The sequence below is a fragment of the Anser brachyrhynchus genome, assembly GCF_964034855.1.
Source record: "Anser brachyrhynchus genome assembly, chromosome: Z".
In the NCBI taxonomy this organism is placed as follows: Eukaryota; Metazoa; Chordata; class Aves; order Anseriformes; family Anatidae; genus Anser; species Anser brachyrhynchus.
Genome location: NC_137697.1, coordinates 18,514,294 through 18,951,921, shown reverse-complemented (window position 1 = coordinate 18,951,921; position 437,628 = coordinate 18,514,294). Strand labels below are relative to the sequence as shown.

General features: G+C 40.9%; 2 protein-coding genes and 6 long non-coding RNA genes across 32 annotated transcripts; 3 read left to right on the top strand and 5 right to left on the bottom strand.

Moving 5' to 3' along the window:
• Positions 1-2,935: 2,935 nt before the first annotated feature.
• On the bottom strand, positions 2,936-50,323 carry LOC308185750. Of its 3 annotated transcripts, XR_013943729.1 has the most exons (6): positions 41,465-50,323; positions 36,521-36,611; positions 27,527-27,598; positions 14,191-20,347; positions 4,554-13,263; positions 2,936-3,894 (listed from the first exon to the last, which is right to left on the bottom strand). It is a non-coding gene; the product is annotated as an uncharacterized lncRNA (long non-coding RNA). The 3 variants fall into 3 exon arrangements; XR_013943730.1 differs by having other exon boundaries at positions 2,936-13,263; positions 17,514-20,347; XR_013943731.1 differs by lacking the exon at positions 27,527-27,598 and having other exon boundaries at positions 2,936-13,263.
• Positions 50,324-51,315: 992 nt separating this feature from the next.
• On the bottom strand, positions 51,316-106,673 carry LOC308185749. Of its 12 annotated transcripts, XR_013943718.1 has the most exons (9): positions 106,268-106,673; positions 100,713-104,858; positions 89,557-89,608; positions 89,092-89,238; positions 84,539-84,674; positions 83,463-83,649; positions 82,716-82,767; positions 82,524-82,636; positions 51,316-51,794 (listed from the first exon to the last, which is right to left on the bottom strand). It is a non-coding gene; the product is annotated as an uncharacterized lncRNA (long non-coding RNA). The 12 variants fall into 12 exon arrangements; XR_013943717.1 differs by having other exon boundaries at positions 82,524-82,767; XR_013943719.1 differs by lacking the exon at positions 51,316-51,794 and adding an exon at positions 65,821-70,827 and having other exon boundaries at positions 82,524-82,767.
• LOC308185751 lies at positions 90,507-101,567 on the top strand. Its single transcript, XR_013943732.1, has 3 exons — positions 90,507-96,456; positions 98,500-98,867; positions 101,495-101,567. It is a non-coding gene; the product is annotated as an uncharacterized lncRNA (long non-coding RNA).
• Positions 106,674-109,146: 2,473 nt separating the features above from the next.
• LOC308185082 lies at positions 109,147-116,786 on the bottom strand. Its single transcript, XR_013943098.1, has 3 exons — positions 114,535-116,786; positions 110,039-110,191; positions 109,147-109,876 (listed from the first exon to the last, which is right to left on the bottom strand). It is a non-coding gene; the product is annotated as an uncharacterized lncRNA (long non-coding RNA).
• Positions 116,787-131,789: 15,003 nt separating this feature from the next.
• On the top strand, positions 131,790-140,939 carry CD180 (CD180 molecule). The gene is made up of 3 exons (XM_080573110.1): positions 131,790-132,054; positions 134,354-134,520; positions 135,195-140,939. Exons 1-3 carry the CDS (start codon positions 131,824-131,826, stop codon positions 136,918-136,920), a joined length of 2,124 nt encoding a protein of 707 aa, XP_080429236.1. The 5' UTR covers positions 131,790-131,823; the 3' UTR covers positions 136,921-140,939.
• On the bottom strand, positions 140,679-437,217 carry MAST4 (microtubule associated serine/threonine kinase family member 4). Of its 11 annotated transcripts, XM_080573069.1 has the most exons (31): positions 436,911-437,217; positions 374,830-374,983; positions 359,151-359,272; positions 317,194-317,268; positions 298,803-298,834; positions 264,422-264,502; positions 212,771-212,859; positions 205,323-205,392; positions 201,616-201,694; positions 196,067-196,224; positions 194,575-194,650; positions 192,960-193,169; positions 189,992-190,093; positions 184,652-184,784; positions 180,255-180,322; positions 177,698-177,783; positions 169,169-169,377; positions 168,315-168,453; positions 167,139-167,271; positions 166,271-166,436; positions 163,225-163,326; positions 159,928-160,050; positions 159,573-159,685; positions 157,501-157,628; positions 157,174-157,406; positions 155,219-155,419; positions 152,156-152,385; positions 149,707-149,829; positions 148,790-148,926; positions 147,899-148,080; positions 140,679-147,036 (listed from the first exon to the last, which is right to left on the bottom strand). In XM_080573069.1, the coding sequence occupies exons 1-31, from the start codon at positions 437,112-437,114 to the stop codon at positions 143,171-143,173; spliced, it is 7,824 nt and encodes a 2,607-aa protein (XP_080429195.1). In that variant the 5' UTR covers positions 437,115-437,217; the 3' UTR covers positions 140,679-143,170. The 11 variants fall into 11 exon arrangements, with proteins under 11 accessions (XP_080429195.1, XP_080429198.1, XP_080429199.1 ...); XM_080573072.1 differs by lacking the exon at positions 264,422-264,502 and having other exon boundaries at positions 436,911-437,216; XM_080573073.1 differs by lacking the exons at positions 264,422-264,502; positions 317,194-317,268 and having other exon boundaries at positions 436,911-437,215.
• On the bottom strand, positions 412,134-420,377 carry LOC308185262. Its single transcript, XR_013943229.1, has 2 exons — positions 420,110-420,377; positions 412,134-419,470 (listed from the first exon to the last, which is right to left on the bottom strand). It is a non-coding gene; the product is annotated as an uncharacterized lncRNA (long non-coding RNA).
• LOC308185258 lies at positions 420,436-435,801 on the top strand. 2 transcript variants are annotated; one of them, XR_013943224.1, is made up of 4 exons: positions 420,436-430,750; positions 431,483-431,669; positions 432,793-432,970; positions 433,835-435,801. It is a non-coding gene; the product is annotated as an uncharacterized lncRNA (long non-coding RNA). The 2 variants fall into 2 exon arrangements; XR_013943225.1 differs by having other exon boundaries at positions 420,437-430,750; positions 432,793-435,801.
• Positions 437,218-437,628: the final 411 nt, after the last annotated feature.

Here is a 437,628-nt window from a genome sequence, read left to right as displayed (position 1 = left end):
TATGTGAAGAGATGACCGTAGGGTTTTAGTTACGTGAGTAAATCAGACTGGACAAGTGCCATTGTGGAGGCTTGGGACCCTTCCACAGCACCAAAATTTCTGCACTGAGAAAATGTAGAGGAAGTACAGGGAAATATATTCCTATTTCTGCACTGAGAAAAATGTAGAGGAAGTACAGAGAAATATATTCCTATCGCAGCTTTAAAATGTTAGAACACCTGCCCTAAGCTCCTTCATAGAGAAAAATGTATCAATAATAGAGCAAACACTTTTTTATTTATAAACAGGAGTACTACCTAGGGTACTACCTCCATTTTCTGTCACTATTATCTTCTCCTTCCTATCCCCAGCTAGCCTCAATTCCTTTTATGTCATAGACAATGTACATGTGGGCTATGTATTTTAGCACAATAAACATGCACAGCAGCATCTCAGTTTATTCTTCCTAAAAATTTCCTTGCCATTTTATAGATACATTTCCATAAAGCTTTTATGCCAAGAGATCTTTAAAATCACTCCAGTGAATTGTCGATTTGCCTATAATCCTTCATATTCACCACCATCCATCCATCCATCCACCCGTCCATCGTCCGTCCATCCATCATGTTTAGGTTCTGTTAGTCAGAAGATCACATCGTAGAGAAGAAGGTACACGAGTCATGTGGCACATGACATAAATTAAATTGGGTGTCAAGTTGGACAAATCCAAATTCTTCACTTAGATGAAAGAACATCCTGTGATATGCTCACTGATGTGATCTGTGAGTATTTATAAATCAGTAGTAGCCCCAAAAGAATTTCTTGTTGGAATCCATGTCTGGTTTGGAATAGGAGTGAAATTTACATGATTTCACAATTTGTTTACAAGCAATCTGCCAACAGTGAAAAGGGCCAAAGCAGTGTGTGTATCCATTGCATATTATTAGCTTACAATTAGTGTTCTTACACTGGACATGCATAGGTAATTTTAAGTTTAGTTTCAAAACAAATCACCACCTTGAGGGCTAGAATTCTCTTCCCCGGTTTTACCACTGAATAATTATGTTGACAAGGACCTAATACACTGAAAAATGTAAATGTCATTGCATAAAATAATCAATGAATAAAAGAATTATTGCATAAAATGTGCTTACATGGAAAAAACAGCCTGCTTTGCTCTGGTTCAATTATTTCCATCATGCATAAATATAATAATAAAATCCTGGCTCTGCTGAGGTCATTGTGAGTTTTGCCACTGACTTCAATGGGCTCAGGATTTCCTTCTAAGAGCTGATTAGTGGGAAGTTCAGATTTCATAGAGAAGACTAAATGTAGACGTTACATGCTGGCATTATGAAACTCCTTAGTCTTCATATTGTCAAATGATTAAGATTTTGCACCATATTTCTTTTCAATACCATGTAAGCATGCTTACTTTGTTCAGACCTTTAAAACAAATTAGTAAGATGGGTATAAAGTTAAGTGATATTAAGTCAGGTTATCACAAGTCCAGGGACACGTTATTACTAGGCCATGGAATGAAAAGCTACAAGATGGGCCAAGATTATTATGCAGGTTGGAGGGTGTAGTATGAAGAGAGGGCCTTTTTCTTTTCTTTTCTTTTTTTTTTTCTTTGATCTTTTTTTTTCTTTTCTTTTCTTTTCTTTCTTTTGGGCTTTTCTTTTCTGGGGTCTTGGCTTTTCGAGGGCTGGGTCTTTTCGGAGGGACGGTAGGGACGGTCTTGACGGGAGGGCTGGGCTGGGCGGGCAGGGGCGGGGCTTCGGGGCGGGCTTTTTCGGGGTCGGGGCGGCTTTCTTTTCTTTTCTTTTCTCGGGGCGGCGGCAGTGGAGGGGAGGGCGGGGAGGGGCGGGGCGTGGAGCTCTTTTCTTTTCTTTTCTTTTCTTTTCTTGGGGGGGCTGGGGGCTGGGGGGTCGGGGGGTCGGGGGGGGGGCGGGGGTCTTTCTTTTCTTTCTTTCTTTTCTTTTTTCTTTTCTTTTCTTTTCTTTTCTTTTCTTCTTTCTTTTCTTTTCTTTTCTTTCTTTTCCTTTCCTTTTCTTTCCTTTTCCTTTCCTTTTCCTTTCCTTTCCTTGTTTCCTTTCCTTTCCTTTCCTTTCCTTTCCTTTCCTTGGCCAGGGCCTACCGTTGCCATCCTTTCCGTCCTTTCCTTTCCTTTCCTTTCCGTTCCTTTCCTTTCCTTTCTTTCCTTTCCTTTCCTTTCCTTTCCTTTCCTTTCCTTTCCTTCCTTCCTTTCCTTCCCTTCCCTTCCCTTCCCTTCCCTTCCTTCCCTTCCCTTCCCTTCCCTTCCCTTCCTTTCTTCCCTTCCCTTCCCTTCCCTTCCCTTCCCTCCCTCCCCTCCCCTCCCCTCCCCTCCCCTCCCCCTCCCCTCCCCTCCCCTCCCCTCCCTCCCCTCCCCTCCCCTCCCCTCCCCTCCCCTCCCCTCCCCTCCCCTCCCCTCCCTCCCCTCCCTCCCCTTCCCTTTCCCTTTCCCTTTCCCTTTCCCTTTCCCTTTCCCTTTCCCTTTCCTTTCCTTTTCCCTCCCTTTCCCTCCCTTTCCCTCCCTTTCCCTCCCTTTCCCTCCCTTTCCCTCCCTTTCCCTCCCTTTCCTTCCCTTTCCTTCCCTTTCCTTCCCTTTCCTTCCCTTTCCTTCCCTTTCCTTTCCTTTCCTTTCCCTTTCCTTTCCTCGAGTCTCCTCGAGTCTCCTCTCCTCGAGTCTCCTCGAGTCTCCTCGAGTCTCCTCGAGTCTCCTCGAGTCTCCTCGAGTCTCCTCGAGTCTCCTCGAGTCTCCGCTCTCCCCTCCCCTCCCCTCCCCTCCCCTCCCCTCCCTCCCCTCCCCTCCCCTCCCCTCCCCTCCCCTCCCTCCCCTCCCCTCCCTCCCCTCCCTCCTCTCCTCTCCTCATCCTCTCCTCTCCTCTCCTCTCCTCTCCTCTCCTCTCCTCTCCTCTCCTCTCCTCTCCTCTCCTCTCTTCTTTTCTTTTTTCTTCACTTCACTTCACTTTGCTTCGCTTCTTTTCTTTCTCTTTCTTCTTTCCTTTTTTCCTTCTTTCTTTCTTTCTTTCTTTCTTTCTTTCTTTCTTTCTTTCTTTCTTTCTTTCTTTCTTTCTTTCTTTTCTTTCTTTCTTTCTTTCTTTCTTTCTTTCTTTCTTTCTTTCTTTCTTTCTTTCTCTCTTCCTTTCTCTTTCTTTCTTTCTTTCTTTCTTTCTTTCTTTCTTTCTTTCTTTCTTTCTTTCTTTCTTTCTTTCTTTCTTTCTTTCTTTCTTTCTTTCTTTCTTTCTTTCTTTCTTTCTCTTTCTCTCTTTCTCTCTTTCTCTCTCTCTTTCTCTCTCTCTTTCTCTCTTTCTCTTTCTCTCTCTCTTTCTCTCTCTCTTTCTTTCTATTTCTGTTTCTCTCTTTTTCTCTCCTCTCTCTCCCTTTCTTCCTTCTTTCCTTCCTTCTTTCCTGCCTTCCTGCCTTCCTGCCTTCCTTTTTTAAGTGAACGTGCTGAAACTTGGATATACACAAATGATCATATTTCTTTTTCCAAACAGTCCAGATCATTTTACTTTCCACCCTCAGCATCTACTTCTCAGGAGGGACAAAGGTCTGCACTACTAACAGAATTAGTTTGTCTTATGCAATCATTTAAATTGATCAGATCCTCTGTGAGAAGGATTAGAAATATCACCAGAAGCCTTCAATTCCTTTCCTTGCTTTCTCTTTTTCTTTCTTTCCAAGCATGTTGACCTGTATGAGTTGATCTTTACTCCACAGTCTTGGGCAGCACCGTTCTAAGTTTCATCTCAGTGTGAGGTGAGGAGAACATCTTCAACAAATGCCTTGATGTGAAAATTGCAATCATATATGTCCAATGCTACTTGAACATAAATACTGTTCAAGACAGCACTTTTCTTTCTGAATGCTTATAAAGTTTTATATCACCTAAATGACACAAAACAGGGGAAAAAAAAAAAACAGGAAAATGAGAGCTAAAGAAGACACAAACTTGCATTTTTACGCTCTGGTTTCTCAGAAATAAGCTTATAGCTACTCTTTTCTGCAGAAAGCTAAGGAGGATTCATTTCCAGAAATGCTCTGGCCCAAGAACAGCTCTTAAAGGGAGAGTTCCTCTGTTCTATGTTACTAATGTACTATAACTGATGTTACACTCAAGCAACTGATGAATGATAAAGGGGAGGGACACAGTGCGAGGAGGGCTTCTAAAACAGAAATAACAGTTGGAGATTTTTGTTGCTATGTAAAAAAAGATGCCTGTGATCATTTTTCTCCAAGTGGAATATATATATATATATATGTATTTAAGAATTGCCATCATTATTTTAATTCATGACAGTGCTACTATTTTCAGGACAGGTTGCCAGGTCTAGCAGCACATGAGAGTTGCTGAACAGGAAGACAGAGACCTCTTATCAACAGCAATATGTTGAATCTCACCCAGAATATCACTCTGTTAAAAAAATCAGTTCTGGAGTGTTCACATCTGCTGAGATTATTATATAAGAAGAGGCCATTTCTTCTCCAAATCACTCTCACACACGGACTGTTGCAGGCAGCTCATGAAGACAACTTTGTTTCCTGACCTGTACACACATTTCTTGTTGCACAGCTGTGCTGAACACTCCCAAGGAATCCAGGATGTAATCCAAAAGCACGCAATTTTTCTAGCAGTATGTTATGATTGATGGTGCAACAAAATCTTCCAATTAGCAACCATAACTGCAAGGAGAAAGTTAACCAATTGTAAAAAACATAAATATAAGGATCCCCAGTTTCATTATGCACAAATGTCATCCTACATGATATACAGATAGTTGAATATGAAAAATACAGATTATTTGAAGATAAATACTTGTGTGTTTGCAGCCCAGAAAGCCAACTACGTCATGGGTTGTATCAAAAGTACTGTGGCCAGCAGGGCGAGGAAGGTGATTCTGCCCCCCTGCTCAGCCCTTGTGAGGCCCCACCTGGAGAAGAACACAGAAGTATTAGAGCAGGTCCAGAGAAGGGCCACAAAGATGATCCAGGGGCTGGAGCACCTCTCTTATGAAGACGGGCTGGGGGATTTTGGGTTGTTCAGCCTGGAGAAGAGAAGGCTCTGGGAAGACCTTACAGTGGCCTTCCAGTGCCTAAAGGGGGCCTACAGGAAAGCTGGGGAGGGACTGTCAGGGAATGTGGTGACAGGACAAGAAGTAATGGCTTTAAACTAAAAGGGAGTAGAATTAGATTAGACATAAGGAAGAAATTCTTCACTCAGAGGGTGGTGAGGCACTGGCACAGGTTGCCCAGAGAAGCTGTGGATGCCCCATCCCTGGAAGTGTTCAAGGCCAGGCTGGATGGGGCTTTGGGCAACCTGGTCTGGTGGGAGGTGTCCCTGCCCATGGCAGGGGCTTGGGACTGGGAGATCTTTAAGAGATCTTGTCCCTTCCAACCCAAACCATTCTGTGGTTCTATGATTCTATGAAATGCAGGATTGAAATCTTGTCAGGATTTAATTTTTGAAAGGACATCCTTTATGAACTACTACTGGCCCCACTAGAAGAGCTGTTGTTGGTAGATTATTTTTCACTACCTGCTCCTGAAGGTGATGATCTGAATTCCCTGCAATGTCTCTTGCAGAGGCAAAGCCATAATCAAACCCAAATGCAGATATCTCTTTTCAGATCTGTGCCTAATTCATTTCCATGTAGGCAGCAGCTTTGTGTGCACCCCAGGCTCCCAGCCCCAGGCTGCTGTGTCAGCCCCAGCACCACAGCACAATTAACACGTCTGAACCTGCCACCACTTGCAAGGGTACAATCTTGCCATGAACTCACTATACCAGGGGATCTCTCAGCTTTGCCAAAACAACTGCAAGGTGCAGGAGAAACCTGAGCAGATAAGATTGCTATCAATAAGATATTTCTAGTCTAGCAGCCTCACCACAGACTCACTGCTTTCTCTCTCAAGCAAGAGAATGAAACCATTTTTTTCTCATGTTCTTGCAGTTATTGATGTAGTATGTTTCTAAGAGTTTATTTTGATTTGAGCAGTGCCCTGAATCATTCTGTCTGCAACAGCAAATGCTGACAGCCTCCTTTCTGGCCTCTCTTACAGTGAATACTTTTGTTCAAGTGCATATTGCTGGAAAGTTGGATTGAATAAAGCATATTCATTGCACGCATATACTTCTCCCCAACCTGTGTGCAAGTTCAAGCACTGTATGTTTCAATTCTTATTTCCTGCAGATTCTCAGATAACCTCATTTTTCCCTTACATATAATTTGAGGGGCCTTCTGACTCAGACTTTGTTCCCCCTGGGACCTTCCCCAGTTCTTTACAACATTCCTGCATTTCCAGGTTATTTGGACAGATTAACTCCAGCGAAGTTGTCACTACTGCCCTTTTCTCCCGGCAGCAGCTTCCAATCACAGGGCATGGCAATGCTTCCCAACTTACGGATTCAGCCCAGGGTTGCCGTCCCATTCGCTCTGAGCCCTGCCAAGTGATGTGAACACCATAGTCCCCACATTTCTCTAGAATAACAATAAAGCTGACAGCAGGTTCAAGGTCAAGGTAATACCAGTTCAGAACTTCTCGGTTATTTTTCCATTAATGTACAAACTTTCCCAAATCCAAATCAAACTGGAAGGAAAAAGCAATGTGTGCATTAAGGCAACAAAATTTGGGATGGGATGTTCTTTTTCTAGCCTGCCTTCCATTGTGGTCTGACAAAGACATCACTTGCAAATCAACATTGCCTTCTGGAACAGCTGTTCCTCAGTGACTTAGAATAAGAGTAACTCCTAACAGTCGTCTGAAAATAGAGGAAAGCCAGTGTTGGTTAGAAAGCAGCCCCACACTACAAAGTCCATGCTGACTTGCTATCATATTTTGCCACATGGACAGTCCTCCATCCTCTTAATCTGACCATCAGCAACAAGGGGAGGAACATCCTTCTAAACCACAACCCCCAGCAGAAAAACTAGCTGGGTGTAACCTGCAAGCAGCACCTAGTGAGAAAAACTTTTCTGTGTGCTGGGACCACATTTAAGAAATAATTTTACTGCTCACTGCTGCAAAGTAGGGTTCTTAAACGTGAACCTATAGCAAAGAAGAAATACACAGCAGGCCAGGTCAAAAACTAAGTAAAACTTGTGCGGCTGATTGAAACTAAATTATTATATTTTTTTTTGTTAAAGAAAAGGCTTCAGTCTGATGTTTGGTTTACAATCAAAGACAAAGAAGATTTTGTGCCAAGGTATAAGATGGATTTCTAAGTGTCCAGTGCTTCCAGGTCAAACACTTTGGGGCTGGTGGCTCCAAGGTAAAGATGGAATGGTTCTGTCTTCCCTCCTTAGCTTCAGGGAGCCTGGATGCCCTGAAGAGCAGCAAGAGTCCTGACTCCCTGATGGAGGATCACATCCTGAAAGCACTGTGAGGCTCACAGTGCTGCCTTTGTGTGGGAGCAGACCTGCCAGCTCACTGTTGCCCTGAGATACCCCAGATTTGGTCAAAGCAGATGCACAAGGAAAGTCCAAAACATTTTGTAATTCTAGCTGGAAAGATGTTTTATAACTTCCCTGAGTCTGTGAAAAAAAATAAAATGAAAGTGAAGTCATATGTAGAAAAACTGCAAAAGCAGGACCCAATGCTACTCAGCAGCATCTTTGTTTGCATATTCAGCATTATAGCTTGGGATGATTTCTCTGGGGAAGGAAGCAGTTTTCATTCTCTGAGCTACCAGCCTATAAAATACTCATTACCATAGTTATATGGAAGTTTGTATCCAAGGCTAAAGTTCAGCCAGTGATGTTTGGCAAAATTGCAGCATTTTGGAAGCAGCAAGGATGCCAACTCCAGCACTTTATATTTAAATGTTTTAATGTGGTATCATAGCAATCCTTGCTACCAGAGAACTCTTAGCACAGACCAATTTATATGCATGCATATGTATGTATATGTTTATTTAATTATGCATGCTCTGTTTAGACGTTTGTGCTGGGAAGGGGCCATGTAAGGGACAAGCGGGCCCTGGGAGAGCCAAGCAGATGACATGACCTGCAGCCTTCTAAGGTTTCTCCTATAATATGTATTTTACATCATCTGATTTTTTTTTTTTTCCGCAATCTCTTTCTTGTGTTTCTCTGCACTTGTAGGAGCTTTAATTAGCTGGGGAGTACTGTTGGTTGAAGCCATGCGCCAGCACCCACCTCCCCAAAGAAGACCTGTGCCTCAGACAGCAGGGTGCAAGCACTAATTCCAGCGAGGAGGTCTTGGGTCCCCAGAGGACCTGCTTTTGTAACAGGTGGATTTGGTGGTTTGTTCTTCTGTGGCTTCATCTTGCAGCAGAGAGGTGAGAAAATCAGAAGTAGCCGTAAGAAGAGAGGGCCTAACAGAGAGGCCTCATACGTCTCTTCCTGCTTTTTTCTGGATCTAGACAAATCCTGTAGCACTTTTGGTTTCATATCAAAGCCCTTTGTGGTACCCGGACTTCTGACCCTGCCATCTCCTGCTGCAGAAGTACATAAACTACCTCAAAGTCTAAATCACTAAGGGAGAGGAAAGCAATGGTCATCCTCCCTAAAACTAGGTCACACATTTCCACCCTTCCCTGAATGCCTGTGGGACATCAGATCTGAATGTATTAAGTTTTTACATGCATATGATCAAATTCAATCTTGCTAACACAATTCAGCTGAAGGCAGAGTCACCAGAACAATCACTCGGGGCTGGGCATTGGCATTTAGACCATTAGCCTGTGAAACATTTCACAGCACTAAACGACTTGTATAACCCAGTGATGCAACGAATGACATTTTGTTCCGCAGACAACCAGAGCTCCAAATGCCTCCCCATTCATGCTGTATTTATGCTGTTGTGCTACCACAGACTTCGGAAGAGCCACTCCTGAGTTAACTCCATGAAACTGAGACATGACAAAGTAGTGCTGCTGCCACGGATGGGCTTTGAGTTACACATCCTTTCTCCAGCAATGAATGCTTGTCGCCTTGTCTTGAACTGCCCCTGTGGTACAATATATAGAAAATGCCCCTTTCAGTCTGTTATCAGTTTTTCCTAAAGTAAATCCACACTACGGCCTCGAATTGGACTACAAACAGTACCAGATACCTCAGCTCACTGTGACCTGGGGAAACAGGCCCAAGGTGTTCAGTAGCTAACAGATCACCATATTCACGGGTTTGAATGTACCTTTGTTGTTTGGGATCACGTATTCCTTCAGGTCTGTGGGCAGATCTACACATTCAGTGAAGTGATAGCTTTTACAAACATGACCAGAAATTTTCAACCTCTTACCATCTGGCAATATTATTTGCCGGCGGGAGGTGGGGAGGAGTTTGGCTCAAAACGAATCCATCCGGTCTAACATAATCATTTCATTTTGGGTATATCTTAATCCCACCTTCCTTCTTTTTGCACTGCTTTGAAACACTTGTATGGTTATATAACAACGGTTTCTGCCAGCATGTTTATAATTATCTCTAGTGCTCAGATCAAAGAGCACTATCTGCCCTTGGTTCTTCTGTGATATTACAGTGTGGGGAAAATAACATCAAACCCAAACGAGAAACATCCTGTTGTCTTGTTAGCTCTCTGCCAGGAGGCAAAGCAGGAGGAGGAGGGAGCAGCCTCAGGGCTGCATCCCTCTCCCTGCTGATGACTTAGGAAATCACATTCCAGCTGGTCATCTAGGCTCCCAAGGGCTATGCATGCACGTATGCACCAGAGGAGCTAGTACAGTATCATCCAAGAGTAATAAAAGAAGGAAATCAGTCAGCCATTTCATGAAGGCCCCTCCAAATGCTAGAAATGTGTATCAGCTATTTCATCTCAGAGTAAATTAAAAATATCCATCTTTCAAAACTGTGTCTGAAGGCGAAGGGGAGGTCCCCCTCTCTCAGGATCCAGTGTTAATCTGGAGGTGCCATCCCAGTAGGAGCTGAAGACACACAGATCCCTGCACATCTTGTAGGTGCTGCTGTGGCAGGGCAAAAAGATTCAGGAGTTCACCTGGTGACGTCCCTTGCTTACTCAGTCTCAAAGAGTCCAAAGTAACTGAAAAGAGACAGCAGTAAAAACATCAGAAGCAGCATAACAAGAAATAAATGAAAACCCAACCTGCTGGAAGAGAAGCTCCTGCAGGCCCCACATAGATGTCCACTGACACAGCCCTTGGTGGTTGCTCCTGCCATGCTCCACCAACAGGCCAGACTGCTCTCATATGTTCTGCCAAAGATCTGGGAAGATACACACTCACTGGAAAATGCAAGAAAAAGTGAAGGGATTTGGCAAAATTATCAGATTATAAAGACTGCTAGGATATAATACAAAAACACTGGAATAAACAGGGATGGAATTGGCATCCCTGCTTCACGAAATGTGCCAGCATTTTTAAGACTTGGCTGCCTGAACTTTAGCCCTGGTTACTAACTCCCATATAACTATGGTAATGAAATTTTTCAGGCCAATAACAATAGCTCATGGGAGAAAGAGGAGTATTTCCCCACGCAGATTATCTTGATCTCCAGTGCAGCGATGGGTATGTTTTTGTAGGAATGTAGCAATGTGCTAGCTTTCTAACCTCAAGCTCTACATACACATCACTGCACAAGGTTTGTTTGCACATGTGTTTTATAGCTTGCATGCTTAATTACTTAATGATTTATGGCTGTCATTAAACACTGCTGCTCTGCATTTGAGAGGCTCCAGGAGTGAATGGAAGTGACTTGGAATGGCTCCATCTCTTTGCCTCATGAGGAACAGAGAGGTTCAGAGGTTTAAGCACTGCTCCATGTCCTTGTTGTCTGCCCATGGGCTCCTTCAGAGCCTGCACTCCATCCGAGTGGGACAGGCAAGTGAGGACACACAGGGCTGAGCTAGCTCCTCCTTCATTACATCTGACTTAAATTCATCTTTTCCCCAAGAGGCCTCCCTGTCCCTTCACAGGACTCCTGCACATTCCCATATTGTTCTTCACAGGGCTGGGAAGTTGGCAGTCTGGTGAGCTCTCACAGTGGTTGGAGAAGCATTTCAAACAGGGGCAGAGTTAAGGTAGTTGTGAAAGGGCTATTGCAGAAGGCAAGTTCCAGATTTCCCAGTACAGGGAGGTTTAAGTCAATTATACTTTAAGCCTTTAAGTGTTGACTTCGTGTTCTGGAAAGTATCAGGCACATCTAACCTCCTTACATAACTGCCATTCATTTTTGTGTTGCTTTGAGGGCATGGCAGCCGTGCCACATTCCCCATGTGGTCCCTGATGACTCCCACCAAACCAGCCATCCTATCACAGCATTGCCACATAAACTGTCACGGGGAGAGGGACAGGGAAATGTCCTTGCCTGAGATCTGGCCCCATATGCTGCAGGCATGGGAGGACCCCGTGCAAGTTCACTGCAGAGTCGGTGTCCCTCAGCGAGGGGTCTGTGAGGAAATGCTAGATGCCAAGTCTCTTCAAAAGGAGGCAGTAAAGCATCTGGACTGTGATAACATGTCATACTTAAAGCCTGGTGCAAGGTCAGAGAGCCTATTTGTGGAGAGTTTGGTGTTTTTTTGTTTTGTTTTGTTTTTTTTTTTGCTTTGTTTTATTTTGTTTTGCTTTCCTGCTATGCACTGTAAAAGCTGTAAAAGTCTGGAAAATGTTGTAGACAGCTCTCTTGCTGTGGTCCCCACCTCAGATACCCTTTGAAAGAAGGACTCCCCACTTCTGCCAAACATCCTTGCTGCAGCAAATCAGTATTTGTGTTTATTGGGGGTGGGCAGGTTGGAGCTTTTAGAGCACACTGGATATGGAAGGCAGCTGCATATGTGTGTGGGGAGGCAGTATCTACAGAACATGCTGTGTCAAGTGGCCCCAGACTAAATTTATCCTTTGGCCCTGCTAAGGCACAGCAGCTTTCAGAAGAAATTGAGCATGTGTGTAGTTTCAGAGCCCTCTGAAACACTGCCTGCTAGGGTGAAAGCTCTGCTCTTGGGGCAGAAAAGTGAAGGCAAAAAAAAAAAAAAGCCCTTGCAGCTTGCAGGTGAAAAGTTAGCAATCCTGTAGTTCATATCCCCAGAGCCATCACAACTAACTGCCCATAAACCATGTCCTGCTGTGCAAGCATCCCTAATTTCCTTTACCTAATCCAGAGAGATCAGAACTGAACCCTCATTACTTTTCCTAATATTACCTCTCCAAGGGTCGTTGGGTGTCAAACACCATTCCACACCAAACGCCATACTCCAAGTACAGGACCTGATAGCCTGGGGAGGATTAGAGTCATGGTTTGATATCCAGATGTGTTAACAACCAGCAAATAAAATACTGCAAGAGCAGTAAGTCTGGGATGGCATATAATGCTTTTAAGCAGAGGTTACATCTTTGGTGTTCTTTGCTCACATGACCTCAAATTTGGCCTCTAGTCCCTACTTGGAGAGCAACATTTTAAGGGAATTCCACTGCTCGGATGAATTAATTGGATATGTCTGCATTGCACAATGCAATGTACCGCAGAGCTCCTCAGCGTGATGCTGGATGAACTGGCTCCCAAGCCAGAAACAGCACAGCTGCCCCTGGACAGAAGAGATGCTTCCAGTATCTAAACTTATCTCAGTACACACTGTGTCATTGATATGAAGGCTCGGCTGGAACTTGCTCAGGACCTGCAAGGCTCAATACTGCCCTGTACTGATATGCCTTCAGAATACAGACAGTGCTGTGAAAAAATACACTAGCCTCATTTTTAGCCCGACTTCCTAAGGAAAACAGATTTCTGCAGTGACAGTGCGTATGTACATCCCACACCCCTCTCAAACTTTTTTGAACTCGCTGCCTTCCTTTCATGATAAATTGGAGAGAGGTGGAGACATCGTGTGTAATGGCATTAAGTGGCTACACAAAAGGAGGGACACCCAAATTAATATTCCCAGCAAGGGAAGGGCTGCAGTGCAATCTCACTTGCAGTGGTCAGGGAGGGCACAAGGGAGAGTGCCCCAGAAAACCAGCCTGTCTGTGCACCAGGACAGCTTGGTACAGGCTGTGCTAACGGCAGCCTGGAGAGCAGGAGCTTGGAGCCTTGAACGAGCCCTCCTCCCACACATTATAAAATGTTTCAGCATTCAATAACACTACTTAAGATAACAAGATTAAAAAGCCGGGGCTCTTCGCTACTTATCTTAAAAGGCAGTTTAGTTATCACACTGCTGTACAGCAAAGTTGGGAGAGTCCAGTTACTCCACCGGCTGATACAAGCTGCCTGGTTTCTCCAACTCCCATGCTGCAGCAGCAGTGAGGAACTGCGCTCGTGCACAAACCTTGAACAAAACAAACAAAATTCAGGGCTAGAGGAAGAAGGAATGCCAGTTTTAAAAGATTTTAAAATGCCAGGTATAAAAGAGAGGGTTTAGTCTAGATGATTTATGAGCATCCATGCCTCTCCTGCCAGGCTGGGATATGATTTCTGCACAGGGTTATCTCTGGCAGATGCTGCAGAAAAAGTCCAAAGAAATTCCTACTGGCCCTTTCTTCCAGTCTCCTAGAGGAAAGAGACCAGAGGTATGGGGAAAGCCCAGCAGCCAAGGCCAGCCTGACACAAGAGAGCACAGGCCTGGGGAGGCTCTTTAGCTCGGCTTCAGCACCTCACTGATGGTGTGATTGTGGCTTGGTTCAGAGGCACACCTCTGCAGCTGTGAACAAGCACCCTCGGGCTCCAGAGAGATGCATGGAGAAAAACAGGAGTGTAATTTATGCCACATCTTCTTATCTCCTCTTATCACTGCCAGGATGCAAATTAGTCATAGCTTTAGTAAGTGATTACATAAGCATCATATTAATTTTGTTCATATTTCCCCAAAGAAATCAGCGAGTTGTTAGAACAACTTGGACTCACAGATTTATTTTCCAGGCATCATGGACTATTGGCAACCAGGGTGAAGTCATTTATCATTTCAAAACAAAGATAATCAGGTTAACAAACCAAATTTCTTCCACAAGAAAGCAGCAGCAATAAACGAATAGACAGAGACAATCAAGAGCCACAAGAGGGTTTGGAGGAGAAAGCAAATTTGGTTCAGTCCATTGTTTTCTGCATCATTCTCTAGAGCTGCCTGAAGATTTGTTTGTTCCCATCCAGAATATTCTGTTATGCAAAGCATTATTCAAAGACAGAGAGAGAGAGAGAGAGGTTGCATATTCACAGATGGAAAAGGTCTTGAGGGAATTAAGTACAAAAATGTCCAGACCCCATGATCCTGGAACTGCCAATTGTCCCAGAAGACTCCAGAAGACTTGTTAGGGGTGCACACCTCCCACTGACTGCTGCCCCGTGCAGTTCTGGCTGGATGATATGCTCACCGCTGGTTTTTTTGAAAGGCAAAATAGATTCAAAGAGAAAATTCTTCAGTGTGTCCATTTTGCATGTGCAACAGTAGAAGGGAGAGAAGGAGCTCTTGGAGGGCATATGAAATCCCTTCAGTTCAGCTTACAGAGACTTGAAGTGTGCCAGTGAAGTAGATCTGCAGGGCCACTGGCCAGCCCTGGCTCTGCTCCTCCTCATTGCTAAGTGCCCTCCTGGGAAGAAGCAGCTCCTTGAATTCCTACTTTAGCTGATGCAGGATCTGCCTAATGCTTCTTTAGGCGCTGGGCTTCTCCCAGCTGCGGACCTGGGACCCCAAACTGGTAGAAGGCCAACACCAGTAACGCCTGCCTTAAACCTGGGAGCAGGAACAGGGCTCATTCTGTAAATAAAGTGAAATTCTTTTATCTTCCCAACGAATATTCTTAGCCGTGAGTACTCTGGCTGGGGACAGGCTGATAAATACCAGGAATCTCAACCTGACAGTTTTATTATTTGTTTCTTGAAGCAGACAGCCTAACGCACGGAGGGAATGAAAGACGCCACTGCCTGAAAGTGGGGTTGCCGAAGGTGTCCAGCACACGGCCCCTGCCTGTAAGCACCCAGCAAATACAGACCCACACGAGCTCCTCCACCTGCCCTGAGCGTTTTGGCACCCTCCATGGAGACCACCAGCTGCAACAGGTTTGATGAGGTCCCTACAGGGGACATAGCTGAGTGCACAATGGCTGTGCTGGTGAAATACTCTTTACCATGAGGTCTGAAGAAAGGAGGGTAACACTTCAATTCCCAGTGGCATTCACCCTATCCGCAATATCCCTGCAACCACCTCATGGCCCTCAGAGAAGGGGTCTTCAACAGGGTGCACTGAGGGAGAGCAGAATGGGACTGACTGTGCTAAAAATGTGGGGAATGTATCTTGCGCATTTTATTTATGCCTGGGGAGTATCTATTCAGGCATGTGAAAAACAGGGATAAACAACTAGCAGGAGCATGCTGTAAATCCTTCCACTCTCAGCAATCTTTTTTGATTGTTGGTCACCTTTTCCCTCCACACAGGGCTGTCCCCAGCCCTTCTCTTGAGGTAACACAATCATCACAAAGTAAATGAAAGAAAGAGGCATTGGAAAAAACAAAGAAACAAAACAAATAAACCTCAGCCTTTCAAACCAAACACTAGAGGAAAATGTGCTCCTCTGGTATTCAGTGGCAAAATGGTCATAGCACTTGACTAAACATAGAGGATCCAGAGGCAAAGTCCCTACTTGGCTTCATGGGATTCACCCCAAAAGGTCCCAGCAAAGCATCCTCCCACCTGGTGTGTTCTGGAGAGCCATGTGCATTGTAATGTCATACCCAGGGAACAGCCTGTGCTAACCAGGAGCTCCATCCTTCTTCACATGAGGTTGCCATTCAATGCGGACTTACTGGAGACTACGACAGTTCTTACAAGCTGTCTCATAGCCATTAGCTGGAGGCCACACCATCACTGCTAGCTTGTGCTGCACATGATACATGTGCAGGACTTCAGATATTAAACAGTTTCGGTTACAGAGAACAAGGAGTATTTCTATGCTGGTGAAATAATGACCATAGTGGTCCAGCTAAGTCTTTTTGCCTTTAACTTTTCATTATTTTCTTACCCCCAGAGTTACTTCAACAACCAAAACTGCGTTCTGTGGAGCTAAAGTCATTCCTGCATTGAATTCAGAGCCACAGCAGACCTTTTGAAGCATGCTTGGACTCTCTTTATGGTGAATGATTTTCCTCTCTCCTCTCCACTCATTTGAAGAGTTTAAATCATGAGGCATTTAAGGCTTAATCCAGAGGAATAGTTTGGCATGTTTTTACCCCCAACAGCACAAAAAGTTCTGCTGGAATGGTAATGGAGAAGCCAATTTGAGTTTTGTTTTATTTATGAGATGTTTAGTTGAAGTAGTTGGAGAAAGCAGCAATAAAAAGAGCTATAAACTTTGACTCCATACATCTAGATTATATTACGGTAACATTCATATCTACGTAGCTGAGCTGCACCAGCCATTTTGCTGCACACTCCTGATTTTCAGAGGTTAGCTGCATCTAGGATGCGGTGGTGGTGGAGGGGATGTTTAAAAATGCCTGAAGCTATCTTGTTGGCATAAGATAGTCTTTTCCACTTTATCATACAAACTGTGGTTGCTGTACATTGAAGCTGCTTCAAAGCAGCTGTTTCTCATTGATAGGTCAATTGTTTTGCTTAAATTACAGAGAGAGATGGACTATATTATAAGTACCCTTTAGATTACACTTTTAAAGATCAGAAGTACAACATATTCTAAAATAAGTATTAACCTTCAGACAAATGGATTTTTTTTTGCAATTTTGTACAAATGATTGTTTCCAAGATGAGATTTGATATGCTGAGTTCCATCCCTGACCACTTTTCTGAAGCCAAGCTCAAGCTTCCTGAAAATGAAAATTCCCTGTGAAACATAAACTAATCTTTAACCGTGACAGGGAGAATGGGAACAGGAGGAGAAATCATTCTCCTGTGATAAGAATATTTTTTCTCTGCAGCTGAATTATTGTTCTACACTATGCATGTGAAAAGTATTAGGATAGACTTACCTTCCCTGTGTTAGACAGTTAATTAAAAGTTAAGAGAAGGTAGACTAAAATTAGCTCAAATATGCACTAGATACCTCCAGAGACAGACCCTGGCAGCAGGCTGGGACAAGCCACAAGCCTGGAGAGGAAGACCATGTGAAAGATGGGACCATGACACAGTGTGCTGGCCTTCAGGCACCAGCACAGCCCGGCATTGCCCATCGCCTCTCCTCTTGGCGTGGTATGTGGGCGAGGGTTAAGTGGTGGGATCACCTAATGCCTGCTCGCAGCCTGCTGCCTGGGTCAGCAGCCACGCAGCACCTTCCCACCTACCTTAACAAACTCTGGTGACAAAAAAAAAAAAAAAACAGGGTCCAACACAGCTTTTGCTCCTGACAGGGAAGTGAGCAGCAGTCAGGCAGGCAGGATGTCATGCAGAGCACAGCAGAGTGTGCCAATTCCCTGCGCTTGCTCGTGCCCACTCATCCTCCCACAGACAAGCAAGAATAGTACCTGATCACATTGCGCATGTAGTTTGCCTTCCCCTGAGGAAAGCACTGCAACTTTCCGCACCAATAATGCTCCAGAACTACTCTTCCAGTCCCACAAATGGTAGGCTCCTACCTCTCTGCATCCTTGTGAACAGTCAGCTCACCCTTCAGGAGCAGGCAACAGGACCAGAGGTGTGTACTTAAGTAGGGTTCATCTTCAGGGTCAGGAACACATAATTTAGCTGCCTCTTCCTTAGGTAGGCTGGAATTAGGGGTGACTGTGGGATATTAGAACAACAGACAATAGGATACCCCCCAGTTCCACATCTCTCTTCTAGCCTTAGTTCACCAGGACCAGCACAAGGTCCCCAGTCCATGCTGGCTGGGACAACCTGTGGGGTCCTTTCAAGTCAGGGTCATGACCATACTTTCACAGAATCACAGAATCACAGAATTGAAGGGGTTGGAAGGGACCTCGAAAGATCATCGGGTCCAACCCCCCTGTCAAAGCAGGTTCCTTAGAGCAGGCTGCCCAGGTAGGCGTCCAGACGGGCCTTAAATATCTCCAGAGAAGGAGACTTCACAACCTCCCTGGGCAGCCTGTTCCAGTGCTCCGTCACCCTCATTGTGAAGAAGTTCTTTTGCATGTTGGTGCGGAACTTCCTGTGCTCCATCTTGTGGCCATTACCCCTTGTCCTGTCCCCACAAACCACCGAAAAGAGGCTGGCCAAATCCTTCTGTCTCCCACACCTCAGGTATTTATAAACATTGTTGAGATCCCCCTCAGTCTTCTTTTCTCCAGGCTGAACAGACCCAGGTCTCTCAGCCTTTCTTCATAGGCAAGATGCTCCAGGCCCTGTATCATCTTCGTGGCCCCCCGCTGGACTCTTTCCAGGAGATCCCTGTCTTTTTTGTACCGGGGAGCCCAGACCTGGACACAGTACTCCAGGTGAGGCCTGCCCAGGGCAGAGTAGAGGGGGAGGATCACCTCCCTTGACCTGCTGGCCACGCTCCTTTTAATGCACACCAGGATCCCACTGGCCCTCTTGGCCACCAGGGCACACTGCTGGCTCATGGTCAACCTGTCGTCCACCAGGACCCCAGGTCCTTCTCCTCAGAGCTCCTCTCGAGCAGGTCGCTCCCCAACCTGTACTGATACGTCCCTTTGTTCCTTCCCAGGTGCAGGACTCTACACTTGCTCTTATTAAACATCATTTGGTTTCTTCCTGCCCATCTCTCCAGCCTGTCCAGGTCTCGCTGAATGGCAACACAGCTTTCTGGTGTGTCAGCCACTCCTTCCAGCTTTGTGTCATCAGTGTACTTGCTGAGGGCAGGCACTATTCCCTCATCAAGGTCGTCGATGAAGATGTTGAACAAGACTGGACCCAGCACTGACCCCTGGGGAACGCCGCTAGTCACAGGTCTCCGGCCGGACTCTGTGCCACTGATCACCACCGTCTGAGCTTGGCCAGTCAGCCAGTTCTCAACCCACCTAACGGTCCACTCCTCTATCCCACACTTTCTCAGCTTTGCTATCAGGATGTCATGGGAGACAGCATCAAAAGCCTTGCTAAAGTCAAGGTAGATGACATCCAGAAGTGATGACCCAGAAGCCCATGCCAACATTTACTTGGAGGAGAGAGGGATGGACACCTGCCTGGAAGTGCAGCAAAAATAGCCAACCTTGCTGAGGAGTCTTCATCTCATGTTCTTTTCTTATCCTCTGGCTCTTCCCTCATACTTGCTCTTCTTGCGTGTCCTTAAGAACCAATATTATCTCTGCAGTGCAGAATTGCAGTCCAAAATACCCTCCAGCCCTGTGAGAAGACTTGTCCTTGGGCATGGCAAGCAGGGTTTGGCAGGCCTCTGCAGCTGCCTGATTGTGCTCACGTCTTCCTCCTCAGCTCACCGCTCTGGAAGCCAAAACATTTCACCACCTAGGAGGCACACAGCAGCCTGAAGACACAATAATCCAGAGCTAGAACTTGTGGTTGCTTGCAGTCTGGCTGCTGGGGATTTTGTACACTGCTGCTGCAGAGGGTTTTGACCTTCACTGTGCTCCATCTTGTTTGCTTTCCTTACATTTTTGTCCCATGGATGTTTGAGTGATTTTCTTTCACAAATTGCTGCACATTTTTAGTTCAAAACATGAAAAATTACATCTTTGCCAGACAGAGGGAGGGCACAAAGCACTGGAATAATCTTGCAAGTTAATGGTCTAGTATGGGGAATGTCAGCTGCTTAAACCTATCTGCAGCCTGCTGATTTTCTGAAAACCATGCAGTTTAGCCACATAGCCATTTTACAATCATGTGTGCCTGCTGGGCAACAGCCCCTACTGTTGGTTTGCTAAGTCTGAGCTGGTTGGAGGAGGCACTGAGGAGCTGCATGTTGTAGTCCATGTCTTCTCCACATTCAGTGTAGAAATGGGGTTAGATCAGTACATTTGCCCAAGGGTTTTCCATTCCTCCTTTGGTGCACAGTCATCTCCCGTGTCTTTCTCATGGACTCAGAGCGGTGCTGGCAGTGCAGAGGAACCAGCTGTTTCTCCAGTGTGGCATCCTTGCTCTGTGGCAGAGCTGGATCCTGACCTGCCTTGCTTCTCTGTAAGTCAGGCAAGCTAAACTGATAGGGACCATCATTGCACCTCATCTGCTGCAGTGCATGCAGCTGAGGTTCAAAATATATCCGTGACTCTCACAGCAGGAGGCATGTTCAAACCCAGTACTTTTCCTTTGCATGGTATTGGAGATCAAACGCTTGTAAATGTCTGTGCTGCTGGGCTGGTTACTTAGTGACTTCTTCGAAACCCTTTGTGGGTTAGCACTGGAAAGAGGAACCCTAGGTTTCCAACCCAGCTTTGGTTCCACAGTGTGGGCATCTTGGTGTCCCTCAGTGCACTGATGGACAGACACCTGCCATAGGTTTGGAGTTCAAGGACCACATGAATTCCTGGCCTGAGTTTGCCTGCAAGAAGAAAATAATACAAATTTCCGTGTTAGCACTTGGTTCATTTCAAATTTACAACATATCTTTGTGAAGGATCATGTCTGATGATAGTCTGTTTCGTACCCTTGGAGATTTAGGGCTCTGTTTTTATTTACACAAAAGCTGCTTATGATTAACCAGGAAATACCCGTATTGTCTTGTGGGAAACAGAGTGTGTTGAAGCACATCTGATTCTGATTCATTTATGTTGTGGGTCAAAAAGTGCTGTTAACAGAACCAAACAAGAAAGGTAGTGCAATAGCCCAGATTGGGAACATATAGTAAACACCAGGAGAGGGGTCAAAGAATCACAGAATGGCTTGGGCCAGAAGGGACCTCAAAGATCACCAAGTTCCAACCCCCTGCCACGGGCAGGGACACCTCCCACCAGACCAGGTTGCCCAAAGCCCCATCCAGCCTGGCCTTGAGCACCTCCAGGGATGGGGCACCCACAGCTTCTCTGGGCAGCCTGTGCCAGTGCCTCACCACCCTCTGAGTGAAGAACTTCCTCCTAACATCTAATCTAAATCTCCCCTCTTTTAGTTTAAAACCATTCACCCTTGTCCTGTCATTATCTGATTGAGCAAAGAGTTGCTCTCCATCTTTTTCATAAGCCCCCTTTAAGTAAAAAAAGCCACAGTGAGGTCTCCCTGGAGCCTTCTCTTCTCCAGGCTGAACAGCCACAGCTCCCTCAGCCTGTCTTTATAGGAGAGGTGCTCCAGCCCTCTGATCATCCTCATGGCCCTCCTCTGGACCCATTCTAACAGATAAACATCCTTGTGCTGGGGGCCCCTCTCTTCAACGATATAGCCTTGAAGAGAAAAGTCCTCCACTCCACTCCCCCATGACATGGCTGTTTCACCAACAGTGAGGAGAAAAGGCTCAAAGAGTGAAAAATATCACAGACCTGGATGTGTGGAAAGGGAGGAGGACTGACAGCACTAGGGAGGACTGGCCAAAGCTGGCAGGTTGGTGGAGGACATGGCTCGCAGGAACATGTGCTGCAGGCTGCCCAGGCTGACTCTCCTGGACAGCGGGGTGCTGGCTGAGAGCCACAGATACATGAGGGGCTTAGCACCAGGACCAAGCTTGGGAGCAGAGCCTGCATTCAGTCCACCCACACAGGGGTCACAGGGGCAATACCTGAGCATCAACACCCAGACTTGGGAATCTCATCTGAATTCCCATCTCCCAAGCCAGATTACTTTTGTCTCTCAGCTGAGCTGTTTATAGTGGTTTCTCTGAAATTTATGAGGGTACTTCTAGCTTGCCTGGTTTGTTTTTGGAAGTCCTTTGCAGGCTGCCAGTACAAAAGGGCTCGTGTCTTCTGTGTACTGGCAGCAGATCAGAGCCACTTGGTGCCCTCTGCACTGCACTGCTTTTTGTTCCAACCAGCATGAGGGAACATCCGTCCCCAGGGCACCATCAGTGGTGTAAGCAATAGTTCAGGGTGTTTAAAAGTATCAAAGTATCATATGCCCAGTTTCTTCAGATTCCTTCATGTGACCGAGTCCCTGGATGTATAAAAGCTTGGACAGGACTGGGCAACTTTCACCACTCTCTACTATGTCCCTGCATAAATGAACACACATATGGAGAAGCCATCAGCCAGGGCATCACATCTGGAAGTGACTCAACTCCCAAAGCCTGTGCCCTAATTTTGAGTGTGTAGAAATCATGGTGCAGGTTGGGAGGGAGAGGAGAAGGAATTCTGCCTGTGATGGGATACCCAGGGCACTCAGATGCCTCCAGCAGGGTCCTGCAGCCAAAAGCTAGAGCTCAGACAGCATGCTCAGCAAGGAGGGGGCCCATCATGCACACCATCCTTGCTGTTGTCATTTGGTAGAGTGTGAAAGCTATTGCTTGCAAATGGCCCCATCCCTTCTGCTGGTTCCCACCTGACATCAGGTCAGCACAGAGCATCAGCTCTGATGCTTTCGTAAGAACTGTGTGTGGGAAGCATGTGCTGGAAACAGCCCCCACCAAAAAGGGATGGGAGAGGGGAGAGGGCCCAGGGGATGTCTAGGAGAGGTTAGGGGAACACTAGGCAGTGCAGCTAAATGACTCCTTTCTCTCATCCTATTCCTCATCACATAGGGTTTCTCTTCAGTGTGGTTCCCCACCTTTAATGCCAGCATAGGTAACCTTCTCTGAAATGGAAATCACATGGATCTTAAATCACACTCTGATTGTTTTTAAAGCACTTTTAGGGCATGACTCTTAAATTACAGACTTCTGCATTTGCAAATAACTTTCAGCACAATTACAGGGTGCAAATGAGGATATAGTCAACAAATGATCAATTACTTGATTGCAGCAAATCAGGCTGGTAGATGTCTGTGTAGTCTCACTTGAATCCACAAGGAGTTGCAGCTACAATTATTGGACATATTAAAATTATAACATGCAAAAGAGGAAGCAAAGGGAAGGATGCTTAAAAATTGGAGACAGCATTCTGTGGGCAGTAAACCAAATCTGCTGTTCCCTTCACCCTTACATGTAAGAAAGTATTGCTATAGCACATTAAGATACTGACTAATACCCAGATTTGTCTTTCTTTGCAGTTTTCCCACCCTCTAAATGTGTAACCTAAAAATGTTGTACTGTAATATAAATTTAACTGTACTGTTTTTCTGTTTTTAATGTGATTGTAGTTGTCTCTGGAGAGAGCGATATTTATTAGATTACAACTCTCCCAGCTAAAGCTCTTCCTTTGTACACGTTTCTTCAGCAAATTGTGTCCTCAAGTACTTACACAAGCCTACAAGTTAAGGATGAAGTGCTACATGTCTCAGCTTGTAGGTACATACTTATCCTATGCATGCTAGCACTGAACCAGAGTGCTTAAAAACTCTCTCTAGAAACGGTGCTTTTCATTCATTGCTAGGTCAACACAGGTCAACAATGTCTCAAGTGCAATCTTCCCCCCCCACCCCCCCTTTTTTTTTTTTTAATAATAAAGGTATTTTTTTGATAAATGCCCCTTGCTCAGTGGATTAACTCAGACAGTTAATCTGCAGGACACAAACTGCAATTTCTTGTGTCCCGTGCTGAAGTGCGAGTGGGACTTCACAGTTACAGAAAGAGCTTTTTTAGAAGAATTCTGTTGCCTCGGTGCCATGCCTCCTCGATTGTTTGTGCTGGAGTTTCTTGGCTGTATGAAGAGTTCTCTGTTTCTTTTAAAAACCACAGTAGCACACAGGAGAATCAGATCCTTGGATTGAGGAATGGCTTATGAAAGGATAGCAATTACTTCTTTCCAAAACATTTCTTGGGGAAAAAAAAAAAAAAAAAAAAGAAAGAAAAAAAAAGCCACAAGGTCAGAAGTTTACCTCCAAGTACAGCCTTTTGGCCAAGGACGGTGCAGATTCGACCCACAGGGATTATCACATTATGCAGCATGTCCGTGCCAAGCGCAGGAACAATGCCACACCAGTCTGACTCCTACCCGCAGAGCTGCAGGCGGAGCTGAGCGTCCGCACGGAGGAAGAAACCAGCACTCAGGAACGTACTGTTCAGCATCAGCCCTGCCACACGAGTTCACCGGGGCCACGGGGGCTCTCCGACACAGCTGTCAGGAGGTATTTGCCGAACGGAGGTGTGAGGCTCCTGTTCAGGTAGCTGCCAGGGGAGACAACATAATGCTCCAGCCATAATAATCAGCTCATGGAAAGCCCAAGGTCCAGCTACGGAAATCTTAGCTTTCCGATTGCAAAGAGCCAGGGGAACATGCAGTCCCTGTGACCATCCCTGTCCTCTCTGAGCAGCCATGCCAACCACAGTGCAAAGCAGAGGTGAGCAGCTAATGCTCTGCACATTTCTTTCCATTTATTTCCCATCTGTTTAACTGTAAGCAGTGCAGCAGTGCATGCTGCCTCTGTTCCAGCAAACAGGAAAGCAGCCTCCTGGTAGGCTTACTGCTACAGCTTCTCTAACAATGCTGCCCTCTCAAATGATTTTCTGCAAGAAATCCTTCTCCAGACAACTTACCATTAAGAGAAAAGACAGCATGTGGGTGTAACCAATCATTTGGGATATAATTTTAGCTCTCCTGCTAGAGGCCTGTGCTGTTAGACTTCAGACATTGAGCAATCCCAGTTCTACAGATAGAGCAGAGGCATGGCAATAACTCACCTCTGCCAGCGTTTAACAGTTCTGTAACTGGGGAAGATGTGAGGTGGCAAACTGGCTTTGTTTCACACTTGCCTGGTACTTCCATCTGCATCTAGGGTTTTTTTTGTGTTTTTCTGGACAGTGCAGCCATTCACGAATGAACAGAGCTCCTATTCTGCACAGAGGTGTTCGCTGTTTCTCCCTCTCCTTCTGTCTACATGTATCTGCTGGATGTGCAGCCACATCATCCTCTGTGTGGACACTCCGGCTGATACTCTGACCTCAGAAGACAGGATCAGCTTCCTGGGATGGCCTCGTCTGTGCTGAGCACTTTACGCCAAGCTCTTGCACTTTATCTAAACAGGCAAATGACCAACATCTCAGAGGGTTAGTATTTTGATGAAATTAACTTCAGACCTCTGAATCCTTTTTCTCAATGCACCATCCTCTGGCAGCCTCTCTCTTCAGTGCAAAAGAGAGTGCATTTTTATGTCAGGATGTCTAGCTTGTAGTAGAACATAATCCATTGGCCATTTTTCTATTACAGCTAGTATGACAAAAATTAAGAGCATACATAAATTTGCCATTAACTCTTACAGTAGGAACATGCTATAATGCTGGAAATGACTGTCCAGAAACACTGTGAACCTCTATCCTCAGAGGTTTTTCAAGGCTTGGCTGGACAAAGCCACTGATGACCTTGTCTTGTGTTGGCAATGCTCCCATTCTGAGCAGCAGTTTGAACTGGATCATTTCCAGAGATCTCTTGCAAGCAGGATTTGTAGGATCCTATGGATTTATGTGTATAGATAAGTAAGAACTACATGCACATTGTCTCTAGCAGGCTCTGTTAGTCATCTTGACATAAAAACCAAAATATTTATTTTCAGTGGAGATAAGCTTGGCCAAGAATGATCAGCAGTGTTAAAAGAGTGGTGGCAGCAGCTGTTCTATTAACATAGCAAGATGGCGAGTGAGTAATTGCTCCATCTTTGTAATCCTGTTCTAGCTATGAAGATATTTGATTGTTTTTTAATGACTTTTTAATCAGCTTATGTGAAATAAATTATAAGCAGGAAACCTCAATAGGAACCTCACCAATAAAGCAGGAAGAGATGCATGTCTGCATGTTGATTTTGCAAAGGAATTTAGCTTGATTTATTGGATGGGATTTCCACTACATCATGCCCTGCACAAACATGTACAAAATGGGGGTAAGGGAGATGTGAAATCTGGCCATTCACATTCAGAGCTACCTGGGGCTGAACACTGCACCCATTTCGGCCATGGGAAGGTGCAGACTTCCACAGAGCATCACATCTTCCCCTGCCTGCCCCGTGCCAGGCTAACATACAGAGATGCTCAGTCTGGAGAGAAGGGCTGCCATACACAGATAGTAGGCAAGGACACTTCTGATTTCTCAAAACAAGGACAGATAAACCATCTCAGACAGCCCTGGTGTGAAGTTACCCTGGTCTCCAGATGAAACCACTACTGGAGATTAGATGCTGAGAAAACTCCCAGATTGAGAAGGCTTGTAAATTGCAGGGGTTTGGAAACAAATACAAATTCTTTCAGGTAGGCTCTGTAAACCTCAGAACAGCCAAAATACTTCTTTTTATCCCATTCACATGTGACATTAAAGGTCAATCTTACTTTCTGTCTGCTTGAAGGATGAAACATAATTGTATAAAGCTCTTTGCCACTCAAAAAAAGATTCATATTGAATTGCTGTTTTTCTTAACTCCACCTCTAAGAATAACATTTACAGTAAAACACACACAATGTAACTTCCTATAAATATAATGCTAAAGGCAGTATTTAGTCAGTCACTGAGAAATGAAGAAAGAATATTCCACTCATGTTATTGTAGCTGGTAAAGGTTTACATTCTGATTCCTATAAAAGATTTATATACTGCTGTAAATTTATAAAGGACTTTCCAAACATAGATAAGATGTATTCCCTGTCAAAAATGCCATAGAAGACAAATGTAAGATGAGATACTGGAAGAATCTTTAGAAAGAGTTAGGGACTACAGAGGCCTGAAAGTGTGTGTTAAGTAGATGTCAGTGCTCTGGAAAACATACAGCCTGATTCTTCAGTTTCTTGCATCAGTTCTTACAGGTACAAATGAGTACAAATCAGGGTCTGATCTCTCTTCTGTATTTCTAACAGCAAAAAGGCCCTGCTGCTTTCATTCCGACATCCAAAAAATCAATCAAAATTTGCAGCAGGTAGAAATCTGACCTCTAGATTTGAAGCAAAGATTTAAAACGGGGTATTTTCAAAACCAAATCAAAATCTTATGTATGTCAAACTGAAAACCAAAACCCAGTTTTCTGACAATGACCATTTCCACAATGGGCTTTTCCAGAATTCAAAGTCATAATGTCATGAATAGATTCAAGCTTGAGTCCAGTTTTGGATCCAGAGTTCTGAATGAGGCCAAACATACTCGAAATTTAAGGATTCCCTCCATGCTGTCCCATAGCTGATGAGACGTGGGAGCTCAGGTCTACTCTAAGTCACTGAGTTAGCCCAAAATAGCTGCCTCATTCTGGAGAATTAACGCTAGAAATATTTGCTAGAGTAATTCTGTTCAAGCTGTGTATTTTCTCAGTTCTCACTGGGTTTTGCTACCACAGCAGTTTTTCTTTGAAATGTTCTGTTTAATTTTAGATGAGTCAATGAACCAGTAAAACTCCATTCCACAAAAGCTTGTTTAAAAGTCTCAGGTCTCAAATCCCTAAAATACTACTGTAAAGCTTTACAATTTATTCCCAGGGCCCAGGCTTAGGCCTTTGATGGGGAAAACTTTTGTCCAACTCTGTCACCTTAAATATGAAATTCTGCTTGTGCAATCACAGCATCCTCCGTAACAACAGGGAAGGAAGTGAAAGTGCTTCAAACAAACAAGCAAACAAATGAAGAGTAAGAGAGATTATGAGGAAAGAAGAGCTCTGAATGTGTCATTTCTGCATCCAAATCACAGTCTGAAAAACACGCTTAAGTTAAAAGCAACTTCTGCATAATTCTCACTTACATCCAAATTGGCACCCGCAATTTATGATGAGGGTTACATCCATTTTCTGTTGCATCAATATTTCCTGAGACCCTGAAAGTCAGAATACAAGTCTGCATGTTACACTTACACGCGCACACACACACTCACAAACTGTAATAAACATTGTCAGAGCTCTTTGGATTGCTCACTTCCTTTATTAACCTTTCCGTCAGCAGGAGCCCTGGCCAGATTTCAGTGAAGGAAAAGATTCAGAATTTCTCATGGGAAGAATGTTGGCTTCTCTGACAATATTAAGAAAGAATATTAATATAATAATAATTCAAATGTGCAGATGAGGGCCAAGATCTTTTGTAGCTCTGCAGTAATCTCTGAACAACTCAGCCCCCTCGTTGTCAGTTGCACGAAGCAAACACCTGTGGGGTTCTGGCACTCTGCCCTGCTGAAGTGTGGAAAGTTGGAAGACTTCCAGCATGTGAAGCCATGGCCTCATCCTTTCCTTATCACATGCCTCCTTCACCCACAATGCTGTTCCAGTCCTCCTAATGTCACTGCGACTTGCTTGGTCATCTACGACCTTTTGAGTCTCCTGGCCAAGGGTGAGTGACAGCAGTGTCAGTCTTCAAGTGTCTATCAGGCTGTAAAAGCGAAGTATCTGGAGCAACTAGTGCATGGATTTGTTCTAAATAACATTGTCAACACTTCTAGGATTCCCTACCCCTGGAATCCTTCTGTACTACGGTGATTTACCTGAAAGTAGTCTCCTGTCTAATAGTATTAAAGAACAAGTATAACTATTACATGTTCATTAGAACTGATGTGCCTGTAGCTGTGATATATGCTTATGTTAAAGGTAATACTGGAGAAGAATTCAGAGACCAAGCTTAGGCTGCATGGTTGACTAATGGTTTATACGAGTAAGGCCACTGATTAGCCAAAGTTCAGTTCCTATTGTTAAAACTTATGGACCTGCAAATGACTCTCTGTGTAGTACTCCATAGAAAAACAGGAGCAACAGGATTAGTGTCAAAACTAAGACTTCCCAGATTTTTGACAAAATTCAAACAACATTCAAAACGCCCACAGTGTTCCTAAGTAAACTGCCAGCCTTCACAATCAGGAGCCACTGGGAAGAATCAAAGCCAGCCTTTCAAATCCATTTTGGTATCTGGAGATGCCGGAGTATCTAGCAGGATTTACCAATGTGTCAATCACTAATTCTGAGAGCAATTTAGGATTAACGGCACCCATCTGCTAGGGTGCTTTTAAAATTCAGTGAAGGTGCTTTCTGCATTTTAAAACAAGGCTAATATGGAAACCTGGACCTTTCACTCTGGTGAGATGCTCAGTGCATAGCCCGTGGCTAACACCTACGTATTTCTAGAGATCTGAGGTTGCAGACCCAGGCTCTGACTGCATAAAATACTGAGGAAGCCTCCAAGATCACCTAAAATTACCTTTGTTACTGGTTCCAGCCAGTATTCTTTTCTTCTTGTTAATGAGTCTTATCAATGAGTGCTGACTCTGTGCATGTAAAACAAATGAGCATCCTATTTGTTCTGCTCTATCTACAGCTAGAGCCTGATTTGATAATTACATCTTTACTGCACTGGGAAACCACGTCGTTGTTTTCACATTAATCCAGCAGTATAAAACAAAAAAATATATTTCTATGACAAGTCATTTTAGAAATACTGAAAACCAAAAAACCTGTGGAAAATCTGTCTAAATGAATTGGCCTGTGCTTTTTCTATGAATTCTCTCTCACTGGATTTTCCGAAGGTCTCTGTAAAGAAACCAACTGTCCAAAAAAACTGTCCAAAAATTTTGATATTGCCATCAAGCTGGTTCTGCTTTGGGATAGCTGAGAAGGCTTCTGAACATCACTTCGTGATCATCAGAGAGACCTGGGTTACTCTACAGTGCTGTTGAAGTTGAGTGTGTTCCTTTATGTTGATATTGACCCTAGGCCAATTTTGAGAACCCTTCAAGTCCTTCAAGACACTCATGCCTCTCTGGAAAACTTTTTGCAAAGCCCAAAGGAGTCTCCAAAGTGTAGTCAGTTGGTGTTATTTATCCAGAACACTGTATGCAACCACACTGTTCATTCATCCCTTAAGCCACAAAACCTTGTTTTCTGCATGGTGCTAAAGGAGAAGGATGTTTCTTACTCATTTGCTACAGCTTAGATTGCAGAAGCACCTTGCAGCAACGCCATTACATACATATCACTATTGAAGATACATGCCAAAAGTGATAACCACTTAATCAATGTTAAAAAAAGAAAAAAGAAAAAAAAAAGAAAAATGAAAAAAAAAGAAAAATGAAAAAAAAGAAAAATTAAAAAAAAGAAAAAAAAAAAAGAAGCCTTCCATATTTATCTTTTCACAAATTGACCCATTTATAGTCATTCTAACAACACTTTTAAAAGTATCTTCAGTGGTGGGGGAGATATCACATTAGAAGCTGTAAATTAGCAACCATCCTCTTTGCAAATTTTTGTATCTCTAGTACCTCTACCCACCATTGTTTCATTAATCAGTTAGGGCAAGTTACACACGTATCTTATCCTTCCCTTTGCATCCACCCCTTTGGAGAGGAACAACCATCTAGAAGAGAAAGTCTTCTAGGCAGTAAGTGTCAACAGCTCTGAGGACCACTGGCTGATCACAACAGCCTGGTTTCTATCCCATCCCCAGCAGATAAAATCACACTACAGAATAGCTACAGTGAAAAAGTTTTTATTTTTTTTTCTCAATCTTATTTTGTTATTTAAACCACCAACAGCAGAAGAATATAGCTGAGAACGGAAGAATATAAAACAGTTTTTCAAAGCCAAGCAGAAAGCTGTCTTGACCCTCTGTGGAGCCCTGGTTCTAATGAAGACAGTTTGAGGATTTCAGTTTAGGAGATCACCGGTTTCTTTTCTCAGCTTTTTTTTTGATTTCAAGATACTTAGCATTGGTCTAGTACATGTTAACCACTGTACAGTCATGCTTATTATACTTTCATGTTGATCAACCCGCCTCCAGCGTTGAACTGTCTCTGTACCCCTTTGGGATGGAGGCACCTCAGAAGGGAGCCCAAAATACCTGCCCCTGCTAAACAGACAAATGCCTTATTCCTTACAGCTGCCCAAAGCTGACCAACAGGCCTAATCTCACCGTGCACTGCTGTCTCATGTCTAGAAGCAAGGTACCTACACCTGTTGTTCAGGAGCATTTTTCTTTCAAAATGGTGGTGGCCTCAGGTTAGACAACATAAAATGGAAGACACAGCACCAGTTCCTACCTTTGCCTGAGGAGTAATAATGCAGACCTTCCACCTACTTCAGTCAGCAAGTCACAGGCCTTTCATCTCTTCATACTGAAACTGTCACACCATCTGTAGTATGGCGCAATACTGTCAGCCCAGAAAGAAACCAGGCTAGGCAACTCTACTCTGTGACCATGTAGTCAGAGTAGCTCACCTGTGAGGCTGATGACCTATCACTGATCACTACTTCATCCAGTAATTCAATGTGAAATGTATAAACAGTTCTAGGAGCAGAGACAAGAGCCCCATTGTCTTTCCTCCTCCCCTTGCACACCTCCTTCCATCACTCTCCTATTGTTTCCTTGAATGAACTAGTTGCTGTAACTCTTTTTTCTTATGAGAACGTTAATCCTTTTGATGCAAGTTAGGTGTGCCCTGTGAACACCTTCTGCACTGAGCTCTCCTGTTTGCAAAGACACCTAGCTCCTTGTTCCAGTAGGCCTGGATATCAGTCAGTTTTAAATTTCTCTGCTCTGCCAGTGTTGGGGCACATTGGGAATGAAAAGAAGTGAAACATGAGGCATCTAGGAAACCCTCTATTATAAAATGATATGGCAAGGGAGTTTAGATGAGTGGAGCATTTCAAAATGTTTTGGGATTATGTATTTAACGTAATTAAAGTACCTAAGTCTGTATGTGGATGTACTTGTTAGGACATTGGGAAAATTTATAGGTGTCAGCTTTGATGCATATGGATACTGGGAACCTCTGGGATTAGACAGCAACCTGACAGGCTTAGAGAATACTTTAAGAAGACATTTCAGTGCCCACTGTGACATGAGTCACAGATAGGAGCTGACAACTGAGGCTTTTTGTAGATCTAAACATTTCCTTGTCTGCAGTTCAAAAGTCTTACTGTTTATCTGTTACAACCCAGATTAAAAAAATCCCACAGCGACCATTCAGCATGCTTCATTTTACAAGACAGTTACTGCTATCTCAATTGAAGCTGGTTGATTGCTTCAAAGTAATAGTAGTATACATTTGCTTACACAGAAAAATATATAAATATATACAGAAACATACATACATACAAACACATATACATGAGCAGTGCAGTGTCAGATTAAAAGAGTTAAAAACAAGATCAGGTAATATTTTTTCAGCCTGCCTCTCACTAATAACTTGGAGGGGGGGAGGGGGGAGGGGGGCTGGATTAAAAGACCATAAGCAGTACCTCATTTCCTTCCTGGAGTACTGTGTCCAGTTCTGGGCTCCCCAGTACAAAAAAGACAGGGATCTCCTGGAAAGCGTCCAGTGGAGGGCCACAAAGATGATACAGGGCCTGGAGCATCCTGCCTATGAAGAAAGGCCAAGAGACCTGGGCCTGTTCAGCCTGGAGAAAAGAAGACTGAGGGGGGATCTCATCAATGTGTATAAATACCTGAGGTGTGGGAGACAGAGGGATTTGGCCAACCTCTTTTCAGTGGTTTGTGGGGACAGGACGAGGGGCAATGGCCACAAGATAGAGCACAGGAAGTTCCGCACCAACATGTGAAAGAACTTCTCCACGGTGAGGGTGACGGAGCACTGGAACAGGCTGCCCAGGGAGGTTGTGGAGTCTCCTTCTCTGGAGATATTCAAGGCCCATCTGGATGCCTACCTGGGCAGCCTGCTCTAAGGAATCTGCTTTGACAGTGGGGTTGGACCCGATGATCTTTCGAGGTCCCTTCCAACCCCTCCAATTCTGTGATTCTGTGATTTTACTCTTCTGATCTTGCATTAACTATTAATTACGATGTATTTGTATTATCTCTGCTCCTCCACCACTCCACCTGGCAGTCTTGATCTACTGATAATTCCTGTATTGGCTATCTGTATTTACAATTGGATAGGAGTTAACATTTCAAAGGTAATCTCTACCTGCTTCAGAATTCTCTTCATCATGTTAGTATGTACTTTGGCTATGGCTACACCAGCAACACAGCCTGCCCTCAGATTCCCAAAAGCGTGTCAAATTGCCTTGTGTCCTCACACAAAACTTGCCAGTTCCCTGAAACCTTGAGTCAAACTCTCCTGCTCTCTGCAGATAAAATGCTCAAGACCAGTGTCCTGGTGTTCATATACTAGTCCTTTCCTGTCTTTCCATGCTACAGTGAGAAAAGGGCACAGCTATCTTCCTGCTCTGTTGTGCTGCCAGAGATCTGACTGTTGCCCCTGTCCACCTATAATGTTGTGTTGCAAGCTCAAAAGCAGTTCAGAAAGCACCTGCATCCACTTCACTATTTATCAAATTGTGTACCTGTACTGTTGAAATGTTTGAGATGTTATGAACCTCCATGTGCACTGCTATGAGTAACATTGCTGCAATGTAATGATTACATCATCAAAGACTAAAAGTATTTTGCATGACCCCTATTTTACTTGGGCCATGAATAAAGTCTTACACAAGTTATTATCACTGTAAAATAGAAAAAAACTAAACATTAGAACAAGTCACAAAGCACACTGTGTTCCAAAGAAGAAGCCAAAGTCCCAATTACAACCTGAAAGGAACAGATAATTTGCACATACAGAAAGGAACCCTTGTCTTCCAAGTTTGTGTTGCACCATAAATACATGAAGCATCATATGAACTAGGTATAAAGTACGTACTTCAGGCAACCAGAGAAAAACCAAGATGAGAAAAAATCAAGTACAGTTGATGGCCACAGGAATTGTAGATTTTTGTAACTCCTTCTTTTACCTTTTCAGAAAAGTCCTGGTTCCACATACAGGTTATATTGACCTTTCTCTCTGGATTTTACACCAGCTACACTGCCATGAGATCTACTGCAAAGCAACTACAAATAGCTTCTTTGATGCTAGATTATTCTAAAGACTTTATTGGATCAGAGAGTTTAGAAAAGGAGAAGTATTGTTTCATCCTTGGCCAGTCAGGTATTATAGTCTCTGTTCAAAATGACATTTCTGAACTAGGACATTTTAATTATGAGATCACACAAAAAATAAAAGTAGTTGTGATAGTAGTAGAAGAAGAGAAAAAACTACTTGTTGTTGAAAGAGCTGTCTGATGAATTACTAAAGAGATTTTTCAGCCTGGGCTTTAATTGTAATGGGTGTTAATTTTATTTTCAGCCTGTACGGATTAATTTGAAGTTCAGAATCGTTTGTGACTTTATGATATGAGAGAACTGGGGTTGTTTAGTCTGGAGAAGAGGAGGCTCAGGGGAGACCTTATTGCTCTCTACAGCTACCTGAAAGGAAGGCGTGGGGAGCTGGGGGTCGGCCTCTTCTCGCAGATAACTAGTGATAGGACTAGAGGGAATGGCCTCAAGTTGTGCCAGGGGATGTTCAGGTTGGGAATTAGGAGACATTTCTTCTCAGAAAGTGAAGTCAGACATTGGAAAGGGTTGCCCAGGGAGGTGGTGCAGTCACCGTCCCTGGGGGTGTTCAAGGAAAGGTTGGAGGTAGTGCTTAGGGACATGGTTTAGTGGGTGACAGTGGTGGTAGGGTGATGGTTGGACCAGATGATCTTGGAGGTCTTTTCCAACCTTAACGATTCTGTGATTCTACAGTTCTTTACAACTGAGAGCAGGAATAATTTGCAAGGCCATACAGCTGGTATGGGATGAATCCCACTAAAAAAAAACTGATGAGAATAAACTTTATAAATCAGTACAAAAACTGTTCCAGGTAAACATATAATAATCATATCTCAAGTTTCTTTTTACTCTAATTCAGAAAGAAATTCCTTAGTGTGCAACTGTCCTGGTTTATCGACATCTGAAAAATAGGTTATCAGAGATCCACCCCTTGCTTTGAGAAACAGAATATAGACATCTCCATAGGCACTTGAGAAAAAGGCACTTGAAAGAAAGTGTGAACAACAGTGAGAGAAGTCACAGCTGTAATAAGAATTCTTCCTTTTTAGTGTTGTGATACATGATAGCCTAGTCAGATAAGAGCCTTGACCTTTCTTTCTCCCCCTCTTTGTCTTTCCAGCCATTCAGCCTCCACTACCCATTCTCCATTTCGGCTATGTATTGTCAGGAGGATTTCCTGTTTACTTAAGATACAGTGGAAATAACAAAGAACAGCACATGTGCTTTGGCCTGCCAACAGACCCAGTTGGGAGACTGCCTTTCAGCACCTCATTCCTCATGTCCAGTGGGGTCTGATTTTCCCCTGCAGACATCAGAGCATATCAGAGCATCATCTGATTGAATGTCTTCCCATGATACTGTCCCAAAGCTCTGTTGTCCCCCCTTCTCTGCACACATCTTTTTTTTTCCTTTTTTTTTCTTCTTTTTTTCTTTTTTTTTGTTCATAATAATGCCCAGTTTGCTGATCCTGCTCTTCTCTCCCTGCTTCTTCCCCCATACAGTCTTGCTCCTTTGCCTTTGTCTCCTTTTTCCTTAGGCATTTGCTCTGACATTACCAGGCAGATAGGGAGAGCTGAAGACTATAACTTGTAGTCATAACTGATCTAGCTGATCTTCTTCTTGTGTAGCTGCAGATTGTAATGAATGTATAAAGAAAATTTCCAGATGCTCTCCCCAGACAAGAAATAGCATGGAAAAAAAGGAGCCAGAGACATGTCCTGCCAGCTCACTGCAGACCACAAGTAAATGCTTTAGGAACCTGAGTGGAACCAGGAGCCACAGCCCAAGCCTGAGCAGGACTGCATAACTTCTAATTACATACTGTTTTTTCTCCATGGATGCTTCACTTTCCTTCGGAGGGCAGAGGATGCCTAGAAGATAATCCTCATCACACCTCTTCAATCACACCTAGCCAAATACATTCCTGGAAAATTTCCCCATAAGCCCGTTCCTCCTGCACTCAAGTATTTTTGTGGTACTTTCAATAGTACAACAGGAAGAACAACAAAAGTAGATGGAGTAAAGTTGATCTGACTTCAAAAAATCCAGATGTTTGGGAGGTATCCAAATGTCTAGATCAAAATCACTTTTTGGTCTAGAAGTTCATCTGGAATATCATGGCAAGAATATTAATCAAGCTAATTTTGGTAGTTTTTCTGATTTTATCTCTCTTGGAAACACTAGAAAACCAGCATTTGACATTTCCATGTGGAGTTTCACATAAATCAAGGAAGTGGAAAGGCAGAGGAAACAATAAAAGTCAGCGGTTGGTTTGTTTGAGGCTTGGGAAGAGACTAATGGCAGTTTATATCTCCATCCACTTGCTCATCCCTGATTTAGGACTCCTGTCAAGCTGAAGTCTCTGTTCAAGCACAACTCTTAGTCGGCCCCTCTAATTCCTCCCACGATAAGCAGTGGTCAGCTGAGGCTTTATTTGTCACTGGAGCTCTCATTTACCCCCTCAAGCCCTTTTTCTCCCAGGTGTATCTGCGGTCACCATGAAGGCTACACGCCTGACACTTCACACAGCCAGGGGCTCCACCTTCAACCCAGAGGCTTCGTTCAGCCCACAGCCCCACATAATACCTCAACATCTTCCAGCTGGCTGCACCCCACCTAAGACACTGCCCATGTCATCCAGGCACCTGTGAGATGACAGGTATCCCATCTGCCAGCTCAACAGCAATAGCTTTTCCTCCAGCACTGCCAAATGAAGCCACATCCCACTTTCAGCATTCAAAGCAATGCTGCAAAGACTGTTCCCCAGCTGCTTATCTATTTTATGCCAGCTCCATGGACTAGTCCATGCCTATCAAATCCAGGGTAAGTGCCTCAGCTTTATAGTCACTTGTGCCCTACTCCAAGTCTCACTCACCTTTTGCTTGCTGACTCCTACCTTCAGAAGGATATGTTCAAACCAAAACCCTTGCTCTTTCTTCCATATTCTCCTTTCTTCCAGACAAATTCTGTAAGTAAATAACCATGGCATTAATTCTTTGAATCCTTCCTTAATGCTTGACTTTGCACTGACACCCACAAAAACCTTTGCACTGGCCAGACTGCCAGTTTTGCAGCCTCCCAGAGCACAGCAGAGGGTGGAAGGAAACAAACCCTGCTTCTGCGGGAGGCAGGGCTGGAGGGTGAGGTCTTGTCACTGGCAAAATTCAGGTTCCCTCTCTCCCCTTTCTGTCTTTTGCAGAGCCTGCAGGGCACAGGGAAGGAGAAGGTGGGAACAGGGCAGCCTCCAAAGCCAGGACATGCCTTGCAGCACAGAACTGCAGCTTAGGGCTTCACACTGCAGTCAGAGCTCAGTGGTCACCCCAATCCCTTTGACAAAAACATTTTCCACAGTCTCCTTCTTTGTCCTCATCTGATTTTTCTACCCAGCTCTTCCTCCAGCACAGAGGGAGGTCAAAAATACATTTCGGGGAGGATGTTTATAACCTGATTTGAAGGCCACTGAAATTTTTCTACTGAGTCAGGTAGGATTTTTGCTGGGGACCACGAATAGTGTGTTACCTCTTGAGACCTCATAAGAAGTTTTGCTCAGAGACTGAACATAAATCAGCCATGAGTATGGCTTCCACTGAGCTAGGCCACATCTCATTTCTAGTGAGCACTGCCTGTGTCATCTGTCCGTTAAAAACTCTGTAGCCTAATCAAACGTATATGCCAGGTGCAAAGCAGTAACATTTAGTATAAATGTAGAGTATGGACTTGGTTTTTATATAGTTACAGTCATGTAAAAAGCAATGTAAATATATATGTAAGTATAAATTCAGAAAATAAACATTTAAAAGTTTACTTATTCTGAGCATGTACACACAAAACCAAGTTCATAGTCTTTTAGGCAATTCTGGCCACAAGATGTATGCCTTTTTTTTTTTTTTTAATGAATGCTCTGTGTTTAAAAGACATGCAATTTCTTTAACCTGACTTGGTGACTCTGCGTTAGCAGACGTGGGGCAACTCAAGCAAGATCTGTAGGCTTTTTGGTAATACTTTATGAGCTGCTGGTGACAGGACAGTTTGGTGGCAGTTTGCGATGCTGTTTGCACTCCTTAGAATCACATTTCTGGTATGAACACGCATAACTGTGCAGTAAGAATATCTTGTTTCTCTTCCATCATAGCCTGTGCTTCACAGATGCCAGGATTTCACCCTCATCTCCCTTTCCATGGATCTATTTTCTTTAGTCTGGAGGCATGTGTTTGCTCTTAGACCCCTGCTGCCCTTATGCAAGAACCCTGCTGATTTCCACAGGGGGGCTGCCCAGGAAGAGCACATGGGCTTAGGTCTGATGTGAGCAGTGGGAAAGGTCAGAGTCAATTACAGCTTGTTCCCCTCTGCTTTACTAACCTCTAAACCATAGGGTTGGATGTGAGGGGGCCAGGAGACCCTCAGCCATCTGCAGCAGCTAACATTGTTCTCTCTGAAGCAAGGCAGCTAGGCAGGGTGCCCCTGTCCTGGATGGCTACTTTGCAACAGTGGTGTTGGTGGTGCTGGGCATGTCCCAGCCATGCAGGGCACCCTGTCACCTGTACAAACTGCACCCTGAAAGTTTCACAAAAGTCAGAACTACAGCTACAAACCAGGTGAAGAACCAGCATGAATACAGAGGAAGGAGAGAAGAAAGGACTTGGGACTACTCCCCTATCCACCTTGCTTTTCCATCTGTAAAATGAGGACCATAACATTTCCATTTTCTTCACATTAAGCCAAAGAAGAGAAGGAGGGACTTCTGATAGGAGGGTATAAATATGTATTCATATTCTGCAAAATGTTCAGAAACATATAGATTGAATTCATTTAATTGTTTTGGCTCAGATAATTAATTCTTGAATGGTAAATGTTTAATTTCAACATCTTCCAAATGAGCTTGTTTGGTTTCACAGAAGTGCTTTGTTTAGGGGTTTATCAAAGCTTTATGCTCTTAAATGGATAAAGGAAAATAAATATTTCCTGCTGAGGCAAAGGAAAATGTTTGTTTCACCTGACATGAATTTACTGTCAGCTTTTGATTTATATTCATGGGCAACAAACATCTGCAGACCAGCTCCAAGTGAATTTTCCCCCTTCCCTCTCCCCTCATTTTGCAGCTAGACCAACAAGAAGCAGCAGCAGCACGGCACTTCAGGAGCCCTCTCCTCAGCTAGGTGTGCACAGTCCATGCACAGCAGGACCATGATCAAAGCACAGCTCTCTCCAGGCCAGTCTGGAAAACTTCAAAAAATACAAATAAAATCCATAACAGCAGAAACGTGTGCTTCACAGGAGCAGTGTGAATGTGAGGGGCACAGAAAGGGCTTTGCAAGTGACAGCACCATAAGGGAATGGGTCTTTCAGATTAATATTTGACACTGGGGACTAAGAGAGATTCACAGTTTTATCAAGCTAGCAATAAATGGAGTAAACTTCAAAACAAGATCATACAATAGCTGTCCCTAGGTCAGGTATACAAAGTAAAGTCATAAGATAAGGTATAGACAGACAATGTTTCTCATTTCTGCATTTTTTCCTCTAAATTTAAAGTGCCAGATGTTTATACAAATGATCTTTTACCTGATTATTTATTTGTTTATTTTATTTCTTATTTCTTACTCAGCCCTGGGCTGACCCAGCTTAGCTGCAAGAAAAGGGACGGAGAATCAGAGTTTGAGAGCTGAGGAGGGGACAAAACAAGAGGAAGGGGGAGGGCACCAGAGGATAAAGGGAAACACATGAGTTATCTCCATACTGCTTTTCCCACCTGTGTTTTAAACAGCTTAAAAACTTTTCCACAGATATTAAGGAAATTATAGTCTCTAACCATTTATCTAGAAATTTTAAATAATGTGGTAACATTTTAAGGTGAAATACATTTGATAATTTTACATTTGTAACAGACATGTTTAATTCTAAACTCTACTTTTAAAAGAAAGGGAAAGATATGAAAACTAATAAACACAGATATTGCAATTTGCAGTGTTCTACGCTCCTGGGATTTTTCTCTTTTTTTTTTATTTTGTTGCAGGGCTATGCCTCTTCTTTGAAACCTCCAGGCTGTTCCTACCTGTCTATAAGGATAGAAGGTATGTGTGTGTGTGTGTTTATTTTGGCCTGTAGGTATGTAGAAAGGAAATTAAAAGTTTTAGTGAAAAATTTCTTTCATAATGAAGCCACTTAGGGGGATCTATGTTCCCCTTTCAGAGAATACACAGATCTATTTGATGGCAAAGACCCTCTGCTGGAAATGCCTGAAAAAGTGCATGTGACGGCAGCAGTATTGATTACCTAAAGGTAATGAAAAACACCAAATTTCCCTGAAAGCATTTAGGTACCCAAGCTATGAAGAGGGCACCTGTTGCAAGAACACCTGCACAGAAATGTGATGAACCAGGCTGCCCGGGGCATTTCAGGGTTAGTTTCACATTTTTTTAAATGAGAAGCATTATCTGAAAGGGTTTAAGTAGCATTGCGGCTGTGAAATCAGTATGTTCCCAGAAGTTTAAGTAATGTAAACCTGTGACATTACCTTCAGAGTGACACTAAATAAATTTCAGTCCATAGCAATTAATTCACAGGTGTCGGGTATTTCCCAATGTAGATGGTTTTCGGTTTTTGGGTATTTAAAGACCACAGTTCAGTACTTCAGCTCAGTAGAGCAATTACAGTCACAGTTGCACGTGCAAAACTCTGACTGATGAGGAAAAGTTTTTTCATTGCCTTATCCCACTTAAGGCAAACCCAGACCTGCAGCATGCACTGGCCAAAGATTAGCAGAGAAAACTCAGGAGATACTATGACCTGCCAGCCAGTAGACCTCAGTTCTGCGCAGCTGCAAGCTTCCCAACATAGATCAATGCTTGGTAGGGACCAAGTGGTCTGTCACATCAACCAGCTGTACATGCCAGCCACCTCCTGTGCACATGTTTGTGGTACAAACACAGTGCAAAGAAAAGAGACAATGATAACTAGGGTAAGAAAGGACCATCTCTTGAAACAGCAGCACCATAACGTCACCGTAAGGTGAATTAATGCAAATAAATGCCCCACTCTGCAATCTACAGATGGGACATGTACTGCCAAGAAAGAGGCTTTTCCAACCAGCCATGGTTTGTGTTAGCCAGCAGCAGCAGGGGAGACTTGGAGCTCCCTCTCTGACTAAGCTGACACCAGGCTCACGCCAAAGGGATACCTCCTCACCCAGCAAGGAAAGCCACAGGGTCTGCCTTTCTTTTTTAAAGAAGTTTATCCAAGTCAAAGGTTCATTTAGAGTGCGTTTCAAAATGGACACCAAGCTGCTGGGCTGGTCATGGTCGTGATTGAAGGAGAAGCTGGAAAAGATCTCAGAAAACACATAGAAAGGAATTGAGAATTAAGAAACCAGAGTAAATACCAATGTGTGCAGGCTTGTTTCCATCTAAATCAACAGGGACTCTGCCATTAGCTTCAGTGAAACCAGACTTTCACCCAAACACTGGTGGTGCCAGGGGAAGGGATAGCAGAAAGATTTCATTATCCAAATAAACAGGGTGACCCAGTTCCTTCAACTGACTTCAAACTGCAGGCTAATGTTCAAATAATTACAAGTCTGTTCTGCATTGGTCATCATGATCTGTGACTCATTATTTTCACAGTTCAATCAAGTGATTTTAAATCTGTCAACATACTTCTCCCTGATTACTGAAGCGTGTCAGGGCTTTCTACCTGCTTCAGGAGGACATTATACAAGAATGCCCTGATCTTCTCCTCAAGGTCTCTTAATAATAGCTTTCTCTGCAAACTTAGCCCAACTGTGCTGGGCTCGTAAGTCTTCAGAAAAGAAATCAACACTTACGGTAACAATGAGATATTAAAAGAGGAATCGACAACAACGAAATCACTCCCTATGTAATTCCTGACGTCCTTTGGTTGCAGTGGCGGGCAGTGGCCATGCTTAGTCTTCTGAAGGGTCCCTTTCAAACTGAGCAATAGCTGTCTTTGAGAGGCTGCACACAGCAACTGAAAGGAAAACAGTTTTCCTTTTGTTAACAGAAGAGATTTCGTAACCATTGTTTCTGCATGTAACAGTCCTCTGACCTTCAAAAAAAGTTCACCTAAAATTGCCACAGATCCTTTTCTCAGGTACACAGCTCTTTGGGCAGATTTACAGGGCAGGAAGTGCTGGTGTTGACTTTTACAGAGTGCAATGAGAACTGCTGCACATTTTCAACCATGATGCATTTAGCACCATACATACACAACTGGATTCTGAGAAAAATGTTTGCTGTTAAATGTAATTAATATCTACCCAATCATTAATACATAATGACTCTCATTATATGCCAGAAATCTTAGATTTCCCAGCATTAATTAACCTACACAAGGCATGAGCAGAAGATATCACTGGTGTCAACAATTTAATATGATTCAAATATACATGAATAAGGGGAATGTTGTATAATAAGCTATTTCATATAAATTAGGGAAAATAAAAAAAAGACTTTTCTTGTAACATCAGCCATGTGTTTGGTAACAGGGGTTAATCAGAATCTTCCCAGGTGGCTGGCTGTTTCCTAACTGCCCTTTATGGATTTATTTCTCTCTCTTCCTTCCAAGGGTGAAGTGCTGGCCTCTCTGCTCCGGACTGCTGTGCTGGACAGACCAGTTAAGTTATTTGGCAATTTCCAAGTGCATATTGAGTTACACATGCATATTTTTGACCTAGTTATAAAATACAACCACTGTGCAATATCCAAGAAAATGCAGAAGACTGATAATAAATTGCAGATCCTGTGTCACTAGTTCAAAAATCCCACCCCGGCAGTGAACAAGGCTGACTGACAGTTGTTTTCACAGCCTTCCTAAACTAAAGGAGAAGGGACTGGCTGAGCACTGGAGCTGGGCAAGCAGGTTGCCCCATCGACACTGAGACTGCCTGCTTGGCAGCACTGTTGAGAGAAATGAAAAATTCTTCTTTGAAGAAAAACTCGTGAAGAAATGTGATAATTCAGCATCATCTGGGAGTTCAGGTTAAAAAGAAAAAAAAAAAAAGATTGCCTTTTTTCACTGTTACTTTAGCAAACTTTATTACTGTATTTGGCATTGCCCAAATCCTGACAGTTTTCCACAAGATTTGGCTTTTTTTTTTTTTCATACTTCTTACAACCATTGGATTACCCATGAAGAAGAAAACAAGAATTTATTGCTGTACCAGAAACAGTAGGGAGCTGCAAAGTCTCCCAACAAATTAACTGCACTGCCCTCTGATGAGACTTCATCAGATGTTAAAAGAACTAAAATTCTCAGTGCACATAGATTCCTCTGAATTTTTGGACCCCAATCACTTTAATTCTGCTACAGTCTTGGGACAGCAGAAAGGAGACAGACACAGGAGCAGGGATAGGTTCAGTAAAAAGGAGAAGGGGTGGTGAAGGTGAACACCAATGAAGATTTCTACACACAGAAATTGCACCCTTTCTGGCTAATTTATGTGATACTGTGTATGAACACTCTCACTCCAGTTTAAGGGTGGCTTTGTCCACTTGAACTTAAACCTGTTCCCAATCAGCTAATGCAAAACTGAGATAAACCTGGATTAAATCAAGATTGGAATGTACAGAGAAGGATTACTTGGAAATCACATCCCAAGGCACAAGCTTAGTTCAGCTGGCTGACGCACTGATTTATATGATGGTGTTTCAGGATGGAAAGTACATATTAATAGAAAAAGCATATCGACATTTAATTGAATGTAAGGGTTATTTTGGAAGACCATTCTTCACTTTTTTTAATACAACATTTCACAAGACTGGAATCCTTGAGAACTACTAGAACCAAGAAAAACAGTGAATTGTAATGAAATGATGGCAATAGTTATTGTAATAGTAATAGATGAGAACAAAAAGCTGCACGCAATGTGAGTGGCAGAGGATCAGAAAAGGATCTCAGTTTTTATTTTCACTCACATGCACACGCACATAAAGAAAACACCTATTTTTCCCCATAAAAACAAACAACAACAACAACAACAAACCACAGCATTTCTAATACAACAGAACACACCAGGGAAAGTGCACAGCCTGGAGTGCTATGGGTGCTGTGAATTTACAAGTCCCAAATGCTCAGATCAGTAACTTACCCACAAAGCCCAGTGGCTGGGGAAATGAGGCAGACTCTCTGGACCCCATCACAGACCCCTGACCACCCACGCCAATGCCCAGAGGGACAAGGTCACTCTGGACCCTGGGTGTGTAGTACCAAGCTCTCCACCTGAGGTGGGCGACTTGCACTCAGCTCTGACTGGCAGTGGTCATGTGCTACATCCGATGACTTTAATGGCCTGACCTCACTTGTGAATGGAGTTGTGCTGTCTGAGTGGCAAAACATGCTTCCGTTTTTGTTGGAAGGTATACCAGAGAGATTAGCTGAATCGTTGAAGATTGGCTTATCATCATTTTCACAAAGAGTACCCTTCCCTGCTGGGATCACAGTGACAAGAAAACAGAAGGAAGTTTGCACTTTTTCTTCTAATATTGTCAAAGTACCTCCAGGGGAAGAACAGAAGCAACAAATCCTCCTTGGTCTGCTTCAGATGAGGAGACAGAAAGGTCAATTGAGATTATATTGAGCTCCGTTTCAGGGCTGCAACACACACTGTTCTTATCATTAATCCTGCATCGTTGTTCCTGTGCCCCAGACCTGCTTGGTATGCATTCCACTTGCAAAGAATAACAATAATTTTAGTTATCTTAAGTCCAAGACAGATACATATTGTAACTATTAGGTATTTCATGTCAAGTTAACATTGTCCCAGAGTTAATACCAAAACTAATCTTTTGTACAAATATTTATAAAATTGCTCATAACACTCTAGCAATAGATTTCAACTTCTTTACTTCCAGGGCTCATAGTAGCACTAAGAGATTTTCATGTGAGAAAATAACCCAAAATTAGGTTATTCTCTCAAACAAACAAACAAACAAACAAAAAATGTGCAGAAGTCCATAAAACATAAAAGCCTTATAGAGTTTGTGTTCAGAACCTCATGCCACCATGCTAGGGCTGTAGTGAGAAGATTTGAAGAATTTAGTCTGTTCCCGTCTTGAAAAATGTTCTCCTCTATCTATACAACAAACTGCCAGCCGCTGAGTCCACTTAAACAATTTTACAATGAACAAATATATGTGAGAGCAAAATTTGGCTGGGTAAATGTTCACAGAAAGCAATTATAAGGGACTTGCTGGCAAGTTTCCTTCCAACTCCCTATACGTACTTCTAGGAGAGGGTATGTAGTCATTCCTATTTCCAGCTCCTGCAGCTATGTCACAATTTGTGGTTTGCAAAATTAGAAATTAATGAAGTATGTTGGCACAGAAAGAGTCCTCGAGAGAAAAATCCAGCAATAAAATGCTGGTAATTGCTGCAGAACAAGGAACTGATGGAGAGCACACCACACTGGTTGCAGGTAGGTAGGCAAAGTGACTCATGAGGTAGGCTGTATAAAGGGATGAGTAATCAATGAAAACACAGTGAAAGAACAAATTGTCTCATGTGGAAAAGGCAGCTGCAGCTGGAGATCACCCCTCTACGACCAAAAAAAAAAGAAAAACTCGCTGGAGTAGAGTAAAGAAGGTTAATGGAAGAAAGCAGTAGGGCAGCGGATCCCAAAAGGCAACATTTCTCACAGCAGCAGCAGCAGTTCTGGGCCATGGGCAGAGAAGGAGGCATTCAGCTCCTCAGATGACATACTTCGATGAATCTTGCACATCCACAGAAGTGTGCAAGCAGAGGGGACAGAGGCAGACAGCCTACTGCAGATGGTAGCTGGAGGTGCATCTCTTGCAGGCCCAAGGATAATACCAATCAGACAGTGCAGATTTGGAAGTGAAAGGGAGGAGGCAGTATTTTAGGGCAGAATATTGTCATGGAGTTTGGGCTTTACATCACTCACACACATGTAGTTAGTTACCTGTTGCTGCAAAGGGCAGCAGAGCTCAGAGTCAGGAATGGGGCTTGTTCCCCGTCCCTGGTGAAGCAGGCATGTGCTGACCCCGTGGCGGGCTAGCACGTGCACGTGGATCCAGGAGTGCAGCACCGCTGTGCTCAGGTGTGAGATGAGATGTGCTGAGACTTCTCCCTTCTTTGGACGGGTACGGTCTATTAACACATTTAATGAAAGCCTCTCTGACTGTGAGAGCATTAAATGAATGCTCTCTCTGACTGTGGTTATCAAATCACAGTCGATAATGGAGACAGGGAATACCTGACACTCTTCAGCTCTCTGATAATGTTTACCTAAGTCTCTCAGGCTCTGCTGAAACTGAAGTTATTCCTCAGCAATTCTGTACAAGGTGTTGGAGTTAATCACCATGATAGTCACTGGGACTGAACAGAAATAGCATGGATTTGTCTTTGTTCTTGGGCAGGACAAGCCTCATCATTAGGAGAAAATTTCCCGGTTCATGCTCTTGCATTTGTAAAATTAAACTCCATAGCTGCACTATCCTTGCTTAGACTCGCTTCTTATAAACACTCTCACTAAACATTTGCAAAGAAGAGGAAACACAGCCAAATCCTAACAATCCTATTGCAGGACATTTATGTTTTCTGCATGCTCCTCTGGGAAAGATGTCCCTTTAAAGCTTTCAATATGATTTAAGCACAAATGCTTTTTATATAGGTCAGGAAAGAGAAATGTAATTTCCCCTAGTTTTGTTTGGTCGAAGTTCTCTGTTCTCGCACTTAATTAATGACTCTGGTGAAATGTTTTGAAAGCAACAATGTTTCTAACCCCAAATGCATTGCCAAATTGAGTACTTCCTGCTTATTGTCTATTTTGGAGAGGAGGCTGAACTCATATCCATGCACTGCTAATAAAACCAAGGAAACTATTTTTATGGCTCTGGAAAAAAAAAAAAAAGGTATTTCTTCCTCAGTACCCATCTCTGTCATTTATAGCTGCAGGAAGGAAAACGGTGATATAAGAAATGTCAAAAGCAAGGGAGAGGAGGGGAGAGAAGTCACACAGGACAGTGCAATGCTACCCAGCTGGAAAAGTCAGCTTCACTGGTTGTCTTTGACACATGATTTCCTTTTTTATATAGTCACCCCAGAAATGTAAGCACACAGAGGAAAGTCCACATAAGGACCTAAGTACCCAGAGTGGAAATTAGGCAGAACTGAGTTCAGAACACAATTCTCAAATCTTTACCTAACTCAACGATTGCATTTTTTTTTTTTTTTTTACCTGTAATGTTCCCCTGGGTTTTAAGTTTTCACATGTCTTACAGCTCCATCATGTCCAGCAAAGGCAACCCAGCATCCGCCTCAGGTCTGAGACACTGATGCCCAGAGGCACCCACTCTGGTACCCATGCTCAGAGCCCCCCTAAGGTATGTCCCCTGGTGCCACAGCATTGCCAGCAAAACACCTGCCCAGAAGAGGGGGGACGCAATATCACTTCATCCCATCTGATGTCCACTTCTCCAGTGGTCTGAAGGGTTTGAGCTCACTGCTCTAGTAGCCGAAGTTCATTTCACTCATTGTTTGTTCCCTGCCCTGACCTCTACCCTTGACCCCCACCACCAAAATGAGATAGAAACAGAGATAAATAGGAACTTGCAGTAGTTACTGCAGCCCAGCTGAGCTGACCCCTTGTTCAGTTCAAGGAGGAGCCTGGGAAAACACCTCCATCCGCTGCACAGACAAAGATGTAGAAGGCTTCTGTTTGGCAATTGTATTTGCTTGTCATTTTAAATGGGGGAGAAGCTTTTGCAGAGGGAATGGCAGATGGTCAGACCCATCACATGAGCCTTATTCCCTCAGACAGAACCCTGAAGCATCTGCAGAGCCAAAGACAGTGATTTCCCTGTGGTAAGCTGTAAGCAGGGACATCCTCTCAGATGGCTGCCCTGCTTCTCCCAGGCTGCCTCCTGCTCAGGGAGAACTGTTGCACCAAGATGTTAAGGGGATTGGGCTCAAGAACAGACACGACTGTTTTGAGAGATTCAAGAAGAGGCAAAGTAAATGAATACAAATTGCAGTCCTCAGACAAAACCTCCCAATCTTGGAGACCTCTAATCCTTCCAGGCAAACTCATATCACTAGGTACCTATCAATAAGTCAAAACTGAATATCAGCTGTCATAAAACACTCTAAGTCTGCAACTTCTTGGAGACAGCTTAAAGAAGAATGCATGAAAATTTGAAGTGCCAAAAGCATCGTTCTTTCAGCAAGACTGCATCAGACATTTTCCACTTGCCTTAGCTCCTGATAGCTACGACCCCAAGTCTTTGTGTTGCTGGACAGACTGATGGGACTGCCCAGTGCCTAAGCAAGGCCAGACTTCACATCCATACTCTTCAGCTCTTCTGTTCCTAGAGCTACAGCTCATTGGCAGACAAAAGTTCACTGATAATATCCCTTCATTTTCTGGAGGATGCTCCTTGTAAGCCCATGATATCACCCAAATGAACATGTACATTTCTGGAGGACACCCTGGTGGAAAGCACTGCTCAGCTGCCATCAAGGTCAGATGACCCTAAGGAACACACAATGTTGTTAAAACATCTCCAGAACTACAGGCACATCTTCAGTAGGAAAAGAAACATAAAATCTTGTCAGCCTGCAACCACGAAAGACTGAATCTGCATGGCAGGGAAAATATGGAGTAACGTCTACCCTGAATATCTCTGTGTGACTGGAATAAGTCTCCATCCCAACACCTATCCTGATATAAGGAATGCTGATAAGGAGTGGGGACAACAATCTGGTGAAGCCATGGCAAGCGGAGCTGACATTTCACTGCTAAGTAACGATCATAATGGTTATGGTATTGATGCAACAAGGCTGCTCTCCATGAAGTAATAGATGGTGAAATAGTTGACCTGAGCACACAAGATAACTGTGTGGATATTGAAATCTCAGGCAAAAATAACAATATCACTTTAGCTAACAAGTAATGCATAAAGCTGCTATTGCAGTATCTGATGGGTGCATTGCCTGTCTTTAATGGCAGCCCAGTACAAACACTGTTCACTTAATGTTGTTCCACAAACACACAGCAACTGACAAAATAAATAACCATCCAGGACTTCTCATTTGGCATTTCTTTTTTCTTCTGGAAAACAATGATATTGGCTAAACATGTGTCTTGTAAGCATTTGCCTGCAGTGTTCTTGCTTTGTATATTTACACAGTCCATGTAAATTTTGTAGTTTATTTTTTGACACAGAAAACCTGTAGTGACTTTTTATGTTTCATGCATTCATTCTGAAGTTATTGCTTTACCTCCTGCCAACATGATTTTTTTATTGCTATTTGCTAAAGAATATTAGAACATGTTAAGAAACCATAATTGTGCATGTAACCCTCACACTGCCATTACATGATCTACAAATTCAGTAGTGATACATTCCCAGGTTTTGGATCAATTAAGTTCCTCTGCATCATGACAGTGACCTGACATATCCAATACTTAGAACCCAAAAGGCAGGAGAGACAGCCATGTACGAGCCTGCCACCCTCAGAGCGAATAAGTCCAGGCAATGCAAAGTCACAGATGTCGAATTTGCAAAGCTGGGAGGTGCTAGCAGGAGATGCAAAACATGGATGAAGAGGAGAACAGCCTCTCCTAAGGCTTTCTCTTAAGAGCAACATGCAACAGCCCAGAACAAAAGTGACTGAACACTCTTCCAGGTAATATCCTCATTTTAACAGGACTGATGGCATTATTGGAGAAAAAAGCAAGCGACAGAAGATAATAGAGAAACTGATGTAGCCTATTTTTCAGGGAATCACTGGGGAAGTAGAGCCACTACTAAGGTGGTTAAAACAGAGAAAAAGGCTTTAGTATGCAATCACTTATGCCTTTTTCAGGGAAAGTCTTTTGTAACTGAAACTGACCTTAAACCACTGGTTGCATTTTCCAAAAGGGACCTAACAAATACCTTCCTGCCCCACAGAACACCACAGGTCCTATCTGCAACTTCAAACAACCAATCTGCAAAGCAGATAGAATTTAAGGGAAGTTTAATTGCTTTGCTGGTCAGAACAGGCAGAGGAGCAATGTCCAGGAGTAGCATTTTGATTGGATTTAAAAAAGAAACCTGCATCATCCCAGGCAGACATAGACCAGGATTGCCAGAGCTCATGGAGGCCTCCCGCTAAAGAGAGCACAGAACTGCAGTTCTAGCAGCTTGTACTGGGAAGCTAAAAGGAGAGACAGGACTCTCAGTATTAGCTAGTAATTTTTTTCTAGGATAGTGATTTTTGAAGATATATGAGTCTGAACCTCTCCTCTACTCCCCAGTAGCTTTACCACTACTTAACTTTCTATCTGTAAGGCAGAGCTACATTTTGTTTCTTTCTTCAGTGTTCTGCAGAATAAATGAGGTCTTTTAAGGACTGGCAAATCTAAAAGCCGCAGCAACAAAACAGCAATCTAAAAAAAAGACCAAAAATACTTTAAGCTGCCTGCAAAGGAAAAGGAGTGTGTGTAAGCTGTTAAAAATTCTGTCAAACAGAGGTAAAGTCAAAAAGTCCCATCGGCAACGCAGGGAGAAGCCAACCTTGCAGTGCAGCAGGTGCGTAAGTCCATGTCCCAGACCAGCCTTCTTTCCTCTTGGAGATGGCCTCAGCAGGACTAGGTGGGCAATAAAAAGCTCACACCATCCATTTGCACTGGCCATAGGAACACAGGCACAGGAACACGACATCACTGAGCTACCCACCCAGTTTGCAGGCAGGAACTGGAGCAGTTAGCTGCAATAGTTAAATGTAGATACCTCATTAACAGCCATAATCCTCAGCCAGAGGGAGCGTGGAAAACAGAGTCAAGGCAGCAAAGCCTGCACATAGTGCCTGGGTTCAGGCACATCTGCTGGCTGTTGTAGAGAACAAAGATGAAAACCTTCGCTAACACAAAACCTCATGAGAACAAAGGAAGAGTGTGAAAAGGGAATATATAAAACATTTTCACAAGAAGTGACTAGTGCCAAATACTTTTTTTGTGCTTGAAGTGTCCGCTGGGTCTGACAGGTACCTGTGGAGAAACAGCAAGTCTGAACAATAACTAATGTCTCCCTAAATCCCTGCTGTCAGGCACTGGCAGGTTAGTCATTTCCACACTTCTCCTTTCTGACGGCTGAAGGAGAACCATGTCTTCCCAAGGCACCTAGCCTTGCTCATCTCCTAATAAACATTAGACTCCCCTGCTCTCAAGGGTTGACATTCTTGGATGAGGACAAGAGCACACAATAGCCCATCGGACACCCTGCTCCTCCTGCCTCCCACCATTACCTCGGGCCCTTCATCAACAAAACCATTTGGTTAAATGACACTTCTGCCTGCTCTTGCACTCCCTGCTGGGTGCAGAGAAGTCAGCCTGTCCCATAGCTCTGATGCTCAACTGGGTTTTCAAAGACTTAATTTCCTGGCCTGCCACATTCCCCAGATCCCCCACACATCACTTGCTCTCCACCCTCGGATTCTGGGACGGAGCAATGGCGCAGTTTTGGAGATGAGTGGCTGGGGGTGTGCCCTGGCTGCCAAAAGGGCAAACCGCATTTTGGGGTGCATTGAGCACAGCACAGCCAGCTGGTCAGACGTGGTGATTCTCCTGCTATGTTGTTGCAGCCTCACCTTGGGCACTGTGTGCAGTTCTGGGCTCCACAAAATAAAAAAGTATGTTAAGTTACCTGAAAGTGTCCCGAGAAGGGCAACAAAGCTGGTAACAGGGCAGGAAGGCCTGTCCTGTGAGGAGAGGCTGAGGACACCGGGCTTGTCCTGCCTGCAGCTGAGGAGGCCGAGAGGCGGCCTCACGGCTCTCTGCGACCTCCTGAGGAGGGGGCGTGCAGAGGGAGGTGCTGGCCTCTGCTCCTGGTCGCTGATGACAGGACACAAGGGAAGAGCACAAAGCTGTGCTGGGGAGGTTCAGACTGGACATGAGGAAAAATTCCTTTACCGTGAGGGTGGTCAAACGCTGGGAGAGACTTCACAGAGAGGTGGCTGATGCCCTGTGTCTGTCAGTGCTCAGAGGCATGTGGATAACGCCCTCAGTAACGTGCTGTAACTTGTGGTTAGCCCCGAAGGGGTCAGGCAGTTGGACGTGGTGATCTCTGAAGGTCCCCTCCGACTGAACCATTTCGTTCTGTTCTGTTCTGTCCTGTTCTGTTCCATTCCATCTCCTGAAAGGATACAAACAATAAAGCCTGTGAGCTGCTTTTTAGAGAGAAAAGGGGACATAGGGAGATATTTTCTAAATGTAATGTAGATTTCTGTCTGCCACTTTGGTTTCCCAGTGTAATTGATTTCAAGCACTTCTGCCTGTCTCAGAATACCACAATAAAGTTAACATATGTGCACCAGGAGGATGGACTAAATGTTCCCCAAAATAATACTGCTACCATCAAACAGCAACTGAAATAACCAATTTGCCATTGATAGAAAAGGAATTCCAACTGGTGGCTTCAAAGGCCTGTAAAGGATTCATCAATCTTTGGTCAGCAGCTGGACTGTAGAAGATAAGACGGAGCTTTTATTTTGATGCAATTGTTTGCTTGAATCATGCTGATATAGTCTCCACAGAAATACAAATCAGAGGAAGTTGGTCTTACTGTGCAGAAAGCAATTTTTCAAAACAAAAGTATGAAGTAAGGAACTCATTGGGGTCAGGAGAGGGAGGAAAGCAATGGAATAAATGACTGATAAATGAAAAAATTCTTACAAGCACCTTAGCTACACTTCTGGAACACCAACTGGGGAAGAAAAGATGGCAAGAGAACAAAACTGGTGCATACTGAGCCAGGGATAAAAAACAAACAAACAAAAAATGCATTTTTGTAAATTATGCTGATTTCTTGCAGATAATTCTGGCAAAATTAGGAGTTGATTATAGTGAGAAAAGATGCATAGGCATTTCAACACAGAACAGTATCTGGCCCATTGGTAATATAAGAAAACAGAACCAAGTCAGAGATTATTTTCTTTCCATTGGATTAGATTTTAAAAGGGAACTAAAGATTTAGTGTGTTCACCACAACACAAAACACTTATGAAATCTCTGTTTTTTAGGAGGCAGTTGTCCAACAGCACCTAAAACATCAAGATTTCTTTAAAAATATTTCAAGTTACTAATGAAGAATGTTTGAAACTCAAAATCACCAGCCATTTCTGGAATTTTCATAGAAATAAAAGCTATATAGAAGTAAACCTAGAGGTTTCCCTTTACATAGTAGCAATATTTTACTAAAACCTGTACTTCTTACTTGCTTCTTCAGTGGTTGGCCTAAAATGTAATTTTATGACCAATCTGATACTTTGATCCTATGAATATAAAGATGAAGATTAAAATTTTGTGGCTTTCGCTTTATTCCTCTAAAGGCCAGAACCACAAGCACACATCTAACAACTTCATACTGTGGTAAAGTTCAGTCCTTACACCTGCATGGACCCCAAATGCCTTAAAAAAAGAAAAAAAAAAAGAAAAAAAAAGAAAAAAAAAGAAAAAAAAAAAAGAAAAAAAACTCTTAGAGTCCTTTATAACAAAATCACTATTTTCAAACTAGAATAAATATATGAAGAGAACACATAAAGGAAAGACAACATGGCATTTAAATAAAAGATACATGAAAACATAAAATGCCTGTTACCCATAATGCCTGCCTCGAGAGCTGCTAAATTTATGGTAGTGCTTTACTATTTCATCAACACTAAGAAATTCTCTTCCTGTACATTTGACTTGTACCCTACCACCTATAAAGTAGAATGTTTGGTTTTCCTTGTTATCTCTTTTTAGTAGACTGTGTAAGAGGAAGGGCCTGGTATTCCCAAAACCTCTGTTGCTTTTGAGGGATTTTCTTATTTACTGAGTGTTTATCACCAGCTTTAAGTAGACCTGTGGATGGCATGAAACATGGTAGCACAGCTCCACTGCCAGCTCAGCCAAGTGTCGTTTTCAAGTAGAATGGGTCTCAGGACTTGATGTTAAAACACCCGGCTGGCTTCCCATCCTCTCTAATGCTTTCCCATTGCGGCCAGCTCAGATGATGCCAACAGCAGGACCCCGCCGTGAGCCCTTTGGAAGGTGTTGTATTCTGTGATGGGGCAGCAGTAGGGTGCCATATGCTGGGCTGTGCCATGATAGTCCTCCACAAGGTGAGGGAGCAGCCTGCAGCAGAGCAGCCCCACACCGCAGTAAATGTCAAAGCAGATTCAGGGCCAGCCTGCTGCTGCACAGCACAATAGGCCAGGCCTGAGTAGAGTTGTGAGTGTCTTTTCTTTTTCCTCTTTCAATAAACTAAACAGCTTTGTTTTACATGCAAACCGTACCATATTAAGTGTGAGATTTCACGATAGATAGCATCAAGCATCTCAAGCATCTTACTCACAGGGCTTGGCATTGGAGATCTCCCTGACCATGGAGCACCCCTGGCCGTATCCTGGGAACAGCCTCTGACTGAGGTGCCAAATACTTACTTTAAGTGCAGAAAACCACCACAAGAAATCCACACTGAAATGGCAGTGTGTAAACAACACACATTCACATACTAGCTGAAATCAGGAAACTTCTAAAACAGACCGGAAATATTCTCTGCTTCACAGTGGTATGGAAAGAGGTTGCAGGGGAGAGGAAATAGAGACCTATGCTATCAAGAAAGTGAAGAAAATGCTTAATAGATGTGCAATCTATTTACTATGAAAACTCTCTTCATACAGTGCATGAATGATACCCAGATATTAAAAGACAGTTTTCCCCTCCTCGTTGAACTGCAGAGCCCAGGATTCTGCTGGGTTAATAGGCAGAGGAGCATCTCGAAGCCCAAAGGTCCTCAGTTCTGCAGGGGACCAGAGTTCCCCTCCACAGCACACCCAGGTTCAGTAATGTGTGGAGCCAGTTTTGTTTCTGGAGACTTCAGCCTTCTCACTACAAATGTAATCACAAATAATTGTCCTTTCTGAGCAGCAGGAAACTTGGCTGCTAGTGAAGCAGCGCTACTCTGCCAAGCCCTGCCTGTCCAGCAAGAGCCGTGGTCCTGCTGCGTGGATCCAGCTCACGGCCCCCCAGGCAGTCCCCTCCTGCTGGGGGCATGCCACTCAGCATCCCCACAGCCTCTTTGGGACATGAGGGGATAGCACTGCCCACGGCATCTGCATGTAATTGGAAAAAAAAAAAAAAAAAGGTAACACACAACAGGAGGATGTTAAACTCATGTTGCATCAACTCCGCAAGGGAGATCTCCAGACTGTGAAGTGCAGGGGACCAAAGAGTGATCCAGGCAGATCCTCAGGCTCTGACACACTTGTGCCCTGACTCCAATAACTGCTTTAAAGCAATGAACCCTGAACTCTGTGAAAGTATGCCAGTCAACAAAGCTGGCTGTAGAAAAGTTTCAGTGGTGCTGTTAAGCACACCTGCAAAGAGAGCAGGTGTGTGTGCACTCGGCAGAGCCGTGGACAAAGGGCCACAGACTGATGTCAGGCTGATGCCCCGGCACCAGCCCTGCAGGAGGTTGTATGGCTTCCAGGAAAAATGCCAGGAGCCTTTCCCAAAGATGAGAGAACAAGTAGGAGATGACAAGGAATGCCTTTCAAAATGATGCATGGCGCTTTTGTACCAGAAATGGTCTTGTGCAAGAGATCTCACAATGTTGCAGAAATCACAGATAATGGGAAAGAGGATGAAAGGGAACTTGTGCAAACATTGTCTCAAGCAGAGGAATGACAAATGCCCTGGGGAGGGATCCTTTAAACACTCCAGTGAACTCCATTATAATCAAGGTGTAGGCAAATAAAAGACCATTGTATTCGCTAGTAAATCAAAAGAACTTTTGAAATGCTAAGAAGATTAAAAAAAAAAAAAAAAGGAAAAGAAAAGAAAAGAAAAAAAAAACACAATAAGAACTTCTAAGGGCAGGCAAGACTTTCATTGCATGTGGTTAACAACTGACTCTTGCACTGGGAACAGGGAAAGAAACTCATTCATTTCTTAATGTAGCACATCCAGGCAGATATAACTGTCAAAACCAGGATGCTTTGCTAGTACTGCCATACTAACATGGTAACTGCCCTGCCCCACACTGCCCTAATAACATGGAGGTTGAGAGACATTTCTTGATGCCAGAGGAACAGAAAATGTATCTGCCAGAGACAAAGGAAAGTCTTCAACAGCCTGGGAAGAAGACAGCCTGAGAGAAAGGTATAAGTATCAGATTTCTCTTCAGTTTTCCCAGGACTTGACTAGGGAATCTCACTCTTGTGTGTGGTTGAGTTAGTTTGGCCCCAAAACCTGCATGAAAATAAAATATATTCGTCAAAGGAATAAAGGCAAAAGACTTTCTCATCCCAGAAACTGGTCTTAATGCACAGTTGAAGCTGTTTGAAATGAGGTGGATGAGGGACCTAGGTAGGTTACAACTTGCAGCAGACTAGCCACAAATGAACAATAGGATGAAGATTAAAGCTATGTTAAAAATTGCTTTTTGTTCCATTCCTCAGAGCGTGCTTCTTTCGACTTGTCTTGTGAACTCTATTTCCATTTCTTGGCTAGCATGACAAACTGTATAAACTGACAAAAACCTTATGACTAAAGCAGCAGCTAAAATTTTATGCTGTATAATTTTAACTTTGCATTGTTCACTCTGTCCTCATTGTGTTGTACCTTATCTGATATACATTGCAATTGCCTCTTGGCAGGGGCAATAATAAGCAATACACATGTTCTGCAAATGCATAGAACTTCAAAGGAACTGGTTACATTAGCAGTAAAAATACAGCAAGCAGAGTGGTCATTAATCCAAAGAAAAAGTACTAGTTGCTGTTCTCACAAAAAGTTCAAATCGTCACAAAACGTTTGCAAAATATTCCACTCCAGACTGCTTTGGCAGTCACAGTGGAAAATCAACGGGGTCAGAGGTCTCTGCTAAACTGGGCAGAGACGCTGAGCCAAGGCAGCAGCGTGCTTGAGGTTGGGATACAATCTTCTGACAATTCCTGTACGGAACTAGGCTGCTTCTTTGCACAAGGGAACCTCCTGCAGAAGGGTTTTGCAATAGCCAGCTTTCTTTAGACATGGATACTAGAAGTCAAGCATATGCTGGAGTGACTCTGCCACTGCAGCCTGAGACTAAACAACAGGTAAAGTTTCCCAATTAGACATGCTAATCCTCCTTACAAAAGCCAGACAAGTATGCTGTGCATTCATAGATTTAGCCAAAGGGCTTGCTATGGCAACCTTCTTATGGCGCATAGCTGAGACAACCCAGCTGTGTCCTGGCCTAAAGGGATCCTAGGTAATAAATGACAAGTAATCCCTTTATATTCATACAGTGAGACTCTAGGTATGTGACCCCTGCAGGCCACTCTGTTTCCACTGGAAGTGGTGGTAGCCCAGCCACAGGACTGGTTAGCATGTAAGGCAAGAACAAAATGGAGAGGTTTTGCTTTCACCAAGAGAAAGGAAGGCTGACAGGCAGGAAAGCCTGCTCTTAGGCAGGAATTAATGACTCCTCTTGGGTCTTTAGCGGTGCTTCCCCATGCAACTCTCCTCCATTTAATACACCAAGAATCACATTTGCACACTGTGCAAGCCCACAGATATGGTGTGACAGCACAGAAATGGAGCCAAGATGTGGCACTACTGGGAAGAGAGGTCAGAGGGAGAGAGCTGACCACCACCCCCCCCCCCCCCTCGAATTTGGCTATCAAAGAGAGAAGTGAACCACCTCGATGTGGTTCTCTCTGCGGCATCCCTCATCCCTGCATCTTCCCAGCTTGCTTCAGGCACCTCGTCTTCAAATGGGTCTGCACGGACATCCTGCTGACATCAGATCTGCCGCACAGCATCTGGAGAGCCTGGAAGGACAGCCTGCAGATTTTATGCAGACTAATTGCACCATTTTGTACTCGCTTTCATTTGAAGCTTTATAGCAAGCTAATAGGTCATCAAAATAAAATTATTCTCATAATTCTTCCTTTACCTGCCTGAGATTCGTGGAAATAGCAATCAGCATTAAAACGCAGTTTCTGTCTCAGAAGCAAATTGCAGGAAAAGATGTGAGTTAAGAGGTACATTTGAAAAAAAAAAAAAAAAGCCAGCTGCTTTTCACTGAACAATGCTAATAACAGGAGGCCTTTAAACACCATTGAAATATAATTAAATACATGTTCACCTCAAAAATGATTTTAAAGAATTAAGCTTTCCTAAAGCCATTCAATAAAACCCCTTGGAGCCCATTATGAATCCTTTCAATAACATTTTACAGCCATTCAGTTTGGGGCCACTTTTATTTTTTTTTTCCTGTTGGCTTGGTACATTTTCTTGAGAGCAAAATGTCCCAGTGCCATTGTGTTAGCTTTGGGGAAAAAATCCAGTGCTACAAGCAAATGCGAACGCTCTTTTGTTTTCCCCTCATTGCCCACTAAGCGCTTCACGAATGTGGGTAACTGAACAAGTGACCTCACATTTGGACACACATAGGAAAGAATGAAACGTATGTTATTGTAAATTCTCCAGAGTCCACATGAGCAAGCTTCTCCAGATATTGCATTAAATGTCAGATCTTCTGACATTCTTATGAAGCCAGCGGGAGGTTTGCCATTGTCTTCTGTGTCAGCAGGATGGAGCCTCTAGTGTTTGTCTTCAGACGTGGTGGCTTCTCCATCTCTGCCAATGTCAGTAGAGCTCTGGCTACTTAGATTAGTTGAAGACCTGCCAAGACATGTTTATGCTCTATTGCTATTGAAGTCACAGCATACAAGAATTAAAAGAAAAGAAAAAAAAAAAAAAAAAGCTGTTTTTAAAGGAAGTCCCGAAGGAATGTCCTGCACTTCTGGGTGCAGAGCTGAAGAGCATGGAAAATGAGTGCAGCAGTGCTGGAGCAGGAGCTGCTGTGAGGAGCATGCGCTTGCATTGCTGGGTCCCAGCCCTACGTTAGCTGCACAAGTAGGGATGGGAGAACCAGGAGGGAGTGACCCCACAGGGCAGAGGCTGGAGAGTGAAGGTGTGAGGGCACACAAGGGATGAGGAATGCCACCAGGCCTCTGGGGCAGAGGGACTGCCAGGATACTGTAGGGACTGAGCCAAATTTCATGCTGCTGTCAAAGCCACTGAGACAGCTGGCAGCAAGCATGACCCTGCAGGACCAGTGTGGGCAGGGAAGGGAAGTGCACACAAACCCTTCCATTTTGTCTTTTTTTCCCCCCCTCCTCTTCTGCTTCCCTTGGTCACTTTTGATTTTCCCTTGTTCATTTAAAGGCCTAAATACTTTCAAATTGAATTTTGAGTTTAAAAGCCTTCCAGGCTTCCTGGAAAAACTCATTTTAAGGAAAGTTTTGGCAGGTCCACTCCAAACCTCTGGTCACTGGGATCTTGTCAGAAGTACCAAGAGATATCATCTGCAATGGCTCATGGGCTTTAAGGTATTTTTGAGTCTTAGTTTTGTCTAAGCAAAGCCATTCCCCCTGCCATCACCTAAGCTGGAGTACAAACAAACTCTTCTTAAAATTTCAGTGCATCATTGTTTGCTTTGAATGTGGCTCTCTGGGAAAAAAAAAAAATCCTGCTGCTGTTTACATCTTGCTAAGCCTTTTTATTCAGTGCCAGACAAAAAGCACTTAGGGTGCAATGCTTAATAAGGGCAATAACTACACTTTATTTTGGAGTCAGCCCACCACAGAGAAGAGATGAAGTTCAAACAGCTGTGATGAGATTCGTATTCATAAGGATCCTTCAACAATATTTGCATTGCAATAATGCCATCTGCTTAAAGAATATGCACAGCATACCCCAGCGAGGTAAATAAAATAAAAATAATGCTCACAGTGGGAAAATTGAGACAGAGGTTTTAAAAGGCTTTCCTGAGGTCACAGGACCTGCATGTGGTGCAGACACCAACTTGACCCTCCAGTCTAGGGCTTAACCACAAGACAAAGCCTCCCTGCCAGCTGTTTAATCACCGTATACATAATCACAGTACCGCTGACACGGAAATGCAGGACTGCCATACAACGGGACGTGGAGCCCTAGCAGTGGGCACATCGGCACAGGCGCTTTATGGGCAGATGACCTACTTTTGATGAATTTTCCTGAAAAAGATGCACAGTGCCATGGCAGCACCCATGTCTGCTCACTGGTTAGGAAGGGATCTTTGGGCGAGTTGGAGGATGAGCCATCCACAGACAGACAGATGGACCCTGCCCAGGATGAAAACCTGCTCTTGGTTTCCTGAGCCATCATGGAAAAAAATGACATTTTTTCCACCTGGGGTAGGGAAGAGAAGAAAAACAGAGTCTGTCCTTTCAAGCTTTTAGTTAGCGACATTATTTTAAAAGCCACATTATTTTAAAAGCAACACCTGCTATGCATAAGTCTTTTACTTCAACCAAGTTCACAGATATTCCTGGAAAGGGAAATGACTCGCTATTGCTCAGTGTAATCACCAGGAAAAGCAGAGATTCCTTTCCAGTGCAGCCCTCTAATTAATACCACGTTAAAGGAAATTTAAAGCAGGGATTAGACAGGGTTTCAACCCCTCTGAAATCATTCAAAATATCCCTACAGCTTCAGTGGCTTTGCATGCTGATGTATAAGGGGTTAATCCAAAAATGGTGCAGTTTACTGCAGTGTCACCACAGCAATAATTTATAAATAACTGCTTCAGCTTTGCAGTAAAAAATGGTTGTGGTGCTATGAAACCTCTGCAAATAGAGAGTACACCGTGCTTGATTTGGATAGTTTATGGTGGGTGGGCTGTTGCCTTCGCTGCTGCAGTCCATCTTGTGCTTGTTGTTAGCCCAAACTGTTATGGATTTTCTTAAATCCTCTAAGAATAAAAGCAGTGTTTTCCATCTGTTTCCAGGAGTCAATAGCTCTTGAACACCTTAACTGCTTGGATCTAGAAGCTGCAAAATTTGCATATGAATACCTCCAACGGTCAATTAATTCAGGACAGGTTTTAGTTGGCTCAAACTGCCATCCTTTAAATGAAATTGCCCTGTATAAATCAGTTTGATCATTTCATGCGTGCACCGTTAAATGTGCACTGTTTCATAAGGAGCTATCTTACCCACAGTCATTGAGGTGAATTAGATTTTTAAAACCCTGCAAATAGGACATGTTCTTTCTACCAAAATAAGTGCCTTTGCAATGGCCTGGCCTCCTCTTCTGCTGGAGGAGCTGGTATTTACAAATATCATCCTTGTGTCGTTTTGCTGTGCTTTGAAGAAGTTACGTCTGCAAAGCAAAGGCACTCACTCACATTAGAAACATAAACAGTCACCAAAAATATGCTTGTAATTAACGGCCAGAGTCAGGAAAACATCCCTGTGCAGAAAGGTCAGTGAAGCATGTGTTTAAATTTAAGCACATGTCTAAGTTGCATGAAGGGAAACGATGCTCCAGCATCCCTTCTCGCACTGACTGCCATGCCCACTCTCTACTGGAGAAATCGATGGTTCAGCTACTGAGCTGAGCACGCTGCCTGTATATCCTGGGAAAAGATGTCATATGCATTAAAATGTCTTCCTAGTTAGGAGTAGGATTTCAGTATGCACTCCAGTCTGTTCCTAGATCAAGGACTAAACCCAGAAAAGTTTAAGAAATACAAATGAATGAGCCATCATTCCCAAAGAAAGACCCTTCTTTTGAACAAGACCCACTTTTTATTATTTTTTTTTTTTTCAGGGAATTGCTCTTCTCCGTAGTTCTGGAACAGCTGGGGTCCAGCTGGCAAGATTTAGTTAGAGTAAAGTCAATGGCTGCCACCTGATAAAATACACTCACTTCCCAGCATGAAAAATTAGCAGCCTGCACAATGTTGGGTTTCATGTAAGTAAAAGAGTATGAAATTTCAAAAACCACCTTCTAATTTGTTTTAAATTGGTATAATAATAATTATGACAGTAAAAAGGAGCTTTTTTTCTTTTTTTTAAATTTCAGGCTCTGGTTATGCCAGTACATAGTTGTTTTTTTTTTTGTTGTTTGTTTGTTTGTTTTTTCCACATAAGAACATCCCCATTTAATTAGGGGTAGTAATTGCGTTTCTTTGCAAAATAATAGTCTTGTGATCAAATTTGGATTAATTAGAATAATAAGCATCATGCTGTTTTATCCAGGATTTTCGACAATTCCATTTTACAATCTACTTAATGGTATTCGCTTAGCTCATAATCAACCCATAAAAGTTGTCTGCCCCAAACATTTTATTATTATTATTATTATCCTTATTTACCATAAATCACAGAGCTGTATGAATTCCAAAGATATAGGGACTGATTCTGTTCTCTCACAAATTTTATGTAATTGTCATACCTTTAACTTGAGCCATATAATTCAGTTCACTACTGTACACAGATCTGATCTATCCAAGTGATTGTCCCAATTTTACAAATGTTTGAGAATTCCTTTTTTTTTTTTAGATTCAACCAAAATACCAGTAATTTTGAGAACTAAGTAAAACCTTTCATGCAGTTTTTCTTTTCAAAATTTTCTCATTCTCTTGACACATAAAAGGTAAAAAAGACCTGTCTTATACAAATATGTCCCTTAGGTATGAAAATTAGCTAATTATCTAGCCAATTAGTTAATTTCATAGCTTTAATATTTGAAGAAAAACCACTTTTAAGAAGTCATTTCTGTATTCAGATCAGTATCATACTGTTACTTTATTCGTCCCAAGACTCAGAAAGCGAAACAGAAAGCATGGACATGAGGTTTGCTCAGTGCTGTAGAATATCAATATCTGGTCTGGAAAAAAAAAAACCAAACATGTGATTTGTATATGCAGATGAAATAGTCTAAAGATGTCCCTGACACTTGACCAAAGTATCGGGACTAAGAGAATACAGTCACAGACACACTAGCTCAAAAATAACCCTGCATCTGCACATTCTATCAGCACCTTCTTTCGCAGTAAGGCTCTGACACCTCACCAAACAGTGCATAAGGAGGTGCGGAGACCTTCCCTCATGCCTCTGAGGACTGGGCTTGTTCCTTTTCCCTGCTGGTCTTCTGTGTATAGCACACAACTGATGTGGAGTTCCCACAGTTTCTTGCAGCACTCTCTGCAGCCCACCAATGTCCCAAAGGTGTTTTGACACCACAGGACTGAAAGCCAAGAAGACACATACACTGGCAGGAGGAAAAGATGTAATGCACCAGAAGCAGGCAGCAGATATTGCTCGTGAAGTGCCAGAAACAGAAAGCTGAAAATTTGAAAGGACATATTATTTCCCAAAGCATGATCTGACCAGTTGTTTCAATTGCTTGTGGTGTGGTGCTTTACTGGTGATGAATGTGGCCTAACAATTGCTACTGGGGGAAGAAGTCTCTGCAGGAAACTCCCTACAGACATCTGGGTCTGACTATTGCAATCCCATCCTCTGACTTACAACCAAGGTGCTAAATGATTTCTCCGGAGGATGAGTAATTTGGTTGTAAAGTTTTGCTTCACTTCAAGACAGTAATTCAGCCTGCACTTCTCTCCTCTGATGATAATCAGAATAATGTTAAAAAAAAATAAAACAAATAAATAAAAACAAAAACAAAAAACGGAAAAAAGTCTGAGCCAAACTTAATCCCAAAGACCACTGCAATTTCATCTGCTGTGACCGGTGGTCAGATGAGCACTACTCAGAGAAAGACACACAAGGTTGAGTTTATGCCTGAGCCAGCTTCTCCTGGATGGAGCATCCAGTTTTCAGCTTGCAAACGAACTCGCAGTTTGGTTTGCTAGAGCACAGGGAGGTCAAGGGGCCTGACACAGGTCTCCAAGTGAGTGGTGCATAGCACTGGTTTGAACTCAGGTTCCACCTGGATTCCTAACTTCTGCTCTCATGTTCTAAAGAACACTTTCCATCCATCAGCCTTGCTCTACTCTGCCCACTCCACAACAAACAAAATGACCAAACCTTCTTTTAGGCCAGGTTTGCAGTGTTTGTTTGCTTGTTTGCTTGTTTTAACATTCAGACATTCAGCTAGCACGTACTGAACCTGTTGGATTCAGTAAAAACTGTATCTACACTTACACTGCATTTTGAGCATGTTGTAATGGGGGAACAGTACCAAAGCTACTCTTGTGTTCCCACTTGGCAGTCTTACAGACATTCCTGGATGGGAAAACTTCTGTAGTGCATTGCCAAGGTAAGCCCAGAGCTGGTAACAAGGGGGGTTTCTGCTCCCCAAACATGCCAAGCCTGGGGCGAGCCAAAACCCCAGTGGGTGCAGGAGAAATATGGTTTTGCTGTTTGCCCTGGGCAACCTACTTCCCCTGTTGCACCTGGAAACATTCATTAGCTGATTAGTTTTTGGGAAGGAGCACATCTCTGAGCACCTCTCCTCATCACCGCTCAGCTCCAACCTGTGTCCCAGGGGTTCCCCACTTCCCAGGCCCATGGCTGCAGGAACAGACTGAATTGCTCTGGAACTCAGTAAGAACTTCCAAAACACTAAATTTAAGAGGAGTAGAATAAGGAACAAAGCACTCCATCAAAATTGAGATTACGTACTTTTTCTTTTTTTGGGGGGGGGGCGGGCGTGGAGTGGAGTGGAAGTTGGTCATCTAATTGGTGCTGTAATTGTGTAGGTGTCCTAGCAAGAAAAGCAAACACAAATGTTAATAAATGAGCCTGGGCACAGACACAAGGGGCGATACTGTCCTTTGCACAGTGCAATGAATTGTGAGGCCATGCACAGTCCTGCCTGGCCTCTACCTCTACCACCGCAGCTGCATGTGGGGCTGGGCTGTGAGGTCTTCTGGGACCTGAGCCAGCTGGAAAAAAAAAAAAAAAAAAAAAAAAAAAAAAAAACATATCTAGTTCTTCATTTGAGCCAGAAAACTTCAGTTAAGAGTTTACGGTAACAATGAAAGACTGACATTTGCTAAATAAATGCACTGTGCAGTGCTTAACCTGAATCTTGCAAGGAGCAGGCTCTGGAGATGGTGTCCTGGGTGGGAACAAATGGTTACAATGGAAACGCCAGTGCTGGCTGCTTCATAAAATTCTGCCTGGGACCACCTTCATGATCACCAGTTGACCTGGAGTCTACTGAGAAATGTAATCTGGCTTTGGAGATTCCTCCTGGAAAGCCAGCACAGCTGTTTGTAAGGATCCCTTCCTATTATTCATGGGTGCGTTCATGTTTTTGTCTAAAGCACCTTCTAACAGCTGCTATTTTACAAATGCTGCTCTGCAAATGCAATAAAGAAGACCTTAGGTCTTTTCCACATCCTTGTATGACACTAGAACTCAATAAAACCTTTGCCTCTACGTGCACCTAAGACACAGACTCTTTGTGACTCCAGTGCCAAACAACTTACTCCAATAAAAGCTCTTTCTGACGGTGGCCTGTGGAATTGCATTGGAGTGCTCTTCCCTTGACAATCCTGATTCTGAAGTGATCTTCAAGTGACAAGTTACTCAGGCAGGCAAACAATCCAATTCAGTCTATCCTTACTGAGCAGAATTATTCCATTCAATAATAATAATAATAATAATAATAATAATAATAATAATAATGTTAATTATTTGGCTGAAGTTTGGTTGGTTGGTCACACATTCACACCCAAGTATAAGTTCTCGATCTACTTTATCAAGAAGGATGTTCCTGTCCATCAAGTTCACATAGCAGTGATCATTTTTCTTAATCCACTACAATGTGAGGTGTAGCTTCCAGTGGAGCTCAGCTGGGCCATGCCTCCTCCCAACCAATCTCTTCTCAGTCCAGTTCCTGCAGCCAGCAGCACGCCACATTCTCCATATTAAAAAACACCTACATCAGATTATTCAGGACAAAAGAACTGATTTCATGGCAGCTTTCAAAGTGGCATATGCTGAGGCCCTAATGGAGGAGCAGGGAGCAGGGATGCTGCGTTGACCCATGTCAGCAAGGCAGTTGGCTGTGGCAGGTGGGTCTTGTTAGCAGCAGTGCACTGCATAAAAAGGGGGTTGTGTCCTGCCTTTGAATTCCACAAATTTAAATTGTAAAACATCTTGCTAGCAAAGTCTCAGAAACAGAAAGTGCATAAAAAGGCTCAGGCTAGTGTCTGACTTTGCTTAGTTTTTTTATCATTTAAAAAAAAAAAGAAGAAGAAGAAGAAGAAGAAGGAGAGAAAGAGAGAAAGAGAGAGAGAAAGAGAGAAAGAGAGAGAGAAAGGAAGAGAGGAAGAGAGGAAGGCAGGAAGGAAGGGAGGGAGGGAGGAAGGAAGGAAGGAAGGAAGGAACGAAGGAAGGAAGGAAGGAAGGAAGGAAGGAAGGAAGGAAGGAAGGAAGGAAGGAAGGAAGGAAGGAAGATAAAGAAATCCAAATCTCCCTCCCACCCAGAAAGCAGAAGTTTTGCACGTGCTTCTGCCTGTACCTCCGTGCTTGCCTCATTAGGGTTGGGGGGCAGGGGAGGGTTATGTGACACACAGCCTCAGATCTCCTGTAGCAATCCTCTACTTCACTTTTCAGGACAAAGCAAATAGCTACATTTCTCCTGAGTTAAGTTCTGGAATTTGAAATACAGGTTTTGAGATGAGAAAGAGATACATACTTTCCCTAACTACACCATATTTTTTTTTCTGTGGAGGAAGTGAACATTAGCCAAAAAGCAAAAATATAATCCACGAGTTCCTGTATTTTAACTGTCTCTCATCTTGAAGCAATAAACAAAGGTTAATCAAATACTTACTAGCTGAGTAAATATTTTTGCTCATATGTATAAACCAACCTAGGTCAGATTCTCGTGTTTTGGCTCTGCATTAAGAAATATGTCTTTGAAAGGCTTTTCAAGGTTGGTAGATTCAAAATTAGCTTTTTCCATCTTAACTCCATATGCTAAATTGAGGAACTATGCATATATACATACATATGTATATACAGACACTCTATATACGTTGCTTCTTACAGACCCTCCAAGAACTGTTTCTTTTTCCTCTAAACAAAGACCATCATTCTGCTCATGAAAGTTTCCCTAAGGAATGCTGCAGCAGAAAAAAAAAAAAAAAAAAAAGTATTTGACAGGGGTCAGCATGTTCCAGTAAGGTAAAATGCTCCAGCTGCCTACAGACTAGGTGGAAGGATCTTTCCAACACACTTTGCAGATTGTTTCCAACCTAAATGATTCTACGATTCCACACCAAAAGCTCCATTTAGGTAACACTCTCCCCTACAGCCCCCCATTTTGTGCATGATCTCTTCTATGTGGGTCACAGCTAGCCCAGGACATATATCTCTCATACCTCACACCAGCACAAAGAGAGCCCCATGCTGTGGACACAGAATTGATAATTTGCTCCAGTTCTGCAGAGGTTGTGGAATAAACTCTCAATTTCTTTTTAATCAATCTTCCAAATTTTTCCATTGGGCCATTGGTCTAATGCTACTTTGAAGACCATAAAGGGCATGACCCAACATTTTCCCAATGAACTAGGGAAGAGGGAACAGAAAAGTAACCCCCTGGTCTGTGAGGACCTCCCAGAGGAAACCAGGCATGGGAGGAAGCAGACACCCTGCCACTGCCCCACCTGGAGACATCACCAGACAATGATAATGTCAAGTGTCTTCTGCCAGTACAATTATCTATGCCTTCCAAAATTGTGCTGCTCAGGCCCACAATATCTTTGGCCACATTTTGAAAGCTTTCCTTCCTGAGGATGACAGTCTCAGGTTTATTCCAAGCTCTTCCCACACTTTGGCAGGGTCACGTGTTGTGGTTGGGCTGAGCTGCTTTAAGCTAACAGTTCTGCTGTAACCTTTGCTTCTGACAAGTGATTGCTTTATGTCCTAAAAGAGATAGAGCAGGCCAGACTTCTGGGAACGGTTATCTGCCTACTGATTCTCCAAGACTTACTTTTCCTGTGGGTGAGGAAAAAGAAAAGGGAGTGAGCATTCATACCCTGAAAAGAAAATGATACCTTTTGCCCTTCCCTACAGACACTGCTAAGAGGTACAACAGTGTTCCAGTTAGTGAGAGCCTTCAGCTTCCCTAGGAAGTAACCAAGCATACAGCTGTGTTCTAACTATTTTGTAGGGGAGGTATTATAACCCATCTTCACTGGATACGGTACAGGTTGTGGAGACTACCACCATTTTTCCCAGTTAGCTTACCTTGTCAAGGAAAGCAGTCTTCCAAGCCAGAGGATGGTCCTGGGCCATACCTGAGCCAGAGATTTTGTATCCTGATAGCCATGCACTGTGGTTGTCGTCAGATCAGGCATCCACTTCCCAGGCTGTAGAACAAATCTCCTGGGAAGCCATTTCAGGTGTGGGATCTCCTTGCCATCTGCCTTTTTGGGGGTACTATGCCAAATCCACAGATGCCAGATGGATCTGACACATGGATCTGGGAGGTGATGCTACAGGTCAAGGCTCAACCAGAGGGACAGGGGAGGGACCTCTCCTCTCCAGGATCTAGCTATGCTCTTTTTGTTTGGTGATCAGGGGTGTGCATGCTTCACCTTACAAACTATTAAAACGTTTTAAAAATGGAAGGCAAGACACCAGATTGTATTCTGTTGTTTATAAAATATAATATGAAACACATCAAACAAAACAGATTGAAGAGAGTCTCATTTTTTTTCTGATAATCACCAATAACTTGGAGCTGAGGTGAAGAGTTTGCACAGTCACCCCATTCCTTCTTCATCCATTAGGCTCTGCTCCTCCTCCATGGGCCTCAGTGAATTCATTTCCCCCAAGGGACTTAGAAGCCAACTTTCCCTGCAGCTGTTTTTACTAAACTAACCTTTCATGGATCCAGGCCAAACCACAAGGAAGCAAGCCACGGCCATCTGCCCATTTTATGCCTTATCCTGGAGAGATACAACATTGCAGGTCTTTGTGTGCAGTGGTCTAACTTGGCCGTATCCCCAGCCTGGGATTTACCCAAAACCCACTCCTGGGAAATCCTCACGTGACTTCTCCTTACAGGATCTCATGTTAAGCCAGCTCTTTTTCTCCTGTATTTGTCCATCTATTGTTATTTTTTTAAAAACTTTTTACTATTTCGTACCTGCTGGCCATATTTTTGGGAAGGCGTGACTGCACCTCCTCAGTTGTGAAAAGTGACTGAACTGACTTCTGATTGCTGTCTCATCAGAGGGTCTACCCCACCACAGGACTAAATCCCTTCTCTCCCACTATTCTTTTTGCATTTCCCAACCCTAGATCAATCTGAAAACCAAAAGGCTGTTTAAACAATCTATATGTAAATCGATGGCATTCTAACTGTTTCTGTGGGCATCAGTAAGACAATCAGCAGTGAAGCCTACATGTAGAGCAGCATACCACAGGCTTGGTGGCCAAGATGCCTACAATAGTTAAATGGAAGGCAGGTGACCAAATGGGTGAGCAGACCATCCAGCCACCCTCACCCTCTCTGCTCGAAACACAGGGTACCTTCTTACCGCCCAGCCAGCTCATGCACCCAAAGTCAAACTCCCAGTCTTGGAAGTCGTCCAGGTGTTTTAACTTGACTCAAATACAGTGCTCCCTCCTCCTTTCCTGCCTGTGTATTCTCTTTCTTCCAAACTTCAGTTTCAGCTTCTCTCCTTCCACCTGAAGCCTCATGGTTCTCAGCTACAATTTCTGCTGCTACAGCTTCTAAGCTGGGGAGCAGGGTTAGGAAAATATCAGCTCTGCCTGCCCTGGGTGACACCTTGAGGTATGAACAAGGGGTGACCCAGGGTCCCTTTGCCAGGCTGCTCTCAGGGTGTGGGTCACAGTTCTTTGCCCATGTGAGGCAGGGAAGTGTTTCTGCTGGCATTGCCTTGGGCAAATGTGGTCCCCAACTCTCATAACACCATTACCCACCTCTTAGGAAGCCAGTCAACCACAGTTTTTTTCCAACTTTCTTACCCTCCTTGAAACTTGCAAAAAATGCAAACCGTTTTTTTCCCCCGTTGCTGTATCCTTTGACTGATCTCAATTTTTTTTTTTTTTTTTCCCTGCTGTGGTCACTTTATGGGAAAAGTGTGGTTGTAGAAAGAGTCGGTCCCAGTGACTAAACCAGCTGCCACGGCTCAGTGGGAAAGCTCTCTTCCAGCCTTTACACAGTCCCTCTGGGAGCACATCCCCTCAACACTTAAGATTATAGGCAACTACTTTTCCTGTAAAAGTGAGCTGCAGTTTCTCCAGTGACTCTTCCAGCACTTTCTAAAGAAGCTGAGCTGCTATTAGAGACAGAGCCCTTCAGGGAGATATGCAACCAAGCAGATGTTTGCAGTGGGACAGTGTAACATTTCCAAAACAAGCCTCTATTAGCCAATCTTGCTATATTTCTAGCAAGTCCATACCAGCTATGTTATTTCTCACTCTTCACCAATGGCAAAATTTTAATAAGCAGGCAGTTTTCATTCTCCAGTCCTGACACTTATGCCTGATTTCATGCCCCATTGGCATTATTTTAACCGCTTCTGAATCCCATGGCTGGTAAACATGATGTGTGGTGGTAGGTTTACCACTGTAAATATGTCAGGGGCCTGTGGTCATTAGAGGCTTGACTCAGGGCTGGGATCTGTACCAGATCTACTTGGCCAGCAGCTCTGGTGGATCCGTTCAGGCCCACATGGTGGAGCTGGTGCAGTGTCATCGCAGGGCACACAAGGCAGCAACGTGGGTGCAGACAGGGGCAGTGCACCATCAGCCAGCTTGTGTACCCAGGCCCTGCATCCCCTGCCCCTCCAGCTGCTCCTCCAGGGAGTTGTCGCAGCTCCACCACCCCACTGCTCATTCAGAAAGAAAACTGCTGACCAGTTCTGTCATTTCTAACAGGGGGTGAACAACACCACCAGGGACATGCTTTTCCACCAGCCCAGGCACCTAAACAAAAATACATTCGCATACAGGTGACCGTAGGCAGCACGTGTTTGCTGGCCTACACCAAGGACAGGGAAGCTTCTTTCTGTCCAGCTGCTTGCTACATTTGTAAAAGTTTGAAGAACCATCGTTTTGGAAAAAGCACAAAAAAGACTTGTATTCTGTCCTTCCTGGATACATTGTCCTCTCCATGCCCATGAAAAGCCATAATTCAGGAGAAGAAGTTGAATTCAGGAGCCTCTGGTAACAGGAAGGCCACAGCTCTAGGTGTAAACCTGAGTGCACTCCCCCGGCTGAGCTCAGCACTAGAGGCCAAAAGTGGATCCTCCCTCGTGTTCGGTCACTCATGAAGATGGATCCGTCTCAAACAGAGTCAAGGATGCCTCTGAACAATGTGTTCAAGCCTAGTTCAGAAGCTCCGTTTCCCTAGGAGGCAAGAGAATTTCCATGAATTCCCAAATTTTTTTCCATGGTTATTCAAATGATAGTCACAACCACTGGCCCTGAACCAGAGGTCTCTGAGTATATGCTTATATGTTTAGTATTGTTTCACATCCATCCTGTGTCTGTAGGCCCTCTCTGGTTTCAGACCTCCTTTCTCCTTTCATAGGCTGGAAGACAGAATCCCTCCTCTGAGGGAGGCCATGGAAACTGCCATTGCTTTTCCTACCGTGTCCTCAAATACCTGGACATAGGCTTTAGCCTCAAAGAAAACCCAGTGTATTTCCTGAGTGTAATTTTTTTGTTGTTGTTGCTGATCTTTTGTTTGTTTGGTGGAGTTAACAGCAGGGTGGAGACCCAGAGAGCCACTGTCTGCCTTGATACTGGAAGACATGTCTTGTTTTCTGGTTTTAAAACCAATGCTTCCACTTTCCCTTGTTATCCCATAGGGAAATGGAATGTCCCCAGCTGGCTCTGGGTGCCACCCATTCAGTGCCATGCAGACCAGAGCTTGCCAAGAAGGTACGTTCATAATATAGTTTTGGAAGTAAGGGGAGAAGTAGTCAGAGGAGCAGTCAGAAACTAAATATAGATGTGCAAGAAAAGACTTAGATCCAAGGCACCTACAGTAGCTAATCTTAAAATATTTTCTGTTATATGTTCAAAGCTATCTCCACAGGATCTCCTCTGAATTTTATGGTATGACTGAGAAGATTTTCTTCTGTCATTGCTAATTAAAATGATAATCAACAGAAACTTGTGTACAGTCCTGCAATTAAGCAGTTTACATCTGTTTCATCAAGAGATTTCCTGGGGCATGTTTTAGCTTAGATAACTCTCTAGTAGTGGGATGACACTTCCCACACAATTCCTTCACATGTATTTTCTTTAATAGACTTCTTAGATCCCTTTCACCTTTCTGTTGCTTGTCTTCATCCCTTGAAATTCCCTTTATATGCCCTCATTAAGGAGGAATGTTTCCTGAAGCCACTAGAAAGTTTTTCTCCTCAGATACTGTCTTATAAAAGAGCAGTATGCCTCTCCCCACCAGGGTTAGCACAGCCCTGCTTGCATTTCACCTCCAGCTGTGCTGAGCACTGAGGCCCCAGTGTTTTGAGCCAGGTTGTAAGTGGGATATGTGGCCTGCTGAATCAGCACATTGCCTTTTTTCCCCAGCTTTGGCTCGCTCCCTCTTCCTTTCCCCCACCTTCAGCCAGCGCAGCTCTGGGTTATGCCTACACAGGCTTGCTCTAGACCCTAGACCTAGAGGGAGAGCTTCCAAACTGCAGTGCTGACAAAACCGGTCTGTGCTCGGAACAGATGCCTGCACATCCACTCGACCGAGATGCCTTAGCACCGGCATCTTTCACTTACTGTCAAAAAGTGAGGTGTTCTGTGAGATTTGCAGTGGTTAGTATGAAGCAGTATCAGCTTGTGATGGAATGTCCAATCAATCTTTATATAGTGTTGAAAGTGAATGGAAATAATAGATCCAAGTTGTATCCAGCAGATGCAAACAGCAGAATTCAGCTTCGCTCTGCCTGATACTCAAACTGCCTTTCCTTGAAAATTTAGTCTACAGATCATCACTGTCATTTGGCACATTCAGTGATCTTTCATCCTGCTTCCCCCCACCCAAAAAAAAAAAAAAAAAAAAGAGCAGCATGGACTGCTGTGAGGGCATGTGACACAAACGGAGAAAGCAATACAAATGTAAAGCAATACAAATGTTATATTCCTCCTTGGCCAGCTGTATCTCTGACTCCTTAACAGCCAGCCAAAGACGATGTGATTTGTCCTCTGAAACATAAGAATTATAAAGTTTCCGTAAGCACCAAGTGTGCAATTACAGCTGGATTTTGCATACAGAGTGCAGGGGAGAGTGATGTGGTTTCCTCTGGCTTCCCTTGTGCATTTCTTCTGGAATCAAGCCCTTCCAATCAGGACAGTACTGAGAGCAGTGGGAAGACACTTTGGCTTTATTTTGGACTTAAGGTCAAGCAGAAGGCTTTGCCACCATTTCATATAAGGGACAGGGGGCTGTGGCTGAGCAGCTCAGCTAAAAGCAGTGTCCCATGTGGAAGGCAAAACCCACATGGATGCTGTGACAGTGCCCACATGAGTTTCTCCCTGAAGGAAAGAGGCAGCCACAATGGCTCCTCAGCAGCTGGTTGTGTGTCACTTTCAATGCATGTACTGAAAAGCATTCATCCTGCCCAAAACACATTGTCTTTTCAAACAAGGCAACAATTAAGTAATGAAGCTGATATAAAAACGGTCAAAATGATCTTATGATCCTGATCACTTGGATGTAGCTGTTCAGGATGTAAATCCAAATATAGCCATAGTCCACAGCTATAGGGCTGGGTCAAAGACCTACAGAATTTATGCATCCTGACTGAGTCTCAAAAAGCCATGCTTTGTAACTGCGTACACACACCCACTGGACAAGGGCAAAGACGGTGAAGGTGATGGCTAAGAGTCAGGAAAGGTCTACAGAAATTAAGTCTAGAATGAAAATGCCTGGTGGCATAAAGAGTTATAACTCATAACTTAAGAGTTATGCCCACCAGCAGCAAAGACAAGAGTTAATGTACAGCAATAATAAGGAAACAGAAAATTAAGGCAGTTAGGAAAGGGGGAGAACTCAGAAAACATTGTAGGCATTGAAGCAAAGTGCCCTACTAAAAGCTGTTACAGAAAGTACACAATGCACATATTTAGATACTGCATTGAAACATTTGAGTCATCTGCAAAATTATAATAAAAAAAAAAATCAAGTGTTTGAATTCGTTGGCTTGGTTCTAAAAAATGTGTTTCATTGAAAACCACAATGAAAGAAGAGCTATAAAAATAAGCTCCTCAGAGGGTCCTGCCCTAATAAAATAAATATGAAAAGATGAGCAAAATTTTATGACCATTTTGGAATCTGACTGTGATGTTCCAGGCTCACAGAGACTATAAAGAAATTGCATGTTAGATTTGCCTGAAGGATTATTCCTTATAATGATAGCTGTAAATAGTATGCCTACTTGAAACCTGAATGAGAAAGAGCAAAGCGTACTGTGTGACTCAAACACATTCTGCTCTTTACAAAAACACATCAGCATTATTATATCTAAAACAAGCCCAGGCAGCTTGTGAAAAATGTGCAGAGCACAAGAACATGTCCACCAGTATGTCGTTAATGTCGGGGTGCCCTGCCCCAGAAAGCCTGAGGAAATGCCCATTAAGGTTCAAACAGGTCAAATGCTTCTACCTCTACGTGGCTGAGTCAAAGCCTGGAACCAAGTTTCACCAAGCCCTGCAAAACAGGAGAGATGGGGTATTGCAGTTTGGGCCCAGGTTTAGAGTTGCTGGTGGTCGTGAAACTGCAGGGAAGTTCAGATTAAAAAGGCAGGCCAAATCCATCACAAGGTGAGAGGACATGGGAGCACCAACAATTGTGTCTGACAGCAGAAAAACAGCGCTGGCAGCTGCTGTGTACAGCATTTGTGTACACAGGAGCATGGGGCCAATGGCCTCATGATGTGCAGGTCCCCAGGCACTGAGAGTCATGCTGCAACCCAGCACCATCACCACCACCACCACCACCGTCACGACCACCACCTCATGCACTACTACCACTACACCATTACCACCACCACTGCAACCACCTCTAACCAGTACCACCATCTCCACAGATGCACACTCTTTTCTGAGGACATTGATGACAAAAGCACCACCATGGTCACAGCCAGGCCCCAGCGCTGTTCCTGCTAAGCAGAGGAAAACCAATCCTGCAGTTGAACCAGATGCACAAGGCAGACAGAGGCATCCTCTGACTAAGTTTTGAGGGCTGTTGGGAGGTGTTAAAGAGGCTCAGCTTTTCCCTTTTTCCCTTTTCCCTTTTCCCTTTTCCCTTTTCCCTTTTCCCTTTTCCCTTTTCCCTTCCCCCTTTTCCTTCCCTTCCCTTCCCTTCCCTTCCCTTCCCTTCCCTTCCCTTCTCCTTCCTTCCCTTCCCTTCCCTTCCCTTCCTCCCTTCCCTTCCCTTCCCTTCCTTCCCTTCCCTTCCCTTCCCTTCCCTTCCCTTCCTTCCCTTCCCTTCCCTTCCCTTACCCTTCCTTCCCTTCCCTTCCCTTCCCTTCCCTTCCCTTCCCTTCCCTTCCCTTCCCTTCCCTTCCCTTCCCTTCCCTTCCCCTTTCCCTTCCCTTCCTTCCCTTCCCTTCCTTCCCTTTCCTTTCCTTCCCTTTCCTTTCCTTTCCTTCCCTTTTCCTTTCCTTTCCTTTTCTTCCTTTCCTTTTCCTTTCCTTTCCTTTTCCTTTCCTTTTCCTTTCCTTTCCTTTCCTTTCCTTTCCTTTCCTTTCCTTTCCTTCCTTTCCTTTCCTTTCCTTTCCTTTCCTTTCCTTTCCTTTCCTTTCCTTTCCTTTCCTTTCCTTTCCTTTCCTTTCCTTTCCTTTTTCCTTTCTTTTCTTTTTTTCTCCCCATGTCTCTTTTTTCCCCCTTCATTCAGCCACCAAGACCCTTCTTTGTGACTCCTGAGCTTTCCATGGTCACCTGTGGGTCAGCCCCTTGCCCTCTCACCTGTGAGTGCATGCTTGTCTCTGCTGCTGTGGGGGCCCAGTGTGCAAATACTGTATGAAGAGACAGCCTTTTTAATGCCTCAACTTGCCTAAATTTTGTGACGCCTTTAAAACATTTGCTTGTTTTATCACTGAGATGTCTGGCTAGTGATTTTTTTTTAGCAGCCAGTACTACCGTTCTTTGATGTACACTTTTCAGCTAAAATATTACCTGTTGTTTTTTATCAGCCTTTCCTTCTGCATGGCTACCCTGTGGATGCAGATTACTCAAACACAACTTCGCACCACTGTGCTGTCAGGTCGACCTGGGTTATGTTGGTAAATTCTCATTGCCTACCACCCTGCCCTAACCCAGCACACCTCCTGCATTTACCTGGAGAAAGACTAAACATATATACATTTTTTTCAACCTTTCTGTTTCATTTCTGTAAACCCACAGAAAATGCAGAAGTTACATGAAGGAGACGAGTGGAGTCTCAACATTTAGGTGCAGGGCTGCAGCACTGAGCACAGTTAGAACATCTTTTTCATCAGCTGCTTTAACGGGCAGTTGTTTATTTTTACAAGCACAGAATTATATCTCAATGTTATTATTGAACACACCACAACTGAAACATCCCCTTCACACCTTCAGAGGGGATCTGACTGTCTACTTTTGACAATGGAGAGTAGCCAAGCAGATATATAAGCAGGTCTCTCACTTGTGCACTGTGGATCAGCAGGAGGACTCTCACAGGGCTTCCTGCCAACTGGCAGTACTTCAATTTAATAATTCCATATAGCACTTCCCTACCGTGCACTGCAGGCTGTTGTACGGCTTCATTAGCTAAGGCCTGTAAAACATTGTGAGTCCTTAAATAAAAGTGGCTGTTTTAATGTCAGATATTAGGGGGATGTTTTCTCTCAATGCAAAACTTACAGTTCCAGCCTGGAGAAGCCAGCTCCCACCCATCCCTCGGTGCAGCCAGCTCTGGTAAGGACAGGCATCAGCTACCAGTGACAGTGCTACCAGCACCGTCTACGAATGGGATTGCCTGAAGTGGCCTGAAGGGAACAGTGGTACACTGGTTTCTTTCATGGCTAAAGGAACATTTCATTGATTTCTTAACAGAACTCTTAATTTTCTCCATTGGCAACACTACAACAGCTAAACCTATTTGCAGGCCAGTCATGTCTTTAACAGAACATTTTATTCAATTACATTTAAAACCATTATAAAGAGTCATAAGAAAAAAAGTAACAAAAAAGAGGTAAGAAGGCTATATTTTACTGTAAGTGGAAACTATTGCCATTACTATTAACAGAACAATTCACTCTGAACAGTGGTAAGCTTTTAGTGGTGCATTAAATAAATAAATGACAGTTTAAATTAAAACATTTAATCAACTGCTAGCCTTTGCAAACCTTTCTGCACTTTGTCATCAAGGCTATGTATCCATTGACAACAAGGACCTTTTTGTCCAGTTTTGATGAGCAGAGAAAACAGCCCTCTAACTGTGACACAACAAACTACCATTCTGCATTGTTCCCTCCAAAAAAATAAAAAAACAAAATAAAGAAGCCAGATTCTTTAGAGGAGGGAGATCTTGAAAATTAAGGGAATCATTCTGGCACAAAAGAAGAATATATTTTATATTCATTGGAGATCACTACTGTAAATAACAGGGGACAGTTTTCTACTTTATCTTGTCAGCTTGTGTCTATCCATTTACTAATGGCCACTGAAGTGCAATACCTTTTGCTCTCCCTAAAATAAAAAGTAAGCTTTGAAAACCAGACTTGTTACAGTGGTGGAGACAAGGTCATTCTGAGGAAGGAGAGATGGCATGAGCATCGCTGGACGCCCACTCCAGACCAGGTGTCTGGCCTGCACCAGGGGGGACAAGCAAGGCCCAGCACCATGTGCCAAGCACCATTTTGGGGAGTGGCGATGTGGCCGACTTCCTCTTCCTTTGGTCCTCTCTCCTTCTTTACCATTCCTCACTCCTCCCAAGAAGGCCTAATGGACTGCATTTCAGCTACGTTCCTTCATCAGACAGAGAAGAAACACCAGCTTGTACGTATTTCTGACACAGGCCTTGCAACATCTTGGCAAATGAGGCCATGTGGCTCAAGCAGTATGGTGTACCCGTGCTTCCCCTCTCTCTGCTTGGCTGCCCCTGGGGCAGTTGGGCCCCTTCACATCCATCCATTCTTCAGCAGCCAGGGTGACTTCCCAGAAACACAGTCTGAGAGGGACTAAATGCAGAGAAACTGTAAGGTCAGACTCATAGCCCAGGTTTTGGGAATGCTCATGCAGCTGCTGAAAGCACTGCCCACAACATCCTCCTCTGTCTGTCAGGCTGTCTCCATCTTCTTTACAGACACTCAGCCTTTATACTTTATTTCACCCCAAACACTTTCATCATGTTTTTATGCAGCAGAAGCATGTCAAACAGAGTAGTCATTACTTAATTACTTGATATCTAAATCAGAGAGTTTAGTCAAACATCTCAAGTTTGCTTAATTATAGCCAACTTTATATAAACATATGCTAGCAAACATCAGGCTTGCAGGCAGTACACCACAAATGACAGGAATGCTCAGGAGAATAATCTAGGGTAACAAAATAAACACAGTGGTTCATCTCAACTTGCTAATCTTCTGAATACTTCCATTTTAGAGTGATTTTGACAAGCATCTTTGAATTTCAACCAGAACTTGACGTATCATTGGAGTGTTTTATTTTGCTACTACAGTAGACCAAAAACTTAGGTAGCATTTCTATCTTATACCTGGTTCCTCAAGGAATTGTGTAATTAACCGTGTAACATTTCCTTCCTCCATAGAGTACAGTTAGGAAGACCTGAGCCTGGCATAAAAACATATGTAGTTAACTTTAGATCCGTAAATTGAAGTACACTCAGAAGTGAGCGTACAGGCAGGGACAATTTTGTGGTAATCGCCCTATCAGATTTTTTCCCATTACACTATGCTGTGACCGTGTGTATCAACCTTTAGGCACTTTACTCCAGGCAAAATCAGGGGCTTTTAGATGGAAGTGGAATCTTGCCCTCCACACTCTCACAGTTAGGTGCTGAAGAAGATCTCTACCAAGACTTGATCCAGTGCTTCTTCACAGATTTTTCCTTCCAAGAAAAGAACCTAGATCTCTCTAGGTGGTAAAACTGTTTCCAACATATCCAGCACTGGAAAAAGTGTAACTCAAATGGGAAAGATCTAAAAATTGGTCCCTCTGGCTTATAGGCTGGCTGGTGGAAGCCAGCAATTCTGAGACCCCAGCAATAGTCAGGAATGTCCTTGTCAGGGTGGCATGGGAGTCTGTCACAAAGTCGAAAATACTTGATCAGCAGCACAAGACATCTGGTGACTGTTCTGCAGAGGCTTTAGAGGCAGCAACGAATGGCCCTCACCTACAGCATGAGCATCTTTTTTGATTTATTGAATATTTACGACAGTAACTAAACATCCTAAGCAACTATAAAATAACAATTAAACAAATATCAGCCACTCAAGTCCAAATTACTACCTTCACCACCATCTCATATGCTTTGGTTGCCACAGGCTACCTACAAGTGAAGGGACCTGCATGGCTGAAGTCCCCGTGCAGGGGGACCTGGGCACCAGCATGCTGGCAAGGGACTGTGGTCAGAGCAGTCACAGGACTCAACTAATCTTCATTACATGAGGCCTTCACAAAAGTAGACTTTATTCTATCTTGCGATTTATGTGTTTTCCCTTCATAGCCCTGGATGGCAGTTACTCTGAGGGGTGCAGCTAGGACATGAAGCCTCTTACTGACCTTTTATATTTTGTGGTGTTTTTTAGCAGCACCAGTAAAAATTGATTTTATTAATCCTTTTCATCAACCTAATGTCTTTCTCAGGGCATCCACAACCTTTTAAAATTATTTTATTTATTTGTTTTTAAAGTAAGAGCGTGCTGTAGAACCCTAATCCATGTTTTATTTTGAAACCATGAAGGTTAGTGTCATCTCAGCTCCCAGTAGCTGAGCTCCTTTCAGTAGCCATGCAGCTCTGCTGTTCCTGAATACACTGGCTGACACCTTTGCCCTGTTACAGCATGCGAATCCTGTGGAAACTCCTCATTCCCCATCTGTGGTTCAATCCTGCCTGTCCTTGGGGAAACCCTTTCCTGTCTTTCCAGTGGGAGTAGAAAGTGGATATGGGAATTTAACATCAACTAGTCCTCTTTTTTTCCTCTAGCAAAGATGTCTATGGATATGTAGCACAGTGCTTCTGGCTGGTGGAGATGTCCAGACTCCTCAGAGCAGGACAGATGCAGTATGTTACACCCAGACATTCTTCAGGTCTCATTCACTCAGACAGGCCTCAACACATTCACAAGAGTCTTTGCACCTTGCTCAACAGAAAAAAACAGAGTATCTCCAGGCCCTTTTCACTGGAGGTCATTTCCTCCAGGCCAGTGCCTCCACGCACCTGTACAGGCCTATAGATTTACACGGGGGTTGGTGTTGAACCAGCCACAGTGCCCATACAGGAGCAAAGGATATGAGATGCCTCACTGCTCCATGTCCTGACCTAGCCCTATCCCATTTTGTAAATCCACATGAAATTAACTATCTTTCTGCTACCTAGATCATTGTTTACTGTTGATAGAAAACATCAGTTAAAGTGACCGAAAAATATATGTGGTCAGCCTTACTAAGTGCATTAATGGCAATACACTGCAATACACAGTACCTAATTGTGACATATCCACCTGTTTCTAACAGTATTACATAATGTCCCAAGGCAGACTTACAGGCACGCACGCATTTTCACTCCAGTATAACCTGGTTCTGGTCACCATGGCAGGCAACCTCTCTTAGTATTTTGCCCAATGGGATTACCGTATTAACAGTCTAAAAATTATTAAAAACAAAAATAACAAGAACGTGGTTTTGGCATAGTAAAGCTTATGCCATTTCCCAGTGCTGTTGGAGTGTCTTAAACCACCCACAGGAGAGGAACTTTTCTTGTTTGGCATGGCTTCATGATTGCTCCAGAAAAGAACTAATTAACCTAATGTCAGGAAACCTAGTGAGCAATATTGAGCATGACATTAATAACTGTGCAAGTGCCAAGTCTTTTTTTTTCTTCTTCAAATTATTATGCAATTTTTGTTCTTGTTAATCAAATTATGCCAGAACACTTTTGACCTATCAACATGATATAAAATTTACATTTACATAGATTCTTCCATGCTTATCATCATCAAATATCTTCACAAAATAGGGTTTGTTTGTTTGTTTGTTTTTTACAGAGGAGGACAGAAGCAATCAATCTGTAGAATCAAACAGGGAAAAATCAAGACAAATCATAAATTCACTAAATCTGTTATGTCCATAGTGATTCAAGGCAGAAAAGAAAATATTTTTGTCTCCTAAACCTGTGTCGATTGCATCTGCTGTGGGTAGAAAGAGAAATTTTAGCAAGGAAATTAAGGAAGCATATAAGAAGAGCTGACTATCTTAGCCAAGACACAAGTTTGCTCCTGAATTCTCCTTTAATTGACTGAAGATGCTTTGCCGTATGGCTCCCTGCTATTACTTGTCAGTAAACTTAAATTGCGTCTTAGAACAACATCCTGAATAAATGAACCTCTAGATTAAATCATTGTGATGGACGCATAAGCACACACGAGGAGGGAAAGGAAGAATTACAAATACCCTCATAAAATTTTTGTCTTCCATCCTGGGAATTCCTGAATGTTTCAATGTTTTATCCCATTAACACTGCATCAGAAATATGATCTTAAGTGGCTTTCCCTCCTCCTCAAGGACAAAGTGATGAGTTGATACCAAATCAGGTATCCAATTATTTTTTTCTGTGAAACTTGCAAAACATTACTGCCAACTTGAGTTACACTCATGTAGGTAATTGTGGTAATCTTCTTTAAAACATTTACCAGCTTACTGTAAACAAGGTAACCTCCATCCATGGAAAGTGCCAAATTCAAGAGTGAATATATATGATACTTACAGAAATGTGTAAGGTAGATAAAGGCATGAGTCCAAAATGTGTTCAAGGAATTAACAATTGCAAAACACATAAAATCCTTAAAGAATTTGTCTGACCTTTGGGCCATAGCTTTCTATCTTGTGGAGGACAGAAAGGCTAAATAGCCCTAAGCACTCTCTGCTGGCAAAGGAAGACCTTTTCAGCCTACAAATATTTTTTTTAATACTTCAGTGTATTGATCAAGTGTTAAACTATCAACCGCTGTTCAATAATTCATTACACTTTCTAATGCACTTAACTGCTAAACTAGCTGTCGTGTTAAAGCTTTGGAATTAAAATGGACTGGTGCTGCTGAATTGTGGTTAAGTCAGAAAGCCAGAAGACTCTAACTTTCTTCCTGATGAGAAGTGTATAAAACTGTTAAAGTCTAATCTAATTATTTTATATTTAATTTAAAAAGTCTTGCAAGTGAGGTGTCCACCTAATTGCCAAAACTCAGAGGCTCACCCTACTTGTTGAGAAAATATTCTTGCAACAAAGCAGAAAAAAGGGGTGAAAGGAAAAAAAAAAAAAAAGAGAGAGAGAGAATAAGTCTCCCTGCTCCCCAGAGCTATCTTCAGGCACAAACACGTTGAGCTTTGCCCAACCTATGAGCGGACGTAATCAAAGCCACCACCAATGTTGGTGCTTGGGTGGGGTGAGCACCTGCACTGTGAGGATCTTGGGACATTGGCTGCCACAGAGGGAGCACGACACACGGCTGTTGGAAGCCAAAGTGCTCTCCATCACAGTCATGTTACAACCTGGCATGAAATAAAAAGACTCTAATTTTCATGTGACTGACTTTAGGAGAAGAAAATATGGCATGGTTCTGAAATGCAAAAACAAGCTGACTAGATTTTTTTTTCTTTACATTTTAAGCACTGAGCCTCCATGACCTTCTTCTTCCCCCAGATCAGTTGTTCACACAGACCCACTCTTCAAGTGAAATGAATTTGGGATCCCGAAAAGAGAGCAGACTGCCAGGACTTTGGGTTAAAAACCTCTCAATATGTCACAGACATTAAAACAAGCTGTTAGTGACCTTTGCAGACTTATACTGTATAACACATTTTAATGTGCTTATTTAACAAACCTGTAGAGAAGAGCGCACTGGATGTGGCCGGAGAATCCCTTCACCAACCTCCTCCAGAGCTGTGTCTCCCTGGGACGCCTTGTTAGTGTAAGGGTGTGCTTGGATGACTTCAGCTTTGATGAAAAGACTGTTTTCAGTAATAGCTTTTCTCATTAATTTTCTCGAGCTCTTTGTTTCCACTGACAAAGTTACCTCCTGGTTTCTGATGCTCTTGAAGGCATAGAGATGAGCCAGACGTGTGCCTCTGAAAAATGAGGCAACAAAGAGAGCAAACGCTAGTGCTGAAGAAGTCTTAACCCACCCCTCTTTTAATGATGGCCCACCATCTCTGATAATAGCTGAAAACACTTAAACTAAGTGTTTTAAAATCAACTGGACCAAGTTCCTCAGCCAGAGTGGAAGGTGTCATTGTACCAGTAAGGCTAACTATTAGAGAGATACTAAAAAAACTTCAACTTATAAGTGGAAAATATTTAAGTGTAATTCCAATACTTAATAATAAAGACAACAATTTTCCAATCTGACACTAACTTATGAGAAAATTTTCAGGATTTTATCAACAAAGAGTTAGAGGCTAAAAGTATGATTAATACCATTCAGCTTTGTTTCTTGTAATGAAGGTTCTGTCAATCATTCATTCTTTATTTAAATATATAGATATAGATACAGATATAAACTAGTCTGTGTGGATGCAAACCATTCCTTTTACTGTTATACAATATCTTGACTAAAGAGCTTGCATTATCTGGAATTAGTGAGTACTTTCTAACTCACTAAAAAGTGATTCACTGATAACTTTCCAAACTGTGATGACAATGAAAAGGTATCAGGAGGCAGGGCCATGAGAAAAGGGATATTCCCAAGAAAATGTCTTTGGTCCAATGTTAGTTGTCATTATCAATGATCCAGGTGACGAGAAGGGTAGGGTAAAATTCTTACCCAGTAAATATGCAGGCAATGCAAAGGCTGATGGAGTAGCAGATAACAAGAAAGGGCAGATCTTCTGGGCTGACGTGAATCACCTCATTAAATGGTCTCTGTACCTTGTAGGGATGACATTGTACTGTGTTGCATCGAGGAAACTGATGAGAGAGATGGTCTGATCCTTACATGTCCAATCAAGTACCTCCGGGAAGAACAGGGATAAGACAAAGGAGAAGGGTTTACCTAGGCTTAAATTTAGGGATGGGAGCTGAAAATAGCTAAATGTGTCCTTGCAATGAGATATTGCTTCACAGTAGAAAGGTAATTAAAAGGTAGAGAGGATTACTGGAAGAATGGGTAGACTTCTAATCACTTAGTCTTTAAAATGAGATTCCCTGCTTTTCTAGTGGGCTTGCATGCTTTAATCTTCTTCTGGAGAAATTAAATGCCCTCTATGCAGAGCAGGTCAGAGTAGATGGCTGCAGTTGTTCAGTGCGGCCTCACAGTCTGTGAATAATTCATTGATAAGTCTGATGTTAAGTTTACAATATGGCAGAGAGGAAAAAAGACAGCCTGGCTTTGGGCAGCATCTATGAAAGGAGCAGGCTGTCCTTAAACATCCTGGGACACCAACTCAGGCCACTGCCCCTCCATAATGAGTCATGCTCAAAGGGAACCTAGAGAGGAGCAACAAAAACTGCTCTGACAAAGGGTGATTTCTGAGCAAAAATTGTGGTGCATAACCGGATAAGACACCGTGCTACCACAATGTCTTAGAGAAGTCAGTATTAAGAGGGCACAGAAGTGTTTCCAGCACTTTTCCTACAAGAAATAAACTGTTATTGAGAACATCAAAATGCGAAGGACTTGTAGGTATTGCTGTGGACTTGTAAAACTGCATTAGAAAACACGACAGGAATAGAAATCCTGCGTTTCAAGGAGATGAATGCAGTGGTTTAAAAGTATTTCAACTGTGACTTGCTTAATGATTGCACCATTTACAGTGTTTCTGAATCACCTTGGTGGTAGCTGAGCATACTGCTCCCCACACCATGCTGACAAGGGGTCTGAGCAGCCAGAAAATGTCTTACCTTCCTGTGACATGCAGTGCACTTTGCACCAGGTGGTACTAATGAGTATGGCTGCAGCCTCCAAATCCTCCTGCTCACTTATATGGGAAATGCAAAGTGAGCTCGTTGCCTCCACGCAGCCCCTGGCAAACCAAATCTGCAAAGATAGGTGGCAGCTAAGGCAGAGCAGGGCCCTTTGAATGAGAGATGCTGTTCAAATCCAAGGAAGTGTAAAAAGAGAAAAATAGAGGATGATGTGCCACTGAAGGAGAGGCAGAGGAACACAATACTTAAGCCTTGAATAAAAATGAAAAACTAATCACACTGCATTCAGGCTGTGGATAGAACATTTCATCCCCTTTTTTGTATTCTGATCAGTCAGGCAGGCATGAAAATGACCTTTCTTGCATGCATGTTGTCAGAAACCTGCTTCAAGCAAATGTTTATTTTATCTGACTGGATCTCAGCCGACCCGTAGCACAGCTGATACCAGATGTTTTCTATTTAAGGACCATTCTCTGGGAAGTTAAGCTCAGGCAGTACAGCAGGTGTCTGTGTGCAATCACTTCATCTTCTGCATCCCCAGGACCATTCGGTGCTCTGTGACTGCAGCTGACGGTGAGCAGAGCACTGCTTGCTCCTGGCTGCTCTTTCGCATGTATTGCCCCAAAGCTCTGGGTAGGATTTGAAGGATCCTGTGCTGGTCCCAGGCCCATGACAAGCAGTATTGTAGATGCCCTGTGAGGGCTTACTGGTGTGCTCTTACTGTGGTGTCACCACACAAGCCTTCAAGACATCCCTTTCTCCTACTGGAGGGAATTATTCTCAACACAAATGGGGATTAAAAACAAAAAAGGATTAAATTCTTTCAGACTTACTGCATCGGTGTCTAGATACCTTTCCCTTCATGTTTATATTTGGAGTTTGGAGTATAAACCCAGAGAAAGCTACCTGCTGAAAGCAAAAAGTTTACCTACTGCTGTCTAGCTTGCCCAGTGCAATGTATGAAACCACCTGAAATGGGCCATACCAAAAGGTCTGCCTGGATCACGGCAGCTAACGCCCCAACATCTGGCAACGTATGGCTGGGGGACACAGTGAGCCAGGGACAGCTCTGTTATGTTGGGTAATGCCTGATGCATTTCTCTGTCATTGACATACTCCACCTCACCACACGAATCTGTGCACCTACACCATTCTGTGTCAGAGTTCACAGACAAGCCGTACATCACTGGAACAGACTGACAGCGCAGCAGGCGGAGGCTCACATGCTGGGAATCACCCGTCTGATCTGCACCCATCACCTGTTAACAGGGGCAGCATAACGGAAAGGTTTTGAAAAAGAGATGAATGTGGACCAAAAGGTTGAATGTCATGAAGGGAAAAGGAGAAAATGAAGTATTGGTAATGTTTGCATTATTTGTTTTGCTTTTTTTTTTTTTTTTAATTATATTATTACAAATAAGAGGTTTTCAAAACCTCAGCACATAATCATACTAGGCATTCTGGGCACTATCATTTTATTTATTTAGCTGACATCCTCCGTGTTTTCTTGAAGAAAAGCTATTCATTTTGTTCAGAAATTTCAAGTTTATGGTTAGGCTTACAGCATTCAAACAGAAAATAGAGACATCTAAGGGAAGCAAAGTATTTGAAAAAAAATGACAATTACAGGAGAAACAAACAGAATAAAGTCCTAGGCTTTTAAGGATGTTGGTGATATCTGACATGGGTAAGAGTTTTCATGGTGGAGCTGTTACTTGTTTTGTATATGCAAAGACCATGACTGCGTCTTAGTGTACAACCTGCCTACTGACCTACAGCAGTCCTACATACTGCCAGAAAGCAGAAAGGTGGAATGAAAGAGGGGCTTTGCTGATTTCTGTGAGTAAAAGATGAGTGGTGGACAGACATCTGCCGGTTGTGATCCAGTTATCAGCCAGGATTTCAACGTAGTGGAGATTTCTTAGTCTGGGTAGACAGAGGAGAGGGAAGTGAAGAAGACTTAAAAGATGTTTGTTTCCTCAATTGCTTTGTTATGAATCTAGAGGATTTGACTGGAGAAACTCAATTATACTTAGATTTTCAAATATAACTGTCTCAATTTTTTTTTGTGGAAAATGATGGAGCACAGCTCACAGAGCAATCAAATTCTCTTGCACTTGTCATTCAGGATGGTGAGGTTGTGTTCAATCCCTTTGTAGCCCTTCAGAGCTTTCCAAGCATGACCCACATCTGCTTGTAATGGGTCATTGTCACTGCTGTATCTGAGAGCCCACAGGCAAAACTGAGCATGGAGCAATGTGTTCAGAGCCTATTTGCATGCTTGCAATGAAGGGGAGCATATGTGTACAGACAGATGCATAATCAAGGGGACAAAGCCAGCTCTGAGAAGACATCACTAATGTCCCAGAAAGGCAGTTGGCCCTTAAACAAGATCTTTTCACCAGTGTATTCCAGGATTTAATTACATTACTATCGATGGCAGCAATTCATCCTCCTGCAGCTATGTGGGGGTATAGAAATTACTGAAGGGTAGGTAAAGAGCTGAGCATATTATAGCATTAGAACTGATTCATGCCCCATTACTGAACTTAGCTTTAAGATAAGAAAAAGAAACTCCTTTTTGCTTATAAAGGAAAAGAAAATACATCAGTGCTGAAAGATACTCGGCACTAAGGGGAACTCATAATTCAATGAAAAAAAAAAGGAAAACAGGAAAACTGTGATACAATCTCAATAAATATTGTGAAAATAGTCCAGATGCTTCTTCACATGATTTCTGTAAAACTCCTTTGGCTTGTAATATGCCACTGCATTTACCACTTCTAGAAAGGAGCCATATACTTTCACATCAAATACTAGATGTCAAAATAACTGGGGCAGTTGCACAACAGTTGCTGTAGCACAGAGGAAATAAAAGTATATATATATATTTATATTTTTGGTACACACAATATGGAGCAGAAGGGCTATTTTGTGTTTAACTTTTATAGTATTGTGAAAGGGTTTTAGTGTTTCAGGATAATTTTTCACAGTTTGTTAAGGATGTTTTTCTTTTTCCTATGTTCTTCCCTGTATTGTGCTGACAGCTTAATTCTAAGGCTGATGGACTTTAATACAAGACCAGGGGCAAATTTGTTCTGTCCAGCTCCAAGTAGTGAGCCAGATGCAACAACCACTTGTTTAGGGGCCATGTCCCACGTTCAGCAGTCCAGACTATGAGCTCGATGGTCCCTTTTGGCCTGGGGACATGATCACTGCAGCCCTTGTGGCACACCAGCTCAGGTCAGCCTCCACTACAGCTGAAAATACTTTTTACTGGTAGCTTGCAAAGCATACCTCTAGCCCACAAAACACCCATAAAAACAAGGCTAATGCTACAGGCTTGCTTCACAAAGAGCTATCACGTTATTAATTTTATCCACCAACATTGCTATCCAGTGCTCAACTGCTTATAACCCATAGGCAGGCAGCAGCTTATTTCAGGCTCCTGGAGTAACATCCCCTTCCCTACAAATGTTACCTGGAATACAGATTATTTGCTGAATGAAGCCATTGTGCTGACCTGAGGCATGTACGTGACTTCTTCCACTCACTCTCTTCCGAACATAACATAGCACACAGCAAAAGTCCAGGGTTTAAATTCCATTAAGAAGTTTACTACAGAAGTGTGATCATTTAATAGGATCATGAAATTGCTTGTAATACAATGTGAACTTTAGCACAAGACAGCACAGATATTTTAAATAGACATGTTAGCCTTGTGTTTGTTAATTTATTCAAAGTTTCAAAGATTAATTATAAATTTATCTTTATACTATGCAATACAGCAATTTCAGTCTTCGTTTAAAAAGTCGGATTTATCAAACATACCAGTGCCTGCTAGAAGTATCAGAGCACAGCATTACTTAGCAATCTAGCTGCTGTGCCCTGAAAATAGGGCAGTAATCTCTGGTAATCCCTAGGTATTTAAGATTACCATGGAATAACACTAGAAATAGCTTAGCAAATGATTTAAGAATGCCTCAGACTGTAATTATGTGCAGATAAAGGTCACCGGGTAGAATATTTCTGGTGTGGTTTGGAGTTCATAAGAACAGTAAGGGTCTTATACTAAGGCACTTTAATTCCATCTTGCATAATTGAGGTGGAAAAGTAACAGCATGACGGTATCTGAGTTAATTTCTTGGTAACTGGTATGCTTCTAATAGGATTTTTGCACTGAACAAGAGGGTAGTCAGGCAGTATGTGAAGCAAGGGTCAAGGAAAGCAAAAAAAAGAAAGTGAGAGTTTGGAAAGCTCTCAGGGAGAAGCATGTCCTGAACTGTTTGCTCCTCTTCCACAAATGAAAGAAGCAGAAACCTTCACAAAACTGTGAGGAAAATTCTTTGTGTTCATCACAAACCTATTATTGCTGGGTTGTGTTCCTACTCTCAGTCTATGTTCCTACTTTTACCTTGAGCCCTTTTATCCTGAGGCACTTGGCCACCGAAGGAGCACCCTCCAGACAACAAGTTTGGAACAGCTGCTTTTCAAAAACAAGCCTTGTCTCATTATTAGGACATTAGTACCTTTGTTACTCTTCACTTATGAGTATGCCCCAGGCAGGGCCTGACAAGGAAGGGCCACGGACCTTCGCCCCCAGGGGATGGAGCCTACTATGGGTGCACGGCATCTCCCAAGCTTCAGCTGCTGCCCTGGAACCAGTGCGTGGAAACCTGAAGGGTATGAAAGGGTATGAGCATGCTCACAGGCAATCTGTGAATGTTAACAACAAACGACAGAAAAAAAAAAAAAAAGCGAAAATATCAATGAACATGGTGTTCACAAATCAACTAGAACAAGTGTTAATTATTAGAAAATACCCACTGTCACTGTGATCAAGATTTGGAACGAAGCTATAATTACAGCATTAGCTTTCATCCCCAAACGACTAATGAATCAGCGAACTGACATTTACAGCGATACTTAATTAAAAAAAAAAGAAAAGAAAAGAAAAAAAAAAAAGAAAACATAACACAGAAACAATGGCATACCAAATTTGCCTTCTTTCAAGTCACAGGAACTTCACTAATACCCAGGGTTCCTCTGAAAAAGAAACAGAGTAATCGAGATTTATAATAAAGAAAAGAATTCATTACAATAAAAATAATGTTTGGAGAAATTACATGTAAATTATATTTTGCCAGGAAGCCAAAACTGACAATCAAATAAAAATGCCCTGAATAGTCATTATGGTGGCACAGATGTTCTCCTGCCACATTTCACATTGACTCTTTCTATTCGAGTTGCTCTAAAATAGATAATTGAATAAGAGTCTGTAACAGCAGGCTACAGAGCTTTCTGTCCAGCTTGGCTTCACAGACCTATTCTTTCCAATTTTATTCACAAACCTATTATTGCTGGGCTGTATTTCCTGGATATTGAATGTAGTGAACACTATTTTAAAGATATATGTTTTGCAGAAATCTGAGCTCCACAGCTGTTGCAGAGCCTTTTTAAGCCCTCTGCACTGCATGCCATTAGCGTTTCATAGAATTTAACTGAGAAGTTCAAAACGAGGGCAAGTGGGCAGTTCTCAGAAGATCAGCTAGTTCAGTGGGTAGGAGAGAGTAAGTGCTCTAAGAAATCATATTGAAATCTGCTGAAAGTGCTGAGTCAACAGCAAACTTTGCATATAGAGTCTGTTAACTGGTTTCAGGGACAAATTATGCCTGTGCCTATGAAACTTTGCTTTTTATTCATGAGAGCTATTAAGGACTTTCATTTCAAAGGGGTCTTGGAGATCAGACATCCACAGCCTGTCTGAAAGTCCTTGCGACTCTGATGTCATTGTTTGCTTAGGACCAGGGGCATATGATTAATTGATTTTGTCAGTTTGCTGTAACTCAAATAAGATAAAATAAAATAAAATAAAATAAAATAAAATAAAATAAAATAAAATAAAATAAAATAAAATAAAATAAAATAAAATAAAATAAAATAAAATAAAATAAAATAAAATCAGCTCCCTTCAGCAAAGAAAGAACCAGGAAAATATCATGTGCAATTGGCAGAAGTGTTTCGAATGGTTCAAGTGGGAAGCTGTATTTTTAAAATTAAACACAGCCAAATTTCACAACCAAGCACTGCTTGCACCACTGCAATGAAGAGTTCAGCCTTTTTCACATAAACTCTATCAGTAATTTTAACAACTCTGCAATTGCTTTTAATTTGCACAGATTTAACCATTGTAACTATTTTGCCAGCAAACTACTCACCTGGCAAATCTCAGCTATATTTCTCGCGCCCTTTGAGAATGACCACACAAAGTTCTGTCTCCTCTGTAGATATTGCCCTCATTTTGCTTCAGGATGAGACCCAAACTAAAGCACGTTTATTTTATTTTGGCTTTTGTGAGTGTCAGAGCAGAGCTTTGCCCTGCTCCATGCTGGCAGGGATTCCAGCATGTGCCAGGGAGCTGGTGTCCCTCGGCACTTTGCACCCCAACAACAGCCCCATCCTGGTTTGGCAGCTTGAAGGTAGAGCTGAGTCCCACCTGAATGAATTTCTCCTTTTATCCACCATATGCTTGTGCTCACACTGCCACCCTGTACAGTCTGCCAAACACATCACTCCAGACAGAAATAGCCAGTTGTCTCTGCCCCAGCACCTAGCATAACATAAAAAAGATGCTGAGAGTAACCAAGCGGTGGCCCTGCCACATGCCAAGGGAGCAGAGCAGCCCCTGGCCGTGGGAGAAGCTCCTCATCTCTGTGTGAGGTGACACTGCTTGCCCTGAGCTTGATCAATGCCAAATAAAAGGGGGGAGGAGGAGGGGAGAGGAGGGGGTGGAGGCTGAATTTTGCACATACTGAAGCAACATCTGATGAGCCAGATTTTGCATCAGAGTTAATACATTTGTGAGCAAACCACCTTCAGAATCTAGTCACAGTCCACAGAAATTGCCTCCATAGCCCCCAGATATGCCAGACCAATGCACGGTCCTGCAGGAAGACTTGGACTGACACCCATATGTGATTTCTGAGGGCTACGTATGGTGCATCTGCTGCAATTTGTTCCCTACCAGACAGGCCTTTAAACGAGAACAAGCTCCCCACCTCGCCACAGTCACTTGGTGTTTAGATGCAGTCCCTTACCATGTGCTCTCAAATTCATTATTTCCTCTCTTGCTTCTTTTAATTAGAGCAGCTCCTTGTGGCTGAAAGGAAGCATGTGAGCTCAGCTGATTAAGTGGGGTAGCATTTTACTTGCCAGCATTTCAGTTTGGAAAAAAAGAAACTGCTGCCAATAGAAGTTCAAAAGGCTCAGCTATGCCATGGGTTGTCTTTAGGACAGAGGTCTACTTCCGAGCAGTTCCTGGTATTGTAAATTTCAGAATTTCACTCACCGCTGTTTAGTTAAATTTTTTAGTTATTTTTTTTCTCTCTCTCCTGACCCCTTGAGACATCCAAATCCCAACATTGCCCTTTGTACTCAAGTGAGAAGCCCTGAGATACCATCAGGCATTTCATCCAAACAAAACTCAGGCTCAGTCCTAAAATCCTCCTCCTTGGCTGGAAAAGACAGGAGCTGAGGAGCTTTCATCAGGAAAAAAAAAATAATTTGGGCCCTAAGACACAATCATCTTGGAAACAGGGTTCACCCTCTAGAACAGGTCAGTGATATGTTATGGTACAGACCCAGCATGTTTATCCTGCATGTCAAAACCGTAACTTTATGCAAAATCAGTAAAGTTTTCTGTCGCAGTTTGGCTTTGTTTGTTTTGTTTTGTAGTTTTGCTTTGCTTTTAAATAAGAAGATTCAGTAAGAGCATCCCAAGCTGTGAGGCTGTACTAGACTTCTACTCTGAAGTACTTCCAGGGGTAACTGCCAGTCTCTCCCTGACATACCTGAGAAAAGCATGTGCCACAAAGATGGCTGAGGTAAGGAAAGCAGCTCTGTATGCTTCCTCTGGAGGTTCTTGCTCTCCGTGGCACAGCTGTGGTCACCGCTAGCAGCTCTGTGTCAGTGCTGAGGGCTCTGTGAACAGCACTGCTCACAGTTTTTACCTGCAAGCTGCTGTGCCTCTGTGGCAGGGGCTCCCCATAGCCATGAGGCTGCTGCACGCTGGCCCTGAGGTCTCTGATCGGTGAGGCAGATAAGTGACAACCAGCCTGTTTTTGCTCTCACATTTCATGACCAAACTACCTCCGGATACCACTGATCGCAGCGTGTTTCCTGCCAGAAATAACTGCAGCCCAGGCTTTCTTGGGTACACATACTTGTGCTTTTCTGCCACCCGTTTCATCCTATGCACCACCCAGGAGAGCTACCAGGGAAGGACATGTCTGAAAGGCTGTTTGCTACCTCCATTCCTCTTCTATAGCCCTCAGCCTTCGTCACCAATTTGCAAATCTGCATCCTCACTGTGAGGGTGAACATGGTTTCACATCTCGAAGCATAACCACTACAAAAAACCTAGAGTTTGGCTATTTTTGCATTCATTGCTCTCCTGCAAGAGCACTGCAAGCCCTGCCATGGGTCTGGCTATTCCTTTCCTTGAGCCCATTTGCAGCCTTGGCCTCCAAAACATCCTGTGACAACGAGTCCCCCCATTAAAGCATGCAGGGTGCAGGGAAGGACTTCCTCCTCTTTGTTTTAAACCCGCTGCCTGCTATTTTCATTGGGTGTCTGTGACTGTGGGAGCTCTCAGTGAATAACCATTCCCTCATTACCTTCTCCATACCATTCATATTTTTTTATAAACTTTGGTCTCCTGAGGCCAGACAAAGACTGACAAAGCCTCCTAGGGTCAGACAGCAGAAACCAGCAGCCGCATCCCCTCACACCACGGCGGGGAAAAGACCTGGAAACTCCAGCTGAGAGTATCACCATCTACATCCACGCAGAACGGCTTCGGTATCACCATGGACTAAGCAGCAGCAGAGGGGTGATACCAAAAACACCTCACTGCAACCAGAGGGCAGACAGAAAGGAGCACTCCACCAAGGAGGAGCAGCAGGGAGTTCGCGCAGATGTAGCGCTGTTAGGAGGCATGCCTCTTTTTATGAAATCTATCGTAGGATTTGTATTGCTAGACTTGTATTTGAAACTGAGCTTTGCACCTAGTTTCTCAGTTTCCTTTCTTCTGCTTGAACCTGTTATGAAGTCATAAATATTATGACCCTCAATCTCTTTTTATGGAAATAAGTTACACCAGAAATCCAGCACAGCTTTAGTGCAAGAGCAAGACTGGGTGTGCATTGTGTCTGTCTGTGTATTAAGGTTACAGGAGAAAATCCATTTAAAATAATGTATGTTACAACAATAAAATATCATTATTTCTCAGTAAAAAGCAGCAGCTTATTTCCAACCTGTGAGAACCCTTCTGAACCCAAGAAGCTGAGGTGATGCCTCTCGTGCAGTTACACTACGCTGAGTGTTCAACACAGGCGGGCAGTACATCTTGTGTTAATTGTTAAATTGCAGCTCATTCAGCCACCAGAAGACTTCCAGCTAGGAATACCCATCTGGTTTATTTCCTCTTTCCTGTGTATTTGCCAGATCATTGCTGTACCCAGCACCTCACTTCCTCCTTTCAAGGGCAAATCCTCCCAGAAAATAAGCAGCAGCAACCCCTCAACTGCAGCTGCTGGAGTAGTTAATTAGACGTAGGGTGCTGGTGGCAATGCCGTAGGGACAAGCAGCTTGTGCCCATGGCACTGGCAGGGCTGCGGGGGTGTTGCTGCAGGGCAGGGCTGGAGGTGACCATGCTCTGGTAGGGGCATCTCCAGGGCACGTGTGTTTCTCCCCTTGCTCCCAGCTCTCACGTCACAGGTTTGCAGAGCAGCCCCAGTGCCACTCTGTCGCCTGTCACAGCAAGGTGCCATGCAGGGGAAGGACAGAGAATGGTGTTAAACCGGCTTCCTGTGAGAAGGAAACATCATCCTCTGTTCCAGCAGGTTATATCAAAATAGCATTTTGGTATCGGGACTGGCAGAAAAGGGGAAGGATGCCTTCAGCTGACCAGGCTGCCCTTGCCAGCACATCTCCTGGATCAGGGTTTCACCACAGAGCCCTTCCTGTGGTCCCCTCCTCTTGGCCGAGCCGGGTCCACCTTGGGCAGCTCACAGATGGATGGATGAAACACCAACGGCAGCAGCAGGCTCTCAGGTGCCAGATTCATTGCAACAACCTTAAGGTCATATTTTGGCACTGGCACAGGCATTTATTTTGAAAGGGATTATCCTATGTCTCACCTCTGTTACTTAATAACAACCTAGCTAAAGCTGTATTGCTATGAATATGGCAAAGGAGAGAAGATCGCTATGCAGATCAGATACCCATCATTAACTTGGAGAGTGATAATGAGTAAGGTTAATAGCGCTGCTGAGTAGAGAGAGTTTATCGTGCTGAATTTAGATGAGATCTGCAGCCAAACTTCCTGAAGATTTCACTTGGGGATGTGCCTTTCATTCCTATGTGGGGGGCAGAAACCTGTACCACAGTTCCAGGCTGGATCCATATTTCTGATGTCAGCCCATAACCGGGACTCGCATTTTTCATTTTGGACCCTCCTCCTCCTCTCCCCATAAAGACTTCCACTCCATAGTCTCCAAGCTCTCTGCTCTCCCCAACAGCTTTGTAACACACATGTAAGAGAAGCTCTTTCTTCAAACATTTCCAATCGCAACAGCACATAATCTAATAATAATCTATAATCTAATAATAATATTAATAATCTCCCAAAGACATGGCCTGTAATGAAGCCAGCACACCATGGCAATGTAAATGCCAGAGCGATCAGGGGTAGAAGAAGGTGAATATCACAGACTACTGATCTATCATTACACTGGTGTGACCTTGTTAAAACTATCTAGAAATACATTTTACTTTAGGCAAATCTCAACCCGTCCTTTGGCCAAAATGTTCCTCACAGGACAGCAGGTTTAAACAGGCATTATTCGGTACTGTTTGGTTCTCAGTGAATCACTCCACATAATTTCCAAAAGCTCACTAATAATGTGTTGGACCGAAGTAATAACTCCCTGTGGATACCAAGGAAATAAAGTGCTTTATAGCCCTATCCCACCTACCACCCAGCGAGCACCCAGTCCTTTATGAACTCGTGCATTTACCTTCACTGCCTGGGGGGCCTGGGGAGAGAAAACGTTGGAGACAATCACCTCTAACACAGAACTGTAACTTCCTTATAAAAATATAACATTGACATTTTTTTTTCCACAGGGTTTTTCTATTACCATTTCTCTCTTCTCTAATTTTAATTGCAAAATATATTCCAGGTTGACAAGATAACTTTTAGAAGTGAAGAGGCTGAATAAAACTTATCCTAAAAGAGCCCTGAGTCACCTTGATCCTTCTCCAAAGATAGGGCATACAAGTACTGGAGTAATATTCCTCGTTCTACAATGTGTTTCTAGTTACTCACTGCAAAGCCATTAAAACAGCTGTATATGGCATAACGTGACATGAAACAGCAATTCTCCAGCAGCTCAAATGTAAGCAGCCTCTCTTTCCAAGGAGAAACTGTAGTTCAGCCACCTTCGTGTCAGTGAATGTCCCAAACTTCTTAGTATCCAACTGATAAGCACTGGTATGGTTCAACAACTGAAAAACATCTCAGATAAAAACCCATTTGCCTTCCAGTAGATGCCTGGGGGAGACTTAAATTATTTCTAGCAAAGTGATCAGTATTCCACATGACGCTTTGCAAAGGAATTAAAGAAAATCAATTTCCTTCAGACCTTCCCATTTCTGAGCTTTTTTATGAGTCAATGACAGCTGAAGTGTTTGCATCATTAATGAGGTCTTTCAGCACATAATACCTCAAACGCTGTGCAAGGGCTCTCTCGGGATGGATAAAGCGAACTCGCTAGTTCTGATCTCCGGACTTCAGAGCCGGCACCAGGAAGCACGGCTGCGTTACACCTCCCGTAAGTGCATACACGTATATCCTTTTTAAACTAGCTTGTATTATGCAGGCTAGCTTTTCCTTTTTCCTTTTCTTTCCTTTCCTTTCCTTTCCATTTTTTTTTTTTTTTTGCTAGCTCTTTGAGCCCAGCTGCATTCATATGAAACACCCCAGACTCCATAGGAATCCAGAAAAGCAAAGGCACCAATACGTGCTAGACATTTCAAATCTTGGAGGCAGTGCCTGAAGGAAAAAAAGGTAGTTTTTCAATGTTTTCCTGAAACATGGTGTGAATTGCAAGGCATAGTATGGCTGTTCATTTTCTCTCATTTATCCCAAAATTGGAAGGTTTGGCCTGAGAGGTTTCCAGCCTAAAACTGTAATTTTAGCACAGCAATTGTTAGCAAATTATTTCATGGCAGAGATGTGCAAAAAAGAAAATAATAATAATATGGAGAGACGGTTACTCAGGCTCACTGCCTCTTAGAATAACTGAAAAATAACCTCTCTAAGCGTTTGCCCTTGCTGTTGAACACTGCCTCTCAGGAAACGTGTTTGGTGGGACCAATGCCAGCCCTGCCAGCCCAGAAGAACCTTGAGCTGGAGGAGCCTCCTGCTGACTGATGGGCAGGAGAGTCCCAGCGCGTCCCCAAAATCCCTTTTTCTTACTGAGAGAAAGCTGCAAGTTGTACTCACACCCTGCCATCGCATTCAGATTGGTTTGCCAGTTGAAAGTTCACTGTCACATTCAGGGGAAATTTACTCTCTGAGCAGTGAGGGTCCCGTGGACCGTGGAGCAGCGAGGGCCCTGTCTCTGCACCACAGCCACCCATGGCTCTGCAGCGCCCACCTGGCTTGGTCTGTTGACAATTTTTCCTCTCACTTGATGGCGGACTCTTTGATGACATATCTGCCCTTCTCCCTCCACTCTCTTAGCACAGGGGGTGCACAGCTGGAGCAGAGTAAACAGGGCAGTAAGCAACATGTACCAAGTTCAAACACATTGATGTGCAAAACTGGTGGAAACAAAAGGCCTTCCAGACCCAACAGCAATCAGATCAAGGCATGAGGTTGTCACCTCTACCTTAATATTTGGTGTTTGCATGGCTGTTTATGTAAACCACATTTTTTTTCAGGCACTTTCAATGAAAGAATTTTTGTGGAAATCCCATCTTACTGGAGAAAAGGCTGTCTTCAATGACCACAGCAACAACTAGTAACTAACCATACAACCTGAACTTTACAGTACAAATAGTTTTTAGATAACAACTCAAGTTTAGGGAAAAGCCCCTGCTTGCTGATGCTTGAGCTAATGCACTTCATTACAAGAGTCTGACCATCCTGTTAATTGGCTAGGTGATGCAGTCATTAAGATAAATGAGCTACACTTTTGCAGGACTAGCAATTCAGGAATCCATGCTGCCCTATTATCTTACAGAGAATAACAGACTGTAAATAATGCAGACATGTAATTAAGCCAACTAAACATTAAACAACAACAAAAAAAAGCAAATTCTAAGGGTTCTCTTGTTTTTCCCCTTCTGTCAAAAGACATTAGCTACCAGATATCCCACAGGTTTCCCCAACCAGCCCTCCAGAATTGTTTGCATGTCTCAAACATCATAATTAGCTAGATTAAAGGGTTTAATGCCTTTTCTTCATGAAGTGACTAAATTAAAGGCACATCTAAGGGAAGACAGATATTCATGCACAAGAAACTCCTACCATCTTTACGGTTTGATTATCATTTGGCTGCTGTAAGGAGATGAGGCAGTCTGGATGCTTATGAGGTAATCTATGCAATTTGAGCAATGCCAGACACTTACAACATGTATTGGAAGATGCAAACCCAACATAGATCTGCAATAAATTCAAAATGCAGAAATTAAGCTAGAACCATATCTCAGCCTTGTATGGGGAATTAACTAGGACATGTACTGCAATTTAGCATAACTCACACTCTGTGCAGGGAGCCCACAGGTCTCTCAGACTGGCCCAGCTGCAGGCACACAGCTTCCCTGATTCTCTGCCATGAAAAAGAAGGCATTTGGCTCTTTTCTTGCAGGTCAAATACCAGCACTGAGGTGGAGCAAAGGACAAGGGTGAGAAATTACTCTCTTCTTCCAGAGGAAGTATTTGCCTAGCATTTACACATCTGCTGATATCAGATCAGACCAACATGGTCTCACATCACCAATTCCAGCCCAAAAGCACCTATTAACCCAGCCCAGGGACCAACGTGACAATTACTATTTAGGACTCTTCACCAAAGAAGTCACTATTTGAACTAGAGCTGGTTTTGAAACATTTCATCATGAAACTTTCACATGGGGAAGGAAACCTGACTGTCACCTAGTATAAAAAACTGTTCAGGGACTACAGCTCCAAGGAGAACCTTGTCCACGTCCAGGATTACCAAATACTCTGGTAAAGGTAAGAACCATCCTACGCAGCCACTGCCTGTGACTTCAAAACATCCTTCCATTGCAGTTTGCTCTTTGCATCTAATTCTAGTGCTTCTATTTTTTTTATCTTTTCTCCTTTGCCTATCAGGCTCATTACCTAACTTCCGCAGTGATTTATGGGAATGAGAAGGGAGTTAAGGCCCCCTGTACTGAATAGGACTTAAGAATTTCTTTTGCACCACCTCTTCTGAAACTGGCTCTGACCTCCTGACCTTGAGTGAGCCTTTTCTGTCTTTTTAACCACACAAAGCATAGGTCCAAGAGATGTATGCTGTTTGAGCACATCCAAGATAAGTGTGTTCTTTGGCTAATAAAGATTCTCCAGATGAAGTACTTGAGGCAACATGTGCATGACTGGGAAACGATGGGCATGCACATAAATATTCATGAGTATGTATTCAGACTTCCTTTCTCATATCCTGTGCATGAGCATTACCAGCCTTGGGGCAGGAGGGGGAGGTGGAAAGGAGGGAATAAAGACAAAGAATACCATGGGTCTGAGGACCCTTCTGATTCCCTGCTCTTCAGTATCTTTTGTCATGAAGATGAGACATCCAATCTGTTTTTAGAAAACATATGATCTAAAGCCAGGACTAATGTATAAATTTGAGAGCAACATCCCACCCTGAAATGTTCTTGCATTGCTTAATAAATGGTGATTATCCAATTATCCATACACTATCCATTGCAAATGAAAAAGGCCTACATAATGAGGCATGTAGTGCTCTCGATGGTTTGTTAAAAAAAAAAAAAAATTATTCTGGGAAGTATCAGAAATACACATCATATCTCTGAATTCTGCGAAGAAAAGCACGGCTGACTCAGATGAAATTTGTCTAACAATATACAGAGGTAAGTACCTTACAATTGAAAGCACATTGGAAAGATCACAGGGACTTATTTATTCCAGCAGAGGTCAGGAACAAATCGTATTCCAAAACATGTGTTCCCTACCTGTTTGTTTCATAGCTCATGGATAGATGACATGCAGGGCAAAAAACCTCTCACTTTCAGTCAAAAGGAGCCTCGTTTACAGAGCAAACCTCATTTGTAGGTCTTTAAGCACAAGCAAGTTGGACAAGCACGTCTCTGCCAATTTACTTTCTGGAAAGGCAATGATGTCCTGGAGGCTGTACAAGATTTTATGCGGCAACTGCTGATCAAGCCCTCAGACACAAAGATAATACCATTTTGATAGTGTTTGCTGAAAGATCCTAACGGCTGCCAGGAGGGGAATTTCAGAACCAAAGACAATAACAGCCCTCATTAAAAACTAGATTTGCCTTGCTCATTTTAGGTTCAGTTGAAGGAGCAATGAAACCACTTTCTATATAATAAAAAACATCTTTAGAGCTGCCTCACAAGGCATTAAATTGCAAAAGAGGTCAGCGCTAAGCCATTTCGCCTGAGAGTTTCCACTCATTGTGAAAGAAGAGGCTGAAATATTAGTTCTGCAGGATTTGGACTTTGGATACTCAAAGTCAGGTGAAGGAGTTTTGAGAGGAAATTGGAGAGAGATGGGGCTTTCTAGACACATCACTCTTTGGAGATACAGACTTTAGGTATACTAAGAACTCTACTTGTTATGTATTTGTTTCTATTTTGTTCAAGGAACAAGCACACTTTTCATTCACTAAGAAGATAATACCAAGAACAAGCTCAATTCGTTATCTCAGACTCCATATGCCTGATTTCCATTATTTCCAAAATTTCTGAAGAAGTTGACTGAAGTTCCCAGCTCTGCATTAAAAAAAAAGCCCAGCGCTTCTAGGAGTTTACAGGAAAACATGACAGTATTACACTACAAAGATACCTCAGCAATGGGCCTGCAGGACTCCTGAGACTCTGTTGTTTCAGTCTTGGTCCAAGTTCTAAGGATGGGCACTTGTCAGTAACTGCTGGAAAGAAAACAAAAGAGAGTCTATAAGGTTAGAAACCATGAGGACAAGAAGGCATGGAAAAGCTTCAGTAAGACAGAGGAAAAGACTATATACACATAAAAACATACACAATTACATATATTGCTGGTTTGTACGGCATGTAAGCAATATAAAGGAGAGGTAAATCCCTCTTTTAAATCAAACCTCTGCTAATTTAACAAAGGAACACACTTCTCCTGTGTGATATTTGAGAACTGAGAAAAAGGATGGGAACAGATGAATCAACATCACCTTTTGATTGGCTTTCACAGGAGCAGTGCAGAGCCATTGCTGCAATATGTAATTTTTAAATGAGAGAGAGAAATAAAGAAATCATGTGTATATTTAAATAATAGCAAGATATAAAAAGATTCATCCTTCATCCTAAGAAACAGTTCATCTTCCCTATTTCTCTGTCCACTTATTCCCTGCTCCTCAAGCCTCAGAAGAAGCAATGTCATGGCCCATGCTTTCTCATCTCTCTCTGAATTGATTTTTTTTTCCAAGAATTTACGTAGATTATGTATGAAGTGAGGTCTCCTTGGTTATTTACATTTCCACTAAATCCTTCATGTGTCCCTCTGAAATCCCAGGAAAATCATTTGGTCTCTGCTTTTCTATTTATAAATTATTTTGCAGATATTCTTGAAGTTTCATTTGCATTTTGCTTTGCAAGGTTTAGAGGTTGAAGTGGGACTATTTTACTGTGGCTGCCCATTTGTTTGCAAGCCCACATAACAACTTACAGGTAGGTAATTTGTTGTTTTTCCATTAAACCCTTCCATTCTTTTTAGCTGAGTGTTATGTTACCTGCTTGAGGGGCTGTACTGCTCTGCTGCTGGACTGGAACATGCTATCATATTCCCTTCAAGAGCTTTTAAGGACTTCTCAGGTAAGTTAGATGCTAGTCCAGATCATTTGTTTGCTGCGGTTACAGCTGCTAAGTAGTTATCAAGCATTCTTCCTACCTTCTGTGTCAGGGTATATGTGGTCCTGTTTTCAACATATCCTAATCATATAAAGGTGTAACTACCCTGGGCATATGCCCATTGCAATTTTGAATATCCACAAATATCAGTCTGTGCATTTACTTCTAAAAACTTGAGTTCTAAATAATTTCTATGTGTGCAATAATAATAGACAATATTTTATATCAGAGTGAATACATTTATGGTGTTATTGACAGATCATCTCTTTCAATAATGCGAATAATGTGTGTTCCCCCAGAGAGCATACACTACCAACTGCTGGAGGTGTAAGTGTCCATAAGCCTCAGGAGCCTTCAGTTAACAGGTCTTTTCCACAGAAGTTTCAGTCCTTGAGCACTTTGTATATGCTAGTTACCCAGTTGCCCAAAACTTAAAAATGGGAACATCTTTAAGACACGATGTAAAAATACAGTAAGATTCAGGCCTATATAGCGTCAGTAATCCATTTGTCATAAATTCCACCTGCTGTGCCAGAACATTATCGTTTCAAGGGGAATCACCTACTAGCTCAGGACAAATGTAACACCAACTCCATCCAAAATTGTTTTGAGTCATCTCACTGATGCAGGTGGTGGCTGTGATTTGTTCTGATTCTAAAACTCTTCCTTAGCCATTAACAGCCAAATTAAAATGAAGAGCCTTTGTGTGGTCAACATAGAGGTCAGTGATCATTCATATTTGGCCATGTCCCCATGGCTAGACCAATCCAGGGACCCCACACAGCTGTGTGTAAAAAGCAGGAGAGAAAGCACGTGGTCCAAGATAACCATGTTCAGTCTGATTTGTAAGGACTGAAGAAATTATATTGCTACTCATGATACACAGCCAAACCAGAAATGCCTGCACTGATCATGAAAATACCATAGATTATGTAATTTTTTATTCATAATACATAACAGTATAATAAAAATAATGAAGAATATAGAGTCATTAAAGATTCACAGAATCTTAGATCTGCGCTGAAACCTTTCAGTCAGCAATACTGATTCCACCTGAAGTGGTCCCAGCTATGCATGAAGGAAAAGGACATTATACCACAGACCCTATATGACCATGATGCAAAACGACTAAGATGATCAGTGCCCAGGAAGTCCACACCCTAAAGAAGTACTTACCCACGCTACTCACCAAGTCTCATCAGATGAGATCTGGTGAGTCCCTCCATGAAACAGTCAGTGACTGGTAAGGGCAGGAAGCACAGAGTAAGTTTCCGTAGGCTTTGCTTTGCCCTAATGTTAATGTCTTCTCACCTTCTGCCCATCTGAGAAGCTTCTTATAGCTGTTAGTTGCCAAAAAGTCAAGGGTCCCAGACCCTCTGTCCTGTCTCCTTACCTGGGAAATCAGGTTGTCTGGGAAGTAGCATGTGGCCTGGGAAACAGCCTGAAGTCTTCTGTAGTGTGTATTCACCCTATGCAACGCTTAGCTCCATGTTTGAAAGCAAGCTTCCCTTTAGTCACAAGTGCCTTGTGTTCTCCCATTTTTATACTGTCTCCATGTTCAGTCTGAGCATACACAACAAGCTGTGGGGTATTGAAGCCTCCAGAAAAGTTAGCTGGCAGATTAATGTAGTGATCAAATTTACACCCAAGAATGATTGAAGAGAGAGGATTGTTGTAATTTCATTGGGAGTATCAGAAAGGACTGGGGCAGCTCAAAATGTGAGATCAGAGCCATCAGGGAGCAGTAATACAAGCCTAAGAAACTGGAGAAGGAAGACAGAAGTGGCTTAGGGTGTACTTGAGGCAGCAGATCAAAGAGATCACTTGTGAATGAAAAAAGTCAGATCCAAAAGTAATTGAGTAAAGGGAAGAGCTGACAGACAAACAATGAAGCAAGTCTGTTTTTCTTTACCATCAGCTGTTCAATCTGTACTGTGCCTACAGAAGTCACCATGATTATCTCAGGGACGTTACAAGTCAGGTACTGGAAGGGATGGTGGCATTAATACACAATTATAACAGAGGTACTGTTTATTAGACTAAGCTGTCTCCTCTGCAATTGAAACGACACTGCTGTTATTCATCTATCCTCTTCCCCTGTCCAAATAACACTTAGGCAGGGATTACAGGAGCAGGAGCCCCGGACATTTGAACCTGAGATTTTTTTTTTTTTTTTTTTTGTCCTATAGGCATGAAGTCAGAGGGCACGCATGGGGTGCCTTCGAAGGAAGATGTTCCACGGGACACTGCACTGGAAAGGGTCCAAGGAGACTTCTAGACGCTTCACAACATAAAATTGTCTCTAAGATTTAAACCTCAGAGGAGTGGGTCTCTGTAAAAGCAGAGCTCTTTCATCCAGATCTTTTCAGTTTCGACATACAGTTACATAAATCATGTCAAGAAACGAAGCAGCAGCCAGTATCAGTGCCTCTTTTTAACTCTATCCTTTACATCCCAGGAAGAAGAAGGGAGGGAGGAAATTAAGACATTTATTTTAGCTCCTAAAACATTTTTTCTTCAATATCCTGTTCAGGGCACATGCCTTTTCCCCATCATCTTTAATTGTGGTATAGAAATATTTTTTCTTAACTGCCAGAAAAAAAAGAAAAAAAAAAAGCCATCTTGAGAAGTAAGCCGTTTAGAAACCGTAGCAATAAAATAGTGATAATAATAGGAATAAAATCTCAGCAGCTGTTGATTTAGCCTGAAATATGTGCAGTTTATAACAAGATCCAGCCCGTCCATTCTCAGCAACAGGAGGTGAAGCTCCCACTACAGCAAATGCTTTCAGGCAGAAAGGACCCCCACAGGAATCCCAAGCCTGCAAGAGAGAGACCACCCCTACAAGGCAGGCTGCCAGACCAGGACAGCTGGATTTTGCAGGTCTCTCCACGCATGCTTAGTGCACAGCAAGTTGGCTAGACCCCTTATACATCAGGAATCAGGCACACGCTTTCATACCTGGATAAGCGGGGCTGCTGGTGAGAACAACAGCTCTCAGGGCTGCTGTCCTGACAAAATTGTGATTCACTCCAGGGCCAGGTGTCAACCAGCCAGATTCATTGCAGACGCTGTAGCAACTGGTAAAGATTACTGCTTTGCCTGCTCCAAACTGAGAAAGACAAAAGCAGGCATTCTACTTTATAGGCAGATTAGATCAGGAGATGATATCTTTTCTTTCATCTGACCATGTCTTCCCATCGCCCTCCCCCAGCTATGCCACATGCGCTGCCCTGCAGACATCCCCCGTTTTACATTTTCATCCACAAAATGCCCACAAATTCACTGATAGGCTCTTTGTATACCACATGCCCTGTCCCAGCTCATCACAAAGGGAAGACAGAAATAGGTACGTAAGTAGGGCTGCATCTCTGCCTCATCAATCAACTCAGCAGTGATGATGGGGCCAAATGAAGTCTTTCCACTCATTAGATTCCTGCGGTTGATGGTTTGCCAAGAGTTTGACCACAACTCCCTGGCGTATGTAGATAGCTTCTGTGATTCCCAGGTGGTCTCTCATCAAAATACGTCCCAGGCCTGGGTCTGGTTAACTTCCCAGAACAGACAAGACTGACACAGCCATGGGCTCCAAAGATAAGTATTTCTTGAAGAATACGCTGGGTTTGGTGTAGGAACAAAGGTCGACAAACAACCACCACTTGTGGAGTCAGAGATAAGATTGTCATATTGAACGTAAAGAGATGCGACTAACCACCTCATTTTGTTTGGGGACAGCAGGCCTCTATTGTCTTTTTCCTTAGCCAAAGCATTACTATAAATGTAAGACCTTAAAAAGCATTATTTTAAATTTTTATTTTGCAAATAAGAGCTGCTACCACATTCTCTTAGAATCTAATCTCCAACACTTCTGCTCTCTTCCTCCCCTCTTCCAACCAGCTCTGCTCTGGTACCCCACAAGCCCTGGTGTCTAGAGAATTAAGACAATAATTCATACTTCAACACTAAGATAAATACCTGGTTTTTGTTTTGTTTTGCTTTGCTATGTTTTATTTTGTTTTGTTTTATAAAAGCCCCTTTTCCATGGAATCGATATCATTTTATGATTTGTTGGTCTTCAAGAAGACCACCTAGATGAATCCTGAATCAATACAGAATTAGTTAAAGCTCCTGGGCACTGCCTTGCTGCCTGGCAGAAGAAGGTCTCTCTGTCTTTCCCTCTCTTTCGACCACACTGTCAGCGAGAAAAGGTATGAAACATGCAGGGAAGATTTAATAAATCAGTGGAAGGACTTGTAGCTTTTCCTAATATATATATGTGTGTATTATAGGAGGATGAAATATAGGAAGAGGACCACAAGAAGCAGGGAGGAATAACTGGGGAAAGGCAGCAGATGTTGTAAAAGATCTACTTTCATGTTCCCTGTGCACCAGAAATGTGCAGACGTATGTTGGCAGAGCTACAGTCAAAGTCCACTGTGAGGCTATATCTTACACATCTGGAAGCTATTTGGCAGGGTGTAGAGTTCAAATGTTTTCTGCTTCAGCTGGTCTCAGACATACCTTTCAGTGCCGGGCCAGGCTTGGGACAGCTCAATGTGCAGGCAATGTACGTTAAAGAAGGCGTTTGTTGTTGCTTCAGCGCGCTCCCTTCAGCTGTTGTCAGAGGCAGGCGTAGATCTGGGGCCTGCTCTCCCCGCCTTGGCTGCACGGTGCCAGTAACACTCGGTAATGAGGATGATAATAAAGAAGCAGGGAGGAGAGCAGGGAGAAGAAAACGGCACCACAAGTCAGCAAAGTCTGGCCTCGTATCAAGAAACAAAATGTACTTGGACAAAATCCAGGGTGTGAGTTAACTCAAGTGCAGAGCAAGCCATTCAGGAAATAAGAAGGTCCGCGCTGCACGGGAACATGCAAGGGTCACATCAGAGCTGGTGTGCTTTTTGAAGAAAATCCCCTCATTTTAAAAACACGGATAAATACACAGAGAAAGGACCCCCTGCCCCAGAAGGGTGGCCACCCGAGGCCAGCAGGAAAGCTGGCACAGCACTGACCCAGCCTGGGAGCTCCCCGCAGCTACCAGATGCTAACTCTGCCGTGGAGAGAAATATTTCCTAGCAGAGATGCACTCCTGAAAGCACCCCAAGGTCCAGCTACCTGCCATGCCAGTGAGGAGCAGGCAGGCCAGCAGTGTGGTGCATGGTTTACACCATCAGGATGAGACCCCCTGGTGCAGCACAGCTCACAGTGACCTGGGCGCAGCAGCGGGTGGCCATGAGCAGCTATCTGCCCCACGGCCATCGCCTGCAGATGGTGTACACCAGCCGGGTGGGTAAGGGGCTGCAGCACACCAAGGCTTTCCCCACCTCACAGCACATTCCCGGCTGTGCAGCTGGGGGGAGCCAGCCAGGGACTTTGGCTGGTGAAGAAAGGTGCCTCCTATGAAACAAGGTGTTTCTGGAGAGCTGGAGAACAAGCTCCACCTCATGATCAGACCTTGGACTGTCCCACCAGTGTCTCCACTCTCTCCCCTGTAAGTCTCAACTAGTGCTCAGGAGCTTAGAGCAATGTATCAATCATTTCAACGCTTAGCATGCTTCAAGTTCCCATATCTGCTTCATTTAGATAAAGAGTATCTTACACACCTCCAACTCTGTCTTCATCCTCTCTGTCCAGAGCCATCCTGGAATTAAAACAGGGAAGCATAAGAGGAACTGGATGAAACTACATCTAAAAGTAGCCTGCCAAGATGTTATCACTCTATAATGCTGTCAGTGGTGGGAACATTTTGCAGCACAGCACAGATCTTGTAACACCTCCACCTCCAGCTCCCCACGCCTGCACCTCACTATTTTTACTTGCACCCTGTGCTCTCTGATAGGGTGCGTGCCTGCATGCATGCAATGTGGTGCTTTTCTTTTTTTTTCTCTCTCCTTTAAAACTTGGAGAGCAGCAAATTTCTTTGTTCATTTTGTGGCTAAGGGCACTACTGGTGGTGATCCAGGGTTCAGGGTAGAGGGAAGAGGGGGAAGCCTCTGTGCTGCTGCATCTGTGGGCAACCACTGCACTCACCGATCTCTCCCCAGTTTGAGGTGCCTAGGCATGTAGCCTGGTAAGGAAGCATTGGGTGGTGGGGTCAGTCTTGCTGGGCTTGTGCTCTGAAATGCAGAAGGTAGTGGGAGCCCAGCCGTCAAGCCCTGAGCTGATGTTTTCCCTGGATCAGCTTTTCTAAATGTTTTCTCAGCCTGGCCCTTTCACCTCTCTCCCCCAGCCTCCTCGTTCCCTGGTGTCCCCCATGCCATCCCCCCCACACTATGACAGCTTCTCCAAAACAAGCACCCACCCCTCAGTTACCCAAGCTGTGGCCCTGCTCACTTGCAGCCCTCCTGCCCCGGTGCTGACATGGAGGAACTGTGCTGTTTCTTCAGCTGGCACAACGAGAAGGTTGGTCAGGAACGAAAAAAGCCCAGGAGAAACAACAAGATGTTTTATATCAACCTCAATTGAGCAGAGAGACAGGACTCTCATACTGCTGATCAAAAATGCAAGTCCTCTTCAAGTCAGAGGAAGAGCCTGTGCTTGTGGCATAACAAAAATTGAACCCTGGAGCAAAGCTAAAATATATCTGATTGGGATGGCTGCAAAATCCCAGCAGACTGTGACCTAGGTAATCAATCTTGGTCTTACAAATAGCTTCACTACAAAATACACATGACCATAAATATTGAATTCTCTTTTGATCAGCCTGGTGTGCTTGGCTTAGCAATATCTGACATGACATGGTTTCATGGAGCTGGATGGTCCACAGTGGAAAAAAGGCTTAGCCATGACATCCAAACCCTCTGCCTCAACACGGTGGCTCACCTGCACTTTCCCCAGCATGATGGAATAAAGGAAAATGGTTTTGAAATGGAAATGTATCCACTGGAAGCACCTGCAGATGTGCCAGGCTTCATCTAAGTGTTCTGAATTACAGAGCAATGTGCAAGCTGTCACTTACTGATTTCCATCCAAGAGAAGCGGGAGTGCCTGCAGACCAAGGCCCAAGAACTGGTCCTCCAGCCACGAGGGTGTGGAGAGACAGGTAGTAGAAACAAACGTCTCAGTCCAAGCTGGGAGCCAGGAGCCCTGAGAAAATGACACAGTACGGCCTCAGGAACTAGCCACCTTTTGCCAAAGCCCAGAAAGGGGAAAGGGGAAAGGCACCCTGGACCTCTACATCAGCCGTTTGCCTCCAGAGAACTTCAGAAAGACCCCAACTGCAGCAGGCTGATGTGCCCGAGCTCTCAGTAGCAGTACAGAGAGCAGAGCCACTTGCTGCAGCTTGGCAGTGGTATTGCTGGGGTGCGATAGTCCAAGAATATGAAACAACAAGGCCTGCAGACAGAGGGCAACATCTTTTATTAAACCTACTAAAACAGCTGGAGAAACACATGTCAGCTTTCACCATGCAAGCCTTTTCCCAGGTCTGAAATGAAAGTGTGATATCCCAGGAGAGAGCCATGATCCATGGCAAGAAGGGAGCATCTGAGAAAATACCTAGACATGGAGAGTTGGTGGATTATTCATGTATATTTGAAATATTAATTAGTAGGGTCACTGATTACTGCTGCAGCACTTGGCCAGGGGAAGCAGGCACACAGCTGATCTCTCAAAGCCAGCTGGAAGCCACCACAATGTGTTGGGCAAGGCTGGGTCTGGAAATGCGCACATGCTGGGGACGCCAACCAAGATCTGGCACCGGAGACAGGGTACAAACCCTAGGGCAGGAGGGGTGGTCTGGGACACCACTGAAGCCTTCAGGGATTGACCATTCAAGGAGAGCTCACAGAGGCAGCTGCTCTGCTCATCACCCCAGTGAACAGCCATGTGCGTCCACCAGGCACCAACAGCATTGGAAGGAAACCCAAGACCCTTGAGAGCCATTTTGAGTTCAGGCATAGGCAAGCAGGTCTCTTTTGGGTTCCCAGGCTCTGAGGGACTTTCAGTTTCCAAAGAGGGTGGCTATGGCAGCACCTAGTTTTGCTCATGGCCCTACTGCAAGTTGTGTTTGTTAGAAAAGCTTGCCAACCTGGTGAGGCCCCAGTGCTCCAGGCAGCAGTGTCTGGGAGCCTGTGGGGTGTCCCTGCTGCAAAGCGCACAGTGATGGGGCCTTCTGTGGGCTTTAGGATTCTGAAAAAAAAAAATAAAAAAAGAGAGAGTTTTAGAATTCTGAAAAGAAAAAAATAAATAAAATAAAAAAGAGAAAGAGATAGAGATTTACAAGAGATAGTGTCATTTCCTCCAGCCCTATAGCCAGCCTTAAGTGCACTGGGAGAAATATAGGTTTTGTACCTGCTGAGATAAAGATCCAGTGGCACATGAAGAAAGCCATATGGTCCCTTGGAGAGATGACAAAACTGACCGCATTAGTATTGCTCTGGCTGTGTGAAGGCCACTGCAGCTGCCCTGCCATCATTCTGCATTCTACCATCTCCTTCTTGCAGCCTATACAAAGGGAAAAATGATCAAAGCATAGCCCAGCCCTGCTTCCCCCATCAGGAGGTAAACAAGAGTACAGAGGCAGAGGTCATGCTTGATTTTGAACCCCTGCCTGCTGAGAAAGTGATCTGTATGTGACAATATATGAAAGTGCTTGCTCTGGTAAAAATGTACAGGTATGTATCCTCCAGATCAAGGGATGAACCTCATTAGAGAGGGGAGAGAGAAATCATTGAGTAGTAGGATTGAACATATGGAACTAAAATTTTTGCTGTCGGCATTGAGCATCTCCAAATCCAGTAATGAATCATGCTTTCTACCCCTTTTCAGCAGCAAGAAACATCTTAAAATTAGGCAATCATGATGCAGTCAGAAGCGATACCCGAAGTTCCACGGAAATGCAATACAGATTTTTGCTTAGCAGGCATCTCCAGAAGAGGATGGAAAACCTGTTCTGAGTGAAAAATGGACCTTCAAGTTGTATGGCATAATCTTTACACATCCCCTCTCCACAATATGTTTTCTGTTGTAATGAAGTTCCAGGCACTGATGAAAAGGGAAGGCTGCTTGCCAAGATGAGTGAGGTAACGTCACTGCAGAGCCTGAAGCTCCCAGTCACACTTGTGATGCTGGATATCTCAAGTAGGAGCTAAAGCTGATGGCTGTATTTCTTTCATATATGTACCTTGAAAATCCTATTTCTCTGTTCAGATCATGAGAAGCAGGTTTGCCATTTTTAAAAATGACATATATCTGACTAAAACAAAATTGAAAATAAAACCACCAACTGCTTTTAAAGTGAGTCACAGGGCTTCCCTGGAAGAATGGAAGACACCAAATGATCTCACAATGTATCTTTCATCTTTCGTGTTTCCTAGGATGTCATTAGACACAATGTTCGGAGGCATATCCTCCTTCAGAGGGAAAAAATCCTGCTTCAGATTCAGCTCCAGAGGAAATGTCCGAAGTGCTACTGCAGACATGATCACAGTCCTGCTTCATGGAAAATCAAGGGGAGATTGGAGTGCAGGCTTTGATACCCTCCAACTCTGTTTCTAGCTGTTCTGCCCTCCTCAGCCTGCTGGAGCAGGAGCACTTCATCAGGGAGCGTCCCCTGAAGGCCATGCTCCCCTTAAACGCTCACTGCATTTAAGAGGTGGTGACAGTCCTGGATCTGCAGATGTGTATTAGTGGTTTTGCTGCCATCAGAGTCTAAGAGATACCTGTAATTTTGCCTCTCTTCTCCCCAATTTATGGCAAGTTCCTCACAGACTCAACCCATGGTTTGCAAAAGCTGCTTGTGCAGCCAGGGAGTTTGCTGTAGCAGTACCTCAGGCATTGCCAGGGAGCCAGGACCACAGACCTTCCCTGGTACAGCAAAGCAGGACAGCAATATCAAGACCTCATCTGGCTCAGAGATAAATCTGTCTCTCTTCATATTATTTCTACAGTGGAACCTCAACAGCACTATAAATAATTGCAACCACCCTTGCTGTTGGCAATCCCGCTGTTTTACTTTTTGTTTGGATTTTTTTGTTTGTTTGCTTCAGAGGCCACAGAAACATTGTTGAGGGTGGCTAGGGGTAGTCACAAATAAAACTTCAACAAAATATCCAGTTTCATAGATAACCAAAAATCAACTGTTTACAATTCTGGTCAAACAGTGCTAACCAAACAAAGGTGAGAATGAAGCTTTAAACTGAACTGCTACAATGTTTTCAAAGTGTAAAAAACAGAATATTTAATTTGAGAAGAAACTAACACACTCAGTAGCTCCAAGGTAAAATTTTCCTTCCTATTACATATCACTGAGAAAAAAAAAAAAAAAGGCATTCAAACCTGCTGTTTTGTTTTGTTGTTTTGTTTTGTTTTGAATTGGCAATTGAAACAAAGTTCAGTTCAAGCTTTCATTACTCAGGCCTCAATATTCTCCTGCCATGATTCCTAATAACCACATCAGTGTTTTTGCAGCAGCAAAAATCAGTTCTGCCCAAGACATAGGTTCCTCATCATCTGAGCTTCAACAAATAAATAAGAAGACAAAAGATAGCAACATTGTTCTACTAATCAGCTTTATCAAACAGTGGGAAGAAGTGAAGAGAAATCAAGTGAGGAAGCATTGGCAAAGTCTTATATTTATATTATGACTTGATTACTTAATGTTCTCTGTTGTAAGCAAATACCATGAATGACCACATTTGTCTTCATCATTATCCAATAACTGCATCTTCAATGGTGTCTCAGAAAAGTTTCAAAGGGAACTGGAAGCCACATGGATCCATTCCAAAAGGACACTGCATGCTTTTATCTCCTCTATCTTCTGGGTTTGCCCAACAGGCTCAGCTCTTTAGGATATACAGAGAAGGGTGAATATGAAACCAAGTGTAAAGAAAAAATAAATGTATTTTAGGAAGCTGAAGTTACTGAGAAATATCCTGCTTATCATTAGCCATTGACCCCTTTCTCTGACCACATCATCTCTACTTGTAAAGGAGAGACAACAGGATAGTAACAAACATAAAGGAGTTTTTCTCTTTATCTACAATGTTAATTAGTGATATGGAGCTCCATGGGGCCCTGGCAGCTCACCATCACCACACAGCTGATCCACAAAACAATGCAATGGACCCTTTCCATTGGGCAGCCACGAAGAAGTCCTACTCTGCTAAAACATCAAATATTTTCATCCTATATTGGAATGGAAACTAATCCTACAACATTTCTGACAGAAAACATTAGAATACTGCAGGCTGTTCCCTTGATTAAAATAATAGCCAGAAAGGCAACAGATGTGGGTTTAAGTCGTATTTCTGCCTCATTCAGAAAAGGGTCTGAAATTCATAACTCCCTCTTCTCAAATCATTTCTTTTGCTAATGCTGAGCCAGGTCCAGCCATGTGCCTGGTGAGGCACAAGTATATCAAGCACTGGGCTTTGCAAGGAAATCCTGATGTGCAAACAAGTACCTCTGGTACCATTGTTACCATTGAGGGATCTGAATCTGGGTTTCAGGGCACCTTGCAGCAAGCATAGTGCTGAGATTATATTGCATGCTTCTGAACAGATACAACTATCATCCTGCATAGCTTCTATGAAGCTAAAGAGCTTCAAACATGTGTCCTTTGGGCAAGAGAAAGATTTCCCTGCTAATTGTTAAACTTTTTTTTTTTTAAGGAAAAAAAATCACTAAAACAAACAATAAAATTTTAATGTGTTCTAGCACTTACAGAAAGCAACCCTGCCTCTTGCCTGCAGTGGTAAATCAGCCAGAGGGTTTTCATCCACACTGCAGGGAATGCCATGGTCCCGTGGCTGAACACCCAGGGGACACCAGGCTGCAACGAGAACCGTCAGCTCCAGCTTGCAGACAGTTCTCTCTTCCTCTTACATTCTTACCTATGAAGCCTGCAGTCTTCAGCCCTATTCTACAGCCTCCTTTTCCTTTCCCTGGGGAAGAACCTGACCTTGCAGTGCACAGCCCCACTCAGGGAGTCTGGAGACACCTCAGAAGCTACACATCGGCTTCCAAAGCTGCCAGCCTTCCCAGAAACAAGTTAACCTGAGAGACCACAGACATCCGGAGACCTCTGGAGAAGTCTGAATTACCTGGAGTGGAGAAAAATCTAAGATATTTACAGCATCAAACTTTCAGGCAGTAACAGCAATATGGACAACCGGCAGCACAGGCCTATAAAGAAATAATTGATTAGACAGCAGCTATTCCTTCATCAGTAGGATCACAATCTTAATTGAACATAGCAGACATAGAATCATAGAACCATAGAATATCCCAGGTTGGAAGAGACCCACAAGGATCATCAAGTCAACTCCTGGGTCCCCAAAGGACACACCAAAATCAAGTGACATGTCTGAGAGCATTGTCCAAATGCTTCTTGAACTCCATCAGGCTCGGTGCCGTGACCACTGCCCTGGGGAGCCTGTCCCAGTGCCCGACCACCCTCTGGGTGCAGAACCTTTCCCTAACACCCAGCCTGACCCTCCCCTGTCCCAGCTCCATGCCGTTCCCTCGGGTCCTGTCGCTGTCCCCAGAGAGCAGAGCTCAGCGCCTGCCCCTCCGCTCCCCTCGTGAGGGAGCTGCAGGCCGCCATGAGGCCTCCCCTCGGCCTGCTCTGCTCGGGGCTGAGCAAACCAAGGGACCCTAGCTGCAATGTACCGTGAAGGTACATCCTGAATGTAGCCTCAGTGCTTGGAGGCAAATAAGACACCTGCTTTGTTTTTTTAATGTTTCTGTAATCATTTGCCAGGAAACAGAAGCTGCAATCCCCATTAAAGAAGGAAAGTGGTAAAGGAGGATTAGATGATTGTCTTCTAGAATTCAAGTGCACTCACTTCAGATGGCTGAAATGATGAAATGGTGAAAGCATCAGCTACATACAATCTTCAATAGTAATCTATGGGCTGGAGCCAATTCTGTGTAACCCGTTAATCAACTGAACAGTGTTTTCTTTTGACATCCTTGCAGTAAATTTGTCTTGGGGAGGAGCTTGTGGTTGCAAATGAACAGTTCAGTTAGTAAAGATGAGGAAGAAGTGGAAAAGACATGATACAACCATCAACTAATCCTATACAATTATGTGACTGTTTTTTTCAGGTTTGGCAGCCTGCACTAATCCTATCACTTCTGTGGAGAAGTGCTCTTTGAGCAAAGCAATATCCACAGCAAAGACTGCATGGACCTTCTGCGTTAAGTCTGCACACAGCAGAGAAAAGTCACTGTGCAGACTCTACTACTTTGGAGACAGACGTGAGAGTGGAGGTTCATGCAGTGCCCAGTGCAACATTTTGGAGAGCTGTGTGACAGTGCTCTGCTGACCCCTCTGGATGAGCAATTGCAGGCAGTGGGGATGTCCCAGGGCAGTGCTAGAGGAAAAGGAAGGAGAGAGAGCAGCCAGAGGCGAAACCTATTCCTTTGGATGGAGTTAGTAGGTGGTTTTTAGCATCAAGTTCCATTCCCTAAATATGTGGTACAAAACCTGGCTTGCTAGGACAACTTCAGTTCTTTTCTTGATCTTCAATATGGGGAACTAACATGAAATGAGGAAGCTTCCGAGCAGAGCTGTGTAATACCTGTCTGTCCCCCAGCAGGATGGAGCACACTCCTCAAGTTACCACTTCTTGAAAAAGGCAGTTTCTGCAACAACATTTGGTTTCCAGTCATCCAAACATTTTGGAATCAACAAAAATCAAAACGTTCCACTAATATTCTGACATGTTTATTTTACTGCAATATTCAGTTTTCGGTTTGGGGGGTGAAGGGGAACCTTCTTGGAATGTTTTAAAATAATTAAAGCATCTCACTACTCCTCTACCATTCTTCTTTCTTTGTGAAACTGAAATTCCAGGAAAACCTACATGATTTTCATGGAACTCTTCAATTTTAAGGGAAATGGTTGAAATTTATCCCTCCATTCTGTGTCTCTCCAAAAAACGTCTTTGAAACTCTGCTGCATGAAACTCCAGAGGAATTGCACTAAGGATGAAAGTGTCAGATTTCAGATCAGCATGTTTATTTAATACACTTAGCTTAGCTCCAGATAACTGTTTAGAATTTCATTCTAGTGCATATATAAGAGAAGCAGCTTAAAAAAAATACTATCTGAGAAAGTAATTTCTCTTTCAGCTACAGTATGAAGTTATCTTTGGTGGTTAAGAGCTAGCAAATCCAGTCTACCTTTCAACATGCCTAAACCACTAGATCCCACCTGGAATTTTCAGAACTCATTATCTCTCCCTTTCTCCTCCATACCCACCCCCCTTCTCTTTCCTCTTACAGGCTATGTCTTGCTCATCTGTCTCTTTACTAAGAAAAACCACCAAAGCCACATTCCTATTAATACTATTCTTAGCTTTTTGTTTCCCCTCTAGGAGCACAGTTCATGTTACCACAAAACAGACTTACAGAAATTTAATTGCCAAACCAAGCCATAGCTTGAATCAAGTTCCCAACAAGTTGCATTTGACAGTTACCTTCATTTAGCCAAGCTATGAAGCCTGATACCATGTAGGCCAACAGACACACAAAACAGGAGCTGACAGGGAGCGATGATGTTCAGAGCTCATGATAAAGCCATGTTAGAAGTAGTGTGATCCAAACATTCAGCCTAGATCAGACTTATATCATACTTTACTGCAGAAGAAACTTCATATATTTTTCTTTCACTTCATTCAATCATTTATGAGAACGAAGTGAAAGGCATTGTGCTGTGAAAAGCAAATATATGCTACCTGACACTAAGCATACCAACCAAGATAAATTTGAAGCCAGGTTATCTCCTCTTTCATTTTACTCAGTGCCAAAGTACTTTAAAATATTTGTGTTGTAGAATCATAGAGTGTACAGGTCAAAGGGATTTGAAATGTGTTCCTCTTTGCACTGTCCCAGAGCAGAATCAGCTGCTGCAGTGTGATTACTGAGACATGTTTCTCCCAATTGTTCTTGAGGACTGGCATCCAATTCCTGTGCTTCACCATCATTACTTTTAGAAAGTGCTTCCCAGTTTCAAACCAGACTTCTTCACTCCCATTTGTAAACAGCCTTTTACCTTACTCTGCAGCAGTGCTGCTCTACCACAACATTTGTCTCTTCCCTCCTCACTGCCCCACTCTTTGGGCTGAACGGTTCTCAGTGTCTTTCACTCTCAGAGGTTATTTGCTGCGTCCTTGAGGACTCTTATTGCTCTTCTGTGGCTTTTATCTAGTTAATGCCTAGCTTTCCTGCCATGGACGTAACTCTTGAGCTGGCCTGTCCAGTCACAGGCTCAGCACACCTTGTACTGCTGAAACTAACGGCACACAGTTTCAGCTTATGCATTGTACAAGGTGTTTAAGGCCTAGCTCTCTTGCAACTGTTTTTTCCTAATTTAGCATTATGACTGCTTCTTTGTGCAGTTTATTCCCTCAAGCATTAAACACAATTAAAAGCATTAAAAAGATCGATGTACATTTCTAGGGTAATCTTCTGATATTTCCCCATGGGCTGTCTTATCTCTGGCTTTTCCTCATCCTATTCTTTTTTTTCTGTGTAGAATCTGACAATAACTACGTATTCAAGAGTGTCTTGAAGATCAATGTCTCCACAGAGAATAATGGAAATATTTGCAAACTTCCTGTTGGAGTGAAAACAATACAAAAGCTGAAGCTAAGAATATCCAACATTTCTATGTTTTTATTTATTTATTTATTTATATTTTTTGTTATAATAGCAGATTCTTTCATGTCCCCTAGTCAGTAACTCATCAGAGTGAAGGCCAATCTTGCTCCTGGGCACTGCACTGGCCATCAAGAGGTCCAGATAAGATGCTTGGTGTCTGCCCACGCTGTGGCCATGGGTTAACTTCCCCACTCCAAGAGTGAATTAACCCATTCTTACTGTTGGCAGTTCAGCATTTACTCATTTCCCACAGTCAAGACTGGGCCAGCAGATGAGGGAGTCTGTCTGTCCTTCCCATTTACCACCGCACCACTGGTCTTTGCCCCAAAGGCTTTACAGTCTACTTTGAAGCAAGGCATGAAAGAGCATAAACAAATGGGAAAGGACAAATGGAGATCAAAGGCAACCAGGGCAATGAAGATAAGATCAAGTAATGATGCATGTCTGCCCTTGCCCAATTTAATGGTTACAAATCATCTCAAGAATCAGCTGACCTTCCATCAAGCTCAGGGTTAATTATGTTGTGTGTGGTGTAGTTTGGTTTTCCGATATTTAATCAGATTTTTCCCTTTTTGTCCCAGCACAAGTAATTTTGAGTGAAAGCTGCCTGTAAAAGGACAAATCTTTTGACCTAATTCAGAACAGAAAGCCTGAAAATAGCACAGGCCAACTCAAGAGAAGAGGGGAGAAATGGGTCATCTGTGGTGCCCCCACTGCCAGCCCAAGGAAAGAGGGGAGCAAAGTCACAGAGCAGAGCAGATTAGAAGCTGCTTGTCTAAGATGTTTGGAGAACCGGTGATATGAATCCAAACCCATTTTGCTGGGCAAGCAACACAATCTTCTGCCAGGGTTTCGCAGTTGCAAAAGGGGGGCAGAACATTTTTTTTTTTTTTTCTTTTATCCAGAGGTGTATACCAATTAGCTGGACAGAATAGAGTCTTTGGATACAGCGGTTGACAACACAGCACAAGAGCGAGGGCAGGAGCCTGAGGATGAGGGCTAGCACCATGAGTCTGTGAACCCATTACTGCAGGGAGTCCATAGAGCTGCAAGAAACAGCTTCTGATAAATAACAAGCTGGAGACAAAAAATCTAAGAATTTAGAAAAGCCATAAGGTGAGCCTGTTCGCTCTGACTCTCCATTTAATAAAATTAAGATTTAACCTTTTCTGTAGTTTCATGTGGATAAGTCACAGCCATCTAATACAGAGATTCAGCTCAGCAGACCCCCGCTATCATTTCTTGCTGTGAAATCATATTATTCCAAGCACTTGACTTCATTACTATGGCAGACAGATCGCTGCTGTTACAGTACCTTTTTATGTACGATGTGCACACCATTGCTTGTCTGCTCTGTTTACTATTCTTCTTCATTGTCTCCATCAGGCACAAAGTAACAAAAAACCCTACCGGTGTAATTTACTCTGCTCAGTATGCTGTTTTGCTAAAATATTTTTCTTTCATATGGCATCCCAAAAATAAATAAATACAAGAATATTACTACAGTTGAAAATCAAGCTAGTTAGGTAATGTCAAATTGGCAGACATTCAGCATCCTTCAATTACCCCCCTTGTACATATGCATTCTGGCATGGCCTTTAATTAACACCATCATACCACTTTTTTTCCAGTGAAAACATGTCATTAAGTACCCAGGGTGAGTGAGGGCCCAGTACAGAGCATTCTGTTTTCTCCTTAATGTTTAACAGGCTTATTTTCTATAATCCTCAGAACCCTGCTCTGAAGACAGATTAATTAATTTCTGCCTGTTTTTCTCCCATGCCACCACAGTACGCAAGTGCCTCAGAAACAGCATGTTAATTTTCACAGCCACCCGGGAAGACAGGCAAGGGGCAAGGAGCTGTGGGAGGTGATAGGCTCCATCTTACAAAGAGTGAGCCAAAATTGTGAGCCTCAGTAGGGACCGGACTCAAAGACCACTGTTCCCATCCCACCCCAGATTGGAGGAGCTGTTTCTGGGAAAATCCAGCATAAAGTGCCTGTTTCCAAGTGGGAGCATGTCGTGAGGCACAGACTTTGGTCAGTGGTAGGTACCCTGGGCTGGGCTGGTGCAAGCCCCAGGGTACGTGGCTCTGGTGGGCAACCCCAAGGGATGCAATGATCTTGGGCAGCCCCAGGGGATGGTGTGAACCCACAGGCTGTGCTATGGGGTACTCAAGAGGATGCGAGGCTTTAGCTACTGAGCTCTCATGAGCTCCTACTCACCACGAGTAGACCACATTTCAAAAAGTACATAGTCTGGCAAAACTTGGAGAAACATCCTCAAAGCAAAATAAGGCACATCCCAATAAAAAGGCTCAGCTGAGATGACTTTCTCATGGCTAGCTTTTACCAGGGTAAGCCATCCTCTGTGCTGTACAGGGGTTATACTCAAAAGTGAGCAAGCCATTTTGGCTGGAGTTTTCCAGTAGAATCAGCTTGACCTAGAGATCTAGTGGGGAAATGCTGAGCTCAAAAGCTGATGATTTATCAAAAAGCTACAAAGTGACTGGAAAAGGAGTTTCTCAACCAGGAGTACCAAACAAACATAATAATAAGCTCTAATCCTCATAATGAGAAAAAAAAAAGTATTGTGTCTGGCCATATCCGAAAGTGAGATTAATTTTGACAGTCTGACAGCATAGTTTTAATTGCTGTATATAGCACATCACTTTTGTGTAGCTACATAATCAATTAGCAGCGCTGCCAACAGCTAAAAACAAGCGCACAGCTCAAGGCCACATCCAGCACTGGGGCTCTCCGATGATGAAATCAGTCCATACGAATTTGAAGATCTCCATTTTCATCCTGACAGGTGAGTGGAGCAATACGAATCCACCTTGTCCAGCTAGTGGTGATGTAAATCCATGAGGATGACGGGTCCAGGTGGGATGCTCTTCCAGCTATTGTGCTTTGAAGCATCACAGTCTGCTGCAAGCAGACCCTCTTGGCACAGTAGGATCATTAAACAGCAGTAGCAGTCAGAGACCTCAGCGCACGTAGCATTTTCTGAAGCACTGATATGAGTTTTTACCCAGCTACTGCACACCACTACACCTGAACACAACATGACCAAACATAACTTCTTCCAACAGAACTTACAAAAAAAAAAAAAAAAACACGTATCTGAGAAGCTGGCAGGTCAGGCACACAGTTAAGTGAGCACCTGAGGTAGCAATATTTGTCAGAGCCATGCTGTAGGCCATGCACTCTCTGTGTGTGAAGCTCTTGCTGCTCAACCTGAGAGGTCTTACATTGAACCACATTAGAAATCTTGCACTGAATTCACTTCTAGGACACTCAAAGGCATCATAGTGTTGACCACCATGGACACTTTTTACTCCGAGAGCCAAAGATTGACGAGCCTCTGCAGCAAACCTTCATATGCCTGCCCCTCCGAAACATTATAATCACCTTCATTTATGCTGGTGGTAAAATCACCCCTATTGAGGCCCTTCAGCAGGCAGAGGAGAGTGCCTTGAGGACACGCTATACTTCCTTACTCTCCAGGAGAGATGGGTCAGGGTAGGCTTCAAGTGGCATCTCCTTTCTCCTTGCAGCACTTGTGGACACATCTTTCTCAAAGTTGGACAATCCCCAAAGTTAGGAATACGCTTGTATGATTTCCCAGTTAGAGCTGGGCTAAAAAATATACCTAGATGTTTTTCTGAATCAGAGCCCAACCCACTCCCAATCTACCCTTTCAGTTTGAGACTCTTTGCAGCAACATCTAGACAACAGTCTACATTACCCTTTGGTATCAATATGATATTCAACACGCCCTTCATTACAATACCCTGCCTGGCATCTCCACAATAGTCTCAAGGAGAATGAAAGATTTTAAGCTCTGCAGGAGCAAACCAGCCTGCAGCAAACAGCCCTGGGAGTAGAGAAGGCACTCACACAGTGCAGTGTGGAGCACGGGCAAGAAACTGTTCCACATCACAGCAAACACCAGCACATTTTAATCTTGCTTTAAAACTGGCCAAATGAGAGACATTCATCTGAAGGAATTAATGTAATTAATTACATTGAAACACCAGAGCAATCTGTCTGCAATTCTTACCCCAGTTTACCAGCTAACAGGTGACTGCTTGCACTCTGAGCAAGCACAGACTCTTACTGAGTGAAAATATGCAATTTTTCTGAATATTCTCATGGTAAGAAATCACTTTAAATCCAAAGCAGAGCCTATGTTTAGAAAGATGTGTTTGCCAAGCCCTCTGAACACGTTTAAGCTGGTTTGGACAAAACATGTTATCTACATTGATCAAGCAACGCCAATAGGCCCAGTAAAGCCTTTTACCTCTGTTTCATGAGGTGTGGATAGAGAAAGCATGGCTACATCTTGGAGGGAAGGGGAGTAGCAAGCCGTGGCTACCAGTATTTGAATGACAAAAGCTTGCAAGTGAGTTCCAGATGTCAGCCATGTGTTATGGCTTAATAGCTCAGCTCTGAGTCACAGGCACAGAAACCTGTTACGAAACACACATCCCTGCCCGAGTGTGCACACACACTCACTCGTGTGAACTATTTGAAAAGGAAAAGTCAGATTTTTTTGTAGCATGAGTATTACTTGAGGAAAGTGGTTAATCTGAGCCAAGGCGGGAGAAAACAAGCACAGATTGTCCTACGCCGCAGACCAAAGGCATGATAATTTGTAATTTTAGCATTTACAAAGAATGGGTTAAAAATGAAGAGAAATTAAACACCCACTTCATAAGAAAGTATAATCCTTCCAAATCATAAAGTCCAATCACACCCTGTGTCTTGAATAATCACTAGCCTAAATCACCCACACCCCTGCCATGTGAAACTCATGGAAACCCAAGTAATTCCTATTTCAGGTCTTTCAAACAGCAATATTTATGTTGTGGTTTATTAGCTCCTCTTCATGCTCCTTTCTTCTCACAGAGAAGAAACAAATATCCATGGCACCAACGTTTAGCAACAGCTGCCACATGCCTCACCACGGCTCTGGCGAACAGAGGATTTTCTGGGGCGATTGCAAGGCACATTGGCATTGGGGCAGGCATGGGGCACGCCGGTGCACCTGCACAGCCTGCCATCCACACAAGCCTGACCCCAATGGGCACGTGTGCCAGTTGCACACGCAGGCAGTGTGCAGCGGCTACGTGCCAGGCCTGCGGAGGTAGGCCCGCATTTGTATGGATATTGGGCCTCTAAAACTGTGTTCAAAGCAACTGGCTTAGAGGTTTTTGAGGGCTCCATGAAACAACAAGTGGGATGGGGCAATGAACCAGCCCAAGGAGAATTAATTCAAAGAAGGTCACTGTGGTAGGCTCCACAGAGGAGGAGGGACAAGCCAATTTGAGCCCAGTGCTCCCCAGCTGCAGAGCTCGCCGATTCCCACCTGTGCCTCCATGTGTTCCTCAGCCGATGGAGGATGGCCTTTGGGCCAAAGAAACTGAAGACACATGTATGGTGCCCCTGTCCTGGACTTAAAAAGCAAAAGCCCATCAGTGCTTGCTAAGTAGCTGTATGCCCACAACACACAGAGCTTACACCCTGCCCCAGAGGCACCTGGAAAAGGGGGTGCCCCTTGACTGGGAGCTCTTTGGAGGTTTTTTTATATTTCATCCAAAGTTCTCTCCCATGGAAAGCACAGGCTTAGGGACGAGGGATGTTAATGCGCACTGGGGAAAAAAAAAAAAAAAAGTTTATGCTCCAGTCTTTGCAAATTACAATTTCACACGGGAATTTGGACAGGTGCAGCGTTACCAGACCCAGCAGCAGCAGCCCCCTGCCCGACCTAGCTGGCCCTTATTTATCCGGCTGGTGTTGCAGCACTGCACCGTGTGCATCCCTGCCTCTGTGCCACTGAGCAGCCGGCTGTGCCCCGGCCCCGGGGCAGCAGGGAAACCTCCACCACCACTCTGAGCATCGGCCGCGGCCGCAGCCACGCGCTCGGAGCAGGCAGGCATTGCCAGCGACACCTTGTCACAAAGATACGGCTTATCTGCTCCGTGCAAAGGGACGTGCAGCCTGTGGACAAGTGTCAACCTCTCGTCACGGTGCCAGCACAGCTTGCAATGCAAAGGGCAAGCAGAATGTCTTCAGGATATCCTCTCTGAAAGCATTGTAAATATTGTGTATAAACCGGGCCCTAATCTTCACAGTTCCTGTAGAGACTCCCGAGACGAAGGCCTCTGCCTGAGCCGCTGCTGTCAGACTTCACGAGGGCCGCAGTGGGGAAGCATGACTGCAGGGCAGGGCACGGGGAGCTTGGCTCTGCCGGCATGGCCCACGAGGTGGGCAGATGTACTTCACAGGACAACAGGGCCGAAATTCTTGCAGATTAAGGAGGGTGGAAGCGCCACGCAAGAGAGTCACCATAGCATGGCAAAGGCAGGCTTCTGTGACCCACTGGCTGTCCCTCTGTGGGGTGAAGATGTCCTGCACCCACCTGCACCCACTGGGAACAGTTTTGGTGGGGGCCCATTTCCAAGGAGCTTATAGGTGATGCAGCCTGGCAAAATGCACATCGAGCTCTGGTGTTTTTGTTGTTGTTGTTGTTGCTGTTGTTGTTGTTTTTGGCGATGATCATTTTTTATAAAAGCCTACCTAGTTCAGAAACATTGTCATGGAAATGAAACACGGTACCGTGCAGTTCTCCCCCGCCATCAGCTCCCCTCAGGGGCTGCCGCCACAGCCTTCACCCACCCATGTTAGAACAGCTCCATCTCGTGGAAATCAGCAGCAGAAGTGGGAGCAAGCAGCCGCCGGCCAGGAGAAAAGCTGTAAAAAATGTTGGCAACGCACTCCTTGGATGCGTGTGCCAATTGTGGATTTGGTTCCCATCCGCAGGAGGTTTCATTAGTCCCTTCTCTCCCAGAGTTTCACTCCAAGATGCACGTTTGAATAAAATGAGAAAATCTCCTCGCAAAGCCAACAGAAAGAGCATATTTTATCTGATTTTTGACATGGAACTATGATATTTATGCAGTTACTGTATGAAGCTGCTCAGAGCTCACAGACAGGTTTGGGGCTGGGTGGTGGCTCCAAGCTTTGCCCCACAGAGGTCCACTTCAGACCATCTCTGAAGGGGACTCTTCCCCTCTGAAAGCCCCTGCCTTTTCCAGTTAATTTACAGCTGCACTCTGTACCTGACTCAGCCCATTTTTTACCTCATCTCCATCCTCTAGTTCCCCTTTCTAGTTTTTCAGGAAGGTCTGCACCCCTTTGTGAGTGCTTATAAGCCAGGGAGAATAAATGTCTTGCAGAGCTCAAACACATTCCTGTCTTCCAAAGTTTCCAGTTCAGATAAGCAACGTTCTCAATCATGAATATGAAGCAAGCACACAGCATTAAGTCTGTGGGTTATATTTTAAAGTAATAATTACTCCCTCTTTCCTAATGTACAGTTGGATTTATTCTCCTGTCTATCCAGACTCCAGTTTTCACCCTTTGCCTTTGATAAGAGAGTTTATCTTGCAAGTCTATTTAATCCATGTCCTGGGGGAGAGGGGAGATAAGCGGATTTCAGCATCAAGGACATGTCCTTTTGGCTTTGTGCTGTTGCCACCACTTACACCACCTAGGAAAATATGAAGTCTTTCAGGATGAAGAGGCCTGAAAAAAATCCCAGGGACGGCATAAGCAAGCCACCAGCGCGAACCCCTGACCACCGGTGCCAGAATATCCTTGGGTGAAGCTGCGCTGAGCAGCAAGGCGGTGGAAGGGTGGCTTCCCGAGGCAGTCAGCTGGGTGGTCCTTGGGCAGCAGGAGACCCTCTGGGTCTGCTACAAACCCCAGCTCCTTCTCCTGCTGTCTGTGCAGCTCCGTGCTGCTGGGCATTGTGGCTTGGTCTTGCAGGGCCTGGTCCTGCAGCAAGCAACATGCTGCTGCATGCGCTGCTTAGGTGCTGAACACCTGGAGAGACAAGTGGCAAAGACAAACAAAAGGACACCTTGGGAGCTGAATTTCAGGAATCTCACCTGACGCACTGGCATTTCCCTTCCTGAGGTTGTTCACCCCACCTTCCTCCTCCAGAGTTACTCCCTCTTGTGTACAGAAGACCGTCTGTGCAGTGCCATCGCCCCCCAGCCTGTGCCATGTACTCCAACTGGGCAAACCCAGGCAGGGCAGGCTTACTGCTCACAAACCACAGCACACTACAGGATGCTTCCCTCTCACATCCGCACAACACCAGCACGTAGAAACTTCAGGAGCTGCCTCATGGTTTAACTAAGTGTAGGGTCAGTCCCTAGCCCCGCCGTTTCACTAAAATGCACACTCCTCCAACGGAGGGACAAAACCTAATCCCGTGGTGTGCTGCAGATTGACAGAGACACGTGTCTGAGCCCAGGCTTCACAGCCCTGGCCCACCTCCAGGCACACAGAGCAGAGCAGAGCAGCCCACCAGCGTGGGAAGTCAGCCCGGGGGTGCGTGCCCCACGAATCGGCACGGCACCGCGACTCCCCGCCACGCCAGCACCCGTGGGGAACGCTTCTTCAGGCAGAGCTGCTCCTGCCAGCTGGAGACCACGGCCCCAACCGGCAGCTCGCACACGGCCGGCCGAGGTGCCACTGGCAGGGCAGGGCTGCAGCGTGAGCACCTCGCCAATGCTGCAAAGGGTGTCAGAAGGGCCAAAAAGAAGAAAATGTTATTGCTTGTTCATGGCTTTAGTAGGAAAGCAGGTAATATTTTGAAGTGATAGCAGTACGATATGCAAAGAATTAATGTAAGGCCAGGCTGTAGCACAAAGCTCTGGCTTGCTTTTGCTACCATGTGCTGATGGCAATGAAACCTCGCTGAAGACTGCACTGCCGAGCGAAAAGCTCTCACGCACCTAATCACAGCCTGCAGACAGTTACCCCTGACAGTGCTGTAGGACGTCTGAACAGAGAGCTTTCTGGAGCTGACCTGGGCCAACCAGGTTGTTCCTGGAGTTTGTCAGCTCCAGAACTAAGCATTTGGCAAGCTGTTCTCCTTGCACCTACCTCTGCAAGCAGGGACTGGGTAGCCAGTGTACAAAGCAGACTTGAAGCAGTTTTTAGGATGGGCAGTGTACATCTCCTTGTGACTGCAGGTGTGTTTGTCACTGATACCTGCCGAGGGCAGCAGGCAGAGGGGGCACAGGCAGGACCACTCACCCCATTCCAGTTGTCACCCTGCCTGGGTGGTAAGAACTTCCCCTTCCAAACCCATGAGATAAAAACAGCTCACGGGCATCATCCAGCCACAGTCACACCGTGAAAAAACCCCTGAATTTCAGCAGCTGGCCTGCTCATCCATCAGCAAACCAGACTTGAAAGGACCATGTCTGGCAATAGAGGCGAGATCGCTGTGCGGATGGGGACTAAGGATGGGGACTACAGAAAATCCAAGACATGTCTCCGATTTATGATGAGGACAAAGGAACGTGTCAAACCAGCATTATGGTATAAAACATATTCCCAGCTGGAGCAGAATGTTTCAGCTCACTCCTTTCACATGCAGTCCTTCCCACAGCAGTATATTACTCAACATGGGCACGGATATTAATCAAAACTATCAGTGCAAAGTGTGTAGATATGAAAGGGGCAGAAAAAGAAAGAAGCTCGAGACATGAACTGGGGTAGTCAAAAGCACCTGGAGATATGATTTCAGGTCCCCAGGCCACCCGGCTGAGCACAGCCAAAGTACTGGCACAACCCTGAAGGTTTTTCTCCTTGTTGTGGCAGTTTTGGGTTTCTCCCACCATGGTGAGAGCCACAGCCGGCTGTGTTTCACCTGCAGGAGGAGGTGAGGCTGCTCTCACCTGTCCACACGGCCATGCCAAAGCCCCCCTTGTCCCAGCAAGACACGGCAGCCCTTCGGCTGGGACACAGCGTGGGACCCCTCCACCCGCCCAGCATTTCTGTCTTGCGAGCAGGGGAGAGGTTCCTTTCCTCTCTGACCTGGAGCTCTATTTATGGCGATTAGCAACAGGACTTCCTTTTACGATCCCCTTTTGTCGTTTGAAGGAGACCGTGCCAGAAGCTCTTTAAATAGCCCCGGCACGCCAGCTCCCTTCGCTGGCCCTTCTCTCGCCGTGGCCCGGCTTCCTTCTCCAGCCCGGCAGCATCCGCATCCAGCCGCGGCACGCCGGACACCGGGAAGCACACGGCAGGGCTTGGTGAAGGCTCCTCAGCTTCACAGGGAGCGGGGACACTCGGGAGGTTTGGGAGGTTTTAGTGCTGGACTTTTGGCTCGCTGCTCGGGTTGGACCTACAGATGCAGCCCCATTTCCCACGTGTCAGTCTGAAATTTGGCACGCAAGCCTTGTGCATCCCAGTTTGGCAGAGCCTGTCTGTATTGTTCGGAGGGGGGAGGGATGGCTTGTTACTAATCATGGAAATCTGCATTTTATGTTGGCTTCATATGAGCAATACAACACACAGGGAGTGAGTATTTTGCCTGCTTAGCAAGGAACAGAAACCCTATTTCTGGGGCAGAGAGAAAGCTTAGAGCTCTTTCACAGAGTAACAGAGGCTCCAGAGGATCTCAGATCCTCAAAGCACCTTCCCAGTGAGATTTTTTGAAAAGTCACAAGATGCTCAAGGAGGGTGACACAACAGGCCTTATACAGGAACAGTATCTGCAGGGAAAGTCTAGCAGGCATCCCCTTTGCAGATGAAACATGGACACACACAGCATCCGTAATTCATGAGCCTGTAATTCCCATCATCAGCTTCCTAGCATTTTGTCCTGACCGTTTCCAGTTGTGTTTGCTCACAGGACTTCACGTGGTGTCGCATGTCCCGGCCACAGCCAGCGCCAGTTTTCTGGCTGATACGGAGAGAGCACAGGATGCAGGCGCGGGGCCAGGAAGCCCGGTGTCCGCGCTGTCTCTAGCAAGCAGAAAACATGAGCTGAATTTTGTTCACTCTGCATAATAAAATGGCACCGATTCCCTCCCCCAAAAGCACACCAGCCCCAGTGCCGCTCCCCCAGAAATCCTTTTGGAAGCTGCCTCAGGTAAAACACACTTGAGAACAAAGTGTCTGTGGAGACGGCAGGCAAGGGAGTTCTCACGTTATTCATTTGGGATATTTCTATACCAAGTGCTGAAGTCACAGCCCTGGCCAGGTTCTCTCTCTTTTTGAAGTAGCACCTGGGTGTCTATCCATGCGGATGGTTAGCTCAGGCCACGGAAACTGCAGAGTGAAGTTGCGGTGTTCTTTCATCATTAACCTCAACACCAGTGCCAGGGGAAAGAAACTGGCACTTTGGCCCTCCACCAAGGAGCCGTGGCAGAGCAAAGCAAAGCAGAGGAATTCCTGGGGTGGGGGAGATGCTGCGGACCCAGAAACATGCACCAGATGGGCTGGTGCTGAGCCAGGAAGCAGCCCTGACGCCCCTGTCCCCTTCGTGTCCCCTCCACTCTGGGGACATTTTGTCAGATGTCGGTGATGTAGCTCGCACCAGCGTGTGTACAAGCAAAGGCACAGAAGCCCACGGGGGAAGAGCCCATGCAGATTTTCCTGCTAAAAAAAACACCAGCCTGGGGCAGATGCTCTCCTGCTGAAATGTGCAAGCTCGTGGCACAGCAGGACGGGGTGCTTTTGGGGCGGCACACAGCAGCAGCAGGAGAACAGGCACAGCCCAAATCCCACTGCCTCAGGGAAACACGGCTCCAGGTTTTTAACACGAAGAATTCAAATAAATCATTCAGGCGTGTATCTCTTTGAAAAACTACAAAAAAAAGGAAATCTTGAAATCCATCCTTGAAGGAAATGACTAAAAATTGTTTTAACCCTTTGATCCTGCATAGACAGGTTTTGGAAGCCCCGCTGTGCTGGGTGGTAAATGCCTTCTTGTTCAGAGCTGAGACTGACACAATTCACCTCTTGTTTAACAACTAGTTAACATCCTATAGGCCTGCTGAATGGATTTAATGCCATACAGGGTTTCCCCTAGAGCTGACCATCCATCCTCTTGCCCCAGCAGCAAGTCCCAGAGAGGCTCCTGACAGACTCAGGACAGCAAGGAAAAACGGGACCCACCACTGTGGGGCCAGGAACTGGCGTCCTGATAACTCCAGCATCCTGATAACAGCCCGTGCTGACGCAAAACCCGCGTCCGTGCCATGCTGGCCAGGCCGACGAGATGGCCAGGACCCACACTGCCTCGGTGGTGGCTTTGAAGCAGGGGACAGGCCATGGGGGATGTGGGCACAGGCTGCGGGTGACTCACGCCTTTTGGTAAGCCTTGTGAGCTGTTTCTCCTGTCTAGCTCAAAATCAGTTTAAAATAGAGAACTCCAGGAGGATGGTGGTGAGGTGTGCGTGTCCCTCTAAGGGAGTTTTTTTTTTTTATTTTTTTACCACAGGGGGACTGCAACAGGTTTGTGGGGTTGTTGGCTGCAGGAGGGGTGCTGCAGAGGGGCGTCTTGCTCAGACCCTGGCAGAGCTCACCATCAAGGAGCAATCATCAGTGCTGGTGGTTTGCATGCTCTCGAATCCCCCACTGTCAGAGGGGGGATAACAAAAAAAAAAAAAAAAAAACAAAATTATTAACAGGAAAATGCTGGTGAGGGGACTCACCTAGCAGGCTTACAGCCCTCCTGAGCAGGCATGCGGTGACAGATGAAGGGTGCACCCAGCACCTTGGGACAGCAAACACCGCCACCATGAGCAGAAACCATGCAAGAAGGGCAGTGCTCCCTGCTCAAGGTGGGACCTGAGCCCAGGACAGGACCCGACCCGTGGTTTGCTCCCTTATGAGCACAAAGAGCTAAATTAATCAGGTGGGCACGTGGGGGAAACAGTTCACACACCTCTCATCACTAGGCTGTTACTGGGACCGCTTGTGCACCTCAACACACAATGGAACATCGGTCACCCGGTATCACTTTTACAATGAAACCTTCATTACCCCAAACTGAAGCAGACCCTGGGATTATTTGCATCATAAACCCTCCCATTTCTCCACTAATAAATAATTAAATCTCTGGAGTCATTTCTATCCTGTTGTGTCATATGTGAATTCCACGACACATAAGGACGTTATTTGCACAACAGTAAAACGCAGGATTAGCTTCAGCTGCTTTCCCCTCCTGATTTAAAGGACTTTTCTTCCAAAACAACTGATTCACTTTAAAACTGAGGTTTCTGGTGTGGGTGGTTTGAGGTAGCATTCATGCCACCAGGGCTGACAGCCTCCCAGTAGCAAGAGGAAGGGTGCAAGTCAAAGCTGCTGCCAACCAGGAAAAATCCTTAGCCTTGGAGTATTAGCATGGAAAACTGCAAATAAACAAGCAGCAAACACCCCAAACAACAAATTCCCTGAGCTTTTTGCTACCAGCTGCAGGGGGAGCAGGATTTCCAGCAAACATGGAGCTGGCTGGGAAAAATGCAGAGAACATTCGCATACCGGTGCAAAATGGAGTGAGCTTTTCAGCTCATCGTGCAGGGCTGAGCAAGGTGCATTTGTGCTTGAACAGTGGGTACATCAACTGCACACAAATGGTTTAAGCAAGGATGCAATATGGGTCTGTACTTTTTAAGCACTTTAAGCACTGCTCCTGTATGGTGATGGCACCTCTCGCCCTAGTTAGTTACAGGGATGAGCACAGCAGCAGCTCAGGCAAAATGCAATGCACATATCAGCTCCTGCTACTGGTTCTGCCCAGGGTTGCTTTGCCATCGCTTGTGTTCACTCTCCTCTTGTGCCAATGCAGCTCTGAAGCCACTGGTTGCAGCAGCCCTGCTGGGAGGTGCTGCTCAGCACATGAATGCTCCCCATGCCAGTCCAGTGCTGCATCTCACTTATTTGAAAAGACACTTGTCACCCTGCAGGCTGCCTTTTTTCTTGTAAATAAATAAATAGTAAAATAATAATTTAAAAGAAAAAAAAAAAAAAAAAAGATCTATCTGCCGGGGTGAGCACACTACCCTGTTGGGGTGGTAAGGACTGGATGCTCCTGGGACTCCGGATCCCCTCACTTGCAGGAGCTATGCACATGCCCATCCTGGGGTGGTGAGAAATATTGACGTCCTCCAGAAAACTGATCATTACTCATAATTCAAACACGAATAGAAGGTGTCCACTTCCAGACTCAGCTTTTGATTTTCAGCTTTGTTTCTAATGAGTGAAGCTGTTTTCAGCAGTGACCCTTTTTGTAACAACATAGGCATAAGGCTTTTTTGCCTGTATCTTAATTGCTTTACAAGTTCTCATGAGTTTCACAAGCAATACACCAATTTTTGTGTGGCTCAGACTTCCTTTTATAATTATATTCCCCACAGGTGAATACTGCATTCTCATCTCCTCTTTCTTTGCTCCACCTGTTTCACATACAGCTAACAGCTCCACCACACTTAATGGGGATGTTTTGTTCTACACAAGCATAAGCAATACCCATTTCCTTCACCTTCCATTTTCAAAATCTGTTCTGCCCCAGAAAAGCATCCGTGCACAGTCATTTGACTATATTTAAAGTGCGGAAGTTCCTCTTTCAGTCTGAAACTACCGCTGTGCTCATGCTGAGGAGGAGATTTAGCAAGCGTAACATTTTTCTTCGTACAACCTGCTCTCAGCAAGCTCACCCAGTTCATTTGACCCTTGCTGCTCTGTCTCACTTTCTTCAAGGGAAGATACCAGGCAGCCTGCCTTGCTCTGCCATGGCATGCGGCTCATGCCTCCTCATCGCCACCGTGCTCGCCTGTGCCAGCTACGGAGCCACCAGCGCGGCAGACACAATGTGCACCGAGGTGAGTGGTGGCCGCTGGTCTCTCTGCAGGTCAAGCACAGAGGTTGGATCTGGCTGGCACTTACCAGCTGGCATCCAACTATTTGAATCGAAGAGAGGTTTCTCTGGGGGCTGGACGCCTTTGTCAGGGCTGTAAGCAGGTGTCGTGACACGTGCTCGGTGACACGCGCTGCTTTCCCACCTCTTGGCACACACACACTCCCTCCTGCCGCTGCCCCTTCATAGAAACCAGGCTGGGGCTCCAGGGAAGTGAAAAGGAAGGCAAAAAGCTCAAGGGGATCTCTCAGCAGAGCCAGAAAGGGGGCAGGGGCAAGGATTTTTTCTCCTATGCTACGTTCTCCGTCCAGCATCTTGTGTGCAGGGTAAGATGATGGTGGCTCTGTGTGCCATTTGACAGGCACGCTGTACCCAATGAGCAAAGTGAGATAGCACCAGGGTTTTTCAAGGAACAAAGTCTGACCCATGAGGTTTTTGTTTTTCATTTTAAAAAGTGGGAGACAGAGTGGGGCAGAAGGCAAGGATTTGGGTTCAGGGAAGGAGCACTGTGGAAACCAGCCCTTCTCCTTGCACAGCTGGAGCCTGCAGCAAATTCTTTATCAAATTAAATGTACAAACACCAGAGCATCCAGAGCTGTACAGCAGGATGCCCCAGGGGATGGCTCCTCCCCAGCTCCCTCAAAGCCCTGCTCTGTGCCCTGCAGCATTGCTAGAGAGTGAGCTCAGCACTTTGTTTTGGTGCTAAAACACAGGCACCGCTCTCCTTTGCAGTGACAGCTAGGTGGCTGTCATCTGTCTAAACCACACATTGCAGGGGGCAGCCCCAGGGCTTCTTACTTGCATGTTGATATAGAAGGCATCATCTTTTCTGAGTCTATATTTTGCTATTTCCATAGTTATCAGCACCAGTTGGGTGCTCAGCGCGGCAGGCTTGGGGCCACCTTGTCTGTCACCTCCCTCCCCACGAGACACACACTGGGCCCCAGGCAGGGTGAGAGGCAGTGAGGCGGCAGAGGAGCCATGTCCCAGCAGTGTGTTGGCGAAAACCCCCGCCCACTTCCTCCCACCAGCTTCCCCTGTGCTCCCCAGCTCCCCTCAGGGACAGGCATTGCACCCAAATGAGAGGACGAACGCGTTCTCCCTCTCTGTCCCTTGACAGACACTGCTCTCCCTGCTCCAGCCTTTGCCACCTGCCTGCGCATCCCAGACCACTTTGACTGCAGCACGCACCACACTGCTGCTGCCTCCTCCCTCTCCTCCTCCTCCTCCTCTTCCCTGAGGACTTGCAGACCCCTCACATTGCATTGCACAAGGCCTCCCCGCATGCTGCTGGGCGTACATGGCAATGGGAGCACTCCCCTGCACTGGGAAGTGATGTCCCAGAGGATGTCAGGACACCCCAGTCGACCTCCTCACAAGCAGAGCGTCTCAGGGCACCCCCCCTGCCAGAGCTGCAGCCCCTGAGCGGCCCAGGGGACACGTCCCCAGCGGGTGTCCTGTGGCCTGACAGCCCGAGGTCTGGTCCAGCAGTGTAGGGAGGCCACCTCCCAAGGAAGGCACTGAGGGCTGTGGGACGAGGCCATGGTCCCACAAACAGGCCCAGGCTCTGCAACAGGCCCAGGCTCCGGCTGGCTGCTGGGCCGTCAGCAGGCAAAGGCACGTCAGGCATGTTTAATGAGTCTTCTCTGGTATTTACAGGGCAGACTGCATACAGACCAATTCGTTTTTACTTAAACTGAAAAGCCCTGATATAAATTTTAAAGGCCCGGCATATCAGATAAGATCTCGGTCTATCACCAGCTACGCATTCCTGCCATTCCCTCACCGCAGCGTAACTGCAGTTGGTATCCAATTAATTTGGATGTGTTCCTCCTAGAAACATTCCCAGGCCTGCTCTTTTTTACCTCCTCACTGCAAGATTTTTGCTTAGACTTCTCCAAGAGTAATCTTTGTTACAAGACTCATGAAATTCAGAATTCAAAACTACCTTGTGGGGATTTCATCTAAGGGATTAATAATTCATCCAGAATGGTAAACAATCCTCAAATGTGCTAACTTGGATAAGAAAGTACTCCAGATGAGACACACTTCAAATTAGCACAAGATTCAAGGTGTGTGTTTTAAAAACAGACTTCACAAAACCCGAGGGGCAGTGCATTTCAAGCCTGAGATGGTGTTTCATAGGGTTCTGGCTGCTACATTTTTAAATAATTCAAAATTCTGTTTGTTTTTTAAAGTGTGGTAGTTTCCTATCTATATTCACAGTACATACCTCTTTGAGTTTCACTGTATGTTTTCCACAGATTACAGTGAATAAAAGCTACAGCTGTGAAGGTTTAGGACTGAGGGAGATTCCTGGAAGACTACCTGTCACAACAGAAATCCTTGACTTCAGCTTCAACATGCTCCCTTCCCTCCAGAGCTCAACCTTCTCTGGGCTGAAGTCTCTTCTCTACTTGGACTTGACAAGGTAGGGGAGATCATCCTTACTTCTGCACATCACCTTGGTCACCACCACCCCCTGCCCTTGTCCGGAGCTGGAGACTTCTGATGCGCACCAGAGCAGCATCTTGCTGCCTTCACAGAGAAGCCACCAGCAGCACTGCTGAGGTATTTTACTAAGCGAAGACTGATTTGCTTGAGCAATGTCTAGGCTTCTCCTCCAGAGGCAGTCATTTGCAGGGCGATGGATGAAATGTATATTTTCTGTGTACTACTATTGCTAAGACCAACAAAGTCACTAGAGCAATTTTTTATGCACTTTTCGATATTGTTCACTAAAACCTATGGAAAGATATGTTTGGGCCTTGTAAATGCTTGATTTTTTTTACAGGAAAATTCATTTTATTAAGTTAACGACACTAAAAAGCTCATGTCTCCCTGATATCCACAAAAGCTTTCCCACACCCATCATTTCAGGGAAGGATTTTCTGCTATTGTACAGCTTCCTCCCTAGAATTCTGTATTTAAACATGAGCTTACAAATACTGGGCAAGCATCATTGGAAAAGATAGACACTTTTATCCCACTGAAGGCAACTGATCATGAGTTTTTACATACTTGATGTGCAGTTTGGGGTATCGGGTATTTAGCGAGAGTTTTGCAGGACAGGCCACTAATGCTGGTTTCTATTGCTCCCTCAAGATGTCAGATCAACTGGGTGTACGAAGGTGCCTTTCACAACAACAAGCATCTGCAGACCATTGTGCTGACCGGAAACCTGCTCATGTTCTTATCTGACACAGCATTTGCTGGCCCTCAGTCCCTGAAGCAGCTTGTCTTAACAGAGACGGGAATAACCACAATATCCTTTATCCCAATGACAAATCTGGACAGCTTGGATACCCTCCTCTTGGGCAGCAACCACATCTCTTCATTGCAGCTCCCTCTCAACTTTCCAACTCAAAACCTCAAATACCTTGACTTTCAAATGAACCACATAAGAGTTATTACAGCAGAAGATGTCAGCATTCTTCAGAAGACCAGTAACATAACTCTCATCTTTAAAGGCAATGATATTTTACGTGTTGAACCTGGAGCTTTCCAGTCCCACTTCTACACCTTGGACTTCGGGGGCTGCACGGACATCCCTGGGGTCCTTGCAGGGATACAGAACTCTGTTGTCCAGACCCTTTGGTTGGGAACATTTCAAGATGTGGAGAAGGAACCTGACATAACCCCAGATGTTTTGCAAGGCCTCTGTAACATGTCTGTCAAGGATCTCTATTTGCAACTACGGCACTTCAGAAACCTAAACGCTGACACATTTCGCTGCTTGACCAAGCTCCGAAAGCTGGACCTAACTCACACCCACATCAGCTCCTTGCCCCCTGGCATCAGTGGTATGAGCTCGCTAAGGGAGTTAGTTCTCAACGTCAACTCCTTCGAGCACCTCTGCAACATCAGCTCTGCCGCCTTCCCCTCTCTCACCCACCTCCATGTCAAGGGAAACTTGGAGACACTGCATCTGGGCTCTGGCTGCTTGGAGAAACTGGCAGAGCTTCAGCACCTCGATTTAAGTCACAGTCACATTGAAAGCCCTGACTGCTGTAGCAAAGCGCTAAGTGGCTTGAAAAGTCTTCGGCACCTGAATCTGAGCCACAACACAAAGCTCCACCTCCGAGATGTGCTCTTAGAGGAAGGCAGTAGCCTGGAGCTGCTGGACATAGCTTTCACTCATCTTCACGTTGACACTTCACAGGGTCCCTTCCAAAATTTGCATCTCTTGACGGTCCTGAATCTTTCCTCATCCTCCATTAATACCAGCATTCAATATCTCTTTCAAGGCCTGGAAAACCTCGTGCTCTTGGACCTTAGTCAAAATACCTTTGAGTCAGGAATTGTGCCAAAGAACAAACTGTTTCAACAGTTATCCAAATTAGAGGTGCTAATTTTGTCATCCTGTGAACTGATTGCAGTGGACAACCAAGCATTTCACAGCCTCAGGAAGCTACAGCATGTTGATCTGAGCCACAACAAACTTACTGCATTCAGCACAGATGTATTTTCAAAACTCAAGAGCATCTACCTCAATTTTGCCTACAATAGGATCCGTACTGTACCCCGTGACCAGCTAGAGTCCCTACCTGCCCACAGCGTAATCAATTTAAGTTACAACCCCCTGGAATGCACCTGCTCCAACATTGGTTTAATCACCTGGTGCAAGCAGAACCCAGATAAAATCAAAGACCCTGAAGGAACAACGTGCTCTGAACCCAAATCGCTGGCCGGGGTTCTGCTGGTCACTGTCTCACTCTCCTGTGGGATCAACACTGCAGGAATTGTTGCAGTTGTCCTGGCAGTTTTATCCTGTGGTGCCATCGCCATTTGGGGCGCTCACTATTTCAAGCGAAATTATCAGCAAATCTAAGTGTATGATGGGCGCTTAGTGTAAAGAGATGTACAGTAACTGGATTAGGATGAAAGGCAACTTACCTTTTTTTCACGTGGCCCTGTATTTCATTTAACTTTTGTAATGTCTTTCCATTTTTATTATCATTTTAAGAAAAATAATAAAATCTTTTATATGATCTTGGAAAATAAACTGTGACCTGGGTTTTGGAAACGAATAACTTCTCTTAAGGAGATGCCCAGTTCATCTCTATGCTAGCATTGCTGTCACAGCCACTGGGGCTAAGGCACCTATAGAAGGAAGATCCAAGAGATGAAATGCAAGATTTGTTCCTTAAAAAAGAACATAACAATAAACTCTCACCCTCTCACTCTCAATCAATTGCCCTTGGGAAACAGCTTTGTTTGAGAGCTGGCACTAATGTATGCTGCTCAGTTAACAAGGAAAAGGGGGGGAAAAAACCAAAACTTCCTGTGAAGGACTGGAGCAATGCTCATATAGTCACATAAGACCAACTCCTGCAGGGCAGACCACAATAGCCTCTATCACATTTCTGATTAAATTCTGATTAAAAGAGTATGTGTATTTGGGCAAGCGATGGGAGCTTGCTGCGTGCCCCTTTCCCATAACATGACTTTTGGCACTAGGGCTTTGCCAGCAGGCTGACCCCGCTGCACAGGCACAACCTGGCAGGGCATGGCCCGACATGGCCCCTCTGCCTCCACAGAAGACCCGGCAGCACGCGGAGTCTCAGTCTGTCCACAGCAAGGCTCCTGGCTGCATGCAACCAGAAGTCGTGGTCACTCCTTGAACATTTTCCAAGCTCTCGTTGAGCAATTTCCACCTGGGAATACAAAAACTCAGCTTCAGCTCCTGGCCCAAAAAAATTTCCCTGAAATCTTGTATTTATCTGCCCATAGAAAATTTCAGATTCTGGGCACCAGGGTGCCTCTCCTTGCAGCTCTCCATGCTGCTTATAGACACTCCCCGTTCCTGCTGCTGCTGAGAGGCTCTCAGAGACCTGCTCCTGACCCTGCAGGCAGGCGCTGTGTTTGAACCCACAAGCTATGCAGCATCAAAGCTGCCCTCGGTGCCCGCATCAGTGAGCAGTTCCTTAATGACGGATCTGAGATGTCACCAAGCCAGCCAGGCAGCCAGAGGACAACCCGACCTGTCCTCAACAGCCAGGCAGTTCAGGATACAAGGCTCCCTCCCTCTGCAAACACAACTGGTTAAACAAGTCAATGCCAATAATTGCACTGCCTGATGAACGTCAGTGTGGGTACCCCTCAAGAGCGACCTGACCTACAGCTTCAGTTATTTCCCTCACCAACTTGTGGGTTCAGGAAAGCAATAGATAAGTGGCTAAGCAAAAAGAGCATGGCATAGTTCATAGCGTGGGTTAAGCACTAAAAATTGCTGCAAAGATCAGGAGATTTGCAAATATCTGTGACTTGAAGGGAATGCAGCGTGTTGTGCTGGTACTCACTTCCTAATACACTGCTTCGTTTGGATTTTGGCATTTCATTTGGATTTAAGCATTAACAGTTTCTGAAATGCTCCCCAGCATCACAGGGTAGATTTGCACATGGACTTCAGTCAGTTAAAACTTGAAGCTGTCTGAAAAGGCAAAATAGTGAATGTGTTCATGTGCAAGATACATTTGAGCGTGGCATGTTAAGTACAGACCTTTCTGCAACTCTCTCCCTTCCACACAACTTGTGTTATCTTCATCTGATGCCAGTTTTGTTTCCTCTGTGATTTACATTAGTGTCACCTATGCAGAGCAGGCTCTCTGCTTTTATTATCCTGTAAAACACCATTCATTAGGACACTGTAAACAACAGTGCTGAGCCACGTATATAGTATATAGAGTATACACAAAAATCCTGAATACAGGGAGTGATTATTCTGAAGGAACATTTTTACATAATACACCAAAATGTCCAGATTATATATTATTTTTTTGAAGTCCAAAGATTTAGTCTTGTATTACTTAGCACAGATGTATATGGAACGTGACAGTAGATTTATTTTTCCTTGTAGAATTTGTTTACCCAATCAAGCTCTGATCTAATGCGCTCCTTGGTGTCCTGTCAGGACTTTTATTTTTCAAGTGCAGCCAAGGAGTCAGCGTGCAGGGACAAGGGAACTGCCTGAGGTGAATGGTGCTCAACAGAACCCAACTCACTCCTGGGATACAGGTGTCACTGAAACCATGGTATAACACAAAGCTTACATATACTAAAGATATAGTCACTGAAAGGAAAAACTGATGCCACCCAAGCCATGAACTGGGACATCTGTACACCCTTTCGTATCTTCCAGTCCTGCAATTTATTCTTTGAGCTGCTAAGTACTTTCTGAATACAATCATGACATCCCTGCTAATTCTTGCCAATCTCAGGAGAAAATACAGAGCCCAAAGGAACCTTGCAAGCTGGAAGTTCAGTTCTTGAAGAGGGAAGACCACATTTCTCTTTCAAACTGTGAAAAGGACTCCCAACCCAGGTGAGACGCAGGCTCTTCTTACAATGGCAGAAGTGAGGATGACAGGCCAAATGTGATGGTCAGCATTTCTCTCCTGACTTCTCCTCCCTCAACACAAACCCCCTTACACCACCCCTTTCTGCTGGCCCCGAGCGCTGTGGGGATTTGTGGATGTGCAGCTTTCTACAGTTCCCCACCGAGGGATGGCTACTGCTGTCCAGTCAGAGACAGCACAGCAGGCAAGGCAGTCACATACAGTCAATTCTCAACTCTGGTCATTTCCTTTCCCCAAGCTGCTGGATCCTCCTCTCCACTCCCATATTCATGCACATCCCCTGCCACTGTACCAATTTTGCAGAGCATCTGTCTTCTGCTGGGTTTCGGCAAGTTAGAAAGGCTGGGGGTAACTTATTGGTTTCATTCAGAGAACACAACAGAAGTGATTCTGTAATGCAGATGCACTTGGTTTTGTAGAGGTGAAAAGCACAGAGAAAAACACACCAGTAAAACATGAACAAAAATAACCTGGCACATGCCAAACAGGTGTGCAAAGCTCCTTTATCAGCCATTGGCAGTAGAACAGTAAGGACGTGTGGATGTGCTCCTCTACAAGAGACAGAAAGATGGAAATTAGGGGAGCAATAGTCCTGCCCGTTGCTTCTCCTGACAGAAGGATTTGTCTCCATCAAAGTGGCCACTGGGCACTAAGGGGCTCTGCTCCACCTCCTCCGCCTGGCTCTCTGCATCTTTTGTATTACGTGAAACAAAATAGTAAAGGGAGATTTGAATACATTCAAGGGTAGAGATTTCAAAACTGAAGAAATGTTGCACTTAACACTCATGCTTCATGAATTTTTTAAGGCGGAGAATTTAGCATGAATTAAAAAAAGATAAAGATTTGGTGTTTTGAGAAGGTACTGAAAAACACCCTAACTTATTGTAGTGAATGATTATATAAGCCTTGGAGGAGGGATCGAAGTCTCACATTTCAGGTTGCTGCAGCTGTTACTGGCAGTCAGGGTACGCTGTCCATCCATGCGCCTACCTACTGAGCAGCAGTGCAGTGGTGCTAGCCATTGCCTGACATGAGATACTCAGCTCTCCAAACGTCTTCCTCCTCTAGACCAGACAACGATTCTCATGCAAAATCCTTGGCCAGCACATGCCTGAAGGGGTGCACTGGGTTGGTCTGAGGGAAGAAAACTGCCCACCTCTGAGTACAGCAGGGATGTGCCTGAAGTTACGTGAGTGAAAGCAATTCAATGGAAAATACTAACACAACAGTGTTTCATGCTGAATTTTTATTTCAATGTTATGCAACTGCATAAGTATAAATAATTGTGTTCAATATGCAACAATTATGACATCCATAAGGAGTTTCTTAGAGAAAATAAGACTGCAAACACTTTATTGCACAGACCCTAACTTTTTTTTTCTTTTTCTTTTTTTTCTTTTTTTTTTGTCTCTCTTTTTTTTTTTTTACTTTTTTTTTTTTTCTGGTAAGCTGAGCAATCTACAGCAGTAAGCTACAAAGGAACACATCAAATCTACAATCACAGAAAGACTGACCAAGTAGCACACAGGTAGGAGGATCTCTAACAGCTCACTGATAAGGTAAGCACCAACAAACGAACAGGTACTACATAAACACAAGCGTACGCACTGTTACACTTCCAAAATGCAAAAAACTTATTTGTCAGAAGTGATAATGAACTATACAAAATATACATAAAGGTATACTGTAAACAAATAGCTAGATGTGCTTTAAAGGAAACAAGAGGAGAGTTAAAAAAATGCAGAAGACTGTAAACTAGGAAATACCTCCCAGACAGAAATGTTATATTGAAGTGCATTAGCGTTCATTTGTAGTAACTGCCAAAGCACAGATAAACTGTAAATGTTGAGACCATTTTCTCTTCAAAACTGATCAAAAATATTACCCATCACTCACTAGCTCCTCTGTGAATGCACCAAAGGCAGTGCATATGTTCTAGTGTCACATAAAAAATCAGAAGTTGTTGTTTGTGATTTTCTTTCCATAGCAGGTTTGTTGTAATCCAACTCAACTAATTAGTGTAATAAAGCATTTCCCAGAGGGAAATTAATTCTGCATACTATCAGTTGTCAATCAAACCTCCGAATCAAGATTATACTGTGCTTTTAAGAACAAATTTCTAGCTTTTGAGACAGAAAAGACAATCCGTAACCCCAATGAAACAGGTATGGGCCTAGGTCTAGTTTAGCTACATAAAACAGAAATAAGCAAAACCACCATTCTGTTGATCCCAATCATTTAAAAACACATATCTGCAAGGATATTGTGTAGTGCTCCTGTACATGTTTCATGTTTTACCTTTCATCCTTCAAAACAAACTAATAATCCCCACACTAAAATGATCCAAGTCTACATGTTCCACAGTATACAAAATTTAAATAAGGCTTAGCAAAAGTAAAAACACAGTCACATTCTAGCACCAAATAGCTCCAACAGGTTCCTTTGTTACAAAATGCTTCTTTTATAATTACAGTATTACTCTTTTTTTTTGCATACAAATAAAAAGATTATGTTATGAAATGTATGGAGCTACTCAATGCATTTAGAAATTAATGTGAAACCCAGAATTTCTTGCTAAAAAACAGCAAGTTAAAAGTCTACAACATAAGGCCCCAGCTACATATTAAAATGTATCGGATGTCCTGAACTTTTTTTTTTGAAGATATGATACTGGAACTGCTTTTTTTCCTTTTTACCCTAATTGCCATAAAATAGAAAAAAAAAAAAAGCTACAGCTGTATGAAGCTAATTATGCAGGCCTAGATGCCATAACACACATCCTCTAAATTCGTCAAAACCCATGATGAACATAATAGTACTGCAAGTCATGTGCTTATATTTGTGCCTCACACTGTAAGGGCCTGAATTTAAAAAAGCTGAAGGAAACCAAGAGAGGGTTGCAGCAGAAACCAAAGACACGGCGTGTGCTTCAGAGTCTCGGCCTTGTCTGAGGGGAAGGTGACAGAATACACTCCCAGCAGACAGGACCAGCACAACCATTCCACCAGAGAACACAACTCTTCCTGGGATGCCGTGATAGCCAAGCGCTCTTCCCTTATCTTTAATCACACCCACTCTACCAGGCAGGCTTTGTGCAGCAGGGAGATGCAGTTAGATCTTGTGTTAGATCTGGTGAAGCAGTTAGCCAGATATACTACTATCAAAATCTGATTACTAACAATACATGTAAAAACTCACAATAACTCACCATGTTTATTCTTTTCTTCTATTTTTACCTCTAGCTAGGATTTTTAGTAAGTAAAAATGTGGCATGTTTTTATCCTCCAGGTTAGACCAATACTTGTGCATGTCCACGCCACTTGTGAGTTTTAGTAATTCAGTTTCATATTTGAGTATGGCAAATAAGTAGCAAAGCAACTATCTTTAAAAAAGGGAAGAGTAAACAATGCAATCAGCAGCAAAGTATATATGCTACATTCAAACCCCAAACACATCACCAGGTATTTACAGAGGAAATCATTTCTTCAACAGCTTTCAGCTGTTTATCTATTTTTGTACAAATACTATATGGTAACAGTTTTACCGGTTAACATTGGGAAGGCATTTTGAAAAAAAAGTCCTTTCTATATATCCCCATTCTTTTTTGTCAGTGACATGAAAGCTTTGCCACACAAAGACACTACACAGTGCTGGTTTAAAGATGGTCAAAATATATTGTCTTTGTTTCAGCTAGTTTTGAAGTTATATCTGCAGGTAGTACAGTCAACAGTTTTTTTTGTGAGGACTGCTCCGCAAAGCTTCCTTTCCTCGCCGCTGCCGAGCTGAGTCTTTGTCATTAGAAAGTGCATTTTGGCGGTCAGGTGTGGTTGCTGACCTAGATAAATCTTTACCTACATTCTGTTTTCTTGAAGCAGACTGCTGAGCCTGAACAGCATCTTTTCCCTTTACATCCACAGTGTTAACAAAAGACTTTTCTTGATTTCCAGGTTTCCCCCCAGTGTTTGAAGTAGAGTGGTGGGCTTCTACTACAACAGCAGCACTGTGCAAGGTCACCAGTGACACACTTTTAGTCATTTCTGCCTTACCATACCCTGTGGAAGAGGTGCTTTTCTTACTTAGTTCCTTGCAGCTGGCCGCAGGAAGCTCAGGTGAAGCTGCTTTAACCTTTGCTGAAGATGCATCACTCTTCTCTGAAGACAAAACAAATGCTTCTTGCCTACATTCAGAGAAATTGGCTGAACTAGTCATTGGTTTTCCTGGCATTGCAGCCACATGACAAGAACTTTGCCCACTGGCACCTGACAAATGTTTCATTGCAGCCTGTTTGTTTGCATCCTCTGGCTGTTTTTGATTAACTTGTCCTTTCCCTTTTGAATCTTGAGAGCATTTGCTACTTGTGGTTGATTTTTCTGCTCCTTTTGCTCTGGCATCACTGTTTGTGAGGCAAAGGGTAGGCTCTACTTTCCCACTGTCGTGTTGAACATAAAGTGCATCAGTGCATGTTTTTCCTTCGGGTCTTTTATCCGGAGACGTCTGATTACTAGGGCTTCTGTCTGCCTGTTTGCTCAGCATGAGACAGTCTTTCACAGTGGAAAACTTTGGAGACACGGTTTGTTTCTCAGTGAGGTGAAGCAGCTTTTGATCAGCAGATTCCCCAAAGCCTGCTGGTTCTTGCCTTTGCATTTGCTTAGAAATCTCTGGGCCTGTTGGTCCTGGCCCAAGAGCAAAGGATTTGGGTTTGGTGTCAGCAGTGATGGTGCTCACTTGAAGGGTGGATACCAACCCATGCTCAATAGTCACAGGCTTTTCGACCTGAACATGTTCATTGTTCATTTTTCTCAAAGAACCTGAAACAAAAGAAGAGGGATCTGGCACATTTTTACTGGCATGTTTGCCATCTTTCCGTGAGCTGACAGACACCTGAATAATTGTTTCTTTTTCTTTTGTTTCTGGAGTGCATGGTTTTTGTGAAAAGGTCTGTTTATCCAAGTGCTTAGACTTAGAGGGAGTCACATCAGAAGCAGGCCTGAGCTTATTACTGCTGCTTTCCACACAGGTGGCAGCAGGCTTCACATGTTCTTGAATACCTACATGAACATCTACAGCACAGTTTCTGCTTACAGCATCTCTCGCAGCAGGGGAGACCAGAGTAGTAAGTTGTTGCTGAGGAACTTGGCTGGACTGCATTCTCTCAGTGGTCTGTAGCCTTATGTCAGGGACCTGTTTCTGATCTTTCTTTCCCAAATCTTTGGTGTTGTCCTTCTGCACAGAGGACAGCAGTACAGACTTCTCATTTTTAGGATCACAATCCATTGAGGGTCGTTTGGATGTAGGAGTTTCACTCTTTAACTCTATAGTAACTTTCTTAGACTCACTGAGAACTTTCTGCTTGGTTATATCCCTTTCTACAAAACTAACGACAACAGTGTCTTCTTTGTTTAACTGTTTTAGAGCATCTTTGCTATCCTTAGGTTGTGCCTTGGGACCAGCTGCTTGCATTTTTCCTTGTATCTGAGATGGAATGGCAAAATCAGCAGATTTTTTTTCATTGCTTTTGGAGTAGCTTGTTGTCAGAACATCTGAGACAGATACCTTCAGAGACGACTCCCTGATCACCTCCACCTTTGCAGGGGTAGGTTCACAATTTCTTTGGGTTATTGGCTGTCTGGCAGGCAGCTCCTTTTGTCCTTGCTTCTCTTTGCCTAGAGCTTTTTCAGGAGTGTTCTGAACAGTAGAAAGCTTGCAGCATGTTTGGGTAGTTTTAACACTCTGACTCTGAACAGTGCTGGACTTTGCCTCCACTGAACTGTCCTTCTGTTTTGAAGGGGAGGTGTCTTTCTTTTGAACAGCTTCAACAGAAACACTGATTTTAGCAGCTGGACTAGGAGCCTTTTTCTCTGTCACTATTTCTGCAGCCACAGGCATGACCGGTGGATTTGGAGAACTCTTGCTTATTTGCAGAACCTGAGGTTCTGATATGTTAATTTTGCTAGATTTTGAATAGCTTAACAACTGCTCTTTCTGACAGGCCAGTTCTGCCTTTCCACCACCCTCTTGTGGTGCTGCAGGTTTAGAAGATCCCACATCACTGCTGGCACTCTGTCCTTCTGGCAGCACACACACAGGCAACTCGGTCTTCGAAGCCTGTGGTCCAGAAAGTAAGGCAATGTCTAGTGTGCCTTCTATTGGTTTCAGGCAGGAAACAGACCTCCCATCAAGTTTATATTCTGATGGACTTTTTCTGACAGGTGACTCAGTGGAAATCACGGCTGATTTTTCCACACCCGTTTCTGCTCGGCCATTCAAGGTTTTGAGGGGAACAAAAGAAACGGAATTAATCTGAGCAGCATGTGCACTGTTGATGAATGCTCTACCCTCAGCAACTGTAGTGGAATCCTGCTGTATGCTTATGGGTCTGACTGTGTTAAGTTGAAGGCATTCATGAACATTTGTTGTCAGCTTGGGTTTTAGCACTGGACAGACACTCTCATCTTTTTCTTCAAAGGACAGTTTCTTTCTAAGATAATCAATATTTGCAAGTTTGCCATCTAATCTTTCATATTTGACAAATTCTTTTGTTGGTACATTTTTATCCGTGTTTTCTCCCTTTCCATTAAACATCCTGTCAGAGGACTGCGACGGTACATCCTGCAGTGTACATGGAGGGGAAGTTCTTTTGAAGTCACAGGAAAGGTGACTGAATTCACTAAGCGGAGGCCCATGACACAACGTCTGTGCTTCTAAAGCAATGCACTCATTTGATCTCAAGTTTGCATTCTTTTGAAGGGTGTCTTTGAGTATGCCACCAGCTGACTGGGTCTCCAAAGCAACGATTTTTGTTTCAAACTGATTTGATCTTTCTAATACCTTCTGGAATGCTTTTTTGTCTCTTTCTTCCAATCTTAAGGTATTGGGATTTTCTGGTTCGCTGCTATGTTCATGTAGAGCAGCATTTGCTTTTTCAGCAAAATCTTGCTTTTTCATAACTATCTTGACCTTCAGCTTCTCTCTGTCTAGCTCATCGATGGATTCTTGCCTACCTAATTTACGAGAAATGGGACGTTTCAAGCAGCCCTGTTCTGCAGGCCTGACTCGTGTGAGTGATGGCACATCTGATACATTCTCCTCCAAACTCTGAAGAGTTACTTCCCTCTGGGACAATTCTCTATTCACTTCTTCCTGGGTCACCTCCAGACTGTGTTTTCGTGAACATAAGTGTTTCTTATCACTGGCATAAGAGGGTGCAAGTTTCTCTTCAGATTGGACTCTCTTTAAGAGTGGAGATCGTGGTGGCTCTGCACTCTTTGGCCTAACAATATGCCTTACAATAGTTGGAGGGGAGTGCATTTTGCTAGGAAAAGACTGAGCTATTTTCGTATTTCCAAGTGAATGTCCTAGCAATGGTGATGGAGATCGCTGAGGGGATGTGGGCTGGGGTGTTGGAGAAGGTGTCCGTGCCAGAGGAGAGAGAGGGATGCTGCCAGCTGATTTGCGTCTTCCAGATCTGTATCTTTGCCCACCAAGCTTTGGACCCAAGCCATGAAGAGTGCTGGGTCTTATGTGTCCTGAGCCAGCTGGAGAATTGGGCGCACTTGAACTAGGGGAACTACTCTGGGAAGAATTAGTACCTACAAAAAGAAGAAACAAACCAAGCATGAGATTAGAAGGAATAACTGAATCTTGCCTAGGAGAAGAGTGAGAGGCAGTGCTTGCACTTATCCAAAAAGGATGTGCGCTGTCTGTTCCTATAGTGTTCCAAGATTTGGAAGGTTTTGAGTGACTGGGCTTTAAAACCCTCATCATTCCAGAATGTTGCTATTTCTCTCTTCCACCCTCTGTTCCTTCATCCTGCTTGAGTTCTTGCCTCTTTCTATTTAAAACGAATACCTAATGTTTTCTGGCACTTCAAAGCAATGATTAAGATTTCCAAATAATTTACCTTCAGCATGGGATTGTAGAACAGCATTCACTTTATTAGAAGACACTAAAATCACAACAAAAGTGTGATAGGAAAATGCAGCAGATGAGGCCCATTTAAAAGTCAGAAACATCTCTATTTCAGCAGCTGTTTCATCTTTTCAATAATAAATTCACATTTGTGAGAGCCCATGCTAGTTATATCATGTAGCAACTTTTTCCTCGGTTTCATTCTTGTATCAGCCTCTCCTAGGCAAGATTCTACTTTGTACTCTAAAACTGGATTGTTTATTACTCAACTTGTTGCTTTGTAGACTTTAGATTTTCTATCAAAAACTACAAAACTACAAACCTAGCAGACGATTCCATTTTTGTATCATGAGAACCCCTTTGGATTTTGCATCAAGAATCTTTTTTTCCCTTTCCAGACAGAAACCAGCTGCTGTTCAATAACTACGTCTGTCTGAGCTGACTGCTCTCAGCAGAGCATGATAGCATTGGGGGGCTCACAAGAAGCAGAACATACTTCAATTTCAAGTAATTTTCCTCTGCCCTCCATTCTTTTACACTCACCAGACGGAAAATCAGGAGTGGAGCGGTAACTTGGGGTAGGTGACCTCGGAGACAAGCTGTGGGTTGGAGACCCAGGCAAGCTCTCCCCTGATGAAAGTGATCGGTTCAGGCAGGAGAAACTTCTGCTGGTGTGAAGAAGAGGTGAGGGTTGCTTGGCCAACTTTTTAAATAGAGATCTTCTCCTAGTGTGAGAAGAGCACAACATTAATCAAAACGTTATAAGCAGAAAAGATACCATTACCACAGGCAAAGCTCTTGCGGCTGACATTGCTTCAATCTCCTAGTACTCCACATGAAAGGAAGTATAAAACCTATGTTTGCATGAAACCAAACCTGTCTGCAGAGTATGAAGTTCAGAAAATATCCTGATTGCTAGTAAGTGGGACAGATATTTTAACTAAATCTATTTGTACTAAAATGCATTCACTGAATTTCAGAGGAACAATTAACTTCTTATGAGTATAAATCTTAATTTTCTTTATTTAAGAGCCCACCAAAACTCAGTATCTATACAGTACAAGCAATGTATTTGCGGAATATGTGTAAACATTAGCATCAAGCAAAAAATACACATAAACTTAGTACTAGAAAGTTTAATGAAGTAGAAAAAGCTATACTGAATCCAAATGAAGACACAACCTCAGTTACTCATTTTCCTCCCTGTAACGGTTTGTAAACCCTGGAAAACTTTTAAGTGGCATTTTAATGGATATACTATAGGCAAAATGGGAATGAAAGAATGTGTTACACCCACAGGATCTCATAGTAGAAGGTAAAAAAGAGGGGCAGAAGGTATGAGAGGGAATTGGATTAACTTCATTTTAAAATTAATTGTTATGTCCACACACACACAAGAACACACATTCATCATGAACCACAAAGCTTACTCACCTCTCTAAACTCTCTTTTTTCTTGGTTTTCTTACTGCGCCTAACCATTCTGCTTCTGTAGCTGTTTCTCCTGGCAGGTCCTGTCTTGATGGAAGTGTTTTCAAATGGGGTTGTCATAATTGACACTTTGTTGCCACTCTGCCAAAATACAGACAATCTTTAGGCAGAGTAATAGAAGACCTCTTGGCTTTAAATTGAAGTTACACGACAAACACAAATGCAATAGAACAGCAACAGACTAAGCGCTGGCAGTATAGGGAACTTCATGCAGAAGTCGCCAGGCTAATTTATGCCAGATAAACGATGACTGGAAAATTCTCAAATTGCTGTCAAAATTTCTAAACTACTTCATACCAAGAACCAGCTTTAGGACAATAATAAATTCTAATAATTGTAGCTAGATAAAAGGGAGCATGGACTGACCAAGGCTGCTGTTTTCAAGAAATAAGTTTCTATAGAAACATCTTATTTAAAGATTATGAAAGGCAAGTTCCTGTACAGCAGGAAAGAAAACATTTCATATTCTGTTTCCACTTTTCCTCATTGATTTCACTTTGATAAGGAGAAAATGACAAGTAGCCTTATCATCAATAGCTTGAGTTACCTGATGAAGATGGTTGGATTCACAGAAGTGCTTTCCTGCACATGTCAAGTTTTTCAAGAGAGATGCACCTTTGTGTCAGTACCCAAATAGACTTTATACCAGTAGTAGTGTCAGTTCCTTGCAGTGAAACTAAAGTCATACTAGGATATATAGAGTCACTGACTTTTCTCCAGATCACTGCAATAACAACTTAGAGTTTGTACTTGAACAATCATAAAACCTGATAGCTAATCTCTGAAAGAAGCGAACGTAACCCCACAATTCTTGGTGAGGAACTGCAAAGTAGTTTTGTGTCCCAGTTAACCAAGAGTTACCTTTAATAACAACTCAATGACTTCTGTATGAACAAGACCATGCACTGGTTCTCCATTGATATGGGTAATCAGGTCCCCAGCTTTTAAACCAGCCTGGTGTGCTGCACCTCCTTCTTCCACATTCTAGAAATCACAGATGGAGAAAATGGATGCTTGTTAAAACTATTCTCCATGCTTTCAAGAGTAGCTTTATTTAGTCAATTCCTTCTATAAAAGTGGTTGTCTTTTAAACACAACAAAGAAATACAGGTATTACAGATATTAAATCCTATGAATGAAGAAAAAAGAAAATCTGACAAGTCATCATTTCATCATCAACTGCTTGCTTGATTTTTGTACTTATATGGGATGTAGAATTGTTTCAAAGCTCACTGAAACACCGCATCACTGCTGATAGTTAAGTAAAATCTGCTTAGCAGGGCATGATATAAAGAAGGGGTGATTCAGTTCCCATGCCAGAATTTTAAATTTGAATTGAAGAGTTAATATCCGACACTGAGAAGTACTTATGTAATTAAGGCAGTGATCACATACAGGACCCTAATCATAATGCACATTTTTAACGCCACCACACAGCTGAGGACTGTTTGTATTTGGACCAAATTCACCAGGCTGCCCATTGGAGGGAACAATGAGGCACAAAGGTGATGAAGGACCAAAACAAACAGAATTGCAAATGATGTTGAAAGTGGCTTGAATAAGTTATTATATTTTTAAATGAGCTCTTCAAGAATTTTAAGTCATGTAGCCACTACTGAGGCCTACAGAGCTAAAAATATATAAATATTAAAAATTTGATAGTGTTTTGAAAAATGTCAAGGTTTCACTTCTAATGCAACAGCGTTGTTTTTCTTTCCTTCCTTTCACTGATATGACACTATACCAGTGACGAGAATTTCAGTTTTTGTGTTTATTATCAGTCACATGTAGCCACTCTCAACATTCAATGTTCTTGATGAATTAGTATGTCTGAGAGGTAAACAACATGATTGAAACATGAATAAACATGAACGATACACTATTTCATCAGTTGCATGGCTATTTCAAAACCTACAGTGGATATTTGAAACAAAACATCATCCAAAACTTCAAAGCTTATAATATATTTGTAATGAATTTTTCAAAATTATTTTAAGGTAGTTGGAATATGTTTAACATTTATACACACACATAGACATATATACCTATGTATAATATATACAATATATAAAATACATGATTGGTTATCAACCTCAAGTGTAAAATAAATATATATACGTATATAATTGCAGAAATATATAGATTTAGTTTACAATTGAGGAAGTTGATAACCAGTGCAAATGCAAGAACTTCTGTCTTATTCTTTAGCCTGTCTCTCTCTCTTTATTCAAATGAGTAGCAAGCAGAGGATGAAAGATACATTATTTATTCCCAAGTCAGTCTTTTTCCTGAATGACAGATCCTCAAAGCTTTTCATATTTCAAATTGATTTGCAAATTTCTACACAAAATCAGTACTTTAAATTATCCTAATGACCAGTCAAATGTGGAAGTAACCCGACTTTAGTGAATCCCTTAATTGAAGCAGTTTAACAAACTTGATGTATATTTCAAAATTTTCTGTTTACAGTTTCTTAGTTTTGCAGACTCTGCCCCCAGTCAAAAAGGGGCTGCACCAACCCTTTCATTTTCTAAGCCACAGTACCCTTTTTACAAGTGCCAAATTTGCTAAAAATGAAATTGACCCATGTTGTTAATCAGCATCAGGCTTGGGCCCCAGGTCCAGGACATGGACCTGTTGTAGCAGGTCTAGAGAGGGGCCACAAAGATGATCAGAGGGCTGGAGCACCTCTCCTATGAGGACAGGCTGAGGGAGTTGGGGTTGCTCAGCCTGGGGAAGAGAAGGCTCTGGGGAGACCTTACAGCAGCCTTCCAGTATCTAAAGGGGGCCTACAGAAATGCAGGGGAGGGACTCTTTGTCAGGGAGTGTAGAGATAGGACAAGGGGAAATGGTTTTAAACTAAAAGAGGGAAGATTTAGATTAGATGTTCGGGGAAATTCTTTATTCAGAGGCTGGTGAGGCATTGGAACACGCTGCCCAGAGAAGCTGTGGACGCCCCGTTCCTGGAGGTGGTGTGCAAGGCCAGGCTGGTGGGAGGTGTCCCTGCCCACGGCAGGGTGTTGGAATGGGGTGATCTTTAAGGTCCCTTCCAATCCAAACCATTCTATGGTTCTGTGGTCATACGCAGGTACTACTCCTGTCAAAGATGTGTATTACATGGGTTTAATCGTCCCTGCTGCCAGCACTGGCCTTGTGCACAGGCACAAATTTCATTCCAAGATAACTATTCAGCACAAGATTACATTTTACACAGTAGCTGTCAAAAAGCAAATACAATGTACACAAAAGATCAAAAGGAAATATATCACTAGTTTTCTCTGGCTATATGTAAGAAAAAGATTTAGCTTACCCAAACAATATGGTGCACAGTGTAGATATCACTGTCACCCACGTAAACCCTGATTGCTCGGATGGTGAAGCCATACTTTTTTCCTGAACTGTGAATTACTATTGGCTGATGAGGACTTGAAGCAGCAATTGAAGAATCACGACTGGGAGAGGAGTCACGGGAGGACGAAGGATCAGATGATAGTGAATGAGGTGACATAGGACTTCCCAGAGGAGAAACACCAAACACATCTGGAAGAAAAAGTGCCTATAAGAATACATTCTGAGCACACACAAACACACACACAAAACTGGGCGTGTGTTTAATGACACCTTTGTGACAAATTATTTCATTGTGTTTGCATAAAGATTCTCCTCACTGCGCATGAAGCTTAGTGAATTTGAAGCTTGACCAACAAACCCAATTTGAGAAATAAATTTAATTCCCCCATAGCATAACCCTGATTTCTTAATGCTAACATTAACTTGCTAGATGTAGGCTGTTTTTTTCCTTTTAGATATGAAACACTCATTGCTAACTCTGAAAGAACAGTCCTCATTCCTCTTCCTTATAAATACATGTGAAAAGAACATCACTTTGGGAGCAGATGCTATCATGAGTACACCCAAAACCGCCTGTCAGATCAACCAGCAGTTTTAAAGAAAGTGTTTGTATTCTGGTTTCAGTCACATATCTAAAAACACTACTATAATTAAACCACAGTATCTAGTTGGAACATGGACAGTAACTCACAATGCTTGTACCAAATCTCCATTCCTACATTCTGATAGTTAAGACCGCAAGACCTTCTTACAACAATATCAATTATGGCTTCATTTTATTTTATTGTTTTGAAAGCACACTGTGCTCACACTTGCGCAAATGTAAACACAATTGCTGCAGCATAAAAAAAATACTCTGGTGACTATAACAAGATGACAGCTCTTGAAAGGAATGCAGCCCAGAAACATTCCAGGTTTGGCTGCTGTGCCAAGCAATGTCATGTGAGGGCAGATAGGCTTTGTCAACAAAGGCACTACTGAGTATACTGACTCCCTGAATCTGAGTCACCAAAGGCTCCAACAGATAGCTATCACTGGGTTAACGCTGAATTCCCACTACCAGCCAAACCCAGAGTGGGCTGTAACTGTCACCACCTCTGGTTCCGAAACATTCCCAGATCCCCTCATCTATTTCTCTCTATAGTGTGGGACACATCCTGTGACTCTCAGCCACATGATCAGTGACACTGGCCATCTGTTGTTGTAGTTTATTTTATTGATGAACGTGAATAAGGTGGGTTTTTTGGGAGGTATTAAGTAATACATGAGATTTTGCTTGATATGAACGTGACAAGAACATTCCTACGTGTAGCCAAAGCTAAGTTCAGATTTCATAGAATGCTGAGATCAAACTGAAAGAAACCTTCAGTTAATAAACACAGTAATTCAGACTATACTATCTCTGAACACAGAAATTTTTGACAGCTGTGAAAAGAACCAATAGAACACAAACTGATAAATGACTGAGTGTTGCTTGTCTGTGTAGATTGCCTGCATGTGTACCATGCTCTTGTGATAGCTAACCTGAATAATTAGCATGCCCTATAGACCTTCTGCAAGCAGAAAAAAACAAAAATGGTACTAAGTGCTATAGGGACTTACCAGAAAAACACCTGTGACTTATGGGACAGAGAGATTATTTGAAAGAAACAGTCTATACAAAGAACAAGCCCAGACTGCTTCTTGGCCACAATGCTTTCAGAATTGAAAATATCCTACATAGGCTAAACACACAGTCACTATCTTTCCCATTGTAAAAATAAAGACATCTTCATCTCTCACATGCATTCTGTGAGAATGATCATTCACATTCAGACAGCATCACAGAAATGCTAATCATTCTTTTCATGGGCAATGGGTTGTACGCACTGAAGCAGAGGCAAAATATTCCTCTATAATTGTGACTTTAAAACTTCCTCTTGACTTATCTCATTAAAAATTCTCATGGTTAGTTGGTGCTTATCACAGATATTACACAGGAAGCCTATGCTGTTTTTTAAATTGTATGGTGAAGAAGGGTAGAAAACATCATGAGGTGAATCAGAAATTCTTGCACTAATAGTGCTCAGACAGTCCTTTCACCTCTTAAAATTCTCTAAGATTCATGGACAATAGCACTGCATCTGCTCACCAAGGTATTACAGACAGCATAAGGCACATGTGCTTTACAACTTAGAGGTACAATATCAGCTCTCTCCACCTCTGCCGGTCAGAACCAAAGCCTACAGCCCTGCATAAAATTCTCCGCCAGGCTGTGGACTCAACGCATGAAGCACGAACACATGAAGCAGAGTGGGGCTGCATTATCACACCAGCAGATACTAAAATATTACACCTAAGGTCTAAAGGCAGCATATGGCCAGTGTATGAAGTTAATGCGTAATCCCACTTTTGAAAAAAATCACTTAGTTTGGGAAATTTGGACTTTGATTCTGAACCACTACAATATGAAGTCTCAGTGCTTCATCTGGAAACACTTAATACTACTGCTACTACACTTCCACTTATGTATAGCAGTATTTCTGGCTTCACACGTTGATCACTCCATGCAAGCCAATGTAATAGAAAAAGGAGCTTATTGGCTATTTCCACTTCGGGGACACTTTGTTCTGTTTTATCACTTTTCCTTACAGGAGATGGGAGAAAACTAGCCACGCCAAACATGCTGCTGTAACCGAAAAGCAGTTATTAATGGAGCTGTACATAGCAAGCTGCTCAGAATTTAAGCTACAACCATACTGCAGGATGGACCAGGACTGAAGTCTGCATCCTGCTGCACACACATGTGGTCAAAACCAAAGTAGCTACCACTAAGCTACAGTCTGCTTGTCAGAGGTGGTCTCTCGGGTGTGGTCTGACCACTGTAACTGTCTGACTAGATTAGACCATTATTATAATGAGAAAAGGAAAAACAAAACTTGACATGGAATTCATTCTGGATTCTCCAAAATCTTACATTTACATTATAAACCATGCAGTATGAACAAATCACAACATTTCAAATCAACAGATTTATCTCTACCTCCTGGAATCATGAGGGACAAAGCACTTGCAGAAAGGGACTTCGTGACTTTTCCAGAGATCTTCTTTTTCTCTGTGCTTTCTAATCGCTGACGAGCCACATGAGATGCAACTTCACTGGGTTGTTTTGAGGAGTTATCTGTGCTGTCCACACTCTCACTTCTTCCATTTATCTGATCTAAGTGTTCTGAAAAACTACCAACTGTACAAAGAAGGAATAAACATATTGAGGAAAAAATGGGGGTCAAGGAGGAAAAACTGTACTGTTGTGAGGTGGTAATTTTTCCTTCTGTCTATATGTCCATAGAACAATGCTTCAGAAATCTGAGTAATTTTTTCAGATACGCATAGAGGTTAACTGAATGAACTGATGCAACAGTGACTACAACGTTGTGTAGTCACTGACTAAAGCAAAATGTAGACAAAAGCAGAAGCAAGTTTGGTAGCTCATTATGCAATGCTCACCTTGAAGAACTTAATGATTAAGTTTATGATTAATACAATTATTTTTCATGTGAACTTCACCTAAAGTAAATGAGAGCTTCCAATCCTTCATAAGTTGCCAGCTTAACAACTTCAAAATCATTAAAAACACTAATTATAGTGAAATTTTTAATTACTATCTCCGGCTTTTATTCTTTGAGTGTTCTTCTATCACTTCCACAAGGAGGAAGATAACTAGCACCACAAATCTCAATATACAACCACAACGGTGTTAGTCTATCATAGGTAATGATTTTCCACAATGCTCAGTTAAGGACAACAGAATTTCAAGCAATTAAAAACAAACAAACAAAAAAAACAGGAAGACCCTACACCAAGTGAATAACCTGTGAAAGATTTCTTCAAAGATGCCATAGTAAAGTTGTGTGACCTTATGAAACAAGCAAGAAGAGTAAGTCTCTGACCTGTGAACAAAACTAATACTTAGTTTTTCTTCAAGATCACAGAATATCCTGTTACTAATGCACCACCACAGAAAAAAAAATGAAATTCTTCTTAAGTGTGATCAATAAGTTATGAAAGAGCAAGAAGCAATTTGAGTTAACAGCTGTGACTGCTGTGCTTAACTCCATCAATGTAACATTGAGGAGGGGAGTGAGCCCAGCTTAGAAAGCACACTCAAGATTTTGGACAAGAGAAGAAGATGGAAATGGCTATACAGCTGGATGGGCTTGAGGATGTTTTCCCAGAAATGGGGGGTGGAAGGGAAGAAAATACAGACAACACGGGAAATCATGGGTATAGGAATAGAAAGGATACGTAATACAAGGGTTATCTTGAGATAACTTATTGAGGTACAAAACTGTAGATGTGGAGAGGAGGTAACTGGAAACTACATAGGGTCAAATGTGAGACTGATACAAGCCTAGATCTGTGTTAAGTATCAGTTTTTCCCACAGATACATGGAACTCTCCTCTGAAAGTACAAAACAAGCAAGATAGTAGGGCCCTGGATCTTTCTGCAACCCATTCAAATGTTTGTGTTGGGAAAGGGATGCATAAAGGAGATATATTAATTAAGGGTTTATTACGCTTCTTCCTAGATTTCAAATGAGACAACTACAAACCGAGGGCAACCCTACAAACCAATTTCTACAAACCAAAGGCAACCCTGCCAATTCTGAAACAAATATACATCACTGAAAAGTTTTAATTAAAAACATGTAACAGTGCAGCACAGAGTGTTAGAAAATAGCTATACAGATCAGCTGGAAAGACTCCAGGATGATCAATCAAAAAATCACCAACCTATGCATGGGAAGGTATAAAAATAGTGCTTTATGTGCTTAAGGGACCTATGACTCATTCTCTCCAAACCAGAGCCCTCTTGAGATACTTTCTTTTAAGCAGTACTGAAATGCAGGATTTCTAAATCCATGAATATAAGTGCAAAACAAAGACGACTCTCAACCGTTTCTAATGTCATCAGTGAAGAGACCCACCCTGAATTACCTGATAGTGTGGAGCTGCTAATGGTACTTGCTGGAGTGGTTACTTCAGGTTCATCTTGCACTGTTTCCTCGCTCACTAACGGAGGCTTTTCCTGTTCTTCCCGGGGCCCCACTAAGCAGTTAGAATCATCCTGTTCTCCTTCAGCTGATATGGCCAGCTTTGGCAGCAAACCAGAACTATGTCGCTGCCTGCTACTCTCAGTGTCCGAGGAGGTGGATGTAGATATTTGTTGTCTGCAATAAAAATAAGCAAACTCTCATGCAGTTAACTGAGATGAGGTGGCTTGCTAGCCGACTAGCAGGAGGCGGACCACTTCCTTCTACTTACATTTCAGAATATTCTGAACTCCAGCTTAAAGATTCCACTGAAGGCAATGTTACACTCTTTGTTTTGTCTCCTGCATCTTCCTTTTCTTCACCTTGTGTTTGAGTGACTCGGTCTATGCTACTAAAAACCTGTTACAGAAGAAATAAACAAATAAACAAACCACACACAAACATATAGAAAAGTCCTCATCACTGACATTTGATGTAAAAAGATATTCAGGAAAGCAAGTTTATTTCAAGTGGTACTCTGCATGTTCTAAATGCTTATACAGTATTTCACAGTGTAAACTTCAAAATTCTTGAGCCTTCTTATATTTCTATACTTTCTGTTCTTAAAATGTTTTGCTTTCTTGGCTCCATATACAGGGTCACGAATAGTATCTCTTCTCATTACAAATTCATCAGCTTTCTCTGCATTTCACTGTGTGAACCACAAGACTACAAACAAAACCCATTGCCTTGGGGTCTCCAGGTCACAGGATCAATGCAAATGCTGAATTTACTCATAACCATAAAATCACAAAAGAAAAAAAACCCTACCCCTAGGAAACTACGTATCTACCAGTCAGATGTGGAAAGCAGACAAATGCATCTCAGAATTAAAGAATAAATTCTTAAGAATTTAAGACTCAGAAGTAAAGAATAAATTACTTGGCTAAAGGATTTAGAAAAAGTAAATTCTTAACATTTCAGAAGTCTGTTTGCTTAGCTGACAAACAGCATATAGAAATTGTTAGCTGTATATTCTACAGCTTGGCAGTTGCAGCTAGGGACACAGTGACATAATGACATTAACTTACTAAATCATTATTGTGGAACAGAGCTTTCAAGAGGGTAGAAGCTCACAAAATCCCAGAATCAAATAATGGTTGGAACGGATTTCTGGAGGCCACCTGGTCCAACACCCCTGCTCAAGCTAGGACACCTAGAGCAGGTTACCCAGGACCATGTCCAGGCAGCTTTTGAAAATCTCCAAGGAGAGAGACTCCACAACCTCTCTGGGCAACCTATGCCAGTGCTCTGTCACACTCACAGTAAAAAAAATGCTTCCTTAGGTTCGGACTGAACTTCTTGTGTTTCAGTTGGCTCCCACTGCCTCTTGTTGAAGTTATCTCCAAAGAGCCAAGTTATCTTGTCCAAGGTATCTTCAAAAAGACTGAATCATTTACTAATATCTGAATTTGAAACATGCCACCAAGTGAAAATAGTTTACATAGAAAATAACTGTATCTACAACTCCCGCCTCTGCTCCTCCATGCTATCACAGATACAATACATAAGTGGTACTGCAGAGCCACTACAAAATATACCAGTTAATTAAAGCATAAGCCATAACAAACAAGATACAAACAAACGCACATTTTCAAAATACCTTTAAATAGTTCCTAAAACATGTTAAACAAACTGCTCATTAATAGAAAGCTTTTGAAAGTCACTGCTGCCTACTATTAAAAGCATGCTCATTAGGCATTCTGCTTCTTAATCCATTATCTCCTGCCTATTTTTCATCTACGCTATTACCTAAGTATGTTCATTCTGCATTCCTTGCCCAGCAATAATTAGCTCTCATCTCTTCCCCTCCAGACACTCAGCTTTGTCTTCAATTCACAGCATTCAAATCACTCACTCAAATCCACTTTTTTTTTTTGACCAAATCACATGCTGACCACTATTTTGCTTCTTTTTTACAGTTTATTGTCACTTAAGCTCACCACTACTATAGGCTAGTACTGTAATCTTTGTTATGCCATCATCTGCAAGATACAACTGGAGCAACATTCAAACTATGCATAAAGAAAACCCACATGCATTTTCTACAGAAAATATCAAACTATTTATTTCATTTTCTACTACTTAAGGATTCAAGAAATAATTTTCTTGTACAATATTTTCATGTTTTTGGTACTCATGGTACTTGTTTCATTCTCACTCAAATTTCAGTTAATGTTTCAAGAAACATTGTACACGAACACCCTGTACACCTCTTTCATATCTAACATTTCTAAACTTTAGAAAAGCAGCAAAACATTTATGCATAAAATACGTATTAACATTATAGCAATTTTTACTTACTTTAGAAAATCTGTGTGAACATGAAGAAAACTGTCTTATCTCCAAATTAAAATCTTCATCATTTGTATCATCTTCTTCCTCAGTTTCCATATGGTGGTATTTTTCAGAACGAGCTACAGACAAGTATAATAAATTATTTGAATTGGCAAGTAGAAAAGGGTAATAAGCTTTATTATTAACTGAAAGCACAATTACACTATTAGTTCTCCTGAAATGTCATACCACCACCTAAATTGCACAGCTGCCAGAGTTCTGGCAAAGGAAATTTTCAAAACATTAAGCAAATACACAATCAAAGACAGTGATTATTTCAACAAGGTGTTAATTGATTTTTTTAATGCAATATAATACCTACTATCAAAATAACTTGTGTCATCTTCAGACTCCAACTGTGGAATAAATTCTGCTTTCTGCCTCAGCAGACTATTCCAGTCAAGGCTCCTGAAGAACTGATGCTGCTTTACTTCATATGCACCACCTGGGGGAGCCAGAGAAAAACACTGAGCAAATGACAACAAATCCACTGACATTAACTCAACTAAATCCCTGGTCAAAAAAATCCAAGTTAGCATGGAAAGGCACAGTCATCACTGGAGGTACGAACTTCTACTACCCTTTCTCACTAGTATCACCTAAACCTGTCAGAGCACCTCCTTGTTGCCATTTTTCATCAGGGTTGGCATTGCTTTTTCTTATTCTTCCCCCTTTTAACATCTTTATTTTTCTGGCCAGACTAATTATGCATTGGCCACACATTAGTCTGAAATAAAAATGTAAACATGTGCATTACATGAGTTATGAAGTAATTACAAGTTATAAAGTAATAAAGAATGATTCTCAATTGTTGCTCAGTGTAAACATCATTGCTGATTAGGAACTCCTTTTCTTTTAAGACAGTAATAAGCAATTCTATAGGAAATAATGTACAATTTACCTCATTATAGATTACTGCCTACTTTTTATAATGTGTTAAACAACTACATTAGTTTCAAATTAACAGACAACAGCTGTAAAAATGCAAAATACTGAAATAACAATAAACAATAACACATTAACACACTGAAAATACCTGGGGAAATGGGGGGAGATGTTTTAATAAACACAGATTTAATTCTGAAAACTGAACGTATTTGCTACAGCACAAGAGCTACTCCAACTTGATATGCAGCATAAACTTCGGTAGGTGAATGTTAAGTCAGGACAGAGCCATGGAAAAAGCATGAATTCTCCAGCACTGACCTCTAAGTCAGTGCTAAGATTTCTAGGTTGGGTTTTGATTTTCTGACTGCAGCAGGGAAAAAAAATCATGAAAGCCAAATCTTCCCAAAGGAAACCAAAATCATATCTAATCATAAGTAACTAGTCAAGGAGCGATAATTTTTCTGAACACAGTAATGGGATGTTAAAGCAAATGGTGTAATTCTTGACTAGATATCAGACACTTAAGACCCGAAGAGATTTTTTTTTTTGTCATTTTCCTTCTTCAGAAGAGTACAGTATCTGTCTCTCTTCTTTCAACTTGACTCTGCCACTCAGGTCTCCTGAGCAAATACACAATTACCGTTTTCATGGAGTATTATGCAGCTAGCTAATACTTATTAAACAGATAGGGCTGTCATTTGAAATGCATGGTGGAGCCTGGGATAAACCATGTTATTTTCCAGTGCCCCCGTGGGACCAGCCATGTTGCAGCCTCCATTTCTGTGAGTTGCTACTGACACTTAAAAAAACTTTGTTGTGGTTTCTAAACACTCCTTTGTGCTTCAAAGAATGACTGCAGAACTCTCTTCTTTAGACTGCCAGCTCTTGAGAGACTACAAACTGTCAGAAGAAATCAGCCCCTAAACAAACTAAACAGATGCTCCATGTAACTGCACTGACCATTACGGTACTTAAGCCAGCCTCATTCTAGCCAATTCACTTTCTCATCCAGCTGCAGCAAAACAGAGGCAGAATTTCCAATTTACTTGTGATCCAGCCTCTCACAGGTTGACAGTCCTGCTTTAATGCTAAATGGACCAGATAAGAGCATCCTGGCAATGAAACAATGAAAATGCCAGAAAGGTATTTTGTGTTATATGTTTAAATATATATATGTATGTAAAATATATATAAATACATATATATAAAATACATATTTAAATATAATATATATATAAAATTAAAAAAATATATATAAAAATATATATAAATAAAAAAATATATAAAACATATATATTTAAAACAAGGGAACAGAACTAGCCCTGGCTTTTCATTTTGCCTTCGATAGCGGTGCCTTCTGCAGTAGATGAAGCAAGTGGAGAAACCATCTTGGACATCATACCTCCCCTCATTCTTACTTTGTTCAACACTGGGGCAAGAGAGAAGAACAAGCTTTACAGCATGCCACTTACTCCAGACCATCAGCTACCGGGAAGGCTAAGGGCTGTTCATACAGATGCCATGTACTCAGGGAGCAAGAGACATGTAGTTCAGTCATTTCTGTCACTACACCACTTCCAAAAAGAAGACCTGTAGTTTGAGACCATGTCAACAGTACTTGGGGTCTAGGCTATACTCATGTTCCCCCTGAATGGCTGTGGTAAGGACAGTTATAAACTGATTCCCTAAGCTCTCCTTTTTTTTGTTGTTGTTGTTTAGCTTTAAAAATATGCATCACACTCTAACTGCTGGACTCAGTTTTGCCAGGAATTTTCTAAGTAGTTATGTTGACTCAACCTTCCACTTGGTTTCCTTAGTGTCCCAGTGTATTTATATTCCTGGAGTACAATACTCACTACAAGTAAGACTATAGTTTATATTCAGTCTCTTTTGTGCAGAAGGCCTTTTTTTGCTCTGTTTACTTGCTTTGCCCAGTGGGATGGTAGTCAGTGACTAGGGGTCCCATACACTAACACTTTAAAAATAACATGTAATATTCATTACTGCATCTCACCCGAATTCCCATGTAAATCCTGCTGCATCAACAAACCTATAAACTCTCTTACATAGACACACAGTGCGTTGCTTAGCCAGTACAGGCTCTCTATGCTGGATACAACATGCAAGGTTCTTCACTTGATATGGGATGAGCGCGGCACTGAATAACCACAGCAGAGTAAGCTGGCAGTTTGTATTCTCACTAATACCCAGTTATTTCCTTAACATTCATGCTTCTGATTCCATTCTTTTTCACGCAATATAATAGTGCTGAATGAGAATGATAGGACCTTTCAGACAGTCATTTCTGATTAACGCCTGGAGGAACCAATTTGCCAGGTAAAGATACTTCTGAAAAAGTGGGCATCAGTTGTATACGTCTTCCCCTTCTCTATTTTTGTGTACAGTTATTTAATACTGCATTCATGAAGTAATCCCATCCTATGCCTAACTGGATGTTTGAGAGGTTTCTGTTTTACTAATTCAAGTGAAAGAAGAATAAATGACTACATGTAAACACCACAAAAGGACAGTCATCATCTGTTTAAGGTCTTATTACTGGTTTGAATCTGTAAATTAACCCCTGCCATAACAGCTTGTCATGTTACTTGCCCCGACAAATGTTTCCCAGACCTCCCATCTCCACCCCCGCCCCCCCCAAAAAAGTGAACAAAAGCTCCACTGGTGAATATATTTCTAGGACACTAACAAAACTTTTAGTAGTTCTCCTAACCTGTTCCCAGTCTTTCCAAAGGATTCTGCCTGAGCAACAGGGTAATGAGATCCTGAGCGTCTGGAGGTGGTGCTTCATCCTTTTCAGGCCAGTTGATTTCATCTAGCAAAAAAAGACAGTTGTTTCTTATTATTTAATTCTGATCCCAACATTCAGAAAAAGCTATCTAAAGCTAGCATTGTAATCTAACAGTAAAGTCAGAGTTAAGACTTTTCCAAATTGCTCTGTTGCATACCAATTACTTCTGATTTTAGTATTCTCTACACAGATTTAATAAACTTATTTTTATGCTCCCATTTTCGTCAGAAGTATCCTTTAACCCAAAACAGTGTTTAACAGCAAAATACAGCAATGCTTGGCTCGAGGAAAAGTATTGCAAAATTCCATCAGGCTTGTATGTTGTCCTTTTTCCCCAATGTCCCCCCATTTCCCTGCCAAATCATCATGGTTTAAATTTTAGTTCTGTTCAATGGAAATTGCTGATAAGATGGACGCAGCTGACTTGACCCAGGAGTCACTGCTTACATCTGTAGTTCTCTAACGCTAGACATTCACTAAAGTCATTACTCCCATGACTAAGGGCTGAGGTATTGGCCTCTGCTCTGGAGAGATCCATGCCAATGTAGCTTTTTTCCAAGTCTCTCATGCTTGAGAGGAAAAAACTCACTCTTCTGATTTTCACATTATTAAGCCTTTTGTACTTCTTAGGAAGTTGCACTTAAATCCACCAGTCACAATATTAGACTGTGCAACATCTAGGTAGTGCTGAATAAAAATTCTGCCAAACCCTGATTTAAATTAAACAGTGGAAAACAGTGCCAGTTTCGAGATCAACGTGAACTTTATGACAGCTTACACAGCTATTCTCATCTGATTTTTAGCAGAAGCTGCATCTACAAGTGTAATATATTGCAGGTTTAGACAAAACCCTGCAAAAGTTTCTTGGAAGGTACAAGGATTTCAGTATCAGAGAAACAGAATACTAGGACCTCAGAAAACAGAGAAGGCTGTTAAAGATTGTGTTGTAATTATATGACCTAGATTTTTTCCTTTAAAATGGTCTCCATTGAAGACATAATGATCAGAATTTACACAGGAGTTTCACCTTTGCATTTTGGAATTTAAAGAAAGGTACTGAAATAAAAAGGCATGAAATGTAACCCATTTCTGGAGGTTTATTTTTAAACCCTACCATTTTAGATACCTAGTTTACACTGAAGCTTCCCACCACTTACTCATAAAACTTGAGGGGAGGAAAGACAAACCATAATAAAGAAGAAAGAAGCTAAGATGAGGGGGCTAAAACAAGTAGATTGTCAAGTTGAATGCAGACTTCACCAACAGAAACTGGAACAAAACTCTGTGCTATGGGTTGGGTTCTGTAACATGGCTTTTTCAGTTGAATACAACGGGACCATATATTTTAGCACAGGAAACTTATCCAAGGAAACAGTTCTCTTGCAGATGTTCACAGTAGGAATGATTTCAGGAAGACATTTAAAATCAAAAGGAAAAGCATGACAATCAAACATTAAAACAAGAAAGTAAGCTGATCAACGGTGTTGTAGAGTAAGTGGGAATGGATCAGGTTTGCAAAAATACACATCCACAGATAATTTGACATGATGCTTTATAAAGTGTAAAATTAGTGCAACATGTGAAATAAAGTCTAAAGTCAAATTTGGTCATTAATTTTAAACTATCCCCCCACATCCTCCCAGCCAGGCAGCATAAAGATAAAAACACATGTGCATGTGTCTGGAAATGCAATAAAAACATGAGTTATTTCCATGTTTGTCTGCCTACAGCTTCCATTGCAGTCTAAATCTGCTTTGGAAAATAAAGCATGAATAAAGCTGCACTGCAGCCACGAGGCATTGAGAACAAAGCCGGCGTTTGCTGCTCGCGTTAATTAAACAGTTGATTCTCCTTGCCACTCAGGCTCTGGTGTATCACATCAGAAAACTGCACAGTTATAAATCCATAAACAGCTAGGGTGTTTTATAAGGAGGCAGCTCTGCTATACTACAGACAACTCTCAAATACATTTTGTTAAAGTTTGTTAAAGGTGCAAACATGTCTGGCTTTTAATGTCAGAGGCAGCGAAAAGTGAGATGATGACAGACTAATTCCTTTTGTTCAAAGGGGATTTGACGAGTTCTCAGAGAACGAGGAACTGGAGGTTCACTTAGTTTTGTCTCTGTTGGGTTTGTTTGTTTGTTTTGGTCTTAGTTAGCGGACCTTTTAGGCAGACTGTAAAACAGACTGGGAAATATTCAGTAACAGAGGTGCTATTCTGTTGAACTTTCAGCATAAATAGAGGCCTTCTACATCTATGCATCTGGGAAATTTATGGAAACAGCAGGTAGGATAGTAAATGATTCTGTTTAATTATCATTCAGTTTTGCCACAAGCCACAAAACAATACTTAGGGTCAGCTTGCAGGTTAAGATCTAAAAGGTTATTGAATTTTAAATGAAAGAAGAACAGCTGTTACAGAAATAACATTACACTAGAACAATCACGAATGAAATCATTAACAATCTGTGGATTGAATTTGTTTCCTTCTCTTTCTCATTATTTATTATTTGAGAGACACTTGTTTTAGGGTTTTATCACATCTTTGTTAATTTCTTCATTGTGTCATGAGGCATTTTCCCATTTATGCAAATTTATTTTAACCATTTCTTCTCTGGTATAATTTCTTTACTAAAGACTGTAAACACTGTGCCATGGAGGCACTACTTTTCTACTAATTCTGCTTTTGTTTTTCAAACAGCGTAGCGTAGCTTCATCATTGTACTCTATATTACTGCACTTCTGTACTCAGTAACAATATGTGGTAAATTCAGCTTTTAATATATATTTATTCTTACTGCTTTGACAGCAAATCAAATATTACAGTACTGAAATAATGGTGTCTTTTTTGAGCAAAACTAGCTTGAAACTTAGTGTATCAATAAAGCTGTAAATATCTTTACTATTAACATAAATTGAAATTTTTGACAGCAAACTAAGAAATCTGGTTCTTTGTGATGATCCTTACCACTGATTACTTGTCCAAACAGCTCTTCTGGCGTATCTCCAAAGAATGGCACACACCCAACAAGAAATTCATAAAGAATAATCCCCATAGCCCACCAGTCCACTGGTTTTCCATAACCCTGTCTCAGTATTACTTCAGGAGCTATGTATTCAGGTGTACCACAGACCTAAAACAAAAGAAAACAAGCATGATGGTAAATTCAGTCTAGTTATGTCATATCATTTGTACCTCTTGAAATGTAAAATAATGTAGAAAAATAGAAAAATGAAATTCAGTATATTTTAGGCTGTTGAGCTTGCATAATGCATTTTTAAATGACCTATCTACACATATAAGTAATCACATTTACATTTCTGTCATGCAAGGGACAGTTTGTTTTTCATACATGCGAGACTGTCACAGCAAATATTTTATTTAATTTAAACATATCCTTATCTTTAAAAGAAAGTTGTGACAGTTTTATCTTAAGTAACTTTTACAGCGAACAGATTGTGAGCAATGGTAATGAGGCATGCTTAAAGGGAAATGGGCCATATCAAGGATTTTAGCACCCTTGGTTGTACAATGCATCATGAGCTCCACAAGTACTCTGCTGAGACTTCTGAATTCCTTATAAAAACAGTTTTCCATTTGTCTCTCTCACAGGCTCACTTGCACACAATTAGGTTGTTCATCTTACTAATAGACCCAAATGGAGAAAGAAAAAAGACTACCATAATCTGCAGGGCATCAGAAGAAGTAACTGACACACCACCAGAACACCAATGCAGAAATAACAACAGCTTATGTGGTATTATAGTACATTTTGGTGTCAAAACATCACTTCATTCAAACAATCAATGTAAAAGTGAAAAAGGCTGTGTCTTACTTGTTTATCAAGGAATTCTCTGGCATCCTTCTCAATGTGACCCTCATACAGATTGGTAGTCAAACTCATTAGCCCCACCTTTGACAGACCAAAGTCTGTAAGCTTTATATGGCCCATGGACGTTACCAATAAACTGAAAATTAGAATGATTTGAAGTTACTGTGATATAATGCAAAATTATATCCTTATTATTATTATTATTATACTCAAAATTATATCCTTATTATTATACTCAGAGGAAAATGTTTCAACAGCACTGCAAAAATATAAAGACAGATTAAAAAGAAATTTAACCAAGTACAAAACACGTTAAGAATATGACAGTCACAAACATGTTACTGTTGTTATAAGATGTAAATGAACTTTCTATATGCAATTGCACATCACCTTAGAGAATCAACTAAGTGTTAAAAGTTAATGCTAGATTATTTGAACAAAAAGAAATAGTAATTCTGAAAGAACTGGAATAGAATTAATCCAGCTTTTGAAGTGAGGTGGGCATTTTCTGCTTGTAGCAAGCTGGGTCATTCATTTGAAAAGAACTCAGGTATTAAGTTAGCTGGTAACACTACACTGGCCTGAGGTGTCATGCCGTGAAGGTATTTTCAGCCAACAGATGTGACTGATTCTTTTTTTTTTTTTTTTTTTTTAAAGTGAAATGGGGAGAAGATTAATGGAGATACAACAGCCATATTTTTCACTACAAATACATAGTGGAAAGCCTCTGTATTTTTAAATACTGGGGAAAAAAAAAAAAAAAGCAACAGGAAAGATTTCCATAGTGGTCAGTCTTACTTTTGTAAATGCAAATAGCAAAAACCTGCATGTTGATGATACTTTGTATTAACCTGTTTTTAAGCATACTTAGATCTTTTCCTTAACATCCAATATGCCAAAAAACATTTCAGCCCTCCATTCAGCCAAAAAAACAAGAACATTTTTCATTATCTATTCAGATAGCCTCTTCCATCTTAAAGGACATTAAAGAACACTTTTGGAAACATACATTCCCTGTAATTACAGATAATGAAAATTCACATATTGGGCAGAAATTGTAAATCCATGTAACATTTATGATATTAAAAAACAAAACATTTCTGGTACAGCAAAATTACACTTTTCTTATTTTATCTAACCATCTCAAGGTACTCTTTTGGTTATATTCTATATACATACTTGTCTGGCTTCAAATCCCTGTGTACAATTCCATAATTATGAAGGTATTCCAAAGCCAGAACAGTCTCCGCAAAGTACATCCTTGCCATGTCTACAGGTAAGGGACCCATATTCTTCATCAAAGTAGCACAGTCTCCACCTGCGGAAACAGGACAAATGTTCCAGATGATGCCATAAATTCTGAGGTGTACAAGCATAATCCATATATGCTGCAGAAGCAGACACAAATTGCAGTCATATATGTTGATTTTCCAGTCAGATGACCCAATTTAACATGCAAGCACACTAACTACTGAACTGAAAAAACAGCATGAAGCTGGGATAGAGTGGTACAAGAGTTCAGCTGGAAACCAGTAAAACCCATGCTTCTACTTAAAAAAAACAACAACAACAAACAGTTCAGACAACCACAGCCTCAGCTGCAAGTAATTCATCTTTCACAGTCTTTGTCCACTGTCTTCCTCCAACGTCAGCACCTTTCCGAATTTCTTCCTCTTCCTTTGCAAAAAATATTGCAAATACCGCAAGACATGCTAATGAAAATCTGAACTCCAGAAAAGTTCATTTTCACATGAACTTTGAGTGGTAAGATACTTATAATTACAGTCTATGAAAAACTTTATTCAAAGATCAGTTATCCCCCATTATAGCAGGAGAAAAAGTGTTTTAAAAGACCTCACTAAGGGATAATGAATGGGAAAAAAAGCCACCTTATTCTTAAATTTAGATCCTGAATTGTAGTGCCAGCGTACAGAGGACACACAGGGTATTTCCCATGTACTTCAGGGATTACATTTCTTTTCTGGTGTGACAAAAACCTGCTCTTCCCCTGTAAACCAGAACAGACACTTTACCTTCTACATATTCCATGACCATACATAAATGACGTCTTGTTTCAAAGGAGCAATACATGCTGACAACAAAAGGATTTTCTGCAAATGTCAGGATATCGCGCTCAACAAAAGCCTGTTGGATCTGGTTTCGAAGGATGAGATTTTGTTTATTAATTTTCTTCATGGCAAATCTTTGTCTGGTTTCTTTATGTCTCACAAAATAAACCGCACTGAAGAAGTCCAAAAGGGGGAGAAAAAGAAAAAGCACTAACTGTATTAAAAATGTATTTTAAAAAAAATACATTTAACAAATAAATACATGCAATATATTACATATATCCAAAACATTGTAAAAAGACTTGGTTTTAATCTAATGGAGTTGACAAACCTTTCAACATTACAGAATAGCTGAAGACCTCATTTTGTTTCATCATGAGGATCAGTTTCAGTCAACACAAATTAGTACACAAATTGAAAACAAACAAACCAAACAGCCTACCCCAACAGAAACAAACACTCTCAGCTCAGAGTCTGGGAGTTTCCATCAGCAAAGGATTATATATGGAAATCAGCCATGGCACAGTGATAAAAATCATTCTGACAAATGCTTATTCTGTAAGTGTGCAGTCAGACAATTATGACTCAGACTCTGTCCAGGGGATTTTAAAACATGTCACAGGTTTCTCATGAAGGTTACTCAGAATTTGCTCGATGAGGTGGCTCCCTCATTGCCAGGTGCAAAATGCATCATCTTCTGTACTTGTTCAGAACCTGACATCAGCACTGATCCATATCAGGGGTAGGTCACCAGTAGGTAATCCAAAATAAAGATCACTTTAACAACATGGTAATATGGGATTAAGATGCATCTTGACCTGCAGAATTTCACTGTGGTATTGGGTATAAAGTTTGCTATAAACTTGGTTAGATAAGGTCAAGGTACTGGGGGAAGCAAAGTTAATGAAAACCTCAAATGTACAAACATTCTTGCTTTCAAGGCTCAGGAAAAAGAATCAACCTGCCATGAAACACGGACATAGGACATGACTGCTGCATTTCTCAAAATCCCTTGAGGCAAATCCTGAAAACATATACCTTGCTTGAAATCCACTTTGCAGCATTTAATGCTTATAGCATCTCCAGTATGTAATTACCACAGTAGTGAGTGATTATGGAAAGAAAGGACAAAAAGGAGAAAATAAAGGGAAAAACAGGACTCAGTTATGTAGTTTTTAAATTCAATTTGTTGTCCCCATGAGGTCCAATTATCAGCATACAAGTATTTAAGTACAAAAAGCAATTTTTGCCTTACGATTTTTATGAAAACATCTTCACACTACTACAAAACTTACAGACACTGGAAAAATCAACACTTTCTACTTTCCTTAGTGGAATATTTTTTCTAGACAAGAAAGTTTCTCTTATTCATTCTAAAAATTTTCAATAGTCCCTTGCTGTTTGTTGTCTGAACGTAGAGTAGGTAAAAGACATTACACCATCATGAAACTAGGGGGAAAACACCTTGGGCAAAACCAAAGACAAACCCCACCCTTAATGCCTCCTACTAGGTCTTGCTCCTTGCCCCTCCCAAGCTCAAAGAAACACCAAGTTATACAACTCCAGGACTCCTCCCTGCTGGCTTCATGACTTTTGTCCTGCAGCTCTTCCTACCACTCCCATTACACTCATTTCTTTCTCCACCTCTTCTGTACAACTCGGCCTTTGCTTTTCTTTCCTTTATGTTCTGTTTTTCCTCTCTCTTTTGTTACTACCTGCTGTTCATCTGTCTTAAATTTCTTAACCTCCTGTAATTTCATCTTTTCTTTTCCCTTTTTCAGTTCCTTTGTGCATTTTTGGCTTGTAGAAAAGTGGGTCTTTCACACGCCTGAAGCCTCAACACTTTAAAAAAATGAAACACCTCTTTTCCTATGGTAGCATCTGTAGAGTTGTTGCTACTGTATTTAAAGATGAAAAACTGGTAAGTTTGAACTATTCAATCCAGTAAAATATCTGAGACATGCTGGCTACTTTTTCAGCAGTTCTCTAAATTACTTTCTCTAGCCCTGTAGTTGCAGGCAGATAATTGTATAAATTTGCACTAGAATTCAGTTATCCACAACTCCTTAGAAAAAAATCAGTATACCATATTCACAAGACAAATGCAACACAGTTCTCTCTCTTGCACTTAGATACGTATACTCTGTTTATATGATACAAAGTGATTTTAAAAGATCTTCAATATACAAAAATGCGTATCATTACTTACACACACCCTATGTTGTCTCTCACAGTAACCTGAGCAAGCATCATTATAAAGAAAACTATGCCCTGAGCAGAAGCAAAGTATTCCTATTGCAAACCACCTCTCTCCCTTCAGGATGCTCCCAATTCACAACAGCTATGCATTTCCCTAGCATACCAGTACTTAGCAAGGCACGGTCTTTTACAACTGCATCCTGTACACTCAGACACATGTGGTTCTCAGCTCCCACCCTTTGGAAGGCAGTATTAGAATTTGCTGAAATGTGACTAAAATGATATATAGAAAATGCAACTCTTCCCCTCCCCAACGTTAAATTAAAAAAAAAAAAAAAAAGAAAAAAAAGAAAATAAAAGGTTGTGCATTTGAAATAAACCAACACAGCAACCTTCCTGGGACCCCAACTTAATCTAAAAAATGGAAAGCTTGGAGTAAAGCACATAGATACCAAGACATCGAAGACGCTGAACTTCCAAGTACAAAGAAAAGATCAACCACAGTGAGTTCTGCTACACATTGACTGTTTTATTTTGAACCCTTACTTGCCGTCTTTGAAGTATGCTTCTGCTATTGAATAATTAGTCACGAAGAAGATTGGGATGGCCTTTCTGTTTCCCTTTCCATTCCCTGAAGCTGTTCCTTGCTACACTTTCCTAATTCCTGCACTGAACGCACTCTCTTTTCCCCACAGGCTGACTATCCTCTGTTGCTCTCTATTCTTTACTTTTCAGGATGCTATTCCCGGAGCATTAGACAGAAGTTTATCTTTGCTTTATATGTGCTTTTATGAGAACACAATACCTCACTCCCATTTTCCTGGCATTGATCACTAAATGCTCAGTTCATAATTTTTGGTATGTTATAAAGAGAACTGTAAATTTGAGGATTCCTTTAATACAAGAGAAATGTATTAGGAACACCCAGAACATTTGATTGCCCTCTCCATCCACTCAAGAAATTAATAACTTCTGGGATTGTCCAAACACTGCCTCCTTCCACTTCCAACGTAAGTCTTTCACTCAGCTTGAACAAGCATTTCTACAACACCTTTAGATAGGCACAAATATAAAACACTATGCACATGTGTTGAGATGACAAGAAAAATGAAAACAATGTTTAACTTCATTCTTGAACTGGTTCAACTTAACTAATATGCAACCTACACTTCAAATCCTACAACAAAAATTCCTGTTTTTTCCTTAAATTACTCACAGGCTTCAGGCCTACTTTACTAGGCCTAGCTCTTCCATAACTTCAAATTTTAGATATATTTTACAATCTCATCTACATTCAGTGCCTGAGGTTAATGTTGCCGTGTGATTTGCTTTGACCTGATTCTCTTATTTGTCAAAGGACCTTGAACTCCTTGTGGAAACAAAGGTACTGTACTTTCTATATTCACTGTTCAAAAGTTACAGCTGCTAACCAAGCACTATGCTTCATTTTCACAAGCAACATCCTGAGAAGAGACTGCTAAGTTCTGTACTACCCTGGAATTATGTCTGAATTGTCTCCAGTGCAGGGCAGCCATTTGTGAGGCCACGATTCATATCACAGCACTACAGTAAAGTTTACAGATAGTTATTTAAGACCAGGACTCACAAGCAACACTGTACCACCTCCTAGCTAGAAAATGTGCATCACCACATCAGATTTATTTGTGGGCAAGGAAGTAATGCTGCCAAAAGCACTGCAGCATTCCTAAGATAAGCATCCAGTGTGGTGTAAGTGAAGTGCACAGCTTCGTCTCAGCAACATTTTGGATATATCCTATTCTGCACAGTAGTGTACAAGATCCTAGCCATCTGAGAAAGAACAGGATAGCTGTGATTCGTGGTACTAGTCCTATTTGTATCAACATGTCACAAATTTTGGCCAGACAAACCATCTGTCCATGTGTAACTGAAACAACTTCTTCTATCTTTATGGCAGCCAGTAAACACTGATGCACAGTGATGAAACCACTGTCAGATTTTCTGTAAATAAGCTCAGTAAGAACTATTCCGTATTTGGAAAATAAAAGCTTGAGAAACTGAGTTCTTCACCAGTTTGTAGCACACTGCACATTCAGGAACTACACAATTTGAAACCCTCAGTACTGTAACAACCTTTCTCTACCATCAGAGAAGATTGTATTAGCTATCAATATTAGATCCTCACATATGTATTAGCTACAAAAGAAAGAGTACACTTGGCCTGTGCTGTACTGAGAAGGGAGGCTCACTCTAGAACAATGAAGTCCATGAGTTCAAAGTTCACTATTTTGTGTAAGCCCACAATGAATGATGAATATAAGATACCTAGCACAGAAACTGCCAGCCTTGTTTTTAAGCTGCTCTTTAAAGCTATGGGCATCTAGGAGCTAAAACCTCTTACTCTGTGTAGACCAGTCACCCACAGAGGTAAAAGGTAAGAAAAAAAAAAAGGAATACAGTTTACTTGATCTGCAGTCCTCTCTGAGGTGGTGCTATTTAGTACCATTCTCAACTCAACTAAACACGAGCAAGTAGAAGAGACAATAATGAGTATTCACAGGTTAGGGGCAGCAGCTGCTCAAGCCAACATTGCTGATGAGTTGTGAAACTTATCTAGTGACACAATTAGCCAGTAGGCCATGTACTTATTCATTACACACATCTCTTTCTGTAGAAGTGAAAACACTCCTGCTAGATGCGGTATCATGTATTTGCTTTAAGGAGACACAGTCAAACATTAGTAAAGACCAACTGAACTAACATCACTCCCCTCCCTGAAATCAAACAATCTTCGTTTTGTTGAGCTAGCTCAGGAGAGCAGGCTGATGCCACCTTAAAGAGGGGGACTACTTGCGACCTCTCAGAAGCTGAAAAACGGAAAAAAAATGTTGCTTTGAGTGCAGTAAAAGTTTAATATTTGGGAAGTATGAAAAGGAAAATTTTGGCTGGCTGAAAACAAGTCAGATAGACAGCTTGTGAAACCATTAGTGACTTGGCCAGTGTCCTACATGTTTACTGATTCACAGCTTGTTTAACTTCTTGTATATTCCCAGCCTGATACACATCATCTACTATACAGTCATTTAATTGCACTACAAATGAGTTTACCCAAACAATTAAAAGCAGAGAAATCCTAAGATATTTACTCAAACCTTCACAAAACCAATAGCTTATATTTAAACTCATCAAGTTTAACATATCTGACAAATCTCTGCTACAGCATGCGAAGACCAACAATCACCCTGTCAAGCAAAGCTTTCCATTTCACTAATGAAGGCAAAAACACCACAATAAAGTCAAAAACACCACAATGTATATATGTATTTTTTGAATTGCTTCAGAAGGAAAACCTCCCTTATATTCTCAAAATAAGTATTGTAATAGCATACTAAATTTAATATGTCAGAGCACAAAATATGCCCACTGATGGAGAATAAATCAATGAAGCTCATGCAGAATTCACACATTCACGTTATTTCAAAAAGTTAATGGCCTGGAAAAGCATGGAAGTAGAAAAAAACACTTGTAGCATAGTAACAGTAACTTTTATTTCAGCTGCTTATACTTGTAATAAAGTGCAATAAACGCCTATGGGTCAGTTTATTGCATTGTATTTACAGATGAACAGATATTGTTGATTAATTACACTTCATTTTGTAGATGGCTTAAAAAATATACAGGTAACAGTGATGTGCTCCCTTCTAAACTTTGCTGTAAGTTTTGAAAAAAAACAATCACCAATTGTCAAGAAAAAGAACACGTGATACTCATCAGAAGTCTGTTAATAATACTGTCCCTTTTATCTGACTTAGCAGAGAAATTCAAGCAAACAGAAATTCTTAAAAAAGTGATAATAGAGAATTTGAGTTTAAGCCTCCAAAACTTTGCAAAACTTTGAGCAACGTTAAAGACGAGATGCTAACATCACTTTTGAAAGTGATGAGCAAATACTTTAAAAAGTCTATTTCCACACAGTTCATTGAATTTATTCCTTTTCCTCTAAATTAGTTAGTATTTGGCTGTATCTCTTTCTTTCTTGCTGATTTTTCTTGTAAGAAGTAACGATTTAAATCAAAAATCCCAACCAACAAAACGCACTTTGTTGTTGTTTGCTTAAGCATGGAAACAATAGCACTCCACTAAAGCTGATTATTACCACCAGCATATCTCTATTTCAACAGTCAACAAAGGCTATGATGATTCATACAGAATCCAGATACACTCCATGCTGTTCAACCTCAATCAGCTCTCCCTTTCCTCACAAATTTATGGGGGTCTCAACAAATTTTTACGACATCTATGACAATTTTACCTGTTATGCGTATTAGAAAGGTGTTTCACCCAGTAAGTATTTATTTTCCCTGCCACAAGCACAAGAAAAAATATCCTACATGCCTACATCATATGTGCCATAGAAAGCCTGGGCTTTTCATCCTTACTTGTCCCTTGTTTCAAACAGATAGCTCTCTCAGTCTGTATTTCTTAATGGTTCATCAGGACTTCTTCCGGCTTTAAAATGTATGAAGCAAGAGCCCCAGGACTACTGCACCTCTGACTTCTGGTGGCCAGCCTCACACTGCTGGTTGCAGCATGCCTGTCTGCCACCACTCCCTCTTTTCTCCATTGCACACCAACCTAAAACTGTAAGAAGCTGGGCAGGTCCAGTGACTCAGACGCCCTTTTCTCTGACATGGACCTACCCCACATGGTTCTTCTTCTCTTCCTCCAGTAAGACAAAGAGGAAATTGGGTAGGAGATGAAAGAGGGAGGGAGGGAGCTAAGCATCTGCCAAGGGAAGGAAGAAGGGATGCAGCCAGGGAGTGGAGCAGCAGCTACTGCTAAGTGCCAGAAGAAAGGCTTTTGAAGTCTTAGGGTAATTTGGAGAAACTAGCATACAGTAATGAGTTTGCCTAGGGAGAAATTCTGAGAAAATGAACTGTTAAGAGGTTGAACATTGAAAAGCTGTATTTGGATATTTACATAACTTTAATGCAAATTATGCTACCTCCTTCAGGCTTTTTGCCGAACTATGTAAGCAGGTCTGGACACAAGTAATACCCTCCCACATATGCGGTCATGATGAGAAGCAATAAACACCACCTGTCCCATCAGAGTTCGGGGTTGCCTTTAACTAAATATGACCAGGGAGAGGCATTACTGTACCCATAATCCTCAGACCATTAAAAAAGCATGCATAATTCCAGTGGGTATATCACGGGTGCTTTCTCTTCTATGTACAGGGTCTTTTTAAAGAGTCCTATCAGATAGCTGCTGTTTCCCACCTCAAGTACAGGCAGCACCTATCAGATAGCTGCTGTTTCCCACCTCAAGTACAGGCAGCACAGAGCAGACACAGTCTAATGTGATTTGCACTGAGAACAGCACAGCCCTTTCCCTCACTGCTGTTCCGTGACATGACCTCGTTTGGTGATGGGCTCCTGAACTCCAGACAGAAAACTCTTTATTTTGAACCAATACAGTTCTCAGGTTAAATCAACAACAGTTCCTATTCTGACACATTTTAGTGTTGAGAAGGAGCCAAAGGTCTTATAGGCAGCACTTGATCACAAATAAGACTAAAGATAGGAATTCTGTCTACTGGCAGGCATAATCCCTGCAGTGTAATTCCACAGAATAATTCATGTTCACTTAAGGCTTGTGCTAATGTAATTCTCACTTGGTCTTCCAGGATTATCTGCAAACGACTCACATACCACTGAGAAGTAAACTGTGTACTTTCCAAGTACTCAGAGAATTCAACCAAGAAAAAGTAATTCCTTGAAAGTTGTCTTGGTAAAATCTGAGGATAGATGAGAGTCCATAAAGAAGGAATAAAGCAGTTTAGCGCTACTTAAGCAGTTTAGCGCTACTTATGGAAATTTGTTTCTACTTTACCAGTATTTTTAGGTCAAATAAGCACTTTTTAACAACCTGTCTCCCTTAAAGATGCAGTTTCATTCCGTTTCAGATATGCATAAACATCAGCTGTTTCCAGTGTTAAAAAGGTGGCTTTAAGTCTATCTTTTAACTTATTCAGATTTAATCTTTGGCATTATATGAAACCTATTTCTGAAAAATCTTTGTGATATAATATTTAGTATATTAATGTACTACAGTATACAGCAATTCACCATTGCTTAGGAGGCTACCAAAAAGTTTTTCTTACGAACTTCAAGTATTAGCTGCTAAGGAAGAAAGCAGAATTAAGAAAACAGCAGTGCAAACAACTCCCTCCCATAACTATTCCTGCAGAAATAATGGGAAGTTAGGCAAAAACGAAATGCGAAAGGGTTGTTATACTCAAAGATTACTCACCCATAAGCTCCATTACTGATCAGTTTAATTGTTTCAAAATCACTTTCCCGAGGTTTCCTCCTGAGCTGCAGTGAGGTATTAGAGGTCTTCAAAGTAAAAGAGAATAACACAGTTAGCACAGTATTTTACTTCCCACCCCTCCCCCCCCAGAGAAAAAATAGGGAAAAACAAAAAACAAACCAAAGCATCAACTATCATGAGTCTGTCACATCCAGGTGAACTATCTCTGAAAGCTCTGGCCAGTTGACCACATAGCTGCTAAAATGAGGGACCTGAGGAGTTTTTGAGGCAAAGCTGCGTTTTTACTAAAAAGGTATCTGCTATATTGGAGCTGTCTGTCCCCTCACCTACATACCAGGGTCACAGAATACATGCATAATGACTTCTGATAAAGGAGTAATGAGCAATTCTTATCTGGAGTTACACACTTCTGTGAATCCCACCAGGCACTCTCTGGCCACTGCCCTCCCATTTGAGTAAATCTGATTCTGTACCGGTACAGCCTGGTAGTAACAGAAGTAGATGAGCTCTTGCTAATGCAAATATTTTGTACATTTCTAACTAATGTTAGGACTGTGACACAATTTAGTACAGACTGTGGAAACAGGCACAAAGAAAAATATGGAGGATAAAAATGCAATACTTCTACCATGATAGGGGTCACTTTCACCTACTTAGATGCCAGAACATTTTCAAAATGGAGTTGTCTTGAATACTGTACAACCTTCTTTCTAGCTGTAATTTTAATGAATCTTGAAGATATAAGTGTAAATTAGAAATGCAGGGTGTGAGGTGCGTGTGTATGCGCAGACTCCCTAGTTCCTTACTCCAAACCCACAAGATCCTTATCATGATGCTTCCCAAATCTCCAAAGAGTTCTGTGATCCCTATCTAGGTAGCTCAGTAACAGTTAAAGTTGAAAGTAGATCTGGTTGGAACATTTTCAATAAAATGGTTGCTAAAGAAACATTTCAGTACAAGATTAGTGAATATGTTAATAGAATGAATTACGCAAGAGCAGAAAGAATTTATATATTACATTATTTAGGCTATGTGCCTGCCAGTACAGGATTCTCCCTAATTACATATTTATGATATTGAATGATTCTGTACTTTACTTTTAAGATACGCTTCCTGACACTTTTCATGTGTCATTTTATCTTACATTTATTCCACAACCGCATTTGAGAAAATGTTTCCAGATATTCACCCCACACTCTTCTTTCCTGATATCATTCCATCACACCTCCTCCCCAGTTACATACTCCTTTATTACACTGCACTATCTTTTATTTCTTCAACTTTGGAATTTGCATTTGCACAGTACAAATACTTTCAGAATTACAGTTTCAGTAGCTATTGCTAAGCCAGTCTGTATCTTTATATTCACCCTGTAATTCAGAACTTCCCTTCAGCATTTTAGTTATTCTATTTTTTTTTTTTATCTCCAATTTGTCAATATCCTTCCTCTAAACAGTGCTCAGGTCTAATACAGTATTTTAAATGCAGAAGAATGAAAGCAGCAGAGTGAGAAACACCATTCACATTACAACTATGGAAGCCTTTACAGATGGTATTTGGCCAGAAAATCGGAAATCTTCTCAAGATAACAGGACATTTAGGACAGGATGATGTCCTTCCCATAGCATATCAAAACTAGCTTAACAGATACCCCATGGCTCTATTTTAAACTCTACTAATACTTAAAAATGCCAGTAAAGTATTACTGAACTACCTGTGTGACCTTCCATTCTCCCTGCTACCCCCCAAATTGCATTGGCTTTTTCTACCCCTTTGCACTGCAAATCAACTGTTAATTGCAAGAACTGCATTTAGTCTGTTGGCCGACATCCAAAAAGTACAAATAACATCTTTTTAAAAGAATTTAAATTGACAGAATTTAAACCCACTGCAATAACCAGCCCAATCACCTCTACCAACTCATTTTTTCTTTTGAACAAGCATCTGACAAAATACTACTGTAAGATATCCATTATTGTAGTGAAATATTTTCAAACACCTATTCAAAAGAATAATGCAGCATCTTCCAGACTGCAAACTAACTTTCTGAAACAGGTTATTTGCTAACATGCTCATTTCCTCCTCATGGCTTGACTGTACCTGTTCAGACTCTTTGATCATTAGCTGCCTCTGCAAACAGACTGTCTTAAAAATGCTTTAAAACACTTTATTTCTAAGGAAAGGGTATTAAAATCCTCTTAAAAAGAAAATAATTACAATAAACAGAAATGAAAGAAGCAGTGATGGAAACTGTAGTAAAACAGCCTTCACGCGGTGGTTACTGCAGCTTCACAGAAGCCAGATAACGCAACATCTAGGAATATAGGTAGAATGTTTTGTTCTGATATTTTTCATGATCCCTCTGTTTGCTGAGCACCATGGTGCTCACCTCTGCAACAGTCTAAGGATTAGCATCTGTTCCATTCAATCAATTTACACATACTAGGACAAAAATAAAAGACAGTGACGGGTAACAACACATTTCTTTTTCCTTGCTCCAATTCAGCAGAAGTAGCATTGTAACAGGAAAACTTACACTTATTGATTCATCCATTTCCAGAGTTTCTGCTGTCCCACTGTCACAGTTAGCTAGCTGAGCTATTTCTAGAAGCAAAGATTAGAATACAGTAAGTACAAAGGAAGTACAAGAACTAAAATCTGAGAAATTACATTTTTCTGGAATCATTAGTAAACATGCTGTACTATCTGTAGTTCTTGCCAAATAACTCTTACGATGTCTCTAAGCATTTAGGGGATAAATACCACATGGAAAAAGAAGACTTGCTATTCGATGTCCATGTAATCTTCAAACAGCCAAGTACCAACGAAAAGCAATAGTGTTGTGACTGCTGAAATGTTGGAATTCTGTGGTCTATGTGTGATTTGAGCATTAAGGAAAAGACAGCAATAATGTGCTAAAACTCATGAGAATTGTAGCATACTAGGTAGGCGTTAATAGTGTGCCCTATCCTTAATGTGCTGCTGAAAGCTTCCCAGTTGGAGCAAAAAGCTTCTAGTTCAGACAGATACAGATTCCAAATCGTCTGCATCGTATGCACAGAAATACTGATTGATATGCCTAACAGAAACAGTTAAAAGCCTTTTTCTTCCTATAAGCTTATCATCTGTGGAGTCACTAACATAGACTAGTTCTCCGGGAAATGCTTACATTTTTCAGCTTTACCAAGTTTACCAAGTTGTTCCTGCGAGTATTAGCCTATGGTGCAGGGTTCCTAAGTCTATTCTGTACTCCAGTGGCACAAGAACTAAGAATTCCTCTGGGTAATAAAAGCTAAACAGGACAGCTGGTAGCTAAAAGACCCTGGGAAGCTTGGTATTACTTTAATCATATACATAGTTAATTATATACTCTTCAGAGCCAAAGATGCCCATTTTATCAGAGTTATATGACAGAGAAAACAACCTGAAACTTGAGAGATACAATTTTATTGTCAGTACTGTTAACTTACGCATATGAAGAATAACTGAATATTCACATAGAATATCTAAACTGGGTTTTTCTACATAATAAGTGACTATTACAAGTGAAATTCTAGGTAACAATCTGAACAACACTTAGTTTAATCATTAACAGCAAATTAACCATGTAGATAATTTTCTTGTGGAACAGATTTAAGGAATAACTTTCACACATAATCACTATACAAAACACTTTTTTAAAGTGTAAGAATGAAAAGTACTTGAAATACAACTTAAAAAACAACAACAAAAAATGACACAGATCTTTAGAATCTATCAGAAGCTAGAAAGATACAAAAAAAACCCTCTAAATATGTCAATGAACAATAAAAAAATCTCCAGTGAGAATAAACATTTTAAAAATAGAGCCTAAGCTAAAACAATACAGGCCAAATTCCAAGTTAGAGAGGATTTTCCTGTCAAAACTCAGTTTCATGAACATGAGGGTTTTATAATGGAAGTGTTGATGAAACCTGTATAGTATAGGTGAGAACCAAGCATGCTAGAAAAATATACTTTGACAGCCTTCTCAACTGAAATTATTTTCAGAAATAGCAAATTAAAATGAGCCATTTTTAAACAGAACTTTTGCAAAATATCCATTATCTGAGAAATACATATTATTTGCAAACAGTAAGTAGTAATGGAATGGAACCAAGAGTCAGCTTTCAAAACACAGAGCCATGGAACCATTTTGAAATGCCTGAAGAGATTTTTAAAACTCATCTAAATACCATTAAACATCTGCTCTTTTTCTTTCATTGATTTAAACCATTTCTGAAGACTCATGATTCAAAAAGGTAAAGATGGTAATTTAAAACCAGGGGGAAAAATTTCTCCCTGGGGAACTCTTCAGAAATGCAGCCACCAGTCTCTGATAAGTGATGAATCTGTTGTGGTATTGCTTTCACTACAGTATAAATTTATCTGGCATTATCTCCAAGTAATGCATGCATCATTTCACTCAAAGAAAGGATACTACAGCAATGGCAGCAAACAAAGGAGGGAAGTAGAGAAGGGGCTGAAGCATTATACTGTTTTTCTCTGCAGAGGAGTGAAATCCCTTCCACGAACATTTACAAACACTGCAGGCATAATTGAACAGCTTATTTGGAAATACAATTCTGTGTGTCAGGATAAGCGGAGTTACTTATATATATATATATATATATATTTTATATATATATATAAATATATATATGTATATATCAGTAACTCCGCTTATCACAGTCAGACATCCTTCAGGTATATATATATATACATATATATACACATATATATATATACACTGCTATATATATATTCTGCTTTTTAAATATTTTAAAAATATTTTCCATTTTTGGATACAAGACATTTAAAAGCTCTCTCAGGCAAATGATCTTCCTGCAATATTTTTATACTATTGAATACAGTGCTTCCAAATAATTCTCTCTGTACATGATTAACTCAAGGGCATAACATTCTTTTTATTTTTGCTTATGGGATGTCCTTTTACATAGAGGTACTAATTTAAAAACAAACTCAGATCATTTAGGAAGTCAATGCACAGTGACTTATACTGCTTATAAATGTCACTTTTTGTGGGCAAACAGGAAAGCAGTAAAAGGAATCACACTGTCCGAATTATTTGATTACAGATCTACATACATATTAACATTTAAAATGATATACAAAGTAATTTAATTACCCAAGTCTTCAATTGAATGATCAGTAACCCATACATCATATACCTCTCAGTATTTACTGACAAACCACATAGTCCATTTTTTCCCACAGGAAAAAAAAAATCAATTATCCTGGAATGTTTCAAATTTTAAGTAATATTCATCAATATTTAATTTATGAATATTCAATATTCATCAATATTCAATTTATGAAATGCAATTATGTGTTCTAGATAAAGTACACTCACATAAAATAAATACTCAGTCTGAGAAAATAGTATCCCTTACTTGTATGTAACCTTGTCTCCAGACTTCTGTCCCGAATAAGCTGTTTAAAAACGTTTGAAGACATCATAAAACTAACTTAGTGTCAGATTTCTTACTCTTGCTGAGGAACACTTCTGGCCAAGTGGACAGAAAGATTCAAAAAGCAAGCTAACGTAACAGAATCAGGGTCAATAATACTAAGCTCTCAACCCACAAAATTCTATCTGGCAGACTCCATCAGTGAAGAATTTATGATTTGTCATTTTAGACCAAACCAACATCTCACCAAATCCAGCAGACACCTATGTATCTTGCAGAGAGTTAAGCTACTTCTTTGTCTGTCCCAGTACTACATGACAGATACAAGATCACATTTCATTAAATTTGAGTTTTTTTCCTGATCTGCCCTGCATCCTTCCTGAAGTCTGAATCCCTGCAAAATGCATCGACACTGCTTTAATCTACATCTACGATTAAAAATAATATTTGGATGATTTTTTTTTTCTATGAAGATAGGAAGAAGACTAATAATAGGCTCAACTTCTTTTACATATTTCAACATAATATGAATTGAATCAGATCTAACCAAATTCCTGACAACACATGGCACTGCTGAACTTCACAAACTGCTTAAGCTGAACAAAAAATTTTCTTTTAACATGTAATATCCTACTCCTTAGATTTAATGAAATACGATCTTGCATCATAAGAATTGGTTAAAAAAAAAAAAAAAAGCCTGTCAAATGTTATCACTATTGTTTTGTGTTATCAAGTCCTCCCCTAGAGATCTTCCTTGTCCTGGGTCATAACACAGAAGACAGGCAAAATGGCACTAGCTAGACCAATTTTCCATGATGGCTCTTCTGCTGGACTTTCTAACTGCAAGACTAGCACAGAATGCAAAAAATCAATTTCCACTTTTCACCAGTGATCGAACTTGGTCTCAGAATGGAAGAGAGGATGGTCTGGTTAGGAGACAAGTAATTTTAGTTTACCCAACAATGTCCTTAAAACAAGAATCAAACAACAAAGAATGTTTTGCAATGACAGTACCTCCACAGGAACCCAGCTTCCCCCTAGAGAAGTCCTCATGGACAATTAAGTTAATCAGGAAAGTAAATTTTCACAGTTTTAATAGGAATGGAAGACATACTTTTCAGGCAGTGTAAGATGCGGGAAGCTGGGGATACTGAAAGGCAAGTAACAGTTTAGTCCAGTGCCAGTTATTACCTACAGCTGGATAATAGTGGCTATCAAATTATACCTGTAAATTTCAATTAGAGTTAAAATAAGGAAGTTACACTGCAAGACTGGAAGAAGATGAATATAACTGAAACAATGTATTTGCGAATGATATTCATAGCAGAAAATCTCAGGTGGCTTTTTAATGCCTTTGAGCTTGTGAGAAAACCCAATGGATTAGTGAATGCTTGTTCTGCTAACATCTTTAGTATCACAACAAATAAATACCTTGAGAAAGAAGTATCTGGGAGTCTATAGCTGGACAAAGAGGTGCACTTACCTTCCAGAGGATCTTTATTTAAGCCCAGCTGACTAATAATGTATCGAGGGATGTCTGTTTTAATGCCTTGCCCTTCTTTAGCATGGCCCTCAGCTGCTTCCAAAAGATAGTAAAACTCTTCGGGATCAAATTCCTAGAAGAAAAAAGAATCATCATCATTCTCCTTGCAGAAATTGAAGCCTTAGAACCTAATATAACAATCTCCTTTTTTGTTTCTATTGCAAATATTTGTCATTTCCCTTATTAAAAACAATACCTCATTACTCTATTAGTAACCTACTATTCTATTACAATTCCTATACAATGTAATATGCTGTAAGCCATGAAACATCATACCATTCTTTCAGAGCACTGTTTTATTAATAGGAAGTTTTTTGCCCCCAAAACTTCCCACAGTATTCAGTGAAATGACCTATAACCAACAATTCATTCAGTATTTATTCAGTGTATCATTCAGTGACAAGATCTCACTTAAGAAGACTTCATCTCCCTGCAGCTGCTTGCACACAAAAATCTACTACTGAACTATGTGTACTTTCTACATAAATGTAGTAAGTGTGTACATTGCATATTAAAAATCTACTAAAGAAACTACATAAATATATTGCTTTTTTGTTTTCACTTCTAAATGAAATTTTGAAATGTTTTAATTCAATATATATGCACTGTATTTTACGGAAAATGCAACTAAATGAATCACTGACTTTAGAATGAAGACCAAATTCTAATTTGCAGAAAACATCATTTCAGTTTCATTCATCCAACTGATCCAAAACTGGACAAGAAACATCATATTTTGTGAATCAACTACATTACTACTGTAGTTCATCCCACGTGTAACAGGCAAGCCCCCAACAGTGAGAAAAAAGTATTTACCATAATCCCTGCCTGTCCTCTAACTCGCTTGGAAATAAAATTTATTTCACTACCTTAAGAGAAGATACAAATAGGGAAGCATTGAACAGAAAAAGGATGATTAATAAAAGGGTATTTTCCTTTTTTGTTTTTAATTAAAAAAGCCTTTCACTACCTTTCTCTATGAATTCATATCAAAACTTCTTTCACACAGCCTCTGTATTCTTCAAGATGTTCTTCCCAACAATAGACCACAACAGGAGCAATACTTAATACAGTAAGAGGCACTAAGATGTTTTCCAGTCAATGTGCTGGATTAACCTTGACTAGCTGTCCGATGTCCACTGAGCCACTCTCTCACTTCTCAGCAGGATGGGGAGAAATACAATGAAAAGCACTCATGGGTTCAGGGGACAGGGAGATCACACACCAATTACCAACATGGGCAAAACACTTGGCTTGGGAAAGATTAATTTAATTTATTGCCAACTCATAACTGAGAGGGGCAGTGAGAAATAAAAGCAAACTACAAACACCTGCCCCCCTCTTTCTTCCCAGACTCAACTCAAATCTCCATTCTTCTACCTCTTACCAATTAACACAGTGCAGAGCAATAGGGAATGGGGGTCAGTCCATAACACTTCATCTCTGCTGCTCCTTTCCCATGCTGATGCCCCTGCTCCACGCGGGGTCCCTCCCACGGGATGCCGTCCTTCCCTAACAGCCTGCGGGGGCTGCCCACAGGCAGCAGCTCTCCAAGACCTGCTCCCACACGGCTCCGTACCACGGGGTCCATCCCCCAGGAGCAAACTGCTCCAGCACGGGTCCCCCACGGGCGGCAGCTCCCCCCAGGCCCCCTGCTCCTGCGTGGGCTCCTCTCCACGGGCTGCGGCTCCGGCCCGGGGCCTGCTCCTGCGGGGGCTCTCCACGGGCCGCAGCCTCCTCCAGGCCACATCCACCTGCTCCACCGGGGGCTCCTCCACGGGCTGCAGCGTGGAGATCTGCTCCGTGTGGGACCCGTGGGCTGCAGGGGGACAGCCTGCTCCACCAGGGGCCTCTCCACAGGCCGCAGGGGAACTGCTGCTGCCTGCCTGGAACACCTCCTGCCCTCTCACATTTTCTGGTTCTCTCACATTTTCTCACTCCTCCCTCTCACAACTGCTGCATGGTGGTTTTTATGTTGTTGTTTGCTTTTTCACTTCCTTAAGTCTGCTTGGCTCTGACACAGGCAGCTCCTGGGCTCTGCTCACAGCAGCCACCCCTGCAGGCCCCCTGCTACCAAAGCCTTGCCACATGAACACAATACACAGTGATGAAACACTGGCACAACTAAACAGACTTTTGATTGAGCAAGTAAGTTCTACCAAAAATTTCAGTAGAAGCCAGGGAGGCGGCTGAGCTTATTAGCTTCCTTCCTTGCTTATTTCTTGCCCTGCCATAACTTCCTGGGGCTTTTGTCTGCCTGCTAGGTCACCAGACTCCTGCCCTAGCTCCTTAGGCTACCCAGGACTTGGGAACTCAACGTCCCAATCTGGAAGAGAAATTAGCTTGAGACATCACATATCGTGCTTCATTTTGGAAACATCCAAACCACTGCAGCTACCAGGAGGACTTGCAGTGTTTCTGAAGTGAAATGTCTATGGTATTTTCAGTCTTATAAGAAACAATCTCAGTTTTTTTATTTTTCATGAAACTATTTACAACATCTGCAGCCTACTTCAGTGGATTTACCACAAAACCATTAAATACCCAAACTCTCTTATTTAGCTCAAGGTCTTTGGAGACTGCTAAACAGCCTAGAAATCTGAAATGTGTAACTAAGTATTACATGCTGTTTTAGCCTTACTCTTTTCATTTGACATGCTGAATCTCTTATGTGCTAGTCTCTGATACTGATGAACGCAACAATGTGATGATATGCATGTAGACATAAGCTATTTGCATTCATCACGAAAACAACTTCTCCTTACCAGCAGCAGTGGTAGGTATATTTATCCAGTTTCTCCTCCACTTGTTAGTAAGTCAAGGTAATTTCAGAACAGATACCTCTAACCAGATAAATAAGTATGCGTAATGCATACACATACAAACACGTATACATCTAGATATATATGTAAATATTATAAACAAGAAATTTATTTCCTTATCTTTACTTCTACCTTTGTGTTTCATTCTTCACGTACTGAAGCCACTGAAAATGGAAAAAATCTTTCAACATTTGGCAGTAGTTCTAAGCTAAGATTGCCATAAGAAAACTGATTGCATTACGGTATAGTACATGAAACTCCTCATGATAAAAGCACTGGATTTATTTCCTGTAAAGCTATGAACTTTCTTATAGAGGCTGAAATTTTCCATACCTAGTATCTATTTCAGACAGACCTTTTGAAATATTAGCCAACATTATTCAAAATTTATTCTAGACAGAAGCTATGGAAAAATATTGTTTTTGCAAGATTAAACAATTCCAGTGACCTTTATGGTGTAAGGCTTAACATCTTGCATATGAAATGTGGATTTTGTGACTATCTGCCTACATTTGTTCAAGCTACCTGCCTCTGAAAAAACATACAGCGCAGAGTTGTCGTTCCAGCTTAAATCTCTGTCTGAAGTAAGAACACTCCAAAGAAGCTGTGCTGGCTTTCTCTGCCATTGCTGTTCTGAAAAGCTAAACAGCTGGAAGCAACTATGCACCCAAACTGAGAGAGAGAGAGAGAGAGACCTCATTTCTCGGTCTGACAACACTGTCCCTTCCACTCACATCAGTAGGGCCAGCAAAGGGAACAACAGGAGATATGGAGCAGTTCCACTTCAAGTGTAGTGTGGCAGAGGAAGTAGGCTGGGATAAAATCCCAGGGGTAGAAACTGGGGACTAAGTGAATGGAGATTTGGACAAGCTAGCTATAAAACTTAATATTTAGGGAGAATGAACTAGTGGGCAAATGGGTCACCAGGAAAGTATTTGAATTAAAAGATAAGACTGGGAACAAGACTGAGTGGGAAGGAGGAGGGGAGCATCTGAAGGGAGGACAAAGTGCCACAAAGAATGCATTTAAGGACATTTTTTGCATGTGCAACGATGAGGACATGGACCAGAGGGAAGCAAGACATCATGAGAAATTGGATAAAAGGCTGGAGAAGGATTATGTGAACCTTGAGAATGAAGCACAGAAGTTGATTCTAGATATGACTGAATAAGCATTGCAGGGGACAGGGTGAAGACATAAAGCAAGCCTGGATTCGATAGTAGAGGCAATACATGCTAAGGCGCCCTCTTCTCTAGAACCTGACATTATTTTTTACATCTTTTATGTTCTGCTCCAGAGCACATACCGTATTTCAGATTTTTTTCTGAACTGCAAGTCATGAACAAATTGCAACTGGGAACACTGAGACATGGTATTTCCAAAACAAAACAGAGCCAGCACTCAAAATGCCCATGGCTGAATGATCCAGGTTGTGGATTAACTGTGCCACAGATGAAGAAACACAGTGCAGAGCCAAGATCAGGTTGGAAAGACTGACTAGCTCAGATTCAGTGGCATGCAAATGCAGTTATGACACTTTCAGGCATAACTTGAGTCTAGCAGCAGGTTAGCAGCTCCCACATACGCAGAGTCTTGCCAGCCTCAAATAGCCATGTGCAGTGTCAACACTGTGATCCTGGTATTGGCAAGCACAGCAGCTCAACAAAGTCAGCTCAGGCTTCCTGCCAGGCCTGTTGGAGTCAGGCTGGCTCTTACATGGTATTTGGGTGTCTACACCATCCTCCTGAGTACACTGCGTTCTCTGAGCATTTATTACTTCCAGTGAACAACTGAAGCACGTTGGCTCTGTGCGTAGGAGCAACTTCCCGCACCTGAGCCTCCCCAGCTCTCACATCAGGGGCAGGCAAAGCAGACGCACACCCAGGTGGCCTGGCACAAGCTAGCCCAGCCTGGCAACATCCATGTTATCCTCACGCGTAAGTTAACTCTTCTGTTTCTTCTGGTCCCCAGAATAATTCAGGCTAACTGTTTGTTCAGACTCCCTAACCCTTCCCCCCAGATAAGGTACTGCAGAGCTAAATACAAGCTGCTTATAGCTCTGGCAACTGTTCAGTGCAACAAAATTATGAAACTTGAAGAACAACAGCAACGGGAAAACCACGAAGTAATTATGATTCCAGAGAAGTCTTCCCAAGAGAACAGCAAAGTCTAACAAAACAACAGAAAAACCCAAGTGGTTTTAAACTGGAGCTTCCCAAATTTATGACAGGGATTTAATAACATCGTATTTGCAATAGTGGGGAGCCAAACACAACTGCAGGAATTCCCTGTCAGTCTCATGTTTCTGAGTTAAAAGTAAAAAGGATCTCACCAACAATGAAGCCCTGCCCAGTTGTTTGACATTTCAGGAAATGATTGTAAATGGCCTTGAATACTAATCCAAAAAATTTCCCAGAGTAACAAGTAAGAAAACCTACTTATAGCAGCATCACCTTACCAGGCATTCCAGTAAGCGAGCAGGACGAGCAATAACTATTAGGATTTTTCGGACCAGTTGCTTAATATATGCCAGTTCTCCACTCTCCGATCGCTCCTGTGCCTAAAAATTGAACATAAAAGGAAAAATAAAACAAAACTTATTCAATGCACAACTTGTAAATATAATTGCTGGTTTTGAAGCATGTACTTTAGACAAATTGTAAATCATTATCAAGATACCAGCAGCAATGGTAATAATAGCAACACTGTAATTTCAAACTGAAGTAATACAATTTGTACAATCCTATCCCTGCAACAATGAAGTAAAAGTGCCTAGAAATGACATATCTGCATTTTTTAATTATATACTTACTGTTATCAGTTTCACAAAAGGAAATACAATTCAATACATCATCCATCTACCTATACGTACTTTTGTACAAATAGTTAAGTTTTAGTTAACAGTTTTAGGATGAGATGAAAACAAAAACAAAACAGGAGGCTACACCACTTCCTGGATAGAGAGGCCACACACAGGTACGTGCAAAAGGAAGGCAATTTAAACTCGAGTTCTGTGAAGGTGATGACAAAAAAAAGAATGCTATAGAAAAAACAGTTCTGAAAGGTTTGAAAAGATTTGCAAAATGGTTCTCTTAAACTTTTATCTCTAAGAAGAAAAGGTATAATGTGAGGATGCTAACAAATGCAAAGAAGCCATATGACTAAAACATACCAATAGCCTTTCAAACACCACCCAAGTATTTCTTTGTTCTTAACAGTATAAACTGAAGTTTTCCTCATCTCTTTCTTATTCAAAATCACAAAAGGAATTGAAAGAAAACTAAGAATCTAACATTTTGAAAATGATTAATACAGCAACTAAATACTTTTCATATAAAACATGTTGTATTTTTGTAATTAAAAATCCTACAAAAAATGAAGCCACATGCTGCTCTCAACATAAGCGCTATCATTTAAAAACATACCAAATATTTGAAAAAAGATAATCTGTAAAGCTTAAAAAAGAAAACAAGAAAAAAGGCACAAACATCATCTAGCACTCTGCAACGGATTTTAGAAGAACCTTAATTGGCACAAGCATTTGTATTCTGCACACTACCAATCAATTCCAAAGAGAACTCTTTTGTAAACAAAATGTCTGCCTGTTTTAATCACCAGAAAAAATTAAAGCAACTTTGTACAGTTTTGCGAACACTCAGGTGTGTATGTGAACAAAGACTTAATAAATATTACATTAAAGAAGGATGAAGCAAGAAAGCATTCAGATCCACTTAGCCTCTTGATCTTAGACCTATAAAAATCTCAACTGAACCAAACTGCTCAAATATCGAAGGAGCCTTCCCCAGCTTATGCAAAATAATCACAATGTGCCAACTAGCAGTAGGAAGCACAGCTTTCTCCTGAAAGTCACAGCTGGGAATTGATAACAAATACGTCGCGTGAATCCAAAGCACAACTGAGTGCCCACAGCTGACTTAAGCAAAGCAGAAAATTTTCCTTTCATCATATTACACTATTGACAGATACCATTTGCACTTACTCAAAAGGTGAGCCTTAACATTTTAAGGCATTATATCTTTGCAAAGCAGAAAATTTTAACATAATATAGAATTTGCATGATAGTACATGACAAAATGAGTGTTTTGTTGTTGTTTTTTTTAACACCTATACACTGCTTTATATACAGCTTGGAGAATAACTGGAGGGTTTTTTGTTACTGTTTTTAAATGAATGTGCCAACTTGTACTCTAAACTTTACTTGCTGTGCAGCCATTTTAAGGGATATACTGTTTACACATACAGTTCAGTGCATCTTAGCTTTTAAGACGTGTTTCTTTGTATTTTGACATTATCACTACCATAACATAATTCCTAGTGAGATATCTCTAGCCAACTTGCCAACTCTGCCTGCACTTTGGCATCATAAAAAATTTATTTCTCAAGAAGGTCACTAGTTCAAACTCTCTTTTGACTAGTAAGCAAGCTCTTATTTCCTTGCTCAAAGAGTAGAGTTTCAATAATGCAGAAATACTTCACTGATGTCTTAAATTTTGCATTGCTTTATGGGAAGGTTCAAAATACAGTAGTTGTAGAAATCAGTAAAATACATATATTCACTGAAAAGAAGACAATAAAATACAGCACAAAAAAAAAAATTAACCAAAAGCTTTAGTAACTGCTCCTGCATTTAAAAGAAAACAGAAGAAAAGACCAGGAAAAAAAATAAATTAACACAGGCATAACATCTTAATATCTCAGTGGGAAAATTTCAAGTCTATCAAATCTGCTGGTCTATCACATTAACTTTGGTTTATAATGTACTATCAAGTCCTATACAAACAACAATTACAGCATTCAGCATATTCATTTGTTCTGAAAATGATACATCTATAAAACATGCTGACATACAGCATCGCATATTTCTTTAGCAAGTTTCATGTTTTTCTTAATACATTTAGCTGACTATTCTATGGAAGTTTCAATGCTTTTAGAACTGACAATTTCTGTTAATAAACAGTTTAATTATGAAAGAAATAAATATTTAAATAATTAAATAGCCAAATAACCTCCACGTAACACAAACATAAAGGTTGCTGTCTCCTTTGTCAACACAGCAGGCAATTAGTAGGGCTGATAAAGTAGAAAGAGTACGTTTCCTCATTTATCCACAGTAAATGATACAGCAAGCCTCCTCATTTAGGGCTTATTCACACACTTCTGTAAGCAATTTATAACTTGCACTGCATCAGAAAATGTTGTTGTTTCTGAAACTTTACAACCTACTTATCCCAGACTACAGTAGGATGCCTTTTGGTCCTTGTTGTGGTCATTATGTAGACTAAAACTGCCATGAACACCGACAATTATTTGAGTGCAACAGTCAATAGTTTCAAGACAGCAACTCTTAGGCAAACATATTTAAACTACTTTTCTACCAAATATAACAGCATTCTCATGGCTCATACCTCCTGTAGCAATTTGTCTAATTTCTGCTGTAATTCAAGGAAGTATCGTGACGTGATGAGGCCCTGGTGGGATTTATCCAAACAATCTCGAGCCAGTTCTGTGATCTGATGGTGGGTAAAACTGAGCACTCCATCTGCCAGGGGAAGGACGTTTTCTGGAGAATGATTTGTTATAATGTCCTGAAGCCTTTCCTCCATCTGAGCTGTGGCCTATATGCAAATACATACACGATACATTATATCAGCATTACAACCTCAAAGCTTACTTCTGGTTTTACAACGTTTCTAGAGTGCCTAAGAAATTACCTACACAAAATACGTGAAATGACTGAAGCAAAAAAAGCAAGCAAATAGACAAAATGTCAGATGACATTTCCCCAGTTATCAGTTCGGAAAAGCAATCGCCTTACGGGTCTATTATGCAAATCCTACCTTCTGTCTGCTGAAGTCATAAACACTGATCTTATATTGCTCACTAAAATAATTAGTTAACATTCATGACTGTAAAAATAAGTCCAAATCAAAATAAAAGCAATGAGAACTCATGAATGTCTTTGGCTGTTTTGTATAAACTGTAGGTGCTACAGACCAGAATATCTCCTTTCCTTTTGTACAGGTTATACCGCAAAATTGTTCAAAGTTTTGAAACTTTGAGTTCAGAGTTTGAAAGCCCATTAAATGATTACAAAATTCACAGGCTCACAGGTCCTGTTAGATGTGTCTGCAGGTTGCTAGATGTGCTTGCTTTATAGATCCAACTGACTGTTTCTCATAGTTGCATATGCTTAAAAAAAATAGACATTGCAGTATTTTTCTTTTTAAAAAGGAAACCCACACCTCTTAATTCGTACATTACCCAGTGAAATGAGCAGATCATTTCACACTACTGATTGCTGCTCAATCCCTCTACAAATATCTTCATACTTCCATAAAGAAATTTATGTGAAGAAAAATTAAGACTTTTTTTCCTACTTGTAGGCATTTTTTGAGTGATATCAGCTTAACCTTATTTTATTTGCCAAGAATCATCAAAATTCTATGAGAAACTGAGAGCACAGTGCACCTTGCAATGTGCCTGCACCAAAGAACTCATTTTTGTCTCAGATCTCTGCACAAGACAGCAACATTTCCTGATTTGGTATCTGAGTCAAACTCTCACAACTATGTACTGATCTTTACCTTTTAAGTAAGCGTATAACAAGGTTTTGCAAAAAGGGAGAAATGGCACTGAAGAAAGAAATTTGCAGGTGTACCAGCAGACTCTGTACAAGACTGAGCCGCAGAAACAGTTTCAGTTTACTTATTCAGTATACATTAACCCCAAGTACACAGCATCTATTGAAAATGAACATATTGTTTCTTTCCAACCTGCAGAATGTATTACTAGCATGATTAATTTCAAAACCAGTTCAGCAGCTTTGTCAAATGAATGTCCAGTTCTTCTCAGCAGGGATTTTCTTTATTGTGATTTTATCTTTCTAATAAGAGGTTGGTGATGCTTTATGAAAGCCATTACAGCCTTGGATCATTAGTTCCCATAACAAAAACACCATTTACTTAAAACCTATGTTGCCTATCAATTTAGATATTGCATATCTTAAATATAATTCATTACCTTTGGGAACCTTTCTTTGTAGACATGGTTCATCATAATTATTTCATTGTCACAGCAGGCAGGAGAACGTCCAGGGCTGCAAGCAAAGCAAATTATCTCTTTAAACCTGTCTCAGCATGAGCTAGAATTAGTACTTATATTTCTGCATAGCTTATTTGCACCAAAAAGTCAGCACATGCTTCACTAGACAGGTACGTCCTCTAATCAGTGGCACGCTTGGTTCCTTTCTGCTATTTGTGACCATGCCTTAAAAAATAGTTAATGTATTTGACATGTAACTGTCAAGGATGTTATTTTCTTAGTTTATAACTACAGTTTGGTATACATGCAGCTTTGCAACACTCGTGACATTACTTTTTTCTTCCTCAGAAGGGCAACAGAGATATATATTTAAGAGCTTATTATATGTATGACTACACCCACCCCTTTGAAGGTTACATACAATTAAAACAGCAAGACCTGACCAAGACCTCTATTATCTGCAAGTGAAAATGTTGAGAAGTTCTTTTGTTTTTTTTTTAATCTATTTTTAAATTAGAAAATAGAAGAAAAATCAAAACAATTATCTCCAATCTGACTTCCTACAAATAATGCCGCACATAGGCATAGGTTCCATCAATGCCCGAGACACTGTGCCTGGAAAAAAACAAAGCATGAGACTTGCAGTAAAACCATCCATAAAAGGTACCCACAGCCTTTGCTAACCCAGGAAACTCCTTCGTACTGTCAAGAGCCTCATTCTTGGCTATCATTTCCTTTAAAAATCTCCACCTGACTTTCCTGGGCTGGGAACACCAGCCCACCCAAGTATGGTATAAAACATGTGGAATAAGACTCCACAAAAGCAATGCCCTCCTAAAGGACTGTCTTTATCGCAACGTATACGTTAGGGCTTCTTATACACATACATAAGAATTTCTTGCAAGAGCAAAACAAGTGAGTTTCAGCGATCTAAAAGGGCAAAATTGAACACACACAAAAAAAAAACAATCTTCGATGAAACACCTTATGCAAATGACCACCATAAAGGAAACTGGCCTACTCTTTGGGAAACAAGAAAACGAAGTTCATCTTGGTTAAAGAAAACAAATGAATACATTCCCCCCAACTCCCTGCCCATTTCTTCACTGCATTTCTTTCCAGACACTCCCTGAATATGAATACATTTCAAATTATTTTGCAACAAAAGACTATATTCTCTAGAGTTTCAACTCTAGAATAGTAGTTAGATCAGCACGGACTAGCTCAGCAAGACATTTCATACAGGTTAGTTGCCTCCTTTAAGACCCAGATTACACTTCTAAACGCAGAATTAAGTGATGATCAAAACCAGGGGGTAACAATTAAAAAGGATTATTAATAGTTCAGGCACAGATTCTTACTTCTTGTATTATACTTAAGCAATTTTGAAAATAGAGAATGCTCCCAATGCACAAAACCATGACGTTTAGAAATTTAGATTCAGCCCCTCTTACTAGACGGAGGAACTCACCTGAGACTTCTGGAGCGCGGACGCATTGCAGTGGTCCTGCACCTGTTATCACTCGCAATGCTTTCAGTGGTACAGAAATGTTTAGATAAAAAATGTAGTTCATCAGGTGTTGGTTGGTATGGTAACTGGTGCAGCTTTTCTTGGGACGAACAGGATGACTACAAGAGCAGAACAGAACACAAGCTTCTATCAGAGTGAAAAAGCATTTTCAAGATTATGTTCACAGCTCATGAATGAAGCCATTTAATATAAAAACTAGTTACTGTTTCCAACGTTTAGCTATCAAATTAAAGAAGAAAAATAATTAGTCTCAACTTAATGAGCTAAATACAGGGTATAAAAACAACTTCAGTTTCGGAAGAAAGCTGTTGCATTTCAGAAGTTCACATTTCCTCTGTCTAAGGCAAAGAAGACATCTGGCATCAGTAATACGCACCAATATTTAAAAGAATATTTAAAAATGAGTCTGCTGAAAATTAATTATTTACATAAGACAGAATGATAGCTGCAGAGTACAACTTATTGCCACCATACATATTTCAATTCCACATACAGAAGTTATTTCATTATCCAAATTTAAGCTATTAATGAAGTTTTGAAAAAAAAAAGTTATATGTAATCTAAATTCTCGTAGAAAAAAATCATATGCTATTTTCTCTTAAAAGCTGTACATTTAAAATGACATGAAAGAACTTAATGCCTTTATCAAGATAGTTTCTATGGCTGATGGAAATGAAAAGGATTATATTTAAACCACCCATTTCATTTAAAAATGGAAGATATAGACAGTTATGAGATTGAAATTGTTACTACAATAACTAGCCTTGCAAAACTGTGTGTAAAGCCCCCCTATATAACACAGTGCTGCCTTTTATGCAGCACGGCTGGCTACTTAAGCCACATCAAATGTTTAGCAGAAGAACTTTGAAACTACTTTGCTCAGCTTGGATTTGATGTCTTTGTGAAGAATGTGTCCATGGGTCAATGCATTAACAACCAGCCTTGCTAGCCTGGACTATTACTATAGACGCTGTAGTGTTTCTGGTCCCAAAGGTGGTTTCCAAGATAGCTCAGTTTACAGGTATCGTTGTATGGCTCTACAAAGCTACTCGGTACCAGTCCCTTTATTTTATCTGTGGAGGAGAAGAAGTCCAAAAACTTTTCTTTCTTTCTGGAGCTCTTCAGTCCTCAGCTGACTTTTTCAACAAAATGAGATTCTTCTAAATAACAATCTTCATGTGCAAATTATTGTACTTATTTGTCTTGTCATATGGGACATCAAGACCCCTGCCTGGCTGCTTTTTTATCAGAGACCAGTACAGTAAAAACATCTTTGCTATGTTATCCCAAGTGAAAGAAAACAGTAAACTTTCATACTGTACAGATGTTCCCATGCACTGCTAAGGTCAGCAGGTAATATCCAAGCTGTTAAGCACAGAAATGAGTCAGTCTTCCTAATTCCCTAGCAACTTGTATGGCGAAAGCTGAATATATCCTAATTTTAGGAACTGAAGAAAACATAGTTATCACACTAGATCTCATGAAATCATCCCCTGAAATAAAAAAAAAAAAAAAAAGAAGAAGAAAAGACACTGCTCAGAGAGGTTTACTTTCACTGGACTGGTCTACACGGGAAGGTTTCATCACGTCAGAACAAGTTAAAGTTAACAAGACTGCATTACCTTGGCTTTGCTGCAGACTAGGAAGCATATACACCAAGAATGTACTGCAGTTCACTTGATGAGTAGTAACTTGCCAAGCCATAGTAACTCATTTATGCATTTCAGCTGCAGCACAACACTATGCATAATTCAGCGCATAGCACTAAATATATTCCTTCCTATCTCACACTAAGGCAACTAGTTGCAGTTAACCTCACGGTTAATCCTAGAGCCACTATCGTTAAGTTAAATAATACTCTAGTATAGTAAAATTTCCCAATAAGGACTGTCACATATACCTATTTCTATAAAATCAATCTGTATCTCTTGAACTTCAGGGGATTCTGGGAACATCAGGAAGACAATAATCTTCCTCATGTTTTCCACACTTAAAATGTCACAGAATCTACATCCAACAGGATTAAAGTGGAAAATACTTCTTTTGCTAAGGACTCTCAGTTGCATCAGGATCATCACAGGTCCAGAGCACATTTTCTTGGAGGTCTGAATTGCGACCTCTGAACAGATCCGAGCTCTCATAGCAAAACTCTTAACTCCCATCCCCCACAAAAAAAATAAAAAATATAAAAAATAGCTCTCTTGGCATTCTAGAATAGCTGCTTCAAAAGCTACATAGCATTTAACATATATACACAAGCACAGCGCACCAAGGCAAAGCAAACTGTTCTTCAGAGAAAGACAGATCTGCAGCCAATACCAGTTTATGTAACTGCAAAAATGAATTTCCAGATCTCCCTAGCCTATCTTCACATATCCAAATAATTTTCTAACAGGCTACTGGCAAAAACATGCAACCAAATTTTCTCTTGCTTTATCCTCTTTATAGTCTCTTTCTCTTAAAAGAGGCATAATCATCTTGACTGCATGTTTTAGCTGGAAAGATCTGATCCAACTTTGTTTCTTGGAGTATGACACAGCAATAGTTTATTTTCAATTGAACAATCCTCACAGGAGATATTTTCATTTACTTTCATCTTGGTTTAGAGAACTGGAATATGAAACTCATGAACTTCCATTAAATTGATAATTCCATCAATCTCTTCACTTCCACCATAAAACAAAACAAAACAACAACAAAACAGGTTAACAGGAAATGGTTTGCTGCATTCATCTGAGCGTAATCACGATATGATTACTTATACGACCCTTCTGTTCCTGCTTTGACTTTTAGTTGCTTGCAAAGATCAAAGCTGTCATCTATTGTGATGTGTAAAAAACATTTCTGGTCTCCAGTTAATAAATCTCCAGATTAATGTGAATCTTATTCATCCTGCACTGAAAATAAACTGTTTTGTATATACTCTTGAGACTACTGTTTCTGAAGTGGTCTCTCATCGTCTTTATGAATTTGTAAAAATATAGAGAATGAGGCTGCACATGGCTAGCTGTTTCAGATTCTGAAAAAGTACATGAAACCAATTAAATGGGCAGATTTCCAGTTTCATTTTCTGATTCAAATATGTCATCCAGTGGGATTTGGCCAACTTCCTTTCAGTGGTTTGTGGGGACAGGACAAGGGGTAATGGCCAAAAAATGGAGCACAGGAAGTTCCGCACCAACATGCAAAAGAACTTCTTCACGGTGAGGGTGACGGAGCACTGGGACAGGCTGCCCAGGGAGGCTGTGGAGTCTCCTTCTCTGGAGATATTCAAGGCCCGTCTGGACGCCTACCTGGGCAGCCTGCTCTAAGGAACCTGCTTTGGCAGGGGGGTTGGACCCGATGATCTCTTGAGGTCCCTTCCAACCCCTTCAATTCTGTGATTCTGTGATCCAGTGGGTAAAAAATGAAAAGCAAGGAAATAATAAAATAATAAAAATAAATATAAATATAAATAAATAATAAATAAAATAAATAATAATAAAATAATAAATAAATAAATAAATAAAAATAATAGAAATAATAAAAAAAGGACATCAATTCTATACTGCTTCTTTCTTCAACAAAATCCAAACTTTTTAATTTGAAAATATTTACTTCCACAAATCAGAAACAGTTAAATGCTACACAAAGCATCTAGTTCAGTATTTATAAGATGTTTTCATGTCAAAGAATATAAAGACAGAACTCAAAAACAATCACAAAGGTTAAGATATTTAACTCCATAAATGAGTGATTTTTTTTCCAAAAGAAATGAGAACATGATGTAAAAGTTGTTCCATGTTCCAGCACATCCATATAGTAAACTTAATACAGAGTAATGAAAGCAGAAAAAAAATGGACCTACCATTTTAAAATTGCAGCTATCAAGGAAAAAAACTATGCCCGTCGATGGAAAATTAAAACTGTTTTTATGCGTTTCTAACACAGCTTTTCATTTCCTCTGTAGCATAAGCCTGTTACTTTTAACAATGATGGAGTTGCTATAGCAATTACTTATTATCTGACAACCCCTTTTACGTCAATATATTTTAAGTGAAGAACACAGCATATTTGTTTTAGTTCCAAGAAGAGGTGTACGAGTGAGCATTATGGGAAGTGCTTAAGGACTTAATGTGAAATAAAGCAATTTCTTTGGCAAAGCCATGATCTATACAGGTCTGAGGTCAAAAATCAGGGCTGCTGAGGAGCAGTTCATAAAATACATAAGATCCCCCAACCTGGCTTAAAGATTGTAAGAAACAGAAATGACTCAATTTTCCAGCGCTTTTGTGGACAAAAATAAAATAGAGTTGATCATAGTATAAAATGGTCAAGTTTTACCAATGTACAGGGTGTAGAATTCCACTACTTCACAAGAGAAACAGAACGTATCCAAGAGAAGAGAAAGCTTACTTAAACTCTGACAGAAACGTTTAAAAAAAAAAAACTGGAAAAAAAAAAATCAGGTGTCCAGTAATATTTACCACCCATAAAACAGTACTTTCTGTAACAGTGCAATGCTATAGGTACAAACCAAGGCTAACGATACAAAATTACCCTTTTTCAAAGAATCATAGTTGGATCTGCAAGGACCAGGCCCTTTATTGCGGGAGACGTAACCAAACAGCCCACTATTTGCCATTTCCAAAGCAGCCTTCCTCCCCAGTCGCATCTTCCTAGTCTCAGGTGTGATTATCACTAAAGATAGCTTAGTTCCAGGTTGTAAGACGACTCAGTGCTTCCTCTGCAGTACAGACAAGTTTTTCATGTGCAGAAGTACAAATTCATACTTCTCTCACCTAACCTTATTATTGGAGCACAATTACATGCACTGCCATGGTGCACTTCAAAAGTTAGACAGTGCACACAAAATGGGGCTGGGTGTGATAGGAGATCACATCAGAAGGACTGATCTAACATGCAAAAACTAACAACATAAACTGCCGTATTTATCCTATTATGCATTCTAAGGAATTCTTCTGTTCTAATTATAGCCATCTAGAAAGCTAAATATCTCATCTAATATCATGCACTAACATCTGACTATTGCAAATGAAAAAGACAGGCAAATGTGTGATTCATCTAATTTTAAGATAGCAGTCTAGCCTAGGATAGATGAATCATGTTGTAGGGTGGTTTCTGCTAGCAAGTGAGACTCACAAACTCAATACCTAACTTCCGTATGGTTAAAATAAGGCAGTATGTCTTCCCTACTACTGCTATATAGATCAAAAGGAGGCAGTTAAATACTGCTTCCCGTACAGAGAAAGAAGATCTGTAAAAGCAAAGCACCAGTTACCTCAAGTTCTTCTTCTGTATCAGTGAAGCAGTTTTATATCCCATATTAATTCAAAGTATACAACAAGTAGACAAAGTAAACAAAGAACACAAAACCCTACATTGCCTTTTCTTTAAAAAAAAAAAAGAAAAAGAAAAAGAAAAACAAGGAACCTTTGCTACAGTTAAGAAGATAGGGCACGTAATAGTATACTATTGTGGATACTTACAGAAACAGTTGAGCTGGGTGTGTTTGTACCATAGCCAGAAGAAGGAAGGGAGGCCAAAGACCAGCGGCGACCATCAGTCCTGTTGTGAAACTCAGTTTAGTCAAATGAACACTGCAGTACCCTAACACAGAAACATCTGCAAAAGTGTTATTGTGGAAAACTGCATTCCAAAAGCATGATATAAACAAGGTTTTTAATAGAAGTAAACTTTCACATCAGACCACAATAAACAAACATTCAGCAAGGATGATTTGGGCTTACAGACTTTTTAGGGCATTTTTCTAGTCAAAATCCGTGAGATGAAATAACTAGAAAGTGAATGAACAGACTGACAGAACTGATCTCTCACTAATATGCATAAAAATTGAACACATGGAGTCTTCATGACTCTCAGGTTCATCAAACGAAAATTAATGTGAAGCAAATTAAAAACCTGTGAACAAACCAACTGTGATGCTCTGAACTATAAAATAACCGATATAGTTTGCTTGAAACATAAGGGTAACACTTCTGTAATTGACATCAGTACAGGATACCAGCAAACTAACAAGCTAATATAAAATAACTAGAAAGAATGATCAGATAAACTTTTTTTTTTTCAAAATCAAATGTAGATCAGGAAAAAAAACCAGCAAAAATCACGCTTACTCAGGAAAAGAAAAAAAATCATAACCAAAGCCAATTTCTATTCTTCACAGCTTCAGGTGAGCTACACACAGACAACATGGAGCTTAAACATTCAAAAAGACAAGCCAAAAAGCAATGATGAGGTTGGTGTTTGAATTTCCGAGGAGGTAAAATTTACCTGTCACTTCGATGCCCATGACTGGAGTACAATTGTATCAAATATGTTTAAAAAAAATAAAAAAATACATACATAAATAACAAAACAGGAGTAGTTTTTTATTAGCACACAATTTTATATTAGGGGAGAGTTCACAGGCGAACTGAGGCTCTGTTTTACAGCCAGTAAAAAGAACACCTTTCAAGACTGATCTGCACAAAAAAAAAAAAAAAAAAAATTCCCAAAGTAGAACTAAAGTCATAATGAATCAGGAACCTTCAACCTCTTGCTGCAACTTCCCTGCATGGAACTTATCCTGCGTGGTAACTGTCTGAAAACACTGATCATGAACCTTGAACCTCTTGATCCAATTTCCCTACCTTTCAAGGTAACTGTCTAAAAACATCCTTCCCTCTCTCCACTCCAGCAGCTTATTTCCTACTCCCATTTATCCACAAGCTACAACCCAAATTTTGAAGAGACAGAGCATATGAAAAGAGGTAAAGTATTGTATCTAACATATTGTCAATTATAAATGACAGTATATAATTTAACAGTGCAAATTATTAGAGAACATGTGGTAGAGGGACAAGTGACTGCATCAAAGACTGAACTCTGGAAAAAACTTCCTCCTCGTCCACAATTTTGTTTTTAATTCATTAATTCTCCTCCCCTTCCCCATTACGAATGAACAACAACCAGGCTAACAAACTATTATAAAAATACTTTTCATTTTGACTCAGCTGCACAAGCAAGGTGTATTCATAGTTGAAAGACAAAGTACTTGCAATTTATTTAAAATGGCTTAGACCCACATATTCCACACCTGTGAGACAGAATATATATCCTCACTGAATGACTTCTATATAGAACAGAACTCCTGCATCATACAGCAGTTCTCACTCAGAAGGGCCACTGAAGATGGAGATGGTTATCACAGAAGGTATCCAAGAAACAAAGGAGGAAGAATAGGAGGATTTTTGAATTGGGAAGAAGCAAGAAAAGGTTAGTAAGCATCTACAGCATTTTCCCCCAGACCCTGATACACCACTTGTCCCTGGACCATACTGCAGTCCTACCCAGTTCACAGAAGCTGTAGAAAGCAGGATCCACCAGCTCACACATGCTGTACTCATGTGTATTGGCAGAAGATGCCTAAGTTGCAGATACAAGTAGTGCAAGCTACTCCCCTGCATCACCCACCAGTTCTGGGCAGAGGAAATTGACACTTCTGACTGTTGCAGAGTGGCCTGGGGAGTTCTGCCTCCATCCCCACCACACACAGGTTATATGGAAATAACCACAATACACACAGCAAACTGAAAAACTCTTATATCAGCACTGTTTCAAATTAAGTGTTATCAAGCATTTGTGCTATAAACACACAAGAAAGTGTCCACGGAACTGGTATAAATAAGTTTCTTTGAATCTCACCAAAAGGGTGAAGTATTTTGAAATCACAGAAACTTCTTGTGTTAATACTCCTTTAAATGAAAGATTTAAAACTTTTCATTTGGAAACTAGTATCTGTACAATACTCTAAAAATGGTCAAAATCAAACTGAAGCACTGATAGATGAATTCATTTTTCCTCCTGAATTTTAAGGTTCAGAGAAAGATGATTATTTGAACATTTTGTTGATTATGAGTGTGAAAGGAAAAATACATCCTGCCTGCTGTATTTCTACATAATGCTCAGTCTTTCACATCTGTTTTTTCCATTATAAGCTATTTCAGGATTTAATTAATCTTTCTAAAAATATGTTCACAAACAAATGTAATCTATGAACACACATCTTTCCTTTTTTTAAGAAAAAGATACTATCAAGAGGAAGTAGATTCAAAAGAAATACTTCAAGGATTAAAAAAGTAACATGATATCCTGTCAGAAAGATTGACATGATCTATTATTGCAGACAAGTTTGTTTCAAGTAAGAGTTAAAGGAACACTTGTGTAAAGCTTTCTCCCCTTTCCAGGTTTCAAAAAACGTTTAGCCATTTTTTCACAAGTACGTTTGAGAGCTTGTGTGTGCAGCTTTAATGAACTCCCAAAATAAAGGCAGTAAAGCTACAGCAGCAAGTGCTATCTCACTGCAAATGCAGCAGTTACATACCTGGCATTGTTTAATGACAAAAAATGCCACAGGACTCCAATTTCTTTTTTTGTGTCTATACTCTTGGGTCAAAATATAAACTCTACCTACCCTCTCAGGCTTAGAGTTAATGAACATATTATTTGAGGTAGGCTGACAAGGTGTTAAGTGATACGGAACCATAGTGGCACAAATAGGCAGTCTCCCATGACACATAATCAACTTAAGTTATGGTTCATCTAATAGTAATTTACTTCATAGATCACTTCAAATTCACTTTAGGTCTTCAAAAATTCTAACATTAATTAATCCTCACAACACTCCTATGACAGAGCTGACTGTCTCAGTTGTTCAGATAGCGAAACAGGTCAAGGTCAGATATTAAATGTACAGTGACGATGCTGCTACCAGTGAAACCTGGCCCTGAACTCATGAATTTCTATTTCATTTTCTCTAAGATACAGTTCTTGCATGCCATGCACTTCTTACACTGTTAAGAAAAAAATAAGAAAAATATGGATGTAGGTTATAATTTCTCCGAACCCAAATGGATGAGGAAATCTCTCTATTTTCACACAGTGTACATCTATTTAAAAGCCATTAATATGATGTATATATTTAAAAATGTATGATGCCACTGTATCTATCATACAGCACAATTTTGTTGCAAATCAGGTTTAAAAGAGGTTATTTAACAGAGATAACACTTGTCATTCTGAGTGATAGACTTGACAGATACAGCTATGTATTTCCAATCATCTTTTAATATCTGGGTCCAACAACATTTCCTCTCTGCGAAATGCATGATGTGTACTAAAAACAAACTCTTACCTTCGTGCAAAAGAAAAGTGGGCTGAGGCACTGGGAGAGAAATTCCTAGGGCTATCTTGAGGACTGTTTCCTGTTGGAAGGGGGAATACACAAATAAATACATATTAGAAAAAAGAAAATACATTTCAGACATGCTAACACTAGCATTTCCAGGCAGGTTAAAAACTAATTTCTGAGTTTCTCCTCTTGAGGACACTGAAAAAAATGAAATACAATTTTATTTGACGTGAGATTTCATTTAGCATTTGACTTTTGGTTACTGAATTTTCTAACTCATAGGAAACACTCCATTCAACCTGAGAAAGTACAAAATTTTGGTTTGAAAGAAATACATTTTCAACCACGGAAACAAAGTGTTTCTTAATCACATGTATTTGAAAGATAGCAAAATCATTATTAGCATGATTAAGCCCTTACTCAAAGTCTCTACAGCATTTTCACAAGAGCTTTATTGTGAATTTTTCATTTTTCAGTTTTTTTTCCTAGCTCCTAACCCCACATAAGCAGGCAGAACACACTTAATAATTTTTTTCCCTTTACTTTTGTGAGACCATGGCACAAAATTTGACTACAAGTATGTGATAAGAAGTGACTGTACACTGTGACCAAGCTGCAATTTTATGACGGTTACTTCTTCATATTACAGTACTCAACCTCCTTCTGACCAATGAAAGTGTGGAAAGAAGATGAGTGGTGAGAGGTGTTCCAGTCACCTTGACTCCTCAACATATGTAACTAGAGAAAAGACAGTATATAAAAAAGAAATAAGAATGACACCCAAAAAATAAAAATCACCTCAAAAGCTAAAAAGATAAGTTTTAAAGTAGTGCCAGAATACAGCTAAATCTATCCTTCCTAAAATAAAGGACAGATTGCAACATCAACATATTAAAGCAGTGCATTTGTTGCAGTATTTTTATTTTTGACATAAATGAGACTGCAACGTTAAGAAATAGATAAAAAAGCTTCTGCACATCCAGTTAGAATCATTATTTAGTTTCTGAGAAGAAAATTACTACCTACATGTGAAAAGGCTGCTACAACAAATTGAGTACCTAAAACACTTCAAGTGGCCTTGATTTCTACTCAAATTTTTGAATGAGCTTTGAGTTTTTCACAGTTAATGTCCTTAGACACTCAATGACAGAAAGTGTAATCATGAAACCATTAGGTAGTAAACAGAGAACCCCTCCCCCGACTTTTTTTTTTTTTTTTTAAATCAGGAGCAGATGCAAAATGTGTTTTTAGCTCTGCTTAGATCATGTCTTTGCATCTGTTCTTAAAGCCCCAGGAGATGAGAATCCCACTTTCACTGGCCAATACCACAGACTTTTTTGTCCGTTTATCTATCACAGAAAAATTACGTCTTTTCAACTTTACCTTCTCCCCCTCAAGACCCTAGCTTCTTCATTACTTTTCAGACACTTCTGAGGGCCTAGATAATTTCAAGGTAGCAAGGATTTTTGTTCCCTGAAGGGATGGGGGGAGACCAGAGGGAATCTAAAGCCACACATATGGCACAGATTTCAATCTTTATTTGGGGGCCAACACAATTTATTCTTGTCCTGCATGAACTGAAAACACCAAATTACTGACAGCAACAGGTCATTTCATTTAACAGCTAACTGGATTTCTTTTGCTGCTGCCAGAGCTTATTTAATAAAGATAAGATTAAAAAAAAAAAAAAGTAACAGTGTGCAGATAAAACATTGTCACAAAGTTTAGCTACTGCACTGGTAAGAATTAGCTGTAACTGGGAGTCCTTTGTGAGCTTAGACAAGAGGGAAAAAAGACAAAGAAGCTACCTTAAACTCTGTCACAGAAGCAGGGACTTAGGCTAAATGTGGTGAGACAAACAGCATTTGACAGGAAATAATCTGACAAATCAGGAGATTGGGGGGGGGGGGGGGGGGTGCATCTTAAATTCTTTTCATCTGTTTAGAAGTTATACAGAGTTAAACTTATTTCCTACACATCAACGACATGCCTAACTGTTCACCAGTTAGTTCAGACATAAGCTTATCCTTCACACTGAAGCAAAAAACATCAAAGAATGCAGTAATGTTATAGCTACAACAGTGGGTGGTTCAAGGAGACACAGTGCTGCTACTGCCTGACTAGAGGCAAAGATCACTTCCTCTCAGACAAAATCCAAAGTCAAAGTGTTTTTCAGGAAGAATATTAGATACTGTTAGTAAGAAAATCAGTATGCAAGCAGCATTTCCAAAAGCAAACGAGCTTTTAAAACAACAAGATTGGCAAAGCCATATACATAATACCTGGATATTAAATCCTGCGGGCTTATCTAGACGTCTGAGAACCCAGACAAGACTGAAAACAGAGAATGGAAAATCCAAACCCCAAACAATGGGAGCAACAACTAGTGCTACTAAAGGTTTAAGGTGTGGTGTTCCAGAAAAACAAGAAAGGTTAGAAGCAGAGTCCTATATGTGACCTTCATCCATCATGGCATTCATCCACCCCCAAGTCCATCTGCAAGTCAATACCTGGGAGACTTTCAAATAAAAACCAGTGCCAGTTAATTCTCTGCCCATATGTGCAGTGCTTGCTTATTAGTCAAATCCCGCTGTTCTCTGGGATCTGCTTGCTGCTGTATGTTTAGGCCTAGGGTATCTCTATGCTGCTGAGATTACTGTTGATGTTCCTGACCTGATGAAGTAAACCTGACTGGTGGTCACGCATTAGGCAAGTAATTAACTCAAGTATCCTCTGGGAGAAGTAGCACAATGAATAGGCAATCAACATACCAAAACAATACTTTACCTCATGACAATACACAGGGTGTCTCATTTTGCAAGCAGCTATTGTTAAGAATACTATACCCAGATTAATTAAATTGTGTGATTGTTTTGTAATTAGCTTCAAAAAGTCCTGTGCCTTTGCCAAAGAGGGAAGATGTTTCACATCTTTTAAAAATGCATATGTTACAGGGAATGTGTATTATTAATGTATTTTTAATAGCTGTCTACTTACAAAATAAAGAACTTCTGATGCAATCACTTTCTGTTGGTACTGAGGGAATAACAGATTAATGATTGTTATCACAAATTCCCAATGGATCAGAGACAGCTCCAGTTTGAAGTCTTGGTGTCATTATTTGACAGTCATTTGAAACGAATTACAGTACATCAGCACCACAGCAATACAATGTAACAACAGGTCATATGTTCCTGGTGTCTGTTTACTTGGTGTGAACCCATGCTGTGAAGTGAACAATACACAAGAATCCATGAACAGTTACAGGTCTGAGTTTCATACCCCAGTAAACTGTGCCATTCAGCAGCAGCACGCAGCTGGGCAGCAGCAGCATTCTGAACGCTTCAGCAGGTGTTTCCGCCGAGATCTGCTCAGAGGTGAGGAGCTCAAGCTGTTTCAAAAACTGGATTAATTATGCTTCATGCCAGCAAATGGCCTTCTCCAGTTACAGCAAGGAAGGCATGCAAGCTTCTTAAATCACGCTTGCCAGGGCAAATCTTCTACACATAGACTTTTATGCTAAATAACTTGTTATGGTTAGCAGCTGGCTTGTTCCATCCTGGGTGTCACTGAAGTCTCCTGCCTTGCTTAGAATCACAGAATGGTTTGGGTTGGAAGGGACCATACAGATGAACCTGTAGCATAAAGCTGATTTCTCCTGGAAGTAAGTGAACGCTGGTACTCCATATGCCCAGAGAAGCTGTGGGTGCCCCATCCCTGGAGGTGCTCAAGGCCAGGCTGGATGGGGCTTTGGGCAACCTGGTCTGGTGGGAGTGTCCCTGCCCATGGCAGGGGGGTGGGACTGGGTGGTCTTTAAGGCCCCTTCTAACCATTCTTTGATTTTATGAAATTGACACATCAGATTAAGTTTAAATAATATTAATCTGGGTTTTAGCAAAAGTTTTTATCAATCTACATATGATGACAATTGGACTAATAAATTATGTTAGTTTCTGTTCTGTAAATGTCAATTTTCTTTCAAAAAAGAGATTCAGAACCCTGTGTTAGCTTTAGCTTTTAGTACTTTGACAGTTCACCATGAAAACACACCAAGACTTCATTTATTTTCATTCACTTACAAACCTAGTCCTACTTTCCCCAAAAGGCAGTCAACACAGACCATAACTAAAGCAGAAGAGCATAGAAGCTGTGTATGAGACATTTTTCTTTGCTTTAAATGCACGATAGTAAGCCAGTACTCGTTATCATCTACTTTGGACATTAAAGAAAAAAAAAATAACCCACAGGTTTAAAGTTAAGAAATCCAGGAAAACCAACTCTAAATTTGATGCACATGAATGTCTCCAGTGTAATTTGAACCCTGAAACAACTAAAATACTTAGTATTTTAAATGGCTTTCTTTGTTACTAAACTGCAGTGTGGCTAAACTACTTCTATCAAATGAAATTAGAATCATAGAATATCCTGAGTTGGAAGGGGACCACAAGGATCATCTAGTCCAACTCCTGGCTCCACACAGGTCTACCCAAAACATTATCTCATGGAAGCAACAGGTATTAATGTAGTGAAACCAGAAAATTAACAGTCAACATGTGAAAATGTCTGCTGACCTAGAAAATCCTACAAAAGGGATTACAAGTAGAGGCAAGACCTCTTTGGCCTTGGAATATTGCTTTAGACAATACCATCATGTAATCCCATTCATAAATACACTGAATCCCACAGGAAAGATAGAATTTGTCACTGCCATTCTTAGTGAAAAATTCTTCAGGAACCCTCATGTTCTGGTATATACGACCAACATACATCTTTCTTCCCACTCCCTCCAATACGCCTCTGACTGATTTAGATGACTTCACAGATGACAACACAGGCTTCTCAGTCTTCCTTTTCCTAAGATAAGCAAGTAATAATCTTTTAGTCTTGCATGAAAAACTCTCACATTCTATCCTACTAAGCCTTTCTCCACACAAGACCTCCAGAACATGCACAACCGTAAAAACATGCAGCACTCCAGATGAAATCTAACCAAGACATTGTACAGTGGCATGAAACCTTCCCTGATTCAGCTGCAAATTACTTATTTTGTATGAACTTCTAAGATTTGACTTTTAAAGCTACACTACCTTGGTCCTTCCAAACATCTTCTGATCCAGAAAATGCAGCCAGGTCCTTCTCTAAATTCCTTCTAACAGATGAGTCCAGGTCTTACAGTAAACATTTATGTCACTGGTCCTCCAAGCACAAAATGCTGCAAGTTGCTATGTAATTTGATACTTTTTATTGCAGTCCTCAAGATCAGTCACCTTAACACAGTTTTCCCAGTGCTGTTCCATACTGGATGTCTTCCAACTTTACATCAACTACAATCATTTTTTGCCAATGTCATTTATGAAAAGATTAAGAAGGTTTGGCCACAAAACCAAAGCCTGAGCACTCTACTGACAAACTCTGCTCCCATTTTGTAAGATTTCTCATTTTAGCACAACATTCATGCTCTCCTTTTTAAGCAATTCCCTACTTGCAGTTCTTCTCCCAATACCGTCCTCTTAGTGGCACAAAATGAAGCATTTCATTAAGACAAAAACATGTAAGATTTATAGTATTACTCCTAACAGCTAAACCTTGTTTCTACAACAGAGAAAATTAAACAGCGTTACACTTGATTATTCATCATCAGGGGTTAGCATCACCCACAGGAACAAGCTCCTGTGACTGTTGAGGTGGGGACACCTGAATGCCCTGACTTGCTGAGATGATAATCACTCACTTGAAGGCTGGGAGGTGCAGATGATCTACCTACGCAGCAGCAGGCATTCAGCTGGAAAACCCATTAGTGTCCAGGGCACCAGATGTTGTCCAAGCTGACAGTGCAGCCCTTTGCCTCCCACAATCCTGAATGTATCCACAGTTCATGCAAAAACTAAAAGGAGCTTTCAGCAGGTTTAACTGCTTTCAGCTTACATATTAAAGGCAAAGGATATGCAGCAACTGTCTTAAGACAATTAATAATAATGACCAAGGTTTGAACACAAAGAAATGGCATTAGTGTATATTTGCTTTCTATTTTTATAAGAAAGAGAAAGACTTTACATATTGAAAGTAGCAAGTATTTTAGAAATCTCATGATCTTTGCAAGTGTCTTTGCACAAGACCTACTGCCAGATTTCAGCTGCAAATCAAAATCTGACTTTCCAATAGCATGAAACATCTCTGCAGTTAGCTTCAGGCCCTATACAGAGGAAGACCGCATATAATGTACTGTATTAGTAATTAACGTATATAACTGATATATAATACCTGCTGTATATATCAACATCTCCATATCCCCTTTCTAACCTCCAGTCCTAGAGCTTTTATCTTGTATGTACTCAAGCTCTGGACTACTTACTGCTTTGACACCTCTTTATTAGAGCGACAAGCCTTCACTCTCCATGTTGCTTACAAATAAACCTGTCTCTTCTTCAATTGGTGCTACTAATGCACCATTTGCACCCTGAACAATACATTTACTTCATCAGCGTGGTGCCATCCAACTTCCCCTTCCCCATCCGACCACATGAATCTGAGAATTACTGAGATGGTAAGACAAAAAATTAAAAAACTTTATGCAAGTATTCAGTGTTTGCCCAATTCAGCTTTCATCTGCTGCTTGCATGCTGATCAGTTTGAGGAGAACCACTGTATTTTCTCTAACAATGTTTCTACTAGAAAACTGCAAGTGCCGTATTAAACTCACCATTCTCTTAAAAAACACAACTTAAACTCTGTAATTGCTCTTTCGCCATCCAAGAACAATTCTATGAAGTACTCAATGTCATTGCCCATACAAGGATTGCTGTGGGGCTTTACTTTTTTTTTTTTTTTTTTTTTTTTTTTAACCAATGGTAGTAACCATACACCAAAACATGAGAGAGAATGAATCTTTGTACTAGTCTATTTTGGTATCCTAAAAATGTTCCTTTTCAAAATGATGACAATATCATCTCTAACTTTCACTCAATCTTAAGTGCTTCAATGCTTTAGAAGTGAAACAAAATGATCACCAATTTATTATTGTGGAAACTGAAGCACTGAAACTTCTAGTAACATGCCTAACTTCATAAATCCTAGGGAACAAAAGCACTACGAATAGAATGTAATACCCTACTCACCAATTCCACTATATTCACCATGTGTTACAAGCTGTTTAATATTCTTTTCATACAGTACTAGGCCCAGAAAAGGAATTGGGGAAAATGCATCAGAACTTGTCAGAATACATGGAAAACAAACAAAGCTACATGATCCATGTTAGATATTTCTGGACTGCTTGTCACCATAAGATTTATGGATTTAAACTTAACAGAAATTTGGATGGAATGATACGCAACTTTTCACTACTTCCAACAATAGAAAGAAACGTAGTGGGATAGAGTGTCTTTTCCTCTCCTCATACAGAATTTTGAAGAATTTAATAATACCACCAGTAAAATAGATTTAAAAATCACCTGTGTGAGCTGAGAGAGGTGAATGAGGCCGAGGCAGAGCTGGAGACTGGCCATTGCCCATCAAACTCTTCCTGTTGCTTGTTCTACAACTGTAGGCAAAAACAGAAAAAAAAAAAAAGACATCATTAGAAACACAGCATGTACCACATATGGACGTTTTGAGTTTTTGCTTCTTTGTTCCTTCACTTCCCAGTCTCTTATTAAAAATCAGAGCTATTGCTGTTTTTGTAGGAACATACTGGATAATGACAAAGACAGCAGTTTCCAAAGAAAACGCACCATGGATACATGTCAGGCTTGCACGTTTGCTGTTCAATGCAAAGAATATCATATCCCTGTGGAGTCATTAATAAAACGTTCTTCCCTGTCTGCAGCTTGCTTCTCTGCCATACATTTTTTTATAATATTTAAAAATATACACACACAATCTGAAAAATTCTCAGCTTAGAATCACCAACGATCAAACCTATTTCTATTATATGAACTGTAGCTCCAAATAGCATGCCATGAGGAGCAATTATTTATCTGACTCTGAAACAATAATTATAAATTTAATTATTGAGTTAAATTTTGCATCTGTGCCTTTTGTCAATGAAACAGATGATGCCTACAAAGATGAATGTTTTGTTTTTTACTCATACATTTTTCATTTGCAAAGCCACTGATTTCCCATATCACAAGATCATTAGGCAAGATAAATAGTAAATTAACACATCTATTAAGCTTGAGAAAGGACACATTTTTCTTAAATACAACATAACGTTTTAAAATATTTGATGGCAGAGGTGTTTTTTCCCCTTTCTACTATAACTAATATTCTCATAAATATAAATCCTCAAGACTGCAAACATTCATGCACAAGAAAATAGTATCTTGAAGTTAAAAAGACTAACTGTATATAAGCTTAAGTGCATATGCAAATGTTTACAGCACTACGATCAGATTTTTTTTCCATAAATGTTTATAGAAACTCAAAACCATTAAAAGGGGGAATATTCGTTTATAAAAAGCATTTCATTAATACAACACAGGCATACTCAGATCTTATTTGTAGATGTCTCTAAACATCTAACATGTCTAACTTTCTAACGTTATGATCTCTATATAACAGCCAGGAAGCAAAACTGATCAAATTGAATATCACAAGATGAGTAAAATGCAAAAGAAGGGATAGAGTTAAACAAGCAGGCATGAACGTGGGTAACCTGCTGGGATAGCATAAATAGAAAGTAAAAAAGATTCAAAAGTAATCCATATTATTACTAGAGGGAAAAAAAGGTCAGAGGAAATGCAGACTAATAAAGCAGTATAGAAATTATTTGCAATATGTAGAAAGTGTCAAATGAAGACCAGTCTTCCCTTGAAAAACATTTTGCTAAGCACTGAGAGTGCCATATCCAACAGTTTAACAGGTTAATGCAAAGTTTATTTCCGTAAATTACACAATGAACTACCACATCCCTTTATTATAATCAATTAAACAATGCATTAACTCATGAGTATACATTTATTATTACCACTGTAGGAAAAGAAAGCAATAAATGCTTTAAGGATTCACATTTAAAGTACAGGAAAAGTCACACAAAACTTTTTTAAGACATACACTGCAATTACTAAGCTGACCAAACAGGGAAAATTTTATAAGTATGGATTATATATATTATGTTTAAATTCAGTTGACCTTACTACAAATATTTTTAACATACTTACTATTTAACCTACTGTTTAAGTGACAAGACTTAAGCAAATATTCCATATGTTATTAGACAACAATTTCAAAGCCACATTGTTCCATCCCTTCTCTAATTTTTGTCTAGCTTAAGAGCTATATTCAACTGCTCTCTTATCAAAGAATGGTTCAAATACTTCCTTTTGGCTTTATAACATCACTGTAATTTCAGTAACTTTTCTTATATCGTACTATGACAACCCTTAGTTTACCTGCTACACTTTCAAAAGATCTTGAATAACAGTTCATTTGCAATCCTCCAAACCAAAACTAAATTCAACACAAACTTTCAGTATTCATTAGACATTTGTTAAAGGACACAAGAGATTGTATCTATCCATAACGATCTGATGACACCACGGCAGCATCTGTGGTGCAGGCTGGGGTTAAGAGACCCTACTACATGACATTAGGCAGCTTCGCATGTGCAAAATTTGGGATCGTCACATCTCCTACAAAAAAGCATAGGTTTTAATCATCTAATCCCTTGATAATGCTCCCAGCAAAAGAGATTTCAAAGGTAGTAGATGATTCTCCTTTTCTAACCAAACCAACCTTACTTTTAAGTTCCAGGCCACATGCACACTTCATTAATTTTGCTACAAAGATGATTCCATATACATGCGTACAGTATCATTTACACTTAAATGTAGAAATTAACCGTTTTATCACTTATGTCAGAATTTTTTTTTTGTAAATAAAAGACTCTTTGTATTCAATTTTACATTAAAATTCAAACTTCACGTTCCACAGGTGAAATTAGTGCAATATCTTTCACACATTAATTAAGATATATAATTCTAGTTATCTAGATTTTACAGTTATTTTTAAGAATTATTTATGGGGACTAGGATGGCATTACCTCCACAGCAAGATCTTACATAATTTTAAAAATTTCCCCGAACTGCCATTACAAAAAATCTTTACTCAGATGTGGCTGCAGTTGTATGAAGAATTTCACTTATCACATTCTAGTGAAGTATTTTAGACCTGGACAGGCTGGAGAGATGGGCAGGAAGAAACCAAATGAGGTTTAATAAGAGCAAATGTAGAGTCCTGCACCTGGGAAGGAACAAAGGGACGTATCAGTACAGGTTGGGGAGCGACCTGCTGGAGAGGAGCTCTGAGGAGAAGGACCTGGGAGTCTTGGAGGACAGCAGGCTGACCACAAGCCAGCGATGTGCCCTTGTGGCCAAGAAGGCCAACGGTAACCTGGGCTGCATTTGGAAAAGCGTGGCCAGGTCAAGGGAGGAGATCCTACCCCTCTACTCTGCCCTGGGCAGGCCTCACCTGGAGTACTGTGTCCAGTTCTGGGCTCCCCGGTACAAAAAAGACAGGGATCTCCTGGAAAGAGTCCAGCGGAGGGCCACAAAGATGATATCGGGCCTGGAGCATCCTGCCTAAGAAGAAAGGCCAAGAGACCTGGGCCTGTTCAGTCTGGAGAAAGGAAGACTGAGGGGGGATCTCATCAATGTGTATAAATACCTGAGGTGTGGGAGACAGAGGGATTTGGCCAACCTTTTTTCAGTGGTTTGTGGGGACAGGACAAGGGGCAATGGCCACAAGATGGAGCACAGGAAGTTCCGCACCAACATGCGAAAGAACTTCTTCACAGTGAGGGTGACGGAGCACTGGAACAGGCTGCCCAGGGAGGTTGTGGAGTCTCCTTCTCCAGAGATATTCAAGGCCCATCTGGACGCCTACCTGGGCAGCCTGCTCTAAGGAACCTGCTTTGGCAGGGGGGTTGGACCCGATGATCTCTTGAGGTCCCTTCCAACCCCTACAATTCTGTGATTACATCTCTTGAGAAAATCACAGAAAGTCAAAAGTGTGAATTCTCCTCTATTTGTCCTACGAGTAACGTAAAACATAAAGCACTGCATGCAAGGACAAATCCATGCTAGAGCTCATCCTGTAGCTTTGGGTTTTTTTGCTCCACAGATTCTGAAATCATGTATGTAGCCGTCTTGTATAACCCCTGAAACAGAACTCATTCCCCAGATTAATGGTAGAATAGAAGAGACTCTGTGGGTGAAGAAAAAAACACCTCTGGGGAACTTTGAAAGATGATCTCAGCTGCTAGAGCACTGCAAACAGGAAGCAGGGTGCCACTACGGAGGTAGCAAAGCATTACTAACAGAAGTATTTAGCCTTGAAACAGCAGTCCTCATGTACAAAGAAACTCCAAAGTTAGAGCAATTCTGCAGACAAAATCATTTCTTCTAGATCCCTGCGCACATCTTTCCCTTCTATTGTCTTCATAAATCTATTCTTCTCCCATTCAAACCTGACAAGATAAACCAACTGATGAAAGACAGACCTGAAAGAAAGCCTCTTTGTCTGTAGTAAAGTTATACAGTGCAGGACTGTAAATTGGGGAAACATAAACCTTGGTAAACCACAGAGAGCTACATTCTCAAAACACTGCTCTCTAAAACTTGGATTTCACTTTGTGATCAGGTTGCATGGCACAGAGAAGAGACCTGCAAGCCAGGCAGCAGACTACACAGGGTTTAAAGTGCTGGGAAAAAAAAAAAAAAAAAAAGGAAAATATCCTTTTCCAAGAAGAAGAGAGTACAAAAGAGAATAAGGAGAGTACAAGAGAAAGAGAGAACTTTAAAAAAAAAAAAAACACCACACTTTAAACCTTAGTCAGCCATGTTCAACAATACCAATTAAAATTTGGGATATACATAAAATTTGAAGAGAACAGAAACTTTGCACTTTTTGCCCTTTTCTCCTTCTCTTTCCCAGGAAGATCCTCACTGGTTTGGTTCTGTTGCCCACAGCGTGAGGTGGGAGTCTTGGATCACTGCATATCTGGCAGCAGCTTACATCGTGCCAGCAGTGCCCTGGATTACTGGCACTGTTCCTCATCTTGGAATCCAATCCATAATTTCCTATTTGGTTTCCAAATCCCTCTGGCCTTATCTCCCGCTCTCTGCCACCAACGCTCCTGCCCACTCGTAGCACTCCTCCTTATCGTGACTCTTCGCTGCTGGGGAATTCCTCCTTCAGCCCTGCTCTGCTATCAGGAGCACCGAGCACTCCGACCTCTGAGTCACTCCTCCAACGGCAACAGACGATCAGCACTTCCCATGAGAAGTACCGCCCGATAAAGCAAATGGAGGACACCATGTAAAAAGTGTGCTGTGCTGAACCGTGTTAATCTCATAAAACAGGGGTTAACTACAGCTGCTGAAAGATGTGATCCAGCTGCATGAAGCTTGATTACCTTGCTCCTTAAATAACCACAATCCTTCTTCTATCAGGCAAAATCCCTTTGGGCAGAAATGATGGGGACTGCTAGATTCCCACTAAGCATGCACAAGATAAAAGTACTGGTAATGGCCATTACAATACATCTACACTCTTGGAAAAACTAAATATAATACAAACTTGAAACAGAAACTCAGTTCTTTAAGTCATATACTCATGATGGGGCAGTACTTCATCCAGAGCAGAAATATTAAATGCAGATTTCCTGATAGAGTGATCAAAAAATGGCAATAACAGTGAGAGGTATGCACTAAAATGGAAGCTTATTCCTCAGAAAGAGGGCTAATATGTGAGCAAATTACTGGCAGTGAGGGTTAATTGCTTCCCTATCCCTCCCTCCTCTCCCTCCCTCCCTCCCCCCCCCCAAAAAAAGGTATAGAAAGAAGGATATACTGACAGAGATTATCACTTCCCATGCCTTTCATAGCTTTAATCATTTATAATGATTTTATTTCAATATCCTTAATTATTAATATTTACACTTGTAATGAAGATGAATTTGCACTGTAGAAGATGAATTTGGACTGTAAGCTATTATGACAGTTCACCACCTTTCACGGTGTATGCCGAGCACAGCACTACCTTGCAACACAGGTTTTTAGTTTTGGTATCCATATAACACATTTGTTTAGCTGAAAGTAAAGATTAAAAGGGGACACCTATTTTAAGAAAGACTGCAAGTAAATGCTGTATTTGCTAATATAAGTGCAAACAGACTATAACAGCTATTGCTGCACCCAAACGCAAAGCCTGACCTTGCAGACACAAGACACATTAATAATGCAAGATCAGTTCTAGCATAGAGGCTGTGGGATAGGAAAGGTGATTGAAATGGTTCTGGTGTTAAAACAGCATAGCTGAAAACTACCTCAGGAGGAACATGTCCCTAGCAAGACTCGGATGTAGCCACTTTGTATTTACAGCAAAGTTTAATTTAATTTATATTTCAGTTATATTTAACCTGTTTTAAAGCTACCTAACTATGGTACCATAGTTACTTTATATCTTCATCAACAGCAACACTGAAGAGTCAACAGGGCACACTACCCTGAGTTAGAAAAAATAAAAATTAAAACATTTAAAGTGAGGAATTCACTGCCTTTGTTTTGTGTTTTGTTTTTGTAGGGGGGGGAAAAAAAAAGCCTTTGGCATTAAAGAGCACTTTGGTGAGTGCTTCCAACCTCTCCAGAATCCATGGAAGTTCTGCAGGGCACTAACTCAAAAGAACGCAGGTAACAGCTGCGAGGAAGAGATGGTGCATGCTGGTACCTCACAGTGGCTTCCCTGCCAACAGGTACCTTTATGGTCATACTTGATGAAGCATCTCCTGATCTAGAGAGTCCGAGTAGTACATGGCCCGGTAGCTTCATGCCTAGACCACTTTTTAAATGGCAGCAGATTAACCATGACTGCTCCTCTCTGAACACTGTGGAATTAGGGTTACATGAGCAAAATCCACAAACTCTACTCAGTGTGATCTGTTGTCCTGTTCTACCCCATAGCTAAGCGAGACTGTAGAGTAAGGAAGCAAAGATTTCCAATTTTGAGAGACATTTCTTAACTTAAAGACTGGAGTAGGTAAATTTTTGATGTGCTACCACTGAGAGAAATGTGCAAAACATCTGAAGGTGAGCAAAAAAAACCCAACAAAACACGAAGAGTTTACATTTCATTCTTTTAGTGGTTTACAGTGTTCCATACTCATATCCATTTAGCATCACACAGCAAAATTTTCCAGTATATTTTTACCAGACTACGTCTGCACGTTCACTTTCCCAAATCTGCTATGTGTGTATGCACGTATTCACATGTACACATACATATATTTATATACAGACATATATTAGGTTATATATTAAAATGTTCTATATGTACACACAGCCACACACAGAGAAATAATGTTTATTATATGTCCCACTCACTGCAAGGAATTATTCCATATCAATCTTTAATGATCTGGAAAAATAGTCTTGGAATTTGCTGGAAAGTTTCACTGTATAATGGATGTATTCAGGTTTTTACTCTCTTGTATTTAAGCTTTAATCAACCTGAATGAGGCCAGTTTTAGTCTGTGTGCTGAGAAGAAAAGAGTGCTGTCAAAACCTAATGAACAGGACAAAACAGTGACGCATACATCTGCTAGCAGTCCTAGTTTAGCAGAGTATGTCCTGAATTTTTTTCAACACAGCTGTGAGTGTTTTAGCTTCGGCTATTGCCTGGGTGAACTTGGACGGTGAGCTCTGGGTCCTTTCCTGGTATTTACACGTTTGTGTTCAACAGCGATTTCCCTGCCGTTACTACTGCCTACCGGCGCTCCCCTATCACCAAGACTTTGATTTTTCTTGGTCTTTTCCTCATATTTCTAAAATAAAATAAAATAAAATATCAGTGGAAATCAAACTTAAAATGCAACCAACTGGAAACATGATCATCCTCTGCACAGACTGTCTATAGAGTTCAAACGTGCATCAGTCAGCATCACTGGAAAAACATCTGCCAAGACATCACAAAATTGCAAAAACATCTGCCAACTCTCTGCAGACCTGAGGAAGATCGTCACACACTGTCACAAAGACAGGCTTCTAATGCTGCAGACGGCCTCTCAATCTCCATTCCCACAGTGCTTTACAAAACAAATAAACAGATAGTTCATTAGGTCTTTGCCTAGTGATAGTTACATCTGTGTTCAATGTATTCAGCTCCAGTGACTGCTTATTTTTACTCCTAGCAATTTTGATCCATATTTTTTCCTCTTCACAAATAAAAACCCAAAAACAATATTTAAAATCCAAATCTCTCCTAAAAACCTAAAATGGTGTATTTCTATCTGTTGTCACTTCCTAAGGACATATTCAGTTTAACTTACTACAGAGATCAATATTTAATTATGTAAAATGAAACAGAGTATTTAAACTACTTACTAACTCTATATTTGTACAATATTCATAAAATACCTGCCTATAAGATATAAAACCTGATATATGCAAAGTGGGCAGAGAGTGGGGAACGGACAAAATCACTCAGGATCAGAAGCCAGACTGTGCAATTCTTCTTCGTTATCTTCAAAATGCAGTTTGGGCAACCTTGTATCATACAAGCTATTGAGGACACATTGATGGAATCGTTTAAAACCCATTGCTTCTAGATCTTCTTTTTTTTTTAAATCTCATCTGTGTTCTGGGAAGGGATATAAACCAAGTTAATAGCTGAAAAGTATGTTTGCCATCATACTGAGATATTCAACTAAACTCCTCATCACACAATGATTTCTCTTTTAAAACAGAAAGATAAAATTGTAAGACAGGACAGGAATCAGAGCGAAAGTAGACAGGGATGGCCTAACTCCCCACTACGACCCACTATGATCACCATTACATAATTCAGGAGATGAAAAAAGCCAGAAACATCTAACTGAAAAAAAAAAAAGGAGCTATATTGATAGGTTTATACTATTTAACTAGCAGTCCCTTAAAAAAAAAAACAACACAGCACAGATCACATCACACCTGTGAAGATCAAAGCATCAATAGTTTTGAGATGTCAACCACGTGAAGCAGTGCTTTGCCCTGCCAGACATCATTTGCATCAGACAGGAAATACCCAGTTTACTGGAACGCATGTCTATCGCAGCCACAGCACAGACAGGGTTTTAAAACCCAGGCCTCACCATGCTCTTGGCCAGCCCCAGCAGGTTCACATCAATCCTAGATCTCTAGATCTAGCCGCTCTCGATTCTGGCTTTAGACTACAAGCTCTCAGTGCGTCTCTTGAGATAAGAGGATGTGGCCAGACACTTCTTACCGTGTTGTGGTGGTCACCTTAAACCTAGGCTGGGGGCAGGATGTTTCTGATGCTGCCTCCTTGCTCGTTAAAAGCATGGGAGAAATCAGGGGAGGTCAGCTGGGACTGCCATTCACTGCCACAGGCCCCTCCAGAGCATCAGACTGCAGTGCTGTCTTCTACCCTACTGCAGCCAGCCCGTGACAGATGATGCTTGCTGCTCGGTCGGTCCATCCAGAGTCTGGGAGCTGGGCTGGCGCTCCATGGCTGCTGCTCCCAACACGCACAGTCCAGACTCAGAGGATGGGACAGCTGGTGGATTTCCCCTTCACAGTTCCACCCCCAGCTCAAATAAAGGTATTGGGCAAGACCTTTTCCACGATTTCATCAAATAGACTAGCATATCTACTCATAACTTTCGCCTAATTTGGCCTTTCAAAAAAAATGAAAAAGGCAAACAAACCACACCAAAGATGCAAAGATGAAGTGGGTCCTGTTCCAGACTTATTTCTTTTGAACAGCGTCCATCCAGGCTCAACCACAGCCAATTCCCCAGGCTGTTCCGGTACTGCAAGGGAGCCAAGCTCAAACCCTGAGCTTTCTGTAACTCTGGTTGAAACTGAGGCCAGCATAGCTCAGAATTAAGATAAAAAGTGGGAGTGCCTCCAAACTGCAGACAGAAGACCTGCTTATCCAGATACCTACAGCGATGAAACCTCGTCCCTGTTCTCCCCAGCTCTTTCATTCTGTTTTCCATTTAGACCCAGCACCTCTCGGCTTTCTCAGCTTCTTGCCTGCTGGTAGCTGTCCCCAGCAGCAGCCCCTATGGGCACCGCCGTTCTTAACTCACTGTATTCCGTGGGACTGGTGGGTCACGGTGATGAGAAAGACCTCCTCATAATGTTAAAAAGTATTTCCCAAATGGCACAGAGTACTCTTACAGAGTGTTTCTTGTCACTGAAAAAGCATGCATGGTAGCAATACTTAATAAAGTCTCTAAGGGTTAAAGTCTGCCACTCTGAAATTATCTCAAATTTACATGTAGAAATGGCCTAAAAACTTCGGTGCTTCAGTAGACAGCTAGAGTAGATGTCTGTATGGAAGTACCTCAGGAACAACTGATCCACTTTCATTTGGGGGTAGGAAACAGAAAGGGGAAGACATGTTTCAGTCTGTTCTGCTTCCTGCTACAGAAGTTTCTACCTGTCAAAATAATTTATGTTACTAACGCTGCTTTCACATAAAAAAGGATCAGAGGCTTATTAACTCAAAGAATACACATCATATCAAACTCAGTCTGCTCTGCACTCTACTCCAGAGACTGTCCCCAAGAGAAAAGCTCCTAGAAATATTTTGCACACATAATTTCACAATTTTCAGGACAGCTGTCTTTGAGATTTTTTTTTTAAATCATCTTATAGAAGTGCAATAAAATTAGTCAAATCTTAAAATGCGAGGGTAGGAAATTGCCAGTTGTGTGTAGTATAAAGATTTTGCTTTGTTTCACTTTCAAACCCAGTAATTCTCTTCCATTTTAATCCCTAAAATAAAATGTATTTATACCTGACTTCTTTCTCCTATAATTAAATACTAACATTTTTTACCCCAAAGAGTAATGAGTCCAGGCAGGACTGCTTTTCTCCATTTTTAAATTTGGTAGCTCTCATCCTATCAAAACTATGGAAGAGCATATGATGAATAAATGTTTTGTCTTTCAGTTTTCAGCAGATACTACCAAGCAGAAAAGATTCAACAACTGAATGGGTGAGAGAATGCCGGAGGGAAAAAAATAAAATAAAATTTTAAAAATCCCAAATCAAAACTACTAGGAATACAAGAGCATGGAATTTTCTCACTCCTACTTGAGCAGGATACTAAAGAAGGTGGGAGACACTGTCGTTGTATCACGTGCTCTATTCTCTGACTGAAAAGTGTAATACTCCTCACTAACTGCTAAACAATTGTCTTTCCCATATTAGAAAATGGAATCTAAGACATTAAAACGTCACCAAAACTTCTGCAAGCTAAGTCTTCACTTTCCTATTTTAAAATTAGAATTCTATCTTGTACTAGGATACAATACTTTGATTATCACTAGCTCATTACTTATCTTTTTATTCCTGGGAGAATTCTGCCTTTTAAGGAGTCACAGTTCTTCTGAAACCAGTAGATTTAACTTTAGCTACTCCACACCAAAAAAGGTAAAGATTATAGCTCATCTGTAAACAATCACACCCAAAAAGCAAGCCAAATATGTGTATGCATATCTGTAATTTTAACCTTCTGGCAGAAGAAGGTCCAGAAGATGAGCGTGCAAGAGCAGAAAAATGAAAAGAATGCTGAATCAATTTAAAAAAAAAAATGTTGTACTGCATGTCAGTACTTTAGTGGAACTTTTTCACAGCACAGTACAACCAGAATTAAATAGAAGTGAAGTAAAATACACTTTTATAGGAGAAAAAAATGGAAGAAATGTTATGCCATTGAAACACAACTCTGTAACAAAGTCTTAGGAAAAAAAAAAGAGAAAACCCCTTCCTTTGTGCTCTCTGACAAATATCCTGACCTCACTTTTCTTCTTGTATAAACAAGCTTACATGAATTACTTAACTATGGTTTGTTCCAAATTGTGTTACTCAGAGAAGGTTCCCTGTATTAGACCTAAGAGACGGGTATGTAATTTTCAATGCTAAATTCAGCAGCAGTTTCTGAGAGTTTGATGTGCCTGAACAATAACAAAACCAGACTTCCTTTTGTTGCAATATGGCGGGGAGTGGAAGGGGGGACAAGATCTTTCAACAGCGTTAGTATATTAGTCTCCAGAAGACACATTCTCCCAGTAAAAAGGATAGCCCTGAGCACTCACATTAGTTAACCTCCTGAAAACCAGAGTAGAGGGCACGGACCCACAGACTCAAAAGCATTTCAACTGTGAAGTACAGTTGCCTACTGAGCATCTGCAAAAGAACGGAAATGAGCTTCAGGCTTTTTATGTCACTTCAACATTGTCTTACTCCTCTTCTCTCTCTTTTTTTTCTTTTTAAGATAGATTTGCACTCTTTCTTTAAAGGAATTACTGCAAGTAACAGGAAAATAGTCTTGTTCATTTTATAACTGAACTTCCTGAAAAGATCATAGAATCATAGAATATCCCCAAGTTGGAAGGGACCTACAAGGATCACTGAGTCCAACTCCTGGGTCACCAAAGGCCCACCCAAAACTCAGACTATGTGTCTGAGAGCGTTGTCCAAATGCTTCTTGAGCTCCAGCAGCTCGGTGCCATGACCACTGCCCTGGGGAGCCTGTCCCAGTGCCCGACCACCCCCTGGGTGCAGAACCTTTCCCTCACACCCAGCCTGACCCTCCCCTGTCCCAGCTCCATGCCGTTCCCTCGGGCCCTGTCGCTGTCCCCAGAGAGCAGAGCTCAGCGCCTGCCCCTCCGCTCCCCTCGTGAGGGAGCTGCAGGCCGCCATGAGGCCTCCCCTCAGCCTGCTCTGCTCGGGGCTGAGCAAACCAAGGGACCTCAGCTGCTCCTCATACGTCTTGCCCTCTAGAACTTTCACCACCTTTGTAGCCCTCCTTTAGACACTCTCTAACAGTTTAAATCTTTCTTATACTGTGGCACCCAAAACTGCACACAGTACTTGAGGTGCGGCCACACCAGCACAGTGCAGAGCAGGACAACCACTTTCTTGGTCTGGCTAGCAATGTCGTGCTTGGTTCCACACTTTCCATAAAACAAACAACAGACATTTTGAAATTAATATTATGTACTGTCTTCTGCTTGGACACAAGTATTCAACAGCGCTTAAGCAAACTGTTAATACACCGAAATTAAGAAAACAGGCGTTTTTTAAATCACTACTTAGAACAAAATACAGCTGTTTGAAAACCATGCCCTTTACTGGTTAGGAGCCCAAATATGAACATTTATCTATGAGGCACTCAACCTGAAAACTGTGGCTGTTCCCATGAGACCTCCAGGAGCACCATCAGCGCCCCATTTGAGCGCGCGCAGACTGGCCGCAGTTCCAAAGTGCAGTCTGCAAACAAAAGGACTCCCCCCTCTCTTCACTGAGAGCAGTGTCCTCCTCTCCTTACACTATCAGCTAAGCAGAAATTTTGTAATTAAATCATAATTAAGCAACGAGAAGCATTATTTTCTCAGGAAAAAAAAAAATCCTTTCATTGTGCCCATTCAGCTGCTGGTGTCTGTTCAGCCTGCCAAAGAGGACATCAAGTAATGCCAGCTACGGCGGCTTTCATGAAGAGGTTGTTTGTTCAGTAGGAACCGGTTGTCTGCAAACTCACGCTGAAATGTTAAGTGACCAAACAATCCGTGTTCATAACTAAGACATCACCGTCCACATACGTGCAGCCGGCAACGTGGCACTGCCCATCAGTCATGTGGAGCTATAATGAATTGGAGTCTTTTTGCTGCTGGTGTTTCCCAAACATAGTAAAATCTTTTTAATAGCAGAACAAGAAATAACTGATTTGTAGAACTGTATGTGTGGGCTTTCTTTTTTCCAGATGAAAACTGAGATTATGTAAGCAACATAACTGTCAATTATGATTTTTTTGTTTAACAAAGCTTCATGAGAAACCTGACAAAAAATACTGAAATACCCTCTAGGATACTGGCAAACAGCTGACACTATTTACAAAACTACATCAATCACTTCTTTCGTCCACAATTTTCTATTAGACATGCATGCACTATCTGTACTTAAGAGTCAGGTACGTGTCTGTTCTGGTGTAGGTATATGAACTTATTCCCCATTCTACTGATGTAGTTACAGGTCTTTTACTGGTTTAAGTTTTCTCAGATGGAAACCAGAACACACCAGGAAAATGTACACTCTCTTTTTCAGCTGTAATTGTGGACCAGTGTAGCTATGTCAGCATAACTAACTGGCCAGATATAACTCAAATAATTACCCTTGTATAAAAGCCCAGTGTATATACCAGGTCTGAGAGCGACTTCAGTTCACGCAGCAGCACACCGACCTCGGGAAGGCAGTCTATTATACATGCAGATCACGGTGCTTTGCTGCAAAGTCACTGTGATGTAACCAGAAACATATGAATAATCTCCAATGAAGCAATTCAAACATCTCCAGGCATACTCATCAGCAGGGATGACAGCACTAGGCTTCTGACATACAGCCACTCTATTATTTTTTTTTTTTGGTAACACTTAATCATCAAGCACCATACAAGCCAAGAAAGATCAGATGATTTACATTTTTACATTTGCTGCCACAGACCTGGCATTTAATATACATGCACATTTATGCTATTAAAAATAGTATAGTGCAGTATCGAAAAAAGTTTCAATGGCGTAAGCTTCAAGTGACTGCATTACTCAGTGATGTCAGAAACAAATCGTCTAGGACATCCCAAATAAGTACTGATGAAAGTGTTCATGTTATGCCACCAAATGTTCCCTTCCCCCTGATATGCTAAGTCCTTTTAATGATCCAAGTATCCAAAACTCAAATAGACATATGATAATTAATACTATTTCAGAATCTTCTAAGAATTAATAGATTTTCTGGAGATCAAAACGTAGTAGTGCTGGGTTGTAATCTCTCAGACTCTTTCTTCTTTTCTGCAGTGGTATACTTCATGCTCTTTCCCACAACTGGCGACCTGGCAAAACACAATCTGAACTTTTCTGAACAATCTGAAATTTCTCCACATGGTTATATTTGATGAAAATTTACTGAGTAAAACTAGAAAATAAGTAGCATTTTTTTTAAGAAAAAAAAACGTTGCTTTTAAACAAAAGTTAGTTCAACACTACATTATCCAATCAGAGTTCTAATGAAATGAATCTCCAAGAATGAACACGGCCTAGAAAATCCATCCATATCCTGTCTTTACCAAGATTTCTTTCTGTGGGTAATGTCTTACAGAAACATGCAATTTTCAGGACCAAGTAAGTTTGGTTTCTTGTTAATATTTCTCTTGATTTCTTCAGTGGCTTGTAACGTTCTATTTTCTCATGAAAAATCAAGAACAAAGAAAAAAGGCAAAATGACAATTGAAAATTAACATTCATCCCCAGTATACTTTTTTGTACTGGACTTAAATCTATACAGTGATATAGTAAACCACAAGAATATAGAGAAAAGACTAAATCCATCTTAAACACAGAACAGAGTATACAGACAGTTTATGAGAAGGATTTTTGCATATACTTTGCCCGGTAAAAATATCCATACCAGGAAAGGTGCATTTCACTACCAAAGTAATACACTAATTGTCCACAAATAGAAGTAGGTCACAGAGGATTCATGAAAGCAAATGCCAATGACTCAACGTGTCAGAGAGAAGAAAAGGAAAAAAAGTGTGCAAGGTATGATTTATACCATGCAAATAGCTATGAGCTAATATCTGAAGAGGAACCATTTCACAATGAAGATTCATTCAGTTCATCCTGATGTGTCAGGAATGAAGTATCATGTAAGAGCTCTAGTAAAGTAACATCCAAATGCAGAGAGGAAAGAACAAGCAATGATAATTATAGTTAACATTTTAATTTTGAATACATTGGTTAACTTACCGACCACGACTCTGAAAGCCTTTCTACCTGACACAACAGCAACAATAGCTTTAGGTGTCAGATCCAGCAGCGCTGCAGGCAGCAGCAAGAATAACCTGAGGTGCTACAGGAAACACTATCTGTCACCACTACACTACATGGGATGGCATACATCTCTATTAAAACTTAACTGTTTAAATAACATCCATTCCAATACGAGCAGGACTGAAGGAAAATGAAAGAAGAAACCAAAGCAAGTGTGTTGTCAATTGTTGTAACTGTACAATGCAGTACTTATAGTTACTCCAAGACTTCTAGCTTCTGGATTCATACAATGACTTGAGAACTCCAAGTTTTTGGTGTTTCAAGGTATGGTTTGAGTTTGTTTGTTTTTGCCTTTTTTGTTGTTTGTTTTTTTCTTTTCTGGATTTTCTTGGAAATTTATGTGTCAGGCCCTATTTTGGCAACAGGAAGACTTAGTATGGACCCTACACATCTGAAAACAGTCAAAAACTAACTTCAATCCACAAAGATTTCTGCATTAGAAAACCATGTGTTAAAATCTATACAAATCCAAATAAAAGTTAATGTTGGCTTGGACATGCGAAGAAACTGAATAGTGTGGTTCAATGTGTAGTCCTTTTCCTTCACGTGGCCATCCCTACAAGAACTCTAGTATCACAAATTTAAAAAAAAAAAATCTCAAAACTCTGTAATCCTGCAAGAACAGATGTGTCTGGATTTTTGATTTTTACTTCAGTTAAAGCTCTGGCTTGGAGTAATGTACTGGACAGCAGAGACATGACAGTGGAAAGAATAAAGCTGAGAAGGAATCTGTGTCAAAGATGAACAATGAGGAGAGCTGCAACTCTCTTACAAAAAGCTGTTTTACAAAGTGTCCACTGTTTATAAACTGTTAATTACACACAAATACACAAGAGCTCAACTGTTATCTCAGAATGAACAACAGAGAAACGTACTTACAAGAAAAAATAGAAAAATATCTCACATTTTTTGCTTCCATTGATCCTGTTTTGAATGAGAACTTGTGCCTATGACTAATGCTGGATTTAGAACTAAGAAACACTCAATTTGTCTTTAAAACAGTACGATGGCATCCTACAGCAAGAATGAATTTCCCCCTTTCCCTATGTCTTCACTCTATCAACCACATCACATTTTAGTCTTCAAACTCTGTTAAAACATATCACTATGTTAGCTAAAAACATGCCCATCCGCACATTTCTGTAAGCTTACTGCCATGAGGTTGCAACATCATCGTTACTATTCTGAGATTCACACCTATATTTCCATCACATAAATCTTGCAGATCAACAGCCATCTTGAGCCGTATGAATGAAGAAAACTGCAAGTTGAATGTACAACTTAAAAATAATTTAAGTAGCTTTAACACACAACTATTCTGTTCCACTGAAATTTTGATTTGGCACCATTTCTACATACTTCTTTTTGATACGATAAAGATACGTTCAAGTGGAACTACTAAATGTAGCAATCTGTGATCTTCTAACCTTTGTAACAGTAAGGAAGAACATTCTGAGAGTTTAAACAGTAATCCTTCATTTCCTGGATTTTGCAAAATAGATGCCCCAAACCTCTAATTTGGTTCAGTGATTTAATCTGTCAAACATTTAACTTTCTACTAATACAAGCTCTTGCCCAACTTTTCAAATCTTTCCAAGATTTTTTCCAAGATTTTTTCCAAGATTCTTTTTCCAAGATTTCCAGCTTTCCAAATCCAGCAGACGTTGAGCTCAAAAGCCAAACCAAGGCATGTATACGAAAGACAAGAGAATGCCAGCAAAAGTCACTTCCACAAACATATTGAATATATACCCCACCTGGAGTGTTGTGTTCAGTTATGGGGACCCAGTACAAGAAGGACATGGATGTATTAGAACAAGTCCAGAGGAAGGCCATGAGGATGATCAGAGGGTTGGAGCACCTCTCCCATGAAGACAGGCTGAGGGAGTTGGGGCTGTTTAGCCTGGAGAAGAGAAGGCTCCAAGGAGACCTTACAGGGGCCTTCCAGTACTTAAAGGGACCTACAGGAAAGCTGGGGAGGGACTCTTGTCAGGGAGTGGAGTGATAGGACAAGGGGAAATGGCTTTAAACTAAAAGAGTGGAGATTTACATTAGATATTAGGAATAAGTTCTTTACTCAGAGGGTGGTGAGGCCCTGGCACAGGCTGCCCAGAGAAGCTGGGGGTGCCCCATCCCTGGAGGTGCTCAAGGCCAGGCTGGATGGGGCTTTGGGCAGCCTGGTCTGGTGGGAGGTGTCCCTGCCCATGGCAGGGGGCTGGAACAGGGTGATCTCAAAGGTCCCTTCCAATCCAAATCATTCTACAGTTCTGTGATTCTATAATAAAAGAGGAGAGACATTCATTGTTATTTTCCGTCTTCAAATGACAGCTATAAAAATCACCATTACTCATATAAACAGATTCTGCCTTTGAAGACATAAATTAAATGATAAAGCATTCATGTAAATCAATTTTAACACAATCACATGCTTTTTAAATCAACTCCCTTTTACAAATGCATAACTCAACATTAAACCAGAATGATTTTTCAGTCCTTCAAAATCTCAAGAAAGTTTGTGCAGCTCACGGTAACACAGTTAGGAAGGGCTGGACAACTAATTTGATGTACATATGGGTGTGTGACCAATTAAAAAGTGACTGATTGTTTTCTCAACCTAGCTTGAACTGATTAAAGAGATCTGACTAGTTTTTACTAGAATGTATAATCTTTTACCTCACTGTGACTAGCATAAATTTAGCTGATACAGGAAAGTAATGACAACTAAATTTTAAAAAGTTAGCAATAAATTAAAAACAAAAACCAACATACCAAGACATTCCTTGGTAAATAGGCATTCAATAATTCGTATTTTTTTTCCTGAAACTTGGTGAAATTCAGTAATCCCTTGCTTCTAAAGCATTCAATTAGATGTCACACGATTGAGGGGACTGCTTACAAATTCATCCAGATTCTTTATTTCTTAAAGTTCTTAGAGAAAAATACCGTATTTTGTTCCCTTATTTTTCTTAATTCTTTTTTTTTTCAGTAAATAAACAATAACAACAGCTTCACACTTACTTAACAGAGGGAATCAGAGACACAGAAGACACAGCAACATTTTGCAGATATCTGCAAGGCTCCCAAGAAATTCTGTGGGACTAAAGCTGGACTGAAAATTACATTACTGGTACTCGGAGGCTTGATATTACAGCTCAGTAGAAATCGAAAAACAAGTTAGTTTAATTGACTGTTCAATATGCTGCATTAGCTATACCTTTAAAAGTTAATTTAGTTACTCTCTCCAAAGGACAAATTCTGGTCTTCCTATTCACTAATGTCTCAAAGCATACTTTATCGCTGTAGAAAAGTAGTAACATGTCATTCATCGTTGGTAGAGATGAGAAAAATGCTGCAACATGATAGAAAACTACACGTCATATCCTTTACAAGTCTAGCTTTAATAGTCCAAATGCCTGTAGCCATATCACCTCGTGCTGTGATTTTGCCACATCTCAGGCTACGCAGCATTAGGCTAACTAGCTTGCTGCAGGAAATGATGATGATCTCTTCTGAGTCAGTGTTAAGCACACACCCCAGTACGGTGCTGCAGGGCACAGTGCTGTTTTTCAGATGAATCTGGGCTGCCAACCACGTGAGATCATTAGAGATCACTACCTTTTTTTTTTTTTTTTTTTTTAGGGTAAGGGTAGTTAAGCACGCACTTCTGAAAAAAAACATCCAACGTCCAGAAAGCCAGATCAGCTGTGTATTTTTTCAGCCTGGGGTTGCTTCTCAAGATCTCAACAAGCTAACTGAAGAGGAGGTTTAATCATTTTGACAGCAAAAATATTAATGTTAAGCAAACCCCCAGTTTTTCTCAGCCAACGCTTGATTTGAAACCAACATACCTTGTGATGGAATCAAGCCTCTGCAAACTGCCAGACTAACAAAAATGGGCCTGTAACTATTATATACATACAACACGATCATTCAAGACAACTTATCACCGATGACAATGAAGTGCAATGAGGATGTTTTAAGATTAAACTGAAAAATTACATATTGCTACACTTAACAAACCAAATTCTTATCACAGCATTAGCCAAGTATAAAAAGCAGGTAAATTGTCCTGATAGCCTCCTCAGAAGCTTATCAGTACTACGTATGTGAAGACAAGCATAGAAATTCAATGATCTTGTTGAGGCAAACTGGTGGTGTGCAACCAGAGTACAACGTGGAAGTCAAAATTTCTCATTCAAGAGAAATCATACCCTCACATACATATTTTCAATACAAGTAGTACATAGTATCATTCAATATTGTCTTTTTATAAATTCAGTGTACTGGGAGAAGGGAAGGAAAAAAATATCCAGTAAGCCTTAAGCAAAACTATTATCTTTCACTGTTAGAGGAAGGTGCTTTCCAACTTATTTCAAAGTCATCAAATCAATTAAGTATACATATACACTTACTTGAAATCTTGGTAACCACCGTACTCAACAAGTACATTCACAATATTGTGCATTTTATTTTCCAATATTAAAATACAGCAAATATGTGAAAAAGTAATCTGTGTTTGTTTTTACACATCTCTTTTCTTCCAGAAACCAGAAAGTCACATGTACACAAATGTACAGCCACATGGTATTCCTCACAATAAACATACATCTATTTTTTTTAAAAAAGACATCGGTAGATACAATGATGCTTTTGTCTGAAAAAGCATTTGGGATAAGTGATAAATGCACTGACTTCAGGTGTTTTTTCTCTAGATTTTATGTAAAACTAAATTCTGACTTGATGTTTTTTGTTGTTCAAAATTGTAAAACCATTTCAGACTGTGGCCTTCCTTCTTCAGACTGCAATGGAGTCAATTTACAGAAATGAGGTAAAACTGGAGTGGTCCAGTTTTATTCCAAGATCTGTTCACAAATGAGAAGACAACACACCTCCTGCTACTCTCAAGAATAAAATCACTTGGTGCAACGTGCGAAAGAACATAATTGTGAAAAACATTACTCCTCTTCATACATGCAATACTACTCCAAGACCTCATTGTTCTAGACATCATACACGACAAATGACAGCCTCTGCTGGAAAAAGCTTACACAGTCTAAAAACTTAGGCATAACATGTAGATGAGACAAACATCTCCAACAGGTTAGAAGAGGGTGTGGATGAGGTAAGGTGACAGAAAAAGGGTGTGCTACAATTCTTGGCCATCAGGAAGAGTAATCACCTCACTACTCATCCGGCCCATTAGCCCATTACCTAATTTAAGGTTTCTATCTGCATCACAGCAGAAGTATGCCTTAAGAAGCAATGTACAGAAAGGACAAAACTGCCATTTCTCCCATCTTTGCTTTTGTTTGTAAAACGTTTTATGCTTTGTGAATACCACTATAAGAGAATCAAAGAAAGAAAGAAACAAACAAAACCTTTAGTCCCCCCACAGTCGTAAAGCCAGGAGCAAATTACTTCTCGCATCAGTTTCCCTTGTTCTGCAAGATTTTTGAGGGAACAGTAGCCCTCACTTGGACATTGGACTCGTGGGAATCCACCATCTAATAAACGCCCGAGTCAGTAGATTAACTGGCATTGCTCTCATAAAAAGGTAAGTATTAAATACAAATGGTTTAAAAACAAAAAGTCTCATACCATTCACTTATCAGAAAAACAAAGCACCACATTCCTCCCAAATCATTATATGAAGAATTATATTTTAACTACTTGTACTTCTACAGTATTTGAAGTGGAAGTCCTACATTTGCCTTCATTTATCTTGAACGGTTGTGTTGATAGTACTTGCTGCCTTCAAGCACACGATGGCTATCATCTACTGATAAGCAAAGTCCCCCAGTCATGGTTTACAAGTGTTTTGTTCACACTGTTCCTTGGTATCTTTCAGAAAAGTGGTTTGGTAAACAAAGTCTCCACAGAAGAAAAATATTTTTGACCACGCAAATATTTGTAAATATTTTTTGATATGTTTGTAAAGATGTATGAAAAACAGAATGAAAAAGGTACCTCCAACGTTCATTTTTATTGTGTGGCACTACCTGCCTCCAAAGAGGCCACTGTATAATGCAACCCACTGAGCAAGAAGCTCAAGAAATTTAATCCCTCCTCTGACACTAACAATGTCCATAACTACAAAATGTTTTTTCGTATGAGCTTTTCCATAAAATAGGGTAATTACATTGGCTATCAATATCTTGTTATATGCACCTTTAGCACGCATATGTTAGAATACTTACTTTTACAGTAACACCTTCACGTAAAAAAGAAGAATGCTTAAAATGTAATCACCTAAAACTCTGCAGATACTTTAATATTTTATATGCACGTATTACGTGTGCATTAAAACTATGTTCAGCAATATCTCATTTCATTTGCGTGCTGGACTTCTAGCATGCAATGAATATGACTACCACTTCTGAAGCTCTAGCTCCTGGATCCTGTTTTTCTGAGTGTTCATTTTCTCAAATTTGTCAATGATTAAGTAAACACATTACCTTGGCTGAGAAGACCAAATTACTAAATCTCTAGCACTATTACTCCATGTCATGTTTCCTGCAGAATGTCAGAGTAGGTGATCCTACTGGTTTCTTCTTGCCTTATAATTTATGAATCAGAAGAAGGAAACACATGATGGTTAAAAGGTATTAATTTATAGATAATGCTGAATGCTTAGGTCTGACCCACACAAACAATTTGCATATTTAATAAATTAATCTACTATATTCATACACTCTAGTATGTTTTGAATTTCCTTTAAAACATTTCCATACAGAAAAGGAAAAAAAGAAAAGGAATTTTCTGTTCTAAGCTTTGGGGAACACATGTAAGAAAAAGGGTGAAGAAACTTCACTTTTTGGTTTAGAAATTTTATTCCACCAATAGCATTCACTCTTCAAAGACTTGCAAAAGATAATATTTTGACATTTGGCAAGACAGAATAGAACATGTGAGACACTCAGGAAGGAAAAAAAATGAGATTGAAGTATATTTCCCAACAGAACTCATGTTCTCTCATTAGTCATAGGTCACAGATGGAGAGCAGATGCCTCCAAACAGAACAGTTCAATCACCAAAACATGGCAGAAGGACCAGGGGGAGAAGCCAAATCACCAAACTCCAGGTAAGGGAAAAGACAAAACAAAACAAAAAACAAACCTCGCTTACAAAGCATGTTACAAATTTTCTTTGTCCATCATGTGGGGGAAGCACAAGGAAGATGTTCTGGTAAGACTTGACTGTACAGTGCACTGACATAATCATCCTTTTGCGTGGGGTGTTTGCAGACAAGGTGAATAGAGCATATTGGACTTGTCTGACTGCCTTTGCTTCTCCTGTTACAGCACTTATGGAAATTCCCTTGACAGATCCATGCATAAGAAGCAGCTAGACAAGCCTAGACTCACTGAAAAAGGAAATCTGTAAAACAAATACACACATTCTATTTTTTTTATCAGTTAACTGTGAGAGGGTTAACATTATTATCACAAAGGACATTAGCTAATTATGAATTAGCAATGAACATTGTCAGATGAATGGCTTAACATTCACACATCTTTTTTCCAGTTTCCATAGAAGGAAATAAATAAGCTGTGTGTTGATTTGCATTATGAAAGCTGTCCTGACAACAAATTCTGGTAAACACCAAGACACTTGGTAGAAACTTAAAACTCTAAATTATTCTCATCATCGCTATCCCATTTCTGATGCACCAAGAACTGATTATGCTTATGCTTGAACTATGTTAAATCTGCAAACATATTTATTTACCTACTGAAACATTCTAATAAATAATTTTGCCCTCTCTCAGTCAGCACACACTGTAACCAGCAGGAAATACCCACGTCTGAAGGGATAACTTGGCTCTAGGATTTCTAGGCTCACTGGCATTAAGCTATATATTGTTAAATTAAATGACACACATCTGTTGCAAATAATTCTGTCAACAGAAGAACTAGGGAAGCTCCACTTTCTACGGGTTTGTGTTTCATCACAGCCCTCCTGCAAAAGTTTCAGCTCTCATGTCCCATTCACTCTCTGACAAACTCCCTTTTGGGTTGCTCGCTGTTGTTTCGCTACAGAGTGCAAGAGAACTTGTTGTGGCCGCTGCAGTGCCACCTGTGGGACACTTCCCCAGACTGTCACCACCTCTTGGCTGGAGGAAGGTCCTGCCTCTTGGTCATACCCGGCCAGCAGGCACACAAACAAGTTCTCATGTTCCACTTGGGTTTAGTTCGGTTCGCAGAGCGGACGGGAGGGGTGCTGGACATTGTAATAAGTAGTTACAAAATTAGCTGTTCTTACAGCCATTTTTTTCCTCCCTACTTCTGATGTTTCCATACATTTTTGCGTAGGAATATCTTTCCAGAAAATTTCAGCAGCTCACCCAAGAAGTGATAATACCAGTTTCCCAAAGAGAAACTTAAAAGCTTTAAGAACATAAATGTAAATTAGAAGCTGATTCATTATACTCACACTTTGATCAAAGGAAGGTCAGCTAGTTTAAAACACTGTCCCCATGTTCCCCCTAACAATTTCAGGATTTAAATCTGATGCATTAAAACATCATATTTAAATGTATTTCAGAAACAAAGTAAAGGCTTTTTGCAGGAACTCATCTCTGGCATACAGCTTTAACTTGTCAGATTTTATTATATAAACTCCTCTCTCCCAGATACGTGTAAAAAGAGCAAAGGGTCCAACACTGCATCTTGTTCCACGTGTGCAAGTCTCTTTTGAGAAGTACAATTCTGCTCGTGAGCCCATGCCAAATCCTGTACAGAATGATGGGGGGGCCCAGCAGCCAGAAAGAGAAGACTGACTACACATTGTTCCCAAATGCAGTAAAGAAAGCAGCTGGAGAAAGAGAAAAGTTCATCCTCCACTACTGTTCCAGTTATAAGCATCTTGAGTGCTACTTAAAACAATCCCAGATAACAAGTACCAGCATTCAAACAAAATGACTTTTATCAGCCCTCTCAAGTTAAACTCCAGACAAAATTCATATTAATATAATTTCCTTGGAAATTAAAGGATTTTAAAAAATGGAATTCTCTCTCCATTTCTTAAGGGAAATACAAGTAGATTTCATGATATTTCACAATGTAAATACTATGCTAGTTTCAATTAGTCATATTCAAATAAACAAATAAAAATATCAAATAAACCTACTACTTCTTCCAATGGTGGAATAGAGCCCAGAATCCTTCTTCAGTTTTAGGAGACAAGCCACATTTTCCAGAAGCAAGATCAGAAATGGCTGTACTTGGGTAATTTTCCAAAGCTATAGTACAAACGCACACTATAAACAGCATAAATCCCCTTGCAGATGAAATAGCTTCTTTCATGCCTCAATGTGTCTTTGAACAAAGCACAAGAGTAATTTTTTTCAGATTGTTGAACTGACCTTATAATGTTAATAATCAAGTTCTCAACAAGTATTATTTTAAAGCTACTGCTTGAATATTTATGTATACAAATGTCTGTGCACCCATGCGTGTGTATTTAGTCGGTCCGGATGTATACTTATATTCAGATGCACATAAAAATAAACATAAGAATCCACTGATATTGCTAGCATTTCCTCTCCTATAAGTTCCCAGTCATGCAAGTCCCCTGAAAAATATGAATTCTGTCAGACAAATAAGTTTTCAGCCTGATGTATTCCCTTATTGACACACACAAGAAGTCAGATTGTTTTTTATAACCACCTTACTGCCATTAAGGCATGCTTTTTAAACTCTGCATTGCAATAATATATTCAAGCACTAAGAGATCTGACGGTATAGACATTTTTAGTAAAAGTATTTCAATATGCAACTCTTGACATTAGTATTTGTTTCAGCAAATTAAGCAGCATGAGGAACAGTATTTCTTCAGTAACCAAATCAACACACTTGAATTTACATAGGACTACCTTGATCTACCTATCATTAATATAGATTTTTAAAAAAGCTTACATGCAAACACACAAACTAGAGTAAAATATTTGTAAGACAGTATATGTATCCTTGATTTACATATGATTTATTTGGATGTTCATAATTATGTGTTTTAAAACAGCCTCATCAAGACAGACACAAAGTTCATGGATAAAACAGCCATTTTCCTATCAGTAAGCAGTGCCTTGACATCATCTTCAACATTTTCATAAGATGATTAAAAAAATCAACTTGTGGGTAACCTTTTAACAATTTTTCATTAACGTATCATTTTAAACCTATATTACAGCCAAATGATAGGGATCAAAAGCAGGCTATTACATGTTAACATATCTCCATAATTACTACATATGCTGAAAAAAGAACGGGTGGGAGAAGGAAATTGCAGCAGTTTTTACTTTCTAATCACCAAACCGAACATGCCGGTATTTCATGGGAATAACAGATTCTACTTACAATAATAATTATAATCTTTCAGGAACAATAGAGCGTGACGGTTTTCCTTACTCCTAAACAATTATTTAGGGAAGACCATTAGTAACTGAAAGAAAGGGAGAAAAAGCTGATATATTTATTCTGGCATGACCCCAATATTTTTGTACTTATCTGTCAGTGGCAGGAATACTAGTAATGCACAGTTGTTAGTTCTGAGCTCTCTCTATTGGGTAGATCAATCTGGGAATTGTTCCGGTTTACAACATTTCTGTGATATGTTTATATTTACTGGGAACCATGCCAAGAAGAGTTTTCTAGTTTGCTACTATTCAATTTGGCTTGAGCATTTCAAAGAAAAGCACAGAACTGATCTACCGTGAGATTTAAGGCTGTACTAGAAGTCATCTCAGTTTTAATAAGGTGCAAGATTATACTGTAGCAGATGTAACTAATACAAATACATCAATAGTATATAGAAATACAAATATCAACAGTATATAGAATATGTATTCCTATAAAGAAAGTACTGAAACATTAGTATCGAGAAGTTCTTAGAACTTTTTAGAAGTTTTAGAAACCCATAGAAAAATGCCAAGAACGTAAAGCCTGGGTGATCTCCTCCTACATCTTTACCAGAGAAAACTTAAGTCCTGTTAAAAATTAAGTAAGGTAAGGACACACAGCATTACGCCATAAACACATCAAATGAAATAAAGAGCCCAATACACAATGCTTATGTACTATGCCTAAACATAATTTTATGTATTGACACTGTATTCTCTGGAGGCTTTAAAATTCCAGAGTTACTGCCGTCAGTGACTTCGTAAATGTAAGGTTCTCAGGAGAAAATCCGTGAGCTGTTACTGAATCTGACACACCTGTTGAATGAACAAGGGTGAATCAAGGTTAACAACGCTTACTGTTTTTCTCAATTTGGGAAACACAGTGAGTTACATACACATCTATCCTTGTGCAATAACAGTGTTCCTTTCAACGAATCTACCTCCTAACATATATATATATATATATATTTAAGTGACATAACTTCCTGATCCATGTCTACAGCCTATATATGTGGCAATACACACGAAAGAACTCAATGTGATCTGTGGAACAGCTTTACACCATTATTAAGTTAGTGTGCCACTTAGTAAGCACCATTAACAGTGTTCAACATAAATCAGTTGGCAGTACCTTCATATTCTGAATATGGCAGTTCCAACTACCTAATGGTTTCATATCCAATATCTAACCATATAATTTCCACTTCTGTTTTCTACTTCCTAAGTCACACAAACTGAAACATGCACCTAGCTCATGGGGAGCCCACCCCGGGATCCTTACCTAGCCATCGCTTCCAGCTTTGACAAAGAATTACCAGACCCAAGTCCATCAATCAGTATGTGCAGCCACACAACAAGCTGTGCGAGCTTACTGCTACCAGAAGTTTGAATCTCTGACAGAAGGTGCCACAGAAGAGGCAACTATGAACAACCACATGAGTGAGCGCTTGTTAATGCTTAAAAATTACATTTGAGAAGGATCAGTCAACTTCTAATAGAGGAAGAACTTCAATGGCTCTGCAGGACATCAACAGCAGATGTAAAACAAGCTCAAACAAAGTGGGAGGACTAAATCTCTGTGTAATGTGCCCACTTTGTGTGATGTGTCCCAACAGCCACAGCTAATGAAGGGAAGTCTGGACTGCTGTCCTTTTGATTCTCTGGGTAAGGACAAAGACTGTCTCCTGCTCTGTAACAGCAGACACTAACCACAGTGGTTAATATATAAATAAGTAAAATTATGGCTTGCAGCATATTCCCGCACTTTCTAAGCTTTCTTTCTTTTTTTTTTTTTTTTTTTAAATCTCAGTCTTATGGTTGCTTTCTATGGGTTTTCTACAGTCAGAGCCTTTGGTCAATACCATGAGGATCTTGATTTAATTCTAAGAAAATAGGTTTTTTTCAGTGTAAAGACTAAGCAAAAAAAAAAAAACCACAGGAATGTGACCAGAAGAATCTTCATCAGTCTAGCTGAAGCTAAGAAACAATGATGGCTCACTGGAGAAAACCGATTGTTGCCAATATTCAATTGTAAGCAGAACTTGAAATTTAATTGCTTGAACAAAAAGACTGGCCAAGTAAACCAACCAGAATAAAAACAAAAGTGCATTCACTTTGACAGTGAGACTGTAAGACTATCCCCCCTAATGCACAACCCCTACTGTGAATGAAAGGAAATAAAATTACCAAGCTACATTAGCACTTCACTATCTAGCAAAGGAAGCAGAGGGATCATTAGTCCAACAGATTACCTTTTAACAACACATATTCGATGGCAATGTGTTTTAAAGCAGATAGCCTGCACATACTTATTTCTTATTCCTCCCAAATTTAGGATAAAGATCATCTTCCTAAATATATGCAACGTCTATTAGGACAATAAACATCTGTATCTCCTTCTCCTGCAAGTAGGAGTTAAGGTAAACTCAAAGAGATGAAAGCAGGGAAGAGATAAAGCTCTTCTAATCACCACACTCCCAAGCATACACTAAAGTAACACAAATACAATTAAAAAAAAAAATCTTTTGTAAGTTGTAACCGATAGTCCTCTAATGTACCAAAAGCGAAATAACTCAAGTTGGAGCACTGACAGATTCAGCTGGCATCTACACAAGATACTTAACTCCTGTAGCTGATTTTACATTAATAAATATGCCTTTTTTTTAATATATGTTATTTTTTATGTCACCAACAGGACCTCTTTTAACACCTCCTATTGAATAAACAATCAATTCACAGGATACTTTCACATAATATCATGTTGACAAAGAAAAAATCTATACAATAACCAATAGCAGGTGTTTACTTTGTAAATTAATCACTCTATCTACTCAAACTGCCAACCCACAAAAGCTCAAAATGCTTGCTCTATGTCTTCCAGGAAACAGACTATCCCAAAACTAGTAAAACTACAAGAAAATTAGACAACTCTGTTCTCTGAAAGAATTTTCAGTAAGAGTTTTGATTTTTTTTCACCTGTATGTTTCTGAAATGGTTACGAATTGTGAGAATGTTTGAAGGGCTACTTGATGATTGGCTAATCCCCTATCAGGAAAGCCTCTTTAATACCACTTCAGTGACCATACACAAATGACATGAAATTTCAACACAAATTATCCCAAAGTCTACTTTGGCTGAGAAACAGCTGGGCAACCATTCCTAACTCTGTGCTTTGAAAAATAACCTCTCTGACCCAAAGCAAGAACGATCCTAACAATGCTGTTTCAGTGCAATCACCACAAAGAGGTGGGAGAAAAAACACATGCAAAATAATCATTAGCTTGCTTGTTTTCTAAAAAATACAGAGGTTGTGGACACATGAGAGAAGTGATAGGAGAGCTAACTGTGCAGGGTAGTATGCAGCAGAGGAAGTTTACTTATTTTAAAATACGAAAAAGCACATGTGATGTGTACACACATCCGTATGTAGATCTACATATCTATCTCTGTAAATAGATGTGTAAACACTCTTACTCTCATGTTCCCTCTCCATTCTCTAATCCAGATTGGATGCCATTTCAGTCAGGAACCCAAAATTAGTACAATGAAGGGCTTACACCTATACCAAGAGAAAAGGAACTTAATATGGTTGTATACATGCCTCTTCTCTGTAAAAGGACATGGTGTAATCCATGTCATTTATAGGCTCAGTGATTTGAATACCAAATGCCTCCGATTTATAATTGAAGAGAATTTTTCTACCTGCCAGTCCTGAAAACCTACTCCATGACTTGAAAGTCAGGCTGGGATATTTCTTGTTCAGCTATCACTTCTAGCAAGAGCTGCTGCAACTGAATTCAGTTAGGTCTACTGCAGAAATGCAGGAATAAAAAAAAAATCTTAATGAGAGACTTTAGTGAGCAAACGACCACAAATTAAGTCTTATGTCCATGTTATAACCCTGCTGCCATGCCTAATGCAGCAACCCAAAGGAGAATGGGCGATCTTTAAGTTCTTTACTTATTAGTATCTCAGCAAAGAGAAATAAATTCCTCCATCAAAGAAATGCACAAAGAAACAAAATCATTAGTATTTGCAGGCAATTCTCATTGATACCAAACATAAAGAAAGGGTAGTGCACATAGAACCTATAGGGTCTACCAGGCCACAATAATCCTGGTAGTATTGGCAAAAGTAACTGAACCTGCAGGAAGGACAAAGCTGAGAGGGGAAAAAAAAATGCCCATCCAGGACAAAATTAAAGCTCTCACACTGTCAAGGAGTTCCAAAGCCAGCTATGGATCCCACGAGAAAGGACAGTGAACATCCCTTTCCAAGTTTTCATGCAGAACCATGGTAGTTTTACAGACAGTGTTACTACTAAGAAAAATATTTTTTTTAAAAAAATATTGGATCAGCGGGCCCAAAACTTTCACTTAAGCCCAGCCAGCAGATGCAGATCACAGGAACCAGACTTCCTTCAAGCCTGTTCATATTCTTTGGTCCTCTATAATGCCTGGAAAGCTATACAGAACATGAGTGGTTACCACTTCCCAGCAGTCTTCTAGGAAGAGGAAGAATCCTGTGGCATGTAACCAGCTATCCTTCCAGCCTTTTCATCTAACAGTCACAGTCCGTGACTGACTGTGAGCCTTTGAAGACAGTCCAGATGAGATGGAGCTCAGAAAACACAGATCCAGCTGGCACCTTATTTAACCAAAGCCCGTTTCTGCGGCAGAACTAGGAGAATCTGCACTGTCCGTATTATTTCCTCTGAAAGTTTTTATCACCTGGGATACGCCACTTACATCACTCGATGAGTTATGAGCGGAGGGGTGGAAGGGACACGTCCGCCTTCCAGAAGAGAACTGTAACAGCTGGGCTAGTCAGCCCTCCCTCCCCTGGGAACGGCAACAGAGGAGAGGCTGAGCTCCCCAAGGGATGAGCATGAGGGAACCAGCCTGGAATCAGTTTCTGGGCCTGTTAACAGTAAGCGACTTTGAAACAACACTATTAGCCTCTTAGTTTCACAGCGATGTCACATACTGGTATTGCTAGGAGAGGGTACAAGATACTGAACGCTGCTGTAATACATAAAATGCAACTGCATATATATCACATATATAGAATACTGAGAGAGTAGTCAGAACTACTTTAAAAAAATCTTTCAAATATTTCAAGAAATCCAAGCAATTCTATAATTCTGTTCTATGACTCCATAGTACAAAATGGGTGTGAGAAATACGAAGGCATCCAAATATTGAAATAAATGAAAATTAAGAAGCGATACACATGTATTTCATATATCTTGTAAGTTCTAACACAGTCTCTCTCCCTGACCTGCCTTGGAGCCATGTACTTTAAAAGAACTATTTTTAGGTTTTCACATATATGAAAACCTACTTAAGAAGAGTAAAAAAGATGTGAAAAAGCCCCAGCACATTCCCCTTTTTAAACACAGACATATTTGCAGCAGAAAAATGCATAAGGCATATTTGGACACTCAGTTTAGATGCTATTTAAGCATTTAAAAATAATATATATCATAATATAATTAACGATATATATATATAATGATATAATTAATAATAAAATAAGCCTTCAGTTGCAACTAGCGAGTTAGTTACATAAACGTTAGACGTACGCTGAGGGAACACCTTTGCACTGATGCGAAACGTGCCACTTAATATTTTAACTTTTATTATTTTAACCTTCTATCATTCCACAGTCATTTTTTCCTTTCGAAAAAACATCACTACGCAAATACTTAAGGCTTAGGAGCCGACAGCTCTGCTCGGCCTCTATCCTGCCTTCTTTGCGTTGACTTTTCAGCCAGAAGAGACGTTTCACACACGCTAACACGTATGGGAACACCGACGGTAGTTTCGCAGACAGGAGCATATCAGGGCTCAACAATACAAGCCGTAGGTCTCAAGACGGCAAACGGGGTGGTGACGAACGAAGTTATAAACTTCTACAAAGTTTTGTTACTTGTGGCAGAGGCACACACTTTACTGGGAGGGGATGGCGCAGCACAAAAAATGACCAAGACACCAGAGCCTGCCACTCTTCTAACCTTCAGTGGCACAACCCTACCTTGTATTTAGCGCTTGCTATTTCCAGACCTTTTTTCCCCCTTCTGTCAAGGAGGGAAATGGTACAGGGAAACAGAAAAGGCCGTTCCCGCAGTACAAAGGCCCATCGGAGGGAGACAAACCTGTCTCTTTAAGAGCACCGAACGAAGTAGGCTCCCCTGAGCTGTCCATATAAAGTACGCGCTCCGGATAAAAGGTCAAACAATTGAGAGCGAGCGGAAGGTCTGTAAAAAATAAAAAAGGGGGGGGGGGGGTGGTGCGCGGGGAGAAGGCCCTCTTCCGAAGGGGAAAGGAGCAGGAGACCCGGCCGGGCCGCGGAAGGGCAGCCGCCCGCCCGCCTTACCTCTGCGTGCGGCGCAGGCGGGAGCCGCTCCGCAGGTGCGGCAGCGTGAAGTTGGAGAGCACCGTCCACAGGTTCGGGTCCGACATGTCCATGGCCCGGCGCTCACGGCCGCCGGCGGCCCCACGCCATACGCCGGGCGGGCGGGAGGGAGGGAAGCGGGGAGCGAGGCGACGCCGCTCGCACACACACCGAGCGCCGCGGGGCCGCCGCGACCGGGAGGCGGCAACGACCGGCACCGACGGAAACTTCCCGGCCCGCCCCCGGCACCGCCCCGCACCGCCCCCGGCTCCGCCCGTCCCGTGTGCGGCGGCGCGGCCGGGCCCCGCCGCGGCCCTGTTCGAAGCCTGGCGTGTAGGGATTTGGGTCAGCCCGGCAGCTACGGGGCGAGCCCTGCCAGTGCTGCGCTGCGGCGGCTTGCTCGTTTCACTGAAGGGCTCCTGCGGAATCCTGGTGGTGTAGGAGCTGCAGCCCACGGACACACCAGCCGCCCAGCATGGCAGTGATGTAGTGCTGTAGTTAATTCACCCAGGGTTGTTTGCAGTAGTGGGAGTAAACACATGGGAAACACAGAAAAAAACAGCGTAAGTACAAACTAGCTGTAGTGGGCTTACATGGCAAGGTGTGGTAGCAGGGTGCTGTGGGGTGGCTCCTGTGAGCAGAGCCCAGCAGCTGCCCCATGTCTGGTCAGTGCCAGCTCCAGATGGCTCCAAAAGGGACAGAGCTGAGCTACGAGCAATACTGGCCGGGCCTCTGGGAGAGCAGATTTAAGACAGGAAAATCAAAAAAAAACCTGCTGCACCACAGCAGCCGGGAGAGAGGAGTGAGAAGCAGCCCTGCAGCCCCCCAGGTGAGTGCAGCAGGAGGGCAGGAGGTGCTCCAGGCAGGCAGCAGCAGTTCCCCTGCGGGCTGTGCAGAGGCCCCTGGTGGAGCAGGCTGTCCCCCTGCAGCCCACGGGTCCCACACGGAGCAGATCTCCACGCTGCAGCCCGTGGAGGAGCCCCCGGTGGAGCAGGTGGAGGTGGCCTGGAGGAGGCTGCGGCCCATGGAGAGCCCCCGCAGGAGCAGGCCCCGGGCCGGAGCTGCAGCCCGTGGAGAGGAGCCCACGCAGGGGCAGGGGGTCTGGGGGGAGCTGCCGCCCGTGGGGGACCCGTGCTGGAGCAGTTTGCTCCTGGGGGATGGACCCCGTGGTACGGAGCCGTGTGGGAGCAGGTCTTGAAGAGCTGCTGCCTGTGGGCAGCTCCAGCAGGCTCATTATGGGAAGGACGGCATCCCGTGGGAGGGACCCCGCGTGGAGCAGGGGCACAGAGTGACCGTGAGGGAGCAGTGGAGAGGAATCCCCACAGCCCCCATTCCCCTGTGCCACTCCAGGGGACGAGGTGGAAGAGGGTGGATGGGGCAAGGAGGAGGTACCTCTAGTTTCTCACTTCTTTAGTCTGTTAGTAGTTGGCAATAAATATAATCTCCCTATGCTGAGTCTCTTTTGCCCATGATGGCAATTGGTGAGAGATCTCCCTGTCCTTGTCTCAACCTGTGAGCCTTTTTTCATCCTATTTTCTCCCCATGCCCTTTTGCAGAGGGGGAGTGAGAGAGGGCTTGTGGTGGAGTTCAGCTGCCCATCAGCATGAAACCACCACAGGAGTCATCACTTGGGTGAAAGACCTTGTGATGCAGACTGCTGCAGAGATGAGCTGGAAAGGCTCACATGACACAACTCTGAGGATACCAGCTTCCAGTAACAGAGCATCCAGATGTTAGCCATTGTTTTGAAAAGCACCCAGAAATATGCATTGCAAAGAAGGCACCTGTCCTCTAACTAACAGGCTAGAGGTGTTTATCTTGGGAATGCAGATGAACGTCTTATTGGGATACAGTTTTATAAGTCATCCATACAATCTTTAACCTACTCAGAGAATGCATGGTGATACAATTAAAAAAATAGTAATAAATTGGAAGATAAGCACAGGTTTAAGGTAAGAGTTAAAAAAGAATGTGGTTGAAATGGGTTTAGATAGACATCTGATAAGGTGTTCACACAGCAATTACCCCAAAAGGCCTTAGGACAAATCTCCTGCAGACGTGACTTGCTGACACACCACTGTAAACAATGTCAGTCTAGCTCTGATCAAACATAACACAAGTGTCTAAAAACTCTTCTAAAATTAAGACATTTTTAGAAAGATTAGTTACATATGAGAAGGAAAAACAGCCCCATCTCTGCATAAGCACTGAGAAACATCTCTTCTGTATACTCCACTACTTCATCCTCTCTGCTCTGTAGCCAAGCTTTTGTCTGTAACTTGCAAACTTGCATTTTGGGAGGAAAAAAAATGCATACAATCACTAAACTAGGGAATTTTACCTATTGGATGTTGTGAACAGCACTGACTAAAGAGTAATAACCAAGCCTTTCATCTGCATCCATCAAGCAGGAAAAGTTTCAGTTCCCCCATTTCCCTGCAAGCTCCCTTCCCTCCTCAGCCTTCCTAAGAGGCAGCTGAAGGAAGTTAGTTCAGTTTCCTTAACTCAGTCACATTCAGCCAAGCACATCATCTGTGAGGTAATCATGGAGCTCAAAACCCATTTATTTCATCTTAGGCCAATTATTAGAAATCGTTTCCCCTGCAAGGACAGACTAATTCAACTCGTGATTTCTTTGTGAAACTCTCTACCGTATTAACAATAATGATTAGAGACATCCCATAAAAACGTGGTTTTTTGTTTTGTTTTGTTTTTTTTCCAAAAATAAAGCTGTACCAGTCTATTACAATGTGGGCAAAGACCCAACTGAATAAAAGGATGATCACTGCTTGCAAGTAGACAAATTCTGATGGCAAAATAAGCCAACTCCTGGGTATAACCAGACAGATGATTGTACCTTAAGCCGTTACATAGACCTGGCTACTGTAATGTATGTTTCATGATCTAATAAGTTGGATTTTTCCATGTGCAGAAAGGAGGGAAGTAATTCAAGGTGAACGTTTCTATCCTCTTATGGCGACAGAACACAGGTCATTTCAATCTGTGGCTTCTGATGGTCAAAACCCTTACAATTCCATCTCCAGACCCTGCACATACTACTATTCAACAAGCAATAGCTCCCAGAATCACATGACTTGTGAATTCAAGCCTAATTTCATCTTAACCTTACCATGCACAGACACAAACAGTCCTGCTAACTAGTCAGGCTGTTTCAGACACCAGCTCAAAGGCAAAGACTTGAGTATTTTTTTGAAGTGCTGGGTGGACATATGTGTAAGGAGGCTGAACTGAGACTTTGCTGAAGGTGTGCAAATGAAGGGAGTAGTTGTGAAAAGTCCAGCATTGTTCCACAACAACCTTACATGAAGGAACATGCTTCATAAAGGGAAACACAGGCCTTATCCTAAAGAGCACAACACGAGGGTGAAGACTTCATAACGCCTCCAAATAAACAATGTTGCTTCCACAGTGGTGCCTGCAGTTTGACCTTCCGTGCCACAGAAATGCCAGATTTCAACGCAAACATCTCCAGGGAAAGTGAGGTTTTGCAAGCAAATCAAACTGGTACTACACAGCTGCTGTCTACAGATCCACCCTCTCCCCCCATTTAGCCAGCATTTTCAGTTCAGTGAGGCCCAGCACCAGGCTCAGAAGGGAGTTAATAGTGAGGCAGACAGGCAGGGGCAGCGGGATCACTCCTTTGGCAACACCTATCCGTTCAACTGGAGCCTCTCTCACTCTAAATTCAGGCAGTATATTGTTTATCTCTGCAACAACTCAACAAATACAGGCTCAACAGCCAGTAAGCCAGCACAATTTAGTTACTTACCTCTGACACGTAGAACTAGACAAAGAATAAATAAATAAATTGCATAACTCTGCTCCAAAATACATAGAAGCAAAGTTGTTACGCACAAATCCATGTCACACTTCTGAATGCGTATCTGACAGTTAAGATCTGCTTCCCTGCAACAGAATGCTACTGATAATCAAATGAAATAATTTAATTCTGTGGGTGTCCCAAAACTATATAAAATACAACATGAGAACCTGCAAACACATCCTTAACACCCCTTGGTGTCACTTGGGTTTCAGCTATACAGCCACTCCCAAAACAAAGAGCAGCTCAGGCAACTTGATCACTTATGGTAGGCAACTCATAATGTATGTAACTTGGCTGAGGAGTTTTATTTATCAAAGCATTACATAAGGTATCGCATAGCAAAGCAAATGATAAGGATCATTAAGCTTTCCCTTTTATATTCACTTGAAGATAAAAACGTCACACAAGTCAGAAAAGCTGTCTAATCCACCCTCGCTTTAAGGAAAATTACATTTCCAAAAGCAAACTTACAAAAGGAATCTTTTCTGAGAAAGATTTCTATTCAATACATAAGCAAAAAGATTTCAATATGTCAACATTTACTTTCAGTGATAAATGGCAACAGAAATATTCTCCAGAAACGTTTTAATTATACAGTACTAATTACTGATTTTAAACACCACCATGAACACTTAGAAAGATAGGCAGTGTATCTTTAAAACCAAAATGCAACACCAATACTAAATTAATATTTTGCATTTAATAATCCAATGCAGAAATTATCTAGCCTAGCTTCTTCACTCTGATAATTAAGTCAATACACATTGGAGTTTTTCAAAACATGAACAACGCTCTGGAATCATTGCTCAAAAGCATTCCAAACTGTTCAGATCTCAACAGCTTTATGACGAGATACACACTGAAAGAAGTTTACCAGTAACAGTACAAACAATAAAGAGTTCCTTCAATATGCTAAAACTAGCAAAATCCTAACAAATAGTACAGGCCTCACACTGGATTAGGAAGGTAAATTCATAAAAGGTTGATGAAAAAAGGTAAAAGTAATTCTTGCCTTAACACATCTTTTCTCTATTCTTCAGAATGTAGGAGTATTTAACACAGCTTAATGTAACATAAACACCTCTCCTTCTATCAATAATTTGGAAGGACATTAGATTACAGCAAAGGCTGCAGACGTGCTGGGAGGAGTTTGTTTTGTTTTAATTGTGCCTTTTTAGACAGATAACTATTATCCAACGAGTAATGAAGGAACTGGCTGAGCCACTCAGACAAAATTATTGCTGTTTTCAAAGAGTCTTGGAATATCTAGAAATTCTACAATACTGAAACTAAGCCATAATGTCATAGCACTCCTTTAAAAGAATAAACAGGATACTCGCTCCCATTAGTAATGAATTCAGGTATGGCAGCATACTTAGCGTCATTTAACACAGTTTTACACATAAGCTAGTCTGCCCAAACAGATCTTTTTAAAAATGAGATTCCAAGCCTGATTAATAAACACTTGAGTTAACAATTCACTGAGACATTTGTAAAACATTCAACCTATTTCCACATAATGCTTTAATAAGTTAATTAGTAGAATGCAAAAATTTATGTAAGATACAGGAAACACCAATACAGAGATTTCAAAAAATAACTACACATTAAATGTTTCCTGTGGATCATATTGGGATATGTTCTTCATTTAATACCGTTCGATACTGCTATCAGTGATCTGGAAAAAAATGTAATACTTTTCCGAGCCAATGAGACCAAAGAGGCAAATAATAACAGGAACAAGACAGTTTATCATTGGATAAAGTGGCCTTGTTTGAACACCAGACATTCTGTTATTACTAGACTTGAAGTCACTAAAAAAAAAGGACATAACGTAAGGTAGAAATGTAGAAGGCAGGGACAACGCGAAGAATTTTAAGTGTTCCCACAGGTACACAGCTAGATAAGAGCTCCTTATGTGACAGTATAGTTAAAAGAATACACTTCCCACAGATACACAAGCAGGAAAATCCCTCACTGGAGTAAGGAGATGAGGACTGGGAGGCTAGAGTATTTCAAAAATAATACAGGAATGACGTCTGCAGAACCACAGTATGCAGCTTGAAAAGCTTGAATTATTCACTTTATCCAAGGCTATAGGAGTACCTTTGTCATCTGGTATATGTATCCACAGGATGAGGAGATTTTTGGGAATACATAGGATGTAGGCATAGCGAACTCTATCCTGTCCCTCACTCACACATATTAGAAGTAGAGGTTCAAACTGTGGAAGTCAGATGAGAAAGCACAGGTTTGCATTATTTCACCTTAGCCACCAGAACACAGTGGATTTCCCACCATTATGTGTCTTAAAGGTTAGATACTCTTCTACCTAAAAAAAAAATAATGACAATTCAAACGAGAGTAATAGGATGAACCCAAAAAATAGTAGAAAAGGTTCTACAGCTTGTTTTATATAGGAAGTTGAAGTACAAGATGTTATTGGTTTATTCATTCCTTAGACTGTACATTTGTATTAGCAGTAAATGTACTAATAATCATTTTTGTAAGTATTCTTAATTACAATATTTGAAATCTTGCTCCCTCTAGTGGATGATGATTATGATGTTTATTACCTTCCTCTGATGACTTCACGTGATTTTCACCGTGGGATGCAGAAAGTAAAAATAAGTTTAAAAAAATCATTGAAAGGAAGTGTTTTGTGGGTGTGCAGTGTGTATCTGCCAATTTCTGAGTTTACTTAGAACTGTTTATAAACACATGTAAGCATTACTGCTCTAACAAGTTGTAAAGTAACATACAAATTCAAATTAACCTCCCACTACTCTAGTGTATTATAGCTCATTTAACATAAACATGTTCAGGAAAAGCAATGGTCACAGCATCTCTTCCCATTTCAGAAAGTTTCTGAATAGATACACAAAATTAACTGAAACTTAAATATATTGTTGTAGTCATTTGCATCAAACATCAGAATTTGAATCTGTCAAAATACTATTTTTAATCCAACATTTTGCTATCTGTAGTGGAGTGAGCCAACCATACTATCAGCTAAGCTACCTATTTGCTCTTGTCCCAGAAATTAGCTTCTCCTTCCAAGCTACTTTAGCAAACAGGCAGACTAATGAGGAAGTACAAAAGAGATACTTCCAACTGTTATCACTGAATTTACATTTATCTATCTTGGCAAGTAGAAAAGCATTACTACAGTTCAGAAATGCAAGTCCAGCAGGGAAGAGAAACAAAAAATATCTGATAAAAATTTCACCTTGCTCTAGGTACTATGCTACTTGGACCCTGACTTCATGATCACAAATGCTGGAGGAAAAAATAAAAATACAGTATTGCATAGCCAGTATTAGCCCATCCTGCTTTGCCTTTTTTTTCTCCAAGTGCCTTTTTTTTTTTTTTCAACCAGCACTTAGCAGCATCCCTAAAAAGGTCACACCATTTCTTCAAATAAGTAGTTTTTTTTGTGGCTGCAGTACCACTAGTATAAATCTGTAGGTAAACGTGTTCTCCATATGGTACGTCAAGAGCAGTAACGAAGTTTGCCATGTTCTCAGGCCTTCACATGAAAGGATGATACATTTAAGAGGCATGATTCATTGCACTCAGACCATTATACACACATACCTTCTCCGGTCCTCACACATCTGGCCATGCATCTTTTAAAATCAACAGCAATAGACTATCTTTAAGGTGAAATTCCTAAGTAATTCCTTAAGATGGATACAATCATTCTTCTAAAACAGCATGCACTTATCTATTTCTACACATTCAACATCACAGCTACAGTCAATTAAGCCATACCTTGTGAGAAAAATTAATTTACTTGTACAAAAGCTCTTTTTTTTTTAGAATACAAGTTGGTTTTTTTAACTTTAAACTTAAAATTGTGTTATTTAAAAGTTTTTAAAGTTTAAAAATGAATAATTCCAGTAAACTATAAATATTCTAATACAGCATACAATCTTTATGAACCTTTTTAACATGAAAATATAACAGACTTTTCTTTTTAATCAAAGAAAACAGTTTAAAAATTAAGTTTTACATACATCTATAAAAAAGTATTCAGCTTTTTTTTTTTTTTATCTGTTTTGTTTTCATAACTTGTAAACACACAAACTAAAATGCCAGGCCCACTACCTTCCAATGGAAGGACAGTGAAGTAAATGGAACATTTTGTTATGCCACCATAGCATCCTAGTTTGGAGAACCCCAGACAACATCCCCGTGCAAGAGGAATACTGCTCCTTATTCAGAGCCATTTTCATGCATTCAGCTTTGCCACCAGCCACCACCCACCTGCCCTACTCACCATCTGTAACAGCAGACTTAAGGGACTCCCTGTGCAAAAGTTAAACGAACTAGGGAAAGAAATCAAGCGCAATTCACACTGGATAGCATTTTCCTGATATGTTTGGGAAAGTTGTTGTAATGAGCTGCAACTTTTCTCATTTTTTAAAACACCTGGGAGGGTGGGTTAATGGAAGTCAGCACAGCTAAGAACTCACGACTGTCAATCAAAGTCTAAATAGATTGACTCCAGTGATATTGAAATTAGAAGCAGTTAATCAGTGTAAACACTGTCCTCAGGGAGACAGAAAACTTCATCAGCTTTAATACTTACACACTGAACATCCTAAACTAATCATCCAACCAACACAGACTGATGGCAACAGATCAGTTACAGGTCTCTGTCAGAGCAAGGAAATTAAATGCTCCTCCACAACTTTGGCAAGTACTCTGCTTATTTCAGGTATTTTAAACACACCAGTTACTTCCAAACCCTGATTTAAATCACACTGAATAAAAATAAGGTGCTAAGATTTCAGTGTTTACATACTACAAAGCTCTAAGTAGCTGCATTTCTTGAGCATTTCCGTGCAATCATCTGTTTCATGCTCCCTCCATCTGATCTGTGTGATGGATCTGCTGTCAGCAGAATGGTGTGAGGTGGAGCACCCCATACAGCGCAAGCTGGCAAATTGGAACCTGGGGACGTAGGAAGTTAAAAGGGGAAACATGTTTAAAGAATATAATTTGGACTGCTATTAACATCACCTTTGGTATTTCAAGCAGCAAGCATACAAGACTACAAGTTGATAACATCCTTAAATCTTTTTACCCACCACCCTTAATGCTCTCCCACTCAACAGGCTAAATAACAAATAGCAATTACATTCCAGCAGGCATCCCTCTATTTCAATCTGAACAGAACAGTTCAGTCATAGGGGACTTTCAGAGATCACCACGTCCAACTGCCTGACCCCTTCGGGGCTAACCACAAGTTACAGCACGTTACTGAGGGCGTTATCCACATGCCTCTGAGCACTGACAGGCGCGGGGCATCAGCCACCTCTCTGTGAAGTCTCTCCCAGCGTTTGACCACCCTCACGGTAACGGAATTTTTCCTCATGTCCAGTCTGACCCTCCCCTGGCACAGCTTTGTGCTCTTCCCTTGTGTCCTGTCATCGGTGAGGCTGCACCAACGCTAAACAGCAGGACAATCACCACGTCTGACCGGCTGTGCTGTGCTCAGTGCGCCCCAGGATGTGGTTTGCCCTCCTGGCTGCCAGGGCACGCTGCTGGCTCACGCTGCTGGCTCACGCTGAGCCTGCCGTCAGCCAGCACCCCCCGAGCCCTTTCCGCTGAGCTGCTCCCCAGCCACTCATCTCCAAAACTTGCCTGTGTCCTGCACTGCTCCGTCCCAGGTACAGAACCCAGCATTTGCCTTTGTCAAACTGCATGCTGTTGATGATCGCCCAATGCTCCAGTCCACCTCAAATTGTCTGCAAGGCCTCTTGCCCCATCAGGGAGCCAACAGCACCTCCAGTTTAGTGTCACTGGCAAACTATTGCACTAGAAGTAGTAGAATTCACTATATGTAAAGAAGGTAATTTTTCAAACAAAATGCAAACCAAGCGTCTAGAAGTACAAGAGAGGTGAACGTGATTTTAGTTATTTATGTTTGTCAAATGAGAGAAAATACTCTAGGTGAAGAACAAAATACTAAAAACAATCTCACAGCTAAGGGGCCTCAGGGTCTAAAACCCAGCATTATCTAGTTCTTTAATCTCTGTGCTTCAGTTCTCCATCTGTAAAGCACAGATAATAATGTCTTCTAACTTCTCGGTAGTGGAATGAAGACATTTCCAGAAATATTTGCATGAAATGTACAGATACTAAAAAATGAGAGAAAAAATGTAGATGGTAGCAGGAAGATCTTGAGGATGACTAGCGGACAGAGGTACTGAATTATTTCTACAACACCTCCTTCCTGCAGGCATAGACTGTACAAACACAAGATGTGTGACTCCGATGAAGTAAGATAAAGTCTTAAGTATCTCTTCTCTGCGTATCAAGGAGAATGACAAGCATCAGGGAGGATGACATGACAAGTCACAGACTTCCACCCCCCTGCTCCAAAGACAGGCATACACATTTCATTTTAGCTTTGTAGAACTGAGAGCACACATCAACACTGCGTAACATGCAAGCTATAGTCAGCACCTCAATCATCACCAACACCCTGTCGAAAACATGTAAAACAAGGAGTGCAGGATCAGCACAATCTGTGCTAGATTTTTTTTTTTTTTTTTTTTTTTTTTTTACCTCAGCATCCTGGAAAATCCGATCAGTCATAGTGGAAATGAAGGAATTAACTGCTCAGCATTCAAATAGCAGTTCAGACAACTAATAGCCCAGTTTTTACTAAAAGCAGACAACCTGATTATTCCAGTCATATAACTGCATAGGGTGTTTAAGGGAATATCAATATCTTGATACAAAAGGGACTTGAAACATTTATCACTACAAATACATGCTCTCCGTATGCCACCAATGAAAGAAACAAAGCCAACCTCAACCCTAACCCCTTCACCATTCAAGCAGCCTCTCCCTGACCATCTCCAGTCATGTCTGGACATGGCTTACCATGAATTTTAATGAGCCTGAATTGCTTGTGTAAAAGTATGTTTCTCTTAAATCAGCACATGCTTTCAACTCTGTACTTTGATTTATTTTTTTATTTTCTTTGTGGAGTGATCGGTTCTTTCAAAAATTATGTAACACTTCAATTCTGCAAAATTTAAAGAAAGAAACCCCACTTAGTACAGACAAAGGGTTATCCCAACACATTCCACTCTACCTTCGTAAAGCATTGGTAGCCACATGACTAGCCCCACTCAAAAGTTCTGCCATGATGACTACAACACCTGATGCCATCTTTCTTCCCCACCAACCCAATGTATATCTTGTTCTTCATCCTACGCTTCCCGAACACCACTGCTCGTGCACTTGCACACGTGCATGAGTAGAGCAGTTTCATCAGTCCAGTGGCAGTGTGTTGATAGCCTACATGTTCACCTGGCTAAGAAGCCACAGTGTGGAGGTGAAGGAGGAACCACCTACCTAATTGCTCATAGTGGAAGCGACTGGCTTTGGTTGATGTTTATCTGTATCACCGCATGTCATGATCCCCTCCTCTCAGGCATTACAGCTATTTCTAGAAATACTTCCAGGTTTAATCAAGCTGGGAGGTCACAGAGCATTAACCATCTTCCTACACTCGACCACGTTTTCCAGTGTACTTACCAAAAGAAATACAGCAGTCTGAGACCACAACCTCCTAAAATATGACAAGAACTACTTCCAGACTGTTGTGGTGATACTTTGGAGTCCCACAGACGTGTTTTGTATTGTCTTTTAGTTGTGCACAAGTTTTAAACACAGTTTTAGTCATTGTTCACTTTTCTATCAAATTGCAAATCCGCCTTCCTGGCCAATAAGCATCATGTTATTTCCCATCTGAGAACAGCTCCTGGAGCAATCCCTCTCACAACTCTTCGAGGTACATAATATTTTGGCTGTAAGCCACACTAACTTTTTTGCTGGGTAGCTCTGAGGCTACAACTCCTATCAGCTTTGCTCTGTTGAAGTGTCATTGTGCTAGAGCTTTTAACTGCAAACAACCTCCTCCTTTCCAGCCCAAGGAGGGCCTTGCCAAATCTCTCCTAGTAGCAAGTCCTTCTCCTAGCAGCACGTCCTAAGGAACAGAAAAAAACCAGCCTGCATCACCCCTGGTAAAACGAGAGGACAAGCCGTACTTTTGCTCTATGACAGCAGGTTTCTTACTGCCAGAAAAGCATTTTGCACACCTAGCTCATTTCTTCCTGCAGTCTCCAGAGCTAAGAGACAGTCTGCTTAAGAGTACCCTGTGGATATGAGCTCCTGACTGCTACAGCACGAGCCCAGAAAGCCATGTTGCTCGAAGCCAGACATCACGACACATACCCAATGTAACGCAGTACTAACAGACGTTAGTACTGACAGTGCTGTCACACACAGGGAATGGTTACCACACTACTGACAAACCCTCTACTGTGTGAAACCTCAGTTCAGGAGGCAGACAGATTTGAGCTGGTATCATTCCAACATCTGGCTCCTCAACACCTCCTACTTCCAACACTATGCTTGAGCCCAGACGCAGCTCCCATGACCCTTTCAGAAAAGTGGTGTCCCAGCAGCAAGTGCAACCACATCCTCAGAGCTGCTCAGGCTCTGAAACCACACTGCACACTTAAAATAGCCCAGCTGCACCGCATCTCATGGCAGAGAATGACAGTCCTCAGGAGGCCTGGTCAGCTTGTGTCTCAGTCACGCCACGAGCGTGCCATGTCCTTCCACTCCCAAGAGACAGAACTGATCTCCTATTTAAAGCCAGATCACTATTTTGCTGAATAGCTCTTTGGATCAGGAGCATAGTCAATCCCTGCCTCAACCACCAAACTCTCGTGGATCAAGATGAGAAACCAACCAATACTGGTAACAGGTCTGCCAAGTCCAGAATAGCCCTTTTGGAAACATTCTTCACTTTGCTATAGGTACAAGGCACTGCATCTAGGAACCCATATATTTACTTTTCCTCTGAAACAGCTAAAAGCAAGCAAAAGGAATAACAAGATATCTGAAAAACAACAGGACTAAGAGGCTTTGTACTTAATGGGGGCAGGAGGATTAGTTTTTTGTTGTTGTTTCTTGGTGTTTGTTTGTTTCAATATTATTCTGGAAATCTCTCGGGCTTCTTGCACTCCTAGTTCCATTTGTGAAGTCTGGTTACAATGCATGGCTGTAAAGTCATCACTTCAATAGTATTCAAGAATAAGCTAATACCACAGAAAGATTCTTTCCCTAAGGGACCACCAACATTTATCACAAAGTAATTCAGCCTGCACACTAGTGAAAACAAGTTGTTCTGTGTATAGCAGAAATAACAAAGTCTCTAAAATGGCCACTGCAGGGATAGCAGTGTCCTTCTGATACACACCTCACCTCCTTCTGCATTCCCCACTGAAAGCCTTGGGAGTCTCAAAGCATTTCATCAGTTTCAAGGCACCTAAGCAACTCCTTGCAGCTTGCAGTGCTACGGTCTGCTGAAACTGTGTAATAAGCAAGGCTGATGCTTGCAGTGTTCGTTTCTGTTCTGCAACTATTTTTACCAAGGTGAGATAAAATGATGCAGATGCAACAAAATGCTGCAGTGTTGGCACAGAGCATGGATGAGAATTTCCAACTCAAGAATTTAGCTGCAGGATTGTTTCTCTGGCAACTCATCCAAGAACTAGCTGAAAATGGTCACTGTGCTGCACAGACTGCAAGACGTCTGAACGTGGGATAGCAGGAGTGGAATTTTCTAGGGAAATACCTCTCCTGGAAGAAGTGAAACGTTAACATCCCTATCAGACCAAACTTTCCTTTGAAAGTTAAGGACAACCAACAGGCTTACCTAGCATTCTTCTACGTACTTCCAAGAACTGCTTGGCAACAAGACAGACTACAGACAGTAGCCTCACTTTGGACAACAAATGGACCTTGAAGTTAGGATGTTTTAAATGCTTTCCCATTAATTCAGATAAAGCCAATTATGAAACCATACTACAGAACTCTAAGTTTTATGTGCAGTTTGAGGCAACTGAGCCTCAGGACATTTACAATCATTACTAATAGATACATCACCTTCCGACAAGCAAAGCCTCTAGGTCAACAGGTACGCTCTCCAGTGACTAATGATTGTTGTTAGCAGGTAATTTGCATGCACTTGAAACCTTGTGGTATGACAGCTAGGAAGACACATGAGGCTGTATCATATTTCCAAGTATATTTCAAGAGCTGCCAAGTTCATTTCCCATTATATAATGTGGAGCAGTTATTCAAATTTTAACCATCTCCTATAATCATCCTGGAGTGATGTCTTAACATTACAGGTTGAGTACTCAGCTAATTTTCACATGGCACCCAGAGTTCAATTCCCTCCTTTCCTCCAATTCCTGATTTAGGTGTGGCATATTTTTGTAAGTATTACAAACTTTCTTTTTTTTTTTAATTGAAAACCTGAGAAGTATTTTCTATAGAGCTCCCCTCTTCATACCTTGCTTTCATTTTACTCATTCAAACCAGACACATGGAACACAATTAAAACCTCAGTCAAGCCAGTTCTTTATTATGATATCACCTGTAACATATCAGAGAAAGCAGAATTTGACCCAAAGAAACAAAAATCTGCCCAAAAAGTAATGCCACAAACATTTTAGGCTTCAAAATTGTAAATACCCTGAGAAGCACATTAAATTACAGTAAAAAATTAGAATTATGAAGGTATATATCAATGGGAAATATTTCTGAAAGACTTTCATCCTCTGCTTTAGAAAGCAATTAAGTTGCTCAAGAAGCCTTCATTCAGGTCATTCCTATGACTATGAAGCCTTAAAAAATTCTAAAAAGATTTTTTTTCTAATAATATTTAGAATTAAAACTAAAAATCCTTTATTGTCTGCATTCCCAATATTCTGGTGTTGCAGCACTATTCCACAATAGCTGTAATTTTCAGTCTGGAATTCCTATCAGCTTTTTACTTCCTCAAAATGTTTAAGAAGACTGAACTGTTAACTTCAAAATTTAACATTCAACAGTACGTACAAAATACAACCCAAAAGGCCAGAAGATTTAATAAAAACAGCACTCAACTGCTTTGGGAGATTCTTTATGAGAGTTCAGGGAAAGAAGATCAACAAAATGGCATTTAAAATGATTCAGACCAGCTCTCTCCCACAAATGAAAAGTAGCAGCTTTCACACTACTGCAGGAAATAACTGTCACAAGAACTTCTCATCTAAGGTACAACAGACAGACAGAAAGACAGGCAGACAGCAAATCAACTGTATTTCGGGTAAGTCCTGTAAATTCTGTTATCTATCCTTTCTTCTGAGATGGTTTATGCTGTAAAATTCAGGTTGGAGGGAAGGGAGAGGGAGCTACTCTTATTTGGTTACTTGAATTAGAAAAAACACTTTTCTGAACAGCATCAAGTAACACAAACCACAAATCAAGTTGCTATATTCCTAATAACTGTTTCAAACGCATAAACAAGAATGCAGATTTCTTCTAGGAGCTTTTAAAAATGTACTTCACTCCAAATCTTTATATCAACAGATTTAGTTCTGCTTTGATTTTACTCTATAAGCTCTGCTCCAAAACATCACCACAACAACTAAAGCTTCACCTCTGATTCCATATCAGTGTGCAGCAAGTAAAACTGCACTTTCTTCAGTCCCAGCCTCCCAAAATTAATGAGATCAGAAATTCTTATCACTGCATCCCTCTGGGATGGCAAACCAACAAGCAAAGATTCTCCAGAAGACCTCTGCTCACAAATGACAACTGCGCAGCACCTACAGTTTTCAAATTGCACCCTCATGTACACCAACACCACCTCATCAAGATGCTAATAGGTTTATACAGATATAACTGACTGTCACAAGCAAAAATAGAAACATAAGACCCTCTCCTCTGCTTCGTGTCTACGAGGCTCAGAGAATTTAAAAGCTTTGAAAGAATTTTAAAAGCTGATGATGGTGTATCATGTTTAAGTACACAAGTGATGAGATCTGACAAGGCTGTGTTTATTTAATCAATCACTCCCTCAAAACTTAGTTCTACATGAGAAAAAAATAATACACAGCTTTACACATGCAATGACATTGTTTCTCTTTTTCCAAAAAAACTCATAAACCTTAATTCTCAACTGAAACAGGTCTCCCTTTGAAGCTACACAAGGTTTAACATGAGAGAGCACTGGAAGTATCTGGAGTAGGTGTGTTTTGCATGGTTAAATAAATGTTCACAGAAGGAGTTAAAAGAACAGCAAGGACGTAAGAATTTTGGCAATAGAGACTCTACCTTTGGAGGTAAAAGCCAGCTATTAATTTATTTCACCTTGAGGAACTCGTGCTTTATTGTAGGTGTTCATGAATTCTAATGAGATTATTCTGAGAGATGAAACAGCAGGTTTTCCTCATTTTAAACAAAAATGAAGAACTTGGGCAAGAAATGGAGTCAAGTGATTCCTTACCTCATCTGCACCAGCCCTTCTCATGACCTTGTTTCAGAGTAATAAATCAACAACTGCATCTTTCAGCACAACCTCAAGGTCAACATACTTTGTACTGGTCTCCGGATGCAAAGGTGGAAATAAATTTTCAAGAAAAATGTTTGCTTAAGCATGCCTTGTTATGGCAGCTGTGGAGCTAGGACAGAGGGAAAATGGGCAGAAACTCTGTCTTTTGAGATTCATAAAAGAAACTACTCGAGACAAGAGAAGCCTGAATTAAATTTCTACCTCTTCTACAAAATCATGCTTTACCTTGAGAAAACCATGTCATCCCTCTTTGCACAGGTCCCCACCATCACAGAGGGAACACTCATACTTCATTTCCTACAGCGTACACTGCCTGCTCTATTTAGACTATAAGCTTACACCAGATTTAAACATTAACCAGTATGTACAACAGCTACCACCTTGGCTGTCACTCAGGTCTGAACAGGCAACTTTCAGCGCTGACGCAGTGACCATGCCAAGGCAGGAGCACTGCGCTCCTGAAGAAACTCTCAGTAGCTGTGCTGAGCATTATTTCCTCTTTCCTTCTTTCCTTGCAAATCCGCTGCTGCTGCTTGCATTAATTTGTGAGAAAACAGTAATATAGTGCTTTTCCCTCCCCGTAGAAGTTGAAAATTTTCAGAAGACACAAATAGCAGCTACAAAGAAGATGGGAAATATATACCTCAAGTTTGTAAAACCTCTCCTGCCTTCATCCTCCTGAAGATGTACCAGCGGAATACAGGTAGTGCTACCCTCATGCTGTACCAGCAGGCTCTGCTGCCAGAAGTACTTCTATTCACAAGATGCTATTGTTTATTTTGTAAAGATGTTCATCATACTGGCAAAAGGTTCCCTTTATACTGCTACTGTATACAACCGCTATAAAGCAGAATTCCAACAAAAGCAACTGCCCAAGGAGCAGCTGTGCAAGTCAAAGGACATGAGGGAGATGAGCCAGCACATTGGAGTGATACGATACCACAGGAAAATCTTATCTTTTCACTCTAGGAAAGCTCCCATGCTGCTAAAACTTTTGAACAGAAGTGGTCACATTAAAATAATTCTCTTCCCACCTACAGGAAAACTCTGAGCCAAAGAAACAGGAAATGGTAATTACTTACATGCCCTAAACCAACACACTTTTTTTTTTTCTTCTGTGAGCCTAAGGTTGAACAGCCACTAATAACTAAAACATTTGCTGCTCTGAACACCTGAAGCGCTCTACAGTTATAGCTACATACAACACAAAGATTCAGAACAAATCAAACTATTTCTTTTAAAATTCAATTTCAGGGAAAATTCAAACATTCTGGCAAAGCTTTAGATGCATTGGGGGGGGGGGAGAATTATAAACACTAGGAATTCTGACATTTTTCAGGAAAATCTGTGGAGGAGGTATTGTACTGCACAGAATCAGTAAATTCCATTCTATTTCCTCAAAATGAATCTGAGAGGTCTGCTCCCAGCACCATCCATCATGGGATGGAAAGCTCAAACTCAGTATTGCCAGGAGCCTCTACCACCCAGCATGGGGAAATGAAAACCTTGAGGGTCCAGTTTCATGCCCTGATTCCAAAGACAATAAAGCTCAGGAGCGCTGTTGTCCACAGCACAGTCTGCCTGGCAGGATGTCCGCGAGGCCAGAGATGCAATTCAGCAATTTACACAAATTAAAACCTTTACACAGCTTTTTGCTTGCCATTCCGAAAAAGAACACTTCCCCCACCACCCCGCCCCAGAACTGGGCTACATAAACTAAAGACTAAAAAGTGCTACTTTTTACCAGCTTTTCCCTACCACCACGATAAGCTCCACAACACACACCGTTTTACTGATAATTCATTAAACACCACAAAGTGTTTTCACTGAGAACAAAATTTATGGACACTTAATCATATTGAAAAATGCACAAAAGAAGGATTCTCATCTCATCTCTTCCCTTACAAAACCGTATATAAAAAAAATCTTCAGAAACACATAGCAAACCACAAAATTGCTTCATTTTTCACTGTCAAATTAAGCCATGATAGATGGATTTTGAGAATCAGTTGTTTTTTAACTTTCAAGTATGCTGAAGAATAACAACACATGCAAGCAATGTCTCCTCTGCCATGCAGTGTTAAAGAAGTTGTACCAAATAGACACAAATCCACTTTATTATGTAATTTAACAAGGTGGTAGTTCTTTAAGTTTCCTTCATCCTCACAGTAACAACTGAAATCTGATTATTAAAATTTGTTTTTTTTTCTGTTGGTTTTCATTTTTTTTCTTTTTCTTTTTTTTCAATCCATGAGGCATTGGAAAATCATTTTGACATCTACTCTCCCTAAAGACCAGGGTCTCACTAATTCATGCCAAGGAGAGACCAAGCTTGCAATTTAATTTTCTGAAATAGAAATAAAGCATAACAAATTTTACTGTATCAGAAACACCCTTCAATTCTTATTTATTATGATAATTTTACCATTATAGAAAGTGTCACATAGTATTTTTTGGATCATTTCATTTTCTAATGTTGTAAAAAAACTCCCTTCCTGACAAGTACACAAAACTGATTCTTTTGTGTGAACTGGGGAGTAGGAGAAAAGAAACGAGAATATTTCAGGTGGCTGCTTACGGCATATCTAAAACATTACTGTATTACAAATAAGGTTTAAAATTGTCCTAGTCCTTCAGAAGGAGCAGCCTTACAGATCTACCGTAAATGACTATTTTCTTCTAAATGGATATACATCTTGGATACTCAATTCTTCTGACATCTGGCATCACAGATCATGGTACTGCCTCTCAGGTATGCACAACACAACAATGTGTTTCATCAATCACCCTCACTTCTGAATTCACCTTAAACTTTTGGCATGATAGAACAGTTTGCAGTAGCATCACAGGAAGCAAACCATAAAATTTCAATAGCAGACACATTCCTAAGCAAAAGTCAGAGCAACTCAATATTATGCATTAATATCTCAAATCTCCTTACTAGGTCTCAAAATATGGATTACCTTCTATTTTTTCCATAAAAAAATAGTTTCAGAAAAACAGCTGGTCAAGTAAAACATTTTTCTGATTGCACAGACATTTTATTTTCTTCATTTCTCCCCTTGAAACACATTTTGATCGTCAGGTTTTGGATGCAGAAGAAAACACCAACAACGGAAGTTTACTCGCTTACCTCCAAAAATGAAAAGCGAACAGAGGACTGCATGGGCTGCAAGGGCTTGTTGGGGTTGGGCTCAGGCTCCTTGGGGTGAGACTGAAAGTTAAAATAATGTCATCTCTAGTAAACAGAAGGTTTAGCAAGAGTTGCATGTTTCAGTGCAGGAGTTACAAAAGGAGTTTCAGTTAGAACCGAAACATTACTGTCCTCCTGAATGAAGTGACTGACAGTAGCCACACAGTTTTTGACATATGATGAAATCAATTTAAATAAAAACAAACATGAAATCTGTTGCTGGTGCTTATGCTTGACTATGTGAGACTCTCTCAGGGAACAATACTGTCCAAAGAAGGGAAAAATACGATACTTGTTTCAGACTTCTAAGTGTTCTGTATGAAACAGAATAAGTAACTGGGAGTGGTTGTGGGGTTTTTCTTTGTTTGTTTAATTTTAGGAATTTTTAAAGTTTCTTTTGATGTGCTAGTCAGAGGTGTTGGAGAACTAAAAATGATGATGAGCTTTTGTCAGCAACAGAAAACTCTGAGAAAAAAATCTCAATTTAAGAGACTAAATTTCAGGCACTTACTGAAAATCAAGTGACCTACCTGCAATTTCCATTGATTTCACTATGAAGTGTCCTATCACAAACAGCAACCCCTTTATTTACATAAAAGAATATGAATACAAGCAATTAACGTCCCAAAAACATACTTGAGCACTTGGCTTCAAAGGTGCCTTCAAGAAGTTGCCTGAAGTGCAGCTCCACTGAAAAGTTTCTCACTAAAAACAGCAGGCCACTGGCAGATTTCACAGATGCACTTCTAAAACATACTCATGCAGTCACATGCACTTGTCCCTGTAACACTTGCAGACAGCTTTTTTTTTTTTTAATCTTTTAAATACATTTAATTACATGCCTCTTGTTGTGATTAGCTGAAGTCATCTGTCCAAAACTACACGTAGCTCCACCATCAGTTTAAACCAAGCAAAGGCAGAAGCCGCTGGGTAGCTTTTTCAAGATGACTTTCATAAAGATTTGTTCTATGTAACAAACCATTGCTGCCAGCCAACATTAGTGCTCCTGACCTGTCCCCAGCAGACCCACAGAAGACCAGTATGCTATAACTAGCTCCAATCCTTGTTTTGACAGTCATATTTTACAACATTCCCATCAAAACCTTTCAATGTAGATACCTGACTGACGGTTTTTTGAATTATGTTTCAGCAGAAATAGTACTCGTGCTCCTTAAACAGACTGGGAAAGAATTGACAACTACTTGCTACCTTTCTTAAGACATTCTTACATTTGCACGCTTTGTAGAGGACACAAAGCTTGGTAGGGAAAACAACAGGTCAAGGATGGGCCTTCTGGTACTTCTTGACAAGGCTGCTATCTTGGGTCAAGTTTGCTAGCTGTGCCATCCCCAAACTTGGTGCGCAGAAGAGCACAACTCATCAGCTCGACGGGAGCTAGCCTGTTTTCAGCTGCAGACTATCTGTGCTAGCACAGCACTATGTCTGACCTAATAAGCTACTTTAAGAGCCAAAGGCTTGATATGTTACACTGAAAATGCCTAAACTGAACCCAGGCTCAGATCAGTCAGCCCACGTAGGCCTGTGGAGATTCAGATTTCTGCTGTTCAGCTGAGCCCCTTGCTAATGCACCATGGCCACAACCATGTGAACCAAGACCTTTCCAGTACGTACGATCAGTAAAGACTTGTAAGGCAGACGTTTGCAACAGGAAGAGAGCATGGGGACAGCTGCAGGGTAAAGATCAGGGGCAAGGAACCAACCAAAGCCAGAGCAATGGAAAGGAAAGAAAAAGACAGGTTTCTTCTTACTGAATGAGAAGGGTATGTTAACTTCAGACACCAGAATGAGATTCTAAGTCACCACCTTACTACCCTTAAAAAAAAAGAAGTCACTGAAATTCTACTACCCTTACTACAAAGAAATCCTAGGGACATGCAGTGTCAAAACATGTCTCCTCCCTCTAATGGCTAGCCTATACACAGGAGGTGTAAATCCTACACCTGCTAGTAGTTAGTCCATTATTATTCCTCATTTTCATTACTGTAACACAAGAGTCTCAGCCATGGAGCAGACACTCAGGGCATTCATTATCAGCTGTGCTGTGGATCTATAAATTCTCACCAAGTGATGACACAGGAGTGTCAATAGAGTTCTTCTACAGAGCTTGCATTTCAGCTTTGCTTTTTTAAGACCTAAAAATTACATGAAGAAACATGTTAAAACAAATTATCACAGTGCATATGCACAAGGCTGACAGGCAGCCTTAATTCTTACATTTACTAAATTTGGAATGTTTCAATTTGGGTCCTTAATATTCTTTGAAAGAGCTTCCTGCAAGTAATGAATATAAAGTAGACTGACTGCATAAATTTCTCAGAGATGAAACGTAATTCTAGTCCCAACATTCAAACTTTATTGAAAGAAAAATTATGAGGATCCACGTGTGAAGAATGTTTTGAGAAAATGCACCAACACACACACACCACAGGAATCTAGCAGGAGGAGCTGGAAGCCACGGTGCAGTTAGAAAACTGTGACTTGATTGCTCTCACAGAAGCATGGTGGGTCAAATCACACAGCCTGAACGCGGGAATCAAGGGCTACAAGATTTTCAGAAGAGAGAGGCAGGGAAGGTGTGGGAGGGGCGTCGCCCTCTGGGTTAAGAAACAGATTGCAAAAAGCTGCCTCTGAGAAATAGCCTTGTGTAGGTTGAGAGCCTGTGAGTAAAAGTTAAGGACTGGACCAATGAAGGACGCCTTGTGGCTGGGGTCTTCTACAGGCCACCTGACCAAGGGGAGCCTGTCTGCAAGGCCTTCTGGCTTCAGCTACAAGGCACATCGCACTCACAGGCAGTCATCCTGACGGGGGACCTCACCCAGATGTCTGCTGGGGAAGCAAGCTGTGAGCAATCCAGGAGAGTCCTGGAGTGCATCGGGGATAACTTCCTGGTCCAGGTGCTAGACAGACCAACCAGAGAAGTGTTACTGGACCTGGTGCTCACCAGTGTGGATGAACTCATTAAACAGGTTCAGACTGGGGGTGGTCTGGGCTGCTGCAACCACTCCCTGGTTGAGTTTGTCATCTCAGGAATATGGGCCTGGCAGAGAGCAAAGTGAGGACCCTGAATTTCAGAAGAACAAACTTCCAGCTTGTTAATGAACTAGGGGATGAGATCCCTTGGGACGCAGTCCTGAGGGACAGAGGAGCTGATCAGAGCTGACAACTCCTTTCTTAGAACACAAGAGCTCTCCGTCTCCACGTGTAAGAAAGCAAGAAGGGATGGCAGAAAATTGGGATGGCTGAGCAAGGACCTGGTGGTCAGACCTGACATGTAAGAAGGAAGTCCCTGTTTCCACTGCCTGTGCACATGTGGCCTGGGAAGAGTGCAGGGATGCTGTCCCAATGTGATGGGATGGAATCAGGAAAGTCAATGCACAGACAGAACTGAGCTTGGCAAGGGGTGCAAAGAATAACAAGAAGGGATTCTCTTGGTACATTGCTCAGAAAAGAAAGGCCAAGGAGAGTGTGCCACCTCTGATAAATGAGAAGGGAGGACTGGTAACAACAGACATGGAGAAGGCTGAGGTACCCAGCAACTTCTTTGCCTCAGCCTTCACTGCCAGTCAGGCTTCCCACATCTCTCACGTCCCTGAACCTCTGGGCAGGGGCTGGGGGAGCAAAGTGCCTCCCGCTGTAAGCAAAGAGCAGGTTCAAGGCCACCTGATGAAACTGAACAGGTACAAGTCTACAGGCACAAGTCTATGGGGCCTGATGCCATGCATCGCAGAGTCCTGAGGGAACTGACTGATGCAGTTGGGCTGGAGCACCTCTCCTATGAAGAAAGGCTCAGAGAGCTGTTCAGCCTGGAGAACTCTCTAGGGAGACCTCATTGCAGCCTTTCAGTACTTAAACATGGCTTAAAGGGGAGATTTAGATTAGATGTTAGGAGGAAAATCTTCACTCAGAGAGCAGTAAGGCAGTGGCACAGGCTGCCCAGAGAAGCTGGGGGTGCCCCATCCCTGGAGGTGCTCAAGGCCAGGCTGGATGGGGCTTTGGGCAGCCTGCTCTGGTGGGAGTGTCCCTGCCCACAATGGGGGGGGGGGGGGGGGGGGGGGGGGGGGAGGGGGAACTGCATGATCTTCAAGGTCCCTTCAACCCATTCTATGAATCTATGAAAAAGCTGGATTTTTTATTTCCCCTTATGTATTTGCTTTTATAGATCAGAATAAAAATTTAGGAGACACAACTTATACCTGCACTGACTGAACTATGACAAATCAGCAAACTAAAACTCTGTTTTCTTTTCTCTAAAAGCAAATTAAGTTTGGAAAGTAGTTAAGTATGATGACAAATGAAAGTGTGATATAAAAATATGAAACAAATTAAATATACAAATGGTTTGTATCTGAACAATGTTTTAGCAAAAATAATGAGCAGTGCTGAAATTAAAGTATAATTATTTTTAGCAGTACTTAAATATTATAGAAATGCAATACAAAGCACATGTGATTTTGTCACGGTACCATGAAAAAGGAGGAAACAGTAAAAGATTACCTCATATTACAAAAACATACATGTATGTTGAAAGAACCAGTAACATGAATCATTTTTCATCCTTTGCAATTAGTGATGATATTCACATAGGATGATTACATAATTCAGTGAAGACTGATTCAAAAATATTTAAATTTCCACCTCAAAGGGAGTACAATAATCAATTATTCATGTAAATCATTTTAACGAGCTCCCTGATAAGACCCCCCTGCCCTCCAAAACTCCTAAGAAATTAGCAATTATTTTTTTTTCTCCCAGAAGAATATCTAGAGCTTATTCTGCTCACAGCTAACACACGCTGCTCTAAGGAAAAGATGCCAAATTGAAATGCAGAATTTCCCTCTGACATTTCACAAGCCTAATTCTGGGGAACCCTATATAACATCCATACTTGTTCCTTGGAATAAAGTGCTCTGTCACCTTCATGTGATTATCAGAATACATTATTTGCTACACTGCACACTTACCTATAGCCCTCTTTTTAAAACATGGCAGATGTCAGAGATAATACCTTTCAGAGCTAAGTAACTTTACCGCAGGCATTTGCAGCATTCAGTTTTTGTTTTTTTTTTTCCTCCAGCAAGGAGGATGGGGAAGTCCCAGGGAACACTAAAGGATCTGACGTAACCATATCTATTTACCTAGATAAAATTAGCAAGTTCTCGAGGTGTCCGCAACATGCATACATACATGCTTGACGTGTCGATGTAGAATGTAGGTATGCATGTACAGAAATAAGTATTTGGCTTTTACTAACAAATCTTGGGTAAATATATGCTGGCATTTATGAATAAAAGACTAGCTACTATCATCATACATAAAAATTACATACTTTCATGTAGCTACTTTCAAAATAGCTGAAAGCACACAAATGAGTTAATCAGTTTTAAGCAAGTATCAAGTAAACATACTGCTAAATTAGGTAAACATACTTACTGCAGAGACTATCAGGAATCCTCCAGTATGTAAATGCAGTTCATTAATGTAGTTACGTATGTAAAATACAGGCTGTTCCTGATGGATTTTCACAAATGGCATTTTTATAATGCTTTAATCTCTTGCTGTGCTCTCTATTATTCAGCAGAGATAGAGGCCTTTCTAAAAGGCAGCACCGGGATAAACAAACAGTAACAGAGAGCTGGAGAGAAAGACAGACACCATGGCCTACTGAAAGATTCTCCCTCTACAAGCTCACAGGATCAGGATGCTCCATGCACGGAGATAACTTTAAATATGCAGAAATGCTTTCTTTCCAAACATACTGCAATAGCCCAGCTCCACGCTCACACATTTGCTGAAACCAACTGCAGTGCGTTTAAAATGTGTTCCTTCAACCTAAAGCTGCAGTGCTCCGAGACTGTCGGCATAAACATATGTTAAACAGCTCCTGTTCGCACGAAAGCCAGTTATCATGCAGAAACCATTAATATATTAAAGACAGACAATACTTACTCCAAGGTCAGCCCTGGAATTTGTAGCCTTTCCCGCTGGGCTTTCATTGCTGTGGTATGTTACCAGACTCTATTGTAACCATGACATGCATTCCCTGGCAGCATTCTGGCGATGACAGAGAGCCAAAACGAACCACTATAAAGGAATGGACTAACGATCTCTTGGGGGCGGGGGGAGCACCGCAACTTTGGGTCCTTCCACCTCGAGCTGTCACGACGCGCTGTCAGCTGCCTCTTTCAGGTTAACGGCAGCACACGCTGCACTGGTTTTGTCAAGCGAAGGGAGCCGTCAGTTCTGCACGTCAAGCAATTCATTCCTGATTTCTGCAAAGGCAGCTGCCTCGCTGGCACAGGCTTTGCACCTCAGAGGAAGGAGAAGTCCCCCTCGTTGCACCAACCAACAGCGTGAAGAAGCCCTGCATGCTTAAGACAGTTTCTCTCTGCAAATCTGCAAATGTCAAACATTCACCACCCCCTCTGATCCTATCGAATAGGATTTAGCCATCTTGTTTAAGTCACATTATCCCTTTCCTCAGTAAACAGACAGGCAGTTTCTGCAGTAATAAAATAGCAAATTGCTGAATGAAAAATATGCCCTTCCACTTTAACACGGGGAATTATTACTAAGCAATTTGAGGAACAAACAAATTATTGTCATGCTGAGGCTAAGACAAAAGGAAAAGTTCAAATTCTGTTCTGTCATGATTGTACTGGGATTTTAAAGGAAAATTACCTAAAATTGTTAGTAAGGGTGAGAGCCAAACCCAGAAATTGCAGAAAAGTATATTGATTTCAGGTCTTTTTTTTTTTTTTAAATCTCACTTAGAAGGAAATAAATATGTATGGTTATATATAAATTTATATATATATAAAAGCTCTATAAGAAAAGCAAAGGCACTGTGCAAGTACTTATTTTTAGTAATCTAAGAGCCAGTATATTTTACCTCACCCGCATAGCTTTCCTGTGCAGCTCTAATTTGTACCTCTTGCACATCACAATAACAGTAATCATATGATTTGCTTTCTTCCACCCTTTGAGAGCTCTGTCCCTGCTCTGGGCATAGAAGTACTCTGCAGATTGGCAAAATGCAGAACCAAGTAAAACTGCTGCTTTTTGGGTCCCTGGCTCTTTTTTGGAAGAAATTAGCAAGTTCACAAGAACAGAACCACGGTTTTCAGAAACTGAGGGAAATCTCCTAGCTATGGAAACTCTTTCAAGACCAGAGGAGAAAATGACCATTAAACTCTTTTTCTTTCCTCTTCATATTTCCATTAGAAAGCACTTTAAGCAATATATTACCCTGAGTCTTCATTTACAGGATATTGAAAAAAATACAGAATTACGCATTTGAATTTCTAAAACACGTGGATTCTGATATGCCAAACTCAGGCCCTAGCAAGCATCCTACAAATAATCCCAGAAAAAAAAAAAAAGACTGGATTTAAGGAGTTATTTCAAGACCAAAGATTGTGATGATTAAATTCACAGATTTTCAAGGGCATTTAGATCAGTTAGGCATCTACCTCTATTTGGGACTTTCAAAACATAACCTTTAAACTCTATTTAGAGCACAGCAGAGTTCCCATTTTTAAAACACATTATCAAACTTCATGCAGTACTCTGGTGGATTACTAAACAAGAATAGAAAATTTGGACTGGTAAATTGTGACTGTGCACACACACACATTTATATAAGCCTTATATAACATTCAAAGTGCTTAACTTTGTGTACACTGCCCTTTAGGCAACTTAAGCCCACATCTGTGTATGTATATATACACAACCTGTAACATGAAAGTACCTAATTTTTCTTGTATAAAACTGTTATTCTTCACTGAAAACAGGGCAGGAGACATCTTAAAACCCCTGGTAGGAGAGCCAGCTCCACTGAATCAGGACAGTACCACAATTATTTCCATATAGAAAACAACAAAAGGAACACTGAGGAGGTACAGCTTCCTTCAAAAGCAGAGTACAAATTTTTGGAAGTTACTCCCACAAGGCCAACTTTAACACTGGGGTGAACTGAAGAGGTAAGTTCAGTTTTTCAGGGAAAACAAGCAAAGGAATATCGGTCATAAAACACTGCTTTAGTGTGAAAAATCACCATTAGGCAATAGATACATTTTACTTGCGGGAGGACAATACTGCCAACAAACCAAATGACAGGAGAATGAGTTGGACCAGTAACTGAACACAGCAGCTTAAACAAAAGCAACTGCATGTAAGGGCTATTTTGAGATCACAATAAATCAAATCCATTGCTGAGTTAATTCATGCATGCACTTCACATCACATTAATGGTAAATTATTCCAAGATGAGACTGAGCTATAGCTTGACTTTGAAAACTCTTCTATGCATTTTGCCTTACTCAGACAGAAGTTTGGATAATCATAATTTACTGAAAAACAAAACAATGAATACATAAGAGATCAAATTCTGCCCACAGCTACATTCTTCCAGCTTTTGCAAGAGTAAGTGGGCACCACTTCACATATCTGTGGGCAAAAATAGCAATTTAATTAGATGGTGCCTAGCCAGTGAAAGCTGACTTCAATTTAATCAAAACAATTCTTCGCTCTTAATTTCAGACTCTTTAGATATAAGTCATTCTGACCAATACATAGTTGAGAAAGCAAGTAAAAGTTAAAAAGGAGTACCACAAAAGATAATCTCACTCATTTATTTAAAGTAATGTAGTTTATTCCTAGGATAATAATATTCATTATACTTGCAAAGGCTAGAGTAAAGTCAGTCTCAAAAGTAGTGATAAGCTTTTTCTTCATCTTTGGCATCATCCCCGAAATAGGTGTCACAATTATTATTTTACCAGTAAAACAAATTCATTTAGTTTAACATAACATTACTTACTGTGAAGATTAAATTACCTTAAATAATGCAGTACCTGTGGTAATTAAAAATAAATGGTTTAATTTCTCATTTATGAGATTTCAAGTTGAAATCTGCAGCACCCACAAGCTAAAATGCTTGGATGTTCTCTACAGGGTTCTGTTGTACTATGGCTACTGAAAAGAAATTCCACTTTTTCCTGTTAAAAAGTATCTTTGTTCCACCACAAGGACAGATCTACTGGCAACATGATGAAGATCAGAAACATTCACTCTGGATACCAGTTACAACAGAAGGTTTTGGTACATAAGGACAAAAACAAAATAAAACTCAGCAGCTATTTCAGGTTTGTACATCACATTCTTCTAGCACTATCAGGTAGCAAGGTATGACACAAAGAAAGAATAAGTAATACTTCATGCAGCAGAAGATGGTGGCAAAATCAGGAAAATGAAAGAGAAAAATTAGTTACATCAAGCAGGACCTTAATTTCCTGAAGAACTCTCTTAAAAAGAAATTGATTACATTGATGTTATCACGCATTCTGTTTCGTTCATGTTCTTTTTAACACACACCCCTGCAATTAAAGCTGTTCTTTTTATCCAGGTTAACTTGAAAACACTGACAATTTTTACTGACATCGACACAATTTTCATAGATAAAATTTCTCATCTGGAAAGGCTAATCTCACGCATAAGGTCAAGAACAGAAGGAGTTTAAGACTTGCATTCCTTTGCAAATGTAAACCCCAGTGTCCTTTTGGATTATTCTATAGATGAAATCCAAATTTATAAAGTGAAATATAAAAAAAATACATGGCACAAGTTAGTTTGCTGAACCAGTAAGATCTGAGGAAGGACTTAGATGATTATCTCTGATATCTGGTTTAAAAAAAAAAAAAAGCAAACCTGTAAGTCTTCTCTTCCATACCACAGTTCATAGTTTAATATTCTACACTTTCAAGGCCCCCTTTGTCTCCAGCTGTTAGCTGTGCTTGCTTTTTCCCTTAAATGAAGGTAACGCACGATAATACCATTAATAGTGCAGATGCACCTGTTTTTCATTAGTTTTTAACATTTAATAGCAATTACACTGAAATAACAAGCAAGTCAGTGTTTTCTTTGATTCTGCAGGCACACTTTGTTAGTACTTTCCAAAGGTGCTCGGGAGTTAGTAATCAGGTCTCAAAGACCAACAACAATGGAAAACATCCTTCCACGACAGTTTTTAAATCAAAGATCATTTTCATCTGAACTTCTATCATCTAATAATCTGCTTAGCATGCCAGGCTCTGACATTTATGCATTTCCAGCAAATGGTCTGTTTAGCAACATTCAAGTAGAGGTACAGCTTCCATTTTTTCCCTTTAAATTGGAATTCTGTTCCAAAATTATGACAAGAACATGTGCCTTGCTTTAAAAATAGTCCTCATAATCCAGTGAATTGAGGACTAAAGAATACCAAAACTATAAAACTGGCATAAAGTGTCTTGCAATTTATCCCCATTTTTCTGTTATTCAGGTTTCTCAAACTGCAAGTTTAAGATAACGCCTACCTCTCTTATTGGGATGATATGAGATTTAGCTACAAGCCATGGTTTGGAGATATAAAGCAATGAAAATGCCCGAGTTTACTAATACTTTTTAACAGATTTCAAATTTTAACATGAGATAAACCACCTCAAAATTTCTATGTTTTTATCTTGACTATTTTTCCAATGGTTAGATTAGAAAACTCTTAAAACATGTTTTTGAAAACAAAAATCATGCTGCCCTCATTCTGGCAATCACAGTTAATGGTCTCTAGTCCTTTCTTCCTCATCAGGAGAAAAATGAGTGCAACTTAGACAGAGATGGAATTAGTTCTTTGTTTTCTGCAGCCTTCATGCTGTACAGGCTCTAGTATCCACAAGTGTTTGAGACAAGCAAACATACAACTGGTCTGACAACTGTCTCAAAAAGTCAAATTAAGTGACAAACAAATGCTTTTGACAACATTTTCTAAATCAAGTTGCTGTTTTCTTATGTTTAAAAAGAAAAGCTGAAATATATTTGCCAGTTTTTCAAGAGTTTTCAAGAGATTTTCATCCTCTTGATGATCCACCCAGGCCCCAAACAATGTCACTGTGAATCCTGAATCCTCCTGGAGGTCCTGTCAGACTAATCACTTGTGATTAATAGTTCTGAACTGCAATCACTGTCCCAATAAAGTGGTCTTTAAGTGAAATGCACCTGTTTCAAGCTGCAATTACTAGCCAGCACTGATCTATGAAAATCGGCTGCATACACTCAGTGACTGCACGACAGTTACAGATTTCTAACCAAGAACTGTTGCTCAGGAACAATTTTTCCTCAGTTTAGTTTTGTACTACACAACTTGTAAGGATGAGAAAACATCCAAGCATTAGCAATGTATGTGTATACATATATAGGTACATACAGATACACGTAGCGTGCCCATATATAGTATAGTTAACAGCACTGTCTCCAGAATGTGACACTTTGCATTCTCTCACATCAATCAAAAAAAGTAAGATTTCAGGATCCACTGCTAAATAAACAGCAGGAGTCCACCATGATGCCACAGCAGCAGATTCTAGTACTTCTGCTTGTTTACATGCTCGCCTTCTTTCCCTGCTATATTCGAAACTTAGGTTTGTGAAATTCTCAGTTGAGCAGATAAGAACAAGCAATTTTAACATCAGATTCAACATTCAAATCTGGGACACTGCAAATCTCTATACCAGGTGGAAAGCAAAACTGTAACTCAAGAGGCATTCAAGATTCTAACAGCTGCTTCATTGGTAATATTGTGGTACTAAATAGGTTCTTCGAAGAAAAATGCAGAACCACTCTAGTACAATCCCGTTTCTTGGCATCAGTAAGAAGCAGAACAGCACTGAAGAAATTTTTTGCATTCTTTCCAACACAGTGTGTCTGGATGCTTTGTAAGATAGTCACAGAAGAACTCTGAAATATGAATCTACCAGTCTGTTACTTCTGCCTGAAGTCAACAGACTGATCAACACAATGCATACAAAATGAATCTCATGCTTCAGCTAGCTGCTGGAGAGGGTCAAAAAGTATTTTTCCTATCGATGCGTAATTGGTCAGTTATTCTGGGTTGTTTTATTTACCACCTATTTTATTCAGAAGTATTTGAGATACGGCATAACTAAAGAAGTAATAACAGATGGCTTAAGAAATCCTTTTTCTTAGATTCCTGTCTGGTACATCTTGTTCATATGCTCAGGCTCAAAATAATCACCCAATTTGCAATGTCAAGGAATATTTCATCTTGGCCAGACTGTATGAGGAAAAGGAGGGGGTTGTTTTATGTTTTTTTCCCTGAGGAAGGGCGAAATAAGTGGGGAGATGCTCACCATTACCTGTACTCAGGGGCTCAGTTTGCACAGCAGCTCAGCATGACATGTCCAAACAAATTGCTTGTCACTGCAGGGTGGTGTTTAGACCCTGGTAGAACCTGAAAGTTCCTTGGTTGTCTGCATGCCATACAAAACAGCTCATAGCACTGCTACATAAGTTTTCTCATGGGGTAGGGGGATGACTTTGGTAGCTCATCACAGAAAGAGACTAGGCGACCCCTTCCATCTCCAAGTTCTGTAATTCTCAAAATGATGGATATAACATCATTGACATTTACAGCCGTGTCTATAAATCTGACAATGGTAAGCACTTTACAATAATACTGTTTATTCATGTGTCACTGAAGTACCAGAAGGTAAAAGTCCAGGTAGTCTTAAAAAATATTCTGCCAGAGCCTACTTAGAGTCTGTAATTCTTACTGTTCTGAAAGGATTTGTTTTTAAATTAAAGATTTAAAGAGTCTATATGTACAGTCTATATATACAGCCAAAGTTGCCCCTTCCCAGGTGCAGAATCCAGCTCTTGGTCTTGTTAAACTTCATGAGGCTGGGGACTGTCAAGCCCTCTAATTTGTCAAGATTTCTCTGCCAGGACTCTTGACTCGAGGGAGTCAGCAGCTCCTCCTAATTCAGGATCATCTGCAAACTTACTGAGTATACATTCAAGTCATGCATCCAGATCATTTACAAAAACACTGAAGAGAACCGTCCCTAAAATGTAGCCCTGTGGAACCCCACTAGTGATGAGCTGCCAGCCTGAGATAATTTGTATTTCCTACAAACCCTCTGAGAGCCCAACATGTCAGCCAAATGTGAGCCAACTGTTCACTCATCATATTATGAATTTGTCTAGCTGTACGCTGAACATTTTGTCCAGAAGGATACTGTAAGAGACAGTATCAAAAGCTTTGCTGAAATCCAAAAAGATTACATCAATTGGCTTCCCTTCTTCAATGAGTTGGGTAACCCTGTTATAAAAGGAAATTAAGTTAGTTAAACAGGACTCTCCCCTCCTGAACACACATTGACTATGACAAATATCGACCCTAAAACATTGCAGGGTGTAAACCAGGCAGACAAGAACAATCAATAATGCTTACCAGCCAAGGTCTGGCAAAATATCTCTGCAACCTCACTCTCTTTCACTCCTCCACCCTGAGTTTCAACAGTTAGTTCTGAAATTATCCCTGCAGATGGAATAGCCTGCTCATACATAGGAGCAGACAATTACAAATTTAAGTGGGATTAATGATGGGTGGTCCTCCAACATAAAGAGCTCAGAAGACAGTTAAAGTATTGAAAGTATCTGGCTGAAAAGTGAAAGCAGCTCTCTACTCTGTCTAAATATCATTTGGATGGTTATTACAAATGACATAAAAAACCAGCATGATGTGCCATCTAATGTAATACATTTGCAGCCTTCCTCACATTCTATCGGTCTTCCCATCACCCTTTGCTAGATAGCATCATTCTGCATGGCTGTGAAAACTCTAAAATAATACTCCACATAACATCAAAAACTCAAACAATATAACAGCTCATCTTTTGCCATTTTTTTTTCTTCTGAAGAACTCCTAAAGTAGCTGTTTGAGATTTAGACAACCTCCTACCACATTTCACATGCTACAAAAATGAAAAATAAATAAGCTTAATTTAGAAAGCAATAAAAATAGCTCAGCTAATAAAGACACTATTTAACAGATACCAAGCTATTATCAAAACTGTAAAAAGCCTGAGAAATCAGACTTAAATAACAATTATGGTCCTGAACTGCACTTTCAATATGAAAAAAATAAAATTAAGAAAAACTAGAGGCAAAAATAGAACTACTTCTTGAAGAGTTCTGCATTACGCAGGGTTTAAGCACTTTATTATTATTATTCTATTACCACTATTATTATTCAAGAGCCTTGTTACCCAGTGATAAGCCAAGTCCAAGCTCTTAATGGCCATTTGTTTATCTGGTCTGTATTTAAGCCATATCTCAGTACTAACTGATTCCACTTAACTTTTCTGTATTTACTCTTTCATCAACAGGAATACACTGAAAACAGAAAACATCTTTTACTGAATAGTTTTTATAAGATCATGATGTTATCTGAGTATCTTCTTAAAAAAGCTAAAGGATAAATAAGAAATTACAGAATTCTAAAATTCATCCTTCTCCCAACACTCTGCACCTATTAATCTGAAACTAATACATACTTAGAATGTTGCAAAACTCTGTTTTGGCTGATTGATTCCTTATTAAGGAATATATATACACACACAAATATATACATGGCTGTGGATGCTTATCCCCAGCAGCTTTGTAAGGCTACCACATGTATGCCTGACAACTTTAGCAGATACATCACCTGCTCCTCTCTTGATAGTCACTAGACAAACAGGTGCGGGCAAGTGCTCTGAACAAGGGAAGCAGGAGAAATGGGAGCAGTCTTTCACATGCAAAAAAAAAAAAAAGAAAACACAACCAAAAAGGCTGAAGTTTGTTGTCTTTTTTTCCCCTGACAATTACTCCCATGAAGGCAATGATATATAGTAAAGAGAGCTGGAAGTAAATCAAGAGATGACCTTGTCCTTCCCCCAGAGAGGTCCATTATACCTGTATTACCCATATCACTCCAGTGAACAGTTCGTCTCACCTGTTCTTAAAAGCTGACAGCAATTTCACAACACTCCTAGTTACTCCACTCTTCTGCTTCACCATTCAGAGGGACAGAAAATGTTTCAATGGCATCTAAACTGAATCTCCTTTGTTCCAATTTAAGCCCATTATGTCTTGTTTTACACTCTATTAACAAACAAAATACAATTTCCCACTCACAGCAAATGTTCCATACGCTTGAGTTCTTATTACCTCCCCTCAGCCTTCTCTTTTGCACAACTCTATTTTGGCAAATATTTTTCCATAGAGTATGTCAAGTTAACATACAACACTCAAACCTACACGTACTATTCAAGCATAAGGTCTTACAGGTTCTGTGTGGGGTGGAAAAATGCTGTGTGCCTTGCATCTCAAAGCATCAGCTTTCCAGTATGATGTGCTACAACATACCCTCTTCCCATGTTTCCACCCCTCCAACAGCAATGACACTGTGGAACCACTGTGCCTCTCCCACCCTCTCCTGGAAACTGCCACTTACCACCCATCTCGCATCCAAAAAGCTCTTTATTTTATTAAACTAGAACAGGCTGGAGACTTCTTATTTCACTCAGTGTATTTTCTCCAGGTTGTCAAAATGATTTTGAATTGCCATACTGTTTTTGCATACCTGCATTCTTCCCAGCTTGTCCACTGCAAACTTAATAAATACCCTCTACTCTTACCATCTACACCATTAATAAAAAATGACTAAAGCCAGTTATCCAGGTTTCCTACATCTGCAGACCACTGTAATTTTCTGCTTAGTTTTTCTGTTCTACGTGTAATGTATCAAAAGGTTCTCAGAACTGACAATATAAAAAACCTGTTGGCTTGGCTATCGGTAAAACATCTTAAAAAGCCAAGTTCAGAGTTACAAAGCAGTAATTCAAAAGCTATCTGGACTGAAATATATGTTATTTGTACTTCTGACACTCATTTCAACCAAGGAATCAGCAGTATTTTTAATTTAAGTGAAAATATTTATGGTGTCTCCTAGAATAATCTAAAAGAGAAGTGAAGCATCCAAAAAGTATGACGACAATCTATAAAAACTGATCTTCAGCAGAATCTCAATGGTATTACAGAGAACCACAGAATTGTTCATGAACCTCTGGAGATCATACAGCCCAACGCTCTGCTTCAGGGACAGTTGACTTGAGAAAGTTGCACAGGGATGCATGCAGTTGGGTTTTAAATATCTCCGATGACAAAGACTCTACAACCTATATCCAAGACCACACAGAATCTTTAACATAAAGCCAGCATAAGTGAATTATCTGTTATTACTAAAAGGATATTCATTTACTTACAGAAAAATTAATCAGTGATCTAGTGAACAAAATACTTACCTTTCAAAACCATCCTCATGTTTAGCACCTGAGATACCTACCACACTTAATCCACACAAAAATATACTTTCAAATTATATTTTGAAATAGTTGCCCGATATTCAAGTATTCTCTACCTTGTAAATATTCACTAGAAACAGATACATGAAAAGGGTTGTTTTCAAGGGGTACTTTTATACACACTTTTGTACAGCTACAAAATCCTCAGAACAGTGTCTTAAGTCTTACAAAGCCTTCTGCATTAATCAGTCACACATAATAGAAGAAGGAAAAGATTTTTGAAGTACATTTTTATGATCTCTTTTATTCACTCCAAATACACTTACAGATCTAAGTTATTAAACAGATTTCAACAGCACTAACTTCTGAATAAAATGTATAGTATTTCCTACTTTCATGTCCATCATTACAGAATTGGCTTTTACTACATGCACTTTGTTAACCCAAGGGCTTACACATACTGTACCGAAAGCAGAGTGCCAACTGCTATCTCTTTGAAAAGGTCAACATCCCACTGCACGTTTAAGCAGCACCAGCCCATATAGACAGATTCAAAGATTTCTTTGATGCTCTTGCACACTGTTCAATAAATCTGACTGAAGGTACCACATTAAACCAAGTAAGATTAACTCTCTGCAGTTCAGCTTCAATAAGGAAATCCTGTTCTCAAGGCTGGTATTTTCTTGTAGAAAGTACTTTTACCTAATAACAGTAAGCAAGTTTAGCAATAGCTAAAAGTTATTAAGGGAAGAAGCTCAGAGAAGATCACAAGATGAGTATCATTAGTAAATTTAGTTCATTCTCATTTAGGAAGAGATGTAATCAACAAAGTCAAAAAAACCAACAAGAAGAACAACAAACTGTAACTCAAAGCACAGTGCTTCCACAGTTTATACTTTGGATACTTACCAGGATATTTACTAAAGGTAGAAAAACAGTTTCATTGCTCCACAATTTTAAAGACTTTTGCCTTTATTACTGCAAGTCACGCATTACAGCTGTGCAGGAGCCAGAACATTAGTTATTTCTGAGATAGGGAAGCCCCAAAAAGGCTCAGAATCTAAATCTGAAGATTTTGAGGCATGATAAATCAAGCAAACCGAATGCATGAGAGCCTAGAAAAGACTCTTTCTTGTTTGTTTAACTGTATCCGTTGGTCTAATAAAAGACTCTACCTCACCTTACAAACTTATACCCCTAAAGAAAAATAGGACAAACACTGAAAATTGTCATGGTTTCAACATGGAAACAACTAGAGGAGTCCCTCTGACAGAGCTGTGCGAGTACAAGTGAGCTAAGGTGCCACTTCTCTCTCTTTGGCAAAGAGATGGGTAGGCTTCACAGTGAAGAGAAACCATAAATTGTGTTCAGACACAGAGAACATGGCTTTGCCTGTCTGCCTCCAGTCATCATGAAGCAAGAGCTCAGACTGGAGAAATGCCCTGCTGGTCTAGAGGAGCATCAGTTCTGCAAGCACTGCTGTGGAGGAAAGCCCATTACCCCATCCCGTAAAACTGATGCACAGATGAGTCCCTCTGCTTCCACCGCTTTATTGCACTACTGCGGCCACATACATGTAAAGGGAGATGGCTCTGCAACAATTTCAGGTGGGAGGCAAGTACACAATAGTGCAGTAAGACTGACAGGAATGACCAAGAAAAGGTCTTGGGGCTTGTGACTATCCTCATTGCTCTGAACAGCTACCTTCTAGCAGAACATTTCCTCTGCTTTCTTACCTAGTCAGCAGCAAATGCTGGAGCTGCTCTCCGTTCTCATTCCCTCTTCATTCCTTACTAGCTAACCAGGCTCCGTGTGATGCTAACTTCCCACAGACTACTCATTTGTCCAAAAAAAGCTTCTAACTGAGGATGAGGCCTCTCTAGTACTAACACCGGCTCCTTTGATTTCTCCTTGCTGTCTCGGTACTACACGCAAGGGCTTCATACAAGAATAAGGGAGTCACAACCAGAGAATTTACTAGAGCAAATACCAGTATATCTGCTCCAGATTCTCTCAAGCACATACCTGCTGGAATTTCTTTCTTCTCACCTCTGTTTTCCTCATAGCCTTTCCTCAGCCATTTTCTTTTTTATTCTTCTCTGTAGCAACTTATTTCCCCTTCTCTCATTCTTGCACAATTCCCTAACTTCACTAATATTACATTGCTTCAGTGTTACACCATCACGAATGAGTCAGACAATACCTGGACATGATTCAAAACCAACAGCTGTGTAAAGACAGTGATTCAGTAGCTAGGCAATACTTTAGCTTAGGTTTCCCTCTTGCATCCCAGTTCTCTACTCAGACTCTCCATTTTGAGTTATTTTGTGAATCAAATCTAGATGGCAAACTCACAGTTTTTGTTGGGCGTGGATCTTTCTGATAGTTGCCTCTCTTGCCAATGAGCTTTAGGATCCCACTGATTGAATGAACCTCTTTTATCTTTGGTTTCAGACTACTGCCAACTCCCTAAAATGACATCTTATCTATATAAAATAGATAATGCACTGGTTATGACTCTACTTTGGGCTCATTCGTGAAAGTACAAGCTGTAAGAGCCAGTTTGGAAAACAAACCATTTAAAGATTTTGTTCCTATATATTATTTTAGAAGGAAATTCTTCGTTCAAAAGGTGGTGAGGCCCTGGCACAGGCTGCCCAGAGAAGCTGTGGATGCCCCATCCCTGGAGGTGCTCAAGGCCAGGCTGGATAGGGCTTTGAGCAACATGGTCTGGTGGGAGGTGACCATGCCCATGGCAGGGGACTGGAATTAGATGGTCTTTGAAGTCCCTTCCAACCCAAGTCATTCTATTCTTATATCACATTATCATATTTTTTTTAAAGTAAATAAAATGCCTCCTATTCCAACTAAGGACCCCCAGAAAAAAGTTGTAAGGAAAAAGTAGTAAGATTGCATTCTCAAATTAAGCAGAAAACCAAAGCAAATCATATTCTCTCTAGATGATCTGTCACTGGTTAACCAAGCCTACTAAATTTTGCACTAGCTACATAGACACCTAAATGACATCTGCTACAGTGAGAATTATCACAGAACTCTGGCAAACCAATTGGCATCCATCTTGCTTGCATCATTTTCTGTGTAGGTTTTCAATACTCACCAGTTCCTACAAAATTTCCATCACCAGCAAGCACAAGCATGTGCTTTACTGCAGACTTTTATTACTAACATTTTTGGAGTTCTATGCCCACATTTTCAAACACCATGGTGTAGTAGGAGAGAACAAGCAGATCAAAGCAGTTGATGCTAAGAGCTCTGCATTCACACTGTATACATTTCAGAAGTTTTACTTTAGACTAGAGCCAGCCCCCTGGACCAAAAGCCCTCACAATGCACACAGTTCAAAGCTGCCCTAAGTAGATGCTATTTGACACTTTACTTTCTGGACTACAAGACTTGCAGCAGCTAAGACCTGTTGTATCAGGAAGCACTACACTCAGAACCACACAATGGCTGAGGTTAGAAGGGACCTCTTCATACTATCCACTCCAAATCCTCAGCTCAAAGAAGATTACAGGAGGGTGCCCAGGACCATGTACAGTTGGGTTCTGAGCATCTTCCAGGAGAATCCACAGCCTCTATGTGAAACTTATTCCAGTGTTTCACACACCCTCCCCAGGAAAAAAGTGTGTGTTTGTGTTCAGATGGAATTTCCCATTTTTTAATTTGTGCCCACTGCCTCTTGCCCTGGCAACTGGCACCACTGAGAAGTGTTCAGCATCCTTGTCTTCACTGCCTCCCAACCGGCATTTATACACATTTGTAAGACCATCCCTCACGAGCTCTCTCTTCTCCAGGCTGAACAGTCCCAGATCTTAGTCTATCCAGTCCCTTAATCATCTTCCTGGCCCTTGGCGGGACTCAGCCCATTAAGTCAGTATCTTTCTCATACTAGGAAACACAGGACTGGACACAGGACTCCAGATGTGGCCTCATCAGTGATGACTAGCAGGGAAGGATCATCATCTTTGACCTGCTGGCAACACTCTTCCTAACACAGCTCAGAACGCTGCCAGTCCTCTTTACTGTCTCATTGTTTGCTTGTTGCTCATCAGGACCATAAGGTAACCATAATCCCGTAACTCCTACCAGAGGCTGAACAGCATAGAACACGAGTGCCATAGACAAAACTTATGACTGAGGTCTCCAAGGCAATTATCCATGTTCTCTACCACTGGAGAACTGTTGGAGACATCAACAATATGCGCCAGGCCTCTGTTCTCGATAAGTTTGAGAACTGCGTGACATCCACTGGTGGTATGCTGTATTCCAACCCACTGCCCGTGCCCGGACAGCTATAATGCTGCACACAGCCCAGAACCAGCCGCCCTTCAGCTGACCTAAAGGCACTGCCAGGCTGGCAGAGCAGATTCAAGAGCTGCCTTGGTAGGGTTTACAAGTAGTTAATTCTGACCTCAGGTTCAAAGGCATCACTGACACCTTTCTTCCTTCAGAAACAGGATGATTTGCAGCATGTGCACTCCTCTCACTTCAGCCCCAAGACCACACCCACACATGGATGTCAAATGTGTCTGGTTTAATCATGTTTTCATCACATGCTGTGAAGTGGGATGTGTGTCTGGCAGCCTGACTGCAAAGCAGTACCACGTAACAAAGCAAAAAAAAGCATTCCCAATGCCTGTGTACCCTACACAACCTTTACAACGATAGAGGTGAGCTTTTGCGGTCGGGCCAAAACAGCAAGAACTCGTTTCTTTGGCAGCTGCATGTTTAGTTCCACATTAGGGGCACTTGGGATAGCATATTTGTCTCAACTGCTGTTTTTACCTTCACTGCCTAGGAGCATGACCACACTAAACATTCATGAGTGAACCAACTGGGACATGAAGAAATGATCATAAGCAATTACACTGTCTTGTGCACTGTATTCATTGTGTGCTGTTTGGCACAAAGTGCAAGGCTCCCAAGATCTGTGCCAGCCATTTAGACCCCCACTTGCTTCCCCCATGACACTTGATCTGCTACCCCTTTCAGGCAAGCACTGCAATGTTATGGATCTACTTATCCCCGGTACTCTTTCTGACCTTTTCACAGGCGCTGTCACAACATAACTCAGTAAAAACCTTACAGGTCTAAGCTTGGCTGGCTTGCTAAGAAAAAAAAAATAAAACGGAAAAGAAAAAGCTCTACAACATTTGGAAGAAAGGACAGGGATGATATGTTTGCTTCCTGCTTTGTTAAAGAGATGGCAGAGTAGAAAACTGCATGATGGCAGAAAAGTATGTTAATGCCAGGATAACTGCTGCCACAACACAAGGTGCCAAGGCTTGTTAAAGACTAAAGAGGCAGAGGTAGATGATTAGAACTTGCAGAACAGAAAGGTACCTTGCCAAAGAAACGTTTTCCTTCTCCAAACCTGCATGAGACAAGCTCCACCCTGCTCCTGTCCACAGAAGTCACCCACCTGCCCCCGACCAGGCGCACCCTATTCAGTTTGTGTAACCTCAAGACTCATAATGAGCCATCGACCCCTCCCAAAGTACTCCTCATGTTCCCTGCCCCTCTTCTTAGCCCCAGAAGTTACTAGTCATTCTCCCACACACAAAGCGCTCTGTAACCACGCGCAAACTACATTCACAGAGCAAGTTCTGCCAGCCTAAGCCTGGCTCGGTATCCCTGTCCCAGATCTCCATTGCCCTATCCCAGCAATGCACCTGCAATGCAGCACTCAGCTTTAGGCAAAGTTTGAAAACACAAATGGAAGGAACACCTCCAGAAAAACAGAACTGCATTCAGCCAAGAAAATTTTACTTCCCGAGAGAATAAACGTGACCTATAACCCAAATAGGGAGAGAGGGAGGCAAATGTTAGGGTGGAGAAAAATCAGCAGGATCCAGACATTTTAGGCAGAAACGGGAGGTAGCGGTAAAGGCCAAAATGGCCATGGCCACAAACGTTATGCAGTATTTCCCCAAACTACTAGCTAACAAGAAGAAACAGCCAATGTGACCTAACTACAGGGTGGGCACCACATCCAGCCACGGACAGTAGAAGCCCTGACAGTCATCACAGCGTGCCCCCTCTCCTGCTGTCACACCATACCCCAGCTGCTTTAAATCCTGGAAGTCTGTCTGTGGACCACTGACACACATCCCTCCGCAAGATCAAACCAACATTCCACCTCCTACCACTCCTCCTGCAGCTGGCTCACCTGATCCTGCCCAGGCCTATAGCGTGCAGCCTTCAGAGGAAGATGTATCGGAATTGTTAGCATCTCATGCTCTGCTCAAGATCCCTGCCAATAAGAACATGCCTGCTTTGCTGCTCCTCTGAGATCCAGTTGTTGTCCCTGGTCCGCCGTAAGGAAGCATTCATCTTCTGGAATTTTATCTGAGTGCCAGTCCTTCTCATACCCAGCAGCAGCCTCTTGATCCTGACACTGATACAGCTTTTACTCTTCTCATAGAACAGGTTAATGAGCAGAACCCAGTTGTCAGGGCCTTGGACTTGGTATTTTAGGAGAGTAAAGGATTGGTGGAAGCACAGTTGTAAAAAGAAAATTGGAAAGGGAGGAAATCATGAAGAGCCAAAAGGTTCAGCAAGGGGCCCATCATGGGGAGACTGATATAAGAGGTAAGGCAGGTGTAAATAAAACAAGAGATAAAAGTTTACTGAAAGAGGAAGGTGAGAGAAAAGGATTGTGGGCTTACAGACAACAGACATTATGAAGGCACAGATGACATCCAGCTCTTTACATACCAAAGGAAGCATTTGAGGATGTTACATAAACTCAGTGGTCCAAGAGCATTTGTGGAGTACACAAGCTCTGTACACATATCATCTGGTACCTCACTTCTCCATTAGTGGTAGAAGTACATCAGATTAACTCCTTGCCGAGAAGAAAACCTTCCCATTCAGCTCCATCCAAGAGAAATCTCATGTTAACAGAACTGTACAGTATGAGAAAATCATTGGGCTTTTGCATCAGAAGTACACTACACCAAACTAAGAGGTTAATACCCAAAAGTATCTACACAACTACTTTTTCAGGGGATCTTTCTAATATTTGATCCCAAGCTATGCAGCAAGTAGGATGAAGATCTTGACTTGGATGTCTGGGGGAATCCAACAAACGACAAGTTCCATCTGTTCCTCAGAAAATATTGAAGTATTCTGCATAAACAGGAGTTCCCCAAATGCTTTATAACAAGGTACATAGCATTGTGATAGCACAGCAGAACGACAAAGAACCAGCAGATAACAGATACGAACACACGAATATCCTTTATGATAAACAACAGTACTGGTTGAGAATGCCAGCAGTAATAAAAATGTTTAAATTCACATTCAACAGGAACAAGGAGGGAAAAAAGGCTTCCCTCCTTCTCTACAAGGAAACAGAGGTGACTTACTTGGATTTCATGATCCTGACATCTCTAGGAGGTCACCCTACACTTTACATAATGGAAGTACGATAATACTGACAATTTCAAGGGGAAAATCTATAATGCCAGAATGTCTACCAGAAGATGCTGATCCTGCTGTTCAGTAACTGCCTCTTTTACCTGAGAATGGTTATTTAGAATAAAGGTGATTTTATTGCTACCGGAAGAACAAGAATATTGTGCAGAAAGCTGAATGCTTCTTTCCTAAAAATAAAACCAATCATCTATTTGTAGGTTACACCTCACCTTCAATCTCCACACACAGACAACAAACAAACAAAACAACAACAACAAAAAAAAATATATATATAGAATTAGAATTCTTTAAGCAGAGCACAGGTTCATCAAACAATCATGTAATCTTTCCAGAGCCCTCCCATGACCCCAATCCTACAGAGGTTAAATGTGTGCAAGCTAGAAATTGCATAGCCTCAGAAAGCTTTCTCTGCAGATTAAGAGATTATTCAAATGTTTCTAGCATCAGTGCCAAAAAAATCAATTCATCAATACTGCTCAAGACAGACAGGATCACGCAATTCGTAAGGACATTACAAGTCTTTTGTAACAAATAATTCTTTTGACAAACTTTGAATTTTCCTTAACTACCAAAATAATGCCACTGGGAAAAAACAAATGGTGAGCAAGATGCTTTTTCAGTATGTCTGATATTCCTGAGATTTGCCATTTGAAATTCAAGCGGCACTGACTAGCAGTGATTACTCACATGATGTTCTTCTGCCAGTTCTCACTGGGTAAATACTCTCTCAGGCATCAGAATGAAACAGGGGGTTACATGGACATTTGTTCTTTGTGTGTATGCCATAAAAATTTAAAGTTTTACTAGAACAAATACTGATGAGAAATAATTTTACTTATGATGCAACTTTTGCTCAGAGACCAAATGGGAGGACCCAATGCTAATTTTAAAATACTTGAAACAATTATTAGTCTGAAATAGTTGTTATTCATGTGCCTACCACATTTGCTGCTGAAGTCAGAATACGGTCATGTAACTATTGAGTTCACAAACTAAGCGACCCCTGAAACCCAACCTGCCCTCATAGGTTATTACTTCCTTGCCTCAGCAGCTCATATTTCTACTATAAAATTTCTAACTTCCCTAGCATTTTCTTTCTGCACTTGCTACATGCCTTGCTGCTTCTTTGTACACAGAAACACCGTGAGCGTCACAAACTGCTGGTTCAACAGATAACGCAGGGTACAAGAGCAGAACCAGCAGAAGCAGAGCAGTTCAGCGAACAAATCAGTAAACTGAAAAAGCTGCTCAGGGGAGAAGACTGTCATGTGGGAAGAAAAAGAATAGGTTAGCTAGTCTATTTTGTCAGACCTCCATCCCGTTGCTCTTTTTTGCTTCATTTTCTCAGATTCAGTATTCAGATTTCAGTAATGAACTAAGTGTGCACTTGCAGCCCAGAAAGCCAGCCATATCCTGGGCTGCACCAAAAGCAGCATGACCAGCAGGGCAAGGGAGGTGATTCTCCACCTCGGCTCTGCTCTTGGGAGACCCCACCTGGAGCCCTGCATTCAGCTCTGGGGTCTCCAGCACAAGAAGGACATGGAACTGTTGAAGCAAGCCAAGAAGAGGGCCACAAAGATGATCAGAGTGGTGGAACAGCTCTCCTGTGAGGACAGGCTGAGAGAGCTGGGGTTGTTCAGCCTGGAGAAGCAAAGGCTCTGGGGAGACCTTACAGCGGCCCTCCTGTGTCTAAACGGGGCCTGCAGGAAAGCTGGTGAGGGACTCTTGGTCAGGGAGTGGAGTGGGACAAGGAGTAATGCCTTTAAACTAAAAGAGGACATATTTAGTTACATATAAGGAGGAAATTCTTCACTCGGAGGGAGGTGAGGCACTGGCACAGGTTGCCCAGAGAAGCTGTGGGTGCTCCATCCCTGGAGGTGCTCAAAGCCAGGCTGGATGGGGCTTCGGGCAACCTGGTGTGGTGGGAGGTGTCCCTGACTATGGCAGAGGGGTGGGACTGGGTGGTCTTTAAGGCCCTTTCAACCCAAACCATTCTGTGGTTCTGTGAGTTCTTTCCTACTGCTATTTCTTTGTAGAAAATTCACTTGTTTTAGAACCTCAGTACCTATCTTCACATCACCAGCAATCCACTAGCCATGAGATCTGTCCCCCAAACATCTGGGCTGAACACCATGCACTATACCTATTTGTGTGCACAGCATTTCTTTAAAATTTCAAATAAACTATTCTAGTGCAAAAGCATTCTTGGAATTAGGTAAAGCATAGATGCAACCAGGTATTTGACCTTTGGTCCCTCCAAGATTCCGTGCAATATTCACATCCTGAAATTCTGTAACATTGTTTTTTACCCTGGAGGCTGATCTCCCCTTCCCCAACCCCCTTTTTCTCCATGGCTTAGCCCAATCACAAATTTGATGAAGAAATACTTAAGCTTATTTTTCATTCTTGACACTGTCCTGTCCTTGCCTAAGTGTCTGAAACACAATTCCAACAAGGCACAGCATACACAGAGCTCTGTGAAGAACCATGGTACATGGTGAAGAATGGGTCAGGTGGTAATTTACATGATTCAAACACAACACTTAAAGAACGGGTGGATAAATATTATGTTACACAATTAAGGTTTAAAATCTGAACGCCTCATTTTCTGGACGTCAGTCCCTCAGGTAGCTACAATTTCAACACATTTTATGAAGCTCCAAGCCTTGCAAACATTATCTATGTGGATAAAAATATAGTGGACAATGCTGTATGAACATATGGCCTACTAATGCAACAAAGAATAACTTAAAAAATACCCTTAAAACACACTTTTAAAATATCATCACTTGTTTTTTAATCTATTCACAAAGGTTGTGTGCATGCACACAGACACATGAGCACGTGTTTACCAGTAACAAGGTTTCACAAAACTTCAGAATGTTCTCGAACAGCATACAAACCTTGCATTGGAAAGAGACACAATCCCATACATCATAAAATATGAGTCAAGAGACAACATGCGAAGATTCATAGCAATATTGCTATAAATGAACTAGGAATGCAAATGTGTGCATGAAAAAGCCAAAAGAAATAGTTGAACAAGATCAAACAGAATGGCCTCTGCTGATAACCAAGGACAAAACTAATAGCAATAAAATGCCAAGGGCTGTTTTGTTTACATAAAAACCATGCCTGTGCTCTCCATAGCACAAAGGACTCGTCTGCAGAAGACCCTGCACTGACAACAGGAAAATGGCAACAAGGCTACAGCACGTTGCACATGCCATTACTCTTCCCGTGAGCCCAACACAATTATAAAATGAGGAAATGCAAACAATGGGCAGCAGACTTGCATAAAATTTATGGGGGCTGAAGCAAGCAAGATCGTGAAGGAAAAGGATCATACTACAATAACTGTTGGCTCAAAGCATACAAAAAACATGTCCAAAAACCAGTTTTTCATCCTCAATCACAAGAAACTGAAGAGATGTGGTGGAGGACTCAGCTGGTGATCCTTGTTCTCCATGTCATACCCAAGTGATCCTGGCCTGATGCAAGATTTTGTGAAGTATGTGAATTCGTTGTTCAAAATTTTAATTGAAAACTCAGCATGTTAGCAATAAGTGGATAATTATCAATACATTTTTAATTAATACATTAAGTGGATTTAGAGTTCATTAATAGACCTCAAAAAAAATATATATGCAAGTGGGGGAATTTCCTTTGTACAAATGAGATTCTTTTGCGAGTTTATAGAACTTTAGTTTGCTTGTTGCTATTCGACGTTTTCATCAGTGACTTGGAAATGACATTTAAAAAGTCACTGCTAGAAGTTTCAAAGGTTAAACATTGAAGAAATGGTAAATACTGAGGATGAAAACATCACATACAAAGTGATCTGGATCTCTTGGTAATCTGTGCTCTTTTAAAAAATGCATTTTAATTGTTAAATGAATATGAATATCTATGAAATATGAAGACTCTAGAAAGTTAAGAGTGTACACAGCACTTAGGAAGCCACCATCATGAAAAGCAACTTAGAGGCATTTAGAAGACAATATTTTCCCAGTGTGTTGCGGTGACAAAATGTGCTAATAGAAACAGCAACACGGATCTATGAGAGGGAGATAAAATTCTTTACTGTTTTGGTCACATGTGAGCAAAACATATTAGGCTTGCTGAAAAAAGATCTCTTGAATGACTACTGAGTTTGTCAGAAAGATTAAAGTGTCTTTACTGAGCACCACCCAGTATACTGTGTATAGTTTTCTACCTGGTGGCAGTATACAAGTTAACTGAGCACGAACATGTAGAAAGAGTACTAACAGCAGTTAACACTACCACATTATCTTTAAGAATCCAACATGGAATACTGAGAGTATCAACTTCTGCAAAAGATATACATATTAGAATTGAGAGATCCATTACCTGGCAACAATAAATAATGTGCTCTGATTTCCAAATTTAAGGTAATAGTAATCACCAAACTACTTTAAGAGGAAAAGTAACAAGTTCTCTTTTTATGATTAACACCGATGTTTATTACAAAGGTACAAGATGAGTAATAGCAACATAATCATTTGAAAGTCCAAAGCAGCATTTCAGTTCACTTTAAATGCGGATGATGCTGAAGAAAATGAGTAGATAAAATGGAAGTGAAGATGAAATGGGTGGGGGTGGGAAGGTTCTAATTTCAGGACTTCCAAAGTATAACAACATCTTCTCAAGTCTACTCCACAGCTTAAAATCCCTCCCAAAAAAAAGCCCTCTGCTTTTGACATTCAGCTTAATATCATCCTTATTTGCTGATATCAAACAATTATTATTGACTGTGATATCAAAAAAACAAAATCAATTTTCTTTGCTACTATGCTTGCAAAAGTCCAAACATGGATGTAACTAAAGGAATGCCAGAAAATGACTTTTTTGGATATAATTTAGATCAACAGATCTAAACTCTACAACTAACAGAGTCAAAGAGTGATAAAACCACTGGATGCATTTGCAGTAGGACTCCATGAATACATGGATTCGTGACTAAGCATAAGCTGCAACACTTGTATGAACAGTGCCATCGAAGCTATCCGGAGACAAAAAGGGCTAGCTCCTGTCAGTCCTATCTCACAAGCCCTCTTGCTTACTCTATTTGTCCCTTCCACTTCCTGCCAAAGGTCAATAAACCACTGAGACAAGCAGCTAGGACTTCCCTGGGGACAACACACTGCGTTGTTCAGACACGTTTCCTTAAGTGGCCATCAGATGGAGTCTTCTATCAGCATACAGTACTTTGCAGTAGAAACTCCTGCTTATGGAAGATACGTAAGTCACAGCTACTGAGGCAGGCACTCTAGAGAACAAATGGACCTAAATCTCTGTACCACCAGTGTAACAACACTGATTACCAAAGCACTCACCTCTGGCCAACTTGTTTACTTCATCTCAATATAAATATAAACTGCGCCAGCAAACTATCTACAGAAGAGAGCTGCAATGCAGATTTCTGGTTCTACACCATTTTGCAGCACAAAGAACTCATTACTCAGATTTAGGCACAACTGTGTTTTTCTCCTGTAATAGCATTCATGGGATATTGCAAACTGTTTTAATTTAAGACACTCAGTTTCTCCCAATAAGCACCAGATTGCAGAGGCTATGCACTTTCAGAGAAAACAAACAAACAAGAAACAAGTCCCAGAATATTCATAAACAGAGAAACAGAGCTTTTATTTTAATTAAAATACAAAATGTTAGTATCTTTTACATCTCAGGACTGCATTTGGACTAGTTTTTATAATTAACATGGAAAATACTTCATTTCTTCAAAATTTATTATTATTCTTTAATGATCTGCCTAAAATTGTCTAGATAACAATATCCAAGACTAATCATCCAAGATTTACAAATCCTTTAGTGAAGTTTTGATCCTCAGCTACAATGAATCATACCTGAATTTCTGCACTTTGTAAATGAGGTACCTTGACATGAGCACTTTCAGCACAACAGTTCCCTTCTGCAAAAACACATCTGATGAAAAAAAATGAAAAACTGCAACCATAAACAAATGTACATGTCCTGAGACATACACACACAACACAAAGGAAGAGGCAATCTCTCTTACATGTTCTGGAGTGCTTGGGTCTTTTGTTTGCTTGACAGTTTTTTGACAGTTGTGCCCTTCAAGCCACAAAGAAGCCTATGCAATTAGGGAGATAAAAACTCCAAGACAGCTATTGGTAGAGAGTTAGGATTGTACAATCAATGTATTTAACTTCTGAGCTTTCCTTTGGGTGCTTTGGCATTCAGTTCAAACATTTTTCATTATCTCAGGTCATGTATATACTTACAGATTTTATTATTTTATTTTTTATTTTTAAGTGAGGTTAGCATTATCTTTATTATTCCACTCAATCACTGATTCCCCCTTTTTCCCTGAGGTTAACTGACAGTCCATATTTGTCATTAATGAAAACTGTCTTAAGTTATTAACCTTCCTGAAACTTGTTTGATTAAGCCCTTTAGCTAGCAGTGGTTTTAACTACTGTTTTTCTTGAATTCTTGGCTAGTCACACTTTTTTTTTTTGCTGTTATCCAAGGATATCAGCTGCTTCACTGTAATGCATAAATGAGTTTCATGAACATTCTGTGACCAACTTTGACATTTTCACAGGTGCAAGTAGATTATATAATTGCTGCAACTGAATGAGACTCCACATTTTATAATTACTGAATTTATTTTCAGAAGTTTCAAGAGAAGGACATATGCAGCCAAAAAATACATTAAAATTACCTAGCTTTGAATTAAACTGAAATATCTCTGACAGATTAAACAAAAGAAAAAGAAACAAGAACCAGTTTAGTCTGGAAAAGCCATGTATTTTACTGCTATGGCAAGTGAACCACTGAAGCTCAAAAGAAACAATGAACCTCCTCTACCTACCCACTTAGTTCTATTTAAATATGACTTTTTTTGAAGCTTGTTGTTAATTCATTTTTAGGAAAAGGACATTTTAAACCAGAACACACCTACTTAAAAAGAAGGGTAACTATTGTGCCACAACCTTTGAGTTCCTGCCCTGTCCCTCTGCAGCTCTCATTTTGCTGTTCACTTTGACTCAGGAAAAGAAACAAAAGAGGTTAAGGGCATGCTGACATCTTAATTTCAGTGATTGAGCTCACCTGTTTAACAGAGGTTAAACACTAGAAATCTTCTCTGGCTCTATACTCTTGCTATCTGCTCTTTGAATGTATAAGCAATAGTGATTTATAGATGCAAAAATTCTGTGGTTCATCAGAGGACCTGCATGCTTCATACACTGATGTTAGCAACACTAAAACTTCTATTTCTGGGTCTGGCTTAACATTAAGCACAAATATTTTCCTTGATATTCAGAAATGCGTGGTGAAAACAAATTAATAAAAAATATCATAGCACCATATAAACAATCCATCCCTGCAGCGGCAGTGCGCAGAAATACATTTTACATAATTTTCTGATAAGTGAGATAGTAACAACCACACAGGTTTACTGATAGAGACAGCCTTAGAGAAAGCTCCCTGACACTCACTGTACCTCCATGCCACCATACCCTGCTGTCAGAAAGGCATTTGTGCAGCTGCACAAACACTCCAAAGGACTTCCATGAAGCTAACTGCAACCTGGATCAGTTCTGCTTGTGTAAACACAAGCACTTGTACCAGCACAGCCAGGGCGTGATCTGACAGAATATCGCTTCTTTCTGAATCAACAACAATTAGCATAATTGGCATAAACTGAGACAAAGTGAACTTCAACCTTTTCAAGATCTTTTGTCTCCAAGTCTTTCTTTGGGAGCTGCTGTATATTTAAAATCAGGATTGGGTTTAGTTGTACAAGTCCAACAAATTTCAACTTATTTCATGACCTCCAAAATGAGGCCACACAGCTGCAGTCTATAATTGAATTACCCCACAGCAAGATAATTGAAATAGTGACAACGTGAGGGAAAAGCAGAGATGTTAAGCCCTCTCTTCCTCCGCAAGCTTTCTGCACTTTCTGTCCTCAATCCTCTCCAAGAGTTCACCTAAGACACATTGCATTCCATCTCTCCTCCTCCTCCAGCCTCTCTAGATTCTTCCCTGACTTCTGGCACCACCATGCCCTTAGACTGTAGTCTTCCATTTCAAAATCAGACAATAGAGTTTCATACTACTCTGCCCTTATATCAGCTAAATCTTGTGTATCAAGTAACAGGGTTCCCAGAGAAGTCTATATTGGGCTGCACGATGGTTACATAGATAAACAGGTCGGTGAAAACAGAGGGAATGGGTTTTTTTCGTTTGTATTTGTAAGCGAAGCCAGTTGGGTTTGTAGATCAACAACCACAGAGTTAGCTCAACGGGTCAGCTGCAAGGTGGAGTAGCTCCACACATGGCAAGAACATATGTGCCCAGAAGCACAACCAGGATACCCTAGCAGATGAACAGCAGGTGAGGTTCAATACGTGGAAAAGCACTGCCAACTGGCAGCAGGTAGCAAACACATCCTGTTGGCATGAACGCCACAGCTAACCAACCCGGAGCTAATTGCTACTGCACAAATAGTCCCCTCTGCTTACTGTTTTGCTGGCAGGGTGTTAGCATTGCCCTTTTTCACTGCATATCTGATCACCTTCATAAAGGAAACATGAGCACCACTTCTGGCATCAAGTTGCGTACATAGCTAAAGACGCCAAAGAGCTCTGGTTGGTTCAGCAGAATATGTAGGGAAAGGCTGGTGCTCTGTATCAGTCATATATTTACAACCTATGCTTCCTCACAAATACCTGCCCTTCCATATTGACACATTATACCACACTTGCTCCCTAGACCTGGGAACAGCAGTCCCCTTTATATTTGCCATAGAAAAAAACATTTTTGTCAAGGACATTGGCTCCAAAAAATTGGCTCCATTGGCTCCAAAGATCCAGCAGACAAAACGACATCTAAACAGAGCCATTCAGGACCTCTGGATGTTTATGGCAATAAAAACATAGGACCTCTCATACTGTGAAATTCAGTCTTCACGTCAATATGCACATAATATGCAAACAGAGCAAACAACATGACCCCCAAACACAACTACTGGTACTATAGCCCTTGCTAATTTAAGTACTGTGAGCCCTGTTAACGAAGAAAGCAGTAATAAAGGTATTTTAAAATACCATCTGCAGAATCCTAACCACCTTAATAGCCAGATATGATTATGCTGATAAGCAGCTATTCCTTTATGACACTTTATTAAGATCTCAGCAACATTACAGAATCTGCACCTACATCTCAATGATCTGCTATAAAAAATATGTACAAGAACGCAATTGAGGTGATTGCTTTGCAGACATTTTTCAAACCTGAAGAAAAGCATTTAACAATATTCAACGTCGAACATAGCAAGAGTAAGCAAGATCAGGGCTATAGTTTTAAAAAAAAAAGAGCCTGTAAAGCCACTTTCTGCTCTGGCTGATATCAACACGAGTTTACCCATTAACTTCTATATGGGCAGTCTTTTGCTCACACAACAGTTTTGGGTTAATTATGAAGCTTCCAAAAGGCACCAGAGATTGTTTTCTTAAACGTTTTTTTATCTGTGCCACTGCAATATCAAATACTTGACATAGAATTAATTTTCATAATTTAGCGGCATTTCTTAAATAATGGGTTTGCTTACTATTTGGTGTAAGACTTTACTTCTGTCAGAACCCAAACCAAGGAAGTCTTGTGCAAGTCAGCAGATGTCTTACAACCTGTACCTTCCCAGCAATAACAGTTTCAGTTATTCACATATGTAACTAAACCAGCAACAAAACCTACATAGCACTATCAAGTTGAAAACAAATATATAAAAATAAAAGCATAGCCAGCCTTTGTACAAGGGCTCTGGGTTTTATTTGTAACATGTTGTCACATTAATACAACCTTACTTGAGTACAGTGGTAATCCTATATTCCTAAATTATTTTTTGAAAAGAACGTAGTAACCAAACAGATTGTTTCATAAGATATTTTCGTAGATACTTATCTCAATGTTTTCTTAATGAATTACTACTACACAAGGAATAAACAAAAATGAATAAATACACAATAAATATATATATATATATATAAACAGCTCAAAAACACCAGGGAAAGAAGCCAAGGTACAAGAGCCCATACAAAGAACGACTAAACCATGGTATCCAGTTTCATATTACTCTAATTCAGTAGCAACACATACAAGAATAAACATTTTTCACCTCTGCTAATCAAAATGCTAGCTCAACAACCCTATACATTTAATAGCACTCATCTATTCTTTTGTTCCTACCACTTTATCCACAAGTCTGATGACAGAATTTCATACAGAAATAGTTATACTTGCATGTCAAGTTTCATTTACATCATTCACAAAGAAAACAGATTTCTTCCTTGATTTTAAGTAGAGAAATCTTCAATACAAAAGGAAAGCTTCAACATAAGAACTTATAGGCAATTTAGAAATATCTCACAATAGCTCCTCTAGGAAAGGCAGATCTGCATATAAAAGGTTACTGCACAAGCATAGGTCTTCATTCACCATCTGAATTTCTCTGTACACATCTTAAGGCAAATCAACTGCCATATTTAACCTTTGCTTTAGCTCCCCTGAAAAGAAGAATAGCCTACTTGAGACCTGTCAAAACTACATACTGTACTGTGAGCACAACAGAAGAAACTTCAAGTACTTACAAACTTCCTCTTCTTGGAAGGCTCAACTCCTTCTGCAAAAGAAAAGAGTTTACATTAAGAATAAAATCTCCTTTAATTGGATGTGACCTCTTTTTAGACAAGTACTCTATTCCTCCCATCCTACCAGCAGTAGATAAACAGATGTATATTTTGACTGTAATAAAAAAATACAGATTTTACATGTGTCTTTCACTTGTAGCCTTCTATTCTTATTCGAAGTATTAACATTAGCAACAGGAAAAGTCCAGGTCTTTTTATAGCAACAGTTAGCCTATTTTGAACGGTAAGATTTTTCTGTAACAGTGCTTTATTCAGAGCATGATACATTGGTGACAGTATTAAAACTCCCAGGAATCAGTGACAAAGAAATGCTAAACTCTTTCCAGCATCCATTGTTTGCAAAAGATGTTAGCAACAGGATCAAGACCTAAATAAGTGACCACTAACACCAACGATTCTCCACTGTGTGGTTTTAGGTGTTATTTTATTTTTTTACTAAAAAAGGATTAAATCCGCAACAGTTTGATCAATTATTAATCATTAAAATTCACTGCGATCTTCTACAAAGTACTAGCATAACAACAGAACCACTGTTAGACAGATGTTTCTAAAACTTTTGCTGAGAACAGTTAAACTACTATTTATGGGACTGATGGGAGAGTCTGCTAACTAAATCAGAACTCCAGATAAGCATCTTACTAGCATTTTTTGTGGACAAAAAAACAAAAAAAAAACATCACAAGATCTATGAAGTTTTGCCTACCAGAAATAAGCATGATATGAGTTTACCACAGGTAGATCGTCTCGTATTGTATAAGTACAAATAAATAACAGAATAGTTGAGTCTAGAAGGGACATCTAGAGATCCTTCAGTCCAAAACCCTGCTCCAAGAAGGACCAAGTAGACCTGGTTGCTCAGGACTGTGTCCTGTTGTGTTTTGAACGTCTACAAAGACAGAGTCTCCAAACCAATCTGGGCAATCTGTTATAGTGTCTAGCCACCCTCACTTTTTCTCCCATTCCTCACCTGAACTTATATTCTAAATGCTACATGAGTGAAGTCATCTTTACAATCCTGTTCAGCAAGGAGTGCAGCCTGCCTTTAAACAAAGGTAGAACTTGTCTGACCTACAGGATGTGCACATACATTTAAAGCTGGAAACCATCTCAAAGGACAAGGTAACATACAAAGATAATTCGAGTTATGTGAATGGATGTCTTCAGTCACTCATTTCCATTATTTTATGTTTATTTTTAATATCCTAACAAAAGACTGTTTTAAAGCACATAACAGATACTCCATTTCTATTCTAAAAGTTATTAAAGGAAATGATCTCAAAATTATCTTTAAAAAGTGTGTGTATATATGTATGCATGTGCATGCTGTATATGCATACACACATATACTCATTTCACTTAGTATATAAAATGAAGTTATAGGCATTGACCAGAAAATGTACATGAAATACAATTGAAGGGATAAAAATAGTTCAGTCAGGCACCTTAGAAAAGGCCGTAAGGGAATGAATAATTACGTATTCTTTAGAGACTTAAATGGTGTGCAGTAAATAAGGCAGGGGCTGCTAACTGAATGATAAGGATTAAAATATCAAGTAGCCGCTCAATTCCTGAGCACCGCCCATCCTGTTAACTGAATGAGGCAGGAAAAAATAGTGTGAAACAATGTAATTAGAGATCATAACGCACAGGCATAAGAGAGCAGAATTAAAGGCCTTGGTAACAAATTCTGGCACTTCCTAGGAAGTTCCAGCAACTGTTCAGAATTTGCAATTTAAAACAACATCTTTTAGCATAACATGTGCTTATATACAAAAGAACAGTTACACCTGCATACAATATTGCATTATGAAGCTGTGTAATTCCCCTAAATTGAAAATGTCACATTCATCACGAACAAAATGTAACTGCACTTCAGAACCCACGTACTTCCCTTTGTATGTTTTTTTTCTTTAATATTTACAATGCCATTGTGTTCCATTTCTAACATAAAACTTTACTTGTAAATTCTCGGCTTTGTCACTCAGTAATGGCCAATGACCATGGAAAAAATGCCAAAATGTAATGAGCGAGAATTGTACTTGGGTTTGCAGCTAATTTAACAGAGTTGCAACACTTGTTGCAAATTTGTTTCTTATGATTCATGGTTTGTTTTGTTTTTGTTTTTGTTTTTTTTTTCCTCTTTTTTTTTAGGCTTTTTTTTTTTTAAGAAAAATTATAGGGGTTTGGTTATAGTTTATCATTATAACAGCACATGACAGACAATGCCTTCTGTGGACACTTAAAGTCACATTAATCTCTCAGCCCATTCCCATGCATGCCATCCTCCAGGATTACTCTTGATCACTGAATACAGCTTCAGTAATTTACTGAAACTACCCTTAGGTAAAACTGTTAAGAAGTGCCAAGATCTCTTAGTACTAAGTAAAAAAAGTGAAACAAAATCTCGGGTGTGTAATTCATGCAGGAAGATTTACAAAACAATGCAAATAAAGATTTTGTATGCATGGATTTTAAAATACCCTGACAGTATACATATATATATAAAATATATAAAATATTCCGACTGTGTGTGTGTGTATATAAATAAATATAAAAAACAACACCATCTTTCCTCGATGATATCTATAGCCTCATTTTTCCTATACATCACAGTGCTGATGTGAAAATGCCAGGTCACTTCCTCCCCCCATGAGTAACTCCAAGAAAAAAAATCACAATAGACTTAAGCCTGCTTTTCCTTCTCAGATCAGATTTAATTTTTTCAGCTCCCACATGATTGTGCATCATTTAAAACTCACCTGTCTTAACTTTTGAAGCTGTGGAAAAGCCTTTATCAGCTGTGTTTGTACAGACTTTCTTAATCCAAACCAGACTTGCCAGCATTATGCTTTCATTCTGATAGTACAGCAGAACTCCACAACAGAGTCTATTCAGAGCATGTGGAAAAAATTTAAACATGCTCTAAAAAGGGCCAGTCTATAAATTATAGATGAATTATATAGAATATATAGAATTATATAGGTAAGATAATAACAAATATAGAAGATACAGAATTATATGGGTGAGATAATAATGAATAACCACTTATTACTAATAGATAAAAACCACCAGTATCTTTTATAAGCTAAACAGGCAATTTTTACTCAGTTTCTCCCAGCTGCTTTAGTCAACAACCACTGAAAACAAAGAAGCACCGAATGATACCAAAAATCACCCAGTTCTTCATCCTTGCAACTCTAAGGCTCATATCTCAGTTACACTAGAAATGACCTGTAGCTCCCTGAAGTTCTCTAGCATTATGCTGCTTCCTTTCTGAGGGGGCTCAGTAAGCCTTAAGCAGAAGACCAGTTGTGGTAGTCCTACTGCACAGCATCCAACACAGGCCTACGGACTGCCATAGGGAAAAACATACTGGTGTCAAGATCTTCAGGTCACATATTTACCAGAAAAGACACTGGAGTATTAAAAAAATAAAATAAAAAATCCTTCAGTACCACTCTGTATGGTTCTCAGGGACCATCTCTGTCCCAGAGGATGACACCATGCTCTTCTGCCCTTGCCCTGCATGGAATCCTCCTCAGGAAGTTCCAGTTTTGCTGTTTTTAGGGCTGTTTCATTCCACACCAGTCACACAAAGGAGACTAAATGGACCACACACTCTTGCCCTTGAGGCCCTTTATGTCAAAAAACGTGGTCTGAAAACATAATAAGCCTTGTCTCAGGTTCAAGAGATCTGTGCAAGTCTGTGCCAAATTGTTGTGATGATGCAGTAAGACTCCCATACCAAATTTAATTGCAGCTATCGTTATCAGTTCAAATTCCATACTCTGTGCATTTTACCATTAATAACATAGTTTCATAGCAACAGATGCTTTTTGATCATTTCAGTAATTATGATTCTTGCTCTGGTTCTACACATCTATTAAGACATTTCAGTCTGGTCAAGTTCAGTCAGTGTACCAGAGTGCAGATAACCAGCCTTATTAAAAGACCACAGACTGAATAAAGGACATTACACTTTTTTTCTGGGTCAAAGTCTTCAGCCCACTAACTAGAGAAATTGTTCAAATAACAGAATTAAATAAAAAGGTTTACATGACAGTTGTCTTAAAAAAAAAACACCTAACTTCATCTAGTTTCTTGTAAATATTGACAGCAAATTAGAGAAAACTCTAATATTGAATATGTCCTCCCCTATATGAGAAGAAGTAAAGATGCCATTAACTTATTGCTGGGTTCATTTTTAAGAAAATCAATAAAGAGCTGACACATTCATAAGCTGCTTCATAAAGATGTAGCTAGTGTTGTCAATACAGGTACAGCTCAGTTTGCTTCATCTTCAAACAACAATTGCAAGGTTCTCAAATATTCAGAAGTCTTAGATAAGAGAGTTTTCAGCTGTCAGCGAAGTAGGCTGAAAAAGAAACTTATTTTTTCAGGAAAAATTTTAGTAGTGCATTCTTCAGAAGGAAAAATCTTAAATATGGAAAAAATCATAGAAGGTTTTTTACCCTGTTGGTCTACTCATCCATCATTGGCCATAAGGTCATAAGGCTTCCTGGTAATGTGTATTATTTAATACACAACTAATACACTGAATTAATAACAGGTTAACACTAACATTAACACAGCATTTATAATAGTAGGAGGGAATAAAAAACAGCCATGGCACACATTTCACCTTCTTATCAAAACTACTGACAAGAGGGATGTTGTGAGGGAAGAACATGAAGACTTTTCTTAAGTAAGCAATTATTATCTTTTTGCTGAAGACATGTTGGAAGATGACAGATCTTTCATTGGTATGTGAGAACAAGGGAAAAAAGGCAGGGCGAGAAATGTAAGTATAGGATTGTTTTGATCTGTCAGGGGAAGGGCTTGCACTGTGCCTTTTACACGCTCATCTTGGCTCATTTATAAGATTAATATATCAAGTCATCGTATTAATCCAGTCTAAGTATCTTCTAAGCAAGGCAAGGGGAGGTTATGCTTCTTAGTTGATTGCTTCCAACTTTACCAACACTCTGTTCTTCAGATTCACGTAACACATTACCAAGGGTTACTGTGTGGAAAAAGATCAATCACCTCAAATGACCAGTGTTGGTGTCCCACATCAAATGCCTCTCTCCTGCTGTAATTTTGTTTCTCTGTCAAAGGTGCCCTTTTGCTCTTATGCTAACTTACAATGTTTCCTGGTTCCAAGCACTGTAAAGCCTCTGCCTCCAAAAGTTTTCCATTAACACTACAGTTGAATTTTAAGAGTTTCTTCTGACTTTAAATTTCCAGCTCAAGACTACTAACCAGTTCTCTGCACTTTCTCTGAACATTAAGATAACCTCACTCAGACCTGATTTCTTACATAACAGATGTAACTATAAAATTGTTCTGCCTTTGAGATAACCAAGCGAGTTCATGTTTGGGCCACCTCTTTCTTTGCAGTTCTAGTCTGACTTAACATGTCCAAGATGCAATTCAGTATTTGCTCTTCTTATGAAAAGTGATTTGTACCAATACCTTCTTCACTGGCAACATAAGTCTCAGTTACCACTTATTTCCCCTTCCTGCACTAGCTGCCAAAGATACAGGTATTACTATTGCCTTAAACTGAACTCTGATGTTCTGCCTGCCAGATGAGTTTTTCACATTTTTTCTAGTCATCCAGATGCAGCCAAATCTTTAACAGGTGTCTTTTTTTTTTTTTTTTTGTATGTACCCACAGCAATTAATTCAAAAGCCATCTCTTCACAAGTATCTTCATGAACAAAAATTGCTGCTTCTGCATTTGCAAGTTCTGCAAGGCAGTTGCTACGACTCTGGAAATACTGTTCACAATTCTCCCTTGTCACCTACCAAATATTTCTTGGCCAAGAACACAAGGCTGCTATTAAATATTTCAGGTGCATTTTTAGCTTATACGTTCTGCATGTTAACTTTCTCCCCTCTCATACCAAACACTAAAAAAAAAGTGCAAATTATGAACTTGGAGTCACAAATCAGCCAGAACTACTGTATACTTTAACAGGAGATAAACTACAAAATTAAGAAGCCCCTTAAGCTCAGATTTAACCAGAAAAGGCCACATTTTGCCTACTTCGATGTTCTGCATTCTACACAACTCATTTTTATTCCCTCAGTTAACTTCCGTGCTTTTGTTACAGGCACTGCTGACTGCCTCTTTCAAAGCAGAAACATATCTGTGCATCAGCTCCATGGGTACTTAAATGTGGTGTAAAAGGCATACCCAGACGCCTACTTAAAGCTAGGCATTGTTAATTTAAACGCAAATTAACTGGATTAAAAAGAAAGCCTAACAGGCTACATATATAAAACATAATAAAAAGAAATCAATTGCTTTATGTACAATATGGAAGCAACGTAAATAATCTATATGTATTTTCCTATAGATGAACCAGATACTATGGCAATGTTAAGGTTTATAACAGACTGAACTAAGTTAACAGCAGTTAGACATGTTTCATTTTACCTAGTATTCTTCTATGAACTGTTAACATTAGGAAACCTTGAATCCTATGAAACAAGGTGGAAAGTTTCAGAATGATTCCATGTATTAACAGTAAGCATCTTCCTAAGAAGAACACTATATATTTTCTGAAGTCCTTCCAATGATGGGATCTGCAATAGCATTTAGCAACTGAAAGAACTTAGTAAGACTTACATTGGGTAAGAGATACCATACAAATGACAGCCACTGATTTTTTTCAAAAAAATAAACATAGATCAGTGAACAGCTCCCACACCTGAATAAAAAGGCTTTAACTGGCATTGTTTTTAAGTAGACAGTGTATTACAATGGCTTCTTCAGAGACAGTAGCAAAAATCTAAGTTGATGACTAGTAGTCAAAGATATTCTCTGAAAAGATAACATAGCAGTCAGACACTGGAAGATGTTTTTGGAAAGCAGAATAAAATAAGTTTGACCAGATGAAAGAAGAAGTGCTACAAATATTGACAGGGTAAGTGATCACAAAAAAACATCCCTTTATGGGAATAAAACTCATAAACACAGAAAATGAGGGGAAAGAAGACAAATTTTTAAAAACATGTATATTGGCATATCTAATGCCAATTTGGTTATGTCAACCGAATCCATCAATGTTCAATGCTTCAGGGACATACTGCATCACTTAAAAAAGTACAAGGACTGACTGTAGCAGTAACCTACTGGCCAAATGAGAAACAGTAATGCAGTTAAGAATTAATGCTATTAAGCATAGTCTGAGTATCTCCACTGTATTTTAAGTTTTCAGCCGAAAGCAGCAGTGGCAAAACACAGAAGTTCCACTTCTTTACAACAATAATGCAACATGGCTTATTTGCAGAGCAGATACTGTTATTAGTAACAGGCTAAAAAAAAAAAAAAAGGCATACTCAATGAGAAGCACAAATCCCCTTCAGAGAGAGCCATTTGACAGCTGCCAAAATTAATGCAGTAAAACTTTGTTTTCATTTTAAAGTCATCCAGTCTTTACTTCTTTCGAATACTTCCTAGTAAAATATAAGAGAAAAATATTGCTTTTGGTTTTATTTGTTGCCATGTTGCATTCTGAACTTTATTATCCCAATCTTTTAAAAATCAATAACCTACTATGTTTCTTTACCTAAAAAGTGTGAAATTTCTGAGAGAATTTTCCACTTCAAAGTACACAAAATCATTCCATCTAACACAGCGTCAGAAAATCCATGCTCCCTGCTGACCTGCTGTTGTAGAGCCTGTGTCACCCGTTGGCAAAGTACCATATCACCTCATGACCAGTGGAGAAAATGCACTGACTGCAAAGTGTTTGGAACACCAGTGTTAGCTAGATTCCAGCTACCAAGCTGACACAAATACTCCCATCTTTGTAACTGAAGAGTGCTATCACTGATAAAGGGGGAAAGAGAACGAATTAAAATAAATAAATAAATCACACAAGCCACCATACACCAGCTGCCTGCAGAACTGTTCAGCTGAATAAATATAAACAATGATACAGTTTACCAGAGCTGGAAAACCCTAAATCTGCACTGAGTAAAGCCATGGGTTTCTACAAGTTCTTTTAATTAAGCATGAAAAGCAGAGGCTTTTTAATGGACATACCTACACAGGATTTTACCTACCATTAAAAAGCAAAAGAATAAAGCAACAACAGCATGCAGTGGCTAGCTTCGGCACTTCTCTCCTCAGTTCGACAGTGATGTGGATCACAAACTGGCTGAACATCTGGACCTGGAGAGCAGTGCTCAGAGATGCAAAGTTTAACTGGAGGTGAGTAATGAGAGGAGTACCCCAGGGTCAATACTGGGTTCAGTCCTGTTTAACATCTTCATTAACGATCGGGATGATGAGGGTAGAGTGCACCTTCAGTAAATTTACAGACAAATTTACAGACAACAAGAATCTCATGAAAATCAACACGGAGAAGTGCAGAGTCCTGCACCTGGGGAGGAACAACCCATCACCAGGACAGGCTGGAGGCCACCCAGCTGGGAAGCAGCTCTGCAGGAAGGGACCTGGGGGTCCTGGTGGGCACCAAGCTGAACGTGAGCCAGCAAGGTGCCCTGGCAGCTAAGAAGGCTGATGGCATTCTTGGCTGCATCAGGCAAAGCATCACCAGCAGGTCAGGAGAGGTGATCCTGTCCCGCTACTCAGCGCTGGTGACACCACAGCACCTGGAGTGCTGTGTCCGGTTCTGGGTTCCCGGTACAAGACAGACCTGGACATACTGGAAACAGTCCAGCAGAGGGCTACAAAATTGTCCAAGGGACTGGAACATCCCTCCTATGGGGAGAGGCTGAGAGCTGCGACTGTTCAGCCTGGAGCAGGCGAGGCTCAGGGGGATCTTGTCAATGTGTATAAATACCAGAAGGGAGGGTGCAAAGAGGACTGAGCCAGGCTCTTCCCAGTGGTGGCCAGTGCCAGGACAGACGGCAACGGGCACAAAACAGAACCCAGGAGGTCCCAGCCAAACATCCGGCAGCACGTCTTCTACATCATCACAGCATCTTTGCTGTGCAGGTGACGGAGCACTGGCACTGGTTGCCCAGAGAGGCTGTGCAGCCTCCAGCTTTGGAGATCTTCGAAAGCCACCTGAACGTGGTCTTGGGCCATGTTGCTCTGGGTGTCCCTGCTGAGCAGGGGTTGGACCAAAAGGCCTCCAGAGGGCCCTTCCAGCCATTTTGGGATTCTTGACAATACAGCTGCTAAAGTCTTAAGACTTAAATACTTAAAGGAATCTAGTTCCCCTCCTCTTACCAGCATCAGATCATGATAGCTGACAATTCTGTTACAGTTCCAATTATACAGTGAGCATGTTCAGCAGCTGCTGTTAAACAGCTGTCAAAATCAATAACTAGAAGATAAACTGATTAAGCCTGTCTGCAGCATGAAAGACTCGCCTACATTTAAGCTTTGATTGCAACAGTTTGTGTTAGGCATTTCACAGAGGATGGAAGGGGCTAAAATGATCAAATAAAAAACCCAATCACGTTTATTCTTTTTTCCCAGGACTGGTCACTCCTAGCAAAACACCAGCCTTGCTCTACCTTGACACATTCACAATCATCAGCTTGAACAGACTCCATATGCTGAAAGGGGAAAGTACTTCTCTAGGAGCCTCAGAACTGAGGTCTGCAGCTGCTCTTCACACGTAAGGGTAAAGGGAAGATTCTCATCAGGCCAGGAACAAAGCTCACAAATTGCTCACTTTCCCACAAGAAATATATGAGCTACAGCAGAGGCAAAACAATTTTTTTTAAGCCTTCATCAGGCAACAAAAATACCTTACAGAAAAAAGGCAAATTTATATTTGCTCTGCTTGTCACTTCAGGTATCCCATACCTTATGCAATTAAAGGTCTCAAATTCAGAGATTTTGCTTAACACTGACATTTTAATCTGTATTTATAAATTCAAAGTTTTTCAGTTCAGCTGACCCCATGGCTTACTAGTAAGTAATACACTCCACTGATGTGGAAGATAGGCTCAAGTTCTAGGGCAAAGGTCACACTGGAAAAATTGAGACTGGCTGGAGAACAGCAAGGTAAATTTTAACTCTGTTTGTGAAAACCATTTGTGTAACCATTTGTTAAAACAGCTTGGTCAAAATGAACATTTCTTTTTTTCACTTTAGTCTCATGCTCCTATCAACAAGCTGAAACTTATTTGTCTCCTACATAGCCTTAAGTGCACTGAAAGAGCCACACTAATTTCTGCCGCTCCCAAAAGAATGCACGTCCTATCTAACTTAGGGAGCAATATTCTCATGAGATTTTCTCTTTTCCTCCATTTTAAACTCAAAAACAACTCTTCATGGGCCTTCTCATTACACACCTGTGTTCTACCTCATGTTCTGCTTGTTTGCTGCACTTACTGCTTGATCGCAAAAAGCTATTGTCACTAGAACAGAACAGTTCAGTCAGAGGGGACTTTCAGAGATCACCACGTCCAACTGCCTGACCCCTTCGGGGCTAACCACAAGTTACAGCACGTTACTGAGGGCGTTATCCACATGCCTCTGAGCACTGACAGGCGCGGGGCATCAGCCACCTCTCTGTGAAGTCTCTCCCAGCGTTTGACCACCCTCACGGTAACGGAATTTTTCCTCATGTCCAGTCTGACCCTCCCCTGGCACAGCTTTGTGCTCTTCCCTTGTGTCCTGTCATCGGTGAGGCTGCACCAACGCTAAACAGCAGGACAATCACCACGTCTGACCGGCTGTGCTGTGCTCAGTGCGCCCCAGGATGTGGTTTGCCCTCCTGGCTGCCAGGGCACGCTGCCGGCTCACGCTGAGCCTGCCGTCAGCCAGCACCCCCCGAGCCCTTTCCGCTGAGCTGCTCCCCAGCCACTCATCTCCAAAACTTGCCTGTGTCCTGCACTGCTCCGTCCCAGGTACAGAACCCAGCATTTGCCTTCACCAAACTGCACTGGCAGACATGCTGAGGGTGCATTCCACTCCTGCATCCAGATCACTGGTAAAATGGAACTGGCCCTTGAACTACTCTTCCTGTACAGTGGGCAAGAGACTACATTCTCATCACCAGCTGTTCCAGGCATCTCCAATTACCACTCAGTGCTCCAAGAAAAGAAGAATTGATTTCAACCTCTCCAAATACAATATGGGAGAAATCCCATGATCCTTATTCATACTACACTGCTCTCCCTGCTGATGTTATCCAGCTCCTTTAATTAGCGGCAATCTCAATTTTGAGTACCCACAGCAGTGAAGACAAGATGGAGAAGGTAATTTTTCTTTGGAGATCTGAATGTTTTTTTTTTTTTTTTTTAAGTATTCCCAATCAGAAAGGAATCATAACACCAACATTAGCCGTCTGCTATTTTTATCTGAAAGTCTCAAGATGTCTGCAACAACAGATATATCTTCTGCATCAATCACTGCTTGAAAAACTCTGATGCATGCAGGAAGCTCATGTCTAGGGAACACCAGCTTCCTAACACTGACAATGCAAGTTCCTAGATCGGTGTTGGAACATTGTGTGTAAGAATTTGTGAACTCTTGACATAAAGTAGATCACAGCCTAGGCAAGGTTTTCAGCTAAAAACAATGGTAGAAAGACAATCCTTCTTACATACAGAAAGCAAAAATAAAATATTGATAAATCCTCTTCCACTATTTATATCATTATTTGGTCTCTCTGTATCTGCTACCAATAAAGTCAGGTATATTTTATAAGTGTTTTTTTGGACTACTAACATTCTAGCAAAGCTGAGATTAGGATCCAGATAACCTTTTGGTTTATTGCCATTTTATAGCCAATTTCGTCCCACTCCTTGTCCAATATGGCAGATGGATTGTTCCAAGTCAAACTGCAGTAAATCACATCAGCAACTGTATTAAGTTTGTGCAAGCATTACATTTTTAAAATTCCCTTTTACCTTTGACTGATCATCCTGTTTACACCGTTAATAAGGTCTAACAGGGTAAGTGAAGGTTATTCGAATTTATATCTCTATTCAGTATGCTTGTTTGCAAGGTTCTGTTGTGAAATATCTAATAATTAATGGAAAGAACTCTCCAAAGGTACAGGGATTTCTTATGTGACTGGTAAAACTGTCCATCCCAAAGACTTCCTCGGTGCCCAAAAAGATTAAAATGGCAACTTCAATTACGCATCTCTTCGACATGAAATTAAAAATTGAAGAGTAGACAGATACAGCTTCTTCTCTACACTGTTTTTAAGCCAGCAGGAGGCAACAACATCTCAGAATCTGCAACAGGGAATGGTATAAAAAATTCTTCCTACTTCCTACATTGATTTATATGAGATATCTGACAGGCTAAGTCGAGCACCTCTCACCTTTTCTGCATTCATGCTATCAAGACCAAAACATTTAAGAAAAGCACCAGTGTATTCTGGATAATAATTTTCATTATTGAATATAAGTGCATGCAGAATAAAATCATCTTTTGGGGGAGAAAAGTGGCTTTTTGATGACACAAATTTTATCTTAGTATGTTTGAAATATCTCCCAACAGTGACTTTTCTCTTTCTTTTTTCTTCAGTTCTGCAATTCTGTTCTAGCCCAACCCTTTTACTTATGTCCACACTATGCAGGCTTCCCACAAAACACTTAAATAAGGATGTATGCCCACTAATTTAACTACATCTGAAGCTTTAGAAGTTCCTCGGTTGTTTTTTTGTATACATACGGGCATTTACATAAGTCAAAGAATTTCTAATACTATTTCTACCCCAGCTATTTCTATTTTTAATCAATCAGGAGGCATGCAAGCACACGGATGGATGCCACACATTCAAAGTAACAGCTGCAAACTTCTAATTATAACTTGGTACTACCTTCTACAAAACAAGGGTTTTAGTAAGGAGAAAGGGGAGTATTGTATATTTATTTTGTTTCCATTTGGGGGAAGAAGTTTATAAAACTGATCTAATACAATGAATAATACACTAGTGACAGACTTACTTGTTCAGGAAACCAATTTTATAAGGAAGTCAACCCTAACTCGCCAAAGAGAGCACCCATGTGTGCTGTCTGGCTGCAAACTATCTTCTGCTTCTATTTATATGTCTGCTAGACTCTCTATGACCTTTGGTAAATATAACCTTCTAGTAATCAATTGGCCATCAAATCAAATCAAATTACAAACTACTATCAGCTGTTGCCAGAGAGGAGTGTTAAGGAACTGTGTTTCTTTGCAGTCCCCAGCCTATAATGGATAATTTCTTTTTTAAATGAGATCATGTGATGCACAAGTTACAACAATACCTTACTCCTAAAGTAGACTCATAGGCAAGAAAACTTTTTTTTTTTAAAACCTTTATTTGTATATGCTGCAGAAATTCTTCAGTCTAAGTTCAATAAAGTTTACTGTACTCTAATTGCTAAAGTACTCACATCCGAATGACTTAAAACATAAATAAACTTAAACTCTGCTGAAGTGTCCTCTCTTTAAAATCAGCTTGGAGTTTTTCATTCAATTGATTGTTCTATCAGTGTTGTTGGTCTTTTTGCAAGCTAACAATATTCAAAGCAAACTTCATAATGGTTACAGATGTGCCCAAATTATAGTGCCAGCCTATATGGAACACAGTTTTATTCTTACCATTCTTACCAGCTTTAATCTTTTTACTGAAACACCACAAGAGTTTGGGAATAGTCTGAATGTTTTCCCTATGCCTCTTTCTCAACCTCCGTGCTCCCATATCAAATTGATTTTTGACCATTACCTTTCCCAGCTTTATAAATGAGTGCTTTCTTTTGCCTTTAATTATTTACATAATTCCTGTAGCACTTTCTTTAACATTGTCTACCTGTGCTCAGTTTGTGATTCACAAAAAAGCTCCAAAAAACAAACTACCCTGTAACCTTTTAAGCTTCTGTTTCAAGGCACCACCAAATTATGAAATATAACCAGTAAAAGATGGGTACAGACTACACCTATGCTATCTCCTATGTACGCCAAAAACAAACTCCGCTCTGTGTGTTTAAGTGGACTAGTTAGAAACCTTTTTTTTTTTTTTTTTTTTTTTTTTGGCATTGACACTGCCTGTCAGCTAGAAGATGCTATGACAACAAAAAGGCTACTTCAGATCGGCCAGACACCAGCGTGCAGCCAGCACCTCACCCATCCATCCGGGAGTAACTCAGGCTGGAAAGGACCCTGGGAGGTCACCCGGTCCACCTCTCCATGCAAAGCAGATGTAACTTCACAATGAGATCATGTTGCTCAGGGCCTTTTCCAGTCAAGATTTGAAGATGTCCAAGAATGAAGTTTCTGCAGCCCCTCTTGTCCAACTCCTTGCAGTGCTTAAACACCTTAACTGAGAAAAAGTTCTTCTGCCTATTCAGATTTTCCCCTTCTGGCAACCTGTGTTTCCTCTCGTCTTTTCACAATGCACCTCCACGAGTTACAAAATCTTCTCTATAACCATCTATTACACAGTGAAAGACTGCAACTAAATCCCTCTCAGCTTTCTCAATCCTAAACAAAGCCAGCTCCTCAGCCTCTTCGTGTACATCATGAACTCCAGTATCTCTCTTGTATGGGGGGCTCAAATCTGGATACAGCTTTTCAGATGCACCTGTAAAACGACAAACTGAGGGGAGTAGAGGGTTCATAGCAACTTACAGGCTAAGCACTTTAAGTACTTTCTGCATGATTTGTGATTACAGCAACAAATATATAAGGGTCCTATTCATACCTTCAGCAGCTGTTTAGCACTAGTTAGGCAAGCATAATAGATGTTTCTGCTACTGTTTGTGGCTTCTCATTCTGCTGCCAAATGGTCACTCTTACCCCCAAGGCATAACGTGAGGTAAACCAATACTGATATTGATCGGAGCAAGTGCTGCTCCAATACCTGGGGAAAACCCAGAATAGTCTCTCTCAAGACATTTTTATGATTTCCCCTCACAGATGCAGGTATTAGCATCAGCTATTCCCAGCCTGGCAGAAAATTTCTGGCAAAGCAGACTGAAGACATGAGAAACCTATGGAGAAGCAGCTTGTTACTGTCTGAAGCCCAGCGTTCCCCAGCTTGCACCAAATCCATGAAGAACCACAATGCTAGACAAAAGCTTATGACAGACCTGTTGGTAGACAAGATCCACTGCGCAACAGTAGAGGTCACATATGCACACGATCCATGCCTGCAGCACTACCAGGGTGCTGTGAGGATCCTTGCCCAAGGCTTCCCCAGATGCAAAGTGTAGACTGAGGAATGAAGCAGAATACACCTCCCAAGGGCTTCTTCAGTTTAATTAACCAGAGGGTTATTGGCATTCTAACACTTCACAGAAAGTAGCTGGCAGACATAAACAACACATGAATACTGCAGCTGGCCATGCTAGCCAAGTTCACAGCCTTATCTTTATCTTATCTTTATTACCTTATCTTTAATTACTTATCTTTATTACTGTCTTTTATCAGGACAGGCCAAGATCCTCTCCCTTCAGGAACATTTGTCAGCAGTCACCCATCAGCAGTCAACATGTGTCCCTTGCTACTTTGGGTCTCCCCAGTCACTAACACACAAACACACCTCATACAGGTCCGGTTTATGATCTGCAGGATGCAGGCTGAGATCTATGTCATTCACCTGTAGTCAGCTGCACACAGGTGGAGGATCTTATGGTCAAGTTGTACAACAATATCCTCCAAATCGCTGAGCGACATACTACCTCTGCAATGGATTGACTAGTCACTATGCACAGAGAAGATAAGATGTGGCTGGGCTTCCCAAGTCTCCCTTTAACCAGCCTGACACCACCACCAGCAGTAAACCCAGCTCGTATGTCTTCTACGCACATACAACATGGTCTGAGCAGCACAAGCCTGAGCAGAACAGTAAGGTCTGTGCATTTGTCAAGAGCCCTCAAACATTCAAAGGCACCCTTGTCACCAATTATATACTAGCAGCTATTTTTCACCATAAAAAACACTACATATAAAACAATCTGTCCCACAAACACAAGCAGCTGCTGCTTCCATGAGCAACACTGCCTTGTTTCCAAGTCTCCCAAATACATTTCTCTTCCTATGCCCAGGAGGTTAGGAGCCAGATGCAAGAAACGCAGGGATCAGACATGCAAACCAAAACATCCTTACAAGCCCACCAGCGTATTTTCCTAGGCATAAAAACAGTATTCTTTTGCAGGTCTTTGATTGTCTTCCCCCACCCCGAGGCAGTGGCCCTGATACAGACAACAGTTTCTGCAAGCTGTGCAGCCTGGGCTTCCATAACATCCTGCCACCTGGGCAAACAGCTGCTGCACAGGAAGGCAAAAGGAATAAAAGGGATCCCACCAGTCTTTACAGAGCCAAGAGACAACATGCCATTTCAAAGTAATGAGTTTGTTTGCTTTTTTAAAAAAATATCAAGAGTCAAACCAACAAGCTTAAAGAAAGACATGTCAGCTTTGTTGATGGCAATTCACCTCCTCTCTTCAACCTAAAAGCAGCAAGCAAGGTTGCTATGGCTGTAAGAGTGCAACAAGACCAGCAGACTGCTGGCTTCTGCGCACCTTCCCCTAACTACCAGGAGCAACTGGCAGCCCTTCCTGAGGCAATAAACTGAGACTGAGTAGTGTGATTAAAAAAACAACAACAAAGAACCACTGGGAAAGTTGACAGTCTTGCTGCCTTTCTACAGCTTCTTACTTCTGGAATTACTTGCAGAGTTGACTCTCAGTCCTGTCCTCCTAGTCTTGATGGAGAAAGCTTCCCTGGACCCCACAGCCCCAAGAATCATCGATGCCTTGTGGGCCCAGGCATGAAAAGGGGCTGCCTCGAGGGCTCCGCAGCAGGTCTGCAGAGGTGTACAGAGTTAGAGAGTTAACTGTTTTGTAGGGCTTGGAGGCAATCTACGTTCCTCCAGTGTGCTAAAGCATCTTCCAAGCAGACAGTCATTCAGAGGCTACTGACAATGTCTGTAGGTGGAGAGGTGGAGGATGACGTGCTTTGTGCTAAGAGTTCCCCCCATGGATGTTGGGCTGGAATCCAGAAGCAGTGAGCTGCCAATGGACTTGCTCCTAGTGCATCAGGATATCCTCCCAGCAGCAAAGACACAAAGCTAGCACAGCTTATGTCCGCAGGACGGCACTCTGGTATGCATTTTTCCTTTGGCTTTCCACAAAGAGGGAATTACCTGGAGTGATTCCAGAGTATATTAATGCACACAGAAAGGGTCTTGTCAAGAGACAGTAGAGTTAGTAAAAATTAATACCTGCTCTTAAGTAAACTATTTAAAGAAATAAATACTTCACTCACTTTTGCATCTGTAAGCCCAGAACTGCCTTTTCCTAGCCCTTCAAAAGGTTGTGACGATGTTGTACTTAGTAGTGACAATGTTGTTACAGTCCAAAATGAATAAATAATACTTAAAATTGCCATCAGAAGAAGTCAACACAACTAAAACTTAGTGAGTCAACACACTTAACAACAGAAAGACTCAGTCTGACAACAGTGATTTGAGTCACAATTTAGAAAGCAAGGTAAGACAACTTGTGTCCATGTATGATGCAATTCATTTTTTTTCTTAAAACCACGGCTCAATTCTTTCAAGACCAGGACTACCACCACTTATCTATTTCAATCTGTATCAAAGGTTGTACAAAAATGTTACCATTGATTTTTGCACATATCTAAATCAAAAGCAAAGTAGAGAACGGGATTTTTGGAGAATGGTACTAATGGATACACAGCTTCATTTTTGCTTGAATCTAACAAAAAGTAGCAAAAAACAGATGCAGCTGAACAGCTACAGATGTTCTGAAATATACACTATAACACAGTTTATTAGTCTAGATATTAAAAGCTCTGCAATAACATCACATTCACTGAGTATCTCAAACTTTTTTGCACACTGTTAACAAAAAACACCTCTAAAAAGGTGGACCAGTCTTATGAACCTAACCGGTACTGCTATTATATATGCTAATATCAGCTTTTGATGCCAAAGTCTTTTTTTTTTCTCTGAAACTTCCTATCAGAGCTTGATAATAGAATACTTGATTATTTTTCATAGCCTGCCAATATTTTCATCAATGTAAGCCTTTTGTTTAAGACAGAAAAAAGAACTGACAAGTTGAAGAAAACAGACGTCATGGAAAATAATAAAACCAAACCAGAACAGTTCATACAGCTTCTGTTTCAGTTTGCAGATACATCTAAAAATTTATCCCAACGTTTTAAAGTACAAGAGTTTCACACCAATAGGAATCTCATCAGTGATGAAATTCACCTTTAGAGACAGAATGATCATATCACTTGCAGACAAGTAATAATTGTATCTCCTATCAAGCACACATAAGTTCTTCTCTTTTAGTAACAAACATTCTGCTGACATAATATTCCACTTCTTAAAAATGGTCCTTCAATGAAAGCACTCACTTTTGAAGCCGCTGGTTCCACTAGTCTCTGACGGTGACGTGTTGAGCTGAAATGACTCTTCTGAGGTGCCCCTTCCTGACAGCGAATGGAGAAAGGAGAGGGAGAAGAACAGAGAAAAGGGAGGGAAATGGATCGTGGAGGGGTTGGAATGGAGGATGTCGGAGAAGGGAGAGGAAGAGTATTTAACTGAACTGCATTTTCACTAACTCTGTAAAAGCTTTATGAAACCAAATTTCAATAATTTCATCATACAAATATCAAAGAAAATGAACCTTTTGACAGAAGTAGCCTCATAAGGCTTTTACGTATGTATTATTCATATGCATTTAACGATGCATATACTGTTTACTTTAAATAAGCATATACACAAGACTACTTCATTTCTAGATACGCGCATTAGGATTAAAAAAGATTCATTTTGCTCTTCTCATGTATTTACATTATCTTACATTTTCTATATCCACATAAGAAGTAGCACACAAAAGAATCCAACCCATCAATCATCTTGCCCAGCTGGATCTACACTCTAACCCAAAGGCCAGCACCTCTTCTAGTGAAATACAACTTCTAATACTTGCATTCTCCACCCAACGCTTCAACAATCAACAACTACTTTATGTTTTAGAGATTTGTACCTAGCAGAGATTAGTACCTTTTCCTGAGAAAACTTAGTAAGAGATTCACCCATGCAAAGGATAATCATTTCCTCTTTAAAAGGAATCTAGAAGAGCATTCCACACAAAAATACAGAAGCACAACAGTCTTTGCATGTGCAAAATTATTTAGGATAATACCTTGCTGCAGCCAGGCTGAAAATTACCTGGATTTGCTGGAGTTGCAAAAGTAAGACTGCCTCTTAGACTTTAAACAGAGAACCAAATGGTGCACTGTTTGTTCTTGTTACTTCATTTGGTTTCCCCCCTTCAGTGATCAAAATTCATATCAAACAGCCTCTAGAATAGGGAACCAGTTTGTCCCTAACCTTTTCCTACATGGAGCTGCTTGCCTTTCAGAAAAATATAATATCTCATCCCAATGCATACTCAAACTGCTTAAATACACACAAAAATTGAAACTAGAAACAAATATAAAGTTTGAGCAAAAATATGCATTTTGAACAACTAAGTTGTACAAACTGAAATTTTACAAGGAAAAAGTATTTGCATCTCCTTTTCCTACAATAAAAGGAAAAAGCACCATAGATTTTATTTATTTTGCTGGTCTTCTGGTCCCTCAAATTTTCAGTACATCAGATTATTAGAGAGGCTTTGTATCTTTTTCACATTCACGCTTTCCCCTTTACTGAAATTATCATCTTGATATTTTTCAGACATCGTGAAGCTGTATCAAAGAGGTGCTCCTCTAACACAACTAAGAAATATTCTACATTAACGTATTAGAATGAACAGCTTTTCTGGAAAATGATTATATGTATCCCTACATCTTGACAGACTAAATACTTACTGCCAGCTAAACAGTTTTGCAATGTTTTAATCATCTAAAACAACAGCACTTACTCTGTTTGCTTTCAAAGTTAAGTAAATTTCCAAGTTAATTTTCTATACAAATTCTACCGAATATGGTAACTGAATTTTCAGCAAGTAATTTGTCACAAACAGACTGAAGACTAAATATCTACTGTCATTTCTAGAAACTTTAAGGCAACCACAAAATTTAACTTGCTCTTGAACTTCACAAATATTACTTTTATCAAAAATAAACACACTCTACTGTGTTTCAAATTTCAGCCTAAATAAATATCATTATCTGATGTTACCAAACTTCCAGCATTATAAAATATTTATATAAAATATGAAATATTATGAAGTATCTTAATATGAAAAAAAGTATATAATGCCTAGCAACTTCAATAATCTGCTGCTTTATGATCATCACCATTGCTGAAATTGGACTGGTGGTCTCTTTTCTTTCCGACAACAGGAAAAAAGGCCCATCACCACCACTTAGAGGCTTTGCAAAAAGAAGCAGGTTCCTGGAAAAATCTATAGGATGCAATGAACTATGAATAGAACAAACTACCTCCAGAAGACACACTTTTTCACATGAATAAACAGCTATATCTAGGAGGCAAAAAGGGAGAAAGAACACTGCAAGCAACTATGCAAAGGAGCAAGAACACAGCAGTGAAACAGTCCCTTTGCCTCTGTCAGAGTGCTGGCCAAAGAGGGCTGCCAGTCAAGATATATTTTTCTTTTTCTGAGTTCAGTCTCTAGAAACTCATTCCTATCCACTCAGGAAACCATTAGCTGGAGTTCCTAATGATGTACTAATAGAAGTGCATGAGTACTACTGGTTTCGCTGAACAACAGCATGGAAATTTAAGTCAAGAAAAGATGATAAGACAGATACTGATGGAGCAGCATCTAGATCTGACTGAATTGCATGCTTAGTGTCTGACTGGAACTATTACTGTGTCTTTGGCAATAACCATGAAGTGCTCCTTAATAATTCTTACTGTGAACAGCTTTACCCTTCTTGTACCAACAGAGCTGTGAGAATTAATCACTAATATTTCATCCTACCTGCTTACTTACACTTAAATAGCTTCCTGGAATCAACAGTACAAAATTATACTCAGTCAAATGCTCTGATACAGTCCCTCGAGGAAAGGCCAAGTCATAAAAAAAATCATTAACTTCTCTAGTGAATAAGTGCATCCAGAAGAAGTTTCACAGAGAACAACCACAGTTCTGCAAGCTAATTAAGTACATGGAAAACTAGGCACACAACTCTGTTGACTTCAACATACATAACCGAGCACTTCCCAGCTCTGGCTTTTCACTGCAATTAGACAGTGAACACTACTTCCTTGTTTCCACTTAAGAGCTCATTCTCTTTAAAGCTAAATTCGGATGCACAGATTGAACTATGGAGTCCTTAAAATTTAAAATCTTCATTAACAGCTTTTGTAGAAAGGTATTTTAAAAGTGATTACATGTATTTACATAGATGCATAGAAATTAAAGTCAGCACATGAAGTAGATTATTCTGTCACTGAGCTAATTCATCACTTCTTCCAAACTACAAACCCCATTAAATGTATCAACATGTGTTGAACAAAAATTAAATTGACTGATTATGAATGTTTATTTGTATAGAATGTAGAATAACAGAAATCTTGAACATATTTGTTTATGTTTCTGATCACAGAAGACTTTATCAAAGTACAGAACTGATCATCATTTACATGTGTTATATTTGCCAGCAACACTTTTGTACAGCAGTGCTGAAGTATGATTAAGACAAGAAACGATGGTGTAAGCAGTGTCTTTAAGTCTTGGGAGGAAGGGAGAACTCTATCACCAATATAAAAATGTCAGAACAATTAACGTTGATGAAAGAACTGGAAGTGTTTTTTTCCAGTAACATAAAAATCTTAACAACAACTTATACTTTAACAACTACTTATAATTTAACAGGTGATAACAAGATAAACACTTCTACATACCACTGCTTTTGCTGGAGTTCAGTGAGAGCATTTTCTACTAACATACACATTAAAAATACAAGGTAGTGCAGGAAGAAGTCTCAATACACTAAGGTTGTCTGAGAAATTGTGCCAACTAGTCAAAAACAAATTAAATCTTGGGTTTGCCCATATTTGCCTATAAAATATTTGCCTATAGTATTTTTAAACTAGTTTTAGAATGATGTCTCTGAGCAAAGCACATGAATTAACCAGAGGAGGTGGTTTTTTTTTGGTTCTGTGCTCTCTTCACCACTTTTTAAGTACATACTGGGAAAAGTGAAGCTACAATTACTACAGAACATGAGCACTCTAATTGAAATTGGGAAAAAAAGTCAAAAGGTATTTACCCAGTGATGTCCATACCCCACAGACCACAATGGCTGATGATTTTTCCAGGATATGAGAGATACTAGCTCAAAATCCTCTACCTGCTTAATACTCAAGAGACAAAAGATTTACATTTTGTTCCTTCACCAAGGTATTTTAAATACTCTGTCTCAATCTCTCTGTAGATATTCCTATTTGTACAGCCCCTCATTGTAGTTGCGAGCACGAACACTGCAATCTGCTATTTAAAGTATGCATCTGATGGGGAAAAGATAAGGGTCAAGTGCCTGCTCCAAATCAGGATGAAAATTCATGACTGTTTCTCTTTCTTTCTCACTTTCAAAGCCAGTATACAATTCCTTCTAAGAGTCTTCTCTAAAACAACAAAAAAAAAAATCAGAACATTTTTACAAATGCAAGATGGACTTGCTTGTACTTCTGAAAAGATATCCACTGGGTTAACTGAAAATACAGTTCAACTTGGCAAGTATTTCTGCTGATCTCAAGACTCTGCTTTTCCCAAAATAAATTTTATCCCTCCTTAACAAAAAGCCTTCTACTCTCAGTAAGACACCATGCAAATCCAGCTCTAACTCAAAAAGATCTGGTGAAAACAGTCAAAGATTATACACACCACAGGAAGGTTATGTCATATTAAGCCAATAAAAGACAGCGAGCAGTGCATACTAACCCAAATTAATAGTCAGCATTACAGAAGGAGTTAAACATTTGGTTACAGTTGCAGAAGGGTTTGCCAGTGGTGAAAGACTAGAGAGGAGATGAGTCTGGAGACAAGGAACTTCTGTTCTAGAGCACTGACAGCACTATAGGTTCCAAGCACGTAAGTATTTGAGTTGCTACAATATTCACACTAGGGCTTAGTAAGAAATTCTAAAAAGGAAAAAGCCTGCAAAAAGATAAAAATCTGCTCTACCCTAGCACCTTACTAACAGTCTTCTTCTTTTGAACAGTTACAAACAAATGTAGTAGTATTTCAGAGGAAAGCAGTACCATTTTCACACATACATTTATAATGAATATTCTCTGTCCTCTGCCTCAATGTAAATAGGGTCAGCAATACAATGGGAAAGTTTTCTCACCACTTTTAAAGCATTATTTGTCCTTCCATTACACGGTATTCTAAATCCAGGGGAAAAAAAGTACTTAAAGGTAGAAACTACCATAAAAAGAAGAAAGCAACAAATAATTTTGCTCTCAACATTGTTAGTCCGATCCAGAGAAAAATTAAAACTTGAAACAGTTTTCTGATTAATGTTTTTGGAATATGAAACCATTTTATGTAAAAGAATAAGCACAAGTATAGTGTGCATGTAGTACCCAAAAAGTTGATTCACAGCAAATATAATTTGTTATGTTTTAACCTTTCCCTGACATCTGATAAGAAAGTAGGAGAAACTCCTTAGAATACAATCAATCAAAAGAGCAAAGTATTCGTGAACACAGCAGGCAAAATGACTTATGTTTTTACGTAAAATTAAAAAAAAAAAAAAAAAACTTATTAAAGGTTTAAAGAGCATCTCCCAAAAGGAGAAGTGATAAGGTAACCTAGCCGTGGTATTTCCTGCTAATTTTATTCAGTTGCCCAAGTAATTTAGTGGGGCATTATCACAGACAAGATCTTTGTAGTGCATCAATGCACCCTGAAGAGGGGGGAAAAAAAAAAAAAAAGCACAACCGTGCCCTTCCCTTCACCATTTAATATATAAACTAATATAGTTGAAAAATGGATGCTTGAAGAGGGTCTCCTTCCTTCCTATTATGGCTTGGAATCACCATAAGGTCAACTTAATTCTTTCTTAACACTAGCTAGCAAGAGTGGTAATCTTCAGAGGCCCTACCTTCCCTCTTATTACATTATATTACATTAACCCATGTAACATGAGATCCTGTACCAAACTGGGAAGCTGGGAGTTATTCTCTATTACTGGCATTTTATTTTTCCTTCCTGCCTCTCCTTCAGAACGTACTTCAGGAACAGTCCAGAGCTTTGACAAAAGACAGTTTACACCAGGAAAAATCCCATTATAACACAGATGTCATTTCATAAGCATAAAAGTAGAACTAAATCAACGTGATTATTCCTATGACAAAGGAATGAATCTTCAGACTATTAAAATGCATATGGGGGCTGTGCCTCTAATGGTACCAGGAAAGCTAAAACCATACAAGATTCTAAATAAGAATATATTCTAATAGCTCATTTTTTTTTAGCACAAAATAATCAGATGGGTAGACTTGATGCAATAATGCCTCGTTACGACGTTAACATCAAGAGATACGTGACACACTGCTAGACTGCAGAGTAGTTTTGATACTACCAGGTAGTGAAACTCGAGACAAATACCAGATTCATTATCCCCTGTGCAAACAAACATGGGATTCCTCCTTTTCTATTTTTAAATCATAAGTACATCCCACCCGCTTTTCTGCTGCTCATTTGGTACCAGAAACTCCACTACTTGCTTGGACAAGGAATGAGTTATGGTGCAAGTCATGCCATAGGTCCCCACCAAGAAGACTTCAGCAGTAACCAGATTCAGGAGTTCCTCCCCCCAGCTGTCCCGTTAGCTCATTCCTACCCTGAAGACACAGCTCACTGCTCCCCGTACCAAATCTGTACAATTATTTGTAGTTCCATCCTGTCAAACAGGACACTGAAGCAATCCAGGTTAAACACAGCTCATACAGAGTCAGAAGGGTCATACCTGCTCCCAGGGTCAGCCAGTTTGATAAGCTGATAGAATTGGGCTATTGTGAAATTGATCACTGATGACAACAGCTGAACTGGTGAGTTCTTACGCCATACTGCTGCTAAAGCTCTTTATGACAAAATTGTCAGCAAATCCAAGTAGGGATGAATGTTTGCCACTGGGACTTAACATATGGACAGAGATAACTTGAAGGTACAACGGAGATCAGCAACTGTTAACAGAAGTTGCCAGGACAGTACATGCAAGAAACAAAACTCGAATTAAAGGTAAGAATAAAGGTGAGAGTAGCGAGCAAACAGAATGCAGTTCTTTCACTATGGAAGAATTCAGTGCATTCCTCGTTACATCGTAAGCTTACACCCCCCTGGTATTACACTCCAGCTGATAAAAAAATTCTTTATGCACACATCAGCTGTATGTACTGCTCCAGACAGGGCTGTCTAATAAGGGCAGACAAACCACAGAAAAAGAAAAAGCTAGGGGAAGTGTCTCAGAGGTAGAACTACCTTTCATTTTAAAAGGAAAAAAAAAAAAGAAAACCTACACACTGAAAATGCAATGCATTCAGAGAAACTGTACAGTTACTACCAGCAAAGCACATACTGTGGATCCATGATATCCTCACAGGGTGAATGTCCTTTCCAGAGGAACAGGTCAGCTGCAATTGATCAGTTAACATGAAGCAACCGTCAGAAAACTAGCTCTTCGCAAAGGCCGGCATGATTCATGTCACCAAGGGCAAATGGAGGAGAAATGGTAGCATCCTAAGTAATCCCTATCCAAGGGAAGGCATTTTAGGTAGATGGCATGCAGAAAACTGGTCAGGAAGCAGAAAGGGTCAGAGACTTATTTCATGTTCTAGGTTTGCAGTCCGAGAAATAACCCTGTAGAAAACAGAAGTCTCTGAGGAAAAAGCAACAGAGATAAGGGACGGCACCAGGTATTGATTACACTATATAGTTTAATTTTGAAGGCACAGAAACCAGAAAGCAATAGAAGGAGAAAATGTGATTTTGGCTGCATAGGCTGGTGAGCTAATTCAGCTACCTACAGAACTTAATGCCGCTACCAAAAGCGGTTTCCATGTGAGAGCAGTTAGCGTTGATAGCAGAGTAATCAGAGATATCAAGAGCATCTGAATTCTGTGACACAGGCACATGCTCTTACCCGAAGAGATTTCTACCTTCAGACAGAAGTGGCAACTGTCCAGATTTTCACTCCATTTTTATAAGCTGCCAGACCAAGCTCGGAAGCAACAGTGGCAGCATTCCATATCGGGAGATGAATATACCAACCAACACCACAACCGGCACCTGATAGATTTGCAGGTAGCTAGCGCTGAAGACAAAATTCACAGCAACAACTCCATCCACAACAGGCTGGACAATGTTGGCAGGTCTATTTCAATGTTTTTATGTTAGTTTTATATTCAACCCCATTCTTCAAGAGCACCTCCTCTGAACCATGATCTCCAAGTGTGCTTTATCCAAGACGAGCCCTGTGCTATGTCCCCAAGACACATCTGCACCCTAGAATTAAGTCTCTGACACCCCAGATTCTACACCCTTCAGTGTCCTACACTCCAGCCTGAGCACCTCTACAGTTACATCTAGCAAAATCCATAGCACAGCGAAGGCTCCCAGCCAAGGCCCACTGTCAACTGTTAAGACCATACCCTTCAATATCTTTTATGCACCACGATCTACCTCTTGCCCTGTAGCCTCTCACACTAGATGCAGTTGTTCCACTCAGCTACCTAAACATATGTGCTCAGGGTACTGAGTCAGTCAGAGGCCATAGCGCTAAGCTGCAGTCAGCATAATACACTGCTGTATGCCTGCATCTGAAGTCTTAATTTCAAAGCACAGGTCAAGTCTCAAGTTCCTTCCCTACATCACATAAACATGTTAAAGGCACTCCCCACAAGGAGATTAGGAAACGCTGGCTAAATTAGTTCACTGCAACCAGTGTTTTTCTTCCCCATATCAAAGTAGAATGGCTGACTCTGATAACTGTAAAGGTCAGATCAGTTCAAGGTGATTAAAAAATTTTATTTCTATATACGGACAAAGCAAAAATATTAAGATATGAAAAACTTTATAGTCGCACAGAACTGGGCAGTAAGGCAGAGATGTGAAACAAGCAGCTTATTCTTGCAGATTTTCACGTATGCAAGTAGCCATAGCACACCATGTCCACAGCTAGGAGATTACTCTGGAAGTTTCAGCCTCGGTCCTTTCACTGTCTGTCTCCACAATCTACACTTCTCCAAAGCAAACACCACCAACAAACCAACCAACCAACCAAAAAAAAAAACCAAACAACCCACCACACAATGGTGAAACACATAAAACACAGCTCTTGATCAGTACATTCAGCTGCTTCCTAGTAACTTCATGATACACAGAAAGCAGGATTTGCACCCTATGGCTTAATACCTTTAAGTAACAATGCAAGACAACCAAGTGAAATGTTAAGTCACCTTCTACAAGGAAACCAAGTAGAGCAGCTGCAAGATCAGATGATCAGTAATCAACTGAACTCAGAATTACACTGCTTTTACAAATGGATCTAAGGCTGTAGCTAATATCAGTGCTTAATGAGGCTTTACATAAATTTAATTAAGTACAATATATCTTTCATTTTCAGAAAAATCATGCTGAAATGTATCAGTAAGAACTACAGTGTTACAAAAATATAACAGGACAGCTTGTGTCAGATACATAGCATTTTTAATCAAATGCATAATTGTAAAATTAAAGTTTGTTTCAAGCATGTAAGAGCTTTTGCTACATAATTACCATATTAATTTCTGCTAAATTAACCAGCAATTTCATTAAATCAGCAAGACGTCTGTACTGTTAATGTGTGTTTAATTAATAATAAACATTGAAGGGAAATTCTAGCCCCTATAAAAAAAGACAGTATCTTTAAACACATTTTGATTTTTTTTCCCACAGTTTACATGACAGGAAGCTTCAAAAAGCGACACTCAGAAGGGTATTAACAAAGATGGTAAACGTAGAAAGCAGCTGAAGAACAGAATGGGATGTGTGTGTACAGCCACAAAAGCCACCAAGGGAAGGCAAACCAGCTAGGAGAGAAAGGCAAGCCCCATCTGGCATTAGCGACACACCACCCAAGCACAGAGTCTACTGAGGAGCACATCCGACAAACCAACCCTTTGGCACGGCACACAGGGCTCCAGGCTTGCTGCTGACAACAGCTCCAAATACAGCACCCTAGGACTGGCATCTCCGGGTCCAGCACCAGAGATTTCACTTTCAGCTTCAAAATGATGACAACACAACTCAAGCCCACACCAGTACTGCAGGTGGCTTCAGCATTCTTTGTAAAGGAACTTTACAGAGAAATCAAAGACAGATGTAAAATCTTAACATCATTTCACAAAGAAAGTTAGGCTGCACACTCTGCAGTAACACAGAATTTTCTACTTTTCCCTTAAAAATCAAGTTTAAGAGAAATCCTTTCCTTTTGGTATAATAAGGCAATGCTGATTTTATTTTCCTAAGATGAGTGAGCACCCACCAAGACCATCCCTCCTTCTCCTTCTCTGTTTAATTAGTAATTAATGATAAAAATAACCGTCCAGAAAAGTTCTGAAATAGTTATCCTTACAGAATTTTGGTACTATCCTAAGAGATAGCAAAATAAAATGGGTTCTAAAGTGAGTTAATTCTAACACATTTTATCTTGAAATGGTTCCAAAAAATCATGAAACTTGCCATTCAGCATTTTGTAAGTGAAACATTGGACTGTGCTAACACACAAGACGAGTGCTAGAGCACCTCTCCCATGAAGACAGGCTGAGGGATTTGGGGCTGTTCAGCCTGGAGAAGGCTCTGGGCAGACCTTAGAGCAGCCTTCCTGTGCCTAAAGGGGGCCTACAGGAAAGCTGGGGAGGGACTCTTGGTCAGGGAGTGCAGTGACAGGGCAAGGGCAAATAACTTCAAACTAAAAGAGGGTAGGTTTAGATTAGGCATTAGGAAGAAATTCTTCAGAGGGTGGTGAGGCACTGGCACAGGCTGCCCAGAGGAGCTGTGGATGCCCCATCCCTGGAGGTGCTCAAGGCCAGGCTGGATGGGGCTTTGGGCAGCCTGGTCTGGTGGGAGGTGTCCCTGCCCATGGCAGGGGGTTGGAACGGGGTGATCTTTAAGGCCCCTTCCAACCCAAACCATTCTATGCTTCTGTGATAGTAATACTTCAAAAAACAACAGTTTTAATGACTGGATGAAAAAAAGGGAAAATATCAAGCTGCAACATTGCATATTTTGAAATGTTCCACATATACATAATTTTTTTTTTTTTAAGGTCCAACATAATACAAACTCAACTTTTAAAAGACAAAGTCCTTCACCAAAGGAAATTTTCATTCTGCCATTATTCTACTTTTTAGTAGAGCTGCATAAACAAGGTAGTGAGTACAGAGAAAATACAAGAGCAAAGGAACACAGCAAATAGGTAATCTAAAAGCAAAAAATCTTGTTTTAGGATATGATACGTTTAGTTTGATTTTTTCCCTATTACCTCTAAGGAGCCAAGGCACCATAATCAAAAGTCAATTCAGCCTATGATGGCTTGAAAATTTTAGGATGTAGCAAAGGAAGCAGTAAATATTGCAGGATGGATACACAACACAGTCTAAACTTTTACTAACATTACTAAAAACTTAAGCATCATTGCAAGTATCATTACATTCAACCTGTAATAGTATCTAGTTCTAGTTCTAATAGTTTTATGTCAATGCAGAAAGTCAACATACTACACAAGCAGTAAAATTTCTTCATACACGGTTTTCCTTATATTGGTTACCTATTGAACAGATCTTTGAACACTGCCAAGACTACTTCTGTCAGACATTTTTGACAAAAAAGAATTGGTAATTAGGTAGGGTCTCTCCAGGTATTACATAGCCTTTTCATGCCCTTTCATACATACCACCTTTCTTCTTGCTATTTCAAATTCTTGAACTGTATTGGAAGATACAACTTTGACACCTCTGTATTATGTGATACCCGGTATGAAACAAAATGGCCTGTTCTAAGGTCATGAGATCTTGGTATTGAGACAATCAGGAAATTCAAGGTCACCAGTAGCCTTACAGTCTTGAACAAATCACTTAATTCCCTGTGCTTCAAACTGCCAAAGAAAAGGAAATTCTATCCCTATTTCAATGATAACAAGACACCAGGAAGGAGTAAAACAAAGATCTTGGGAGATGCAGAAGGTTAACTCGTTCTGAGTTTTCAATGTTGTGGCTGCAGATTGGTTAATCAATTTTTCACTATTACAAAAAAGGGAAAAGGAGTATTGCCTTTACAGGCATTCAGAGCGTTTTTCCCCATAGCTTCAGGCATTAAAATAATTTAGTCCTACATACGCAGAAAGAGGTAGCTAGAATATGCAAGGAAGAATGGAAACTGCATACAGTTTTAGAGCTGACTGTTTCAAAAACTTATATGAAACAAGAAGGAAGAAAACAGTATTCATTTAATTTTTAAAAAGAAAAAGGATAGCAACTAATAATTTTAAATGAAATGATGCTGATAACACACCAATACTTAAAAGATATAAAGTGTTGAAAATCAAATTACTCAAAGTGACATGCAGTAATGTGACAGACTGATGACAAAACCGAAGGGATTAATTTAGGCAGAGCCAAACTACTCTAGCAGAGGTTCAGAAGCTTTGAACTTCACATTCCGATGATACGGTGTAAAACAAGAATGTATGCAAGCCTTTCACTGTCGTGAGAGGTAACAAAAACGCAGTATCTCCCCTCATCCTAGTCTCTATGACTTCACCAAAGTAGTGTGAATTACAGAAATAAGTGATTTGAAAATAGACTGAGGTCTTCAGACAACAGGCAATACAGTGTGCCAACTGTGGAGGCAAGACCACATTACAAATTCTATCACAGTTCTTCCCTTTTAGTTTTTGATTCAGGCAAGTGTGAAATGTTTACTATATTTTTTATTTTTTATTTTTTAACTAATAAGATGTTCATTTCTTGCTGATCTCTAATGTCTTCAATTCAGATCTTCAGTGTAATACTTAGGCTCTGTGCCGAGCTCTACATGCTCATCAGGAAAACTCTTTCAAGAGAGCCATCTCACAGCACAGCAAGCACATAATAAATAAGAAAGATTCTATCAAAAGACAGAATTTAGAAAAACAGAAGTAATGTGCCATCAGTTATTTGACAAAAACCTCACACTGGTGTTCTGGGCAATCCTTACAGCCAAGACCAGAAATAAAATCAATAAAAAAAGTATTTTACAATTCTAGCTTTCATTACAAACAGTAAAAAAAACAAACAAACAAACGAACACACCACACCTTTGAAAACTATCTCCCAAGGAGAACTGAAATCAGAGGCTGTATCCTGCATTAATTAATCCATCCAGCAACAGAAACTACTGGCAAATAAAGTAACTCATCTGAGGTAACTTCTTGTACCCCAATTCTTGCAGCATGACCACAGAAGTTTAATTGTGTAACAATTAAGAAGTTAATTTGTGTAACAAACACGCAGCTAACAGTTTTGTTCAAACTGCGTGGCAGTCTAACCCATTAGTCTGCCGGATGCTCTCCCATTAGCACTGCTAGTTATGGCACTGCCCTCATCTCCTGGACTACATCCTGTTGAACACAAATAATCATTACAGTATTTCTTTGAACAAAGAACATTGGGGTATTTTGAAGGAGAAAAAGGAAAGAATGAATATCTGACAGGATTCTCATTGATTACTGCATTTCCTCAGTGACGCTAGAGAGAACACATATGAAAAAAATAGGCATTTTAAACAGTATCTTTTTTCTAGAATAGCCCTTTGGCAGAAACACATCAATGTAGAAGCACTTGAAATTTCTCCCCGCATCTTGTTAGAGCCTAAAGACAAGAGCATGCGCTTCACATACCTATAAGCCTAACCAGCTTCACTGGGTTTTGCACCAGAAGAGCTTGGTATTGATCTGTCAGATACTCTCTACATCAGAGAGAAACAATACTGAAATAATTGAGGGTGTCTTTTGGGGGAAACAGACAATCAAAAAATACACACTACCGTGGTTTGCAGTAGTGCTAAAAAATTAACTGGAATGTTCCACTCTTACTGCTGAATTAAAGCAAGGGGCATAAGGTGCTACAAAAACCATTACAACTACATCGATCCTAAACACACGAATAATAACATGGAAACAGACGGAGAGAAAATAAAATGCATGCACAATGTAGGTGGTTGTTTTGTCACAATTTTATTTAAAAATCCCAAAATACTTCATAAAAAAGAGACACCGAGATCACTTCTTCCACAATCTTGTCATAGATGCTGAAAAATACACAAGCCTTCATCTGTAGTTTCAGTAAGAACCTACAGAGAAGGTGTATAAACAAAAGCCAAAAGACAACAGAACAACGAAGTTGGCATTACTGGCAGTGCAAAAGGCAAGCAGCATAAACAAACCAAAATACGAAGACTCAAGAAAGAAACCTGTGGTGAAAGATGAAGATCTATGCAGGGTCCTAAGAGAACAGACAAGAAAGTTAAACAAGAGCTATTCGAGAAAGTAAGTTCAGAAATGCAACACATATGAGTCAACACACAATCAGCAGTTGTCACCAGCTTAGCAGGCACACTCTCTAAGGCTGAGATTACTAACTTCAGAGGAACAGCAGCAAGCACAATGAGGTTCTTGCGGCCATCCTGTAAATAACCTTGTTAGTTACATTTCTTACCATTGGTACAAAGCAAAGCATACAAAGGCAGTAACATCCCCTACCTAGTGATACAACATACAGGCTTTATTTCCAATCTCCTCTGCTGCCAACCCCACCAAAAATACAGGTTTTGACCACTTTGCCGTGGGAATCCTGAATTGCACTTTACAGACAAAAAAAAAAAAAAAAAACTATTCAAGGAAAAAGTGATGAAATAAGAAAATGCTAGTCAACTTCACGCCCAAGTGTCAGAAGCTATTCATCATCTTCAACAGTCAAGACATACAGTCTAAAAACACAAGATATTTGATTACCGCTGCATCTACATTGAACTAGTATCATCTTTTTATGTTCAGACACAAACATGCACAACTGTGGCTTGAAGAAGCAAAAAAAGGAAACAGCACATGAACTAATGAAGAATCACAGTACCATAAAATATAGGTTTTACCTGGGGTCATAAGCATTTTGGTGTTCCTAATTTTTCATATATATATATATGAATATATATATGTATATATATACATACATACATGTATATATTACTCCTTCCTTTCTTGCAGTTCTCTACATTTACTAAAATCTTGAGAAAAAATTGGAAGTAATTTAAAACTAGGAAACTGTGATCACAAGGGGCAATGGATTCCAAAAATCAATTTTCCACTCATAACCCAAATTTTCCAGCTGTGCCTGTGAGTGTTTTATTTAGAAAACATAAGAGAATAGGGATTATTTTCAGGTTCTTCTGCACATAGGTTCTGACTGCTAGATTCCCTAACGTACCTGCAGAACTTGTGAACAACTAGCTTTTTTAGAACTCAAATGGTATCCTCCTCCTTTTGGCATAATTTAAAGCAAAAGGAGAAAACATATTAAAAAAACTACCAAATAAAAAAAATCTCAAAACAGCAGTAAATGCAAACACATATTGTACACATTTATTTTTTTATTTTTTTTTTTTTTACCACTTCTCCCTATTTTTCACCTCAGAAGAAAAAGTTGCACTGTGGGACAGCAGGAGAAACTTCAATAGTTGAAATGCATCTTCAGATATGTTTGTTTTTTATATACACACACACATTTCTGATATAGCATCCTTTACCTGTATATAACACCAAGCCTATTTAAATACACAAAAAATATCTACACTTAAGTTCTAGTTTTCAAGGGCTAAAAGATTATTAAAAGAATTGTAGTGTGCCGTTTAACTCAAGAACAACATATTATTAGACTGTAGTGCATTGTATAAACCAGGTATTTTGCTTATTCACTAGTTTCCACAGAAACTAGTGAAAATAAAAACCAGGAAAACATACATTGTTTGGTAACAGGAATGGTTACCCCATCTTTTAACTAAGGCCACTTACTACTTTTTGTAAGATTATGCTTTTGATTACTTTAGCATTTTACTGAGCTCGATTGTTGATATTTTTCCTTTACAGTCTATGTACAAGGATTAATTTTTGGTACACTGCTACTAAACTGGATCTCTTTCTGACAGGAATGACTAAAAATTTTTTCAGAATTTTCAACACACCTGTTCCCTTGCTTTGACAGAGTCTTGAAGTTCGGTGGGGGATGATACCCACACGCCATCTAAGCATTATTTAATATCCCTACGAAAACTAAGCCAGCTATATACACAAAACTCAGGAATTTCAAAAAGAACAACCTACTCTAATTTGCTCTGTAGACACTAGTTCTGTAGGAGCTCAGTACCTAACGCCTCTGAAGAGCACCCCTGTTCTCAAAGGAGCAGACACTGAGTGCAGTTATCCTTTCTAGCACTAATCACAGTTGCTGCATGCCACCATGGAGTGCTAAATTTGAAACCTAAAGTCAAGGGAGACTTAAATGGAGAGGTGGGGGAACAAAGGAGCAACAGGAGCACAAGAGCAGAAGCTGAGAACTAAGAATCGAACAACATTAAAAAGGTCATGAGCTGTTGATAGAAAAAGCTGTTCTGATTTACTAGTCTTATAGGAGGTAAAGATAAGGTGGTGGAAGAAGTCAACGCTATTTTAAAGCGGACAAAGTGAAGCCAAGAAAAGAAAATTAAAAGCAACTATCAAAATGCAGTTTTGAGTATTTTGCTTTGTGATCTTCACAATTGTTTCTGTGTTTTTATGCAATTTTAACATTCAGATGGGCAACTGGCACTGCTCTAAGCAAAAAGTTGCTTCAATCTATTGGGGAAAGGAATTAACAGCACGTCAAAGTCTGTGAGCAATTTTGATAAAAATCCACAACTCAAATGGAAAGTTTAAAATTTAAAGTAAACATAGTGCATCAACAGGTAGAAACAAATATGAGAAATCATTATATCAAACATGACACAAAGTGGCATCAGAAAATTTTAATGGGAAACTACACTAAAATTAAGCATCTTACAAAGAATTTCAGAAAGACAACATGGAAAATTACTGGTTTCATTAGCTGTGACAGTGAGAAAAAAAGAGTTTGTTAAAATTGTCTGTCAAACTAAGAACTAACCACAGAATTGGGAAAAAAAATGTTTTAATATGAAGTTCCTATCCTTCATGCAGATACTATCCCTGTTATTACTAAAGTTGCTGGGAAAAAACAAACAAACAGAAAAAACAACACTACAGATTTTGAGGGTAAGCTAAGTGACTCAGAAGCAGGGGCTAACCAGTGCATAGAGGACTCCCAAACTGGTTTCCTTTATGACCCGTAGAACACAACCAAGCTCAGTTCAAATCATTATGGATTCCACTTCGTAGCTCACTGAAGTATTTTACATGAAGGAACATTAAGTTTATGCTTTGCATTCCAAACCTAACACAAAACAGTCAGTCAGCTTTGTGACATACTGCAGACATTATCAAGAAATGTTATTGCAATTATCAAAAGGCATTAGAGAGAAGTGTGATATGGGCTACAGACACCAAGCTGGCCCCATGCCAATTATTTTAGCTCCAAATGCAAGCAGCTTTATTTATTTTAAACCCTGAAATAAAGTGACCACAATACTAAGAGAAGGAAAGACAGTAGAAAAGGTTAACCCCTTCAGAGAAGCTTTCACAGCTCGAAGAATAGCAAAATATGTCTGACACAAGGCCTTTAGGAAGACCTGACAAATGTGTAACAATGCATGAATGCCTGGAAAATAGAGGTAAATTAACTGATCAAGAGATTGTACACTCTTTTGGACCCACAAAAGTGACAGCTAATGAAGAAAGGAAAAGCATTCTTTACACCAGAGTCCTCTCTCTCAGAAGGTTGGTCTTTGCTTTCTAACAGCAACTATCACCGCCTACCACTATTTAAGCAAATAAAACGTCTACTCCAACCTGTACACATCACCAAAATAGACCTAAGATGCCCTGCTTTCTATAAAGCTACCTGCAATAACTTAAAAATAAAGATGGCTCTATCAGGGGAAAAAAAATAATTTACCAATATACCAAAAAAATATACATTATACATCTGTGATTACAGCGATGCTCATGCAAACACCACATAAAACGAAGAAGTGTCACAATTTAAGTTGTTCTGAGCATTACTTTGCAGAGCAGCAACCCCTCAGTAAGCAGTGTTAGACAGGACTGGATAGAAACAAAAAGTGGAGGATGAATGCAGAGTGCAGTCACGAAGCTATTCCCACACAACACCAGAAGACGTCCATCCTGCCTTCCCCTCAACTAATCTGAATCTATGTGAAAATGCAAATTGAAAAGTTGTGGGGGGTCTCTTTGTTTTTGTTTTGTTGGTGGTGGTGTGGTTTTTCTTCAATCTTTCACCACTCTTGCACATGCTCACCGAGAGGCAGAGCTGGTGAATCAGATCTGATTCTCAACTACACAACTCCTCACATCTAGCAGGATGAAGAACACACATACTGCATCAAAATCAGTGAAAAATATGAAGAATCTTTCCAGAACCTCATCTATAATAATTTTCTGTTGCAGACTGAAGAGAAAGAGCAGAAAGTCTTCAGCTTTCATCACCATTTTTTCCTCAGCAGACTACCCCAAGAACACATTCCCTATCATGAACAGCATTCAAGAGGCAGTTACAGTCTAAATGATATTTCCTTCCTTCTCTTCCAGAGCACAGCTTGCCAGCTGACCCTTCTTCACGTCATCTTTCAATATTTCAGTCAGAAAGAATTATTTTCATGAAGCCTCTTAAATCCAGAAAATCACATCTGTTTAGGAGCCACAGAGGTCGTTTTTCCTAAGAAATCATTACCCTTCTGTTAGATTTCTCAGAACGTATTTTTAGAAGAGCCAATAAGCAAGAACCTGGAGAAAAACTTTAAGGTTTTACTTTTTGCAAAGGTCTAGGCACTATACACAATATTTCAAAGTGTCTATAAAAGACAACTATTTTCCTGTTTTGGAGGTGGAGGAAAGGAATAGTCAAGGCCACAGTCACTGTGCTCCTTGCCGTGTTTTCCAGAAAGAACGTGGAATTCGCATAAATTGACTCACCAGTTCCACAAAAATAGCAACTCTGCATTTATACCACGTTTTCATTTACACTGCCTGTTTCCATCTCTACCGCAACGACTCTGAATGTAAGGATGAAATTCATTTCAACTCACCCACCCAAAAAATCAATGCATGAAGTAGAGTATTAGAAGATTTACAACTGGAATTTTTCCATGTCATATACAATATTAACTATGCAAACTTTATGCAATACAACCGTCCCAAATTTAAAGAAGCCTGCAAAATTTTCCAGCATTTACAGAAAAAATATAGCTGTAGACAATAAAACAAATAAATGCAGTGTTTTCTTTGACATTTGAGCGGTTTCACATATAGCTGATATGTTTGCAGTTGGTCAATTTCTCTAAAAGTCTAATAATAAAATCTCATGTTACTACCTCAAGATTTACAAGACACTGCTTACCAGCCACTTAGAGGCAAAACTGAAATTAGCAAAAGGAAAAGGGAAGGCCTGAAACATCCAACTCATCTGTTCAACAAAGAGAAACCTTCGTCAGCTCTAGAAATGTGATTGAAGCTGCATCTGGCAGTAAGATTTCTCCCACACTCCCACATCCCTCTCACCGAAGTAAGGAGCTGCATGTTACCTGTAGCCACCTTCACAGGGGCTTGGAGCTGTTGTTTAAGGCAATCTGAAACATACTGCTTTAGATCAACGGCTACCAGACAAACTCATGGAAGAAAGCAGAAATAAGCTTTTAGCAGGACATAATCAAGATCTGTGATGCAGAATATGCAAGTATATAGCTGCCCTTTTTTTTTTTTTTAAGAGATGCTTATTTCAATCCATACAAAATTATATTTAACATTGCAGAAGTTGAAGATCAATTTTCTCCTGGCTTTTCTTTCAAATAAAGGTTTTTGTTTTTCCTGTAGTTAAAGCTTAAGAAGCCATTACCTAGAATCTGCTCACTGTAAAGGAATACATACTACAGATCTCTGCATTCAGAAGATTTTGTTTTTCTATGAACATCACCAGAACAAGTAACTAGACATTAAAAGAAAGATGTTCTTGTAAAATGAAATAGGTATACGTACTCAGGATGTAACAAATGAAGGGCTCAGATTCTCTATTAGAAGCCTAAACACCACAAAAACCTTACACATATCAACACAAAACAAGATTTACCCAAGTCTACATATTTACTTACAGCTTACATTTTGAGACTCAATTCAAGCTGCTTCCTGGCTTTTTTTAAACACAGCATGATGGTACATGGCATCAAACACAACTACATCAGGTTCCCATCTAAAAGGAAATGGTTTGTGTGTCCTGTAAACCAAGCTTTGAAGCAAACTGTGCACAAACAGAAAAAATAGAAATTGAACAAATTCAGCTTTTAAGTATGTACTGTTTCTCACTATATGGCTAGATTATATTAAAAAAACACACTTTGCAGAACTCAGAATTTACAAGTACCTTCAACTAAGCAAGCACACAGCTTTTAAGCAGATTTATCTGCTTTAGCAGTTCTGTTTCTAACCTTTAGAAGTGACAGAGTCATATGAAGTAAAGTTAGCTGACCACAACTACTTCTGAATAGTCTTAATCCAGAAGCCTTTTTTTTAATCCTGTTCTGAATATTCTTGACAGCTTTAAAGGAAAATATCAGCAACATATTAAAAAGAAGTGGCAAAAGACATGTGATACTTCCACAGTATATACTGCCAGAAGATTCAACTTTTTTTTTTCTTTTAAACAGTAAGAATACACGCTACTAATACTATAAAGTAACAAATCCATTACTTTGGCTTGTACTATAAAGAAGGGCAAATGTCAGTCAAGAGTCCAACTCAGGGACTTCATCTAATCAGTATTTACTAAGAAGAATTAAACTGGGACTACATTCTGTGTCGTGTCATATGATCTGCTTTCCAGCTCGGAAATTCATCATACTAGTCTCTAGGCTAACTGAACGAACAGATAAAGGTGAAAAAAAGAGGAACAGAAGAGGAGTGAGAGGACAATAGGAAAACAGATTCAGTGAAAGGACTAGTAGATGAAATTTGAGTGTAAATAGGATCTCTCCCTTGCCATCTTTTTCTAGATGGCAGCATGTCAAGTTGGTCACTTTTGACAGCTGGTTATTTTTTTCTACCGTAGAACCAGACTCAAATGACAACCATGAGGTACACATCTTTAAAAATTATTACTGCATGCCGTGCATGTGTGAATGGGGTCTTTCTCGCACTCAGATTATTCATGATATAGCTTTAAATACTGTTAAATGAAGAGCTAGCTAAGCATGTGCAGGAGTAAGCAAAGCATTCTGTTAAATATTCATGGTATTCATTCAAAATTACTCGATTAAAGTTACAGATGAGGGAAAAAAAATCAACTCAACAGCAGTGTTTGCAGAACTCAACAATAGGCTTTCACATCAAGGTTTTTATGTTACCCCTGAAGCAGTACAGACTGCTGTTCAATTCTTGTCAAAAGGCAGAAATCCGGTTTACACTACTCAATGGATTAAACAAGGTTTAGGAGAAGGAAATCCGGTATCACTGCAAGATCTGCCTCTCAAAACTTTTAAATCCTTTTAAAAGCTGTCATAGAGAGTCCCAAACTGCAGCTGAGTCCCCTCTGCAGCGCACCATCAACTAAGAGAAAGGATTTAGGATCTGAAGGAGTCAAGTCTCAAAAACTGGTTTTTTTTTAATGAAAAAAGTTATTCACTCTCCACAGACAAATGCTGTCACATGGGAAGTTAAAGAAAAGCTGACATTCTCGTAGCACTAAGAGGCCCCCGAGTCCCAACAGATGCGCCTAAGCTACCTAACACGGCGGTCTACGGATTTCACTTCAGCACCCCTCTGACAGATCCGACCAGCACGGAGCTGAGAGCACCGAGCGGAAAGGAGGGCGTATTTCCGAGGGGCGCGCAACTTTGCGAGCTCGGTGCGCTCCGGGCGCTCTGCGCCGCTTCACGCTGCTTGGGAGCGGCGATCCCAAACACGGGGAGGCTCCCCTTCTCCCCCTCCTCCCATTGAAACGCTGCGGATGTGAAGGAAAACAAAAGAGAGGAAGTACATTCATCGCCCGGAGTGACTCGAGCGAAGGGGCTCGCGAAACAATGGGCGAGGGCCATGTACTTTGGGGCGGCGCGGCAGGGCGGGCGGCCGGGCGGCGGCTCGGGGACGCGGGATGCCGGCACGGCACGGCCCGACCCGCTCGGCTCCGGGCAGACCGCCTCCTTTTCTCTTCTCCACTTTTTCGACTCGACGCCGGCGGAAAATAAATAAATAAATAAATAAAATAAATAAATAAAAAGTCACTCACGGAGGGCGACGGCGGACCGTTATGTGCCGGTATTTTTTTATTTTTATTTTTTTTTAACCAAGTCTGACACAGAAGGGCCGGCAATCCGAAATCAGTGAAAAATAATTAAATAAAATAAAATCTACCCCCCCCCTTCTCCTTCTCCCCCCTGTCCTCCGTCCCGTCCCGTCCCGTCACCGCCTCCCCCGCTGCCCCCGTCCCCAGCCCTCCCCTCACGCAGCCCCAACGGCCGTAACGGCTCGCAGCCCCGCTCCGCTGCGCGCCCACAGGTGTGCGCTGAGCCCCCCCCCCCCCCCCATCCCCGCCCCGCCCCGCCCCGCTCCCCCGCGGCAGGTGCGGGCAAGTTGCGGCCCGGGCCGCCGCCGCCGCCCCTACCTGCAGCCCCCGCCGCCGCAGGAGGCCCGGCTCGTCCATGGCGCCGCTCCGCCGCCCGGCCGCGCCGGACTGCCCCGAGCCCCCCGCGCCGCTCCGCATCCCCGCAGCGCCCGGCCGCTGACATCACGGCGGCGCCCATTGGCCGCGCCCGGTCACGTGGGCCCGCCGAGGTGTGCAGCCCGGCAACTTCGGGCGGGCCCGGCCCCGCAACCGGCCAGCGCGAGCCGCCTAAACACAGTAAAATTAAATTAAATTAAATTAAATTACCCCCCCCCCCCCCCGCCACCGCCCTGCGGGAGCGGCCACAGGACACAGGGCTGCCCGCCCCACGGCAGGGTGCCGAGCCGGGCTAAACAAACCGTTGGATTGGGGTTTTTTCCTCACAGGATGAGCCGTGGTGTCACAGCCCGCCGGGCTATGTCGTTACAGACATCCCCCAAAATTCAAGATTTAAGAACCTGGTAACTGAGCGAGATTGCGTTTTATGTTCAAAAGTAATCAATCACTGCACACACCCGCAGATTTACAAGAGGAAGCCTTGTCCAACACAAAACATCCAGAGAAACATCCCCATAAACACACCTACACATTTTCCAGCTGGGAATCCTCACCTGGTCTCACTTAAAAAAATTAGGGAGCCTACACACCATAAGATTCAAAGGCAGAGCATGCTCCTCTCCTTACAAAACCAAAAGCACAAAAAGTTAAGTCAGACTGCCAGAAACTGTGAACAAACTAAAGCTGAACACAGAGATGAGTTCAGTATCCACACCGCAAACATTCAGCAAATGGCAATGATTCCGTTCCAGCCTTTATTTGTGTAATTGAACTTAATGCTTCAAAAAACAGGGGATTACTTTACCTAAAACTAGCATCCCAATTAGATAATTTTTAAAGAATTTTTCAGTCAAAAGTCTAACTCGGTGGAAGACACTACCACGCAACAACAGAATCCATCTGTAGGAATATCCATGTTTTACTTCAAGTACACAGGTGCACCTGCAGATAACCAATTCTAACATACATGTATTCTCTTTCTGTTTCAAACCACTTTTAGAGAGCAGCAAGCAGGGACAAAGTGAAAAGTACATTTCTTACTAAAGGATATAAATAGAGATAAAAATCAAGGTTAGTATTCACCTATTAACAGTTTAAGATGAGGATTATGACAATCACAACCTTAAATCTAGTATGAAAAAAATATTGATTTCCTGTCAGATTGCATCACTTTGAGAAGCAGTCCGTGTACATTTCACAGTAGTAAAACCTGCTAGGGGCAAAAACATTTGGAACAAAAATGAAGGATTGCTGAAAGGATAACATACTAAGTATACACCTTATATGAAGAACTGAGAAAAAAAGAGGCTGCTGCATTTGCCCTTCTCAACTTGTCTTCATATGATGGAAATGCATTATTATTTTACACTTATAAGCACTGAGAAAATTTGAGTATTCTCACTAAGCTACATTTCTCTCAGATCTCCAACTATGTTAAGAAAAAAAAGTCATTTTTTATCAGTTGGTCACATCAACTGCAAGTGTTTCTCCTTCCCTGTCTCTCCATGTCTCCAGCTCAAAATGTAGCTGTAACATCAGGTCAATGGCTCAAACTTACCCATTACCAATTTCAGTTGCAAGATAAGAGCTGTACTTCAGGCAATGAAGAAGGGAGAAGCTCATACTGACCAAAACTCCAGTTCCACAAGAGGGAGACAAGGCAATGAAAAACAAACAATGCAAGAGACAGATTCGTAGGCCAGAAGAGAGAGTAGCATGACCATGAAGTCTGACTTTCTTTGTAACAAAGGATATTCAACTCTCCTGAATTAATTTATTTTTTAAACTATAACCTCTCTTTAAATATCATGTTGAACCTCGTGAAAAACTTTTCACTGGAGAATCAAACTGAAAAGTGACTAGAATCCCTCACTTCCTCTGTGGAAGAAAAGGAAACTGGAGTTACACTAAGTAATATAGGTTTCTCCTTTCAGTTCTTCCTAATGCTATTTTCTTTCCCATTTCCACTTCACAAAACATCATCTTTCTCCTCTGTTAACGCAAATTTTCTCCCAGTCATTCATATCCATGTGCCCTCACAATCCAACATTTCCTCATTTCTGTTTCCAAAGAAAGCGCAGGCAAGTGAAACACAATTTAAACACTGTTATGTTTCCAATGAGGATGGCACAAATTAATTTGAGGCAATCGCCAGATTGTCAGATTTCAAGGGTGAGAGGCAAAAACATACTGTTTGTCCCTTGTGGCACACCGCAGGTTTCAGCTGCAAGGCTGTTTGCATTTATTTACACAGTCCTAAACATGTGTTTAGACAAGTTCTATTTCAGTCACTGGAATACAGAAAAACTCTCAGCACACAGTTAATCAGTTAGTTCCCTCAGAAGCTAAGAATACCAAAGTGCGGTAGTTGTTTTTGTTTTTCCCCCAGTGATTTTAGCATATCTAACCACATAAACTGTCTAATGTAGATATATGAAATAAAAGCACTTTCCTACTTACCTGAGAGGCCTGCAAGGCATGAAAAATTCTACAAATGTATTGGTTGAAGAACAACAGCACAATAAAGCCATACTAACCAAGTAACATATCAGTGACAGGCAACAAATGCAAATAGTCCTAACCTAAAAAAAAAAAAATCACCTTACTTATCACAAAAGTATCCAGTTGTGCACACGGATAACTTACAGAAAGAATTACAAGCAGACAAAACTACAAAGTCTCCTACATGAAGAAGCTTCCTAACTACAGACAAATAGTGTACAAAAACTACTTTGTTTTGCAAGAAACTAAAGATAATTGTTGCAGCTACATAGATAACACTGAAAGGCAGGAAAATGAAACAAAGAGAAGACTGCCTTCCAGTGGAAGATGAAATTAATCCCAAGTACAAAAAATACCTTTCACTGAAAATGTATTTGCTGTCAGTTCTAAAAATAACACTTTCCTAAGCTTATGCTGCAACATATAATGCCATATTAGAAGGTACTGAAAGGCACAGTGTTGCATCTAACACAAGCTGAGTGTCCACTGAGTTTTCTCACATTTTATGAATCTTATTAGATATTACCAAAGGTGTATCTACACGTTTGAAATGGCATACAGCTTGCTATTTTTGTCAGGAAGTTTTCATTATTTTTCAGCTTGTTATTTCAGTAATAGGAACTATCAAAACCATGATAGAGAACATTGTGGTATTGAAAGTTGTGCTTTAGAATAATGAAAAAAATATGTTCTTTGGAACATGTAAACAATATTCTCTGTCCTTGCATACGTACAAAATATAGCAACCTACTTCACAGTCTCCTTCACATAATTGTTGCAGAAAGGCACACTTGTAGATGCACCACAAAATTGCACATATATACAGAATACGAAGGAAACTGCTCCCCCTTCCCCTCCCCTCCTGTCCCCCCCCCCCAGCCAGGGAAGGTAGAATTATTTTAAGAAATATAACCACCGCAAAATTTTCAGAAAGCTTTCTTCCCTATAAAAGCTGCTTTTGACCTGATTATATGTGAAGAATATTTCAGTTAGCTTAGGTACATTCCAGTAAGTACATGTTTATCTAAAGCCAAAAAGAAATACGGCAACATTTTTTTTTTTTTTTTTTAGGAAAATTGCACAAATTTAGACATAATTGTGTTGCTTCACTTAGTTCTGTCAGTCAATATTCTTTTCTGAGTTTAGAAATTACTATGATTACTGCAATGACTTAATTAAAAGATAAAACCTGAGCACATGAAAATATATATGAATATGTAATTCAAGTCTCACACTGGAGATTTTAGTTTTATGGATACACATATCCTATGCGTGGCTGCCACTTTCATGCTACACATGGTGGCAGCATAAGATAAATTGTGTTTATTATGCATCATGGAACAACTCACTTGTACTCTGCCCTTCAAATCTGTCTCTGCCAGGGCTGTTTCTCATACCTTAAATACTGTACAACATCAAATCACCATCACTGAATTTTTTAAATAGTTATTTTCCTCTCAAATGTGAGAAATCTGAAGCTCAGAATAGATAACAAGCGATCCAATAATTGCTGTGCACTGCGATAACTTGGAGCCCGTAAGAATGGGAACTGTGTTTCCCCAATATTCGTAAAAAGTAAGCCTTGATTGTGTTATTATGCAGTGATAAGCTATTGAAGTGATTGTTAGTAGAAAAATTAAAATACTGTAAGTGCCATATTTTCAGAAGTTCAGGTAAGTGGACACACCATCACTACAGATACCTGATTTTACAAGTACAGGAATGGAAAAACATAGAAGTGTTTAACAGTAATTCCTATGCAACCTTTCTCTAAGGACATTAGAGAGGAGAGAAATAACTAAGAGTGTGTTCTATTGGATGTTGTGCCAGCCACATGAATGTGCCTGCGATGTGCGCACGCACAAAAACCCATGCAACAAATCAGACCTAACCTATGCAGCAGAGTTGAAGATCTTCATCCACATCTTTTCCATAAATAGTCTCTGTATCACTGCAAATCAATACACAATTACTATTTTATTATTCTAATCACACAAAATCAAGCTGTAAGAACCAGTTTCCCATTTATATAGTCTCCTGCCCAAGGAACTGCTTCAGGGAATGAAGCTGGATCAGGCTAATACACAACTAATACAAAAAGAAGATATAGGAGATAACTTTAAAAAAAAAAAAAAAAGCACACAAATATTACTGATATATAGCACTGAAGAAACATGGGAGAGAAGTGTGGTTTACTTTCTATTCAGCATCCCACCCAGCTCCCCCAAACAAACTGAGTGCAATGAAAAGGAAACCAAATTAGAGGAAATATTAATACTCTTTGCAACTGGTATCCCACCAGCTTCCAGACAGCACATGAATACACCACCAAAACAGGCAAACAATTGCCAGCACATACATTTCTGTTGGTTTATTTTTGCTGAACAGCAACTATCAGCCAAGCAGCTTTACTGGGTGTTAAGAGTTACTATCCTAGAAGCCTCAACTGCCTTTTACAGTAACAACTACTGTTTCTCTCAACAACACAGCATGGTCTTGTTTCAAACTTTGAAGGTTTTCCTTTGTAATTTACCTTTTAAGAAGACTTTAGAATCTAGAATGAAAATGCTTAACTTTTTTGCAACCCAGAAATGCTTTTTAAACATTTACTTTACATAAATTTATATACCCCCCTATTTCAAGTTTTTCAGTGCAACAAGCTTAACCTAACCAGACAAAATATGAGCATGTAAAAAAAAAAATTTGCAAAGAAAAACTCTACAAGGCTAGCTACAGAATTTAACAAAAGGAAAAGTGAAACATCGATTAGAGTATGAACAGTACTGGCATATGGCAAAAGGCTTTTATTTTAAAACTGAAATCCCCAGGCTGCATCAAGTTCAAATCTACCTACAGCTTTCAAGTTCAATAAGCTTGTCTCTCTAGCCAAAGGCTTTTAGTCTAATCTCAAAGTGAAGCACAAACATCCCAGTTTTACAGCAGATTCTCAATATAGCTTATATTGTGCATAACAATGACAGACTATTCAAAATACTGTGTTCTTGTCTAAGCAAAAGTGAAGAAGGTTCATGTAAAAGTGTCAGATATTACTGATATCCAAGCTTCAGTAAACCAGTAAGCTCATCTTCCTCAACGCACATAAAAATAACTAAAACTTTCTATTCTGGAGGGGTATCAGGTGCTGGAGTGAGCAGTCCAGGCGGCAGCTCCAAGAAACGCATTCACTACTATTCATTATACCCTGCTCACCGTCCAAGAAAATAATGTTTCCTTCTCCAAAAATGTTTCATCTCCAAAACCTTGCAGACATCGGGTGTAAACTTAAAAAGAGATTCAGATAAACAGACATATCATCTAAAAAATATGCTGTCAGTTGTCACATGCATGTTCTTGGTTACTAAGGAGTTTATTTCACCCATGCAACCACAGATACTTGAGAACCCAGGAATTCTAGGAATCTTTCAGAGCTGACTCTCTAAAGCCTTTCAGCATAGTTTCCTATCCACTACAAACGAATTGTGAATCAAATTCTGGCAACATCTTTGACCATCTCCCCGAGGCAGCTCCTACTTTGATTATTTCTTCTGAAGACACACTGTAGGTCTCAAAGTTTTCAAACACACAAAAACTGTATATTGAAGTATTTTGAAGCTACTTTTAAGGACAGATTAAAGCACATACCCTAAAAGGAAGATGACATTACAATTCCACAAAGAAGACCAAGGTTATCTTTCCGAATGGTCATAAGGAAATTGAGCAACCTTAAATCCCACACTAAAATATTTCTGCTACTCTGCATATATGTAAAACTATAACACAAAAATCACATTTTTCTGTAGCATTCTGAAAACAGCTTTCAGTTTTTTGAAGGAATTTACCCACCAAGTTTTCCATTGAATTTCAGAGCTGGAAAAGACAACCTCTTCAAAAGCACTACATTTGTCTAATCCACCTAAAACCAACCGGGGATGGGGGGGATTGGGGGGGGGGGGGGGGGGGCGGGAAACACAGTAAAAACAATTTTATCACCCACTTTTTCAGCCTTTTTGTACGTATGTATCTACACCTAAGCTTCAATATTGTCACTTCAAAATGTTGCAGAACGAAGCTATTTCATCAGAAATCATACTGGAAACCAGATCTTCACCAAGTGAAGTTACAGAAGCATGAAAGCTAAAGCCATGTGTGATACTGGGAGCTGGAAGACGAGCATTTATTTCTTGTATCAGGATTAAATTCGTTGTGGAAGTCAATTAAAATGAAGATAATCTTTGAAGAAATTCATACAGATCAACACCTAGCCATTTTACATAAATCAGAAACTTACAGCGTCGCTACTTACTGTTACATTTCCAAAGATCTTTCTTGAATGCAATGCTTTGGACTTTCAGCAATGTTTTCTGAGGAAAAGAAGCCTATGACACTCTATCCATCTGCCTCTTGTTCCTCCAACTTCTGAAAGCCTCTGTTGCTCTGTAAAGCACCACTGAAATTGGCTACAGCATTGGAAGTGAGATATTTCATCAAAATTGGCTGCCAAAATTGATGGACCCACACTTAAGCTGTCACTGATATAAGGGCAGCCAGAATCCACCTTAAGAAGCACATGCCCTTCTCATCTGTGAGTACAGGCCAGCTGACCACACTGCAGCCCTACACCACGAACAGCAAGAATTTCCTCTTACACAGCTATAAGAAGGCTTGTTCGTTTTGCTGTTAACAGGAAAGCGTATTTTAACTAAAATATTTGATCAGTGAGGAAAATAGGACAGCTTTATCCCAAACGATCTCAACAAGGTAATAGAAATCCACCACTTGGTTTCCATGATTTATTTTCCAAGACCTCATTTACCACAGAACCTATGCAATGGTATCATATGAACGTACCTCTTACTTCAGGAAACAGGGAAAGTAATTCTTCCTTTTTAGAGTGTGGGGTGCTAAAGGTACCGTGTTTAAAATTATTATAATGATATTCTGATAATTCTTTAATAATTAACAAACATTGCATTCTAGAGAAACAAATTAATTTTAACCAAAACAAGTAGTATTCATAATGTCACTTACTACTAGTAAGGCATAATAATTCATACAGAATTCTAGACATCCTAACATCCTCTACTGCTCTAAATCCTTGTATATAATACCAGAACAAAGCGCAAATTCAAAAAAAAAAAAGCTTCATATGTTTGTCCCATGTTGCTCTAATTCTTGTATTCTTGATGTCAGACTGTGACAATATTAGTTTCTCACTTTTTATCATAAGAAACAAAGCTAAACATCTCTTCATAAATGAACTGTACGCTACTCACATGCATTGGTATTACATATTCAATTTTAGTGCAAAGAATACATTTTACATAGTGATGCATTCAATGTATTCAAGAAGTTTGGGGTACTTAAATTAGTCCAGTTTTCTCAGGTTCATTTTGGATCACTAGATTTAATCCTTTAGAAATCATTGTATACAACGTGACCATTCACTACTAAATCACAATGCTTCACCAGCATCAAATATATCAACCAGAAAGCCCAGAAGCATTTCAATAATCTACTTTATAATTCACTAGAACACCCTTTTCAATATCAAAACTGTTAATAATATACTCAATATATTAATTAAAAGCCACAAGTTCATTTTAGAACTGGATCAGCCAGAAAAAGTTTTTATTTTCCATATTAAGCTATGAAAATCCTCTGTAAGTACAGTAGCACATTAAGCAGAGGTGACTTGCCTCCAGTTCTCCTTTCCTTACAATGTCATGCCATTTGTACACCTCTATACATTTGCCTTAAATCCCTGTAAAGGGCTTATAGAAATAACACACTAAATGCTCCACATGAAACCAACAACTCCCCTTCAGGGCTTGGCATGATAACTGGTATGCCTCAGGAAAGAAAACAGATAGTGCACCCATCAGATTTTTTCAAGGCACTGCTTCCTATGCATCCCCAGCTACAAAACTGCTGGCCTGACAACAAAATTGAAATCACTTATTATTTAGCCATACCTCCTTTTAGTAACATAACCCTACCCCCCACACAACATAGCACGCTGCTCCTTTAACACAACTTTTGGATTTCAGAATGAGATTTTCAGCCAAGGCGTGCTGCCTGGATTGGTGGGGTCCTGTTCAGCCTGCATTCCCCTTCACCATCACAGACCATGACTGTTAAGCGGCACAGAAACTTTCAGACGAGACGGGTTGCTGTGTACCCAAGAGAGCAACCCAGCCACCCGGTCTCGCAATGCACTGATAGATGTTACTGTTCTCCTGAGCCACTGTGCATTACTCAGAAGACACGGGTGAACAGGGAGAAATTCAAGACTCCTTAGTTAGCAAAGCTTTGATTCCCTTCTTCTAGGGCTGGTGAATCTACTGACCTCGCAAGCGGCAGGTCAGCGTAGGGCTGTGTAAATCTGTGACGCATAAAGCGGTACAGCTGATTGTTGTGGATTTAAAAAAACATACTACTGGGTTTCCGATTGTATCTTAAGGTTCTTGGAAATCAAATGCTTCTTCATACTAAAGCATATATACCTTAACAACAGCCTCAGTTATGCGTGTTAAAGTAGCCACGAGGAACGGATGTACGGTCTGCACAGGTAGGTACACACTGGCTTTTTTATGCCACCTGCTGGAAAAGATCCTACTTGCACCAGCCCATTCCTGCTTTAGCCGTCCAGCACGTGTAGAAGGTAATAAATCAGTCGCGAAAATATCAGAAGAAAAATAATCGTTGAAGAAGCAAACACTTCTTAAAGCAATAACTGCTGTAAAGTAGTCAACCTTCCCTTCAGTGACAATATATAGAAAAACACTGGTTACAACTGACTTTTATGATTTTCCCGTTTGCATCAAATACTGCGTTCCTCATTTCAGCAAAATGCATAGATGAGTCACCAAACCAATCACTTTAACAGTTCCACGAAGACACTGAGCTCTCTGACTCTCCAAACCACAATTATACAATAGCATAAAAATTTATTTCTGAAAGCACAGCACATATAACCACAGTCTGATTTCTCTCGTGGATCTCTTTTCAACAAGAAAAGAGAAATTGCGTACATATAGAAGTGTTATTCCTTTAAAAAAGAAAAATCACTCAACTACTTGTCTCAGTATTCCCCCATGCAATGCCAAACAGCAAGCATACAGGAGTTATGTCACCTTAGATCTGAAAGTTTGCAGCTCTACATATCTATCTATATTCCAATTTTCAGGGAGCAAATAAAAAGAAGTCTGAGTTGATTTTACTATACTGGCATTTTCTAATAATCAGCTCAACAGAATATTTTACTTTACATATACTCTAAAGGAAGAACAGTCTAAAAAAATTAATGGCAAAACAATAACAACAGCAATTACATTATGAATCATCCATCCTAGATACTTGGAGGTTTTGTTCTTGTGTGAAAACAGTAAAGACAGGTAACCACACAATTATTCAAACACAATTATTAGCCTTGGGAAGTATTTAAGTGTATTTTTCACTCTGAACAATGATGCATCTAGTCTTTTTTTGATGCCCCATTTTGCTTTTTTAGAGGCGTTTAATCTTAACACTTCCAATAATTCAGTATTTTCTCAGAGGGATAATGGTAGTAATGTGCTTTCCCTTAAGGATGTATAACTCTTCTTAATGCATTTTGCCTTCTCCTTATGCTCTAAGATTCAACACTTCCCACCCACTGCATGGTCATTCTTCACAAAAGCAGCCTCCTTCATTAGAGAGCAGTAGTTAATGTTTTAGCATTTATATTAATTCAGAAGGTAGTTCACCGTGCTGAAAGTCTGACTCCCCATGAACCTAGGATCCAATACAAACCAGACAAACCATGGAAGCTTTTTTTTTTTAAATGAATGCTCTCCTACTGATTAATAGTTTTGATTTGTACTGTATATGATACAGAAGAGCATGTACAAATAGCATATCAAAACATGTATTCAGTTACAGGTTTCAGGAAAAGCATCATCATGATAGGGATGTTTGTTCAGTATCTGCTTTTACCGGTCACATAATCATCAAACACAACTACAGTGGAGTTAGATTTGAGCGTAAGTTAACTGTCTTGGTTAACTTCAGCTCACTCACTTTCCTTCCTTATTTACAGCAGGGAATATTATAATTCAACTTTGTTTCTTACTAACAGTGTAATTTCACCCTTTTTTGAATAGATCACCTAACATGAAGTTAAGAACCTGTGACCAACCTTTTCCTTATGCTCTAAGATGTGTGTTATTGTGAAATTTTTCTATCCATTACAAAGCCAATCATCACTTCTGAATTTAACTAACCACATACTGTCTTCTACTGCACCACGTAATTGCAGATATTCAGCAATGATCAAGAGGTTAAATGTACTCATGAGAGTAGCAGTTAACCGTTGATTATTACATTGTTTACTCAAGTGACACTAGGTCTACTTGAGCACTTAGCTAGGTTTCTTGAACTCCACAAGACAATGAAAGAAAATTCTTAATATATACTGTTATCATACTAAAAAAATACGATACATCCATAGACATATACACCACAATAGGGCATATTGTGCTAAGAGAAATAAAAGAAAGCAGAACATTTCCTAGCATTACTGAGATGAAAACAGAGTTGACCCTAAAATCTTCTGTATGCTGTCACAGCGGACGATGAGTGGGACAAACACAGTTACTGTGCCTCACCAGTGCAGCCACAGAACAATTTACATTGCATCAGACTGTGGGAGGTCTTGCAGGAACATTAAAAGGTAAAGCAGTGGAAAAAAGATCAAACTCCACATACCCACCCACTTCTACAGGACCGAAGTGCAATTTACAGTAAGATGTCTGATCCCACATGAATGTACAAGAAAGTCCAACTCAAACCAGAGGTACAAATATGCAGCAGCATGCACAAAGACCAAACCATGGCAGTCAACCCATTTACAATTTTAACTAAGTGAAGCTGTATCTGCTTGCTAAGCCTGTGTTAGAAATGAGGGGTTGCAGTGCCTAATCACTCATCACCCAACCCAACAGCAGGCTCTGCAGTATGTTCTTAAATTGAAAAATGCCTGCAGAAAAATCCTGGCTGCACACCTCTGCTTGTTTGTAAGCAAAATCAGACAGGAGGAACTTCCATTCCTACCAGAGAGATCTGGATAAACTGTATTTCCCCTTCCTGCTCCAGTGCCTGTAAGTCAGATGGGTCACTCAGCCCTGCACAAGTCTTTGTTTTGAGAGTTGCCATCATCAGAATCATGGGGGTACTTCAGCTTGAGGAACGAGGCTTACTGTTCCCACAGTGACCTCTTCCACCTTCTGGTACATTACAATCACTTTCCAAGTATCATATGCATAAAAACAGTGAGAGGAAAATAAAAATGTTATTTCATCAGTTTAAAAGTCTGCTGTATCTAGTTATACCTCAATCTGAGGATACTGCTCCACGACAAGAAATTGAGCAGAACAGATTACACCTCAGCAGGTTTTAAGCAAAGTCCACCACTTCAGGTCAAACTCCAATAGCAAGTTCAGGGAGTTCCAGTATTTGCATTTCTGTTAACTGCCACAGCAGAAATCAAGTTTCTTCTTCTGTGATAACTATTCTCAAATAGCATCAAGAAAAGAAAGTTCTACAATGCTCAAGACTGAGTTTCTTAGCAATATATGCCTCACAATTAAAATTCAGATACATGGAGCAGTACCTCATCCTTTACAGAAAACTTTCAATTTTCTCACCCTAATTACAAATAGGTGCCAATTTCCTAAGACTACTAACAGTCAGGTTGTAGCCTCCCCATAAGAACTACAGATAATGCCCTTAACTGCTGCCCACGTAGGCATCACAGACAGTACTCTCATCTGAGGTTATCAACACCTTTGAGATCTTAAATGTTGATGGAAGACTTCTATCAGCTATCTAATGCACAAAGATTTTCCTAAATCTATGATAGTATTTCTCTGTGCCTACTTTATCTCATTTGTTTTAAAGTCAGAGCTGTGATTAAATGTAGCTTAAAATTTTATCAAGTGCTTGGAGAGTACAGATCAGACCATCTGAAGCAGATCTGTACATCAGCACATACTTCTGAAGCAAAGGAGAATGTATACATGAATCAGCCCTCTAACCATCGTGTTAACCTACTAAACAATCAGTCACGCTAGGCAGTTTTCTGCTGGGTGACGAGGGACCAGGAGACAGCATTAGAACTGAAAGTACCTAAATCCATACCAGTTCCATTTTTTTTTCCCCAGTCCGTTCTCTTCCTGTTCCCCAGATCTTTTTTACCCCATTTACCATACCTTCTATTTCCACACCTACAAACCTTTATAGGGCTACAGAATTTTTTGATCTAAGGCCAGAAAGGGGCACCATTATATTCCTTAGTTCTTACACTCTATTAATCACAGACTGATATTTTACCCAGTTATCTGCTAAAAAGAATCTAACAAAAAGCTGAGAAAGCATGTATTCCCAAAAAGGCGTCTAAATATCGAACACTATAAATATCATATCAATCTCTTCTGGTTGTGTGGTTCATTGGCAAACCACCCTTACTCTCATTTCTCACATGGATAATTTTACACCACCATGCAGGTTCGTGACCTCGCTTTTGCAATGCTTTCCACTTTTTTTTTTTTTAAGAGACACTGACAACACAATTCTATATGACATTTTAAGATAATCTTCACTAACGCCACACACAGAACTTAACTATCACAACAGTCATGCAGAATAAGCCCTTATTCAGAGCCATTACTCTCTAAGATACAGTGACAAGCTCCACTTCTAGCGGGTGAATTTTAGCTGAACGATCTCCACTGTGGGGGTCCTGTAGACAAAATGAAACTCCTAAAGAACTAGGCCTTCTCAGTTGACACTGTAAGCTAAGGAATAAAATTTTAACTGCCCTAGTTTTTTAATTATCTTGAAGTAAAAAGTAGTCCTGGTGAGTCTTTTCACTATTTGGGGAAAGTCTCTTATGATGGAGAAAGATCAATTATATGAAACACCTACAAAGCAGAAGCATTGTGCTCATGAACAAAACGGGAACATACTTCTAGCTCCTGTATACATAGGATCTCTACTGGTTTCGTACCATTCCAATAGGATACAGAGGAGAATTATACCTCCATTCAGCTCTAATAAACTGTGCAAATTACTTGAAGTAAACATCTCCTTTCAGTTCTAGCACATGCTCAAATACATCCTATTAACTGGAAGCTTAGAGGCTGGTGGGAGGAGACCCATTTCAACACAAAGTGGATACGTTTGGAAGTTATGTTGGATATGCCCACAAGACTTTTTAAACTAAGTCAGTCTTCTACAAGAGCTTGATTACTTAATTTTTCTATTATTTTTTACTAATGATATTGTGCAGCACAAGAGGTGTTCTCAATTCCAAGAGATCTAAATCTCTCTATGGGAGGAGGTCAACCTTGGCCATCACCACTTCTGCGTTTCGGAGAACGGGCAAGAAAAGTATCAGAAAGAATAATGCCCAGATTTTTAAACAGCGAATCTTGGAAAGGAATCAAACATCTAAAACACTGTCAAGCAGTTGACTCTACAAATGTGTTTTACACTCAAGCGTGCAGTGAATATTTTAAATACTAAGCAAGATAGACAATTAGAGATATATATGTACTTGTGAAAGCGCACCCAATTATCGAATTCTTACATCAGTTTGTCAGTATTACAGTTTCAAGGCTCTGGATCAGGTCTACTACAGACTCTCTCTTGTACAAATACTGAGCATACAGAAGTGCTTATGAAGATGGATGTTCATTTTCCTCTCTACCACTAAATTGCAGTTCTAATTCAGTAGTTAGTTCTAATTAAGAATTTGTTACAAGGCAAATACAGACAAAGGAATATGAATGCAAATACATATTCATGGGCAAGAAGTTGCTGAAATGAAACACACAAGGGAGAACAACACTCTAGTCTTACATGCTAGAAGCAATTGAAGTACAGAAACATGCTACTATAACTTGGTAGTTTTAGCACTTCATAGGAATAAATATTTTCCATTCTAAAAAGATTTTCAGTGATTAGACTCATATGTGTTGTTGTTTTTTAAAGACATATAAGAACACGGCATTCAGATCTTTACAACGGAGTAGCATTCAGGTAACTTCCTCAGTTCAGACTCAGTATTTCTGAAGTTCAGTTAACTACATTAGGGAAATTTCAGGTAAGATTCAGACCTAAGATTAGTTGCTTAAGAGATTTCCATCTTATCATCAACATGTTTTTTTACAAGTGCCACCCTTGTACTTACTCATTAATTTTCAGAATGTTAAATTGAAGCTTACAGAAATGACCAAGAATGTGAGGAAGAAAGAGCTAAAATTTAAAGCAAAGTTTCAAACGCAGGCTCTTGTTGCTCTTTAATAACTTAATTTTAAAAGAAAATTCAGCTACACTGTGGATATTCAATAGATAAAACTAAATACACAATTAATGATTTGAAGAATGCAATTCTAAAATGAAAGATTTTTTTTTTACTTATGTGGTTTGCTCAAGCACAATTGATACTGTCATTCACTTATCTAACCAATTAGTGTTTAAAGAATGTATTTTATTTGTTTGCAATCATTTATTACCTAAGCTATAATTTTGCAGCTTCTCAGGCAACAAACGTCTGTCTTACATCTGGGGAATAACATACACAAAAGGGTGTTGGTGTGCTGTTTGAATACATGCAATTACTGGTAGTTACATTCTAATTAGCATAATTAGTTTTGAAACAGTTCTCATAATAACTGTCAACATTATGTCAATTTAGCTGAAGTTAATGGCACTTTAACAAAGACACACTTCTTCGTTTTCAGTAGTATACTATTTAATAGAAAGGAGGAGGCAAGGCCCTTTCTGAAGTAAACCTGCCTTTCATAGATACTGAACATTTATTTTGTTTCCTTTCAGCAATCCATCTTATAAAACATTGCTTTAAATAATTGCCACCCTCTAGCTTTCATATGACCTTTCTTGGAAATTAACACTAATAAAATGGCAATAAAAAGCAAACATACCAAAGTGCAGATGCTCGTAAAGTCAGTCTTATGTTATTTTGTGCAAGTTTGGTTGATTTGTTGTTGTTTAAACTAAAGAGGTAAATATTGTGCTAAAAAGCAGCAAATAATTATACTCATGCCTAGACAAAACAACTTCAGTGCTTAGTAGGAAAGTTCATAAGCTATTTGTAAAGGCCCTTTTTACCATTCTTCCAGCTTTCATAAGTTACTGGATACTATTCACAAGTAGTCAAAGATGTTCTCATTACACCAAATAAAAGTTTAATCATTTCACTGACATCTTTCATGTTTCCAAGAGGATGTCACAAGATGCCTTTTAGTTTGCTTTACTTCATACTACGAATACTCATCTTCCACAACACAAGGGACAACGAGCCTCTGCCCAGCACTTGCCATAAAGCTGAAGTTATATCACCAATCTTGACTGAATTTAAAAGCTAAATGCATTGCAAAGTATACCGTTCATTTGTGGCTCCTGTCTATAGCACATTTTTATTATGTGGATATTTCAAAGAATGAGATACCATTCAGTAGTCATCAAATACGGGTCTTAAAAAAAACCCTCTGGACTGTGAGATGTCTTTGTTAATTTTTATATATAAAATGGAAATAGAATGAAAGACTTTATGCTCCTTAAAATAGAAAGGTTTTTTTTTGTTTTAAACAGGAGTTCGATATTATCAATGGTGGAAATACAGTAAATCTACTGAAGTTTTATCCAGCTACTTTAGGAAAAATCGTCTTCCTTTTATCTACACATTTATCATCATGTATTACAGAGGCACCTTATATTCAGGCTTTTTCTGTTTTTTATGTATGCATATATCCAAAGCAAGTTAAAAAACAGTAACTTTTTTCAATACATGCCACTCAAAATCCCTTTCTGCCTATAAAAATTGTAATTGCTCACAGCTTCAGGCTCTTTATCATTGCTTAAAGCATATCAGCTTATTACAATGAAATATTAACAAACTCAGCTTTATTTCAGTTTAAAATAAACTATTTTCAAAAATTCTAAGAGTTAACACACTCAGCAGTGATGGTATTTGTAAATACTTGTGGAGTGGTGGGACATGGTGTTTCTGGGGAGAACTACTCCCAAACTTCGTACACCAAATGAGGCAACAACTCTAAGTTAACATGCAAATGACCAGTAGAAAAGAAGCACTTTCAGAGGCCAATTCATCTTGCCTTGAAATAGGTGTCTGCAATCAGGCAAAATGGCCATTAACCTATAAAGCAAAAAGAGTCATGTATGCTAACTCTATCATAGCTTCCCTAAACTCCCACAAGACCCTGTGCAAACAGAGAGAGAGATTCTGACCTGCCTTCCAGGCACATGTATTTTACTCCACTGACTATCAAGGGGAAGTAAAGAGACTGGCCAGATCAGTGCTTGGCCTGTAAGAACATCCAAAAGCAGGATTGTTCCACACCTCAGCTTCACCTTTCTATGAAGTTTAGAAACATTATGAAAGTTATACTTATCTTCACATCCATGTTAATGCTCTCTGCAGACTCTCAATGGTATGCTTGACCCACAGCAAGTCCAAAACACTGCCCCTTCACCTGAAAATATGCCTCCCCCATACACACGTTCAACCCACTTACATAGCTCTATGAGAACTGTATTTTCAACCTGTAGTCAAATTATCAACTTTGCAGAGATAAACCCTGGATACCTACTGAACTCCATGCACAGCAACATCTGCAACCCGTTTTTTTTTAATCAATATTCCATAACTCACTTAAAAACCTATAGTTTCCTACAGAAAGGATTTACATCTGTCACACAACAAGCAACCTTGGCAAGTTTTTACAAACTGACAGAAAAAGGGAACTATATTTTGTACCTCATTTGCAACCCCTCTAAGTGTTAGTACTTACATTTGAGCTGCTCACAAATTATTCTTGCCTATACTGACCCCTACCAGCCACTGCTCTCACTGGTCTCCACACCAGAGCCTAATATCAATGACAGTAAGAATAATCAGTCCTAGTAAAGGAAGAAGGTAACGGCCAAACTTCTAAGGTGACATCTCGCTTATCTGGAAAAATCAACTCAGACTGAAAAGCTACAAAGAAACTCATACAAGTCTCTTCTAAACATCAGGTTAAATTCTTGTAAATACAATTAAAAGCTCCCAGCACTATAAACTAATAATAGGCCTCCCAAACTCAACTCCATCAAAGCACAAACCAAGACAAAAAAATAAAGCTGGGGGAGCAACCCTAACTTACAGACTCTTTTCAGCAAAGACCAGATTTTTTGGAAGTCTGACAGCAAAGTTTTTGTCTGAGCAGGTTTGAGAATATCGCTGCCTATTTTACACCGGCCTCGTTAGGAAGTGAGTCTGATCAGCAATTCCAGATAAGAAACAAACACTTCCCTGGAGAACCTGCATCTCCACACAGTGGACACCTGCCCGGATCTGCCACTCACACTCACTTCTGCACCAGCAGAACACATGAGAGAAGTTGCAGTCAGGCAGAGATAAAAGATGCAGAGACAGGACAGAAGTCTGTAGCAGACACACACCAAAAAAGTCAACAGGTGATGAGCAGAAGACCCCTAAGGAAGTATGGCTCACTGAATTTTTCATCAGTCTTTTTTTTTTATGACCATTTAAAATACTTCTTGTCAAAATGCTGCTGAATCTCACTCTTAATATAATTACACATTACACCAAAAAAGCACAACTAGCATGATATCTACGACTTGTGCAAGCAGAACTACAAGATCAAATACCAACACAGCACTTTCTTATTTAGTCAAGTTTTGACTAAATCAAGAATCAAGATCTTGATAAATCAACAATCAAGATTTTTTTTATTAGTAACTACAGAAAAAAAAGAGGGAAAATGTACTGTACTGATAAAAACCTAAATTTGTTTCATCATATTGTCATTCTTTACCATTTCAACTACACATAATCTGAATACTTCCTTCACAGTGAACTATTATATTTCTCCTAATAAAATGCCAACAAAAATACATAGGTTGATGATCAGCTGTTCAGAAAATACTGGGGCTTAAAGCAGAAAACTTCAAATGGAATCAAATGTTTGTAATAAGTGTGCAGTCCAACAACAAACATCTGCCCCACAGAGCCACAAACAATTAACATCACAATGAAGCAGAAATCACAATTAAATTTGTAAGAGCAGATGTGTTGTTGTTGAAATGAAATGCTATTTCAGACATATTCATGGGGAAACCAGCCATCTATACACCACTATGATAATAAAAACTGGCATGGTGCTATCTGTTTAGCATTGTCTGATCATTAGAAACACTTTCATGCTTTTTTATACATATATTCATTAACACAATTCTTTGAAGAGAAGTACAGATTAGTGTACGGGGTCCTGCACTGAATTTCAACAATTAAGATCTTAACATACAGAAATACAAAGCAGGATAACAGACACCTCAGAACAAAAGCTGAAAGTTTGGCTGTATGAGGCATTTCTTCCCCTTTCTCTCCCTTTACCATTTTGTCCAAAAGGCTTAATGAAGTTCATGCTTCATATACCCACATTCTCCTGAGGACAAGAGTCCAGCAGAAAGTGGAAACAAAGAAATTGATGGAAAAGAATGCCCAGGAGAATGGACAGTTACCTTCCATTGTCATCTTAAAAAGCACACCTTTTTTTCCTTCTTTTTCTTTTTTTTTTTTTTTAAGGAAAGAAACCATTTAAATGCAAATAGCTACATTAATGCAACATTCAGCTAAGAGTTTATGCAAAACCCAGTAATGCTATTCAGAGTTACTGTTACTATAATATGTTGAGTGTGACTGAATGACATTTAAATAATATTGTATTCTGGAATGCATTAGTAACTGGAAAGATAAAGCTTAAAGAACAGGGGTTGATATGGACATAAATTCTGGATTGATTCCTATCCCTCCAAAAATTCAGAAATGATGGAGATGTAATGGATTTTTTTTTTTTGTATACTCCTAGCTTTGAAAAAAATTACTCACCAAACTAGCAGTAAGTGAAGGTGCTGACTGCCCAAGTGCTTGGCAGCGCATGCGAACAAGATTAGAGGTTTCTGCAGGTTGCCACAGCTGCTGTCCATTTGCATTGGGAAGCAGATACCTGCCTGTTAAGTTAAGAAAGAGTATGTTAAAATATTAGATGTTGCAGATGAAGCAATGTAACGGACAGTTTACTACAAGACAAAGCTCTTATTTTATTTATTTATTTTTAAAGTAGGCATCTCACCATTTTAAAACATTTGATCTTTCACCATAGCCCTGACCAGAAGGGATTCCATCAAAGCGGTATTTTTAGAATTCACTTGCCACCCCTTAATGTCACCCTTCCACATGATAACCTTTTTCTCATGCAAATTCTAGCCCCCCCGCCCGCCCCCCAATAATCTCACAACTGTACCTTTACCCTACTCTGAAACATGATTAATGCAACAACAACAGACCAAACATCCACAATAGAAAGTATGAACCAAAGAAACTTTCATTCTGAAGGTTTGCCGGAAATAAAATAAGAGCAAAAAATACATTTTTAAAAAAATATTGCCCTTGATTTTATTACTCTTTGAAAGCTGGTTATTTGACACAGTTTATATTTTTGTTTTGAAGAGCTATGATAAGCCATGACCCTCTAAGGCTAACATCAAATAAAATTTCAGCTCTCCTGATCAACCCTGGTAAACAGCAAGGTTACATTAAAAATGCTACAGAGATGGCTTCCTGACTATTCTCATCCCTTAAAAAGGCTGACATTTTTACATTTTTTTTTTTTGTCCTCATTGCATATTTTCAGAAAATGGGATCATAACTAAACAGGAATGTCAAGGATACAACAATCACTGCTGCCTCTCCCAGTAAAACACAACAGAAGGAAGCTGGGAGGACTGTGTTTCAAAAAAGACAATGCTATCCCATGCAAAAATGACTGATCTGTGAAACACCTTGACGAATGCAGCCAAAACGTTTATGCCTTCAAGGAGAGACTGAGCAAGTTCACAGAAAAGAGAACTTTGGGGGTACTAACTAGGCAGAACCATCTCAGGAAGCCCCTGAGCAGCAAACCAGAAGCAAGGAGAAAATTCCGGAAAATATATTGAGTGTTTTACTCGGGTGATTGTGATAGGACAAGGGGAAATGGCTTTAAACTACAAAAGAGGAAATTTAGATTAGATGTTAGGAGGAAATTCTTCACTCAGAGGGTGGTGAGGCCCTGGCACAGGCTGCCCAGAGAAGGTGTGGGTGCCCCATCCCTGGAGGTGCTCAAGGCCAGGCTGGATGGGGCTTTGGGCAGCCTGGTCTGGTGGGAGGTGTCCCTGCCCATGGCAGGGGGTTGGAATTGGGTGGTCTTTAAGGTCCCTTCCAACCCAAGCCGTTCTGTGATTCTGTGACAAGTGCGTAATGATACTGTTCCCTTTCTGCTTACTTTCAGCCACCACTATCAAACAGGGTAACAGACTATATAGAGTTGTCTTAAATCTGTAAATTCTTAGTTACATCTGAAAAATGTAAAAGTGGGGCAAGTGGGGCAATCACACCACTCAAGCAACCGACTTCTCTTAGAAAAATCAACAAGCTGATGCAGGGACAATTCAGATTTATTTTTTTTTTTAAACAAATCTGTTCAAAAACATGATGCAAGATTTTTATTGAACAGCTGAAATGAAAGTCATCTTCAAAGCCACAGACAGTAAGCACCTGTTTCTTGAAATGCCATTGCTACATTAGCATTGGCCCCCTCAGAGAACTGTGGGGTACATGCATGACTTTTGACAGAGGATTTGTGCACTGGTGAGTGGGCACTTGTTTGCCCAGAAATCAAAGTCCTTAGCTTCACAACCTTATTTTTAAACATCAGATCCACAGGGTTGTTGAGGTCTGTGGAAACCGACTTTACTGGGATCTGTAGAGTTCCCAAGCAACAACATCAGATAGTCCTCTTAACACTTCTCAGCCAAACAAGCACATTATTGTTCATTGGTACACTGGTGAAGTTGAAACTGTAGACAGTTTTCACCCAATTTCTAACAACTTGCCCAAGACTGGAAGAAAAATGTAGGACAAAGATGCAGAGTTTTGCCAAGTCACCCAGGAAAACATTCTCCAGAATTCAGGTTTCTTTTTCATGTCCTTCCACCATCCTCAACTAAAAGGCTTTCATAAAGAAAGCTTAATCCATATCTTTGATATTCCATGGATGTTCATCCTGGAATGTGCCAGTGAGAGGTGGAAGTTATCGCTGACTGCATATGTCACCTCAAAAGGTTAATTCCTTCTCATTCGGGGGGGAAGGATGAAAAAAAGTGAGTAGAAAAAAACAAGTTATACATACTCTGCATTTAAACAGGTACCTTTAATAATTTACACAATGAAAGAGGTTTATACATTTTCCTTACTTGTTTTTTTTGTTGTTGTTGTTGTGTTTGTTTTTGTGTGGTTTTTTTTTGATTCCTCTCCCAAAAGTCAATGTTAAAATGAGATTCTCAGGCTAAAACCAGATATTTTCTGCTGTTGAATTCCAGACTACAAAAACCTCTCAGATAAAAACACAGGAATTAAACTCTGCAAGAATGCTCCAAAATTTTAATCTGAAGAACAAAGAAGAATGTAAAGTAAAAAGTGTTTTAATGACAAAGTTTGTTCTAAAATTGGGAAAGGGAAGCACTGTCTGGTTAACCAAGGCTCTTTATAGTACGGGTTTTAAACTTTTTGAGAAATCCATTATTAGACACAAGACCTTTCCCAGGCTGCACTAATTTTCTTTTCAGATGAATCTCACTGAGCTTCCCAAAAAAAAAAAAGGCAATTACTTGGATTTTGTTCACAAATTAACCTAGCTTTTTTTCAGTTTGGATCCTGAAGCAAAGGGGTTTAACAAATCAATGAAGTCTGAAAGCAGAAAGGCATACAAGAAATAAGTGCTATTATTAATGCTTGTACTTCTTCTTGTAAATGGGAGGCAGACCAAAAAACACAGAGAAAATATTGTGATTCCCATTCATGCTAGTCACCCAGAGTGGAGCACTCTGTACATTGCCATGCGCCGGGCTGTGCTGACATGGAACATCTTCATAGTCGCCTTTATCTTTTGTCTTTTACAAGCATCTGTATTTTATTCAGTTTTTACCTTGATCAAACACCTGAAAAAGTCTATGATATTTTAATATAGAATAGGGAGAGCAGGCAAGCCTTCTGTTCATAACAACAAAGTGTTTACTAAGCCCTTCCTTTAACTGCAAGGTTTTCCTGACTGACAAAAAAAGCAGAGCAGATTAACTCAGCATCACAGCCAGCCTCCACAACGTAAGAATTCATTTCACCTTTATTATTTTTCTTGCCTGGTTAACCCCTAGAAAGATTTAAAATAATGTTGGGGGGCCTGCAGAACAGTTAAGCAGACACTGTAAGTAGACACTGAAGATGATTAGAATCACCAGTGAATGCGTAAGCATGCGCCACGCTGGAACGATCTCTCCTCCCCTCCTTACCCCCAAACAGGACCCATGAGGGCACAGAAGATTTCACAACATACTGAAATTAAGGCAAGTGTAGCAGACTATCCAGAAATCTAGTTTGTCTTTATATAGTACATCCACAGATGCTTCTAAACACAGAAATGGCATATATTAAATGCGCCTTCTATACAAGTAAAGTATCTATGGCTTATACAAGACGACAGTAACATAGATGTCTAATAAAAGAATAGCATTAAGCTTTCTGCAGAGAAACACAACCAGGAGAACAGCAGTTACCGACAATAAAGCCAGCTACAACAAAATACCCTGAAAATGACAACTGTACTTTAAATACTATGCCTCTTTAAATGAATGTAACGAGGTTTTTTTGTTTGTTGTTTTATTTCCAAAAACAAATAGAACACCATGATTTCTTATAGAAAAATATTTCTTCCAAACCTCAGTCCACTCTGAGGGGTTAGGGAGCCACCACATTAAGACACTACACAAAAAAAGTCTTTGCAATGAATTAGCCAGAAACTCTCCCTCAATTCCTCCCCATCAAAAAATTTCAGTCGCCTCGTTTTCAGACTATCCAGTCCTGTTTCTTGTCCCCATACTACTCCTATGTGTTCTGCTACAGTTCCATTAATAATTGTATGCCTTTTTCCTTTTTACAATTCTGCTGTGTTCTTTAATAACCCCTTGAATTTACACAGTCACACCCTCTCACCAGTAAGTGATTTAAGTATCAGTATTACACACAAAACTTGAGCTGAAATGCATTATTGATTTTCACACTGCATTCATTTCTGCCTTCAAGTGCAAAGCTCCAAGCAGCTTTCCTTTCTGAGTGAATTGACTCATGGGGGACCTCAACTACATCTCATCCCTGCCATTGTAATTCAGCATTTTGGCATACATACAGCAGAGAAAGTGCCAGAGTCCAGGCTAATCTCCATCTAACAGCAGACCATTGCCACATGGGTTGTAATTTTATCATTACTTTTATTAGTTATTGATACAGATGAGTCATCTGCTAATAGAGGTTCACCTACTGCTGTCCCATTCAGTCCGAAAATGGCCTGTGACTTCCTACCATGTCCTTTAAAGTGGCTTTGCTGGCATCTCTGATATCCTTTCCGTGCCTGAAGACATTAAGATAGCCTGAAGTCACACCACTTTGTTCCAATGTTATCTCTTCCCACATCTGAATACAATCCTCATTAGTCCAGCACATTTATCAAAATGCTTTTCAATGAAAGGTGACTTAAGTTGATTACGTAATGGCAATAATTTAGCATTATTTAATGGTATTACATAATAGTTGGTGGACACAGAGAATACATCACTGCAGATCAAAGCGTCACCTTCCCCTTGAACTTGCCTATCACATGTCTTGCATCCTATATAATGGATGTTTGCAGAATGCCCAAAGGAAATCTTTATTATTTCTTGCTTCTGTTGTTTCCAGTGTGTGAATGCTTCTTCTATTTTTTACTGTTTAAGGCCAAAAGAGACTGAAAAAACACATACATTTCTGCAAAGATCTGTCACAGAAGGTGAGCTTTGCTTTATTCTAATTACAGAAATCTTTCCTACTGCTAAGGTATCATTCTCCTTCATTCGCTCCTCCTCTGAAATCCACATCCCAACAGAATGACTGAGAATGACTAAAAGATTAAAACTTGTAATTTCATTTTAATTTAATAGGATTAAACCTATAAACCTTGTATTTTCATTTTTAAGTTAGAAATTACATGTTTCAAGTCTTCAGCAGTCTGATATTTTAGCAGTTACCTATGATGGAGAAAAACCTCTGGCATCCAAGTAAGTTTTTGCTTTTACAAAAATTCTTAGCGCAGTGCAGATTGCACTGTTGAAAATCGTTAGAGAATTAATATAAGGATAAACACAGAGGAAGCATCTTGGCAGATTTTAACAGACATAATTTCAAATCAAAGTATTAAAAGCAGTCCTCCTTTACACAGTTTTAAATGAAGAACAAGTAAGCACTTTTAAACAATTCAAACATCTGGATTCGGTCTGACAGTAACTATGGACACCATTAGCCCAAAGCAGAAGAACAGAAACTGTGCACCTGATTATAAGGCATCACAGACAAATTAGGCCAGCATCAATATGTTTCTACAGACTAAGCTCTAGCCATCCTGCAATCTTCAGGGCAAAGGCCAAGAAATACGTATTTTACTTGTTTTGATAAATCAATTGCAGATATTTATGACATGCAGATTATTTAAAAACAATTCAGAAAGGTAGGTTCCTCTCACTACTTTGAGGTCAAAAACAGCTGATTCTATCTCAAGAAGTGACCTCTGTGGTACAGACAGATTCACCAAGCATGGTTTCAGGTGGTTTGCTCACTCTACACCAATCCTTGGGGAAACTCGTAAGTGCAAGCTATCTGAGAAAGAGCAAAAGAAACAAGGCACAGTGGAAGCCGAAACTGGATCCTACTGCAGACAGCTGTGGGTGATAGAAGTGCTCCGCAAGGAAACAGTTGGGTACTTCTCCCTCTTCCTACTCCTTTCCCTTTCCTCCCCACCAAAGAAGGGGAAGTTCCCGTCAGGTATCACTGCCAGGGGTTGAAAGACCAAAGCCAGCCCCCAGCCGCCTCTACGCCTGGCAGCCCACAGCACCTCGCAGAGCAGCCATGGCCACAAAGCCTGCACACGACTTCAGAAACTGCCCCGGGAGAAGGGGAAGAGCCTCCTACCTTTGCAGCTTACCATCAGCTTAGGGCACTCTGCTTTATTACTGCAAATTTAACTGTTCCAGGCTGCCCTGCTGTAGGAAATGATGCATAGGCTGTAAATTTTAGGGTCTACTCTCAACACCAGTGCATGGGGAATTAAAGCACATAATTCCCACTAGTGGTAAGTGGTAAATGGAAAGCTAAAGAACAGGGGATGGAAACAAAAGAAATGTTACTGTACAAGAACCCTTGCAAGAAATCCTATTAAAAACTAATTACAAATTTTACACTTTTTGATGCACTGCAGAATCCCCTTAAAATTCTCTATCTTGGTTTCAGTTTCTAAAATTAGCTGAAGAAGTGGTATTTGGTCATGAATGAAATAAATTTGGCCCACAAAGGCAAAACTAAGACACATATTGTAACTTTGGAAAAGGGCACATCAAGTTTCAGATTGGAAACTAGTAGGATGCAGGTTTAGATCTGTATCCAATCTATCAAAAACAATAAAGATTGTTTATGAGTGTTACCAATAAAGAAATATACAAATCACATACAATTATCCTTCCTTTCAGAAACACTCAGTCATTTCAAGCTTGCAAGAAACTTCTCATCCCATTTCAATAGCTGAAAAACACTTAAATGACAATACAGAAACTTGTTTAAAAGATTACTCAAAATTCTTCTGCTAACACATACTCGGTGTAATTATATTTTTATTTTGACCATTTATTTACAAACCACTTTTGAAGCACTGTGACAGCAGTAGAACATTTTAAAGGTTGGAGGTTTGGGGTTTGTTTTGAAGTTTTCCATGCCAAAAATATCTACCTTAAAAGCAGTGTTAGTCAGCCAGTGCCACTGATATCATACTAAGAAACTATACAGCCTGAAGTTATCATTTACAACTCTATTTTCCTTCCTCCCAACCATACAGAAATACAAATCAGCAAAACAAACAGCTGAAGATATGTAATCAGTGAGCTCAGAGACGGGCACGTACTGTTGCTTCCTTTTCTTTATCTTACCAACAAATAGAACCCTTTTCCCACAGTACCAGCATACACCTTCAAAACTTACAGGTTGCTGGTCCGCTCTATAACAAAGCCCTGACACATAACTCCCTGCTTCCCCTTCACTCTTTTCTCTAATTCACTCCTATTCTAGAAAAAAAATAAGGTCCAGTTCTGAAATTCTAATAACAGGGAAAAAAAAACAGTCTTGGAAAATCAATGTTCAAAGTTCACACTGAACATGTAATGCTACTGGAAGTGCATTAAACTGGACCACATCTAAGTGACAATGAGGTATGTTTTATTGTACCTTCTGATATAAGGTCAATTTTGCAAAAACAGGAATCCTGCAAAGCAAAAGCTCAGAGATAGCTCTTATCTGCAACTCTGAACACCGGTAGGCTCACAACCAAGCTGCGTGTAGAATACATCTACGTTCACCAGTGCTCAGTTCAATGACTACATGAACAACGACTTCAGCCATCTGTCAATTTTCTTTTCTTGGCTCCCATCTCTTCTTCATCTCAGTATTTGCTTTTGCTACCTGCTTCATAGATATTATATGATCTGAACAAAATTATTCCATTATACTATGAAGAAAATGGCCAGAAACTGCAAATGATGTAAATCTACCCTCTAACAACTTAAAAACATTACCCCTTGTCCTACCACTACAAGCATAAAGTGGGATGTGGCACCCCTGTACACTATAAATAATCCCTACCATTACCCCTTGTTCTGTTTCAGGTGTACCTTGCTATGCCACAAAATTCAAGAGCCGATCTGTAACTATGTGCTTACAGTAATTTTTCTAACAGGGAAAGAAGTTTCCTAATAAAAAGCCCCTTACTGTTTTCAATAGGAAATAACAATAAACTTTCCAATTCAAACATTTGACCACCATTCCAAAGATTACACATAAAAGCTTCTTTTTGCTCTTCTCATGTGTTTCTCAGTTGTACAATCAATTCATGTTAAATCATCTGTCTTGGAGCAAGCAAGGACAATTTCCCTTCACTAGTAGTGAGTCCATTGGCTCCACAGCATCAAGTCCTCTCTTGAGAGTGCATGGAGGTGAAATGGGAAGACTTAAGCCTCTAGGAGCATGAGTAATGCAATTTTGATGTGCAATTATAACTTATTTATAAACACTGCAGAGACAGTTTTGCACTAACGAGCTCAGGTACCAGCAACAACAAGACTGTAGCATTACAGTGCTCAGGTTTAGTTAATCAGCTGATCAAACCCAAGCATTTAACTAAGTCCAGGCAAGTTCCTTCATATGTGCTTCTATACTTACACTGCTAAGTGTACTTGAGCCAGCTAATTCAACAGCTATTGCAGTATTTCTCAGAGCTACAACTTAAACCTCAGAAATTTACTATGCATATTCTTCTTTTTCTCCATGTTTTATTTTTCTACTGTACAAGTGACTGTTTAACCGAATTTCAAGCTGCTTTCATAAAGCATCCCAAAAACGGCTAAATTCTACTTCTTCACCCTTCAAAACAAGGAACTCCCAAGTTCATCCGCTAATTAGGCACTCTACTGCTGCAGTTTGCTTTGATCTCAACAACAATCAGCTTCTGATGTTCTGATGATATAAGCCCGATTAAGCTGCAATCAAGGAGTTAAAGGCAAAATAACGAGACAGGAATGCAGTATCTCCTGCTCTCATCTCAGACTATTACATGATGCAGAATCCACATGTCAAAGAATATGGAAATTATCCCCTAGCATACAGGGAAGCAATATCAACCGAACTATACACACTGACTGAAGCCTTAAGTGACAAAAGTAACTGACAATGACAAATATAACCTAATGGCATCTCAAACACTACTGCACCAAGAATCATTTGAAAATATATATTTCATAGCAGAATATATTTGTTTCGTCAGTAGAAGACAGTCTTATACTGCCTGCTTAAAAAAGCAATTTTCTCAGGTATGTAATTATGGAATACGTTGCTTACATGTCTTCCTACTAATTCTGGAAAACATTTAACATGTGGTAACACACTTTATGGAAGCGTTAGAGGGAGGCACTGAGAAGACTCCGGGACGTGCTCTGTGCAGGCAGCGACACTGGATGAGATGGTTTGTGCCTCCCCACTCCCCACGGTGGTGTGTAGTTCACCTGGATGTGGAGCCTCCCTCCTTTTGCCCCCATCACCAGGCAGCGGCACCCTCAGCTGAGAAAACTCCCCAAACCAACCAGGTCCAGTCCCACCACGCATCATGACAACGAAAACTATTATGAAACGTACTTCTGGTCTGATGTGTGGGGGGAAGAAAGCTTAGGAAGGAAAATTTCCTGCAGAAAGGGATGCCTGACAGAGCATCGGCACAGGCCGCCATCCTTCCCCTGCATCCCGCTGCGGTGAGGTTCTGGAACTGGAGACGCGTCAACAAGGTCCCTGGAGCTGTATCCCCAGAGACAGCTATGAAGTCACCGGGCTTCTCACACAGGGGCACTCGGATAATTAATTAGGCCCCTAACTGGAAGTCAGTAAACAATTCTGAGATAGTACAGAGGAAATAAGGAACACTTCCTCTTATCTACTTCTATCGACCATCAGTGATAAGAACAATCTTTTTAAAACGCTTGTCACTAAAGCAATTACATCCTAGTTACAAAAAACCGTTGTAGGGAATGGGAAGGTAGCACTGCCAAAGAGGTTTCAGAGCACACTCCGGTGATTTTACACTCCACTCTCCCCAGCCACCAAGTTGTATCAAGCTTCTGACATTAAGGTTTAATGAGCTAATCTGCATATCAGCAATATTAATGAAAAATGTCACGCAATACAGGATTAGCGAGAACTCCAAATTTCTGCCACTGCCAACTGCTCTCCTACACGCAAGGGGACAGCCTACAAGTCCTGACAGCACATGCCAACCCTCAGATAACTGAACAGCTTGTTCTTCATGGCCCATAACGCTGTTGATCTTTCTGCTAATCACTCTAAGTAGAGTGATGAATCTCTAATGTGAAAACCAGACTGAGAATCTCTGAATTTACTTCAAGTCAACCACATTATTTATATGGGAATTGCAATCACTGCTGGCAATATTTAGATGACTAATGACTTAGAGGTGGGAAGCTAATCAAAGGAGGAACAACAATAAAAAACACATACATCCCAAGATTTATTTATTTATTTTTGGTTTTAGCTCTCCAGCAGGCCAGAAAGTTAACCAGAGTTAACTCTATTAAAGTGATGTAGGATCTTTGGATTAAAAACGCTGTAAAACAAAAACTGTATGCATTATCTCACTAGTGTTTGTGTAAGATCAATTTAAGGTTAGCAAGATAACGGCTCTACCACAATTAGAGACAATTAGCTCAGCAGGAAGTCTGTTTCTAGGCAGTTATCAATGAGATAACATAAGGCAAGATAAGAAGTTCAAACTATAGGTAACAAAGTTTAGTGGGTTTTGCTTTCGTGCGTGCCTTTTTTTTTTTTTAATACATCTAACTGTGCAGCATAGGACAACTGAACTAGCTACAGCATCCTGCAAAATGCAAATTCTCATCAGCAGTACATATTCATACAGTTCAGAAGAGAGGCAAACAGCCATCTTCAAGTGTTGTATCAGAGCAGCTGAGCAGACCGAACAGAGCACACCACACACTGTGCTGTGAGCTAAGGAGCAGCAATGGGATATGAAAGCAAAGACAATTTGATTTGCTTGTCCGAGTGGTTTCCCAGGTTAAACCCCTTCACAGTGAAAGCTCATACAATTTCTCAGCCTTTCACATCACTTTCTGCTACGAATTCTGTTTAAGCATCTCTGAACAAAGCAAAATAAATCTGCAGACGATTTCAAACAAAAACCCTCTGTCTGTAGACAGCCCTCTGAAGTTTGCAGAGATCAAGAAAACCAGCCACTGCAGAAAAGCAGCTTTTTAATTAAACATCTTTTCTCCTGATCAGAAACAAAATCCTAAAGCCCCAGCCTGCGCCTTGTTTGGAATCCATTAAGAGGCAATATAAAGGGAGAGGGAGGAGAGGCATTTACACCCAGGAACACACGCAGGAGCTGACTGTCTGGAGAAGAACAGACCTGCCCTCGTCTGACCAGGCTTTGGCCTCAGCCTGGCCAGTGGCAGCAGCACTGGTCAAAAGTACGGACCTCTTCCCTCTGTGTCTGAGAGACTGCCATCAGAGGAGTAGCTCCAGCTCAGCTTTGCAACAGGGCTTATCCAGCAGTTGCATGGACTGCACAAGGGTTGTGTTTGATGCCATCTGTGGTGTAAGCAGAACTTCCCAGCTCCAGTCTACCTCCAGGTAGAAGATGTAGCCAGCATGGTTACAGGAACACGGGAAGGTGGAAAGGGAACACTTCAGAGGCAGAAGCAACAGAGGGGGGAAGAAGGCAAATGTTAACTGTACAAGAAGAGCCCAGTGACTGCACTCAGGTGTCCTGCAACGGACCAGGAACCCAGAAAAACCACAGGCAGTTCTACCATCCAAACTCTTTAATGCTTTGGAAACACGACCTTCTAAATTAGAAGAGAAACTGGTCATAAATCGCTTCCAAGGTAACCAGTACAAAATGCTTCTACCACAAAGTTGTTTTAACGTTCCTGTTAAGCAACATAACGCAACTATGAAATATTTTTCACCTTTTCTATCTATTAAGCAATAATGCTAGCACTTCGCAATAAGAGCTATTAAAGTAGATTTGCTAGACTAATATCAGGCCACATCCAGCAAAGTTTTTTCATTCAAAATTCATCTCTCCCCAAAAGTCTTCCCTCTTTCCTTCCTTGGGGATGAAGATTAAGTCAGGCAATACCGTCACAACAATTAGACTGGAGTGACTTTTCCAAAATGTAATAGCCTGGTATCTCCAGGAAGCACTATTCATTTCTTTTATTGGCCAAACTTTATTTAATGTCAGTGGTTCCCTAGCAATTTTCAACAGGAAGCAACAGTAGTTTTAGCCTCAAAAAACATGGATTTAATTTTCTTTAACTCTGAAAACATGTGGCTGCTAGATTGCTTAACACAGTGCAATTGAGCTGCACTGAATGTAAGTTCAGTCTCTATCCCCACTCTCATCCAAATTTACAACCTTTTTCTCTTGTGTTGATTTCCATTGGAAAAACCTTGTATGTCATTCTAGTTTTTCTTGTAAACCTATATAAATAGTTTTGTAATTTACTTTATCTTATTCATAGCAATAGGTTCTCAGTAACTGAAATCCTTCAGGTTTTGTAAATCCACTCAATATATTGCAACAATGCAGGCTTTTTTTTCTTCTTAGATGTCGTGCATGGTATTACTCCCTCCTGTAAAGCCTTGCAAACTCACTTAATTGGAACCTATTCCCAGAGATGAAAAAAATACTTATTTACCTCTATTAGTAGTCAGCCCTGCAGGATTTGAAATATCCTGTCTTATATAAACAAATGAAAATAAAAATTTGATTTCTTTATCATTAATACTACCTATGCTCTATGGCTCAATAATTTTGTATTTTTAACACAGAAGGGAAAGCTAAAGTAACACACTGATCAATTTACAGCTTTCATAACATTCACAGTGAGCAACAAGCACCAGTTAAGGCATATTCTGCAAACTTTTGAGCTTGTAATTTTCACTCTTGCTTTACTTACTCCCACTTAATGTATTCCTCAAAGTTTAACAAAGGTAACATTTTTGAGTGATACAGAGACTGTGCTTTAAACTATTTGAGAAATAACATTCTGAACCATTTTCCAGGGCGATAGCCTTTGTTGGACATTCTTTTTCTTTCTTTCTTTATGGACCACATGCATCTTCCTACAAATGCAAAGTCTCTAAGAAATTAAGGAGGGGATATACAGGCGCAGAAACTGACCCAAACCAAGGACAAGTCAATAAAGTTACTCGCTTTAATGCAAGGACTCTTGGATCTCTTCCAAAGCAGGCTATTCTATGATTGTGATATCGTGATACTTGTGGTTTCAAACCATAATAGTAACCCACTCTTAAGCATTAAGGAAGCTACAAAAAACATCCAAAAACTTAAGTATGTAGGCGAGTAAATATAAATCCAAAGTAACACTGTTACTTTTTGCTGGGCAAGTTTTGCTGGGCATTTGAAAACATTTTTGGGCATGTATCTCTGTATCTGTAGCAGTTTAATTTTTTTTTTTTTAACAAAGATCATGAAAGAATACTAATGACCTTCTGTCATCAGAACGACTTTGATTAATTCAATCAGTGTTGTGAAAGCTGGTAAGATATTTTAACTATTGTATGATTCTAAGAACTTAAGGTATTCAGGTTCATTGAAAGTGCATTAGTAATAAAGCAGTTTAACACCACTGCACGCTATATTCCCAAATCCTGACATGAAACCCTGCACAACATATTGCAAGCAGACAAAAACTATATCCACTTCCTTTTATAAAGGCCTCAAGCAATAATTCAAGCACAGAGATAAAGACCAGGGACTATAGCAGCAGAGCATGTTTGCTTCATTTGTTTTCGATTACGCTGCCTTCTTCTGTTTAGCTGAAGGGTTTAACTGCAGGAAATCTCCATTTTTGAATACCACCGCTCTATTTTAAAGTCAAAAAAAACTTCTGCAGAAATAACAGTGTGATTGAAATATTTATTGTTAGTAAAAAACTAGCTTGGCACTCTGTGGTGGTTTTACCTTGCTGGGCAGCTGAGGGAAAGGGGGAGAAAATACAATGGAAGGGCTCAAGGGCTGAGATAAGGATGGGGAGATCACTCAACTGCTATCATCATAGGCAAAACAGACTCAGCATAAGGAGATTAATATCATTTATTGCCTATCACTGCCAGACTAGATCAGTGAGAAACCAACAAAAAAAAACCAACAAATTAAAGACACCTTCTGCCCATCCACCCTCTTCCACCTCCTCCCCCCGAGTCGTACAGGGAAACAAAAATGGGGGCTGCGGTCAGTCTATAGCACTTCGTCTCCGCCACTCCTTCATGGTCACTCTGTGCCCGTGCCCCTGCCCCTGCCCCTGCGTGGGCTCCTCTCCACGGGCTGCAGCTCCGGCCCGGGGCCTGCTCCTGCGGGGGCTCTCCATGGGCCGCAGCCTCCTCCAGGCCACATCCACCTGCTCCACCGGGGGCTCCTCCACGGGCTGCAGCGTGGAGATCTGCTCCGTGTGGGACCCGTGGGCTGCAGGGGGACAGCCTGCTCCACCAGGGGCCTCTCCACAGGCCGCAGGGGAACTGCTGCTGCCTGCCTGGAGCACCTCCTGCCCTCCTGCTGCACTCACCCGGGGGGCTGCAGGGCTGCTTCTCACTCCTCTCTCCCAGCTGCTGTAGCACAGCAGGCTTTTCCCTTTCTTCAAAATACTGCAATAAATAGTATTATGCTAACTGTTTAGAGTGTCTTCCAGCATAAGAACAAGTAGAGGGGTAGAAAGGAAATTAGAAGAGGAAATACCTTAAATGCACTTCTCAGAAGCTCACTGAGGAAGAGTCAGCTCTATCTGCCATTTTGTAACCCCAAAAACACTTTTGATCATCATACACAATTTAGAGCCGGGACAGTCATATTGCAAGTAAATGACAATTCAGCTTTCTCTGCTTTGAATTTCACCTGATTTTGGTATCAACCAACATAACTTGGACAAAACAAGGTAGATGCTGAGTCCAATATTTATCAATTCCAGGAAGCTCTTTAACTCTTTAAAATCTATTGTCCCTATCACAATGCATTTCAGGAATACATTTGAGTGGCAAATTCTAGTGAGTTTTAAAATTCTTTATACTCAAATACACAAAGCAAGGCCCAGATAACTTGTCCCTATATTTTCACACTCATTTCTCTCATACATTCAATGACAAGCACTCTTCAGCGAATGCTGCAGCCATGCAGCTCCCAGGACCCAGTCACAGCTTTGGCATCTGAAATCTTTCACTGCAGCTTACACAGACACCAGGGCAGGGAGGGTACGAGCCTTCCTCATGAGTCCTGGCTACCTGCTACCATGGCATAGCTTCACAGAAGAGAAGACATGGTCCATAGCCAGGGCTAACTGGCAGTGCCCCTCCACCCCTGGGAGTGCTCAGCCAGATAAATGAGGCCATATTGCTTTTCCTTTAATGAAATCAAGTCTAAAAGGACCATCTGTGTACTAGAGCTCCTTGAGGAAACAAGATGTATGCGAGATCCCATGGATGAATGCATGTAAGTACATTTCAAACAACCCTTAAACTGCCAGTCTGCCAGATAAATGCCACAACCCCCCCAAAATTTCAAGAACTAGGTCATTTCCAGTATATGCTCAGCCACCTATCAGCACCCCAAAAAGAGAGCTTCCAATATGATCTCACCCCACTGGCTACTGGTTAGCACACATGGAAGAGACTTTATATATGTCCAGGTGGGACACACGCCTCCCACCAGGAGTCTGGCCCCAAGGCCAACCCCAGGGTTGAGGTGCCATCAGGTCTAGAGCTGCTAAACCTCCAAGTGACTATGTCCACACCCCAAACTCACCAGTCAGAGCTCCTCCAAGGCTTCCTCTTCTGAGCTGTCTCCCATCTTCACTCAGTTGCCTCTTAAATTTAAAAGGTTTTCCAGGGCCAGAAGAGACCTCGGGATTGCTGGATTTTCGAAAAGGCATAGGTGGGGGGGATAATATGTGATCAAGCTGAAAAGAAGCACAGGAAAAAAGACACTGTTTACATGTTTATCTTATCCTACCAAAATCAACCAACAACAACAAAAAAAATGAAGTTTCCTTTGCATAAAAGTTACGGTATTCAGAAAAAAAAAAAAGTGTATAAAAAGATCTTAAAGTAATTAAAATGCAAACAAACTGAAAATTTTCCAAGTGCCCGATTTGTAGCTGGCTATACACAAAAGCCATCCTCCTCACAGGGCTTACAGCACATCCTACCACACTCCCATACAAGGAACATTTTTCTCCCGTTGTCCCATCTCGAGGTACAAAGGGATCAGGCTTAGGATGAGGCTTAAGCTTATGTGACCTTCCATAAAGCAGCCTTTTTGCAGGTGTGAACCATCTGAACTTGCAACCTCTGCTCTTGCCAGTATTATTCTTCAGCAATCTCTTCACAGCTTTACCTGAGCAGACACTAGATGGCACTGTACAATCAAAATGCAAACCACTGCCTAGTCTAAGAAAAACGCTGAAAAATAGATTTATCAATGCCAGTGGGGAAAAAAAATGTTTAAATTATTCTGTTTATAAAGCTGGCATTCATTCATACTGACTTCAACATGAGTGTAAAAACAAATCCTCATCCTTCAAATTCTGTTCCTCTCATCATTCCTACACAACATTTCAGCCTTCTAGTTTTGGCAGTACATTTGATGTCTCAATATTTTGCTAAATTTGCAAAAACAAAAAGAAGAAAACAAGTGAGCATATACCTGATGGTTTCATCCTCTCTGTCCACAGAAAAGAAGGAGTGAAGGTCAACTCCAGTCACCTATGAAGATGCACAGTGAAGGCCCTTTTTGCCTAAAGTTAATTGTATAGCAAAGTACTACGTATGCTGCAAGGCATTTTAAATTGCCTATGTTCAGAGTATATTTTGTATTTATTATTTCAGGTTATGTAGCGTTTTTTATTCTTTGTTGTTAAATCAAATCCAAAGCTCAATGGAAGTGTTTGCAGATACACTTCCAAAAAATCAACAACAGTGTTTTCTGAATCTGCTTCCTCAGCATATTAAGATTCATTCATGTCAAGGCCAAGACACTGAAGTGACTGATTAACTCAAAGCACACTCCTAGAGTGATTTCCTAAATCAGGCGGGGCTTGGGGGTCACACAGAATATTTAATTAACCTTTGTCATTTAATTAACCATTTGTCATTCATGAATGCAAGTATTTCCAATATACCTCAATTTCCAAGTGCTAAGGTACCTCACAAGGTGAATATACAAATCGGTTATATTAAAAGGGAAATGGCTGACAACATCTGCCAGAAAGGTAAAGCATTTGCCTACCAGATTCTACGAAACACTGTTTTTAGACTTCTAAGGTGACTACTAAGCAAATACTCAAAGGGTCTTCAATTCCTTAAACTGCTCACCAGCAGACAGACAGCAATGACTGCTCGACACTGGACTCTGTGCATCTGAAAACAGCATGATCCCATCAGGGTTTTAGGTGTTATTGGCAAATATTCATGTACTTTAAGATAGGCTCACTCTTCAAGGAAACCAACCCTATTTTGTTTTTTTTTTTCCTTGCATAAGGTTAAGACTTCACACACAGAAACAATGGCACTCAGCTCCCTGCACACTACACAACGCTTAACAGAGCTAGAGCCCTCCTCCCGCAATGAAGCCTCTACTTGTCATCAAACTGTGTTGTGGAATACACAAAGTTCTTTATATTTCCAGTTAAGCTGCGCTCCTTTTTTTCCCCACAGCTTTTATTGAAGCACACATGGTTTCGGAGGAAAGTTTAGTATGAGACTACGGTACAGAGCAGTACAGTACTGTCCTGGCCTCCAGGTCATATTTAAGATGCTTTTATATTGCCCAAACTGGCAGCCTCAGAAAAGTACTATTTCTGAAGAGTAAGAGACAGTGTAAGTATCTACCAGACACTGTTTCAACAGCAGCACCCAGCTATCACTCACTCCCTTGCAAAACCACCTCTGTACTGCTAAGTGGCTTTACCACAACTAAAACTTCTGTTTGATGCGATTTAGGAAACAACTTCAGGCACACAAACTTTTCAGCTCTTGTATGGAAAGGGAGAAGACTACACCACGCAGCTTGCACAGAAGCTACCAGCCACGAGGAAGTCATCATGACCCCACGCAACGTGGCCATGCCAGAGGTCCTACAAGTGGAGGCTCTCAGGAACCAGACCAGGAACCAGGGGAGAGAAGAAAAAGAGGGGAAAGCAGGGAGACATCCTTATAACAACTTGAAAGCTCCCGTGCATTTCTCAGACATGAGAAACAGGGGAATGAAATGCAGTTTCTGAAGTTTTGCATTTCTTAAACACAACAGGATGAAACTCAGATTCTGTTGAAGGGGAACAGGATTCTATTACATGGAGATAAATAAAAATAAATATTCTTGCCAATGACAAAGTCAGGACCACAATATTACAGCAATATTAGGTTTCCCTGAAATACCTTCCTTGGGAACAGGATTTCATCTTAATATAGGAGCAGTCAAACTCACTATGGTAGGCTACACTTGCACAGATCCGTCAGCTGTGCTTCAGCTGGCTGTAGACAAACCTGAAGCAGCTACACCAAAAACATTATATGATCTAGCACTACAAAGAAAGAATACAAGATTTAACATTTTCATATTGATGGCAAACTCCAACTTTAAAAAAAGCAACTACACATAGATAAACAAGACATCTCTGGACACTATCCAAAGGCTCACTTTTTGCTTCCAAAGGAATGAAATAATATCTATAATATGTACAGTGTGTATTTGAAAGCATTCTGTACCTTGTAACTGCTGTTGTAGTGGGCTGAAGAGTAGACAGACTTTAACAGCCTTGATATAACAAGTCTGGTGCTGGGGAAGCATAAGGGAAATGGACTGCAGAGAGCATCCAGGCTTGCAAGCTCACCCTGAATAAAATCTCTCAAAGACCAAACGGGCAGCTACATGAACCAACTTGACCCAGACAGGCTTTCTGGAGTGAATTCAGACTCCACAGAAAAGCCTATGCAGCAGATGAAAAGGCTTTCTGTCCTCAATAAAACAGCCTTCCCCTCCTGCCAGGCACGGCATTCAAGTCCAAGCAAGTGAAACCAACAGAGAATGTTTCAGTAAGTTCTGCTTCCTTGAAGCACACAGCTGATTCTGATGAACTGTAACATGGCACACATACAGATCACACAAAATAGTTGATTCAGATACAATGACACTACAATTGTCCAGTGATAATATTATGGCAAGCTTAAATTATTGCAAGACCTATCCAAACTTGCTAATACTTATTTGAAAGCCCTCCTGGAAAGCTGAACACTAGAAACATTCACATTGTGCATCTTACTGGGTACAGATCCTACCCTGATGCGTAAGGACATGGTCATCACAGGAACTCTCTCAATTATTTTTCAACTGTCTTGGGAATCTGGAGAGGTCCCAGTACACTGGAAGCTGGCAAATGTTGTACCAATTTTCAAGAAGGGCAAGGAAGAAGACCCTGGCAACTACAGGCCTGTCAGTCTCACATCAGTGCCTGGTAAAATTACGGAGATTATTTCAGGTGTTACTGAAGCACACCTGGGGGACAATGCAGTCATTGGTCCCAGCCAACATGGGTTCATGAGGGGTAGGTCCTGTTTGACTAACTTGATTTCCTTTTATAAGATCACCCATCTAGTTGATCAAGGGAAACCAGCTGATGGGATCTTTTTGGATTACAGTAAAGCTGGTGACACGGTTTCCCGTAGGATCCTACTGGACAAAATGTCCAGCATACAGCTAAACAAAAACATCACACGATGGGTGAAGAATTGGCTGACTGGCAGGGCTCAAAGGGTTGTGGTAAACGGGGCCGCATCAAGCTGTTGGACGGTCACCAGTGGGGTCCCCCAAGGCTCCATTTTAGGGCCAGTCCTCTTCAATGTTTTTATAAATGATTTGGATGTAGGACTGGAAGGTGTTTTGAGTAAATTTGCTGATGATACTAAACTGGGAGGAACTGTTGACCCTGTTGAGGGTGGAAAGGCCTTGCAGAGAGATCTGGACAGATTGGAGAGCTGGGTGATCACCAACCACATGAAGTTTAACAAAAGCAAGTGCCGGGTCCTGCACCTGGGACAGGGCAACCCCGGCTATACGTACAGACTGGGCGATGAGATGCTGGAGAGCAGCCCCGCAGAGAGGGATCTGGGGGTTGTGGTTGACAGCAAGTTGAATATGAGCCAGCAGTGTGCCCTGGCAGCCAGGAGGGCCAACTGTATCCTGGGGTGCATCAAGCACGGCATTGCTAGTCGGTCGAGGGAAGGGATTGTCCCGCTCTACTCTGCGCTGGTGCGGCCTCACCTCGAGTACTGTGTGCAGTTCTGGGCACCACAGTACAGAAAGGACATGAAACTGTTGGAGAGTGTCCAGAGGAGGGCGACGAAGATGGTGAAGGGCCTAGATGGGAAGACATATGAGGAGCGGCTGAGGTCACTGGGCTTGTTCAGCCTGGAGAAGCGGAGGCTGAGGGGAGGCCTCATCGCAGTCTACAACTTCCTCACATGGGGGAGTGGAAGGGAAGGCAACAATCTGTTCTCCTTAGTGACCAGTGATAGGACCCGTGGGAATGGTGTCAAGCTGCGACAGGGGAGGTTTAGGCTGGACATCAGGAAGAGGTTCTTCACCGAGAGGGTTGTCGCACACTGGAACGGGCTCCCCCGGGACGTAGGCACTGCACCAAGCCTGTTGGAGTTTAAGAAATATTTGGACTGTGCTCTTAGTCATATGGTCTGAATTTTTGGATAGACCTGTGTGGAGCCAGGAGTTGGACTCGATGATCCTTATGGGTCCCGTCCACCTCAGGATATTCTATGATTATATGGTTTAGTGGGTGACATTGATAGTAGGGTGATGGTTGGACCAGAGGATCTTGAAGGTCTTTTCCAACTTTGTTGATTCTGTGATTATTGCTTTCAAGAAAACAGTAAAGCAAGTAGCTTGGGGAAGGAGTGCTGCTGAAATTATACCAGGCATTTTAAATAATTTTACTCACACTGCCTCTGATCAACATATCAAATGCTTTTGCCTAGCCACAATCATAACTCTATTGGTACTTCACACTTTCTAGAAATTTGGACATTTTGGTATTTGGATGGCATACAAGCACAATAGGACAGCTGTGGTTTGGTTGGCTGCTTTTTTATTATTTATTGTGAAGCTTGCTTGACAGCAAGTTGCAAGAAATACAATAGCTGCTGGGCAGTTTCCAACAGACATCCTTCGAGGTTTTGGCCATCATATGCTTTGCCCACTGCCATTACCGCACACAGGTCAGAAGCATAAACTTTTGTCCACACGCTTTTAAAAATATGTTAGTGACTTAAGAAGTGATGGAAAAACAGAAGGCTTTTTTTTTTTCCACCCATCTATGGAACAGCACGGCAGGAAAAAAGGGAATAAAAGTATTTGAGTAGTTACTTCAGAAAGTTCAGAAAGTCACTAATTCAAAACTACAGTAACAGCCATTTACAGCTCTGACAAAGTATGTGAACACAAGTGCACTTGATTGCCCTGTATCTTTAGTACAAAGGGACTTAAGTTAGCCATTGAGTTTATACAGGCTGGTTAGCGATGTATTTTTAATCAGTACACATCTCACCACCAGTGTCTGCTGTTAATATTCACAAATGCATGGATAGTTAACTTCTGTAAAAACATTCCCTCTTCCAGTGTTAAACACCAAGAAATTCCCTTCTGACAAAGGCATGTTGAGAGACAGAAAACACACGGCAAACTCCAAACAAGTAGAACATTCTGTTCTAAAAAGTTCGTTTCTTCAAACCCATTTTTACATATATTTCCTGAAAAAGATGCCCAATTATGCTGTACACGTGACAAATTTCTTATAGAAGCACTGTAAAATTTAGCAGGTAATGGCTTTCACAAAACACTATTCCCCCCACACTATGAACCTTAAAAAATGGAAGACAGGGTATCATTAGAGGAGAACAGCTTAAGAACTGCGTAGAACAGAATCATCAAAATATTCTTATGAGAGACTTTTACATGTAGATTTAGAGATCCCATACAAACATGGATGGAATTTGAGCGACAATCTCGTCAAGTTCCACAGGAATTTCCTCCAGGAGAATCAGGACAGAATCAATTTGTCCTCAAACCATGTTTTTTTCCTCTGCATTTTGAAGCTATTCATTTTCTGTGTGAATAGCATCAGCTACATTCCTCTAAAGAAACTTATTCTCACACTATACTAGCCATGGACTATCAACAGCTCACCTATTCAGAAAGGATTATCTTTATGTTTTGAAAAATCTCAGTAGCATTAAATCCAGCTGTATACCATGGTGTATTTATTCTACAGCTAGAATGAATTCACTGCTCGATAATTATATCATTAAGTAGTCACATCAAGTACGCTAGCCAACATGTCCTCATGAAAATTAAGAACACAACAATCAGTTCAAAATAAGACGTAACATCAGAGTTTAGAAGTATAATTTGAGATGAGTGCAAAATCAGATGTGAGGCAGTCAGAAGGAAAACAATGGATTCCAGGAGAGGAAATCCATGCTACAAGAAGGTGAATAAGGCTAAGATAATGCAATCTCACTGATAACACCAGGATAAGAAAAATAAGCTGTTCGGAATTGCTGAGATTTGTTTCAATGATTTTGTTTCAATAAAAATGACACTGTAATGAGAACAGAACTCATCTGCTCAGCTCCACTTTTTCTTGAAACACCCACTATGGTGTTACTTCACCCTCAACCTCCCTTAATTGCTACATTAAGACAGTAATCTCATTTCCCACAGAAACAGGGAAATACAGGTATTCAGTTCTAAAAATAAAAACAAAATGTTCTATTGAGCATTTTAATTTCTTTCTCTTGAATACTGCAAAATTCCACTATGCCTCAGGTCATGTCTTATGTGCACATTAAATCCTAAGGTTCCATAAAAAAGAAGTGTGCCGCCACCTATGTTAAGCCTCCCCCAGTCAGGCATTAATCCGAATGAGATAATCACCTGAAATCTGTTACATACAACTCACTGAAAGTACAACATATTCAGCATACTTTAGTTGCTTACTTTTTCTTCGTTATCAACCCAAAGTCCCAAAATAAAATGCTACTAATAAGCATTTTGTCAAACATGTCAAATTGCATCATACTGATCCAGATGTTTCAAGAAGCAAGAAAGAAAAACATTACACAAGTGCCATGCAGACAAAACATAAAGGAGTCTACCTGCTGGTGAAAAGATACTCAGAAATAATAACTTTTACTGAATAATTATCCAGCTAATTGCTTAAGATGAACCTAATTTCACAACCCTTCCATACCCCTCCCTGTCTCTTACATCTCAGACAAAAGTAGTGCCAGAAATAAGCATACTTCTGAGGCCAGTTAACACCTATCAGCAGATCAACAACAACTGACCCTATGTAGCAGAGCAGACTGCTAGGAACATAAATCAATCTGTTTCTTCACATTTACACTGTGTTCCTCATAGCACACCGTGCCTCCACCAGGCTCCTTTGTGAGCATTTTAAGCACAGATGCTGAAACATAATAGCCCCAAAGTGCATTTTTTTTTTTTATTTTGAAGTAAACTGTGTCAGCTAGCTTTATGTATAGGGAGAAGCATGTGCTTATTGCTTAACTATTCACTCTCTCTAGATGTAATTTAATTTGGCACAGATGCTCAAGTTTTGATGAGCTGCATTGACATATATAGCAACAGTATTAAACCATTATTAACAGACAGAATATCTTCCAAAAACTAAGGACATCTTAGAATTTGTTATTAAAAAAGCATTCTAGCCAATTAAGAGTGTACTGCACTTTAGTTACTCTAGGTACGTGATGAGCATTCAGAAGAATCAAAGTGGATGTGAACAAGAAACACTACAACAGGGTATTTATAAGACACCCAAAGGCATCTGTCCTAGACGACCATCACAAGCAGGTGCAAACAAATTTCCGGTAGACAAAGTGCAGTAACTCATGTCTGTGATGAGCAGCCCTACTGCATTTAGTCACAGTATCATCAACTTTTGAAGGACCCTGCTTGGGGATGCAATCCTAGCAGGGATCGCACAGTGAAACTGGGGAGTATCCATGAACCTGCATTAAACCAAACAGCAGAACGAGATCATTAACAGTTCCCATTAAACCAGCTGACAGCTGGAATATTCTACATTCCCCTTGCCCACAAAGGATATTAATCTCAGTTTTGAGTAGGGTTTAGAGAACTGCGCAACTATTCTGAATATTCACAGCTCTCCTCTGCTTTGCAGAGCAGAGAATCACAAATAACCTAATTTGGCACAGAGGTAAAAGGAAACACTTCTCCAGAAAGTATCACCAATTCCAGAAGACAATGATAATGATGGGAAAGAGAGGATACAGAGGAAGTCTCACCAGGCCACATGGATTTCATAAGACAAGGAAAGATCCCTTTTCTTGCCCACTTTCTTACCACACTTCCTTGAAAATATACAGATTTTATTTCCAACCTTCTGTAGTCTGTAGGAAGATGGTCACTCACCCCACATTTCTCATATTTGACACTGCCTTCCCACCCCCCTTAATAGCAATGATCTGCAGACACCGTCAGAGCTTGGTCTCAGAGACCTTGCAAATTCTCCAGCTGAATGGCACCTGTCATTTCTGTTCAGGACTTCAAGCCTTGGACTATCTCACTTTACTCCCTGTGACCTCCACTTTCTTCGCTAGGACAGTGACACCAGCCTGTCAACTACTGCACAGACAGAAAATAAGTCAGGTCCTCAGCTCCCTGTTGAAAGAAAAAGGGTAAGACACAGAAAAGAACTTTTTTATAGTCAGTGTATTTGCTAATCATTCATACAGCAACTCTCAATTTACATATGAACACAACCTGCAGCTGACACTGCAAACACCCCCTTACCAAGCTAAAGAGAAGAAATGCATTGTAAAGCTGCTATTCACAAATCATCACTTCTATAACCATTTATTGATTTTTCATCCTACACACACACAAACATTGAAAACTAAGTTGCTATTCAAAATAGCTTAATTTATTATGCTGAATATATCATGATGTATAAACAAACAGAATCAGCAAACAGAACTTGTGATGCTTTTCTGTAGCATAATCTTACCTATCATAATCTACGTAGTACAGAAATATTTATAAAAATCTGCTAGGAATCAATAGAGATCCGTCAATATTATTTTGTTACTTCAGGTCCATTTGAGAAGTGTAGATTTGCCTTCAAAGTAGTTGCATTCTTCTTGGAAACAAATCTGACCTCTGGTCAACTAAAAAAATAAAAAATAAAACTCAGAGGAACATCAGCTATAGCTAAATCAGCTATAGCTATGTTTAAAGAAAAAAATCAGCTCACATTCAGCTCGCATTTTCACAAACATGTTTACACATGATTGCACTGAAAAAGAAGCACAGCCTCCACAGCACTCTTCAAGGCCAAGAAGTGGCCTATAAATATGTATCTGTGCTGCTATCTGAGCCAATTATTAGTTTACAGTGCTTAAGAGGGAACAGTTCTGTTCCAACGTGATCAAGTCCTTCAGTTCAGAAAGCCTCCTGTGTAGCAGCTCTGTATACACAGACAGACGGACACGACTCAGCCTGACCCAAGTCTCCTTGGGCCTACCCATTCAGCTTTAATAAATATTACGGAAAAAAATAAATAGCAAATTCTGAAGATCTCTTCTAAGGCCCTACACCATGAGTCAAGAAGCAAAACACAGCTCTAAATAGATATAGATAAATGTAGCTCCGCTCCTGACTAAAATGTAGCTCCGCTCCTGACTAAACAGCATCATACAGGACATTTTACAGGCTGGTCGTTTCAAGACTTTATTTTTAATCTGACTCTCCTAAAACCATCTTCTCAGGAAGGTACAAGATATACAAAGGCCTTCATTTCCGACAAAAATCTATCATTTCCAACCTAAGGAAAACTGACTGTGCTCTTGAGGCTGCAGCGTGGCCAGCACAGGGCTGCAGCAGCGCCCTGGGTGAGCCCTACCAGGCCGGGCACCAGGGACCTGACATACCAGATTCTGTGAGGAAACCGGACTGGTAGTGTTGTCCCAAGAGCACAAACACAGTGAGCAGGGTTGGAGGGGTCTGCCCAACCTGCCCACCTCTGCCATACAGGTACTGGCCAGAAGAAATCCTCCTTTCTGTCAGGGGTGCGGCTCTTCCAAGCTTGCCTTTCACCCTGGCTTCCACAGCTTCACAAGGGATCTGAAAGAGATCTGACAAGTAAAAGAACAGCAGGCCCTTCCCTGCCCAGATGTGCAGCAGCACATGCCACCACCACTCAGCAGAAGGATACTCCCTTCCCATCCCATCCCAATGGCCACCTTGGCAAGAAGCAGCATTCTGTGGTGCTAAGAAGTGCTGCCAGGTGACTACTACCACATCCCCCCCATGCAAAGGTCCAGCAAGCAGCCCAAAAACCTGCACACTTGCAGCACTGAAGAACCACCCCCTTCCCTCCCCCCCCAATAACATCTGAGGAGTGACAAGATGCTGCAGGTTTAAGGCTTAGGCATTGGCCCTAGTGCTTCAGCAGGTCTTCTGCTGCTTCCAGCAGGACCAGCAGCGGGTGCCCCCAGGGCATAACGCCAGGCAGCACTGGCATGGAGAGCATGCTGCAGGATCACCTCTTTACCACACAAAGTACATGCCTCAGGAGGGTTGTTCTGACTTCAACAACCTATCCACTCCTAACAAAGGGAAGAGGACAGAAAGGCCATCTTGCAGCAGAAACACTGGGAACCAACTCTCAACAAGTGATTGATACTGTGCGTCACTTGCATATGAAAATTACATGACCAAAAGGGCTAATTTCTTGCTTTCCTTTGCATAAAACTTCGTCAATTTTTATTCTTTTTTACTCTATGGCTGTATCCATTTTCTTACCTCCATATGCAGAGATAACAGCACTAACAGTGCTATGCGCTATGCTCTGCTGTAGAGAAAAACATGAAACTAGCCACGTGTGGTTTTTTGTTAATTTCCCAATGAAAGAAGATATTGCTACATAGAAAATAGAGAAGGACTGATATTTTTAGACACCACAGGCAAAATTTCCACTCTTAATTATTTTAATAATCCTTTTCACAGCACACAAAAGCCAAGAAAAATGCATGGAAATATTTATTTATACTCCACATATGCAAGCATCCACATGCACACCTTATTTCAAGCATTTTCAATGCTGCAGCTAATACACAGATATTTTAGAAAGATTTTTTCCTGGATATTTAGCTAGGAGGAAGAAAATTTAGTCAAACTAACCTTCAAAGTCACTTTCAATTGCAAAAAAAAAAAAGATTGAAATACATAAGAAAAAGGTCTATTCATCTTAATCAGCTGTTGACACCACCATCAATAGTCTCATGAAAAAAATAATTCAGAGGAGAATATATATTCCTAGAAAGAGTTGTTGTTTTTTTTTTTCATACCATGAATACTAATGAAGTGAAAGCAGTTTAGTTCTTTATAAAATCTATTTCCATTCACATCCACCAATGAGCTCCTGGACTACCTATAAAGGTTTCATTTATTCTGTTGCATTGGAGGCCTCAGAAAACTAATTGTTTATTTGAGTCTGTCTGCTCCATCCATGCTCAATTAGGTCTTACTTTTCCCTCAGTTACACTGAAATTAAAAACAGAAACACAAGGTGAAACATTCCTCATTCCACTGACTAGATCAGCATGACCAGCCACTCTGAACAACTGCAGCCAAAAGTGCTGCAAGAGCTTCTTGACCATACCATAGCATTTAAGGAACCTGACTTACAGATTTCCTATTCATTAACTTAATACTCTGACTAATCACAAACACATTTGTAATGCACCTTTCTAAGAGGCACTACCAAGCACTGTAGAGTGTAACTGGTATTCTGGCTACAACAATTCAGACACACTTAAGTTTTAAAAACAGAAGCCATAATTTCATATCACATGGAAAAAAAATAGATTCTCAATTTATTATTCCTTATTTAGGCCACTGAAATATTAAATAATCCATTTGGCCACATAAAGCTTCAAATCCAAAATCACTTCCATTAGGAATAACATATCAAAAGGAACGACAACACATTTATGCAAGGCAGGTACAAAACAAAGGAGAGAAACCTATGATGAAGTGAGCTTGGAGTAAAAGGTTCTCAGCATGTAATGGAGCTGAAGTTGATCCATAAATCAATGCAAGATGAAAGCAAGATTATTTATGTGAAAGGATTGCATTGTTAATTTACAGTCTGATTTCAAAAAGAAATGCTTTACTTGATCAATGTACAAGTGATGTGTGTGTGTGTACTTGAACATAAATTAGTAATTACAAGTAGGTGCATCTCCTCATATTTTTTAATTAACCTTCAAATGTAGCATACACAGTTCCAGAAAATGCAGGCTTTTCCCTGAGTTTGCATTTAACATGCTCCTAAGTTTTTAAATAATGCAGCCTCGCCACAAGAGACCTTGCAGACAAGAGCTTTTTGATCTCTTTCTTCCTTTTCAGTGCTAAGATACCACGTGCAGTTATTGAACAATAGCTTCCACTAAAAAAGAAAAAAAAATCCGTTTCCTGAACTGTTTTTAAAGTGAACTAGAATAAGGCATCTGATAGCTTTATAGTTGTACCCAAGGCATATAACAGAATTCAGATGCAATTCAGATGCTTCTCTTTAAGCCTTACCAACACAGTTAGCAAAAACATATCAGAAAGGCTAGTGTATTGGGGGGGGGGGGGGGGGAAGAGGGGAAGAGGGGGGAGCACAACCCTATCTGCATTCATCCTCAATTACAAAAATAAAAGACAAAGTGAAAATGTAACCAGAAATGCGTTATAGGATGATCTGAAATACTCCACCTCTCTAATTAATCTTTTGCATAATTCAAGCAAGTAACTGCACATACTTCCTAAACATTCTCATTGTAAAACCTACACTTCAGTAGACTTATCTTCACTCATCCTTGTCTCTTTATCCAGGCTTTTCCAATTATATGTGTAACTATTTAATACGATGTCACTGATGTGTGGAAGAGAAAGATCCCTACTCAGATAAAAAAAAATCCTATATTAGGCCCTGTTCGGTGTGAACAAGATAACAGTACATATATTGTAACTGAAAGAATACATACATCATCAGTATGTACATGCAGAACACAAACCCAAGACACAAAATGCATCCAAAATGAATGATTGCATTTGTCTTCACCAACAGCATAGTTTAGAACTACTCTGATTTCTTCATCTACATGCACAAAAGCTAAAATTAACAGAAGAAGATTACATGCATGGCTTTCAGAGTTTCATTTATAGATCATATCACCTCAGAGATTTTTACACACTTTCATAAAAAGTTCAGTATGACTTAATACTCTCTAAATTACAAAGATTAGTTGTCTAGTAAATTGTAGCAGTTCATTACTTTGGTATCACAATGGATGTCATGAATATAAGTAATTTAATGCAAGTTATATTGAAACATCTACAGCATAGAGCTTAGTACACAAGCTCTACGGTGTCTGCAACAGGACAGGAAGATCTGATTTAGAAGTTTTATCATATATTACTAAAGTAAGCCAGTATAATAAAAAACAAAGTATAATTCTATGCACGTTTCACACTGTTTGAGTCTTAATTTTATTTCATTTCTTTTCATTTTCTACTCGCGAGAAGGAAGCATGCTCAAGACCAGAACAACCACCATACACTCCCCTTGGTTTCCAGAGTCTACAGTGATTCACGCAGTCCATGCTGTCTTGCAGACATGGTATCTTTCAGTCAACTTGGAAATGAGCTTCTCAATTCAAGTGCCCTCACTTCATGGGAGCAAACTACATCCTGTATCCTCAAGGCTACATCTTACTCAAAATAACAGGACCCAGCATTGCATATTTCTTAAAACAGAGGTTGTCTCAGTTAATGCTAAATCATTAAATGACACTCAGTCCTTTAAACACTACCTGCAGTTGAGCAGAGATTATGGACTAGAGTAATTCCACACTGGTAACTTCACAATACAGAAGCATTTTTACCATTTTAAATTAAAAAAAAAAAAAAAAGCATAGCTTTTAGGGAGCAAAGATGCTGCCAATCCTACAGCTTACAATTTTTTATTTTAGAGACTTAAGATTTCTAAGAAAGCTAGCAGCACAAATTTGAAAATGAACATTTTATTCTGAAGTACACAAAACCAGAGTAAGGGGTGAGAAGTCTAATAACATAATGAGAGTCAGAGTCAAAGTTTTCTGGAAACCAACCGTTTTCCACTCAGGCAGTTGATACATTGGCATCAACCATACATCATACATACCAGAGAAACACAGTTTATGCATGTCAAAGCATCTTTGGGCTTGCAAAGCCCCTAAGTTTAACTGAGAGGTTATGTGCATATTTTAAGTAGGAAATCAGTTTTTTTCTGGATACTGACAAAGAGCACAAGTTTCCCTAATAAGCCAAGTGCACTTTTCAGTCCTTTGGGACTGGCGCACTTGATCTTATTTTCCTTATATATAAGGACTGAAAAATAACAGCAAGAATAAATAATGAAGAATGAGATTAGGACATGCAGTTACAGTTACACACAAAAGAGGCCCAGGGCAAATCCTCTCAAGCCACACAATTTCATTTTTCACGTTCTCCCAAGTATAATCAGAAATATGTTGAAGTATTTAATATAAAATAAGGGACTTTTCATTAGCTTTATCTATATATACAAATAGCATCTTGTATGAAAATACCTGTATTACCTATAGTACTATTTCACTTAATTTTAGCTGATCTTATTTGGATAGGTAGCACACTAATCCAGGAAATTGGAGCCTAAATTGCAATTAAACTAGTCTTGTCAAGTTATACTAATAAGAGTCCACAAGAAAAGATGTGCAGTGTTAAAAGCTTTGAAATTTATGACTTGTATGACTATGTACCACTGTGGGAGTTGATCCAATTATTTTTAGTAATGTTCATCTGTTCTGTTAACTGGACATTTTCATACTGAATGTAAAAGTTATTGAATAAAACTATTTCCTAAAAAATAAAACTGTTGATTTATCTTAAGGCTAGGTTCAACACCTGAGAATTCTGCAACACTGAAGCTGGTGCATCCTGCACCCAAAAAAAACCCACCCTGCGCTCTGACCATGAGAGTACCTTCAGCTCTCTTCATCTTATAACAAAGTAAAGTAAAAGCTAATATCAAAGAAATTCAAGTTCCAGTTTAATTACTTGACTATTGAAGCAATATTTTAAAATATTTTTTTTCCCTAGCATTTCTTTTCAAGACTAATCTGTCAAATTTTCTCTATAAAGTCATTTTTTCTATTAGCCAACCCACTCCCCAAAAAAGGAAAAACTTTAGAATTGTTTCCTAAATGCTCAATGCTCAAGAACATACCTTCCCAGAAGTATGATCCTAGCAGTACGGTATGTTTTACCAGTAAACTTGTACAAGGGCAAAAACAGCCAACAGGGTCCTCTCCTCCTGCAGTATGAGTAGTTGTAATAATTCTTCAGAATTGCTTGCTTCACATGTGCTTATATGACATATGCTTACATCCTGCAGTTTAAAATGAAGATATAACAAAAAGTTGTTAAGGAAAGCCAGAGGGACAAAGATACACAACTTGGTTTCTTAGTGACCTCGTCATTATTTCCACAGCAGCTTCATAAAATGATTGGTAACAGTCAACCTGAACAAGTAACATACAGACAGGAGAGCAAACAACTTTAAATCATAAAGCTACCCAACAATTACTTGTACTTTAACAACTCACTAAGCTTCCTTTGGCTAAGACTGAAATGTTTCCTTAGTTATGCACACTAGTTAGTGGTTTCCAAGATAAGGCCCATTTGGGAAAGAAAGACTGTATTTTGTATGTTAAAAAAATAATAATGTTTGAGTACGTAATTTCAATAGAATAAAGACTGGCCAAGTTTAGCTTTAATATTTGGTTTTCCTGAAAGCTGTCAGCATCTTTAACAGATCAGCAGCATACTTTATCAAAGCTACTCAGCAGGGAACTCCATGTGGCATTTCTGCAGCATATTCTTTCCCAGGAAGGAAGTGATCCCAAACACCTGATTGCCCCCCCCTTTTTTTTTGGGGGGGGGGGGGGGAGGAAGGGCTCAAAATGTCTTTGTGATCTAGTCTATATGACACCCACCTCCCACAGTGCTTAGAGCTCCTACCCATCCAGGCAATATGGGATCCAGGACTCCAGGACTCTTTCCTATAAGAAGGATGTACTATGCTGGCCAAAGACAATAAAATGAGAAGTCAACCTGGGCAAGTTTTGCCATCAAAAGAAAAGCACTTTGCACGCTTGTTCCTATTTTACAAAATTACACTAGAATTAGCACAATTAGTACATCTATTTGATCAGAAACATAACGACAATTCTCCTTTATATTTAGGCAGGCAGCCTGGATTCCCAAAGCTATCCTCTACCCAGTAATACCACTGTTGCAGCTATTTTTGCAGATGCAAAGGTGTAGAACCACATACAGGCAGCAAGATCTAGAGTGCAATGTTGCATTTGTTCATGCTTCATACAAAGGCTGTCATATTCAACAGCCACTGGTACAGCTTCATGTCTCATGTAACCTGCATGATAAGAGATCCTACAAGAACAACATGAAACAATGGGCTCTCCACAAGTGACTATTAAAGAACATGAAAGAACCTAAGTCACTTCTAGTCTACTACCATGCTGTAGTTGCAAATACACATTAACAGCATCATTAAGAAAGAGCACTGTCAGAAATTCTGACTCAAGAGCAAGGCAAAACTAACATCTTGAGTGCCATCACACAGCACGTACAGGACAACGAAGTGATCAGACCTGGTCAGTGTGGGTTTATGAAAGGTAGTCCCTGCTTGACTAACCTGATCTCCTCCTGTGGTAAGATAACACACTCAGTAGACAAGAGAAATGCTGTGGATGTTGTTTGCTTGGACTTAAAGCATTTGATAGTTTCCCACAGCATGCTCCTGCAGAAACTGGCTGCTCATGGCTTGGACAGATGTGCTGTTTGCTGGGTAAAACTGGCTGAACAGTTGGGCCCAAAGGGTTGTTGCGAACGAAGTCCATCTGGCAGACGGTCACTCACAAGTGGTGTTCCCCAGGGCTCAGTATTGGGGCTGGGTTTTGTTTAATGTTTTTATCAATGATCTTGATAAGGGGACCAAGTGCATCCTCAGTAAGTTCACAGATGACACCAAGCTGGGCAGCAGTGTTGATCTGGTCGAGGCTAGGAAGGCCCTGCAGAGGGATCTCAATAGGCTAGATTGATGGGCCGCATCCAGTTGTGTGGCATGCAACAGGGCTAACCGCGGGGTGCTGCGCTTGGGGCATAACGACCCCTTGTAGTGGTACAGGCTTGTGGAAGGTAGCTGGAAAGTTGTCTGGCAGAAAAGGACCTCGGGGTGCTGGTCAACAGCCAGCTGAACGTGAGCCAGCTGTGGTCCAGCTGGCCAAGAGGGCCAACAGCCTCCTGGCCTGCACCAGAAATGGTGTGGCCAGCAGGCCTAGGGAAGGGATTGTCACCTTGGACGCAGCACTGGTGAGACCGCATCTTGAGTCTTCAGTTTTGGGACCCTCACTACAAGAAAGATATTGAGCTGCTAGTATGCATTCAGAGCAGAGCAACAAAGCTGGTGAATGGACTAGATATCAAGGTACATGACCCAGCAGCTGAGGGAAACGCACTTTTTTAGTCTGGAGAAAAGGAGGCTGAGGGAAGAAGCCCATCTCTCTCTACGATTACCTGAAAGGAGACTGTAGCAAGGTGGGTGTTGGTCTCTTATCAGGTGACAAGTGATAGAACACAAGGAAATAGCCTCAAGTTGTGCCAGGGGAGGTTTACATTGGACATTAAGAAGAATTTATTCATGGAAAGGCTGGTTAGGCATTAGAACGGCCTGCCCAGGAAAGTAGTGGGGCCCCCATCCCTGGAAGCATATCAGACATGTGGATGTGGTGCTTAGGGACATCATTTACTGGTGGACATGCTGGTGTTAAGTTGATGGTTGGACTTGATCTTAAGGTTGTTTTCCAACCAAATTTATGATACGATTCTATTATAACATGAGCATTTTCTCTGTAACAGCACTTCATCAAAATACTAATATTTAGACACTTGTAACTTACCTCAGGCTTCCAATTCAGAGTTCCTATACTCATACCTACACCAAAATTGTAGGGAAGGGAAAAACTGCACAGGTATCTTCAAGAAGCAGGGAGTAAGTAAGGAGTAGATAGAAAACGCAATTCTGTCCCTACTAGCCTGCTTGACTCTAGCCCTTGTTCATCCTTCTTTTTAGACAGGATCCTTGACTGCATCCAAGCTCTCTGGCACATCTTCAAAAGTATGTGCTGCATTCCCATGGTGGATGCTATTTTCTGTCACTACAGTAATTTCTTTACTGGAAGCAACCAAGTACAACAAAGGAATCCAGCTGAAGCCAGTGTCAGTCAAAAGAAAAGAAAAAAAACAGGACTGAAGCAATGAAAATCTTGTAACATTTTTTTCTACTTTCACCTTAGAATTTGAACCTTCATTGTTGTCTAGTTTGTATTTCAAATAATCTTCCCTTTGCTGCCCTCATAAGATAGCTGCCATTGTCAAGTGTTTTATCCACTGAAAAATGACCTTGGGGCAGGCAGCTCTTGATTCACAGCCTGTAAAATACTTATTTTTATAATACAGCACAGAATAGAAAATTGTCTCAGATTTCTTTTCCATTGTGCTCGTTTAGTGAAAGTTCCAGAAATATTCAGAAGCAGATGTTCAACATGAACCACAGGACAGTGGTCCCTGTCAACCAGCAAGATAGACAAAATGTGTCTTCACACAGCATTATTGCTGTATATGTTTATGCTGTGTACTGCTAAATGAAGCTAAAATTACTGTGAGAACAGTCCCCTAGATCAGCAGGTTGTCTAGTCAGAAGAAAGATGCCTGTCAACAATCCAGATCAAGAGAGGCAGTCTCATCCTCAGGCTGTGAAATGTGTTGGAGTTGGCTCAACCAACTCTTTGTGGGACCCATCCATGTCCCTCATAGGGACAAGGTATGTAGCACAAACAGAAGGGGACAGTCTGTAAGTGTATCAGGTCCTATCTTCTCATTAGAGATCTAATCAAGAGTCTTCAGAAGACTGTCATGGAAATCTGAAGATCACAGTAGGAGAAAGATAATACAGATATCAAAAGAAGTGAGTTTTTTGTACACTTCAGAGTATGAAAAGAAAATCCGTAAAGTCTGACAAGGCTCCTTTCCATTACCTTGAAGGTATTCCTTTCTTCCTTTTGCTGTCAAAGTCCTACATCTAACTCAAAAGTGACATCAGGGAAAAGTTTGCAAGGGGCATGGAGAAAGATCTGCTTCTTAAACTTTATTCTCACTCATTTTTCTCCTGCCTCCCATCCACAATTCATTTTCACAAGGGTTCCTCTTACATTTCTCTAGGGAAGAACCACCACTGCACTCTTCACTTCCCCAGTAGCTGAAGACATCCTGTCATTCAGACAGTGCACTCTGGAGCCAGCCTCCCTCCTACGCTCACATTAGCTCTGAAACCACAACTCCCAAGGCTTCATTCATTAAGAAAGGGCTCAGCTAGAAAGTTTAAATTTGCTGTTAGGCACACAAAATGCAGCTTTCTAAACAGACCTAGCTTTACTGTTAGGAACACCACTAACCAAAGAGCAGTATGGTAGAACTCAAGGAGTTTTTATGACTTCATATTATGGTCAAGGGAAAAAAAAAAAACAACCTTAGATTGATCAGGTACGCTGGTCCAGTAACAAAATTGTTTCAGTTCCACTATCATACAAGCCTAAATAAAATCAATAGTTTGTACCTACACATTCAGAAATCAGAAATAAAGGTTAGTGAGCATATTAGCAGAAAATAACTTACACTTGGTGAGACAACATGGAGAACTGTATGAAGACTGGCGTGCTATTTTACGTTTGTAAAGTGTAAGTAAATTTTTTTTCCCCAGATCAACTGCAAATACTAACACCCAACCAATCCTTGTAGTCATTTGGTCTCATTTACAGTCTGAAGCACTATATGCATGCATGAAAGCCAAACCTTTCTCAGGAAGGTTTCCATGGATCCCTCCTTTGCATTACCTAAAATGAATTCCATAATAGCTCCTAACCTACCTTTAATAGCAGTTTGTTTAAAAGCTAAAGCAGAGGAGCTGCGGTCCCCTTTTCACTAACAAGTCTAAGCTCTTTCATGAGTCAGGCCTAAGCTGTTTGCTTTTGCTTTTCAGGTGAATCAATGTCATTTGCTCACACCAACCCCCATTCAAAATCTTAGAGGAAAAAGCCCAAATCACTCAGACAACACAAAGCTCCTGCAATTTGTATATAAAAGCCTGTACTGCACATGAGTTAACACAATGCCCAGAGACTGGATCATATCATAGAACGGCTAGGGTTGGAAGGAACCTTACAGATAGATCATCCAGTTCCAAACCCCCTGCCATGGCCAGGGATGCCACTCACTGCTCTCAGAACAGGCTTTTAGAACTAAAGCACAAAATCTGAAGTGTCCAAGGTGGAACGGTTTTGGTACGTACCTAAGCAGTTGCAAATACACAATACAAAATTCAAAATGGAGTTGATGGTGAAGCCTCAAACAAACGAGAATGTATCACTACCAGAACTCAGGAGACACCCTTCAGCTCAAGACAATATATTCTGAGGTCTTCGAGAGACAGAAATGAGATTAGCAAGGAAATGACTACTTCAAAAAGAATAAGTACTACACCACCTTATCACCTACAGCATAAAGCAGAATTATACTAAACACAAGTTTCATGAAATGGTTTTCTTCTACCTTAATCAACATTCACTTGTTTCAGATCTAAGCCATAGAAGCCACATAGCCCTTGGGAGCAAATAAGCTTCACACATACTAAAGAAATAAAACAATTGACATCATAAACCCCCTAAAAATGACCCAGATTTGTGCATGAGGTTCAAGCTCTTTTAGCAAATCTTCACTATTATATCAACTGTTCTGAGTTTCAATTACATGAATTGTGAAGTTATTCATTATTTGAAAACATGGCCACACTTGCAGTTTAACCCAGACGCATTTAATCACTCATTACCTACTCCTTACATATATATATTTATATATTTAAAAATCTTATATAAAAACAGACATTTGTCAAGTATGCAAAAAAAACACAAAGCTTTGGAGTTTGGAGTTCACCTCTTTGATATTTTTTCTTAAAATATATACCTTTAAATTTTTTTGTTAGCAAGGGGAGATTTTAATTATATACGTATACACCCATATATGTAGCCGCACATACTAAGCATACATGGCTGAGGGGGTAGGGGGGGAAATCACACCTTTAAAGGCAATGAATCAGAGAGAACAAGTTTTGAACAGCAGTTACTAGCACAACTGAAGCTAATGTGCATCTAGGGGACACATTTTTCCTTTGCATTTACCACTCCATAACATTATAGATTATAAAAAGCTGAGCCTCAGAAAGAAAGATCAATGTACGTCAGTTTTCTTTGATCTCTTGGTTTACTTCTGCAAGTGAAATCAGATTTAAAAAGCCACAGGAATTTACTACTTTGAAGTATTTTAACTTTTCATTAACTGGAACAGTGGCACTCGATTACAAGACAAATCCAGAAGGCAGACCTTATTTTATTTTTGCAGAATTAAGCTGCTTGTGCAACTAAAAGGAAATCCGCTGCTTAATTCAATTTTCAGGTACATGATTTGTTAGTAATACTGAAGTTGTGTGAAATCTAAAGGAAACTCCAAACCAAGAGAGATGACCTATTTTGCTTTGGAATAAGCAGTGCAGCATCCTCTCTCAAATTCTGAGAAAAGCCAGTAGGAGATTAAGTATATTTTGCTTTCCATGTTTATTCAGCTGAGAAGCATGACCCTGAGCACTGTCCAAATTAAAAAAGGCCATTTTGCCCCTTCTCAAAGGAACTGAGACTAGCTAATGAAGACAGGAAAGGAAGAGTCAATCATTTGCAACTGTTTGAATAAAATTGGTGACTCCTGATATCAGTATTCTTTAATGTGCTTAAAATGGCAACTAAGCATAAATATAGTGGAAGTGCCTAAAGCTAAAAAATGTTTAGCTTTCTTTAACAGTTAACTTGGAAGCAGATCTACTGCTTTGCTAGGAACTCTGTTTTCTGAATGGGAAATACAAATTTATATCATGTAAAAAAAAAAATCAAAATATTTAGTTTGAAAGATTTAAGCTGACTCTGAGATAAATAATGGAGGAGGATCTTATGAAGTTGCTCCCCCCCCCCCCCCCTTGGAGATTTCAAGGCAATCTATATATAATTTGTTAATTCTATATAAGACTTGATAATAGTAACTAGAGGGCAAAACTCCAGAGAAAGACAGAGAGATAAAACCAAACACTAACATTCTCTGGCTTAAAAAAAAAACAAAAAAAAAACAAAAAAAAACTCAGAAGAGAAACAAAAACTTAATTAGATAACAAAAGTCTGGAAAGGAAGCTATTTTCCATTTTCCCTTTTTTTTTTTTTGGGGGGGGCGGGGGGGTACGAGGAGGATGGGGGGGGGAGGGATATCTTTGAAATAAGAATAAAAAAACATTTACCATATTCTCAGATTGTAGTCTTTGGTGTCAAACTATTTCGTCATGTGTGCATAAACTGAGGGGCAATAAAAAAAACCACCAATGTAACAGATGTGCTTGTATTTATAACCACAGAAGGAAAAAAAACACAGACAAATACCATAGTAATGGTCTTTTCAGATTTGCCTAAGAAATCAAATTGATATACTGAAAGATCAAACAGCAATAGCAACACTAGTAGGTCTGGTTACATTACAGTTAGCTAGGGGAATATGAAAACATCTAACAAGGAACAGCCTCAAAACTAGAGAATTATGAAGTTGTCTTTGCCTGTTCATAAATCTAGTTCTATTTCTGACCGTGTAATGAACCCACATACAAGTATATCAAGTATGATCTGATACTTCCATTTTATTATCTAGACACCCAAACACATGCAAAGGAAAGGCACAGATTTCAGTGGCTCACTTCTTTGTTACTTAAAATAAAACCCTTCTTTTTGCGACAGGTAGAAGTTTACCATTCCTAAAATTGGTTTTCTCCACGAAGAAGGATCTGAAGTAATGGAACTTCCTAGAAGGAACTAGGAGATGAAGTACTATAACAAGTTCTTGAAGACACATTTTTGACTCTCGAGACAGCTCAAAAACCAAACCATCAGTTTATTCAAGAATGAACCTTCTTCGTCAAAAGCTGGTTCTTTTGATCAGAAACCGGGGCAAAATGCTGGGCTTAACTGTGAAGACATCACACTGCAGAGCAGCATTGATTGAACCCTCGCAAATCCTGAGATTCACAGAGAAATACTCAAAGCCAGAAGGAGCAGTAAATAACAGGAGGTACTTTATGCTACGTAAAGGAATCACATCAGAAGCCTTTTGCCGAGCACTGATTGCCGCAGCTGTTCACTGCCCAAGAAGGGCACAGCTGACCACAAGACGACTGCGAAGAGGACGTCGACGCAGCTATGGCCCCGATGCCAGCACAGGAAAGCACACTGGTCTGGGTCAGAGACGCAGTCACAGCCGCCCTCCCACTTCCCAGAGCTGCTACCAGCAAGGCACGTGACAATCCTCGGTCACAACAGGCTTTTTCCCAGCACAGGGTCACAAGTCGCAAACCACGTAATGTAACAGGAAGGGATGACAAGAAGTTTTTTTGTTTAGACAGCAGACAGTTACTTAAAAAAAAAAACACAGCTCCCCATTCCCTCTTGGTCCCCAGAGAATAGCTGTACAGAGCAGCAGGACAGAGCCTGTATTCTCCAGCACCTACTACTACTACTACCACCAAAAAAAAAAAAAAAAGATTATATGGGCTGGTAAGGAAATAGCTTCATGAATATCTCAGGGGAGAGGAGAGCTAATCTCGAGCTACTGCTATGCATTCTACAGAGCAGGCTAAAGAGCAGAAAATGGGAAATGAATCAGACCCTGCCCTTCAGTGAAAGCTGCTGTTGATTATTGTCCCTGCTGGTGCCTCTGCAGAAGTCAGAGGGGCAATCCTGCGCCCACCAAGTGCCAGACAGCAGGAAGGCTGGGATGAGGGGAAGCACACAGGCACAGTCAAATACATCTCAAGAAAGAAGCCCAAGCCAGCACTTCAGCAGCACAAGTACTGACACCTGACACTGGTGGTGCCAAAGCAGATGACAACATCTTGTGTTAAGTAAGTTTATTTTAATCCTGAAAACACATCTGTGCTTCACAGACAGATCCCAGTACACAGCAAGTCTACATGCACTCACTGCAATCAAGGGGCGGCAAAGCACCCCGTATGTGCCCATCGGTACATCTAGTTTTGCCCAAAATGCACTGCTTTTGCTGTGTTTTGACCATCTATACACACTGTTGGTTGATTTTCAGATTACTATATCATTAGCTAACAAACAGGATGGCAATCATACCCAACTTTTTAAGTGACAGCAACAAAAGAACACATTTAGGTCCCCTTTACAGACGCTTTAAAGTGTTTTTAGTTTTTATAAAATCTGTGTATACCATGGACTTACAAATACATTTTGGACAAAGTCCATTTTCTTCACACAGTTTCAAGAGAACAGCATTTACCACCGGGCTTTAAAATGAACAGCTATACTACTGCCCACTGATATTTATACTAACACACTTTGTTACATGTGACAGCTGCACGATTTAGAAATAATTGATTTCTACTTTCTGAACGGTGATCAGGTATCACAGGTCAAGTTGCACTGGGATATCAGGTGTATAGGGTTCTTGGGTATCCAAATGACTGCTCTACTTTGGTTATTAGGAAGCCCATCAAAAAAATACTGTCTTTTCCTGCCCCACCTTCAGAAGCGGAAAGGGAGGTAGGGAGGAACAACTGAAACCTTTCTGCATGGATTATTTCTTTGCCCCAGCTCTGCCCTTTTCCTATTACTCAGCCTCATGAGAAAATGTGCATTTCCTGCTCCTGTCAAGGAAACATGAAGATAGCACAGCTGATGCAGCATGAAGACAGCAGACCAGTGGGAGCAGCAGGAAAACAGAAAATGACAGAAAAATACACCAGACCACACAATACGTTCTCCAGTCACGCAACCGAGCCTCCCAGTGCCATAATCTCCATCGTCATTCAACCACAGCATAGTAAGGACAGCTCTTGAAAACTTCAATTAAGACTAACCCATAAGTAAAACAACCCATCCCATTTTCCAGCATGCAAAAGAGGCTGTTCAGATAAACAGTCCCTCAAGCACAGGGATTTTTGAAGCTGCCTTCCTGTGATCCATTTTTGCCAAGGGAAGTACCTCAGGAACTTCAGCCAAGTTCAGATAAATCCTGGAAAGCCTGCAGGTGACCGGGAAGCTGTGGCCTAACCTTTTATTCTGAAGCTTAGCTGAGAGGAGACTGGGCAGGTTCCCAGTCGAGCCCCGCCACTTCTGACTGGATTGTGCTGACAGCTTTAATTTGAAGTTATTTTATTTTAATCAATACACATCTATGACAAATCCAGGCTACAGAAATAACCACTAGAAATGTCAGCATTTGCCACAGGCCAGAAACTGAGTGCATGCCTTCATCCTAGTTGCTGACTGCCAACCTCTTACCAAGTGGGCTTTTAAGATGTCTGCGGCAGTATCTTGAGTTACTTACCGCTTGGTTGATAGGAATCTGCACTGAGAGGTACCTGCAATAATCCCAGCTTTACTTCTCTTCCCCTCTGTTACCCCACCTCCCTTTCTTGTTTTCAGGGGCATATATGGGGAATAGAGAAACACAAAGCAAGGGTCAGAGTGTTGGCAGGAAAAAACACCATGGTTTGATAAAAGAAAAACACTAAAAGCTACCAGAACCTTCCAGCTAAAAGCTTTTTACACTCTTTGGTTTCATACTATTTACTCAAATATCAACTACTTCTAAACAAGCTGTTTCAAGCTAATAAGGAACATCATTTTTTTGATGTTAGCATGTTAACTGCATACTCTTGGGTAACCCATTTATTTTACAGCACTGAGATGCAGAACATAAATGACGAGAAAAAAAATGAAAAAAAAATTTCAAGTCTTAGATGAGCTCACATTCAATCATGAGGACTTGGAAGAAACTTTGAAAGACCCCTCCTACTAACACACTAAAAATTAGCCAGCTAAGCAAAGTCAGTATAAACAAGACATATGCTATGTTCAACAGTTTCATTTTTCCTCTTTCAGGCAATATTTAAAAGATTCCGTAAAAACACCTATCAACATTTATATTTCACATTTGATGACAACTATGTGGAGTTATTTGTAGACACAACTAGTTTCTCCAGAAAACTACAGTACTCATTACTGAAGGCTTAACACATGGCAAAAAGTATGACGCGTTTGCAGCTAAGACAAAAAATACCTGTTGTGATAAAAAGAACCTGAAGCCAGATTCATTTTTATGGGGAATTTGTTCCTCAACAGACATAATACACTAGAATACACTACAAGTGTGTTATGAAAAAAACAGATTTGAAGTTTCACTAGCAACTGAAAGTTCAGCTTGTGTACACTATAAAGGATGGCATCAGCAAAAATATTAATATCCAGTTAACTTCATTAATACACCAGACAAGACAATGAGCTTATCTGTATTGCTGGGTAGCAGAATCTACGCTTTTCATTGGATTCACTATTAAAATGTCACCTACATGATGCAAGATTATTAGATGCAGCTCCCGTCTCTTGAGTCCCAGTCACCACAGAGAACAGAAATTGTTCTCTAAATTGTTAACAAACACTGCCAAAAACAGAACTTCAAGTTACGCTGAGAGACCCCAAACCAATGCTACTTGATTTTACCGAAATTTGCTGTTGATCAAGCACAGAAGCTGACAGTTACTGTGGGGATACGAACATACAGCTATCGTTCTGAAGTACTGCAAAGCATGCAAGATCAAACTACTGACTTCACTCTTGATCTAGCAACACAGAGGTAATTCATTAGGAAGCTGGGTTGAAGAAACCCCTTCAGCTGAGTACCATGAGAGTCTTATGTAGAAAAGATTGCCTTTTAAAATGTGTTCTGGTAAGAATGACATTTAGCTCATTTTCAGGGAAAACAACAAGTTTTTTTTCCACATTTGGAGTTACCTTTAAAAGCTTGATGCAGGCAGTATTCCAGGGAAATTCATTCTTTCTGCAGTGTCTTGAGATACTGAAAGTCTCATTAAACTTGTTTCATTTTTTATATTTACAATTTACCACTGTATAAAACAGCTATATAGAAAACTGCATGGAAATGCAGGTATCACACTGTAGAAAACAAATTTGCCCTCAGCTTACAATTGGAAAATGAAGCTGTTTCCTAGCTCAAGTCATCTGCCAGCATCCCTTGCAAGGGGATTTTTTATTTCTGAAAACCAAATTCTCTCCTACAACTTTCTAACCAAAAAGCCTCCTACAATTTCCATCAACCCTGTAACACAGAAAGCCAATTTCTTCAATAAAATTGTAAGCTGTGTAAGTATAAATATTACTTTAATAATTTGATATTTCTTTCCATCAATGCAGCAAAATTCAAGTATTCTAGATTATGTTACTCCATTTCCTGAAATTATATATTTTTTTTAATCTGGAGGACTATGATTAACATCTCTAAAATTTCACTAAAAAAAATCTAGCAAATTAATCAAGACAGTAATTGTTTCCCCCCCCTCCCCCCCCACCCCCCCCAAAAAAATGCCTATTCTCCAGTCAGATTTTATGAATCTATTTTGTCCATGAACTTTGGGTACCTAAAGGCATATTGTACATGACAAAGTATTGAGACAGACGTCTCTCATCTTGCTCTATGGGACTGCTGCAGAACTATTTGCTCAAGAACACAAAGCAGTGCCCTGTCAGTCTAACACCATTCATAAACTCAGAGGAAGAGAGCAGGAGTGGAAGGCTTCTTACAGTACAGTTGAAACTTAACGGGTCCTTTAGACAGCCATACATACAGTACTGGAGTTCAAAGGGCTAAATGCAAACTAGAATAATCCAAACACAAAGGTGGGCATGCCTGACACATGGTGATTTATTCGATCCATCCAGCTACTTGCACTAACCTATGGAATCAATTAGAAAACGCTCAGCTGAACACACCAAAGACTAATTTCATACATCAGGGAAGCCATGATGAGCAAGTAGGCTTCTGCTGTTGGACAGCCATGCTCTGTGTGCCGCTGTACGACCAGCAACACACCACAGCCTCGCTCTTGCTACAAAAGGCACCCTGTGATAAAGCTGGCATCAAGCTGCACTCATGAAAGGAGAAGTCAAAGGTCCCCACTAGTAGGAAAAGACCCTTAAAAATAACAATAATGATCTCAGCTTTGCTATAGCCTGCTAAGAATCTATACGGTTTAAACTCAGATTTCTCCTGATGCTGTTTGAACACAGCCAACCTTGTGTTTTTCTTGTATTATGTTACCAGAGGTGAGAAGCTCATTTCCTTTTAACAGCAAGTACTTTTTTTTTTTAAATACCATTCACTTCCTGATTAGCATACCTTTTCTGCAAGAAGTGATTGCCTTATAAGAAGTTTATCAGGACAGCAATGCATGTTAACTAGTAGTCTCTTCTCACCAAAACAGGAAATTCTCCAAGTTTCCATTTAGAAACAAGCACCTTTTTTTCCTACAGTCCATGGCAAATAGCCATAACATGACTAATGTGGTACGTTACTGAGGCCAATTAGGGAACACAAGTTGGTCAAAAAAAGTAAAGCCAAGCCAGTAACAAACATACCATGTAATGAGGGACCTTTTCGTCTTCGTGCATGGTTTTTTTTGTGCAAGTAGTAAGGAGTGCTTGCTGGGGATAAAGGGGTGTGGGAAATCAAGGCACTCTGGAAGAACAAATTCACCTTACATTCTTTGTAACTGAGCAAGAATGCCAACGTTGCCTCCATTTGCTTCTAATGAGTTCAGTTTTCAGTGCACACAATCTAACTTGTTATTCTACACTGCATATTCAAGCTAGAGTTTTGATTTCTGACAGTCCTCACAAAAAAAAAACAGTCAAATATTGTCATGTGCTTTAAGCATGCACTCCAACTAAGTAACATTTATTTCATCTTGAATTTGCTTGCTTTTTCTGTTTTCAAGTCGCAAGTTTTAGAGCCTGAAAATGTTTAATTCCTCAGGAATGGTAATTAGCCATTGGTACTTTTTGCTCATGTAAAAGAAAAATGTACAAAGAAAAGGCTTTTTAAATAATTTAACTCCCTTCCTGAGCAATGGAAGAAATAACTGATTCCCAAATATATTTAATTGAACCTACTGCTGTTTCAAATTCAATTTTTCTTTAATTGGTAACTGCAGTACATGTGAATTATTAACTAGCAATCCCTAAGAACAGGATATAAAATAAAAAGAGAAAAGGCTTCCAATGTAGCTGGAAGATAAACTTGCATTTTTCAAGACACCATAGAATTCTCTCCCTGTGCAGTGGTGATTTTGTTTTTTTTTACTACTCTCCACCTCAAGTTCTGCTGGAAGGTTTCCTCTAAGGAGCTACGGAAATCAGCTTGAGGATGACAGTATTATGGGACTTGCCTCTTCTGAAATGTTAAAGATTTTCTGAAGGGCTACAGGCACAAGAATTTGTACTGTGACTTCCAAAGATGCCAGGCAGTAAGCAAGAACATTTTAAAGGCTCCTCTGCTCATGTGTGCAACCCTGAAGCCAAGAACTGCTTCCTTGCAAGCACACCATACAGACAGGAACCAGAGACACTCAGCAATGAACATGAGCACACACATTAACAGCACAGAGCACACACAGTCTGCGTGTGCATCGCAAGTGGTAACTATTTTCCTACATTTTTACCTATTACATTCTTAATATGTTCTTACAGTTGTTTCAGCTTTTCTGTGTTTAAACAAGGTATTAGTCCACCAGCACGATCCCACTAGCTGCAGTCAGTGTTACAAGCTCTCAGTTTTATTCCAAACCTTACACTACTCAGCATTTGCCTGAAAATGTTGATGAAGACATCAGACTTTGGCAGCCAGCCGGCTTCGATTCAGAACTGGAAGCACACCAGCCTTCTTTGCAGAGCTGACCTCTAAAATGCCAAGTGACCAAAATATGTCTGTGTCATTTAACTCTTTTACCTCTACTTTGTTGACCAAAGTGCCCAGAGTACACGCAGGTAGCATCCCAACTCTGCTGGACAAGGATCACTTTAGCTGAGGTCCCACATGTCATTTAAAAAAAATAAAAAAGTTGCTAGTGGCAGAAGGACAACTCCATAGCTCTAACAACATCCCAACACTTAATGCAGAATTTCCCCCAATGCCAGAAAGTTGTAAATTTCTCCAGCTCTTTGTAGGGAAACACTCCCCAAGGCAATGAAATACACATCCAAAACGTAAGGCAAGAAATCCCAAAACCTGGGCATATGCATCAACTTAGTGTCCACCAGCCACACGTCCTCGGAGCCTCTGTCCACCTCCCCGAGCAGCACCACCGGTACCCTGTTGCTGCTGTGGCTCCTCACCAGTTCACCTGGTTAACGCTGAGCCGCACACCACAGAAGGCTCGCCACGTGGCACTGGATCACAGCGTGCACACAAAGATGCCTTCTCCTAGCTACTCGTGAAGTACTACGGGAAAGCAGCGGTAGACGCGCTGGCAGCAGAGGCAAAGCCCGCGGGGACTGCGGTACAGAGGACGACAGAGTTATCCCTCGACACAGAGCAAAAGCCTGGTTTCCCACAGAGACTCGGGAGCAGATGCAGTGAGCTGAGGCATGTTGAACGTGCCAATGAGAGAAGAAGCCAACAGCAGGGCCGCTCTGCCCCGGCACCACCAGGCAGCCCAAGCAGCCACCAGCAGTCCCAGCAAAGCGGCAGGGACAAAACCCAGGCAGGAGGAACGGCACAAAGCCAAGCTCGACCGTCCCCTACCCCAGGCGTAGACATTATCCTACACACTCAGATTTCATACGGAGACTTGCCCTGATTAGGAGGAGAAAGGGAAGCACAGCCTTCCTGCCTACTAAATGAAAACATTTTTAATTAGATAAAATGCTGAAGTGTCCTAAGTTCAAGACTTTAAATTTGCTTCCTATCTTGAGCAGCAAGTATCCTGTGAGGAGACTCCTCTTCCCCTCCTACTTCCTCTGAGAAATGTTCACCTTCTACTTAAAGCAACAGGAAATTGTTGAATACTTGGATACTACATATTCTTTTTTTTCCCCTCCCCTCATTTCAGCTCTGACAATTTTCAGGAGCACAGCAGTTGCTTTTGAGCCACCAGACAGCACAGACATAGGGGAGGCTGTGTTAGATGAACACTTCTTTAGTTCAGGAAGAACCACAGCAACTCATCTGATTAAGAACCCAAAACATGATGGGATGTTTTATCTAGGAATTGGTACCCTACATGTAGTGGTCTATGTGACTTTTTTTTTTTTTTAAAGAAATAATAAAAAAAAAACATATTTTGAACTAAGCTAACACCAGCATTCAGGATTTTAATTCTTCATGTAAACTGAAAAAAGTTAATCCTCCTTTTCCCCAAAAGGCTCACTATTACCCAAAAGGGAAACAATTCAAGAAAGCCCTGTATTCTCTGCTACATTGTAGGTCAGATAGTATCATTTTCTTATGCTTCAATCTGCAACTATACCAAAAGAAGTTGCCAAGCCAAACTTCTTTTTAAAGATTTCATATATATTTGTCTAGTAAAACATCTGTTTCCCATTAAGGGAAATAGCAAGCTTGCTCGTGGTACTAAAATAACAATAAAATAAGCTCTGCAAAATAGTCTTGTGCACTGCTACAAAGATTATCTGAACTATTTTTACCTTGTTTGGGATACAGCAGTGACTTGTGCACTAGTGGGCTAGGAAACACTGATATAGGGTGCATGTGAAATTCTCCAGCAAAAGCACAGAGCAGCACTTACAAGTATAAGCCAAACGCAGCCCTGCAAATCAAAGCCAAGGAGGCAGCAAGGCAGGATCCTGTGCAACAAAATTCAGCAGACATCCTCATCTGTGAGGCAGGAAGAGGAAATATAAAATATGCCCTCAGGTCAGCCTCAGTGAAGATATGGTAGATATCCTGGAAGGGGACATCAGCCATGTCTTAGGGGCAGAGGAGCTGAGGGGGTGCTCCTTTTACAATTCCATTCGTCATCTAAATCAAAAGTTTTTAAATAAATAACACGCTCTAGAAAGTCATCTACTTCTCTCAATTACATGCAAAACACCTATCTGACACTTACTAGACAGAATAAAAAAACATTTTCCTTGGTAAATGTAAAAAGAGGGAAACATTTCATTTTTGTCACATACAGTTAAAAAAAAATGAACATATTCTCCACAATCACAACACCTCAAAAGGCTCACCCACTAGCCTATTCTCAGCTAATTTGCCACAAAAAAAAAAATCCTGTTATGGATCTTCTGTACAGAACACAACAGCATATTAACCCCAAAAGGGAGAGGAAGGAGCAGAACAGAGTCCATTAGTACCCTCAAAAGGAGTTCCATGCTCTAAAACCACATCTACTTCAGAACAAACCTTGGCCTTTCTGTTGGAGAAGCATCACCCTGCTCTCAGGCTAGATGCATCCTTCTACACAGAACAAAATCCTAGTTATCTCTGTATTACAATCCAAGGGAGAGAGAGGACACACTGCGTTGGGGGGAAGGGGAGAAACCAACACTGCTAGAGACTTTTGAATTTGGAAGACAAGGGAAATATAATGAAAGCATGGCCACTCTGCAGTAGACTGTATTTGCTTCTTCTTCCTTTTGGAAATCCACTGTGATTTCGGGGCTTTAAAGAATGGGGAAAAAAAGAATGCCTTTTGAGGGTAAGTGTTTCAAACCCTTATACCTAAGCTTCTGAAATGCATCAGCTGTAATCAACACTAATATTTTACTGAGAGTGGAATTGCTGGTAGAAATTAGTCTGCATAAATCACGTCCCAGGCTTAGAAAGGATGGGAAGGGGAATTACAATTTTCACTTTTTACAATGCTCATGTAAGATAATATTTCTAAAGGGGTCTTTGCAATTTTCCCTTTAACTGCAAAGCCCCAGGAAACCTCATAACCATCTTTTAAACTATGCACATAAATATAGTTTAAAGCCAAAAATTGACGTCTACATAGATGAATCAGAGTATCATTTTCTGCCATGAATGACTGTTTTACAAAATTGCAACCAAATGTTTTCCTGGTCCCCAGTAATTTAAAACTCAGTCATCATATTTAGATTATACATTGGTCATTAAAGTATCTTTTGTCTTAATTCTATAAATCTTGAGGGATACATGAAGAAAATCCTAAAGACATGCTGCATATTTTTTCAGTTCAGTAATTTAACAAGCATTAGGTCCTTCCAGGTAAACAGATGAATATTTTCACTGAGCACAATAATTACCCTGTGATTTCATTTTCCTACATAAGCACTCCTTTTAAGTTACTTAGTTCTGCTGAAAAATTGAAAGGTTAAATTTAACTGCTGCTCAGTATGCAATGAATAGTATTTTGGCATATGATCACCTATTGTGCCCAACTAAGCATCACAGAAATAGTCTCACTCGATTCTGTGTGATATTGTAACTTGAAATGATTTTGTGGCCAGTTATATCAAAACATTATAGTTTCAAAAATCCATTCAGCCAAGGACTGGGAGAAAAAAAAAAGCATGGGCAGTGCTGGAAAGAGAGTCTATAACAACAAAAAAAAATCACCTGTAGGAGCCCATAAAATGCAAGTTGCTAAGAGACACCTGAACACGCTGTACTGAGTTCATGTAGCAAGGGTCTGGTAGCAGGGTGCTGTGGGGTGGCCTCTGTGAGCAGAGCCCAGCAGCTGCCCCATGTCAGAGCAGAGCCAGCTCCAAAAGGGACCTGCTGCTGGCCAGAGCCAAGCCAGGGAGCGACGCTGGGTGGGCTGCTGGGAGAGCAGATTGAAGAAAGGGGGAAAAAAAATGCTATTGAACAGCAGCAGGGAAAGAGGAGTGAGAAGCAGGCCTACAGACCCCCCAGGTGAGTGCAGCAGGAGGGCAGGAGGTGCTCCAGGCAGGCAGCAGCAGTTCCCCTGCGGCCTGTGGAGAGGCCCCTGGTGGAGCAGGCTGTCCCCCTGCAGCCCACGGGTCCCACACGGAGCAGATCTCCACGCTGCAGCCCGTGGAGGAGCCCCCGGTGGAGCAGGTGGATGTGGCCTGGAGGAGGCTGCGGCCCATGGAGAGCCCCCGCAGGAGCAGGCCCCGGGCCGGAGCTGCAGCCCGTGGAGAGGAGCCCACGCAGGAGCAGGGGTCTGGGGGGAGCTGCCGCCCGTGGGGGACCCGTGCTGGAGCAGTTTGCTCCTGGGGGATGGACCCCGTGGTAGCAGGGATGTTGGAGCAGTGAGGGGAAGGTGTTTCTAGTATGTTTTTAGCTTCTCACTGCTCTAGTCTGTTAGTAGTTGGCAGTAAATTACATTAATCTCCTTTACACTGAGTCTGTTTTGCCTGTGACAATAATTGCCGACAGATCGCCTTTTTTCACCATTTTCTTTCCCCCTGTCCTTCTGAGGAGGGAGACTTAGACAGCAGCATGGGTGGAGCTTAGCTAGCCACCAACACGATGCCACCGCACATGCTCAGGCTAAAAACAGATATTCCCAAGAAGTCTCTGCTAAACACAGCAACCTAAGATATGCTCGGGGGGGAGACAGTACTGTCAGTGGAAGAAAAAAAAAATAACTTATTTTTTTTAAAAAAAAAAAAACATCCCCTCAACAGCTCTGTTAAAATACACCCATGGCACTGTCTTAATTACAGAAAACAAAGTCCTATCTTCAAGTCTTTAAAAAAAGGATTTGCAAACTTTCTGAAATTTCTGCAGTAACTAAACCAAGTCACCTGGGGAATATAGCAGGCTACTGGGTTGGTATAATCATAGTTTGAAGAAAGAAGCAACCTAGTTTACCTTTTACTCCTTCAATTAAACAGAAGATGGAGCATGCTTTCAAAATTATTCTTCAGGTTCTTGCTTTTCTCCAGTTTATACAGAATATATAAAAGTAAACCTATTTGCATGAATCTGCTTCTCCCTCTCTAAATACACACGTTTTCATAAGCATTTAGACTTGGGGGTTGATCTCTTCTTCCTCCCCTCCTGGCCATGACTCTTCCATTAGAGCACAAGTTTGATGCCTTCACTTTTCCATTTCATCTCTTCCCTTTCCCACTTAGCACAGCTGTAAAAGCTCTCCTCTCCCTGTTCTCCACCACCTCGCTTGCTCAGCAGTCAATAGAAGTACCTCAAGAAACACCTGCAAGGTTGCTCACCTTCACTACATGAGGAGTTACACACAGGAAGGCACCTTCCTCATTCTGCTTGTGTGAAGTTTAACAACCTGTCACCACGAGCTTCATGTCCCACAAATGCAGAATTTAATCTTAAAATAAAGAAGGCAGCAGGTGACAGGTTCAAAACAGAGCATGTCCATCTCATCATAGCCCTTTCTAATAAATAGGGACAAAATAGCTTTTTTTTTTTAATGATCCTGCATTATTTCCATTGGTGGCATTCAAAATAGCCTCTCCTTTCTTTGAGATTGTACACATACCAGGTTCACTGCTTGCTTTTTACATATCTACAGCGTTAAGACATTCCCTTTATCACAATGGTAACAACCATTTTATCACTACAGATGAAAGTGGCAAAATAGTTTGACCCGAATTTGTGTACTTGAGTTTCCATGAGCTAATTTGACTGACAAAAATGCAGTAAAATCTGTATTAAAAACTTAAGAATCAAAGCAGGACTTTCTCCAGTTCCAGGGAAACTCTTAAATCGTAAGTATCTCTATAAAGAATAATTAAGCAATAAACAGATTAAAAGAACTTAATACAAGCTTAATTCTTCATGCATTCTTTAACAAGTCTACCAAAAAGATGGAATGATGAAAATCTTTTTCATTTCATTAACAGTCAGACAGAATTCATTTTAAAAGTTGAAAAAATAAAACATTTTGGGGGCTTATTTCCTTTTTAATGCTAGAAAATAATTTGCATTGATAATGTGAATCACTATCTCTGGTCTTAATCCACTTCATGCATGATGGGAAAGAATCACATTACAGCAAAGCATCTGTTCTTCCGTCCTCCAGCTTCCATGCACTAGGGAAACACTATCTAGCAAGAAAGTACTTAAAACATTTTTTTTTTTTTTTTTTTCCAAAGGCCACTTCTTTGGCACACTGTGGTGAGGGGGAAGAACAACACTAAAACATAGTACTAGTGATTTAGGGTTTATTATGTCCTGGAGATTAGACATCAGAATGCCCTGAAAATGCTCAGAATACTAAAATAATGTTCACTAAGGCAGCCTTTATTACTTGCTTAAAAAAAAAAAATCACACACAACATCTCTACAGTTAAGATTTAGGTTTTATATAGCAGTCTACTTCACTTAAAATTTTTAAAAGTTACTTCACAAAATATACTCAGTTCCAACCTTTACACTGGGCAAGGAAAGCTAATTTGGAGACCATTTACACAGGTTGTTTGCAGCAATGGGTAGATGACCAAATGGATGTCCAGAGAACCATTTTCTCTCAAGCTCCATCATATCTGTATTTCTACACGGATTTTCACAGAAGGAATAGACAGACAACTTAACTGAATGCTTAGTTTCCTGCCACAATTTTGTCTAAACCAAGGAAGTGACAGCACCAGAAGCCCCATCATTGCAGTAATAACAACTTCCAAATACCCCCCTACGCAGCCTTACTTTATTCTTGGAATGAACTAAAACGTATTACTATTTTCAAAGAGTTTTATTAAATGTACAGCTCAATCCAGTCATGGATGCCTTCCTCTAAATTAGTAAGAGGTTAAAGCCAAGAAGTCAGGTACAGTATGAAGTGGGCCCAGAAGTTCAGTTTCATTCACAATGGACAAGGTTTATCGCTAGATTACGGTTCTGTTCTGGTACAATCCCTTGATCTCATCCCCTTAGCCTGAAAGCAGAACATTTGATTAAAAAGAAAGATAACTGAATTGAATAAGAGAGAAATAAAGTTGCCTGAAACTTAGCCAGGAAAAGATTAAAAAAAAGCAAAAGAAAGCTTAGTTTACAGCAATAAGATTCTTCACTTCATAGAAGCTTTTCAGAGAGCTGAAAAACAAAAGTTTCTTCAGCCTTTCCCAGGTTACTCACAACACTCCCAGTATTACCTTGGTACCTGCAATTTCTAGTAAGAGCTACACCGTGTGATTAAAGCATCGTCATGATAATACGTTTAGCTCTGCACTGTAATTATCATCAGAAAAAATAATTACCCCTGAGGTGAAACAATTCCGCCTGTTAATTTTATATATAAGCTTTTAAGCTGCATGCACAATTTAACTGTGCATGAGTTAGGACACATTCACAGATCAATTCAGCTTGCTAGAAGGAAAATATTTATGAATGTTCCTCAGGATTTTTTGTTATTCTTGATTTATTTTTTTTAATAAAATACTAACTACCTGCAAAACAAGGCACTTACAATTTACATAGATGCCTTTTCAGCAACCCCAATTATTTAGTACCATATTCCAATATGGAAAAACATGGTAGCAGAAGCATTCCTAAGCCTTTGTACATGGCAAAAAAACGTGGTGCCCCCCACCCAGCAAGTCCAAAATTAAAAAAATAATAATACAGACGTGCTTATTAGCATGTAAACTACAGACTTACTAGTTTATAAACATCACCTTTGAGTCACTGCAGATTTGGGGCAGAGCTTGTGAACATCAGTTACCTGACAGCACTATGAAGCCACAGAAGCAGTGTTACAAGAGCAGGATTCACAGCCCTCAGCCCTGCTGCAATGGCCACGCTGCCCTGTGCTTCAATGGGATATCACGCCCTCATAGCCAAGAATTACACTGGTTCTTCAGAAAAAAAAAAAAAGATTTATTTGCCCTCTGTTTTAACAGAACATGCCCCTGTAGCATAAACTTGCAGCCTGATCAAAGACTACTCCCCTTGTAGTGACAGAAAAACTCATCTGACAGACTACGACCTAAGCCCTGCCATGCAGTTCAATCTTTTAGACCAACTTCCAGTCACTGAACAATTGAAGTTGATAGCTTTCACGTTAAAAACTAAGCTAAGACTGAATTCTGCTTTTAAAAGACTCAAAGACTTGCACAAAGTATTTCAGCATTCCAGGCTGCGTGAAGTCTGTCTAGCTTAGCGGATGCTTAATTGGATGTTGCAAGCAGCTATGACAGCACACGTACAGCTACAAACACAGGAACAGCTACAGCCCCTTCCCGCAGCAGAGGGAATTGGCCCTGCCAACCAAGCAGGAAACCTAAGACACAGGTCTCATCTGAATCAAAGCAAAGAGATGCAGAATGAGACCTGTTGTGCCCCTACCACGCACAAGCCAAGCGCGTGCCTACCACATGAACAGAGAGGTGCGCTGGCCACTTGCTTAAGAAAAGATTCATAAGAATCCGAAAAATACAGATTCTATGGAATTTAGTAAGAGATTCTCTCCTGAATCAGAAGAAATATATATATCCATTAACAGAACTATTATGACTGCTGCTGCAAACAGCTCTGCTTCTGTTCTCAACAGAAGATCAGTTTGGGAGAAGGCTTGAGGACAGAGTACAGAGGCTTTGTCAGTACAAGAAGGCCTATTAAAAAAAATATCCAAGAGTTAGAATCGTTTCTTTTTCATATAGTCCATTGCAAACTGGTGAGCAGTTACTGCAGCATTCCTTTCATCAAGGATGTTCAGGATTCAATATCAGCATTCTTAACTGAAGCCCACAGTGTGCTCTCCTTACAGCATCTTTAAACAAAATCAGCCAACCAAAAACTGCGTTTCTACATTTCCAATGTTTGGTGGGCTTTTGTGTGTGTGTATATTTTTTTGTGTGTGTGTATATATTTTCTTTTCTATTCAAGGAATCTTTGAATTACATGACCACACTGTCATGTTTCAGTGGGAGGCAATGGAGAATAAAATGCCAGTTGATTATCTCCAATTATCCATACCATCAAAATGAGTCTTTGTGTGTTCATTTTCTCATGAATCCAAACGACTGTATGTTTGGATTTGTTGAAAGTGAGAGCAGGACTGTTGATCTCAGAGGTCCAAAGTTATGACAACTCGATAATTATTTTTTATTCTCTAGTTTGAGCAGGTGTGTCTTAGTAATACTAAAGATGTTTGAAGAAACAGGATTCACTTTATTTCATCTCAAAAAAAAAAAAAAACATTAGCTCAACTTCCTACTCAATAAGTGCCATACCACCTCAGAGTCAATTAGACCTCTGACCTGAGGCTCTTGCAGTTATTTTCCCCAAATTATGACAAAGTTGTCCTCAGGCACAGGAATAGGGTAGAGGTGTTTTTTTTTTAAAAAAAAACAGAACACTGTTGTTCTGTAAGCAAGATGGAGTGATGAGGTGGACAACGGTAATATAAAGTATACTTAATGCATATAAAGTCAATTTTCAGGGTTTACCCTGAGAAACCCTCAAGGTTTACCATGACAGAAAGTGTATAAAATGCTCTTTTTTTTTTTTATAAGAATAGCTACAATGCTTAGAAGCAAAACAAAATACACATGCCCTACCACATTTTAATTCTAGCTGACATTCATCTAGAAAGAGATACATACAGATAGGAAGACAAGATACATACAGATAGGAAGACACATTCAGAAGGTCATTTATGATTTACCATCATTACAAGAAATGACACGCAGTAATGAGCACCAGGCTTGTTTCCACGAGCAACATCATTCCATGGGAGAAGAGGGACATTCCATTCAACCAGCGTAATCCCAAGCGCAACCGAGCAGATGAAACCTGGAAACACCTACTAGAGCCACAAGTCTCGCTCACCTCTTCCCACATCCATATTGAAAACAAAGGCGGCAGAAATGGATGAGTATGCATGATAAGTAGCTAGCACTCCCTGAAGCACTGAGAGTACAATGTTACAGCAACCTGGATCACAAAGTACCAGCCAGTCTGAAGAACAGTACAGGACAACATGAAGTTCAGAATTAAGACACGCTTTAGAGGAGCATCTTCATGTGTTAAGTAACCCTCAAGATAGTCTTCATGCAACATGCAAAGCAAAGAAAAACAGGCATAAGCAGCAGCATGAACCACAAGAGTATTGCACTAAGACATTCAGATATTCCTACTTAAACACCACCTATTCAAGCATGTCAATGGAATATTGTAAAAGTCTCTCAAAAGCTACATTGATGCACTGTTCTAAAAACAGCCTTTTAAATGAAGAATTCAATATAGCTCAGACTGCAACTCTTGTAAAAAATTATAAAGTTACATTGCAATGTTTTACAATGAGAACTCAAATTTTGAAAAAAGTGGATGTCGAACAAGCTATCTGACAAAGACTTTCATTAGCATTGTAATCAAGAGCCAATAGATTTTTACCACAATAATCACTCACAAAGCATGTGGGACAATACATCTCAATTATCAAGACCCAGGCTAAACATCTGCTGCTATAAATTCACTTGGGGGGAGGGGAAGAATCAAATCAAGTGCAACTATAAAATTTAAAGCCCAGAGATCTCCTAGTTTATTTTCCATTTACACTGTCAGATCAGCAGCAAAGGCAGTGCAGGTCAAAACATCCTGCAAAAAAAAATTGCTGCCTGCTACTGTCTTTTTACAGTCACTCCGTTAAAAACTTAAGAAAAAATCCAAATTCTTACATGGCCCACAAAAAGGGTTGCAAGTAAGTTATTTGACTAGCATTCATCTTTACCTTGTCACTTTTCTTCATTTATAGCACACAATTCTATAAGCAAGCAGCCATGTTATATACTACCTTGGCACATTATTCCTTGTGTAAGGTTTCTGATCCAGTCTTGCCTTGCAGCAGAATAGACAAGCAAAATAAAGTTCTCTATTTCTGTGCTGTGACCATATTTTCCCCTTATATAGGTCAGGAGGATATAACTTTAAATAAACGCTCCTAGTCTCAGCTACTGCTCAATTGGAATGAGAGAGTTTTCTACTGTATCTGGAACCATTACTTTTTGGGATTATGTTGAATGTATCCACTTAAAATAGTTCTATGCTTGTTAAGGTAGATTTGCAGCATAGTTAAAAATTAGGAGTTCAACCTTTCAGGCAAGTTTATCCACATTTATCAATTTTTTTTTTTATTTTTTTTTTTTAAATCTGCATGGAGATGTCCCATTCCAGCAAAAGGCTGAAAGTGAAGCCAATAAGCATTATTCATTACCTTAAAGTCAAGCAAACAGTAAACTTAAAACAGATGTCCTCACTTTCAAGGAGGCTCAGTCCTTCAGTTTAGCAGCAGAGCACTTCCATCAAAAATAACTGGTTTACTTTCTCTTGTAGAATGAGCATAAACCACAAATGTTACTGAACTCGGAATTTTAACTATTTTTTCCTCCCCTCCTACTCTGCTATGCCAGTAGCTTCACAGGGTGGGATCTCCCTTTGTTACTGCACAAGGCGACCCAGTGATCTCTGCAGACTACAAATGCAACTGTGTCTGCAGAGAAAAGGGGAAGGACGGAAATTAGATATACATTTATGTCCTCCAAACGTGCTGAGAGACAGACTCAACTGAATTGTAACTTTAATTAAGAAAAATAGTTTAGCAACATGTAATGGAAACTGGCTTATTAAGAGGCATAAAACAAGAAAGCATAGAAATACCGCCAACATCTTTTGGAGATGACAGCAGTGTTTCCTGAACTACTGGTGTCATCAGAAACTCTTGATGAAATGAGCCTCAGTGCATTCATAAAAAAGATAGAGAAAACTGCAGGAAACATTTTACTGCTCTTGTGCAGCCATCAGACCAGTGAAGTACAGAGATACCAGTGGAAACAGTAAGGCTGAAAGAGAAAGAAGTCACTAAGATGACCAAGCCACACTATTTCACAAAAATAAGTAAGTTTTTACGTTCATTCTGCTGGTTCCAGCACACTCATGATAGTGAGGTCTCAGTAAGTTTCTTTCTTAACAGTAATCCTGTTCTTCTATTTGCCTTCTGCCCCCTCTTAAGTGTCCCAACATTTGAGTGACAAACATGCATAATGATCTTTAACTACTGAACAAAGGAAAAAAATTACAATATCCATCAAGAGCATGGTACTTCAACACTAGGGAAACAACCTTCTAGTCTAACTTTGAATACATATGGTTTTCTATTTATTTGTGGATTAGGTTTTGTTCCATATTCAACAGAATGAGTTTCTTAACATCAACTACCAGGCTTCTGTGCAACACACATATTTCATCATTAATTCTAACACTATAATAGCTAACAGATCATTAAGAGTTCATATACAATGCAAAGAGAAAAAGGATAACCCATTTACCTCTTGACATTAATCAGGAAGAAAGGGAGCTCATTTATGTGGCCACACCACTAGAATTACCCCCCCCCTTTTTTTTTCTAACAGAATAAGATAAATGTGCTAACAGAGTGGTCATGACATTTCTGATGTCACGTGCTGCTGTGGAGAGACCAACAAAGCATGAACTTCAACATGTCAGATCAAGAGAAGCCAATTTTCAAGCGTTGCACATCTCTCAAAATTTGCACATCTTAAAAATATAGTTTAAATATTTGCTGTTAGCATGAGCTCCCAGGCCGCCTGCCTTTGTTCATGCAGTGTAATCCATCGTGCAGGCGATCCAGCTCACTTCCATTTGGTTACACAGCAGCAGGATTATTTTTACCTACACTGCAGATTCTGCGACAAACCTTTCCTCAGTGCCCAAAGCCTGCCCAAAAATACACATCTTCTTTTCCAAGCACCTTATCTTCAGCTAAACTATCTACCAACATTTTCATCAAGTTTTAACTTTACAGCAATATAATATGCAACAGCGTGACACCATGAGGGGAAAAAAATGCTGAGTTTCTTGCATTTGAGGAAATGCAAGGTTGGAACAGATAATTAAAGGCGTGAGACTGAAGTCTTGCTGATGCCTGCTCTTGGGGCTTTAAAAGAAGAATATTTTAATGCTGTCACTGCTATGTTTGAGAAGCCTGCCACTAGCATCATACCTATAAACACTTCAGCTTCAGAATTACCTACTTCAAAAAAAAAGTGCACAGAGCTGTATCCTTTCCCCCCAGTGACTTAATGATCAAACAAATTCCTCGTAGGCAGATGCAATATGACAACAAGTACAATGGCTTAGAATATTTAATAGCAGTCTAATGTACTGTATCATCAAAACAGACATGGAAAACTAAGAATAGCAGATCATATAATTTTCTATGGCATTCCAATTAAGCTAGACAAATATTAAAGAAGTTATGTTGCTAACATTCATCTAGAAAAAAAATAATCCCAATTGCTGGATTCTAACCATGTTTTCTTGACCCTGCTATCCCACAATATAAAAGGAAAGTAATTATGACTTTAAAATCTTATCAGCATGAATCCCTTCATAGGGGCACACAGGGCTGAGTCTTTTCATCAACCCATGTATCTGTAGCACGCTGTGATGAACAACATCATTAGGAGGTTACAGGTAATCTATTTTTTGCCTTCATTTGGAAAGTTATCCTGGAAGTCAGTGAAAAGAAGGCCTGGGTTCCTGCAAGTTTATCACACCACTCTCCCAACACATGCATGGAAGAAGTGGATTATCATGTAGGGACTGTACCATCTCTAAAGCCAAAACTACTGGGCACAGCTAGGACCATCACCATTGTTACCAGGGGTTTGATTACATCTGCTAACAACACAGCTTCTAAAGTCCATCAGCCTCTGTATGGGTCAGATGTCCTGTGTACCAGGACACACACTGCAAGAATCTTCAATCAAAAGATGGGGATGTTACACAGAACTTAATGAGGCTTCCAAGCTTCAGGATTTTCACGTGCATTCACGAATCCTTCACAACCTGAACTTGAACTTCTAAGCCACATCACAACCAGTTTGTTGTAAAGACACTATAGGAGAGAAGATTAAATTCCTTTCTCATTCGTTTTTCTGAATCTAGCCACCACCTCTACTCTGGAAACATGGTGTCATCTTCAATTTTCTTGTCAATCATTATCTCACCAAGGGTAGACAATCTGAACTACAATGTCTTGGGTAAAGCGGCCTGATTATCGAGATGAATCCACAATGCTGCAACTCGTCTCTCTTAGGTAATGATAGGGTAGGAACCTCTCCCAAGATTTAACAACTTAAAATGTTCATCAGTTCTTAGAAATTCCTGTTTGTGTGACGCAAGAGACAACTTTGCATATTTCATCAGAAGTATATGGATTAGAGAGTTCTACTCCAGGTAGCTTTTGGTTGGTTGGCTTCTTTTACAGGTGGTCTCCCTGCAACAACAAAAAAAAAAGATGTTCCTGGAAAAATCTTCAGTTCAGCTGTTGGGTTGAAATGCATCTCCAAAAATCCCATCCCAGTTCAGACTGCTATGCTCTATTTTTCACAGGTGACACACAGACAGCTTTAAACAGGCTGAATGCAAAATGTCTGCCAGCTCTAGTTTTATTTCTGCTGAAAGATCTGTGTTATGGGTATGTAGGCAAGAACTTGCTACTGACGTTGCAGATAAAGTAGTAGCAGTGTTCCTGCTACTACTGAAATCATCAAATTAGGCCAACACAAATAAACCAACTATTATTTTTCCTCTCTGTGCTTGAGTAGCTAGACTGCCTCCTACTTTGCCTGTAAAACCTCTTTTTTACATTGTATCTCTTAAACAAATGAATCCAGCTTTTTTAGCATCCAACCTGAAAACATATCTCTGGAACAGAAGCATTGTTACAAGACTTTCACTGCTCAAAAAGAGATTGCATGATTTTACTAAAGCAGCACGTGCTGGTGGATGAACTGAGGCAAGAACCACCACCCACTGAAGGGAAAAGCGGTGTCAACAAGTCTGGGGAAAATAAACTGAAAACACAGCGGAGGAAAAAAGTCATCTCCACAAAAACAATTCTGTATAGTCTTACACCCACACCAGGGCCCTTGCACAGCAGGTAAATCAGCCACTGTAGCAAATGCTGGAGGCTGAAGCCAGGCACAGGCCGAGGAACGAAGTGAAGGCAGCAAATGGCAGCTGCAGGTCCATGCCTGCGTGCATCCATCTTGCCACACGATCAGGGAACCGAGCCACCACAGCAGGCCAACACAGGCCTGTGTGCCACACGACGCTGCAGGCCCCTAGCTGAACAGCACAGCCGTCTTCCTAACTCATCACCTTCCCTCGCCCAGGAAACACCTTTTATAGTCTGCAGAACAACAGAAAAACAGCAGGTTTCTTGTGTCTTTCCTGTGATACCACCTGTTGGGGGGGTGGGGGGGGAAGCCTTAATCCAATTAGACCTAGAATTTTCAGTCATTCCTACAAAACGAGCAATGCTCCAGCCCACATTCCTCCCTACAAGGCAAATCCTAAATGCACGCACAACTGTTAATTTAGCAGACTGATTGATTTAAGATTGCCAAACGCTTTTAAAATGGCAAGGCTGAGTAATTAGAGGTCTGGAAAATCAGCATCAGAACAGACAAGCCCTCAACTTCTGCCTTATTAAGGCTTTCTCCTAGGCCCTACACTCCTACTCTTAAGATACTTACAACATCCACCTTTGACAAACGCCACGTATTTTTACAATATTTGTTGAAATGTATGTCATATGTTGCACAGCATGCATGCTGATTTGATTTCTAAAGACTTCTCAACTGACTCCACTTACTAACCTAGTCAGTCCTGTAACCTCTCAGTGGAAAAAGTTCTACCGCTACCCAGATGAACATACCAGCACCACTGAGGTTACAGTAGCAACTAGGAGAGTCAATCATGTCAGATAATTCATTTTTTTCAAGCCCTCTCTTTATTTAAGTATTCCATCTTATCAGTAGACTTATTTTATCTTTTCCCAAAATAAAAACCAAATAGTCTTCCCTTCCCAAAAGTAAGTTCACTTTGGAGGCACACAGTTGAAATGTAAATTATTTGCACTTCAGTGTTCAAATGAATGCTGCTGCTTATGACATGACAAGTAACTGATGCACATGCACTGCAGCTCTACATAGACAGCTGTTAAAGCTCCCGACCTGAACTCATGGTCATTTCTACAGAACTGAGCACCAGTACCCACTTCCCTACATATATTTAAGGACTTCATAAAAAAAAAAAAGGAAATACATTTTGCACATGCTTCAGTAACTATCTAAAATACTGCTGCAAGAAGAAGTCAATCAGAGCTCTTCCACAAATAAACACCTCCATGATTCATGGAAGAAAAGACTGGTTTGGATTGGAAGGGGCCTTAAAGATCACCCAGTGCCAACCCCCTGCCATGGGCAGGGACACCTCCCACCAGACCAGGTTGCCCGAAGCCCCATCCAGCAGCACCCATCCCTTGAGGACCTCCAGGATTGGGGCATCCACAGCTTCTCTGGGCAACCTGTTCCAGCGTCTCACCACCCTCTGAGTGCAGAATTTTTTCCAAATATCTGTTCTAACTCTCCCCTCTTTTAGTTTAAGCCATTCCCCCTCGTCCTATCACTCCACTCCCTGACAAAGAGTCCCTCCCCAGCTTTCCTGCAGGCCCTATTTAGGTATTGGAAGGCCACTGTAAGGTCTCCCTGGAGCCTTCTCTTCTCCAGGCTGAACAACCCCAACTCCCCCAGCCTGTCCTCATAGAAGAGGTGCTCCAGTTCCTTAATCATCTTTGTGGCCCTCCTTCAGACTCATTATAATACTTCCACAAAAAGGTGATTCCACACCTACTGCACGTAAGCAAAAGTTAACGAACCCACTCTGGAATCATGGAATCATTAAGATTGGAAGAGGAGACCTTCAAGATCATCTGGTCCAACCATCACCCTACTACCAGTGTCACCCACTAAACCATATCCCTAAGCACCAGGTCCAACCATTCCTTAAGCACCCCCAGGGACGGTGACTCCACCACCTCCCTGGGCAACCCGTCCCAATGCCTGACTGCACTTTCTGACAAGAAATGTCTCCTCATTTCCAACCTGAACCTCCCCTGGCGCAACTTGAGGCCATCCCCTCTAGTCCTATCACTAATTACCTGTGAGAAGAGGCCAACCCCCAGCTCCCCACACCTTCCTTTCAGGGAGCTGTAGAGAGCAGTAAGGTCTCCCCTGAGCCTCCTCTTCTCCAGACTAAACAACCCCAGTGCCCTCAGCCGCCCCCCATAGGACTTGTGTTCCAGGCCCTTCACCAGCTTCGTAGCCCTTCTCTGGACACGCTCCAGGGCCTCGATGTCCTTCTTGTAGTGAGGGGCCCAAAGCTGAACGCAGTACTCGAGGTGTGGCCTCACCAGAGCTGAGTACAGGGGGACGATCACCTCCCTGGTCCTGCTGGCTACACTATTCCTGATCCAAGCCAGGATGCTGTTGGCCTTCTTGGCCACCTGGGCACACTGCCGGCTCATGTTCAGGCAAGCATCAATCAACACTCCCAGGTCCTTTCCCTCTGCACAGCTTTCCAGCCACTCTGCCCCAAGCCTGTAGCACTGCATGGGGTTGTTGTGGCCAAAGTGCAGGACCCAGCACTTAGCCATGTTGAACCTCATCCCATTGGCCTCTGCCCATCAACCCAACCTGTCCAGGTCCCTGTGCAGGGCCTTCCTACCCACCTGCAGATCGACACTTCCCCCCAGCGTGGTGTCATCTGCAAACTTACTGAAGGTGCACTCTGATGTAAGAGCTGGGTTTGTTCAAAAACCAACATCACTGCTGTGACTTCCACCAGCTCCACAAACAAGAAAATGCCCCACTTTACTTGCACACCTGTTGTTTATAAGTCATGCAGGTATTACTGCAGCTTTAAATTCATTTCCAGACTTTGTTACATCACAATACCACTGGGCTCATTTAGAGAATGTGTTTTCTTATCTATAGTCTTATTTTAAGACAAGAGCCCTGCCCCAGTTACCAGAAGTCATATTAAAAGTGTTGAACTCGCTTGACTGTAATGCAAAAGCTTACAGCGCTGCATTTAGTAAAGAAAAAAATAAATCACCTGCAAACTGAGCAGTGTTCCAGCTGTCACTGTCAGCTAGTAGTGCATAGGCCTACATCTTCAACATGCACAATTTTTTTTTCCAGACAATTCCTTTAGAAAGGTTTTGAAATGAATTATATATATAAATTAAGGATTGTGGTGGATTATCCTGGACCAGCTGCCAGATCTCCACCCAACCACTCTCTCACTCCTCCTCAACAGGAGGAGGAAGAAAATAAGCTCATGGGCTGAGATAAAGACAGGGAGATCACTTAACAATTACTGTCACGGGGAAAACTGACTCCACTTGGGGAAAATTTAATTAAATGCCAATTAGACTTGGATAGTGAGAAACAAAGACAAATTAAAATACCTTCCCTTTTCCCAGGCTCAACTTCACTCCTCCATTCCCCACTGCCCCTATGCAGAGCAGGGGGAGTAGGGATTGCAATCAGTCCATAACGCTTTGTCTTTGCATCCCCTTCATCCCCACGCTTTTCCCCTCCTCCAACATGGGCCCCTCCTAAGGCTACAGTCCTTCAGCACAAACCTGCTACGCTATGATCCCCTCCATAGGCTGGGGGGAACTTCTGCTCTGGCACCTAGAGTACATCCTCTTCCTCCGACCTCAGCACCTGCAGAGCTATTTCTCTCACTTCCCCACCATGCAATATTCTACCCTTTTTTAGATACATTTTACCAGAGGGGCCACTAGCTTGGCAGATGGGCTCAGCTGCGATCTGCTGTGAGTCTGCTGGAACGGGCTGTCTCCTGCATGGGCTGACCCAGAGAGCCCTCGCAAAGGCCTCTGTAGCTCTCAACGCCAGCATCTGGGCACCTGCACCCAACACAGCTGAAGGGTAAAAAGAACATCTGAAGAGGACTTCACTGAGAACAAGACGCGCTTACGGAACCACATCAAATATGATGGATTTACACAGGTGTTCGTGAACACCAAATCTGGCTTTCAGCTGTAGAGAAAAACAGAAGAAACACAGCTCACCATTTCGCAAGGCTAGGCAGATTTTTGTTTATAGATGCTCTCAGCAAACTTGACCTGGAGCCATCCAGACCAGACTGCAAAGCCAAGCTTTAGTCACTAATGGCACAAGACAGCATCATCGGTGGATAAGCTGAGAGGGAAAACAGAACTTGAGTTCTTTTGACAACTTCAGACAGATTCAACAGAGCCTTAAAACACCAGCACTGCAGCTGTGTGTAACCACATGCAAGACTCATGTAATGAAGATCTGACTCAGCTGTGGTACATGTGTCCAGTACAGTTTTTGCGTTATGACATTTTACACAGGCTTACAATTCATGTCTGTTCATCCACATAAAAGCACTTAAAGGATAATCACCAGTGCATAAGAGTGCTTGACTGATGTACGATGAGTACAATACAGTAAAACCAAGTGATAATTTTGATGGAGCAGCTTTTATAATCAGACCTTTATGAGCCTTTGTGTTTAATTGTGTTGTGCTACAACTCTAAGCACCCCTGCACAGCACTGAAGCACTCAGCAATATATAGGATGCGTCTCAGTGGCTTCAGAAGGCTTTCTTCCACATCACCCACCCATGCACAGTCACCAGAATTACTGAATTTAAGTGCTATGTCTGTAGAAAAATGCTTTCAAAGTTAATTTCTCCCACACACTTTCACTGCATTAATTGGACCTTTAAAAGTATATTTATGTTTATAAAAATCTTGCAGAAAGAAGAGGTAGAACTGTCCTAACATACAAGTAAATAAGAACAGCTATGTATTTTACATATACCTTCTGTCAATATACACTCCAATATATCAAAAACAAATTCAAGCTTCTTCTGAAGGTTTCTGATATGCAAGTATCACCAACCCACTACAGAGAAAATATTCTACACACATGCACTAGAACTGTAGTGGTTCCAGTCCTTAAAGCCTGTGACCTAGCTTTATATTTACAGTAAACAATTATCTATTGTTAGGAGAATACATTTTGCCCACAGGTTTATTTAAGCAGCTTAACTATCTTTATTTGGATGCTATCTGTACAAGTATAAACACAGCACAGTTACCAAAAACACACTGCAGGAGGCACCTGTTAGCAGTACCACCAGAGATTAATATAGGCCAAGACATTCTTCTTGCCCACATCCCTTACAGTGTAAGGCAGACAACATAACTCCTCCGTGTTAACTTATGCATGTATAACATCTTTAAGGATTAATAGCATGTGTAATGGTATTGCTCTGTCTCCAAGGAGATGGGCAAATCTGTTTAGAAGTGACTATACCTAAACACAGGGACGAAGTTACCAAGGAAGCTGCTGTGTGTAGGAAGAAAGTTCCTGTTCTAAAAATCCAGGCAGACAAAAATCACAGCCTTCAACATGCAGGGCATCTAGAAGGTAGTTTATCAAACTCAAATCTAAACAGAAAGGATTAACATACCAACCACCTGTTTATTCTGTCATGAAAGCACATTACCTCAATAATAATCAATGAAGACAGAGGGATTAACAAGTAATGAAAACACCACACCCATCCAGAGATTTCAAGTGAAATGATTTTATGTTTACAGTTTAACCAAAGCTGTAACTACAGCACTTGCAACTTAAGCTCATCCAGAAAAAACAACTCATGACTCAACAGTGGCATGAAGCTCAACAGACACTCAACAAGTCAGTGAGCCCCCCCACCCCACCCTTTTCACAAGCCCTGGAGCATCCCCAATTCCTGTACAACTGGCAGCATGTCAGTGCATCAGCTCACAGGATAGGACAAGAGCTAGTCTGATGTCAGTTCCCCCAGTGTCAATACAGTCCACAGCACTGGCTGTTTCACTACTCAGATCTATTCCCCATGCACCACGCTACTTGCTTACATGGATGAGGAAGACTGTCTCTGCTGTTTTGTAGGAAGAGGATTTCTACCCTTCTTTCTTCACATAAGGCTCATCACCAGACAACCATAGCATCCGTCTTCCAGCAGCTGAGCACAAGAAGTTTTAGCATCAAAAGAACTTCTCTGCAACACAATCAAAGCTCCCATATGCGAAGAATTAAAGGAAAAGCATTGATGTAATTAGAGGGAGAACACCACCATTGAAGTCATTTGTTTATAACAATAGCAGTTGTTTGTTTTTAAAAGAAATTCAAATAGCATCCAAGATTTCAGTAACTGCAACTAGCTACAGGCAAGACACTAACACGCGCTTTGAAAAATGTTCCTTACTTAACCTGGATTAGAGCCCAGGTCCTCAGAGATCTTCAGTTTGCTAATTCCAACTCTATTTTCTAATGACTGATCTGTGACTTAACGCATCTACATTTGTCATCTGCAGTTTCTGCAATTTACTTTCTTAATATAATTCCCATGCCAAAAAACACTATGTGTAAGTGTCACATTGGGAAAGCAGACCTGGAATGAAAGCACTTTAGCTCCTACAGCTATAAAACCTGTCCCCGCTTGCTTGTAAGTCACCAGGGCACACAGAAGGCTATTCCTCTGCTGTGTACAAAGTACATTGCCACAGCCCCTGGCACAGCTGCTCCCTTGGGTAGCATGGGGATGAGGTAAGATGGTGCGCACGCCTCCCAGCTGTCTGAGTGGTTACTGACATACCGAAGTTCACAAGTATGCCTTTTCCTCACCCTCCAACAAGTTTACACCTGAAGTGCCTGACAGTACGGCTTTTAGTTTTTGTATATTTTCAACATACTTATTTCTTCATTTTGTGTCTAATGGCTCTCTCAACACAACACTAATAGCTACATGCTTTGAAGCATGAGTTGTTTAGAACTGTGGAGGTTTTTCCTTAGTGCATGTCATTATACCTTAACTGAACCTCTCACTTCCTTCGTTCATACATCAAACTTCACAGCCTTACCCTACATGTAGCTCTTCTACTTTAACAGTATGACCAGAGCTGTCTGTGTGTAACCCTTAGTTTCAGCTGCTTCAATCTCCAGCCATTAATCATTACCCCAGTGAGAACTAAGCATTTGAGCTGGGATGTAAGCAAACCGGGGAGATGACAAAAACAGCAGCCAGGATGAAAGGTAATAGTTAGCAGAGAGTGATAGCATTGTAAACCACTATGGATATTCATCAACCCACATCTTTCTTAGAAGACTGGGTATGAAACAACTACCTAAATGCATACTTTATTCAAAGATATATGCTCTCTCAGCAGAATTCAATGCAACTGAGCCCAAGCTGTAATTCCAACTCACAGTCAGCAACTCAAGATCTAGCCACAAATTCAGTGACTATCACTGTTCTCCAGTGACCAACATGTGATATGCCCAAGTTTACCTCCTTGTAGTTTCAGCTACTCAGTCTGTAATTTAGACTTTTTTTTTTTATATATAAACAAGGACAGCACATTCAAAACAGTACCCTGCTTACCGCAGATCTGCTCCAAATCAATCAATAGCAGCTTTAAGTGGGGAATATGTCCTCCAGTGGTGGTAACACATTATTGCCACTGCTCCACAAATACAACAGTATTTGAACAAAGGAAGGAACCCTAGATAACAGGTTAAAACACATCCCGAAGGTTTACATTACCGTGTGTGCTTATCAAGACTATAAAGACCCAATTGAGCTCCAGGCTTTCCCGTGACTTTTTGTAAACAACCTATTCTTTTAGCTAGCTCAGAACATCATGTATCAGGCACATTTCCTCCTGCCCTTCACTGTCATGTACTATGCACAAAATCTGAAATGCAGCATGAACAGCATCTGAGACATTTTTGTTATATGGCCTAAATAACATCCAGAAAATAAAAGCAGCCACTGAGCCACAGCTACAATATTATCACATTCTAGTAAAAGTTTCCTGAGGTAACAATGAAAATCAAATTAACAGTTTAGTGCAGTAGTTCATCTGCTCCATTCACCCACAGCTCTAATAGCTCAGCAACCCTGAGGAATAAAAACAATAGGATCATTAATAGTCCAGGTACAATTAATTATGCAGTTCCACCAGAATGTCAGTATGGCCTCACAAAAAGTTTGTCACTCAGTCTGTAAGCACTACCCTCTAGGAATTAAAAAATAAAAATAAAAATAAGAAGAATATATTAAGATACACACTGTTGTTAAAATGCAACACTGCAAAACACCTCTAATACAATAAGTTTCTCTGCCAGGCAACAGGGAATTCATCTTTCTCACTTGGCTATACAGGCTGCCATCCTATAATCTGTTATTTCATCCACATTTAATCATTTTGGAAGAGCTTTGTGTCATCTGCATTTGGCTTTTTTTTTTTTTTTTTTTTTTTTGCTCCCTCTGAAAGTCACTTGCTGAGCTGGTTGAAAATCTTAAGCAAAAAAATCTCATTTACCAGTTCAAGACTGTAGGTGATATTAGTTACGGGGAAAAAAAATAGGGAAAAAAGAAAGGATTGTGTTCATCCCACTTTCTCACATGAAACCTAAAACATTCAGTAAAGAAAGGTAGTGACAAGGACTACCAGACTATACAACAGAACACCTAACCCTTGACGTACTTGCAATTCATCTTTGGATGGACCAAACTCATCAGTTTAGTTACATTTGTAGAGCAGGGCAAGACGCTCATCCTATTGTTTCCCTGGCTAGAGCAGGACAGTATTTCAGCCAGGAAATATGACCAGAGCATCCCTCCCAGCTATGAGAGGATCAGTAAGATTACCTGGATCTGCAAAACAGGAGTGAAGACTGGTTCCTCGCTTGATATCAAAGTGGAGTTTGCTACCATTCCTCAACATTTATTTTCACCTTCTCAGCTAGCTTGTCCTCAAGTATCTACATCTCTTTTCTTTCCCCTATCACTTCACACAGAGCTACCAGCACTTGACAGTTTTAAGCACAAATCTCTGTCGTACTTCTCAAAGCCTCAATAACACCCAACTATGAAAACCTTGTTTCAAAAAAAATTGTCCACAAAAAAAAGTCCACAGCTGCAAGAGAAGAACTCAAAAACAGATCTTAAGGCTGAAGCACAAGATTACAAAAATTTGTGGGGTTGGCCTGTCGATTATTTGAAGCCCATGTAACAACTTAAAGAGGCTCAGCAGAGACTGAACATGCCATTTCCCAACACAGCAGCTGAGCAGGCAAACGGACAGAGCCTGCCTCCCAAATTCTTAACAGGCATCTGCTTCAAGGTATTGACTATAAGAGAAAAAATTTCATCTGGTGTCAGAGAAGTTCTCAATAAGGAAGCTTTAATAGAAAACTTTGCCTTCATTTGCATTCCTAGTTTTCTCACATTCATCACACCTCTTCAAGTCTCTGAATTCTGCATTTCGGATATTTACCCTTATTTTAGCAGCAAACATCTTTTTCTCTTGCCTTGCACAGAAGAGTATTGTTGTTAATGTTTGCCAGCACGGTGTAACACAAACAGCAAGGTAATAAACCATGTAAATTGATATGCATTGATGCTTCAGCATGGCGATGTTTGAGACAGCACCTTTGCATTGGTGGCAGGAGGGTGGGGGCATAACATGCAATAAAACCAAGAGCAAAGGGACCCCATCACACAGATTCCCAGAGCAAAAGGCTATCTAGCTGCTCAGCTTACTAGCTCAAGTGTCTTCTCATTTATGCTGCACTTGACAGCCCTCATACTTTCTGCCTCAAGACTTAGGACTCTTTCATCCCTTTGTGTAAACACAACTTTACACAAGCTGTTACTGCCAGCAGTGCAGTCCCATCATACGGAGCTTCCTCACTGTATAAAACTAGCACTATGCTGTTGCATTTCCTGACATTCAGTTCAAAGCAGCTTACATCTAGCCAAAATGCCATCAAAGCAAAGACAGCAGACTATGCTGTACAGAAGTCCTTCTCCTTGTATAGAGCTGCAGCTTTTCAGGAAAGGTGTTTCTCCACATTTGATTTCACAGTTAAAGATGCAGATACTGTAGATACTAAAATACTAAGACTAGCCTGGACTATTTTACCTTGCTTGTAAAACTTAAAGGGCACAAGAGGCCCACTTTTATGAATGCATTCAAATTTTGTTTTGAACATTAGAATTATAGAATTATCAGGTCTTCACCCACTGCCTTTCATGAGGATTTTAACTACCCAAACAGTTTTGGCACAGGAAAACAGATACGCAACTCAGTGTATGAATCGGTTTCTTCAGCTCTCACTTATTCCAAGTGGGAAGGGAGATGCTCTAGTTATAGGCTTATTTATACACACCAGATGTCTGGAAAAGTCACTCCAAGGAGCTGCAAATATTACTATTGAACAGATAATCTAGAACCCCAGGCAACAACACAGCTGTGTTAGATAAAACCCACAACCATGAGCCTCTCCTCTTCCCAGCATGTTTCTGCGTCTGTAAGGGTGCAAATATGTGTTGGCTTCACATGGAAAGGGTTTGGTAGCAGGGGGCTGCAGGGGGCTGCAGTGAGCAGAGCCCAGCAACTGCCCCATGTCAGGTCAGAGCCATCTCCAGCCGGCTCCAAAGGGACCCACTGCTGGCCAGAGCCAAGCCAGGGAGCGACTCTGGCTGGGCCTCTGGGAGAGCAGACTGAAGAAAGGCTAAAAATCATCATGAAGCAGGTTGTGAGAGGGAGGAGTGAGAAGATGTGGAAAGAACCAGCCCCACAGCCCCCCAGGTGAGTGCAGCAGGAGGGCAGGAGGTGCTCCAGGCAGGCAGCAGCAGTTCCCCTGCGGCCTGTGGAGAGGCCCCTGGTGGAGCAGGCTGTCCCCCTGCAGCCCACGGGTCCCACACGGAGCAGATCTCCACGCTGCAGCCCGTGGAGGAGCCCCCGGTGGAGCAGGTGGATGTGGCCTGGAGGAGGCTGCGGCCCATGGAGAGCCCCCGCAGGAGCAGGCCCCGGGCCGGAGCTGCAGCCCGTGGAGAGGAGCCCCCGCAGGAGCAGGGGTCTGGGGGGAGCTGCCGCCCGTGGGGGACCCGTGCTGGAGCAGTTTGCTCCTGGGGGATGGACCCCGTGGTACGGAGCCGTGTGGGAGCAGTTCTTGAAGAGCTGCTGCCTGTGGGCAGCCCCCGCAGGCTCAGTTCGGGAAGGACGGCAACCCGTGGGAGGGACCCCACAGAGTGACCATGACCAGAGAGACGAAGTGTCAGGGACTGACCGCAGCCCCCATTTGCCGTTTCCCTGCGCCACTTGGGGGATAAAGGTAGAAGAGAGTAGATGGGGGTTAGTTATCTTTCATTTGCTTTTAGTTCTTGCTGCTCTAGTCTGTTAGCAATAGGCAATACATTAAAAGGTCTTACCCAAGCCAAACCTTTTTACGCCTGTGATAGCACTTGGTGAGTATTCTCCCCATCCTTATCTCAACCCACAAGTTTTTCCATCTTATTTTCTCCCTGTCCTTCTGAGTAGGAGGAGTGGAAGAGCAGAAACCAGCTGAGCTGGCACCCTACCAAAGTCAACCCACGACAACATCAGCATGCACCTTAAAGGTCTCCTTCAAACTCTGGATACGAGAGAAACATTTTTTTTTTTTAGTGTGAGGAATAAGAAAAAGCATTTTTAAATGACTGTTGAGACAGCCCTACAATGACTTAAGGTAAGAAATATTTAATTCTATAAGTAACTTAACACAAGCATATCTAAAAACAAAAGCAGTGTTGTTTCTCCGCCTCACATGACACAGAAACAGTTTGAAGCGTGTACTAGACTAGATGAGTCTTTAGTTAATCCCACTGCAATCACATTAACACAGAAGTATACATTTTATGACTGCATTACCATTCCTTAGTGTGATCTAAAGATCACACTCTTGCAATTAGGCAATTCATCTTTAGGTAGCTGCAGCATTCAGGGTGTGCAATAACAGGGAGTGATCCATCACTGTCAAGAGACAAGAAAGTCTGAAACAATTGAAAGAAGTCCCTATGATATCTCCCACACTGTTCAAGCGTGTCCCACAGTTAGCACTTCAGCAGGACAAGCAAGAAGGGAAAAAGAAAAATCAACAGAAACGTTACTGCTAGCTGGGTCACAGTGACATTGTGATGGAATTGCAACCATCTCCATTACATATGGATGCACATGCACACATTACCACCACTTGTCACTTACTTTATCCCAATGCATTTTGATTTCTCCCCCTCCCCCAAATTACAGTTTTGTTGGGGTGAAGATCTGGCAGACAATCTGTAATACGGAAGGACTGTAGCTCTCCAGCAGACATATGCTTAAGCTCAAATGTGTGAAAGAGCAGCTTTCAGAGCAACACTCTCTTCACCGCCCCTGTCACCTTGCTACGAATATTTTCACGACAGAATCTTAGCTTCCCAGTAAAAAATTCCTACCATACAGTCCTCTGAAGCCACAACAGATTGGACTATGAGCAACAAGAAAGGATATTCAGGTATTTCTATATAAGCAACAACAGATAAAGCTTTTGTACTTCTTTCTGCACAGTGAAGGATCTTTTTGATACATGACACACACCAACTAGATAGCGTGCAGAAAAATGTGGAACAATGTTTTTCAAAGGCCAATGACATTTTTCCATCAGAATTCCTGTTTTTTTCATGTTGCTCATCTTTTCAATGCAGGTCCAACTCTCATCAACTTTGACAGCCACGTCTCAATACCAAAGATTCAATTTACAGAAAATTAATTAAAGTTTGAGAACAATACTACGTTTGCCCCTATTTTTTTTCTTGGTTTTGTTTTTTTAGAAAGCATCTGAAGTATCCAAAATAATGCAAAAAGAGGATCCAGTATGGTAATTCAGCAGACGCTGGCAGGTTCAGCAGCTTTTGGAACCATTTCAGATAATGACAACAGATGTGCTATGTGACAAAACGTTGTTCTCTGAAAAACTACTGATCCACCCCAGATTACTACTGTGCAATGGTAAGCAGAGTGTATTCCCTGTTAGTGTGACAAGGTTTGCAGAAAGACAGGCTGTTTCGGTAGATCAGCTAACAGAAATGGAGAAGACACAACACATACAAACTTCAGATCCTTGAGATTACTGATTTGGCAAGGAACCTATAGCTTGCCTTCACCTTCTTTTTAAGAAATATGATTAACCCAAGGGAGCTCTCACATGCCCTGTAAACATTAGGATTTGGAAGCCACCATCTACAAAGGGTACATCCCATGCTTGACTGAAAGTCTATAAAGCATTTTGAATGAGAGCAACTAATGCAGCCAGTGACATTTGGCACCATTTGTTTCAATAAGCCTCATAAAACAAGCTTCCTTTTCACAGTCACTTTTTTTGCCAAAAGGAAGACTAGTGTACAAAAGTTAGAAATGTAGCAGAAATGAAAATGAGAAAATCCTGGGGCACTTTGCATTTATCCCTTTCCCTGTAGTCCCAATCTGGTGTGCCATCTCCAACACAGAATTTGCCTTGAGTGCTCTTCACCATGCAGTTCCATTATGCCTGCTTCTGACAGCATAGCCAGCATGTCACAAGAGCACAGACAAACTATTTGCTTGAATTAATTTGAACTTCATGCTTTTGCTTTCCACAGCATTCGAAGGCACTGAGGCTCCAGAAGCAAAGTCTTCCAATATAAGGTTAAAGCTGGATTTCATTTTTGTGTGTCTAAGATCTCAGAGTAAGACACCAAAAACACTTTATTAACTAATGGTCATAATCTGTTAACCTAACAGATTATGCTCTTGCATATATGAAACGAGAGAAAAGACTACTTTTCTTTCATTGCTTTTTTGTTCTTGTTGTGTTTTTTTGTTTTTGTTTTTAAGGTGAACTTTATGGAACAGTAGACGAAATAACAATGATGGAGAAAAGCAATGCATCTTCTCTTCCCACCCTGACCTCCTTGCCCCATTTCCCTCCAGAAATTAACTCTTTCAGATGTGATACTTAGAACACCAGTTATCAATCTTTCAGTCCTACTGTTGAACTTCTGGACATAAAAGAAGCAGCCCTACTTTAAGTGACAGCACTAAGTTTCCTTCACTGAGGTAGAGGAGCCGAACCATTGTTTTTAGCAAAATACAGATGTTGATGTAGTTCTTCAGAAAAGGATATAAAAATCATACCACATTACAAACTGCAAAAGAGCACCCTGGGCTGTATACAGTAACATCCCTTGAGAGACAAATGAAGTAATCCTCCTGTTCCAGTCAGCTCTTGCAAGACCTAAATTTGAGTATGGTATCCTGTTTTTTGATGTCACACTTCATGACAGATGTGACCAGCTGGAAAAAGTCCAGAAGACAGCAATTAGAATGATCAGATGTCTGGAAACACGTTCTATAAGAAAAGATTAAAGCCACTGGAGTTGTTTAGTCTAAAGAAAAGGTCTAGGAAGAGACAAGATCAGAGTTGTCAAGAATATTATATACAACGTCACAGGAGAATAAATAGCTCTACTGGAACAACACATAGAGTGTATGGGAAAATGTGCATGCTTTCTAATTACTCATTTAGCTCGAAAATAAATTTTATGTCACAGCCCTAAACAATTTAGGGACAGCTGAAGTAGCAGCAAGGGAAGTATCAGCACAGTCAGTTTCACGGCTGTCTGATGGACACTGAACAGCAGTGACAGACTCACCACTGCCAAGCTGCCAAAGGAACAAGGACAGGGCAAGAGAGAAATGAAACCTGAATGAGCATGACCAAGTACTGGAACCAAAAGAACTGAGAAGACAGAACATCAACATTTTCATTCTTTGACACTAATTAGTGGAACGTAAATATGAAGATGGGATCTTCTGGAACTTCTCTCACTGGTCTGCTTTTGGCAGGCAGCACGAAGTCTGAAATTATCTGTATGTTCATCTCACACCTTAGTCTTGTCTTTCTCCACTAGCCTTACAGGTTTCAGTGTGGAAGTAACAAAGATGATACATCAGTTTTACGTTAGTGTGCCTTGGTTCATTTCTGCACTCTAATGCATTTTGGTGTCCTTGCACGGAAAAAAAAAATAATGATGATTATACAGGTTGCTTTGTCAGGTGGCTCTGCAGGTACACTGGAATTCAGCTGCAAGCACTGGTTCCACAAAATGGAAGGGCTAGCAAAACCAAAGCACAAAAAACACAGACATAAAAAAGGTCAGTTTTTTAAATAATGAAACAATCTATCAGCGAGGAATAACGAAGAGGGGAGAAGGTTGTATATTCTAAATAACCTTTCCCCACTACATTAAAGTGAGTTTACACTGGTCTCTTCCAGAATTACTAACTGCAGATGAGGTATCTGATTGCCCATGCAGAGTTTCCAAATTCCAATGAATTCAATGTTGACTTGGGGGGGGGGGGGGGGGGGGGGGGTCTTAACTCTCCTATATTTTCAGCTCAGAAGGTGCCTGTAATTCACCTCCAAAGCACACACCAAAATAACCGGCCTTAATCAGAAGTTAACTGGTCTGCCAGTGACTGTGAGGTCAGCTAACTGAACAGGCAAGCTTTGTGTGTTTCTACGCAATATTTTGCAGGCTTACCAGCTGAGCACCCAACCAACTAGACACCACATAGCTGTGGTAAGCACAACCTCCAGCGTACGTGTACAGGACATGCTGAGAAGCAACATACATTAATTACCTAACAGTAAGCACCATTGTAACATCAACTACAGACCTTCTACTCAGTTTGGGGAATAAAGCAAGTTCATATTCTATAAAAGAACGGATTAAATGTATATATACCCTCATTTATTCTTCTGTTATTGCTACCAGAGATGGACCATGCTGTAAACCAATTCTGCCCCTTAAGAGATGACATAGTTGTATTAGACCAGGAAGATGATCCAAGACTGAGCATTTGAAGTAAAAAAGGAATAAAAACGGGGTTTTTTTGGATCCAAATCACCGTGCGTTAACTGAATAGAGGAGGCACCAGTGGGTGAAGCGGAAAACAGTAGCTACATAAACAAGCTGTTACTATAGAAGGAAACATTCTCAGCAACCACAGCTGAACAAGCTGCAAATAACTTCAGCCAGTGCTTCACAGACATCCCCTTAAAGATGCCAGGGTCTCCCAAAAAGCCTTTGCGCAGACAGCCGTGTAAAGGCACGGAATGAAGAAACCTCACCTAAAAGGAGATCAAAAAGTTGCCCACAATAAAAGGTAACTCTGCCACTACAGTGAGGCATGCAAGCGACTGTGAACTGAGGCGAACTAAAGCAGCAGTCAGGGAAAATACAGTGTGCTTGGTTCAGGGGTCGGGGAAAGAAATACCTTCAAGGAGTACAAACCACACATCCGATGATAATAACAAAAAAAAGCCGTCTCAGGTACAAAAAGGTGATTTTACCGTCACGCAGGGTTTTTTGTTTTGTTTTGCTTCCCCCCGAGCGTGCCGCTAGCAGGTATTGCAGCTCGATCAGGAGGGAAGGGAGGGGAACAAGGGAGGGGAACAGCACGCGTATCCGTGTATCGTGCACGGATCTGTCACCCACGGAGCTCCTCCATAATCCACCGCCTGCCACCAGCTCTCCCGAGGGGATTACCGTAGTTCGGGAGCCTTGCCCATCGCTTCCCTCTGACATTGAAGAGTTTGCTTCGGAGCGACGCTACCCAAAGGTGATCCGCTAGCGCAAGCGACACCGCTTAAAGCCCAGAACAACCCCGCCAGACTAAATAAATAAATAGATAAATAAATAAATAAATAAATGACAACAACAAAACCCCCAAAGCCAGAAGCTTCACCCAGCGGCAGCCCCAAGCGGCGAGCACCGGGGCCGCGGAAACCACCAGGGCGCCCCGGGGCGATGCTGCGGAGCGGCACCGGGGGGTGGCGGAGCGGCACCGGGGGCTCGCAGCCCACCCCGGCTCCCCATCCCCATCCCTGTCCCCATCCCCATCGCACCTCCTCGTCCCGCTCCTCCAGCGACGCGGCGGCCTCCGCCCCCCCGCCGGGGCTCCCCGGCTGCTCTCCCGGCCGCCGCCGCCCCGCTGCCGGCCCGGGCCCGGGCTCCCCCTCCTCGGAGAGAGTTTCGGAACCGGAGGAGGAGCCGGAGCAAGAGGAGCCGGCGCCCCGCGGCCGCTCCGCCGCCGAAACTTTCTCAGCCATGGCCGGGGGGCTCCGAGCCGAGCCGCGCCGTGGAGCGGCGGCGGGAGGCGCCTGCAGGCGGGGCCGCGCCGAGATGCGCGGAGCCGGGCGGAGCTGGCGGCGCGGGGCGGGCGCAGCGCTCGGGCAGGTAACGGGCGGGGACCGGGCTGGGGGGGTCTGGGGAAAGGGGGGGGGGTCTCGGGGGTCTGGGGAGGAGGGATGGAGGGCAGGGAGCGGGACCCGCGCTGCGCTGTGCGGAGGGGTGATGGCAGCGGGTTAATTAGGGGCAGGTGCTCCACGTGACGGCAGCCTTCCCTCCTCCCCGGTGCTCCTCCGGAGCGAAACGAGGCAGGAAAAATTAAAAGAAGAAGAAGAAACAGCTCTCGGGGGCGTGCAGAGGTGGCTTCGCCAGCCCGGCGTCACTTGCGAAGGGCTATCTATCGTCTGCAGCGAAGTCCGTGTGGGTGTTTGACTTTGAAACGGGCGTTGACATTGGGATTTGTGGACGGGCTTTCAAAGGCACTGAAACCAAAGC

What these genes read in the sequence shown, in the direction of transcription:
- CD180 (XM_080573110.1), top strand. Translation starts at nt 131,824, where the DNA reads ATGCTGAGGAGGAGATTTAGCAAGCGTAACATTTTTCTTCGTACAACC. An exon ending in CAGACACAATGTGCACCGAG is followed by an intron (nt 132,055 to 134,353) that starts GTGAGTGGTGGC and finishes TGTTTTCCACAG; the next exon opens with ATTACAGTGAATAAAAGCTA. An exon ending in CTCTACTTGGACTTGACAAG is followed by an intron (nt 134,521 to 135,194) that starts GTAGGGGAGATC and finishes TGCTCCCTCAAG; the next exon opens with ATGTCAGATCAACTGGGTGT.
- MAST4 (XM_080573069.1), bottom strand. Translation starts at nt 437,114, where the DNA reads ATGGCTGAGAAAGTTTCGGCGGCGGAGCGGCCGCGGGGCGCCGGCTCC. An exon ending in CTTCCAAGAAGAGGAAGTTT is followed by an intron (nt 264,503 to 298,802) that starts GTAAGTACTTGA and finishes TTTAACTTTCAG; the next exon opens with TCTCACCCCAAGGAGCCTGA. An exon ending in GAGAATTCCTTGATAAACAA is followed by an intron (nt 166,437 to 167,138) that starts GTAAGACACAGC and finishes CTTTTGTTTTAG; the next exon opens with GTCTGTGGTACACCTGAATA.